We start from the raw sequence: 576,716 nt of genomic DNA, 5'->3' as shown, positions 1-576,716 counted from the left end.
ACCCAGGCCTCTGTGTGCGCATGCATACACTCACACAAAATCTTTCTCACACCCACTCCCAGATTCCTATGCAATCTCAGTTTCTCTCCCCCACTCCTGTGTTTCTCTCCCTGATTCCCAGACTGATTGCCCAGCCACATCCAATCTCTCCCTATCCCAACTCCAACTCCCAGTTTCCCTCTCCTCCCTCCCCCTTCTGTCCCTGTTTAGATACACACACGCTCCAAGGTGTGGCTCTTGTCTCCATTCAAATCAGGCAACTTCCTAGTTAAATTTTGGAAAAGTTATCTTGGGGGGTGTTGCAATTTGGTTGAACCCAGGGGGCCCAATTACAAGGAAAGTATTGGTATTAATTCCTAGGAAGTGAAACTCCTGAGTTTCTCCGATCTCTTCTAGTTGTCTTGCAAGTATTGGTGTTTGCTTTGTAAGTGTCTTGCTATTGCACATCCATTAATATGTGCATCAATTGTTAATTTCTATGGATCAGATTGTGGTTGGCTCCAGTGCAAGGTTCCACATGTGACAGCTGATACAAGGGCTTTTTTCTCCCTTTCCATCTCCCACAAAATAGCTGGTCACAAGTACAGTCTCTCTACTTTTGTGAATTCAGGGTTGTGTGGCTCTGGGCCCTAGAAACTCCAAAGGATGCAGAAAGAAAGTGAATCCATGGTTTTCACTCCTTCTACATGTCAGATAGGGGAGGGCACACTGCACTCATTGAAGGGGCATAGCAGTAGGCATGCTTTCTGCCAGGTTGCTTCAGGAGGTATTCTAACTTCCAGTAATTCCTTCCAGTTCTCAGGCCCACTGTAATTGAACAGTACAATTCCCAAGGCAGAACTTGGGTAATGATTAAAATACTATACTGGAATATGTCAGGTTCAATTTTTCAGTCTAATGATTATTCTAGTAATATATTTTAATAGCACCCAAAAGGCCCAATCAGGATTGAGGCCCCATTGTTCTGAGCTGGCACAAAGACCGAAAAGAGATGATATGATAAAATGCAGCCTTTTGGAACTCTGATGACCACAGCTCAGGTGTAATATAATGTATCAAAACCTTAAAGTAACAGCACTAAACACTTTTCCATCATCTGGGAACCTGTTCATTTGAAAAGCACCAAACTTTTTTGTGCGATTTTTTTTTTGATGATAAAAATTCAGTAATGTTGGGACCTCTTTGAACATAATTAGCACTGTACATTTAAAAAAAATAAGGGAAATTTCTTTAGTGTGTGGGATAGAAAGTGATGGGTACAAAACAGGGAAACCATGAACAAGTTTGCATTTTCACTCATATTATAATTAGACTTGGAAGGACTGGATTTTTATCTGTAAATGTCGGTGAATGTCAATTTCACCATACACACACAAACCAATGAAAATATATTTCTATAGATAATAATCAAAATAATCTAAATTTACAGCTAGAAAAAGTAACATAATGCTGCCTGAGAACTTATTAGAGTTTGATTTAAGGATAATTATGTTGTATTTTTTGACATGATGACAATTTGTGATTTAAGAATTATAAAGCTTTAACTTTTTGTATCGAAACATCTACTGTAGTGAAATAATCGTCTCCATAACTGTAAATCAATCATTGAAAAAAATATATCAATATTATCTATCAAAATTATGAAATAAAATAAAATAATATTCTGCCAAGCTTAATTATAATGCAAAGAAATGAAAGGACATAATCCAGGGGTATGCTAATAACCAGAATAGCGCTGTTATATGGGTCAACCATAATTTATATCACTGTACTTCACTTCATGAGAGATATATGGCCTCTCTTAGCCTTAAAAATGGCATACCGAGTTTGACATAAATACAATAGTCAATGTTTTCCCCTCTAGTCATTCAAAGACCCAATTCTGGATCCCTTACATGCACATTCACTCATATATATGCAAAAGGAACAGCACAGAGCCCACTATTTAAAAAAAAACACCTTAAAATATTTTAATATAAATAGGACTCTCTTTTTTCGTATTGTTAGTACCATCAACTCATTAAAGAAGGACAAAACCTACCCATTTTTCCAATGTTTAAAATACATAACACATCCAGGTATTTCTATATAACTATGTCAAATGTTTAAACTTTAATGGAACACACGTTAGCTAATACATATTTAAATTTCCTTTCTGTTTTTGTCTTGTTTAACTATGATCCCTCCCTCATTATCCTCTTTAAATTTCTACTTGTTTGGCCACTTTCCAGTTCTAGGTTTGCCCAAATCTATACAACCATCTGCCTGGTACCACCACCACCACCCTCCGCCCCGCCCCACCCCGCGCCACCCCACCCCACCCCATGCAATTCCCTATCCCACACTATCTCCTTATTGTTCTGTTTTTCTGTTGGGGCCTCACTGCTGCTGACCACATATGTAGCTCAAGTAGAGATAATATAATGCTGCAATCTCAAACTCATTGTTTTTGCTGATGCAGACTAACACGGCTACCACTCTGAAAACTCTCCTTTGACTTTCAACTCCTTTCCCTCCCCTTTCCACACAGCAGTTCCCAGCTTGATAAATGTTTGTGTCAACACACCTAAATTTCCTTACAGGAAAATTTCACAGCAGGCTGTCGTCAGAAACATATTTAAAAAAATAAAAATAATGAAAAGACAAAATCTGCTAGTTTCATTTTCTCTCTCTCTCTCTCTCTCTCTCAAATTCACCTGACAATTTTCTTTAATATCATCAATGTTTCAAATAGAATATTAAAAACTGGAGCACTGTAGTAAGCATATGAACTGTATGTGGAAAGCAAACCAAACAGAAGCTTCTATGCCTCTTGAATATTCCAGTGGGGATGCAAGACCTTGTCCTGCTTGGTGCTAGGTACCATCAATGTGCATTGAAATCATCACTTTGAATGGTAGGTGTAATCACGTTGTTGTTATACAATACAGTGCATGAGATGGCATAACAGTTTACAGCATCTGTCTACCTTATCAATATAAATTGAAAGCTGCCATGTAATTAAATGCTGCTAAGGTTTTCAAATTATAAGACAAGCTAATTTGATTTTAAGCAAAGAATTTTAACTTCAACTTTGGAGGTTTAAATGAAATCCCTAATGAAAATGTAATGTAGCTTTTTATGGTTAAAATTAATTTTAAAGGGAACACTTTCTTAAAGGAAAATGTACCTCTAATGTGCAATTAGAAAACCACAAATTATATATTTAGAATTTTCTTCAGCTATTATGATTATATTAGTATGTGGTTTTAAAATGCCTGATATTTATTTTATCCAAATATTGGCTTCACCTTTTAGAGACAGCCAGTCAATTCGGTGCCTGCTTACAGAAATGTTTGGGGACCTAGACTACTGGCCTGACTTTGATATACAACTTTTGATGAAGTGCACATACTTTATTTTGTCAGAATCACTGCCAGTAAAATAATCTGACATATTTAACTTCATAATCAGATCTCAAAACTGCTAGGAAAGACTGTTTCATAGAACATCAATGAGAAACAAGGGGAATAGGATTCAATGTGCAGATGCCCTGGTTTTAGGATCTTTTCCATGCATTTGACTGTTCTTTCTGTCTGTCATTCTAACTATGCTGATAATCTATTAGTTTACATTCTGATGATTATTCCTTTAGAATTGACACCCAAGCAACTGAACAAAGCTGCCTGCATGATCAAATCCCATCCCCTTTACCTAGCCTTTGTAGCTGTGTTTAGACAGGGGGGTGGCATGGGTGAAGGAATAGGAATCGTCTAAAACTGCAATAGCCACCGCTGCTTCTGCACCCTAGTTTGACAGGGGTTAGTGAATCTATAGAGTAGCCTCACTCACTTCCCACACTTGTGTGCCCCTGCCCTCCTCCTCCCCAGACCCTGCTGCACATCAACACACAGGGAACCCATGTGGAGTTGGGCTCTATAGCATACAGCTGGTGTAGATTCCTGAACAGACTCCCTAAATCCTATCTGTCTGTCCTTCCATCATCCTGCTGGATTTTGCGTAAGTAAAATATGAATTTAAGTCTTATAAGGTACTAATAGAAGAGACCGAATAGGTCATGTAGTCCATCCCACTGAACACTGTACTGTCCCCTGAAGTATATTTTTAGGGTTGTCCAGTCCATTAGTAATGGGCTGGTAATTCAGAAGCCCAGTTTAATTTCAGTGCTTACATTTACACATTAAACTACTGATCCTTGTAGAAGGATAATCTAGTTAATGATTTTAGACCAATGTGAATATATATGTCTGATTTATCCTGTAGTTCCCTACATTGCATAGAGAAAAGGCTAATGGTCAATTTGTCTAAAGTGGCCTCTAACTCCGACCACCTCAGAGATGCCTCACTTCCAGTTTGTTTCCCTCCTCAAATGTTTTCCCAAGATCACTTGCATACCGAGGATGACAATCTTCAAATTTTGCTACCAACACAAAGCGTTTTTAAGTGAACCTTAAATTGGGAAGGCAGTATGTGAATGAAAAGGCCTTGAAAAGCTGCACTGACATACTGGGTCTATGTCTACATTTAAAATGCTACAGCAGCACAGCTGTAATGTTGCAGCTGCACCGCTGTAGTGCTTCAGTGTAGCCACTCGCTACAATGACCAGAGGGGTTCTCCCATTGGCATAGGTAATAGGCTACTTGGTCCCAGAAACCAACCTACCTGCTCCTTCCCCCTGCCTGCTTCCCTTCTGCCACTTTCCTCTTTCATCCTCTCCATTGCAGACTTGAAAGTTACCTTAATCCATTCCTCACCACTGCCCAGCTCCCTTCTTGATGATAGTTATCAGTGTCCAAAATTCACATTGTGCAGATTCAAATGGCCAGTATCCATATACCCATCAATTCCCAAAAAGCTGAATTTGTCACATCCCTAGTTCACGCTGCTTTTGGATATTTTTATTCCATCCTTATTAATATACATGCCAGTTTTTCAATATCTGAAATTACTTTAAATCCTGGATGCTCAGGCACTAAAATACTAGTTACAACTCCCCTGACCCACTGTGATTTGACAACCCTCCAAGAAACTTCTCCGGACGGCAGTACTTCCAGCAGGGATATTAGAGCCTGCAAGAAATTCTCATTGTGCTGCAAATTACCCAGGTTACTTTCAAGTACTATACCTCACCAAATGTTCATTGTACAAAATTCATAAAAGTTAAAAGCCTGTCTGTGGAACAGTTTGCAATGCTTGCATCTGCGAAATGCCAATTTTAAATGTATATTTTATCACTATGTTCTTCACTAACATATAATGCACTCTGTATGACTACAAACTTGTTTATGCATATCTCACTTGTTTCTGTTCTATAAATTGCTCAGTAATTGTTTTATGTCTAATAATATTTTAACATTATTTCCACATCCTGCAAAAGGGAATTATTTTGATAACCCTGACTGTATATGGCAGCATTCTTAAAATAGATTTATTTAGGATGTAAATTTTCTCTACAATCCTGGGGTATTTCATCTTCCCCTAAATAATACTTACGTTGAAAACAATTTTTTTTTCCATATTGAGGCTCTCCTGTTTACAAAGTTTTGGCTTAACGGTGCCTCAGTTATACCCATTACCCACTGTTGAAGCCACTATTGGGGTTGTTCATGTATAATTAAGGGCAGAATTTGGCGATATGAATAAAACTGGTTTTTATTCAGTTCAATTTTAGTGCCCAGCCAGTAAACAATGAGATCGGGCTCATTTGTTTTATCTTTGAACATGCTTAAATTGGTATGTTGCTGCATGTACCCAAAGATGCTGTTGAACATGACTTATTCTCATAAAGTTTCCCAGGATCTCTCTAGCTTGTCTTTAGAATCTTTCATAATTTCATAGTAAAAGAGGGTTTTCTTAACAATACAAGGCACAGCTGTGACAAAATTTGAACTAGGTCTGCCTAAAATAAGCCCAGTGGATGTTAAATAGCAAAGCTCTTTATAGTGCACGTAGATTTCATAGCTTCACTGAATAGATTAAATGGTATAATTGTCCATCCTAAATTGCCTTGTCTCATAGCTTAGAAAACATTAAATAGAATGGAAGTACTCTCCAGTTCATTTTGGTCATTTTATAGAAAAAGCTTTCTGAATCTCTGGACCTTGATCACAACATATAAAGGAAAAATTGAAACCATGATGAATAGAAATCAAGGCAAACACCTAGCCAACTAACTGGACAGCATGTCATTCTATCTTTCAAACTATTAATGCCCTTTTTTCTATCTTAGGAAGAGTCCTATTTCTAACATATCTTAGACTGGACCAGAAAATAAATATTTATGAGAAGAAAAATACTTCATATGAGCCATGTGATGTAGATGAATTATTTTCCACTTAAATTAGTTTGCCGATAACCTAAATTACAGAACATCCAACAAGTGGACAAGCATCAAAAATAGGCTACATTAAACCATATTAAATGCCTGGGCAGGCTTCTTTTGTTCATATGGAAAGTCTCAAGCTTTATGTAGTCAAAGAACACAATGTTTTCCTCACTAAACACTTCATGGAATAAAATGATCTTTCCTAAAATGTGCTAGTGAGTAGATATAACCAGTTTAATTGTGTTTTCAGTACATCATGTGACCAAATGTTTTTGTATTTAGTAAGACAGATGTTAAAGTCTATTAGAGATAACTGTGTATTAACAGACAGATCCCTTATTAGGATATAATTTAATGAATGATACATTTTTGTTATACTCAACTGAGTTGCATGAACAAGTAAAAAATCCACAGCTGCTCCTTCATGTAAGATAATATGGTAGAGATGAATAGTGACAAATAGACAGTATGGTGATTGTGTGGGTAATTTGCCATCAATAGCAGCTTTTAAAAAGCAGTTGTTTATAGCCTTTTGCTCAGATTTTGAACATTTTTCATATGTGAATTGGAAAAGCAGATCTTTTTCACATGTGTTTTAGATGAGAATTCTGTTGATCTGCTTTAACAGAAAGCAATATATTTCTGAGGCTTGATGTATTTATGCATAACTTTCCATGAAAATGATTCCAGTTGTCCGATTTTTTGTTATGGGCCACTCCACTTTTGTTATCCTAGAATGGGACTGAGCTTGTGACTTGGGCAGAGGGTCAAGCCATGGAAGACCAGGCTAGAGGCAGACGGCCAGCAGGAGGTGCTAGAAATGGGGCCTTTTGCAGCTTCTCACCCTGACACAAAGAGGTGCTATGACTGGTGATTACACTACCTTACAGTTCCGTTTGCTTACAGGAGGGCATTAGCCTCAGTATCAACAGAACTTCATGGTTGTAACCAAGATCTCAAAACAGCAACAATATGGTTTTGAAAAGCTCCTGATAAAACAGCCACTCTGTCCATCCCTACCCAAATAGGATCTCCCTGTGCAAGGAAGATTACAGGACATGTATACCTGATGACCCTCTAATCAATGCAGGCAAATGAGTTCTCAGCCATAGTGAAGAATAAATGACACAACCCACACTGAATCTTACACATAAATATATATGATTAGGAAAGCAGACAATGCTATTATCTACTTGAAGATTTTAGGTATTAAATCATACTGTTAATACAGCTGTTTCAAGTTAGATAGCAGTCTTCACCACCAACATACTGACTAAGGATCCAACACTGCCTTCCCTACACACACACACACAACTCCCATTCATTTCAGATTTCAGTCCTAAATGCAATTTGAATGTATTAATGCATTAATTTCTTAGCCACAGTAATGTGGGTTAATTCCATATAATCTGGGCTTCCATATTACTACACCTCCATAATTGCCCTTTTAAAAATCCATTGACAGTTGACATTGCAATTGTAAATTATAAAAAATATCTGTCACAACAAATAGAGACTGTGTACAGGCATTGCTGAATAACACTCTAAGGGTATGTCTACAGCACAATTAGACACCCGTGGCTGGCCTGTGCCAGCTGGCTCAGGCTCAGGCTGAAGGGCTGTTTAATTGTAGCGTAGACTTTCAGGCTAGGGCTGGAGCCTGAGCTCTAGGAACCTGCGAGGTGGGAGGATCCCAGAGTTCAGGCTGCAGCCTGAGCCTGGAAGTCTACACAGCAATGAAACAGCCCCCAGGCCAAGCCCTGGGAGCGTGAGTCAGCTGGCACAGGCCAGCTGCAGGTTTTTAATTGCAGTGTACACATACCTGCAGATCCTTTCAAGGTAGGGTTGTCACTTTGCTTGTTTCACAGGGATTTAACATAAGCCACACCCATATGACTCAGCAAAACAACTTGTTAACAGTGGCTTTGGCATATCAACAAGACTGACCTTCCAAAGGGGGAATTTTCTCAGAGTTCCAGTTCAACACTTGAAGGGTTGCCCAAAATTTGTACATGTTTTGGCCCTGATTTAGCAAAGCACTTAAGCATGTGCTTAAATCAGTGGGACTTTTAGGGGTGCTTAATATTTGCTAAAGTGCTTGGCTGAATCAGAGCACCACAACATATGAAGGACAGAGATCTCTCTCTCTCTCTCTCTCTCTTTTTTTTTTTGTTTTTTACTCATGTAAAACTCCATCTGGACTAGCATTCAATAATATTGAATGACAGTGATAAAGGTGATATACACTGCGAACCCCCTGAATTTGTTCATGGAACTCTCCTAAGATTAGTATGAGCCCCTCACCAGAAACTGCAAAAACCATTTAACAGAGGCCTAAATGAGCACTTGTACATATTCATTAAACTATGGTCAGCTATTATTTTGTTCTAGGAAATTATGTGGCTCCAAAATATATACAGATGTTTCATCTGCTGTTCATAGCCTCACTTTGAGCTACTATAACACTTCTTAACACAGTATTATGGAATATGGCATGAAAATGAGCAGGAAATTAAATAGGTTATGAAAGAATATTATTAAATATGAATATAAAAGAGAAAACTTCTGTATATAAAACAAAAAAGGCTAGATTAAAATTTGAGTCATGCTTCAGTCCTTCTTTCAGCTCTCTGTCACATGGGAATGAAAAATTAGATAAAGCTCAGATATGCCAATATAAATTTAATGCAGAGTTAAAAAGGAAGTTCATCATTCATTGATTACAAATGAAACTGGACTAGATTGAGAAACGGTACCCCACATATTTTACAGCATTCTCTGAGTTCTCTGAAACAGTGGGAGAAACCTCATTTTTAATGTAATTCCCAGAAGTACAACCTCAATAAGTAGTACTCAGCATGGGGGAGGCATGGGCCAGTTAGCATCATCTGAGATTGTGAAATTATTCCTAGCACCACAGTATCCTTTCAGGGAAAGGACAACTTCCAGCAGCGATGACATCCAAAACTATAACAGCTTCAATTCTGAAATTATGCTGGTAAAGCAAAATATCCAACCGGCACATAAACATCTGAATGCTTCTGTGTTTTGACTTCCTATTGATGGCCACTAAGAAGTGCTTAACCTCACAAGAAGCAAGATTGGGTGGGAGCTGGTTCATTTCCTATTTAAATTCTACATTGGACATCACGGTAGGATAATAGATAGTTCCAGAGTAAAATCAATGCTGTAATTCACTTATGGAGATTTGCTGACATAATAGACTATGAGAGAGGGCAGGTTTGATGGATGGCATCAAAGCTCCAAGTGTGAAGTCAACCATGTATTATAAGAAAGAGTGAACTTATTAATATGAAATAAGAACAGGCCACAACCTTCCTGCTTCTCTGAAGAAATCTCAAACTGTTCTAAGAGTCATATTAGCTTATTAGGCACCACACATATCAAACATTCTACAATGCCCTTCAGTCCCCCTTCTGCTCCTCAAATCTGATATTCAATCCTTGTTCTTCCATGCCACTGCCATCTGATCCCCCAATCCTATATTACACAGAATGCCCTAATCCGTATCCAATCTTGACACCACCTCCACTCTCACTGCTATTTGCTTCAACCCTCTTCAGTTTTGTCTAAGTATGGAACACACCTGGTCTTATGGTTTTACTGTTGATACACAGAGGTGATACCTACTTCAAATTATCTAGTATTCAGGGGTAAGATCACAACTCTATAGGTTAACAAAATCAAAAATCAGAATAGTTCAACTGAAAACCAAAATAATTTGATTCAGAAATGTCTCTGTAGTGCCTCGTGTCCCAATTCTCCTCTATAGCTCAGGTTTCCTGGTCAAACTACATCTCCAAAGATGGATCATAATCTTCCCTCTAGCTGAGGGGAAGCAGTGCATCATGGAAGATGGAGTCATGCTGGAGAGCCAGGACCATACAGGACAAGGGTGACATGAGGTACCTGAACTACAACTACAATGCAACACCATATCTTATTTTAAAAAATTGCAGATTTTGGTCATAAATGTTTGTTTTCAGGCATTCCATTTTTCAATGAAAAAAATCAAATTTTTTCTACAACAAGGAGTGTAGCTACAACAAGGAGACACTGTTTGCAAAAAAAATTCATTTAGTGTAGCTAAAGCTGAAAAGGAGTTTTCTTCCAAAATAGAAGGAGTGGAGTATATCTTCAAAGCAGCATCAATTTTTTCAAAAATGGCTGCAGGAGATTCCATCTTCTGGACATGTGTTTGCAGATGTCCATCAGAAGAAATCAAACTACACTTTGATCTTAGCTCCAAGGAGCCGAGAAGTGATTTTTTCCGCAGGAGGTGCAGGCGAGGCTGTCGAGGACCAAAAACACCGCCCCTGGAAAAGATGGTATCCGTTACCCCCTGCTGAAGAAGCGAGACCCCGGCTGCTTGGTGCTCGCTGCCATCTTCAACAAATGCAAGCAGTTCCATCGCGTTCCCCACTCCTGGAAAAAGTCCATGACCATGCTCATCCACAAAAAAGGTGAACGAGACGGCCCCGGCAACTGGAGGCCCATCTCCCTCTGCTCCACCATCTACAAGCTGTATGCCAGCTGCCTCGCAGCAAGGATCACAGACTGGTCAGTGTGTGGGGGCGCCGTCAGCTCAGTGCAGAAGGGTTTCATGTCCTGCGAGGGATGTTACAAGCACAACTTCCTCCTTCAGACGGCCTTCCAGGAGGTCCAAGAGGCAGTGCGCAGTAGCATGGCTTGACCTGACCAACGCCTTTGGGTCCATACCCCACCATCACATCTTTGCAACCCTGGGAGAGTTTGGGATGCCAGAAACCTTCATCCAGATCCTCCGGGACCTCTACAAGGACTGCACCACCACCATCCGCGCCACGGACGGAGAGACGGACGCCATCCCTATCCGCCACGGTGTGAAACAAGGATGCCCCCTTAGCCCCATCATCTTCAACCTGGCCATGGAACCGCACATCTGAGCCATCTCCAGCGGCCCAACCGGCTTTGACTTGCTTGGCAAGAAACTCAGCATTCTGGCCTACACGGACGATCTGGTTCTGACCATGGATGACCCAGAGAGCCTCCAAGGTATGCTAGATGCCACCAGCCGAGCTACTGACTGGATGGGGCTCCGCTTCAATGTGAAGAAGTGCGCAACTCTGCACATTGACGGCAGCAAAAGGGACTTGGTGCAGACAACAGGGTTCCAGATCCAGGGTGAGCCCGTCATCCCCCTGGCAGAGGGGCAGGCATACCAGCATCTGGGCACGCCAGCAGGGTTCCATGTCCAGCAGACACCCGAGGACACCATCCAAGAGATCTTGCAGGACACCACCAAGATTGATGCTTCCCTGCTGGCACCGTGGCAGAAGATAAATGCCCTAACACCTTCTTGATCCCACGCATCTCGTTCACCCTAAGGGGATCCACCGTGGCGAAGGTTCCCCTCAACAAGGCAGAGAAGATCATCCAGAAGCCGGTGAAGAAGTGGCTGTTCCTTCCCCAGAGAGCCAGCAACGAGCTGGTCTACATCCACAGGCACGGCAGCACCAACATCCCCCACATGGGTGACCTGTGTGACGTCGCGGTGATCACTCGCGCCTTCCGCCTGCTGACATGTCCCGACGCCACGGTGAGGAACGTTGCGGCGAATGCCCTGCGTGATGCGACAGAGAAGCGGATCGGCAGACCCCCCTCGAACCAAGACATCGCCACCTTCCTGAGCGGCTCCCTGGATGGGGAATTCGGATGGGACAGGCGTGACATCGCTTCACTATGGTCCCGCACTCGCACTCGCGTCGCCTGGGGAAGAGCATCAGCTGCTGCTGGGAGTGGTGCGAGGAGTGCCAGGAGCTGGGAATCTGGGTGCCGCAGATCAGGTCTGACGACAACACCATCATTACCCCGACGGCCAGGGTAGGATGCTGGAGAGGACTCTGAAGGCCGCCATCCGCTCGCTGTCCATGGAAACCCTGAAGCGTAAACCGGACCAGGGTAAAACCTTTGAGTTGACCAGCAAGTGGGACACCAACAACCACTTCCTTGCTGGGGGTGGCTTCAACCGTTTCGCCGACTGGTGGTTCATCCACCGTGCCTGGCTCAACTGTGTCCCGCTCAAAGGAGCCGTCCGCCACGGGAACCGAGACAAGTGTTGCAGGAAGTGCGGCTACCCCAACAAGACCCTGCCCCACGTCCTGTGCAGCTGCAAACCCCACTCCAGAGCCTGGCAGCTGTGCCACAACACCATCCAGAACTGCCTGGTGAAAGTCATTGCGCCACGCCTGGGGGAGATCTCTGTGAACTGCACCATCGCTGGTACCGACAGCCAGCTACTACCTGACGTGGTCGTCACTGACGAGGCCCAGCAAAAGATCATCCTTGTCGATGTCATGGTCTCCTTTGAGAACAGGACTCCGGCATTTTGCGAAACCCGAGCTCGTAAGCTGGAAAAGCACACACCCCTGGCTGACACCCTGAGAGCGAAAGGCTATGAGGTGCAGATGGACGCCCTGATTGTCGGAGCCCTGGGCGCCTGGGACCCCTGCAACGAGCGTGTGCTGCGGACCTGAGGGATCAGTTGATGCTACGCACGTCTCATGCGGTGCCTCATGGTCTCAGACACCATCCAATGGTTCAGGGACATCTACGTCGAGCACATCACCGGCCACCGACAGCACCAGGAGGCGTGAGCCAGAGTGACATCGTTCTCCCACTACGAGAAAGGGACCAATTGACCTTCTCCGTTGGATCATATGAACTGGAACCATAAACTCCCTAAACATTAAATCTCACCAAATGAGGGTCAATCCATCCTCATCATCATATCCAGTCATTATAATTCACACCCAAACATAGCCACTTTATGAACTTCATACCCTCATATCTCAATGTCTGTACTTTAACCCATCAACCTTTTACTCCCAATTGGGGATATTGCAGATTATGTATTCCTCATGCCACTTTATCTTAAACCAAACTTTGCACCCACTATAATCTGTTTGTTATTCCCTGATAACCAGAAACTTCTATGCTCAAACTCTATTCACTATTTTTTTTTAACATCATCTTAATAAAATTTTTAAATATGTTCCTGTCATGGTTGCAGAGATAACTGCACTTCTTGTCCCCTTTCTGGTCCCTGAATCCATTCCATCCCCTCAAATATTAGGTGTTTTGCCCATACCTAATTTATATACCTTTACCTGTCTCGGTGGAAAATCTACATTTGTTCACACGTTGACCAGAATCTGGGCATGCTACCCCTATGTATGCCAACCACTCATTGCCATGCAGCCCCATCTCTGTGTGGGTATCTGTTCCATCCTCCTTTTGAGGCCCTGTGACCAGTGATATTGAGCAAGAGCCTAAAACAAAGTTTTTTTTATTTAGTAGTTGGAATTAAGCATTAAAACACACCACATTTTAAACCACTCTATATGCATATTTAGTCTCATCTAATCTTACACTTCACTACATAACACCTCTTAATTTACAGAAACAGAACTGAAACAATCACATTCTCTTAAAAAGCAAAGATCCTCATGTGACCCATCCTGGTCACAATGAATAGAACTGCTACTTGTCTAACCCCTGTTTTTTGTATCTGTGCAGGTACATCTATGCTGCAGCAGGAGGGATAGGTAGACATATGCACTAGCTTCAATTGAACTAGGGAGCTTAAAAATAACAGAGTAGCTGCAGCAGTGCAGGCAGCAGCATGGCTAGCGCCTAAATACAATTCCATCAAAGATCCTAGGGTAGGTACTCAGGTGGCTAACCTATGGTCTTTGACAGGAGTATACTCAGGCAGCTAGTCCAATCTGCCATCAGCACTTCTGCAGCTGCACTATTTTAGCTCCCAGGCTCTATCAAAGCTAGTGCATGCATGTCTACCTGAGCTGAAAACTACACCTAGAGGGGCACTGTAGACTTACAGAATACGTCTATCCTAAATAGAAGGGAGATCCTCACATTGCAGAAGGAATCCATTACTATAGTGCTCAATCATTTTGTTTGTTTCAGGGTCCAAGTGTGAAGTTTCCTGGTGCCCCACACTGGTTTCTCCTGGACCATTCAATGGTGTGTATCAAAGAGGATGCCCATTGTTTGGGTGGTTAGACCAATTTGGTCCTAATGGCTTGTAATCACTGACTTAATGGCTATGTCTCTCCTGTTGATGAGGGTGTTGAAACTATTTCCATGGAGGCAGTTCCTTCAACCCATTAGTTTAAACCACAATCTTTGAAATCAAGCCCATGAATCACAATTTGTATAAAGAGCAAAATATGCAATTAATATATATACTTATGAGGATATATTGTCACAGTCATATTGTCCTTTAACGATTTGTGATCAGAGTTTGTTATTGGTTGTAGAGCATTGGCCTCGTCTATGAATATTTATTAATTTACACTTCTTTCCCATTGTGGGCAATGATTATAGGGTTTTGGGTTATTTACTAATGTTTTTGAAGTACCCTAAGATTTTTGATATATTTGAACTCAAAGTACAATGTTCTATTTTCATTATTTCAAATTGTTTAAACTTTCTACTGTAAATTATTCACCTCAAATGAGGTGGAAAGCCATGTGCTAACAGGACCCTCTTGAGTGACTTGCAGTCACTTTCTTGGTCATGTGCTGCTGGATAATATAATGCTTTGGGGACTGAAATGGGGACGATACCTCCTCATCCCACTTTCCCTAATCAAGGGGAGTGACATTAACCTATCCTGATACAGGAGAGAAAATAATGTATGCATACCTTTCCTCAATAGCCGATTCCATTGTCTAGGTTGAAGACATTTTCTATGACTGAGATAAGTGGGATGGGAATATATTATGACTGAGTCCTCTTTAAGGTCCTGAATGGTCTGTACCATCCATCTGGCATAGTTATAGTTGCTTGTGGTTCTTCTTTCAATTGTCCTGTTTTCTCACACAAGAACATTCTTCAACGTCATGATAAAATTGTGCATAAACCTGTGTGATTCAAAACTAATTTTCTCTGCTTGTTTTAACCTTTGTTACGAGAGGGTGAAATTGCAATGTTTACTTTTAAGAGTGAACAATGACTGCATGCTCTGTTGGCTATAGTGAAATATTTCTATAAGAAGAACCTAAGAGAGCGCAACAGAGGGAGATAGCAGGTGAATGTGAAAAGGTATGTTTGGGCAGATAGGATGATTGCATATGAAATTTAAAACTAGCATGACAGTGAATTTCATTTTTTGAATGTTAATGTGTCAACGAGGAGGTTGATAAAGGCTGAGTTGTGTCTTTCTTTAAAATACAAATGCTATCAAAATACAAGCACTGTTATTAGATTGACAGAGCAATTCAATTATATCAATCTTATTTCTGAAAAGCTTTTTATGAAAACTTCCATAGGCATCTAGCAGAGTGCAATAAACATATATGAGGTCTTCTGTTAAAAGGATAGGAAGTCACCTGAATCTTTCACTTTACCTTTTTCTCTTCCCAAAAGTCCAGTTTGTCAACTCGAACGTGGGCTTACATTGCAGTGAAAGCATACCCTAAAAATCCATGAGAGGGCTTCACCTGGCTAACACGAATTTACTCTTTCTGTTCCTGGAACTGTTTTCCCCTTAAAGTATTTTATGAAGTATAAATCTTTAAAAATAAATAACAAAATCCCCAATTTATTTTTTCTATGGAATGTGACATAAAACAGATTTAAACATTAACTGTAAGTTTTCTCATACAGTTATAAATCTAAAATCTAACAGGAAGTTACAATAGTGAATTATACACAGTAACAAAACTTTTACTAAAGTGAACAGTTTACAGCATGTAACAAGTTTATTCTGTTACAACACTCAATGGGGCGACGAGAAGATTGAAAGCAAAAAGTGTCTGTTTTAAGAAATAGACTTGTGTTCATAATGCCCCATTTATTACAAACCAGTGATATACTTTTTCTAGAAAGGGCTAAAGGAACTAAGAGCTATATACAAAGGACAAATAAGAGGAGCCACATTATAAAATAAACCAAGTTCCTCATTGAATCCTTTAGTTAATTTTTCCATTTCAGCCACAAACCACACCTGTCAAAGCCAATCAGTGCAAACGCTGGCTGGCTGGCTGAAGCAATGCCAGTTCCTAACAATAACATATCAGCCAGCTAGAAGTAGATGGTCTATTAATTTTCTTGAATTGGTATCTTGTGACAGCAATTATTTGGGAAATTTATATGCTCCTATCAGGGTAAGTGGAAAGCCCATTCCATTTATTAAATAAATATGTTGATGTATTTCTTTTCAGTATGGCACAATCATTGCACAGGACCATAATAAATGTATAAGTCTCCCTTTCAAACCACAGCTCCTCTTGACTTATGTGATAGTCCATTCAGAGAGTTCCCCTTGTTATCAGGCATCCCACACAAGCTCAAGTGAAAAGTTATTGGAGTTACTTTAAGAAAACCAGTAAAGGCTCGTGACAAATTATGCCCCAGATGTGTAAAAATTTAAGTATGTGCATGACAGTCCTTATGAGAATAGTCTCATGGGCTTTAATGGGATATTCATGTGTGTAAGTTATATACATAAGAGTTTGCAGGTTCAGAGCCCCAGAGGATCTTTTATGCCTGCATTTTTTTGTTGCATATCTCTTTCCATTTTTTGTAACTGCAACTTAAGCACAATATTGAGAATTTATCACTGTATTCTTCATAGGACACACACTTTAAAAAAGAGTCCAGTAGAAATATTTTACTCACACTAAAAGTAAACAATCAGCAAGTTCTAATAAGGGCAGCTATCCCTCATTCTATTTATATGCCTCCTTTCTTTTGGTTCAGACATCACTAGTTTTGATAGGATAGGGTATCCAATACATTAATGCATTTAATTATCTGTTCTTTTCTTATGATTGAGGTGCAATGAATCAATTTTTTAAAATATGAGATATTGGTTATCGTGCATTCATTTATAGCTGAATATGAATTTAGGATATCAAAGGGCCGGAGAGAGAAGAGAGGCAGTAGGATGGAGCAAGTGAAGAATGTAGTCCTGAAATCAGAAGAGGAAGCAAATAGACCAATTCAGGGGATGGGTTGGTGGGAGGGAGCCATAAGGAGGTGAGGGAAGTCAGAAAATGGTTCTCTGGGCTCAGAGAGGAGGAAGATTGGTCTCCCCCCCCCAAATTATGCCCTCAGAGAAAATAGTGCTAAAATGGCACAAATGGGGAGTCTCTTGTAATAGAAAAGATGGGTAGGGTCTGGTGAGTAGGAGGGGAAAAAGCTAGGATCATGGAGTATGGCAGAAGGCTCACTTAATTTTCATGTTTAGTTATAACTGTTGTACACACAGAAGCTAGATGGACAAGTATGCAGACCTCTTTGTAAATGACTCTGGACTATTGATGTTTTGAAAATCAGGCCTTATAAGAGGGGGAGAAATGGGCTTGGTTATCTCCAGTACCTGAGCTCTACTCAGTGAAGGGAGGAAGTGGCAGAGACCTGGCCTTGACTATAGTTGCAGTTGCTTCCAATGCAGGGTCCAGTCAGTGTCGTATAGGTAGAGTGCCATCATGCCCACTTCCTTCTCCATCTCACCCCTTACAAATTCTCTACCGTGTGTGTGTGGGGTGGGGGGGGAGGAGAAGCTCAACAGGTGCAGGTCCTGGAGCTAGCACACTTTGTGCCAGAGTGTCCTTTTGAAAAAGGGAATTCTCTGCTGACCAGCTGCAGCAAGATTATGGGCCCTTTGCATCACTCCAGTGTTGCAAAAAGGCCAGTTCTGATTACAAAATGTGGCTGAATAAATCAAATATTCCTTGCATAAATCTGAAATTTCAAATTTGTTTTCAAGTACAGAATCATGTGCTCTTATAAAGTTAAATATTAGGCCTAGTCTATACTACACAGTTAGGCTGACATTAGGTTGACCTAATAACAAATGTGTCTACGCTACCAGGTCCCTTCCGCTGAGGTAACCTGCCTGCCTCCGCAAGAGGTGTAGCACTTAATTCATTGTTGTTAGGTTGATGTAGAGGCAGTGTAGACACTGTGTTGCTAACGTTGACATAACTGGCCTCCAGGAGGTGTCCCAAAATGCTCTGGTGTGACCACTCTGGTAAATATTTTCAACTCTGCTGCACAGCAGTCATGTACACGGGAAATATCCCCTCCCCTGTTAAAGGACCAGGAACTTTTGAATTTCTATGTCCTGTTTTTGGTGTGGGGAGCTCATCTGCACAGATGATCATGGTGGCTCCACACTCCAAATGTGCTCCAGACTGGAGTGCACAGGAGATGGTAGATCTTCTTGGTCTGTAGGGAGAAGAGGAACAGTTCCGATCCAGCCATAGAAATGTAGACATCTATGAGCAGATTGCATGGGACATGGGGGAGAAGGGTGGTGTTAGATGTCTGGCTGCATGTGTGTGTTTTCTTTGCATGCTGTACTGACTCTGGCCAGATAACCCATACAGCAGGGTCCTATCAAACTGCCCAATAACTACAGACTCAGTTCATAGCGAAGGAACTCAGTCGGGTTTATTGTCAACAAAGCACTGTCCTAATGTCCTGGCTCAATGGTTACAGGTACACTAACAAATGTATGCCCATTGAAATGGACCAGCTCAGTGAATGGCAGGATTTTCTGTTCCCCCCTAGGCCAGACAGAGGCACTCCCTTTGAGTTTGATTTTATACATCAGTACAAACAAGTTACATATTGCCCTTCTGATGTGGTTATTTACTGTCCCCTGACGTGGGTTGTTACCATCCCTTACCTTGTACATGTTGATTCAATCAAAACATCTCTATTCATCACATGGTCATTCTGACCTTATCTTTAGCATGGGTCAGCATGTTCCTGTTATCTTTAGGGATTGTGTTGGTATAGAGGTGTTCTGGTACCACACTTATGGAATGTGTTTAGATGAGTGCTCTGTGTCTAGCACCTCTTAGGAATGTGTGTTTTTTGCAATATCACTCCTTTTCTTGCCAGATTCTGTGAGCAGGGTCTGCCACAGCCTGATTTTGCTTTATATCAGCAAAACTTTGACCACTACTTTAGCCCAGGCCTCAGGCCTCATACCAGGCCTCTGATACAAGGGCTTATGTTTCAGGCCCTCTTCCTATTACATTGGGCTATACCAGGGACATATAGCAGTGCTGCGTGAAAATCAAGGAACTGTGGCAGACATGCCAGAAGGGAAGGGAGGCGAACAGTCACTCTGCTACAGCACCGCAGATACTTCTATAAGAGCTGCATGAAATAAGGGGAGCAATTTTTATGTAGCAACTCTGCACTAGACACTGGTTCTTTACTGACAATGGTTGCTTTGTGCTTTCCATGGCTTACAGCTGAAAGTGCGGCCTTCAGGTCTTCCTCCACACCAGCGGAAAGGCTCTCCCAGATAAGACAAAGATGAAAGAGAACGCATGATGACATGTTTAATGAGATTATGAATGCCTTTGGGACAGTGGATACTGAGCAGAGAGCCTGAAGGATTTCTCTCTCTGAAAAACTGAACATGGACATGAAGAGCAGGAGAGCAGCCCAGGAGAGTGAGCTTGGCACGCAGCAGGAGATCCTGGGGATTCTGGAGAAACAAACAGACATATTGATGCATCTGGTTGACCTTCAAGAGAAACACTTTGAGGCTAGACTCCCTCTGCAGACCCTGCAGAATGGCATTCAAACATCACCATAGTCCCCCTCTGCCACATGTTCCAGGAAGTAAGGGGGGAAACTGCACGATCCCTTCCACTCAAGGGTCCTAAGAATAAAAGTCTCACTATGATGATGTGTGACAGGCAAGGCTACTGTGCTTTTAAACACAAGATGAATGTGTTTTTCCCTACCAATTTTATTCCACAGTGTGTCCAAGGTTAAATTCTATTTGTGCTCTTTAAGTTTCAGTATGTTTGTCCAATAAATGTCCGTGTCTTGAGAATGAATTCATCTTCATTAATTTAAAATGGTAGGGGGGAGGAAGAGCAACAGAGAAACTGAAGCAACGGAGGGGATGTGCTAGAGACAAAAACCCAGCAGTCACATCAAGGTTCACGCTATGGGAAGGCAGAATACCAAGAAGTAGCACACATTACTTTGGGTCATTACTGAAACGGGTTTTCAAATCCTTTCTGAGATGCAGCGTTCCATGCTGAGCTCTTCTTATAGCCCTAGTGTCTGACTGCTCAAAATGAGCAGACAGCCTATCCACCTCCATGCTTTACCCCAGCGGTTCTCAAACTGTGGGTTGGGACCCCAAAGTGGGTCACAAACCCATTTTAATGGGGTCACCAGGGCTGGCTTAGACTTGCTGAAGCCCAAGCCCCACTGCCTGGGGCCAAAGATGAAGCTCAAGGGCTTCAGCCCTGGGTGGTAGGGCTCAGATTACAGGCCCCTTGCCTGGGCTTCAGCCTTGATCCTCGTGCCTGGAGCGGGGGGGCTCACGCTTTGGTCCCCGCACCCGGGGCAGTGGGGCTAGGGTGGGATCAGGCTTTGTTCCCCCCCGTCCTGGGGTAATGTAGTGATTTTTGTTGGGGTCGCGGTGCAATGAAGTTTGAGAACTCCACCAATACCCTTTGGAAACTTCTCTCCCTTTGTCTCATAGATATTATGAAGCACACAGCAGGCAGCTATAATCATGGGGATATTGCTTTCACTGAGGTCTAACCTAGTAAGCCAACTGTACCAGCACCCTTTAAATGGCCAAAGGTACATTCAACTACCATTCTGTATTTGCTGAGCCTATTGTTGAACCAATCCTTGCTACTGTCCAGTGTATGGCTTCATGAGCCATCGGAATAAAGGCTGGCTCTCCCAGGGTCACTTTTGGTATTTCAGTGTCACCAGTGGTTATTTTGAATTCTGGAAAGAAAGTATCTGTTTGCAGCTTTCTGAACAGTTCTGTGTTTTTAAAGATGCGCGTGTCATGCATCTTCCCTGACCATCCCATGTTGATGTTGGTAAAACGGCACTGGTGATCCACCAGCGCTTGCAATACCACTGAAAAGTATCCCTTCTGTTTACGTACTTTTTGGCAAGGTAGTCTGATAAGAATATGCGTGCCATCTATTGCTCTACCATAGTTAGGGAACCCCATTGTGGAAAAACTATTGTGTATCTCCTGCACATTACCCAGAGTCACTTTCCTTCTTAGCAAAAGGCGATTAATGGCCCTCCATAATTGGATCACAACAGCCTCTATGGTGGCTTTACCAACTCCAAATTGTTTCCCCTCGACCGGTAGCAGTCTGGCGTTGCAAGCTTCCACATGGCAATTGCCACTCGCTTCTCCACTCTCACAGCAGGTTTCAGCGCTGCAGGGCTGGGGAGAGCTCAGCACACAGTTCCTGGGAAGTGTCCTTGCACATATGAAAGTTCTGCAGACACTGATCATCATCCCATAACTACATAGTGATGCAATCCCACCAGTCAGTGCTTGTTTCTCGGGACCAGAAACGGCAGTCCAAATGTGTTCAGCTGCTGCGCAACTGCCAGCAGCAACCAGGAATTGTTTCATTCTATGGCTTCCAGCAGGGCTGCTTGAAGGACATTGCAATGTTCCACAAGGCAGCTATTCTCGCAGCTCTGGAAGTACTGCAGGATAAGGCGCTTGGTGTTTGTAATGCTCACAACAATAGCGCACAGCTGAGCGTGATCCAGGCATCTCAGAATATGGCGCACACACGACTATGCCAGCCTTTTGAAAAAAGGCACAAAATATTATAGGTTCCAGTTGAAATCAGGGATAGGAGGGACATTGAGGCCATGTTCCCAGGACTCCCTGCGAGAATGTTTTGATCCCATGAGGTATGCCAGCCCTTCCCAAAACCCCCTGTGGAGAGTTGTACTGTGGGATAGCTACTCACAGTGCACTGCTCTCTGCATTGATGCGTGTGCTACTAATGAGGACACGCTTCAATGACAGAAGGAGTGTGGTGTGGACACACACTACCAACTTAGTTACTGCAGCGTCTGGATGTCGACTTAACTGAAGTTGACTTAAATTTGTAGTGTAGACATGCCCTTAGAGAGGCACAGCAAAATGTAATAGTTACCTTAATGTATTTTACTGCATTACACATATCATATCAGCAAGTATGGTACAGTATCAGCATGAAATGTAGTTGACTGAATGCTGATTGTTCTTGATCTATTGTGTATAATTACTTTGGGCTTGACACAACTTAATCTGATTCATGTCCAGTTGTTGTGCAGTCATTTGATCATTGAAAAACACATGTAACTTGCTTGAACTGAAGAAATAGACATAATCCAGTTTTGGAGTTTGGGGATAGAAAGAGTCATAAAAGTTACAATATTCTCATATTACACAATCTTTTTTAGACATAGAAAAATAAAGTTGGTGGTTGCCGAGTGTCAGAAAAATCAACAATAAATTATTTCTGAGCTGTTAGCCCTTTAACAGTTGATTTTACTAATATAATGTGGACAACGGGTTGTCGTATGAATAATGCAATAGAAAAGAAAATAAGATTACTTCTAGAGTATTTTGTTCTCATTTACATCCTTACTCAACAAAATCAATCAGTTTGGAAAGGTAATTCCAGGTAAGATTATTATCTAAGTTCAGTTTTAACAAACAACCATTTGAAAGAAATGTGGCTATTTAAAGAGTAATGAACAGTGTTTTCTCATCTTGTGACACTCACACATGGTCCTAAAGCTTACTTTCTATATTAAGAAAACTTAACTTCTTTACAAGGTGATAATAAGGATGAAATACCTGCATATTCAATTATCTCAAAATTTGACCTACTTCTTAGAGAAGCATCAGCTGCTAATTAACTTTAGTAATATTCTGGGCCAATATTTTAATCAAATATGTTATTAATAAATTTGCAAGAAGAAACTATCAGCATTTGAAGTAATAATTGTTATGGCGGTACATTTATATAAATTTCAATATAGCACATTCGTTTACATTGCATCCTACATAATTTAGACCATGACATGCAAAAGCCTGATTTAGTTTACATTTAGTGGGCTGCCCCTTTTATTTCTGTAAACTCAGGAGTACATTTTAAAAGCAGTTCCTGGTGGTTTAGTCATGTAACCCTTACTAAATTCAATAGGCTGGATTCTTTTCTCAGAGTGTTGTAAATCCAGATAACTCCGTTAAAATCAATGGCGTTATACCAGTGTAAAATCAATGTCAGAGGAGAATCAGGTCCAGTTCTTGTTGAATAGCTAAATGTATGGGGTATTTTATTTTAAAAAATTCCCAACTTTGAGTCCACAGTGTTATGTTTTTCTCTCTATCAAAAGCAAATTTAAGAATATTGTACCTTCCCCCTGCATATGGACATGAAAGAGAAAGAAACAAACTAAGATACATGCAGGATAAGTTTAGGGAAATTATTCCTAACAAGGAAGCCCACCTGGAAAAAAACAGTTGAATCTGACAGACTCTTTAGTCTGCTCTGATGGGGAAGGAAAGCAAAACAAACAGCCCACTGAAAAGGCTGCACTGGGACTTGCAGAACTTTAATCAGTCAAAATATGAAATATTGAATAACTTCTGGTTGTGGGGATTATTTTTTAATAATTTCAATGCTCAGTCTATGCTCCTATCCTCTTTTCTCCTCCTATTTCAGTCTGACAGCTGTGTGAAGAGGAGGAAAAAGAATTGAATAGGGTTATTTTGGAGCTAGAAGAATATTCCCACTTTGTCTTTCTGACACCATCACTGTCAGACTTTCTGTCACACATACATGCATGCACACAGATCTGATCCAGAATGATAACGTGACTGTGATCTTGTTTTGAAAATTACCTTTAAGATTTTAGCAACCTATCTTGGCTTTCTTGCTGATTCAGGAGAATAACTTTGTTCATATTTATTTAGGTTTGCTCTCAGTGATGAGGGGTGAAAGAATTTGTTTGCTGAAAGTTTGAGAAGCCCAAAGAATTGTGTAGCTCTAATTACAGTGGGATGCCATCTGTTCAGCAGTGTTTTTGAACAATATCATTGGCTATTTCACTTACCTGTTTAACATATGGAAATCATCCTGAAAAAAAAAATCCTTCCCAATTACTCTTCCCATTGTATGCTTTGGTGCTGGAGGCATATTACATATAGAGTAAAATCCTTGCTCCGTTGAATTCAATAGCAAAACTCTCATTGACTGACTTCAATGGGGACAGGATTTCACTCAGGCTAGGTCTATACTACCCGCCTGAATCGGCGGGTAGAAATCGACCTCTTGGGGATCGATTTATCGCGTCCCATCGGGACGCGACAATCGATCCCCGAATCGGCGCTCTTACTCCACCAGCAGAGGTGGTAGTAAGCGCCGCCGACAGAAAGCCACAGAAGTCGATTTTGCCGCCGTCCTCACAACGGGGTAAGTCGGCTGCGATACGTCGAATTCAGCTACGCTATTCACGTAGCTGAATTTGCATATCTTAAATCGACTCCCCCCTGTAGTGTAGATGTACCCTCAGTGATTCTTAGCTGGGACATAATGTTTTACTTCTTCATTAGATAATGGACATGTAAGAGAAAGAAACAAACTAAGATACAAGCAGCATAAGTTTAGGGAAAGTATTCCTAACAAGGAAGCCCACCTGGGAAAAACAGTTATCATTAGATAAAGCCCACTTATCAAGTGATTCATATTAGGCCTCAATATGGAATTGATCCAACATGCAGGTTGCACCATTTGTAGACTAAGGACATTATTGCCTGTATTGAAGAGATTAGCAAAATTGTCAATGATCTCAGCAAGAAAAGACTTTGAGATGTTTTAAAATTATTATAGGGCTCAGTTCTCATCTGCTGTTCACCAATGAAAATCTGAATTAACTGCACTGAACTAAGTGAAGTCAAACCAGTATGTCAATGCCAGGTCATGGGCAGCCAGACCTAGTGGTCAGAGCCAGAGTTCACAGTCAGAAACCAAGACTCAGCTGGGACAGGCTACCAGGCGATCAGAACCACAAGTCTGTAACCAGAGTCAGGCTGCATCAGGATACCAGGGAGGCAGGAGACCAGAGATCAAAACCACATGTCAGAGATCAGGAGTCAAGCTAGGTGAAGACACCAGGAAGTCAATCCAGGGGAAGGGAAGTAGGTGTAGGAGGCTCAGAGTGCACAGGGTGGATCCCAGTTGTTTGGACAGCTTCTTGTTGCTGGCTTAAATAGGGCCCATCAGCTGCTCTGGAATTCTGCCATTGGGGCATCAGGGGTGAATCACAAGTTGGTAGCAGGCTGCCAAGTGGAGTGGTGAAGCATGGCTGCTCCTGTGGAAATTGGGTTCAAGGCCTATGGGTCATGATACTGTATAAGTAAGATCAGACCCATAGTCTTCCATCTGGAATTAAACCTAGCACATTATTTAAATGCAACATATTTATGGGGAATTTCTGTACTGCATAAGCTTTTAAATGTAGAGTACAGTTGAACTACTGTTGCTGTGCAATAATCATTTTATACTTTTGTGCATTTAGCAGTGTTGTGTGACAGTAATTTGTGGTATTGAATTTTCTTGGTTTTGTCATTTAAAAAAAAAAATCCTCTTCACCTACCTGACACCACGACTATGAGGCAGGGTCACACAACTGCCAAAATAGTTTTATTACAAATGAGAATAGAATCCCAGATCATGAGCTGCCTAGAGGGGAAAGAGAAGGAGATATCGTGATCTCCATAGGAGATCAGTAGCTGCTGTTGAGGGACCCCAGGAATGTAGGAATATCTCACCATTTCCTGTGGATGCAATGTGGTCACAGGTAGTAATTTATCTATATCTGGGACTTGGAGCTTTCAGGCAGTTTCCATGGTGCCAGCGAATATAAAGTTGCTATTCAGGTTAAAGTTTGAAGTCTTTCCTCTGTCACAACTGTCTTCTATCTTTACTCTTTCTATTATTGTGGTCATGGGGAGGTGCAGAATCCAGGAAATTAGTTCTAAATCACATTGGTAAAGCAGTTCTTAAGCTGCCAACAGCTAGGTGCTACATCACCTCCCAACACAACATATCAAATTTATTGTCTAGTTTCACTTTAATTTGATCGTACTTCAGGCAGACTTAAATTATGGCTTATCCAGTTGCTATGACAAGCTACTTTACACAGCAGTGACCTATTACTTTGAATGGACAGGATATTTTTACTTGAAAAATTATGTATAAAGACTTCCCCCCCCAATCAACAAAAGTAGCTTGCTCTAATCAGTGGAAGGGCTCAAAACCATTCAGAATATAAAGTCACTGCAAATGTATCAGGATTCTATTTTCATTTGAGGCTATTTAACTGTATTTCTTTTAGGAAGTTGTATATGTTTTTGTGATTGTCCCTGTTCTGTTTCCATTGGTTTCAATGGAATTGGGCCATGGATATCAATAGTCCGGTCCAATATGCATACTGTGATACTTGTTCCAGGGACCATCTTCATAGACCACCAATTAAAAGTGTAGCCAAGTTTTCCTGTATTATTTTGTTCTTTAATTAAAGAACATTTTGGATAAGTAAATATTTTTCTGGTCTGCTGGGTGATTGTCAGATTGCTGTATGGTGGGTGCTTCTGACAGGTCTCTTATTTCTTAACTGTTTGGTAAACTGTTAACTGTACTAGAAATATTCTCCATCATAAGCAGAAGAAAATACCTGCTGGTTATAACTAGTAGTTATATCTGACCCAGTGGTGAAAAGAAAATTTGAAAGTGTGCTCACTGTATAAAACCAAAGCACATTTTTAAAGTCTGATTTTTATTGATAGCTTTTTTCCTCAAATAAATATCATTTAAAAATAAACTTAAAATTCTAAAAGAAAAATAATCAAAATCCAAGATACTTTGATTTTGTTAAATGTTGTTAGATCCTGGACAATAATTACCAATGGGCTCTTTATTACGTATTTGGTCTGAGATTGTTTTCCTTGCAGTAACTGGGAGTCTAGGCATAAAAAAAAGTGCCTGATTCTTATTTTAAGATGGTTTATCTGAAACTATTAGCATTAGGAATGAGTGAACTGGTTCAGATAAAATAATTTCTGGACATCTCACATGCCTGGACAATCTCAACTGGTTTTAGAACTGTACAAAATGGAACCTTGTGCAGGTTGTCAAATATCTGGTTAAATGTGTAGAGAACTGGGAAACGCTGATACTACTTTTTTTTATTAAATATGGTGCATGCATCTGTATTTATGATGGCTTACTTGCTATGGCATTAGACCAAAAGGGATTGTAAGAGGGACCAAGCAAAGTAAAACAATGACACTGGTAAGAGTCCTGGAGGAAACAATGAGGAAACTGTTAAATGGTCAATGCCCCTTACTTGGCTGCATCCCGGTTAGAATGGCTTACTCTTCCCAAAGCTAAGCTGTCATAACTATAAAGGGAAGGGTAACAGCTGTCCTGTGTACAGTACTATAAAATCCCTCCTGGCCAGAGACTCCAAAATCCTTTTCCCTGTAAAGGGTTAAGAAGCTCAGGTAACCTGGCTGGCATCTGACCCAAAGGACCAATAAGGGGACAAGATACTTTCAAATCTTGGGGGGGGGGAAGGCTTTTGTTTATGCTCTTTGTTTGGGTTGTTCGTTCGCTCTTGGGACTGAGAGGGACTAGACATCAATCCAGGTTCTCCCCATCTTTCTAAACAAGTCTCTCCTATTTCAGACTTGTAAGTAAATAGCCAGGCAAGGCGTCTTAGTTTTACTTTGTTTTCTCAACTTGTAAATGTATCTTTTACTAGAGTGTTTCTCTTTGTTTGCTGTACTTTGAACCTAAGACTAGAGGGGAGTCTTCTGAGCTCTTTAAGTTTGATTACCCTCTAAAGATATTTTCCATACTGATTTTACAGAGATGATTTTTACCTTTTTCTTTAATTAAAAGCCTTCTTTTTAAGAACCTGATTGATTTTTTCCTTGTTTTTAGATCCAAGGGGGTTGTATCTGTATTCCCCAGGAGTTGGTGAAAGGAAGAATGGGGGATGGTTAATTTCTCCTTGTTTTAAGATCCCAGGGGGGTTGGATCTGTATGCACCAGGGAATTGGTGAAAGGTTTCTCAAGGCTTCCCAGGGAAGGGAATCCATTGGGATGGTGGCAGCGGACCAGAGCTAAGCTGGTAGTTAAGCTTAGAAGTCTTCATGCAGGCCCCCACATTGTACCCTAAAGTTCAAAGTGGGGATACAGCCTTGACATGGTGGCAGAGCGGTGGGATTCATTTTAAACCCAAAAGCCAGTAAGATTTTTTTTTTCCTTCTAGCTGCTTGGAAAGCAGAGCTGAAGGTAGATGCATATCTTATCTCTCCTTGCCTGAAGGCAGAGGTGTTAAGTTTTTTTAACAAGATCCGTTGTTAAGAGAAGTGTTCAATTAATGAAGAAACGACTGGTAAAAGGAATTTACAAGCTGAATTGTTTTTTTTTTTTCTTTTTACATCCTCGGGAGTAGCTAGTTAGAAAGTCTCTGTTAACTCAGCAGCAGCCAGAGCTGAGTACATCCCAGTTTCAGTCAACTGCAGAGGGGGTGACCCAGCACAAGAAAACAGGAAAATGACTACCAAAGAAGTAGCTAAAAAAATAGAACTGGCCAAACTAGAAGCAGAAGAAAATGAAAGAAAACATCAGAGACTGCTTCAATTAACAAAACTCGAGACAGAGCAGACAGAAAGAGAAGAGAAAGCCAGAGAGGAGGCCCACAAGAGAGAGATGGAGCTGAAAGAAAAAGAGATGGAGGAGAGAGAAAAAGAAAGGAAGCATGAACTGGAAGTAGCAAAGGCTAGGCCGGATACAATAGCCAATCCTAACAACCCCTCTCCAGGTACCACTTCCCATCCCAGAAAATTCCCCACCTACAAGGCAGGCGATGATACTGAGGCCTTCCTAGAAAATTTTGAAGGGGCCTGCCTTGGATACAGCATCACTCCAGACCAGTACATGGTAGAGCAGAGGCCGCAGTTCAGTGGACCCTTAGCAGAGGTGGCGGCTGAAATGCCTAAGGAACACATGAACAGTTATGAATTTTTTAAAAACAAGGCCAGACTCAGAATGGGGCTAACACCCGAGCATGCCCGTCGGCGGTTCAGAGCCCTAAGGTGGAAACCAGATGTGTCATTTACCTGGCATGCCTACCACATTGACAAAAATTGTGATGCCTGGGTATCAGGAGCAAATGTTAAATCTCTGGAAGATCTACTTTCCCTAGTAAAAATGGAGCAGTTTTTAGAGGGTGTTCCTGAGGAAATAGAAAGGTACATCCTAGATAGGAAGCCCAAAACTGTAACTGAGGCGGGGGAGATTAGAGCCAAATGGGTGGAGGTGGCAGAAAAGAAAAAAACTAGTAGCAGTTGGAGCGAATATCAGAAGGGGCATCCCGAAACCAAACCTTACCACTGGGGACAACCCAAGGCCCCACCCACATCCCAAGGGAAACCCCAGATGCCTTCTCACCCCACCACACCAGTCTCCACCAACCAACATCGCCCCGGTGATACCTTAGCAGGGCGATGTTTTAAATGTAATGAACTGGGACATATAAAGGCTCACGGCCCCAAGAACCCCAACCGATTACAGTTCATTACACCCCAATCACACCAAAGATCCCCAGACCCAGATGCCTCTCTCATACCCTCGGAGCGAAGGGAAACCTTGAGAGTGGGCGGAAAGAAGGTTATCGCTTGGAGGGACACTGGGGCACAAGTGTCAACTATCCACCAATCCCTAGTGGACCCCAAACTCATCAACCCGGAGGCTCCAGTGACAATTCAACCCTTCATGTCACAGTCTGTAACCTTGCCTACAGCCAAGTTGCATGTCCAGTACAAAGGCTGGTCAGGAATGTGGACTTTTGTAGTCTATGACAATTATCCCATTCCCATGCTGCTGGGGGAAGACTTGGCCAACCATGTGAAGCTAGCCAAGAGGGTGGGAATAGTCACCCGTAGCCAGGCTAAGCAAGCTTTCACCCCCATCCCTGTTCCTGAGCCGTCCACCAGGGCCCCGTCTGTGTTACCAGAGACCCAAACAAAGGTGGTGGAACCGGATCCCCTGCCAACAACTGCAACAGCCGTAGTGGATCCAATCCCAGAGACCCAGCCAAAGCCAGTCCCAGAACCGGAACTGGCAACGCAACCAGCACCAGAACCATTGCCAGCACTGAATCCAGCGCTTGCAAACCCGTCTACAGCTCCAACGCCAGAGGGCACCAGCAAGCCTGACCTGGCGGAAGCAGCAGATAACCCTACCCAAGAGGCTCAGCCAGAGCCTGAGATACCACATAGTGCACCAGAGGACAGCGGTTCACAGTCAATGGAAACAGCCCCAGCACCTGCATCGCTTCCAGAGGGACCAAGCCCCAGTCCACAGTCCAAGGAGGAACTGATGTCTCCAGCATCAAGGGAACAGTTCCAGGCCGAGCAGGAAGCAGATGACAGCCTTCAGAAAGTTTGGGCGGCGGCACGGAGCACCCCACCGCCTTTCAGCTCTTCTAACCGATCCCGGTTTATTGTAGAACAAGGACTTTTATACAAGGAGACTCTTTTGGGTGGACACCAGGAAGACTGGCATCCTCAAAGACAGTTGGTAGTTCCCACTAAGTATCGGGTAAAGCTCTTGAGCTTAGCCCATGATCATCCCAGTGGCCATTCTGGAGTGAACAGAACCAAAGACCGGTTGGGGAAGTCCTTCCACTGGGAGGGAATGGGCAAGGACGTTGCTAATTATGTCCGGTCTTGTGAGGTGTGCCAACGAGTGGGAAAGCCCCAAGACCAGGTTAAAGCTCCTCTCCAGCCACTACCTATAATTGAGGTCCCATTTCAGCAAGTAGCTGTCTTGCTGTCTTTCCCAAAGAAGACACCCAGAGGAAAGCCGTACGTACTGACTTTCATGGATTTTGCTACCCGATGGCCGGAAGCAGTACCCTTAAGCAACACCAGGGCTAAAAGTGCGTGCCAGGAATTAACAGACATTTTTGCCAGGGTAGTTTGGCCCTCCAACATCCTTACAGATTCGGGAACTAATTTCCTGGCAGGGACCATGGAAAACCTGTGGGAAGCTCATGGGGTGAATCACTTGGTTGCCACCCCTTACCACCATGAAACCAATGGCCTGGTGGAGAGGTTTAATGGAACTTTGGGGGCCATGATACGTAAATTCGTAAATGAACACTCCAATGATTGGGACCTAGTGTTGCAGCAGTTGCTTTTCGCCTACCGGGCTGTACCACATCCCAGTTTAGGGTTTTCACCATTTGAACTTGTGTATGGCTGTGAGGTTAAGGGGCCCTTACAGTTGGTGAAGCAGCAATGGGAGGGGTTTACGCCTTCTCCAGGAACTAACATTCTAGACTTTGTAAGCAACCTACAAATCACCCTCCGACACTCTTCAGCCCTTGCTAAAGAAAACCTAAAGAATGCTCAGGAAGAGCAAAAGGCCTGGTATGATAAACATTCCAGAGAACGGTCCTTCAAAGTAGGAGACCAAGTCATGGTCTTAAAGGCGCTCCAGGCCCATAAAATGGAAGCATCGTGGGAAGGACCATTCACGGTCCAGGAGCGCCTAGGAGCTGTTAACTATCTCATAGCCTCCCCCACCTCCAACATAAAGCCTAAGGTATACCATGTTAATTCTCTTAAGCCCTTTTATTCCAGAGAATTAAACGTTTGCCAGTTTACAGCCCAGGAAACAGATGACGCGGAGTGGCCTGAAGGTGTCTACCACGACCCTTGGACGTCTGCAGCGACAGCAGATCAAGGAGCTGTGCACAAGCTTTGCACCAATTTTCTCAGCCACTCCAGGATGGACCGAACAGGCATACCACTCCATTGACACAGGTAATGCTCACCCAATTAGAACCCCACCCTACTGGGAGTCACCTCATGCCAAAACTGCTATACAAAGGGAGATCCAGGACATGCTACAGATGGGTATAATCCACCCCTCTAATAATGCATGGGCATCTCCAGTGGTTCTAGTTCCCAAACCAGATGGGGAAATACGCTTTTGCGTGGACTACCATAAGCTAAATGCTGTAACTCATCCTGACAACTATCCAATGCCATGCACAGATGAGCTATTGGAGAAATTGGGACATGCCCAACTCATCTCTACTTTGGACTTAACCAAGGGGTACTGGCAAGTACCACTAGATGAACCCGCTAAGGAAAGGTCAGCCTTCGTCACCCAGGCAAGGGTGTATGAATTCAATGTACTCCCTTTCGGGTTGCAAAATGCACCCGCCACCTTCCAAAGACTTGTAGATGGTCTCCTAGTGGGATTGGGAGAATCTGCAGTTGCCTACCTCGATGATGTGGCCATTTTTTCTGATTCATGGACAGAACACCTGGAGCACCTGGAAACAGTCTTCGAGCGCATCCGGCAGGCAGGACTAACTGTTAAGGCTAAAAAGTGTCAAATAGGCCAAAACAGAGTGACTTACCTGGGGCACCAGGTGGGTCGAGGAACTATAAATCCCCTACAGGCCAAAGTGGATGCTATCCAAAAGTGGCCGGTTCTAAAGTCTAAGAAACAGGTCCAATCCTTCTTAGGCTTGGCTGGATATTATAGGCGATTTGTACCCCACTACAGCCAAATCGCCGCTCCGCTGACGACCTAACCAGAAAGAACCAGCCAAATGCAGTTCGGTGGACTGATGTGTGTCAAAAGGCCTTTAACCAGCTTAAGGCAACACTCATGTCTGACCCTGTGCTAAGGGCCCCAGACTTTGACAAACCGTTTCTAGTAACCACAGATGCGTCCGAGTGAGGCGTAGGAGCAGTTTTAATGCAGGAAGGACCAGATCAAGAATTCCATCCTGTCGTGTTTCTCAGCAAGAAACTGTCTGAGAGGGAAAGCCACTGGTCAATCAGCGAAAAGGAATGCTACGCCATTGTGTACGCGCTGGAAAAGCTACGCCCATACATTTGGGGACGGCGTTTCCAAATACAAACAGACCATGCTGCGCTACAGTGGCTTCATACCACCAAGGGAAATAACAAAAAACTTCTTCGGTGGAGTTTAGCTCTCCAAGATTTTGATTTTGAAATACAACACATTTCGGGAGCTTCTAAGAAAGTGGCTGATGCACTCTCCCAGGAAAGTTAACTGGTTAACAATTGTTCTTGGAATGAAACATATTGTTAGTTTTTATATAATCAGTACTATGTCTAAAGGTACATGTGTCTTATTAACTCTGTTTTCTCCTAGAACTCCAGGAAGAAATCACAGCCAGTGTGGAACCGAATGTCCAACACTATCTGTGATTTGGGGGGCGTGTCATAACTATAAAGGGAAGGATAACAGCTGTCCTGTGTACAGTACTATAAAATCCCTCCTGGCCAGAGTCTCCAAAATCCTTTTCCCTGTAAAGGGTTAAGAAGCTCAGGTAACCTGGCTGGCATCTGACCCAAAGGACCAATAAGGGGACAAGATACTTTCAAATCTTGGGGGGGGGGGGAAGGCTTTTGTTTGTGCTCTTTGTTTGGGTTGTTCGTTCGCTCTTGGGACTGAGAGGGACCAGACATCAATCCAGGTTCTCCCCATCTTTCTAAACAAGTCTCTCCTTTTTCAAACTTGTAAGTAAATAGCCAGGCAAGGCGTCTTAGTTTTACTTTGTTTTCTCAACTTGTAAGTGTACCTTTTACTAGAGTGTTCATCTTTGTTTGCTGTACTTTGAACCTAAGACTAGAGGGGAGTCCTCTGAGCTCTTTAAGTTTGATTACCCTGTAAAGTTATTTTCCATACTGATTTTACAGAGATGATTTTTACCTTTTTCTTTAATTAAAAGCCTTCTTTTTAAGAACCTGATTGATTTTTCCTTGTTTTTAGATCCAAGGGGGTTGGATCTGTATTCACCAGGAGTTGGTGGGAGGAAGGAGGGGAATGGTTAATTTCTCCTTGTTTTAAGATCCAAGGGGTTTGGATCTGTATTCACCAGGGAATTGGTGAAAGGTTTCTCAAGGCTTCCCAGGGAAGGGAATTAGCCTTGAGATGGTGGCAGCGGACCAGAGCTAAGCTGGTAGTTAAGCTTAGAAGTCTTCATGCAGGCCCCCAAATTTTGTATCCTAAAGTTAAAAGTTGGGATACAGCCTTGACATAAGCCTATGATCAAAACATGATATTAAGCTATTATAGGACCCCAGGCCTAGAAAAAAATGAGAGAGGCTGCTCATGGAGTGTCAGTGAGTGCTGACAGCAAAAGAGACAGTCAGGGTCTGCAGTAATCACGCTTGTTCCTCAAGAGAATGGGGGAGTGTGATGGGGCATCTGGCCATAAAGGGTTAATAGAACTCTAGGGAGGCTGCACAACAGGCAGCCAATTGGAGAAGACCCTAGGGAGGCTATGCAGGAGACAGCCAATTTGAGAGGGCTTCGAGGAGCAGCCAATCAGGGCCGGGCAGGCCCATATAAGAAGAGTTGCAGTGCAGAACAGGTCAGTCACCCCTGGATCTCAAGGAGGGAGGAGGACTGTCTGCCTTGCAGGCAGAGGGCAGCTAGCACCTTGGAAAGAGCAATCCTGGGCAGGATCAGGGGAGTAGGAGTGAGATCTCAGCTGACTGCTGGCATGCTGGGGCCCAGAGACAAGAGCAGAGAAGATGCTGGGGGCTGTGGGGAAGTGGCCCAGGGATGTTGACTGCGGGATTGGAAGGTATGCAGCACATGGCTGCCATCTACAGGATCCCTGGGCCGGGACCTGGAGTAGAGGGCCACTTGCCACTGTGGAAGTGGCTGGACAGTGGACGATGGTTCCCCTGAAAGGGGGGAGAACAGAGTGTGACACAGCTGGAGGTCTGTGTCCTGAAGAGGACACTGTGTTCATTGGGACAATTTGCTTCCTGGAGCAGAAGTGATGGCGGCGAGATGTCATTGGACGAGGGTGCATGGGCAAACTAAGCTAATTCCCAGGACAGCCAGCAGGATGTGCCACAGCGGTGAGTCAAACCGCATCACAGGGAGTCAAGGTTACCTAGTGGTCTGCAGGGGTATACTAAGTGTAAGTAAGACAGTAACTATATAGGTCTCTTGTTTTCTAAAATTAATTTCTTATAGTGCTTTGAACTGTTTGGCAAATAAATTATACTTTGTTTTGAAGACACTTCTTCTGTGTCACTGCATACTGTTACTCTCTATGGACTCACAAAAAGAAACTCTTGTAGGTACCAAGCCTATTGCTAGGTATCAAAATTGGTAACCAGGTACCAAGTCAGAAAGTGATTAGGTTGTGGGGTCCCATCTCAAAAAAGTGGAGGCATGGGCTGTCACTTGGAAGGGGTACACTTGGGAGGGGGACTGTAAAAGGGTTTTAGAATGGGCAGCCTATCTAGGGAGCATGACCAAAAGGATTTTACACTTTTGATTTCTAGCTAAGACTGGAGCTACAAACATCAAAATGCCTGAAAAAAACATGTTAACACAATATTACCTGCCAGGACCTTAACTCCTATAAAACCCACAGGAAAGCCCATTCTCAAGAGACTTCCACCCCATTTTTCTCCTTCCAGAGGTTTGCATAGTTTGGTTGAGGTATAGATGAGCAAACCAAAGTTTGTTACCTCAGTTAGTTATGGAAGTATGGCCAATTGCAGCAAAAGGGAAGCAGTTCAGTAAGGATTTTTCCAGACAATGTGGATTGCTCTAGAAAGAGGACAGTGTATTTATTCCTTGAAAGGACAAAATCCAATAATTAGTTAGTTAGTTTGTCTTGGCTGAAGTCAGACTTTATTAGCTATACAAAAGGGTTTGTTCTAGAACTGTGAGGGGATTAGAGTGCAGGGTTTTATTTATTCACCTTGTGAACTACAAGGGTATTGTATATTTTTGCATTGCTGTTATTTTAATTGGTGATATCTTTTGGCTGTTCTCTAAATGGGTATCCACTATTCAACTGAAAAAAACAAAACAAAAATAATTAAATACCTTTCCTATGGTTTGTTATTTAGTGTACAGCAATTCTGCCTTTGAATTGTAGTGCACTGTTTATTACTCAACACCAAACATTTAAGAAGTGGATTGCACTTGAAAAATATCTAATTATTTAAAGCTGTTGTGGATATGTCCAGGAAGAGCATGTAGAGATGAGTCTACCCATCATGTTTTGATTATACCTTCCCTAATTATTTGTCAGAAGAGCAAGGTGGGGGGCGGGGGAGGGAGAAAAGAACAAAGAGTATTTTTGTGACCTTTACAAAGCCTCTTAAATAATTCCAGTGTTGATAAATATATTTTCCTGTTTGGTGTATTTAGGCCAATGGCAGTGATAGCTGCAACAAGAATTTCCATGTTCAGAGGAACAGCACTACTCTAGTCAGGTACTTATTAGTCTATATAGTAGCTGGGCTAAGCCTGTCTGGATGTCAGACCTCCTACTGACTCACAGTGTGCTTCTCTTAATATGGTTATTTTCATCTGCATACTATGGATATATCAACATATATGGATATATCCACATTTCCCTCACATTCCTAATGATTTACCCATTACAGAAAGCATGAAGTTTTAGGCAACAATGGTGCAAAACACATCATAAAACAACTGGGACTAATTCCACAGTCATCTGAAGTATTTTTAAATCCATGTACTGTCTTTGTTTTACAATTAGTGGGCCAAATCTTGAGGTCCTTACTCAATATTTATTTAGCCTTTTACTCAGGCAAACATCCACTGATGCAAATGGCAGTCTTCCTGAGGGAAAAAAAGGACTGATTTAAAACTATGTAAGGACCTGAGGATTTGGCCCACAGTAATATTTGTCTTTTAATTTTTCAAATGCTTTTAATACTTAGGGTCAGATCCTCTGGTGGCACCAAGAGAATGGCTAAGGATTCTCTTTGCCTGCAGGAGTCCCTGGGTTTGCGGGAGCTGGCATCCTCTCCAGGCATAGGGGATGTAGTGAGGGTGTGGCCAGTGTAGTGCTGGGTTCTGGTGATCATTATTTCTCATATTTGCCCCTTAGGCTCAGCACCAGCCTTCATAGTTACAACAATCCTGAAGAAGCTCTCATAGAACTGGCACTGTACTCTGGTGACCCCAGGATATGTGCCCCCCCATCTCATGGCAGTGTACCTCTTGATGAATAGTCTGCATGCTATTCTCCTCATGCTCTTTCTTTGACTTTGGCTTGCTGAGTTGGTGAACGCTGCTTCTTTGTTCTTCCTTTCTGATCAGGAACTTGATCTTGGGTCTCCCACATCCTATATGAGTGCCCTGCCCCCAAGACTATAGAGTCAGTCTATCTTTCTATCCCTATAAATATTTAATACAAAATGGAGTGGTTCCAATAGGTAACCAAGGAGGAAAGAGGGAGAGTGACTCTACAGCAGGGGTGGGCAAACTTTTTGGCCTGAGGGCCACATCTGGGTATGGAAATTGTATGGTGGGCCATGAATGCTCACAAAATTGGGTGTTGGGGTGCGGGAGGTGGGGAGGGGTCTGGCTGAGGGTGTGGGCTCTGGGGTGGGGCCAGAAATGAGGAGTTCAGGGTGCGGGAGGGGGCTCCATGCTGGGGCAGGGGGTCAGAATGCGGAGTCTGAGAAGGGGTAGGGAAGGGGTTAGGGCTCTGGCTGGAGGTGGGCTCTGGGATGGGGTTTGGGATGAGGAGTCTGTGGTGCAGGAGAGTTCTCCGGGCTGGGACAGAGGGGTTCAGAAGGCGGAAGGGGATCAGGGCTGGGGCAGGGGGTTGGGGCGCAGGAGGAGGTCAGGGGTGCAGGCTCCAGCCGGCACTTACCTCAAGCAGTTCCCGGAAGCAGTGGCACATCCCCCCTCTGGCTCCTACGTGGAGGCGCGGCCAGGTGATTCTGCACGTCCGCAGGCGCCACCCCTGCAGCTCTCACTGGCCATGGTTCCCGGCCAATGGGAACTGCAGAGTCAGCACTTGGGGAAGGGGCAGTGTACAGAGCCCCTGTTTACAGCCTGGTGGTTAGGGCACTTGCCCAGGGTGTAGAAGACTTAGATTAAAGTCTCTGATCCACCTTATTCATTTGATGATTAGGCTGAAGCTCAGGAGAACTTCAATAGGGTTAGAGTTTGCGACTGTTCTGCACGAGCATCCAGACTTCGGCTTGTTCATCCAATCTTCTTTCAAACTAGGCAAACACTTTGAAGCTGCAAAACTGGGCTGAAAATCTCTTGAGAATGGTCTTGCTTGTGAGATTTCCAGGAGTTAAGGTCCTGGCAGGCCATAATGTGTTAATAGCTTTTCTATTATTTCAGTGCTTTTGGTTCCAGTCTGGCTTAAAATTAGAAGTGCAAAGTCACTTTACCAGACATTTCAAAGCATGAACAAGGTTCTATTTGTGTCTGAGTCTAAACTTAATGAAGAGTGCTCAGGGGGTGGGAGGTGTTATAATTTAATCTAGTGATTTATCAAAGAACACAGTCTAAAAAGATTATTCCAGGAGAAAGGAATAGGTATTCCACTGAGGACTTCATAAGCATCCAAGTCCAAACAGGTAGAGGAATAAGGGCTTTCCCTGGAGTGTCCCAAATCCCAAGTTTAAAAACAATTGCATTTTCTTGGCAAACAAAAACAAATTTCAAAAGTGGCTGTGAAATGCAATTGTCATCCTCTGCTCAGCTCTACATTGTATGTCTAAGTCCTTGGCTTTCTTTTCTTCTTTTTTTCACCTCTAGTTCAGCTCCCTTATGGGCAGCCTACTATGATCTTTGTTTTCATCCCCAAAAACCTGTGTCCTTCTCCTTTCCAGACATAGGCTGTGTCCTGTAAAATGAAGGCCTGCATTTTGCTTCTTCCCAATCAAAAGTGTGGGTGTATGGATCTAGTAGTTTTATAAACATCGGTCTTGCTTATATAAAACAATATCTCTCAAACTTATTCTAATTTAACGATGAGTGATTGTACATTCATTTTTGAAGATAGCTGAAGCTTCTGCAAAAGCAGAAAAATATTATCATTTAACATTAAAAGAAAATTGTCATGTCCAAACAGATTTTAGGACAGGATCAATGTTAATTGATAATATTCTTAAATAAGCTGCTAACCAGAATTGTCCTAGTGAAATTCTCATAGATGGGCATAGTGCATGGCGAGGAAGCTTCACAAAGCTCCCCCTGCAGAGCTTCATTTAAATCTATCTTTAAGGGCTAGGGATTAGTGGGCCTTGGAGGAGGAAAGAGATATTGTAGCCTCCCAACCCCTTGAATCTCTGCCATCGATGGGAAAGAGCTCTCTTGACAGCTACGCTGCAACAAAAGACCCATGGCAGAGCTGTGGCTGGCCTTGGTCAATTAACTTGGACTCAGGTTGCAGGGCTGAAAATTGTAGTGTAGCTGGTTGGGCTTGGGCTGGAACCTGGGCTCTGAGATCCTTGACTAGAAATCCTTGACTAGATAAAATGGTATCTAATAACCTCTTCTTTTTGTTTCTGAGTCTGTATTGTTCTTGCTCTGGGCCCAATTACTTCATTGTGCATCCTTGTGGGCATAAGCACCCTCTTGCACTATCCTGATTGCAGGATCATGGCCCATGTTTGTAAAATCAAAGTCTTGTGAGATATAGCAGGGATCAGTATGAGTCTCCTTGTAAACTCATTTCAGTGGAGAAATAATGTTATAAAGCATCAGTTTTAAAGGCATTTGGGCTCAACTGTGCAGGGCCGGCTCCAGGCACCAGCTTAACAAGCAGGTGCTTGGGGCGGCCAAGAGAGAGGGGCGGCACCTGCGGCAATTCGGGGGCAGCAGGTCCCTCACTCCCTCTAGGAGCGAAAGACCTGCCACTGAACTGCCGCCACCGATCGAGGCTTTTTTTTTTTGCTTGGGGCGGCAGAAATGCTGGAGCCAGCCCTGCAACTGTGTCTGGTAGAGCCCTGAATAAAGAACAGCCTAGAGCAGCACCCTCACAGGAGTAGTTTGGGGAACTTGTGTCTCAGGGAGGCACAATGCCCCCCAAAGCTCAGTGCTATGCAAAGGGAGAGCACCTGCTGCCACAGCCCTTGGAGTTGGTGCAGAATGTGTTCCCTGAATGCTCTGCCAGTGTTGCAAGCTAGGGTGAAGTGGGTCAGGCTATTGCTGCTGCTTCTTCTCACCCCTCACTCCATCAGTATTAGGGTGGTTAGTGCCCAATTGCCCTGGATAGGAGCAGTCGTTGATATTGGAAAAGCACAGACACCACAACAGTGCCCATCTGCTGTACAAAGAGCACAATGGAGGAGGCACCGGAGAGGAAGTGTTTCTACACACTCTCTCTGTGCGTGTGCAGTGGTGCTATGTTATTTAAAGAAATGAAAAAGGGGTAATACCTGACATGGTAATGAATAATAATTACACAAAGAGAGAAGAGAGCACACAGGGAGATCGTTCTCTTGCACTATTGCAAAGTATCTAACAGAAGACACAAAAAAGGTGGGTTATCTTTAAACTGATAGATTTTAATCTTTAGTATATCATATTCTTCAATTTTGGCATTAGAAACCATGTGCATTTTCCCCTCAAAGTTCTGGAGTGATGGCATGTTTTAATTTTTTGATGCTTCAGTTTTGGTTATTTTGTGTGCACCGAGACATCACAAAATTGAACATGACATGACTGTGTTGAAAGGCAAGCATTGTATTCTCACTTGTTCATGTTTTGTGCCTTTGAGAAGCTGCTGACAAATATTAGTAGCTGTTATGTGGTTTTACAATGTGCTTAAAGATCCTCAGAATAAAAAAGACCCCCAGCAAAAACTCTCCCCCACATTTACATCTCTACCTCGATATAACGCAGTCATCGGGAGCCAAAAAAATCTTACCACGTTATAGGTGAAACCGCGTTATATCAAACTTGCTTTCGTCCACCGGAGTGTGCAGCCCCGCCCCCACGGAACACTACTTTACCGCGTTATATCCGAATTTGTGTTATATCGGGTGGCGTTATATCAGGGTAGAGGTGTACTTCATTATAATGTTTGGTTATCTGAGGCTTCCTTCTTTACACAAGGTTTTATAAATCTTACACATAAGAAGTCTTTTGCAGTAGCTACAGGAGGATTGCAAAACTTTGGTCTCTTGTTTCAATGGCAGTGAAAATGTATCCTTTCTATCCTTGCTATCCCTTCAGCACGCACTTATGCGCGTGCGCACACACACGCACACAAAAGATATAGCAGAATGTTGTCATGAGTGTGTTACAAAGCATTACCAGATCAACACATACACTATAGAAAAGTAGTGATAACAGAGGGATTGACAGTCATGCCTGTGACAGAAAAATAGTCTGAAACAGAAGCGAAGAGGAAGAGACACCGATACTATGAGTAGCTCCCATCCCCTGGGGAGTGGAAGATGAAACAGTGCAAGTCTAATTTGGTCCCAAGAAACCTGGAACCACCATTTGACTGTCAATTGAAAGACAGCAATGCAAGAGCATTTTTATGTCCAAAGAAATAAAATTGTGTTAGCTTTGCATGAGATGTGTGAATGCAGAACATGATATCTGCTGAAAACTAGTACTAGTAAGTTGCACAGAGTAATGAGAAATGTGCCTTGCCTCTTTAGTATGCATGTTGTTTGGGGGTGGGGGGAGGAGCTGAAAAAGGAATATATAGCTGGCTTATCTCTAAGGCTTACAGCTTCAAAAATATTTAGGTGACTACCTGCCTCTGTAGGTGTCTAAGACCACTATGTAGGGTCCACTTTCAAAACCACTGCTCAGCTTGTGCCTAATCCTGGAGGATCCTTAGGCACCTAAGTTTCCACCAGTAGGCCTTCACAAAACCATCTAAACTTTAATGCCACTCCACACCTAACAATCAGTTCAGAGCCCTTGTTCAAGCCAAAGGCCCAGATACCACAAAGATGCCAACATCTCTCTCTCTGGCAGGGCCCAATCATGTAAGGATGCTCTGAGCAGCCGTAAGATCAGATACATGGCAGGAGGGCCAGAATGCTGATAGGTAGAAGGGCAGGACAGCACATGCACAAAACACATGTAGAAAGGGCAGCACAGCACCCACAAAAAAAGAAAGCCAGGGGCACAGGGAAATGTAGGGTGAGTATGGAAGACATATGAAGTGTGAGCAGGGAAAAGATGCTTAACTAGAGGGGAGGACTTGTAGCTGAGAATCCCATTCACAGGGAGTTGCTTATCTCTGGTTTTTCACCCAGGAACACCAGATTAGAAATTAGGTGCCTAAATCCTTCTCCTTTCCCTACCCCTCTCCTGGCATTTCACTCCTGGATAGCTTAGGTGGCTCCCCATTCAGCTTGCTGGCTTCTGAGAATCCCTTTCTTAAGTGCCTAATTCTGTTGTATACAGGGAGTGGTGGCCTACTTTGGGGCTGTGGGTTCCACTAGGCAGCAGGACACTAGGGGTTAGGCATTGCTTGATGTTTGGAGTTTTGAGTTAATCTGTTAATTCATGTTAATAAAGCAGACCCTGGAAAGGGAGTGTAATTCCAATGCACCAACTGCTGTGATTTATTTGATGGTGGAAAAGTTGGAAACTGAGGCAGGGTCTGATAGTAGGTTTGGGGACACTCTGCTACATGGGTTTTATGTACACTATACACACAGAGACGTTAGATAAAACCATAAATACTTTTACTGGAAGGTTGCAACATAAGTGTTTGCAGACTGCTAGACCCAGATAGTGCAGTTCCATGCACCTCCCTAGAGCCTCCTAGCCTTCAAGCAGGAGCAGGAAAAAACCCAGAAATGTAAAGCAACAGCCTACAATTTTAGCAATGTTTTTTAATACAACAATGGATACAAAATAGCATCCTGTTGTAAGTGTGACAGTTCCAAACATCCTGACTAAGCCCTGGTCTACACTACAAACTTACGTTGGTGTAACCACATTGCTCCGAGGTGTGGAAAATATACACCCCTGAGCAATGCAGTTATACCAACCTAAACCCAGGTGCTATGATGACAGAAGGGCTTCTCCTGTCAACATAGCTACCTCCTAGTGGGGAGGTGAAATACTTATGCTGACAGGAGAAGCTCTCCCATCAGCATAGATAGCGTCTTCACTAAGTCCTACAGTGGCATAGCTGCACTAGTGCAGCTTTGCCACTGCAGCACTGTAAGTGTAGACAAGACCTAAGTACAACCCTTTGTAGCATAGAAGATAATACTCACATGAGTTCAAACCGTTTTTTCCATATACATATGTTAACTGCATAGCAATTTGCATCTCCATTGGGGGTTTGGCCAGTAAGATAGACATAGTAATAACTCTACTGTCCCCACTCCAGCACCTCTACTGACCTGCTTCTACCCTACACCATCAAATGCTCTGAAACACAGGGACAGCCTGAAGGGCTGTGCTGTGAGAGGTGAAAGGAGTGCAGAGTGCCTGTATAAGCTACCTGAAGTCTGCTCCATGTGGAGTGGAATTGCACCTTTTCCACTGCATTCAGTGTGATCATCTGCAGATGGGCTGGAATAGGACTTGGCCCAAGAACTTTTTTTAATATCAAGTATTTTTGTGGCTCAAAAATGCTCCCTCTGTTTGTGTTGCAGCAACAATTAGAGCCTGATCCAAAGCATATTGGTGTCAATGGAAACACTTAAACAGATATCAATGGACTTTGGATCAGCCTCTTAACTAGCAAACTCTGTTTGCCAGAGATGTTGAGAGATATTTAGGTACAACAAGACATTACTTTCAGATGGTCTCATTAATTTCAGCTCCAGGAAATTCAAATGTTTGGTAAAATGAGATGAGAAAATCATGAAGGAAAAGGTGCTGTTTTCAAGCTTCTAAAAGGAGGCATAAAAATGCAGGTAATGGAGAGTAAGACAAATTAAATCCATTACACATCAGTGTTTGGTTAATTTTCTTTACAAGAAGTTTAAAAAAAAAACAACTTCTTCCAAAAAACCCTTTTAAAATAGTCAAAAATAAATGCACATTAATGTTACTGTTCACCACAAAAAAGAGGGAGAAATATCAAACTCCAAATGTTAAATCATGCTTTTAGACTGTTAGTTTAGTAAAGAGATAAAATGAATGTCTGGCACTTCACAGAGAATCACTCTAAAAAAATTGTCCAATAAAGCATCAAGACAAAAATGATACTTTTAGTTACATGATATCTGGCAGTTCTAAGTTGTCTGTCACTTAGAAAGATTCTCTTAAAGATAAAAAATGTTATGTAAAAAGAAGCTTCTTCAGCAATTAGCACTTCAGTTCAATTGACTGAACCATAAGAAAAATAAGATAGATCATATTAACAATGAATGCTTCTGCCTGCACTGATGCTGCTGTTCAAAGAAAGCCAAAACCTCATCATCTGAGGTTGTCTTTGCAACTCAAGAAGATAAATTCCTTTCCATTTTCAAGACTGAAATGCTGATGTGAAAGGTTATAAAGCATTAATGACTTTTAATGGTGACAGAGTACTCAAAGAGAAACTGTTAAAGGTAATGAAGAAAAACAAAACAAAAAACCAACTGAATTTTCATTGAGCCATTTGACTCTGAGACCTGCAAGTTCTCAACGTTTTGAAATTTAAATGGAACAAAGTCACATTTAAAAAAAAAATTCTGGCACTTTGCTGAAATTGGACAATCTACTGTGAACAAGGTGCAGTGGAGGGGAAGGGGAATGGCATGTTAAAGGGGTTTTCAGCTGTTGGACTTTTGCACTATAGGGGGTAAACTGAAGCAAAGGACTATTGCCCAAGATACTATGCGGTAGGTGTTTACTAATAGTTGGCATACTTTTGAATTGTTGTGGTCCCTCTCCCTTTTAATAAAACTTTTATTTTGTTATACACAGACTTAGTGCTTGTGAATGAGGAAGTATTGCCTCTAAGGAGGTGCCAAGGGGGGCTGTGCTTAGTTTTTTTCAAGATTTCTGTGAGGGGGCTCACGCAGCGTCTGTTTTGTTATGTTAGGAGGAACACCTAGGTGTTGAACCTGACCCTTGTTGCTGATGATACCACCTAGCTGAAGGTTTACATGCTGAACAATGTGTGTGCAGGAAATAAGATGGCAGAAGCCTCTAGAATGTCTACCTCCTTTGGGCACTGTGGAACTGTTCTTCAGGTTGGTTCCTTCCATTTCCACAGTGACATAGCAACAGTTGGGGACAAAGTGGGAAGGGGGAAGAGCAGGGATGTGCTCGTGGATCCATTCCAGTGCAGACCCATTGTCCATTCCTTGCCCTTTTACAGAGGAGGATCACATCAGTCTCTTTTTCTGCAATTTCCACTGCAGTTCAAATAATTGAAGGATAATTTAAATTTAATTTAATTTAAAGAAGGATAAATTTAAAGAGACCACATTAGCAATATATGTTTCTGCTTTCATTTCAGCTGCCCTTGCTGTTCAAAGTAAGTGTTTTAGGAGGAAATAAAATGGGTATAATTTGATGGAGAGAATCAAATAGAGCCTGATAAGCTACTGCATTACCCTGGTTTTACAGTGGTGCAATTCAGCTGATTTTAGTGGTGTTACTCTTATATAAAACTGGAAAGTTGCAATGGTGAATCAGGCAATAGATCTAAATATCTTTCTCTATGTACATATACTCAGGCCTTGTGCAATCAATTGAACCGATCCACAAATAAACAATTTCATGAAACAAAGTCCCTGATTGCTGTGTACCAGGAACACCCAAAAGTATCATACAGTGTTATGAACAGCATGTCCATCTTGTCATTTGTTCACTAATTTGTCATTTTATAGCTAACCTACATTGGTGCCCTCCACCCAGTGGTTTGTGTGCAAGTAGAACAACCCATATGTGACTTCAGATTTATTTCCCAAGGACTCATTACTATGGAAATAAATTGTAAAGCAAGTGTTGCTCAGCAAGAGCAATTTTTTAACATCTGAGAGGTAGATGCCAGCAGCCCTGATTATAGTTGAATAATATACTGGCAATACTTTCTGGAGGGTTTCAATTATAATGGAAGTGTTTTTTAAGTTGCTCTTTCTGGCATTGAAGACTAACGCTTCAGATAGATCTACTGATAAACTCATTTGGACCGTGAACCCATGAGTGACTTCCAAATGAGCTAATTGATTCGAACCTTGCAGGAGGGCCAGAGCACCTCCCATGACCAGATTCTTATTAAATATTTGTTTGCCATGTAGATACTAAATCATGTCCCTTAACCTTTTTGTTAAGCTAAATAGATTGAGCTCCTTGAGTCTATCATCATAAGGTATATTTTCTAAAACTTTCATTATTCTTATGTTTCTTCTCTAAACCCTTAAAATTTACTGGATACAATATTCCAGCAGTAGTCACACCTGTGCCAAGTACAGAGGTAAAATAATCTCTTATATATAAAAAATCTGTTTAACATTATAAAGGATCTACGTCTTTGTCAAAGTGAGAGCCCATTTTATAGAATGAGTGAAAAATGATGGATGTAGAAGACCTGATTCCTTTTGTCCTACACCTTGTGTAGTTACTTATATTAGTACAAAGATAGTATCAGATTTACCAGATAAGAATGATAGTATTTCACATCCACTTTATACTGACAAAAATGACTGCACGAAGTGCAGGGCCAGTGCAGAAAACTAGACCCAGAGAGCCCACATATTCACCTAATACATATCTCATGGCTTATATACCCTAAAGGTATAATGTGTTAGATTGTTCTTTTTATTAATATTTTTTTCAGTTATGGACTTAAAATCTGTTAAGCTTCAAGCCCTAATTATTATGTCTGGCAGCTTGTTACACATATTGATGACCCTTTAGCAAAAGCCTGTTCTTATATCCAGTATAAAATTTTTCCTTATTTTCAGTTCTTGATCTTGAATTACAAAATGACTATGTAGGATGAACATATCTTGCCCTACATCATTATCATGAGCCTGCTTTTTCCCCCTAGAATCTACGAGGAAATTTTTTTTAGGTCTCTCCTCATAATATTTGAATATATTTTCCTTAAAACTGGTGACTTCCAAATGCAACTTTGTGCATAAGAAAGCAGTGGTCTAAATGCCCTGATCACTCACCCTGCTTTAGAGATGTGTAAATATCTTAATACTAGTCATTCTCCTAACTATTTTCCTATTTTTTTTGTATTAATGGGAAAGAGGATGTTTCATTTTTCAATACTAGTTTTGCATGTATTTCAGAAGAATACTTGATATTTGACATAATTATATAATATGATCATGCTTTATTTATATTTAATAGTGCATATCCTGCCAAAATAACAATAACAATATTTACAAGAAATGGTATCAATAAAAAATAAACTAATACCATACCTGACATTGCCTTTACTGTTGTATCACCTATTACATTGTTTTTTTACATATGTTAAAAGAAAGTTATTTATACTGTAACATCAAGCACTGAACAATCAGGAAGAGCTGTGCACTGAATGAGGCAGAGGTCCTATAGAAAAAAATAGTATGTGATAATATATTTAAAGACTGTAGGTGGAATCCTGTCTCCACTGAAGTCCATGAGAGTTTTGCTATTGACTTCAGTGGGCGTAGGATTTTGCCATGTATCTAAATGCATATGCACAAAACAGCAGAGTTAAGGTTGCATAGGACATTTCCTAAGTTTCAAGTGTTTGACTTAAGTCAACACTTTAAAAATAATAATAATTTTGTGCACAAAAACTAATAAATGAAAAGTTAAGACCTCTGACAGTGTATACCCTCTACTATTCCACCCAGAGAGAGACAACTCCTCACTACAACAGCTACCATAAACCACAGACCTTAATGCTGCTCCAGCATCCCTTATCTAAACCCGAGCAAGTGACTTTTCCAGAACTGTGCAGAAAAAGATAGTTTTGGGAGGTGGGGTGTGAAACCTGGTCCATTTGTGGTGGTGAGTCAAGGGAAGGAGGTAGTGGATGTCTGTTATCCCTCCTGGGACAGTTATGGTTATGGAGCACTGTTTGTGATATATGATGGTGGCTTATCTGTAGGATGAATAAGAGTGATATGTACAATTAAATACCTTAACTTTTTTTCATTTCCTTGCTTTTTGTGTTATGTACATTCTAAGCTTCATGGTTAGACTGTGCTGTATTGCTGTGTATAAATAAACTATCAGAATTATATTAAATATATGTTGAAGATAATGAGGTTAAAGCTTGGTGTCTTTTTTCAAAATAGAAAATAACTTAATTCCAACAGTAGATTAGCACAGGCACTCACTAATCCTCTTGCAAATACAGTTCATGCAGATATTATTTACAAATAATTTTCTACTTGACTTAGCATTGCTGTGACTAATGTATGTGTTTTTTAGATTTGATTGATAAAATGTAATCCTGGCTTAGTTAAACCAACAGAGAATTTTGGAGAGTCCTTCAAGCTTCCAGAAAATGGAGACAGTCCTTTGGCGTCCTTCTAGCTAATGACCTACTGATATCAGATTCTAGGGAAGTGTAATGTTTTTGAAAATTACTGTGAAAAGCCATTACTGGCTTAGTGCCCCTACAAATAATGTAATGTTGATGATCACATTGGCTATCTAGATAGAAGGATGTTTCTTGATATAACTTTGAATAATTTATTTCCAGATCTTGCATTATTTTCACACTTTTGACGGGGGGAGAGGGAGAGGAAGGAGGAGGGGAGAAGATGGGGATGGGGGAAGAGATATTGAGTGTGTGTGTGTATGTAAAAATGAGACACAAACTTTTTGGTAGGCCTTCCTGAATTAACAATGACAATACTTCTCTGGAGATAAATAATCAGATGAAACACTTTTTTAAAAAATCACAAGCAACATGTAACAAGGCAAGTATATACTTACACATATAGAGTAAAGTGCTTTTAGTCATTATTGTGCTTAACTTAATTATGCTAAGCAGCCTAATAGGATCTGGCCAATCTGTGATTGGTTCAGGAGCTAAGGATGTGGACCAGATATAGCTTCCAGTTACCTTTCTACTGCCTCAATCCTAGGGTAGCAGGGCCCTGCTAATCTCCCAGCACAAATTAAGGCAATCTTGGAGTTACTCTAATTTGCAAAAACTAGTGAAGTCTCTCACCTGGTCATTGTCCTTAAGACAAAAATTCCTCTAGCTATTTCTGCACAGAATCATGAACTTTAAATGTTCCACTTTAACAAAGAATGATTTACACAATCATTTCCTTATATGTAGCAAGCATCCCATATGCTTTCAGAATTTCCCTTGTGTAAGCATGGGAATGGTACATGATGTAGAAGGATGGGGGGATACACATGCTATTGTTGCTTTTATAAAATGTCATCAATGTGCAAATTGTGTCCAACATAGATATGGCAAAAATTAAAAGCTTTAACTAAGCTTTATATTGTGCATTAAAAATGTTCTTGGTTTATAAAATATTGTACTAAAACTAATTAGGTATTGTAAAAATGCAAAAATAGATATTATAATACTATTACTAAAGTAGCAAATGCTTGCAGTCAGGCTTTACTGAATCATGCGCTCTGGGTATGAAATCTTTGGCTTTATGGGGAACATGTTTGTTTTTGATTTACAGTATTTACAATCTCCTTATGCATTCAGCCTCCTGCACTTGCCTCATATGATAAGAAATTGTTGCAGACAATAAGACAGCAGAAAAAAAGCCATTTAAGTGATGAATATGAATCAGTGGCTTTATTTCAGAATTAATTTGTAATAAATAGATTATATTTTAATTCATGAAGAGACTCCATTTAAAAACAAACAAACAAGCACACACACACACACACAATCCCACACAGATCCTTCTTTGAGTCTTTCTGTCATTCTTCTGTGACCCTTATGGAAAATTTGGGAAGGAATTTGGGAATGCAGGACTCAGTTCACCAAATACTTAAGCAGTTGCCTAACTTTAAGCAGGTGAGAAGCTCAAGGAAGTAAATGGGACACAAGTGTATAAAATTAGGCACATGCTTAAGTGCCTTGCTGAATCAGAAGATAACAAATGTGTTTAAATCTAAACCTTTAAAAAACTTTCTAAATGTATTAGTCTTAACCTCCAAACAGATCTGATGTTATATAAACCTTTCTGATAATTATCTTCCCTAACAATTCAGATTGATTTTGGAGGAGATGCAGAGAAATGTGATCATTGCTTCATATTATCTGGAGAGGTTCAATATGGCAACAATTCTTCAGGAAGGCATCTCATAATACAGGTCCTCAGATGCTTTTTTCTCCAACAATCTACATAATGATGGATGACTCCAACTTTGGAAGCACTACTCAGTATAACATTTGAGTTAATCTCTTTCTTTAGTCTAGCAATATTGCCATTGAAAATTGCAGGGACAAAGACCTGCCACCTGGGATTGAGTATATCCAACAGATTTCAATACTTGTGGAGTGATACAGACTCAATTACAAAGAAAATGAAGTACACAGCATTGTAGGATTTGTTCACATTGTACATTTGCCAGCATTCTAAAGATTAATGGTGCTGACCCTGATGTGCACTTTTAGTCAGGAGTTATTTGACTATTTCTTGGTGACTATTAAAAATAGGCATATATTTATGTATCATAAAATATGACAGTGCATACAGTTACTGCAATAGAGTTTGCAAATTCAGTAACTGCATATGCAAGTGAAGCATGCATGTTTTGTTTATCTACTTATCTGCTCTAATTTTCTCATTTTGCACAGACATCCTTAATTCTAGTCTTTCCTACTTTTTGAGTGAGTGACTTTGCAACATAAATAATGATCTCTTAATTGTGTGACAATAGTAGTATTATGGACATAAGTAGAAGCTCCAATCAGAATGTGCATGTGTGCGCGCGCGCACACACACACACACACACACACACACACACACTCCTGTCCCAAAGAGTTTACATTTTGAGGATCAGATTCTTAGCTGGTATAAATCAATGTGGTTCTATTGAAGTCAAAGGAGCTATGCTAACTTATGCCATTTGAGGATTTGGCCTTGAGTATTATGTTTACTGTAATTATTCGTTAAGGAAGAATAACTTGTAAAACACGAGTTTACAGTAAGTGTTGATGCACACCTTAGCAAACTTTTTATATAAAAGAACATTGGACATGTGAAAATCCTTGCCAGGATCAGTCACTATAAAAGGAACCAGCCCACAAGTCCTGCAAGGATTGGTTCTTGGCTCTGTTTTATTTAACATTTTTATTAATGATCTGGAAGAGAACATAAAATCACTACTGCTAAAAATTGCAGATGATACAAAATTGAGGGAGTGGTAAATAATGAAGAGAAGAGGTCACTGATTCAGAGTTATCTGGACTGCTTGGTAAACTTAGTTCAAGGAAACAATATCAGTACTAGCATGGCTAAATGTAAATTTATACATTTAGGAACAAAAATATAGTCCACACTTACAGGATGGGGGACTCTATCCTGGGAAGCAGCGATCCTGAAAAAGATTTGCATGTTGTGGTGAATAATCAGCTGAACATGAGCTTCTTATGTGATACTGTGGTGAAAAGGCTAATGTGACTGTTGGATGCATGAATCTCCAGGAGCAGAGAGTTTATTTTACTTCTGTATTGAGAACTGGTAGAACTACTACTGGAATACTGTGTCCACAATTCAAGAAGGATGTTCAGAAAAGAGCCACAAGAATGATTAAAGGATTAGAAAACATGCCTTATAGTGATAGACTCAAGGAGCTTAACAAACAGAAGTTTAATGGGTAATTTGATTGCAATCTATAAGTATTTACATGGGGAATAGTTAATAATGGGCTTTTCAATGTAACAGAGAAAGCTATAACATGATCCAATGGCTGGAAGTTGAAGATAGAGAAATTCAGACTGGAAATAAGATGAAAATTTTGAATGCTGAGAATAATTAACCATTGGAACAATTTACCAAGGGTCGTGGTGGATTCTCCATCACTGACAATTTTAAAATCAAGGTTGGATGTTTTTTTTTTTCTGAATTTTATACTTTAGGAATTATTTTGGGTAAGTTCTATGACTTGTGCTATACAGGAGATCACATTAAATGATCAGAATGGTCTCGTGTGATCTTGCAATCTATGGATATATACAGTTTTGCAGTATTTTATTCATAGATATGTACAAATAGTTGTTAAAGCACAACATTCCTCTATCAGAAATCCATCACTGCAGGTGCAAATAATAATATTTCCTCTATCAGGCTAATCCTTCAGAAAGGATCTGGTCCCACCTTCACTAGATAGCTAAGGGAACCTTATTTGGTGGAATAGTTAATATATGTATGTAAGATATCACACATATAGAGGTATAAATCTCTCCTCAGCAGCCAGGAGTCCAGATCCAAATTCACAGGAATTGTGTAAGTAAGGCCTTGTCTACACTATCAAGTTTTCTTGCCAAAACTGCAGTTTGTTGACTCAAACAGTGAGTGCATACACACTGCAAGGCGACTTTTGCTGGGGAGAATGTCCAATTTTGGCAACAAAATACATCCGCCCTCACGAGAAATTTTTGTCTTTTTCCTCTACGTTTTTGTCAATAAAGTGCAAGTGTAGACACCACACTTCATTTCATCACTTTAATTGGCCTGCAGGAGATGACCCCACAATGCCAGTCCTGACCGTTCTGGTCAGCAGTTTGAACTCCACTGCCCTGCAGCCAGGTAAACAACTATCTGCCCCTTCCCCTTAGAAACCCTGGGAATTTTTGAAATTCCATTTCCTGTTTGCTCGGAATGGAGAGATCTCCTCTCATCTTCCCAGATGACAATGGCAGGTTATCGCAGCAAACGCTCTTCGGCTTGGACCACTGCAGAGCTGTTGGATCTGATCAGTATATGGAGAGAGGAGGTTATGCAGTCCCAGCTGCACTTGAGCCGCAGTAATTGAGATACTTACGGGCAGATTTCTTGAGGCTTGTGCGAAAAGGACTATGATCGGGACACGCTGCAGTGCAGAGCGAAGATAAAGGAGCTGAAGCAGGCATATTATAATGTGAGGGAGGCAAACCGTTGCTCAGGTACTTCACCTAAGACCTGCCGGTCCTATAAGGAGCTGGATGCTATCTTTGGTGGCCTCCATTACCAAAAGCCCCGTGGATACTTTGGAGGGCCTGGAGGCGGTGGAAAGAGGACCTAACCCGGAGGATGAAGTTAGTGATGAAGAGGTGGAGTTAGATGAAGATGTGCAGCTCCTGGCGGTGTTGCCCGGTGGGGCAGGCAGCCAGGAACTGTTCTCCACTCCTGAGGTGTCTAGCCAGTCTCAGCAGTTGCTTTCTGGCGAGCAAGAAGCAGATGAGACTTCTGGTAAGTGGCTGTGGCTTGTATACTGTGGAGCTGGGTTCAGGGCATAGGAATGTGGGAGGCTGGCTGTGTTTCTGTGAGCTGAACATTTCCCTTTGTAGCTAATCAGTACAGTGGAACGGGGTGTTGATGCACACCGAGATCTCACAGGAATCCTCCAGAGAGATCTCCAGGAAAGTTTCCTGGAGGTGCTCGGAATCCTTTGCCAAAGGTTCCATGGCAGAGCAGCTTTGTTTCTTCCCCCATTGTAGGAAACTTTCCCGTACCATTCGACAATCACTTGGGCAGGTACCAAAGCGGTGCATAGGCGAGCAGCATAGGGAGCAGGGTGGAAGCCACAAACATGGAGTAGATAGTACCCTTGTTTCCCTGCTTATTCTTAGCAGTGAGATGTCTGCTAGAATTACCCCCAATGTGGAGAAGAGTGGGAGAATTTTACAATTTGTTCCCTAGAATGCTGCACCATGACCCTTGCAAAGATTGTGTGCTCTTTTACCCATGTGGAGCACTTCTTCCCTCCCCGCCCCCTGCTAACACTCACCATGCTTTGGGTGTTCGCAGAGATGTTTGCCTGGCTAGGGTCAGTGAGAAAGTGATGGCAATGTTGCAAAAGGTGTATTTAACGGGAATGTTTCCATCTGTGCGTGAATTTAACAATCCTGCTTCTGTGCATTGTCCCCTGTGCTTCGGCAGATGTGGCCTTCAGGAACATCCCACACATCCCGGCCAAGCGTCTCTGACAGATAAGAGAGTGTCCAAGATGCAGCAAAAGAGACATGCTCCAGAAGGTCCTGCCGTGCTCCAATGCAGAAAAAGGGAACGAAAGGAGTGTTGGGAAGCTGAATGCCAGAACAGAAAAGAAAATCACATGTTTGTTAAGGATGCTACTGAGCAGATGCTTAAAATTATGGAGGAGCAAACGCAGATGCTGAAGTCCTTAATAATGCTGCAAGCTGAGCAGATCAGTGCTCGACCTCCACTGCAGCAGATTCAGAACTCTTTTCCATGCCCTCCCCCCACCAAACTCCACCCACACAGTCCTTTCCACCTTCCAGGACTTCTCGGTTCCCCCTCCACTTTACCCCCTTGGACAACTTTCACAATGATAGCTGGACCTACACACAGCTGTGAAAGTCTACCCTTCCTTGGTTCCTTCTTTCCCGCCAAGCATCTGTGTGTTTGTGTGTGCTGTTTCTTGTGCAACAAAAGCAAACTTTTATAATGGTAAATCATCTTCACTGCCAATACATGCACAGACATTTTAATCACTTCATTACAGGAATATAAGGTGCCAAATGTCACCATTGCCCCCTAGGAAAATTACATGTCATGTAACATTGAAGCAACTCGGACAGATATATGTTACTGGTGATCATTGTCAAAGTGCTGCCTCAAAGGGTTCCTGATTCGAATAGCCCCACTCTGGGCTCCTTTCACAGCCCTGGTATCTGGCTGCTCAAAATCGGCAGCCAAGTGGTCTGCCTCAGCACTCCACCCCCGAGCAAACCTTTCACCCTTAGCTTCACAGAGATTATGCAATGCACAGCGCACAGCTATGAGCATAGAAATATTATCCTCAGTGAGGTACAACCTGCCATGAAGGCATTGCCAGTGCACCTTTAATCTGCCAAAGGCACATTCAACTGTCATCTGGCACCTACCGAGCCTGTGGTTGAACTGCTCCTTAATGCTGTCCAGGTATCCCATGTAAAGTTTCATGAGCCACGGTTGTAAGGGGTATGGATCACTATGGGCATTTCAACACACCCTCAGTGTAATCTTCCAGTTAGGAAAGAAAGGTCCCGCTTGCAGTACGGGCCAGTGTTCCTGAAGATACGTACGTCATGCACCTTCCCAGATCACCCCGCGTTGATGTCCATGAAACACCCATGGTGATCCACAGGCGCTTGCAACCCCCCTGGAGAAGTACCCCTTCCTATTGATGTAGTCTGTCGCAAGGTGATCTGGTGCCAAAATTGGAATATGTGTGCCATCTATTGCCCCTCCACAGTTAGGGAAACCCATTTCTGCAAAGCCATCCACTATTTCACACACATTTCCCAGAGTCATGGTCCTTCATAGCAGGATGCAATTTATTGCCCTGCACACTTGCATTAACGCAGCCCCAACAGTCAACTTACCCACTCCAAATTGATTCATGACCAACTGGTAGCAGTCTGGAGTTGCCAGCTTCTACAGAGCAATTGCTATACACTTCTCTACTGAGAGGGCAGTTCTCATTCTGGTGTCTTTGCACCACAGGTCTGGTGCGAGCTCCTCGCACAATTCTAGGAAGGTGGCTTCCCGCATCCAAAGGTTCTGTAGCCACTGCTCATCATCCCACACCTGCATGACAATATGATCCCACCATTCAGTGCTCGTTTCACAAGCCCCAAAGCGATTGTCTACCCTATGCACCTGCTCTGTGAATGCCAAAAGCAATCTAAAGTTGCTCCTATCCATATCACACAAAATGTCAGGTGCCTGCGAGTCTTCTTCAGTTAGGAACTTCACAATTAACTGCACTGCCATCTGCGATGTCTTCATGACAGTTAACAGAGCATAGGAGAGCAGTGCGGGATCCATCCCTTCTCACAAAGATGCCGGGTGCACAGCAAAGAAGGGCAGTAGAAAAAATGCCACAGAAGAAAGCCAGAAGCCCATGGAGTGCTGGGACAGAAAGCAATGCATCAAGGGACATTTAGCACTGTCCCAAGATGTGCTGCGATCTGCTCCCTTGTCCCACAACACCTCGTGACAGAAGGACTGTGGGATAGGTACCCACAATGCATTGCTCACACTGTCAATGATGGTGCCCCCACTCTGGGTGTGATCTGCCAACAAAGGAAGCAAGTGTGACCACAAAATTTGCGATTTTTATTATGTTGACTTTTGGGAGTTGACATCACTTTTGGCGACACAAATTGGTAGTGTAGCCATGGCTTTAGACTCCCTATACTAACTAGATTTGTACAAGGGTCATATGGATGTAATTTACATGAGATGCCAGGAGAAGTTGTAAGAAGGCATTGTACAGTTAGAATGAAGATGTTTAAACTTATACCTTCTTACTCTTTCCTCTTGCTGCATTTCCTTCTTTGAGTCCCGCAGCATGTGTCTTACTTCAACTCAGACTACCTTAGGCACCTTAGTGGGTTAAAAACTGGTGTCATTGAAATCAGTTGCAAAACTCCCATTAACTTCAATGGGGCCTAAATTTCACTCACTGGGTCAAATTCAGAGGTGATGTGAAAAGAGGGATTTGTAAGTTACACATTAAGTGGGTGTAGATGGGAGGGAATCTGAGTTGGTGTAACATATGCATGGAGAATGTGTAGGTTACACCTCTAAATTTAGTTACCTCTGAAAGTGGCCGTCAGGCCCAAAAGCCTTCTAGTTTTTCTGCAAGGGAGAAATAGCAGGTTACATCAAAGGAGAGCAGAGGGAGGAAACTGTTGGTTCTCTAAGAAGACAGGTAGAACAAGTGGGAAATTGGGGCAGGGAGAACAAGGAGAAGGAGAGAGAGAGAGACCAATAGGAATTTAGGCAGGGGTTGAAGAGTGGTGTATAGGGTTTAGGATAAATGTTTTGTGTTGGTGACAAGTAGATCAAGGTAAAGAGAACAACTTGTTGTGCATGTATGGGGGTCATTTAGATTATTGCCAAGGTGCATGTTTGAATACCTATGTGAAACACTTGGATGCTTCAAAAATCCTGGGACTTGGTATCAGTACAATAGCTACCAGATTAACCATTAATTGCTTTTCCATGAAAAGATTTAGTAGAAGTTTGTGTAGGTGATAATGATTACACTAATTTGTTATTAATAAAATCCTAAATTATAAACTGTATAAAGCTTCACAAGTTAAAAAACACAGTAGAAAATCTTACTTCACAGGAGTCTTTTTCGTGCTAACTTCAAATCTGAGTACTTTCTATATGTCTTGTATACAATGTAAAAACAGAATATATGGCACCCTAGTATGACCTTCCTTGAAATATTAGGCACATCAGTCACAAGTGGCAGAATGAAACCAAACCATGAGTGGATAAAGAAGACTGTTCCGAACAGCATAAATAAAGCCATGATTGTGAAGAAGGTCATGCCATATTTGATTTATACATTACCTTATGAGATAACATTGGATAAACAGGTGTGGCTGGAGGAGGTTGGGGGAGTGTGTCTTTTTGTTGTTGGCTCCTGTCTCTATTACCTTGTTATCTACTGAGTGCCACTGGTAGGTCTGTTCTCTTGTATCATATTGTTTAATAGGGAGCACTTTGGGGCAAGGACTATTTTTTGTGTTACTTGTTCTTACTGTGCCCAGTACAGTGGGTCCTAATTTCTACTTAGGGTCCTTTGACAATGAAAGGAATCATCAAATAAATAAGGACATTTCTTTAGCTGTCAAAATTGTTTAGTACTTTTTAATTTTAAAGGAGAAACTGTAGAACCACCAATAATCTGATTAGGGGATCCTTGGAAGCAGAATTTTAAAAAAAAATTGTTTTAGCTTGTTTGTAATAATATATAAATGTTCTACTTCTCTGTGTTTGAATGATTTGAGACAAGTGTCTCTGGTCTGGCTGAGCTGCACTCAGTATGGGACTGGGTCCAGAGATGGAGGGGAAGGAATGATAGGGGTAATGTAATCAACTCAAAGAAGTCATTTCCACATTCCCCATGTACTTTATATTTACTGTTTAAGACACACTCATTATAAAATGCTGGAGTTTTTAACTGTCTGCCATGGTATGATATCTAAGGCATCATTAGCTGACCCTTCTTCCCCTCTCTCCTGTATGCATTTGGTAAAAGGTGCTCACCTGACAGATTTGAAAACTGCAGCTCTCTTTTCCCATAAAGCAGGTACAGCACAGATGGAGGAAGTGCAAGTTTCCACAGTTCCCCCAATATGCCAAACTTGACTTGGAACATGCATCTCTAGAGCTGAGAAGGTATATTCAGTCCAAGGTCTCTGCTGAGATTACTAGTTAGAGGCAGGGTGGTTTTTGTATTGTGGATATTTCTACCCTGGGAAATGGATTGAGACCAAAAAACTCATTTTACATAGGCCAAAATATTGTCATCAGATAGTATGACAACAATTTCAGCCAGTACTGATCTATATTAGATTTGAACTGACAACCTGCAAAGGATAGATTTAATTTCATTTTACACTGTATCATACAACAGACCTAAACCTCCTAATGTTTTGAAGAATCATTTAACCTAAAAACCCCGAAAACTAAAACACATCATTCAATTAAAGTTCTATTTCTAAGGCATTTGTATTAAAGACCATCTCATTTCAATAAACCTAGTTATATCTTGTATATGTTGGTCTCATGCGTACAGTAAACTGAGTTCAGCTTTATACAATAGAAATTATTTTATCCATAGATGGAATAACTGACAGTCACAGATAGCTTTTCATCCTAACATGCTCCCAACCCCACTGCACTTGTCTTTTAGCAATATGTTTTACAGAACCTGGATTAATTTTCATATGTATCGAACAGCTCCTAGACGAGGCCAGCCCAGAGTTCAGAAGAGAACAGTTACAGTCAGCCTCATTAATACTTTAAGCAAGTATGAATAGAATGAACTTTTGATCCCATACTGTATCCTTAAAGAAAACCCTAACCCTAACCCAGACCAAGAAACTAGAAATTACATTGTCACACCTTGTTGATGTTTGATGCAACATGATCACACTGCTCCAGAACATTAACAAATTGCATTGAGATTTACCTAACCGCTAACGTAGTATGATAGTAAGGTAGCATGAGACTTTGTCCCAGCAAAAGGTGACTATAGCACCTAGTACAGAAGTTGTCCAAGATTGGGGAAGTAAGCCAGAGGCCAGAGAGTATAGAATACCTGTTCATGGCTGACTTGTCTATGTTCCATCCTCTACAATGTCTTCCTTTTTTTCTTGGTGGGTCTAATCTAAAGCTTGTTGTAATCAGTAGTAAGACTACTATTGACTTCAGTGGGCTTTGGATCAGGCCGTTTTTTTTTTTTTTTCTTTTTTGTGTGTGTTGGTCTAAAGAAGAAGAATAAAATCAAAATTTACTCAGCTCTCCTCCCTTTTCTCCCAAGAAAGGTATTTAGCTTTTCTGCTCTCTGTGAGCTGAGGGGTGAAAACATTATCTACTATCTGTTCTTATCAGTTTAATATCTGATATGTTCTTTATTAGAGAATTCTTAAATAATGCTTTTCCTCCAAAGGATTTCTGAATGTTAAAGAAAGAAAGGGGAATTTACATTTGAATTCTAAATATTTAAGTCTTCTTTATTTTGCTTCTTTCTTATGCATGTGTTTAGTAAATGTTTAAACAAATATCTATGGTGTGGTTGCTATGGTAAAAGCAGGCAAAAGTCCCTCTACACAAAACTCATAAACCCATAAATAACTGTTTGATGTTATAACAGTAACAAGAGGTTTCTAGTAACAACTTGAGCCAAGTAATATATCTGCACAACATCACTAAGTTTCATTTATAATCCAAGTCTGAATCTGAATTAATTTAGATCTCTCATTGTTTATCATCAATGATAGAATAAGATCCCAACCAAGATCAAATGCCAATTGTACTAACTTGGCAATGTGCATTCTTATAGTAAGATCCAATCACTGCACTGAAGTTTTTACAATCTACATAGACAAGATAGACAAAGGATAGAAGAATAGAAGTATTATTATTGCCATTTTACAGATGGGAAGTTGGGGCACACTAAAGGTGAAAGGTTAGTGCACAAATATATTATTTCAGCTAACTTCTATTATTGACACAATATGTCTCTGGGGGTATCTGAATGGTTGTAGGGAATTACTTCTGTCCCTTTTCATCAAAATTAGAGCTCCTTTACCTTTACATTTCTTATTTGGTATCTTTAGCTGATATCACATAATCTGACAGAAGCAAATGGAGTGCAATGCAAAGGACACTGCATACACACAGCTTCCTCAAAGGGCAAAAGCATGGTATTGATGGGTCAGCAGGTCCCCGTAATCCTTTCTACTGGAATGTTTTGTAAATAGTTTAGCCACAAATCTGGGGAATCTTGCAAAGTCTTTCAGAATGTTATTAATAGGAGGAGTATTTAATTTGAAGCTTGTAAGGATGGAACGTGAAATGAAATATCTCCAAAGACTGAAAACCTGAAAAGGCAATAAAGTGCCTGTCACTAGTCATACACTCCCTTTTGCAGACAGATTCATCTAGTTCTAAACTAATCTGCCTCAAAATATGTGTATCAGATTCTCAGACTGATTTCAAAGCATGGCTGGACTCTGTTTCACTGACCCTCGCATTGTAAAACAGTGAAAGTCAATATGATTCTTTCTAGACAAGCATGGTTCATTTTTTTAAGCTCCTCTACCATGCTCCCACCCCCCTTCAGGCTGGAAGGTTTCTTGTGGGAAGATGCATAGATGATTCTTAATCAGTTTCCTCCTCTAGCTGCCTGATTTCTCTGATGGGAATGGGGAATTTTCCCTCACCTCTTACAGAATTTATGTCTTAAGGGGTCTAACATTTTTTCCACAATGAAATTACAGATCATATACATGCATACATTTATGAAAGTATTATTGTATTTGTCATCAGTGACACAATTTTGTGACTCTTAATCATATTAAATAGTATCCTCATGGATTTCAACCAGAGTAAGGCCGCATCCAAATAAGCCTTTTTTGGTGAAATATCCCACTTTTTCACTACTGCTAGTGCAGCTCCAGAAGGGGTAGCAACAGTGAGAACATTAGCATAGACCATCCACTAGCATGTGTCATCTAAATTTGCTCAGAGCAAGTCTAGATGACACTGGTAATAATGCCAGGCAATGCCCATGCACTGTTTATACTAGTTCACCGTTGCTAGCACTAGTGGAACTGCAAGCAAAACAATTGGAGATTCTCCCACAAAGGCTATTGTAAATATAATCCATGTGTCCAAAGAAAGGAAGACCAGAAACTGAATAAAGGAAAGGATTTGTGGGATCAAGATGTTCATGGAGCAGAGTAGAGATTTCATCCACAAGTGTCCAAAGGAAAACCATATTCAAAAGCAGAGGATGGGGGGATGGTAATTACTGAGCATGCTTAATAGTTTATTGAAACCAGTGCAGAAGTTATCATTAAAAGCAGTTCAAAAGGTCAGTCCAGGATTTGATCCAATCAGAACCAAGGTGGGAGGGGGCAAAGGGTGAGATGTTATATATAGAGGACCTAATCAACATTCTGTTTGGAGTTGGCTGCATGAGGAACAATACAGGGCCTGGGAATGTGGTTCCTGCCAGAGCTGGAAGTTTCAAATGCTGCAAAATTGGGTTCCAGGTAAATGTTATCCCAGCCTTTCCCTATTAGAGAAGGTCTTAATAAAAATAATGTATGGCCTACCAGAGTATTTTATGGGACAAGGGACGTTGCTGGGAGGGGAACTTTTATTACTTCTAGAGAATAGGGACCCTACTGAAGTAACATTTAGCAACTTGTTAATCGCTTTTAATTGTTAATAAGGAAAAGAAGAAAGGCACAGCTCAGTGTATTGAGAGTCTGTAAACCCTATATGTGACTCAGCTGGATTTATAAGGGAAGGACAGTGCCCTATAGAGAGTGGCTCTTATGGAAATCTTGGTGGTAGATTATTTACTATACTGATGTCTTATAACCTGTAAGATTCTGACTGTAGGCAAGACTTCCTAACAGACCAGACAAATAGAAGTGAGTGAATCATCTTTTCTATACGGGGGGGAATCCCCAGCTGGTTGTTTGAGATAGAGTTCTGCCCCTTTGTGCTGCCAGAGTGGTAGCCAGGCTTGGGCACTAAGGTATTGGCTTTTAAAACTGTAGCTTTATTTTCTAACTACTGATATTTACAAGTTCATAAAGGCTGAGGAGGGCATAGTTTTATTCACATAAAACTTGCTTCAAAGTAATAGATTTAATCTAAATAAATTTTCCCATCTGTAGTTAAGCTTCACTTAATTATAAGGTTGGCAGTGCAAATATCTAGTAGTAGCTCCATAGTGATACCAGTTATTAACTATACAAACTGTCCTTCTCAGATTTGCAAATTTAAGGGTGTAATGCTTTTTTTCTAATTAGCAACTCTAAGGAGACCAGAGCCAGCAAAGGGGACATGTATGTTGAAGAGGAGAGTGTAATCAAATGTCTTGTACTGAAAAGATGGTTGTGTCTATATTTCCTGGGGAGAGGGAAGGAGGGAGGACTTCTGGAGGCTATAAACTTACTTGAAGGGGAAATGAAAACTGGTGTGGATAAGCTGTAGTATTGAATCTGAATTTTGCAAAGTGGAGGTGGGCTACTAAAACCTGGCACAGCTGATGGTGGTGTAGTGGAAAATGGGATTACTGCTTGTGGTGATTGAGTACATTGATGAGCCAGCAGAGACAGCTGAAACTGGTATTATTTCCTTGCCAGCTGTACTGACTGATGAGATCCAAAAGTAGGGAGTGACTTGCTCAGAGGAAGGAAAGGACTAAGATACCCTGGCCATTTCTGTGAGAGAATCGTATCTGGAAGACTAATTGTAGCTGCCTTTCCCATCCCAAGCCATGCCCCTCTCCATATTCAGCCATATGAAGGAGAGCTGAAGAACTTTGTACTCAGTTGCAGAGGAGTAGCAACATGTTAATTGAACAAGTGAGGTTCAATCTTCTCTCTGCAGGTTTTCCAGTGTTTGGCAACTTTCTGCACAGTGAAGTTTGCCAGAAACCTTTTACTCAAAATCCTAAAAGGCTTTGTTATATAATTGATCACAACTGCTTATTGCAAAGATTCTGTTTGCAAAATGAAATATATGGTGATCAATGTTTCATTTGATGTGACAAAATCTGTTGTGATATGAAAGGCTTGGGTTTAAGGGCAACTTCATAGGTCTTGCTCTCTAGGATAGTGGGTATCAAAAAGACCATGAATGTGATGTCTCAGAGCTCTTCATGTGAGATGAGGGGAAAGAGAGAACAGAAGAAGGGATAAGTTATTTGCAAATTCAGAACTTCCTGTCTGCACACTTTGTAGGGTTTTGGCATAAAGGAGGTCTTGCTTCTACCTTTCCATATGGAGAAAGATGTCTTAGGTTTTTCTGTAGTGTACCTATTCTCTAAAATTCTGTAGTCCTGTCTATCTCCTATTTTTTCCCAAAGGACTTCTACCTGAAAGAATCAAAACGTATGTGACTTATTCTGATGGTCATCCTCAAAAAAGTTAGCTATCCAATCATAGAACAGAAACAATATAATGTGATTAAGTGACCATACTGTTCAAATATGCAAAATTTCATATTAACCTTAATGAAGAATTTACAAATAATCCATAAAATGAGAATTTAATGCAAATCATTCAACAGATCCATGTGTATAATGAGCAATTAGTTGAAATTGTATAATTCACAGAAAAAAGATCTGAATTCAATCAATTCAGATTTGTCACTCTGTCTGTGAACATACCAGACTAGGTTCATCATGAATCACTGTGTGTTTATGGGGTAGGATGCTAGACTATCATTTCCCTCTGCAAGTAAAGGAAAATTGTTTCATCTTTGTTATTATGCCAGAATATGCACATTGTTGTTTTTCAGCTCTGACAGGATGCAAGCTTTTGAATAATAAAACGGAGGTGGCCTTTGTATCTAAACCTTACAAACAACAGACACTAGCTGTACAGCATAATCAGATAGGGCTTCAAATTACAATAATAGAAACCTTACACTAAAGCGTTCCCTGCTGAAAATATTGTGGTGGATTTACTCTATTGTTTTTTTTTCTGTCTCATGATGGCTTGAGTAATGAGAGTCAGATCCCAGGCAGGCCTTAGTTTTCCACAAATAAAATGCCATGCTTGTAAAGCAACTTAAAGACAGGAGTCTGATGAAAATTTAGGGGAGAAAGATAAATATCTCTGTAGACAAATGTGAAACAGGTAATCGCTAATTATATGACTATAATTGCGAACTTGGTTTAAATTAGATTTTCTGCACTTATTCAATCAGCACATGGTCCAGCGCCCCTGCAGTTTACACAGCCAGGCTCTATCTGCATTGCAGTTCTTTTTTAAAATTACACATTAGCTAAGATTTCATCTTTGTTAAACATATGCTTACTGAATAGATTGGCCCAAAATCTCCTTCCCCAGCATCAGTTGCTTTTGTCAGTTGGGAAAGCATGGTATATGCATCTTAAGACAGATAGATAGTTCAAGCACTGGATATTGTTTTTTATTCAGGGCAATGTAATGAACATGAATGTGTATGTATACAGGGTTTCAGCTATTCATTAAAATCTTTATAAGCTGTTTGGACAGGAGGAAAAAAGACACCTAACCGCCTATCAATGCAATAGTTACATGAGGTGGATTCCCTCCTGTATGTCATAGCAATCCTTCAGGCAAACAATGGCAAGTATGATATTGCAGTTAAGCAGGATGTGCTTTAGGGTAATGGCTTTACGAAAATTATAATTTCCCGCCTTTCCTCAGCGGAGTTTATGCTGTGTATAGTAATCGTTGTTTGATGACAATCAGAAGCTTATTTTTGCTGCAAAATCTCCCAGTAACTGTTTTGTTGGAGGTTCTGTTGCTTCATAGGAAAAGAAAGTAAGAATTGGGGCAATTTCTGCTATATTAAATGTAAAAACCAGTGAATGCAAATCTGAAAGATACACAGTAACACTGTACAGCTTTTAGACACAGAAGTTCTTGACTATATGCAACCAGGTGAGTGAACACTAAGAACTACTATACAAACATGGTCATATGGTATGAGCCCATATTAAGCTACCAAAGAAGTGTAGTTCTTTGAGGTAGTGGAGACTCTAAGACTAGGAAACCAGGGATTAGAAAACCTCACAGCCATTAGCTTTTTCTGTCTTCTTCTTTTGCTGCTCTGCATTTTTGAGGCCTCCAAAGCCCAGCCAGCTCCGCCTGTGTGTGATCTCTGTATATTGGCAATTAGGGTGATAAGCTGCCTTTTTGTTCAGGTTGGTCTATATGTACTATTGGATACATATTTATGTCCAAATATAAATTGTTCCAGAGACCTATTTTCTAGAACTTCAGGACATTTTCACCTGTGTATTCATGTTTGCATCCAAGCACGCAATGCAGCCCTGAAAGTTGTATGACTATGAATATTTGTAACTCTTCATCTTTAAAACAAAATAAATTCAACATATAGCTCACAATTCAAATCATATTAGGCATTGAATTGGATAGTGCAATATGTTCTGTATTCAAAAAAGATAGGGGCTAAGTATCAGGAAGAATTTAGAGGCCATGATTCTCGGCTGTGGTCAAGGAATGTATTGTTTAACTTTAAAAGTGTAGGTTGGGAAGTTGGCTTAAGCCACTTTTGCTGTTCCCAAACTTTTGGGTTAGCTGCGTATCCTGGAATATGTTACTGCAGCCTGAGTGCTGCACTAATTTACTCTGGCAATCAAATAGTTCCAATGAGCCATTATGACATCTGGGGATTGGCAAGATGTCCAGATTTCCCAGGTGTAGGCTCTGTGTAAATGGAGTTTTCTTCAATTTCCAGTGATAAATTCTGGAGGTGCTGTGAAATGTACAGGCTACCACCTGTGAATTAGAAGTTCTCTCTCTTGACTAGCAAAAAACAATGGAGAGGTTTGGGGACCATCATAGGAATTCATTGTCAGCCTCTTTTAAAGAGAGGGGAGAATGCCAGCTTCTCTTAAAGAACCTGTAATGTTAGGACGTTGCTCCAAAATTCATTGTCTCATATGAACGGTCTCTGTAATTTTTGTTCCTATTAAATCTCCCACTTTTGGAGAAGGTTACTGAAATGATTCTTGCAAAAAAAAACCTTCAGCCATATCTGGATTTTCCACATCTCTTTGACCTCCATCAATTTTGTATTGTGCCTGGATATAGTATAAAAAGTGCACTGAGAGTACAGGTGGCTAATCTTCTCCTGGTGAGGGATAAAATTCTAGAGCCTGTATTGATTCTTATAGATTAATCACTTGTCTGCCATACCATTGATCAAAAGGTAACATTGATGTTTCTATAGGGGTGAGAAGGGCCACTTTCAGTGGCTATGATCCTTTCATTCTGAGAGATCCCCCAGGATTGGGCAATTGCTCTCTCATGTGGGGTTGCCCAGATGTTCATCTTATCTCAAGTTTTGTTTGCTACATCTAGAATTGTGCAGGGCATTAGTGGAGAGGAAAGGTTGGCAGTGCCTTCAGCGTGTGAATGACATCCATATCTATCTTCTATATCTTCTGATCCTCAACATGGGATGAATTGAGGAAAGAAGGGAGGATCTATTGGATCACATGGGAATAGAAAATGGAAGCTTTTTTTTTTTTTTTGGTAAATGAATATAGTCCTCTGGCTGTTGTGCATTGCCATTTTATTAAACTATGTGTGTTTTATAGAAAAACTAAAATATACATTGAACCCAAGACAAGTAAATTAATAGTAACTGTTAATAAATTATAATATGACTTCCATATTCTTAAGTATAGAGATGGAAATACCTTAATGATTCCAGGCCATTGTTCTATATATGCAGGGTATTTTTTTCCCCAGTGAAGGACATAATAGATAAAATTGAAGCTCATTTTAGTTAAGACCCTCAAAATATGAGTAAGATCTATACAAAACAACTGAAAGAAAACCTTAAGACTATAAATAGCCATAGGAAATAAACTGCATTATACAAGGGAAAATCTTTTTATTTTACATTTCATTTTAGTGTGTTGGGTAAAACAACCCAACCACATATTGTAGTCCCTTTTGCGAATGAGTGCATTTTGCTTCATAGTAATATTAACATAACAAAATATATGTTGACTGTAGGTTTCTGTGATTTTTTTTTTCTAGGGAATTTAATTATAATCTGTTGCTGCAATTTGTCAAAGCTGCAATGGAAATATCATCTCAGGTGTTTGTTTTTAAACCATAAAGGAAATGGGGGCTTTAGTATGACTTCTTTCTTATTTTTCTCCTCCTTTTTGATCATTTTTTAAGACCAAGAACAATAAACAGTACTGTATGACAAAAGGAATAATGTGCCCTTTTAACTCTACTTCATAAATCTGTCAATCCATCCAAGTATTCTGTTCAGATTGAGCCATGAGAGTAAAACTTTAAAACAGAGTTTTATAGGCCTAATGCTCTTTTACAACATTAGGACCAAATCCTTCATCCTGTGATCATATGACTCTGAACAAGTTGACAACTCCGGCTAACTATATGGGCATGTAATGACATGCCTTATAGTTATGTTTTGACAAAATCAAAGGAAGACTAGATTTGCAAAATGCTGGAGGAGGAGGAGGAGGCAATCCTCTCATATAACCTTTACCAGTGGTTAGTATACTCTCCAAGCCCAATGGCTATGAATTGCCACTATAAATGATACTGAATAGTCACTGGGAAAGGGAAAGCAAGTGAGAGCATGACTTTATAGATTGGTGGCAAGGGCCCGCACTTGGGCTGTGGGAGACGCACATTCAGATCCCTACTCCAATGACTACTTAATTATTCTACAAACTGGAAAAGCTCAACAGGAGAGACTGAAAGATTCCCTTACTGGAATATCTTATAGCCCAATGACTAGGATTCTGTTCTGCAGGGTTAGAGATCCAAGTTCAAATCTCTTCTCCACGTTAGGCAGAGAGGTGACAAAATTGAACCTGGATGTGTCTCACCTCAGAGGAGTACCCTAACCACTGGACTAAAGATTATCAGGGAGGACCTCTTCCTCTCTCTCCCCACCCCTTTGGAGTCTTGTGAATCTAGACCTCCTTTGTTTCTGTCAAAATGGTTCAAACAAAAAATGTTGTTTCAGCACCTAGATTGTTCAGTTCAGTCAAAACTATTAGGCAAACTTGACATAAATTCGTGAACACATTTGAGTTGATCAACACTGCATTTGCTTAAAAAATTTCACCCAGTTCTACTCATGCTCAGAAACAGAAGATCTCTGCAGTGAGAGAGGGTAATCTATTCATAGTTTCTTGTGATGGATGAATCTTAAGATTCATATGCTAGTGAGTCATCAGAATTAACCCACCCGTTAAGTTGGTGTAAAACTAATGTAAATGAAAACAAGTCCTGTCCTTTGCTGCTTCATATTGAATGGTTTTAAGAACCGTATCCAAACTTATCAGACAGCTTAAGTCTGGCAGACCAGGTTGGAAATCTTAGAAGAACAGGCTCCAACAAAATTTTTTTGTACTTCCTCTTTTCAGTCAGATTGGAAATACCACAATTACAGTTTTACTCAGGGTGTTTTAAAGCTTCCTTTCTAGTTCTGGCCAGGACCAGAAAGTTCTAAGGCACACAATGATGAAAAGGTAATTAAAAACAAAAACAATACACGCACTTCAGAAAGTTTGAACAATTTCAAACTAAGGTTTGGGTTGATTCTAATGTTTTTTCCAGATCGGTCCTTCAATGCTGGTATAACTTATACTTAAGAGTTATTATATTGTTTTATTCTTTCAATTTAACATTTTTATTCTCTCTTGAGACAAGCATTATCTATGTGCTCTCTAATGGACATAAAGGATGTTTTGTTTTTCCTTAGAGGTTTTATAGAAAGTCCCACAGAACCATTTGCACTGCTTTAAAAGTTTAACTATCACTGTAAATGTCTATTTGAGAATGAACAACAACTCTTTTCCACTGAGAAAGTCAGGTATAGGAAAGTGCACTCCGTGAGCATGAGATTTATAAAAATCAAACCCAGCTGATTTTGTGGGGTTGTATAGCTCTTTCTTATTGCCTCTTCATTTACCAAAGAGGGAATCTGAACTGATTACAATGAGCATTAAAAAGGAAAAGGTCTTTTACAATTCTCCTAAGCAGGACTTTTGGTAGGACTCTTCTCTCCTCTTTCTAGATCTAAATTTCTCAAGTAAGTGGAAAGATGTCTTCTACAGAAATCACTCAGTACTGATGGAAGCCTAAATAATAAAGAGCAAATTATGATTGGAACTGTACGGGTGTGCCAGAATGGAAAGAGGATGCAAGAAGCGCTCCACCTTCCCCCCCTTGCAGCGTGCACCCAGGAGACAGCCATGGTTTGGTTGTTACCATTAGGAAATACAACTGGAGCCTCTAGGGCTGTCAGAAGTGCTAACTATCCAAGGGGGATAGGACTGGGTGTTACAGTAGAGGAGGATAGGGATATAGTTCAGAGCAGTGGCTCTCAACTTTTCCAGACTACTGTACTCCTTTCTGGGGTCTGATTTGTCTTGCATACATACAAGTATCACCTCACTTAAACTACTTGCTTACAAAATCAGACATAAAAATACAAGTGTCACAGCACACTATTACTGAAAAATTGCTTACTTTCTCATTTCTACCATATAATTATGAAATAAATCAATTGGAATATAAATATAATATTTACATTTCCGTGTATAGTATATAGAGCAGTATAAACAAGTCATTGTCTGTATGAAATTTTAGTTTGTACTGACTTCGCTAGAGCTTTTTATGTAGCCTGTTGTAAAACTAGGCAAATATCTCGATGAGTTCCCCCTGGAAGACCTCTGAGTACCCCCAGGGGTATGCGTACCACTGGTTCTGAGAACTGGCAAGCTGAAGATAAAGGAGGCTACACATCACTCTTCTTTTCCAATATTCATGAAGGAATACGACATTCAGTTGTGTCTCCCTCCACTCACACTGCGCTCTCTTCCCCAGAACTATACAGTGCTCAAAGCCACAATTTAGTCCAAAACCTGTAAAGAAAAGGAAATAGATAAATAAAATGGCCAGTCTGACAAATCAAAACTACAAGGGTAAAGTAATCAGAGTCCATCAAACTTTTAAAAGTTAGTAGGGTGTAGAATTTATATCTCCGCCTGGGTAGCATAAAGCAGCATATCATTTCTCTACAGTGTTAACTTATGTAGCACACTGTACCCCATGAAAGTTCATAGCCTGCCTAAATGCTTTGTCAAGCAGCAGTATTGAAAGAGCAATCTTCAGGGTGCAGTCCTGCTTATATGGAAGACTCTGAATTGAGTACTTGGGGTGCAAATCATACTACTCTTGGTGTGTTGAGTACTTTTACTCACATAACATGAGTAGCCCAGCTCAAAATATCCTTAGAGTTGGGAGGAAGGGATTGGTTGTAATAAATTGAAACAGAAACCCTCATTTATATTCTTAACAATGGCTTTGGATGCAGTCTTTGAACTTTTTAATAAAGTGTCTTTAGAAATATTCACTATATCTAAACCACTTGGCTTTCATTTGATCTGTACTTTTACAATGTATTAAGTTTATTCTTTCTCTGCCTCTGTTCTTTATACTTCAGTAATAAACTGGATTTTAAAGAAATAGAATAATGTCTTGAAAGAAAAGAGAATTTGTCCTTTTATGTTGTTTCCTTGTGATTTTAGATTGTTTAGATACCAGTATGCAAGGCAAAAATAAAGCCAGTATCATATGACCTATTTATTTATGTTAGGTTTGCTCGTACATACCTAGAAGCCTATTTCTATCCTGAGCATGGACAGAAGAGGCAACCAAACCCCCACTTATGAAGCACATCTCAGAGTGGGCATATAGTTTGGCTCCCCAGCTATTACTCATATGAGTGATGGGACCAGTACTATTCAGCATACTCGCATGACCTGGAAAAGGGGTAAATAGTGAGGTGGCAAAACGTGTAGATGATACAAAATTACCAGAAGATAATTACTCAAGATAGTTAAGTCCAAAGCAGACTGTGAAGAATTACAAAGGATCTCACAAAACTGGATGACTGGGCAACAAAGTGACAGACGAAATTCAATGTTGATAAATGCAAATAATATGCATTGGAAAACATCTCAACTATATATACAAAATGATAGTGTCTAAATTAGCAGTTACCTCTCAAGAAAGAGATCTTGGAGTTATTGGGGATAGTTCTTTAAAAACATCTGCTCAGTGTGCAGTGGCAGTCAAAAAAGCTAACAATGTTAAGAAATATTAGGAAAGGGATAGATAAGACATAAAATATCATTATGCCACTTTATAAATCCATGGTACACCCATAACTTGAATACTGTGTGAAGTTCTGGTCACTCCATTTCAAAAAAGATATATTAGAATTGGAAATGGTACAAAGAAGGGCAACAAAAATGATTAAGGGTCTGGAACAAGTTCTGTATGAGGAGATTAAAAACTCTGACTTTTCAGCTCTGAAAAAAAGACGACTAAGAGGGGATATGATAGAGATCTATAAAATGTGACTGGTTTATAGAAAATGAATAAGCACGTGTTATTTACTCCTTCACATAATACAAGGACCAGGGGTCACCAAATGAAATTAATAGGTAGCAGGTTGAAAACAAACAAAACAGGAAGCACTTTGTCACACAATGAACAGTCAACCAGTGGAACTCATTGCCAGAGGATGTTGTGAAGGTGAAAACTATAATTGGGATAAAAAAAGAACTAGATAAGTTCATGGAGGATAGGTCTATCAGTGACTATTAGCCAAGATGGACAAGGATGCAATCACATGCTCTGAGTGTCCCAAGCCTCTGATTGCCAAAGACTGGGAGTGGAGGACAGGGGATGGATTTCCTGATTCCTGTTCTATTGATTAGCTCTGAATCACCTGGTATTGGCCTCTGTCAGAAAACAGGATACTATATTTAAATAGACCATTTGTCTGACCCTGTATGGCTGTTCTTATGTTCTTACATATCAGATTTTCATTTTTGGAGGACTTGTTTACTTATCTGCATACTACATAGTATTTATATTGAAGATTATGGAGTTGTTTTCTTCTGTATGTATACATTTTTAGCAAACCTAGTATTGCTAATCTGCTTATCAGGGCAAGTCTCGTTATGTGACTTAGGATTCTTGGTGTTTGTTTTAGGGGGGAAATTGGCAATTAATATGTATAATATTCTCACACACACACATATATTCTTCATTTGAGGAATATGCAATTGTACTAGGAGGACCTGTAAAGATAATTAAAAAAAAATTGGTGAAATGTAACAGATTAGAATTTTATTATTGCTCAATTGACATGTAGGTCATGGCCTATGTGTGATTCTAGCTTATCCTTTCACGTGCATTTGTAATGCTGAAAATTATTATTCTAATCTTGAAATGTCACAAGCAAACACTTCTAGCAATAGTATTAGTTCCATGTATAGAATTGAAAAAGGAACTTCAGTTGTCACTGATGAGTAAATTGTCTATCCAAATAAACTCTGCATGTATTAAAATTAAAACAAAAGCACTATAAATTAATTTAGTATTATAGTGACTTATCTTTTGAAGGAAATGCTATCAAATGATCTCCTAAATTACTTCCGAAAATGCCAAAAATCCATTTAAAAAAAAAAAAAAAAAGCTATTACCTTAAATATAAATTCAAGTATACTTACCTTATTGATTACTCCTGTGTGAGAGATATTTAATCAAAGGAGCTGTATGCACCAATAAAGGAATTCTTTATTACATTTAGATTGCCAAGATTATTGTTTACAAGATGCTTTGTTTTGCTCTCAAGGTATACCGAATTGTTTTTTTGCAAGGCTGTTAACACATTAAGTTCCTATTTTTCCAGTCATTGGCACATTTTCCTAGGGGTGAAGTTCACCGAGGAACTATATGCAGTTATATAGGTATCAAGGCTTGGCTACTGGTCAACTGTATGTCACTCGTGGGCGAGATGGCAATGAACCATTGTCACTATAACACCTATTGTTCTCCACCAGTCTCTATACATATTAGTAGCTCATTTAACTTAAACTTAAATATCTAACAATAACTTTCCCTTTACATTCGATATTTGATGCCCTTTTACTAAATGAAATGCACAACTAAGACTATTCACATGGTTAAAGTTAAGCACATGCTTAAGTGATTTATGCTGTTTTTCTCTGCCTCAGTGCAGATTGATTCAAAAACCACAGCACCATTCATGCACACAAGGATTGCATTGCTACTGGAAATTATTAAAGCTAAGATAAGATTACAGCTAACAATAAAGTATAAGAAAAAGCAAGCACAGTCATGCCAAAATTTGCTACACCACAAGTTCTTGCCCTTGAACATGCATTACAAATACAAGCAAGAGAGTATAACTACTACAGTATGTCCTGGGTAGTTTAAAAAAACAACACTCTGTCACGAAGTTGAGGGCATCCACAAGCACGAGAAGAGTGGTATAGCAATGTACACTGAGTATTGATAGACTGTAGCAGCAAATGGCGAGCCTGGCAGTAGAGTCACTCTTACGTGACTCATAAGAAACAGAAGGGTCCATAGACATAAAGAGAGCTGCAGAACCAAGCTGAAAGTTAATTATAGAGGTTAGTGTGTAAGTGAGGTCTGTAATGGATAGAAATAGGCCTGAACCATAAGATGCCACATTTGTAGCCAAGTTTTCTTTAAATTTGGATTTATTCAGATTCAGGGTTTTGGTTGAGTTAGTTTTTATTAATAAGAAAAACAAACTGTATTATATAGATGATACTGTGTAGTGATGTATTGGGTTCTAGTGCAAATAGCCAAACACAGGCCACACAGAATAACAGCAGGTATAGTAAACATAGCCAGGCCATATTGCCATGACTGTAGGGTGAATCATGCATGGTGCTGCAAATATACAGCTACAACATATTGTCCAGAGGATTAGTAGGAAACCTAAGCCAATTATATTTTCATAATAGGTGGTTCAGTTGTGATCATCTATGATGACTGCATATTGTTTTCTACACTCTCCCTTATCCTCTACTCTCTCACTCCATAGACCTGAAGATCTGGCTGCCTGGATGGGAAAAGTAGTAAGCTGCATTCATAAATAGATATATAATAACTTGCAGAGATGTATTATTATTAATAATTTGTATTACCATGGTTCCAAAGGGCCCTAATCCTGGACCAGGGCCCCATTGTAATAGGTGCTATACAAAGCTGGTGTAGCCCAAGAGGCATAGATCCCTCTCTTGTCTATTTCTTTACCTATTCTTTTTTAACTTGCACAACACTTTCAAAAGTCAAGCTTGGGAGCTTAAATTCATAATTTTGCTAGATCAGGGATTGGCAACCTTTGGTATGCGGCTCACCAGGGTAAGCACCCTGGCGGGCCGGGCTGGTTTGTTTACCTGCTGCGTCCGCAGGTTCAGCCCATCGCGGCTCCCACTGGCCGTGGTTCACTGCTCCAGGCCAATGGGGATGGTAGGAAGTTGTGGCCAGGACGTCCCTTGGCCTGCGACGCTTCCCACTGGGGGCTTACCCTGGTGAGCCGCGTGCCAAAGGTTGCCGATCCCTGTGCTAGATACTAAAAATCATGGACTGAATAGAGACACTAGATTATTACAACAATCTGTAACTCACTAACAACATCCCCACCCCACCCTGGTTCCTTTTCTCCCTGTGACTGGAGGTGTGTTAACAGCCCACTTCACCTGAAATGGTCCCTTGTAATATGTGTTAACTACTTATGCTAAACAATCCGTTCCACCTTGCATTTAGCAGTGATACTCTGAGTTAGTTTCCCAGACTTGAAGAAGAACTCCATGTAAGCTCAAAAGCTTCTCTCTCATCAATAGCAGTTGGTCCAATAAAAGATATTACCTCACCCACCTTGTGTCTCTAATATCCTGGGACCAATGAGGCTACAACAATACTGCATATTCTTTGCATGTGAGCCTACACTCAGATCTGCCTTTTAAGGGGTCTATTAACTGCCCTTATATGTTTGTATCCCAGCCAGACAAGGTTAATAGCTTATATTTCAATTTCTTTCTTTGTCGCCACTATGATCCATCAAGGGCCATGTTTTTATGATATTTCTTGATGTTAAAGATATTTCTAACAACTCCATTTCTTTACTTGGTAATGCACTCCTTTAGTGGTGGTGTCTCTGCACCTGGCTGTTTCAATGAGGTTCAATGGCACAGTTAGTGTTAACTTCCCCACACCTCTGCCCACATCTCATCTCCCTGTACAGCTTTTTTAAAGCAATATGGGATGATCAAGCCCTTTGCCATTGATAGTAAGCAGAAATATTTTCTGGAGTGTTTCAACATCTGCCTCCCTCCCCACTTGACTTCACCTCCTAACCCACTCAAGCACTGTAACTGGTGATTCAGGATACTTAATATAGTAGCTTCCAATTTGTTTCTTTGCTGTTGGCAGTTGATCTATTCTGTCATAGAAAATATAAAAATAACAGCCATCTGGCATATTTGGATACAACAGTGCAGAAATGCTGGCTAATGCAGTGCCATGGCCCAGATTCTTTCCGCCCACCCTCTTTATTTAGCTGGGTATCCCTAAGAAGGGAACAGTCCCTGCATGCCCTGGAGTGTGTGATCCACAATTCAGTCCAGCCCTTACACAGGCTGCATAAGGGATGAAAATTTTTCCACTAGCACATCCTTGTAAACGGCAGACTGAATTTGACTCTGGGACTGCAGTACTGAAGTAAGTTGTGTTTCTGATATGTATACTCAGAAATGGACCAATGAGGGACCACTGAAAAGTAGGTTAATTTTCAGGTCCAGCTTTAATAATGCTTTTCCTTATAAATGTGTGCTTTTACAACTGAAACAACGCAAAGTATATTATTTAGTTCTATTACATGTCCTTTATTGATCCTTCTGACATGTATGTGCTACAACTATATTTAACAATCATACAACAATGGTAGCATTTGATCCAAAATTTGCCAAAGAAGTCAGTTCATGTATATTTAATTATTAGAAGAACCCTGTTCTGTTGGCTGAAATTCGATAACATTTCTCATCAAGGGTTTGAACAGGAGTTTACCGGGGACATAAACATTTTAATTAGAGCTGTTGAAGAGGCCCTCGTGAATTTTCAGCAATGACTGTGAAGATACCTGCTGACCACAGTATAATAGTAGCATAACAACACAGTAACTCTATTGGAAATAATTGTAATTACTTAGTAATACCTGTTAATGGCATTGTGTTATCTCCTGTTAACTGTGCAATGAACCAATGAATTCATGTCGTCCTCACTGTGGCATCTCACTTGAAAAAGCAGAGACTCTTTTCTTCCTCTTTTATCCTGGAGAGGTTTCCTAAGGCTCAGGCAGCGGGCAGTTTAAACATTTCAGTTAGATGATTCCTGCACTAGAAACCTCAACTCTAATCCTCAAGGTTTAACCACTGAAGGGCTCATTTTTGATTTGCTCTCGCATTAACATTCTTCAGGTGTAAGTGATTCTCTCATGATTCCTGAGACTGTTGTCTTTTATTGGATTGCATATTCCAACTTTTATCCTTTTATGTCTGTGTGAATGTGTTTATATTGTGTGCTACTACTGTAAAGTATCTAAACATTGAATAGAACAAAGAAGCCGCCTACTTAAACTAGTAACCAGAACTTTCATTAATTTCACATTTGTGCACAAACCCTTGTTTCTGCTACCTTGGAAAACTGCCAAACTGTTCTTAATTACATGTCCATTAGTAGCAACAGAGGGGACAGTGTTTATATAATATAGTCTTTTGGCACTTTAGACCTATTATGGCAAATTTTCAACAAATTTCAATACTAGCACTGCAGAGATCTTGGACATGATTCATCATTCCTTTACACTAGTTTTCTGATGAGGTCAGTGAAATGGTATACATTTGGTATAATAGAGTAGAAATTCTGACACCTTGGCTACTAGGGCCCTAATTCTGCTACATTTCAACACTATATAGTACCTTACTAAATAAATAATTTTTTCAATCTGTTTCAATGAAACTGCTTGCGGAGTAAGGCACTATTCAGTGTGCAAGACATGCACTCCTGTGCAGAGGGCTCATAAAGACCTGTACAGCACTTACATAATCAAAAATAGGGTTTATCTGGGACTTACACAGCATATAGACCTTGCACCTAGCCCTCTGCATGGAGATTAATTTCACCTTCTGTGAATAAGGATGATAAAATAGAATCTTCTGTGACCAAGTCCATGTTCCTAGGCTGTTTAGTTATTTGCAAACTAGAGTCTTGAAAGCTTATCACAATTCATCCTTGTATTTCTAGTTTTAAGCTGAGCAGAATTTTTCTTCAGTAAGGTAGCATTGGTTTTCTGGGAGAGGTAGACTTTGTACAAGGGCTGGATTTGCAGCAGTCACTTCCTTTCATTGAGTTTTGATTGACTCAAAGACCTTATGGCTTTCCTCCCTCAGGGTCAGATCATGAGGGACCCTGGATGAGCCACAGAGGTGCATGCAGGGAGCCTTTTCCTATTGTGTGGTAGCTCAGACCTCCAACAATAATAATCTCTGGGATCCAGGGTGCACAAACTGCTTCTTCCTGCTCCCCACTAGGAGTACAAAACAGACTTTGAGTTTACGTCTACACTGCAAATAAAGGGTGTGGTGTTACCCCAAGTTAACTAACCCACATTTGCTAACTTGGATAAAAATAGCAGTGAAGACACACAGCAGTTCTCCTTTTAACCTGGGGTGAGTTCAAGCCTATAGAGGAGCCTGAGGTTGAGTTTGAGCTGCTAATCCAGGTTAAAAGTGGAGTTGCTGTGTCTTCACTAATGACTTAACCTGTGTCAATATGCTTGACCCAAAGGTGTTTTACATGGATAGCTGCTCCGTAGTTAAGGCTGTAGCTGAGTTTTCTTTGTCTACTGGTCTCAAGAATGGTTAATTAAGTATGGGGACAAAATATAGTATTTTTGGAAATTTTGAAATCATTTGGAGAAGGGGTTCCTGATCTGGGACATCCTTATAAAAGACTGTGTTTATCAAGCAACCAAATTGTCCAAGTCTCTTCCCCCTATTCCTCATTTAGTGTGTTGGAGGGGGAAGAGGAGGGAAAAAATATATCTGTAGGTTCTCCTAGCTGAGATCTAGTGTGATGATACCAAAGTTAAGGCACATAACCCAAAATATGAGAAATTATTAGACATTGTTTAGATTTATAGTGTGGGAAGCTGGCATTTAGGGAATCAACCTTTGGATCACCAACAGCCATATAGGAAAGCAGACAGCATGCACTGATGGCAGAGAAACTGAAATGTCAACTGGGCTTCTGAGACGATTTCTGAATTATTCCCCCTTACCCACCCCCCATGCTTTCTCTTAGTTTTGGAGGGGGGAAATTGACTAGCTGAAGCTTTTCCAGGAGTATGGCTCACAACTAAGTTTACCCACCAGCTATACCAGACAGTGACTTTCCTATAATTCACTGGCTGAGACCCCTGGTTTGATGAAGCAGATCTGATTTGTTAGAGGAAGATGCAGCAGGCAATAACTCTTCTATTAACATTTTTATGGGTCCTGTGCTAAACTGGATCACAATCAGGCCTTGTTTGTTTCCACACAATAATGATGATGATGTGGAATTGCATTAACCAGTCACCACAACTGTTTTATAAAGAAATTTTGTTTTGTAAACAAAAGATTCACATTCAGAAATGATTTCCCACAAGCCTGAAAACATTGTATTCCAATGGGAAACTCTCTCTGGATTGAAACAAATTTTCCACTGCAGATCAAACCACTAAACTTGACGAAACAGCTAAACTGGAATGACTGATAAACCCTTTATTTTTACACTTTTTTTTACAGAGCTTTAAAACTGAAATTTCTGCACAATTATTTAATTTCAATAGAGTGCTTTACAATACTAGGTGACACTTTATATTTCTTAATCTAACTTCAACATTTATAGGAGGCCAATCTCCACTGTAGTTATGTAGCTTTAATACCTGAAATATCAAAGGCCAAAGGTTCAGTTATGGGCTGCACCAAATATACCAACATAATGCACTTGTACTCCTTGCGCTAGCAATAAATATGTTGTGCTCCTAAATCATATAATTGCATATACATATGGACAGCTATAGGGGTGTGAGTATTTGGTTCACCTTTTATGGGTAGAAGTGAATATTTGCAGGTGTATCTTTGGTACCTGCATTTTAAAATTGGCCCTTTATACTGAGTATTGGAGCTGTTCTGAATTTTGACTGTTTTAAATATATTTTTGACTGTAGAGCATTAACTGCTATGGAAAAGATGTCGTAAGCTCTGGAGAGCTGTGAAACCTATGTTAAAATGAATTCTGTTTAATTTGGTTTTATGTACTTGGTGTTTAAAGGCTGCAGCTGGACATGCTATGTAATTTACAATAACTTCCTACTTAACAGGCAATGTGATCTTTCATGAAAAGGGACCAGTCCATAATAATTCTACACTATAGCACAGTACCCTGGAATCTTACATGAAAGTCCATTATGGAAACATACCATTGAACATTATACTGTATATGTTCAGTTATCAAGATTGTTGCTTACTGTAGGCAGTTTGTGAGAGTGATACAACCCATGTAAACTTGAGAGTGCAGGCCATTCTAAGGCAGTAGAAAGCAAGGGTCTTAGGTAGAACAATATCCAAATACATTATAAATCATGTTTTAATTATTTTTCATCTTTTACTTCTATTAACAAATGTACCATACAGCAATTATGCGGAATTACAGGATATTCAGCCAAATCATTGACAGGCACATTACAGTACAGTATATAGAAAAGCAGATCCACCAGCACCAATTTCACTGCACAATTGTTTTAGTAAATCAGCTCTACTTATAGCACATTTTCTATTACTATTAAATAATTAAGAAAAGAAAACACATCAAAACCTACAAATTAGCAGATAGCATAATGTAGAGTATTATTAGACATAGCAAAATAAAGCATGTAACTGAGCAATTCAAAAGGCACAGTAGATATTGTGCTGTATGTTTAGGGGACTGAGCATGGAGCTAGCAGCCAGAACCGCTGAATGTTGATCGTTTGCTCTACCACTGCCTCAGTGTAGTTTTGGGCAAATTAATCTTTGCTGACCTATAAAATTGGAATACAACTTGACTACAACTGGAGAGGTGGTGTTTGGGACTGGGTTACCTAATGTTTGTTACGTTGATGGAATATATTGTGAAAGGGATAAGAAGTAGCAGTTGTCCTCCTAGCTGGATTGGTTAATCAACAATGTGCTGTTTCTCCTCAAGCATATATTCTTCTCTTCATAAACACACTTGGTTCTGGGAAGTCATGAAACAATGGAAGTTGTGAGTCCTTTGCAACTTTTGGAATCAAGCCCATAGACCTCTCATTGATACTAACCATAAATGCAAATTCATATAGCAGGGAAGAAATTACTCAAATTATTGGATATAGCTGGTATTTAATCACACTGAAGTCCTATTAAGGTGACCAAATAGCTACATAATCTTGATATCTGTCTTTTAAATGTTTGGCCAACTCTTCTATTGACAGGGCATACAAAGTGCATTGGGCCTATTCACTTAAGAGAGGAAAGGTTTAATATGCATCCATTTCTTTGTCTGCATTAGTAAATGTGAAAGTAAATCAAAGTGACTTAAATGGGGTATAATGTTTTGGGAGGGGAATTCACAGTTTCAAAATGTCAGTCTAAGCTTATTACTGCAAATTAATTTGAGACCCAGAAAGGCATGCACTTTTAAGATACAATCACCACAACCAAAAATATAAACACTCTGTCCACATCCCTTCCAGCATATAGAATTTTTGTTAGCACTCTAAAGTCTACTGGGGCTGACATATATCTGATTCTAATAGTTCAGTAGTACTTTTTTGTGTCTTTCATTGAACTGATCACTGCAGATTTAATTTTATAAAATAGTACAACTTTCATGGCACATTTTGCAAAATCATCTTCTGCTGTTCCCGTGCTGAGAGCAGCAGAATAAGGACAATGGACTTTAAGAAAGCAGAGATCTGGGAGGTAGGGTTCCATGGGAAGAAAAGCTAAGGGGAAAAGAGTTCAGGAGAGCTGGCAGCTTCTTAGAAACAATATTCTATTCAGTAAAGACAAGTGCAATGTACTGCATTTAGGAAGGAAAAAAATCAAATGCACAACTATGACACGGGGAGTCATTGTCTCACTCTACTTGGCACTCGTGAGGTGTTAGCCTGGAGTATTGTGTCCAGTTCCGGCATACTTTAAGAAAGATGTGGAAAAATTGGAGAGAGTCCGGAGGAATGCAACAAAATGGTAAAAGGTTTAAAAAACCTGACCTGTAAGGAAAGGTTTTTTAAAAAAAAAAAAAAATCCCTGGGCATGTTTAGTCTTGAAAAGAAGACTGAGAAGGGGACATAAGTTTTCAAATATGTTAATAGCTGCTATAAAGAGATAGATGGAAGTCCATTTTCCACAATGTTTTCAAGCAAACTGGAGAGCATAATTTGAAGTTCAGATTGCTAAGAAAGGTGTCATGTCTTTACTACAATAGAACAGTAATATACAGTCAAATGTTGTCACTCTGACATTGGATTTAAAATGTTAGTTTTGTCTTTTGAATTACGTATGTCTTCATGATTGTGTAGCTGTAGGGCTGGATTAGCAAATGGCTTGTGCCTTTTATATTTGAAAGAGTGATGACATCATTGATATCACATGCTGCCTAAGAGGGAGGAACAGGTTGTCTTGAATGAAGTAGTCAGTTGCGAATGAAGTACGGTAGTCAGTTGCACAGGAGGAGGAGGAGGGAAGAGCTTCAGTAACTGCTTCCTCACACAAAGTCACTGGGGAAGAAGTGGAAGTGGTGAAGTGAGATTGACCAGCCACACTACCTCCACTAGACTGAGTTTTCTCATCTCAACTGAGGTTGCATAGGTAAATGAGGAAGGCTGAGCCAGCCAAACCAAGTTACCAAGTATTCTCCCCCCCCACACCCCATAACAGAACCTTCTTTTCTAAAGCAGTCTGTCTGCTAGTTACGCTACTTTTCTGGTGGCTAATAAGGGGAGGTGAGTGACTCAGCTATTGTTGCCACTGCTGTTCTAGTGGCCAGGCCAGGAAGGAGGGGTCATGAATTCCATCTGTCTTCTGGGAGCACAGATAGGGACCTCAGCAGCCTCTCCAGTAGTCATCAGGGAGATGTGTTTTGGGGAGAAGCTCCGTTGTGGCCACAGGCCTTTTGGAAGCAGAGGACTGGATGCTTAGGCAATCGCTTCTGCTTTTAGTCCTGTAAAGACTAGGAAGAAGGAGGCCTTAATTATCAATGGCATTCTACATGCCTGGTAGGGAAGGGCCCCTAGTTATTTGTCAAGGGCTTCTGATGGCTAGAGATCAGTCAGAGCTTCTAGCCTTCTGGTGCCTAAACAGAAGTAAAGGGCCCCAACGACTTCCTTGTGGCTGGGGCCCTACATTCCAGTTATTCTGCTTCTCTGAGTGTCTACTGTAGAACTGGATGCCCTAAGATGCTACTGCCAGTCTTCCTCAGGTGACTGGGAGAGGAGAGGATCCCGCACTGTTGCTTTCCTTGAGCAACTGGAGTTGAGGGTCACTTAGAGTACTATAGCACAAGTGAATACCCTTCATCCTGCTGTCGTTTTATGGGACTAGTTAGATTCTGGTAAATTACATTTTTCTGCTTCTTTTATACTACTCAAAAAGGTTAAAAGTTTAACTTTAAACACTTTATGCTTTCTGAATTGCTATAGCAACTCGACAGCTGGGTTAAATTACAGTCACTAATTGATTTGTAATGATAGTGATAGAAAATAAACAATTAGTCTATTTAACTTCTGTTCTTTAGAGATTAAAGAGATAATCTGGTTTTATTCCTAATTTGGAAAGGACACTTTATTATCACTGGAAGGATACATAAGTAGTTTAGAGGAAAAGATAAAGATTTTTAGTATCATCAGTGAGAAATAAAAGCTTTGCTAGAAAACCTCCTGGACTGTAGCATTTCTTAGGTAATGAATAAAAATAAGTTAGGCTTAGTTTTTGTTTTGTTATTCCTCTTCATTGAAAAATGTTAGGTCTCACGTGAAACTGAAAAATAAATAATTCAATAAAAATGTTTGTTCGCAGTCAGTGAGAAATACAGCTGCAATACTTTGCAAATGTATCTCATCTTTGCCAATTGTACTTCAATTGGTGTGACAGAAATTTCTAAAGTTTTACATATGACTGAAATTGGCTTTAGAATGTTAATAAAAATCACATCTAAACTCAAGCAGGGAATATCTTCACATTCTGAAGAGTTTAATAGGATTTTCAGATGGATTTTATGTGAAATGTAGATTAGATATCTGCCTGCAAAAGACACAATGGTTTATTTTCCAAAAGGAATGGCTGAGTTCAGGATACTTATTTGAGATCTAGTCTTACTTAAACTTTTGAGTCAACAAAGCCACACTATTCCAGTTTTGACATCAAGCACCATCCCAATTTCCATTCATAGCCCGTAGCCCGTCTCTATCTTTAGCAATGAGCCATGGCAGAGAATGTATTTTGTTTCTCTCTCTCTACTCCTGGCTCAACTGCACATAAATGGCAGAATTGAATATTGTTATGAGCTATCAGAATTCTATGTTGGTCCAATAATGTTGGAATAGTTTCACAGATAACTTAGAAGCAGAGCTGTAAACTGTACATATTGACATTTACAGAAAATAAACAAAAAGGAATTATGAGCACAATGGAGTGAAGAGAAGGAGAGTTTATTTTTAAAAGTATCTTAATATATTAGAGAACTGGGTAAAAATAATATCATAATAATTAATTTGTATAAATAAAAGAAGGAAAAAATAATACTAAGCAACAGCACAAATAAAAGAATATTAGCTAAAAACCACCAGTGCTGAGAAGGATCTGAGGGAATGATGATGGTCACTAAGTTAGACATTGTGTGACACTGATGTAAAATTCCCCCCTTCCTGTGACCAGCATGCAGCCTGAATGCAGTTCTAGGATAGCAGTGTCCTGTGACAATAAAAAAGATATGATGTTGCTTTCATCTAACACTGAACAAGGAACTTCATTAGACTAAATCAAAAAGTAGTATCCCTAAATTACTATATTTTAAATTAAATAATTTGGTTTTTAAATGAAGTAATTTAATTACTGTTTGCTTCATTGTACTGTTCCCCAGTCCTCTCCCTACCATACCTCCTCCTACTCTTGTAGAGAAAAATACTTGTATCCTCACAGCAGGTGAAGCTTGAAAAATTTGGATGTTAGCTTTAAATAAGCTTATAAAAGTTCAGATGCTTACCAGAACCTCTTCACTCTAAAAATCAGATGATAAACCACAGACATAGATTCTTGTGGTATTTTGGCACTTTTAATTCTGCTCTGAGCCAAAACACAGTAATGAACAGGCATGTGAAAAGGAAACCAAAAGCAGGGTGGCTAATGAAACCCCTTAAGGGTTTTGGTTTGTTATCTGGGCAAAAGGCAGCTCTTCTCAGTGGATTGGTTTGCCCAACCCATTATGAAAAGGGATCTGACATGTAGTAATTAATGATGGGGAAATTTTAGTTTGGCTAAATGCGCACAAGTCCAGACATTTAGCCAAACTTCTTGATTCTGTACAATTTGGTTGGAAGTCTCATGAGAACAAGTTTCCTTAGGATTGGAACAAATATATGTGCACAACAGTGTTTCTGATAGTATTTTGACAGTTTTAGTTTTGGTCCCAGGCAAAACTCAGCAGTTCAGAGGCAAAAGGTAACTTACTATTTTGAAACCTCAAGATTTTGCTTGGGTTCATTTCCTGAAATGGCAAAAGATCTGACAGGCTTTTATTTTACCTAACCATTTCACACTTACCTAGGAGTACTTTTTCCCCTCCATGTAGGCTTTGGTAGGCCACAAACAGAGTACTGTGTACAGGTTGGGTTGTTGTTTTTTTTGGGGGTGGGGGGTGGGGGGGTGGGGGGTGGGGGGGTGGGGGGGGAGTGTCTTCATTATAAAAAACGCATTAATGAAATATCAAGAATCTCATACTTTCATCACTGTTATCCTTTAAAGTATGATTTATGAAGTGGAGAGTCAAGAAACTTAATAGTACAGAGAAAAGGTAAAAAAAAAGAGAATATAATAATTTATACATGCTTGAGGGGTAATAACCTTAAAGTAGGAGAAATTTTATAAAACGGTTGAGGGTGTATGTGTTGGATTGAGACATTAAACAAAGAGTAATATTTTTTGAAATGTAAACACTGGAAATCTAAGCAGATCCTAGGAAGACATTGCAGAATGCCACACACTCACCCTGAGACCTTCTTGTAGGTGGGCCTATCCCCTTTTAGAGGGAAGTGGTCCAGCCCACCTGCAACTAATTAACTACCATCCCATTAGGCCTGATGAGGGGGTAGCTGACACCTACACGGTCCAGCCAGGCAGCTCAGAGGAGAGGAAGTGAGTGAAAGCTGCTAGAGGCCAAAAAGGCTTTGGCTGTAGCCTAGGGTAGGTGGGAGAAAAGCAACTGCTTGGAGATTGAAGGCTCCTGCAAGGGTCCGCTATAAGAGGGGTGAGAGATTGACTGACTGAGAATCCTGGATAACTCTCTAGGAAGCCCAGGTGGGGTAGCAGTATAAAGTTGTATGAAGTCCAGGTGGGACAGAGAACATTCTGTATCTAATAACTCAGACCCAGATAATAAAAAGGCAGTATTGGGAAGAGAGGGGCCTAGTGAATTGTACTTTAGTTGGGAAGGACAGGTCAGCAGCCTGGAGGGAACACTTGGGAGAAAGTGATTGAGTGACAGACATGTCCCAATGGATGCACCCCTCTTGAGCAATTGGATTAAAAGCCTCTTGAAAGAACTTTATTCAGAACTAACTCTTGCAAAGAAAACTCTTATATTAGAATGCAACCAAGTCCCTTATGCTTAGTCAACAATCCAAGCTGATCCTGAATGCTTATTGATATATTTACAGTTGAGAAAATAAGGTGTGTTGTGAAATATTTTGGCTGAAAATTGAAATATTGTGATTCCAGCTGGCACTCTGGTGCCTCCTGAGACCTGTGGTTTGTGTCTTATATTTCTATTCTCTTCTATGGGCTGGATTTTCTGGATGGAGTACAGAGTGATAAACTGGGCCCATTCAATCACAACTCCACCAAATTTTGTCATCCACAAATTTTATGACTTGTGATTTTATATTTATTTTGTCAAACAGACATGTTTCATTTTGGGTCAGTTTTGCATCTGTCTGAACAGCTGTGGTGTCTCATGGGAGGGTGTAGTTTTTAATTTTTTCTGTGCACTGGCCTTACTGGCCAGACTGTCTCCCCCATGATGAACTCAGTCTGCCCTTTGACTGAGCTGCTGCTGTGCATGAGTCACAATGACCACAGTGTCTAATGAGAGATGTCTGGCCAGTAACCCAGCCCATAGGAAGAAGGGGTTACTGTAACAGCTGAGGCAGACACAGTTGAACCCACCCGAAATGAGATGTTTCACTCTGAGAATGTTGAAACGTTTTGATACTTTCAAACTGAATTTTTTAATTCTGGAAAAAGTATTAACACTTTGACTCTTAGTTTTTGTCCCAGATCAGGACAAAGGTTGAACTACTTGAATTTCCTGCAAGTAGAATATCTGATTTTTCGGTAAGTTGTAAAATTTGAGGGAAAAAAAAATCTGCTTGGACAAAATTCTGAAAGGATATAGCCAGTATTTCTGGCCAATATAATAGAAACCTGAAGTAAAGCTTCAGATCTAGATATGGTACAGATGACACTGGTTGCACTGTTGGAGAATCTGAGTCATGGATGGCTGCTTTAAGCATAGTAGAAATCAAGAGTTTGTTCATGGAATAATTATTTAATGGTTCCACTCATTCATCTCCAGAAGATCTCAGGATTGTCACAGGCAGCTGATCCACCTCACAAAGAGCCCTCCCCTGCTGAGTCCTACATGACTTCATTCTTATTTTCTCTCAAACCTCTGTGTAAAAGGAACATTGTGAGAAGCTACTGGCTAAAATGTCAAATGCGCTGATAATACATAGCGCTCGCTCTCTCTCTCTCTCATATATATATGTATCGTTTTCTGAGAGGAGACAGTTATCATTTGTCTTTCTCAACTTCTGGATGGATATGATTTGTTTAAACTCAACCCCCAAAAGATGAATTTAAGCAGTGGGTAGGAGGAAACATTTCAAATCTATAACTGTACCTTTAATTGAGGGAGCCAATCCCTCAAAATACTAGAAGTAGACTTGGAATTTGATTCAGCACTACTTTGGAATGCCCAGGTTTCATCAGCAGCCAGAAACATTTTTCACCTCCAACTGGCAGTGAAGAGCTGTCCACCAAGAACCATGCCGTTATTACCTCAATGTTTAAGTACTACAGGAGCGGTAGTGGAAGCAACACAAAAGCTGCAGCTTATCCTAAAGATACTTGCCCATCTTCTAAGTGGAAGAGGTAGAGAGAAATGTATTACACTAGCTCTCTGCATATTGCAGTGGCTCCTCAATGAATATTGGTTCCATTTCAAGGGTTTGTTACTTATATTCAAGTCCTCAAGAAACTAGTTCCAACCGTCTAAAGAATACTGTAAATAGGGATGATGCAGCTGGCTGCACCCAGGAAGAGGTTTGCTGGAGCAGGAGACAGATTTCTTGGGGAAGGGCACCCAGCTTTGGAACTGATTACCATAGGAAATTTATGATGACTCAAATTTACAAAGGATCTCAGATTTGCAAATCAAATTTTTGAAATATACTTACAAGGCTAGGCATATTTACATGCCTATAATTATGCATGTCATTTATCTCAGTCACCTTGTGTATGCAAACAGACACTTAGATATCTTAATATCTGTTTGCACATTCAGTTGTGATAAGTACACACACAAGATATACTAAAATTAGCATATTTTTGTTCACAGCTCTACCCACTGAATATTTATCCTGTAATGTCCAACCTAACTGATAAGACCCACTATTAGAAATATTTCTGGAAAGCCTGTTCTCAACCAAAGGAATTGAGAAACATATTTGAACTTTAGGCTACTCATCCAAGCTAAACCACTACACTTTAAAGTTTAATCTTTACAAATAAAAAACACATTATAACACCACCCTATTCTAAGAGCTTGTCTATACAGACCTGTTATTTCGCAGCAGCAGGGTCCATGTGTGGATAGTTAGTGTAGGGCACACTAGAGTGCTGTAGATTTACACCCCAGCTTGAAATGCACTAATTCTCCATATAGACATGATTTAAGAAATAAAAGGGACCTGCATGATTGTAAAGTATTCCTGAAAGCACCTGTTCTTGAGGGCAGTGCTACTGAATGTTACTTCACATTACATCATCAGCCTGGAGGCAATCAGTGAAGTTCAGCAATGTATCTTTGAAGCCATGCTTTCAGAGCCAATGCTTATGGAAATGCAGAAAAATAACAGTGAAGGACAAATTCTGAGAGGTTTTTGCCTAAAAATACAAATTTTACTCACTTATCTCTCAACATAACTAAATCTACTCCTCTCCAGTAACATCTAATTTTATAAAAATTACTGAGTAATCCAAAAGATTGATTAACCATAATGCTTTGTGCATCAGGAAGGATGTTTTTTTCTTTTTCATGTACTTATAAGATAAGGATGCATACTGTACAAAACCACCTACTGCTTTGAACTGTAAGTACTCATTTATAAAACTGAAATGTAGGTGCTGATTTCTGGTATTTGGATGGGATCTTACCATCTGTAATGATAGTAAGTAGCCGACATGATAAAACTTAGTTGGTATCTATATAATCTCCTTGTAAGAACTACCACCTGCTGAAGTGAAAAAACAGATTGACAGAGCCAGAAGAGTACCCAGAAGTCACCTCTTACAAGACAGGCCCAACAAAGAAAATAACAGAACACCACTAGCTGTCACCTTCAGCCCCCAACTAAAACCTCTCCAGTGCATCATCAGAGATCTACAACCTATCCTGAAAGATGATCCTTTACTCTCTCAGATCTTGGGAGACAGACCTGTCCTCGCTTACAGACAACCCCCCAACCTAAAGCAAATAGTCACCAGCAACCACACATCACTGAACAAAAACATTGACCCAGGAACCTATCCTTGTAACAAAGCCTGATGCCAACTCTGTCCACATATCTATTCAAGTGACATCATCATAGGACCTAATCACATCAGCCATACCATCAGGGGCTCGTTCACCTGCACATCTACCAATGTGATATATGCCATCATGTGCCAGCAATGCCCCTCTGCCATGTACATTGGCCAAACCGGACAGTCTCTACGCAAAAGAATTAATGGACACAAATCTGACATCAGGAATCATAATACTCAAAAACCAGTGGGAGAACACTTTAACCTATCTGGCCTTCAATGACAGACCTGCGGGTGGCTATCTTACAACAGAAAAACTTCAAAAACAGACTCCGAGAGACTGCTGAGCTGGAATTGATATGCAAACTAGATACAATCAACTCAGGATTGAATAAGGACTGGGAATGGCTGAGCCATTATAAACATTGAATCCATCTACCCTTGTAAGTACTCTCACACTTCTTATCACACTGTCTGTACTGGGCTAGCTTGATTATCACTTCAAAAAATTTTTTTTCTCTTACTTAATTGGCCTCTCAGAGTTGGTAAGACAACTCCCATCTGTTCATGCTCTCTGTATGTGTGCATATATATCTCCTCAATATATGTTCCACTCTATATGCATCCGAAGAAGTGGGCAGTAGCCCACGAAAGCTTATGCTCTAATAAATTTGTTAGTCTCTAAGGTGCCACAAGTACTCCTGTTCTTTTTGCAGATACAGACTAACACGGCTGCTACTCTGAAACTTGTAAGAAATGGAAACTGAAGTACATTTTCTAAGTCTAATTTATCAGAACTTTTATAAAATTGTCACATATATACATTACACGGAGTGAATTTTTGCCCTTAACCTTTTTTCTCTTTTCCCATTTCCTTACTCACTGAAGTAGATCTTCAAACTTTATTTTATTTTGCAATGTTTGTATTAAAAAGGAGGTAAATGACAAAGGTTGTGCTTTTAACGTAGAGCTAAATTTTCCTCTCTGTTCCAGATGGCTAAATGCATAAGATGTAGTTTTCCCAGAGCACTAAAAATAGCTAGCCATGCACAGAGTGTGGACAAACTCCATACAAGAGCATTACATTCTGGTGTAATCTATGCATGAGCTTTACAATCCTGCCAGAATTGCTATTTATTCTGCTCTTCCTTAATGTTCTCAATTGCCATTGGTGCCAACAGGGATTTCAGTGAGGGAACTACACTAGCCATGTAGACCTGTAACCTGTAGATCAGAGAATGGCTTAGGTCTGTCCCTTCAGCACCACTTCACTGGGCAGTTTAAAAAGAAATATATTTGATACTGAACAACCCTCTGTGACTGTTAAGGGCATGCTGACATCACCCAGGGCAGTTGTGTACATTGTGAATACAGTATAAATGGCAAATTAGACAACAGTATGCTAACAGATGAATAGATGCTCTAATAGTGGCAAGCTGACAAGAAGCAAGGTGACTACAACAGCTGACAGAGGAGCAAAAAAGTATGCTGGCCTAGTTCTAAATAAGATGTACTCTTTTTAAAAGAATCGCTGTTTTCTCATTTTTTGAGAAAGATTATGACCCTGCAGATCAAGGATATAGGTCGTTAAATGATGCAGAAATTATTGATGGTGTCCAAAGTAAGAGTTCTTCCCCTCTGAAGCACCTGGCATTGGCCACTGCCTGAAGACAGGATACTGGGCTAGATAGACTTTTGGTCTGACCCAGTAGGGCCATTCTTATGTTCTAAATGATGCCACCTCTGACGCGAGCAGAGAGTAGCAGGAAGAGATGGGTATCTGTCAAGTAGAATTTCCCCACAAAGAAACAATGCAATCCTTAACTGGCTAACTGAATATTTGCAGGAACTAGTTGTTGTCCTCTGTTGTCTATGCCTAAGGAGCCTTTCTGAGAGAGGTTCATCCTCCCTCAACTGCCCTCAGAAGACCTCCTTTTAGAATGATCTAACATGGTGTGTCATTATAACAACTCATATTTGAGTTTGTCTTATGGTGTTGCATCTGGTCCTTACAGATTATGCCAAGAAAAGCAGCTTTTCTGGAAATCCAAGGACTGAGACTGCAAACAATTGGGATTACAGCAAATAGTCTTTGATCATACATGAATGTCATATCTGTTATGTGACACTGCACAGAGGTCCTGTTTCAGCCTCTACTATGCACCATTATTCACTCATGGGGGTTGGAAGAAGTAAAAATTAGTACAGTAGTACTATCATTAAAATCAAACATCAGAAACAAGATAAAATGTTTAGTGTCATAATCTTCTAAGAAAATATGCCTGCATGCCTAGGAATACTAAAATGCCTGCTCTTCAGGTAGTACTTTCTGAACTCTTCATATACAGCAGAGGAAATACTAAAGAAACATTCAGAAAACTCTGAATCTCTTTCCACAACATGAGCGGCCCTAGAAAAGCCTTCCAAACGCACCATAAACTCTTTTTGCATATGCAAAGCACTCCTGTCAGCACAGTTTTTAAAAGGACAACACTGAAGACTTCAAATGTAGCAACACAGTAGAAAGATTGCAGTTACTGAACTGAGGTACTAATAGAGAAGTAGGCTCTTTCCCACTTTGGTTATTGAATTTGAAAATTTCAGAGCTTCTGGGTCAGAGAATCTATCAAACCTAGCTGTGGAGGCTATTATATGAACAAGAACCAAAATGAACATTGAAGGAGAGTAAATAAAGTGGAGATATTTTACTGTTTCTCACTTTTGTCTTCAGAGTCTTTACAGTCTTCAGAGGTGCCAGATGGCCATGGCAACCTCTTGAAGACATCATGTGGGACAAAGTGCAGCTGTTTCCCTTCATTCCTGTGCACTCAATTCTCAAAGCCACAAAAATCAGTTATATGCACAACTATGAAGTGGAGAACATGGCCTTCACTAATGTACAAACCCTGCTAGATAATAGGGATCTCTAGCAGTTGAACACCACCAACGATGACCTCTTAATCTGTTTTCTCAAATAATACTGTATACAATACAATAACACTAATAATGTTTATCTGAAATATTTCAGGGACTTCAAAACATTCAGACAAACAAGGATTTTGGTTATTCAGGGGTGATACTGCATCAGTTATTCATGCTAGGGGTCATAAGTTAGCTTCTGATGATGGAGAGAGTCAGATAAAGGGGATGAGAAAAAAGGGAGTTTTACTGTAGTTTAAACAGTTTGCCTTTTTCATTGACATCTGAGGCCTATAGCTCTCATGATTTAATAAGTAGGCTTCTATCATTCACTCTTATATTAAATGTTTGGTTCAGGATGACTCTACTTGTGTTTGATAGCTATGGAGAATCGTTGTCCTTGAAAACAATGTGTTCACTTGTAAGTCAGTCAATGATAGCTTGAAGTAAGAGGACATTGAAGGCCTTTGCGGGGGAATGTCATATTTAAGTTGAAAGAAAGATATAGTGGAACAAAAGAGTGAAAATTGGTTTATTTTCATTGATATTGAAGCTTGATGAGTAGTCCTGACTGTAAAAGATATCTGTGGAATTGAAATCTTGCAGGCTTAACATATGTACATAGAATATATTTGTAACAGTGTATATTTATGTAGATAAAAATCTATATTTGTCTATCCATATCTAGATATGAAGTTATAGATTTTTTTTCTACCATGATCTAAAAATCAATCACAATCGTAAATCTTCTGTAAGGTACCTATTCAGCTATATTACTCTCCATAGATTTGTTACCATGTATAGATGGATATAATAGTTATAAATAGGTTAAGATGAGGAAAAAAATCTTATTTGAAATGTTTAAACTAGTAAAACTCTGCTAGTTAGAACTTTTTTCCAGATCAATATTCTATGAGAGAAAAATATATATTTTTTTCCTCCTGGTGTTTAATTTTTTCAATAAACTGGGAGCTTCAAGGGTCTCATGTGATCTTGATCCTTTTAGTAGTGTATTGAAAACTACATGTTAAGCCAGCATTACTTTAACAAGGATTTCTTTTAAAGTGCTTTGAAAGAGAAAGGAAACCCTCATATACCAGGGCAAACTAACTATGTGGTTGTTGGGGGTTGAAGGTAGGAAAAACCCCTTTCCTTGTAGGGCAATTGTTCCATAAGTCACTATTGCGGAGTAGCTTGCACCATCTTCTAAAGGACCTGATGTTGTATGCTGTTGGAGACACAATTATGGACAAAATAGACCACTGGTCTCATTCAGTATGTCAATTACTACATTCTCCAGCATTCCCAGAGGAATAATTTAGTCCTTAAATTGCATTGTCTAGTACACTTACAAACTTTGCACATTTATTAAATAATTTGAGTTGACTTCAGCTTTCATCAGGGAAATACAATAAGGGAACTAAAGACTGAATGTGTCCTTATTCAAGATGAGTAATTAGTTTATTCTGCCCATGGTAGATCAAAGAAAAATTCATATTGAAACTGTGTTATGAGTAAAACATAGCAAGTGCCAGCTAAATTAATCTTGCAGCTGGGCTATCCATTAGTGTATTACATTACACTTGATTGTTGATGCTCATATCTATCAGAAGAGGTGTAGAGTAGGTTAACTAAAAATTGTTTGACACTCACCACCTCTGAGGTTAATATTCTGTGAGTAAAGCTGCAGTTAAAGACGATCACGGAACCAATTATCTAAGACTAAGCACAAGACACTAACAATAGTTGTATACAAACAATTGTAACACCAAGAATGGAAATGCAGCATGTCTTTCATGTCTCAAAACCACTTACACATATTGCTGAGTTTTGGAATTTTATATAATCTAGCAAGTAACTTTCCTTTTTTTACATTTCAATAAGAATATTTTGTAATTTGGCATAAGATTCTCATGGAGAGTCTCCTGAAAACATGATTTAGTCCAAATACTGATATTTCATGATGTTGGAAGTGAATCCACCTGTATAACCAAACTTTCTGTAATTTATAGCAGAATTTAGTTAGCTACAATGGCAATAAACAGGTAATGTAGTTATATATGTAAATTAGCTATGTGTTTGCATCTTTATTATGATTCAGTAGTTTAAAACTAGTACAATAAATGACACTTAATTAAAATTGGGACTAATTATTGTAATTGTTGCCCATCGTGTGCTGAAATGAGATATTGTTTTCTTGACTAAATCACTTTGCAGAAATATTATATTACATGAAAGTGCCAGAGCAGCTCCTTTCATAAAGCTGCGTTGAGATTTGTACTTATAGGGCTTTGTTCAGCTCTTATTGAAGTTGATGAGTCTTGACTTCAATGGGTGTTGGATTGGGCTCATAGTATGGATTAAAACTTCATTATGCATCGATGCATAAGGAAGAAGTGAGTTTTTACCCATGAAAGCTTATGCCCAAATAAATCTGTTAGTCTTTAAGGTGCCACCAGACTCCTTGTTGTTTTTGTAGATACAGACTAACATGGCTACCCCCTGATACTTAACTTCACTATGAATGATATAGTTTTATCCCCTTGTCACATGATGGTCTGCCTCTTTAGGAGAATCAGATTAGCCAAGCCCTATTTAAAACATGTGGGTAATCACCTGAGTCAAAGGAAGTAAGACAAGAACAGGGCCAGGCTAGCCAGGGCAGGAAAATGCTAGTTTAGAATTGGCTAATAAGCCTTGTATAATTTTGGGTTAAATCCCCTCTTTCTTGATGATAAACGTCGTATGTCTGGGTTCCTTTCCCTCATGGTGGGGAGGACTAAATATACTCCACACTCTCTTCATAAGCTGACTAATCATTTGGTCTCCAAGGGTATGTCTACACTGCAATTAAACACCCATGGCTGGCCTGTGTAGATTCAGGCGTATGCTAAATTATTTGTTCCACCTTGTATTTAGCTGTAACACTCTGAGAACATTTCCCAGACCTGCAGAAGAGCTCTGTGTAAGCTCAAAAGCTTCTCTCTCCAACAGAAGTTGGTCCAATAAAAGAAACTGCCTCACCCACCTTATCTCTCTCAACAATGTATTGGTTTATTAATTGCCTTAACTAGAGTGACAGCCTAAATACAATCTGCTTTAGAGATGCAGACTTACTTAATTCTATTCTACCGGCTATGAATGATGGACATAGTAAACACCAGCTGTCACACTCTTGTTTACTGTTTGCTTTACAAACAAAGGGGTAAATCTTGCCCAGCCTCTGTGACCACCAAAGTTCCATTAACAGTGAAATCAGTACTTTTCCACTGCCACAGGGGCAAGATACCAGGGCATCTGCACAGAAGGTGGAACCGAGACAGGGGTCAAGGGTTGGGGCCATAGGATCCTCTGCTTGCTTCCTCCTTCCTTTCCCATATGGTGGAGTGAGAAGTTGGTATGGAAGCTGCTACTGCCTTAACAGCTTCTGAAAATTTTGCCCACAGTGAATAATATTTGGGGGTCCAACCTAATGCCAAAATTGAGGTACCTAACATTAAAATGTATGCTTGAAATATTGTAAATAACTTTCTTGACTTTGGTTGAGTTATTCCTGGTTTAAACCAACATTAAGTGACATCAGAATCAAACTCAATGTCTTTCTTGGTAAGATACTTTCTTGAGCATAAGTTGTATAAAAAGTTGAATTTCAGAAAGTGAGAGCAAGTAGACTGGTGCTTTATTAAGCACTTGAATTTATTTCCATTTTAAATTAATTCTTGCAGACTAGGTAATGCAGTACTTCATAGACTGGGGCGTAACTGCTAGTTGTCCACCTTATAAAATTTCTGTGGCACTTTTGCCAGTGTTACCTTTGCTAAGGACCTGGATCTGTAATGCATACATAATATTTAAATCTGAAGAGAGAGTCTGAAGCTTTTCTGTGAGGAAACTCATGTAGAACAACATCTTATGTTTAGATGGGAGCTAGCTCTTTTCCAGTTGGGAAGTATTCTCTTTTTTTTCTTCTTTCTGTATGAGAATGGAACTAAAATTAAGGACTAAATAGTTTTGAGATGGATGCTTTTGTTTCATACCCAAAATATTCCTGTCTATATATGCACTTGTATTTGCATGCACTACCCATTTTCATGTGCAAGCAATTGCATGCTATTGTGTGTGTTTCCTTTAGACATTAGCCTCTACTTTAAAAACAAGTATGTATAGAATATATTTCACACCCCATGTTACCAATATGCAGCCTTGTGTATAAACATCACTGAGCCAGTAGAGAATGCAGAACATATTTTGGGGGAAAGTGTCATTTTAAAAAAAAGACTCCTAAAAATGAGTAGTGTTTTTATTTTTTAAAAAAGAAAAACTTGGCAACTGCCTTCATCAGATCATATAACTACTTCAGGATAGATAAAATATGGGGAGCTATAAAACTTGCATTGCCATCTTTATTTTATGTTTAGAAAGTTTTCTGTACAAGTCTACTAATATAAAAACAAAATGACTTTTGAAAGTTCAGTGGTAAGTGTGTGAGAGAGAGAGAGAGAGAGTGAGAGTGAGTTTTCAAAAAACTCCCCACCACTATCTGAAAAAAAGTAATAAATAAATAAATAAATGTATTGTGTCAAGTTTATTGCAGGAAACAGGATACTTTATCCACATTTTGTTCATTTGTTAAAATGTCAGAAAATAAATTATTTCAAATCAAATAGGTTATGGGAAATGACAACCTTAAAAAATGACAGCAAAAACCAAACTAATCTTGAGTATTTTTTTCCCCAAAAAATTAATGGTTCAATTTCAGGTTTCAAAGTTGCTGGGTAGACAATTTTGAAACCTCATCTCCTCCTCTCTCCTTCTTTAAGCTGATGCATATAGCTCAATGGATAGCAAGACTGCCTAGGGTGTCTCAATTGTGCAAAACCTTTTATTAATGACTCTCCTAAATATGAATATAATTCCAAAAGACCCCCAAACCCTTAGTGGGATTTCAGAACTGGGCAAGCTATTTGATTTTTACTTCAAGTTGTGCCTTAACAGTTTTCAGATATATATTTGTTACAAGATTCATTGCTAAGTAAGAGCCCAAGTCCTGCAATCCTTATTCCTGTCGATAACCATGACGTGAACAGTCCTATTGACTTGGGAGGAGGGGGGGATGAAGGTGTGTGTGTGTGTGTGTGTGTGTGTGTTTAATTATTGGGCCTACACATTCACCCTAATTGTGAGTCAACTGGGAGAAATAAGTGAAACTCCATAAAATGTCACAATCTATAACAACCAATGTCAATGGGGAAAAGCTGCAAAAGGGAGACAGATTGAACTAGTACAAACAAAAAGGCCTATTGACAAAGGGCTACATTAAATTCATAGCTGGTAAGGAAGAAAAGTGTGGGCTTAGAAATCAAACCAAACTTGGTGTGCTGGAATTTAAGTCTAATTGATTAATCAAGTGATGAGGGGATGGGATATTCCATCCATCACATCCTTTTGGTCATCCTCAAAAAGAGACTTACTGGGGGAGTGTTGTATCCACCAGGCAAAGTATTAACAACTTCAACAGAACTTTATTTACAGTTCAAGTCTCTTCTCCAAGCTGTAGCTGCACACTCTGTAACTCTCCCAGCCTCCTCAACTCCTCCCCCCTCCTTCCTGTTTCCTGTCCTTTCAGACTCCCAACAGCCAGTGCTCCCAGTTCTAATAATTACAAGCAGCATCTAAACACCACATTCCCTCCTCTCTTAAGAAACTTTCCAAATTAAAATAAACATTGTTGTTCTAACCCCAGGAACAAATATGAATCAAGACACTATACTGTTGGCAGGAATATTACACTGAAAACACTGTGGATACTACATAACATAGTCTTTAGTCCAGGCAGGTGGTCGTCTGAGTCTGACAGGCTGTTTCTCAAGCCCCGGTTCCAGTGCAATGTCTTGTTGTGTTGGTTCTACAGTGAAGTCATCCAATGCAGACTGGGTATTGGCATAATCTCCGCTTTGTGCATAGGCAGGTGCAAGATAAGAAGCATTCCATACCCGCCCATCAGAAAGTCGATAGGTGTAAGGTCCCTTCTTCTCTATGATTTTAAGAAGAGCTGTGAATTTATGGTCCCCTTTGTGTAAGATTCCAGGTTTTCGTATTCTAACAAAGGAACCACACTTAAACTTTGGTTCCTTAGCACCCCGCCGTTTGTCTGTGAAAACCTTAGACTTTGCTTGGTTCTGTTCAACTGTCTTTCTCTCAGCATTACTTAGTGTCCTTGAAGCAAATGCAACAGTCCTCTCAGTGTTGTCCTCATGAAGTTGTGTGAGGACAGCCCCAAGTCCATAATCAGAAGCATCAGTAGTTACAATTGTGGGCAATGTGGGACTGAATAATGCAAGTACTGGACTATGTACAATCAAGTCTTCCACCCTTTCAAAACTAACTTGTGCATCCATTGTCCACACTAAGGTTGAAATTCTCCATAGTAATTCTCGTAACGGTTCAATGACAGAAGCATCATTGAGAATGAATTTTGCATACCAGGAGGTAAGACCCAAGAAGGAATGTAAGGTTTGCAAATCTGTTGGAGGAGGAGCATTTGAAATTGCCAGGATATGATCTGGATCAGGTTTTAGTCCAGCCTGTGAAATTATATGCCCCAGAAAGGAGAGTTCAGTTTGTCTAAATTTGCATTTGGAGCTATTGAGCTTGAGGCCTACTTTGCTGATGCAGTTTAGTACAGACTGCAGGTTATTGTCATGCTCCTCAATAGTATTTCCAAACACAATAATATCATCCAAATAGCACTGAACTCCATGTTGATTCTTCAGAATCAATGACATCATTTTTTGAAAGGCACTTGGGGTTGATGCGAGACCGTATGGAACACGTTTAAAACGAAATAGTCCCTTATGTGTAATAAATGCTGTGAGGTCTCTGCTATCTTCATGCAACATAACCTGGTGGTATGCGCTCTGCAAATTAAGAGTAGAAAACATCTTTGCTCCACGGAGTTCTGCGAATACTTCCTCTATGTGAGGAAGAGGATGGCTGTCAATCACAATAGCTTTATTTGGCTCCCTTAAGTCCACACAAAGGCGAATGGCTCCACCCTTCTTCTGCATCACTACTATTGGTGAAACCCATTCTGAGGAGTTAATCTCTTCAATAATGTCCTTTTGAACAAGTTTTCTAAGATCCTCTGAAACAGCTTCCCTGACTGAAAATGGTAAGCGCCGTAATTTGTTGTACAGGCAACACATTATTCCGCATTTTAAATTTATGCAGAAACCCATAAGCACAGCCGAGTTTCTCCTCAACCTGTAGTTGGGTCCCAGCTGAAACTGGTGTGTGTACCGCAGGAGTGCTTTGCTGAGGAAGATCAATTCATCCATTAACTACCCTGAGATTTAAAGCAGCTAATAAATCTCTGCCAAGGATAGCAGTGCCTTTGTGGACAATGTAGAACTCCGTAGTTACACAGTGATCACCAAAAGTAACTATTGTTGGCAGGCAGCCATGTACTGGAATATGGTTTTTCAAATAGCATACCAAGTGAAGTTTGGGTTCAGTAAGAGGCACATCTTTAAAGTAATGCAAATAGATGGAATCAGGTAGTATAGATACTGCTGAGCCAGTGTCCAACATTAGCTGAATTGAGTATGATTTGCCTGAGGGTATTGCAGAAACATTTACAGTGCACTTTATCTGTTCTGGAATATTGGCAGTAGTGATTTTGTCTACACTCAGCACAGTAACATCTGGTATTGTAACTGCATGCACCTGTTGATTGAACTGGCTACTGCGACATACTTTAGCAAAATGCCCAATCTTTTTGCAATGATTGCACTGAGCTACTTTTGCTGGACATCCTGTGTAGCTTGCAAGATGTTGTGGGGATCCACAGCGAAAGCATGCTTTTACTGTATTTTGCATTTGCTGATTCAGAGGCTTTTCATTAGTTTTCCTTTTTGTAATTGTTTTTATGCAGTGATAGTGAACTTTTCTGAATAGGAGTCACAGCCTGGACTGGGCCTCTTGTACCCTGGCTCATTATTTTGGCTTCAGCTGTAGCTGACTCAATCTGAGTAGCAATGGTTATTGCTTTTTCTAGTGTAAGTTGTGGTTCTAGAATTAAGCGTTCTCGTACATGAAGCATTGTTGTTTTCTCAACGAGCTGGTCTCTAATCATCTCATCTGCCATATTCCCAAAGTCACAAGTTACAATCAGACTCCTCAGGGAAGCCATATACTGCATTATAGTCTCCCCTGATTTCTGCTCACACTGGCGAAATCTGTAGCGATTAGCTACTACATTCACTTTTGGCACAAAAAAGTTCTCTAATGCAGTGAGTGCAGTCTCATATTTATCATCTGCAAGGGGAAAAGTGTAAAATATACACTGCCCTTCTGCTCCAAGGCAGTGGATTAGCAGAGCACGCTTTCTTACTACAGAAATCTCTGTAGCACTGATTGCAAGCATATAAGTCTCAAACATACGGATCCAGGCAGTAAAAGCAATTGGAAGCTCACCTGGGCTTTGCAGAAAGGGTGCAGGAGGGTTCAGAGGCAGAAGATCCATCCTCGTCACCAAAATGTTGTAACCACCAGGAAAAGTATTAACAACTTCAACAGAACTTTATTTACAGTGCAAGTCTCTTCTCCAAGCTGTAGCTGCACACTCTGTAACTCTCCCAGCCTCCTCAACTCCTACCCCCCCTTCCTGTTTCCTGTCCTTTCAGACTCCCGACAGCCAGCGCTCCCAGTTCTAATAATTACAATCAGCATCTAAACACCACAGGGAGGGGGGGCAAATTAAGAAGAAATTAATAGAACAATTGCCCACTAAAAGACTGGGAAGGAGCAAGCTTCATCATCCTGGCTGCCACCTCCACTGCTTCTTCAGGCCCTGAGAACTACCATAACATAGCTGGGGTTTCATTGCCCTAATCCTAGGAGATGTCCTGAACTAGGGTTACCATATTTAGCAAATAAAAAAAGAGGACCCTCCACGGGCACTGGCCCCACCCATTTCCCCACCCCAGCCCCGCCCCAACACCGCCCCTTCCCCGCCCCAACCCTGCCCTAACTCCGCCTCCTCCTTCCTCCCACTCCCAGCCACGCGAAAAGGGCTGCCCGAGCGCTACCGGCTTCACGGTTTGCCGGGCAGCCCCCAGACCCTGCGCCCCCGGCCAGCACTTCCCCAGCGCAGCTGGAGCCTGGGAGGGGGAAGCGCCCAGCCGGGGGCACAGGGTCTGGAGGCTGCCCGACAAACCGTGAAGCCGGTAGCGCTTGGGCTTCGGGCAGCCCCTATGCCTCCGGACCCTGCGCCCCCAGCCGGGCACTTCCCCTCCCGGGCTCCGGCGGCGCAGGGTCCGGAGGCATGGAGGCTGCCCAAAGCCCGTAGCGCTCGGCTCTTAAACAGAGCCGAAGAGTCCGGGGAGGAACAGAGCCGCCGCGGGAGGGAAGTGCCCGGCCGGCATTTTCCCAGACATGTTCGGCTTTTTGGCAATTCCCCCCGGACGGGGGTTTGATTGCCGAAAAGCCGGACATGTCCGGGAAAAACCGGATGTATGGTAACCCTACCTGAACAGGCCAAAGAGATGGACCCCAAAGACATCACCGGCTCCAGCTGAATCCCAAACACCACTGGGAATATGAGACTTCGTTCTTCCTCTCCCCCGTGTCCTTTTTTTCTTCCCTACCTTATTTCTTTTTTTCCTACCTGCCTCCTTTTATTTTCTGCCTATAAGAGTCTGGCTTAACTGGCCAAGACTGCATAATTTGCAATACTGCTGTAAGCCGTGACCAGAAAGAAAAGTAAAATCAATGCTTTAAATAACCTCACACTGGTACAAGTTTACCAGGTCTTGGAGCTGCTAATAAAACCATGTCTGTGTTTCTCCAGCAGTTAGATCGCAAGTGAAAGTCAACACCTAAGATAGAAACTGTATTTTCTCTTTGCTGTTCCTTTCTTTCCCCTTCTGCGTGTCTTTCTTATTTTGTCTCCTAAGAAACAAGATCTGACTTTAATGACAACAGCAACAACAGCTTCTTCATCTTTTGCCCCAAAAGGACAGTTATAATTTTTAATACCGTTTCTAAGAGACTGTCAGTTTTTTCCTTCTAAAAACTCTCCGTAAATACTTTTTTGTTTCCAGTGTTTTAACCTTTTTTTTTCTCTTTTCTGCATCTTTAATAAAATATTTTTTTTAATGATCTGTTCACCAGGGTACCAAGCAGGCAGTTATACCAAATCTTGTTTAACGTTGTTTAATGTGGGACAGTGACAGGGACTATTAACACCTTTATCTTTTTTGGCCCATATATTCTATCTAAATTAATGTAACAGGAATGAACCCTTGGGTAGTTACAGAGTAACAGCCGTGTTAGTCTGTATCCGCAAAAAGAAGAACAGGAGTACTTGTGGCACCTTAGAGACTAACAAATTTATTAGAGCATAAGCTTTCGTGGACTACAGCCCACTTCTTCGGATGCATATAGAATGGAACATATAATGAGGAGATATAGATACACACATACAGAGAGCATAAACAGGTGGGAGTTGTCTTACCAACTCTGAGAGGCCAATTAATTAAGAGAAAAAAAACTTTTGAAGTGATAATCAAGCTAGCCGAGTACAGACAGTGTGATAAGAAGTGTGAGAGTACTTACAAGGGGAGATAGAGTCAACGTTTGTAATGGCTCAGCCATTCCCAGTCCTTATTCAAACCGGAGTTGATTGTGTCTAGTTTGCATATCAATTCTAGCTCTGCAGTCTCTCTTTGGAGTCTGTTTTTGAAGTTTTTCTGTTGTAATATAGCCACCCGCAGGTCTGTCACTGAATGACCAGACAGGTTAAAGTGTTCTCCCACTGGTTTTTGAGTATTTTGATTCCTGATGTCAGATTTGTGTCCATTAATTCTTTTGCGTAGAGACTGTCCGGTTTGGCCAATGTACATGGCAGAGGGGCATTGCTGGCACATGATGGCATATATCACATTGGTAGATGTGCAGGTGAACGAGCCCCTGATGGTATGGCTGATGTGATTAGGTCCTATGATGATGTCACTTGAATAGATATGTGGACAGAGTTGGCATCGGGGTTTGTTACAAGGATAGGTTCCTGGGTTAGTGGTTTTGTTCAGTGATGTGTGGTTGTTGGTGAGTATTTGCTTTAGGTTGGGGGGTTGTCTGTAAGCGAGGACAAGTCTGTCTCCCAAGATCTGTGAGAGTAAAGGATCATCTTTCAGGATAGGTTGTAGATCTCTGATGATGCACTGGAGAGGTTTTAGTTGGGGGCTGAAGGTGACAGCTAGTGGTGTTCTGTTATTTTCTTTGTTGGGCCTGTCTTGTAGGAGGTGACTTCTGGGTACTCGTCTGGCTCTGTCAATCTGTTTTTTCACTTCAGCAGGTGGGTATTGTAGTTTTAAGAATGCTTGATAGAGATCTTGTAGGTGCTTGTCTCTATCCGAGGGATTGGAGCAAATGCGGTTATATCTTAGAGCTTGGCTGTAGACAATGGATCGTGTGGTGTGTCCTGGATGGAAGCTGGAGGCATGTAGGTAAGTGTAGCGGTCAGTAGGTTTCCGGTATAGGGTGGTATTGATGTGACCATCGCTTATTAGCACAGTAGTGTCCAGGAAATGGACCGCTTGTGTGGATTGATCTAGGCTGAGGTTGATGGTGGGATGGAAATTATTGAAATCATGGTGAAATTCCTCAAGGGCTTCTTTTCCATGGGTCCAGATGATGAAGATGTCATCAATGTAGCGCAAGTAGAGTAGGGGAGTTAGGGGACGAGAGCTAAGGAAGCGTTGTTCTAAGTCAGCCATAAAAATGTTGGCATATTGTGGGGCCATGCGGGTACCCATAGCAGTGCCGCTGACTTGAAGGTATATATTGTCCCCAAATGTGAAATAGTTGTGGGTGAGGACAAAATCACGAAGTTCAGCTACCAGGTTAGCTGTGACATTATCAGGGATACTTTAACCTGTCTGGTCATTCAGTGACAGACCTGCGGGTGGCTATATTACAACAGAAAAACTTCAAAAACAGACTCCAAAGAGAGACTGCAGAGCTAGAATTGATATGCAAACTAGACACAATCAACTCCGGTTTGAATAAGTACTGGGAATGGCTGAGCCATTACAAACGTTGACTCTATCTCCCCTTGTAAGTACTCTCACACTTCTTATCACACTGTCTGTACTCTGCTAGCTTGATTATCACTTCAAAAGTTTTTTTTCTCTTAATTAATTGGCCTCTCAGAGTTGGTAAGACAACTCCCACCTGTTTATGCTCTCTGTATGTGTGTATCTATATCTCCTCATTATATGTTCCATTCTATATGCATCCGAAGAAGTGGGCTGTAGTCCACGAAAGCTTATGCTCTAATAAATTTGTTAGTCTCTAAGGTGCCACAAGTACTCCTGTTCTTCTTTTTTCTTGGGTAGTTAGGGGAAAAAAGGAAGACTCCATTTTTAAATCATAGTTGCTATTCAACAGATGACTTTGTCATCTTATGACTATGATGTTTAGTTGCAAAGCTGTTAGCATGTTGTAGTTTAAATTTTTGAAAGACTATTATTAATTTCTGTAGCACTCTAGGTGTGCATGACACATTACAAGAAATACAACACTACAAGCTCCCCACCCACCCAAAGAAATTACAATATAAAATAGATTGCCTGAAAATGTGCATGTGTAAGAGTAAACATTATAAAGCCACTTTAGTGTGTTGATGAACTCTTACAGTTCCAGGATTGTCTTTCTAGATAGCTATAAAATAATGGTTATATAATTATTTGTGCTATTTCAGGCATAGGGATCAACATAAAAAAGGCACAGAGGCATAAGCAGAAAGAGAATGAAAGTCTTAGTGAGACAGGCAAAGTGGGCTGTGAAAAGCATGAGCGATATAGAATAAGAAACTTGGGTAGCAGTGTTGGCGAGATGGGCACTTGAATTGTTTTGAAGTTAAAGATTTGAGATTTTGTGACTCAGAACGAAATTGGAAGCAAGTGGATGGATAACATCAGAATGGTGGGCAAGAATTCATGGGAACAATTCCTTCAGGTTTGAAGCATGAATTCAGATCTCCTGGATTTCACTTTTTAAGTTTCTGGCTTGAACAAAACCCAAAGCTCAGCTCAAACTGCCAAGTTTTGTGTTACTTCATCCTGAAACAGATCTCCAGGATCCTACCTAGAAGGCACTTGAACCTTTCTGTAGTTACTCGCTAGTTGAAGGTAAACAAGGGAGACTATAGAGAATCACTATTACAGCCTTTCACACTTTGCTGTCTTCCTGGGGAGGATCATCGGGTTAATAAAAGGTTGAAATAGGTCCTCATCCTCCTCTATATTATGACCCTCACTGACTGCCCCTTACCAAAATTGAATTCCTTGCTCTGCTCTTGCGTTTGTCATATTGTTCAGTTCAGCATAAGGTCAAAAGGCACTTTCAGCATATGTACTGCCGTCTGGGACACACAGACAACCATCTGCCGTATGGATCAAATCTGGAAAGAGGTCTGCATTTACCTGCCAAAACTGAATGATAACGTCTTTCTAATGTGGTCCATTAGAGCTGATTTCTCGAGTTAGCGCATATAAGATCAAAGTTGTTTTGGGATACTATCCTCCAAGTCTGATATGCTGCAACAGCTGTGATCCTCTCTTAGTAACAGTCTATTGCACCTTGGACAAATTAAAAAGAACTGTCAAATGATTGATTTAAAGCAAAACAAAAACACACAAAAAGCTGAACATATTGTTCTATGTAGCCACACAGCTTTTGGGCACAATCTGCTGTAATGCATCTGTGTGAGTTTGTGTGGTGTCACCGTTTAGTCACTACACCACGGAGCATGTAACAAACCTTTTACTATTGTAAAGAAGTAATTTTAGCTCACTTGGCAGAGGCTTATGTTATTGGAGTTGAATGATCATGGTTATAATTCCAGCTGTCTGATTTATGTAATAACTAGAGTTGATTTTTGAGAGAAGTTTTTGCTTGGGAAAGGGCCTTTTATCAAGAGAAATTTTGCACAAACCCCCCCCAATCAATAAAGGAAAAAGAATTTAAAAAAACTGTTGACAGTTGCTAATATTTTCTGACATTACTTTCTCTAGTGAAATTTTTTGTTAGTAAAAAAAAATGGTGCATGAAAAATTTCAAATGATACTTTAATACATAACCAGGAAAATTTTCACACAAAACTGAAAATAGGTAAATTTCAAATCCTGCAAAATGGAAACCAATTTGAAATTTTGTGTGAAATCAGTTTCTCATTATAGATTGAGGCCCTTCCTTTAGATATAAATTCCTGTTTTCTCTGAGATAGTTGGTATGTATTTGTGATTTTTATATAGTAAATCTGTTTGTAACCAATAGTCTTGCAATAGTAGGGTTTTTATAACTCCACTAGCGAAGTAGTAAAATCCAATATCTTATATAGTATCTGCCTCTGACTTCAATAGAGCGGGGGGTGGGGGGGGGAGGGGGAATTCTGTAACTTTATTTTTAAAAAGGGGGGAGGGAGTTTTCATCTAATTTGGAAATACTTTCATGGACTGGGTCTTGACCCTCAACATACTTTTTGTGCTTTGATGGTGCCAAAGTTATGGCAGGGTGCAAAAGATGTGTACAAATGCTTTTCCAATAGAAATTAAACATGCAAATATACTTTACACACGCTGCTTGGATCACCAATTACAATTAATGGCTATTAGTGCATGAGAAGAACTCAGTAATGGCAGATATGTTCTCAAATTGTTAATCTCTATACTAAAATCTTCAGATGCCTCTTCCTTTTGTTGAAGTTCTTCCCAGGCAATAGTGATCAATTCAACTCCTTTAGCAAGGTGCATTAGTTCCTTTTATTCACAGGATCAAAAACTTTCAATCATAACCTCAGCTAAGAACAAGAATGTGGATGATTCTGTAACTTCCAACAGCCCTTGATTAAATGGCTATGTCAATCTGTCCATCCACAAAGTTTGATAGACTACTCCATCTCTTCCAGATTATTGAGGATTATTTCCAAGGCAGTTGCATGACGTGTGTTTAGCCTAACCAAAGGAAGGCTGAGGGGAGATATGTTTGCTCTCTATAAATATATCAGGGGGATAAATACTAGGGAGCGAGAGGAATTATTTAAGCTCAGTACCAATGTGGACACAAGAACAAATGGATATAAACTGGCCATCAGGAAGTTTAGACTGGAAATTAGATGAAGGTTTCTAACCATCAGAGGAGTGAAGTTCTGGAACAGACTTCCAAGGGGAGTAGTGGCGGCAAAAGACATATCTGGCTTCAAGACTAAGCTTGATAAGTTTATGGAGGGGATAGTATGATGGGATCGCCTAATTTTGGCAATTGATCTTTGACTATTAACGGTAAATATGCCCAATGGCCTGTGATGGAATGTTAGATGGGGTGAGATCTGAGTTACTACAGAGAATTCTTTCCTGGATGTCTGACTGGTGAGTCTTGCCCACCTGCTCAGGTGGCCATATTTGGGGTCCATATTTGGGGTCAGGAAGGAATTTTGCTCCAGGGCAGATTGGCAGAGGCCCTGAGGGTTTTGCCTTCCTCTGCAGTGTGGGGCATGGGTCACTTGCTGGAGGATTCTGTGCACCTAGAAGTCTTTAAACCATGATTTTGGACTTCAATAGCTCAGACATAGGTTAGGTGTTTATTACAGGAGTGGGTGGGTGAGATTCTGTGCCCTACGTTGTGCAGGAGGTCAGACTAGACAATCATAATGGTCTCTTCTGACCTTAAAGTCTGAGTCTATGAAATCAGTGGTTTTCTGAGAAGCAGATTTTCTGAGAAGACTACATTATACAAAAGCAATCTATTCCACCAGCTCTCCAGACTTCCTGAGATTGAAATCACTGGGTGCTTTGATTGGCTTGTTTGGATTAGGTATTGAGAAGGTGAAAACTGAAATGGCTACATTTAAAGCCCTGAAGGAAATTGCAAAGAATTTGAAGAAGTTCTAGGTGCTGCCAAGAAAATAAAGGAGGCTTTCCCACGTATTTTTAAAATGGTCTTGTTTGGAGCATCAACTGCAGTTTGTGAGAATTTCTTTTCAAACATTAAAAGGATGTTATCACACCAAAGGATAAGTATGACCCATGAAAGTAAGAGAAACCTAATTCTCCTGTCATATGAAAGTGTTTTGACTTCAAAACTAAACCTGGATGTCTTTGTGAAGAACTCAGATGCTATCCAAGAAGACTTAAACTTTAGTTTCATGAACAGTTTTTACTTTATACAGCACTTTCATGTTAAGAACTGTACTTTTATATTTCTGAATCTTTGAACTTTTTGAATGCTTGAATATATTTTAAACTGAACTATCACATAAATATGTATCTTACTTTTCTTATTTCATAAAAATATTTTTTTTTAAAAAAAGGCTTCTGACTGAGACTGTTTTTCACTAAGTATTTGAGCTCCTGAAGGCAATCACATCTGCTCCTCTTGTCATGTAGTCTGCCCTTACTATGTGGGGCAGGTGGTGGTGGTGTAGTAACCACTATAAAGCAACAGATTGAACAGAAGAAACTTCTTAAACTATAAACTGCAATAAATTCACATATCTCACAAAATGAAGTGCTTCTTTGATAAAGGAGAGGTAGTTCTCTAAATGTTCTGCCTGGTAGGTGTGACACTGCACCCCATGTTCTTCATAGTGATGATGATATATGGTTATAGCAGAATTATGATGCATTTTATGCAAGATAAGTCATTTGAGGTGTTATTGGAAAAGTAATGATTTGCTGAACATGATGATCTTATTTATATGCATGTAGTATTTTTGTATCTGAAGTTATGAATATTGATTATGTATCTGTATTTCAAATGTAGTTACTCATGGGTAACACCCACTAAACAAGATGCTTTCAGTCTAGATAGTCAGTGGGAAAATACCTATTCAGGCCAATTAGGAAAAAAGAATAGGCATTAGGAGAAGCTTATCTCCCACCCGGGGAGCCTTCCAGAGAATGCTACAAGCAGCCTGTGAGTAATGGCTGCTATGGCTCTACAAAGACATGTTTATAAGACCAGACATCTCTAGATTCCATCTTGGGATGTCAGTATTTTTCCACAGACTGGTCTGGGAACCAAACTTTGGAACAAAGGGTTACTGCCATATGCAAAAGCTATATAAGGCCAAGGAGTGACATCATCTGGAGTTGTTTATACTCCAGATGGGGTGTGTGCCTGGGGAGTGGGAGTTGCCTTAGTTGTAGTTTTTCTATTGCAGGGGCTGGACAGAAAGTCTGCATGTAACTGCAGCTGAGAGTGTCCCTACCTGTATAAATGCTGGTGAAAGTGCAGGCTGGAGGGCTTTGCAGCTTGTCACAGGAGTACAGTGTGAGAGGGAGCCCAGGCTGGTGGTCAGGGTGTTCAGTGGTACCCCAGTTCCAGGTGGCACCCAGGGGGGGCGGGACCCGTCACAGTAGGAAATAGGAAACCAAGATGTCCACATTTTCATTATTGTTAAGGGAGATAATACTGAAAATTTACCTTGAACTTAAAAAAACTGCTTGTATTTGGCTTTCCTCACAGGAGTAACTGTCAATGCATTTTTCATTTCTCAGCATGATTAATTACAGTATCAAAGTTTTTCATCCAAATATTCCCCGACAAGTTTACCAGGTGTTCTGTGCAAACTATATGCATTCTGTTAAGCAGCATTTATTTCAGCTATATTTCTCTACAGTTGTTCATATGTGTGACACTCTCATAGATCTAAAGCAGGGGTCAGCAACGTTGGCACGCGGCTTGCCAGGGTAAGCACCCTGGTGGGTCAGGCCAGTTTTATTTACCTGCTGACGTGGCAGGTTGGGCCGATTGCAGCCCCCACTGGCCGTGGTTCGCTGTCTCGGGCCAATGGGGGCGGCGAGAAGCGGCACGGGCGAGCTATGTGCTGGCCGCGGCTTCTCACTGCCCCCATTGGCCCGGGACGGCGAACCGCAGCCAGTGGGGGCTGCAATCAGCCGAACCTGCCGCGTCAGCAAGTAAATAAAACTGGCCCGGCCTGCCAGAGTGCTTACCCTGGTGAGCCACGTGACAATGTTGCCGACCCCTCATCTAAAGCAAAAGCTGTCTGAAAAATATAAATTTTACACTTTTCATGGAGGGGAGTTAGTTGTTTGTTTGTTTGTTTTTGCAAATGGTCAGTTTTATGGTTTCTGTGAAATTTGTGAGGCACATGAAAATAAATCTTATGTTTACCAGCCCATAACATTAAAAAAAAAAAAAAAAAAAAAAAAGACACTACTAGGTCAGATTTGATTTTGATAAGGTCTTCTGTATCTTAGAAATCAGAAATATTCACACTATCCTCTCCATTAACAAAATATCATATCTGACTGCCACAAAATTGAATTTAAAATTACTTTATTGGATGACTTCAGTTTGCAGGGGTGGGAACTGGATCTCTGCAGTTCTCCTCTGTCATCTAGCCTCTGAGCCTCACAAAGCAAGATTCTCACTCCATCTGGGAGAAAAATGTTGGTCAAATATCAAGTAATATGATGCATCTGAAGAAGTGAGGTTTTTTACCCACAAAAGCTTATGCCCAAATAAATCTGTTAGTCTTTAAGGTGCCACCGGACTCCTTGTTGTTTTTGTTGGTCAAATAGTAACTCTCCGGAAAAAAATGCAACTGAAACTGTGTGCGAATTCAGGTAGAATTCTGTGAATAATTCTGGCTGAATAAAAATTGGGGGTGGAGGGGAGGGAAGATTTTCAAAAATGCCCAAATTATTTGTTTTGCTGTTTAGAAACATTTTTGTTTGGCATTAGAAAATTTTTTTTCCAAGAAAAACAAAGAAAAAGAACCAACAGAACTTTAAAAAAAAAAATGTTTTTGGCCACTGAACCAAAAAATCAATTATTCATTCAGCTCGAATACATTCCCTTTCCAGCATGGTGAAAAGAATGGAGCAGAGGTACAAGGAATAGTATTAATGCATATTTCAGTAGACATCCTGCTCACAGTAATGAAACATGTACATGGAGTGCACCTATTCTTACACCTCATAGGTTGTCTTAGACTTAATAGTTCTGTGTTCTTTGACTACTTTCCCCCCACACTTGTTGATTTATATTGCACTTTTTAATTCTCTGCTCAATTTTTTCTAAATGAAGCCAATATTTCCATGGCCTTATTTTGATTGCATTTATTTCCTTAACAGAAGAAAATTAGCCAGATGACCTGGCTACACTGAATAAAAAACAAAGACCAATTTCAGATTACAAAAAATTGAAAACTGACTTCTTCACTACTAGCCCCCATTTCATTACACCATCTTCATGTGCTGCTATTTTAAATTGATGTTCATGACATCAGTAGGAAAGAGGAGTAAATTAAAACAAGTCACAGTACTCTACATTCCTGGTACTCTTCCACATTAAAATCAAAGACCTTGTAGGAAGAAACTTTGTAATAACTGCTTCAGACTGCTGGTTTACTCCCCCATTAGGGAATAGGTGCTGGGTCCACCCAAATCCTGACAAAACCTGGAGATACCAAGGAGACTAGGGCCACATTTGTGTCAGGCTTGATTACCTTTTGCGTGGTAAGATCTGCAAGGCTGCAAACATACAATCTGTGTCTTGCTTAGGTCTGTCCCCAATCTACCAATCTCTAAACCTTCCACTGTCTGATTGCGTGGTCTGACCAGATCATTGCAATCTGTAGTATTTACGACTCTTACTGAAGAATGTGGTTATATATTTAAGAATCAGGAAGGCATACCGTAAATACAGAAAATAACAGTTATATAATAGTGACAAGCACTCCGAAACTGCGGTGCTGAGAGCTCTATAAGAACGTAAATAGAATCAAATTATTAGTGACATCATTTCATAATGAAGTACGTGGGAATTAAGGTGCTCACCATGTTTCAGGAGATGCTCTGCAACGTGCAATATGGCATCTCAGTAAAATTGGTTACCAAGTATAGATGAACCAGAACTTGGATCACTTTACGTTAAACTTTTAGATAGTCTCTCTTATGGATATCTTTAGGCCAATAATTGGATTCTACTTTGTAAGAACGGTGTCTGGAAATAAAGCAACCCAGTAAACACTGATGAAGACAAAGGTTGGTTCTAATCTATATGCATCTTAATTATTTTAAATGCTTAAATATTCATTCATGATTAATTATTTAAATACCATTTGCATTAATTTATGACTAATTAGAGGAAAATGAGATTAGTGAAATGTAGTAATAAAACAAACTCTCAGTGAAAATGACTATACAATTTATTTAATATTGTGACCATAACACTCCTGATAAACACTTGATTTTAAAATAAATTTTAGGAGAAACATTTTGGTGTTTTATAATGAGTACCATAACTAGTGGGACAACATGCCTTCCAGCTTTTTCCTAAAATAACTTACTAGAGTATAGAAAAATATGCAGTTTTGAGTTTTTTTTATTAGCGCTATTGGACAAGTTTCTGTCTGACTGTTCCACATGCTAGAAATAGGTTTACAAGGAGGCAAAGGGATTTTAAATCAAGTTTATAGCTCCTGAAGTAGCAACTCTGATATGAGCCTGCCCACCCTCCAACATATATTTAAGTGACCCCAGAGATGCTGTAATTTATTTGCTAACTGTAATGGCTTTCTTGGGCTGCCAGCCAGCCAGCCATTCAAGGCTTGTCTTCACTACCGGGGTAAGTCGACCTAAGTTACGCTATTCCACTTAAGTTAATAATGTAGCTGGAGTCGACGTAACTTAGGTCAACTTACCCTGATGTCTTCACTGCACTGCGTTTATGGGAGATGCTTTCTGGTTGATTTACCTTACTCTTCTTGGGGAGATGGAGTACGGGAGTCAACCGGAGAGTGCTCTGCCATCAATTTAGGGGGTCTTCACTAGACCTGCTAAATTGACATCTGCTGCATCGATTATACCAGTGTTGATCTCCCCAGTAGTGAAGACAAGCCCTCAGAGTACAATTATATTCCCTCCTGCCCACAGCACATTGCCTTTCGAGGGGCTGAGAGAAGGGTTGGTATAGGCCAATCTGGCACCTCTATTCCAGCTGTGAAACACCTGTATCCCAGAGGAATTCTACAATGGCCTGTTTACAGTTCCTTTATGCTACTAGAGCAGGGGATGGAGAGAACTGAGTCCAAGATATCTAGCTTTTATTCATTTTTTTCACTTAAGTTCCTCAAGACGAAGTGCACTATAATGTTGGATGGAACTCAACAAGATGGGTTTCCACAAATATTCATGTGCTTGGAAATTCATTTCCTAGTAACATTTATACCAGTGAAACTGGATCCCTTGAAAGTTGAGGAACACTGGACATAAAAGTGACCATGACTGAAGAACAATCATTGTAAATTGTTGATAAATGTTCATGGAAAATGTTTTACAGTTTTCACCTGTCTGGAATGTTAGCCCTGCTGAGAGAAGATGGTGCAGTCTTGGTTATCTATTTAATTGTTGAGAACAGGGTCATGTACCCCTCAAACCTATTTATATTATTTACAGTTACATAGATTGTTCAATTATTGATAACTCCTCCCACACATTTAATCTGGATAATTATGTACTGTACATAGTTTAAAGAGAAATAGCTACTTTACTTTATTATCTAATCAATTGCTAATTTAAGGCTTTTTGAAAAAATTATCCAGGCCAACTTGTTTAAAAATGGGTCTTTTTCTTAACTTCAGTTATGTAATAAATCAGAGTGAGCACTTTTATTTTTATTTCCCTCCTCTCAATGTTGACAGATAATAGTATATGTGATTGTGCAGCCTAGAAACCCATGAGTGGCTAATGATCTATATTCCTTTGTACTGTCTGTGCCGAAAACCCAGCTGTGAACTTTATTTCTGGAGTTTCAATCACAGATCTCGATGTGCCAAATGTGTCTGAATGCTTTGTTGATCTTTCATCTGGACCACTCATATGGAGAGCGGGGGGGGGTCAACATTTTGGTCTTGTCTACTCTTTAGAGTATTTTAAAATTCAGTGAAGGCATATTACATGCTCGAACAGGTTGTATTTTAATTGCAGCCACTAGTTCATTTATGACAATTCCATAATGCCTCCTCCCCCGCTTTTTTTTAACTAGGATTAGCAATAGGAAAGACTAGTGAAATGGAGAAAGAGATGAATCCAGTTGCTAATGGTTTTAACAGCCTCTTTTTGCAATTTATCCAATTCTAATTTAACTTAATTGCATTTACGTAAGATTGTCACATTTATCTTTTCTAATCTCACAACTTTGCTCGGCAGTCTTCTAAGTGCAAATGGTTATTCCCAAAATTGTGTGATCTAATTTCTCATGATATTCAGATTAGAAGATCATATTTCACACAAATAACTTATTTTGCAGATGCTAAAACACATTTGTGAAAGTTGTGGCTCACAGCTCTGAAAACACTTCACTTTCTTCATTTGGTAGTTCAAACAGGATTTTTCAATAAATATTTTCATGCAACAACACAAGGTGACTATTAAATTTGTCTCAGGGTAACATAGGACTAAATCCTTATTGACTTGTTTAGATGGTGTAAGTTCTTTGGCAGAATAGTATGGAAGCTCCAACAGAAATGTAAATTAGGTGATCAGTTCATTTAACAGATTTTAATATTTACTTGTATAATTCCATGAAAACATTTGCTATTATTGGCAATTTCATCTCTGATCTTTCTCCATTTTGCAAGGAGAGAAATCAACTTGTCCTTTACTATTCATTTTGAAGCTATTTTGCTTAAAAAACAAAAAAACCTTCTATCCTTGCCCTATTTTAGTATACTAGAATGATGGAATACCAATAGTAGACCACTTTCTTAATTATAAAATAAATGGAAGCAAAACTGAAACAGCAACATCGGTCCCAACTTTCTTGAAATAATTTGTCCCGCTGAGAAGCACAGGTGGACCATAAACAGACAAATATAGAATACATGGATCTATTGAGTCTGAAAGAATAAAGCCTGCTGAAATGAATGGGAGTCTTTCCATTCACTTTGAGTGCCTGATGAGGCCCTGAATGGAGAAGTTGGTGAAATTTGCTAATGTCACCAAACTATTATGTTTACTAAAAACAAGAAAGATTGTGAAAAATTCCTTGGTAGAAGTGAGGGAATATATTGGGGGACAGGCAAAATATTAACAGAAACATCATGAATCAGAGTATGATGATGCAAAAGCAAAAACAGTCTGAATGAGTTGTATGCTGATTGGCTTCGAATTTGCAAGATCTCTGAAATTTTGGAGTTGTTATAACTAGTTCATAGAAGATGTGTGCATAGTTTGCCGCAGAAATTAAAAATGTAAATAGCATACATGGATGTTTTTAAAACAGGATAGGATAAAATAAAGATACTATCAAATTGGTATTGTATAATGATATGCTTGCCTTTTTGAGTTGTGTCCTGTTTTAGTGGCCTTAGTTTAAATGAAGAGATGTTTAAATGAAGAGATATCCAGAGGGTCCAAAGAAAGGTAACAAAGTTGTTTTAGTAATATGTCAAGACTCTCATACAGTGAAAGATTTGTTTCGTTCATTCCCATAGGAAGACAGGATACTGGGCCAGTATGGCAATTCTTATGTTCTTACCTTATATTTTAGTCAAATAATGTAGCTGCACTTTTAAATGGGCTGTTATTAACTGTTTATTATTTATTTATGACTGTTAATAACTTTTGTAATTATACAAGCAAAGCTCACTGTAACCAAATCTCCTGTGCCAGCCATTATGAAAACACTACATCTTACAATAGAAATTGTGCAGTGTTTTAGATGTGTACTGCAGGTTTTCTTTTTTCTTTTTTTTTTTTTCTTCTCTTGAGTACAAGAATAAACTGGTCATCTTCAAGTATTTGAAAGGATTTCTTAAGAAGCTAGTGGGATTTCAGCTTCCTCTGAAGTATCTAATATTGGTGACCTCCAGAAACAGAAAGCCTGACTAGATAGATGACTTGTCTGATCCACTATGGAAATGTTATTTTCTGTGGCAACCACTGTAGTGGTAATGGAGAATCTCAATACATTTAACAGTAAAATTTTCAAAGTGTTTAAGTGACATTTTCAAAATTGACTTAGTTACTTAGGTATCTAAGTCTAATTGAAAGACATACGCTCCGAAGGTCAGATTTTCAAATGTATTTAGGAGCCTAAAAATGTCCACTGGGTTTTTCAGAATTCAGAAAGCACTTCAGTTAAATGGGAGTTAGGCAACTAACATACTTAGATTTTTACTGGGATTTTCAGAAGTGCCTATCTGCATTTTTGGGCACCAAAATGCCTTTGGGCCATTTTTTTCAGAGTACCCAGGTCACTTTTGAAAATGGAACTTGGGTCCCTAAGTCACATACCCACTTTTTGAAAATTTTACCTTCGGTCCTACCCAACGGCGGCTCCAGGCACCAGCGCTCCAAGCGTGTGTCTGGGGCGTCAAGCCCTGCGGGGTGCCCTGCTGGTCCCTGCGAGGACGGCAGTCAGGCAGCTTTCAGTGGCATGCCTGCAGGAGGTCCGCCGGTTCCACGGATTCGGTGGCAATTCAGCAGTGGGTACGCTGAATCCGCGGGACCAGGGACCTCCCACAGGCATGCCGCCGAATCCGTGGGACTGGGGACCTCCCGCAGGCAAGCCGCCGAAGGCGGCCTGCCTGCCGTGCTTGGGACGGCAAAAGAGCTAGAGCCGCCCCTGGTCCTACCTTAGATCTTTAACTGAACTTACTAAAAACGAATGATGGTGTCACTTCCTTCAACAATCCTTTCGTTGCCTGTGTGGAGGAAGCCACAGAAATAAAAAAATATATGCAAAAAAACCTGAGTAGAATCTTGTCCATACAATGACCAAGAACCATTATCAGTCTTCAAACTGTTGTCTGAGTTTTCCCACAATACACACGAGCTTCATGATCCTGGAAAATGTTCTTAATAGGAATATAGTAGATGTAGGTTTTAGAGTTTATACAAGTCTCATTGAAATGTCTTGTAGATAACTGGAAATAAATGTACTTGAAACATTCTATTTTTCTTTAGAAAACTGCTTTTGTTTTTGTTACAGAAATGTGTGGGTTTTTTTAAAAAAAGTGGAAAGATCATACAAGATACCTTAAAGCCCTTCAAAATATGCAGAGCTGAGCCTGTACTGTGCTGACTAATTTTAAAATCAAATTTAAAAAAACTTCATATATTTACACATTAGTCAGACACATGCTTTTTTCATGTCATCTTTGCTATAATTGTTTCTTCCTCTTCTGTACTTTGCAGTAACATCATCAATGCTATTACACTATTACAGTTTTTATTATCATTAATATTTTGACATCATTTCCCAGAACTCTGTATGGTATTTAGTTTTTTTCATATAACTAAAAAAAGCTTTTAAAAATCATATAAAGAACACATGCCTGAAATTTTGCATGAATTATCCTCTCTGGAATTTTATTTTCTCTTCTAAACAAGGCTATTATAGGTAATGAAATCACTTAACACTGCATTTTGCATGTTGATAGTAAAGGCTGGAGTTTTGTTTCAAGGATTCTGTAATCATTTCCCATATAATTAGGCACTTAAGCCAGATGTTTATCAACTGCATTTTTAGATCTGGGAGTTGTTGGCTTCAGTAGCATGTTGTGCTAGTGCTGATTTCTATATTTTGGGGAAATTCTACTATAGCAAAAATGAGTTTTTTGTTATCTGATGATTCCAGATCATAAAATAAAGTTTTCAATAAACAGTGAGTAATTATAAATCAGTCTCTGTGGGCATGTCTACATGGCACCATAGTGCAAAATAGAGGGGTGTAAATTGTAGAGTGCTGTAAATGGCCCCGCATAGACCCTGCTGACACAAACTAAAACATACCTAGTTCACATTAACCTACTCCTGTAACAGGACCTCTCTGTGGAGTGAGAACATAGTGGTAGCACTGTGAATCAAGCACCAATAGTAGTTCAATAGTGATTTGAAGATTTTTTTCAGAATTTCACTATCTGCTTAATCACATAAAATCATTTAATACATAAAATTAGATTTTAGCATGAACAATCAAGTTATGACTGCTGTGTTTTATATGAAACTGTGTTGTATGTTTTTAAAGATATAGTTGTCACAATTGTGTTTAATCTACTGATAGAGCAAACTTGGCTGCTTGATAAGCTGGGTGCAAGTGAACAATGTGTTTTAATGTAGCAAAATGTAAATTTATTAATCTAGGAACAAGCCATACTTATACGACGGAGGACTCTATCCTGGGAAGCAGTGATTCTGAAAAAGAGTTGGAAGGTCATGGTGGATAATTAGCTGAACATGAACAACATTGTGGCCGAAAGGGTTAATGCAGTTCTTGGATGCATACATAGAGGAATCTCAAGTAGGGACAGAGAATTGGCATGGTGGATATGTATTTGGCACTGGTGTTCACAATTGAAGAAAGATGTTGATAGGTTTAAGAGGGCTCAGAAAAGAGCCACAAAAATGGTTAAAGGATTAGAAAACATACTGATAGAGTAAAGGAGCCCCATTTATATAGCTTAACAAAGAGACGGTTAAGGAGTGACTTGATTAGTCTATAAGTACCTACACGGGGAACAAATATTTGATAATGGGAAAAGAAAGGTATAACACAATCCAATGGATGGAAGTTGAAGCTAGACAAATTCATATTGGAAATAAGGCATACATTTTCCACAGTGATGGTAATTAACCATTGGAACAACTTACCAAGGTTCATGATAGATTCTCTATCACTTACCTTTTTAAAATCAAGATTTCATCAGTGGAGCCACTAGACAATAGAGGTGCTAAAAGAGCCCTCAAGGAAGATAAGTCCTTGTGGAGAATTTAAATGAATTATTTGCATCAGTCTTAACTGCAGAGGATGTGATGGAGATTCCTCACTGGAGCCATTCTTTTCAGGTGACAAATCTGAGGAACTGTCCGAGACTGAGATGTCAGTAGAGGAGATTTTGGAACATATTGATAAACTAAACAATAATAAGTCACCAGGGCCAAATGGTACTCACTGAAGGGTTCTGAAGGAACTTAAATATGAACTTGGAGAACTATTAACTGTGGTATGTAACTATCATTTAAATCAGCATCTGTATCAGATGACTGGAGCATAGCTAATGTGGCATCATTTAAAAAAAAAAAAAAAAAAAAAAAAAAAAAGCACCAGTGTCAGTCCTGGCAATTACAGTCTGGTAAGCCTAACTACAATACCAGGCAAATTGGTTGCAACTATAAAAAAGAACAGAATTATCAGACACCTAGATAAACGCAATACGTTGGAAGAGTCAAGACGGCTTTTGTGAAGGGAAATCATGCCTCACCAATCTATTGGAATTCTTTGAGTGTGTCAAGCCTGGGGACAAGGTTGATATAGTGTACTTGGATTTACAGAAAGCTTTTGACAAGGTCCCACACCAAAGGCTCTTAAGCAAAGTAATCAGTCAAGGGATAAGATGGAAGGTTCTCTCGAGGATCAATAACTGGTTAAAAGCTAGGAAACAAAGGTTATGAACAAATGGTCCATTTTCATAATGGAAGGAGGTAAATATTGTGGTCCCTTGAGAATCTGTACTGGAACCTGTGTTGTTTAACATATTCATAAATCATCTGGAAAAGGGGAGGAACAGAGAGGTGGCAAAATTTGCAATGATATAAAATTACTTAAGATAGTTAAATCCTAAACTGAGTGATAAGAGTTGCAAAGCAATCTCACAAAACAGAGTGATTTGGCAATAATGGCAGATAAAACTCAATGTTGATAAAATATTCCACATTGGAAAACAGAATTCCAACAATACATACAAAATATGTGGTCTAAATTAGCTGTTAAAACTGAAAAGAGCTTTTTGAGTTGTCAAGGATCGTTCTCTAAAACATATGCTTAATGTGTGGTAGTGGCCAAAAAAGCTAACAATCTTAGGAACCATTGGGAAAGGGAAAGATAAGGTAGAAAATATCATAATGCAGTTATATAAATCCATGATACACCCACACCTTGAATGCTGCGTGCAGTGCTGGTTACCACATCTCAGAAAAGATGCATTAGAATTGGAAAAAGTACAGGGTTAGGCATCAAAATAATTAGAGGTATAGAACAACTTCCATACGAGGAGAGATTTAAAAGTCTGGAACTGTTCAGCTTAGAAAAAGAAACAACTGAGTGGGGAATATGATAGAGGTCTATAAAATCATGAACGGTGTGGAGACAGTGAATATGGAAATTGTTTACCCCTTCATATAACACAAAAAACAGGGGTCACCCAAAGACATTAATAGGCAGCAGGTTTAAAACAAACTTAATGAAGTAGTTCTTCACACAATGCACAGTCAGCTCGCTGGGGAACTTGTTGCCAGGGGATTTTGTGAAGGACAAAAGTATAACTGGGTTCTAAAAATAATTAGATCAGTTCTTGGAGGACAGGTCCATCAGTAGCTATTAGCCAAAATGGTAAGAGATGCAACCTCATGCTCCGGGTATTTCTAAATCACTGACTGCTAGGAGCTGGCAACGGCTGACAAGGGTTGGATCACTTGCTGATTGCCCTGTTCTGTTCATTCTCTCTTTCTGAATTAAGCATCTGTGGGAAGATAGGATGCTGGTCTGGATGGACCACTGGTCTGACCCAATATGGCCATTTTCATATTCTTATCCACATTTTCTAAAATTTGATTGGAAAAAATTCTGATGACTTCTACTGTCTTAGACTCTTTTTCCCTCTAATTTCTGCTAAGTAACATGTAACATGACTCTAACTATCTCTTTTTCTTTTACCATAGTATAGATTACCAATAAACTACATTTAATTATTTTTAGTCACCCTCACATTTCCTTCTCCACTTTATTGCTTGAAAAGAGTACATATAGTTAATCCCAAGACCCTCTATTATGAAGACTGAAAAGCAATCATTTACTCTTATTCTTCAGTGGAATTACTTGTTTGACCAACTGCTCACCAGTTCAAGTAAGGAGTTAACAGTGAGTCATATGGTAAGCACCTATTTCCTGTGTGCTAGATTGTGCTTTTAGGCCCACCACTCAGGAGTACAATGGTTCCTGAAGGTCCTATTGCACTAGAGTGGCAGGGGAGAAATTTGCAACACCCCTTTGTGGGATGCAGCATACTTTTCCGGTGCCTGTAGCCAGTTCTAATGGCCAGCACATTGTGAAACAGACCAATGGAGCCTTTCACTCACCACACAATCCATCGATTTGCAGCTAGAGGAGCATATGGTACATTGTATTGACACACTGCGTAGCTAAGATCCAAATAGCTCTAATGTGGCCATGCAAGGTGATAATTCTTACTCCTCTATCTTTGTGGTCATGTTAAGATTAAGCACATTCTAGCCTTCATCTAGGTCCATGCCAATAATCAACAGTTAAATGATGTTTCTGCAACTGCATTGTGAAGTGCTGTAAGCAACGTCCAAAGTGAAATTCAGTGACAAATTTGGCTTCCCAGATATTCAGTTGTTGATTTTGTTCTGACTTCAATTATTTCTAATATTACTGTTTTGTTTCATTTCTAATTAAAAATGTTTCTATTGTGGCATTTTTGTAGATCTTGCCAGATTGTTAATAGTAGTACCCAACGTGTTTCTTTATTCTGAGCTTTCAATACTTAGGTTAGGAGCCAAATAAAAATAGAGATGACTGAAAATTAGTTTCTCTGTGTGTGTTGAGCCTATAATAGCTACATATTTAGGAAGTCTATGAAGAATGAGTGGGAAAGTGGGACCCCTTCCTGCCTCTCCACAGGCCTGGAGACAGGCTTGATTAAATGGAGTTTATGGAAAGAGTCAGAACAACAACAAAACAGTTATTTTACCCCAATATCTATGGGCTAAAATACTATTAAATACTATTAAAATCTGCTTTTGTAGAACACTCTGCTAGTGTAAGGCTACTGCAACATAAATCTGAGTGGTGCTGGGGGATCAACATGAGCATGTTAACAGCCCAGCTGGGGAAGGAAGGTAGAGAAGGCAGATAGAATATAGGGAGAAAGAGGGAAAATCCTCTTCCCCATTGAAGTCAATGTAAAAACTTCCATCGACTTCAATGGGGAGAGGATTTCACCCAAGGTATTTTGCGAGAGTATCCAACCCAGAATCCAGCAACTCCACAAAGAATCCTATACCAAACAATTGCACAAAGCATCATGGGACAACTAGTATAAACTAGTGTGACTTCTTTGTCTGTAACATAACTACATTTATTACATTATCTGAGACTCTGTAGCCTAGTAACATGAGCCTCTTTGTTGTCCGAGACTGGGTAGAGTCCCTCTTTTTCGTTTGCACCATATTGACTGCTGTGTGTGATGTGTGTGGACCAGAAGTCCCACACCTAGAATCATTCAAATTAACAAATAAGAAACACTAGCTTTCTAAGTATGTCTTAGGGACATTAGCACTTACTAAGAGGAAGTACACAAAGAAAGAAGCAGAAGCTCATCATAAATAGCAGCTACAATAACCACCAGCAGTAGTTTGTCGGTATTGAAAGAAGCATATTGTAAAAAGCCGATCTGAACTCCAATAGCAGGAGCAGTGTCAGCATTACCATGGAATGAATATTTTTTTTTCTGGTGGCAGGCACATATTTTAGTGTCACCCAGTCCTGCTCCATTTGAAGTCAATGTAACTTTGGTTATTAACGTAAAAGGAATTAGCATCAGGCCTTTAACGGCATGTCTTGTGAGAAAAATGGGGGGGAAAGTAGGCAAATTATTTAGCTAGGAGAATGTCTTTCTCCCAGCTGCTAGTGATTTTTCAAAAAGTTACTGAGGCAGCAAATTCCATAGTTCATACTTTGTCATGATCCATGACTGACACAACTCACTGTGTACAATGGAGCCATTCAATAATGGCAGTATGTCCTACTGTTGCAGAATTAGAACAGTAGACAGCTGAGATGAATGATGGCATGTGGGATATAACTACTCTTGATCAGGCTGAAGTTTCTATTACCATGATGCACCTAATAAATATTATGACATATGCTCTTTGTTTAAAAACCCAGTGAATAAGAGAAGATAGTAAGAACATCTTGGTACTCCTTTAATCTATCATTTCATGGTGAATGCATGCCAGTGAAAGGGAGATGCCCTAGAACTCACTCCTTGCTAGAGCAAAGATCTGTCTCCCCCTCCAAGATTATGGAAAAATTAACTCTGAAGCAATTGTTGGCATAGGGAAGCATGACCCAAAGCATGTCATTTCTGTTCTAATAACTTTGGGCCTATCCTTTGTTTCCCCCCCCCTTAAACCTCTAGCTTCTGAACAGGGGAGAGGAGGAGCTACCACCAGAACTGATGTGATCTGGGTGCAGGGGGATTGTTAAAGTTCTTGCAGTCCTGAGTTCAGGGACTGAGTTCTTCTGGCACAGTAGGATACTTGTTATATTTATTCACAGACACTAAGACATATTGACTTCATATTGTACTTGGCTGCTGTCTGATGGAACCTGGCTGGAGACTTCAAATTCTTGTATAGTTCTAAACTTCTTTCGAACTGTGATTAAGTCCCACATTTGTACTTGCTCTTTTGAAGTTTGAAACACATCCACACTATTCAGTGTGCTGTTTAAAATTTATTTATTGAGATGGTGGTGATATTGCTCTTTGTTTCAGTGGGAGGCATGAGAGAAACAAACTGTTTATTTGAAACAATATCGTCCCTTTGAAAAACATGAATTGAATGGCTTCCCTCTGTGGGTTACTTTGTATGTTCTACCATGACTGTGAAAAGGATGTCCTATCTGAGCACAAGTGGCCTCTGTGTGCTTCCTGCAAATATCCTTTATTCACTCCCAATTCTTGTCCTTAATATGCTACAGAGTAGAGAAATGATAATACTTGGATTAATACACCTGAAGTCAAATTAACTCTTGTTTTGCCAGTTTGGCTCAGTTTGCAATTAGTTCACACAAATGATCCCACATCCTTTCCTGAATTGCACTACGTATGCTGTATCTTTAGAAGCACAGTGTCCATTCTCATCCTTGTCTGAGTAAGTTTGGGGTCTTTCACTGTACCCTTCCTCTGTGAATCTAAAACATAAACCAGGAGTGGGTTTAGGTTTGTGAAACTAACTTTTACCAAAAACAAAATAACCTCTTGCCTTGTCCCCTTTCTAATTTTTAACTGAATCATCACTGAAATCACTTGACTAAGCCAGATGCCTAGGTACACTTATTCTCCAAATGCTGGAAATTTGAATTGAATATTTCAACAGACCACTTAGCCCCAAGTCAGCCATTGGAACAATTTGTATAGTGGGGGTGCTGAAAGCCACTGAACTAAACTGTAAACCCTGTATGTGATGGAAACCACTTCAAGCCAAGGGGTGCTGCAGCACTCTTGCCCCAGGTTTTCACATTTTGTATGCAGGTATCCTAGGATTTGGGAAATCACAATTAACACCATATAGGTTTTAGGTTGCTTTCTAAACAGCTCTCTCTTTTTTGAGGCATCAATCACAAGTATAACCTTGTGAAAAATTTATCCCGTATAGCTCCTCATGAAGGGTTTTATTCAGCATAGAAACAAAGTAATAGAAGGCATATCAACAACTTTCCTAGTCCACCGCTTCTTCATAGCTTTCCATTGTTTAAATGTTGTGTATATAGATCTATATATAGAAAGTTGACATAATACTTCAGAGACCACCTGGTATTGCATGGAAAACTCAAATATTCTATTACGAACAATTCTAGCTGTGTTCCATAAGTTTTTTTTTGTTTGTTTGTTTCTCTCTCTTTCACTTTCACACCCTTCATCTCAGTTCTCATAAGTGGTCCTTAAGTATTTATTTGACAGCAGCCTTGGTAATGGCACAAATTATGGAAAAGGGCTCCTTAACTGGCACTCCAAGGATCTCAGGCAGGTTTTAATCTCCAGAAAGCCGCCTTCACTGACGCCTTCACTGATGCTTCCTCTTAGAGATTGGAGTTTTATTCATCTCTTCAGGACAGTTTTAGACATTTGAGGAATTTCACTCAGTCTTAGGCGATGTAATTAAAAGCAAAACTTGTTAAGAATGGAGAGAGAAGATTAGATTAAAACAAAAGAATCCTCATTCATAACGCTTCTAGTCTGACATTTGATAAAAGTTAAGCTAGGTTAGGTACCTTTCAGGTTTGTTACAGTTCATACAGAAACTGCATTCTATTTTCTCACAGAGCTTTCTTCTCTCCAACTTGATGCCTCTTTGTGCATCTCAAAGTCCTGTTCTGTAAGCTCTTTTGAATTTTGTCTCAAGTCCCTGCCTCATTTATTGGCTGTGATTCTTTTGAACTTAATGATATTACCCTGCTCATTGTAATATTTTGCATTTCTCTCAAAAGCATGTGAACTGGTGTCCTTGTTCACAATCATATCAACTCTCCCCGCAGCAACCTGGTGTCCTCTCAGATTAGTTCAGGACTGTGTTGAGTTCCTGTTTCTGCTCCACCTTTGCTTCCTAGTACCTGAAAGTATTCCTTTGAAGGTAAATCCTCACAGCTGGGGATTTCCTGCTTCCTTTTCTAAGTCATCTGCATTCCATGTCATTGCCAACCTTTTCCTGCTGGCCTTAACAGTGTATTGATATGTTAATTGACTTAACTAGAGTGACAGCCTAAAACAATCAGCTGCTTTAGAGATACAGGCTGACTTGATTCTATAATTCATACCTAATATTAATTCTGTTCTACCAACGATCACATAGCAAACATCAGCTAACACCCTCTTGTTTACTGTTTCATAAAAATAAGATGAGGTTTTGTGCTTTACAAACAAAGGGGCGAATCTTGCCCACCCTCTGTGACCCCCAAAATTCCATTAATTGTAGACTCTGTACCCTTCCACTGCCACATGGGGCAGGATACCAGGGCACCTGCACAGAAGGTGGAGCCAAGAGAGGGATCAAGGGTTGGGACCAAAGGATCCATTGCTATGCCAGATCCCCTGGTTGCTTCCTCCTTCCTCTCCCATGTGGTTGAGTGAGAACTGGGTATGGAAGCTATTGCTGCTGCTCTTTTGTTTAGGAGGGAGGATCCCATTCCAATGACACATCCTCTTCTCTCCTTTGCCTCCACCATGGAGCAGAGTAGTGCAAAGGCCAGATTTCTGATGGCATGCTCTTGCCAGGGATTTGGGTTTTATAAAATAGATTTCTGAAGAGGTCACCTGCACTTGTCAGCAACTTGCTGGCGATACTGCAGACATGGCATAGGAGGAGGATAGCCAACAGCAATTTGTAATGGATAAAACTGGGACACTGATGTTTTGCTGGACTAACTTCCTCTCCCTCTAACTACATGCACACACTCAGTTGGAGAAGTAGAATCCCCTTTTTTTTTCCTTATTGATCATCCCTGAAGATAGGACAGGGGACAAGTGTAAGAATTACTGGCAATGACTCAGATTGTACCTGGGAATAGCTAATGGAAATTGACATCTCCAAACTGAGCAGTGAACATTACCACTCTTTAATTACTATTAGCTTCCAGAAATTGGTATTGTCATACAGGCACTCCTTTGACAGCTGGCCCACAACTGTAGCTTCATCCACTCTGTATCATTTAGCAACTGATACAATGACTAATATTTCATTTGCATTTTTAGTATAACATCACAAACAACCAAGGGATGTCTTTAATACATCAGCAAATAAGCAATGTCTTTTTTTATTTTTTGAAGGTTGTAGCTATGTAATTTATACATGTCTTCATAACTCTTTACCACATGGCATTAGAGATACAGGTAAACAATATAACAGCACTTCACACACATTTCTACAGTCTACTCAGCAGATTTACATAACTGTATGTGATTTTACAGATAGGATGCATGTCCTTAAACTAGAATACTCAGACAAATATTTTGCTGTCTTACCTAAGGTTTTAAGAATGCTGTATAGCAGAGGATTCATAGGCTCTCTGGACAGAGGTTATGAAGCATATTTGTATTTTCCCAGTGCTGTGGATTTTCTGAAGTTTAATTGATAAATCAAATTTCATTCAGTACTAAATTGAATAAAAGTGATCATACAGCTAATTGACTGCCATTGCACAAGTGTTAATTGTGTGTGTAATAGCAGTAGAGGATTACATTAGAACTGGGTAAAATTTTTCAGCTGAAAAATGCAGATTTGATTTAACCAAAACAGTTTGTGAATTCAGGTAAAATTTGATAAAAATACTGAAAAATTGAAGTGTTACAATCAAAATACCCTCTTTTGTTTAGAATTTCACTGCAATTTTACTTTTAAAAAATGTTTTTAAAAGACACTTTTGTTTGGGCTGAATGAAATGTTTTAATTCAACCCAAAAAATTAGTTATTTGCTCTAGATTAGATTTAGAGCCACCTTGGAGGGAGGAGATGTGTACTCTTGGGTCCTGTCCTCCGCCCCTCCCCTTTTATCAATATAGTCTTCCATTTAATTAGTTCTCTCCTGAAGCTGATTTTCCTTGGTATCTGCACTCTGACACAGTAGGAGTTATTCCCTATGTCCTATAGCCATCTCCTCATATTGTCACCACATATACAGTCTGCATCTTTTCTCATTCTTTTACCTCTGTCCTGCTCAGTTCACCCTGCTTTGTCACCAGTCATTTTATTCCTTATATTTCCTGTTCCCACTCCTTTACACTCCACCTATTTTCTCAATATCTTGTTGTCATGCTTTCTCTTTATCCCTTATATTAACTAAACACACAACATCATCACTTACAAAGTTTGCAGATAACACACAGATTACGGCAGTGGTAAATAATGAAGAGGACAGGTCACTGATACAGAGCAATCTGGATCGTTCGGTAAATTGGAGGCAAGCAAACAATATGTATTGAAGTACAGCTAAATGTAAGGTTATACATCTAGGAACAATGAATGTAGGCTCTCCAGAGCAGCCCATAGCTTGGTTTTCTCAATGGATTAACCCTATACACAACATTCGCTCCCCATCTCCGGATTTCAGGAGCTTTCTGAGATGCCCAAGGCCCTCCACCTGTTAATCTCTTGGAATTTCTGAATGTCTCAGAAGATGATCTTTTCATAGTCAAACCTAATGAGAAAGAGGGAAACCAGAGGGAAGCAGTGACTCTACAGTCACTCTGACCGGGTGGTGGTGGTGGTGTCATAGTGGATAATCAGCTGAACATGAGCTCCCAGTGCAAGTCAGTGTCCAAAAGAAATAAGGTTGTTATTGGGTGTATAAATAGGCATAGGCCCTGGAGCTGGGGAAGTCACTTGGGCCATGGCCTGACCACTTTTTGGCCCTGCTCAGGGTAGGCGATCTGGCAGTGCCAGGACCAGAGTGGGGGTGGGAAATGGCATTGAGGAGAAAGGACCCTGCCTGCATGTTATGGTGAGAGCCAACCAGGCTGGAGTGGGGTGCTGGGCTGCCCCATGGAACTTGAACCTGTGTAGTGTAAGTGCAGGGTAGTCTTACTCTGCACCATCACTGGGGTTTACTCCCTGCCCCCCTCATCTTAAATGGCACTCCACAGTAGCAGTAAGGAGGTTGTTTCCTTTGTTTCGGCACTAGTGTGAATGGCTACTAGACAAGTGTATCCAGTTCTTTTATCCCCAATTCAAGAAGGTTGCTGACAAATTGGAGAAGGTTCAGAGAAGAGCCAGGAGAATGGTTAAAGGATTGGAAAACATTCCTTTTAGTGATAGACTCCCACCAGCAAAATTTATTTATCTTCTCAAAAAGAAGGTTAAGGGGTGATTTGATTGTATCCTATGGGTACCTACATAGGGAACAGAAATTTGGTAATAGAGGGCTATTTGGTTTTGCTGACAAAAATATAACACGATCCAGGGGGAAAGTTAAAGCTAGACAAATTCAGACTAGAAATAAAATGCACATTTTTACCAATCAGGATAATTAACCATTGGAACAGCTTATCAAGAGTAGAGGTAGATTTTTCCATCACTGGAAATTTTTAGATCAAGATTGGATGTTTTTTTTAGAAGATATGCTCCAGTTCAACCAGAGCTATTAGACTTGAAGCTGGAATTCAATTCAGGGAAGTCCTATGGGCTTGAGTTATGCAGGAGGTCAAAGTAGATTATCACAATAGTCCCTTCTGGATTTAAAATCTATTAACCTTATTCCACTCCCACGTTCTGCTCTCCCATGACACTCTCATGAATACTATTTTATGCCACTGGTTTAGGTATTTTCCAGCCTGCAAAATAAGTGAAGTTTTGTTAAGATTTTCTCATTTTCTGGCAACTTCACAACTGCAAAGAAAATTTCACAATCCGGGGAAGAAAACTTTTAAATAAAATTTCTTTCTAAATTTAAAGAAAGTCATTTAAAAAAACAACAACAACAAAAGTTCAATGTACTGTGACAATTTACACCAGCTGAGGATTTGTCCACTAGTTTTTAGGTTTTGCTTTGATTATGCTAGTAGCTGGTTAACTTACTACAGTCTATACAAAAACTAATGAGCAAACATATTTTAGTTTAACTGGTAAATGTATAATCTGTCTTTCACTTGTCTTGGAATTATATGAACAAACACTAATGTGAAGCATATGTTAGAAATCTCGGTGTGTGTGTGTGTGTGTGTGTGTGTGTGTGTGTGTGTGGTGGGGGTTTTTTCTTGATGTTTTGCAGGGGGATTTTTATGTGGACCACTAAAATCATTTGCATATTTAAAATTCAAGCAGGAAATCTTATGAGAATAAGTTGTCTTTTGAGTTTGTGATATTTTCTTTCTCTGTCAGGGCTACTCCAAACTATCACAGTACAGTACTGTACTGTGTACCAAACACTAATCATCCTGAGCACGAAGTTTAGCCATTATTTATTTTCATCGGAATCATGCCAAAATCAATCTGAGTTTACTTTCATTTCTGGGTACAATTGGGGTACAACCAGGGAACAATGAAAACTCAACTCAGCACTAGGAATGTAAACAGGCAAAGGTAGACTAAAAATAAATATGTAAGTGAATCTTGAGGACAGAAGACTGTTTCTCCCCTGCGGTTTGCCTTTCAATGGGTTTGCAATCAGCTCCTGAGGCATTTAGAAAATCATAAGAGAAATTCTGAGTGACTAACAGGTGAAGGGCCTTTAGATCTCTCAGAAAACTCTTGAAATACAGAAAAGGGGAGGGAATGTTGGGCACAGGTTTATCCTTTGACAAACCCAAATGGGCTATTCTGGAGGGCATAGTTGGTCAAAGTTTAGAATGTTACAGTAATCTTTCAGTGTTGGGAATGGAGAAGAGTTAAGGGTGAGGAGACAGCCAGAGGCTAAAAGAAAATGGAAATTGAGTAAGAAGTGGGCTGTTCCCAGAAGATCTCTGAGGAGCATCAAATAGACCAGATAAATTTAGATTTTCATCAGAAAACTATTCAAAGCTCTGACTCTTTTTTGAGTATTATCCATCATTTAGAGTTTCCTCAGGTGCTACACACCCAACCTGCATTTTTGAAGTATTCAATATGTCAGATGACTAGATTACCTGTCAGTATCTTGGTGGTTCTGATAATGCATGTGGACTAGGTTTTTCAGTAAGTGCCATGTGTTGCCTAGGAGAATGTTTGTTTGCTTAAGAAGTCATTATAATTTACCTTATAACCACGAGCCATTATTTCATATAGCATTGGTTTGTTACAGTTCAGGGGTGAGCTGCACTTGTGGTCCCTCTTTCAGTCTGTCTGTGGGTGCTTCTTTCAAATGTCAGGCCTACACCTGCACTTCTCTGAGTGGAACTCCATAGTTCACCCTACTTTAGACAGTATCACCAGGTTACTGCACCACGTTTACCCACTGTATTTACCTCCAGCAGGCCCACCTAGATTTGGAATCCTCTCTGGGACCTATGATCTTGTGCTGGTAAAAATAGTGACTGAAAACGCCTTTTTCAAAACAGAATATGATTTATTTATCCCAAGGAATATTGTAAGCAGAGAGAAGTGGGTTAAAAGTAACAAAAACCTAAATGTATATTACCATGGACCTACCTGGCCAACTCTAGGTAGACACCCTCTTATCTCTGTGGCCGGTGCATTTGGGCACCATGTTAGTCTATTTCTCTGCAGACCTTCTCTCTCCCATGTACTTATTCCAAGGCTCAGCTTTTTAACTGATTCCAAGCCCTTTGTCCAAAGGTCCCCACCTAAAAGCCTTTGAGGTTTCCAGCTCAAACCCTGGGAGTTTCCTCCTCTCCACTGTAAGATTAGCCAAATCCTTATTCCACATTCAGAAAGTAAATTTCAGAGGAATTATCACCTCCATTGTGTCTCTGAATATGGCTGTCTACACCTATTCAATTTTGGGTTCCTGCAGTCCAAAACTAGCACAAACTGATTTGACTCCTTAGTTATCCTTTAGCCAGTAACCACCAAGTTTCTCTAACATTCATGGAAATGAATATATATAGTTCCCAGGTTATTTCACACGTGAGAACACATGTTTCAATGGTGGTATACCACATAGGGTATTAGAAAAAAACTAGAAAGAGTTTATTATTAAAATCAGGTGTATTTCATTTTAAACCAACTATATATATGTGAATCGGTTCCGTCTAAAACAAGGTTCTTATAGGTGATCCAAACAATTTACTTTCCGTGACTACAATATATTCTGCCTTTTGTCATATTAAAATAGGTACCCTTTTTATATACTTTCAAAAATGGATTATATGATATTTACGTATGCAATGCAGCTGACAGAATGTTTGAAAATTATTTCTCCAAACAAAAGTCTGGTAGGTTGTATAAATGCAGGTCTTACAGTTCAACAGACATCATTAGGTTTGGAATGCAATCTCTGAATCTCTGTGCTCTGGAAGTGAAGGAGCCAGGGAAGCTTAAAAAAGAAGAGTAGGTGAGTTAGTAAATAATTGAAAATCATTCCTTTCAAACCATATCTTCGTACAGCTTGAAAGTCTGATTTTTAAATGCCAATATGGGAGAAAGCACAACTTTCTCTACATATCCCAATTATTATTTTTTTAAAATTTCTAAATAAATAAATAAAACCAACATCATTGGTTGTTTATTATTGGCAGCAATAAATAAAAATGAGTGATCCAAGAGTAAGATTGGTGATCTTCACTGCTGTGGAATTGATGAGAAATGAAAGGTATACTGTAATTCAAACAGGGTAAAATAAAAATAGGAATTGGTAATGATAAAACAGCTCTAGTAGTGGTTCTAGTGTCAACTGCAAGATAGCCAGGAAAAAAGTCAAGCAAACTCAAAAATGCCCACAGTAATCAAAACTAGAGGTGGGTGGGAAACAATCTTCCCATGCTGTGAAAAGTTTTGAGATCAAAACATGTTTATGTCCAAAATTGGGATGAAAAGTGGAAAACTTGAAAATGTTCACAAATCAAACATCCAAAAATTTAGTTTGAGTTAATCAAAATATTTCATTTTGACTTTGAGCATTTTTTATTGTGGCTTAAATTTCTAATTAAAAAGTCATTTCACAGAGGAAAATGAGAACATTTCCATTTCGAAAGTGTGCTCTTGTTTTGACAACTTTAAAACTTTGTTTTAAATTTTTTTTTTCAAATTGAAACAGGCCCTTTAACATGAAAAATATCAATTTCAACAAATTGGCATTTTCTGATGAAAAACCGGCTCTAATCACAACATACATATAAGAAAAGCCCTGCTGAGAGTCCACAAAGAATGAAAGGGGTGAGTAAGGATGAGGAAGTATTGAAATACTTGAGATTGGGGGGGAGGGTGTACAGGTTATCTCGGCATTTCCCCTCTACTAATGTTCCAAAATATGTATTGCTTGCTTGATCCAATTACTATACCTATCATCAAATTCAGGGTTGTTAGAAAAGAGTCACACTAGAGTATGAATTGGAGAAACGGTAAAGCACTGCAGTAAATACTTAGGGAAGGTGTCTTTGTATTCTTCTGGAATTCTTGCTTTAATTAGTTTTTGTTAATAACCAGTATGCAGTTCAAACTAAGATTCCAGGATTAACTAGAAAATAGTTGGCATAATTTTGAGTTCCTCTCTATCACTTACTCATTAGTGTCTTCTGTATTTTAACAATGAAGTTTCTGCATACTTTTGTAATTTTTTTAAATAAGTCATGCAAGAACTATTTCTAAATACTTTCTCAAGAATGAGAAAATCAACCTTACATTATTTCAATATTTTGTCAACTCGACACAATGCAGAAACACTCAAGATTTGATTAAAGCTTATGTGGCTGAAATGTTAGCTGATTCTCGGTGTGCTTTTTTTTTTTTTTATATGCATCTCTTAGGAGAATTCGTGGGCACTAATGCTTTATATATCCCGCTGCAAAGAATTTAAATCATTTTTTCTCTTTGCATGCATATTTCCCTATAATAATTTCACTTAACTATTCTGCATATTTTTCTCTTGACATTTATATGCAAATATACAATATGTAGATTAGGAGTAAGAAAACGTACAAACCACCTGCTTCCAAGAGTCAGTGTGCGTTACCCTGACCACCTCCCACTGAGTAGCACCTTACTCCCAAAGCAGTCCTTCAGGGGGAGTATCACAAGTGGACCCAAAGAATGTGCTATCTTTGATGTGCTGGTTATTAATTTCCCCATCAAATGTCTCATGCTTTCTTCCACACCACCCCTGGCTCATGGTTTAGATTTGCTGAATTGGTCTAAAATAGCACTATCTTTCCTCTTGAACACCCACATCTACTATGATACCTAGAAGCGGACTGATAAATTTATGCTAATAGGGATAGTGTAATCGGAGTCGGGTGTTCAAATAAGGTCTAATCATGAGAGATCTTGCAGATTATTAGAGGATGATGCTCTAATGTAAAAGGCACTGACTACTACCCCTACTGTGGTGTGATCAATTATATGTGCATCTTTTACATTTGATTGTTAATTATATGTGTAATAATCATCTCATTAGAACTTTTCATACTCTCATTCAGCCAAGTGGCAAAATGGAACATATGCATATGTGTAATGTATTTGATTTTGGACTGAATTTCAGGTTTGTGTTACAGCCTGCTGTACATTTGACTCCCTGTTACTGAAATATTTACTGCAATGTTTGTTTAAATTGATATTTGTGTGTGTGTGTGTGTGTGTGTGTATGCAGATGAAATAAAATTATGGTGAGAACTACAATATAAAGCAAAAAAATTCTTATAAAGCTAGTATAAAATACCACTAAATGACCAATTAAAAATGTTAGAGATAAAAGAAATTCATTTCACAATATGTAGCTTTTAAAATATACATATTAATTTGTATTATGGGCCAGTATTCCAGTAATGGCATCTACAGATGTGCACATAAAAAGTGCATACAATTATGTACCTACATTTGAATTCACACTTACTATGGTTGCATACACAAATCAGGCACTTTTCTGTGCAATTAGCTAGTTCTGGTTAAGGTGTGGACTATGATTTGGGAGATACTTAGCTGGTCTCTTTGGGTATCTCTACACTACATTGAAGACCTGGGCTCTAACTCAGGTTTGAGATCAAACTCCCCTATCATTCATACACAAATATGTCTGACTAGGGTCAGCAAGCACTTGAGATGTGAAATGTTGATAAATGCAAAGAAATGCACATTTGAAAGCATAATCCAGACTCCGTAGACTGTCGGTCCTTTATCAGTTGAAACTGAGCCGATCACAACACGTCTTCCAATCTTCTCTCGCTCTGGCCATCCTTCACCATGCTTGTCAATATTTCCTTGTTAGGAAATCATCCCACCTCTTTGGCGGCCGACCGCGCGGCCATTTCTGTTCTCACAGATATCACTCGGATATAGCTGTGGTCAATCTGTTGTCGCTGAGTTGGGCCACATGTCCCGCCCACCGCATTTTGCTGAGCCTGCTTTCAACAACAATGTCTCGCACTCCAGACTGTTGCATAATTATCTCGTTGGGGATGTGATCGCGGAGTGAAATGCCCCAAAATGTTAGTTCCCTTGTCTCTGCCAATATAGCTAGTTGTTCTCATGCATTTCGTTCTCCGATACTGTACCATCCTATGAACTTTTCACCATATTTCCTTCTTCCAACCTTGGCGTTAAAAACTCCCATCACAATCGTCCATAATCCCAACTATACATATAAAATGATGGGGTCTAAATTAGATGTTAACACTCAAGAAAGAGATCTTGGAGTCATTGTGGATAGTTCTCTGAAAACATCCACCCAATGTGCAGCGGCCGTCAAAAAAGCAAACCGAATGCTGGGAATAATTAAGAAGGGGATAGAAAATAGGACTGAAAATATCATACTGCTTCTAAATAAATCCATGGTATGCCCACATCTTGAATAATGTTTGCAGATGTGGTCGCCCCATCTTAAAAAAAGATATATTGGAATTGGTAAAGGTTCAGAAAAGGGCAACAAAAATTATTAGGGGTATGGAACGGTTTCTGTATGAGGAGAGATTAATAAGACTGGGACTTTTCAGCTTGGAAAAAAGACGGCTAAGGGGAGATATGATTGAAGTCTATAAAATCATGACTGGTGTAGAGAAAGTAGATAAGGAAGTGTTGTTTACTACTTCTCATAACACAAGAACTAGGGGTTACCAAATGAAATTAATAGGCAGCAGGGTTAAAACAAATAAAAAGGATATTTCTTCACACAACGCACAGTCGACTGGTGGAACTCCTTGCCAGAGGATGTTTTGAAGGCCAAGACCATAACTGGGTTCAAAAAAGAACTAGATAAATTCACGGAGGAGAGGTCCATTAATAGCTATTAGCCAGGATAAGCAGGAATGGTGTCCCTAGCCTCTGTTTGCCAGAATCTCAGAATGAGCAACAGGGGATGGATCACTTAATGGTTACCTGTTCTGTTCATTCCCTGTGAGGCACCCAGCACTGGCCACTGTTGGAAGACAGGATACGGGGCTAGATGGACCTTTGGTCTGACCCAGTGGGGCCATTCTTATGTACCTTTCTATAGGTTATTTTAAAACTAATTAGTTGAAAGAACCAACATTATTAATAAACTTGTATGTAGATCAACAAAATAAAGTAGCCAACCTATCTGTAAATAGAATTTATTAATTAGATTTGATTATTGATCGAATCAGTTACTGAACTGTTCCTGAAATTGGGATGGATTTGTATATTCCAAGAGGTCTTCTGGTAAAAAAATATTTATGATGTGGCCCAAGAATTTGGTTTTTTGTTGTTGTTGTTGTTTGTGTGTGTTTAATATATACCAAAAGACATTACATTAAAATATGTACCATTGATCTCTTAATATTTTAAAATAATGCAAACTATTTTTAGCCCTTTAAAATATTTAAACAAATTACAGAACAGATTATTCCATTGCCTGGATTCAATGGATATGGGAATGATTTGAAAATCAATACTAAAGAAGAAAGTTGACAGCCTGATAATAAAAAATAAATAAATAAAAGGAGACTTAGCAATCAGCTCAAAGGTCAGCATTTATACAGCTATAGAGGATGAGGTGGACATGTTATACATTCCTCCCAGGAAAAACAAATGTATTTCACTAGAATGGCTGAATATAGTAACAAAAAACCTTTTTCCTTTCATGAAAAGTCTTTATGGACAGCTATGAGAGAACCTGGAGAGTGAGCCAGCCCAACAGCTACAGAACTACAGGTCCATGACCAGCGGCACAACCAGAATTTTCCTAAGGAGGAGGCCAGAGCTCTCCCCATCCGACCTGCACCCAGCCCCAAGCTCCCTCCCGCATACCCAGCCCCACACACTCCACCCTGCACCAAGCCTCAAGTTCTCCCCCATAACCAGTCCTGAGTGCTCTCATGCTGTCTCTGCTCCCAGCCCTGTGCTCTCAACCCTGTACTCAGCTCCACACATGTTTTCCTCCTGCTGTCCCCCACCAATGGCCATGATCTTCCCCAAGTCAGATGCAAGCTTTTTTCCAGGGAGGTGGTAAGGCTGAAGAGCTTCAAACCCACAATAAATCTTCTTGCATTTCTGCTTCCCTAGGAAGCATCAACAGCCTGGATCCAATCCTCCCACCTTCATGGGAGTTGGAGGGTTCCCAGTACTCCTTGCTCTGCCTTTCTGCAGGGGCTAGAGGTGCCCATAAGCACCAGAAGAACTGTAAAGGTGGGGGAACCTAAGCAGGCACACAGGGTCTCAAACACTCAAATTTGGCCTGGTCACCCCCTGCCATGACAGATGGGTGACCAGGCCAAATATCCAGCTTTATTTGTGGCCTCAGTCCCCTCCCACTTGTCCCATGCTTGTGACAGAGCACTGCATGAAGAATTCAGAAAGAAGCAACAACATTATCTGTCTTGGGTGTGGATAAGGAAAATGCTGGAGACCTTGACTGAGCTGGCTATAGGCAAGGAGGGGTTTGTATAGAAAAAGACATTGATGCCTTTGTCAAAACGAAACAAATCCTGGGCAGAGATCAATTCATTAATGTCACTCTGAATAATGATTTATTATGGTGTCTGTAGCAGAAGTTCCCTTGGACACTGCAAGCTGTTGCCTTAGAAATTGAGCCTCCCTAATTAGCTAGCTGACATACAGGTGGATCATTCAAGATGGTGTACAAAACAAGCATCAACCATGATGAAACTGGCAAAAATAGATAAAAAAGAAACCCCCAAAGAACAACAGTGGAGACAGCTGGTGCAGTAGGTCAATGCAGAAAAGCTCTAGGAGATAAATTGGTGCTAGCTCACCCATTAAATACATATGGAATATGGTAACGAGTCGAGCATGCAGCAGAGATGAGTCCATATGTTTGTTTAAAAACTAAATACAGCACTGAATGAATATGTTGTGGAAGTGATATAATGGGGCACGGAAAGGGACAAAAAGGAGCAGCTTTCTAGGTATGTATGCAGTGTTGTTGTAGCCGTGTTGATCCCAGAATATTAGAGATACAAGGCTGGTGAGGCAATATCTTCTATTGGACCAACTTCTATTGGTAAGAGACACAAGTTTACACTGAGCTCTTTTTCAGGTCTGGTCTGTGTAATCTTGAAAGCTTGTGCATACTTAATTTTTAAAAAAACAGCATCACAGAATGAAGCAGAATTCAAATCTCACTGTTATCTGTTCTAAATTTAGACTCTGATGCTGCATGTGCTTAGACACAATTATCTTTATGCACGTGAATAGTCCCATTGAATTCAATGGGTAAAGTGTCTCATTTGCCTAGGTATTTGCACAACCCAGGCACTAGAGACAGCAGCTCTCAAGCAGGTTTTACCTTAATAAAATGATTTCTCCAATCTGAATTATAGCCTCTGTTGCCTAATTTGACCAAGAATGATATTTCAAAAGCGAGAGGTAGATGCTCTCTACCTGGCTGGATGCTGCTACTGTGGCCTAAACTCAATATAAAAAGGTCTGAGTATGTTACTTGTGTTGGAAAGTTGGCATTGTCTACCAAGTAGCATTTAAGGATAAAAAATGCAACCTGTCATGACCCTATAAATTTCAAGTCTAAGGGCTCTCTCTTCTGCTACAGAATTTGAGAATAAATAATAGTGTTGGGTGTTTGAATTAACAATGATTCAAGACTGTCAATAACAGGCTCAAACAGAATTATTCAATCAAAGATTATTAATCAGAGATTAGTACAGCACAATACCGAAAGAATAGAAACATTACCTCCCTTGGAGTAAGGTAAAGAGCTGGCCTCTGTGTCTCTCCCCTTTGTGTCTGGTGAGATGCTAACAACTTTGCATTCTTCAAGCTCGGTTTTAAGCCCTTATCTTTTATAGGGTGTGAGACGAAGAAAACCCAGTTGGTGGGTAGAATAAAAATTTTCCATGATCAATTTCACTGTAAATTTGACATGTTTGTTTACCTCATTACTTATTATTGGGAGAATAGTTGATATGTATATAAAATTAATATTCAAAAAGGGGACTAAAAGGATTAATATTTACTAATAGATACTAACTGGTGAACTGAATCATTAATTTGATAAACAGCATGAATGTTAAGTATCAGAGGGGTAGCCGTGTTAGTCTGGATCTGTAAAAAAGCAACAGAGTCCTGTGGCACCTTTAAGACTAACAGATGTATTGAAGCATAAGCTTTCGTGGGTGAATGCCCACTTCGTCGGATGCATCCGACGGAGTGGGCATTCACCCACGAAAGCTTATGCTCCAATACATCTGTTAGTTTTAAAGGTGCCGCAGGACTCTTAGCATGAATGTTGGTGCTATTCAGCCAGCTAAGTAATATTTGATACTCAAATTCATGTTTACGCATCTGAGCTGCTGCTATTTGAAGCAGGAATGGACTGCAGTTTTTTCAAACCTCTCTCCATTGCCAGAATAGTAGCTAACTGAGGAGAGATGCAGGTTTCCCAGGCACAAAGTAAAATTCCAAAACATATTGTATGGATAGTCACCTGTGTAGGGAGAGCTATATTTATCCCCATAGACACAGCTTTCTAAATAACTTTGGGATTTTACTGTGTAAAAGTTAGATATCAATATCTAGTTCAAAAATTTCACACAAGCTTTTTCTAAGTGCCTTGTTATTAAAATAAGAGTATTCGTCCTATGTATAAAGTAGTCAAAATTCTTCCCTGTTCATTTTACAACTGCTCAGAAAAATAAAATCATAAGTCTCCTAAATCTGCCAAATCTTGCTTTAAGCTAGAATTGAAAAAGGTGTCAGTCATTCGCTAAAGCTATGGCAGTGTCCTGCCTGAGAAGCATAATATAGTGCTCTCTTCCTCTCTTAACCTCCCTCTTCAAGAAATTCCTCCTCCCCTCATCTCATTAGTGATCTCCACCTCTCCCTCCTGCCCTGATGTTTTATCCTATGTTTTCTCTTGTGGTTGTTTCTCCTGTCTTATCTAGATTATGAACTCTTTAGGGCATGACAATATCTATAGCTATGGACCAGATCTTGGCCTTGCTGCAAAACTGAGGTGACCCAAATCAACCCTAAAGCTAGGGAATCAGGAAGAATGTGGCAGAACCATCCAGACTCCTGAATTCCAGTCTAGTGTCTTAAGCACAAAACAGTTCATTTTGCAGACCTGTCATATCCTACATTCTAAAAATTCTAAATAATTTCCATATATAAATATACACATACATACATACTGTTTTTCAGCATCTGTGATGTCTACAGTGATGTCTACAAACCTTTGGAAGTTTGGGTTGTTAACCAGCTTGTGCTCCCTTTACTGGATGACTGGAATCAGAGGGAAATACCTTTCCCCAGCAATTGCTAGGTATCTACTTTGGATTATCTGTTTCTGAAGCATCAAGTACAGGCCACTGCCAGATGCAGGGTACCAAACTATGTTGTTGTGTCATAAGTGTATCAATTTCTACATCCCTATAAAACAAAAATATTACAGAATAATCTATAAACAGTGGGTAGTGTATCCTTGTATTTATTTACAGTAAGAGAATGTTTTGTTTGTTTTTAAAATGTATATTTAGAAGCCAGAGAACTGTCTCCAACGAAATTACAGATCTTTCAGTGTAAATCAGATCTGTGATTTAATTTAGTTGATATTAGTCATGTTTTGTTTCTCTTCTGCTTTTCATTACATTTCTTCTTATTTTAGTGCTTTAACACAGGCCCTTAAGGGCTATTTCTTTCTACTGGCTTCCATGCTGGTCCTTTTTTCCCCTGTAAGGTTCTTTATTCAGTACCTTGTAGTTTTTTTTTTTTTTTTTTTTTTTTCTAAAACAGCATTTAAAGAATTATCCAACAAAATATTGTGACTCATATGTTGACTAACTGGTACATGATAGTTGCAATATTTGAAAAATATTTTGCCAATAAGTTATTCAACATATTTCAGTTTTTTCACTACTTTCCCAGATCTACAGGACAATTTTAGATCATTATTTGTCATGATGACATTTCCCCTATTTTATATACAACTGCAAATCATTAACTGTATTAATTCTTACCATTTTTTAATTTCAATTCAAATAATGTATTTTTGTTATGTCAGATAACAAGCAATGATATTTGGTAACATTGTGAAAGTTAAGAGTGTCTCAGTGAATATTCTAAGACTAGAAAGTCAATTGCAAAAGCAGCCACACAAAAGTCGATGGCCATTAAAATGACAATCTGTTCCCTGGCAATGAAGAGGTTAAGGAATGAAATAGATGAATAAATCTCATGACCTACTCTGACAAAGGGCATACAACACCTGCAATTATTTCTTCCTTAAAATGTTTAGTGTAGTCATTGTAGCATCCCCAGATAATTGTATGTTTTACTTTCAAAGTTTCATTTGTGAAATGCATAATACATTAGTATAAATAGATCTAAGGCTTTTAAAAGCTGTTTCACTGAAATGTAGGAGTTCTTAGATGCGTGGTTCTTTGATCTACTTAACACCTGAAACAATAAATGTTTACATGAAGGCAGTGTTCATAAATTGAAGTAACTGTAAAAACTAAATCCACCTCCTGACTGACTTCAGAAATAATAGAAGGTCTGAACAGGTCTACAAAAAATAATAGCACCTCCAAATATGGAGTAAACATCTCATTGAAAAGGTACAGAGATAAGGTATATTTTATATATCTCTATTCGTGGATTACCCCTAAAATACAGCCCTATATATAAAATACAGATCTATATTTTGAGATCTGTCCATGTCAAACAGGTATTGAGAATATGCAGAAGGAGCTATTGGTATGCTGAAAAGCTTCCTTGTGAAATGATTCCTAAAAGATTATCTATTATTATACTTCTGGACATGATGGTGTACTTCTCTGGCATTTCATGAGCCTTGAGCATATATAAGAAGTCATTTCACAATCTTGAGAGGCATCTTTTCAAGTTGGGGGGAAATTTCCTATTGCTGCTCAACTAAGATTTTTATGACCTTTATTTTGTGAGTGGCCACATTTTTTTCATGCCATCATAAGTATATATTCAACACACCAAATTATCCATTGCTATCTTCATGACTCTGCCTGTTCTTAGAGCATTTCCTTTGGCGGTAGCTCCTCTCCTTTCTCACTCTCCATGGGAATACCTGAGAACTCTATCCTTCACTTAATTCCTGGCTGACCACCTATGCTCATGACTCTTACTTTTACCTCCTCATTGGCCTTTCCTCTCTAGTTCCACACTTCAGACTGTCTGTCTGATGTATCCAGACTTTGACACCTATATTGCTTACCTCCAATCTGCCCAAAACATGTAGGGCTACTTTGGGCCATCTGAGTATTGCAAAGCAGCTTTAGCTGTGGCCAAGATCAATTATATTGACCAGACCATGCTGTTGCCTCTTTCTGAATTTTCTATTGAATTTCCTTTATCCACTACATCAACTTTAAATTTCTCTCTACCCTTAAGGCCCCACAGAACTCTGTTCCACCCTACATACTATATTTCACCACATCCCACTTTACTCTAATGGTAGTCTCAACACTCCATTAATTTCTTTTCCCAGCCTGGTCTCCATGTCTCCTTCCTTTCTGCCCCCTACTCATGGAGTGACTTCCAATTCTCATACCCCAAGTTTCTACTCACTTCTCTTTCAGATACCTCCTAACAAGTCACTTTTTCTACTGATTATGCAAACACTAACCCATCTTCAATACAATCTTTGTCCCAAAGTCATATTAGCAGTGAAGTGAGTTAAGTCAGAATAAACCCAAAATATACAATTCGGCAATATAAAATCTACTGAAAACTTCCTCCTCTGGGTTTCCCATACATTTTATTTTCTCCATAGCTTTCAGATGGTAAGCTCTTTGGGGTAGGGACTCTCTCTTTGTTTGTTTTTTTGTTCTGTGCACATAGTTGACTTTTGATTTCAGTGGATTATTATGATCATTAAGTTATATTTTTCTGGAAAAAAAATTATTTGCATGTATTGTATCTCTTATTTTTAGTTCAATATATTTCATTGTTTTTATTCATATCATGCTTATTATATTAGGAATTCTAGGTTACAGTTTCATTTTATACTTGCCCACACTACTGGGCCTTCAGCTATTCTGGTATGTCTATTCTGTATCTTCTGTTGAAACTGTTCCACGATGTGTAAATAATTGAATGTGCATTGGGCCAGAGAGAGAGAGAGAAAATGACTGACTATTCCAGTAGTTAGGGAGTCACCTTAGGGGTGGGAAACCCAAAATCCCTTTTCTACATGATGCAGAGGGTGGAATTGAACTCTGGAACTCTAATCACTGAGCTAAAAGTTATAGGATAAGCTGCCTGAAAGCTGCCACCTCCTCCCATATGTATATTTCAACAATGTCTCAGGTATGTATCTTCGGGAGTGAATTCACAGCTAAGAATGCCAAGCAGAGAAAGATACCTCCCTCTGGGACTTAGGCACCTAATGCTGTTTGAGGGGCAGGGATTAGGCCACATCTTTCACTTTGATATTTTGACATTTGGCTGCTTTTGTATATCCCCTTATTTAGGCACCTAACTCTCCACAGGCACTGTATAGGGAGCCTGAGCACCTGACTTGGAATTGTGGATTTCACTGGGAGGCAAGGTGCCTAGAAGTTAGGCTTTGCAATGCTCAGTGTCCTAGTGTCAAAGTATCTATGTGAATCTAGACCTAAGTGACTTCCCAAGGTCACACAGTAAATCTGTGGAAAAGCACAAAATTCAACCTATGTTAGCTGAATAGATAAATCTGAGGACTGAAGCAGAACAGGTTTAGCATGTTTTCTTTTTTCTATGCAAAGGAAAAGTACAGCATGGACCACAGTAGTACAGGCTTCCTTGCACTGCTCATGAAATGTGCTACAACCCTGTTCTGCAGGAATGAGTCTTAATACCCATTAGTTCTTCTACTGTTCTTCTGAAATTACCAATTAATGCAATTTGAGACGGTAATTCATGTAATATGCATGCATGTGTCCACTAGAACCTGGATTGTAATCACCAACTCATTTTGTAGTGAGGTTTGACCGATCTGCTTGTTTACATTTTCTTTAGTACATTTCTGTTTATTTCAGAATAAGTTTTGAAGTATAATAAGTCAGCTGTAAGGCACTCTGCCCTCCTGGCATTCAGCCAGTGGAGGAGACACTGGTGAAGTATCAGTGCATCACCAAATCTGAAAAGAAATCACATGACAGAATCAACCTTGTTTTTGTCTTATCATAGTTATAATAAAAATAGTGGGTAAGTTGACGGGGTACAACAGTACAGGTTTCAAATAACTTGCTCTGCTTGAAATTCAATGACCTGGCTTTGTTGATATAAATTAAAATCATTTCAGTTGGTTTAGTATATGAAGCAGCCATTAACCATAATCACAGATCATAAAATAAGCCTGGGTGTAGTTCTGCTACTGTATTGATGAAGTCAGAATAACTTCATACCATTCGCTCACTTTGTCTTTCTCTTTGAAAATTTGCAAATTCGTTCAGGTAGTCTAAGTTAGATGTGTATGGTTTGTAGAAAAAATAACCAAAGAAAGACAGTGCTAAATTTACTTTACATTCATACCCTTTTAAAAAATAGTATATTTATTACTGGAACAAGAGTAATATGGAAGTTTTCTGACAGAAAACTATTGGAAAAAATGTGTAGATGCACACAGAGAAGAGTAAGACAAAATAGTAGTTGCTAAGGTTGTTTGTACAGATTTCTAATGATTTTTTAAGAGTTTACTTTTTGATCATTACAAACAGGAAAGTTAGTCTCAAACTGAACATAAAAACTGACAAAGACTGCATGACTCAACATAAAGCTACAAACCTAAGAGAATCATAAAATGTGAGAGACCCTATATAAAAGGATAAACAAAATATTTGTATTCTCTGCCAACTCTGTGCATAAAGTTCTGGTCAGCAGAAAAACATATCTTGCAAGTAAGCCCTCAAAAAAAAAAAAGTTCAATGATAACTAAAGATGATATTCTATCAAAAGGTCATGTCATTTGTTGATAACTATATTTCAAATCCAATAAAAATAGTATAACTGAGATTCCCTTGGGCTTTATATTTTGATACAATGGGGTGTATTTGTGTAAGCAAGCATATATGCATTATACTGCTGTCAGCAACTAGAGAAGAAACGAGTATCGGTTGCTTCTTGTTGCAGGCAGTTTTGACAGCTATATGAAACAGGCAGAAACAAATGCCTTCTATGAATCTAAAAATAATTCCTCACTAAATTAGTGATGGCTTTATCTTGTAGTACACTGTTGTCATTATACTGAGTTTTATCAGTATTTCTAAGTTGATAATATTTGTAGTACCTTTTAAAAAAAAAGGCAATGTATTTCAAAAGTGAAGATAGTCAAGGCAGATTGGTTTCACAAACCCAAGTCCTGCTTGCATCTGCTCACATAAAATAAAAACAAACATTTATGCCATGGGAATAATGAAAAATTCCTCTGACATGCTCTATGCTGTTAGCACCAATATCAGCAATTCATTGTGTTCATGTCACAACCAAAGAAGAAAAGTAAACTGCTTCTGACAAAATAAAAACCTGCCTGAATGCCTCTCAGCCAAAACTCAACTTATCCAAACATATTTTGTTGTTTGAAAAAAGTTCCGTACATTTCTCTGCATCCCTGGATCTCACATTTTTGTCAGAAACAAATATTATATATAAAATATTAGACTATATTGGGCTAGTTCATGGCATGAGGGTGATGTGGAGTCACCAGATAGGCTGTAGCTGAGGCAAGTACAATGTCTTATGGGGCTTCTCCATGCACATGTGGTGATAGAATCATAGAATATCAGAGTTGGAAGGGACCTCAAGAGGTCATCTAGTCCAACCCCCTGCTCAAAGCAGGACCAATTCCCAGCTAAATCATCCCAGCCAGGGCTTTGTCAAGCCGGGCCTTAAAAACCTCCAAGGAAGGAGACTCCTTGGAGGGGGGCAGGGAAAAGTGCAGTCTGCTTCATCACCACAAGCGATGTTTTCTTGGTCAAGGCAGTATTAGTGCTCGTTAAGATTAAAAGTAATTAGAGATAAGGGATGAGGAAGAAGGTAAGTAGCAAAAAAGCATAAGATCAAGGACAACCCAGGGAGGAGATGTAGATAAATGGGGTCTTATCGTAGAAGAGACCCACCAGTTACGGAGTAGCTTGATAAGCAAGAAAGAGGAACAATGGAAAGAAAGAGACTAGATATCTGTAAAACTATGCAGGAGATCCAGAAGGTTGGAGTAACTCTGTGTCAAAGGCTGGACTGAGATTGAATAGAATGAGAAAGTAGGAGGCGCTGTCAACAGCAGAAAGGAAAACAATACAGAGTAGAATGTTTTCTGTACTCCATAGTCAGAGAGAAATCAGATAGAAATAGGTTCAGATATATGGTTGTATGAGAGAAGGCTATATCCTCAAGAACACCTGTATATGTACTCTAAAATAAGGATAAATTAATCCTTCTAACTACTTACTTCAGTCCTTTGCCATGTTTTGAAAACTAATTCAGCCACAGAAATAGAGTCATCAACCACTAACAACTCAATACCATTTTCAGGTAAAACTAACATTATTGTAGCATTCATATAAGACTTGTACTTAGAATGTTCTTGGAATGTGGAATACAGTGATAATTATTGAGCTCTTAGGCCCTAATACAACAAAGTACTTAAGCATGTGTTAACTTTAGGCTTCTGACTAGTCTCATTGATTTCAATGGAATGACTCACATACTTAATTAGGTTCATGCTTAAGTACCTTGCTAAATCCACAATCTTAATAACATCTGTATTCAAACCAAGTCCCCATAAAATGTCAGCTCCTATTTTGATATTTTTGAAACATTCTAGTTTAGCTCAGGCAGCAACACTAATTCTGTTCCTGACCAAAGATCAGGTGCTTGATGTGCAGCTGGCTTAAAGGAGGAGGCCAAGTGGAAACCCAATAACAGCCAGGTCATTTCAGTTCAACACTAGAATATCATAAAAGCCTGTACTACAAACAAAACACACATTAACTGGCCACATGGATACTATATTTACCTGCTTCTTGGCGTCTAGAGGTGAAGCATAAGTAAAATTGATGGTATCTGCCTTCCTTAGATCCATATGACCTTCCTTGCCATTTTATATTGAAATATTGGGAAAGTAAATTTGTAAAGTGAGTTATCTCACCCCAAGTGCAATAGTCACAGCACTCTTAATACAAAGAGGGGCAGGCTCCAGAGAACTGTAAACATGTTATAAAGCAATAGAGCACTCAATAATTCATGTTTAACCAGAAGAAGGTTTAATTTAGCATGGACAATAACAAAAAATAACATTGTGATGCCTCCCACCTGTGAGGGAATGAGTAGAACATTCTTAATCAGATACTTACAAAAGTGACTCATTAGAAATCTAGTTGATAACAGATTAGCTGGGCAATTTTGAGATCCCTGGTTAGTACAAACATCTGTAAATTTCATTAAAACATCCAACCATGATGATTCTGTTTTATTGGGGTTCTTGTATGTTGGTTTCACAGCTGAGAGACTTGGGATGAGCACTTGGGCTACTAGAATATGTGTTTCTGGCCTTTGTATTTACTCTCAAAGTACTGGGGACAGGAATAGAAGAATTATCTTGTCCTCTTAAACTTTATCTTCACTGCAACAATTAGCTTGAGTTAGTACACTTAAGTCTTACTCCACTGGAGCTAGCCTAGCTTAAAGGAGAGCAACCACACCATGAAACAACTCTCAAGTGAGATAAGAGTGACTAGATTAGCAGTTGAGGATGAGTTGTATGTCGAGCTGCTGTAGTCCCACTACATTACTAGCTCAAGCTTCAACACTCACTCCCCTGCCCACTCCCAGCTAGACATTTGTGTGTAGATGGGAGTCGGGTTAGGGGCAAAACTTGAATCATAGCTTGAATCATAGCTAACTGTAGTGAAGATAAGCCCTTAGAGTTCATGGATAAGCCCAATATTTACTGATAATTTAACAAAAAACATTATACTTAATCTCTACAATAATGTGTATATATAAAAACAAAAAAGAAAAAACAGGGGAGAAAGAAAAGTCATCACACACAAGGATAAAGCAATGTTCATGGAAAACTGCAAAATACATTAAATTTGTCTAGATATTCTTTGAAGACTCACAGGAATTTGAAAGTTTTAGTTAAAGACAGAAGTTATGATGCTGTGGGTCAGATTTTGGCACGCTTATTTACATTTAGTATCTTATGCTTCATCTACACTTAAATTTATACCGGCATAGCTATGTCAGTCAGTGATGTGGGAAAAAAATCACACTCCCTAGTGACATAAGGATGCTGACAAACCCCCCAGTATAAAGTCAGCTATGCTGACATAAGAAATGCTTCTGACAGCATAGCTAATGTCATTTGGGGAGGTGGGGCTGTGCATATACTCAAGGAAAAACGTTCTGTTGGCATACTCTGAGTCTGCACTAGGGGTCTGTGCTAGCATAGCTCTACTGACATAGATTTTATAGTTAGAGTCCTGCACGGTTACAAAATGTGTATCCGTATTTGATCTGCAAAAATGGTCCATGGATATCCGTGGATTTGCAGGGCTCTATTTGTAGTGTAGTTGTACTTATGCAAGGGATTTCTCCAGGCATTATGGAATGTCTCAAAAGGAAAGGGGTGGCAGAATCTGGCACCGTGATGGAACCCATAGACACTGCTTATTGTAAAACTACTCTATTGTTAACTTAACTCTACTCCTATGTTCTCTTCTTTGAATAAGCTAGTGTTTAGCTCTGCTGCAATATCTTTCTGCAACTGAATTTATCATTTGTCACTTCTAAAGATACCTACGGTACCTCCACTAGCCCAGAGAGCAGGAGATTTGGGGCTTTCATCACTTTCATTTCAGCAATACTTTCTGCTTTCTGTATGTCCAGGACAGCCAGCACAATCCCTAAGGGTTTGATGGGTGCAAGGGAAGGCCCTAAGAGAGGTGTTATATTTTTAAAAATCTGTAGTTTATAGACCTAAAAGAGGGAGCTGCTGGTGAAATATGTAGGAATAGTCTATGACTTCAGCTCACTTGGCAAGTTGATTCACTTTAAGAAGGGGAAAAGTAGCAGTACAAAATGGGATAAGGATATGTTGCTTTTTGTTCTTGTATCATTACTTAATGGAGCATCAAATAGCTTCATTTTTGGAATTAATTTCAAATTCAGATTTGGATACATTAAATGGACAAAAAAAAAAACCACTCAAGTTCTGTAACATTCATCCTGTCACAAAATGTGTTGATATGACATTTTTTTTCTTGTGATAATTTAGGATAGAAAAAATATTCTTGTGGCTATTTTTTTTAACTCTTGAAATTAAAAATACACACCCACACATCCAGTTTGCTGAAGTGATAGTACAGCAACGCCAGCTACAGTCTGCGTTATAGAAAGCTGGCATTGCTCTGTGTCATGATTCAATTTCTATTTTCTGACTGTTTGGTATATTATGGTACTCAACAAAAACACAGAGGGCGATTTACAGCAAAATACAAAGCATTCATAATACAAAATGTGATGCATGTCGCTTGTGGCATACCAACAGGAGGAAGTTGGTGTCAGTTCATTTTATTGGTATCTCTTATTCTTGTGACCAACATTCTGAGCTGAAACTGAATTAACATCGCCCCTGCATACTGAGAATAAAAGATTATTCTAAAAACAACTGTTTTGCTGCAAAATGAGAATACTTGTTAATGGCTTTTATTTCTGTTATAAATAGTCAACTGCCCCTTTTTGCCTTTTCTTGTATTTGCACAGCAGCAAAAATATTACTTATGGAAAGATGGTTATACTCATTAACGTAATCAAGAGATGTAATGCAATTTATAAAACATTCTATGAATGGATCACTGATCAAATAGTTAAAGCCCACATTTTAGGTTTATATATAAAAAAGAGAAAAGGTGTAAAATCTGTTATTGTATAAATATATTTGACTTTTATTTCCAAATCTCTATGTGATTCCACACCTACCCTCTGCCCCCTATTGACACTTATCCTGAAATTGTAGAAATCAAAGCAAAAAAAATTGTCCTAGTAGTGCATGAGAACTAGGCTGAGAAACAAACCACCCTTTTGGGACAGTAATGTAAGCAAAAAAGATGGTCAATATCTTGTCTCTGGGGAACTCAATAGGAGTTTTGCCTTTGACTTCGATGGTACCGGGATTTTACCTAATGTCTTTTCTTTTCTTTTGAACCGTCCTTCTGAAATTGATATAACATTATATTTCTTCTATAGGATTTCTGTTAAAACAAAACAAATTAAGAAACAAACCTATAGAAGAGATGTTACTGTCTATTAGACACTACATTTAATGTTATATCCAGACAGCAATCCAAACATTAATTGTGGTTAGAAAGAAAGGATTACCTCATCTTCATACAGCATAATTTTGTGCTCTGTTTGGCTCACCCCGATACTATGAATATGTTGATTTGCTCGGATGGTAATGGCTAAAGGTTCTAAAGGTAAATCAAACAGCAGCCCTGCCTCATAACTCTTTGTAATCCAAATGGGGCAGAAATAATACCATTGGTAACTACTTTGGAAGTTGGGTTAGAGTATAAAAGCTTAACCCAAGCAATACATTGGTTACAAAATCCACATTTTGCCAACACAGTCTATGCAGGCAAAGGCCTTTTTGGCATCTAAAGAAATGACAGCTAAGGGTTCTTTAGAATCTCTCAAAGCAGCAATAATATCAGTTAGTTGATGCAAATTATCTGAACCATGTCTATTATGAAGGAAACCTACTTGATTTATGTGGATAACATGAGAGAGCAATTGATTAAAGAAATTGCCCTGTAATTACTACATAGTCCAAGTTCTTTCCCGGGTTTAGGAATAACTGAAAGTACAGCTTCTCATAGTGTAGGCAGGATAATTTGTTCATTTTTGGCCTCATTGAACCAATATTCAATAACGTAGGTGTTAAAATTTCAGAGAACTTTTTGTAAAATTAAATTGGGAACCCTTCTGCACCAGGAGTCTTTCCAACCTTCATTTCTTTTATAGCTTGAGTCAGTTCCACAATTTCTACAGGGGCATCTAAAAGATCCTTTTGAGAGTCAGAGATCTGTGGCAGAGACAATCTACTAATAAGTGTTATAGGGCAGCTTTACTGATTCTTTCTTCAGCTAAATATAGTTTTGAATAAAACTGTTAATTGTTTATTAATGTGTGGTATATCATTTATTGTTACTATTGCAAATACTGTTTCAGCAATCTTATTTCTGTTAGCCTTTTGCTTACGTCTATAGGCCAACAGTTGCTAGCTCTCTCACCAAACTGCCAGTAGTTTTGCTTCAAAGAGAATAAAGCAAACTCAGTTTTTTGGGACAGAAATTTGTTGATTTCATATCTTAGAGTGATGAGGATTCTGAGTTTCGCAGAGGAGAGGGCAGAAATGTAGTCTACATACAAGGCCTTAATTTCCTATGCAAAGGTATCAATTCTATGTTTTCTCCATTTCTTATTAAAGGTGGCATAAGAGATGATATGTGTTAGAATATAGATATTCAGGCCTGGCTGTAAAGGTCTTTGCTTTAAGAACTTCTGTGTATTTTTATCACTTAGCTAGTTACAGGGGTATAAAAAAACAGACTCAAAATCACAGTCCTCCTGTGTATGGGCCTTCTCTCACTAGGACAGTCTGAGGTCTTGTTCTTAGCAAAGGCCTTTGGCTAAGCAGCAGAGGCAGCCATAAGCTGGGAAGTGTATGGTCACATCCTCATATTCCAAACCAGTCACATTGAAATAAGGTGGAATTGGGCTGTTAGGAAGACGATCCTGTCGTCATAATGTCCATCACCACCACATAAAGAAACAGATCTTAAGTGATATCATCATGTCTGGCAAGAAATCACTCATCAGTGGTTGTGAAACCCTCATTTCTGTATTGTTTTATTTTTATGGTTCCCACCTTTCTATTGTTAATCTGGTTGTCTAATTGTTTCTGTCTGCTGTATAATTAATTTTGCTAGGTGTAAGTTAATTAGGGTAGTGGGATATAACTGGTTAGAGAATTATGTTACAATATGTTAGGATTGGTTAGTTAAATTTCAGTGAAATAATTGGTTAAGGTATAGCTGAGAATATTGCTATATAAACTGGGGTCAAACAGGAAGTGGGGGGAAGGGAAATTGGAATAATGCTTGCTAAGGGGAGGGGGGTGGGAATAGGGAACGGGGAACAGGGACACAGGCAAAGCTCTGCGGCATCAGAGCTGGGAAGGGGGACATGGGGCAAATGCTCTGCGTTGTCAGAGCTGAGTACGGAACACTGGGAACAGACTGTATTGGTGTATAGGCCTGAATAGTGTGAAGGGTTCAGAATATGCTTGCTTGGAAACTAACCCCAATAAACATTGCATTGTCTGTGCTTCGGACTTCTGGTCTTTTGCTGCTTACTGTCTGCGTGACAAGAATCAGGGAAGTGGGAGGGTGGAGGGAAAGTCCTCTAACAATATGGCCTCTTATGATGATTTAAAAGGCTTTCTGAACTAGGGTGACCAGATCACCAAAGACAAATATCGGGACGCGGGGGGGGGGGGGGGGGGTGATGTGGCGGGGGGCGGGGCCAAAAAAAAAAAAAAAAAACCCTTCCTCCGCAAGCGCTGGAGGGAGGCCCGGGAGACGCAGGGGGAGCGCGGGGCCGGGGTGAGTAACAGTCCGGCCTGGTCCCTTGCAAGCAGGACTCAGTCGGGTGGTTGGGAGAGGAGGGGGGCGGCCCGCGGTGCCAGGCGGCGGCGGCTGTTGTCCCCCCGGGCAGCGGGACTCGGGAGCAGCTGCTGCTGCAGCTCCCACTGCCGCGGGGCAGGAAGCGGCCATGGCGCTCCGCGGCTGCGGCGCCTCCGAACCCCCCGAGCCGGGGCCTGCTGCGGGGACCCAGCAGCGCGCACGCTGGGCCCAGCCCCTGGCCAGTCGCGTCTGGGCTGCTGCCCAGCTGGTGCAATCCCGCGGCGGCCCCGGAGTGGGGGCAGCAGGCCCCAGCCCCCCCGTCCCACAGGGGAACGAACGGGGCTGGGCTGCCGATGCCTCCGCCCCGGGGCCGCCGCGCGATAGCACCAGCTGGGCAGCAGCCCAGACGCGACTGGCCAGGGGCTGGGCCCAGCGTGCGCGCTGCTGGGTCCCCGCAGCAGGCCCCGGCTCGGGGGGTTCGGAGGCGCCGCAGCCGCGGAGCGCCATGGCCGCTTCCTGCCCCGCGGCAGTGGGAGCTGCAGCAGCAGCTGCTCCCGAGTCCCGCTGCCCGGGGGGACAACAGCCGCCGCCGCCTGGCACCGCGGGCCGCCCCCCTCCTCTCCCAACCACCCGACTGAGTCCTGCCTGCTGGGGACCAGGCCGGACTGTTACTCACCCCGGCCCCGCGCTCCCCCTGCGTCTCCCGGGCCTCCCTCCAGCGCTTGTGGAGGGGGGAGGAATGGTGAGCCCGGGGAAGAGGCGGGGATTCGGGGAGGGAGCCAATCGGGGGAGGAGGGGGCGGAGTCGGGGCGGGGAGGGTGCGAGTACTTCCGGGCTCTAGGCTCCGGGGCATTTCTTTGTTTGTCCAGTGTCCCGACCGCATGTCGGTTGGGACGCGGGACAAACAAGGAAATATCGGGACGGTCCCGATAAAATCGGGTCGTCTGGTCACCCTATTCTGAACTATTGTGTAATGAAGTGGTGAGGACTTTAAAAAAAAAAAAAAAGTTCTAACTCCTGCTGGATAGTGATAGCAAATGAGGTATGAAACAGCACAAAGGTATTTAGTCTCCACATTTTAGTTGGGGGTGCATACCCTGGGCCTAAAAGACCTATGTATGGGAGCATGGTCAGATATAATGATAGTTCCAATGCCACAATCAGTGACAGAAATGATCAAGTCTTGTGATTTTAAGATACAGTCCAATGTTGAATGAGCTGCAGGGAAAAAGAAATGTTGTCTTTGGCCACAGGATTACCCAATCTCCATACATCTTGTAAACCTCAATCAGCCATCAATGTATGAAGTACCTGACTAATATTAGCATTTTTATATAGAGATGGAGAAGATTTATCAAGGACTGGATCTAGCGTTTCATAAAAGTCTCCAGCTATAATAAAAGTATGATGGCCCAGGTCACTTATACTTATGAAAAAAATGGGGTAACCATAGTTTGGCCCATAGCAATTGGCAAAGATGATAATAGAATTGCCGATTCCAGCCTTGAGGATACTAAATCTTCCCCCACTGTGAGACCTTGTGCTCAGAATACTAACAGTCAACTTTTTATGTATCAGTATAGCAATACCACTGGCTTTAAAATTAAAGCAGCTAGAAATTGAGAGGCCAACCCAATCTCTATTCAGTTTAAAAGCCTCAAGTTCAGTCAGATGTGTCTCCTGGAGCATGGCAATATCAACATTCTCTTTTTTTGAGCACTGAGTATTTATTTTTTCTCTCAATAGGGTTATTAAAACCCTTTATATTCTAGGACCCAATTTCATTATCAGAGCCATCGTTGTTAAGATATTCACAAAGACACTTTATATTTTATCCAGTATAAATGAGAAATTGCCAATTTTCCTAAACAGCATACAGTTCTTGCATATCTAAGCAGCAAAAGTTACATAATCTGGGGGTAGGGTGTTGCCAAAGAAGCAGGAAGGAAATGCCCTGTGACTTTGCACTCCATATGCTTTATAAAAATATGTTTATAAGTGTGAATATGATGTAACTGGAATATGCTTTATGCAAAAAGTCTCTTCTAAGGTGGTATTACAAAGTTTATGATCAACTGAGTGTGTTCATCCTATTTGTTTGCATGTATTATTTCTATGTCTGAAGTTAGGAGAATAAGCTATAAACTTATATCACTGATGTAATCATGTTAAGTGGAAGCCATTAAGGGTGCTTTAGAATCAATGAACTGTGAATGGGTTTGTTTACCTGCAAGCCTTCCTATGTACCTGTTTTCCACCTACTAGGTAATGAAGAAGGAGGTCTTACAGTGACATGTGATCATGTTCCCTGAACTGGAATCCATCTTAAACCTGGTACTTTTCCATTTAGAAGGAGGGGTGGGGATCCAGAGAGACAAAAGATTCCCACCTTGTGCCAAAGCTATAAAACAGCCATGGAACAGTACAAAGGGGGATGCCAGTCATGAGAAATCCCCTAGTTACTGCCTGATCTGGAACTAACAAGGACTGTACCAGGGGATAGGAAGGAGTCTAGTCTGTGAAAGAAGCTTATTGGAACATCTCTGAAGATGTGATTTACCTGTATTCAGTTTCTTAATGTATTAGGCTTAGACTTGCATGTTTTGTTTTATTTTGCTTGGTAACTTACTTTGTTCTGTCTGTTATTACTTGAATCCACTTAAATCCTACTTTTTATACTTAATAAAATAACTTTTGTTTATTAATTAACCCAGAGTAAGTGATTAATACCTGGGGGAGTAAACAGCTGTGCATATCTCTCTACTGGTGTTATAGAGGGCAGACAATTTATGAGTTTACCCTGTATAAGCTTTATACAGAGTAAAATGGATTTATTTGGGGTTTGGATCCCTTTGGGAACTGGGTTTCTGGGTGCTGAGGATAGGAGTACTTGCTGAGCTGTTGTCAGTTAAGTCTGCAGCTTTGGGGGCGTGGTTCAGACCCTGGGTCTGTGTTGCAGCAGGCTAATGTCTGGCTCAACAAGACAAGGTTATGGAGTCCCAAACTGGCAAAGAAAACGGGCTCAGAGGTAGTTTCGGCACATCAGGTGACACTCCCAATGGCGTCTCTGTCACCAAACCCGTCACATGCTCAGCATGGGAGGGTAACAGGAGGTGGACAGAAAGAGGAATTAAATAGGTGAAAGAGCAAAACAGGAAAGAGTGGAGAGAGAAATACACACTTAGTACCATTCAATCAAAAAGAAGAATCTATTTTAAAAAGTCCAAAAATACACACTTGACACCCAGAGTGGGCAGCCTGATCAGGTAAAATTTGGAGATCCTTACTTCCCCTGGAGCCCCACAAACATTACAAATACAGTAATCACCTATTAGCATTAGAACCTTGATACATTAGTCCATAAGAAAGCACCATCTAATAAAGCAATGATAACATAGATATAGATGTAATTAATAATGGAATGATAGATTTTTACATTGATGATTTTTTCCTGTGAGATAAGGCAAAAGGAGTTAAATGATCATAACCCTTTAATCCCAATGACAAAGAGAAAAAAGGAAAAGAAAGTAACATATCAATATCCACTAGCGCCCATCAACTTTAGAGCAATCATATCAGAAAGCATAAATTCCACATGATCAGATAATTTCATACACGTCTTGTGAGGGTGGAGTTTGCAGATTTTTGAGGTATTTTTTTTGCCTCCTGAGGAGAATTGAATGATAGTGTCTTCTCACCATTCTTAATATGGAGCATTGCTGGGTATTTAATAAAATTCTTCAAGTCCATCTTCCTGGCCAATTGTTTTGCTTGGTTAAAAGCAGCGCTATTGCAACCACATCGTGAGTATAACCTTGAAAGAGCAGTATTTTAATTGTTGGTTTTCACCATAAATAGCACCTGCCCCCTCTCTTCCTCCCGCCCCTCCCCCCCCCCCCCCCCGGGGTATGGATTTCTTCAATATAAGCTCTTAGTAGTAAAGTTCAGTAACTTCACAATCAATACTCTAGGCTGACCTCCTGGAGTTGTCTTGGGGACAAGGCCTCAGTGTGCCTGTTCTATACCAAACAAAAATCTATTGGCAGATCCAACTACTTAGTTGGCAGTTTAGGGACAAATTCAGAGGGTTTACTTTTATCTATTCCTTCAGGGACACCCACAATCCTGATGTTATATCATCTTGAGTGGCTTTTTAGATCAAATAGCTTGGTTTTAATAGTCTTGATATCATTACATTTCTTCAAAACCTGTAATTTGTTCTCTTTGAAATTATCTTCCACTTTAGAAATTCTGTGGTCTGCTTCACCCATCTTTCTGGATAGAGCTTGTAGGGCACTCTGAATATCAGTCATGGTAGTCTGTAGGGTGAAAAAGGTAGATATATTTTCAACAGTATCTGCAGCAACCTGTTGTTGTACAACCATCAGCTGTGTTCCACCAGGCTCAGGCACCGTTTTGTTCATAGAAGGCAGATCTTCTCTTGTTTTTGTGCTTTCAGTTTTGGAGAGGATGCTGCAGAGCAAAAGGTTATCTTGGGGGTTTCAGTAGTTTGGTGCAACATTTCTTGAGGTTGGATGCTGGATTTTCAGAGATGATGTTTGGGGATTCCCTGTGGGCCTCTTCAGAGCTCAAGCAACCTGCATCCACCTCAGTCACAGCAACTTCTGGTGTCTCCTTTAATTATCTTCAGTGAAAAAGCAGCTGGGATACTGCATTTAGGAGTGAATTTAGAGAAGTGCACTAAAAGTTAAGGATCTGAAAGGAATGACTTTATTAGAATCTGTTAGATTGATTAGTGATTTAGTATACTCTATGTCTCCCAAGGACAGTTACTGAAGCTCTATTGCATAGGACAAATAAAATTAAACTGAACAAAATACTAGAAAATGTACTATAGAGAACAATTGTGCATTGCTAAGTGGAGGGATGAGATGATGATATACATTTCACTTAGGAGTCCATGAACACACCAGCCATACTCATTTTGGTTCTTAGCGTGTTTTGAGGTTGGGACGTAAAAGATAAAATCAGGTGATCAGAAAATATTCTTGTCCATTTTATAATCCAATCAAAAAACTCCCTCCTAGTCTCTAAATTTTTTTGGTAGACTCCCTCCTCTCTGTCTGTTCTATTTAAATATCCTTTTAAACTTTTGTCATCTGAAATAACCCCCATGACATGGTTATTTATTACCAACAGGTATATAGAGTACCTACTAATGTGGCAAGCTGGGTATTTTTATTTATTTTTACAAAGTACTAAAACAATATATTACAAAAACCCACCTTCAAGTTGTAGCATTAAATAATCACTTTTATTCAGGAAATAATCACAGTCAATCAGATAAAAGCTTAACTAGGGTATCATAACTATTTCAAACTCCTTTCCTGAAACTTAATGGGGAACCACTCAAGGAAGAAGGAGACAGGAGAAACCAAGTGCACAGTGCCCAGATCAAAGCTAGAGACTCCCTCTTTCTCCTCCTCACTAAATTATAGAAATAAAAACATGCTCACTCACCTATTTTAGGGTGTCCTGAATTCACAGGAGGACCAAAAGAAGGAAGCAGTGCTTGCTCATTGTTTGAGGGTGCCACCTTAGAATCATGGGACTAGACTTTAAGATGCTACGGACTTGTGCTGCACTATGTGGACAGAAATAGTGTTGCATTTCCCCACTAAGATAAAAGGGATACTGAAAATGTTAGTTTAGATTTGTTTTATTCCTTATATTACATTTCTTGACTTGGCTTAGATGCTGTTATTTCCCTATTTCCTTCTGACCAGAAGACTATTTTAATATGTATAACACACATACCCATGCCCATCAGTTATTATCAGTGTAACTATATGGAGTCACTATCAGCACCATAGACTTGAGGTACCAAAGAAGTCTGTGGAATATAAGGGCATGTCCACAAGGAAACTTAGTGCTTGGCAAGACAGGGTGTGAATCTAAGGCACACTAGCTTGCTGCAGGCTAACTGGCCATGTGGTCCCTACCACCATGCACTAGAAGTTCTGTAGTGTGCTTTGATGTACTGTAAAATGTGGAGATCCATACCAGGATGATGATTAACAAAGTTGTTAATGTCCAAAGATGATTTCCAAAGCAAGGCCTAATCACCAATTGTTCAATTGTGGTTGGCAGCTTGTCTTTTGAAAAGCAACTAGCAATTCTCTTTGTCAATAACAGACTCAGTCATTCTCTACAAGTTGTAATCAGCCACAATGGACATGGATATGTCTCACAAGTCAATGCCTAAACGACTCCTCTTTCCAGATCCCATCTCAAAATCCATATCAATTCTTCTTGACCTGAGACTCAAAACTAAATCTTCCTGTCTCACAAACAATTAAATCCTACTCTCTGAACCTTCCATTTTCCCCATGGTGACTCCTCATCTCTGAAATTTGATTACTGTGTTCCCCTTTTGTAGTGCTCTTGTAGGGTATAGCAAAGATAGGACTTTGTGCCCAGCTGCCTTTACTTACCCCCATGTTTGTACCGTACCACAAAGACATAGACGTTTTCCCTAGCACTGTAACTCAGGTTGTCTAATGTGGCTCATAATGAATAGGATTACTCACCACTCAGAATCATCCATGGTTCTGATGTGAACTAAGCAGTTGTAATTATTGAGTTTGCTCAGTGCTGGAGTATCTGAAATTCTAAGGTACTATTAGCAAGCCAAATATAGTGTGACTTGGAGGCAAGAATTGTAGGTGCTTTAGCAGCTAGGCTTTGCAGGCAGTAGCCCCGCTGGTATCAATAACGACAAAGTGGAAAGTGTATTTTACTATGGCAGGCAGGAAAGGGATAGGTTTCAAACAATCCATGCACAAAAGCATAAATTGTTACAGTTCAAACAGCAGTTCTTCTTTGGGCCCCAGAGGCAATCCAACTGAGAGTCCGTGCTCTTCAGGCCTAGTGCCTCGGATGCCCTCTCCAATCCATTCTCTATTCAAGCAAATAGAAGCTTGCAGGTTTCCGTTCTAGGTTTATTAATGGCATGTCTTTCATTGGAGTTCTTTTGCATGGGCTCCCTGCACACTGCTGCTGCTCCCCCATATGTACCACACAGACCTGCACCTTCCTGTATTGTTTGGCAGTCATCACCTGTTCCACATATTGCTCTATGTGGGTGGTTCCTCTCTGCATCAAGCTTTCCTGCAGCTCCTGGCTTGCTATGTGGCTGCTCCTTCCCAACAGAGATCAACAACTTCCTGATTCAGGACCCATCCCCTTACCTGGCCAGGGGAAAGGGAAGTGTAGTAGAGAGGGAGCTGATGGGAATTGTAGTCCCATGCTTAGCCGATCCATCATGCAGTCATGGAGTGGATTGCTCTCCACACAGCATGCACTGGAGCTGGTTTAACACTTCTAGAAATGCTACATCTGTTTGTTATATCAAGATAAACAGGGTCTAGAAAGCCAGGGATTCCTAAACTCTAATCCCGTATCTCTCACTAATTCCTGTAGTTATAGGCAAGTCACTTAACTATCTCTCAATTCCCCTTTTGTAACATGGGATAATGCTTACCTACCTGACAGAGATGTTGTCAGGATTGATTTGTTAACATTTGTAAAGTGCTGTATGAGTGCTAAATATAATTACTGTTTACCTGTATTTAAATAGTTGTGTGTGTTGACTGCAGTCAATTTTTAAATGTCTTTTGCCTTTGTATGAACAATGCAAGACCTCAGCAAATTGTATTGTACTAATACAACACCTTTCCTTTGACAGCCATGCCCTATCTCTTCCTTTGGTAAACGAGCATGGTATAATACAAATGGCATGATATCTCTCTTTGAGAAGATGGCATAACAATCTCTGCACCTTATGCTAGAATCACCTAATAGAAAAAGAGATGGAGGAGCATTATTACTTCAAAGTAATTACTTTCAGTATCACCTAATTTTGGAAATTTCAGTCTTATTGGGATCACCTGCTCCAGCTGATTTTTTTTTTTTTTTTTTTTTTAAATTTCTCCTTGGCTCATTCTCTGACAGTAAATAATGGGTTAGATAGTCACTTGCAATTTGGTAGAAGTAGAATAGTATATAGTCTAAGGGTAGTACTTTGTTAGACTATCTGAAAAAAATAAAAATGAAGTCGACAGATTAACCCATATGGAATTTGTGGAAATAAGAGCTGAGTAAAACTTGATCTCCAGTTCATGGGAAATTTTGATATTTCAAAATTTGGTTTCATTCAGATCTGGCACAAATTCATTTTTTAAAAATTTCCTATAAACCAGAAATTCTGAAAAGTTTTCCTTTTGTAAACATTGACATGCAGTGTTTCTTCAAGAAAATATGAACAGCAGTGGCCAAACTGAAAAGAATCAGATCAATTTCATCCCAGAGCTGAGAGGGTTCTCTGGTTCGGTGGCTCTGGGGCCACCCCACCATTCATACTGGCCTGGGACTAGGGACCAAGCCTTCCAATCTCTGAGGGTCAGCTGGTTTCCAGGGCTGCCCAACCAGCTCTAGTAGTAATAGAGACATGAGAACAATCTTTAAAAAAGTGACATTTCCGCAACCTCTTTAATTTGTCTTTTTGGCCAAAGTGCATAAATAACTAAACATATTGTAGGATAACTTCTGAACTTCCTCCTTTGTGTGGGGTCAGAGCTATATGATGCAAAAGAAATATCAAGGTTATTGTAGAAGAGTTTATCTGAATATCCATTAAATCCTTCCACCTTCTATAATAGTGTCTCTTCTAACTTTAACCAATCTCCCAGTCCATGTGTAGAATATATTTATCATGAGGGTAGATTCTGATATTTTTACTCATTCTGAACAATACTTGTCTCTCAAGTAGTCCCAGTGAAGTCAATGAGGCTAGAGACATAGTATGTTGTTACCCTTACTCATGTTGAGCATCAGATTTTGTTCTTCAGTATGTACCAATTTTATTCACTGTGACCCTTTTGCCCTTGTTTTGACATCTTGCCAGGACTCAAATTGAGTGGAAACCAGAAGAAACACTAATCTTGTAAAATAAACCATACAACAAGGAATGAATTTAATCCAGTCACACAGACAAGAAAAATTAAACATAAAGTCCTCATAAATGAAATGGAAAACCTGAGGGATGAGAGAAAGCATGGGGCAGTTTTGCAGGAGGAGAAACCTCTTGTCACTTTTTTTATACACAATTATCCTACCTGTCCGTGGGTGCATATGGTTAGTTAGCCATCTAAAGGGCCATACACTCACATAAATGCTTGTTAGGCACATAGTTATGGAATGAATATGTAAAAGTGCAACTACAATTTCTGAACATACACATCAGGCTAATCTTTCTGAATATTTGGCCTATGCATCCATCTTTGGGGGGGAGGGGAATGGACTTCAGTGGGTCACTAAATCACTCAGTATTGGTAATGATATACAGAACCTTTCACCTTTAACATCTGGGTTCTAATCCAGCCCAGGTAAGAGGTGGATGAGAACTGTGACCATCAGTTATTGGTGTTCTATGAGATATTAATTTAGTGGTCTCAGTGTAGTTCCATTTCAAAAATGCCCCTCTCTTCTCCCATTTGACACCCCTATTGACAGTCCCAGAAGAAGGGACAGGATTGAATGAGCAGGGAGACTAAGCTTCTCTTTCCTTCCGGGTCAGGTTAATGGCACACTAGCAATGGAGGGTGGAATGTCCCCTAAAGAATCACTACTACTGCTTCTAGCAGAACTTAAGCATTCCTTCATGGTTTTCCATAGTACTGACTGTATTTAATCTTGTTTAGCTTTGGGATCTGAGTTTACAACATGGGACGTTAGCTGCAGGATTCTAAGGAGCTGCTCTAGGAGTGATAATTTAAATACTCTGTAATGTCTTTGGAGGAAAAAATGGAAATGGTTGCAACTAAGTAGTTGCATCAGCAAGTCACAGGTATGTTAAGATACATAATTTGTAATTATTAGATTTTGAGACTCCAGATAGCTTAGCTCAATCAATTAGGCTTTATAATGTCAGCACAAGCAGGAAGGCATGACTTTGTCGTGTGGAGAATAGCTCCGCTGCAGTTACATCACCTGTTTTGGTCTCACTTTACTCTCTGTATTCCTCTTTTTGTGGTTTTGGTTACAATTTTGTAAGTTGTTACTCAAGTAACTGAACCAATTACATTTTGCCTAATAACTATATTTCTTCTTTGCCCTATCTGGCATCATGCTTGCTAGCATGTGCATCCCACTGATAATTTTTCATGCTTACCATTCTGCAAAGTTTCATGGGACTTGCATTCAGCACCAAACCTGAGACAAGTCCCTCCAATTATATTACAATATTTGATTATGCAATTAAACTGTCCTATATGGCTGCAAGAATAGGTCATGAAAATGGGTCCTTGATACATTTCCATTTCTTTTTAAGGGCATGTTTTACATAAGTTCAATATGCTCAAGGTCATGTGTATATCTCAGTTCCCCTTGATCTAACCATAAGGGATGCTGGCAGCTCCAGGATATATGTAATGAAAAACAATGACCCACCATGGGGAGGGACAAAGAAATAAAAGTAAATCCCTATCACCTTCCCAATTATCAGTGTAAAACATACACAGAATATGAAAAATAACCAAACATTGAACATTAGAAAAATAAAATTGTACGGAATTGGGATGTCCATGTTTTGACAAAGGGAGCTTAAATCAGTTTCTGTGCAGCAATAGGAAACTGAAATCTCCATTGTCATGCATTGACTGCTGTTTGCGCTGAAGCAGGGTCAACTCATTTAAACAGCATTAATAGTACATGGAGTACTATCTGGAAAAGAAACTTCTGATCCAATTAAAGCTGCTGAAAACTTTGTGATCTTGCTGGAATAAAATGTAAAGGACCATCACATTTAAGGGTGGAAGTAGGAAAACACGGAGCAGAGATGCCCTAATAGTAAGGCTGTCAGGCAGTGAATGTCTCCTGAGTAAAGCAATATCCAAGCAAGATTTAATTCTATTCATCCCAGACCATGAGATGGAAATTTACAGATATTTTTAAAATTACAGCATTTTCTCTTTTTCTATGCTTGATCTTTATGCTTCCTCTTTCTAATGCATCTCAGTTATCTCTACTGTAGAATCCCAAACTAAGAACACAGAGTAATATGGTATGAGGATGCCAAGAAAATGGTTTCCGTCAAAAAAAAAAATAGCAATGTGGAAAATGTCTTAATTGTGATTCAGGTTAAGCGAACACATTCACATTCTGAGCTTAACTGAGCAGATATATCTCGAACACAGAACTTTCAATGGAGCTTCAGAACCTGGAACACAAAAGCGAAGTTTCACAACTGTTGGCATAGTTACTTTCAAAAGTCTGACACATCACTGCATAGTAACATCTGCTAGACCATGTATTAACTAACGTATTTTCCAAAACATTTGAATTTCAAATAATAAATATATCTTGACTATGAAGAGCTTCCACATTGCTTCTGTTGCTAAGGGAACCAGTTTCCAGTTATCCACATGTTCATGTATATCCACACTTTTTATGGCTTTGAGGGAGAAGAGGAAAACTCAAAAGAGAAAGAAAAGGCATAATATGGCAATAAAAGGAAAAATAGCTGTTTTATACTTCACCTTTAAAAAAAAAAACATCTATACACTCATGCCTCTGTGTCTGAGGGTGGAGGTTTGGGGAGGTGAAGGCAGAGAAATTTGGCTTCCTCAGATATCAAGGTGTGCAATCTCTTCTGATCTCCATTTTGCATGCCTAGCTTTGTGTGCACCATGGGCCAAATCTAAAGCCCACTAAAGTCAATGAGAAGCTTTCCAATGATTGCAGTGGGCTATGCATGCACTGTTTTTGTCCACTCTCATTTGCACACCCAAATACTAAAACTGAAGACCTGCAAACTCCCTTTGCACTTGATTTGTTTAAAATGAGTTTTGCCCCTGTACCTCCTAATGCCTTTTCCCCCCTCAAATATAAATGGGTAAGTAGGGGTTTGAGTGTGGGGAGGGGGATTGTTGTGGATATTCTGGCAAGTCCTGATGTGCTATTTTATAAGATTTATTTATTGGATAGGTGTCAATATAATTATTTTTTATAAATTTGAAGAAATACATATAATTTTGTATTACAGTAGAATCTAGAGTCCCCTTTGAAACCAGGGTTCCATTGTGCTAGGCACTGTACATATACATATATTAAAAGACAAGCCACTTATTATTATTTTTTATTATTTGCATTGCAGTATCACCTAGGAGTCCCAGTCATGGACCAAGACTAGATCTGGTCAACATTTTTCCATCAAACCTATTTTTTGGTGGAAAAGTTGTTTTTTATTACACTTTTCACAAAAGAAGTGTGATCTGCTTTCTGTGGGTAAAAAGTGTTTCTTACCTAATATTTTGGACAAAAATCAAAAGTTTTCAGCAGAACACCAAAAGATTTTGGCTGAAAATGGGCGGTGTCATGCTCAGGGAAGTTGTCATTTGCTCCTCATGTCCTTATTGTTCTCTATGAGCGAGCATCCCTAGTTAAATTATATCCCCGATAAAACACCTTTGCAAAATTATCTTTCTGGATACAGTTTTTTGGACAAAATTCTAAAGTACTGTTGTCCGTTGTAAGGTGGGAAATTGAAGCACAAATCTCTCCCCCCTTTAACGCTTAATCGATTTTTTGCCTATATAAACTTTCAGATGAGAAATAAGAAGACAGAACAAGTAGAGGCACACATTTCTGAGTACTTTGGTTCCAGGCATGATGTTCTCGCTCAGCATTCTCCACCTGGGCCCTTGGTCACTTGATTTTTTTATACGTTATTTTGTTCTACATCATCTATTGTGCCACATACCCAATTACGTATTTATGCAAACTTTCATAATTTGTTTATCATTCCCATAAATCATGAACATTACATCAAAACAATTGTTATCTTTTTACCATTCAGCGTACGTTGTCAAAAACCTAACAAAATTTAAACTAACAAAATTTATCCTTCATTTTTACCATTCAGCAATCTCCTATCCTCTGGTACTATAGTACATTGTATGCATATCATCCTAAATTACGCATTATCATAACCTTTATTTTCTTATTTAACTAGGAACGTTATGGGGAATACCATGCCCTTCTAGTATATATATTCTTGTCTTTTCCAAAGATGGATGTTTGCTTGAAGTTTAGCAATAATGGTAATAATTCTTCATTTACCTCAAGAAGCCTTATCAGGAAGTTCATCTGTACTTAGTCGGTTAAGGCCTATGGGTTTTGCTGTTTCCCTATACTGTTAAAGATGAAAAGTAATGAAGTTTCACAGGAAAGGCCACTGACTTTCTTCTAACAATAACAGCATTCTGTGTTGCCCTTTTATATTGTAACATCCTAAACACATTTGAGTGGTTTATCTGAGGATGGATATTTCATAGATAAAGATCAAGGATCCACATTAATTGTTCTGGAAGTGTAGGTTGTCTTGAATAGCACTGTGTCAAGTATCAGAGGGATAGCTGTGTTAGTCTGGATCTGTAAAAAGCAACAGAGAGTTCTGGGCACCTTCAAGACTAACAGATGTATTGGAGCATAAGCTTTCGTGGGTGAATACCCACTTCGTGGGTGAATACCCAGACGCATCTAGTGGAAATTTCCAGAGGCAGGTATAAATATGCAGGCAAGAATCAGTCTGGAGATAAGGAGGTTAGTTCAATCAGGGAGGGTGAGGTCCTCTGCTAGCAGTTGAGGTGTGAACACCAAGGGAGGAGAAACTGCTTTTGTAGTTGGCTAGCCATTCACAGTCTTTGTTTAATCCTGATCTGATGGTGTCAAATTTCCAAATGAACTGAAGGTCAGCAGTTTCTCCTTGGAGTCTGGTCCTGAAGTTATTTTGCTGTAAGATGGCTACCTTTACATCTCTTTTCAGATGCTGAGCTTCAGTTCATTTGCATCTGCTATAGATGCAGACTGTGAAGAGAAACTGCTGAGCTTCAGTTCATTTTCAAATTTGACACCATCAGATCATTAACATAGATGTATGAACTGTAGTGCCTTTAGTGTGTGTGTGTGTGTGAGAGAGAGAGAGATGAAGCTGTATTCTCTGTTTAATATGATCTGATTTGTGAATTTGCGTGACTTACTTATATGTGAGTATGTATTATTTTGATGGTGTGATTTACATTTTGAGTTGGAGTTGGCTTTTTGGGTATCATGTTGTTTGGGAGAACTTTTGTCACAACTTTTAGTTAGTTAAATATTGGTGGAACCACCTAGAATTTGAGTAAGGTCAAGGCCCTCTTTAAAGAAATGTGAAGAAATGAATACACTTGGGGAAACACATTTTTCTACACTGCTGGTTGATGCTAGCAACTCTTGATAATATCAAAACAAAATATATAAGGAATATTTCAATTCAAAATGGTTTCTCTCTTTATGCCAAATGTAATGAATTCTAGCTGCCTGGTCATGTCTGTCTGATGCAAATATAAGAACATAATGAAAATGTAGAAATATAAGGTTTGCTTGAATTGCTTCTTGCAATGAGATTGATTAATAGAATATATAAATATAGCATGGAAACTTACCACAGTATAATGTACAATACGTTTTTGACATGCCAGATAATATGGCAAGTGCATTAGAAATGCATTATTACTGTAAATTGTGGAACATATAAAAGAAAGCTTGGATGATACCAGATGTTTTTTTTTCTTACACAAATGCTAAAGGAACTCTCTGCCTGACTAATAACTGTACTTTTTTACTCTGTTATTAACAAGAAATTGTATTATTGTCAGCACAAATGACAGATAGATTAGTATGTGTGTTTGGTGCATATAAAATAAACACTTCAGCTTCTAGATAATGGAATTGTCTAATGTCTCAGGGAATAGTAGCATAGTCTACAATTTTAATCATGTTCAACTTGTTTTGTTAACATGGAGACCAAAGTACTTGCTTAAAAAAAAAAAAAGTTTATTTCTTCCTAGGACTACCCAATATCTTTCACTGCTGGCAACTGGTAAGTTAATTGATTATCTTTTTGAAAATCAGTCAGTCCTAATATACACCCAGCAAAGATTTGACTGTTTTGGTCTAATATACATCAAAGAGAAATATCCTCTCACTTTAGTTCAAAAGATTCCACAGAATGTGACATGGAAACTGAAAAAGTTCTAAAAGTGAGCCACCATTACACCCTTGACAATGTATAATATGAAGAACAATGACAATAAGATTAAAAAAATTACCCTATAGAAATGGAAAATATCTAGACTGTCACGTTGGAATCAGTCATGGAAGCTATTAGGTTTGTTCAGTTGTGAGATCAGCTCTTTTCTAGTTCACGAAAGCCTAAAACAGGGGCTAGACTTCTAAGGCAAAATGGATTGCAATTTTTGAAGTATTACAGTAATAGCCTGTTAAAATGCAAAACAAGAATCAAATCCAATCTGTGATCATTTTTAGAGCAAATATAGTAAACATTTGGAAAATCAAAGATATTTTCTGCCACTGACTTTTTTCCTGACAGAACTTTTTGCTAATATGTAGCTATGACCAAAACATTCACTTCCTATCCAAACCATGAGTCCCAACATTTGTTTATATTCACTTAAAGCACAATTTTTTAAAATTGGGGAAGGATTTATAGTTTTTAGTACTATGAGGCATTAAAACATCATGTGCAAACTCTGCTTCTCAATTTACATAAAACATAATGAAATAGACACATCATATCTCTCAAAGTGTTGTAAATTACTCCATTTCTTTTCTAAGTTTACTTGCAGATAAAAAGTTTTGGCTGTTGGAAAGTTTAAAAAAATTGTTAAATTATGCAGCAGACATAAAAAAATAAATACTCTTAATGGAGGCTGCGGGAATAGTTTATTCAAGAAATAGTAATTTGATTCAAATGTATCTATTGGCTTTCTGTTGCTTTGAATATGTTTCACTGGCCTTTTCCTTCTTAAAAATTAACAATATTCCATTTTTATAATTCTGACTGGTAACCTTGTAGTTGCACTTACACTGTGTCTTGCTTTATAGTATCCTTTGAATAGCAGTGCTCTGAAAAGTAACAGGAGGCAAAGAAAGAACATTACCTAATGCCTTCGTGGGGGTGAAGTTCTGTAAATAACATTTCAGTGACTGTGAATCAGCATTTTTCTGGCACTGAAATACCATTTCTGAAACTACCACATATGTACAGGATACCTCAAACAGTGGGGATTCATCACAGTGAAACATAGGATGCTGTTCCTGTGGGCTTTTGAAGTCACTACCTTAGCACTAGAATGCTATACAAAATATGAAATTATTATAAAAATGCAAATAATGTCTTTGAGTGGTCACAAAAAAGTAGAAAATTTTAGAACAAATTCTGATTTCAGATATGTGCTCCAGTGGACTTGTTAGGATGTGTGTACATGAGGGCAAAATATGGCTCTTCTTGTCTTTGTCTCTGTAGACGAGGGGTAGATACTAGGACACTGTATAGGGTACAGGGCTTCTTACTTAAGGCACCTAGCTATGATGTTTTAAAAGCATGTTTAACAGTGTAGCATAATTTCTACTAAATCATAACAACAGGTGGATTCAAGTTGCTTCAACCAAGATATGCCCAGTTTTTGTAGCGTCTATCAGTGGCAGAGTGAACTAGGATCTGGGACTGGGGGCTTGAAGGGAATAGTCAAACTTGGGTTTCAGATGAAGTTTAATTGCTTTATTATGCTATGGCAAAACCAAAAGTGGAATAAGCTTGGACTTATGTATAACTTTGCTTAGAGCAAGGTGGGAACCCTTTCTTTCTTAAAAGGCAGGAAAAACATCATCAAAGATCTTTTTTTGGGTGGGGAGAGAGGGGAAGATTGATTGAAGGTATAATATTTAAGTTGGCACATATCAGAGATGGGCAAATAATGCAATAAGCAATCTGCAAATATGCCTTTCCATCAGCCCTCTCCTATTCATACCAGGAGGAAGCTGTCTGCTCACGTGCTCCTGCTTATCACATCTGCCATCACACTAGGAGAGAGGCAGTATCTCAGTTGGACAGGTCCCAAACCATGAAAGACCTTGCAGGCAAAAAAATAAATTACAGCAATGCTCTGATGAGCTGCATTGTTTATGTGCTGCAGGTGAAGAAATCTCATGCAATAATTGAGCCACTACATTCTGCACAGCAGTCCTCTCTTCATGGGCTGGGCAGCATGTCATTCACTTTGTTTATATTGACTATAATTTTGGGGGGGGAAATTTCTCTTCATGAAAGATTTACTGTGGCTGCCTTATGAGAAGGGAAAGAACAAGTGGCAGTGGGGTGTCATAGAAGAGAGACCATCGGGTGGTGGCAAAAACTACTTGTGTTGATTAGTAGTTGCTGCTGCTAGTGCTAGATGATATAAAGAACTGCAACTCATCACTTGGATTTATACTGAAGGTGCTGGATGATGAACTTCTTCCAAAGGCACATAAACAAAAAAAGTCTAAATATCTTCTCAATGATTTTCCTGCAAAAAGTGGTGCTTTCTTGTAGAAATGACAAAATTATTGTCTGGATCAGATTGACTCAGAACAATGAGTTTTCACATTAAAATCTCATGTAATCTCTGGAGTATGTCAGTAATGTCTCTAGCTATACTATTTTGCAATGTTTAAGTGAATGGTATCAATATAACACTCTCCTTTAAAAGCTGTGCTACGTAAAATAGTTTCTCAGTAATTTGCCTGGAAACTCTATTCTGTAGCATTCCTTAGGCCAAATACTGCTTCCTCCTCTGCGGCCATAGAGGGCTCCAGGCACAGTTGAAACACTGCAGTTCTGCTTTGCAGGTATGAGGCACATAATCTGAGGCTTGCAGCTTCTGTACCCTATAGAACCCAGCTCCATACGAGCTCTTCTTGTGCTCCTGTGCTGCAGTAAGAGGAGCACAATAAATAAATAAATAAAAAGCTACAATGGGAAAACAGCAGAGTAAAAGGCAGTTAGAGGCAAAAAAATATCCTTTAAAAATTAGAAGTCAAATCCTACTGATCAAAATAGTACGGAGTAATAAACTCTGGTAAATCAAGTGTAAAAGCATAGTACGGCAAAGAGTCTTATGCAAAGTAAGGAGTCATGGGATAAGAGGGAAGGTGCTCTTGTGGATCAGTAACAGTTTAAAAACTAGGAAACAAAGGCTAGGAATAAACGGTCAGTTTTCACAATGGAAGGTGATAAATTGCAGGGTCCACCAACGATCTGTACTGGGACCTCCTGTGGTGTTGAACATATTTATAAATTACAGTATCTGGAAAATGGGCTAAACAGTGAGGTGGTAAAGTTTGCAGATGATACAAAATTACTCAAGATCATTAAGTCCAAAGCTGATTGGGAAGAGTTAAAAGGAATCTCACAAAACTCAATGGGCAGTTTCAGTAAAAAAAGCTAAGGTGTTAGGAACCATTAGGAAAGGGATGCATAATAAGACACAAAATATCATGTCACTATATGAATCCATGGTATGCCCACACTTTGAATACTGCAGTCCTGGTCACCCCATTTCAGAAAAGATATATTAGAATTAGAAAAGGTGCAGAGAAGGGCAACAAAAATGTTTAGGAGTATGGAACAGCTTCCATATGAGGAGAGATTTAAAAGACTGGGACTGTTCAGTTTAGAAAAGAGATGACTAAGGAAGAATTTGACAGAGGTCTACAAAATCATGAAAGATGTGGAGAAAGTGAATAAGGAAATGTTATGTATCCCTTTAAATGGGATAAATCTTTAATATCCCTTTAAACACACGAAACAAGGGTCACCCAATGAAATCAGTAGGCAGCAGATTTCAAACAAACATATGGAAGTACTTCTTCACACAACGCACATTCAACCTGTGGAACATGTTGTTGTGAGATGTTGTGAAGGCCAAAAATATAACTGGCTTAAAAAAATTAGACCTATCCTCCAGGAACTTATCTATCAATGGCTATTAGCCAAGGTGGTCAGGGACTCAACCCCATTCTCTGCTTGTCCCTAAACCTCTGACTGCCAGAAGCTGGAACTGGACAACAGGATGGATCATTTGATAATTGCCCTGTTCGGTTTATGCCCTCTGAAACATCTGGCACTGTCCACTGTCAGAAGATATGATACTGGAGAAGATGGGCCATTGGTCTGACCCAGTCTGTCCATTCTTATGTCTTTGCTACCACAAGGATGATCTGTTTGTTGCCTGTTGAATCATGGGAAAGTAGTGACAGCTGGGGCCCGCATGTTCTTAGGGCTGCACAGAGGGATTTCACTGAACTCACAGGCTTGGAAGAATGATTATGAAAAATACAGCCTGGCTTGTTTTGTGTGTAGGTGTGGGAAATCTGGGCCTTTGTATATGACGAATTCAACAACTACATCCTCTAAACCCCTTGAAATGTGCATGGTACCTACACTTTAAAGAACCACTATTATTTCCTGTTAGTAATGTACTCCACGTGTCCCTAAGTTTGAGTCTAACATATTGTAAATATGTGTTGATTTCACTGCAGGTATACTGCCAATAGAAGGTCTCAGAAATACTTTGTAGGTCACAGGATATGCCCCTTCATTTAAATACCTCAGAGTTTATTTCACCTGATGGCTCTTTAAGGCTGGAAGGTATGCAATATTCACTGCTTGCTTTATTCAGTTTGATGCAAGTGTGAGAAATCTCACTCATCCAACTGTAATGATAAGTATTTTTCTAGTTTGACTGTTTTATGCAATTTATTGATTTTCTTCTTAAACATATTGACTCAGTTCTACAATCTTTGATTACTCTCAATTATTTGTCCAAAATTAAAACCAATGTCACAATGACTGTCCTTGCTGGTATAGTCTTTATGTTGTAAAGCCTAAATAAATTGTCAGTTTGGGAGAAAGTAAGTTCTACTGTACATGAAACATGCTCTTTCTTCTTTATAAGATAAACAGCACACTTGCTAATGAATAGCAAATGTAATGCACTGAAATTAAATCTCTGCAATAGATTACATTTTAAACCATTCATGTGTTCACCCATTGTAAATAAAAATGTATAATATCTAGTTGGCAGCATTACTGACAGCCTTACTGATGTGGTTTATTACTAATTACTATCATAACATAGTGTTCACACCACTGTAGGTATGATGTCAGTATTTCCAATACAAATTCATCTTAATGGAACTAGCTGAGGAGAGCTCAACAATGTGCTGCTTCAGACCTCTGTGATAGCTCTTGAGTCTGTAGCAGACCAAGGCTTTAAGCAGTGGTGCAGCCAGGGTGCGGGTAGTTACCACCTTCCACTATACCTATTGGCTTGAAAAGGTGCCACACATACATCAAAAGGCATCCAGCGGCGCGGTTTTCCCCTGCCCTTTTATTGGCTCCACCACTGTGTGTGAGAGAGAATCAGAGTGCAGTGGAGGTAAGGTAAGGATGGGAGGTAATATATATTCTGCCTCCATTAGCCCATGATGTGCCAGCATATGTGTGCCATCAGGACAACACAGATATATCAAGTGACCCAAATGATAACTGTGGAAAAGTCTAGTTATTCAGGATTCTGAATCCTATCCAATAACCCACCCACTCAAAAAGACACTACAAGATTAAATCTTTGCCCTTTGATCACTGCAGGCTGAATTTTCTGGCCCCTATAAGAACCTTGGAAGACACTGAGCACTCTGACCCAGCATTTTAATTAACACCTGTATGAAATTAGATGAATTTATGAAAAAAAGAATCCTGTGTATGTGTGAGTGAGAAAGAGAGAGAGAGAGTTTAAACAGTATAAATAAATAATTAATATTGTGTCTGCTGATCTCCTGGCTAATTTTAACAGTGTTCATAATTTCTGGTTGTTTTAAACAGGTATTTTTCTACACAGAATGTTTGTCTTTAAAAAGTGTGAACCTCCCCTGTCATAATTGAAATATTGTTGCTGCTATTGTGCATATTGAAATGAATGCAGTGAACATGGGTAATCATGGGGATGAGCATCTCAACCCTATTCCAAAACCAAAACTTATGTAAATCTTTTTTTAAGTTTTGAGTTAATCTTAAAGAAGCACCTTCTCAATGCCCAGTCCTCCAGTCAATGACCTCCAGACTCCCACTAAAGCATCTGTGACCATTGCTTGGTATGCTCTTAACCCCTTTGACTCCCAATATGACCACCTCTGTGATCCCTGCCTCCTCCCATACTTTTGAATATGAGTTCAAGGAATCAGTTGACACTGTTCTAGGTCCTGGAACCTTCATTTTTAACTCTAATGTGGTCCAAATGCAGATGGACATACCAAGTTACTTGTTTTTGAGTTTTTGGGGAAAAAAATAAGGTAAAATGGCAAAATTACAGGACAGGAGTAGTAGCCAGAATGGATTTCTATAAACTGCAAGGTATCACTGGAAGGCTGTCTATTAAGTATTTAAGAATGGTGATAGGAATGATCAGGCAGACATGAATATGAAAGAATAGGGGCTGCACTGAGCAAGGTCATAGATAGGACCTCTATTTTGGATGTTGTCCATTATATAGTCCCACTCATTGCTACTTTTCAAGAGCTGGAGCTGTATTTGCCAATACAGAAAATCAGAAATTATTACTTGAGTTCATTAATTTTAAAAAAGTACATAAATAATTAAAAGTATGGCCATTTGTTCAACATCTATAAAACAAAAAAAGTGTTTGCTTGTTATCCTCATGGAGTCAGCTTAATAATATAATGTTTCATGTCTTTATCAGACTGAAAGTTCAAATCCAGCTTCTATTAATGTAGAATAAGCTATATGCCAATATCTGTCTATGATAAATGAATGAGAGAAATCAAACTGTAAACATAAAATGTCATATCTATACTGACATCAAGCAAGTATGACTTTAACAGAATATCAATGCCAGCAATCATTTCTATAGTAAAAGTCTGGAAACTGTGAATTATTTGATTCTCCTCAAGCCCACAGGCAATTTAAAAAAGTCATTTTTAAGGTCTGGTTTAGATCCTGTTATAAATGCCAGTCCTTTTGAACACTAATCGAACAGTCTACTTTCCCCAAAGTTAAAAAGACTGAACAAGAAAGTTTAGAGGTCCTTCAGGATGGTAGGATCCCTTGGGAAATAAAAGCTCGCTTTTCACCTGTATGTCTATCTTTCACTTTGTGACACAAATCCAAATAGGCTGGCACTGGCACAAACACTTTTACAGCAAACAAGACTATTTTGATTGGAAGAACGTTATACACATAACTCCTCTTATTAATGGCATTCACATGCTTGTTTCCACCAGGTCAATGATTTACCCTTTCAGTTCAAAATGGTCTCACATTCCATGAGAGACCAGTGAAAGCTTTGTGTGGTGGGATTTTTCCCCTCCAGAAGCTTTAACATATCCATATAGACATATTCAAATACAATGGCAGAGTAATGGGATTAACACCACCACAGTATGGAATGTTCATGAATACTCCTATGCATTCTAAGACAAATGCTTCCCTAACACTCCCCATCTCATGCCAAAAAAAAAAAAAAAAAAAAAAGCATCAGAAGCCCAATCTACCTGCAGTCAATTTGAAAGACCAAATGTCTTCATTCCTAAATCCTGTGCCTCTGTCAATTAATGTCAGTTTTTCCATGAGGGTGATGTTGGTTAGCTCAGTTAGCCAATCAAAAAAATGTGAGGGGAATAGCACATTTCCATTTTTGTAAAAAGGCTCTTCTGGGAGTTACTCAATAATTCTGGAAGGATAAAGCTATTTTTTGCATACCAATTTTCTCCTCTTTCTCCCTTCCCCTCACCCCACTCACTTTGTGATAGCAGATTGTATTGTAAGATTCAATGAGTGGAAATCTTCAACAAAAAAGTGAATGTACAGGGGCCTGTAACTGATCCTCTTGAAGAAGTGGAAATATCTTTACTTTTCAGTTTGCTGAATGCCTAAGACTGAAACAGGTTGGAAGAACAAAGGCAGGCATTTGTTGCTGGTGTAGGGCCCACTGTTATCCACAATTATGTGCAAAAAATGTGGTCATCATTTATCATTTTTTTTCCCACTACAAAGATCTTCTTGCTGTGTCTTGTATGTGTTCTAAAATAACTATATATTTGACTGTCATCCAAGCTCTGATAAATTTGGGATTACACCACAGACCTGAATCCTGCCAATTAGAATACTGTAGTTAAAGAAGGGAGGCAGAAATAAACAGTATATATCTGTCAAGTTTCTTCAAAAGGATCAATGCCAATATTTTGACATTCAAATTGAAAAGGCAGTCTGTGCAAGTTTCTTTGCTTCCTATCTTTAAGGATATATGACATCACTACTCTGCTACAGCTGTGGGATAATTTTAAAGATGCAAAAGCAGCTTCTGTGGGAATCTTTTTGGCGCTACTGGACTACAACGTGTATTTTGTGGAAAGGAGAAGGTCTTATAAAGATGACTGTTCCATGAGCCATGCTCTGTTGGAGAAATCTGCAAACTACAGCAGCAGGTGGGGGGGCTGGATGAAAGCTTTTAATCATCTATCTGAATTTCTTGCTATTATGGCTAGGATTACATGGCAGATCAGCATGCTTCCAGTATTCACGGATATCTATGCTATGCAACACTGTATATATGAATTATAGTAAATGGACCCCATAAGCATTGAAAATGGGTTAATTTAATATTGAAAGTGGATTATCATCTCACCACGTCCCAGTTTCATTTTAATTTTTATTACATAACTTGATTAATTTCTCCTCTTTTCTTCTCCTGATTTAATTGTCAAGAAAATGAATTATCTCAGAATACCAATAATTGCGGGATGTGGTTTGTGAATTATGGCTGTAGATCTTTGATCTATTCAATATTCTATATTCTGGTTGGCTGTTTCACTATGAGATATATTACTGACTACCAACTGTGTTCCATAACACACAGTGAAGAATGTCCATTACGAGCATGTTTTTCTATCGTTTATCCTTAAGAATGCCTTAAAAATGAGCAGAGTAGAAACAGTAATAGCAGAAACAGGTGACAGATTGACTAAAATGTATTTAGTTTCTTGTGACCCAATGGTGTCTGTTAGGCCCACACTATTGAAAGGGATGGTGTAGAGCTCCACAAGGAACATCAGGAGGCCTTCAGCTTCGACAAGCACAGTACCTTCTGGATTTCCATAGGTAAGTATGGGGACAGTGATTTTCTATAGCATACTTGCTGGCACCTAGGGGGATGAAGCCACGCTTCTGCATACTGACCACTTCTCTCACACCCAGCTTCATTTGTCGGGAATGACAGCTTCTGTACAACATTGAGTACTGTGGCTCTGCTTTTGTGTGTCCTTACATGCATCACCCAGCATGAATATGGGGGAGAAAAAGTTGTTGTTACTCCCTTCCCCCATATCTGCACCTGCATGTGGGCCAGCCACAAGAGATAGCACTTTTGACCAGGAAATATATGGTGAAATTACTGTAAGTCTTCTGCCAGGTGGAGCCAGCAGCAACCAGGGCTGGGTTCAATATCTAGGGGTTCCTTTCCATTGATACAACACAGAACTGGCTCAATAACCTGGGAAAATTACACATCACCCATTGGTGCCTCTGAGAGGCAATACTTCCCCACTCACAAGCACAGAGTCTGAGTGTAGAAGCAGGAGTACTTGTGGCACCTTAGAGACTAACAAATTTATTTGAGCATAAGATTTCATGGGCTACAGCCCACTTCTTTGGGTGCATAGAATGGAACATATATTGGTTAGTCTCTAATGTGCCACAAGTACTCCTGTTCTTTTTGCGGATACAGACTAACACGGCTGTTACTCTGAAAACTGAGTGTAGAAGAGAAACTTTTACTAAAAGGAGGGAAATACTTTGGTGTTAATTTGGGAAAACACCACAAACAGGGTTCATAAATATAAACCATGAGTAAAAGACCCACCCCCAAGTGAGTTGGGCAATGTCCTTTTTCCCCTCAGGTTCTTAAGTCCAGCAACTCAAAAGTCTCTTTCATGTGCCCGACCCTTCTCTGCAACCCACTCACAGTTGCTGTCCTTGGTCAGTGCAGACCCAGAGTTCAGAGGTGCATCTGCAGAGTACACTTCCACCCCTGGATGGGGTAAAGAGGTACTTACTTGCCAGCCACCCTGCTGGCTACTCATTGCATCTCTCCGCCGCACTAGCCACTCGTTCACCAGCTGACTGTCAGTCGCCTTCTGCTATCACCTGCCTCTCTGCTGTGACCATTTCACATGAGTCTTAGTATTTTTTGGCTCTTTGCTGCCTGGGCAAAGTGATTTCAGCTCTCAATGATTTTTAGCTCTTGGCAGGCAGGGCAGAAACGCAGGCCTCCAACAACTGATTTCAGATCTGATTGGACATTTAACAAGCAAGAGGATCCCAATGAAAACTATTTAGCTCTATTATTTGAACAGTAGGGAGGAACAGGTTAAACCACACTAGGGTGAGGATGTGCCGCCTCCAAGGTGGGGATACCTGTTCTCCCCCCCACCCTTACTTTCACAGGGCGCTCACGTTTGAGCCCATGGCTTAACGAGTTTCTTTCAGCTGAGGGTGAGCCCCTCATTTGGGACAGGTTAAGCACAGTCCTGCTTTCCTGTATTCCTACAATAACTACAACATTGGTAAAAATAGTTCACTACCCCAGCATTCTGTACTAAGGTAATTTGTACCCAACACCAGCCAATATTGATCACTTTGACACCGCTGTAGTTGCTGAATATGTAAGCAGAGCAGGAGCAAACTGTATTTACATAAACACATCTAAGTAATGCCCCATCCCAGCTAGCTGTCAGGGAAGCATTCATTCAGACCCTCCTTACACTACAATATAGCCAGGAATAGAATTTGCATTGTGGAAGAAAGACAGTGTGTGGTATCAGGGGCCACACATGAAACACAAAGTTAGTTCTTTTCTCTAATCTGTCTTTGCTTTACCACTGCCTTGTATCTATTAACCCTCCCAATTGCAGGGCTGCCATTTTAGGGAATTTTTTACCAGCATGCCTTTCTGGGACCTACCTTTTAAATTTGTCAGAGGCAAGCAGCTGCAGCCCTAATGCAGCCACTTGTTTCCTTTATTTCTCTCTCTTCCAGGTGGTCAGTATTCTTAAATTCTTGTTATGGTTTCCCCTAGTTTTCCCTTTCTTAGTACTGTGGAGAAGCATGTCCTCGATCAAGAGAAACTATTTGCTTAAATTGTAATTAAATATATTTTCATAAGCAAAATATTTATGGGTCCAAACTATTTAATATACCTGCATTAAATCATACCTGTCTGTAGCATAATTAGGTATTCCCGGTGAATAACCTTCTTATATGATCTGTTGTACTGGCTCTCCTTACAGCTGAAGCCCATTTAGTTTGTTTCGTTAACAATAAGTATTGCAGCAGGCAGACAGAATTGTAAAGAAAGATCTTTACTGTTGTATTGCTAGCAGCGAGCATTCAAAAATCACAAGTCAAACCCACAAAATCATAGGATTTGCTTTAAAAAAGATTTTTACAAAATGACATTCTTATTTGCCTTCCGTTGTTGGAATATTTAGGGTTCATACTTTCAAGCTTTTCTCTGTACCAATGATGGCTAGAAAATTACTTTTTCTTTTTACCATGAAAGCTGAAATTCTCAGGTAATGACCTGATTCCCACAGCTGGAGCTCTAACAATAAAACACTAGCTATCGCAAGACTCACTATAGAAATGGGAAAGTTGGCAATGCTGTTCATGACCATTTGGAGAGGTCAGTTATACGCACCAAGGCCTGTGTTTGCCCAGTAGTACCTAAGCCACCAGTTTACGCTCCTGAGTGCTAGGTGTCACGCCAAATTAGATCACTCCTGAAACCTGATTCCTGGAGAAAATCTTTCTCCAGTCCCATTCCTCATACCACAATGATGGAGAGAGGGGTATATGTAGAGATGGTCTGTGCCAGTGACAGTCCTGGGGGTATTTATTAGCATAGAGGGTACAGCTACATGGCAAGCAGCAGTCCACAGCAGCCAGTGTCAGAGCCTGGGTCTACAGACTCAGGCTTGCAGGACTCATGCCACAATGTTAAAAATAGCTGTGTATGTGTTCAGGCTCAGGCAAGGGCTCACTTAGGCTTCAGAGCCCGAGCTCCAGCCTGAGCCCAAACATCTCAACAGCTATTTTTAGCACTGTAGTCCACGCCTGAATCTGTAGACATGGGCTCCGAGACTCTCTGCTATTAGCTGTGGCTTGCTGCGTAGATCTAACCACAGAAGGTGTCCTGCTGACTTAAGCAGAAGGGAGATGGGCCCCCTCCTGTCTGTCTTCCTATTGAATGTTTGGCACAGGGCACTTCTGGTCTTTCATGCTGGTTCCCCATTACATAAGATGAACTGGCACCTGCACAGAATTAGTCACTCTTGAGCCTTATATTGTAACAAATTTAATATAGAATAAAAGTATAAGAAAATATTTATTGAAAATAGAAATATAGCTATTGTATTAACTCAGTGCAAATATATTGCTGTCTCACAACTGTTTGCAGCGTCAACATGATTTGTATTTTCACTAATCCATTGGAGAAGGATGGAACAGAGACAATCAATTATAAACCATACCAAAAAAATAGAATAAAGATGTGGAACAGTAAAGCCTCATAATTCTATCATTGCCATTATCTTCAGAATTAAAGATCATTTTTCTGTTCATGTGTAGCATAAACGTTCCTGTACCTAATTCTTCCGATAAAATCACAAATGTGCCTATCATTAATTTATTCACACTACAACCTTTGTGCTATAATCTCATGATCCTCTCTGGGTACTAGCTGTACCAATGCTGTTTTCTGTCATTGCTTCATGTGGCGAATCTATTAACTTGTGAGATAACAAGTTCATCTGCTAGGTTTATTTCCCATATGCTCTACTTCATTTAAGTGTTTGCCCTGATTACTAAGATAAAAAACAAAAAAACAAAATCTTTCATTTTTGGCATAACATTACAAATACTGTCATGGCTTTAGATTAATATAGTTTGTATCCATTTCTTAAAATTGCTATCCTTCATGTCCTAAGTATCTGATTGAAACCTTTACATGGGTAAAAAGAAATACGTGTATAATGAGTTGCTTAGAGATACAGAAAACATTTAACTTTCTGGATGCAATAGGCAATGCATTGAACCCCGAAATGCCCTTGTGTTGCCTAGAATTGCAATGCCTCTGCCTGTATTTAGGAACGACTTCCTCCTTTCTTCCCCAAGGCCATATGTTGACTTAGAATGAGGAGTCTAGCCCATGACCTCCTATCCACTTAACTATAACACTACATGCGAGTAGGAGCAGGAATTCTCTCCCTTTACACCACGGAGTTCAGAATGTCTCCTGTATTTCCCCTGGGACAGTATGGATATGCACCTCCCCCTATTCTGGACTATGGCTAAAATGTATGGTTTAGCCAAATGTTTCTCAATCTTTTGAGGTTAATTATCTCTTACTCAAACTCATAAATGTTTGCAACCCCCTTACATTTACTATAAAATATTTTTTTTAAAAAGCATCAACAATAAGCCTATGCAATGTATTTGTGTGTTTCACGAGGCTGGCAGAGTACTTGACCCTGAAGGGTAAGGATATGTGGGAAGTGGGGGAGTGTGATTTTCTTTGCTTTAGATTGAAAATGTTATTACCATGCTTCATGCCCCCCGATTGCCTTTTTGTGATTTTTCGCCCCCTGCGGTCTCAACCTACCAGTTAAGAAGCACTGATATTGCACTATTGTCTTTCAGGGATTGATTTTGCTCAGTGGACTTTATTTTCTTTTCCTTTATACCTTTTGTTAACACGAATAAGAGTTATGCACTTCTGACAAAGGGCTGAATAGATTTGCAATAGTAATGAGTGAGTTTACATTTTTGTCACAGCTTTCACAGAAGTCATGGATTTGGGGGGAGGGGGAAATCCTCAGCTTTTGATAGTTGGAGTTTTTGTTTTTTTCATGTGGTTAGCTACCATAGATGAGATAGTGAACAGCTGAACCAGTTTCAGTGGGAACTTTGAGCTGCCAGCTTAAAATCTGGGCTTCCTAGGAGGCTGAGAGAGAACAGGAATATCATAATTGGACCTGGTTGTTTGGCACAGGGTAGCAGGGATGTGAGATTCAGCAGGGAAAAAAGACACAAAGCTTATACAGCTAGTTTGATACATCTGTCCAGAGCTGCTGCTACTGCTGCCTTTGCAGAGGATGAAGCAGGAAAGCACTGCAGAAAAACAGACAGCAGTGTTTCTCTGCCTCCCCATTTCTTGCACCACTGGAGCTGTGGGACTGATCTTGAAGGCTGTGCACTATCAGATTCAAAGCAGCATGGTCTTGTAGATAGGTCACTGAACTGGGAGTTGAGAGGCCTTGGATGAGAGCCTCATCCCTGCACCAGCTGGTTTGTGCCAGGTTAAAGGTCTGTAGTGGAAAATGGAACCCTTTAAGTCCCAGTTGTGACTGGTGGGAGGATTACCCCGACACAGGTGCTGTAGAACACAGCCATAAGGTGGCCCCTCAAGGTCCTTCAGCCCTACCCCACTATACCAGGGTCTGTATGAAGTGGGAGGGGCATCTCCCGTAAGTTTCAGCATGCAGCACTGTGCAGATTCTAGGCATTGCTGTGGCTCATAGGGTAGTTAAGGTAGGTTGCCACAACTTAGACAAGTCCCCAGGGTTGTCCACGTTACCAAGGTCTTCTCAGTCCCTATAGTGGCCAAAGATCACTATAAGAGGGTATAAAGGTGGCTTAAAGCTTGCCTTAGCCTGCTTGGTCTGTGAATTCTGTGCTGTGCTGTTTAATTATGCTTATCCAGCTTTTTGAGGTATGTGGACAAAATGTGCTATAGAAGTGCTATGGTTTCCTTGCAAAACAAAGTATATTTTGATTAGAACACCACACAGTATAAGAGGGTGTAAGACAAAATTCTTCTGCTGGGGTTCTACTTTATTAAATACAAATAAACGTTAAATAAAATCTCTCCTCTTGGACTCAGGGGTGGCACAGCCCTCATCCTTGGGGCCTGTGTCTCTTTGAGAGCTTCCCACCCTTAAGGGAGCTTCTATCGGTGTGAGCACCTCCCTGTAACTGAGCCCTGATGGCCTTTTTATCAAGCCCAGGAGTTCATTATATCATCATTCAATAACTGCCTAGATTGGCTTGTTCCTCTTAAAACTAGTTTGTCATGGATAAAATCATAGAACTGGAAGGGACCTCGAGAGGTCATCTAGTCCAGTCCCCTGCACTGAAGGCAGGACTAAGTATTATCTAGACCATCCATTACCCTCCTTTTTATGAAGCCATTGAATTTCAGAAATTATGTAACACCAAATTAAAGAAATGTTGACAACTGATGCAAGCAAATAATTCTCTTCTTCGGGACCAAATCCTTTGGCCCAAGTAAAGACCATGGAAGGCCCTGAACACAACAAAACTGTGTCTTTGTACTGAATGCAGAGAGACTATACAGGAGTCTGTGTCCCTATATGCTACAGAACTGAGCTACATGGGTCATTACTCCCATGCACCTCAGTAAGGGCTGGTGAAGTTCTGACATTGTGGATTTGCCTGCCGAATCCCACAACCCCATCAGAACCTACTATAGTCTTGAAGCTGCAGAAATGAGCAGTGTGGCCTAAGAGGGAGGATTCGGCACCTCTGCCCACCTCAAGTGAATTTCCGTGTGACAGTTTATAATAATGTAGGCTGTGTCCCTTAACTAACATCACTGTTATTTTGATATTTGTGATCTAGTAAAGTAAACCTCTTCCTCTCTGAAAGGAGTGATATCTTTGCCCAATGTACAACAAAGCAGTGCACTGTAACAGTAAAGGGCTTCCTCTTTTGTTAACAATAGACATAAGTGACCTGGAAACAAAAGTACCCTGTAGGCAAGAAAGCGTGTACCTCAATTTTCAGAGAAATGGAGTCAAATTTCCATCTGGTAGTTTGGCACTTCTCTAGATTAGAACAGCATTGTTCTTATTTAATTAAATACTACTTATTCCAGCAGCCTATGAACAGAATCTAAATTAACCAAGAGCCTTGTAATTAAATTAAATCTGCTTATTAAACAATTGTCAAATGTTTAATTATTTCAAAAGAATACTTATTCATTCCAATACAGGATCCCTAAGAAATTGATAAATTTTCAATTTTTGAAAATACTTTATTTTCAGTAAAATAGAGGGTTTGTTTGAATTAATTATTATTTGAAACATTTCTTGTTTACAAAAAACAAAAACAAAAAACTCCACCTCCTTATATCTAAAGAAGTGTATGCTGCCTAATGGATTGTGACAATTCTGATATCTTCCTGGCTGATTATCTGCAAGAGAACTCAAAATACTTCTATTTCATTTTGTGCAATCAAGCAAACCCAACATTTCCTTATTCTTGGAGATTTGCACATTTCAAAGCTGCAAAAGAAGGGTATTTTAGATTGGGAATACAATAAGATACAGTAAGAGGGGCCTTATTTTCTCCTCAATATATATATAATGTGTCTTTGTTCCATTGATGCTAGTGGAAGTTATATGTGGAGATGGAGCAGAGACACAAATCCCCAAATTAACTGCACTCCCAAGACTGAAAGCTTTGGAGAAAAAAAGATGCAATGAATGAATGAGGGTTTTTTGCTTGAACAAATGCTTAACTAGTGAACACAAAAAAAGTAACATGATGACAATGGGCCAGATTTGTTAACGGGATAACAACTAGATTGGTCTTAATCTATCAATTCTGAATAATACATTAATACATATTTTAATTAACATTAACTAATGGCCAAATTCTGTTCCCTGCATATGGACTACTCTGATCCCTAAATATGTGGCGTGCAAAGGAGCTCTGTGCAATTTGCAGGGCAGCAACCAAATACTGCCTCTGATGACACTTTGAAATCATTTTTAAAGTCTCAAGGCTGTATTAGCCTCTGAAAGGCATGGGAATTGGCAGATTAATCTGTATTTTCAGACTCACCATCCCCGCCCTTGACCCTCTACTGGTTTCTGGGTTGAGTTTAAAGAATAGTTTTTAACGTACAAAGCCTTTGTGGCTTGGAACCTGGTTACCCGAGAAACCTTACAGCCTAGCAGCAACACACATTAAAATTCAACATAAAAGAAGTGCTTGCAGGGTGCTATCTGTGCAGATCCTTTAATTCTGGAATGCACTACCCACTCTAACTTACTGTATGCACAGCAAACACATCTGCTTTCCAGAGTGTTGGAGGGAGGGAAGAAGAGGATTTTTGCTCTTGAGTCTGACTTGCTAACTGTCAGATACTGTCATCTCTCTGATATCTGGGCAGTCTATTTTATTGTATAGTATTTTGATGCATGCATTTGATATACCGTGAACATCTGATGGATGAGTGCTTTGTTTTTATAAAGTGAAATAAATACCCTCTGAGTTAACAAATAATTATAGTGATAACTGAAATATCATATGAAATAAAATATTTACTAAGACAATAACAAATTGTCTTATCTCCCTTTATAAAAACACAAACTTTAGTATCATTAGATTCATTTTTTTATAATTCTTAAGTAGATGAATAATGGTTAGTCTGGATAGCTCAGGAGGCATGAACCTTTCAGCTCTAGGTCACTGATTGAAATGTTATTGATAGTGAATGGAAATCATTGCCATTTGATGATTAGTCAGTGACCTATGTGAAATGAAATGTTGGTTTCAGCCCAGTTTGGATTGGAGAGGAGTTCTAAACGCACGTACCTCCTCCACAAAAAAACTCCACTACTCCTATTCCTAGCAAAGAGATCAGCATTGACTGACTGTAGAAACTGAACTGCCTTCTCAAAGCTGGGATGTGACACATTGGTCAGATAGTTTGGGGAAGCTTACACTACTGCTGTATCTTTCACCTGCTGTTTTGATAGTATGATATTCCACAAAACTATTAACATGAGCTTAGAATGTCTGGAATACTCAATACATAGATGTCATAGTAAAAAAAAATAAATTAGAAGTCATGGTACCTTAAGGAAATTTGTTTTCATTTTGGAAAGTATTAAATAGTGTGTTACATGTAATTAATAATTGTAAAACATGTAAAGATATACCAGAAAAGACCAGAAAAAGTGCCAATGTGTAAAAATCCATGGAAGACTCTTGCTTGTTAATGAGAATGATAGGGTGACAAAGACCCAGACTTTATGAAAACCCGCTACAAATCACAGTATCTGCTATGGAAGTCATGGCCATGTTAAAGATAGAGTCTCTTTTGTGAATGGTGAAGTATGACTTATCAGTGAATTTTTTTTCAGGTCATGAATGTTGGTAAGACAAAAGCATGTGTTCTCTACATGCCACATATTTTTGCCAAAAATCTGTTTTAGAAATATCTAAATACTTTGCATGGTTTTATTGTTAAATGTTATTTGTACTATGATTAGAGAGGTTGGAAAAAAGTCACACAAGATATTTTGTTATCAGACTTTGTGGGTTCATTGAAATTGAAATGTTTTGTGAAGATAGATTTAGACAAAATTCCTCCAAAAAGATTTCAAAATTTGGCTGTTTGCCCATCTGGCTCCTCAGCTGCCTACCGGGAAGGCTTCTGAAGAGCCTGGGCTTCCAGGGTCCGTGGCTCTGGAACAGCCCAGCAGGCAGACTGCCCTGGAGCTGGAGCTCCATTCCTATTCACCAAGAATGTTGAAATTTTTGGTTTTCAGTCCAAACTGGAACAAAACCAAAGTCTGAAATATCAAAATCCTTCACAAAATGGAATATCATTCTCCACCCAACTCTAATTATTGTTGTATTTCTCCACCTGTAAATCCAGATTACTTCACTATTGTGAACCCAGCTGTTCTGTCTTCAGTGCGAGAGTGAAAATAGGAATAAATACACTTTAGAACCATTAAAACTCACCTAAAAGAGCTTTACTATGGATGATGATGTAGCAAATTTAAAGTCTGATATTTTACTAACTGCCAAGACTAGGGGAGGGGGAGAAGAAACCCTGGCTATCAAATGGTGATCCATAATATGGCATCTCCTTGCTTTTTAGCATGTTTGTTTAGGGAATGCATGCTTGATCAGCCTTGATCCTTCTAAAACAAAAGATGTTGTTTATTAAATATATATGAATATATCAAAATATGGAAAACTTGAGATAATATGTCATAAAGGTTGTATAGGCATGAGTTTTGGATGACCATATCACTTGACTGGGAAAACTAAGAGTGACTTGGTCATCCTAAATGAGTGCCAATAAGACTTTCATACCTTTGCACAGCATACTCTCATGTATTCTGTATATGCCACATATTTTAGAAATTGATTTAAAATGTTTATTTCTACTTTATTCATATATCTCCCCCTATACAGCCAGGCTTCCTTTGATGAGTCCAACTGTTTAGGACTGAGATGAAGAAAATAAATCTAAGGAAGTTTTAGAAACCTTTAAAGATGACTTGAATAGCTTTTCTAGTCAGCATAATGTCACAATTTTAGGCCAATATCTTAGGACCTTCAGAAGTAAGAGAGCCAGTATTGAGTGTCCCATTTGAAACCTGAGAATTTCTGCATTCCAGTGATGTGATGATAGTGCTTCTAGTTCTGCCACTGGGTGAAATGGATGTTATTCAGTTATACAGACTTATACCAGGTCTGGATTTGGCTGAAAGGAGTTGTGCATAAGGATTTTAATACATACCAGCACTTTGCATAGTTTTCTGTCTTGTTGCATTGATTGGATATTCTAGCAATGTATTTTTGTTGCATTTAGTACACAGTGGTAAAATCTGGGTACTTTGAGAATGTTTTCAATATATCAAGATATTTAAAACCGTTGTCAGCTAAATTCAGACCTGGTGTAAATGGAATTACTTGTACCAAGTCTTCATAGTTCTGTGGAATGACCCTTAACAATATGCTCTTTTTCAACCTAGAATTAGATGGCTGTATTAAAGTTGTATTTTAAATGATAGCTGCGTTTCTGTATGTATGTTTGTATTTTACAAAAAGTCTTGTTTACCCTACAATCGGTAATATTTCCCATTGATTCTGGGTGACTAAAAAATGGCAGGGTATGACCCATAGGCACATCTTTTGATGAAGCTCTGCACATGTAACAGAAATGGTATGGTTTGGCTGAATTTGGGGGAGCAGGATCTGTGAAGCCAGTACAGAGGTGATACATAGATTACAGTTCCATGAAGCTCCCTGAACTGTACTGTGCACTGTGATTAGGATGGAAGGCAGGGATAACCCAAGGTGGTGGGCTTGATGGACTAGCTGTCACATAGGTTCCACAGTGTTCAAACACGTGGAAAAGGGTCTTGGAAAATATGGCCGTTACTGCAGGTTTATGGAACAACTCTGCTGTTCTGAGTCCTCACTACACAGGTAAGCCATTTGGGCTGCATGCTGGGCTTCAGGATATGGGTTATAATTTATAAACTTTTAAAGCACTTCTTTATCTTTCAGGATGAAAAATGCTAAATAAATATGATATTTTTTATTAATTATCACTTACATTTTAACCATTTGTGATCTCAAACTGTAAATCAGGAGTATAAATACCTGCATCATACTATTTCAGACATAAGGCACCTATTTCAGATACCCTTACTTGGGAGTTTCCCAGCTGCAAGCAAAAGGCAGAGATCAGAGATAAGCATGAAAATGATAGAGGACACACATTTTCTATTTTGCAAAGGAAGTTACATTCACAAATCATGGTAATGAAAATATGAGCTGTGTGCAAAACTCTGTGCGCAGCTGTGACAATTTACCTTGTTCTGATCTTGAATGTACAAATTTAACTCACTCAACAATAACTGTTGTTCAAAATTCTTAGCCTTCCATCCTAATGCATCTTTAAATAGAATTACCAGTGGATAGCTTGGCACATCTGTAGTTTAAAGCACCATTTGTCTAATTGTTCCCATTTAATTGAACACTACTTATTCCAACAGACTGTGAATTGATTTTAAATTAAAGTATGGTCTGGTAAAGCAAGGATTAACTTGTTTCCTATTTTTTTTATAGCATCCAATATTATCTCCCTTGAGCAAGTTAAGCAAATTATTTGTGTTGCTCCAGGTGATCAGGGGAATTAAACTTTTCATCTTGAATCTAGAGCCTTGTTTCTTCTTGACATACCCCTTTAACAGTTATTGTTAATGGGGGTGACGGGCATTCATTCAGGAAGAGATACTCATCAACCATCTTCATCTTGACAAGGAGCCAGGATGGCAATCACTCACCCTGAATTTTTTGCATGACAATGCCTTCTCCCTTTGATACTCTCTGGGTCACAGTGGTAGTGTTCAAATATTGGAGGGAAGTGGCTGTGTTTCCAGATGCCTATGCTTGAGATCCTGAATGCAAGTCATAACTATTTTCAATAATTCTGTGCAGCATTCTGCCTCAACTTTTATCATATGAACCTTTTGGTACATGCAAGCCAGGATTTAACACTATGTGTGCCAAGTTAATTTCCAAAAACATGTTTTTTAAAGGGCAAGATCCTGAACTGTATCTTAGGCTATATCTACACTACGGGGGGGGGGGGGGTCGATTTAAGATACGCAAATTCAGCTACGTGAATAGCGTAGCTGAATTCGACGTATCGCAGCCGACTTACCCCGCTGTAGGGAGGGCGGCAAAATCGACCTCTGCGGCTTCCCGTCGACGGCGCTTACTCCCACCTCCGCTGGTGGAGTAAGAGCGTCAATTCGGGGATCGATTGTTGCGTCCCGACAGGACGCGATAAATCGATCCCCGAGAGGTCGATTTCTACCCGCCGATTCAGTTCTATTTTCCTGATCTGTGGATAGTTTGGCCCCAACTACGTGAAAACTAACTTTTTGTTCAGTTTTTGCTAAATTTCTAATAGTGGATGTTTTAAAAAAATGTTCTGTTTTGTCAAACATCTAGACTTATTTGCTCAAAATCAGATAGTCAGAATAGGAAAAATACCAAAAAGCCATTTATATCTGAGAATTATAACAATTCATCTTTGTTTAAAGAACGGATCACTAAATTATAGGGGAAACTTTTTACTTTGTTGGGATTATTTTGGTTTCTTTATAGGCAATTTTAATTATATATATATATATATATATATATATATATATATATATATATATATATATATATATATATATATAAGCAAAATAAGGAAATGCTATCATCTGCCTCATGCAAAGCTATAACTTTGAATCTATATGTATCAGCTGTTTCTTCATTCTTGCTCATGCACAGCTATCCCTAGCAGGAGTCATTTTTGTGCTTGTAATTTATTATATTTTCAGATCTATATCAAATATCGATTTGCGTGTATATAGTATTTTTGAATGTGCATAGTTTTAAAATAAATACAGTAGTTGGCATTTGGAGGATATTTTGCACTGCACTTCTGGGATGTAGCTGGAGTTCAAAACTTGTTGGGCCAAATCCTCAGCTGTAGTAGATGAGAGGGGAATGTAAAGGCATCTTTATGCTTCTCTGATTGTGAATAACCAGAGGGTTGCTCTAATGTTGATAGCCTATGCCCTATGGAGCAATTAGAGCAGCCAAGAATTTTTGGGTCTAGGGACACTCCAGTCATTCTCCCTGAACTGGCTATTGTGAGGATCCTCACACTAGCTTTACCTTTCTAGTGATGAAGAGGCTTAAAGCTACCCTTATCCACCAGGACATCTGACTCAACTTTGCATGTATGGTGTACAAGACATTGCTAAGGAACAAAATCCTTAATTTGGATTTTCAAAATCTTTAGACCTACATTTGCATGCGCCAAATGCCTTGACTAACTTCAAGAGCATGTACAAACCAGCTAAGCATATGCATATGCATACACACACATTGTTGCTTAAATATCCAATTGCTCATTTCCAAACCTAAAAATCAGGCCCTTTCTGGTCTAGTTGACATTTTGGACTGTGCAGCTAGATATTTATTTTATTCCATGAGATGCATGGTAGAAATTCATGTTTTGCAAACTGGTAGTATGAGTTTTAAAACCACTTCTGCTTATAAAATGGGTGTAATTTACTTTCATTCTTACATTAAACAGTAAGGTGAAGTCATTATTCCACAAGGCTTATATTATTATTTACTTTAAAGCATTAAGAGTAGTATAATGAAGAACATTAGAGCAATATAATGAGGAACATTAAGGCAATATAATGAGGAAGTGCTGCTTAGTTACAAACTACACACTCTGTTTTTTTGTAAGAGGCAACCATTTAAATTAGCAATTTTCTAGCCATTATAGTCACCCAAGACATGCTAAGAACATTCACTACTTTGTTAAAAAGACAGAAAATAATTTCTCATATGTGGGTATTTTTTTTTACTTAAAAAACTGTTTATATGATCATAATGCTTTTTTCCCTAAATATCAATAAATAGTGCAGAGCCAATCAGCAAAAATCTAATTATTATTGATTTCAAGACCACAGCTCTTAATAAAGTATCTGCTTAGACCACAAATATGAACAAATAGAGCACCGGTAAGCCAGTAACAGGGACCGTATTTAACTGTCTGGAGACATCTGTTCACTTCTGGCAGGAGTGATTCTACCATTCTTTTGACTGGACATTTTTGGCTCCATCTGTGAAGTTAAAAATGATTTGCATTATAACACAACAGCTTCTGTATTTTCTGTTTGCTGAAAAGAAATAGTAAATGTCATAAATGGTCAAATCTACCTAAGAGATTACAGAAGTTCACACCTTTACCATATAAACTTCATTTTGGTTCCTTTTATTTTTAAGGTAGTTTTGGGGCAGATCCTTTTATTTTTAAGGTAGTTTTGGGGCAGACCCTGTACAGGTAAGCAGGTGATAAGGGACACAGTAAGCCACCTCATTTTTGCAGAGGGAAACCATTATTATGGTGTTTGTACTTCCTGAGAACAAGGACAGGGAAAATCCTAACTCTGCCACCACCTCTAGACACCTGAAAGGGACTCTGTGGACAGGGGCTGACATGGTTCCCCCTCCATTGCCCCACTTGCTCAATGGACCCCTTGATCTATACATAATCTTGATGATGTGCTTTTCTTGCTGGAGCTTGTAGATTCATCAGGCACCTCACAAAAATGCCATAGTGCTACCTGTCTTGTCAGACCTCTCAGAATTCCTGTACTTTGCAAGGAACCTCATTTTTTGGTAACTTTTTCCAGCCATGTCCCATTGTCTTGCCACGCTGTTACAAAACCGCTTGAGTGATAGTGTGCACAATACTACGTTGGAGGAGAGCATCTCATGCTGACACGACTACTGCCCGCTTGTTGGAGGTGGTTTAATTTTGTTGACTAGAACTCTCTCTCCCATTGACATAGAGCGGCTACATGAGAGATCTTACAGTGGTGCAGCTGTAGACATAGCCTTACAAACTACCGAGGAATGCCTTATGTTGAAATTTCCAAAACTTTCTCTTCTTCTGTGTTCTCTATCTCTGCAGACCCTTGTCTCTCAAATCCATGACCACAGGTTAATAGCTTTTAAGGGTAAACCTACAAAGCCCTGGCAGTGAGCCTCCGAGCCTGGATCAACAGACTTGGACTTGTGCTACAGTGCTAAAAATAACTGTGTAGATGTTGTGGCTTGGACTGGATCTGGGGCTCTTTGAAGCCCATCCATCTCTTTAGACCAGTGGCTCTCAACCTTTCCAGATGATTGTACCCCTTTCAGGAATCTGATTTGTCTTGCATGCCCCACATTTCTCCTCACTTAAACTACTTGCCTACAAAATCAGACAAAAGTGTCACAGCACACTATTTCTGAAAAATTGCTTACTTTCTCGTTTTTACCATATAATTATAAAATAAATTAATTGGAATATACATATTGCATTTACATTTCAGTGTATAACCTATAGAGCTGTATAAACAAGTCATAGTCTGTATGAAATTTTAGTTTGTGCTGACTTCGCTAGTGCTTTTTATGCAGCCTGTTGTACAACTAGGCAAATACCTAGATGAGTTGATGGAAGACCTCTGCATACCCCCAGGGGTACATGTACCCTTGGTTTAGAACCACTGTTCTAGGCTTCAGAGCCCAAGATCCAGCCCAACCTCAACTTTTAAATGGTCTACACAGCTATTTTTAGTGCTGTAGTGTAAGCATGAGTCTGTGGACCTGGGCTTAGGCTTGCTGCTGCTGGCTGTGTAGACATACCCTAACAGCCCGGGGAAAAATAAGAAAAGAAAACTGAAGAGCCACTCCTATGGTTCTGGCTCCTGCAGGTTTTGATGGCTTCTGGAACATCAATCAAAAAGTCTAGTTAATGTGGCTGGTACTCCCTCCTCTTCTGCTGCTCCTCTGCTGACTGTCACTAAAGAGCAGTTTCTCAAAAGAAGCAAAATGTCAGTATTGAATGCTAACTCGAGAAAACTGAGACTATTACTGTAGGCTGCAGCACTGTCCCTTCCTTCACTTGTAAAAGAATTATTTTAGGCAATATGTGTTAGATATGGAATCCTGTGAGAATTACGATATTACACAAGACTGTGTATCTTCCCAAAAGAATCTCCCGTTCAGTGGAATAGCTTATAGTGACACATAGTTGGATAGGGAATGAGGGCAGTGGCTGAGGTTGTAAATTAGATGTTTGTAAAGTGCTTTGGAAATTTAAGAAAACACAATCAATATATATTGTGATGGTACCTCCCATAAGGCTTTATGGAAATATGCTTATGAATGTGTGTGTGTGTATATATATATATATATATATATATATATAAAACTAGAATGTGTTTTATGCTACATATGCCATGTAACATATCTCTGGAAAGGTTATGATCTACTGAATGTATTAATCCTATTTGTATGAATGTATCATTTTTGTATTCGAAGATATGAATATTGGCTGTGTACTGGCTTGATTTCTAAATAACCTTAGTAGATCATTTGGTCAGTTCCTGGAGAAAGGAATGTTGAAATTAAGTACTTAATCAAGAAACACTTAAAGGACAATGAATCTTGGAATGCTCCAATCCACACAAGACGTCTACTTGAGGATGTTCAAGGTAGCATGTGACCCATGGCTGCTACCTGGTAAGAAACTGAGCCATGCCTGGACATGTGACTTGCCCAGGTGACTCCAGAACTCCATCTTGGAGCTGGACTTTGCATAAGAGAGAGGAGGGGTCTCCACCCCACAAGAGAGAGTCTATTTAAGCACGTGGGAGACCCCTCCATAGGGTCTTCAGGTGGCTAAAGAGAGAACCTCTCCACCCCCCAGGATACCTGAAAGAAACTGGAACAAAGGACAGTGACTGCAAGGGGTGCGAGTGATTGCTGGACCCAGGCTAAAAGGAGATTAGTCTGTAAAAGGGAGCATTCTGGAACTGGTGAGGATCTTATCTGTATTCAGTTTGATTAGACAGATTTGCGTGTTTTACTTTATTTTGCTTGGTGACTTACTTTGTTCTATCTGTTACTACTTGGAACCACTTAAATCCTACTTTCTGTATTTAATAAAATCACTTTTTACTTATTAATTAACTCAGAGTATGTGTTAATACCTGGGTGGGCAAACAGTGTGCATATCTCTCTAACAGTATTATAGAGGGTGAACAATGTATGAGTTTACCCTGTATAAGCTTTATACAGGATAAAACAGATTTATTTGGGTTTAGACACCATTGGGAGTTGGACATCTGAGTGTTAAAGACAAGAACACTTCTGTTAGCTGTTTTCAGGTAAGCCTACAGCTGTTAGGGGATGTGATTCAGACCTGGGTCTGGGTTTGCAGCAGGCTAGCGAGTCTGGCTCAAACCAAGCAGGGCACTGAAGTCCTAAGCTGACAGGGCAGGAAAGCAGAGGCAGAAGTAGTCTTGGCACATCGGGTGGCAGCTCCCAGGGGGTTTCTGTAATCGAACCCGTCACATGTGTGGTATGTATTATTATAGTGGAGAGTCGTATTTCTGGTTATTTGATTATTTTGGATCAACTCCTTCCTTCCTCTGTTTAAAAAAAAAGCTGGCTGCTGCAGGGTTCAATCTTTAGGTCTGTGCACCATATGGCTGCACTCTCTGGTGCCCCTGTTACTGGTGCATGTTTGCAGTTATAAAGAATTTTTTTTAAAGGCAGCTTTTAAGGCTTCTGTTGTTTTTATGGTGAATACTGTGGTAGTTCAGCCTTTTGAACAATTTTTTACTACAGTGAGTTCTGATCAGACATCTCTACCATCTAAAATTGATATGAAAAGCTGGACTTTTCTCATTTCTAATTTCTGCTGCACTGCATGATGTCACTTACATCATGATTTAATTTACTAACACCAACTGTAACATCGTGGGTACATGAAGTACCGAAAACACTGAAATTCAATTTAGACAACATTTTTCTCAGCCCATACACACAAACATTGGGATGACAAGTATGATATAGAAACTTAACTCTGCTCCCATTGAAGTCAGTGGTAAAGTCAATGCTGAATGTGTTTAGAGCCTAATTTTGTAAACGTTTAGACTAAGCTTAGGTCCTAAAAAGGGTTAAGTTTCTTGAATAAATTATTGGCTGGGAATAGTTTAAGCTCTGTAAGCACAGCACATGAATGCACTTATACAGAGTACTGTGCACATTTGAATTAGGAATAGGAAGACAGTTCAGAAAACATAAGAACCCATGCAAACATTTGCTCATTTCTGGAACAACAATTGTATGAAAATTCTGAAATGCTTGGTTACTTTTTTATTCGTTGTTTTCATCTTCCCTGAACCTCTGCTTTACTCAGCCAGAAATGAAACACGGTGGGGAAAGCTGTGCATTCTTGCCCAACTCACAGCAAGAAATAATGTATATCTCACAAAGGAAGCACATTTGTATGGGAATTGAAGCCAATTTTTTTCAGAATAAAAGAAAAGTGAACAGATGACCTCAGTAGGGTTGTTTGTATGTATCGGAGAGCAGCATTTGCCCAGTAAATTAGAAGCTTATGTAGTTCGGGTCAACTGAAACTATTCATGAATTTGGGTCAAATGCAGTGAACGGTTTCAGTGAAAAAACAAAATGAAAAAAAATCAAAAAGATTGAAATATGGTGTTTTTGAAATTTTTGAAATAAAACACTTTGACCACCTTCCCCAGGTATAATATTCTTTTTTTAAAAAATCATGGTAGTTCCAAAAGGCCAGACTTTATTCTCTTGCACATAAATTTGCTGCATTTCTTTTAATTTTTCAACCTGTACACACTTCACAGGGATAAATAATACCAAGTTTTTTATGCTGCATACCAAAGACATTTGTAAAAAATCTCCTACCCCTATATATGGGAGAAAATAAATCTCCTGTGCTAGAAACACTGGCTTTCAAATCATGGCCAAACTCAATTATTTTAAGAATATGCTATTCACTATCATTGGACTATATAAATATGTCAGACACCCATACTTTGCAACAACAAAATAAGCTGCAATTGCCCACCTGCCCAATATGCAAGGCCTAATCTGCATAGAAAATGAAAAATATATATCAGAAATAAATGCACCCATCCATATTATTTGCTTGTACTTTTCCTTTCCTAGACTGATTAATAGTGACTTGCTTGTTGTTTCAGTTCACCATTAATAAAACCTTCAGGTCATCGGCTTTATCCTCCTTACCCTAGTTTCAGAAGGAATGCATTTTGGGGGGTTAGGGCATCTTTCTGCATATGTCTATCTATCTCGATCTGAAATTCACATCTTCAAGAACAGATTATTGAGAATGCTGGTGACACATTGAGTTCAATGGCCCCTGACTTCATCAAGAATCCTAGATCCTTTCCATTCAGGCTTGAGCCCTCAATACAGCAGATTGATGGCACTAATGGACAATCTGCTCCTAGCTATGAATAGAGGCCAAACGTCCATCTAAATATTGCTGGTGTCCTTCAGAGCAATGGATATAGAGGTTCAGTGCAAGTTACCTCAGAGACTACCCCGCTATCCATTCGCCAGAGCAGCAGCTGAGATAAACAGGGAAACTTTAACTGACGTAAGATAGCACTCAGCACATTGGGGTTGGGGATAAAGAATTGGAGGACCCAAGGCTCTGGATCTTGTTTCCACTAGAGATGAAACTGAAACACAGTCTTCTCCCATTTAAAGCACTGTAGAAAACTCACCTCTACATTTTCTCACAAGTTAAGTGTGTTGTTACCACTTGGAGTCTGTTGCCACTTGTTACCACTTTGAGTCTGACCCTTAAATTAAAAGATTCTTATGGGCAGAGAAGAGAAAGGGCACTATACTCTTTTCCTGGGTTTCCTGCTACATAAAAATGTATGAAAAAGATTGCCCTGATATTATGGTGATGAATGCTTTAGAAAAACATGCAGTATTAATAATATGGCCATGGAGCTGCACAGTCAGTCCCAGTATGGTTTATAGTCCACCCCTGAAATTTTATTCTCATTTCTTTTCTTTCCCTCCTTTAATTTGTACCCCATGCAGTACTTGCTTACATGTTTTATTTCAAACTAATAAATCATAATTTGTGTGATTTTTAAATATAGATAAAGTAACCTAGAAGAAATGCCAATAAAAACAAGTTGCATAAAAGCCTTAAATAGAAAAAAGTTGTTCTTCAAATCAGGCTAATCCTACCTCTCAATAGGCTCTCAATAATATTACAACCAGATAACTGCAGAACCTCACTCATTCATGAGCCTTTCTTTCTCCCTTGAAGCCTGTACCTCTCTGTTTCTACAATAGAATATAAATGTAATTTTAAAAAGACATGTTTAATCTCTGCTGTCATCCACTCTGTATTTTAAAAATGGCATCTTTTTACTCGTAGCTAGAACCACTGAAAGTTTATCTCTTCAAGGAAAGTTCAAAGTGATAGTTTAAACACTATCTCTAAATTAAGCTGAATAGGATTTAATCACTAGAGAAGAGTTTGGCAAGTAATTCAGACTGATTCATTTTACTTATTTTATTGTTCCCAAATTGTTTTTGAACAAATTTAATTTTTTTCTCAAACTTATTTGTGTAAAATAATTAATAATTTATAGGCTTAATTTTTGGACTGTAGATTGAACAAATTTGGACCGTGTTGGTCAGTTTTGATCAGACATATATGGTAAACTTCTGCCTTGGGGGCCTAATCCAAAACTCACTGAAGCCAGTTGGCTTTGGATCATGCTCTTGGTACATACAGCTCTTAAAATAGGTTGCTAAGGTGAATATTTCCACTTGTGGGGGGGAAAATACTGTCCAGTTTGTTATTTTAAATTGTGGTTCCATGACCACTGCAGCCCATAAGCCAGTTAGCAAGAGTATTAGAGGATTACAAACATAAACAGCGCACTAGCATACAGTGAATTTGGTTTTTAAAAAGTTACATATATAATGTGTATGTGCATATATGTTAACTATATAATGGAACACTTTTTGCAGTATTTTTCTCAACTCTAATTAAGAGCTCACTGCACAATACAGTATTTTTTTCTTATTACTCTACTTATCTTTCTCTGATATTTATAATGTGTGTTTCACCATGTCATGTCATGTGCTTAAGTTTCTTGTTTGTCGTCCTGTGGCAATGGTGGTGAATGTTGATGAGATGGTAACGATATAATTACAAAACTGTTTATTTTAATGTAGTTTCCTTCATCTGAAGTATTGCAAAACTATTGTCAGAGAGAAGTAGAGAGAGGCTGCTATACAGAGTTGGGTTCAGTGAATCTCATACAGTTGGGGGGGAAAAAGGCAAAAGGCTAGTTAATGCTGGAATAGAGAAACAAAAAGATGAAATTTAAATGTGACAAAGAATAGATAGAAATATCCATTCCTACTAGTTACAATGACAAAATAATACAAAGATGTGGTAAATGAGAAAAGGGAACTGTGAATAGGGTTTAATATCAATCATAGACAACAGCAAAGGGCTTTTTAAAGTGCAAGATTTCGAAGGTCAGAAGGAGAGAGAATTACATTAAATGAAGGCTGGCCCATAACTATGGAGACAATTCTTGATTCAATTCCTGTATTTTTCTGCATAGCTAATACTATTAATATCTGATCTGAATATTTGTAGATAGTCTGTGAAATAGGTAAGTCCTCAGAACCGGATACCTTTTATCACAAAGGTGCAGCAAGTACTTTGACTCAATAATAGCATCAGTGTATGTATCTTAGTCAAGTATGGCTCCCATTACCCTAGTATCTTAGCACCTTACAATCCTCGTAACAGTCCCAAGACATACGGAAGTACTGTTACCCCCATTTTAAAGATGGGGAAATGAGGCCCAGACAAACTAAATGAATTGTCAGGATTACACTGGAAGTCTGTAGCAGAGCAGGGAATTAAACTTGAGTATGTTTACACTTAAAATAAAAGTCACCCGCAGCAGTGATCTCAGAGCCCAGGTCAAGTGACTTGGGCTCATGGGGCTAAAAATTGGTTTAGACACCTGCTCAGGCTGGAGCCCCAGGCTCTAACACTTGGTGATGGCCTCAGAACCTAGGCTCCAGCCCAAGCAGGAATATCTACACTGCAACTTTAAGCCTCAAGCACAAGCCAGAATCAATTAACCCAGAGACTTGCTGCCGCATTTTTGCTTTTTGGCCGTGTAGACATATATTAAGTCTACTGAGAGCAGGCTAATGCCCTAACCGCTGGAGTGTGCTGCCTCTCCTTCCAGTAAAGCTGACTAAAGGCTTATGTTTCCCTAGTGTTTGGAGAAACAGAATTTTAGGGCCAAAATTAAACCAAAGTTCCTAAGATTAGGTGTCTAAACCAATAGTTAAGCATTTAAATAAGTGACCTGATGTTGAAAAAGTGCTGAGCATTCAACTATTCCCGCTGAAGTCCACCTAAGTGCCTGCATATGGATATAGAACCTCATTTTAGGCACCCATTTGGGGAAAATTTGTACTAGATTTTAACAAAGTATGTCTTGTACACTCTATCTTTGGACATGAAGGACCCAGTTTGCTTCTACAGTGTAATTCTCATCAGCTTCAGTATAATGAAGTATAGAATCTGTCTCTTTGAATCTGATTTTCATCATGAACTTAACTGTACCTTCCTTTTTTGTGGCCAAATAGTGTGGGCATTAAAAAGGAGGCCAGCTTGGGAAATTCTAGCAATTAAGTTATGAGAGATGAAATCAGTATTCAATTGATTTTTTTCTTGTGCATTCCCTAAAAGCAAATAGTTTGTTATTCAGTGTGTTCATTACTGTATCTTAATATGAAGCCCCATCTTTTTATTATCCCTATCACCCATGTAGATTAAATAAGAAATAAAAAACCTAGTATAATGGTGCATTCAGATAGTGCATGATGAAGTTGGATTTGAAAATAAAAAAGCTAGCTGAATGCCTAATTTGATCCTTCCATAATATTAAAGAAAGAGAAAACAAAATAAATAAGGATGTAAAATATTATGCAGAAATATTGAGATTGGCACATACACAGATCAGATAAGTTTTTAAATCATATCCTGAATAATGTATTGATAAATTAATCAAACCAAAGTGATCAACCATGTTATTTAAAGAAACGTCTATCAACTTTTATATCTCTTAAAAATATATTATGGATTTTATATATTTGAAAAATCCCATGTTTCTCTTTACAAGTTTTACCATTCTCCATTTATCAGACTTTGGGGAAAATATTACCCCCCCTGCTCAGGCTTCTCTATGCCACTCTGGTCACATTTAGGGTAGGTCTACACTTAAAAAGCTGCAGCAGCGCCACTGTAGCTCTTTGGTGATGACACTACTATGCTGATGGGAGAGTTTCTGCCATCCGTGTAGTTAATCCACCTCCCCGAGAGGCAATAGCTATGTCGATGGGAAAAGCCCTACCATTGACATAGCATAGTCTGCACTGGAGGTTAGGTCAATACAACTGTGTCTCTAAGGGTTGTGGATTTTTCACACCCGAGCAATGTAGTTATACCGATGTAAGTTTATAGTGTACACCTGGCTGTAGGGTCTGTAAAGGAAATTGCAAGGAATGGGGAGAATTCCCCAGGTGCAGGAGCAGTATAGGTCCTGTTCTTGGAGGTGAGGCTGGGGGTAGAGGCAGGGGTGCTGGAACAATTTTTGTAGTGGGGGTGCTGAGAGCCATTGAACCAAACTGTAAACCATGTATATGATAGAAACCGCTTCAAGTCAGGGGGTGCTGCAGCACCCCCTGCATTCCTAGTTCCAGCACCTATGCTAACTGAGGGAGTATGTCTATTGAGTTCAATACTATGGAGAATACTAATGTGCACCCCATAGGCAGCTGCAGGGAAGATGGGTTCCACAAAGCAATACTGCATTAACTTGCACTGGGGGACATTTCAGTGCCCCAAATCTGGACATCTTTGCTTTTCTCTACCTGTGCTCTGCGTCTCAAAAAGTTCAGCACAGAATCTACCCGATTGTGTTTTGCTGTGTTTCTAAAAAATCAGTGAATGTTTGTCTGCCATTTACTTATGTCTTTCTTCTCCAAAGAATCTGAAAACATCCCTTACTTATTTGCTTTTCTAGGCACCAGTTTTACTGCTGAAATCAGGAGGCACGTGCACTGCTCTTTCAAGGTTAGAGTATGTGCCAAATCATCATCATCTACAGAACTGTGGAACTGGAAAAGAAAAATACAAAAATTCAACCTGTGGAAAACCCAGTGTATTAACTATTCTTAGGGGACCGATGAGTGACAGTGTGGAAGGGGGGGCGGAGTAAAGAATGTGGTCCTCCTTTTAATTCTGTTGAATGTTTGGATCTGAAGTGAATCCTGGTTCCAAGTCCGAGAATATGAATTTCTTGCCTCCACTGTGCTCCTGGGAGACATCCCTCACCTTAACAGCATGGTAAGCTTAGTGGACATGCTGATCTTGTCTCTTCAGTTACACTTCACCTCCCGCTCCTAGGAGTGTAGAATTTTTTAATCAGAAGTTAATGCTGCTTTATGCAAATCACAAAGGGCCCATAACAGGAGATATTTGTATGCAGGGGCTGCCACCTACTTAGGGATTCGGATGAGAAAGCTGAGTAGCCTCTTCTTACCTTCTTCCCTGTCCTATTTGGGGTATACTTAAACAACTTTATTCTGCTTTGCCCCATTCAATAGCTGGAATATTGAGTTCTGAGATGGCTGCTACAGGACAGATGGAAAAGATCACATCTGGGCTCATGCATGAAACATAAAGGACAGTGATCTAAAAATACCAAAACATCTTTCAACAACAGTGGTGGCGGGAGAAGAGAATAGTAGCTGGAGAAACCTGCTAAGTACCCCTAGTTCACTAATATCTTGTTCACCTGCTATTCTCTGAGGCACGTGGATGCTGCGTCTCATGAGGGAGATCAAATTCCTATGAATCTTCTATGCTGAAAAGAGAGAGAGAATGGGTGCATTATAGACTATTGTACATAAAGGGCAGCCTAAATAAGTGTGTCTGAAAACGGTTTGGCCAATTACATCCAGAATAATGCAGCAACCAACAAGGATTCCTCCTTTTGTTTTTCATGAAAAAGAATTGTACGAGGGTTATCAACTGGTCATTTTACGTTCAGAACGAGACGGCCTCCACAAAAATCTGTTTGTTTCATGGTATTGACTGGGAGAAATGCCTCAGCTCAGTCTGCTCATGTGGTTCTTAATCATGCTGCCATTGCCAATATTCCAAATTTGTCTTCTCCATGTAGTGCTGCTGGGCAATGGAGAAAAGGGGAGACCCCCTCACAGACTTATGTGAAAAACTTCTACTGCATTCCTTCAAGGGATCATTATAACATGCAACCACTAGTTCTGGTCTATGGCTTTGAGATATTATAGGGCTTTCTATTTTTGGTTTTAACTGATGAACACCAAAAAACCCACCCTTGATATAATAAAAAGAAGAAAAGAAATCAGTATTTATCCAATAAATTCCAGAAATCCTTACTTACATCTAATGGTTTGTCTACACAGACATGCGGTTTTTTTGTCTACACAGAGCAGTAGGATGTGGTTTCTAAACTACATGAATATGTTGCACATTAATTGGTCCAGGTAGAACCTGCTGGTGTGCACTAAAGATTCCTTAGGGTGCTTTAATGTAGTGCTGTTTGAAACAGTACTGTGTTAAAATGCACTAGGGAACATTACAAAGAGATTACTCATTATAGTAAGTATATAGAGTAAGCATATACCATAATGCATAATATACATTAGTCGGTAAGGAACAAACAAAGGGAAATCCTTGGAAAGAGGGGAAAAAAACATTTTTGGACACCTACATAAAATAATAAACTTGCTTATTCCCCCAAAATGAAATTAATACCCCCCCCCAAAAAAAAAAACAGAACCTGTAGGTATTAAGAGTTACTTTGTCAAATGTGACATATAGACTGTGTATGTCTGCTTCTTTTTAATTTGAGCTAGCCACCATATTAGTGTGTGCTCTCTGGCAATGCATCAGAAGAATGAGGGAATTATAAACAAAAAAAAGTAATAGGATTTTCCTTATATTATCCCCCCAAAGAAAAGTTGCTCAAGAAAAAGAGATGGAACAAAAATCCGTGCCTTTAGGGAAATAAGTTTGTGCCTAACACATTGAAGGAGATCTTCAACAAGAGTTAACCTACAATAAGTAAAGATTGACCTTGCTTTGTAAAAAGCTGTCTGGATGAATGAAAAGTGGGCTATTTGCTGTATAAACTCAGTACTGACAGGGCATACATAGTTGAATTTTTGAAAGAGCTGAGTCTTATATTTGTGACTGCACAACTTGCACAAATTGGTTTGTTGTCTTCTTCATTCTCTCTCTCTCTCTCTCTCTCTCTCTCTCGCACATGCTTCGAAAACACACCAGATTTGTATCCCAAGTCAAAAATTCTGCTGGCAAAAGAACAATTTCAGTCAAATTAAAGATAGGGAAGCCATATTGCCTAGCTTTTCCACCTTAACACTGTGGAAATCAAGCTTATATAAGATATACTGACTGTCTCGTAACAACTAGGGTGACCAGACAGCAAGTGTGAAAAATCGGGACGGGGTGAGGGGTAATAGGAGCCTATATAAGAAAAAGACCCAAAAATCAGGACTGTCCCTATAAAATCAGGACATCTGGACACCCTATGTAACAACAGAGCACTTGTCTGTTTTCCACTAAAGTGTCAGACCTTGAACATGAAACAATTGCATAGAATTAAACTATTGTGGTCTTGCAAATCCTTTCAAATGGTCTAACCAAAATCCTATGTGGGCAATCCATTCATAATTACTTTGCTAACATCTCCTAAAAGGGAGGGCTCTTTGCCTTCCATGTAAAGAAATAAAACCAGATTTCATACTTGCACTATAGTTTCCTGACTATAGATGACAGTGATAGAGTATTAGCAAGAATTTTTGGATCTGCTCACTAGGTGATTGAATCTAGTTTTTATTCATATCAATTTCCATGATGCATTGCAAAATCACTTCTCTATAGTGGGGATTAAGAGTGGCTAAAAGAGGATGAGCATCTTGAAAGAAGATAAAATGGCAGGCTTGGAATGTACAGATGACCCTGTAAATTCAAAGTTTTGAGGTGGCTGCTGGATATGATTGTTCTTGGATGTAGTCAAGCCAAAAGAGTTTTTTTCAATTACACTTTTAGTATCTGGAGAAACTGAAGCTCTCATTCAAGAATATCTGCACCTCAGAAACGTAGAAAAATCCATATTTTCCTTACTCAGATGCTTCTTTCAAAAGATCATGATTTTCAAATAAGTGATTTCCCCTTCTTTAGGCTTGAAACCCTCCCCTCCCCTCTCAACCTGAGCTATAGTTTTTATGTAAGGCAGTAGTTCAGACTCCCCTTACACTGGAGGATCAGTGCATGGTTTAGTAAGCATTTAGGAGTCAGATTTTCAGCTGAAAATAGTACATTTTTTATAAACTGAATGAGTGCTGCTTGGCTCAATCTGAGTCTGCTCAGGCTTCTGTTGCTATGTTGTTCACCCTGGATGTGCTCGGAGTCTTTGATTAGAACACACAAGTGAATGATGACAGACGTGGGATGGGTTTAAATGGCAGCCCACAACTTTATTAATTTAACACTGAGGAAGGGGGCTATATGCCCTCCTCTGCTCTCCTATAACAGGAATTTAATCAGGTCTAGTGCAGCGAAAATCTCAAGGTAGATCCTCTTGCCCTACCTCTAGGACTCAGCTCACTTCTGAATCCTCTTCTCCTCCTTTCAGGTTGGGGGGTTGAGGGTGCTAAGGCAGGACCTCAGTCCATGAAGACTTTAGGGACGGAAGACCTCCAGACTCATGGTCTTGAGGATTCTGTGCCTTCTCTTATGGACACAAGGTTTACCAGTGAAATCCTAGGTCAGGGTCTCATTTACCTCATTTAGCCTTTTTACCCTTTATTCTCACCAGACACTGGCTGAAAGTTGTGACGAGCTAAACAGTTTTACTTTTCCAAATATTAAACTTTAAAGTCCTATTCCATTCAACCCAACTCTGCCTTCATGATGCTGTGAGAAAGGTGAAAAACCTACCAAACCTCGTCCAGTTTGGCTCAATGGGAAAAACTGCCTTCCTGATCCTGAAATAAGTGATCAGCCAGACTGATAGCATCCTGAAAAACTTAGCTCCTGTACTACAACTAAGGAGAGAGGCTGAATTTAAATAGAAGGGGGAGGACCCCAGGGAGAGGGGTCTGCTCTTACTTTGCCAAGCATGTGCTCTTCCCTTCTCCCCATCCCTTCTGGGCACTGTACAACATCATCATCCCTGCTGGGCTAATCAAAAATCCTTCCTGTTGTTTCGGGGGAAACCATAACACCAGAATTAGTACACGTACCACTATGTTGATGGTACAAATAAATTACAGTTCATTTCTGTTCTCTATGTACCTCAGCAATTTTCTGAGGATGCAACCCACTGACAAGGATGTGTCTTTACTTAAATGCTACTTGCAGTTGTCAAACTTGGCGATGCTGGTGAATACTGATTCTGCATTTGGTGACTTTTGACAATGCTGACAGTGAAGGAATTTCTCTCTCTCTCTCTCTCACGCATACAGCTTGTTCCTTGATGAACTGATTTAGAGTAGGTCGTCCTCTGACATAGCTTCAAAATATTATTGGTCTGTATTGATTAGAGTTGCATAGATATTTGTACTAAATAGTAAATAATTGAATAATGAACAAATTGTAACTGGTCAGTACCCATGCTCAGTTAGGCATCATGGTCCAGCAGATAGGGCACTGGGTTAGAACTCAGATGTGTTCTGTTCCTGATTTTGTCACTGATATGATGGGTGTCCTTGCAAAATAACTACACCTTTGTACCTCAGTTTCCCTATCTCTAAAATGAGGATAATACTTGCTCTTATTTCTAAAATGCTTTGAGAGTTTGGATGAAAAGCCTTCTGTAAGAGCTAAATAATATTAGGTTTATATCCAAAGTCCTTTCTTGTATATTGATAGAAAATTACTTACGTGCCACCCCTCTTCTGCTCCATCCTCCCCCCCCAAAAAAGCATGTAATAAGCCTCTTAAAATAGAGATGAGAGGTAACAAAGTGATCTCAAGAACTGAATTTACACAGACAGGATGTGGCAGGTGGGCTGAAGAAGAATGGTCCGTGCTAGGAGCTCGACCTCAATCTTAAATGGTAAACAATGAACGAACTCAAGAATTGGCTGTGTGCATCTTTAAATTATTAACCAAACACAAAGGATGACCTCTTGGTTGCAGCACTTTAAGCTGAGGACATGACCTGGAGTTTTGCATTAGCACTCATGAGCTCCCAGACTTACTCAGCATTGCCCTTTAGAGGAAGTAAACCAGCCTTCTTAACTGGCCTGCTGGCTCTCTATTGGTAAGTATCTCCTCCTGGCTCTTCTAGGCTTCTGGAAGACTAAGTCTCATTAGTAGCCCAGCCTGAGTGGGTTTTCTTTAAGCAGGGGGGCATCAGTGTGCCACTACCTGCATGACAACCAAAAAGAATGGAATATTTGCCCATCAATATATAGTTACTTTTATAACTACTGACTCATTGCTGGGGACTATCCCTCTACTCTGGAGAGATGGGATAATGTTAACCAGTTCAATATTCAGATAGTCAAGGGCTCCATAACCTTGTACATGAAAAAGGAAATAGGATCCTAAGATCAAAAGAGGCTAAGCTCAGAAGAGGGCCAGCTGCTGTCTGGAAGTAGGAAGAGGCAGGCTGGAAGCAGCAGGCCAGGGACTGGCTGTGGAGGGAAGAGCAGACAGTGAGAAGATTCACACTCTACTGCTGGTACCAGCACTAACTGCTGCAGGAGCATGTCAGGAAGTGACCTGCAGGCAGGAGGATAGTGCAGAGGGCTTAAAATGAGACTGTTACCTCTACATTCCTGTATAGGACTGCCCCCGGGTTAGAGAGTGTTTGTATAGGTTAAAATAATTGTACTTGGGTATTTGTATCTTTTAGTTCAGGCAGCCCTAGTAAAATAATCCTCTGTTACTCAAAATACATTTATGGGAGCCCACTGAGGGCTAGAGAATTGAGTGTCAACTGTGCTTATCTCTGGCTGTGTGCTACATCCAGAATGCAATTAGACATAAGAGGGGGCTGGGGTACCACAGCACTTACAGTGACTCCCTTCAGTAAAGATGGTGAGTTACTGTATTAGTAAGGGCCCAAACTCTCTTTTCCTCTTTGCAATGCATACCTTAAGTGACTGGACTATGCACGTAAGGAGATCCACGACAGCTGAAAAGAATAAGACCTTTCAACACCTCAAGTCTAAGGGCTGGTCTACACTTGGGGGGGCAATGTAAGATATGCAACTTCAGCTATGGGAATAGCATAGCTGAAGTCGACGTATCTTATTTCGACTTACCTCGGGTCCTCACGGCGCGGGATCGATGTCCGCGGCTCCCCCGTCAACTCCGCTACCGCCGCTCGCCCTGGTGGAGTTCCGGAGTCAACGGGAGACGCAATATATCGATCCCCGATAGATCGATTACTACCCGCCAATTCGGCAGGTAGTCTGGACATACCCTAAGAAATGGCAGAAAAGCTGCCCGCAATTACCCCTGTGGTGGTTTAAACACCTCCTGAAGGGAAGGAATGCCCAACGATTCAAGAGCAGCTGTAGATCCTCTGGCGGTGCCATTACATTAACACGCCTGGTCCTGGCCATTAAACTTGCTGCCCTGCTGGTCAACAGCTAGTCCACACATAGTGGTGCTCTGTGCTGTGCAGCGGACTCTGATGCAGGCTTGCTGCAGTTTTTATCCTGCTGCAGGCAACCTGAACTGGTTCTGCTGCACTTGGGGCTAGGGTGACCAGATGTCCCGATTTTATAGGGACAGTCCTGATTTTTGGGTCATTTTCTTATATAGGCTCCTATTACCCTCCACCTCCTGTCCTGATTTTTCACATTGGCTGTCTCATCACCCTACTTGGGGCTTTTATTTCATCTGAGAAAGGTTTAGAGTTTTATCCTTTAATGAAATAATTTTTCATGAAAATAACAGCAAAGCTTGCTATTCATAGACAGAACATTTCCTTTCTTCTTCTTCAACTGATACACCATGAAGAGAAACTTGCAGCCTGTTATTTTACAATCAACAGACAAAGTGAACAACTCTGCCCCTGCTGGGCAAATTAATGGTAAGACTGTTCATTTTTGACAAGTACTTTTTATTGTATACTATATTTATTACAAACTTTTACAGTTACATCAATATATTCAATTGCTTTATGTGAGGACGGGTTTTATTTTAGTTTGTGAAGTGCCAAAGTATTCTACATGTTGGGATTGTTTTCTTGCATGCTCCTATATGTATTCTGACAAGGTTTAAGGTAGGGGTTTGCATGATTTCTAGCAGTGTTGAGAGGGAGATTATGCTCTTGTGACAGCTCTGTTTGCAATAAACAGTTAAGGTTTGCTCTACATGCATCATCTTACAGTATACTAGTGTCAAGAGGAATCTATAATACCACAACTGTAGCAGGTGGCCGTAGATAGATGTTTACACCCAGGGTCACAACACAAGGAATAGGGTCCATTTTTCTTTGACTAAATGAGAACTGAAGCATTTAAACAGGTTTCTTTTTACTCTCTTGTAGTTTAGTAAAGCATAATTGAACCTTAATATTGTATCTGGGTACAGGAAATGTTGGTTTGTTGGAGATAGAATAATCATGCATTTGTGTTGGATTAGTTAAAAGCAAGAAGCATAAGACACCGAGGCATAGCTGGCCAATTCTCACAGCATGTCCTGTGGTTTCAGGGAGCTACAAGAGGAATTCTCCTGGGAGCTAGGAAAGTTAATATAGAGGATTAAAGTACTACTTCGTAGTGCATCGGCATGGAATACGGAATACTTTTCTTGTTTGTAATTCTCATTCTCCAGGCGATAAATGCTGTAAATATTAAGTTGTAATATTTGTTTTAATAAAATAATGTGTAGTGAATGCCTGTGGTATGGTGGAAATTAAAAGTAATTTGAAATCTCTTATGTAAAGTTTGTTTTCTGACTGAAGAGATCTGGAAGGAAGAAGCAGCTAAGCCTATGCGTTACTGTGTCTTTCCTTCTGTTTCTTACAGTTATATCATTAACTGAGCTTTGCCATCTTTCTGACACCTCTAATACTACTATGCATGTCTGAGCATTGCCAGGAGTAGGATTTGCATGATTTAAAATTTTATTCTTCTCATAGCCAAAGAACCAGGGCAAGAATTATTTTACAGGGGAATAATATTTTCATTTCAATTTGAGTCTGTCAAAAGAGAGCAGGGGACACTTGGAAAGTGGAGGATGGTGGTAACAAAAGTGTGTAACCCTTCTGCCCATCTAAGTTGGCAGCAACAAGAGCCGGGTTCTGTATCTAGGGGTTCCGTTTCAATAACGCAATGCAAAACCGGCTCGAGCCCCCACCCAGTGACCTGGGACAATTACATACCACCCCCTGGGTGCCTCAAAGAGGCAATACTTCCCCTCTCACAAGCACGGAATCTGAGTGTATCAGAAAATGTTTAATAACATGAGGTAAACGACATCAGCATTAAATTGGAAAAACACCACAAACAGGATTCATAACACAAACTATGAGCAAAAGACCCACCCCAGCAAATTGTGCTGTGTCCTTTCCCTTTGGTTCTTGAATACAGCAACCCAAAAATCACCCAAAGTCCCAAAAGTCCAACAACCCCCAAAGTCTGTGTCTCTGGTCAGTGCAGCCCCAGAGTAAAAGGGGGGCACGCAGGGTGTTAAAGGGTACCTTACGTGATCCGAGGCTGGCCGGCCGTCTCTCCATGGGGTTCCACCGCAGCCTTCACCACGAGCCAGTCCACTTCCTGCCGTCCCACGAACTGCTCTGCTCTACGAGCCGCTCCAGCCATCTCCGCAAATGGCTCCACTCACCGACCTGTGAGCCACTCCAGCCGTCCCCGCAAACGGCTCCCTCGCCGTTCCTTGGGCCACTCCAACCGTCCCTGCAAGGCTCCGCGCCGCTCGCTGCTCCTCCAGCTGTCCCCGCAAGCTGCTCCACCGGCTGCTTAGCAATATAGCTTCAGTCTCCCCCACTATTTAACACAGCACTCAGTGATCTCAGCTCTTAATAACTTTAGCTCTTTTGTGATTTCAGCTCTTAGTGATTTCAGCTCATAGTAGGGGAGCCCCAGTGCTGGTGCACCATTGGCCCAAAGTGAATTCAGCTCAGCAGCCTGTAACTAGACTCCTAATGGAATCAAAGTTAGCTCTGACATTCAACAGTGGAGAGAGAAGGTGGGGCAATTGGTGTTTTGAGCCCTCAAAGGGGGCCCATACTATCAGGTATAAATACCTGTCCCCATCCTCTTTCAATTCACTGACTTGTGGAACCCATGCCCCTTGTCTAGCGAGTGCTACTTAGGTGATGGTGAGATGCTCTGTCATAAAACAGTTTCATTGTCCTTGATTCACATAATAAGGGTAACAACACTTTATTCCTCCTGCCCCAATAACAGAGAAACTGGGGATCCCACCCCATCCAAAGTAACCACTATCAGTTGCTGTTGTCTCATGCCAGGCGGGTGGGTGTGCCTATGCAAACAAGATCAGCCCCTGGAGGTTTTTTTCCCACACTCGCCATAATTCACCACCAGATGTCAGGGTAGAGCTCATCCTGACTCTGCTTACAAGTGGATGACTAAAGTTTTGATAAAATCAAGCCATCCCAAACCCTCTGTAGTCCATACTATGCTGTTGATGATTCACTGTAATCTTAACACTGTACAAAAATAAAAGAAGACATTGTCCTTGTCCCAAAGAACTTATAGTTGCTCTAAATCATATATATCTGTGTGTATAATATAAAAAATACACAATTTACACATATATAATGCCTTGGGGAAAATCAATGTTGTATTACAGAAGTATGTTTGGAGGAGGAATTTGAATGAAGAGAAGGTTGTTTGACATACAAGAGGGAACTGGAATTTGAAGAATAAGGAATAGCGTGGAAAAGGCCAGGATGATGGGAGTGAGAGGACTACAAATGAGCAGAAAGGCTTGTGAAGAGCTTAAGCAGCTGGATGGGAGTGGGAGACAGATTAACTGAAGCAAAGTGGGTGCAGGGCCCTCAAGGTACAGCTGAGAACTTAATGAGAAGCATGAATTTTATGTTGGGGAGAAAAGTGAGCCACTGCTGGGGATTCAAATACAGGAGTGATACAGTCAGAGCAACAGAAGAAGATTGTTTGAGCAGCAGCATTTTAAATAGGTTGGAGAGTGTGGGGGTGCAATGAGGGGAAGGCAGAGAGAAAGGTTGCAGTATTCAAGGTGAGACACATTTTATTATTTTGTGTGGTTTTTAGCTGCCAACCTCATCACAATGAATCATACAGTATCTGAGGGAAGATCATGATGGTTAACCTGAAATGCCAGATATGTCCTTTACACACACATCTCTGAATCACTGTATAAAATATACCTCTGGATGATGTTCTGTTGCTAAAAACAAAAAAAGGCATTTCCGCAGTTATAAGAAAGGGGTGGATCAGATTAATCCTCACTGCCTTGTAGTTCAGACACAGATGAAATCTCTGACCCCTTTTTGACCACTATAGGTATTTTACAAAACAAGTATTTATCACAAATGTTATAGACCATATTACTACTTTATCAGAATTATTATTCTTTCTATGCTGAAACCCCAAGGTCCGTAGAGCTAATTCTAAAGAACTTTACTCCACAGGGAGTCCTTGCCAAGATTTTATATGTTGTTTGCCCTATTTTCTAAATATGAAATTTCTTCTAACTATAGAGTTCAAGACTCTCTCATGAGATACTGATCTTTAGAAGTAGCTGCTGGGATGCAGTTGAAAGAAAATTTCAGTCTGTCAGAAGGTCAATATTATTTTGAGGAATTAAATGACAAAAGTTCAGCTTAGCGGCCAGGTTAAAACAATGCATTTGCAAACATAACTAGGTAAATAGATATAAGGGAAGAAGTATAGGTAAATTAGGGGGGCAAATTCTGATCTCTGTGTCTTTAGTGGAGTTACTCCAGCTTTACACCATATTAATAAAAGCAGAATTTGATCTGGACAGGGCCCAAATCAGATTATCTGAACTTCCTTTGTGCCCTCCATCTGAACTTTAGTGGTTTGGATAAAAGAGGTTCCTAATCTGAATGACCCTGGTTCACCATTATAGATGGAATGAAAACAAATCTTTATCCAAATATCTCTTAATATGTTGTTTGGCTAAATTAATGCCCTGATCTGAGCCACCCCTGGTCTTGTTTTGCAAAACCAAAACTTAAGTGGCGCGGGCTGTGTAAAAGCAAAACAGCCTCTTTTCCCCATCTCTAGTTAAATCAGTGAATGCCCAAGATGTTTGGAAGCTTGGTTTAGATAAGCAACCAAAAGTTAAAATTATATGAACATTATCCAAACTTCCTCCCCGCTGTCTGCTCCCATCACCAAACACCTCTGTATGGTGACCGGTTCTATGGGGTAGTGGTTTGAAGCATGCAAGGGTTCACATGACTGGGAGCACTGTCATGGATAGGTATAAACTGTTCAGGAAGGACAGGTGGGGGAGAAAAGGTGGAGGAATTGCACTGTATGTAAGAGAGAAGTATGATTGCTCAGTGCTCCAGTATGAAACTGGAGAAAAGCCCGTGAAGAGTCTTTGGGTTAAGTTTAGAGGTGAGAGCAACAAGGGTGGTCTTGTGGTGGGCATCTGCTATGGACCACCAGACCAGGAGGATGAGGTAGACGAGGTTTTCTTCGGACAACTAACAGAAGTTTCCAGTTCACAGGCCCTGGTTCTCATGGGGGACTTCAATCACCCTGACATCTGCTGGGAGAGCAACACAACAGTGCACAGACAATCCAGGAAGTTTTTGGAGAGTGTTGAGGACAACTTCCAGGTGCAAGTGCTGGAGGAATCAACTAGGGGCTGTGCTCCTCTTGACCTGCTGCTCACAAACAGGGAAGAATTGGTAGGGGAAGTAGAAGTGGGTGGCAACCTGGGCACAAGTGACCAGGGCTGCTGACAGAAATTCCAGGCGCCAGGGACAGGGCCATCCCTTGGGGGGCGGGGCCCGGGGTGGAAGTGATGAACCAGTAACTTCGGGGACCACCTGTGTGCGCTGGCCAATCACACCGGCCTGCACGGCTCAGAGCAGTCTCATGGGTCTAGGACCCCTGCGGCCTGCCAGGGAATTTAAAAGGGTCCAGGGCTCCCAGCCACCGCTACTGCTGCCACAGTAGCAGCGTCCGGGAGCCCCCGGGCTCTTTTAAATCGACCAGGCCCCTGGGCAATTTCCCCCTTTGCATTTCCTCTTCCCCCTCCCCCCGCATCGGAAGGCCTGGTAGGGATCATGAGATGGTCAAGTTCAGGATCCGGACAAAAGGAAGAAAGAAGAATAGCAGAATACGGACCCTGGATTTCAGAAAAGCAGACTTTGACTTCCTCAGGGAACTCAAAGGCAGGATCCCCTCGGAGGCTAATATGAGGGGGAAAGGAGTCCAGGACAGCTGTCGGTATTTTATAGAAGCCTATTGAGGTCACAGGAACAAACCATCCCGATGGGCAGAAAGAATGGCAAATATGGCAGGAAACCACCTTGGCTTAACAGAGAAATCTTTGGTGAGCTTAAACACAAAAAGGAAGCTTTACAAGAAGTGGAAATTTGGACAGATGACTAGAGCGGATATACTAGAGTATAAAGATATTGCTCAACCATGCAGGGGTGTAATCAGGAAGGCCAAAGCACAATTAGAGTTGCAGCTAGCAAGGGATGTGAAGGGTAACAAGAAGGGTTTCTCAGGTCTGTTAACAAAAGGAAGGTGGTCAGAGAAAGTGTGGGACCTTTACTGAGTGGGGGAGGCAAACTAGTGACAGGTGATGTGGAAAAAGCTGAAGTACTCAATGCCTTTTTTGTCTTGGTCTTCACAGACAAGGTCATCTCCCAGACTGCTGCACTGGGCAGCACAATATGGGGAGGCGGTGAGCAGCCCTCAGTGGTAAAAGAACAGGTTAAGGACTATTTAGAAAAGCTAGACATGCACAAGTCCATGGGGCTGGATCTAATGCATCCAACGGTGCTGAGGGAATTGGCTGATGTGATTGCAGAGCCATTGGCCATTATCTTTGAAAATTCATGGCAATCGGGGGAGGTCCTGGACAATTGGAAAAAGGCAAATATAGTGCCCATCTTTAAAAAAGGGAAGAAGGAGAATCCCGGGGACTCCAGACTAGTCAGCCTCACCTCAAACTCTGGAAAAATCTTGGAGTAGGTCCTCTAGGAATCCATTTTGAAGCACTTGAAGGAGAGGAAGATGATCAGAAACAGTCAACATGGATTCACCAAGGTCATGCCTGACCAACCTGATTGCCTTCTATGATAAGATAACTGGATTTTCGGATATAGGGAAAGTGATTGATGTGATATATCTTGACTTTTGCAAAGCTTTTGATATGGTCTCCCACAGTATTCTTGCCAGCAAGTTTAAAAAAAAGTATGGATTGGATGAATGGACCATAAGCTGGATAGAAAGCTGGCTAGCTCTTTGGGCCCAACGCTTAATGATCAACAACTTGATGTCTAGTTGGCAGCCAGTATCAAGCAGAGTGCCCCAGGGGTTTGTCCTGGGGCCGGTTTTGTTCAACATCTTCATTAATGATCTGGATGATGTGATGGATTGTATCCTCAGCAAGTTCGTGGATGACACTAAACTGTGGGGCGAGGTAGATATTCTAGACAGTAGGGATAGGGTCCAAAGTGACCTCGACAAATTGGAGGATTGAGCCAAAAGAAATCTGATGAGGTTCAACAAGGACAAGTGCAGAGTCCTGCACTTAGGACGGAAGAATCCCATGCACTGCTACAGGCTGGGGACCAACTGGCTATGCGACAGTTCTGCAGGAAAGGATCTGGGGATTACAGTGGGCAAGAAGCTGGATATGAGTCAACAGTGTGCCCTTGTTGCCATGAAGGCTAATGGCATATTGGGATGTATTAGTAAGAGCATTGCCAGCAGATCGAGGGAAATGATTATTCCCCTTTATTTGGCACTGGTGAGGCCACATCTGGAGTATTGTGTCCATTTTTGGGGCCCCCAGGACAGAAAGGATGTGGACAAATTGGAGTCCAGCAGAGGGCAACAAAAATGATTAGGGGGGTGGGACATATGACTTAAGAGGAGAGGCTGAGGGAATTGGCTTATTTAGTCTGCAGAAGAAAAGAGTGAGGGGGGATTTGATAGCAACCTTCAACTACGTGAAAGGGAGTTCCAAAGAGGATGGAGCTAGGCTGTTCTCAGTGGTGGCAGATGACAGAACAAGGAGCAATGGTCTCAAGTTGCAGTGGGGGAGATCTAGGTTGGATATTAAGAAGCACTGGAATGGGTTCTCTAGGGAGGTGGTGGAATCTCCATCCTTAGAGATTGTTACGGCCTGGCTTGACAAAGTCCTAGCTGGGATGATTTAAATTGGGTTTGGCCCTGCTTTGAGCAGGGGGTTGGACTAGATGACCTCCTGAGGTATCTTCCAACCCTAATCATCTATGATTCTATAAGGGTTTTTTCACCTCCACACTCTGGCCCACTCATACAGGAGAGCCTCCTTGGCCCTGCTGCATTTTGAAGCTGAGTGCTTGCAATAGAGAGGGCAGGATTTGGGCTAAATAGGCTGAACTCACCAATAGTTGAGGCTGGTTTATCCTACCATAAACTTTTGCACGAAGACCCCCATAGGGAAAAAAAACCATCAGGGAGAAGATGTGATCACACAAGATGGTCATAACCACCTTCCCACCAGATTGGGGGAGTCATATTGGGAGACCCCCCCAAAAGAAGATGGTACTTGGTGGAATAGGGGCATGCTTTAGAGAAGCTGGGAACATGGTGACTCTACACATCATTTTAGTAGCCTCTGGTGCAGTCTACAGTGTAAATCTAGTCTCTGACACGGGAACCCTGACGAAATGGTAGTGATAGACGCTCTACCTGCCCTTCTTTGAGGTGACTGATCACTGTAGCACAAAATGCCTCACTGATGCAAGGATGGCCCTAATAAACTGATACCATTTCTCATGGATGCAGGCTTGTATCTATTACTCTGTTTACCATTCACAGCCACTCTAGCCTGTTTTGCAAATATATTTTGGGGATATATGTTAAAATGTACAGATCAAAATCCTTTTGAAAATTTGATCTAAAATAAAGATTTTATACTCCTATAACAAACCTTTGGACAGTTTAAAGAACACTGCAATCCCAAGTTATTATCTTGTGTGCTAAATATCCACCCGAAGTATTTATTTTAACCTTCAAAATAAGCTATAGCGTGCAGGAAAGGCTAACACAATCTTAATCAAGTGACATACATCTTATTGAAGCTCCTTCATTTATGGGTTATTACTTAATGTCAAAGTAGTATTCATAATGCAATTTTCGAGGCATTATTTTCTGATGGAGACTAGGTTATTAGTTCCTACATTTACTTTACAAGCGAAAGTGAAATGCACTTTTGCCTCTACTCTTAGAGTTCCTACCACAAATGCTTGAGAATTATAATATATTCTCTCCAAAATGCAGTACTTCTAAATGCTTTAGCAACTGAAAGTTCTTTTTAGATACTGTGTATGAAGGAAGAGGAAAAGCAGGATGTACAACAAATATATACTCTCCACATACTTAAAAATCACTATAAAGAATGGGGCACAGTGAAAACCCAGCAAAGACTCTGTCCCCGTGCACATGTGCAATATATTCTATCATATTGTCTGGCTTTCATCAGAGACTCACATTTCCTACGTATCACCACAAGGGGTGTCCAGGACACATGTGAATGTGTAGCTTCTGTAAGCAAGCTGTACAGGGTAGTCTTGCAGTTTAGCCCTGAGTGATTCTGTGAAATTGGAGGAGAGATTTTTGCTGCTGCTCTTAAGGGATTGCTGTTGTTAGGGGAGAAAAAAAGCAGATTTGGAGGTGTGTATGCATGTGTGAGCAGTTGCAGAGTGCATTTCACTGAGGAGTCTGACTACTGAGAAGCACTGAAAGAAGAAAGACACAGAGAGAGAGAGAGAGAGAGAGAGAAGAGGAAGCAAGAATAGGACTGAAGTGCAGAGCAGCTGTTTCCCAATACTCTAGTTCTTTTGGGTGCCTCAATAAATGTGAGCATGGATTCTGTCACTGAAATCTTCCTCAAGCTGCTGTTTCTGTTACCTGTTCATAACTGGAACACAATAGTGGCAGGAAATAAATGTAAGTATTGCAAATGATTTAAAACTCAGACCAGACTGTTTTGAAAACTTCTGGGCTATTTTATTTGTCTTTGGAATAAATCTTGTTCTTGAAATAAATGCTTAATGCTTCTGCAAACATGACAGCAAATAGCTTGGCTAAAAATGTTTCCTTGGCTGAGAAATGTGATTTTTTTAAGTTTTAAAATACGTCCTATACATTTCTATACAAATCTATATACAGAATTCTATTGAGAAGTTCAAGTTCCAGTGTAATCTGAAATTAACATTTTACCAGGGAATTGCATGTTCCATCCCCATTTTAATATTTGTTTCCTGTTGAGAAGTGCTGCATTTTACAAGGCATTGTGTCTTACATTGAAATTACTGGAAGACTTCTACTGTATGCTGCATCAGCTTGGCTTTTAGCAATTTATAATTTGGAAGGCTGATATCTGCAGCTCCTGAACAAGCTGGCACTCAAATAAATCTGATGCACAGTAGTGTACAGTTCATAAGCAAAGCAAATGTAACAAAGAAAAAATCTTGAGGACAAGATGTGTGATGATTGCTTAGAGAATAGTGTTCATGTATGACTAAGGAAGAGGGCACCGTCAGTAGCAGCAGAAAGTTTTTTTTTCGTTTTTTTTTTTTTTAAATGAGTAAGCCTTAGTTAGCCAATAGGGTGGTATTGCAAAATAGAGACCGCGATCACAATGTGTAAGAGAACCTGTCCTCTAGAAGGCAGATCTGATGTATATTTGACTTAGCACTGGGATCTTTGGTTTCAATGTTGAATCAAGTCTGACCATTTTCACCCTAAACAAATGTATCAGACACTAACTTCTAAGCATTTTACCTGTTCAGTAATTGTTTGGTGTTCCTTTGGTTGTACTTTGGCCTCAGTGGACCATAATGATTTTTATTTTTGATACATCTGATTGCCAGAAGCTGGGAATGAGCGACAGGGGATGGATCACTTGATGATTACCTGTTCTATTCATTCTCTCTAGGGCACCTGGCACTGGCCACTGTCGGAAGACAGGATACTGGGCTAGATGGACCTTTGGTCTGACCCAATATGGCCATTCTTATATTCTTATCTACCAGAATAGTTGCCTAAATGTCAGATGCTTAAAATGAGCAACCTGTTTTGTTTTGATTTTTAATCCAGTTAAGGGGCTGGCTGTACAGCATGTGAATGGGGTAGGCTGAAATAGTGACTGTATTTTAAAAATGTGAATGTTAGTGCTACTGGGAATGTTCAGGAATAACTTTACAGCACTGTAGCAGGGAACAGCTCCGTGCAAACATCTAAGTCATGACAAAGAAGTTAGAAGTGCTGTGTGGTATGCGTATTGAAGAGTTTTCCTGTGGACAGCTTGTAAACTAAACATGCTCCCATGAGCCTGATGATCACACTGCAGCACCAAAATGATCTTGTGCTGTCATTCAGTAATATCTCATTTGATACTCAAGTGCATAGAGTAGCCCTAAACGTGAATAATAAACTCCTTTGGTAAAACACACTGCTGCAATCCAGCCTCAGATTTAATTCTCTTCATCATTCTGAATTGTATAGTTTATGAATACATCCATTTTCATAAGACCATGATAATTGAATCACACATTAATATCATTTGGCAGTATGCACAAGACTAGATCAGATCAGAAAGGCATATTAAAACTATTGCAAAATAGTACTTCCAGAATACAAGAAAACAGTAAAGCACTAGAGGTCACTCTTACAATTTAAGAAACAAGGCTTGTGGGGAAAAATCAAGTTTTTCCCAGTATAGAATTATGAAGGGTAAAATAAATCAGGTGTGAACCACATTTATTGCCTTTTCTCTAATACTTCTCAGAGAGAAGTCAAGCTAAGTTTATGTTGGTAAATGAATGGCTATGTTAATGCACTTTTATTTTTTCCTATTGAAAGCAATTTGCCTATAGGTTAGTAGTCAAAACACCCCTTTGAAATAAAGAAATAAGTTTACTCCCCATTTTACAAATGGAGAAACTGATGTTTGGAGAAGATAAATAACTAGCTTAAATCCATAGAGAAAACCAGTGTCAAGGCCAGGAATAAAATTTGAGAGATTTTTGTCTCCACTAGGTTGTACCTCTCCCTCATTTCACACAAGAACACAAAACATAATCCTGAAAAGTCATTTATTTCACATGGATAATCATTTTTAAAAGGGTAGTTTACATCTGAGGTGGCAGACTATATATTTAACAAAAAATGTATCCCATAAAAGTGCAAGTTGTTTGTTTTTCAAATGTCCCAGGAGTGTTGTGTCCCGTCCCCCAATTACTGCAAAGCTATGCAGCAGTAATTCTACTCTCCCTTTAATATACCAGTACTTCACTTACTGAAATCCCTTTCAGAACATGACTCTCCTATCTGAATTAATGAAAACAGCTATCACAAAATCAGATTCTTAGTTTAAATTTTAAATTAAATAAATTAAATTTAAAATTTAGCCAATAGGGTGGTATTGCATATTGTTTTTATATGATAAACAGTTATTCCTAGAGAAAATGGGATGACATTTTCATTCTTCTACTAAATCTACTGTTTTTTTTTTTTTTCTGGTGTTACTTTAATGCCATATACTGAAGATCATACTTCAGTTTTTACCTTGTCCTTACTCAAACTTCCATTGAAATAAATAGAAAAACACCTGAGTAAGGAGATCTGGAGTTCACCACAAAGTGTACATTCACAAATCTGAATTGCTTGTTCTATTAGCAACTTTTTCTGAGTTTGATTATGGTCTAGATTGTGAATTCCACTTTTTTGACACAAACTGAATTGTTCTGAAGTTTTTCTTCTATCCATATTGTTCTGAGATATTCCTCCACTGAGTAAGGACGTTTTAAAGTACACCGTATTTGAAACTGAAAAAACATATCATTTTGAAATTGAAACATGACATTTATATGTCCTTTTCTGAAGGATGACACACTGAACAGTTTAGCACAGTAAGATAATGGTTGTCATTGGGAATTCATACACTTAAAGTTCTGTACCAATGTTGCTTCAGTTAAAGGTTTAGAAAGTAGTTAGCTTTTCCCAAAGAATTAAAACTCCAAAAGTGTTTGAAAAGGAATTGACCTATACAGCCATAAATCAGAAACCATGAAAAGTCATAGAAGAGTTTCAAAGTAAGGAGCAAGGCAAATACTCCTGTAAAGTTTTGTTCGGGGGCCAGCAAACATTTTTATTTTATTTGAAGCTGGCTCCACAGTCGTAAATTAGTCAGTTGGTAAATTAGCTCCTGGATGCTTGCCTGAAACTTGGTCATGAAACTCTGATAGGTACAGTACTTCCATTGAAACTCTCTGAAAATGAAGTGTTGCATGAAACATAATTAAATCTCACACACATTTCAGCTCAACTGTGACCAAAACTATTAAGGATGATTTGGAGAATGAATGGAAATACTGCCAACAAATTAAAGAAATCTCACATAAAATCTCTTCTCTGTATATAGGTGAAGACAGAAAGCATGTACTTCTGCTTCTAAAGTCTTCCATTTTTACGAAAGTTTTTATTTTCTGTCTAGGAATACCCCTGAACTCAACATTCATTGTTATATGATAATGACCATACTCTATGTAAGTTAGTCAACTAGTCTTCATTTTGGAACTTCTTGTTACCGTTGCAGTACAGAATCTTTCTTTTGCTATTAGAGTGTAGTACCTTAATGATATTGAGTCTTTCATAGTTGAATATTCAGTGGATTCGAAAAGAAAAAGGGGAAAAAAATCTAAAAATAAAATAAAAATGAAATTAACTAAGTAAAATACAGTAGATTACATGTAACGTATACTATCAATTGATGTCACACATTAGGGACTATTGTATATGTTCCTTTTAAACTTGCTTTTCTCTTTGCCTGTCAGGAGTACTGAGTTCACCGCTAGCTTGTGCAAATATTAATGATACCACAGCTTCCAAACTCTCAAGTATTATACTTTTTCTCTTTCAGTTTATGGATGAATATCCATTTATGAATTTTTCTTTCCCATCCAGATGGGTGGATGGGGAGAGAAAGATTCATAAATTAGCTGCATATCTTAAAGTAATCATAACTATGGATCCAGTAAGAGCGCCTCCGTAAGGCATGTATATACCTGTTTATGTGTAGCATAATGCTAGAATGTAAGGAGTGGTGATATGCATCTGATAAATTTTACTTATGTATCTTTTGACAAGCTCACCTGTAGTCTGCCTAATAATCATCAACAGTAGGACAATTTCTAATATTCAAAACCGAAGAGCAACTTCTAATAGCACCAATGGGGAAAAAAGGAAAAACAAAACAAAAAATCTCACCACCACATTGCTGAAGAAATGTTTCCTTCTTTCAAAAGTAAATTTTCCCATAAAACAGACCACTGGTATTCTATCAGTAGTATGTTAAAGGTGCTGCATCTCACAGAAATGATAGCTTTGTTCTATGTGAAAGTTAGGAATTCTCTCTTTCCCTAGATCCCCAATCACCACCCTTTTCTATTAGTATTAATCTTTAGTTGTGCTTTTTTATGGTAGCACCCATTATTATGTGCTAGGTACTTTCCAAACACTCTAAAAGGACAATTCCTGGTTCAAAAAGATGATTATCTAAATATATCTTCTTAATCTTTCCAACTTTAATTCATATATCAGATGTTATAATCAAACAACTTTTTCTGTTTCAAACAGCTATTTTAGGCTATTTTTGAGGTTTCTGAGGTTTATAAATTATAATTTTTCTCTCCTTGAGACAAGCTTTCACTTTTAATTCATGTTATTAAGGAATCCTGATTTTACAGGTGGAAGTATACAAAAAATAGTACCAATAACATTGTTTAAAGCTCTAAGACACATGTAAAATATTTTTTTCTGTAAAACATGCCTTATGCTATGTGCTTGTGATGGTGTGATGTGGTATAAAACATGTATTTGCACTTCTTTGACATGGTGTGCATAAGTCATTTGTGGTTTTGGCACTAGTGAGTAATGCATCAATCCCAAACTGGTGGTGATGATCCCTTCATACCTCCATGCCATCATGCATTGTCACTATTTACTTGGACACAGCTCAAAACCATTTTCCCCCCTGAATGGAATAAATGTGAGACACAGTATTAACAGGGAGAGTTTTTATGTAAATAGTGCACTGGGGGCATAACCTAAATAAGCTAACTGTAAACTTTGGACAGGAAGGATTTATGGTATGGGGGGGTGCGCGCGCACATATGAACACGCACACAAATAGAACTCTCAAGGTCTAATATTTTGTATGCAGTGTAATTGTAGCTGTGTCGGTCCCAGGATATTAGAGAGACAAGGTGGATAAGGTAATATCTTTTACTTCTGTTTGGTGAGAGAGACAAGCTTTTGAGTCACATAGAGTTCTTCTGTGTAGCTTGAAAGCTTGTCTCTCTCATCAACAGAAGTTGCCTCAATAAAAGATATTACCTTATCCACATTCTCTCTATAATATCTTTTAGAAAGACACACAGTGGCCTTATCCTGATCATATTTAAACCATACATTTATGGCAATAAGAGCAGGTTTGGGCTCCAAACCCTGTTTGTTTTTCAGAGTGAATTCTCTTCATGGTTCATTAGAAACTACTACTCTGCTTACAATGAGCAGAGAGTAGTATGAACTGGCAGATAAAAAATGATACCATTTATGTTCCAGTTAATGAGTATTTTCAATGCAATAATTTGAAAAGTGATTGAAGCCTGGAAACTTTTGACATTTTAAATAGTTTTAAATTAGTAACTACAAAATTATTATTTAAACACCGTATCTATTTAATAGACAAGTGCTGAAAACTACCTCTAAGGTTTTAAATCACAAAGGAAAGAAAAACAATATAGTAGGAAGTCTATCCAGCTGGGTAGTGGGTCTAATTACTTTTTTATTAAGTATATCTTATTACTTGATAGTGTTCAAGAATAAGATATTGCTTGTTCCTAACTGCTAAAGTGCCTTTTTGTTTCTATAAGAGTGTTTGTGCAATTAGTATATTTACATGTGTGATCTTGAGGGAAAATTAGATTAGAAACAGCATGTTGGAATATTTGAATTTATTCCCATTACTAAATACCATTGTCTATGCAGCTAACCAGTAAATTATATCTTGCACTTTTAGATGTTTGAATTAGTCCACAATTAAATACCAATGAGAAAAGATTTAAAGGGATAACATTTTTAAAGTATAATTTTATAGGGGAAAACTACACCTCTGTCCCGATATAACGCTGTCCTTGGGAGCCAAAAAATCTTACCGCGTTATAGGTGAAACCGCATTATATCAAACTTGCTTTGATCCGCTGGAGCGCGCAGCCCTGCTCCCCTGGAGCACTGCTTTACTGCGTTATATCCGAATTCGTGTTATATCAGGTCGCGTTATATCGGGATAGAGGTGTATTTCAGCACGAGTCCTTTATTCAATAATGTTAAAAAAAATCACCTGTTGTATGAAACTGTTGAAATGTACTCAACTTTGCTCCATTGGCTGTGGCTGAATTTACTGGTTTACCTGTTCAAAGTTATTGCAAAAATACAGTTTTTAGGAGAAATCTGTGAAATCTCACAACACACTCCGAGTTATGCAATATGAGGTACATGGTGTTACTCAGATGCTGAGTAACTGAACAAAACACCAAACTAGCAGATTACATGGAACCTTTTAATATGTGAACAAGGCTGTAGGACAACGCTTTGGGCAACAAGAAGACATCAAGATGATATTTCACATTGATAAACATGATGATGTAGATAGATTGTATTCCATGTTGAGAGCCTAACACATCTGAGTTAACTCACCTGCAATATAATTTGTATGTGTCAGTCTCCTGTGGTTTGATTAAATGTTATCAGTATCTGTTACCTGTAATTACTGTAGGAGACAAAAAACTCAACTACACATGTTCTTTTCACAGTAGCATATATTGAAGTAAAACTAATGATATTTATGATAAGGTAATATTAATATAAAAAGACTTTTGTTACACTGCCAGAAATTTTCCTTTAGAACTAATTAAATAGAAGTGTTAAAAGCGTAGGTTGTAATCTTTCCAGTTTCTCACTGTGCATCACTAATTATCTAGTATGCCTTATTTTTAAGGTATGTGGTGGCCTCTATTGATTTCTGTGTAGACACAAAGTATCACAATAGAAAGGCCAGTTATTGAAGCCATGTCATATTGATCAGCTTGTAATCAAGTGTGGGTGCATAGGAGCTGAAGGACACCAAAAATAGTCTTCTATCCTACTTGTTCCCCTGTGCTGTGTTTGGACACAGATGCACACCTTGACCTCTTCTGAGTGCAAGGACTACTCAGGCTACTGCAGATGCTGGCCCTAGACACCCCAGAGGGAACAAAGCAGGGAGTGGGTAATGGCATAGTTGTGAGAGCCACTGAGTGGGAACAGTGGAACACTGGGTGAAATCCTGGCTCCACTGAAATCAATGAGAAACTCATTGATTTCAGTGGGACCACAATTTCTGATGCACAGTTCTTTCTGGAACTCATACTAAGGTGCTGCCTTTCTGCCCACTCCCTATTATAGGCTGTGATTTAAAGGCACGATTTAACCCAAAGCCTGCTAGAATTTAATGTTGTCTTTGTGGTGATGGTTTTCTTTATAGCAGAAAGCAAGTTGTGTAAAAAGAGGTGTGAATGGTCAGTAATATACTACAGCCTCCACATTCCCTTCTATGTCACAGTGATAAAGCAGAAAAGCTTCTCAGTGCCATTATGGATCTTTATACAGTCTGGAAAGACCTGACATTCTGTAAGCCAGTAAACCGTATGTCTCACTATAACTCCTTTCACTGATCAATGGAGGGATTCCTAGCTACTGTACAGAGGAAATCAAAATGTCCAGTTGGCAAGCATTTTGTAATCATGCCAAGCGGTACGGATTATTTTCTTTAAAGAAACATTCACACATTTCAGTAACTAAGAAATGTTGTTAAAAAGTGAAAAGCTGTGCACCAGATCCTGAAGTCCTTACTTGGGCACAACTCTCATGGAGATCAACAGGATTTTTGCCTAAGTAAAAATTGAATAAGAGCCTTCAAACATACTAGCAAGCAGTGATATGCGAGACCCTTTGGATGTAAGTTATTCATCACCTGTCTATATGAAAGTGTGATGGGTAAATGCCTTTTCATCCTGCCTTGTTCAGAGGCTTCAGATACAGAGCTAGATCGCTGATATGAATTACCCACTTATCCAAATTGGCTAAAGAGAAAGGGGGAGGGGAGGAGACTGTTGGAATAATTTTAGGTTGTTCCCTTGCTTATGAAATCACTCTCTTGAGATGTGTGGAACCAAAAAAGCTGCCAGTGGCTCTGTGATGATGGGTAGAATTTTTAAAAGCCCCTAAGTGGTGCTGAGCCCAAGACTCAGACTCAGAACCCATTTTCAAAAGTGACGTAGATAGTAAGGAGCCAAGTCCCACTGACTTTTAATGAGACTCGGGGGCCAGCCCAAGACTGTGGAATGACCTCTCACAGGATCTAAGGACCATCACAACCTCACCATTTTGCACTCCAAGTGCAAAGAGCATTTCTTTGATCTTGCCTTCTCTAATATAAACACATAGCTGTGTGTGTGTGTGTGTGTGTGTGTGTGTGTGTGTCTTTTTTATTTATTCCTTAAGGTTTTTCACTCTATCATACATGGGATTTCAAACTCAGATCTTGTACAGTGATGTTCACTAAAGAGAACAAAAGGAACTTGAAAGTGAAGTCATATATGTTTGAAGGACAGGAATCTACATGGAATAGGCACAGTGGGCTGAGCTAAAGACAACTCAATTACATTAAAAAATGCTTTATTGGAGTGAAAAGATGAACATGTGCAAATGAATCAGACACCTTATGTATCTGTTCAAACTAGCTACAGTCTGCCCAGAAGAGGGCTTCATGCCATAGGTTTTTGTTCCATATGCCCATTTGTGAGTGCTGTTCATTCTTGATCTGGTGACAAGCTGCTATGTAGAGTGATGCCATCTCTGCTGTCCCTCTCCTTTCTCCCAGAGTTAGGTACTGCTCATCTTTTAGGTAAAGTCTTATATTGTATCTAATAACTGGAGAAAATATTTCTTGCACTCTTTCACCCTTTAGAAATTGTAGTAGAAAGTGTGTCTGTTTTAGTCTCCTCTGTATTACTCTCTGCAGAGTCACTACTGTCTGGGATTGAACTGTGCTTTTTCTCTCCCAGTTTCCAATTCTACTTTATGTTACAGATTCTGTTTGAGAGTCTGATTTAGGTTATTTTTTACATTTCTTGGAAGTGAGGTATTCTATCACTGTGATAATACTCTGCAGGGGTCTACAATAGTATAGCTAAACGCAGGTTGGAAAACCTTCATTTAGAATTTCCTGATTTAATATTCACCTATAGTGGAATGTATATGTTTGTGTGTAATATAGTTGGTGAGAGAATGAAATTATTTCAGTGGATGCATTTCTAAGATATTCCCCCAGGGGCTGAAAATGTATGTTGAGTTGCATCTACTATACTAAGCTTCAATGTTCATCAATGCCTCCTTTGAGCATTATGGATAGAAAAGTATGATTAAAAGATCTATCAGTGATCTATTAGGAGTATATTGTTAGAATGGCAGATCATAATGACTCAATATATTTAGGGAATGCTGAATATCTGTGTTATTTATATGAAAGACTGGAATGATTCCTTTAGGGCTATTCATATCCATGGTGTCACAAATATTCCAGGAAACAGTTAACCAGTAGATTTTTTTTTTTGTAAATGAGAGATTTATGACTTTTTCACACCTGTGCTCTTATGTGTCCTTAACAGACATGTTATGGTCTCTTATGTCTGCGTTTAGAGAACTATAATATATTGTTTATCAGCATGATAGAAATAAATGTTGAGATCCCAAATCTGAGGTTGGGTAAAGATGCTTTGCTCCAGGTCCCTGGCACAAATCAAACTTGATAGCTAGCAGATCTGGCCCCTAGAGGATTCATAGTGGCTCCTACATCACTGCCCCTTCCAGCTGCTAGCATCAGGGAGTGGGTATCCCTTTGCCTTGGTGATCCCAGCTGCTAGAACAATACTTGAGGCCATGAGCAGGCCTGAACAGAAATGGGGGGAAGACAAAGGCAAGCCTACAGATCCATTCACCCTCTTCCACAGCCAGCAGATCAGATCCTGTGTAAAGGGAAGCATGTGTTGCACCTTTTCAAAGCATAGTCCTATAAGATGGTGAACACTTCTTGTATTGAGACTCTTCAGCAAACACGGGGGATGGTTAAAGGTTCTCAAGCTCTTAGAGCAGGTGCTCAGCCTGTTTCCCAACTTCAGTCTAAAAAAGAATGGTTTATACTCTTAAGCAAGCTGCTAGTGAAAGTACATGGAAACCAGTATCTGAATCTCCATCCTGAAATTTGTATTCCTTCCAGACTGATAATTTGTGAGTTTCTCCTGATTTTGGTTCAAATAAAAAATCAAATCAGACTCCACTGCATATACTGGAGAAGGAGAACATAGGTAAGGAGGTGGAAATGTGCTTTTTCTTAAGATCTGAACAAAACTCAATTTCCAAAAACTTAACCTTAGACTCAAAAGAAAATCAGTCAAGAAATCAAAATGCCCTTTAAAACAATGGGCCTGATTCATCTCTCTGTGTCACCAGTTTTACTGTGTAATCTTATTGATGTCATTTGGGATACTCCTGATTTATATCCGTATGAGAGAAGAATCTCCAGCAAATTGATATTGATATGGGTAGTGTTGATCATGGTGATATCAGTTATGAAAGAGGACCTGTGGGATATGAGGAACATAATGCAAGTCCTAGTGTTTTGAATGCTGGGGGGGTGGGGGATGAAGAAGATGATAAAATAGTGTTTTACTATGTCCATTTTCTATGATTCAAAGATGATGGTGGGATACACCAAAAAAGCTGTTCTTCCTGATTCTACTTCCCCAGAATATTCTTCATCACCAGAATAAACACTATTTCACTCCTCAGTGTTTAACACAAATATTTGTTACTGTTCTGAACTGAATTAACTGCTGAGCTGCACACTGTACAGTTTTTGCACAGTTCCTAGATTATGCACTGTTATATTGCAAAATATTTGTGGTATCTTCTTATATTCAGGTTTCTTCTCATCTGTCTTTGACCATTATACTAGGAAGCATCTGTCACAGATCTGATTGAGCTCCTCCAGGTCAGACACCTGTCAGACTGCTGTGGGGATCTAACTGCTGCATTCAGTGCTTAATTTGTAATGAAATAGGTGCCGGGGCTCATCCAATTTTTTTTACTTTCATAACTGATGTGGCAAGCCAAGAGGTACCGGGGCTATGAACTGCCAAAGCTAGAGGATTCAGGGCTCAGCCCTGGCAAGTCCTGGTACAAATTAAGCACTGGCTGAATCCCACATGTCCTTAGCTTGTTGGGGCTTCGCAGAGTTTAGGCATTGTCCCTGGCTTTTTGGGCAGGTAGGTATGCATTATGGATGTACACCTTGTGTCTGACATCCCTCTTGGCAGTGGGGACCCTCCAATCAATTTCCTAGGCCCTGGAACTACTGCCAACTCTGTCAAGACTCCCCAACAGCTCTTGCATGTTTACCACAATCCCACAAAGATGTTAACCTTCTGTTTTACAGTTTATCTCACCACATGGCATCATCGTTCATCAGTTGTCAACCACTAAGGTGAAAACCCTCTGTAAGAAGTGCCCTTCTCATCACTGAGTACCATATATTCTTCACTGTTATGTGATGCATCTTAAAAAGAGAGGGCTACATACAAAAGTTACGGTTTTGAAGCCTCCTTTAAGGACAGACACCCACCGACTGAAATGCTGATATGCGTAAGGAGGCCTTTGTGAATCCACTTCAATCACTTTAAGAAAGTTCCTGAGAGTTTTGCTTTCCTTTCTGTAACTCATTCAGAAGGAATTTCATGTCCTACGTGATTGAGCATATAATTAATCAGAAAGTAGCAGTCACTGAATGTGTCATGTAAGAGATGGTTACCATGTGGTCTTTTTCTGCCCAATTGACCATGCAGGAATGCTTCTTGCAGATCTTGGAAGAGTTCATTATAGCCCTCAATAGCTCAATATTGAAAATATAGCATTAAGTAAAGTGTTCTCACTTATTCAAATATTCGGGGGGGGAAATCTAAATGAGGGGAAACCCAGACATTAGTCAGGCCTCCCTTATGGACGGTAATTTCAGTTCTAATTTCCCCTCCCCTACACAAGGTTGGTGATTTCTTAATGTTAATATATTAACTTATAAGAATATTTTAGCTCTTAATATCAAATGTTCTCCTCAGAGCTTTGGATGCAAATATGAAATGTGCGTAGCAGCATTAGGCTTGATCAAACTTAGATCAATGTGTTTGCTTAGAAATAACATTTAAATATACAGATAATTCATTTCAAATAATGTATTAACATTTTTGTCTCCGTAGAGTGTTTTTGGTATTGGTTTTGCTGCTTAGAAATGTGTGGGGTTTGGGGTTTTTTTTTAATCAGGTGCAGAATGTCTTCTGAGGCTAAGGAAAAAAATGTACATGATTAATCAAAAGTAAGTTTTGAAGAACTATTGCTCTGAGTTACTTATGCAATATATTTTATAACCCTTCCCCCTACTCCTCCGATATAAATCACAAGCCCAAATGCCAGACTGTGTAATTTTCCTGTAGCAGCAATGTTTTCCTGGCATGTTCTCCAATGGTTGGAATTGTCTGTGGCTCTGACATATGGTTTGGATGCTGATGAACTGCCTTGGCTATTGTGCTCTGTGTGGTGGTTTTGATCCTAAGAAATCTGGAGTTTTCCACCCATTGTACTGAATACTTGTAGAAAGAGCCTTCCATAGTAGTTAGTCACTTGGGATATCTGTGATTATTTGAATGTATTAAAGTATGAGTGCTGACAAATTTTAAGAAGTGACCAATGGTTAACTTAAAATATATTAAGAGCCAATATTTAGAAGTGACTTCAACCTGATGGCCTATTTTGCAGGCACCGTCTTTTATACAGGTAAATAGACTAAAATGCAAAGGGTGTTTGTGCATGTAAATGTCATTTGCAGCTGCAGTGTTGCCAAATCTAATGATTTTATCATGAGTCTTATGATAATTTGGAGTTTTCCTTAAAGCCCTGGTTTTCAAACAATTGCTTGAGAATCTCAGCTTTCATTTTACAAAAGTAAGATTCTAGCCCATATGGTTGTGGAGGAAAGCAAGAAAACATGAAATCAATACACCCTAAAGGCTCAGGAACAAGGGGGCAAATAAAAGGAACTAAATTCATTGGATTAAAAAAAATCTGATTTTAAAACTGGCCTCATAATGTTTCGGAGTCTGACCCATAAGTTTTGAACACCTGGGGGTTGGCAGGACTGCACATGCAAACTATAGTGAACCACAGATGGTTTTGCATGCTAAGTTAGAAGCCAGAATTTGAAAAATTGGTCTGAAGTATGTTTCTGAGTAATCAGTATGTAGCCTTGTTTAAAAAAAAAAAAACTCCTAGATTTTCCATGGTTTTAGTACTATATTCATCTTCTCAGCTCCATACTGCAGTTCCGCAATCTATAATGCAGATTTCTATTCCATGCTCAGTATGTACGTGGAACTTCCATCGAGGTCAATGAATAGTTGTGCACAGTGATTGAGTGCAAGATATATAACAGAGCTGCAGTGAGTAGGGTTATCATATGTCTGTTTTTTCCCAGACATGTCCGGCTTTTTGGTAATCAAACCCCCGTCTGGGGGGAATTTCCAAAAAGCCGAACATGTCTGCGAAAAATACTCCCAGCTTCCGGCATCCCTGGCTTACCTTAGAGCGGGCTCCGGCGGCTGCTGTGCTCCCTGACTCCTCAGCTCTGTAAGAGCCGAGCTGCCCGAGCACTACCAGCTTCGGGCAGCCCCCATGCCTCTGGACCCTGCGCCGCTGGAGCCTGGGAGGGGAAGTGCCCAGCTGGGGGTGCAGGGTCCGGAGGTCTGGGGGCTGACCGAAGCTGGTAGCGCTCGGGCAGCTGTTTCATGGCTGGGAAGGAGGAGGGGGAATGTGGGCGCTCAGGGGAGGGGATGGAGTTAGGGAGGGGAAGGGGCGGAGTTGGGGCGGGGTCGGTAGGGGAAGAGGCGGAGTTGGGGTGGGAGCAGGGCCAGGGCCCCCTGTAGTGTCCTCTTTTTTTAATTTTTAAATATGGTAACCCTAGCAGTGAGGATAAGAGATCTCTAGTGTGGATCACACAATGTAAGTTTCCTCCATTTTGACTGTGCCTAAGTTGATAAGATACATTGCTGCCTTGTTTTTTAGTAAGCTGTTTAGAGATGAGCAAAGAAAAAGTCTACAAATACAGTAAGCTTTGCTTGACAGTTCCCCAAGTTCTACTTCTACACTGGCAAACAACATAATTAGATACAATTTTTATTAGCTTTTAAAAAATGCTTACTTCTCATCTTAATGGCAGATCTGCTCACTCCTTGCTACCCTAATGTGGTACTATTGAACACAGCTATTCCTCTTTCTAATTCAGGAGTTTCAGCTTCTGAAAATGTTAATTCATTTCAGCAGAGTATGTGCAGGCATGACAAACAGTTTAGGAAGGAGTCTGTTATTTTTAACAGTTCTAGTGGGGACTAGCATGCCTTTTAAATTGATTGGCTAATTTCATTTACACTGTCCAGCAGGTGCCCACATGGAGAAGCTTCCTGATCACTCTGCAGGGTTTTGTGAAAGAAGCATGTTATAAAGCACACTGTGACTGCTAGATTTGTGTTTAGAAACTGTTGCTTACAGGTGTTGCATGCACCTGCAAAACTGGAAAGAACTACAATTGAACAAGGCTGGCATTATGATTCATGGGATCATAAGTTACTGAGCAACTGAGAAGCAAGCACCTGGTTTTCCAGTACTGCCTTTTTGCTTCTAGTATTGTGTACCACCAGATATGTTGGTTTATATTCCTGCTGTTTTTTATTAGTAATGACTAGGGCCCTACCAAATTCACGGCCATGAAAAACACGTTACAGATTGCAAAATCTTGTCTCCCTCCCGCACCTCCCTGTGAAATCTGGTCTTGTGTGCTTTTAACCTATACTATACAGATTTCATGGGGAGACCAGCATTTCTCATATTGGGGATCCTGACTCAAAAGAGAGTTGCAGGGGGGTTGCAAGGTTATTTTCGGGGGTTGTGGTATTGCCATCCTTACTTCTATGCTGCTTTCAGAGCTTGGTGGCTGGAGAGCGGTGGCTTCTGGGCAGGTGCCCAGCTCTGAAGGTGGTGCCCAAGCAGCAGCACAGAAGTAAGGGTGGCAATACCATACCATGCCATCCTTTGTTCTGCGCTGCTGGTGGTGGTGGTTCTTCCTTCAGAGCTGGGCTCCCAGCCAGCAGCTGCCACTCTCCAGCTGCACAACTCTGAAGGCAGTGCCACCGCCAGCAGCAGCACAGAAGTAAGGGTAGCAGTACGGCATTTCCCACCATCACCACCACCACCGATATCCTTGCAACCTCCCCACAACTCCTTTTTTGGTCAGGACCCCTACAATAACAACACCGTGAAATTTCAGGTTTAAATAGCTGAAATCATTACATTTATGATTTTTAAAATCCTAGGACTGTGAAATTGACCAAAATGGACCATAGGTAGGGCTCTAGTAATGATCATATTCTACCTGTTCCTCACTGGTTATACCATATACTTACCAAAAACATTGCAGAAACTGATACGGCAGTGATGAGGGCTATGGGCTATATTCTGCCCTGTGCCAGAGCTCTGTTTTGTGCAGGAGTCAGTGAGAGGCATCAAAAGGCACATTCTAGCTCCTTTATTCTCTGGCCTGGCCTGGCACATACAATTTGGAGCAACTTCTGGGCTGCTCCGAGTTGTGCCAGTAGGGTAGGTTCCATATCCCTTCCCTCCACCAAGACAGCCCCCTACTCTGAAGCACACTTGAGCAAACAGAGGAATTCTTTGCTGGGCATTTGCAGCCAGATTATAGCCCTATTGTATGTACCGCATAAAAGATTACTCCTTGGAACCATTGATTCTGGTGACATGTTGCTATTTAAATTGTACATTTGTTTCTTTTGACACTCCTGTATCTGACAGTATCCCGTGCAACAAATCACTAAAACAAATTGTTGATTCCCTGCAATGGTCCTGAAGGAGTTGAAAAATGAGGTTGCTGACCTGATAGCAAAAATATGTGATCTCTTATTGAATTTCACTTTGACAGGTGGGTAACCAATATAGTATGTCTTCAGAAAAGGCAAAAGTACTGATCCCAGGAATTAAAGACTATTGAGCCTTACTTTAACACTGGATAATTTGTTGAAACAAAAATGAAATATAGTTTTGTATAAATACTTAAGCTGATTTGTCCCTATCATATCATATGTTCTGTAATGGAAAGCTGTGCTTCTCTTGTCTACTAGAATTCTTTTTGAGTGAGTTAACAACATAGTATAAAGTAGAATCAATAGCAGAAAGCAAAATTGGTGTTGTTTCAAATTGAGTATGTGCGTGTAGGGAGATCTAATGCATGGTGAGTTTTTGGGTGTGGGACTGAGGAAGACTGGGGCATGCTCAATGAATGAATATTACATTAGCCAAAGTCACAGAGGAAGGGGACACAACAGTCATGAAAGGTAATACAATCCTGAGTAGTATCCTGAGGAATAAGATTGTCATCCCCATCCTTAACTAATCACTCCTGCTCACAGCCTGCATATACGAAGCAGTGAAAAGTCATACAGATTTTTCCACTCTAGTTTTATTATTTTATTGGCATATTGATAAGAGAGATGATAATTTGGCTAAGGATGTTAGAGCTGAGTGGGTTTGGCTGCATAATTACACAGGCAAATTTCTCCCACTGTCCAATCCTTCTTATGGAAATACAGTTATAACACTGCAGGGTTACTTTTGCTGTGCAAGTAAATTGCAAAATAAATTGTCTCAAAGGCACAATTAATTTTCTAAAACTGTTTAGTGATGTGATGCATGATGCTGATTCGTGTTGGGCTGCATGGCTAGGTAGCATTATAACTGACAATATGTAAGTAATATAGCAAAATCTTTTAAGTGTCTTTCCTATTTTTTCTGTGTAGCTTTTGATACATCATACCTGATGCAATGTTGTACATGGATACCAAAACAGACAGTTATATTTGTTGTTTATAAGCAAACTTACTTCCATGCATATTGTTCTTTTCTACCTGTAAAGGTACAGAGGAGAATCTGGTCCATATAAGCACAGTGTACTTGAATTATGTCTATCCCCTTTAAGACAAATGCCACATGTTGATTTTATAGGTGTTATAATATGCCTTTAAAATAAGATTTATCAATGCGTGGTTTATTTCAACTTTGCAGATCCTGTGAAATGTCAAGATCATACAGGTTTTATTAAAACCATATTTTGAGACAGAGTATAAAACATACTCTTTACAGTTTAAGGCTAAAATTATATATGAGAGAAAGCAAAGAAAATCCATATTTAATAAACTTTTTTTACTTTAAAGAGAAATGGGGTTGCTGTTACAATAAGTGAAATATCTTATCAATAAACATAACCACAATGTTCATGTTAAAAATAACTGGTCAGTGAATAGTGGGTTTTTATAAAATCAATATGTGCTCAGAGTTCTTTTTAAAATTACCTCATGAAATAAGTGATGAGGTTTTATAAATGTTTAATGTTTGCTTTTGAAATGTACCAATTGTTTCTGGAAATTACTTTGACATATAATGAATTGCATGCTTTTTATTGTATTATGGAAGAATAATCCTATTTCATATTGTGGTCTCTCTTGATTCACTTTGATTTTTATATAAATTTCTTTATCTAGATTTCACAAAGATGGATAAGTAACATAATAGTACTGCTGTGAATCAATAGGTGCTTTGAATTTAGTAAAACTAGTACATCAAAACTAGGACACTTATCCCACAAAACCAAATTATAGCCCTGCAGTGTTCGAGGCTCCCCTTGTCACTGAGTCCCAGAGTAGAGTTTGACTGAAACATGATTGCTTTTTTATGTCCTGTACTGTGTAAAGTGTTCACTTAAGCTAATTCAGCTCTGAACTGTTACAGGTAATTTTCCATATGAAATCTTATCAGTTTTCAAACGCTGAAAGCCAAAACTTTTATATGTAAAAAAGTAACAAGCTGTAGTTAGGTTTTTTTATTTATTGGGAATCCTGGGGAAACACTGCTTTAGGTTGAAGCAATCTAATTTTGCATTTTTCCCCAATATAAATTTTTAAAAAGATTAAATTTTCCATCATTGTATCAGTAATGGCCTATAATTTTGAATACACATGAGTTAAATGGAATGATTGTTTTTTGAGAATTACTTTGGCTCAAGCCCAATTTTTAGGGTACTGTTATGTAACATTTAGCTAACAATTACATTAAACAAGAATATGAATTCTGTCATTTAATAGTGCTGGGATGAAATTTAATAGTGGAAAGTGCAAAGTCATGTATTTAGGGAATAGCAAGATTTTTTTTTCTATAAGCTGGGGATATATCAGTTGGAAGTGACAGAGAAGGAGAAAGAGCTGGGTGTATTGGTTGATCATAGGATGACTATGAGCTGCCAATGTGATGCAGCTGTGGAAAAGGCTAATGAAGTCCTAGCATGCATCAGGCAAGGTATTTTCAGTAGAGACAGGGAAGTGTGGTTGTTACCATTATACAAGGCACTGATGAGACCTCATCTGGAATACTGTGTGCAATTTTGGTCTCCCATGTTTAAGAAAGACAAATTCAAACTGGAACAGGTGCATAGAAGGGCTACTAGGATGATCTGAGGAATGGAAAACTACTTTATGAGAGGAGACTCAAACAACTTGGCTTGTTTAGTCTTACCATAAGCAGGCTGAGGGGAGATATGATTGCTCTTTTTAAATACATCAGAGGGATAAACACCAGGGAGGGGAAGGAGTTATTGAAGTTAAATGCCAATGTTGATATAAGAACAAATGGATATAAACTGGTCATCAACAAGTTTAGGATTCAAAGTAGACAAAGATTTCTAACCGTCAGAGGGGTGAAGTTCTGGAACTACCTTACAAGGGGAGTAGTTGGGACAAAGAATCCTAACTGGCTTCAAGACTGAGCTTGATAAGTTTATGGAGGGGATGGTATGATGAGACTGCCTACAATGGCATGTAGTTGATCTGTGACTGCTAGCAGCAGACGTCTCCAGTGAAGAGTGATAGGACACTAGATGGGAAAGGCTCTGAGTTACTACAGAGTATTCTCTCCCAGGTGTCTGCCTGGGGGAGGATCTTGTCCACACACTCAGGGTGTAACTGATTATCATAATTGGGGTCTGGAAGGAATTTTCCCCTGGGTCAGATTGGTAGAGGCCTTGGGTTTTTTTTGTCTCCCTCTGCAGCATTGGGCACCAGTGGGTCTTGCAGGTTTAAGCTAGTGTAAATGGTGGAGTTTCTGTAACTTGAAGTCTTTAAACCGCGATTTGAGGACTTCAGTAACTCAGCCAGAGGTTGGGGTCTATCATAGTGGGTGGGTGAGATTCTGTGGCCTGCAATTTGCAGGAGGTTAGACTAGATGATCCCTTCTGACATTAAAGTCTCTGAGTCTATAGTACCTAACTGAATGAAACTAGAAAAAAATTACCAGTGAATAAAATTAAAACATGAGAAATATTTAACATTAAGTTCCAGAAGGTACACCTATCCTGACATATTTTCCCCTATCATTGGTTTTATAATGTGGTACTGAAGATAAGTAGGCCTGTTTCTTAAGTTAAAATAAAAGTTGTAAAGTTTAAAAAAAAATGAAAGTGAAGAAAACCTAAAAGTTAAAAAAAATTGCTTTAAAAAAATTTACACCATTTGAATTGAATTTGACTAGACTCCCTGCTATCAGTTTTTAGAATTTTTGGTTGTTGAAAACACATTTTCTAATGTTTTTATTTATTATTTGAAAAATGCATAAACTCTGAAGAATAAATTTGTATAGATACGCATTTAGTGCGGCGCAAAGGAAACTAAGCACATGACTGCCATAAGCACTACTGGGAGATGAAGAGTTACCATATCACGGGAGCCAACTTTTCATTTATTTATTTTTTCCTGGGAGGTGCTCCGCGAATCCTTTCTCCAAAAGCTAGGGATCTTAGGACCCTGCAAAATGAAGAATATAAAACTTATTTACAGGCAGCCAAAATTACAGCATTTTGTGCAAGATCTCAGTCCTGAAATAGCCCTTCTCCATGCATGGATTTTTGCACTAATATTTATGGCACCATTAGCACATTCAATCAGCCACCTCTCTCTCTAGCTAATAGATCATACCATATACCATTCTTTAATACTTACCTTCTTGAGTCTCTCCATTATTATAGTACGTTATTTTTATTGCTGTATCTCTTACAATAACAAACATCCCTCATGGTAAGACTATAAATAACCATAGAAGCACACAGGTTCTGATACTGAGACTTGTTTTCTATCCAGTCAAATGAGATAAGACTCTCTTTCCAAAGGGTGAAATTCTCCCTCACAAAAGGCCATGTAAACTATTTAAACCCCCCGCCCCTTGAAAAGGGAGGAGACAGAACATAAATGAATGGGTGTCCCATGGGGAGGAGGAGTGGTGGCTTGCTGCTGGGTCTAACAGTTGATGTGAATGGGACCAGTGACAGGGATCTGGAACGGGAACTACTGGATCTGTGCTTATGTCGATCAACGATCCCAAACACAGGGTGTGGAACAACCACTCACTATTGCCTCTGAAATTTGCAATATAAAACCAATTATTCAGGCTTTGTTTTTAATGCCTAGGAAATAAAAAGTTGTGTTACTGAGGGACAAATTCTGCCCTCATTTACATCTCTGAATATCTTAGGGGTGTATAGTTCAGTTTTTGGTACATGACATAGTCACATATTATTTCTGTGTTGTCAGACACCTTTTTCTACAATTGTACTGTAGATACCACTTGTGTAGCATTGGTTAGTGTTCTGTACTGCTCCATGCCAGAGTCTACTGAAGATAACTGCCTAAATATTGCTCTCAATTATACTGGATAAGCTATCATTGCCGTATTGAGATTAATGGGGCTGTGTCCATGTAACTGAGAGAAGAATTTGGCCTCATAGAGCTGTTGTGCTGTAAATTGGCATGTGGACTGTAGGAGCTCATGGGCTGATATTGAAAAACAGCCATTCCAGCTCAGCTGACAGGTATAGCTGAAATTTACAAGTGTTCTAACAGCTCAGATGAAGGCTGCCAGATGCTGTTTCCATTCAACTTCCCATTCAAACTGACATTGGACCTGCAAAAAATAAATATTTTAAAATAATCACCTGAAATGAATGAATAAATGATGGATGAAGACAGTCTGGGCTATAATGGAGTTCGGGTAGTTGTCTTGAATTCATTCATAAATTAAATACTTTTAGTATTGAGCAGATCAGTCATCTACTCTGTGATCAGCTTTTTACTATTTTTTTTCATTTATTTTTTCAATATTGTTAAAATCTGTAACCTTTTACGGCCAAATTCCACTTGCCTCACACATAAGTAATCCCAGTGAAGTCACTGGGCTACCTTTTACTATTGTTTTTTACATAGATCATCTCTAGAGCTGGCTGGGTAATTTTTGATTTTGCCAAAACAAATTGTTTTTCATCAAAAAAAATAGCAAAAAGAAATAATTTTGGTTCAGTTTGACCTGAATCTAAATTTCAGTTTGTTCAAATGAACCAAAACATTTCATTTGGGGTCAGTTCTCCTTCAAACTGTATAATTCTAAAGTGCCACCGTGCCCTGAGAGCTGTAGTTTGGGTGCATCATGCCTCTGTTCTCTTCTATGTGCTGGGTTCTTTGACTGGAGTACATATATGATGCACTGCCATTTCTCCCCTGACTGAGTTGCATGGTGCATCATGAGAAACACATGACAGTGTTGCATCATGGGAGGGGTAGTCCAATCAGGGAGTCTGGCCCCCTGGGAAGAATGAGTGCATGAGGCACCTCTGCACTATAAGTAGATGCAGCTTAACATCAGACTGACTAGAAGTGAAATGTTTCTACAACTCCACATTTAATTTTTTTTGAACGTTTTGTTCCATAAAAACTTTCACTATTTCAACTTTTCTTCTGAATTTGGGACAAAACAAATATCAAAATATCCAAAGGGATGGAAATTCCCATTTGCACCCAACTTTAATAATCCCATTAGTATCTGTGAGTAGTCCGTCTTAAAAATATACGAAATGATATAGCTCTGTGAAACTACTTAAGTTTGTAAATTCAACAGGATTTGGACTGATATATGATAAAGATAATCAAATATTGCAAGAGTAATGTTTGAGAAGTTCTTTAATATAATATATTTTACTTATTAAATGTCATTCTGTTTATTAATGATATTGACCAGAAAGATCTTCCTCTTATTTATTTTATGTTAATAGTAAAAATATTTATTTCTACGAAGAGTAATTACATCATCGAACAATATGATCATTCAAAATTTCCCTGAACCACTCTCATGACATTTTTTGGCTTGTTATATAATACTAGATATGCATATTCAGGACCCTTTTGACCTCCCAATTTTGTTGCCATTTAATGGAGATTATTCTAGTCCACTAGATTTTTAGTAATGCGTGCTGGATTATGTGGACCCATTAGACAGATAGGGAGATGAGCATAGGAGGCAGGAAGATTATTTATCTAAGCTCTGAATTCCCATTGAACAGTTTTTCAGTTTCATATTAGATAACCAGTTAACCAATTTTTGCATTTTGTCCTTGCTGAGCCAGTGCATCTAATCAATCAGGACTCAGATGCACAAAAAGGCTACATATTTTTTTAGCCCTCATAGGAGTGTAATTACTTAATTAAGAGGGATTTAGTTATAAAAATATGCCTCTGGTAAAATGTCAGTTGAGTTATTAAATATTTATGCATTGATTTGTTAATTTTATAAAGTGTATTCTCCCTAGGTACATGAACTGCTTAAAAATCCAATTAATGAAAACCAAAATTGACACAATATCAAACAGAGCTTCTAGCTCTGATGATGATGAAGATGAAATTCCAATATGAAGGGGGTATAAACAGATAAGTCTGCCTGAGTCTGTAGATATCCTGAAATAATGTCTTTAGAGTTGAAATCTCCCCCTCCCCCATTCATCTCCTGAGGTGGGGGGGATGTTAATTTTATAATCTAGTGACGCAACTTCAAAAGTCTATGTTAACTATTTCATTGCTGGTCATTTTATCTCAGTACAAACCTCCCATTGATATCGAGAGGGGATCTGTTCTGGAGTCAGGGTAATACATAAGCCTAAGAATGGAATTAGTCACACACTCTATAAAATGAGTTTGACAATTTTGGTGTATACAGTCATAACAATTAGAGGTGGAAATTGCCAAAATGTTATACAGTCTTTCTGCCAGTGCATGATTTTTGTCTTTCTGTATTGTACACAATTTGTACTAAAGACTTTTGGTTTTGACACTAAGAACCAGATAATCCTCTCTACTCCTCCCCCACTACTGAAAAAGTTTTGTAAGAGAAAAGAGCTGAGCATCTTAGAGATCTCTCTTCCTGCTACTTGGTAGTAATCCCTCTATGCAACTTCTGTATGTTTGGGCCTCTTTGGAGTGTCTGAGTTGTGGGGATGGAGTCTAGGTAAGTGCCCTCACCCTCCAATCATTCATCACACCTTCAAGGATTACCATACATAAATTAATACTGATCCTCTCAGCATTATCTTATGCAGTCTCCCTCTTTGCACATGTGTGTTGTCGGCCTCGTGGGAAGAGGAATGTGGAGACTGATCACACGATGTCCCACTTTTCCATACAAGTTCCAGGAGCTGAAGGATTTCTCATGGGTCTCTTGGGACATCTGGAGGGTTGTAAGGCCACTCCCTCTCTCCAGTTCACAAACGGGACAAACCATACCTCCGAAGCAATGATTCAGGAGAGAGTCTGATCAATCTTTACCTTCACCTAGGCACCTCAAAATATGGAGTTGAGAGGGGTGAGCAGGGATTAGCTAGAAAGGAAATTAGGGACACCTGGTCTTCTCAACCTGACTGCACTATATTCTGAGCCAGTATCTTGGCTCTGGTTCATCTCAATTCGAAAAGAGGGCTTGATTTTCAGGTATATTAAGCCATAGATAATTTCAGTAGAGGTCAATAGGAGCTGTGGGTAAGCTCTGAAGTACATTGATGTTTGTTGAAAAGTATTGACCCACAGGTTGACTGTATTAATAGAAATCATGTACCTGGAAAACATGTTAAAGTGGAAGTGGCAGCAATTATACTAATTATGAAGGATTAAAACAAACCCTGTCCCTTTGTAGACACACATTGCTCCAGCTGTGTGTGCCAAATTAGACTGTGTATGTAAAACAATTTTAAAGTGACATATCTTAACTCACACATTAGTGCAGAACACGAACTGTATGAATACATGTGGAGTGGGAGGATCACTGGATGAAAGCATGAAATGAAAGGAAGATGACCCACTGAACAGATTTTTCAGCATCAATTAACTACATTCTTTGTGTTTCCTTCACGTCGTTCTCAGTGAAGCAAATGTGTGACAGATCATTAGAAACACTATTTTATTTGACAAGCACTTATTCCACCAAGGTTTCTCCACCACCTCTTGGATTTTATTATTTGGAACATATTCGATGACTGGAGCTTTATCTCCGAATTTCACCCATATTCAGCATGAAAAGGATTTGAAACAAAGGTTTGTCCACATATTATGTGAACAGAATTTTTTGTCGTTGTTAATAATGCAATTACCTCCATTGTAGAGTATATTGCTGGGGATTAAATTAATTGATAAATAAAGTAATTATTTTCAATTTATTTCAGACGTAAGCTTGATAGCAGGTTACATTAATTTTCCTCTTCCCATTGCCATTCTTAGGCCAAATGAAAATGTTTTTTCTCGGTCTCAATATATTATTTGATTTTAATCGGATAGCATAATTATTTCCACTTTGGGTGGTTTCATAGGGAGGAACAAAGCATGAAACCCTCTTTATTCAAATAAATGTGATGTTTAGGAGCTAGATTCTGCCTAATCTTACATCCTGTATAAGCTCATTGAAGTCACTAAGACCTGATTCTCATTTACAGTGGAGGCCCTTTTACACTGCTCTGGCACCATAAAGGGGCCTTGAAGTGGGAGTAAATTACATTTGCACCCCCATAAAGAATCTTTTTTACAGAGTGGTGTAAAGGGGCCCTTGTGTAAATGAGAATAGGGCTCACAAGATATAAATCAGTGGAAAATGTGATCCTAAAAATGTAAAATACATAAAAAACGAAGCAGGATTTTTTTTTTTTCCTTTAGGAAGCCAGAAGAGAGATCTGTTCTAGATCAGCCTTTATAGTTCAGTCTTTATGGTTAGGGAGAATATTTAATGTTTAGATCCGGGTACTGAGGAACAGGACTTCCTGGGTTCTATTACTGACTCTGCCATGGATTTTTTTGGTGTGAATTTGGACAAATCACATCTTTCTATGCCTCAAGTTTCTCAGCTGTAAAATATATACAATAATATATACTGAACCTAAAAAGAGCAGCAAAGCTTAAATAAGATTTGTAAATTGCATGGAAATCTTTAGATAAGGGTGCTAAACAGTTGCAAATTATATTATGATTAACAAAACTTCTCTCTTGATAAGGGAAATAATGGGGACTTGGTAGAAATTGTCATGGAAATTAAATGGAGAATTTCATGGAGTAACTTCCTCCTAATCTACCACCTGAAAGCAAAAAGAGAGACACTATGTGTCATTGGCTATTCGACCCAACAGAACTAAATATTTGGGACTTTTGGCTTTACCACTTGAGTTATGCATCCATCCCAAACCTTTTTATAGGGATGGGAGAGATATGTGTGTGTAGAAAAAAGAATGACTTGTTCTTTTCTCATTTCCTTTTTATTTCTTTCTCTTGTGTTTCCTCCAGCATCATGCATTGATTAGATTATTTTATTGGGAGGGGAAAAAAGGATAGTTTTTGTCCTTCATCCTAAAGAAGAGAGCTTCCCAATACTAAATCAGTAGTTCTGAGAGTAACATCCGAACTCCTAGTCAAACAACATCTACTCACAAGATCCCCATTTTTAGAATTTCCCCCACTTAGTAGTACTTGTTCCAAACACACATAAGTGAGTCTTTAGTGGACCTCTGTACTCCCTGTTGTCATCTTGGTTTCCGTGAGGAATTCAGACTGGACCAAGTGGTTAGGAGTAAATAATGGATATTGTAAGTATATCTATTATTGCTTGGTTGTCTACTAAGTATTTTATAATAATTACTTTGTAGATTTATTGTACAATGTTTTACAGCAACTTACCTCATGGTAAATTGCATCATGCATAAATCATAAGCAATTGCTGTATGTCCAATATAGATTTAAACATATTATGATGCACCAAGCTTTTCTTTCAGATCTAAACAACTCTAATTATTTAGAGAAATGATGTTTCCACCCTGAAGAGGATTTTTTTAATAGCCATAATGTTGGGAAATCTAAATAAAAGTGCTCATAAATATTGGTGGTACAGTATTGGATCATATGATGTTTTGATTGTAGCCAATCAAATCAAGTCTCCAACACCTTTTGAAACTCAGTCCTGCTTAGATGATATAAGTTTTATTTGACTAGATGCTTTTTCTAATGAGAAGGAAACATTTTGATGGCGCAGTTCTTTAGTCAATCTTGTATGTTATAATTATCCATGACTAATCCTTATTATCATGAAACATTTCAAACTTTAATCTTAATTTCCCCTAACGTTTTTTAAAAAGTGAGGAAACTGAAAGCTGCTTCATACAGTGCTTTGTTTCATTTATGACAATTGAGCTGTAGATTATGGTTTAGTGGAATTACTGGAGCATATTCAGAACAGAATATGAACCTTCAGTATATTGGCTGTAACCTTACTGCCCTTAAGTAAAATTACTTTAGATATGAAACTGTTGATTGAAACACTGTTTAGAAATGTAACTACAGGAGAGTAAAATACCCTTTAATGTGGAAACTAAAAACATGATTCTTCTCACAATGGTTTCAGCCAGTGTAACTCCATTTATTTAGCTGAAGTTTCTCCTCTCAGATTAAAAACAGACCCTAAACATCTGTATGTGTACTTTTACAATAGTATGGGCCAGACACTGGTGATAAAGTAGCCATGAAGCCAATGGATCTGGCCTCCTGAGGATTCTTCTCCCCTATGGAATTTTTATTGCCGTTGAGCAGCCATAGTTGGTCCTACATCTCATCTGTTCTCAGTCCTCAGCAGATAGGCCATGTTTGGAGGATATGAGGTGAGGCCAGGGCATCATTGCATCCTGGTAATCTTCAATTGCCATCAGAATTGCTATCACTAAATTTTATAAAAAGTGAATTTCAAAGTAAGTCACATGAATATTGATACCAAAAGTTCTTCACTCAAAGAACTCATCCATTCAATGAATGGAAACAATGCCAGGTGACGACTTCTTCTCAAATTTACCAACACAGTTCTAATACCAAAACTCAAATACATATAGATAATTATTTCTGATCAGTTCATAGATCTAATTTTTTTAATTGCCAAATACCTCATAAAAATACTTCCTCATAAATTTCAATCTGCCAGTATTACACTGTGAGCAGGAAAAGCCTGAATTCCATGGACAAATTAGCTGACTTGTTGCTGAAATGTAGGCTGCCAGATTAATAGGGTGAGATTGCAATCTAATTTACAGAGTTGTAGATCCACATGAATTTAGTTGGTTTCAGTGAAGTGGCTTTGGATTTACAGTATTGTGAGATCAGAATTTGAACCATAGATCTTCAGTATAGTTAGAATCCTATATTCACCTCTTCTTGATGTATACCACTTTACATACCTAGGATGCCTTATCTTTACATTACCACAATAAGGCAACCATATAGAGGCATGAATATATTGTTTTAAAAACAAAATCCTGAAATTGTATTCCATTCACCATGACACATCCCTTCTGTCTGTACATTGTATTGCTTCACAGTGTACGTGAAAGGGGAAAAAATGATTTGCTTTGCAGATTACAAAATTGTCCTTTCAAAGAAAACCTTCTATCAGGTAAAACGATTTTACCTACTTTAACATAGCATGTTGGAAATAAGCTTTTAAAAAGGCTTGGTCTGTGATTCAGTATACAAAAATATCTTTTTCCTTAAAGTCTGTTCTTTACTCGGTACAAGTACATTAGAGAAATGCAGGAACAGCTGTATAATGATACTTTTTTTTCTTATTTCTAACTCAGGGCCAGATTTGGAAACATTTTGGAATATGTAGTTATCGCAATAAAGATAATTCCTTCTCAGCACAGGCAATATTTGTAGAAAAATGTGCTGAGCTGACTCATTATAGAACCTGTTTGCACTGTTGTTAGAAATAATGAGCTATATACTTCACTGCAGCCAAATTTCACTTGGTGTAAGGGAGTGCTTGTCAAAGATTTGGTTACAGCTCCCTGATTCTGCTGTGCCTGGCCCCTGTGCCTGTGAGAGCAGCCTAAGTGCTGCTTTAACTAATGCCCTTGGTTTAAGGTCCTTGAGGGTCTATACTGCAGTAGAGGATTGGTGTGGTATAGCTTAGCTCCACCATGCCTCTTAGGCTATGTCTACCCTGCAATAAAACAGACTTGGGCTTTAGGTAGTGGGGCATTGTAGATGTTAGGCCTCAGACAGGAGTCCAGGCTCCAGGACACTCCATCCCGAGCATCTACACTGCAATTGTATAGCCCCAGAGCCCAAGCCTTGCAAGCCAGAGTCTGCTGATACGAGCCAGCTATGGGTATTTTATTGCAATGTAGACTTAAGCTTACACTGGGGTTTGGGCGGGGTGCCTGGTGCAAGAGCTGCATCATCTCAGTTTATGCCAGCGGAGAGGGTCCTCACTGCAAGGGAAATTTTCAGCTAGCTGTTAACACACTGAATCACTGTTTAGGTGATGCAAAGGAGACACGGCACAAATCAGATTCCAATATTTTTCTTGTCGTTTATTAGCACAGTTTCCTGTGTTGCACTATATTTTGCTTTGTGCCCGATATCGAAATAAACTACCTACTAGGATAACATAAGAGATTTTGGAGCTATGATAATTATGAAAGGACTTCTATAAAGGCCTAATCAGTCATTTCTTTTCCATATTAGCATGCTTTCTTCTTCTTTTTTTTTTCTTTTGTGGATATTAAAGTAGAACCATGCCAAACTTCTGTTTGATACAGGAAAAACCCTGCATTGAAAATAGGGTTTCAGTTACTGAAGAACAGGGTAATGTGATTCTGTGATTGTTTGAAGCAGGGTCAGTATGAGTGATGCTATGCTCCATGTGGGTCAAGTAAAAGCAACATGCTTTCTTTTGGCCTCTTTCCTGGGATTCAGGAATCCCTGAAAAAGGGGTAGGGACTTGGCAGGTGGTAATCCTCCTCTCCCATTGTACTTACTACATCCATAGAATGTATCAAGGCAGATCGTGCCTACCATCAATTATTGATTTGTTTTGTCCTAGAATGAAAATCATTGTATAATGTTTTTGTGTGTAAGATGTATTTGTATTTTAACAAGTGCTTTCTCTCACACGGGGAAATTCACTGTGTGCAGAGAGCCATAATGAGGCCTACACAACACTTAAACCCTCACAATAAGACTTAAGTGGTACATGAGTAAGCCTTGTACTGCTGCTTTGCGCAGGAGTAAAATTCACCCTCACAGCTTTTCCTCCCGTGCAGCACTGCATTGCAAAGTTTTTCTCAAAATCACTTCAATGGAATCAAATGGTGACGCCATAAACACAAGATAATGAGCCAAATTATCTGCTGGTGTAAATGGTCAAAACTTCATTGGGATCTATGAAGCTCCATATATTTAAAGCTGCAGAGAATTTGACCCTATGACTGATGGTGAAAGAGAAGTTCTTATTGTTAAAATGGGTGTTTTATAATTGGCCATTATTTATATATTTTGACTTATTTTTCCTGTTGTGTGTGTCTGGAGCTCATTATAGCACAAATAATGCCAGGAGATATTGGCAAATATTGTCTTTGTTTTTAAGTTTAAATAGTGTCTTTGTTTTTAAGAAAAAGGGGAGGGATAGCTTAGTGGTTTGAGCATTGGCCTGCTAAACCCAGGGTTGAGAGTTCAATCCTTGAGGGGGCCATTTAGGGATCGGGGGCAAAATCAGTACTTGGTCCTGCTAGTGAAGGCAGGGGACTGGACTCAATGACCTTTCAAGATCCCTTCCAGTTCTATGAGGTAGGTATATCTCCATATATTAAGTCTTCCATACTGTGAACACTTCTCTTTCAGAACTCAGCAAGCCCACACCAACATCCTCCTGCAGTATGAAAAAGTTTGCATTTCTAAAAATGCCAGTCTCTCCTACTTGGTCCTATCAAATATTGTGTGTGGGTTTTTACTGCAACTCCTGAGTGAAGTCTGATTTTTACCAGTCATGCTAGAAGATGAATCTAAAGATTATCAGGCTTTCATAGTACCAGAAGGAAAAGATCTACTGATCATTGTTTTTTGTTTGTTTTTTTTTCTTTGTGGCCAAGTCCCTAATGCTTGACAAAGTGGACATGTGCTTTTCTCTATGTACATAAATGGAAGTACTCACATGTATAAAGTTAAGCACATGCATAACTCTTTGCTGGATCATGGCCTAAGTTGTTATATAGCTTTATCTCTAAAGACATACCTAAAAAGAGGATATTTAAGAAATGTAGTAAAAATATCACATTTCTAGCTATATGCAGTGATGACTGACCTTCCATTCTGTAAGGATACAAGGTTCCTTATCAAAAATATGAATCTGCTATATTTATAGATTTTTGCTATACAACTGATGACTAGGGATTAAAAAGAGAGAGAGAGAAAATTAAAACACCTCTCCATGTCCCTTTTTATTTTCTCCAGTGTCCTTTTATTGCAGGTAATTTAGTTTTAGTTCTCTCAGCTCCTTACAGCTTCACATCAATCTACACCTTTTCCAGTATTTCTCAGGGCATCTACTGGGTCCTGTAGGTTTAGGAGAAACCTCTTAGTTTATTGTTTATAATTTTTTTAACACAATACATATTTGATAAAGAACTGCATATGCGGTTCTTATCTAATTTACAGTGGTATGAGACTGGACTCTGCGTATGGATCAGCAATTGAGATTTTTTTTAAAGTGAAGCATGTGCCCCACACACAATCTTCAGTCCACAAGCTAAGGCAGTTTTTTTTCTTTATTTGCACTCTCACATTACAAATTGATGTATTAGAGTATGACTGGAACACTGGAGTATTTGGATTGTAGTAAGGTATTTGATGGTGTTTCTGGCAAAAATATACCTTCAAAAATTAATTGAAATGGTTTTGATTAGGATATGGAATGGAAAAGGTGGAATAATAATAAATGGTGATATGTCATGTTTTAGGGATGAGTCTAGTATGGAACCTTATGGATGGGTAATAGTTCTGGTCATCTTTAAAATCTTCATTAATAATTCTGAAGGAGTAAAGAACATATTAATTAAATTGGTAAATAATATAAAACTGGGAAGATTTTAAAATACTAACAAATGCAGTAAGATATCTCACATCCAGGGCATTCTCACCTCCTAGCCTCCTTTTTCATCTAGAGCAGTGGTCTCCAAACTCTTTTAATCGTGCACCCCTATCAGTAAAAATTTTTTGAGCACGTACTCCCTGCTGCACCAAAGCGCAAAAAAAAAAAAAAAAAAAAAAAAAAAAGTACTGCTCGGACTCCCATCCAAATTGCCAAAGCAAAGAGAGAGAGAGGAAAAAAGCCGCTCAGACTCCTGCCGCGCACCCCCAAGGATCCTCTTGCGCACCCCACTTTGGAGACCACTGATCTAGAGGTTACTTTTTTGTCGTTTAACAGTACTTCATGCTTTCAGCCTGCACAAGCCATGTGTGAAATTCATTTTAGTGGTTTGGAGGTTTTCAGAATAAAGCAAATTAGGCTTCGTATGGATTGTATTTAAATATAGACCTCACACACAAGTGGTAACCAGGAGCTGCTACATGTAAATCAATGGAGTTAAAACATGAGAGAACTGGAATATGTGAAAGGGGAATAAAGGTCATTCTCCTTTTGGTTTGACTGAAGTATGATAACTAGGGCCAAAATCCTGCAAGGGATTCATCATTATGGAAACTTGAATTGTCGTGGAATCCCACTGATTTCAGAGGAACGCCCAATGTTTGTAAGGATTTGTGCTGGTAGATTTCATTACTCGATCAGAGGCTAGCTGAGGTGATTAACTTTCACAGAAAATATGGTTGCTTTATTACTAGATTCCAAGATGTGTTGCACGTGTATAATTCCTACTGAATTCAATGAGTGTTAGTGACTGCACTTTAAAAGTTTTTTGTTTGGTTTGAAATATTCTATTGGTTTGAGAGTTATTCCATATGTTTAAAATAGGGAATATAGCTGGAACATGTAATCTCTCCCAAAATGCACGACACTCTTTAAATATGATCACTGTAAGTATGTTGAGTGCATCTTAGGATCAGGTCCTAAATTTTCATATGCAAATATAGGTCAAATTCTGATTACACTGATGTAAATCTGGTTTCAATCAATTGGCTTCAGTATGGTCACTCTAGGTTTACCTTATTTAAATGAGCAGAATTAGGCCAATTCTTCCCATTTAGGCTTCTATCCTGCAGTTAATAACACATGGGCTGACTGATGGAGTTCTGAACAGATGCAGCAGTTCACCAACTGTCTCAATAATCAGAGTCCTAGATTGTAAATTTTTGAGGCAGGAAACTTTAATTCTTGTCTGTAAAACACCTCAGAAAAGTGATGATGTTTTTGGATAATTTTCCACACAAACTGACAGATTTGCTTTCCCAGTCAAATATCCCAATGAAAAAGTTCAATTTAATAAGGGCAAAAAAAAATAAAGTACTTTGAATAGACTCTGTTAAAAAACTTCTATCATTATCTAGAAGCTCTTGTGGGAGAGAGAGAAAGGACATCTACAACATCATTGATTATGCATTACAAAATAATTTGAATTTTTACAGAGATATACTTATATTAATCCTAACAAAATTTGCACCAACATCCCTGTTTATATTTCGGCTGAAAAAGAAATGAAAAACATAATGAAAATATACTGAATTTCAAAACATAATGGGATCGTATAAGAAGAGTGACAATTTAATAATCCAATGAGAAGTTATAAGGCAGTCTTATTTAATAGGAAATGACATTCCAAGCAGTTACAAAATTAGTCTACCTACATGATGGAGGGAAACTTTTAATATTGACTTAAAATATATCTCTTCAATATCAGGGAATTAAAATATCATTTTACTTTTAAATCACATTCATTTTTAGTCCAGTTCATACGTTCATAAACTTACTGTGCTCTCTTTCAAGGTCTTGTCGTTTTACTAGCCTACCGCTCATTACCATTTTTTAATGCTTCCAGTCTGCATTACAGGAATTTATATATTGCATTAACCTTTCATGCTTCCGCACAAAATGAACACAGTATACATTTGTCTTTAAATGCTGGTGACATTTTTCATACCAATAAACTCATTCTTCATAACAGTGTAACTGTACTCTGATAAATAGCTAAGATAAATAATGTTATCCCCTATTCATATTAAGTGTCACCAATCAGCATATTAACTTACAGAAAATACATTTAAAAAAAGGTGTGTAAACTAAGTACATTAAAGCAAACTCAGCAGGTACTACTGAACAACAAGATCCACAGATTTTAGATTCTATTGATACTTTATTATTCATTCTACATGTTCCTGCTAGGTATGATTTGGATTTGATATAGACTAGTGGTTGCCTTTTAAGTTTTCCCAAAGACAAACAGATAACTTTATCTCATACCTACAGTATGCCCTTCTACTTTCCTATATTTACCATAAAAAATACCTTGAATACTTCAGATACAGAGGTTATCTGTGTGCAAAATACTTGTTTATCTAAGATAGTCAGCAAGTTTAAGAGCTACCACTGTGCACCTTTAAAGTGAATAACTAGTATTTGATTGGAAATGTGTGCATTTTCCCATCAAATTACAATCATATTCTGTCCTATTGGTGATTGATTGATATTCCATCTTTCACCACTGAGATCAGACACCAAGCAACCTACTGTAAGGTCACAATTTGAAAACTACAAAAATATGGGCTTGACCCAACAACCATTGAACTCAATGGAAGGACTCTTATTGCTTTCAAAGGGCATTGATCTGTTCCTATTTCAGTTAAAAATGTAGGAGTCAGATTCAGTACTAGGCCTCCTCTCTCACTGTACTGTGGCCCTCAGGCAGGCAGGCAACATAACCCAAAAGTGGATGGCACTAGCTGAAAAGGAGGCATCGACAGGAAGCAGGGAAAGGACTGATTCAGATGGTCTCCTATGGAAGCAACAAAGGAACTCGGTTTTGGCCCTTGGTCCCTCCGCTCACCCCCACACCAATTCCAAAGACCAGGCAGTTCCTTCATTTCACTGCATTACAGGCTAATAAAACAACTGGTGGTTGTTTTTGACACATTTTCCTACACCTGTCAGCATGGTTCAAAATTAAGTTGGCCACCTAGTAAAGCGAAGGAAAAAAATATTAAAAATGGAAAATACTTTTTTAAGTATACCTCACAATGTTACTAACAATACAAAATAATGCATTTATATTGTAATGTGTGATCATTTGCATGATTATTTTTGCAAAGATGAATTTATATCTTATTGAATGTTTCATCGTAATACTTTACTGCATAAGAGTTGCAGGGCAACAGATACCAAATGAGGTATGTCCCTTAAACTACAGAATGTGTGGCCATGGTAAATTAAACTCAGTCTCTCAATCTCAGACATAATGAAAGTGGGGAAAGAGAGAGGAAGAGAGAAATAATGGGCCAGATTCTGAGCCCTTTCCACATATTCCACCTACTTATGATTTAGATTGATATTGATGGTGGCCTTTAAATTTTCCTAAAAACAGATAACTTTTTCTCCTAACTATAATATGCCTTTCCCCCCCTATATTTAACTATAGGAAACAGTTTCAGATACCCTTTTGGCCCCTTTGTCTGTATGCATTATGATAGTCTTTAGTTACATGATTACCTGTCTTTTATCATAGTTTTTTGTGTATAATTTCAGAGGGTTTTAATAAAGTAAACTGAAAAACCAGAAATTCCACCATGCAGCTTTGTATCAACATCCACATTGGTTATCAGCAGGGTGGGAACCTTTAGATCCACTATACAGACCTCTGCCGCTTGAGCAAATGGAGTCACAGACAGCAGTAATATGTTCTCATCATCCTGCATGTGGACAAGCACTAGAGAGGGATGGGATATGCACTTGGCCAGTGGGTGTCCTAGATATTTGCTGACAGCAGATGAATTGTGATGCTCAGAAATCTTGGTTTCCATTCTAGGCTCTGGGAGGGAGTGTACTCTAGTGGACACAGCCCTTTCTGCCCCGTCTAAGTCCTGCCTCTTCCTCACTTCTGGCTCCTTATCCCAGTTCCATTCTCCTTGCCAACTTTGTCCCAACCCCCTCTCTTCCGTTTTCTCATCCCAGTCCCAGTCTCCTTTCCCAGCTAGTTCCAGTCCTACGTCCACCACCTCATCCAATCTCACTCTCTCTCTCTCTCACGTCCTCGCCTCAGCCCCTCCAATCCCTGGCTCCTAGGCCTAGTCTCTTTACCCAGCCAATCCTAGTTCCCCTCCACTCCTCCACACACCTTCCTGTCAGATCTGTCTCCCCTCCTTGTCCCTCCATTCTCCCCAACAATGGTTCTTAGTCCCAGTCTCCTTTTCCAGCCAGTTCCAGTCTCCCCCAGCTTCTCATCATACCTGTATTCCTCTGCAGCCAACTTGCTTTCAGTCCCACCCCTGTGTCTGATATTGGATCTTTAGTCTCCTTTCCCAGTGTCTCCTTGCCCAGCCAGTCCCAGTTTCTATCCCTACTCCAGTCCCAGTCTCACCAGATTCCTTGTCCAATCTACTCCTTTCTCTTTCCCTTGTCTGGCTTTTGTGCCCTCTGCATTTGAATTAAGCAGCTTCCTCTTCCATGCTGCCTGGGTGCCAGCATGGTTATCATTAAGAGCAGAGGAGACAGAGAGGCTCTTTACTCTCAGTTCCAGTATCTGGCGCAGAACAGGGGGAACAGCCATTATAGGAAAAGACCCTGTAGCCCTGGGCTGTGAGGGGATGGAACATGCTCAACCATTCTGTGGGCATGGCACAGGTACAGTCTGCTCCCAAGTAGGAGCTGAGATGCTGGAGCATGCCCAGCACAGAGAGACTATTTAGGGAATTTAGCTGCTACAATAGAATAAGCCCCTATTCAGCAAATTTCAAAAGCTTTTAATTTGGCCAAATGATTGGTAGATTTCCTCAGAGTTGGCAAAAGGCATATCCCTGACAAAAAAGCTATCTCCTGCCAAATGTTAAGTCTAGGGGCACTAGAGCAGTTCAAAGAAAAGTCACTAGAATTTTTTAACATTGGCCAAAAAATGTATTTTCCCTGGTTCTTGGAAATGGCTGTACCGTTTTGGCTAAAATTAAAAAGAAAAGAAAAAAAAGAAATCAGCCTCAGGCAGATATCTGCATGGAAACATTCAGCCTGAATGGTTAACATTTGAAAAGTTATAAGCAACTAAAACAAGGTTTTATAATGAGAAGTATCTGGCACCCTGAATACCTAATCATGATCCAGAATGTTTGTTTTACAAAGCAGTTTTAAGTAGTATTATCCCCATTTTCCAGCCCTGCCTATGATACTTCCCAGCAAAAGAGTACAGGGGGGTGGTGGTGAAGCAGACAGGTTGCTGTGAATTAATGTGCAGGTCTCATGATGCCCATTCATTTCAGAGCACCTTTCAAATGTCATTTGAAGGCAGCATATGGACCTAAGATAGAATGACCACCATTAAAATATGTATGAGTTTTACTAAGTGCAATGGTGCTTATGTTTAATTCCAGGGAGGCCTAGGTATCACTGGGATGTAGAAAATGGCAGAGACTCCAAAAGTTAATGAAGCTTAAGAGTAATAGGGTGATGAATGATTTAAAAGCCACATGGCTCAATAATGGTTTAAATCCACAGCCCACGGTGGAGGGGAAGTGTAAACAGGAGTACAGCTATTCTGCTAGGGTACCGCTGGACTGCTCCTCTGTACAGCATCTGCTACTCAGCCCTTTATGAATGGAAAATGGATCAGTGACCTTAACGTCACCCTTCCTGCCTCTTCTCCTCTACTTTGGGAGGGCTCATTACAGCATCAGAACTATCCTGTGGACTTCACACAAACTTCCGCACACATGCACAAGAGCAGAGGCTTTTTGTGCCATCAAACATTTTGCATATGCAATTGTGATAATTAGGTGCCAAACTCCAGCATGTGTGCTCTCAAAATAAATGCATGTCTAAATAGGTGCCCATGCAAAATCTGTGAACCCAATATTGAGGGCTGGGTTGAGGATGGCTGAAAACTTTGACCTGAGGTTTTTACAGTGGCACACAAGATTCTAGTTGATGATTCCCACTGAAATCAGGGAGATTAATGCCCCATACATATTCTTGATGATACAAGGAAAAGAAGGTATTAAGGAAAGAGCTCAATATAAATGAAATTGTTTTTTATTGCATAGAAGTTGAAACGGGCACTAACAATATCCTGAAGCGGGCTGTCACAGTTTTTAACTTGTTTTTGTTTGAGTGCTGTCTCCTTCAAGCACCCCTTAGCCAGCATTTGGGGTCAAAGATGCGATCCAAATACATAAAACATAATGTTATAAACAAGGCTACAATAGTTGCTTTACAATGTGACATGCTAGTCATGTTTAACCGATCCATGTAAAGCATGATAAACTTCCTAACTGTAAGAACAGTAGGACAACAGAATAAACTGCCTAGGGAGGTTGTGGAAGCTCCTTCACTGGAGGTTTTCAAAAGGAGGCTGGATGATAGCCATCTGTCTTGGATGGTTTAGACACAACAAATCCTGCATCTTGGAAGGAGGCTAGACTAGATGACCTTGTGGTCCCTTCTAACCCGGTGGTTCTATGATTCTATGACATGGCATTATAAATGCTATCTGTGAATTGATATTAGTTTACTTGGAAGGTGCATGTTGAAATTCTCAAAGGTAGCATACTGTCAGTATTTAAAGTTCAGGGGGGAATAAACCAAACAATTTTGCATATACAGCACTCAGCTGTGCTTCTATAAGAAGCTCTGCTGCTTACTCGGTTGTACTAAATCTGCACTGACATTATGGTATACTGAAGGACAAGGCTTTAGATAACTGGAATGAACTGTGCAATGTGACTGACAGAGCAAATATCATTTTTCTGCACTCTCCTCTGTTTATGTCTTGTAGCTTCAGGGTTTTATTTTTAATTGTATTTCAACTTTCCCCCACAACATGCACTGTTCTCTCCTGTCTCTCTTTGATCTTCTCATTTTCAGACATCTGGTTTTTAAATAGCTGCTATTATGACTAAAGTCAGCATATTGCTCCATCAGCCCCTGGCAGTACTGGTACCACAACCAACTGCATATCTTCTCCTACTACCTCTCTGGAGACTGATTGTGCTAGGTCTGCAACCTGTTCATACTGTAGGCCTGAGATTTGAAAGTCTGTGTGTGTCTCCAAACCAAGGTTCAAACATTAACATCACAATATGCTAGTGTGTCATCAAACGCACATTCTTTCTTCATGTAGGCTTTATTCAATGCCAGATGTGTGTGAATAATACAGAAACCGTGGGTATGTAGTTATGCATCATGTATCGTTGAATATAGTTTAACAAATTAGACCATCTATCTCAAGAATTTAACAGTATTGCAAAGATGATTTATATTATTAAATATGGTTCATTTTTCCTCTTATTTTTAACTGGTGTAAAGAGAGGCCTCTTGAAGATATACATATATACATATTCAGTCTAGAGTATGTGAATGAAACTCCCATAGAAAGTTCTAGGCCAAATTCAATGGTAATATATATTCTATTATAATTTATAGATCAGGGAAAAGTTGGTCATAAAACAGCTGTCCATGGTGATATCATGAGTGATAATAGTGTAGCTTTCACTTACTTGGCTTTCAGATGTTGTACAAACTGTGTGTAACTCCAATGCCAGTTAGATTGTGAACTCTCCTGGGCATGGACTGGCTGTTCATCTGTTTGAACAAACCCAACACATGGGGCCCACTCTGATCCTAACTCGGAGATTCTGAATGCTACTGTAATATAAATGAATAGTGATAGGCATACTAAACAAGTCCCACTGTGCCCCCATTAACTTATGAATCACCATCTCCAACACTCCCAGGGCCAAGTGAGTTTAAGCAAAGTGGTCATAGCTCCTGTTGTGTCAGATTCCTATCTCACATTACTGTGAATCAAGAGTAATGTTATTGAAGTCAATAGAGTTATACTAATGTGACAGCAATGTGAGGTCAGAATTAGGCCAAATGGGAGGAGTTATGCCCATTTATATCAGAGGCAGAATTCGGTCCCCACTGAATACAAAATTGGTGTAATTTATCCTTGTTTTGGACATGTAATGAATATCATATAATGAAATTTACACTATTTTGCCACTTAAAGTAATTTATTCATCATCTAATTATCTTAAGTCAGAATTAATTGTGGCTGCAGATGATTACATTGTAGGTGAAAATTGGGGGCAGGTTTGAGGACTGTCTGAAAATTTGTGACTTGATTTTTTCAGTGTGTGCACCTACTACTCTAGTTAAGTCAATGATAGCTGCATATGCTTAGCACCTATGATAATCAGTCAGTTGGGGCCTTGAACTTTGTTGATGACTGCTCTGACTCTTTTGGTTCTTCTCTGACTTTCTTGTTCACCTTAATTGCCCTGCATTAACACTCCCGTTCACTACAATTGTAATTCCCTAAACCTTGTTTTTACCAACAAGATGTATTCATAGATTAAAGTAGTCCCAGAATTTTACTTGACTCTTTATTCTCTTTCCCCTTATATCTGTCTTCTTGCAAGGTCTAAACTTAGGGTTTACCTCACCTCTCATTTAGACTCCTGTAAATCAAGAGTAGTGCCAGTAAAGTAAAGTAATATGGTTATAAAACTGATCAGTTTACAGCCAAGCTGAAAATATATTCCCTAGGTACATCATTCTTTATTAGTATCAATCTGGAAGTGGCTGGCAGGAAGGCCTAATCTTACATAGACTTTTGTTTCACCACTGAAGTAAGGGGAAAAAAGAGTCTGGAGCACTAGGCAATAGTCAATATGGAGGAATATTCTTGTAAGACATTACAAAGTAGCTTTTCCACCAGACCCTACAGAAGTGATGAATAGTAGCCATGGAACCTACATTGAAACTAAACAATTTTTTCATGCATGGAATATATATTTCAGTTCTAAAACTAGCAAATGAAAATGATCTGTATGCAATATCTCTTATTAAATGCAATAAACAAGTCAATTCAGACCATCTGACCATTATCAACACTTGCAAGCTGTGTTTTGGATTTAGTTCAGGAGTTCTTACTAAATTTTGGGTTAAAATGAATAGCAACCCCGGATCCTCAATATTTGCTAGGTTTGATAAGCTATAGAGAACAAGGCAGTGTCAGGTTTCTTTCCTAGAAAAATTCCCCACAGCTGCTGTACAATAAATATATGACTATCCATAGATGTAGTTACAGTAATTGGCTCATTTCTCTTCAGTCAATACATTGTACGAGACAAACCATTTTTGTCTTACAATATTGTATTTTTGAATAATAGCTTATGTATATTCAGCTATCTCTGTGTGTGTCTAATATATATAGAGACAGACAGGATATAAATATAATACAATGCACAATATATAGGTGTATATACTTAATGAGCATGGTTGGGAATGTCACATATAGAGCATTGTGCATGTAGCGCATCATGCAGCTATCAAAGTAAAGCTCTTATTAGATCTTCTAAATAGAATAAAATAGCATTGCTGAATATTTCTACAGAGGAAGGGTACCTAATGGATAATGTAATCAGCAGACACTGACATTTAAAAGGCAGCTGACTCACCTGTCCGAAGCCAATGTGATTTTTCTTCCGCTAAAGCAGTGGTCCCCAAACAGTGGAATGCACCCCTTAGGAGGGTGCGGAGGAACATCTAGTGGTGCAGAGAGGCCCGGGTTCCACTCCTGGCTGGGGGCAGGGTGCAAACACATTCCATTACAGGTAAGGGGGGAGTGAGAGGAAATGTTTGGGCACCACTGCACTAAAGGGATATGGTTTCTACAGAGCTGAGGACCATCTTTCTGAGCCAGATGGGGCTGAGTTTTCTGTAGAAGTAACATGCTGTGAGGAATCAGAGCCTGCATCAGAGCAAGTCTCCAGGTAACCTAACTAGTGCAGCTGACTTTGTAGTAGTCTGCCTGACTGGCTACACTACCTGGCTGGTTTGAAGAGCCAGCAGACATGCTCTTAAGCCCAGCAGCAGCAGTAGTTCAATGGCTGCTCAAATGTTTGCCCACACTGCAATAGCTCCTGTCCCTACTTGTTCTCCGCTTACTTCTTCCTTGTTCCAACCTTGGATCCAGCCCTACTCTTGCCTTGGGCCCAGCCCTGCTTGTGTCTTTCCTCACTCCAGGTAACCCAGTTCTGACCCTTGGCTCCAATTCCTGACTTTGGCTCTGCCTGTTGGCTCTGGCATTTGGCTTCTGACTCTAGTTATGACCCTGGGCTCTGATTCCAGGTTATGGACTCCTGCTCCAACCACTAGGCACCACTGCCTATGTCCCCATCACATAACAGTTTAAGCATTCCCAACAAAAAGCTGATATGGCAGTTACGGATCCTACAAAGGCCAATATCGCTGATGAAGATAGTGGGAGTCCTACAGACCTTGCAGGCCCAAGTTGGTACCCTGCAGGCACAGAATGTGGTTCTGAAAGCTCAAGGCATGCCACCTTCAACTCCAAACACTGCTCCCTATGAACCCAAGCGCCCATTAACTGACAAGTTAAATGGTGATTGTGACAAATTTTGTGGATTCCTATCAGTGTCAGTTCCTATTTCTGCCATGCACATGGTCGTATCCCACTGACCAAGCCAGGGTGGGATTGATTATTATCCTGCTTATTGGGGAGGCTCTGGCTTGGGAGTCTCCACTCCAGGAGAAATCCAGTCCACTTCTGAGACAATTTGAGGACCTTGTTAGACTATGGCTTTAATGATCCACTTCGGGTGTTGTGGCAGAGAAACTGGCCAGTTGCTAAATATGCAGTGGAGTTCTGACACTTGGTAATAGACACTGAGTGGAACAAAGCCACCCAGCATTATCATTTCTGACTCAGCCTAAATGACAATAACTAGAATGGGTGGAATGCCCGTTCAGCTTTATGTATTAAAGCTGGATGCTTTAATTGACCTATGTATCAAGATTGACAACCACCAGACCAAAATGGTTCTCCGAGCTTCTGCCAGCTCTAGTCTTCACATTACACTACTCTACAGCCAAAATGCTTCTGAAATAAATGTAGTCAAACTTTACTAATTCTGGGTCACTGAGAACGAAAATGATGCTTAAAATTGTTGATTGGCTCTAGTTTCCAAGATATGCTATTGGGTCAGTATATACGACCCTTGACTTGGGAATGGTGGAGGATAAGTGAGTTATAAAGGGAAGGGATCTCAATTTAAACCAGAAATTACTAAAATACATCTTTGACTGGATCTATGAATAACTCTATGACTGGGTTTGGACAGTACTTGCTTTTTAGGCAAAACAATGAATGATGCAATCTGAAGCTGGTATTGCATCATACATTATATGAATTGCATCATGTTATTCCTAGAAGTCATGGATGATGCAATCATAACGAAACTTACATCACTCTGCTGAACAAATTGCCCTATATCAGCTCTAGAAATCATACAGTGTCATGCTCTCTTATTTGTCAGTGCTTGATTTTGCAAAGGGACACATTTCTGTTTAGCCAAAGTGAGCAGAGATGCCTCGTACTTGTGTGAACAGTGCAGATAACTTCTGCTATGTTTGTGGTGAAGTGACTTTTGCATCACAAAAGCGCAGTATAACCACTATGGTTAAGAAAGCCTATCACCTTTATTTTGGCTGCAAAATTGGAGATCAGGACAAGAGGTGGGCCCCACACATCTGCTGCAACACTTGTGCAACAAATCTTCGCCAGTGGTTGAACAGGAAAAGGAAATCTATGCCTTTTGCAGTGCCAATCATTTGGAGAGAGCCAACAGATCATACCAGCAATTGTTACTTCTGCATGGTGCCTCCAGTTGGGAAAGGTGTGTCAAAGAAGAAAAAGTGGACTGTGAATTGTCCAAACATTCCACCAGCTATACGCCCAGTACCCCACGGAGAAGGACTGCCGGTTCCCGATGCACCAGAATCATTCTCACTTGAGTCAGACGAGGAAGAGGATGAAACTTCTGGTCCTGAACCATCAATGTCACAGGACCCACATTTTCTCCCATCCTCCTCCTCTGAACCACACCTCCTAACACAAGGTGAACTGAATGACCTTGTCAGGGATTTGGAACTACCCAAGAGTAAGGCAGAGCTTTTGGGCTCCAGACTACAGCAGTGGAATCTCCTGGCAGGTGATGTTAGGGTTTCCATGTTCCGTGACCGTCAAAAGGATCTTGTCCCATTCTTCTTCATGGAAGGTGATTTTGTAGCCTGCAACAACATCAATGGTGTGATAGCAGCCCTCAACAGCGTTCACGATCCAGATGAGTGGAGACTGTTCATTGATTCATCGAAGACGAGTCTTAAAGCTGTTTTACTGCATCATGGCAATGTTTTGCCATCAATTCCAGTTGGTCATGCAGTCCATATGAAGGAAACCTATGACAACATGAAATAACTTTTGAGGTGCATAAACTATGACCAACATCAGTGGCAGCTTTGTGGTGATTTGAAGGTTGTTGCTCTCTTGCTTGGTCTGCAGACTGGATACACAAAGTACTGCTGTTTTCTCTGCGAATGGGATAGTCATGCAAGAGATTCCCACTACATCAAGAAAGATTGTCCACTCCGACAGTCATTGGAGCCTGGGAGGAAAAGTGTTCAGCATACACCACTTGTTGAATCAAGAATGATTTTGTTACCACCCTTACACATCAAGCTGGGTCTGATGAAGAACTTTGTCAAGGCCATTGACAAAACACAAGCAGATTTCAAGTACCTCCATGGAAAGTTTCCAAGGTTAAGTGAAGCTAAGATAAAGGAAGGTGTCTATGTTGGTCCTCAGATTTGTGAACTTCTTCAAGATCATGCATTTGATCATGCACTGCGTGGCAAGGAAAAGACGGCATGGAAAGCCTTCCAGTTATTGGCAATAAATTTTCTCGGAAACAACAAGGTCGTTGGTGGAAAACCTCCTCAAGGCATACAAAAGCCTTGGTTGCAACATGTCACTAAAGATACATTTTTTGCACTCTCCTCTAGATTTTTTTCCACCGAACTGCGGAGCAGTGAGTGACGAGCACGGTGAGTGATTTCACCAGGACATTGCAACAATGGAGAAATGCTATCAGGGCAAATGGAGCCCATCAATGCTTGCAGACTATTGCTGGACAGTGACAAGAGATGCTCCATTTAATGAATACAAGAGACAAGCCAAGAAGCTCCAAGTAGACACTGAATAGGACTAAACTATGTACATAATAGTTTTTTGCCTTTTGTTTCATAATAAATTTTATTTATATTACCCTTTTGCTGATTTTTAAAGTGTTACATAAACAGGACAGGTGAAATATTATCATGTAAAGCAACCATAAACACATGAAAAGACCTATGTTTACAATTTATGATTAAAACTCTACTATCTACATAATATACATAGACATAAAATGTAAAAAGTTAAATATTTTAGAAACAGTAGCCAATCAGTTGTTTTAATTATCATATTTGAATTCAGCACATCAAAATACATAATAAATAGCACATTTTATCTCTGAAGCAGACGACTTCTCAAAAAATGTAGACCAGTGTTACCAGTCCCTTCCTCATTGCTTGAATCCATGCAAGCTGACCAGGTTTGTCCCTTCTTCTCCAATATGAAGAAGAATCAATACAGGGCATCTTGCTGATGCCAATACTGCTGGGAACCAGGACACTTTGGCAGGCCATTTTGATGCAAAATCCAAGCTGCAACTGGGTCAGGAAACACCAATTCCCAGTCCTGATATTAGGCTGAGTTGGCACATTTCCCCCTCCCCTCAGTCCACTCAAACACCTATCTACTAATATCTAGGTAATGGCGGATCAGCATCCAACACATCTCCAACTGCCTCTCTAGCTCTGGCATTCTGTGATGCCCGACAAGAGTTTAGAGGTGCTAGTGGACTTGAGTGCCTAAGGCAATTTCATGCATCTGGAGTTCATCTGAGCACACAAGATGCCCACCCAGCACAAGGACACACTTGAGTTAGTGAAGTCCATAGATGGGTCATTCAGGACTAGTCACCCATCAGACAGCTCCCCTAAGAGGTAACAACCCTTCCAGGCCAGCAAGAAGTCCTCCAGCTTGTGCTAATTCATACACTGTATTCACAAGTTGTCCTTGGCATCCCTTGGCTCATGCATCTGCTGGTAGTCAGGCACAGTATGCTTTGACTACTCATCTTGCTGACAATCCTGTTTCTGGAGAGCTGACCCTGGAACCCACAATCCTTTGCAGTTTACTTGGTCCTCCAACGAATTCAGAGACGTGAAGAGAGGATACAAAGGCAATGTGGCAACCCTCCTGTCCTCCTCAATGGCTCCAGGAATTTCTGTTTAGATATCAACACTATGCTGATGTGTTTGCCAAAAAGCCAATACTCTATCACCTCATCACAGCTATAACTGCCTCATTCACCTTCAGCAGGGAGCAGAGGTTCCCTTCATGAACATTTTCTCCCTCTCCAAAACCCAAACAACAGGCACACTGGAGCTACCTTGCATGCACATGCTATAATTTTTTTTTAGAGGGAAAAAATATCTTATTTTTTGTTCAGCAAAAACTATTTGCTGAATTCGACCTGAACTGCAGTGTTGGTGAATTAACTATTTGATTAAAAATTTTGCCCAACAAATGTACATGACAGCGAAAACAAGTTTTTAGCCCTCATACATGGACGTGTGTATGTGTGTGTATGTATGTGCATATATCTATCTATATCTATATATAAAAAAAGGCTGTTGATTAATCACAGTTAACTCACATGATTACTCAAAAAAAGTAATCACAATAAAAAAATAATCGTGATTAATTGCACTGTTACACAAAAGAATATTAATTGAAATTTATTAAATATTTTGGATGCTTTTCTACATTTTCAAATGTATTGATTTCTATTACAACACAGAATACAAAATGTACAGTGCTCACTTTATATTATTTTTATTAGAAATATTTTCACTGTAAAAAAGATCAACAAAAGAAATCGTATTTTTCAATTCACCTCATACAAGTACTGTAGTGCAATCTCTTTATCGTGAAAGTGTAACTTACAAATGTAGATTTTTTTTTGTTACATAACTGCACTCAGAAACAAAACAATGTAAACTTTAGAGCTTACAAGTCCACTCGGTCCTACTACTTGTTCAGCCAATCGCTCAGACAAACAAGTTTGTTTACGGGAGATACTGCTGACTGGTTCTTATTTACATCACCAGAAAGTGAGAACAGGTGTTCACATGGCACTTTTGTAGCTGGTGTTGCAAGATATTTATATGTCAGATATGCTAAACATTTGTGTGCCCTTTCATGCTTTGACCACCATTCCAGAGAACATGCTTCCATGCTGATGATGCTCATTAAAAAAATAATGTGTGGATTAAATTTGTGACTGAACTCCTTAGGGCAGAATTGTACGTCCCATGTTCTGTTTTATCCACATTCTGCCATATATTTCATTTTATAGCAGTCTCGGATGATGACCCAGCACTTGTTCATTTTAAGAACACTTTCACAGCAGATTCGACAAAACACAAAGTGGGTACCAATGGGAGATTTCTAAAAATAGCTACAGCACTCAATCCAAGGTTTAAGAATCTGAAGTGCCGTCCCAAATCTGAGAGGATCAAGGCATGGAGCATGTTTTCAGAAGTCTTAAAAGAGCAACACTCTGATGCTTAAACTACAGAACCCAAGCCACCAAAATAGAAAATCAACCTTCTGCTGGTGGCATCTGACTCAGATGATGAAAATGAACATGCGTCAGTCCACTCTGCTTTGGATCGTTATTGAGGATAACTCATCATCAGCATGGACGCATGTCTTCTGGAATGATGGTTGTCCCTTCATGCTTCATATGAATCTTTAGCACATCTGGCAATATCTTGCAACACCAGCTACAAAAGTGCCATGTGAACACCTGTTCTTGCTTTCAGGTACCATTGTAAACAAGAAGTGGGCAGCATTATCTCCTGCAAATGTAAACAAACTTGTTTGTCTGAGCGATTGGCTGAAGTAGGACTGAGTGGACTTGTAGGCTCTAAAGTTTTCCATTGTTTTATTTCTGAATGCAGTTATTTTTTGTACATAATTCTACATTTGTAAATTCAACTTTCATGATAGAGATTGCATTACAGTACTTGTAGTAGGTGAATTGAAAAATACTGTTTTTGTTTTTTATAATGCAAATACTTATAATCAAAAATAAATATAAAGTGAGCACTGTACACTCTGTATTCTGTGTTGTAATTGAAATCAATATATTTGAAAATGTAGAAAACATCCAAAATATTTAAATAAATGGTATTCTATTATTGTTTAACAGTGCAATTTTTTTAATTGCTTGAGAGCCCCAGTATATATAGTTGTATCATTTTGCATGTCATATTACTGTGGGTGTCTATCCCACACAGAAAAACAATACAAATAAATGACTACGTCCAATCCTGCTTTTAAAATTCTCATTGAATTCAATGAAAGCTTGACACAAGTAAGGACTTCAGTATCAAGCAGGCTGTAGCCCCATGTTTGCTGTAACTAGATGTTTCTATGTGGCACATTGCATTTTCTCAGTATTTACTTGTAGTGTTACTCATTTTGGCTGTACATCTTCACTACCCGCCAGATTGGTGGGTAGGAATCGATCCCCAAACATGCTCCCTGTCGACTCTGGAACTCCACCAGAGCGAGATGCGGAAGCGGAGTCGACGGGGGAGCCACAGCCGTCGATCCCGCACTGTGAAGACGCGAGATAAATCGATCTAAGATACATCAACTTCAGCTACGCTATTCTCATAGCTGAAGTTGCGTATCTTAGATCGATTCTCACCCCCCCCCCCCCCCATGTAGACCAGTGTCTAGTGAAGATTGTGAGTTGAGTGAATTCATCTCCTGGCAGATATGGTCAGCACCTCTTAGGAGAATGTCTTAAAAATTACTCTTTGTTTAAATTTAGAAGATAATGAAAAAACAAACTCAAGACTAGACAAAAGAACTACTACTAATTGACAATGCAAACAATTATTCCTTATGACAGGTTTCAGAGTAGCAGCCGTGTTAGTCTGTATCCGCAAAAAGAACAGGAGTACTTGTGGCACCTTAGAGACTAACAAATTTATTAGAGCATAAGCTTTCGTGGACTACAACCCACTTCTTTAGATATAGATAATTATTTCTTTAGTCCTTCATACATAGTATTAGTATTTTTTTAAGTGAGAGAGCTGTCTTAGACTCATCTGTCTTCCTCTAGTTTTAATGCCAGTTGGATGAACACATCTCTTGATAGGAGTGGGAATTATTAGTGATCCTCCTTTTCTTGTTTGCATCTAGAAGATGCTCATGATCCCAGTAAGGGTTTCAGATATCCAGGCCATGTCTCAAAGAGTGATAGTTTACATAATTTCTCCTCTTTTTTCTAAGCAACAAATACCAGCAAAGCATAGTCAGGAAAAGACTTGCTTGAACTTTTTGTGTGTGTTTTAAGTCAGTGCTTCTTCAGCTAAGACTAGAACAGGTATTGATTCTCAATTTATATTTTGCAATATAAATGGAGAATGAACACATGTCCTGTATAGTAATTGAGCTGGAGAGGGATTTAACATCCAAAATATTGATTAGAATCTGCTTACTTATGCACCATTGATTGTGAATTGCAGTTAATCCTCTTATCTGAAACACTGTGGTTTCTTTCTGTATGAAGTTGAGACTCGCATTCTAATAATTGTCTAACAGTGATTTCATGTTGCTTCTACATCAAACACACACACAATTTACAAACTCCAGGTACCATCCTTTCTGGCCTCCATCTTAACATAACACTTTTTTTTTTGACATAGTAATTGGATGTAATGTGATTTTATTCAACACCTAGAGAAATATAAAGCAGGTTCTCAGGTCAAAGCTTCATGCTGCTCAAGCTAAAGCAGGACTGGCAGGTGTCAGTACCTATCCCTGTAAATAGTAGCTAGTGAGCTGTGAGCCATTTATCAAGTCTGTCTTCGAAGTTAGGTTAGAACTTGAGGAATATAAGGAGTCAGAGAATATAGGAAATTACACCATGGCAATCTGATGAAATATTAGTGAGATAAAAAGTGCCAGCTCAGTACTAATCTGGTACATATAATAGACCCTGAGACAAACATTCTGGAACATGCTTCCTCAAACAAAAAGCCAATTTAGATATTTTTTCCAGTGTTGGTTCCTGGTTATAATTTTCAGTAAGCGGTGTTCAGTGCATTAACCTGAACATGCTGTTTTCCCCTGACAGATAATTGTGATGATCAGCTGGTGTCCGCCTTGCCTCAGTCTTCATTCAGCAGTTCATCAGAGCTGTCTAGCAGTCATAGTCCTGGCTTTGCAAGGCTTAATCGAAGAGATGGTGAGTCTATTTTCTATTGATTTCTGCTTAATTTCCTCATTTTTTCCAAAACATTTTATTACATAGAAAAAAGTAAATGAGGGTCAGTGAGTATTTTCACCTTTTCTTGCATAGAATGTTGAAATGATAAAGAGTGAGCATATTTTTTTTAAAAAATGTGTTTAAGGTTTTAGAAAACATAGGATTTTTATCACTGGGAGTTAGACCATTGTGTCATATACAAGTATCGAGGAGAGCTGTGGACATAACTGCATACATACTACTGGAGGAGTTTCGGTAATTTCATTTAATACTAATAGTAGATGAAGCTGAATTGATTCAGAAAATCTATTTGGATAAGCATCCAAATGTTTGGATACTCGAATTCATGAAATTGGACTGGAAATCTATCAAGAAAAGGCTTTTTCATTCGTTTTCTAGTATCTCTGTTTCTATCATTAACATCAATGGTGCCAGGATTACACTCCATAAGAACATTTCCAACACATCTGTTTTCATTCCTGGCAGATATAAGGAAGTGCAAAGGTATATATACCAATATGGGGGCAAGTGGATATCCACTGGTAATATATGTTACCTGGTTGGGAATATGGGTAATTGCTAGAGGTCATTGAAAAAACGATAATATTGTCATGAAAAGATTTATGAAAATTTGTTTTGCTTTGTGGAAATTCAAAATGTTGATGAAAATTCAAATTTTTAATTTATTTGACCATTTAATAATGGCACCATATGCATTCACCTAACTTACACTAGAAGCTAATGACAAAAACTGCAACTACTGCTTTTTTGGGCCTTTTTTTTTTTTTTTTTTAGTGAAGGACAGCAGACGGTTGCTCGTTAGGTGAGCATGCAATTGTGCATCTACATTTGCATGCAAAATACTAGGAATTATACAAGCAAACGTAGGTGTGCAAATATGTACTGAACTCTGGTCTCTTGTAATGACAGCATGTCCTTTATATCTACCCAATTTCCATACTGTATTCTTATATATGGTTTCCATATCAGATAGGTTAATTTCTGGAATTAATGTATACAAATGGACTTTATGATACATCTTATTGTTTAATTAAAATGCAGTTAAAATTAGAATTTTTTTTAGAAAAACTTTGAATTATTGCTGGAAGATTTATTTAATTTAGATTGTAACAGAGGACTCAGCAAATATTTTCTTTAACTGCTATGTAAGTAACTACAGTATAATGTTAAATGATCTATTGTGTCAAGAAAAGGGAATTGTCTGAGAGAAGAGAAATTTTTGTAATTACCATAAACATATTTTCTGTTGTTAACGACAAAAATCTATTAAAATACTTTGTGTGAAGGACAACTATTCTGAAGCTTTCTGACAGTATCTGTGACATGATCTGAATTCTTTGTCTAGAAAGAAAAATGAGTTAGACATTCATTCAAGGACATATCACTGTTGACATTGTGTACTAGTTGCATATTAGTAATGACTAATTACACTCAAAATCCAAATTAAAAAATAAACATAAGTATTTAGGGCATTGAAGAGAGGAAAAAGTTTGAAATACCAAGAAATTGCAATAATCAGCCTCATTAGACATGTATCCAGGAACTTAGTCATTCTTGTCAATAATGCACTCAAGGCAATTTTTCTTTTTTTCCTGTGTGCCAAGGTGGTTCTTGATCTTACCATCAAAGTGCTACTGATGAGGGAGAACAAAAGCCTTCAGAAAAGATTTTAGGCAGCAATAAAGTGGAATAATGCAAAGTGGAGTTATTGGTAAACCAAAGCCCATTGGCAGAAGTAGCTAAAATATTTCCTTTTATAATTACTTTGTGGGGCCCAAACTCTTAGTTAAGCTACAAATATAGGAAGACATCAGAATTTTTTTATGGTTTCTAAACAAGATTGCCTCAAGCTTAGGACTAGACTGCGACTTGGACTACACTCATGTGCAAGTCTAAGGATGAAGTAAGAGCCCACGTTACACCCTTCTGTGATCTACCTGAACCTTGGGATCAGGTGCATAAGAGTAAGCAAGGCTACTCACCTGCTTACTCTCTTTCTGGAGCAGATGGGCAAGCAATGGGCAGTGAAGCTGAGCCAGTTTGGGGCAGAAGGTAGGAATTTTCTGCTGGTCTGTGCCTGTAGTAAATTACTACCCCTGGCAGCAAACAATAAGCAGGGAAGAAACTGTGGCCCAGCTGTGTGCCTGAGTCTTCCAGGGCTACACCTGGGCAGTACCTTCTAGCCATTAGTAATGCAGCATTATTTCAGACACTGAAAAAAACTCTGGTTATTAAGAGGTACTCAAATGCATTCAACTCACCCTATCTATTTAATAAGAATTTGCATATATTGATAAGTATGTAAGATAAGCAGTAATAATACTGGATACTTCCAGAGAGCTTTCTATCCTTGGATCTCCCTGGTACATTGGAACTCCTGTTGCACTCTGAAACTATTTATAGTGAAGTGGAATGAAAGTCCCAAATTGCTTCATTACAACAATGTGTAAATTGTAAATTTGATTAGTGTGAACCTCCGCTTAGAATAAAGTTGTTAAAATAAAATGACTTCATTATAAGAGGGATTGACTGTATTCTGAAGTGTTCTTAAGGATGCTTACCTAGGACCTTCTTTGCATTTCTTCGTGAGAAGATGCAGGATTGTCTCAGTAAGGTGCACTCCCAAAAATGTTAATTCATTTAGCTATATCTCTTAAACTATGAAATCTATCAGCATCATAGATTCATAGATTCATAGATTCTAGGACTGGAAGGGACCTCGAGAGGTCATCGAGTCCAGTCCCCTGCCCGCATGGCAGGACCAAATACTGCCTAGACCATCCCTAGTAGACATTTATCTAACCTACCCTTAAATATCTCCAGAGACGGAGATTCCACAACCTCCCTAGGCAATTTGTTCCAGTGTTTAACCACCCTGACAGTTAGGAACTTTTTCCTAATGTCCAATCTAGACCTCCCTTGCTGCAGTTTAAACCCATTGTTTCTGGTTCTATCCTTAGAGGCTAAGGTGAACAAGTTCTCTCCCTCCTCCTTATGACACCCTTTTATATACCTGAAAACTGCTATCATGTCCCCTCTCAGTCTTCTCTTTTCCAAACTAAACAAACCCAATTCTTTCAGCCTTCCTTCATAGGTCATGTTCTCAAGACCTTTAATCATTCTTGTTGCTCTTCTTTGGACCCTTTCCAGTTTCTCCACATCTTTTTTAAAATGCGGCGCCCAGAACTGGACACAATACTCCAGCTGAGGCCTAACCAGAGCAGAGTAGAGCGGAAGAATGACTTCTCGTGTCTTGCTCACAACACACCTGTTAATGCATCCCAGAATCATGTTTGCTTTGTTTGCAACAGCATCACACTGTTGACTCATATTTAGCTTGTGGTCCACTATAACCCCTAGATCCCTTTCTGCCGTACTCCTTCCTAGACAGTCTTTTCCCATTCTGTATGTGTGAAATTGATTTTTCCTTCCTAAGTGGAGCACTTTGCATTTGTCTTTGTTAAACTTCATCCTGTTTAACTCAGACCATTTCTCCAATTTGTCCAGATCATTTTGAATTATGACCCTGTCCTCCAAAGTAGTTGCAATCCCTCCCAGTTTGGTATCATCCGCAAACTTAATAAGCGTACTTTCTATGCCAATATCTAAGTCGTTGATGAAGATATTGAACAGAGCCGGTCCCAAAACAGACCCCTGCGGTACCCCACTCGTTACGCCTTTCCAGCAGGATTGGGAACCATTAATAACAACTCTCTGAGTACGATTATCCAGCCAGTTATGCACCCACCTTATAGTAGCCCCATCTAATTTGTATTTGCCTAGTTTATCGATAAGAATATCATGCGAGACCGTATCAAATGCCTTACTAAAGTCTAGGTATACCACATCCACCGCTTCACCCTTATCCACAAGGCTCGTTATCCTATCAAAGAAAGCTATCAGATTGGTTTGACATGATTTGTTCTTCACAAATCCATGCTGGCTATTCCCTATCACCTTACCACCTTCCAAGTGTTGGCAGATGATTTCCTTAATTACTTGCTCCATTATCTTCCCTGGCACAGAAGTTAAACTAACTGGTCTGTAGTTACCTGGGTTGTTTTTAGTTCCCTTTTTATAGATGGGCACTATATTTGCCTTTTTCCAGTCTTCTGGAATCTCTCCCGTCTCCCATGACTTTCCAAAGATAATAGCTAGAGGCTCAGATACCTCCTCTATTAGCTCCTTGAGTATTCTAGGATGCATTTCATCAGGCCCGGGTGACTTGCAGGCATCTAACTTTTCTAAGTGATTTTTAACTTGTTCTTTTTTTATTTTATCCGCTAAACCTACCCCCTTCCCATTAGCATTCACTATGTTAGGCATTCCTTCAGACTTCTCGGTGAAGACCGAAACAAAGAAGTCATTAAGCATCTCTGCCATTTCCAAGTTTCCTGTTACTGTTTCTCCCTCTTCACTAAGCAGTGGGCCTACCCTGTCTTTGGTCTTCCTCTTGCTTCTAATGTATTGATAAAAAGTCTTCTTGTTTCCTTTTATTCCCGTAGCTAGTTTGAGCTCATTTTGTGCCTTTGCCTTTCTAATCTTGCCCCTGCATTCCTGTGTTGTTTGCCTATATTCATCCTTTGTAATCTGTCCTAGTTTCCATTTTTTATATGACTCCTTTTTATTTTTTAGATCGTGCAAGATCTCGTGGTTAAGCCAAGGTGGTCTTTTGCCACATTTTCTATCTTTCCTAACCAGCGGAATAGCTTGCTTTTGGGCCCTTAATAGTGTCCCTTTGAAAAACTGCCAACTCTCCTCAGTTGTTTTTCCCCTCAGTCTTGATTCCCATGGGACCTTACCTATCAGCTCTCTGAGCTTCCCAAAATCTGCCTTCCTGAAATCCATTGTCTCTATTTTGCTGTTCTCCCTTCTACCCTTCCTTAGAATTGCAAAGTCTATGATTTCATGATCACTTTCACCCAGGCTGCCTTCTACTTTCACATTCTCAACGAGTTCCTCCCTATTTGTTAAAATCAAGTCTAGAACATAGTAGAATGCATTATTACTTTTTAAATTGCCTTTGCCTTCCTACTCCCTAATGTGCTCAGGCATTAGTAATGATCATAGCTTTACCTCTGGCATCTTTCTATTACACATATATCCAAAGCAGTGGGTTGTCTAATTAGAAGATTGCTAGCTCTCTGCCTACTCGTTCTTTACCTCTGAGGGTCACAGTACCCAGCAGGATACAGATCTGAATGTCTTATTCATCCATCATGCTCAGATATTTTGTTTATGTAGTAGTTCATGACCAGACAACTTGGTTACCCACCTTTACATGGCATGGTCCAACTCTCCCTGGAGATGGAGGGGAAAAAAATCTGAAAATGCCCTCTCTAGCCTTCTATAAATTAGCTTTAATTTATGTTTCCTTTTTGAGTGCTGTAGGGATTCAGTATCAAGGCCTGGGCCACTAGTGAATATTTTTTCCCACTAACAGGTTCACAATTTCTAGATCAGGATTTGACTTTTTTTTTTTTTAACTTCTGTGTGTACTTTTCAATGAACATTTCTATAACAATATTGTGTAGGTGACCATATGAGGAAGATAATTTAATCAGGAAATATAAGTATATATTCATGAATGTGTGTGTTTGCAGACAAGTTAGTATATTCACACAGGAAATGTTTGCCAAGCCAACTGGTATAGACTGGCCTTTTGGAGTTAGGAGTAAGGGGGCTGGGAGTCAGAGAGACTAGGAGAATGAGAAAGCCATTGATTTTTAAAAGGCAGCACCTCTGAATGGATAACATTCAGGGGAGATTAGATGGGATAGAAGAGTGGAAGCTGAAGCATCTGAAAAGTCTCTTTAATCAGGGACATTTTGTACATGTTCCAGCCTGAGAACATGCAGGAAGTGTTTGCAGTTTGGCTAAGTATTGAGACAGGGATCAATGCTTGGGGACAATCATCTGTGATACAGCAGGGCCAGGGAGCAGTGAGAGAGTGGTCATATGGAATGCCGGGAAGTGGGCTCAAACAGAGGTTCTGGAGGAGCTGGAAGAGGGGCTGCAATCTGGCACACTGCAGATAGACATGCGCCAGGGTATCCTTCACACCACAAAAAGGGCAGACAGTGGGAAGAGGGGTGAACCATGCCAGGTACACGCCCGTGCTTACTGCTCCATGAAGGAGCCGCCAGCTAATGTCCCTGGTGGGTCATAGAACCAAGATGGAATACAAACTGGCCCACCGGGGTCCCTCGCCCTCTGTAGCTGGTTGAAGGTCCCACCACTTGGTATCAGGGTGGGACATGAGGGTGGGGAAATGAAGAATGTGGAGCACGAGCGTGTAAAGATTGTCCCGTGGCACGGTTTGGAAGTGAACTGGCTGCAAAGCATGTAGCTGGCTTGGGGTACAAAGGGGTGGGGGCTGAGAGGGCTCATGGGGCAGGGACCTGACAACAAGATCTGGAAGGCCTGGGGTGAGGGGCAGGCGGGGGATACTCTTTCGCAGGACCCACTTGAGGAAAGACCGAGAAGTGGGCAATAAGGCTGCCTCCACCTCCCGAAGTACGCGCCGGGGGTGCCAAGGGCAGAGAGCACCATGCACCAGTCAAGTGCATAGGGATCCACCCAGTCCCCCCGGTCATAGTCCAGGAGGTCTCCGATCCTGAAAGTGGGAGAGTAGTAGAGGGGAGATATATAAGCCCTAGGCTAATTAAGGCGTGGTTCCCTGTAGACTAGGGAAGGTTCTACAGATTAATTGGAGTACCTGTAGTCAATTAAGGCTCTGTCAGGAACCTAATAAAAAAAAACGTGCTTCAGGCAGACAGTTTGTGCGAAGAAGGAGAGAGGACTGGAGTTTGGAGGTGTGTTGCTGAGAATTGAAAGACCAGAGGAAAGGAGACCCTGCCCCAGCAGGGAAGGGAGACTCCCTCCCTCAGCGTCAAGGACCGAGGGTAACCCTACCCAAGGAGGAAGAGGGTAAGAAACCCGCAGGGCTTAAGAGGGGCTGGGGCTCAGAGTGTGGAGCAAACCCAGACCTCTTCCCCGCTTCCCTTCTCTACCACTTTCTCGGGCCACTAGCTGGATCCTAGGTGCCCCAAGGGCAAGAGGTGGCGTCTTGGCTCCATCCTCCCACCAAGAAAAGAGCGGGATTCGCCATACCAACATCGGCCATTTTGCCACATATCGTATGGAATCGTCTCTACACAGCACAGGAGCAGATATTCACAGGGATGCTGTTGCTAAGTGGGTGCCGGCCGATGTGAACTAAACAAGGCTGCTGACTGGGAGTAGGGCCATCACCCCCCTTGCTACCATCAGGAAGAACTGTGGGGCCAGCAAGCAGTAGCACAAGAAAGGGTCCACAGTAATGTCTACAGCAGCAGCTGCAAGGTGGTGGTGGTGGAGGGGTTTATCTATGTAGCTGCTTCTCTTGTCACTGGAGTATCTGAATATCTATTTGAGGTCCTTGTTTCGGCAATATGTATTCAGCAGGTGCAATAAGCCAAAGGTGTGGATCTCTGCTGGGCACACATTGCATAAGGGAGAGAAGGCGCTTATAGAGCATGAACAGCTCCTATAAGGGGAGAAAAGATGCTGCAGCAGCAGCAGCAAATCAAGAGGAACTACAAGAGACTTAGCCGTGTTAGTCTGGATCTGTAAAAAGCAACAGAGAGTCCTGTGGCACCTTTAAGACTAACAGATGTATTGGAGCATAAGCATGCGTCTGACGAAGTGGGCATTCACCCACGAAAGCTTATGCTCCAACACATCTGTTAGTCTTAAAGGTGTCACAGGACTCTCTGTTGCTTTTTACAAGAGACTAATGCCAAACTCTAGGCAGCTAGAGGAAAATTGGTAGCAACTGACCGAGAAGCAAAAGAGCCCAACTGCAACCAGAAGGCTTGGTATCAAACTCATATCAACACCTATTTGACTAATGCCATGGAGAATGGGGCTGCACTCCATGATGCTCTTCTTGTTTTGTATATGCTACAGTCTACATGCTGCTTTTGATAAGCAGGTTACCTTGATGATGGTTGGGCCAAAGAGGCAGATACTGCTATTTCCCTTGTTTCTCCTTGGATTCTCCTTCTGGTCATGGGCTATTGAAGTGGGTATTACCTTTCCTGATGGAAGTAGACACCTACTGGAATGAGGCCACCCAGCATTATAATTTGTGGCTCAACCTAAAGAACAATACTAGAGATGAACTAGCATGGGTGTAATGCCTGCCAGCATGGGTGCCTTAGTCAACCTATGCATCAAGATGGATGATCACCTGACAGAACACTGCCAAGAAAAAAGGTGTTTCTCCTGGTTCCGCCAGCCCTGCCAACTCTAGACTGTGGCATCAAATTACACAGATTGCACAGTGATGTTTGAATATCAAAACTCGCAATGAAAAGTTTACGAACAACTCATAGGCCAAAATATATTAGTAAAGCCCATTCGCCAAACAATTAAAAAGAGCAAACAAAAATGTAAAAACAAATGTGATCAATTTTCAGACAATAAGCAGTTAGAAGAAAGGTCCAAATCCAGCAAATTGTTTGCAATAAATAGTAACAAAAGAAAAGACAAAGGACAAATAAATACACTGGTTTTATAAACAAAGAGGTTGACAGTCCTCAGAATACAATTAAAATGGGCTTACTTTTTCAATTTTATTAGCATACAAATAAAATTCATTAAGACTGATATCTCACATTGATACAAGCTGTAAGAAAATGAAGGTAGAATGAAAATGATGCAATCTGATGGAAATCTTGGTGCTTTTATGAATTAACAGCAAATCTAAGTTGATCCAGCTAACAGCAAAACTTGTATCTCTGTGACTTCCCTGACTTGAATAGGTGAAATAAAAACAAAGAGATAATATAATTCTTTAATGTTTGAATTGGGTTGAATAAATGAATGCTACAATAACTAATACATAATAGAGGCACAGGATGCTGCATATTAATGCACTGAGAGTGAAACATTCCTGTCCCCCTACCTTCACCCCCCTCCCCAATTACTGGACTGACTAGTTCTTCAAAATAGAATAATCATCAATGATTTTTCAAAAAACTAACCTCAAACAGGCTTTAGTTTCATAATATAGCTTCAGCATCTATATGCCAAATATTTTAAATATTCGCACATGACATGAAAGCAAGTACTAGAGGCCTGATATGTAATCTTGACTCTGTTGAAGTCAATGGGAGTTTTGCAAATATGTAAATAATGGAAAAAATCATTGACAAATGTGAACTAAAACTTAATTTCAGGTCCTCTTATTTGGACCCTTTTTATATGCTTTTCATAATCATTTCTGGAAAAAAAGTTTTGTTCCTACAACTATTCCTGAAACATAATTTTCAACTCCACAGCCAAAATCCATTGAGTAACTTAAAATGTGTTTCAGCTAGAACTGATTAGTTTAGAATTTTATTTGTGAGGTTAGTAAAGGAGGATAAATGACAGTGCAGAGAAGAAGAGGAGAATCAGGGCTATACAGAGGGTTAGTTTATTACCTGCTTGTGCCAATTTCATAGCAGTTGTAAATGGCAAGACTCTTACTGAATTTTCAGGTTGGAAAAGGCAGATGATGAGTTTAAGGTGGGCACTTCCGTCACTGTAGGAATGGAGTGGAGGAGATTCCTTATGAACAGGGACCAGGGAGTTTGCTTCAAAGGTAGCAGCATCTGCCTGTACAGCAGCTGGTAGGACTCCATTCATCCACAATTCTACATCTTTCAAGTGGGGCTTGTTACCTTGGAAATCCTTTGGGGTTGTTTCTCTACCTACAGCTTGACTTCACAGAATGAGAAGAGGAGAGCTGGGAGCAGGGCACGTGGGGTCTGTAGGAGGGTTTCTGTCAGTAAAGATAGATTACTCAAATGTCCATAAAAATGAACACGAAAGGACCATGAATAAGATCAAATCAAAATAAAATTTTCAAATATGAATGAAAGTTGTTTATGCTATTGCTTGAGCTGTACTCTAACGTAGTACCAAACCTCTTAAAGTACACCATTTTAACACAAATTCTACAATTAAACCCCAAACCAAAACAGTAAAATCTTGAACCCTGTAACTGACAGCCTGGAAACAAACAGTTACGGGATTTTAACAGAGCATTGAAATCAATGGGAATTAAGCATTATGCAGTTTCGAAAATCTCACTGAAGGGTATGTCTGTAAGAACAGCACTGCAGCTGTATTGGTACAGCTGCACCACTGCAGCTCATCTGTTGGAATAAAAAACCCACCTCCATGTGTGGCATAAGTTTTATGTCAGCAGGAGAAGCTCCTCTGCCAACATAGCACTGTGCATGCAAACACTTATGTCGGTGTAACTTATGTAATTCAGGGCAGTGGTATATTCACATCCCTGAGCAACATAATTTTGCCGACATAGGCTGTAGTGTTGACACAGCCTTAATGACTATCTGCATCTTTAGGCACCTAAATATCTTTGTAAATCTGGCCCTAAATCACTTCTCAAAAATAGGATTTTAGAGATTAAGTAATTTAGGCATTTTTGAACATTTTACCCTCCATAAAAGTAGTAGTCTCGCTGCGTCCCAGTCAACTACCATTTGATATGCAACTAAATGTAAATTAAATGTTTACATCCTCTTGAAATGGACTCTGTCCTTCCTGGTGCTATATGACAGATTAGAAATAAAACACTCTACAATTCCCTTGTGTACCAGTCACAGTTACTAATTTATATAGTGTACATATAATTACACAGAATTAAATTTTATAAATTGCTGCATATACATCACACTTCATTAGATTTCTTAAATTACTTTCCAAGGGAAAAACTCCTAGTTGTAACCTAGTTCAGGTCGAACGATAATGAGTTGAGGGGTTTTGAAGTGAGACTTCCAGCTAGTGAAAACCACATCACTCAGCAGTTTGGGACACATTTAATTGGTCTCTAGACAACATAAAGAACAAAAGTCTCTGTCCACCACTCAAAAGTCATTTTTGAGAGAGAGAGAGAGAGAGGACCTGAAATAATTAATTTATGTTTAGGACAAACAGTTCTCATTTAAGAATCCAGTTTCAGGTTTAGACTCTTTGCAAGGTGTTATGGATGGGGTAAGGGAGGAAGAGAACAATTAGTATTAGATTATGAAGAATATGGAAGAAGGAAACAGAAAAGTGGAGCAAAATAAGATGAAAGGGATAGAAAAGGAAGCATAAGCGGATGTAGTATGATTTTTAAAAATATTTTATACAAAGTATTTATTGTAACATATAACTGTATTATAGAATTTATAATTGCATGCTGTGACACTTTAAGATAGAAACCCCCAGGCCCATTTCCCTTCAGAACTTCCGTGAGCAATGGGATTTGCAGTAAAGCCATACTTGTTTCTTTAGGAACACTAGTACTTCAAAGTTGGCTGAGAAGGTTGTTTAATTGACAACCAGACAGATTGTAGTGAATGCAGTGAGTGGAAAGTGTAGGGTAGAGAAAGTAGTGGATAATTGGTGGCGTTATACAGAGCAACAGAAGGAAGTGCACTTAAGGCCTTATATACATCAGTGGTTCTCAACCAGGGGTATGCACACCCTTGGGGTTACGCAGAGGTCTTCCAGTGGGTACATCAACTCATCTAGACATTTGCCTAGTTTTACAACAGGCCTACATAAAAAACACTAGCGAAGTGAGTACAAACTAAAATTTCATACATACAATGACTTGATTATACTGCTATCTATACTATACACTGAAATGTAAGTACAATATTTATATTCCAATTGATTTATTTCATAATTATATGGTAAAATGATAAAGCAAGCAATTTTTCAGTAATAGTGCGCTGTGACACTTTATTTTTATGTCTGATATGGTAAGCAAGTTGATTTTAAGTGAGGTGAAACTTGTGGGTACGCAAGACAAATCAGAAAGAGGTACAGTAGTCTGGAAAGGTTGAGAGCCACTGATATACATTGTAGATTAGCCCCATTTACAGCTATTGGTGACTAGCCACTGGTGCAGCTGCAGTAGTATAAACTTCTAGTGTAGAAAACAAAGCCGCGGTTTGTGTGAATTAGAGCTCACTTTTGATTGGAACTAGGTTAAACTGCCCCAATGTGAATTGCAGTTTATAGTGGTTTACCTTGTCTACAACAGAGGCTGGCACTGGTGTAGCTACTCTCGTGGCTGGTCTTGATGGCTGAAATTAAGGCAAATCTTCAGTGTAGACAAGGTCTAAGTAGAACTAGTACACCTCTACCCCGATATAATGCAACCCGATACAACATGGGTTCGCACACGACGCGGTAAAGCTCTGACACGCTGGTCTGAGCAGCTTGTTAAGGGTGCCATGCCAGGCCGGGACTGAAGGGTTGGATAAGAGTCAGAGGGTCTCGGGGGCGGTCAGGGGCTTTCCCCTCCCCCCCAGGGTCTTGGAGGCAGGAGCTGTGGGGGCAATTTTGGGGGCCCCGCAGTCCCAGAGTGGCCCAGGGGATTAGCGGGGGCTGGGAGCAGCCTGCTCTGCTTCCCTCACCTCGGCCCCAGCCATGTCGCTCAGGGGAGGGGGACTTGGGGGAAGGGATCCCCCCTGCACTCACCGGCAGTGGCAGAAGTGGAGCAGCCCGGCCCCAGCACACTCTACTCCGCCAGTTCCCAGCTGCGGTGCTCCGCTTCCCGCTGCAGATGAGTACGGGGGGGCATCCTTTCCCCAACCTCCCCGCCCTCACCGGCGGCGGAAAGCGGAGCACCACGGCTGGGAGGTGGCAGAGTGGAGCAGGCTGGGGCCATGTTGCTCTGCTTCCCACCGCTGCTGGTGAGTGCCTGTCAGGGGGCGGGGTGTATGGATAGGGGTCAGAGCAGGGGGGTTGGGTAGGGGGTGGGGTCCTGGGGGTGATTAGGGGCAGGGGTCTCTGGACGGGACAGTCAGGGAACAAGGAACAGGGGGGGCCAAAGCAAGTTCGATATAATGCGGTCTCACCTATAACGCGGTGAGATTTTTTTTGTCTCCCGAGGACCGCGTTATCGGGGTAGAGGTGTAATATCAAAAGTATTGGGAGGTTCAAAGGCTGAACAAGTGAAATGTCAGTTAAGATTTTTCATAGACCAATAGTCAGATTGACATATTGGTGCATGGTGAGGTCTTGAAGAGAAGCAGAACTAATCTGAGTGGCATCAGTAGCATTTTTCAGCAAAACACTTAAACACTTGCATAACTTTAAGCATACCGTAGTCCCATTGACTAGATTGGGATCTATATCAGGTGTTCAAGTGTATGTGCGTGCATAGACACAACTGGAGTCCCAAGTGTTGCCTATTGCAAGAACAGAAAGTGACAAAATTGGAATTAGTGGCTAGGGTACAATCCAGAGCCTGTTGAAGTCAATGAAAGGATTCTCATTTACTTCAATTGGCTTTGGTTTGGAGCCTTAAAAAACAACTCTCTTGTGATAGTTGATTTTTAAGGGCTACACATGATATTGAAAACTGAAAAAAAGATATAGTGAAATAAGACTGTTGAAACTTTGTTATTAGAACAGAATCTGATTAATTTCAGTAATGGTAGGGAGACCCATTGCAAATGTCTAAATTTTGCAAATGAACACTTATGTGAATCAATACAATAATACAGGAAAAGTACATTACCAAATATACAAAAAGGTATGTTCAATTATTTTCACAGTTATAGTTCAGTTTTAATTATTTATTTAATTATTTTTGTTTAAACATTCTCTGGTATATTTTGTATAACTAAGGAAGATCATCGAGGGCAGATTAGCAGATCTCTATTGATAATTCAGTTTTGTGATAATTGTCATTTCAAAAAGTAATGCATTCTGGGCTCAATTCACCATGGGGATTATGCTATGTCCTGCTGATGTAAAACTGGTCTCCTAATAGAGGAGACTGTGGTGGCATACAGTGCTTGCAGACTCTTGCTGTGGTGAGGGTCGTTGCAGCTGGCCAGCACAATCTCAAAAGTGAGCAGTGCTGGATGGAGAAGGGAAATACTAAATTGGCATTTTGCTGTACATCTTTGTGCAGCCTCTCTCTTGTAGAGCTCTGATAGTGCACTCACAACAATGTAATGTGTCACTCTTCTGCTGGATACTCAAGGGACAGTGGCAGAACAAGCACCATGCATCTTTCTCTGGGGTGACTTGTTTTGGGCACAGCTGGCATGTCCCCTTTGTGTTACTGTCTCTAAAACTATGCTGAGGCAGGTTTACTATTACTATTTAAATATTTATGTATTTGTGGTTTTAAGATTACTGGTGTTAGGCTGGTGAATACTCTGCTGCAACAGAATAACTAGAGGCTAAGGGAGATTGTAAAGACATGGAGAGGGCCTTAGTTTCAATATAAATTTCCTTAAAAAGGCCAGAAAAAGAATTCGATACTCCTTAGTGACAGGAACAGCTTCAGTGGAGAGGTGTTTTTGAATAAAACAAACCCAAAAACCACGGCTGGAAATCAGAAGGCTGAGAGTGAAGAAAATATTGGAGAAATTTATCACTTACCAGTAGGAAATGGTTATTTGTTTTACTACAAACTATTTTTCATAGGATATTCAGTGGAGCACTCACATACCTTCTTGAAATGTCAGTACAATATTTTACATTCAAAAGCAATATGATAGCTCTAAGGTGTGCATTGGTTAATGAGCCATTAAGAGTTCAAATACATATTTTGGCTTCATTACTCGTTATGCTCTGGGACAATATATGTCCTGTTGTTTTTGTTAAAATATTGTCTTAAGGCCTTTGCATCAGTGTCGTCTCACAAATAATCATCTTTTCTTCTTAGTTGCAGAATAGTTCTTTGGGTTTGGCTGATAAATATAGGAAACTCATCTTTGATCTTTGTTTGATATTTAATTAACTCTCCAGAGTCCTACTAAGAAAGTTTAACAAACAGGAGATTTGGTCTCTATACAATAATAAAAAACAAAAAAAAGGTAAGACTTTGTTCTGTAACCATATGGTGAAAATTCCTTGAAATTCCATCAAAAATTTCATAAAGCGATATAGCTTAAAACACATTAAATCTAAAAGTAGTACTGCTCTCTTGTTTTAAAGTGGCCACTGGTTGGCAGAAGAGTCCAGTCTTCCTGTTGGTTTAGAAAAGTAATTGTTGTTGAAGGAAATAATGATACAGGAATAAATCTTCCATCTCATTAAACCTTGATGGCTATTGAACAAGGCTTCACTTCTTCAAATTGCAACTATTATAGGATAACTACATTGAATTACTAAAATCTAAGTATTCTGGCTGCCTCTTCATCTTATGCTTACAAAGTGTAACAAATCCATGGCCATGTACATATAAGATACAAGTTTGGTAAATTGCACACATTTAGTAAAGAGATCAGAATGAAGAACTTTCAGCTCCAAATAAATATGCCTCTCCCATGTGAGCTAAAACATATGGGGGCCAGATTCATGCCATTGGTTTCTCTGGAGTTATACCAAGAATGAATTGACCCAGTTGTATTTTAAATGGGGGAAGTTCAAGGTCTTTGTTTTTTATAAGATAGTGGTGTGTAAACTTGCCCTCCAGAATTCTAACATTATTCTTTTTGAAATCCTCTTTCAAAATGACAATCTCCATATATAAACAGAAAGATCAGCCTGGGCTATTCATATATTCTGTCTTGTTTCTTAAAAAACATCAATAATTATATTTTAAAAATCCATTGTGAGGAAGCAATTTCACCAGCTCTGAGAAGCATTTTCTACTTATGCTCATATAACTCGTTTCTATGTCATTTCACATGGCCAGCTGCTTGATATAAACCTGATTTTGAAATTGGTAGGCTTAAAAGAATAGTCATGTAACAACAACTCAGGAAGAATCAAGGAATGAAATGACCCATTAAAGCTATATATTTCACAGCTCAATGCACTATTTACTGTGCTTCCTAAAATGATTGTTTCAACCACTGGGGAACTAGAGATGGCTTTGACTCTCTTTATATTTAAAAAAAAAAAAACTGGAAAAGGTTTTCGCGAAGATATTGAGACATTTTCACCATTTAAACTCTCCCAAGATGGAGTGACTAGTAATACATAAACATTTTTAATTTAAGTCATCACTTGTGGTATTTGGAAATATATGAAAAGGAATCTTGGTATTTCAGTTTCTTAAAGAGGGATCTCTGTCCTCCGCCTTACATTACCTGTGCAATTTAATTACCCCCCGCACACACACACATACATTCACCCAAGCACTACCACCAGTACATGTGCATTATGATAAGTCTTAAATTACATGATCATATACTAGTCTTTCCGTAGGACCTCTGCCTCATTCAGTGCACAGGATGGACCTATCTGGGGATGAACTGGGATTGAGGGCTGAAGGAAAGAGGAATGCCATCATGTGGCATCATATCAACACCCACATGGGGCATAAACATAGTAGGGTTGGAACCTTTAGTTCTTTGAGTAAATGTCAGTGTGGATCCCACTATAAGTGTGGATGTGCCTCATGCACATGAGATTTTTTTTTTTTTTTAATAGCCACGTACCTCAGGGTCACGCATGTTCCCTGTGTCTCCTTATGCTCCTGTAAATGGCAGGAGAACCACAGACATCCCTCTATTCCCTCTTGCCACCCATGGTAGAAAAATGGAACCCAGTCAGTGTCTGACCTGCTGTTGTCTTCAGAGACCCTAAACCAATTCTTAATCTGTTTGGCGAAGAAACCTTATCTTCACACTTTCACCTAAAGAATGCTTATTATTTAAAAGAAAAAAATGATGATCCATGATAGGGCAGTGGAAAGAAAGCAAAGAAAATGCTGGCAGAATCAGCACTGACAACACTGATGCTGACCATTTCAACATCGTGAATGCCCCAGCACTGATGACTACAGCTCCTGTAGTGCTGCATCCACACCAATGACCAGGCAGGAAATCACGATATAGGCTTGCTCATAAATGGGATGCCAGCTGAGTCAGACTGAGCTTATACATAGTTCCAAGAGTGAAAGGGGATCTGAGAGAGAGGACACAAGACATCAGTCCTCCAAGGGCAAAGCCCCTAAGCAATCAGGCAGAACAAGAGATCCAGCACTGATCCTGGTACTGAAGCCCATAGTGAAGCTGACCAAGGACCTGAAATATGCAGTAAAGGCATCCATATCTCCTCTGAAGACATTCCTAGTACCATAGAGGCAACAGGCGCTGGACCCAGTACTGGCTCCATGCCACTCTATGGTACTGCTTTTTGAATAGACGATACACTCCTGCTCACCATTGCCAACATATTCCTTCCTGTAGCTATTGAGCAGCGATGCCTTTCCCCTGCCATCAGAGAGCAACTTAAAGGAAGGTATTGGGGAGCCTCTTTTTCAGAGGGCCACTCCAAATGGCACAGACTGGACTGGTCTAGCAATTTCAACCAGGATACATATGGCATGTCACTGTGGCCACATTGTCCATCCACATGTTAATAAGCAAGTCACCTTCCTGAATTTCTAGGAAAAGGAGGAGTTTGTGCTCCTCAATGGATTGTCAGACTAGGCAAACCACATGAGAACCAGGTGTGGGCCTACAGCAACAGGAGACAATAGAGAGACAGTGACTCCCATCTCCACACAAGGAATCCTCCTCATGGCCAGATCAGGCAGTAATACCAGTGCTTGCCCCAAACACAGATGATCTTAAGGTCTTCCAGGACCTCCTGTCCCAAATTGTGAAAACCCTGGATGCTGAGACTGTGTTCCTACAAGAAAAGCCTCATAAGCTTTATAACATTCTGAGCATAACATTCTCAGTCAGAATCATTCTCATTAATGAAGGGATCCTGGAAACATCCAAATGGCTATGGCAGATCCCAGCCACTCTTCTTCCAAGTGTTTGAGAAAAAGTATCAGGTGTCCCCAAAAGTTTTAAGCACTTTTATTCCCATTCAAATCTAGGATCTTGGTCATCTCTGCAGTGCAAGAAAAATTGAAGTCCACTAGGTGAACTCCTAAGGACAAGGGCCTACATTTTTAAAGATATTTAGGTGTTCTTCTTCGAGTGCTTGCTCATATCCATTCCATTAGGTGTGTGCGCGCCGCGTGCACGATCGTCGGAAGATTTTCTACCCTAGCAACACCGGCGGGTCGGCTGTGGAGCCCCCTAGAGTGGCGCCTTCATGGCGCTGAATATATACCCCAGCCGACCCGGCGCCCCCTCAGTTCCTTCTTACCGCCCCTGACGGTCGTTGGAACTGTGGAGCGCTGCTTAGCTGTTCTCCACTCTCCCTAGCTTTGTTGGTTATTAGCAGTTATAGTGTTTATAGTTAAATAGTTAAATAGTTTTAAAAAAGTTGTTATAGTTGTTCTAAGTAGCTCAGGGGATTAAGGGGGTCGTCTCCCCCTTTCTTCCCCGGCCGCGGGGCCGGGCTCATGCCCAACGCTCCCGGCTTCAAGCAGTGCGCCTCCTGCGCGAAGCCTATGCCCACGAGCGACCCGCACGACTCCTGTCTGAAGTGCCTGGGAGAGTCCCACCAAACAGATAAGTGCAAGATCTGTAAGGCCTTCAGACCAAGGACCAAGAAGGAGCGGGACTTTCGGCTCAGGCAACTCCTGATGGAGGCGGCACTTAGCCCGGACACTCCCTCTACGGGCCAGACCCCGGCGCCTAGCACCTCGGTGCGCAGTGCACCGGCAGCACCGGCTTTGACGACCACGCGAGTGGCGTCAGACAAGCCTCCCCGGCACCGGACCTCGTCGGCACCGCAAGCAGTGCCTCGGCGCCGATCATTATCCCCGGGGCATAAAAAAGCCCATAAAACGGGGACGTCCGTGCCGAAGATGCCAGCTCCCCCAGTGCCGGGGGTAGAGCCGCGTCCGCCGGTGGAGCAAAGGAAACAGGTGCCTCCAGCACCGTCGACTCCGGCACCGAAGCCGTTGAGTCCGGTGCAGATAGCGTCTCCACCGAGGCCGGCGGTGATACAGTGCCTACCGTCGACTCCAGAGACCTTCGCGGCGGCGAGAGACTTAATAGCTCTCACGGAGCCGGCACCGCCTCAACCACCGGCACCGACTGCACCGCTGACTCGCCCGGTCCAGTCGAGGGGGAAACCGGCCTTGATGCGCCCTCCACAAGGACTGGAACCTCGGCACCGCTCCAGGTCCCGAAGCAGGTCCCCACGCCGCTCGCAGTCCCGGCACCGAATATCATCTCGGCACCGGTCGTACTCGCGGCCAAGATCTTCTTCGCGGCACCGCTCTACGTCTCGGCACCGATATGATCGTCGGCACCGATCAACGTCGAGACGTAGCTCTCGGCACCGCTACGGTCGACGCTCGACGTCGAGAGGCCGCTCCCGGCACCGGGCATACTCCAGGTCCTCGTCGAGGTCCAGATCCGACTCCCGGCACCGACGAGGTCATCGGCACCGGTCGCGGTCCCGGCACCGATCGCCGGCACCGCGTGGAGATAGAACATCCCCGGACCGGCACCGTGCGGCACCGCATCCCACGGGATTCGTCTCGACGCACTCGGCACCGCCATGGCCATCGAGATCGGTGTCCCGCTCCTCTGAGGAAGTATCGAGATCGGCATACCCCCCTCAGGGTCAAGCCGAGGAGCAGGACATAGGCCATTGGCAGGAGGTAGCAGAGGACCCTGCTCATGGCCCATCTCACTGGTCGTTCTGGACCCCGTGGGCGTACCATCAGGCGCAAGGGGCTCCAATTGCGTCGACCTCTCGCTCCGGTCACTCCGTCAGAGGGGCCCCGGAGTCCACCATCTCTCGGCCTCCGCCAGGGGGCATGGAGGCCTCTGGGTCCGCACCACCTGACACCCTGGACCCAGGCACAGGTGATGCTCCAGCCCAGGAACAGGGAGACCAGGACCAGCCCTTGGATCCTGTTCCACCGCAGGCATCTTCCTCTTCTTCTCCCGATGAGGCAGTGGCGGGCACATCGTGCACAGGCCCGCCTCCAATAGATCTTCGGGCTCACCAGGATCTTCTGCGCAGGATGGCCCGTAATATGGACCTGCAGGCGGAGGAGATAGTGGAGGTTCACGACCCGATCGTGAATATCCTTGGAGCGGATGCCCCATCGAGGGTAGCGTTACCCCTGATCCGCACGATTCAAATGAATGCGGATACGATATGGCAGACTCCTGCCTCTATCCCACCCACAGCGAGAGGGGTGGAAAGGAAATACTTTGTCCCGTCTAAGGACTATGGGTACTTGTATACCCACCCCCAACCGTGTTCACTGGTGGTGGAATCAGTGAACGCACGAGAGCGCCACGGCCAGCAGGCTGCAGCGCCTAAATCAAAAGAGGCTAAGCGGCTCGATTTGTTTGGCCGTAAGGTTTACTCAGCCGGAGGGCTACAACTTAGAGCAGCGAACCAGCAGGCGCTGCTGAGCCGCTACAGTTTCAACTCCTGGAACTCTATGGGTAAGTTTAAGGAGCTGATTCCCCAAGAGTCCAGGGAAGAGTTTGGAGCCATGGTAGAGGAGGGCAAGAAGGTGGCTCGGACCTCCTTGCAGGCCTCCTTGGACATAGCAGACTCAGCTGCGAGGACCCTGGCTTCGGGTATCGCTATGCGTAGGATCTCCTGGCTTCAGGTCTCGGGTTTGCCTCCGGAGCTGCAGCAAACCCTACAGGATCTCCCCTTTGAGGGACACGGATTGTTCTCAGACAAAACGGACTCTCGCCTGCAGAGCCTAAAGGACTCGAGAACAATCATGCGCTCCCTGGGGATGCATGTTGTGGGCCCTCAGCGCAGGCCATTTAGGCCGCAGCCTCAGCGCTTCTACCCCCCCCCACCTCGTCAGAGACAGGACTCGGCCAGGAGGCGAGGGCGAGGTGGTAGAAGAAGGTGGACCGGCCCTCAACCCGGCCAAAACCAGGGGCCACCTAGACCACCTTCAGGCCCCAGGCAGAACTTTTGAAGGTGCGGTCGAGGACGGCGCCCCAGTCATCCCCCAGGATCCAACCCCCTCCTTTCGGGATCGCCTCTCCCACTTCCACCGTGCTTGGTCCCTTATAACTTCGGACCGTTGGGTCCTCCGCACGGTGGAGAGGGGATACGCTATCCAATTTTCTTCTATCCCCCCCTCCCACCCCCCTTCCCCGTCCCTCTTCAGGGACCCTTCTCACGAGCAACTTCTTATTCAGGAGGTTTCTACGCTCCTGGCCATGGGGGCCATAGAGGAGGTTCCAGTAGAGTTAAGGGGCAGGGGATTTTATTCCCGTTACTTCCTGATCCCCAAGTCCAAAGGAGGTCTGCGGCCCATCTTGGACTTGCGCGGACTCAACAAATTCGTAGTAAAGTTGAAGTTCCGCATGGTCTCTTTGGGGGCCATTATCCCTTCCCTCGATCCTGGAGACTGGTTCGCCGCCCTCGACATGAAAGACGCATACTTTCACATCTCAATTTACCCACCTCACAGACGCTTCCTGCGATTCGTGGTAAACATGGTGCACTACCAATTTGCAGTCCTTCCCTTCGGCCTATCCTCGGCCCCAAGAGTGTTCACGAAATGTATGGCTGTCGTGGCAGCGTACCTTCGTCGGCAAGGGATACAGGTGTTCCCGTACCTAGACGACTGGCTGGTACGCGGTCGCACCAAGGAGCAAGTTCAAGCTCACGTCCACATAATAGTGCACACATTCAACGAGTTGGGCATCCTACTCAACAAGGACAAATCCACTCTAGAACCTACCCAGAGAATAGAATTCATAGGCGCAGTTCTAGACTCCAGACGTGCACAAGCCATCCTGCCAGACAACCGATTTGGCACCATCATGAGCCTCATTCAAGGGCTCCAGGCGTTCCCAACTACCACGGTGAGGTCGTGCCTTACCCTGCTGGGCCACATGGCTTCCTGCACGTACGTAACCAGGTATGCCAGACTTCGGCTTCGCCCACTTCAAACCTGGGTGTCTTCAATATACCGTCCACATCGGGACAGCCTGAACATGGTGGTCACGGTCCCGATCTCGGTCCTGACCTCCCTCACCTGGTGGCTAGATCACAATGTGGTCTGCGAGGGGATGCCATTTCACGCCCCACAACCCTCTCTGCACCTGGTCACAGACGCTTCATCTCTGGGTTGGGGCGCCCATCTCAACGAACACCATACCCAGGGCCTGTGGACTGCATCCCAGCTAGCCCTGCACATCAATGTTCGGGAACTGATGGCGGTGCGCCTGGCGTGCCAGGCATTTCTCAACCTCCTACGTGGCCGATGTGTGTTAGTTCTCATCGACAACACCACGGCCATGTTTTACATCAACAAGCAAGGAGGAGCACGTTCGTCAATCCTATGCCAAGAGGCCATTCGCCTGTGGGACTTCTGCATCGCCCACTCAATCCACCTCACGGCATCGTTCCTCCCTGGAGTCCAGAACACTCTAGCGGACCGACTCAGCAGGTCCTTCCAGACGCACGAGTGGTCTATCCGTCCGGACATCATACATTCCATCTTCCAGAGGTGGGGGTTTCCCCAGGTAGACCTGTTTGCATCCCGAGACAACAGGAAGTGCCACGTGTTCTGCTCCCTACAAGGTCGAGCTCCGGGCTCCCTCTCGGATGCGTTTCTCCTTCCCTGGAAAGACCACCTGTTTTACGCCTTCCCTCCGTTTCCTCTGGTCCACAAGGTACTGCTCAAATTGCGCAGAGACCAGGCACAGGTAATTCTGGTCGCTCCAGCGTGGCCGAGACAACATTGGTACACCACACTGTTGGAACTCTCGGTTCAGACACCGATCCCGCTTCCGTTGTATCCGGATCTCATCACGCAGGACCACGGCCGGCTGCGTCACCCCGACCTGCAATCACTCCACCTCACGGCGTGGCTGCTCCATGGTTCACCCAGGCAGAGCAGCAATGCTCGCACTCTGTCCAACAGATTCTGCTGAGCAGTAGGAAGCCCTCAACACGCACCACGTACCTGGCCAAGTGGAAGCGGTTCTCCTGTTGGTGCGAACAACGAGCCACGTCCCCGTTGCAGGCACCCATTCCTCTCATTTTGGAGTATCTCCTCTCCCTAAAACATCAGGGGTTGGCGATATCTTCAATTAGGGTTCACCTGGCCGCTATATCGGCCTTTCACCCAGGGGAACTCGCGTCCTCGGTATTCTCTAACCCGATGGTCGTTAGATTCCTCAAGGGCTTAGACCGGATGTACCCACAACAACGTCAGCCCGTCCCGACGTGGGACCTCAACCTGGTTCTCTCCAAGCTCACAGGTCCTCCATTTGAGCCACTGGCCACCTGTTCACTTCTGTACCTATCCTGGAAGACAGCCTTCCTCGTAGCCATCACCTCAGCAAGGCGCGTTTCTGAACTCAGGGCGCTGACATCCGAGCCCCCTTATACAGTTTTCCATAAGGATAAAGTGCAGCTTCGTCCACATCCTGCCTTTCTCCCTAAGGTGGTTTCTCCTTTTCACATCAACCAGGACATCTTTCTCCCGGTCTTTCATCCCAAACCACATGCCACTCGCCAGGATCAACGCTTGCATTCCCTGGACGTACGAAGGGCCCTGGCCTTCTATATTGACCGCACAAAGCACTTTAGAAAGACGACGCAGCTCTTCGTTGCAGTGGCCGACCGAATGAAAGGCTCACCGGTCTCCTCACAGCGCCTATCCTCCTGGATTACGTCTTGCATCCGGACTTGCTATGACCTGGCAGGTGTCTCAGCACCGCACCTCACCGCTCACTCCACGAGGGCCCAAGCCTCCTCGACTGCTTTCCTGGCACATGTTCCGATACAGGACATTTGTAGAGCGGCGGTTTGGTCATCAGTCCACACGTTTACAGCTCACTATGCACTAGTGCAGCAGTCCAGGGACGATGCTGCCTTCGGATCAGCGGTTTTGCACACGGCAATGTCTCACTCCGACCCCACCACCTAAGTTGGGCTTGGGAGTCACCTAATGGAATGGATATGAGCAAGCACTCGAAGAAGAAAAGACGGTTACTCACCGTTGTAACTGTTGTTCTTCGAGATGTGTTGCTCATATCCATTCCAAACCCGCCCCCCGTCCCCACTGTCGGAGTAGCCGGCAAGAAGGAACTGAGGGGGCGCCGGGTCGGCTGGGGTATATATTCAGCGCCATGAAGGCGCCACTCTAGGGGGCTCCACAGCCGACCCGCCGGTGTTGCTAGGGTAGAAAATCTTCCGACGATCGTGCACGCGGCGCGCACACACCTAATGGAATGGATATGAGCAACACATCTCGAAGAACAACAGTTACAACGGTGAGTAACCGTCTTTTATTGTGCTCAGAGTTGCAAAGCCTAACTGATTTAGGAGCCTAAATCTCATTTTCAGAAGGTTTAGGTTCTTAGGAGCATAAATCCCATGATGGGATTGGCAATGGTGGTAAGGCTAAAATATGCCCTCTCCCGTGTTTTCTCAGCTAAGCCTCCTCTCATCTCTTATCCCATGACAGATGATAGAGTTCATAAGAGCTCTAGTCAGAAAGAGTGCCTCAAAACAGATAGGTTTCTTCTGTGCAATTGCTAGTGTGCTGGAGAGAATCAGGCCCGACTGATGGTATGGCTGTGTCTGGGGATGGTTGGCCAGATGCCAGTGACTTGCCAGACTTGTCCTGTGATTGCTACAACTCTGGCTCAGGTTGGTGTATTCCCCAGCAAAAGACCAGACAGCCCCACCTCACATTGTCAAAGAACTGAGCTGATGGAAGGCACCCAGAAATGTTCATTGAGGGGTACCATTCTCTGTCCCCTCCCTGACAATGACTTTAATCATAGATGCAGCAGGTACAGATTGGGGAAGCCACCTAGAGCATTTACAAATGCAAAGCACTTGGTCTGCAGAAGACATGGGGCATCACATCCATGTCCTGGAGCTCACAACCATCAGACATTGTCTTCATACCTGCTCTTCAAAACTCCACAGTGCAGATATTGATGGGCAGTATCTCCATGATACTCTACATAAACAATCCAGATGGTACAAGCTCATCTCTCTTCATGGAAGCTGCCAAGCTCTGGACACTATGCTAGCAATATGGGATAACACTGATAGCTGTTCACCTTCCGAATGTCAACAACCTGGAAGACTTTCTGAGCAGATAATCTGTCACCACTCATGAGTTGTCATTGTGGAGATCCATCACAGGGTCTATATTCCAGTGATGGGGACTGCAGTGATAGGTATGTTTGTTTGCCACTGATGGCAACACCAAATGCCAGAACTTTTGTTCCAGAGAGGATGAGAGTCTGGGATCATTACCAGACACCTACCTTGCATAGTAGTCTCAAGGCCCCCTTTGTATGCTTTGTTACTGATTCCCTTGAACTCCAGGATGACTTCCAAAATCAAGAGAGACAAAACAATGATCATTCCAGTGGCTCTGTACTGGCCAAGGTAGTTCTGGCTAACAGACAGTAGACAGATGTCCATCCAGCCTCTGATCCAGCTCCAAGGCTGCTTGGACCTGATCTCGCAACAACATGGCCAGATATTCTATTCAGACCCAAAATCTTTGCACATGATGGTGGGCTTCAAGTTGGGTAGGGACTAGGGCATGGGTGGTTATGCCTAATGCCAGGAGTCAGAAGCCTGGAACCAGAGCCACAGTCAGAATCACGGTGACACCAAAGTCAGAGCTGGAGACAGTGTTAGGTGCGGAACCAGGGGTTGAAGCCAGAGTCATCTGTGTAGGGCATAGGAGCAAGGATCTCGAGTGAAGCAGGAAAGCAGAAAGAAAGACTAGATGGTCATCTGGGATAAGGAAGGCAGGGATCAGGAACAGGCAGGAAGGCAGGGTTCAGAAGCCAGGCAAGTAGGTGGGGTCAGTAGTTCTAGCTAGCCAGCGATTCACCTAGTTTCTTAGACAACTTCCTGTGCCTCTTTCTGGTTTAAGTAGTATGTCCCAGCCAATTAGTGGGGCTGGATGTCTCTCCTAATCAGGAGTTTCGTGAGTGGGGCCTTTTGTGATCTAGAGCTTGGGTAGCCCTCTTCTCCACTGGCTCAGGTGAGCTGCATGGTCTGAGTATGGCCTGGAAACATGTTGGCCCGGGTTTGAGATCTGCAAGCCCTTATAGCTAATTCTGTACTATGGACAGAGAACTGTTCTTACAGAACATTCTAATACAGAACAGGAAAACATCCACCAGAAAAACATATTCATCCAAATGTAAGAGGTTCTTGATATGGGCAGACCAATATAATCTAGACCTGGTCCAGGCCCCATTACCGAATGTCCTTGACTACATATTGTACTGAAATCAGGCATCTTTTCACTCAGCTCCATTAAGGTCCTCCTCACAACATTCTTCAGCTTTATCTTTTTAAACCCAATGGTACCAAAATTTCTCAAAAAGTCATTGGACACTGGTTACAGAATCTGCTTCTGCCTGGGACCTCAGTTTAGTCCTTCTGAGGCTCTTCTTGAGCTTCTCTCAGAATTTTCCTTACAAGCCTCAGTCTGAAGTTAGTCTTTCTAGTAGCTATCATTTTGCCAGGGGAGTGAATGAGCTTCATGTACTTATGACTGAATGTCCTATAAGATATTCCCTAAGGGAAAGGGAGAAGACCCTTTTGTTTGTGTGGATGTTTGTTATCCTGAAAGGGGTTGAGTTTTGGTTAGTATCTTGGTGGAAGGGTTAAGTCACGTCACCCACTCCAACTTATGTGCAGAAGGCTGAAGGGGCCCACTTTGGAGGAGAAAATTAAGGCAGAGAGAGCCTGCAGTGCCATATTTGCAAGCAGGGGGTGCTATGGGGCAGCCATGCCTGTACCAGTGGTCTAACTGCTATAGGATGAGAGAGAGCCACAATGTATTAACATGGGTTACAGAATCACACACTTTAGCTTGTTCCTTCTGAAAGCCTGGGAAAGCGGTGAGACTTGACTCAATTAGAGACCTGAGTACTATTCCCAACTCTGTCTCAATGCAAGCTCTCATATATCTTTTCTGTGAAATGGGTAAATTATAATTGCCCTCTGCAAGGCAGCAGCATGATTTGATTTACAATGAGGATTGTGAAGAGCACAAAAACATTAACTACAGGAAGTGCTGGGACCAAAACTTATAATCTGTGGATTTGCAGTTTGTCTCCTAGACCAAAGATTATTGGGGAGGATAGAGGCAGATGAAGTCACTTTTACAGATTTGCTTTCTCAAAATTTGTGAATGCTACAAGTTTTTGCATCATCTCAAGACTGCCTGCAGTGAGACCATAAGTACATTAGTCATGATAAAATTGTGAGGCCTACCAACACTACTGTCTACCACAAAGGAGGCAACCTAGGATTTGCCTACACTTACTAGAATATCGACGCGTGGCGATCGATACATCAGCGGTTGATTTAGTGAGTCTAGTGAAGACCTGCTAAATCGACCACAGTTCGCTCTCCTGTCGACTGCTGTACTCCACTGTTGACATAGCGTAGTGTGGACCCCGGGGTAAGTAGATCCACGTACGTCAAATTCTTAGATTGATCTCACCCAGTAGTTTAGACAAGGCCCTACTTTTTTACCTCCTTCCTTCCTTTCAGTCAGACTCCATCTGCTTTTAGCGTCACACTGATGCAGTCTGACAGAGCAGCTTTAGGTTCACTGCATCTGTACAACAGAGAGCTTTAAGAGTGTGAAAATTTCCTCTCTCAGTCTGCAGGGAACTTTAGCTACATTTAATTATGAGTAAATTGGAACCTGTTGATCTTCCTTTTGGGATTTTGTGTGCTGCATCTTCATTCCTTTTGACTTGTGGGTCTCATTGTTAATACCATCATCACTTTTGGGATGCATCCAAAGACATATGGTTTGGGCCAAGTTTCAAACTAAGTTTTTGAATTCTTATGAATGTTAAGCTGTGCATTTAAGGTGGTGATTGGGACATACTTTTTTTTAAATTGACTCCACTAGAACATTATGCCAAAATTATTGAAAATTGAAACTGACTGGCTTTGCACAGCTGTAACAGTAATATGCTGGCAAGAGTTTAAAATCACACCAGTTAGAAAACACCTGCCTACTGTCACTCACTATGACATCCAGTCATTATATAATGGAAGAAAAGAATGCTGTCACATAACATAGTGTTGGAAAGACTTTCTGTCCCAACTCCTAACTGCAGCACACACTCCTAATTTGCCAGATCAACACAGATCTCCCCTCCCCCAAGTCCCCAGACACAAATCAACACAACCAGTAGACACAACAGAAGTTTAAGATTCTTTCATGAATATTTTTAGTAAAAGTCAGGGACAGGTATCGGGCAATAAACAAACATTTAATGGACGCTCACGACTTGTCCATTACTTTTACTAAAAATATGGGTGAGGGGACAAACAAAGCACGGCCAGAGCTTGCAGATGCGCCAGTCCTGCCGCTGCTCCTGTGGCAGGGACTGACCACTGCTGCTCTAGCCCCAGGGTGGCTGACCCAACCCCAGCCGCTGCTCTAGCAGCCCCGGGACTGGCCACTGGCTAGCTTTTCCCAGGACTGCTGCCCAGGGCTGGCTGCTGCTCCTGTGTTCCTGCGGCTTGCCATTGGCCAGGTGTTGTCAGGACCTGTGCTCTGGACTGGCAGATGTTCTGGCAGCCCCCGGGCTGACTACTACCCAGCTGTTCTGGCAGCTGCTTCTCCGCAGCCTTGGGGCTGGCTGCTAGTCAGCTGTTTTGCAGCCCAAGCTGGCTGCTGATCAGCTGTTTCAGCAGCCGCTGCTCTGGCAGCCCCAGAGCTGACAACTGCTCCAACCTGCCCCAGAAGACATTCCGGAGCTCCTGGAAAGTCATGGATTCTTTGACCGAATCCTGTCCTTAACAATAACCACCTGAGTATCATTGCATCAGCAAGAATGACCATGCTCGATCAAGTTTGCATCATGTAGTGAAGTTCTCAGATCTGACTCAATCCTGCAAATCCACAAATTTCTGGGGCGGCTCTGTGGGCAACATCCAGAAAGGTTCAGGGCATGCTTCCCTTTGCACGTTGATGGAAAGTTTGAGAGCCTGGTGTGCTAGGGTGTTTTTGTCCATCCTGGCAACATGACCGAAGAGCACACAATGCCACTTTTGGATGTAACGCGGAATTGAAGGAGGGTCAGATCTCTGCTAGATTGACATTTCCCATAAAGTCAAAGCACTTTATGCTCAGGACTTGGCACTCACAGTGCATATGGAAGGCCTCTGGCTGCTCCAAGTTTGCCTGTAAGAGGGTCCAGGTTTCTTACCCGTATAGCAATACTGGTAATGCAAAAGTTTGATAGATCCTGAACTTTGTCTCAGCTTAACTATGTTTTGAAGACATGGACTTTGTGCATGGGACAGCGAGACCTATTAATTGAAGAACATCTGGTTTGCTTCCACTGTTTGAACTCTGCTTACAGCTTAGGTAGGTGAACTCATCAACACTCTCCAGGGTACTTGATAGCCCCGATCCCCGCACCAGGGTTCTGGTGACCCAGTTCTGGATCTTGATCTTCCACGATTAAACCATTTAACCTCATTATGTAGGCTACATTCTGAAGGACTGGGCTGAAATTCTTTGACCTCTCCACAAGCAAGGTAGTGTTGCTGGCATAGTCTTGTCAGTGAACACTTCTTGGCCAGCCTTGATTCTGATGTGTGGAGTGGCAAGTCCAAATATCGAGCCAGTAGCTTGACGGAATAGTGCCAGGGAAAGAATAAATCACTGCCACACACCTGTGGTTGTGTAGAAATGAAGTAAACGCAGTGAACCAATACACACTCTTGCACCAGTACACCCTTCATTCGCCACCCCCACAAATTAACACAAAATGCCAAAGCACAATACACACTCATACTTACTATAAGACCATAAACTTCAGTGGCAAAGCCTAACACTAGTAAGCTCATAAGAACTTAATGCAGCAAAATATATAACAATCTCAAACAGGTAGATTATACTACAGATGTGAGTTTAAGGGCTTAAATATACACCAGCTCTTCTGGGCAGGGACCAAGTGGTGACACATGAGCAGGCATGTGGGGTCAAGTGCCTTTCCCCCACCTCTCCATCTCCCGAGACTTGCTGCTTAGCTTGTACTGAGCATGATCAGTAACACTGCTGAAGCCGGCTTCCCTCACTCTACCCCCGCACTATCAGCAGGCACGGGTCATCTTTGTAATTGGTTCTGGGTTCGTACAGTGCCTTGTACAAAAGGGCACTATCACAATACAAATAATAAATACAGTTTTGGTCTCATAAATGTTTCCAAAAGGTATTTAGCTATACCTCGTCTAGAAAACTAAACTAAACACTTTACATGTCTAAATCAAAGTGATAATACAAACAATGTTAAAACTATGCAGAATTCATACCAAGTTACACAGGTAGCCCTGAGGGGCAGACAGAAACACAAATGTTTCAAATGAAAACATTCCTCCCAAATCTTCAAAAGGCACAGGGCCAGGGTTTCAAATAAAAGCAGCTGATCTGCTGCTGAATCCACTGAGGAATGCCGCTTCTTATAAATTGCCACAGCATATCATCTGATGTAGCAGGATAACTATGGACGCTGTGACTTTTTGGCAATATGCATGGATGGATGAAACCTATTTGTTGCTTAATCCTGTAAAACTGCTCAACTACTGTTAGGATCTATGCCGTTCCTGCCTATAATGAAGGGCAATGGTTCTGGCCATATAATCAATACTTCAATAAAGTTGTAAGTATCATATGTTTGTGCGTGGACACACATTTCACTAAGGTCCTTTAAAACCAACCAACCAGAAAACACTATACATCCAAAGCATTAGTCCTGATGTGCCTTATCAGTAATTACATACAAAGAAAGATGTAAACGAAGCACAAATATAATCTGATCACATTCTAAGTATTTACTCTTATGTTTATTGCTTGCCTTTCATTTTGTCCAAGAGTTTGTGTTTTGGTTATTTATAGGATTACCAGATAGGAACTATGAAAAAACGGGACGGGGGTGGGGAATAATAGGCACCTATATAAGAAAAAGTCCCCAAAAATGGGACTGTCCCTTTAAAAACGGGACATCTGGTCACCCTAGTTATTTATTACCATTTTAGTTACCCATGCATTACCAGAGGTTGAGAATAATCTGCAATTTAGATGGGTTTATTCCAAGTCATAATTTTTTTTAAACAGACAATTGCCAATCTGCTTGTCATCTTGGTCTCAGGTTAATTTCTAAATTGCCAAACTGATGCCAAACAAATGTCATATTGTTGCAAGATACCTCAGTTAGTTTATAATAATCAGAAGGGATTCTACGATTATTATTAGGTTATACATAGATTGGTGAAATGTTAGCCATTTGTGTCTTTTTTAAGTCTCACAGTGATTTTAAATAATGTGACAAATACAAATTTTAGGCTGGAGCGTCCCAAGGTTCTACAGTGTCCAAGTGCACTGTCTTTCTGGCAGTAAGTATAATGAGGAATATTATTTTCTGACAGCTGCAAAAAACTTTCATATGCTGTAACTATTAAAGGTTTTTCTCTGTGCTGTTTTTTATTAAAACTACACAATTTCAGTAGGGGTGCATTCTGTTCATAGTGATTTGTCTTTCAATATAAGAGGCTATAATGTTCTGAAAAGATAGGATCCAAATATGCATAAATACTCAATTTTCAAATGTGAAAGATTTTTTTATAAGTTAAACATAGCTTTATAAATAATATAGCCTAGTTGGGCATTAGTTATACTCCACATGATGTTAAATTGCTGCTACTTAATGCTAATATAAAGCCAGAAGAAATTCTCATTTGGCTGTTGAAGTTGGCTGGTTTAGTTTCACAAACATTATAATGATATTTGCTAAAATCATAAATTATAATAGTCTTTGAAAAATCCAGATTCCTGAACAATGAAGTTGTGTTCCAAAGAAGAAAATGCTAACTGAATTGAACTTCTGTTTTCCTTCACTTGTAGCTAGGTGATTAATTTTTTTTCCTTCAAAGTCACATGAAATGATAATAAAAAGTTTAACTTGGTAATCTACATGTAATAAGTTTTACATACCCTAAAAAACTAACCAAAGACAAAGCCTTATAGGTTATGGCAATCAATTGGTTATGACAACCAGATGTGGTTATATTTGCTAAGAGTGAACTTCCCTTAGTCTAGCTCAATTGTATTTTCTATAATGCTGTTTTCCAACCCTACACAGTTATACCCCCCTCCTCTTTTAGCATGATATAACAATAGAGTACTGTTGATGAGATTCATATTGCTGGCAGCAATCTAAAATTGGCTAATCAGAAGTACATACTTTTTGTCCTCTTTCTCAGTTCTAGAGTGCTTACTATACTGCTTATTCTCAACAAGAAGGGTTTCTTTATTAATTCCACAGTAGTGTAATATAAATCAGAATGCATGAACTCTGATACATGAAGTATCTAGTGAGGCAGAAATTCCCATGGGTTAGAGGAGAAACGAGATAGCTTGCATTAGACTCTAACTCTATACAAATGTGAATTATAAAACATTATATTACTCATTGCAAAATCATAGAATGTAAGTAAACTCATGAATTGGTTTAACTGTAATTTCTTGCATGCCTTTTCTGGCTTAAATGCTGGCCCATTTGATCTTAATCTAATGAAGATGATTAGCAGGGAAACTAAATACAATGACTTCAATAAAGCTATGCCGATGTACAACAGCAGATGATCTGCACAGTATGTCTATAGAGCCTCATAAACAAACCTCTATATCCTGGGATATTACCGGATACTAATAGACTGACATATAATTTTTTTAAAGGAGCCACTGATTATTAATGCAAGCATCTTTGAACGTAACTACTCTAGGGGATGCAATTAGATAAGTACACAGAGTGCAAAGAACCATAGGTATAACTCTGGAATACTGTACTACAGAAATAATGTTTGAACAAATAAAATCATACCTACATGGTTTGGTTCTACAGTGTGTTTGGAATACAGAATTACACACACACACACACACAAATACCATAGTACTTCAAAGGAGAGACAATCACTGCTATAGAGTAAGAACTGAGAACAAATGAAATATTCATAGAGTTGATACCTAGAGATGTTAGCTTGCAGTGGAATGTTAAAAATATGCACACAAAAATTAGGATTTAAACACCATAAAGGTGACATTTGACTTGTTTTCTTTCTTACAAAATCATGATCCCTTTGTGTATGTCAGAGATGTGTGCAGGCCAGTAACCAGATGGAGTTGGCCAATATTCCCAGCTGCTAGTTGTAGCAATTTACATCTATAATAATGGAAACAAAATTGAGCATTTTAGTTTTAAATATAAGAAGGAATATTTTTGCCTGGAAACTGCAGGTGCCAACATTTTGTTTGCCTACCGTACTGACTGAACCATACTATCTGTGCTATGAAAGATGCCAAAATTAGTGAATCAGCTTTTCCAGCATTGAAACGCCTTTTACTGGAGTGCCATCATAAGAAAGTGATTCATCTTGGACTTATGATACAATATTGTGATGGAAGTGTCAGAAATACACACTTACTCTATGCCTAGAGATATCAGCAACAGACCCAGTAAGTAATAGAGTACTGTAGTATACACATTACTCCTTTTTAAAGACAAATATACAATTTGCAGGCATTCTTTGTAGCTTCATAGCAAAACTGATGCAATATAAAAATCTTTTTAGAGATTTAATTTGATATAATTCTTTCAGCTATCATAATTGTTTTATTTTTAAATTCCCAGAGTGATTCCACATGGAGAAAACTGATAAGGGCTTTTACAGCAAAACATAAGAGCAAAAATCTCCTTTCAGGTCTTCCTGGAAGACTGTGACAATCTGCTCTTCCTAAGTGCATAGATTTCCCTTTGACTATGCTGTAGAATGCAAGTCATAATAGAAGGCATGCATCATAAAAGTGAATTTTGATCTATATACTAAACCCTCTAGGTTATCAATGCAATCCACCTCACTAGTCACAAGAAGTGGCTTACATCATGAGCTAAGAAGCTTGAATTAATTTCCAAGACAGCTCCCCAGCTGGAAAATGTCAAAGTAGCATGTTGTGAATATTTATGGTCTACAAGCTTCTTCCTTCTCTGTATAATATGCACTGAAGCCAAATGACTTTTTTTGTACTATTCACGTATACTCTGAGAAATAACGTGTCAGTCCCCTGCCTTGAGGCCAACGCTAGGCTGGAAAAAAGGACAAAGTTTAAATTGGACAATAGTTTGTTTTGTGAGGATGTTCATGTCCTCAGGGATTAGGGAATAAGAAGCTAAAGAAAGCATAAAAGGAACTGAATTCTTACATGCTGGTGGGAAGTAGCTGAAATCTATAGCAGTCACAGGTAAAAAAATCACTTTGAGTTGTGGCAGTTTTCTTGCCTAAACTTCAAGGGCCAGCAACAAGTAAGGCATGTTGGTAAGACTCCTATAGAAGGATAAACCAACATTCAGAATTAATTGGTAACTAAGCAGAGAGAAAACAGTTCCTATGAAAAGGGGCTAAATATCTGTCTTTGTGAGGGCCAGTGCTTTGCGTAAAAGACAGTTGTTTACCAATACTAGAGCCTAGTGCATCATGTATTTGAGTTAATTCTGTCTTTCTTCTGTTTTGTTATAATATATATTGATATTTTTAATATGGAGATCCATTTTGAATGTTGGTTGCTTCCTTTGTTTGTTTACCACCACTTCAATACAAATGGAACCAGAGATGGGATACTATACATAGCAACCAGCTCAGAAGTCTGAGTGTGGTAGACTTTAGCCAGCAATTCAATGAGAGATGATGGCAATAAAGAAGAGAAGCATATTTTTTTCTGGGTTTTTTCTTGTTACCATCTGTGGAGAACTGAGAAACTTCTGATTTATTTTTATGAAAGAATTTTTATAGATTCATAAATTGCAGGGCCAGAAGGGACCATTGTGATCATCTAGTAGATACCTAGTTATACCTCCTGTATAACATAGGCCATAGAATTTCCCCAAAATAATTCCTAGAGCAGATCTTTTATGAACAAAAAAAAGTCCAATCTTGATATAAAAATAATCAGTGATGGAAAATCCACCATGACCCCAGGTAAATTGTTCTAATGGTTTTTACTCTCACCGTTAAAAAGTTTATGCCTTATTTCCCGTCTGAATTTTTTTAGCTTCAATTTTCAGTCACTGGATAGTGTTATACATTTCTGTCCTAGATTGAAGAGCCCATTATTAAATACTTGATCCCCATGTATGTACTTACAGACTGTAATTAAGTCACCTCTTAACCTTCTCTTTGTTAAGATAAATAAATTGAGCTCCTTGAGTCTATCACTAAAAACATGTTTTCCAGTCCTTTAATCATTCTCACGGGTCTTCTCTGAACCCTTTCCAATTTTTCAACATCCTTCTTCAATTGTGGACAACAGAACTGTACTCAGTATCCCAGCGGTTGTCATACCAGTGCCAAATAGGTAAAATAACCTCTCTAATCCTACTCGAGATTCCCCTGTTTCTGCGTCCAAGGGTCACATTAGCCCTTTTGGCCTCAGTTTCACACTAGGGGCTCATTCAGATGATTATCCTCCATAATCCCCAAATCTTTTTCAGAGTCACTGCTTCCCAGGGTAGATTCCCCCATCCTGTAAGTATGACTATGTTCTTTGTTCCCTAGATGTATATATTTACATTTAGTTATATTAAAACACATTGTTTGCTTGCGCTCAAAGTGAACTTTGTGTATTAGTGGCTTGTCCTTTTCATTATTTACAGCTCCCCAATATGTGACTCAGTTTCTCCCTCCCTTGATTTTGCTACCCACTGGGTGTGAAGATGTTAAGTTTTCTTGAAACAAGACAAGCGGCACAGTGATTGAAGGAATGCCACTAGGCAAGAATGAGCTATCAGAATCTAATATCATGGGGGTAATTATTGCAAATTTCTAGACAGGTAAACAAGTTGGCAGAAGTACTACCAATTGGGAGGAAATGCATTGACTGGTTTTGACAGGGTTCAAGAGATCCAAAAAACTTAGAATAGTTTAAAGTGGGAAGCCGTTTATAGGTGAAAGTTCCCTCTCACTTTATCAGGCACTGAGATGAGACTTTACCCAGTAAGGGAAAACCCTACTAGACAGGTTTAAAGGACTTGGAAACCTACCAGGGTTTCCATGTGAAAGATGGGTGCCACCTGGTAAGACAGTGTGCAGATAAGCTGTTTCTTGCTTTCAAGATATATTTTCTCTGTAATTATTTTGTTCTAAATACATACTATGCTTTGTGAAGGCTGTCTGGTCACTGGTAAACCCTGTCATTATCCCTGGGAAATAACAGGACAGCCAGTGACTAAACTCAGACTTGCTAAGGTGATCACAGTGAGGGAATGATTGCAGGAGGAAATTTCAGCCTAAATCCCCAGTCTGGAGGGAGGGAGGGAGAGGAATGCAAGTTGCCACTCCAAGATAGGTTACAGCAGAAGCCTGAAATCTGAGTGAGGGTGCTCTCGAGGAGGCTACAATGGGATCAAAAGCACAGTTACCCTCATGGTTTGACACCGGTTATACAATTTACTTCAGTGGTGGGCAACCTGCGGCCCATCTGGGTAATCCACTGGCAGGCCGCGAGACAGTTTGTTTACATTGATTGTCTGCAGGCACGGCCGCCTGCAGCTCCCAGTGGCCATGGTTCGCTGTTCCTGGCCAATAGGAGCTGCGGGAAATGGCGCGGGCTGCAGGGAGGTGCTCGGCACCGCTTCCCACAGCTCTGATTGGCCAGAAATTGTGAACCACGGCCACTGGGAGCAGCGGGCGTCCGTACCTGTGGATGGTCAATGTAAACAACCTGTCTCACAGCACACCAGCGGATTACCCTGACGGGCCGCAGGTTGCCCACCACTGATTTATTATGAATGAGGCAACCTCCCAAAATTTAATCTGTTCTACATCAGCCCTGGGAAGAAGTCAGAATATGTGCTCAAAAGAAGTTTATCTGCAGCTGATCAGCACAGGAGCAAAAACATGCGGTGCTGGCTGGGCATTAGGTACAGCTAAAGGGAGCACTGAATTGGCATATTACCGAGTAGTGTGCACCAGTGGGCCCCCAGGGAGAAATTGATGAGGTTTAAAAGTGCCCTGCTCTGACAGAATCCCTGTAGGAGGCTGTTGGTGCAAACCCTTGCCCTCCCTGGGGATAAGACTTAGCAGGTTAGTAGAGGTGAATCAATTTCATAATATTATCTTCACAAACTGTTATGAAATGTCTTAAAACTGTGAGGTATTTGTTTGGCATATCTTACTTTTTTTTGTAATCTACTTGTAAAGGGCAGAGTATACTATTAATTGTATCAAACTGTATAACTATGGTATAGTATATTCCCGTATAATGCAAAAGAAGCCATCTAGCGTAGGCAGTCAGTCCATATTGTTTTACAGTGTTATGCTGATAGAAAAGCTGAGAAAAGAATAGTGGCTTCGATAACTCTTTGAATTGTTGCCAAATACCTGTCCTTTTGATGCATCATGTCAGCCACTGCATTATGAAATAGCCCACTGGAATATATTTAAATAATGATTGATTGAGAAAAAATGTCTTCAAAGGCTTTAGAAGATGCAAAGCAAAATGGGACACATCTGAATAACTGTCAACACAGAAGATTGGGACCAAAATAAGGTTGGCTACATTTATGCAATAGACTTCAAGGGCTAGGTGAATGCTGAATTGGCCCTGTGATTACAAGTATCATTTCCCAGTGCCATGCTATCATCTTGAATTAGATTGAAAATGGCTCTGAAACATCTTAGCTGAGATTTGGCATACAAGTACATGATACTTGTTGTACATGTTTATTAGTAACTTTAACTTTTCTTTTAGTAAGACTAATGTTGCCACTTTTTAGAAATTTAAATTCTTGACATGCTGAGCATGAGTCTGACAACCCAAAATGGAAAGTGAAATAAAAATATTTGTTTCTTTTTTCTACTCAGACTAAAATCATTGGCTTGACTCTTACTCATGCTGCATTTGTTTTGCACTGGTTCACAAGTACACAGTGATCTGAATTATGGTTGGTCCCACTTGTGCAGTGCAGGAATCCTCTGGTGATATTGGGCTACTGAACTGGTGTCTTTGCCCAGCTCCCTTACTGACCCTGGGGTAGAGGGTGTATCTGGAGGAAAAGTGCATGGTTAGAGCATCTCTATGTTCTGCATTGTTCAAATGTCCTTTGAACTCTTCAGTTATTGTGAGTACCTGTGAGGAATCCCTATACGCTACAGTGCTTTGGAGGCTTCTGGCTTTTTCCTCAGTCACACTGTCTTTGAGTGTTGCCAACTATAAAGCAGAGCTGGCAAAATATGACTCCTTCAGGAGCTGTCCTGAAAAAACAAAAGAGAATGCCCACTCCCTTCAGTTGCCAGATGTAGAGCTTTTCTCAACATCTAGGAAGCCAGGATTCTTCTCAGAAATACTTTTCTTCTACCAGTGGGAGCAGCTTGTCAGTTGCTTTCAGCTCCAAGAAGCAAGTCTCAATTTGTACATCTCCCAACGATATACCTCTAGTCTTGTCTATGAAAAGATCTCAGCTGGTGTTGTGTTCTATCCTATAGTCTTTCTGTGGCAATGAGGATTTTCACCAAATGCCTGGCTTTTTTTTTCTTTGTTGTCAAGGCATCTTCCTGTATCTAGATGATTGGTCAAACAGAGCACATATAGCATGATTCAACTGTCATGTCAAGTCCATGTGGCTTCACATAGACAAATTAAAATCAATTTTCAACAGAGCACAAATGATATTTCTTAGAGCCTGATGAACTCCACAGCTGTAAATCTTTCTTGTCATAGGAGAAGTTCCATGTTGGTTCCTTGTTCACATTGAGGGAGGTTTGGCTCCATACTTTTCATGTCCAGGAATCCCCTTAAGGACCAAACTTATCTGCAATTTCCCCAGACTTTTTGTAGAATATAAGGATAAAATCAGGGTCATTCCATCTCTGCTAAAAGGCTCTCCAAATGGAGTATGTAAATGTAACTGTTATAACTGGGGTTCAGACACTTGGAGATATCTGTTCACATTCATATAGGTTAAAAGGTATGCCTTCTGTGATGTTACACTCTATATGCTTTATGAATGTGAATATGATATAACTGGAATATGCTTCAAGCAAAAGGTCTCTTGTAGGTATCATTACAAAGGTTATAACCTACTGAATATATTCATCCTATTTGTATGAATGTATCATTCGTGTAACTGAAACTAGAAATATGAAGTCTTACTCTGAGGTCCTGTTGTAATTATGCAAAGTGTGGTCTATTAATGGTGGCTTGGAATCTTGATGGCTCCCATTAACTAGGACAATTGGTTGTAAATGGCTCTATTTACTTCTAAGCCTTCCTGTATACGTGTCTCCTAGCTACTAGGTAATGAAGAAGGAGGTCTTACAGTGACATGTGATCATGTCACCTGAACTGGAATCCATCTTAAACCTTTTCCATTTAGAAGGAAGGGTGGGGACCCAGAGAGACACAAGATTCCCGCCTTGTCCCAAAGCTATAAAAGGGGGTGGAACAGAGCAAAGGGGGTTGCAGTCATGAGAAAACCCTTAGTTACCACTGAACTGAAACTAACAAGGACTGTACCAGGGAAAGGATTGGGCCCAGACTAGGAAGGAGTCTAGTCTGTGAAAGAAGCTTATTGGAACATCTCTGAGGGTGAGATTTGCCTCTATTCCGTTTCTTAATGTATTAGGCTTAGACTTGCATGTTTTGTTTTATTTTGCTTGGTAACTTACTTTGTTCTGTCTGTTATTACTTGAAACCACTTAAATCCTACTTTTTATACTTAATAAAATCACTTTTGTTTATTAATTAACCCAGAGTAAGTGATTAATACCCGGGGGAGCAAACAGCTCTGCATATCTCTCTATCCCTGTTATAGAGGGTAGACAATTTATGAGTTTACCCTGTATAATCTTTATATTGCGTAAAATGGATTTATTTGGGATTTGGATCCCATTGGGAGATGGGCGTCTGGGTGCTGAAGACAAGAGTACTTGCTGAGTTAAGTCTGCAGCTTTGGGGGCATGGATCAGACCCTGGGTCTGTGTTGCAGAGGCTAGCGTGTCTGGCTCAACAAGACAGGATTCTGGAGTCCCAAGCCATCAGAGAAAACGGGCTCAGTGGTAGTTTCAGCACATCAGGTGACAATCCCAAGAAGGTCTCTGTGACTGAACCTGTCACACCTTCACACTAATTCCATCACTGAAGTATGCTAAGCAGCTACTTGGTGAATCATATGCTCTCGTGCCTTCCTTCAAGTTGGCCTCTAGATATGGGTTAAAACCTTGTGCCTGTTGAAGTCAATGGAAGTTTTGCCATTGACTTCCATGGGACCAGGATTTCACCTATGATTCACAATTCAGGAGGGCAATCTTGCAGTCCTTTTTAACTAATATCCTCATACACCCTTCACAGTGGGCCTTTAATTGTTAACTTCTTGATAGTGGGGATCCATATTCTGAAAGGAGAAATGCTGGGGTAAATGGTTCTCCATGATGATTTGTCCATATAGCCACCTTCCACACTACTTCAGTCTCCTGTAAAGGGATTCATAAACTAGTGGAAAGATTTGAAAGGTGTTAGTGGAAATTCAATGTTATATATCCTTGGAATTTTCATGAGGAAAGAGGCGGTGGGAAATAAGGGGCCTCAATGGACACTCTTTGTAGAAGATTCTGGACTATTATCCAGGCATACTTATCTGAGAATGGGGACTCACATTGACAATTGTCCTAGAAAACTACACAGTAAATAAATGTTATTTCAATGTAAGTGATGGGATCAGGAATATAAGTAGGGTGTAAATTAATGTGCAGTGCAAGAAGGAAATATTTTCTTTCCTTCCTATTCACAAAATACACATCTTCATCAGAGGAATACAGTGTAACCTCTTTGGACCTAAGCTGATAGCCAAAGTTAGGTGTCAGACATGGAGAGATTTGTTTGATGCAAGTCTGTTTAATTACAGAAAGTTCACATATGGTTCTATTTCCCTGAACATGGTAGAAATAAAACAATAGGATATAGTTTCTTTGTTCACAGCTCCAAACCTCTTTCAGCCAGCATTCGGTCCAAAAGCACAGCACTCTCTCTAGGCTTGTTTCTCATGGCCACATTATGAGTGCTTCTCTGGGTGCATTTGGAGCGTCTTTGCTCCTTCTCTGTCTGGTTCTATGGTGTTTATATCCCTTCTCCCACACACACATACTGATGCACAGCTACAACCAAAATCAATCTCCCATCCCTATGTTACATTCAGCCCACAGTGAAGCCCCTCTACCTACATAATTCAGAATCTTGAACTAATCAAAGGTGTATTCAATAGTGCATTCATTTAGCCTGAATGGAAGGCAGCTGTTAAGCCCACCAACTCCAATGAGTTTTCTCCCAACCCCCAACATAACTATAGGATAAGACTGCATAGGCAAAAACATTAAGGTCATTCAAGTGACAATTAAATATAGATCTTAGATACAGTTTTTAAAAAACTCGGTATCACTGTTCAGTATCTGTTTGCTGTTTTTGGAATTGCTGCAGTTTCCTGTTGATCTTATTATGTCTCATATCTTTAAACAGAGTTAATATCTGGTCAATAAAATATTTTTGAGTCCTAAAAGTGATTTACTATCTTAGTGCAAGCATACAGGCTCCTGCTGTTCAGTAGACAACTCTATAAAAACCTTGCATAGTTAGTTTGCTTACAAGTATGGTTGCAGTTGTATGAACATTTAATTTATTTAAAGTATGATTCTGTTATTTAGCTTGAAGAAAAGCAAAACAAGGTATTTACTTCTCCATGTGTTTTGTCATTGTTTTATCTCCACTGACATTGCAAGCTACTTAATTTCATTTAACTCATGAAATTAACTTTTCTAAGCACGTTAAATCACAATCACCACTAGGTTTTGTCAAGAAAATTTGTTGTAGTATTTGGATCCAAATTCATCCCCGGTTTAACCATTGAATTCAGTGTAAAATCAGCTTCCATGGATTTCTCTATATGGGAAATATGCTGCTTTGTTAACCAGAGAAAAGACACATATACTATATGTGTTTGTTAAAAGTTTGACTCATCATAATATGACCACATTAAGCAGTGACATAAAAGATGATGTAAATTATGCACTGATAAACTGGTGTGAGTGAGGATACATTGCTGTCAGCTGCTGTAAATTGGTTTAATTTACACACCAAGGCAGCAAAAGGAAGTAGTGTAGCAGTATAAAAAATAATGGGGCAGCACACCTGAGATAAACTTTAATCGGTGCTCCAGTTTCTGTTCTAGACTTCTAAAAGCGTTTCACACAAAGTAGCAGGAGCCTGGCAGCCTGACAAGCTGTGAGGTCAGGTGAAAAAGCTCAATCATCATTTCATACTTTCTCTGCTGGGAATGTAAAGTTTTAAACACAGTGCATATGATTATTTCACTAATTCCCTGGGCAGCTCCACTCTCAAGACCTTCAGCAATTGTCATCTGCTCTAAATCCTAAACAGGCACCTTCTGCCTCCCACTGCCTGGCTCCTCTTCTCAGCCCACTCCAGGTTTCTTCTGTTCACTTAAGTTGTGCATACTTACGTTGTTCTATTTATAATGTTTTAAACATATAATTTTTATACTTGCTGAATTTATACATTAAAAAAATGTGTCTAAAATGTATGTGTTCAGAAGTCAAAACCTGCATAGGGTAGTGGAGAGGGGGGCGCAGTGAACTAGAAGATGGGAAGGCAGAGGCTAAGGAGGCTGCAGGCAGGATAGTTGAGCAGCTTATATTTTTCATGTTGTAGGAGATGCACAGGAGGGGAGCTCTTCTCCTTCATGCTTTAAAAAAAGCAACTCCCTTCCTGTGAACTTACCCAAGGTCTAGAGACAAGCTGCAGGCATGGCCCTTGCTTATGGCTCAGTGACTGAAATTCTTGCTCAGATAATTGATTGAGCTATAAGTTGTTTTTTTTTTATGAAGAAGACTTTCTGTCCAATCCCTTAAGGTGGCTTATCTTGCAAAAATACATTGCACAATGCATTATCTGTTTAAAAAATAATGCAAAATGTATTTGTCAAGGCTGTATCTGAACTTTAGGGTACAAATGTAGGGGCCTGCATGAAAACTTCTAAGCTTAACTACCAGCTTAGATCTGGTCCGCTGCCCCCATTTCCCAATGGATTCCCTCCCTGGGAAGCCTTGAGAAACCTTTCACCAATTCCCTGGTGAATACAGATCCAAACCCCTTGGATCTTAAAACAAGGAGAAATTAACCATTCCCCTCCTTCCTTCCACCAACTCCTGGTGAATACAGTTCCAACCCCCCTGGGATCTAAAACAAGGAGAAATTAACCATTTCCCTCCTTCCTCCCACCAACTCCTGGTGAATACAGTTCCAACCCCACTGGGATCTAAAACAAGGAGAAATTAACCATTCCCCCTCCTTCCTCCCACCAACTCCTGGTGAATACAGTTCCAACCCCACTGGGATCTAAAACAAGGAGAAATTAACCATTCCCCCTCCTTCCTCCCACCAACTCCTGGTGAATCAAGATCCAAACCCCTTGGATCTTAAAACAAGGAAAAATCAATCAGGTTCTTAAAAAGAAGGCTTTTAATTAAAGAAAAGGGTAAAAATCAAATCAGTATGGAAATTAATCTTACAGGGTAATCAAACTTAAAGAGCTCAGAGGACTCCCCTCTAGTCTTAGGTTCAAAGTACAGCAAACAAAGATAAACACTCTAGTAAAAGGTACATTTACAAGTTGAGAAAACAAATGAAAACTAACACGCCTTGCCTGGCTATTTACTTACAAGTTTGAAATAGGAGAGACTCGTTTAGAAAGATGTGGAGAACCTGGATTGATGTCTGGTCCCTCTCAGTCCCGAGAGCGAACGCAAAACCCAAAACAAAGAGCACAAACAAAAGCCTCCTCCCCCCCAAGATTTGAAAGTATCTTTTCCCCTTATTGGTCCTTTAGGTCAGATGCCAGCCAGGTTACCTGAGCTTCTTAACCCTTTACAGGGAAAAGGATTTTGGAGTCTCTGGCCAGGAGGGATTTTATAGTACTGTACACAGGACAGCTGTTACCCTTCCCTTCATAGTTATGGCAGTATTGCATTCCATGAAGTTCAACGTAAAACACATTTGACATCAAATTAACTTTACAAATAATATTAGATGACAAACATTGCAGAAATTGACAGAAATGGTAATGAATGAGAGTTCATAAGTCAAATGTCTGCATATTAACAACTGTTGAAAATGGTCAGTTTCTTAGGTTTTATCATCATGTGCAAATGAGTCTCAATATTTAACTATCACATTTAAGAAATTTATTTGCCAGGGGTATTCTAAAAAGAATTAGGCTTATCTAAAAATTTTCAAAAATAAGTCATTTTAAAATGTTTATATCCTATACCTGAATTAGCAGGTTTAGATGTAAGTGTTGCATAGGGTTACCATATTTTGAGTGTCCAAAAAGAGGACACTCCACGGGGCCCCGCCCCCGCCCCAACTCCACCCCTTCCCCAAAGTCCCCGCCCCAACTCCGCCCCCTCCCCTGCTTCCCGTGAACATTTGATTCGCGGGAAGCCTGAAGCAGGTGGGGGGGGGGGAGGAGGCGTGGCCCAGTCTGGCCCCCCCGGCGTCTCCAGCCTGGGTTGGCTCGGGCCCTGGGCTGCTGGCCCCAGGCCAGCCCCCGGCCAAGCACCCGCGGCCGAGCACCGCCGGTCGCCGGCTCAGCACCCCCGGCCCCTGGCTCAGCACCGTGGGCCCGGCCCCGGCCCAGCACCGCCGGCCCCGCATGTCCCGATTTTCCCGGACATGTCCGGCTTTTGGGGATTTTCCCCCGGATAGGGATTTGAAGCCGAAAAAGCAGGACATGTCTGGGAAAATCCGGACGTATGGTAACCCTAGTGTTGCATGGGTGTTTGGAACTCAATAAGTACCAACAGCTGGCTGATAGGAACTGTGTGGTGTTTGCCCACATTGTGGTCCCTGGCAGACTGATGTGCAGAAGAGTACAAAGCAAGGGACACTCCATTAGCCTGTCAAGTGGCTCCAAAAGACACAGTGCTGCTAGAGCAAAATGGGAAAATACAGATTCATAAAGGAAAGGGTTTGGGGCTGAAGAGGTGGAAGGAATGGTAGCTTTTCACATTGGGCTAAAATTGCAAAGCTTAATGAGAATCCCAGCTTTCAGCACACAATAAATATTTAAGGGATTTTTCATAGTTGTAATTAATACTACAAGGAGTAGTATTCAGGATTATCCAGTCAGGTTTATTTTTATTAGTTATTTGCACCACTTATGTCAGCCATGTTACCCATAAAGAGTACTTGTGTTATGTTTGTTTTTGAAACCTCACTGTAGATCCCTCAGGCACACTCTGTGCAAATAATCCCAACGGAGACTATTGCAGCAAGGGACAATGGGCAATAAAGAAGATTGTATTAGAAATCTTTTCTGACAAAGTGTCCAGGAGGTGATTGGAGACAACAGGAACCTGCCTAGGGCTCCTAATTCAGAACAACACATACCAGGTCTCTATATTGTCCACGGGAGTTTGTCCATGAAGGGGGAAAAATGCCTCCCCCTCCCCCCACTGAAAAGAAGGGCTGTGGGAAATTAAAAGATAAATGATTGAAACAAAATATATGTCTTAATATAAATACGCAAAACAAAAAAAGTTGGAAGTGAAGAAGAAAAAAACGTGCAAAACGCTTGGAGACGAAAATGGAAGTGAAACGCTTGGATATAGCATTAAAGCTGAAGCGCTTAGATCTGGAAAGGGCTAAGCTGGGTCTACCAGATAACCCTAACAATCCTTCTCCAGGTACTGCTCCCCATTCCAAAAAAATTCCCAACCTACAAGGTAGGCAATAATACAACGGCCTTAGAAAATTTCAAAAGGGCCTGCCTTGGGTACAGCATCTCTACAAACCAGTATATGGTGAAGCTGAGGCCGCAGCTCAGTGAACCCTTAGCAGAGGTGGCAGCTGAAATGCCTAAGGAACACACAAACCGCTACAAACTTTTTTTAAAAAAAGGCCAGAATTAGAATGGCTAACACCCAAGCATGCCCATCAGTGGTTCAAAACCCTAAGGTGGAAACCAGACATGGCATTTTCCCAACACACCTACCACATTGTAAAAAATTGGGATGCCTGAATATCAGTAGCAAGCGTTAAATCTCTGGAAAATCTGTCTTTCCTAATGCAAATAAAGCAGTTCTTAGAGGGTGTTCCTGAGAAAATAAAAAGGTACATCCTAGATAGGAATCCCAAAACTGTAATCGAGGTGGGGGAAATCGGAACCAAATGGGTGGAGGTGGCGGGGGGGGAAAAAAAGTTAGTAGCAGTTGAAGCGAATATCAGAAGGGACAACCTGAAACAATACCCTACCACCGGGGGCAGCCTAAGGCCCCACCTACATCTCAACCCCCCCCCCCTTCCCCCAAACACCTTATCGTCCCACCACACCAGTCTCCAGCAGCCCACCTCGCCCCAGGGACCAGTCAGTTGGGCGATGTTTTAAATGTAATGAGCTGGGGCATGTGAAGGCCAACTGCCCCAAGAACCCAAACAAATTGTGGTTCATTACACCAAAATCACACCAAAGGTCCCCAGGCCCAGATGCCTCCCAAATACCCTCAGAGCAAAGAAAAACTGTGAGTGTGGGCGGGAAAAAGGTTACTGCATGGAGGGACACTGAAGGACATGTGTCAGCTATCCACCAATCCTTAGTGAACCCCAAATTCGTTAACCCAAAGGCCCAAGTGACAATTCAACCCTTCATGTCAAACTCTTTAAACTTGCCTATAGCCAAGTTGCCTGTCCAGTACAAGGGCTGGTCAGGAAGTGGACTTTTGCAGTCTATGATAATTATTCCATTCCCATGCTGCTCCGGAAAGACTTGGCCAACCATGTGAAGCTAGCCAAAAGGGTGGAAATGGTCACCCGCAGCCAGGCTAAGCAAGCCTTCACACCTATCCCTGTTCCTGAGCCTTCTACCAGGGCCCCGTCTGTGTTACCAGAGCCCCAGACTGAGGTGGTAGAACTGAATATCCTGCCAATGACTGCAATAGCTGTAGTGGATCCAGTCCCAGAGACCCAACCAGAACCAGCACCAGCACTGAATCCAGCACTTGCAAACCCATCTACAACTCCAATGCCAGAGGGCACCACCGAGCCTGCACTGGCAGCAGCAGATAAACCTATGCAAAAGGCTCATCTGGAACCTAAAATACAACATAGTGCACCAGCGGAGAGCGGTTCACAATCAACAAAAACAGCCCCATCACCTACATCACTTCCAGAGGGACCAACCCCAAGTCCACAATCCAGTGAGACACTGATGTCTCCAGCATCAAGGAAACAGTTCCAGGCTAAGCAGGAAGCAGATGAAAGCCTTCAGGGAGCTTGGACAGCAGCACGGAACAACCCACCGCCTCTCAGCATTTCTACTCAATCACGGTTTATTGTAGAAAGAGGACTTTTATACAAGGAAACTCTTTCTGGTGGGCACCAGGAAAATTGCCATCCTCAAAGACAGTTGGTAGTTCCAACTAAGTACCGGGTAAAGCTCTTAAGGTTAGCCCACAATAATCCTAGTGACCATGCTGGGGTAAACAGGACTAAAAACCCTTTGGAAAAATCCTTCCACTGGGAGGGAATGGGCAAGAACATTTCTACTTATGTCCGGTCTTGTAAAGTGTGTTAAAGTGTGAAAAAAACACCAAGACCAGGTCAAAGCCCCTCTTCAGTCACTCTCCATAATTAAGGTTCCATTTCAGCAAGTAGCTGTAAATATTCTGAGTCCTTTTCCAAAAAAGACACCCAAAGGAAAGCAGTACATACTGACTTTCATAAATTTTGCCACCTGATAGCCAAAAGCAGTATCTCTAAGCAACACCAGGGCTAAAAGTGTGTGCCAGGCATTAACAAATATTTTTCCAGGGTAGGTTAACCCTCTGACATTGTTACGGATTTGGGAACTAATTTCCTGGCAGGGACCATAAAAGGCCTTTGGGAAGCTCATGGGGTAAACCACTTGGTTGCCACCCCTTAGCACTATCAAACAAATGGCCTGGTAAAAAAAGTTGAATGAAACTTTGGGGGCCATGATATATAAATTCGTAAATAAGCACTCCAATAATTGGGACCTTACGTTGCAGCAGTTGCTCTTTGCCTACAGGGCTGTACCACATCCCAGTTTAGGGTTTTCACCATTTAAACTTATGTATGGCCGTGAGGCTAAGGGGACATTACTGTTGGTGAAGCAGCAATGGGAGGGGTTTATGCCTTCTCCAGGAACTAACATTCTAAACTTTGTAAACATCCTGCAAAACACCCTCCAAAACTCTTTAGCCCTAGCTAAAGAAAACCCACAAGATGCTAAAAAAGAGTAAAAGGCCTGGTATAATAAATATGCCAAAAAGCGTTCCTTCAAAGTAGGGAAACAGGTCATGGTCTTGAAGGTGCTCCAGGCCCATAAAATAAAAGTGTCATAAAACAGGCCATTTACAGTCCAAGAGCGCCTGGGAGCTGTTAACTATCTCATAGCATCCCCCACCTCAAACCTAAAGCCTAAAGTGTACCATGTTAATTCTCTAAAGCCCTTTTATTCCAAAAAATTAAAAGTTTGTCAGTTTACAGCCCAGGGAGAAAATAACACTAAGTGGCCTTAAGGTGTCTACTACCAAAAAAAAAAAAAAGTAACAGTGGTGTGAAAAAGGTAAACCTCTCAATAACCCTCAAACATATGCAGCAACAACAGATCAGGAAGCTGTGCACTAGCTTCACGCCAATGTTCTCAGCCACCCCAGAATGAACCAAATGGGCATACCACTCCATTAACACAGGTAATGCTCGTCCAATTAAAGCCCAACCTTACTGGGTGGCTCCTCAAGCCAAAACTGCTATAAAACGGGAGATCCAGGACATGCTACAAATGGGGGTAATCTGCCCCTCTAAAAGTGCATGGGCATCTCCAGTGGTTCTAGTTCCCAAACCGGATGGGAAATACGCTTTTGCATGAACTACCGTAAGCTAAATGCTGTAACTCGCCCAGACAACTATCCAATGCAACTATCCAATGCCAGGCACAAATAAGCTATTAAAAAAACTGGAACGTGCCCAGTTCATCTCTACCTTAAACTTAACCAAGGGGTATGGGCAAGTACCACTAAATAAATCTGCCAAAAAAGGGTCAGCCTTCATCACCCATGTAGGGCTGTATAAATTTAATGTGCTCCCTTTCGGCCTGCAAAATGCACCCGCCACCTTCCAAAACCTTGTAAATAGTCTCCTAGTGAAATTTTAAAAATCTGCAGTTGTTTACCTTAATAATGTGGCCATCCTTTCTAATTGATGGGCAAAACACCTAAAGCATCTACAAAAAGTCTTTGAGCACATAAGAAAGGCAAAACTAACTGTTAAGGCTAAAAAGTGTTAAATAGGCCTAAACAAAGTAACTTACCTTAAACATCAGGTTGGTCAAAAAAATATCAACTTCCTACAGGCCAAAGTAAATGTTATCCAAAAGTGGCCTGTCCCAAAGTCAAAAAAACAGGTCCAATCCTTCTTAGGCTTGGCCAAATATTACAGGCAATTTGTATTGCACTACAGCCAAATCGCCACCCCACTAACAAACCTAACAAAAAAAACTAGCCAAATGCAACTCAGTAAACTAAAAAGTGTCAAAAGGCCTTTAACCAGCTTAAAGCAACACTCGTGTCTAACCCTGTGCTAAGGGCCCCAAACTTTAACAAACCTTTTCTAGTAGCCACAAATGCATCCAAGCGTGGTGTGGAAGCAGTTTTAATGCAAAATAAAATAAAATAAAATAAATGGGATCAAAAATTCCACCCTGTCGTGTTTCTCAGCAAAAATATATATTTTTAAAAAGTCATGGGTCAATCACAAAAAAAAAAAAAAAGTTACACAATTGTGTACTCTCTAAAGAAGCTACGCCCATATATTTAAAAACAGAATTTTCACCTGCAAATCAACCATGCTGCGCTATAGTAGCTTCATACCATCAAAACAAAATAACAAAAAACTTCTTCGGTAAAGTTTAGTTGTTCAGAATTTTAATGTTAAAATACAACACATTTCAAAAGCTTCTAACAAAGTGGCTAATGCATTCTCCCATAAGTTTCCCAAAATCAACTGGTTAAAATCATCCTTAAAATGTAAAAAATATTGGTAATTTTTATATAATCAGTAGAATATCTAAAGGTGCATGTGTCTTATCAATTCTGTTTTCTCCTAAAACTCAAAAAAAAAAAAAAAAATCACAGCCAGTGTAAAGTAGATTTTCCAGCAATTTGGGTGACTGTCATAAACATAGAGCTAAGGGTAGCATAAAATCCCTTCTTTACCTGTAAGGGGTTAAAAAGCTCAAATAACCTGGTTGGCACCTAACCAAAAAAAACCCCAATAAAACAAAAAACCCTTTCAAATCTGTGAGGGAAGGTTTTTGTGTGGTCTCTCTTTGTTGTTCTCTCTCAAACAAAGAGGGACCAGGGCAGGAAAAAAAAACTTTCCTAAAACCCTACCTAAAATATAAGCATCTAAAATTACAAAAATTGTAAGTAATAGCAAAAAAGAGAAGTGTTAAATTATCTTTTGTTTTAGCTTGCAGATTTTCCCTGTGCTAAAAGGTAATTTTATTCCTGTTTTGTAACTAAAAAGCAAAATAAAAAAAATCCTCTGGGTTTTAAATCTTTTTATTTACCCTGTAAAGTTATCTTCCATCCCAATTTTGCAGGTGTAATTCTTTTACTTTTTTTAAATACAATTATTCTTTTAAAAACCTAATTAATTTTCAGTGTCCTAAAAACCAAAAATTTGGTCTGTGCTCACTTTGCTAACCTAAATATTTACTTCATGGGAACATTATTATGGTTTGTATTTATGGTTTGTAAATTATGGTTTGTAAAAAATTTTTGAGACCTTGGCATGAAGACATTGTCTAAGTGAAGAGCCTTATTATAATTAACAAACATATACTGTACACTGAAAAGTCCATTGCAAAAGAGGGATATAGGATGACAATGGGAAAAAAGGCAGTAAAGCAAAATCACAATATATCTTAGTATTTTTTGCTCAGATTCCTCCATTCAAACTGTTTCAGGCAATTTTTTTTAATGGCACTCACAAGTAATAGTGAATATATCATTTCTAGCTCATCTTTAGTGTGAATTTAATTAGTCTTTTTATACACTGGTTTGATATTTACTCCTATTATGAATTAATAATTTGTATCTTTCTACAACTTTTATTCTATTCTTTTTTTTTCTTTTGTTTCTCCCTTTACTCTCAAAGGAGCTGGTGGTTGGTCTCCTCTTGTGTCCAACAAATATCAGTGGCTCCAGATTGATCTTGGTGAGAGAACTGAGATCACTGCGGTTGCTACCCAAGGTGGATATGGGAGTTCGGACTGGGTAACAAGCTACCTCCTGATGTTCAGTGACAGTGGAAGGAACTGGAAACAATATCATCAAGAAGAAATCATCTGGGTATGTTTCTTTAATGATAGGTACTGAGTTTCAGTGGATAAGTTGGAGCATGTGCAATAGATATAGAGCAATGGAATTTAAAGAATTACTTTGAAAGGGCTATCCAAATAAATACACCTCTATCTCGATATAACGCTGACCTCGGGAGCCAAAAAATCTTACCGCGTTATAGGTGAAACCGCATTATTGCTTTGCTCTGCCGGAGTGCGCAGCCTCACCCCCCCGGAGCACTGCTTTACCGCGTTATATCAGAATTCGTGTTATTTCGGGTCACGTTATATCGGGGTAGAGGTGTAGCTAAAGATAACTCTTAATTTTACTTTCTACAAGATAATTTTTGTTTAAATTCACATTATTCCATTAAAAAGTCTAGAGGATGTGAGGAATAAAAAGGTGATGCACAATCCTTTTTGTGTTGCTATGTACAGTGGAGTGGTGGTTTTTCTTCACTGTCACTTTTATTGTATTAAAGTAGTTAAATTTCTTATTTCATATGGTCTAAGATTTAAAAAAAACAAACAAAAAAAGGAAACCATGGCTTTCTAAAAAAAAGTGCAAGCACAAGAACTTTTGTGGTAATATCTATTAAATCCTGTTTCTGATATTTTGAGCCCTAACCCCCTAGAAAACCATCCTAAAAGGGGCTCAGCCCCTCCACTCCCACCAACTTCAATGATAGCGGAGGATGCTCAGCACCTGAGAGGTAATTCTAGAGTCGATGTTACACATGCATTTTTGTAATATTTGACAAAGGGGGGAACTTTTCTTGATCCTCAGTGGCTATCAATTTGTGCAATGAAGCAAGAATATTGATACTCCTTGTACTGAAATTGGATCCTGCCTAGTGTAACGCCTATCCTCTTCTTATACATGTACATGTTTGATTCATTTTTCAATTTCCTAAACTTTTCATTTCAATAATTTCTTACTGCAGGGAGTGTCAAAGGTTAATTAAACGTGTTAAAATGTGTTTCATTTTATACATTTTAATTTTTGTTGACTTTTGAGTTTAAGTGCTCTTTTCATTGTATTATTGCCAAGGCCTTGTGTATGGTATAATGTGATTATGCAGTGGCATAAGTTGCTGCATAATTATCTTTTTTGAATTTGCTACATACTTGGGCCCCAGCATGTGTTTTCATAAAAAGAAAACAAATATATATTCTAGTCTTTATGTTCACAAGTGGGGGAATTTAATGGTAAATGAGCACAAAGTGCTACAGTATTGTCTTCTGGAGTCTGTGGACAGACTGAAACAATAAATCTGAGAGGTGTAAACTGCCTGGACACTACAATGAGGTGTTGATTCTGAAACCTGACAGGGCTACTTTAAATGTCAGTGATGGTAACTATTTTACTGGTGATCATTATAATTGAAACATCAAACTCTTGTCCCTGGTTGTTAAGTGCAGTTGCAGATATTGGAACTGGGGCACCATGAAGGAAGCTAATTGTTAATTGTTGCTGTGGTGGAGAAGGAAGACATCAATTCCCATTCCTCAAACTTAGTCAGAAGGGACACTCTACTGATTGTAATGTGCTGGTTGGAGGCAGGGTTTGAGGGAGTAGTGATTCAGAACTCAGGAACACTTTTTTTTTTTCCAATACCCTTCTTTCTTTATATGCTTTATTTCTAGACAAACTTTTACTTTTCTCTTCTCCAAACTAAGTAACATAATTTTGGTCTTTATATGGAAGCTCTTATGCCTCGAATTATTGTGTAGTCCTCTTGACCTTTTAGAGTTCTATTATGACTTTTCTCAGATGAAGGGACCAACTTTAAATGCAGGATTCAAGTTAAGCTCATCACATCAATTTATAATTTCATTATATTTTCTGTATTATTTTCTGTCCTCTGAAAACAATTGATCCCCTTCTAAAATCATTGGAACTTCTCATCTGAGAAAGGAGAACAGGTTGTGTGATTCCTTATTTCATTTTGGACTACCACCGTGCATTGGGCAAACAGCTTCATTGGGATTTTTATGGTGATTCCTAGAGTTTTTGCTTTGTTTCCCACACACCCTTCCCCTGAGAGTTTATAAGTAAATCAGAACTCATCAGTGTGTGCAAAGAGTTTGCAGTACATTGTCCCTTTTAATATGTATTACCCTGCATGGTATTTCATTACAGCTCCCATCAAGTTGCCCAATTGTTCTATGTTTGTTGAGTCTTTCTGGGATTTGTGAAAATTCTTTCTAATCTTGAATAACAAATATGTTTATTCCTTCAGTAGAATTTAATGTCTCACTATTTGGTTCCTTTTAAGTGTTATTTATTAATATTGAATAGCTACTATTGAGTCTAAATTGAACTGTAAAGCAACTGATATTGGGGCTGGGATGGAGGCTCCGCATCCTGGTGACAAGTCCCAGAGATGTTGTGCCTTAGACATGCACAATACTTGCAGGGGAGAGCAAAGGGCATATGGCCTCGGGAACAGCCTTAGAAAGGGTGCAGCATTGTCTTCTCCAGCGAAGGACCTCATCTGCCAAGGGACTCCTCCCCCCATCTCCATCCATTTTTAGCAGACTATCACCGCTGACAAGCTAAGCATCTGGAGTTGTGGTTGTTGAGCTAGGATTGTGCTCTCAGCGCTACTGCTGAGTTGCTTGTGGGTCTGTGTCCCCTTTGTCCACCCATACAGGGCTGGGGACAGTCTGGCCCTTGATCTCTTCCTACTCTGTCAGCTGACTACTTAAACATATTCCCTACTTGCTGTCTCTTGGTCCATGAAAAGACTTTACCTGTCATTTTTGCATTCTGTTTACTCTTAAAGATTCTGTAATAAAAGCTTTGTGGAAAGACTAGAGAGTATACCTAACAGTTCTGTTCTCTTATGTTTTATTAACTCTTTCAAGGCATTCTGATATGTCAGTCACAATTTCCCTTTGCACAACCTGGGCAGATTTTCTCTGTTGTACTTTATTTTCTCAACTGTTTTTCTTGGTACCGAAATAAGACTTGCCTATCTCTGTAGTGCCTAGGATCAATCTTAACATCTTTTTTTGAAACTTGGTATAATTCTAACCAGCCTGCAATTCTCTAATGAAGTAGCTCTTATTAATAATAAAATACATATTTTGATAAGACTTTGACTTTTTATAAAGAGTTCATTTAATCTTTGGAAGAGATTAATTCTGTTCAAATTAATTTTAGATGTTCCTTTATCTTACTTTACACAGTTAATGCATTTGAACAGTGGAAACTATATGTCTTTCAAAACACTCTTCAACCTGCTTGCATTTTTCTATTTTTTAGAATATAATTACAGACACAATGGGGCCCATTTTCTCTGTATAGTGATCTGTATTGCAAATCTGAGTACATGCATATTTAAGTTCTAGCTTTGTGCCCTAGAAAGATAAACATTTTTTCTATCTTATTTTTCAAACAACTGCAACAGATGAGGGGGAGAAAGGCATAGTACACAAGTGACATGGCCCACTGAAGGATGCATCACTATGCCATGCAGTCGATTTGGAGGGGGAAAAAATTGCAATTATTTTCCAATTACAGCTAGCCTGTTTCCTTTTCTGATATACGATGTGAGAAATGTCCACAATTCCAAAATTCATTGTTTTTCAAGGACATGACACTTTATCCATTACAAAGCTTTGATCTAGGTGCCATTAATATTTATTAAACTATCTTCTCAAATATAAGCCTAAAGCAGAGAAGTGACATCAGAAATTACCAGGGTTCAGCATTCAGATTGTTACACATAGTGAAATCACAAGTAGCAAGCTCTGTCTTGAAAATGCAGTGGAAGACACAGTTTGAAAATGCCTCTTAAAACAATGTAAAAATATTTTTTCTGATAAATTCGGGGGCCTGTTTTCCTTTATTCTTTTTCCTGGCTCATGTTATAACTGGAAGTATCACTGCCCTGACTTCTGATCCTCACTCCAGCTTCCTTGAAGTCTAATTCCAGGGACCTCTACAAGGTGAGGGGAGGGGAGTTCTATGGCCTCCACTGCCAGCCTCCAGTTGGAATAACTTTTCAATAGATTTCCTGTCAGTCTGGTGGTGGGGACTATGTATATGGCATAGATATTTCTCCAGCCCCAGCCACCCTTGGGTCACCTTATGCACAGATTTCCAGCCTTCGTGGGTCCAGTACACAGAGTGGAGAGTCTTCAGAAATGGCAACTTCCCCATTCCTACCTTTTGCAAAGGGGGAGTTCCCCTTCATGTGACTCAGCAGGACAGCCTGCCATTGTGAATTTTTAATAGATCTCTTTTTTGAAGTATCTACATTTGCAATGGCTTGCACATCAGGTGTTTGGATGATATTTTGACTTGTTTTTCAAGACACCAGAAACAGTCTGATTCAAATTAACTTTGCATAATTCATTTATGCATAATAACTAAACTGCAACCAACCTCCGTGTCTCCATAGCATTCTCAAAAAGAAAACGTATTCAGGCTCTATCAGTTTGTATGTCTCTTGCATAACATATAAAATGTACCTGTCTTAGCAGTAATCTTTGTAATTTATCTTTCAGTAAGTTTAGAGAGTATGTTTAAAATGCTACAGAATGAACCCTTGTGGTTTAAAACATCTGCATTTTTTATGTTTAAAAAAACCCAGCATGAAAGGCAAGAAAATGTACTTAATATGTTTTAATTTAGCATATAAATTGCTAAGCTCAATATAGCCTGAACTAGTGTTTATCATAGCGAGGACATTGCTATCTTAAATAAAAACAAAACAAAAATCCCTATAATCTTTTGCACAGAATATGTGTTTTTAACAAATAACTACAACAAAAAATCCTAAATAGATGCCCTTTGTCACAGAGCTACTATGTGTTGACAATTGATTGTTTTGCTTTTAATGAGCTCATGTTTTTAGCTTTTCTTTGACTATGCCTGTCTTCCATAGCAAGAACAGCAGTCGCAACACTGACACCATCATCTATTCAACACTACTCTCCCCCCATGCACAAAACAAACACCCTGTAGCAAAGAGACAATTCAACCAACCAACAAAAGAAAAAGAACAAACTAAGTAGTTTGTAGTTGAAAAAGTAGATCCAGAGACTCCATTAAGTCCACTAAAGACTTTGTTACTGATACTGATATTATGTGGAAAGGGGTCAGATACTGTGGTGCTGAGTGGCAGTGTAAAGCCTAAAGCTACATAAATAGATTAGAAATGCTCCCTTTCCTGCTTCAGTCAGTGGGACTTTTAAAACTGAATTAAGCGACAGCAGGATCAGGCCCTAGATGCTTTAATGTAACCTGAAACATGTATTATGTGGCCACACAGGAGATTGAAAAAAGTGGTCTCTTAAAGGAAGTGGATGGCTGATGGAAACTGAAAGAAAACCTGAAGATTAATAAAGGTTTGTATTTAAAGGCTTTTGCCTTCAAAAAAGTCTCCACTGTAATTTATTATTGAGCTGAATTTAGAAATAAAATTTTTTAAAGTAAAAATAATAATACTAGATGGAGGTTTTGTAAGCTTATTACATTTCCCTTTTATTTTTACTTAGCAGTTTATTAATAATATTGCAGAAGATGGCTTCTTTATTTAGTCATTGTCACAAATTACATAAAAGCAGAAACAAATAAATGATCACAACATTTTATATACAATAAAAATATAGGCTCTTTTCCTGCCCTTAATATAGCATATGTTCATTCCTTTGCTGATTCAGAGGTGAAGCGGGTATCATCATCTGTTTAAAACTCTCCAAGTTGGGACCAAGCTAGAATATAAAATCCCATCTGAGATACAAATGACCAACACCTGCCAGTGGAGAAGTGTTGGCTAATGAAGTTTGTGCTGTACTCAGATAGCTGTAACATATGCTTAGTCTGTTTTTTCACTTGGAATGACGAGGAGAGCAGAGCCAGGTGAATAATTCATTACAAATAATTTATTCAATGAATTTTTGCATCTTTTTCTATTTGTGAATTGTCCGTGAGCAGACTGTGATTTATGCAAGTGAATCCATCATTTTAAAAGTATTTGCAGGATAATACTTTTTGCAAATACTTCTAGCTCTCCATTCATAAACAGTTTGTTGCAGGCATTCAGTATCTGAGTTGTTTTGATTGGCTGTACAGATCACAATGGTATATTTCTGTTCCCTGATTAGATTAGTTAATGCTCGCAATAGCAAGTTTGAAATTCACTATACACAAATGTTCTGCAATAATGTCTTTGTGATAGGGTGTTCTCCCCACACCAGCCTGGAAGGGGTTAATGATGCTGTGAAGGGTCCAATTACCCAGTAGGCCTTATTCTGAGGGGAATAAGATGGTCTAAGTAATCCCCTGAATGATGTCAGGACCAAGCTGAGAAGGAACAGGCAGGACTGGGATAAAACCAGGAAGCTAGCAACAGAAAGGGGCTGCAGGAAAGTAGTCTATAGTCACTCCCTCGGAGGAGGGAGTTTCACACCCAGAGAGGCAGGGGAAGCAAGAAGCTGGAGGAAGGAGTCCAGGGAAAGAGCAACAAGGTGTGAGGGAAAACAGACCACAATTGCCTAGTGTCGCAGGGTGGCTACACGCTCCAGCCCTGACAGGGTTAAAACCAGCGCTGGGAGAACAGCCCAGGCTGTGTAGGAAGTAGGCTCAGCTGGGGTCACGCCTCAATCAGGGACCAGTTGGCCCTATAAAGGCTTGAGCAAGGAGCTCAAGCAGATAGTCTCTCTCTGCATTCAGAGAGAGAAGGGCCTGGCTGCAGGGAGCTTAACCAAGTGCCTAGAATGGAGCAGGGCTGGGGAAGGGCCAAGGGAGCTGGGGAGCTCTGGCCTAGGAAAGCCCCAGGCTGCAGGCCTAGGGCAAGGCCAATGAGGCACTTGGGTTGCAGGAGGAAACCTACGGGTAGGCAAGGTAGAGGCAGCAGGTCCAAACCCCCCTTCCCTGTGATGAGTGGCTGATACACTGTAGTCTGCCCCAGTGAGCGGGGGCTAATTGGTGACTGGCAGTAGCCAAGACTGAGGCGAGGTGGGGATAGGGGCTGGGGGTTCCCATGGGAGGGGAGACCCTGAGATTGGGGGTTACTGCCAGAGGGGCAGCACCCAGAGAAATGGGCACCGGGGTCCTGGGAGGGACACGGTGCCAGCGGTAAGGTGGATCACCGGCCTGCAGAGGGCGCTCTGATGGCTGGAGAGCTAATTCTCAACAGAGACCAGCAGGAGATGCCACAGGGGTGAGTCCTGCACGCTTACACACAGCTATAGGGTCCCTGGACTGGAATCCAGAATAGTGGGCAGGCCTGGGTTCCCCTACTAGACACTGGGAAAGTGGTACAATTAGGGCAGTGCATGAGATGGCTGCCTGAGACTGTTAGTAGAGAAAGACTTTGATACTCTGGAAGGGGAAGACTAAAATGACCTGGCCGGAAGGCCAAGACATGAAGAAAGAGTACCCTGAGTTGCAGGGAGCAAAAGAGAGAGGGCAGGGCATGCAGTGAGCAGCAGAAGGGGGTGTCAGAACTGACCGGACATGGCAAAAAGGCGGTGCCCCTAGAGGTGAGTAGAACACCCTGTGACAATCTTGAATACTTGGCTGAATATTTCAGTCAGTAACCTTGTTTGTAAAAATGTTCATGGAAAGGAAACAAAAAAAGTAGACATGACAAAACTCAAATTGTTTTTAAAACCTGGACAAATATAAGCTTCTTTTGTAGCATTCACTTTATTCTAGAGGAAAATAACTTGATGCATATTTATACCTGTTAAATCTCCTTGGTTGACCAAGAAACTCCAGATTTCAGGTGTCTACTCTTTAGCTCCTTGAGCAGCTGATTAATTTCCCCAATTGGGAGAGAAACAATGCTGGGTGGTAGGGGGAGGTAAGGTGATATAGGCCACATCTCTTTGGTTATGGGGTAAAATTTACTAAGGTACCTAAGAGATTTAGGCATGCAAGCCCCATTGACTTTAATGTGTCTTAAATAACTTGAGCACTCTTGACAATTTTATGCACAGTCCACTCCAGGGACCTCACTGTAGCAGGACTCTAACCTTATAGATATTGCCTAGAGCATAGCCCCATCCTGCCCATGACCAGAAGGAAATGGTTAAAGTGATGTAGACAGTGTGGTATAGGGTATTGTCTTGTCCATATCTCAGTGGCTGTAGGCAGTTTGGGGGGAGATAGTGGGCTATGGAGAATACTAAATGTAGGATAACCTAAGAAGGGGAGAGGGCTTGAAGGGGAGGTGATGGGAAATTCAAGTCTGGGAAGCCAGAGATGAGATGCAGGATGGAGGGGAAACTCCAGTCAGCAATATGGAAGTGAAGGATTTGTTGGTGGGGAAACTTGTGTAAAAGATGTAATGTACATTTGTCAATATGCAAATTGAGGTATTATAATATTTATCTAAAATGTCTGATTTTTTATAGCCAGGTTTATGGCTCCACTGCCAATTGAAATGAACTCGATATCCATTGGTATTTTTATACAACATTTAACAGACATCTAATAAGTCTGATTTATCAGTCACAATGATTGATAGTTTGTATAAAATAGCAGAGGTGAAAAGATGAATGCATACATCAAATTTAACCTACCCCAGCTGTAATATGGTTTGTAATATTTTTTTTTTAAATTAACTCAAATGAGAACTTGTATGTTTCAGACAACTAAGGAAGCCAGATTCAAATAACAAAGAAAATATAGTGTATGTTCAGAATACACTTTGTGCCACAATTTATAGAAGTGAATGCTTTACTGGAATTAGAAGTTCATAGGTCCATCTTAGTCAATGTATACTTCCTTGTCACAGTTACTCTAAGTGATCAGAAGCACTGGGGTTCAAATCTCAATCTCTTATAAGTTATGTCAATGTTTTTAATTGAGTATGTTGGCTGTGTTCCAGACAGGTTTAGAGGCTGCAGACTGAGAGGTATATTCACTTAAAGTAAAAAAAAAAAAAAAAGTCTCTGAGGATCAGTATTACTGCTGATCTGAATTATTTTTCTGCCAAGAATCCAAAACATTCATGATCAACCTACCTTCTTTTTGTCTTAATTTTAATTTATTTATAGAGCGATGCCAATTGAGTTTGTATTTGTGTCATGTGATAGTGACAACAATTGGCAGGTCTGTTTTCTTTTCTTATATTCAATCAATAACTCTGTTGTCTGTTTCAAAGAATACAGTATTAATATGGACTAACAGCTATTAAAAGCAGATCTTGAATAAGAGCAGAAATTTTCTAACACACAACAACATTATAGAAACTGTTTTTGAGTTTGACTCAAACATCTCAATTATCCTTTATGATTAATGTTCCTCATTTTAGATCTTATTTTTGCCTTTGCCCTAGGGAGACTTTTTTGCTGTAAATAATTTACAGTAGTATTGAATCTGGACATTTTTTTTGTTTATTTTATTTGTTGGATGGTTTTGACTAGAAAATAGTCACTTTTCTGAAAGTTATTTATTGTTAGAAGAAAAAGCTTCATGTCACTTGACTCTCCTGGAGTAGTAGTATGCTATGTTATTCATTTTTAGATCACTGTTCCACACTTCCCAGTAGATCTTATCAGCTGTAGTAGTATGGGACTGTTGATTCTTTTTGACTCAAGCACCTAGTCAAAGTTTGGGGTTCTGGAGATGTTCTAGTTGGAAGCAGAAATTGATGGAGTCAGGTATTTTCTTTGATGCAATCTTGTTTATTAGCAAAGAATGAACAAAGTCCGGAGTGGAAGGGCATTTTTATCTAGTGAAAAAAGCATGACACTAGCAGAGAGGAGATGGATTCTAAAAATGGTTTGTATAATGACCATCTAACTTTGAACAAGTCAGTTATCCCCTATGTACCTTGCTTTTTCCAACCTTTAACATGGAAACAATATTACAGTTACTGCTCACTGTGCTCTGAGAATTAAAGAAGCAGTGTTTGAAAATATAAAGTGCTATTTAATAATAATAATTAATTTATTAGCCTCTTGCTTCTTGGAGGAAGAGAGAACAGCACAGCACAGAGAAGAATCCTGCTGCATACAGGCTTCATTGACTGTCACAAAGCCTGGATAGTTGAGATGATATTCTTATATGCGTATAGAGTGGGAAAGCTTAGGTGAAGTTGGTGGCGTGGAGGTATGTTTGGTAGAAGCATATTTTTCTGCAAGTGATTCAAATACAAAAATAAAAAGTAAAGAAGAAGAAAGGATACACAGACTGTGATGGGGTGTCCACCACATACATGGCAGAGCAAGTTAAATGAGGTTAATTAACCTGATAGTCTGTACTTGGGGGAGAGCCAGGTATTGAAAGGCTGATTGATGCAGCCCAGCTGAGAAGGAACAGATGGGGCTGGTAGAAAGCAGAAAGGTGCTGCTGGATAAGTACTCGGCAATCACTACTTGGGAGAAGGGAGGTGTATTTGGGGCTATGAAGTTAAGTAGTCTTCAGTTACTCTCTGGGAGGAGGAAGTTTGGGCTGGTAAACCCAGAGATGGGGAGCCAGAAGTTTGAGCCAAGAAGTAGGAAGAAGTCCAGGGAACTAGCAACAGGGTCTGTGAGTAAGCAGACCATAGTTGTTGGACATATAATTCCTGGACTAGAACCCAGAGTAAAGGGCAGGACCAGGTTCCCCAATGGCTGCTAGGGGAAGTGGTACAATCTAGGCAGTGAAGAGAAGACTGCCATTTTGGGTGGAGAGACGTTGATTCCCTGGAAGGAGAGGGCTATGGCAACCCAGCTGAAGGGCCAAGCCCCGAAGACAGAGCACCCTGAATCACAGAGAAAGAGGCAGCAGGGCATGTAAATGAGCGACAGAAAGGGGCACTGCATGTAGAAGGAGCTAATCTCCCAAGCAGCCAGGAGAAGGCACCCTAGCGGTGAGTGTAACCAGTGATGCAGACTAGTACTGGTGATGTTAGGCTCCACTGGTGAAGACTAAACAGAAGGATTGGAATATATTCCCAGAGTTTCAAATCTATACAAAGCTGGCTCAATTCTTTATCGCCCAGGTAGATGTATTATGTGTCATGCAATTTACTGTGTGGATTTTTCAGACAAGATCTTAAAAACTAATGTCTTGGAAGCTCTCTGTTAAGATATATTTTTTAAAGAGATGGTTTGGAAGACAGGTTTGTCCCACTGGCTATGTACTCCTCACTTCATTGTAGTACAGCCTATTGTACATTGGTTGGCTGCTGATACTCTACCCCAGAGCCCACTTTACTTCAGCGATGCTGTTTGTATATGATATTCAGGATGAAAGGTGCTATTTAAATGTAAAATATTACAATGCACTTAATTGTGACAAGCTGAATTAGGATGACTGTTCTTTTGGAACTTCTCCCAGGAAATTGATATTACCTAATAATACTAAATGGCAATTACTGCTGCTTAATCAGCACATTATTACTATAGAATAAATGTATTACTTCATAAAAATTGAATCAGAATCTCTGGCTTGTTTTGTAGATCTTGAGAAACAAGCCAAATGTCAGTATGACATGTACCTTTCTAAGTGTAAAATTCTATCAAAAGTTCCCATTTGTATCATACATTGTATTATTTGACAAAGACATTGTAATGATATAAAGAGTATATTTTAGGCAAAAGCATAAGTGGGCAGAGTTAAGACTGAAACTTCAGTCTTAGCTGCATTTAAAAAAAACAACTTTTGTGTGTTTGGCTCTTATACTTAGCATTGTATTAACATTTGTTTCTTTGAGGTGGTCTCTGCTTAATTTCACTTGTTTTTATGTGGTTATTTTATATCTCAAATAATTCTGACTCTAATCAGTCCATCTGTTAATATTTACATTAGCTTTATATATAACTTCATATATGTTTATATTCACATGACCGCTTTATTTTGCAAGTCTGTAACATTAATAATCAAGTCTCATATGACAGTTTCTTATAAAGAAAATGTGCCTCTTCCAAGTGATTATTCTTGAAATTTCTGAATGACTTTGTCTAGCAGTTTGCAGTCCCCTTCGTACTGTCACTAGATCATATTACAACTCCCCATTGCCAGAGGTGCCAGAACAATTTGTATAGTGGGGGTGCTGAGAGCCATTGAAACAAACTGTAAACCCCATATATGTTGGAAACCACGTCAAGCCAGGGGGTGCGGGAGCACCCCTAGTTCCAGCACATATGCCTAGTGCCTCTGGTAGTGCCACATGTAGCAATATTAAGGATTTCACACTTCCTGGTCTCTTTGCAATGCAGCTTGCTTTCAGGAACATTTCTGCAACCACTTCCTCTGGTTCTCTATCAGGTTCCTTCCAAGGTGGAGGGACTCAGGTGTCTTCATTTGACTATTTTTCTCAAATAGATTAAATTTTCCTTTGACTCCACAAAGGTGTGGTATACAGGAGTTCTGGGAAAAGACCAATCTGTACTTCCTACTTCTAGAAATTTAGGTCAGGGCTAAAGGAATATGTATAATGTGTATAGGAATCCCACAGTTTGGGAGAAATAAGGAAACATTTCTTTAGCAGGCTGATGGTTTTTAAAAAATACAGTTGCTTTAGGCTTCACAGACATTAGGAATGTTAGAAACAGCTTAGTGGAAAAAGTGCAGCAGAAACTGTCCGAGACATGTAAATGTCATTCATCACATGACTATTACTATATACCTATTTAGTATTTTATATAATGTAACAGTCTGAATTATTTACTGAATGCAATCAATTAACTCGGTCAAGAATGACATACATGGTAGTTTAAAAACCAGAGGAAACTGAGAATACGTGTCAACAGATGAAAACGGTTACTGATTTAAAACAAAAAAGAATGTAAACATTGAGTCTAGTTTCAGAGTGGTAGCCGTGATTGTTTTTGCTGATACAGACTATGAGGAGTCCTTGTGGCACCTTAGAGACTAACACATTTATTTGGGCATAAGCTTTTGTGGGCTAGAACCCACTTCATCAGATTCATGGAGTGGAAAATACAGTAGCAAGTATAAATACATAGCACATGAAAAGATGGGAGTTGCCTTACCAAGTGGGAGGTCAGTCTAACAAGACAATTCAATTAATAGTAGGATACTAAGGGAGGAAAAATCATGTTTGTAGTGGTAATGAGTGGCCCATTTCAAACAGTTGACAAGAAGGTGTGAGTAACAGTGGGGGAAAATGAGTATGGGGGAAATTAGGCTTTGTAATGACCCATCACTCTCTTCAAAAACACTTGACTCAATAAAAACAACATGCATCCACTCCCAGTCTGTATTTGATGTCCAGTTTGCAAATTAATTCCAGTTCTGCACGTTGGAGTCTGTTTTTGAAGTTTTTGTTGTTGAAGAATTGCCACTTTTAGGTCTGAGTGACCAGGGAGATTAACGTGTTCTCCTACTGGTTTTTGAATGTTATAATTCCTGATGTCAGATTTGTGTCCATTTATTTTTTTTACTGTTACTCACACCTTCTTATCAACTGTTTGAAATGGGCCACTCTCATTACCACTACAAAAGTGATTTTTCCTCCCTTGGTATTCTACTGTTAATTGATTGTCTTGTTAGACTGACCTCCCACGTGGTAAGGCAACTCTCATCTTTTCATGTGCTGTGTATTTATACCTGCTACTGTATTTTCCACTCCATGCATCTGATGAGGTGGGTTCTAGCCCAAGAAAGCTTATGCCCAAATAAATGTGTTAGTCTCTAAGGTGCCACAAGGACTCCTCGTTGTTTTTATTGAGTCAAGTGTTTTTGAAGTGAGTGATGCATACAAACTGCCGAGAGGCAGCTGACAGTGTTAACACACTGTTGTCAAAGTTATGAATTCAGGAATGAAATATTGACAATTTGACAACCTTGCTGACCTTTTAAGAAAACCAAATTGTTTTATCCATTGTTTTACCTGAGGGGACACACTCTGGCTGTATTGTGAACAAGCTCACATTTCAGTGAATAGTCTATGTTCTTTATGTTAGCAGATCAACATTTTTATCCCCCTTTACCTTTCAAATTGGTTATGTAAGCTCAGAGGCATCAACAGTTATGTATTATGAATTCATGTGGCCCATATCTTCACATCTGATGATACACCATGCCTTGGTGAATTACATTATTCCGAAAAAGTATAGATTTCTGGGATTGTTATTTCCCAGAGAGACAGTACAGCATTGGTCAGTCCTGATTAGCTGCTGATTGTCACTTTCTGAAGTATATACCCTTTTTTCAAGGCCAATTAGCCTAGCAGCTTCCTAGAGTTCAGCGTACCCTCAGGTAAGGCAGATATAATGGGGTGCATCTGGGGAGCACATAAAGCATGATTATTATAGTATTTGTCAATCTTTAGTTTCCAATTCCAATACTTGATGTACTAGAGCATGGAATCAAGAAATGGGAAAAGTAGAAAACTAACAGTAACAAACTGCACTTATCAAATGAGGTAATTTATTCTTGAAATGAAAATGTTGCATCAACCATGATTGATCCAGAAGACTAAGAAATAATAGCCTTTGAAACAATGGCTACTGAATATTAGACACATATTTACATATACTGTTGCACACATTATTACAACTCTTGTTAACAAAACATTCTTCAGAATGCATATAAAGCCCATCAAGTCAATGACGTGCATTATTGCTAAAAGTTAACTCCTATTCACATTGCAGTTGATGACTCATTTAGAACATTTGCCTATCACTCAGTATAATAGCACCCTGTATTGTTTGTTAGATAGGATCAACTCTGTTAAAATAATATCAACGTTCTGGTAAATTGAAGAATAGGGAAATGAAGGTGCTTGCTTGGTTGATAGCCTTTCTTCATTCTCCCTTCACCCTCCCCCTAACTTAAGTATTTCAATGACAATTTGAAGGTGCTTTCTATTAGCTCAGTAATAACTGTATCCTGGACCACCTCAGTGCTTCTTAGCCCAGGATATTGATATTAACGAGTTAACCAGAAGCACTCTCCACTTAAATTTTTCATAATGAAACAAAATGTACTCTCCATCCTCTCACCTGTACACTCTGTGAACTAGAAAATCCATCTAGTCTGATTGGTTACTTACCTCAGTAGTCCACCTCCATATGCTCACAACAAACATGATGGCCTGAGCTTCCAACTCTGTCATATTTACTAACTCTGGTAGTTCAGCTGGTCAAACAATGACATTTTTCACTGAAGTTTCTTTGTCTCTTATAAAAAAAAAATAATTTTTCAAATTTGAAATTTTCTTTTTGGCAAAATTTTTATCACCTCTATGTAATTTATCCTTCCCACTCCTTCATTCATGGATAGTAATCCTTTTAAATTAAATGCTATTTAAGATCTGGGGAGACAGGTAGGCTGACAAGGTGGTAAATGGTCAAAAGCTGAGATGGCCGTGTTTCTTGGTGGACATATGTTTCTTGTCTAGACTGGGAAAATGGGTCGAATTTTAAAGCTGATCACTGTCAACCCTGGAGGGAATCTACCATTGTAAGTTGGCAATATATTTTTTTCTTAAATATCTACACTACCTAAATGCAACTATTTGTGCTATAATGAATTGATTAGAGCATTGATTTCTTCTCAAAAACACTTATAAGGGTATACTTAATATTTTGGGTCAAATGTTGTCCTCTGATACAGGCACAGAATAGCCCTTTAGAATACAGAAGTTATGTGCATGTTTCTGAGAGAAGATACATGATAGAAATCTTTGTAATGTATCATGACAAATACCTATGTGTCAACAGTTGAATACTGGGAATTGACGGGAGATGCATCTTTAATATATTAATGTTAATCAGTAAAATAAAATTATTAGTAAGTGAATCACTAAAAAGGAGAGATAATATATCTTTATCAAATGTTTATATAAAAATAATCCTGAGTTATCATTTAAGCACACAGAGAGTAGAAAATTATTCAGTGTGTGAGGTAGCTAATTTTAAAAATTAATAATTCAGCCATTAAAATTAGATAAATACATGAAAGCACCATTTCAAAAAGAGATTTCCAGTACCTTGAGTATTTAAGTAATGAACTGTTTTCCCCTTAACAATGTAAATGGATTGTTCTAAATCATAAACAGGTCTAGGGACTTAAACCTCTGCTGCAGCTGTGCAGAGCACAGAGCAATTCAGGTGGGAGGAAAGAATGTAGAAGTACTGTAGAATTACTGTATGCAAGGCTCATCTTTAGATCAGCTTCAGCATCCCTTTAGTGGCTTTTGTTCCCTTTCTGCATCAAATTCAATTGTCTCACCATCATCTTTAAGGCATATATGAAACTTTCTCCCCCACCTTCAATTTCATCCTGGTTTCCTCCAACTCTCATGTTAGGATTCAGTGCTTGCCTGTTTCTTTTCACACTGTCAGTTGTCTTTTTTTCATGCTGCCCTCCATGCATAGAGAAGCCTCCCTTTACCTGTGTACTAAGCATTTTCTCTCCCTGAAATTTCGCTCTGAAACCCTTTTTCATTCCAACACAAATAATGATGTTGGTAATGGTAGTAGTAATAAAATGTAAATAAAATACACAACTCAAAGTTAACTCAAAATTAATATACTGAAATGTCAAGGAATCTAAAACGTGAGATTTCAAAGGCAAATTTAGCTAAATCACATTACATCAAAATATACAAGACAGGCAAACATGTATGCCATAATAACTGTAATGTAATATGGCTACTCATTTAAGCAAAAGAAAATAAAAAGTTAAATGTTAGGAAGCAAGATGCTGTGGATAAATGAGCATAGAACTAGAATCCGGAAGATTTGAATTTCAATCCTTTCTTTTTTTCCACAGACTCACTGTTGAGCCTTGGATAAGTCACTTCCCCTCACTACTTCATAGGTGAATAGTAGTAATAGATGCTAGAGGTAATACTTCCCTGCCTCAGAAGATTGTTAAGATTAATGAAAGTTAATAAATTCAGTACTTTAAAAATAATGGAGTGGGGACTGGAAGATCAGGGCAGTGGCAGGTTCCCTCAGTCTGTTTCTTTCTTAGCCCGCCCATACCGTGGACCTGGTACAAGCCCCACCTTCCTCCTTTTCCTGCCTCAAGGCATTTGGCTCCAGAGAGACACCCTTCATAACTATAGAGCAAGAGCTGCGATCAGCCCCTTAGCTCTCCTGGGTTTAATTAAATGAAGTGGGGGGCGGCGGAGAAATAGCTAATCGTAGCTTCCTTGTTTGCTGGATGAACGCTGTGTGTAAACAGCATAAGGCATTCAGGCACCTTGAGAATAAAGGCTTGTTTTAAGAATAAAGCAAACTATTTTGCCAGATAATACTTTATCAATATAAAATGAGTATGAGTAGGCTATCAGCAGTCAACACTGGAATACATAATATGTATATCTAGGACTTCAGATTGCTTAAAATAATAATCTCAATTTATGAAATGCAGCACATAAATAAAAATCCTACTGAGAGTCAACTAAATGGCAAAGCAATTGATCCTCAAAGATGGGAATAATTAAGGGAGTTAGTATTCTGCAGTGAAATGTTGGGTGAATAACCAAGGGGGGGAAAAAACCCTGCTAACCAAGGAAAGAAACCACTTAGTCAATGAGAAGATAGAATAGCTTAATAACAGATGTTCTGACTTCCTGGAGTTATGATTAATTGTCATAAGCTCCCTTTTACTGAATAGATTGTGGAAGACATCATGTAATATCTCCACACTGACAACAGACAAGTTTTGGGTCTGATTTTCAGAAGTGCCAGATACCCGGTACTCTGCCCTGAAGTCAGCGAAAGCACTGGGTGCTCAGCCTTTCTGAAACTCAGGCCCAGGTTTTACATGTACTACTACTGCTGCGTGATATTGTGTCACCTCGTCTCCTCTTGGAACATAGTGGAAGAAGGCTGGAAAAGATAAGATATAGGAATGATGAGACAGAGTATCTGGGTGTGAGACAGGGTTATATTTCATAACAAATGAAGCTATGTTAGAGAAATGTGTAGACAGGAAAATCCAATATGCACGATTAGGAGGCCTGAATAATTATCTGTGAAATGCTGTACTGGACTCATGTAGAAGTATTTGAAAGTCAACAATTTAACATGACTAAAAACTCCTTCCTGGCACTAGACCATGTTCAGGAGGATGTAGAATGCAGATGCTTAACCATCTGGGATGATGAACTCTTTCACCCAGGGCTGTACTAGGTTCCAGAAGGACAAGGGGCGATCTCTGCACAAAGCAGAGGGAGACTGTCAGTCTGAGCAAGGAAAGCTCAGAAAAGGGACTTACTTTCTAGAGCTGCAATGCTCTCCTCTCTCCTGCCTCTCTGAGGGACTAAGCTAAGGGGAACCTATTTCACTGGCCTTTGCAAAGCAATCAGATGAGGTATATTGTGGAAAACCTTTTCTTTTGTTTTACTACCATTTTCTGTATTGAAATAAATCTTCTAAAGAATGCTACAGTTGCATTGGATAATTTCCTGCAGGCAACCCTGAAAGGGAGTAAAGTTCTTCAACTTCCAAGGATTGGTACTGAAAGTTCTGGCACCTAATCCCCCATATGAGGTTTTAGTCAAAAGAGCATAAATAGACGTGTCCTCTCCAATCAAGGTGTAACAACAAGGCTTGTGCTGGGCAAACAGGGGAGAAGTAAAAAGACCACAGAAGAGATGTGAGTTGGTGGCCGTGCAGGCGAAAAATGGGATACAAACTGTGGCCCAAATCTTTTCAGATCCTCCCTCTGATGGTGTTGCCACATACTGACCAAGAGACAGCAGAACTGCTGAGGTCTGTTAGGCCGGTTGAGAAAGGGATATCAGTGGGCAGCTCTGCAGAGAACTCAAACATTATCCGTGCACTGTGGAACTGTGCTCCTTGGAGGTACTATATGCTTGAGTATGGAGCGAAGTTGCAAGTGTAAGAGGAAAGCTCGAAGCGGCGCAGGGGTGAAGGTCAATCAGCCAGCCTCATCCACTGCCGCCATGTAGTGTATGTACAGATCCTCCAGCAGCCTATCCTTACCGATCCCTGGCCTACCTCCCTGGCAGATAAGGTGTGCCAAGGCCCCTTTGCATCTCCACAGCACCAAGTCCCGCACAGAAGCGTGACTCATTAAAGTGTGAATTTCACCAAATGTGTCAGAAGAAGCTAAAATTAAAGCATCAACAGTAATTTTAACTCCTCCGTTTTGCACATAATAATGCTTTGCTCTTCTTAAGTCAGTGGAGCTAAACTAATTTGCACAAGCTGAAAACCTGTCCCTCTGGGATATTAAGTTTGCAAAGCTAAAATGACACAGTCAAGACTGCAAAAGTTAAAATTTCTAGTGTGCACTGCAGGTATATAGCATCATTATAGTATTTTCTGTATTTTGGTTTCTGTCTGAAAATGGTTACCATAAAATATACAGAATGTGCAACATAGCTGATTTTATACTGCTGTAGGAAGGGACCTTAGCAATTGCATTTCCTGAACATTTGACTGCAGCTGTTCTACCTTAACATTGCATTAGCATAGATTTTTTCATTTGCTATCATATTAACAATATAGGCTATTTATCTAACATTGGTTTGAAATGCATTGCTTTCAAACAAATTGTGATTCGGGGGTGGGGGGGCGACTCTGATGCTAAAGGGCATTACTGACACTATTCCAATGGTAACCACACTAGGCTCTTTCAGCTTATTGCCTTATCTGTGAGCAGCTTGAAAATAAACTTTTGGTTTGAGTGCATGGAGAGTGCACTGCAGTCTGCATAATTTATAATAGACTCAGTTGACTTGAGCTAAAGAGATTGCTCCTTTAGCATGATTGCTTTCTTGGGAAGATGCAGATCTGGGTTCCTGGTATTGCACAGGACATGTTACTTTTTCTGTCTGGGTCCTTTCTTCAAACACATGGCCAGCTCTTTTTTTCTATAACTTACAAGAAATTAGACTCCACATGTTAAGTCCAAATCCTTTGCATCTCAAAGAAAAATAATAGCCTGCTCTAGGTTACACAGAGCAGAAAGAACCAACCCAACTAGGACAAAACCACTGAGAATATCCTATACTCTCTCTGTACTATGCCTTCCTGTCGTCAAAGGAAATGCATCCAAATTCTTGAGAGTCTGATGTCTCAGTATTGTATAAAAGAAACATTCAACATAAAAGGTCATCAAAGGTTGTCAGACCCAGAGAATATTTTGTTGATAGAAAAATCCTTTTCTTCTTAGGAGATGTTCAAGGCTGTCACTTGGTCATCCTTCTATACATTTTCAAAGTATTACAAGCTGATTGTCTAAGCGTTGGCAAATGCCAACTGGGGAGAAGGGAAATTATGAAGATAACGCCATATTCAAAGGCATTTGCTGATGTTAACACAAATCTTAAGAGTGCAGAGGGGATAGGGCGGCCAATTTTCTAATGTCTGAAAACCAAGACCCCCTGCTCTGCCTCTTCCCTTGAAGCCCTGTCCCTGCTTTCTCCTCGTCCCCCCCTCCTCCCATCACTTGTTGATCTCCCACCTCAATGCCAGGGTGAGCAGCCCCAAGGGACTTGCAAACCCCAGCTCCAGCAGGCTAGGGTTACCATACGTCTGTTTTTTCCCGGACATGTCCGGCTTTTCAGCAATCAAACCCCCGTCCGGGGGGAATTGCCAAAAAGCCAAACATGTCCGGGAAAAATACCAGCCGGGCACTTCCTCTCCCGCGGCTGCTCTGCTCCTCCCCGGACTCAGACTTTGGCTCTTAAACAGAGCCAAGCTGCCCGAGCCAGCGCTATTGGCTTCGGGCAGCCCCTGTGCCTCGGGACCCTGCGCCGCCGGACCAGAGCAGCTGGAGCCGGGGAGGAGAAGTGCCCAGCCGGCGGCTCGGGGTCCGGAGGCAAGGGGGGCTGCCCAAAGCTGGTAGCGCTGGCTCGGGCAGCTTGGCTCTTAAACAGAGCCGAAGTCTGAGTCTGAGGAGGAGCAGAGCAGCTGGAGCCGGGGAGGAGAAGTGTCCGGCCAGGGGCGCAGGGTCCAGAAGCATAGGGGCTGCCCAAAGCCCGAGTGCTACCGGCTTCATGGTTTGCCGGGCAGCCTCCAGACCCTGCGCCCCCAGCTGGGTGCTTCCCCTCCCGGGCTCCAGCTGCGCTGGGGAAGCGCCGGCCGGGGGCGCAGGGTCTGGAGGCTGCCCGGCAAACCGTAAAGCCGGTAGCGCTCTGGCAGCCCTTTTCGCGTGGCTGGGAGGGAGGAGGGGGAGTTAGGGCGGGGACTTTGGGGAAAGGGGTGGGAAAGGGGTGGGAAAGGGGCGGGGCTAGGGCCTGTGGAATGTCCTCTTTTTTTTATTTTTTAAATATGGTAACCCTACAGCAGGCCGCTTGGGAGTGCAGGTCAGAAGAGCACTGTGGCCGCATGGGAGCAGCCAGGCAGACCCGCTTGCAGCCCTCCTGCATGGCACCCCCCCACCACCACCACCTCCCTCTGCACTTCCTGCATAGCAGCCCCCTTACCCACCTGTTTGAAGTGGGTTTTAGCTCACAAAAGCTTATGCCCAAATACATTTGTTAGTCTCTAAGGTGCCACAAGGACTCCTCATTGTTTTTAATATAGATTCAGTGTATTGAACCAGGGAGCATAGGCAATAGGGAGAGAGAAAGAGACCTGCAGTGTAGAATAGAGAGGAGAAATTTGTCCTAAGATAGGAAGGCACCAGTGGTGGTGAGGGGTAAAGTCCCTTTAAAAGATTAAGAAACCTGTTGTGTGCACAAGTACAGTATTTATAACAAATGCTGTTTGCTACAATATGTTTGTGAAATAACTACAGCTAAGAACTCAGATACTAAGCTGTTACAAAGTTGTCAGTTAAGTTATGTTAATTTATGCCAGCTGAGGCTCTACCCAAGGCATTGTAAGTACACAGTAATAGTAGTTCTGAACTTAGCTTTGTGGGTTTAATTCACTTATAGATTCTAGGACTGGAAGGGACCTCGAGAGGTCATCGAGTCCAGTCCCCTGCCCACATGGCAGGACCAAATACTGTCTAGACCATCCCTGATAGACATTTATCTAACCTACTCTTAAATATCTCCAGAGATGGAGATTCCACAACCTCCCTAGGCAATTTATTCCAGTGTTTAACCACCCTGACAGTTAGGAACTTTTTCCTAATGTCCAACCTAGACCTCCCTTGCTGCAGTTTAAACCCATTGCTTCTTGTTCTATCCTTATAGGCTAAGGTGAACAAGTTTTCTCCCTCCTCCTTATGACACCCTTTTAAATAACTGAAAACTGCTATCATGTCCCCTCTTAGTCTTCTCTTTTCCAAACTAAACAAACCCAATTCTTTCAGCCTTCCTTCATAGGTCATGTTCTCAAGACCTTTAATCATTCTTGTTGCTCTTCTCTGGACCCTTTCCAATTTCTCCATATCTTTTTTTTAAAATGTGGTGCCCAGAACTGGACACAATACTCCAACTGAGGCCTAACCAGAGCAGAGTAGAGCGGAAGAATGACTTCTCGTGTCTTGCTCACAACACACCTGTTAATACATCCCAGAATCATGTTTGCTTTTTTTGCAACAGCATCACACTGTTGACTCATATTTAGCTTGTGGTCCACTATAACCCCTAGATCTTTCTGCCGTACTCCTTCCTAGACAGTCTCTCCCATTCTGTATGTGTGAAACTGACTTATTTATCATCAGATTAATATAGTTATTTGACAGTTTATTATGTCAAAAGACATGCTTGTGAATGCGACTGAAACTACAAGCTATAACAGCTCTGTGAGACAATTTATTGGATCAATGGAATACATTGGTTTCAAATGTACAATGGTATAATAAACAGCCATTTACTTTTCAAATCTCTTCATTTTCCAGGCACATGAACCTGGGTGTAGCACCCCTGCTTCACTTCAGAACCTCTTCCAGAATTGAAACCCCTCAAGTTTTCAATTTGAACATGAACATTTCAACACAATTCTATTTTTGCAAAAAATGTTTGAAAAGTTTCTGGTTTTATTCCAATTGGAATGAAAACAAACCTCAAAACAGACTTATTCTCCAGTCAGCTCTAATTAAAACACAAATGCCAGGGTGTTCTCAGATGACAATATTGCATATTAATACTGATCAGTGCTTTAAAAGTGGCTCCTTGAATCAGTAGATGGACATTTGGTCAGACTGGTAGGGCATAGAGAGCCTCTGTGGCCCTCATTGATAAGGAGCAGACTGCTCTGGAGCCTTTCTTCCTCCTCCTTAAGCAGAAATGTATATTGAGATCATGCCTGGAGGGATGAGCAGGGAGGAGAAAAGAGGATAGTTTTTTCTGGCTTCTCCTTACCACCATGGGTTAGGCTGTGAGGAAGGGACAGTGCTGGACTCTCTATCATGCTCCCCTTCCTATAAGCAAAACAGTCAGGGCATGCAGAAGCCATCCTGCTGCAGTTACTGTCCTGCTCTTCTTGCCCTATTGGAACTGTAGTTTGATCTGTGTTTCCAACATACTGGAGATCTGACTGACAGTTTTCTGAAACCAGGAAGGAATTCTTGACAAGGTGTCCAGTGGGTTTTTTCCCTTTCCTTGCAACATCCTGGAGTCCTGGTGCTGGTTAAATCTAAGGAAAGGATTTAAAAGTTGTAGTTTATAAGCAAGTTTATAGTTTTGTTGCAAATGATAGCCATTGTCCAGTGTAGATGAGAGGCTCAATGGCGCTAGTTTCCAGAGTAAACATGATGGAGAGACCCAGGAGATGAACTCTATTAGCCCTGAGGAAGAGGGAGAGAGACTGTTAAGTTTTCCAGGACTGAGGAATGCTGTGTGTATCCTCAATCCACCTTGGACAGGAAGGGCAAGAAGAGTCACAGGCAGGCTGAGGTTATGTTGCAGAGCGCAAACTCTGGATATAGTCTGTTTGCATGATGCCACTTAGAACTGCACTGGATCAAAATAGATAGCTCTTTGTGGTGGAGTTTTTTGAGGAGTAGCCCCTTCCACTACAGTGGTGTTCCATTTTAAAATCCATTCCTTTGTTTTATTTCCTCCATTTCCATAAAAGACAACTCATAACCTTATCATGATATGAAGGAGAAAAACAGACAGAGTATCAAATGTTAAATCTTTATTAATATAGTTAAAATTTTTGAGCCAAGTTTTCCAGAATGAAAGCCTGGATCTATGTGAAAATATGCACCTTACATTTACACATGAAGTCACAAAAGTCTAGCTCGCTACTCACACAATTATACCTGCTTTCTGCATGCAATCATGATGGTTGTTTGGTTTTTGCTACAACAGTCAGGCCTCTGTTTTGAAAATCTGGCTCTTGACATTTAGAAATTGGAAGGAGCTGGTACTCTTCCATATGGGTACTTATCTGCAGAATTTCTGTTTTCATTTCTAGCTCATGAGGTTGCACAGATGACCTTCTGACTCTGAAAGGATGTAGTGCTGTATTTGGGTAGACAGAAATAATAGTGGTAAGAAAGGTTAGTTATTATGGGATAACTAGGCAGAAGAAGTGAGTTTTCCATTTTGTCCTGAAGATGCTCAGATTTGTGAGTATTCTGTCTTTCAGTTTGTGTTCTCCTGCAAGCCCCTATCCTGTTCCAGGCCATAGAGGATGTGTCAGGAGCTGAAAGGAGGCATGTCAGGCCACAGAGCAATATTTTTTTTTCCTCTGCACTCAACAGGCTCAAATACCTGTGCACCATCCCCAAATCTCCCAACATCTTACTGCAGCTGAGAGGGGGAATGGTAGGTATCTGCTATGCCCAAAAAGTCCCTGCAGAAAACGAGGAGGCCAACAGGCAAGTAACATGTGCTAGCCAGTAAGAACCCTCTTTACCTGCCTGTACATATCGTAAGACTTAAGTAAAATAACAATGCTTTCCACTGTTAACAGCAATGGAAATGACAGCAGAGGATGTTCAGTTTGTTGGAAGCTGCTTCTGTATCAGTAGTTCTCAATGTATTTAGCATTGTGGGCCACACGTATGCAGCTCTCTGTGTGTTATGTGGGCCATATCCACACAATATATATACTACCTACATGGCCCTGAGGATGTCACATGGGCCGCAGCTGTGTGCTGATTGGACTGTGGGTTGAGAACCACTGTTCTATGTACAGTTATGTACGTGTGTGTGTTATGTGCCACTTATCTGTAGTTTTGCTGTGGCACATATCAAGATATAATGAAGGTTTGATATCTACAATGCATTTATTATTTATTTGTATTACCATTATGCTAGGCACTGTGCAAACAGCAGCAAAAATGTAGTCCCTGCCCCAGGAGGCTTACAGTCTAAAGTATGAGACAAGAGACAACAGATAGAGGAGTACAAGTAAACAATGAGACAATATTAATCAATATGATAGGCAGTGATCTCAACACCAGCAGTGTAACTGTTGTCAAGTTTTTTGAAGGCATCCTGGCTAAGGAAAGATTTTAGGAGGATTTGAAGGCTGTATCTCTTCAGCAGGGCCAGCTCCAGCTTTTTTGCTGCCCCAAGTGGCGAATTGGAAGAAAAAAAAATTAAGCCGATCGGCGGCAGCTCAAAGAGGAAGAGAGGGCATGAGGGACCTGCTGCCAAAGACCCGGATGTACCGCCCCTTTCCATTGGCCGTCCCAAGCACCTGCTTCCTTTGCTGGTGCCTGGAGCCGGCCCTGCCCTTCAGATAACTTGCATATGCTCTTCATCTAGGCAGATGTAGGGAAATGCTGGAGGTTCGTTCATGTAGGCATGGGGGTCAACTATCCGCCAATGCTTCCACAAGAACTGATAACTGGTTCAGAGACTATGATGTGCCGCAGGAGTAAACACCTCCCAGTCACAACCATCCCCTCCCTCTGTCTGGTATGCAGCTGATTACCAGCCCATACAGATTTAGAGAATATTGGATCTGACTTGCTGCTGTGCTCTAGAGACAGATCCTTGTCCCAATCACATATCTGGGGTTGGCCCTTCTGCATATTAAGCTTTTTGCTTTTTTCATTAGATGATTTTGGATGATCTTCCAAATGTGGTTTTTATTCTAGAACAGCAAAAATATTTTTGCAACCATGATAAAAAAATTGTTTTCCTGTGTTCATTCTTTGAGTACCCTGACTTGCCGTTCTGAGGTTTCTTACTTCTTGGCTGCATGAAGACCATCTCATAACTTGCAAACCCCCCTCCTTCCAAAGCTGAAAAATGAACAAAAACTGAGGTGTTAGCTAATAATGAGACAGGATTAATTATTTAAATTCTAACAGTGTGATTCTCCAGAGTCCAAAATGCCTACCAAAACATAACATTGTTTTGACAAGTGTGACAGAAAAGCCTTTGGGTCCCCTGCTCCTTGTAAACAACTCTCGCTTCAGACCTGACAAATTCACTACACCAAACAAATGTCTTACGGTACATATAATACATAAAGAGTATCTACAGAAAGGTCATAACATATCAAAACTCATAATCATTGTCAGATGAATGCACAGATAATATTTAAGCAATAATGTAACTATATTGAAAGTATGCTTTGTGGACTTGGAATAGAAATTAGTCATCCGGCGTTAATATGTCGCGATGACACATTCAAGTAGTAGGTACTTGTTACCCATCCCTAGTCAGCCTTCTGGGTAATGTAAGGTTCCATTGTCTACCCTTGCAAATCCCAGAAGAGTCAATGGAAAACCATTGGAGACAAAGACAAATAATCAAAACCACTTCAAAGGTAGAAAAGAAACTCTACAACAAGGCAGGGGACTGCCTGTGAATCGAAACAAAATCCTGTTTTCAGTATAACAGACTATAGGGAAAGGCACTCTGGATTCATTCACTCAGGAAAACACCCGGCAGAGGGGGGTGCTTTGATGAACCTTTAGATCTTGTTTTTTGAGAAACCAGATAAGTGGGCAATAGTCTGAACTATGGGGGGAAATCTGCTTTATTAGGGCTAGTCTACACTGGCAATGGTAAAGCGTTGCCACGGCAATGCTTTAATGTGCCTTGTGTGGTCGCGGTGCAGCACTGGGAGAGCGCACTCTACAGATAACACCTCCACGAGGGGCGTAACTATCAGCACTGGGAGCATGGCTCCCAGCGCTGGGGCACTGTCTACACTGTCGCTTTATAGCGCTGAAACTTGCTGCGCTCAGGGGTGTGTTTTTTTCATACCCCTGAGTGAGAAAGTTGCAGTGCTATAAATTGCCAGTGTAGACAAGCCCTTAGATAAGAAAGATAACTATTGATAAGATAGACCCAGGTTTGCATTTTATGATTTTATTTTGTATTGTAACAACTTGTTTCCTCCACTCTCTCTTGATTCCAGTTAAATTTTAATTCTTTCTTAAATAAACCTTCTTCTTTCTTTTTTTTAATATGCGCTCACACGTGCGGTGTGTTTTACTGAAGTGATGGTTTAAGATAAAGCTGGGTCACACTGCATCTTTGGGTGCAGAGGATGTGGAAATTCTGTGAATAGCTAGTAACCGGATATCACAGGGGAACAATTAAAAGGGTTTGGGGATTGACGTGCACCTATTAAGCTGCAAGGAGGAGGAGGGCTGGCATAAACCAAGAGGAGAGTGGTTGAGTGGCTGAAGGGACACCCGGCTATCACAAGAAAGACTCTCTCTCACTGGAGGCAGGAAACAAGATGACTCTCAGTCCTGGATGCCCTGAGAACCGTCACAAGTTATTAAGGTAAAATATCAACAAGGGGAGTAAGAAGCATTCATTGGGCTTTATAATTTTGAATTGAGAAGAAATCAGAAATTATATGGGGCAGGGGAATAGGACAATTGACTCCTCCTTCTCTTTTTCAATTTTTGGATCATCTCTATTAATAAGTAATGGTGAGTTTTGATGTTCAAAGAAAGGAAGTTTTCTGCTACTCAATTTTCTTTCTGTTTCACATATAGTCTGTCCATATCGACTATGGAATGTAAGCAGCATTGCAAAAAGGCCAGTAGGGAGGGATCTTAACTCAGATGTCAGTGTTCTGTATAACTGTGTACACAAATATGTCCTGTATTGGGACCGATTTAGTCAGACACCCCAACACAACCATAATTCTGTAGGGTACTATGTGAGAATCTCCCTTGTATAGAGGAATTCTCAGGTGATGTAGAGCCATAGTAGTGGCTTCTAGACCATCCTCAGGAACTCTGTCACAGGGAGAATAGTTGGGACACATCTGAACTGCAGTGCTCCCCAGTTGCATAAAACAGCCCCTCCAGGGCTGTTGGCAGGTGGCATAAAGTAAAGCAGTTGTTTAGTAATACAGTGCATATTTTCTTTTGCATTAGAATTTGATATTATGGTTAAGTTACTGAATGGATCCTTTTGGCTTCTCAGGTTAGCAACCTTAGGTTGGCAGGATAGCTGCTGTGGGAGAAATTTGCAAGGTATTTGGCATTTAAATTTTAGTGGGAGGTGATATCTCCCAATTTGACAACTGGAATTGCAGTGCTCCAGGACAGTAAAATTATGGGCAGAGAGTACCAAGGGGTTGGCTTGGGACAGTCTAGCTCTCATTATGAAGAGAATTGGCTGGCTTATGTACTATACCTTGTCAGTTTGTGTGGAACACCGTTTGGAAGCAGACCTTCAAGGATTTTCGGGTCTCTGGACTGTCAGGCAGAACAAGGGGCCATCTATAATCTGAAGATTAGCTAAGGATACCCCTGGCAGCAAGAACTACTCCTTTATCCTCACTAGTAATTAATTTGTATGTGTAAATAAAACGTGGCCTATGTGCCATCCAGTTCCGTTAGTGTGCAAATATCCTCGAGCAGTCAGTGTTTGTGAGGGCCTTCACATTGGGATGAAATTTTCACCGACAAGAAGGGAATAACAAAATAGATCCCTGTGATGACTAGGAGTCTTCAAAATGCTGAGCCACATGAAAATGCCTGTATTGAGCTCTGATGATCAGAAGGTTTTGTCTCCTGCAGAAATCCACGTAGCTTTACTCTTTCCCTTGTGCTAGTGTGTGGGTCAAGTCATGTTTTGTTTGTGTATGCTGATTAAAATGTTCAAAACCTCAAAATTTAGGGAAGGAAAAAAGGCATGAGCTTGTTCACATGGGCAACTTTTTTTTAAAAAAAGCTGGTGATTGGGCCATGAAACTGATTGCGTGTAACTAGGAGATAAGCGTATTAACAGAAAAAACAGATGTGTGAGGCATTCTTTAAGTAGCTAGAAGAGCTGTCATTGCTTAAGACATGTTCAGCAGTTTGCTTTGGGATTCACCCATGGTAAAAGAAACTTCCATATCTTTAATATTAGGAACATTGCTTCAATATTTAAAAATATGCTGAAATTGAAAGATTATTCAAAAGTGCCTGAGAACAAAAACAAATTTGCTTATCAGCTTCTATGCAGAAGCAAGATTAAAATTCCATGAAATAAATGTATATTTAAAAAGGTTTACGTTTTGCTTTTCATTTTTATGCAAAATGTCAAACTTAAAGAATTTGGACAGCAATATACAATCCTGAAATAAAAACAAGAAAAGAGGACAATTAAGGCTTTTGAATGTTTTGACGTTTGTCCTTGAAGCCTCAGTTTTATTACTACTAGTACTTGATAAAAGGCACAATAAGGATATCCGTAAACTCTTGTGAGTAACAGGAGATAGAAAAGACCTGACCTTATACCAGCATTGTTAGAATGTATCTTTGTTGTAGATGTAGCATAGTCAGTATTGTCTTATTTCTCCAGGTATAAAACTTGTGCCCGTTACATTATGCATTCAAGGCCAGATTCTGCAGTCCTTACTAAGGCAAAACTCCTATCCAATGTAATGGTAGATTCTGAGGGCTGCAAGATTTAGCCTTAAAGTATTAGTATTGACCGGAAAAAAAAAAAATTGTTAGCTGACCCAAGTATAATATAATATTGAACAAGGTAGCACTTTGCACAAATAGTACTGAATGGAGAGAAAATGCTGTCTAGGTCATCCAGGCTGCCCCCTGCATTGTGGTATTTATTGTATCATGCTCACTAAAGTTATGTTTAGCTAGCTCTAAATAATAACACTTAGAATTTGTACAGTGCTTTTCATATTTCAAGTGTTTTCCAAAAATTGCTTAAGTAACTTCCAAAACAGCAGCCCTCTACGGTAGGGATTGTTAAACCTGTTAGCAGCAGTACTGCTGTTTTAAAGATGGGGATACTGGGAAACAGTATGGGATTTTCAAAACTAATATCTACCCAGAAAAGGTATAAGCTAATGTATAAATGTAAATGATATTGTTATACTGGTATAACCCCATGTGCATACTCTTTTATTCAGGACAAATGTCCTTTTTGGTTTAGCTTTTGTTGTATGGCAATAGGTTTAAACTACTCCTTACCCCCCTCCTCAAGCCACTATTATACTGGAATAAGAGTATCCACACAGAGTAATGTGGGTAGGTATAAGTGGTAAAACTTTCCAGCACAAGTCCCACTGACTTTTTTTTTAATGGGACTTGTGCTCTTCAATCAATTAGGTGCTTTTGAAAATCCCACCCATAGGAAATAGGCCACTTGCCCCAGGTTACAAAGGGAGTGAGTTTTACTCATAATTAGTACTCAGAAATTCGTAATTTCTACCTGTGGGTTTAAACCACTAGTCTATACATCCTTTTTGTATCTTTCTCAGAGATACTTAATCACTTATATTGGCTTCTCTTTCAGTTGCCTGATTGTTCTTTCTTTCAAGAACTTTTTCCAGAGATGTAGTCTAAATTTTCCTCCCTTAACCTCAGACCATTTTCTGACTATCTTCTGAGACCATGAATAATTCCTTTTTCATTTATGCGGTTTCATTGAAAGTATTTATAGCCCTGGTGTGGCCAAACCGTGGCTCATGAGCCACATGCAGCTCTTTTACAGTTGAAGTGCGGCTCATGGAGCCGTCCACCACCACTCACTGGGGACGGGGTGTGGCTTCAGCCCCATGCCCTAGCAAGTGTGGTGACGACGCAGGAAAGGAAACAGAACGCCAGGTCTGTGGTAGCTAGAGAGCTTTACAAGCCTCTTGCAAAAAGCCTCCCAGGAAAACTTTTCCTGGGGTTTTTATTTCTCTCCTTACTTTGTTTACAACTTTTCTTAGTGGTTACATTCTTGCGCATAGAAGAGCTAGGCAGTATACATGCACATAAGATAACGAACCCATCTCTTGAGCGCGTGAACACCAGCTGCGAGGGTACAATCAAATCAGCCAAATAAGTTTCCCAAACACAAACGCTGGATTGAAGGTCACTCCTGCCTCGTAGCCATGGGAGCAGTTTGCCGCGCCTGTGGACTGGCGATTCGGGAGCTATGCATCTCTACATCTCCCCCTGTTTTATTTTATAAATGCGGTGTTTAAACAAAACACTCTCGCAGGGTAGCATACACAATGCCACTAGATTGGGTATACATTAAACAAAGCAGCAAAGTAAAACGTCAAACATCAAAACTAGGACCCCATACTATAAAAGGGTCTTCATCTACTTTAAGGGTGGCTATAACTAAATATAATCCTACTAAGGAAGAAAAACGTCTTGGCGGATGACTTAAGCATAGCATTTCAGCATATCAATTTGCTATTGCATACAAAACTATTATCAGCAAGCTTAAAACAGCACATTTCTTTCACTGTCTCACACTTCAGATGTTGCTGGGTGGTTTACAGACAGGAACAAGGCAGGTACTTAACAGACCTTGCATTTCCGGGGCAACGGCCAGGCAGAAATCAGATTGATTTAATACTTCTGCCAGGTGGACCCAGGTGTTAAACTGCAGCCGCTGCTCCATCTGGGGTTCGCCTTGGCAGCTAGGGGCCAACAGGAAACTCCCCAATACACACAAAATAAGGAGTGAATTAGCATTAAGGCAAGCTAACAATGTCACAAGGTAATTTTCTGCGGTAGGTTCTAGCTGCTGCTGCACTCGCAGCTGCTCGGCCTGCAATGAAAGGGCTTTAACTTGTCCCCAGGTTATGCGCTGCGGGGGCCCCCGCGGGGGGCGCTGGCGAGGACGCTCGGGATCCTGCAGATGTAGGTTGAACTGTGGAATGGGGTTCGATAGTCCCTGGTGCCAGGCCATCGCCGTGCCACGGGCGGACGTTACGCGCCGGGACCCACAACGGACTTGTAGGAAGAGAAACGGCAGCATGCCCTCGTCCCCACGTTATAAGGGGCACTGGGCCATGCCACTGAGGGTCTGGGGCCTTGCGATATTTAACAAAGGGGCGGGGCAAGGCCTGGTAGCTGCGAAAATGACATTCTGCTGCAGAGTAGTTGTCAGTCAAATTCAAATGATTCAGGGTAAAAAGCACTGCAGCCAGCCATTCCTGGCGGGGAGGAAGGCCTACGGGAATCCCCCCTTTCTGTTTTTGGCGGACCAGGGCTTGTTTGAGCGCACGATTGGCTCGTTCCACAATGGCCTGGCCTGTGGGGTTATACGGGATACCAAACGTGTGGACAATGTCCCACGTGGTACAGAAGGAGGCAAAGGCCGAGCTACAGTAGGCGGGGCCGTTGTCGGTCTTAAGATGGGATGGGTGACCCATGATTGCCATAGCGCGAATCATGTGATTAATAACATGACGAGAGGCCTCACCCTTCTGGGGGGTGACCCACACATAATGGGAAAAGGTATCTACACACACGTGAAGATACTGCCAGGGGGCAAAGGGAGGGAAATGTGTAACATCCATTTGCCAGAGCTGGTTGGCCGAGGTTCCACGAGGGTTAACCCCTACCTCCGGGCTATTGGAGAGAGAAGCGCAAAGGTCACACTGGCGAACAATGGCCTGCGCCTGATACAATGGGAGAGTGAACTGCTTGGCAAGGGCCTTGGCGGATTGATGAAAAAAGGCGTGGCTTTCGATTGGGGAGGAAAAAATTGAGGCCACCGATTTGACCGCCTGGTCGGCCACCGTGTTGCCTTCTGTTAATAGGCCCGGTAGTGTGGTGTGACTGCGAATGTGTGCCACAAACAGTGGGCTAGAGCGGGAGGAAAGGAGCTGTTGCAGGGTAAGAAAAAGGGCCAACAAATTGTCATCACAGGAGGGCGACACATAGGAACCTGGAAGAGACTTAAGAACATTAGTAACATAAAGACTGTCAGTAATCAAATTAAAAGGGTCATCCTGGAAGCATCGGCAGGCCAGGATGACAGCAGCCAACTCTGCGCGCTGTGGGGAGCGCTGAGGCAGGGTAAAGCGGACTTGCCAAGTGCCTTGCACCTGCCAGCTGACCGCACCTCGTGTTGGGCCGCCGTCCGTAAAAAGGGTAAGTGCATCCTTAATGGGGACGGTTGACAAGGACGGCCGGAGGTGAAGGCAACGTTGTTGTAGGAATGAAAGACGGGGGTCAGGGGGAATGTGATATTTAACTTCCCCAACATAGTCAGCAAGAGACAATTGGAGGGTGGCACTGCAAGAGACAGTGCGTTCCCAGTCTTTAGCCGGGATGGGGACAATAATGGCAACGGGGTCCCAACCCAAGAGGGTACGGGACCGTTCTCGCACTTTAAAAATCAGCTCTGCGGCCTGTTGAGGGAGTGTCTGAATAGTATGCGGAGGGGAGTGGGTCAAATAAATCCATTCAATTAAACGAAGACGCGCTGCCGCCCCCTCCTGGGCGAGGACAGCTGTCGGTTGTGAGAGTGTGGGAAGCAAAATGGCAAAAAGGGGCTGTTCCCTTTCTCGGCGGTCGACCCACACCTGGGCCAGGGTCTGGTTAATGAGGGTGACCGCTTGGCGCTGTTCCTGGGAAACGGGAATGATATCTCCGGGGAGACGGCCCTGCCGAAGGCCAGAAAAAAGAGGGGACAGCATGGAGGTAGTCAGAGGGCAAAAAGGACGAATCCAATTAAGGGACCCCAATAACTGTTGAAGCTGTACAAACGTAAGAGGGTTGGGCAATACCAACTCGGGACAAACTGGACGGGCATATGACTGGAGCATGCGGTGACCAAGATACAAAAAGGGTGGCTGACGCTGGATCTTGTCCGGTGCCACAACCAGGCCACACGCCGCAAGCTGGTGGCGCAGTTCGTCCAGCCAGTCATCAGGGAGGACGGGGTGAGCCACCAGGATGTCATCCGTGTAGTGGTAAATTAAGGCATCTGGGTGTGCTGCGCGGAAGGGCCGTAGGGCCTGCGCAACAAAATGCTGACACAAGGTGGGGCTATTCAACATGCCTTGAGGGAGCACATTCCACTGATAGCGTGGAGTGGGCTGGGAGTGATTCAAAACTGGAACAGTGAAGGCAAAGTGCACCCGGTCCTCAGGGTGCAAGGGGATGGTAAAAAAACAATCCTTTAAATCTATTACAAATAACCGGTAATCACAGGGAATAAGGTTGGGATTAGGGGTACCACACTGCAGGGGACCCATAGGCTGTATAATTTTGTTAATGGCGCGAAGGTCCTGCAGGAGGCGCCACTTGCCAGATTTCTTTTTAATCACAAACACGGGGGTATTAAAGGGGCTAGTGGACTCCTCCGAACGTCCTGCCTTCAGCTGGTCATTAACCAAGTGCTGGAGGGCCTCCAGCTTTTCTAAAGGAAGCGGCCACTGCGCAACCCATACGGGTTCGTCAGTGAGCCAACGGAGGGGGAGGGCCGTATGCCTAATCATTGATATGGATGGTGGCAGTGAACTGTGTCAATAAATCACGGCCCCACAGGTTGAGGTGGACGGGGAGAATGATAGGCCGGATACGGGCGCGGCGGATGCCTTGGGGCGCCCTAACCTCCAACCATCGGGCACTTCGTTGTGAGTCCTGTGCCCCGCCCACACCCCAAACTGCCGGAGCCTGCTCTGTGGGCCAATGGGCGGGCCACTGCGCAGCGGCAATGACGGTAATGTCTGCCCCAGAGTCGATAACACCCTCGAACGGCTGATCGTTGAGGCAGTAAATGCGTTTGGGTTGGGGTGCTCCAATGTCTTTAACAACTGCTGCCACTTGTGGGTGAATAGTGCGCTGGTCAGTGGACCCGAAGCCTCCGGTTCGGGGAACGTTTCTTCCCCCTGCCGGAAGGGAGTAGGGCACAAGTATGAGTTGCGCCCAGGCATCTCCCTGAAACAGCCGTTTCGGGAGATGACTCCACAGTTGAACATGGATAATTCCACCATAGTCCGAATCCACCACCCCAGGCACCACAAACAGGCCCTGCTTGCTGGCGGACGAGCGGGGTAGGACAAGGCCCACCATGCCCTCCGGCAGCGGGCCCTGAATCTGGGACGGCATGAGGAGGACCTCCCCGGGGAGAGTGATATCCATATTTTCCTGATTAACAAGGTCAATCCCCGCACTGCCCCTTGTGGCGGCGGGGGCGTCGTGCACGGAGAGGGGCGCGGCCTTGGGTCTCGGGCTGGTCGCAGGCCCGCCTACTAGTTTCCCGGGGGGTTGTCTCGGTTAGCAGCCAAGACCCGGCTGTCACCCCCGGCCAAGCGACACTGCGCAGCCCAATGGTAGCCCTTTTTGCATTTCGGACACAGCGTGCGGGGCCTCTGGTCTGTCCGGGGCTTGGGTTTGTTTTTACACATGCCCCCCGCAGGGGCCCGACACTCCCGCCAAAAATGTCCGGGCTTCTGGCAGTTAAAGCAGTTCCCCTGAGGCTTCTGCCCCTTGTGCAGGGCAGCTGCCAGCAGGGCCATCTGATGGGTCTGAGTGCCTACGTCAGCACACGCCTGCAGCAATTCTGCCAGGGTATACCCGGGGCGCCCGACCACTGCCTGCATGGCACGGCGGCAGTCTGCATTGGCATTTTCGTAAGCCAATTTTATCATTAGTTCAGTCTGGGCTTGCGGGTTATCAATCTGCCTCTGGACTGCCTCTTGGAGGCGGTCAATAAACTGGTGGAATGGTTCGGTGGCACCCTGCCGAGTAACCGCAAAGGACTTAGAGGACTCGCCTGCAGCGGGGACCCTGCGGAACGCGCGACGGACACACTGGCCAATGATGGGAAAAGCTACCCGGGGCGTGCCCGCCGCCTGCTCGGGGATGCTCGAAAACTGCCCTGTGCCATATAACTGCTCAGCAAGATAAGCCCCCCCACCTTGCGCTGCTGCTGCAAGCGCCTCTCGCTGGTACTCGCTATCCCACACAACGTATTGCGCGGGAGACAGCACCATGCGACACATGTCTTTCCAATCTTGGGGGAGCAAGAAGTAACCGTTTGACACACCTTCCAAGATCCCCAGGGTGAAAGTGGACCGCACCCCGGTCTCACGAACTGCCTTGCGGAGCTCGCGCAGAACTGAGTAGGGGAGAGCCTCCCAGTCCACTATCTGCCCCCCATTTCCATTATCCCGCCAAGAGACGGGAAACGCCTCGAACCCACACTTGGATTCCTCATCGGTCAAGAGACCGGCCTCACGCGCTTGCCGCACCGCCGCGGCGACAGCGCCCCCCCGCCCGACCGGTAGGCAGGGGGGCGCCGCCACGGGCGGCGGCGCAGGGAGGGTCAGCTGTGGGCAGGAGGGGGGTGGCCCATCACCTGGTGGCAAAAGGGGGACCGGCTTGGGGCTGTTGGGGCCGATCCCCTCCAGTGCCTCCTTACAACGCTGCCAGAGCAGCAGGCACTGAACTGGGGCACGGGGTTTACTATACAAGGTGATCCCAATCTGTATCCAATCAAAAAGCTGCAATGACCCGCAGTCTGGATACCAGGGGCACTGGCGATCTATTTCCCTTAGGAGGTCCTCAATATGAGCGACCGGGACAGCGACACATGATCGCTGTCGTATAATCTCTTGTAACTCTCTTGCGTGCTCCTTCTGGGCACTGGAAAGTTTCCCCCCCATACTCACGAATAAGGGGCGGCAAACAGCCGCGGGCGCGCTCGGCGTATCCAGCCGGTGAGTAGAGGGGTATCACGTCGGGGTCACCAGCTGTGGTGACGACGCAGGAAAGGAAACAGAACGCCAGGTCTGTGGTAGCTAGAGAGCTTTACAAGCCTCTTGCAAAAAGCCTCCCAGGAAAACTTTTCCTGGGGTTTTTATTTCTCTCCTTACTTTGTTTACAACTTTTCTTAGTGGTTACATTCTTGCGCATAGAAGAGCTAGGCAGTATACATGCACATAAGATAACGAACCCATCTCTTGAGCGCGTGAACACCAGCTGCGAGGGTACAATCAAATCAGCCAAATAAGTTTCCCAAACACAAACGCTGGATTGAAGGTCACTCCTGCCTCGTAGCCATGGGAGCAGTTTGCCGCGCCTGTGGACTGGCGATTCGGGAGCTATGCATCTCTACAAGCAAGCACCAGCCCGCAGGCCAGGTTGTGCATATTTTGCGGCTCTCGAACTTCTGAAGATTATCATATGTGGCTCAAAGGGTCAGTAAGTTTGGCCACCCCTGTTATAGACTACAGTAACATCCCTTGGAGTCTGGCCTTTTCTCAACTATACAACAGTTTGCCTGTCTTTCCTCGTGTCTTGTCTTCAAGTCCTCGGATCTTTTTGGAATGAGGATCATGCATACTGTAGGGTTTGTTTTTTTGTTGTTGTTTTTTTAATTCTTGGATGACACATACTAAATATTCTCTGGTTTGGCTAATCTGCACTAGTAGTTAATTTTTTGTCATCCACACATGTCCTCTTCAGGAGTAAATTTAATAATTAGCATGATTTAGACTAATTAAAATAGAGTTGTGCAATTCTAGATAGCAAGCTGGATCTGGCATCTGTGGTGACTACTCTGCTCCAGTCCAGTGGAGCAATGAAGCTATACAATTGGCAGATCTAGCTTCCTGAGGATTCCCTGGGTGGCGTAGGACTAACATAGCAACATCTTCAGTAACCTCCTTCCTGTCATAACATTATGGTTGGGGAAAAAGGAGCATGGCTACACTTCTTTGAGTGCAAGCTTTCCAAAGCTGACAGTGTCCCCTTGGGACTTGCGAGAATCTGGCATGATTTAGAGCAGCTGTGAAGGTCACTGTAAGATAGCATAGTGAACTAGATAGATCACTGGTCTGATTTGCTGCAACAATTCCTATTTTTGTTTGAGTCACCTGAAAAATGTTTTTGGGAGTTGCTTATGTTTTCTTGATTTCAACAAAAATACGTTTCATCAAGACTCGGTAATACATAATCTATATATTGCTGGCCACTCCAGCACACCAAAAATAATGTTGGATTAACCACTGCCAGTTAAAAGAACTCTTTGCCGTAGAAGACAATCTGGTCCTGTTTCTGCATTCCAATAACTTCAGTAGAGTGTCACTGGTGGAAAACTGGAGTTAAGGAATGGGAGCATCAGACCCATCTCTCAGATTTTTGGGAGGGGAAGGAGGGTAATACAGCTGTTACAATCAAATTAGATTTCTTGTGTGAAGTTTCTCACAAGTAACTAAAATGATGTATGGTTCAATGCCATATTGCCAATTCATCCTCAGGGATCTCTGAGCTGCTTGAAGATGGGAACTAAGGCTTTAAAATCCCAGTATTTCTGTGTTCTGTCACTTTTGCTGGGGGCTCATTGGTAGGGGCGGGATATTAAGGAAACTATGGGCCCGATTTTAATCTTTTCTTTTAATGTAGTTCCACAACTTAATTATGTTCAGAATGGTTACTTATGATTTACATCAGGGTAAGATCAGATCCGGCCCTTCTGTTCCCCAAGCCTTTAACATTGATATACTGAATCTACTTGTCCTCTTTATGTTGTTGTACTTTACAGCCACCATGGCATCAAGGCTTTTCATATCATTCTTAAAGCAGATAATCCATAGTTCAACTGTCTTGTTCTAGAAGTCTTCCATCTTGTTGTCAAGAGAAGGTACTTAATCCTTGTACATGGCCTTTCAGAGACTGCCATCATCTCCAAAGCACTATACTCTTCCAAAGGGTGAGAGATTATTCAATTGCTGTATAAACCCAGTCCCTGTGCATTATGACAGTCTGTACCACAGAAAGCAAACTCAGGGTTTCATGTGGCATTTACTGGATCCTAATTTTCTTTTTATCAGCACAGGAACTGTATTTCACCCAAATCATCAGAAACTAATGGATCACTGTAAAAACAAACAGGGGTGATTATAACTTTATGTCCTCACCTTGAAATTCTGAGTTGTGTATTTTAACATAATCAAATAGTTACATTATTTTAATGTAAACATACTAAGTTGATTTATCACATTATCAGTGTGATATTTCTGATTTTTACTTTCCATAACATTGGCTCTATGTATCATAAAGACATGGGAACAAAACTTTTTTCTTTGTATCTATTTGTTTGTACTTCTGCAACAACCAAATTTCTTGTACATTGCTATATTTTGAAAAGTCAGTGATAGAAAACAAGAGTTTATTTTGGAATATGTAGGACCTGATCTCCATTGACATGCTCCTTTTGTATTCATATACATCAGTGCAAAGAACAAAATTATCATGTTTTGCCTCTACTTTATATGCATTTAAAAGACAACACAAGGTTGAAAGGCCATGGAAAATTAAACCTATAAGCTGCATGTTCTCACTAGTATAAGAACCATTCTCTGTAGTAATCATTAGGGACCTGATCCAAAGCCCATTTGAAGCTCATTTAATTTCAATGGACTTTGAATCAGGTGTACTGTAAAGCTTTATGGGCTGATATGGAACATGTCACAGAGCTGTATATATTATTTAGGAACACTAGCACATAATGCTTTTAAGAAATTGTCTTTATTCTAAGAAATATGGTTAGGTGACTGTACAATTTTGTCTCAAAATCTAGACTGAAGTGGACAGTGCCAATCCATTATAACCGATTTTATACCACTTTGCATGCCTACACAGTAACTTCAGTGCAATTGCATTTCTAAAGAACTGACGTTGTATATGAGTTAAGTATTATTACATGTTTGTAATGTTCTTGTAGTTGTTTTGGTCCCTGGATATTAGTGATGCATCCACCTTGTGTCTCAGGTACCATCATACATAGTCCTCAAGTCCTATGGTCTAATGGGTAATTACAGTCAAACATTACATTAAAAACAACCTAGAAGTTTCAAATTCTCATGAGCTATGTGAGAACATTAAGATTGCTATTTATAGACACATATAGTAAAATAAGTAACCAAATCATTTTTTTCATAAAACTATTAAACTTCAGATTAGCTTATTTTAAAATAACATTCTTATAAATGCATATATTTATGCATTTATAAATAAAATATGAAATTAAGACATTTCAGACAGCAAACGGATAGTTTACAAAACTTAAATTAATTAATTTAACATAGAATGACAGGTTTTATCAACAAATAATTAATGCAACCACAATAAACCAGAAGCCTACCACACATAATGGTCATGCTTACTATGATAATTGAGTTTGGGAGACTTTACAGATCAGAAACAGCCAGTACACACCCATAACCCATATTGTCACATCTCTGAAACAACATTCTTGTTCTCCAGAATCTCAGCTTTGTTTTTTTAAATGAAAAGTAAGACACTAGCTGTTATGGTTGTGAAAAAAAATCTAAAAAATGTGAAGCAGGTGTAAACAATGCAGAGATCCCTTTGAGTCTTCAGAGAGCCTAGAGCAATAACTTGGAGAGGAATAACTGCCTCATTCATCTCTGAGATGCTAGTTCAAGTGCCCAGTGATGATAATTTGTGTTAACTATTTCATTCCTCATGTAAGAGAGGAGAGGGAGTGTCACAGATCTGTACAGTTTATTGTGAGGGATGGCTCATCCACATGCCACAAGTGGTAGCATGTGAGAGACCTCACTAGAGCTGGATGAATAACTGATTTTTTTTCAGTTTCATCAGCAAATGAAAAAATCAGAAAAAAATATTTAGTTTGGTTCCAAAAATGTTTGGAATTTGTCACCAAAATACATCTGCCTTTAAGACCTTTACCCCACTAGTTAGGGAACTTTCCTGGAATGTGGCAGACCTGGGTTTGAATCCCTGCTCTGGAGCAGGGACTTGAAACTCAGATCTCCTTCCTTACAGGTGAGCATCCTAAACACCAGGTTATAGGCTATACTGGAGTGGGGGTGCTTCCCATCTTTCCTGTAAAAGTTTTTCCACTTTGTAGAAGTACTTAAGTATTCATTGGGTCAGAAAGAGAGAGAGAGAGAACACCTCTGTATCCTGGTGAATAAGGCAGGAGATGTGGAATCAGCTGTTCTCTTTGCCTGAATCAGCTTGTGTTTTTCTTCCGCACAGGGGTGAATTTCTCCATCGAAGATTCAAAGCTAGTTCTGATTTCTCTTCATTAGTTGTAATCACAGGTAATCTATAAAATGAATCTTTACTCTAAGATCTTAAGTTACTCAAAGCAAATGTTGAAACTGGTAAACTCATTAGTTAATGCAACTCATTTAAGTCAAACGTCTGTCTCATGTCTAAGAAGCTGTCATTTCCTTTTGACATTATGAATACTTTAACTGAAAATTCACTGGACTGTAATTTCCATGCTTTCTTTTAGGTTGTTTTTTTTAACTGAATGTAAATTCTTTCCTGTAGAATTAGTGCTATTCTGAATTAATGTAACAATTTTCCAGTATCAACAGGCTTAATCAGCTATTGACTTAAAATTATTTCTGAACAGTTCATCTGAAACTTGTGAAACAAAAACACAAAATACATATTTAAGTCATTTACAGGCTTTTTAAAATAATTTGGGTATTATGTGAAAAGCATTTAATTTAGAATAACCCCTTTGTCACTAGGTAGAATGCAACCCCCATAACCTCAAAGGTGGTATGGGGTCTTTGGTCTGGATTTAGGGGCAGGTATTCCCTGAAGAAGCTGAGGAACAGGATTGGGGTTCCCTGTGATTAGTACAGTGAGGAAACAGCCTCCTTCAGTCGTTTAATGCTCATATGAGGGGAGGGCAGTGAGGTCCAGGCAACTTCCAGATGGAAATAATTGAGGAAGGAATCAAGATCTGCACTGTAGAAGTTATTTCCAGACAGTTCTCCGATAAGTTAATATATTTGCATTCTAATTAAACTGCATCTCTTGCAGCTTATTTTTCTTCCTGCCTGTCTGAGACAAGGAAATAATACGTGTATATAAATTCTTGTTACTTATTCTGGAATAAGGTAGGGTGTGAATTTAAAGTATTATAGCTATTTTGGATAACTCCCCTTGTAGACACACTTATTGGGTAATAGAGACTGTCTACATGGGGAGCTCTTGCAGAATAGTTTATTCAGCAATAGAAATTCTGGTCAATTCCTTTGTGTAGACAGGCTCCTATTTCAAGCTATGTTCTTCTTTTGGTTTCACAGTTTGTCTTTCTTATGGACTTAAAATAGCATTAACAAGGTACTTCTTTGCTTATAAGCATTTCTTATGAGTAAGTGGAGGCCTCACTGGCCAGTCAGTAAGGCTAAAACAATTGGATAGGATGAGAGTTTGAGAGCAAGTGAGAAGTGATATAAAAATAGGAGGCTTCTTTTATTCCCTTTTGATTGCCCATTGACTGGTTCTCATTTTGAAGAGCAGATGTGGATCATCTACTATACTTCATGTTAAGAGTTAAAATGGATCAACTGGAATATGAGTTGTATATAAATGCTGCCTTCTCATTAACCCGTCAAGAAACTCAGTATCTCTCCTGTGACTTGGTATCTATGGACTTGCTTACACTAACTCCTGTGTGTATTCCCCAAACCTAACGTCAATAAATCTTCACAAGCCCACATGCTGGGGCCATCTCAGTTCTTCATTTGGAATTAGTGTTTTAAGGAACTGATGAACACTTACTCTGATCTTTCTACTGATATCTCTTGTTTTGTCTGCACTTGTAATCTTTGCAAAGCTTCCACGGGGCTCCTCTGATCAATGTGGTATCATTTATTTGTCTAAGTGCATGTCTGTGTCATTGCATGTGTTTCTTCTGATATTGCAGTGTCTTCTCAAGGTTCATTGTATAACAATATAGATACTGAGTCATCTGTTCTCCAACAGACTAATGCCATGATCTTGCAAAGACCTAAGCATGTGCATAACTTTATTCACATGACTAATCCTATTGATATCAATAGGACTGGTCACATGAGCAAAGTTATGCACTGTCTAGGATTATGTGTTTGTATGACTGGGTCCTAAAGATGGTGCAGCAGCAGCAGATGAAACACTGCCGTAAATCTTCAACATCAGTTATAAGTATCTGTTCATTATATCCCTTTTATTGAATCTGTTTGCTAGAATCACTTCATCTATGTATTTCATATCTGTCTGGCCTCTGTGGCAAATGAGTTTGCTTGTCTTAAGAAATAAATAAAGATTGTCAATACAAAGAAAACTTTATGCAACATAAATAACTCTAGTGTATAGAATAGCATATCCTGGCAAATCTAATTATTCATAATTACCCTTCATCCTGCTCAAGTTTTGGGGGAAGGCCATTGGCTGTGTTGACATTACCCCACTTCTCTTCAACATCCAGAATAGGTGTCAGATTCACTCAGGCCACATATTTTAAGAGAATTCATCTTGAAGAGGGTGTCCAGTATATTTTGCTCTTATAAAGTATATACCTTTAAATGTATATATTGTACAAAGCTGAAACAAATTATTGTGCCTTTAATGCCTCAATACAAGTATATATTGAAAATCTCATGAATATAATGTGGCAGCCAATAAAAGCTAAAGATAACAAGCTTGGAACTCTTTATTCCAGTTTTCACAAGCTGTTACATTTTTATTGTTTGCAAAGGTGGTGAAATATAATGACTTTGCTTAGTTCCGAAATTTAATGGCTTTCAGAAATAGTTTATAATCAGGAAAATAAAGTTCCTGAAATACCTCATAGGTCACTAGTTCAGTTGTAGTCTTGCTGAATTTTTCTGCATGGGGAATGTATTTACCTGTGAATAAATAGATGTTTTACATATTTTGAAAAGACTAAATTGTTTTTAATCTATATGTAAATGCAACTTAAATTTATTTGGATGTTGGTTCTTTCATTATTTTACTGATGCTGCAGATAACATACTGAATGCTATGGTAACTAAAAGGTAAAAGTTATTACTTGATAAAATGGGAGTTTATTACATTTAAAATATTACATGGAATAGAAAATCATGCTAGCTAGAGTTATGACAAAAAAATCTGTTTGACAGCTAACATGATGAATACCTTGATCAGTAGATGCCATTGTATAATAAATGACTTATGCTATATGAAAGAAAATGGTCCTAAAATATTACGTGAATGCCTAAGCCAATGTTGGAAAAAGCACAGTCTGGAACTCTTTGCCAAAGGATGTTGTGAAGGCCAAAACTATAACAGGGTTAAAAAAAAGAACTAGATAAATTCATGAAGGATAGATCCATCAATGGCTACTAGCCAGGATGGGCAGGGATGGTGTCCCTAGCCTCTGTTTGCCAGAGGCTGGGAATGGGTGTTAGGGGATGGATCACTTGATGATTACCTGTTCTGTTCATTCCCTCTGGGACACCTGGCATTGGCCACTGTCGGAAGACAGGATACTGGGCTAGATGGACCTTTGGTCTGACCCAGTATAGCCATTCTTATGTTCTTTTGCTCTTGTACTAGTAAATTGTGCCATGGTAGAATTTACAGTTAAACTAGTGACCTTGTTATCTTGTTGCGTATGTAAAGCCAAAGTTTAGTTAGGGAAAAATACAAACAAAATAGCAAGGGAAACACACAACATCTTTCTTGTCTATACTTTTCTGTACTAGGACATATGACTAATTTCCCCTTTTTTTCTTACAGCCATTTGCAGTTTTGTTTGCTAACAATGACATTTGAGATTCTATTAGCACTACAATCACACTGCTATTTAAATTCCCACGTGTCTCTTCAATGTTCCTGCAGCACAGAGAAAGTATCTAATATAATGTATTTTCACATCTGACCATAATATCCATTGGCCTAATTCATGGTTGTGCTATGGCCAATTTGTACCACATAGGAGGGCACAAAGGTACTGTAGAGCAGGCCTAAGCGCCCCCCCGCCGAAATATCCCTGGCACAGAGAACCTCCACAGATGATTCAGAGCCAGCTCTTCTAAGGCTGTGGTGCCAGTGTAGTAGTCAGGGGTGCAGGAGGCATTTTGCAGTGGAACAGGAATAGGCAGGAAGAGGCATGGCTAGGGAAGTTGGGGCTGTTGATTCAGAAACACAACTTAAGGCAACCCTCAGGGGCCCCTGCAGCCCCTGAATAGAGCAGGTACAATATACCCTTCCTTCTGTCCCAGTGGCATGCTTGCACACCCTCCTCCCGCCCAGCAATGAATCTGCCTCCATGAGAGAAGGCAAAAGTTAGATTCTGTTTATGGTTCTTTATCTTAACATTCATCCAAAGGTGCAGTTGTTCATCTGCCACACATTTAGGTGACTTATAACTGCTAGCTTTAGAAATTCTTAACCAGGTGATCTGGCTGGGTTTTGATGCAAACAGTATCACTCTGCATGACAGAGGCCCTGGCCCAGCAAAACACATAAGCATGTGCTCAGTTTTAATCATATGACTATTAACTTTGGCCTCAATGGGACTACCTACCTATTTAAAGCATATGCTTTTGAAATTCATTGCTGGATCTGGGCCAGAGGGTCACACTGCCATCATTCAAACTTTAGTTGAAAGTCAAGAGAAGTGCAGAATAAAATGTGTAGCTAATTAGAATTAGAGAAAGTTGTAGGCTCTTGGTGCTCAGCAGATGTGTGTGGGTGAGGACATGAAACAATCTATGGTAGGCATGATGGATGATAGGAGAGCAGTCCATGTTGAGTACGAATGCTCTGCATGTCATGAGACCTCTATAGATACAGAAGTTCAGTGAGACTGTGCATAAGTATCTGAAGTTTTGGATGCTTATCGAAACTTCATGGTAAGGTCTATAATAATAGATTAGTAGATTCTAAGGCCAGAAGTGATCATCTAGTCTGACCTTCTGTATAACACAGGGTATAAATAGAGTGGGTTGAAGATTTTGTCAAACAATACTATTTTTCTTTCATTCCAAGCACCGTTCTTTCCCACCATGCTGTACACACAGCAAATTAGTAGATGGCAACTGGTAGGCAAATCATGCTGGCTTGGGGCATTTGTTATGTTTATATTTTTGAATTCTGTCCTGCTGTTGACTTGCATGTAATTGAAGCTAGTACGGTATGCTCCAGTGGCATAGTAGTTGACACAGTGTAATCAATTAGGTGGAAATACTACATGCCACTAAGGATTTCTGCTATCATTTTATTGATTGATTAGGAAGCTGCTTCTGTCAGCAGCATGTGGGGGAGAAAAAACATTACCTGTAGAGACAACAGTAAAGATTTTAGCATGCATTTGTGTCACTTTAAGTAAATAATTTGCTGAGGAATTTAATAGCAAACTATTGTGAATGGAAAAAATTGTAAATGTGTCTTCAACTGTCAGCAAGCAAGGAGGATTATATACTATGCAGAAAGGCAAGATAGAATTGAAAATGTATAAATATCATCCTGAAATGGAATTTGTTTCTTTACCAAGCTTTGTTCTTAAACTGGTTGCAGGTTATGAAGTGAATTATATCCTTAGGGACAGACCATGCTCTTTTTAGGTCATCTTTGTGATCCTGCCTGAAAACTGGATCTTGCCATTTTAGGATTCTGTTTGCTCTGAGATGCACTGGGTGTACAAGGCATAGAACCCATGGTCTGCTCCATGTATGTTATTGAATGTACTGTAGTAACATTCACATATAAGTAATAATGGGAAGTTGACAAAATACACTACAAGTACTGATTCATATTGGCAGTACAGTAGTTTTGTCACAAATTATTGGGACTTCTTTAAATCAAGCTACTGAGACTCAACGTTGAGGTTCATAAAAATGATATATTTTTTGCGTACACTTAATGATTATCCACACAGTGCTACTGATGATTATCATCATTTGTATTACAGTAAGACCTAAAGAGTCCAACAAAGATCAAAGCCCCATTATGTTAGGTACTGTACATATACATACTAACCGACAGACCTTGTCCCAAGTTGACTACAGTCTCCCAAGTCTTGTCTTAGCATACAGTGCACTCAGTGTAGGACCTGTGATGTATTATTTGAGGACAGTCACTGTTTTTCTTTTTTTAATTGTTCCAGTATGAGGAGGCTGGAGGGGATATCTCCAGAAAATGGCTTCTTGCTTTGGGATCAATTTCATAACAGGACAGGATCCTTCTCTCTCTCATTTCTGCAAGCATGGCTTTTTTGGAAAGTTTTACTGATTGTAAACTAATTGTTTGGGAGTGTTCATTTAATTGTCATCTGTAGACATGTTTGATGGAAACCACTTCCTATTTCTTTATGGAACTCTTCTTCCCTACCGGTTGGTTGTGAGTTTCCTGAAATTTTCGAACATGGACCCTACACATTCATGATGTTGGTGAGACAGAATTTTAAATATGTTTCCCATTTCAGAAACTGTGGTGGAAATCCAGCTCTCGTTCTAGCAGTCAAACATTTTTGCAAAAACACATTTATAATACATAAATGTTTGAACCTTGCCCTTCAGTTTGAACCTTTGTCCCACGGTTTACTGCATTTCCTTAACCATTAAATTATTCTTCAAAAAAAACAAATTGTTTAGCACAATTGAAAATGGAACAAAGTATGTTGTCTATCACTTTTTTTGCCTCTAGTTGCTTACCTATCAATTGCTTCACACTTGGATAGTTTATGAATATTTAACAATACAATCAAAACACTTGAGACATAGATATGATATTCCCCTCTGGTGTTATCTGGACCGGTGATCTGCTAGGTCAGTCCAATCCTTGACTCTGGGAGCCAGCCTTACCGTGGTCTGCTGTGAGATCTCCCACTCCTGGGCTGTTCACGCACAGCTTCTGGCATGTAAGCCACTCCTTGGATTGTGCAATTGAATGACACTAGCCAATATCTCCAGTCCCAGATACAACCCTAGGAACCTCCATCTTGCAGGTGTCCAGTTATATCCGCTGGATGCTGCAAGCTTATATGAGTTCGTCAATTTAACAAAGAAATTGATATGTACCAGGCTTGTTATCCCAAGGGGAGCCTCTGATGCACTTCAAACCAAACACACTGCTTCAGGTAGAATAAACAGGCAGATTTATTAACTACAAAGATAAATTTTAAGTGATTATAAGTCGAAGCATAACAAGTCAGATTTGGTCAAATGGAATAAAAGTAAATTGCATTCTAAGCTGCTCTTAACACTTTCAGTGCCCTTACAAACTTAGATGCTTCTCACCACAGGCGGGTTGGTTGCTCTTCAGCCAGGCTCTCCCCTTTGATCAGCATTTCAGTCACTTGGTGGTGGTGGTGTCTGTAGATGTAGGTAGAAGAAAGGAAGAACATGACAAAGTCTCTCCCTTTTATCATATTCTTTCTTCTCTCTTGGCTTTGTCCCCTCCGCCCCCCGCCCAGAGTCAGGTGAGCATTACCTCATTGCAGTCCCAAACTGGCCAAAGGAAAGGGGGTGACTCACTCGAGAGTCCAACAGATCCTTTTGTTGCTGCCTAGGCCAGTGTCTCTTGTTCCTGTGAGGCTGGGCTGGGTTTGTCCCAGACCTGCCCTGATGAGGTGTGAACTGCCTCTCTGCTCTTGAAGAGTTTTTGCCTGGGCTTATTTTAAGCCATGAGGATAGCCTCATAACTACATATATGAAATTATAACCTATAACATTACTGTAACAACAATGCTCAGAGCACCATGAGCCTTCCGAAGACACCCAACATGACAAACTTTGCATTGGATACCACACAATCATTTTACAAGGATGAATGTGGGGGTGCTGGGTGTTCCCCCGAAGTACAGAGCATCACAATAGGTATGATACAGTAAAACTCATTTCTCTTAAACATAACCACCTCTATTCCATTAAAGTCAATGGGAGTCAGATTTTGGTCAGGAGTAGTTTAAAGACTGATCCTGCTCATCTGGAAAAATGACAAAACTCTCACCAGCTATAATATAATGGGAGTGGAATCAGGTCCTCAGAGCATTAGTATAGGAATCTTTTGGAGGATCGTTGAGCAAGTGAACTATTTTGCTCATACAGCAGTATTTGCAATACAGATAGACAACTCAAAAGAATTTAATTTATTCTCTGCAAATAGAATTTGTTTTGAATTTACTCTGGCCTCTCTTTCTTTTTCTATTTTAGTTAATGTATCTATTAATGAGTTGAACAGAATGTTTCTTTGTTTTTCTGTTGTAGCCATAACTATTTTTTGTATTTAATACATTTATTTTATAAAAATATAAATACAAATCAGAACATTGCTGAAGCAATGGAACGGGATCTCTAGGGTACTACTGTGTTACACTTCTGCAATAGCTTTATCTGCTTAAGTTCCCACAGAGACAAAAATCAGATGCAGAAAAAACCCATATTTATTTTAAGGAAATGGATTAGAGTCACAGATGAAGGTCCCAAAGGTACTATATTGAGTTACTCAGCAATAGCTGTTCTTCACTTGGACCAAACAGATAGCAAGCAAACAAACAAAAAAGCCAATGATAAAAAAGCTCATTGGGGTATCAGCACTGACTTTTTACGAATCTATCTGGCATAGATACTCAACTAGATACTACTGAAACTTCTCAATAGTGAAGTCAAGCTGAGGCAATCAAGTGTCACTTTTTGTTGTAGATCCTCATTTGACCCTTTTCCTATTAGTTTTTTGCCTTCAAGTTACTCCTATCTCAATCTGTCTTATGCTTCAATATTCATTGTGCACAATTACTTTAGCTTTGCAGACTGCTGTCAGAACTTTTTTGCTATATTTAAATTCAGAATTACTACCAAGATAAGAATAAAAGAGAATACTGTGAAATTCACTGTTGTGGCATTATTAAAGAAAATATTACCAGATGTAATGTACTTTTCCCCCCTCACAGAAAACAGAGAATGGTGTCAATCATTTAAAAAAAAAAAAAAAGTAAAATGAGCGCTCTATAAAAAGGTAGATTGAAAATGACTGCAGATAACCGCACAAATGGGTGTAAAGATAAAATTATTTTAAAATTTATACTGACTAATATGCATTTCATTTTGTATTTATGAAATATTTTGTGCATTATATTTTCTGTACTCCGCAAACCTACTCCATATTAAGAGAACTGCAGCTGTCAGTCAGTCATGGCATTTACAGAAAGAAGATATTAACATCATCTAGGGTCTGATCCTGCTCCCACTGAAGTAAACGGCATAACTCCTGCCGTGAGAGCAGGATCTTGCTCTGTTTCTATATCAGTTGAGGATTAGTCTCCAATTTGTTTTCCTCTAGTATTTTTCACCTTCAATTTTAAAGCTGCTACACTTCACAGTTGCCAATTTTCATGAGGTAAATAAGCACTCAGACTTTCACAATAAGCCAAAAATCAAACTAATCCTATTTCAAAACAAGGCAATCCCTAAGAACCCCAACACTCTGTGACTAGATTCCCCTGGTGTGCAGTCTGGGACTGTGATGAGCCTGCTGTGCACCACTGACTCCCTCCCCCCATTGCCCCTGCTTGCCGGGAGCCAATCAAAAAAAAGCCAAAAACTAGCCAACAAGTAACTCACAAGCCAATTAAGCCCCAAACAAGCCAAATTTCTGCGTTCCCCCCCCCGGGGTTGGCATGTCTGCTACACTTGATACAAGTTACAGTGGTGTTAAGTAAACCAGTGCTCTCTCTTCTTATGTTAGTTCTGAATTATAAGCATCTGTCAACATTTTTTTGTGCTTGTTGTTGGCCAGAGTAGCCAGTCAACCCCAGTTAATCTTTTGCTGACACAAGCCAAATGCTACTTTTTCTTGAGTCATTTAAACAACTTTTTTTTTTTACAAGTGCCCCAATTGTCATTTTTGCTTTCATATCTGGGGACTAATTGATTAGAGATTTGAGCATAATTCATTACTCAGGACGTTGAGAGCAATCACCTTAATGACTAACATTTGCATTAGGGTCACCCTCATTTGCTTTTCTTCTGCATCCTCACCATCATAGCCACATTTACATGTCCAGGATGTCTTTTTGTTTTTGTTTGTTTGGTACATGCATATACAGATCCTAGCATTATGGAGCCCTAATCATTGACTGGAGTTCATAGGTGCTGCTCCTGTTATTACAAATAAGAAATAATAGATTCATGTACCGCAAAAAGGACAGTCAAAAAGACTGATTGCTACTTCCTTCTATATAGCACTGTATTGTAACCTCTCTCTACTCTCAGATCCCTCCATCCTTTAATTTCTGTAATCTGGTAACATCCATTTGATTCCTGTGATTGATAGAATTTAAGACAAACTCACTTTGGATCCACTTCTTTCATGCAATACACATCTGAATAATTGAATTTGATTAAAACAAGCATTTTTCTTTTTTTTGTTCCTTCAGTATGAACCCTTTTGTTGAAAACAATTCTACAACATTTGCACCAGGAAAGATTAAAAATACAGTTTGCTGAAGGTGTATAAACCCCAAAAGAGATTTTATATGAAACCTAGATACTATTACTTCTATTTCTATGTTCAGGCTTAAAACAGATGATTCATATGGATTCTTTTTTTTTTTTTTTTACTAGAGGTTTCCACAGCCCTGGAAATCTTCCTCTCTCTCTTTTTTTAGTTTTCCAGTTTGAGGTCATTTTCACAAAATTTGGGCTGGGACTCACAACTCTTAGTAAGTATGGGGTATGTATTAGTAGAGGTATGGAATGGCTTCCGTATGAGGAGAAATAAGACTGGGACTTTTCAGCTTGGAAAAGAGACGACTGAGGGGGGATATGATTGAAGTCTATAAAATCATGACTGGTGTGGAGAAAGTAAATAAGGAAGTGTTATTTACACCTTCTCATAATACAAGAACTAGGGGTCACCAAATAAAATTCATAGGCAGCAGGTTTAAAACAAACAAAAGGAAGTATTTCTTTATACAACGAACAGTCAACCTGTAGAACTCTTTGCCAGAGGATGTTGTGAAGGCTAAGACCATAACAGGGTTCAAAAAAGAACTAGATAAGTTCATGGAGTACAAGTCCATCGATGGCTATTAGCCAGGATGGGCAGAAATGGTGTCCCTAGCCTCTGTTTCCCAGAAGCTGGGAATGGGCGACAGGGAATGGATCACTTAATGATTACCTCTGGGGCACCAGGCATTGGCCACTGTCGGAAGACAGGATACTCGGCTAGATGAACCTTTGGTCTGACCCAGTCTGACTTATGTTCTTATGTTATGCAGGAAAGCACAAGTTTGTGAGAGTCATGTATTATAAAGATAACTTGAGAGTGCTTCCTGTTTACAATGTAATAAATGTATCCTAGGTTGAGTACATTCCAAGACAGTTGGAGCAAGATCAAGCCTTAAAAGAGAAATAAGCCAAATAGATCAGTGGTGGGAAACCAGCGGGCCATGTGCGGCCCATCAGGGTAATCTGATTGCGGGCTGTGAGACATTTTGCTGATGTTGACTGTCCGCAGGCATGACCCCCTGCAGCTCCCACTGGCCGCAGTTCGCTGTCCCTGGCCAATGGGAGCTGCGGTAAGCGGTGGGCCGCAGGTATGCTGGCTGCTGCTTCCCGCAGCTCCCATTGGCTGGAAAGAACGAACCGCAGCCAGTGGGAGCTGCAGGGGGCTGTGCCTGCAGATGGTCAATGTCAGCAAAATGTCTCCCGGCCCGCAAGCAGACTACCCTGATGGGCCACATGCAGCCCACGGGCTGCAGGTTGCCCACCATTGAAATAGATATTTTAACTTTTTTTAAAACAATGTAGTGCACATAACACACAAATTATGAATGAATTGGTAATATACAGGATCAGAGTCTGTAGAATATCTATGTATTTTGATATATATATATAGCTAGAGTAAAATTAGGAGGGCTGTATAAATCCTCACACTTCAGGGTAGAATTGATCACAAGTTGGCATCAGGAAGAAATTTTTCTCCATGGTATAATATTCCACAGTTAGGTACATGAGAGGGTTTTAAGCCTTCTCTGAGGCATGTATTTGTCACTTAAAAAAAAAAAAAAAAAAAAAAAAAACAGGATACCAGACTTAGATGGGCCATTGTTTTGTTCTGAGACAACAATGCTTTACATTCCTGGGAACCTGGTATGACAGTAATATTGACAACATGAAATAGGTCACTTGCTAAATAAAGCTTATCGTTTATGGAACTACAGTACTGGCAGTACTACTACCTTCTGGCTAGAGGACTTTATCAGTGCTGTGAGGGACAGAGTCTCTGGAGACATCCAATTTCTTCCCTGAGGTAGCTTGAATAGAAGGCAACAAACTAGATCCAATAATTTAGTTTTAAGTCCTTTAACCTAGGATGGACTTATTTATAGAGACTGTTCTAACAGAGTTAAGGGTTTGTCATTGTTTCCAGAAATCTTTGAGCACTGTACAATTTATAATTTGGCTATAAAAGTTTAATTTAATCTGGGATTTCACATGCAATATCTCTGTTCTGATGTGATTTAATTTTTAAAAAACAATATCACATTTGTAGTGGTTTGGCTATTTTTGTTAGTATTGTGGTTATGTATTGATTCATGTAGCACTTTTGGTAGGTGTCAAAGCACTTTACAGAATTATAAATTGTCCACATGGATGCAGTTGCAGAATGTGGGCACGTGAATAGTGCATTATTTCACTACCACTAAACTACAGTTAGAATCATAGAATTGTAGGACCGGGAAGGGACTTCGACAGGTCATCTAGTCCAGTCCCCTGCACTCACAGCAGGACTAAGTATTATCTAGACCATCCCTGACAGGTTGCAAAGCAGTTGCAAACCCTCTCAACTTGGTATTGTCCACAAATGTAATAAATGTTCTCTCTATGCCATTATTTAAATAATTGATTAAGATAGTGAACAGAACTGGACCGGTTTTCCCTGCTACCATTCATTAGAATCATAACTCTACCATTTCATGATCACTTTCACCTGAGCTGCCTTCCACTTTCTAATTCTCAGCCAGTTCCCTCCTATTTCTCAACATCAAATCTAGAGCAGCCTTTCCCCTGCCACAGCCTTCTCCCAGGGCTGTTTTAAGCCCTTCAGGACAGGAGTGGGGTAACCACCCCGCTACACAGCCCAAGATATAAGAGGAGTTGGAGCATCTTTCTCAGCAAAATAAATTAGGAATGGGGTTGGTGTGGGTGTGAAGGCAAATCCTAGGAAATAAATTAGTTTGCACCACAGAAAATGTGTGTATATTCTGTTTGAAGTATTGTGGGAAATCTCATTTTGCTTACAGACTATTATTTTAGTTCTCATAGCTGTCCATGAGGAACACCAAGAAATGTGTTTGAGGAGCTATAAACTTCTTCCATACAAAATAATTGCTCCACAGGAATAATGCTGATACTTATATATCCTAAAACATATTTAAGTATGCTTAATGCATTCTGGTCAAACACAGAAAAAGTTGTCTGTCTTGGTCAAAAGGCTTTTAGATTTAGTCCCGTGCACTATTTGAAAACTTCTGTTTGACTCTGATGTAACAGGATTATATTTAATGAACATACTCTATTTTCTATGTATGGGATTTATGAGAATAAAAAAAGCACAAATCTCCTCAGATCCTGAGGGATATCATTTCCTATGTCTGTCAGCTGAATGAGAGGTTCAAATGAAAAATATAGGACTCAGGGATGTCAGGTAGTTATCTGATTATTTTGGAGGGAACATTAAACCAATATGGCTGAGGGATTACTCAGCCATAAATAGTTATGTTTGTCTTTAATAAATTTAATATGAATAATCTTATATTAAGTAGTCCAGGTAGAATTCAGTACTGGTTGCAAATGCCTTATGTTTGACCTCTTTCCTCTTAGATCTTCCATTTTAGTGATACTCCACTAGGGTTGTCTAAACAGAGCATTTTGGTGCTCCCATCATGAAGCAACTCAGTCACACAAAATGCTGTGATTCTGTAGCTTCTCTCTCTCTGGTGGCTTCTGCTTGTCTCTCCTGCCAGCCAGGCAAGCCAGCTACAACATTCAGCTCCAGCTCTTCTTCACTGGCAGGCCCAACTCTCCAGCTGGCATTTCATCCTGCCACAAACCCGTCCATCTGTTTCCCTGTCCACTGTGGCATTTTCTGCTCACCAGCCTGCCTGTTTCCAGCCACCATTCCCATCTCCTTCTCCCCGATTCTTCTGTTCTCCCCCTTCCAAAATGTTCAGTGTAAGGCGTGCAGCCTTTATAGGATGCAGGAATAGTAGTGCTTTTTCAACTGAGTTTTTGACTGTGGAGACAGCTCCTCACAGATTATAAATATTTTAGGGTAGGGCAAACATGTTCGGCTTAAATTACTTGGCTTTGCATTAAAACAGCATCAATAAATAACACAGAAGTCTGGCTTACTACTTGGTTTTATATGTATTAATAAGAGGGTTATCTAGGGTGCGAGGTAAATCTTAGTTCTTGTAAAAAACTTCTGTTTATTACCATGGGGAAATGGTTGTATTTTATAATTTATTTGCTCTGTTCCTGTGATAATGCAGAGGACTGGTTGGTTGGTTGGTTGTTTTTTGTTTGTTTTTGTTTTTTGGAGTAACACCAAGCCAGGAGATGACAAAATCTGACTTTTGCTGCTACCCAAAGGAGGTTACAGGACTTTCTCTGTCCACATGTTTCTTCAGCAAACAACTTACCTTTTTCCAAACTCATCTCATTTAGGCTTGATTGGGGTGGGATGCTGTTTGTGGTGTGTTTGGAGGAGCTCTTTCCCCCTTTCTAGAATGACAAGGTGGGTGAGATAACATCTTTCATTGCACTCACGTCTGCTGAGAGAGACAAGCTTTCGAGCTACATGGAGCTCTTCTTCAGGTCTGGAAAAGGTACTCTGTGTCACAGCTAAATACAAGGTGGATTAGATTATTTAGCATAAGTAGTTAACACACATTATAAGGGACAGTTGGGAAGACTGGACGATACTGAAATTCAAGCATCACCCAGTGCTATACTTTAAAGAGAGGCTTCAGCTCCCTGATGATCAATTCAGAGCTTGACTTATGGATCCAGTAGCTAAATGGATCCTTTCACCTCCCCATGGATGGATACTGTGATGAGAGTTGGAATCCCTGAAGGACAGCTTGATAACAACAATAAGGGTGTAATATTTTTACACCTCTGCTGTCTTATAAAGCAAGACCGATTTTTATCAAACCCTGAAACTCACTAAGGGAAACAAATCTGAGAAACAGAATGAAAAAAATGCAATAGTAATAGAATGGTGAAGATGCTTAGTTAAAGCTCTTATACCAATAGCAAGTCAAAATTAAACTCCAGTTGACCCTCATGGTCAAAAGCCATCACCCCACACCCACCATCTCATTATTCTTCAGGGATATCATTTATGTTTAACTAGAACTAATTTTCTTTTGAACGGAGATTCAGCCTTAAAATAGTGATGGAAGAGACAGTTAGCAAATTACAAGGTAGGATAATTTACGCTAAGGAAACAAAAAAAGGAAATAATCCTAAAAGAGACCAGGACCAAACTGTGGTTCCCTTGAAATCAGTGCAAGGTTGCCATTAACTGCAACAGAACCAAGATAGGTTGTGTACCCCATCATATCTTCCGCTAGTAATTCTTTAGGCTACAGCTATCCTTTAAAATAAAATTTAAAAAAAACCAGAAAAAATAGTTAAATACAGATTATTTAAATCTGAAACTCTCACACCCTAGAACAAAAGAACAAATATATTACTAATTTTAAAGACTCCCTCACTTTCTGTGTCACGGCTATGGTTCAGATCAGTGGAAGCACCTGAGCTGGAGCTCACTCATGTAGGGACAAAAAAAGAGTGTGCAGCTGGTAATAGGTCAAAGCCATCATAAAAGTTGGATGCAGCATTCACATTCTTCCTCCAGACCAAGGCAAAGCACAATACCACCCTGATTTCCCAATGGGGAGGTGTAGCATCATGCTTACTTAAGGAGGTGTTAAATGTCATGCTCTAGACCTTTATAGTTAGTGCACATTTCAAACTGTTAAACTGCCTCGAGAAAACCAAACAGGTACCATGGCTAGAAATGTGTTCAGCATCAGAATTCAAATGTTTGGAATTCTATGCTTTTAATAACTTCATCTCCTTTTAACATTCTTTTTAGAGGGGATTTTATAGCACCAGAAATGGCATTATCTGTATTATGCATAAAATACTGTCAAAAATGTTCATCTAATCTTCATTATTTTCAAATCACTAAGAATAATTGTCATATTTTGTTGTGTAAAAAAGGGAAAATGGGCAAATTCATCCCTGATATAACTAACTTCAGTGGCGTTATGTCAGGAATAAATTTGTTGCAGGGGTTGTTTTAGCATTTATTCTTTAAAAGAAGAGGTGTGCCTGATTTTTTTAAAAATTCTATTAATTTCAGCAGAGAGAGTTTTAAAATTTAAAATGTAAAGACAGTCCTACAATTTGACAATTTAATTCACCTTTGCATTTCACTTCTCACCTATATTTATTCTTTCTTGCTTGCTTAAAATGTACTAATAGAGAAGTTTTCCCCTTCTCTGAAGCCTGTTTTCCTTTAGTTTAGGGGGTAAACAGCAGTTTAGAGGCAGATATTGTAATGTGACTACAATATATCATTTAAAGTTAGTGCTATTTAGAAATACCACATGTCTAAAAACTATTAATTGTTCTATGGAAACAGAGAAATTTCTCTCCTAAAACTGATTTGCCTCTTATCAATATACTGTAAATATTAAAATGTATGATATAGAAAATGTGTACTGAGGAAATAAACAGAAAATATTACCAAAGGATGAGAATATAGGATCCAATCAAAAGTCTCTTGTATTTGAATTGAGAAATTCACATAGTTCTGTATTATGTGTGGGATTAGTTAAGGAAAGTTGATATAAATTAAGGAGAGAGCCTAATATAAATTTTCAGAGTTGCAAAAGACAAACCTAATTAACATGCCACAGATTATCTGCCCTGGGAGCTAATCCCACAGATGAATGTCAGGACTATGGCTAACTTCAACTGATAATTTTATTACAGGGAGGAAAAATAGAACTAGGGTATGACATAAGATCACAGAACTCTGTGACCATTTCCTTTTCTGGGATCACAAATAGTCTACACATCAGAGGTTGTAATTGTTATCTTTTATTATATCTTCTTGACCTTGGCTATTAAAAACAATTCCACAGAAAAGCCTAGTATTTCTTTTAATTGTCCTATTTTCTCAGTAAAAATGTCTAACAGCTCTGATGGATTACAGAGTTATTTTAGTTAGCAAAATACTACACCTCTACCTCGAGATAATGCTGTCCTCGGGAGCCAAAAAATCTTACCGCGTTATAGGTGAAACCGCATTATATTGAACTTGCTTTGATCCCCCGGAGCACTGCTTTACCACGTTATATCCGAATTCGTGTAATATCGGGTCGCGTTATATCGGGGTAGAGGTGTACTTTGTTTAAAAAAAAAAAAAACATGACTGCCAATGGTTAATAGACTCTGTGGGCCAAATTCTCTTTAGCCACACTGATAGACTCTGTGGGCCAAATTCTCTTTAGCCACACTGATAGAAAACCAGAGTACAGTTAGCGTCTTTGCAGTAAAATCACATATTTTTGGAAGTGAAAACAGAAACCTTTGAGAAGTGAGAGACTGAATTAGCAGTATAACTAGATCTAACTCTTACTCCACATTTAGAAAATTAAGTCAAGATATGCTGTGTGGCTTGATTCTATGCTGCCATGCACCTTATGTAGTCATTCACACTTATGCAAGTTAGTGCAGAATGGGAGTGAACTGCTAGCATTCAGTTAATTGCAGTTGTACACAGTTTGGACTTGTATAAATGACTATACAAGGTGAAAATCAGTGGAGAACCAGTCCCATTGTTTCTTTAAGAGCCAGCCTTCATTGACTATGTAAATTTTAATTATGTTGTAGTACTGTAGATATTTGTTATAGCTATTCTTAATCATTGTCAAAGCCATAGTCAACCATGATCAGTCATCTCGAATAGCAGTGTGATTTTTTTGAGATTCTCTTTTCCTGTAAACAAACTACATACACAAGTGTTTCAATAAATTCCACATGTAGTAGACTGTAATTTCATCAAGGGAAGGACACTTCTTCCATTTTATTTTATACAGAGATATTTTACTTTGTCCTTGATTTCAAAAGGCTTATTGTTTTGATTGAAATATGTCCCATTAGAAAACAGATGTCTTCTCTTCCATTTGATTCCCACTCCCCACTTGCACTCATATACCCATATAAACACTGTACTGCCTCTACTGCACAGTTTCTGAACATCATTTTACTGTCTCTTTAGGAGATTTAAAGCCTCATAATACAGTGTGGAAGGAAAATTACCATTATATTAGAGTTATGTACTTGGAAGGTGATGTAAATTATTTGACTTAATTTCTTATAATAAATTATCAAGAGTACCGAATTACTGCATAAATACACTACCCTACAGAGTGCTATTTAAAAAAGAACTGCAGTAAAACTTTTCTAGTGAAACCTTTCTAATTCTCAGAAGACATTCATTGTAAGAGGAGGGCATTATATATGAGGAGGACATATGGAACATTTTGCCATAAGCAACATTTCACTTTTCAAAAGCTTTATGAACCATTTCAGTTTCCTTTGATCAGGATAGCATTTAAGCTCTATGTATTACTTTTTGTCACAGTACTGAATAACTGATACCATAGGGTGTCATATTTTTACACCTCTGCTGTCTTATAAAGCAAGATCGATTTTATCAAACCCTGAAACTCACGAAGGGAAACAAATCTGAGAAACAGAATGGGAAAAAAAGGAATAGAGTGGTGAAGATGCTTAGTTAAAGCCCTTATACCAATAGCAAGTAAAAATTAAACTCCAGTTGACCCTCATGGTAAAAAGCCATCATCCCACACCCCGAGGGATGTCATTTATGTTTAACTAGAGCTAATTTTCTCTTGATCGTGTGTGTGTCAGGCATGTGACATGGAAGTAATGGAATATAGAAAAAGTACTGTAAGACACAGTGATGTGCCAAAGACTAAGGATACTTTATTCCAGTATTTCAAATGCAAAAGAGAAATATTAGTGATAAGAGCTTGCAAAAGAGATGGTGATTTTTAAGTTCAAACCTCTCTGAACACAGAAGATGATGGACATTGTAGATATTGTACAGGTATCTAAGTAGATGTAGCTAAAAAGACACATTCAGTTGCTAACGTATTCTTCAGTATGGGGAACCTTATTATTGCCTGCTTTTTTGGGGATGCCAACTCATTACCCTCCAAGGACTTGGCTGATTGAAGGGGTTACCACTAGTAATGAACACTCCTTTAAAGTTTTTTCAGGTTTGGTTCGGACAAAACCTCCCAAAGTCCAGGCTTATCCAAATTTATCAGAAGTCTCTTCCAAAATTGGAGTGGATCTCATGAGAATCAGACTTTTTCCATAATGGGTCTAATCCCGCTCCCATTGAAATCAATAGAAAACCCCCCAATGGCTTCATGGGAGTTATTAGGCCCTGTATTTCTAGAGTGTTATTGTTTCATCCAGACTAAAAATATCACAAAAAGGTATGTCTACACTGCAGCTGGGGTGTGTGATCTCAGTATGCGTAGACATACATAAGCTGGTACCAAGAGTAGGGAAGCTGCAACAGCACAGGCTTTAGTGCAGGCTGTAGCAGCCCACCCAGGACCCTGGATGATTGCATGGGCGGCTAGCCTGTGCTGAAGTCCATGCTGTTGTGCCTTCAGGGATACCAGTACCCAAGCTAGCTAGATTAAAGCTAGCTTGGGTATGTGCTGCAGTGTAGACCTAACCAAAGATAATCTGCTTTTATAGTATATTATTACAGTACTAATGTTTCCAGCCTTGATATAAACTAGTAAGTGCAGAGGAGTGGAAAAATTCAAATAAAGCCAGAAACGAACAAACAAAAATGTTCCAGACATCACAAAAATTGTGATTGATTGTTTGATTTTTGAGGCAAAATGTTCCTGTTTCATCCTTAATGTGCCACATTCACTGATGTTGGGGTAAGGAGGTGAAATTTATTCCTCGCTGTTTTGGCTTATATCCCTGTGCTGCTCAGCCTAATGGAGAGTGAAACTGCTTGCCATCTCTTGGGGTTTCATCTTCAGTTAATGGGCAGGTCTGTATAGGAGACCCTACTTGTGGAGGCTGCTTGGATCTAAATAATTGCATCTGTCAATTACCCTTATCTTCCAGTACCTCTCTGGATAGACCAAAGGTTGTAGCTAATTTCTGAGGTTACAGTGTACCCCCTCTGTGGACTTTTTGCCAGCAGGATGTTTGCCATCAAAAGTTGGTGTACATCCTCAGTTGAATCTCACCCAGTATGTTCAAACTGGTGTATACGTTAATTTTTAAGCTTATCCAAGCCATTAACAAATCTAGCGGAAACAGGGGCCCACAGGAACATCATCCTTTTCACATAGTTATCTGTAATTTACTGCAGTCTCCCCCATGTTTACCCAACACAGTGGCAGCCAAATCTGTGACTGAGAGGTGCTACTGCTTTTGAGGATGCAGATGCAATTGGAAAAGGGAAAGGTGGCAGAGAGGATGCTATACCAGTCTTCTCAGGATAGACAGTGTTGCAAAACAGTTACGTGAACATTTATCAATTGAAGTTTCTCAATCTGACTGTTTATTTAATAATTTTTACCAGTAAGCACAGGCTAACAACTCTGTCCCATAAAAAGCAAAATATGTTACGGAAACAGTGATGGAGAAATCTACCATTACTGTGTGTGATGGCCTTCAGGAGTCAATGACCCGTATGACTGCCAGTGGTGAAAGCAAGCACACTGGCATGAAGACTGAAGTGCTTAACAGCAACATAAAAACCAAACTTGTTTTTTGGAACGTAGGGACAATGTATGAAGCAGGGAAGCTAGCTCAGGTCACAGCAGAGATGAGATGCTACAGTTTACACATCCTGGGTGTCAGCGAGAGCAGATGGATGGGATCAGGAAGATTAACAACAGCCTCGGGAGAAACTTTGCTCTATTCTGGATGGGATGATGGACAACACCATGAGGGTGTTGCCATCCTTTTGAAGAAGGGAGTGGAGCATTCCCTGCTTAAATGGAAATCCATCAGCAGCAGACTTATGAGAGCCAGACTGAAAGGGAAACATAATAATATCACCCTGATTCAATGTTATGCTTCAACAAATGACAGTGGACAAATTCTACCCTACACTACATGCAGAGTTAGAGAGAGAACCATGCCATGACCTATCGTCATGGGAAACCTGAATGCCAAGGTCAGTAAGGACAACACAAACAACGACAGAGTAATGGAAAGACATGCATGTGGAACTATGAATGAAAATGGAGAAAGGCTTGTTGATTTCTGTAATATGAATGACCTAGTCATTGGCGGAAACCCTACTTGAACATCATGAAATTCACAAGCTGACATGGTGTTCACCAAATTGAAGAACCGATTGACCAGTCGTGATCATGATCAATGGCAAATGGCAATGCTTGCTGACAGATGTGAAAGTGAGAAGGGGTGCAGATGTTGGCAGAGACCACCACCTTGTGACAGCCTCCATCAAGCTAAAACTGAGAAGTGTGTGTCCACCAAACAAGGGACATAGATGTTATGACATTGACAAGCTAAAGTCCCTTGAAATACAGAAAGCCTTCGTTCTGCAGTTAAAGAACAGGTTTCAAGCACTTGCAGACCTTGATGAAGAGAAGGGGAATGCAGATGAAGAGATCAACAAGAAGTGGGACAAAGCAACAGCAATTTATAAACAGAGCAGTGAAACCTGTCTAGGCTACAGGCAGAAGAGAAGTAGTGGATTACACCCAGCACATGGAAAGCCGTAGAAACCAGACAAGCCTTGAAGAAAAAAGTTTTAGACACAAAATCCCAGAAGATCTTTATATCAACACAGACACCCCAAGTAAGGAAGAGATCATCCAAGCCATTAAATCCTTAAAAAATGGGAAAGCTCCTGGCAAGGATAACCTGAATGCAGAATTGTTCAAGGTAACTCCTAAATTAGCAGCATCTATCCTGGCCCCTCAATTTACATCAGTCTGGGAAAGGGAAAAAGTGCCAGATGAGTGGACCAATGGGATTATAGTGAAGGTACCAAAGAAAGGAACTGACATCACCAGAGTAGCAATAAGATGGACACCTGAAGGCAAACGAAAACGAGGCTTCCTGAAAACAACATGGCGAAGAGCTGTGGAAGCCAACCTGAAAAACCTGGGGCACAGTTACCATAAACGCAAAAGGCGTAATAGGAACATGATGATGATTAGCAGTAAACGGTGGTCACTTTTGCTATTTCCTGGAGGCAGCTGATACCAGTGCTAGTCACACACCAGTTTTTCTTATTTTGCTACTCAACACGCTACCTGGAATTTCATTGCCTTTTCAGAAGTAAGATGATTGAGTTGCATCCAAATTACATTCCCCAGTCATTTTTAACCACACGTGACCTTCCAAGTGCAAAAAAGTAAAATAAAATAAATAAAAATCCCAAATTGCATTTTTGGGTGCCAGAAGCCCCAACACCACAACAGTTGAAATCTCCATCTATCTACTAATGATATGGAGTTATGTTTTCAATACATACATCTGCAGAATATTGAAAATGTTGGGACAGTATGAACAATAGACGTTAGCATCAAAATAAATAATAAGGGATACTGGATGCATTGGACTGGTGTGGGGAGTAGGTGAAAGGGAGAGAGACTGTGGACACTGTGCCATGTAATTCTGGTGTTCCTGCTGCATAATTGAGATTTAATATGCCCGTAGGAGAAGGGTCTTGCTGATGATTAGTGTTCACATAATGCTTTTTATATGTCAAAGTACAGACAAAATTAACTAATTACTCTTCTCCCGCTCCTCTCTGGTATGTACTAATGACAGCTAGGGAGAATCTCTTTTGACTTAATTGATAAATTTTCTGGGTTTGGATCCAAGAGTTCTTGTTTTGTGTTCCAGTGGTAATAGTTTCTCGTTTTACATTTGTTATTTATATATATTACAATAGTGCCTAGGGATCCCATTGTATATGCTGTAAAAACACATTGAAGAAAGAGCCCTGGCTCCAAAGAACCAGTCTTAATAAACGAGATAAATAGAGTGTGGAGAAGAAAGTATTATTTCATCCCCATTTTACAGTTGCAGAACTGAGGCACAGAGAGCAAGTGACCTGCCCACAGTCACACAAGTGGCATTGAACATGTAACCTAGGTCCCAGTCCAATGCCTTAACCACAAGATCAGCCTTCTTCTTTAGAAGATTGATTTCTTAATGTTGTTGTACAGATTTTTTTTAATTAAAATAGAATTTTATTTTAAAGTATATTTCTCTGCTCCTGAAAGGTGCCAATGGAAGGTGTGATTGTTGGTCACTAAAGTTCTGTGTTGCCATAGAATACACACTAACTAGGAAGAGGAGATGCTAGTTTTTACATCCCACCTTGTCCCAGTCTACATCACCTCTGTGGAGGACGCTATAGTTCAGTCTCTAAGACCAGATATGTCTGACACTGAAAAGAGTGAGATCAACAATGGATTCCACATAGGTCATAAAGCAGCCTTCAGTTAATGATTTTCAGGCACTACTTTGCTTGGGCTGCATTCAAACTGGTGACCTAGATGTGAAAAGCTCCATTACCATTCTCCTAAGTGTCTCAAGTCATCTTTTAACATCTCAGTCCAGGGTCAGGTGTGCTGAAGAGTGATGCTTTCAATACATGGATTAATTGGACTTCTGACAGACACAACTTGCACTGAGAGGAATGACTTAAATGTTATGAAAATAATTGTAAAGCTGTAAAAGGCACTTTTATCAAGTTATAGTTCATTTTTGTTGATTTACTTGAGTACTTGCTCAAGATTTTTCTGAGAGATGTGCTGGAAGCTGAGAGAGTTCTACGATAAAAATGATATATTGTGAAACAAAAGCTATTCTTCAGCTTTGGTCAAGATGGAAACCATTCTGCACTGTATTTTATGTTCCACTTTCTATCTACAGTCTGCTTTTTATTTTGCTTCCACCTATATCATGGGTTCAATTTGTCATTGGAATTCTACTGGGAGACCTATCGTAGTTCTTGTTTTCTCAGATCACATACTGTAGTTAGTGGGTACAGATTTTAAATATCTGATGCTTTTATCTCTTCCCTGTGTGAGAGGTATAGCTGGTATTGCCCCCTATAATGAAGGTTGCCTTGACACTTCCCAGTAGAAGACCCTGTATTCTATTGCTGATAACTTTTTGCCAAACTTTAACTGTTTGGCCTGACATTTTTCTATGCCCGATTTCTGCCTCGGGCAGAAATTTTGAGGAAAGTTTCACCTAAGGGAACAATATGTTGTTTTGCTCATGTTAATATTTTTTATAATCATTTTGTCGAGAAGCTTTAGGCTCTCCATGCTTTGGAGAAAGGGCTGGCAATTTTAGCAGGGGTAGGGGAGGGAGGTCACGCTAATGTCATGGATGTGACTTTTGATTCCCATGAGAAACATCACTCAAATTTGGCGAAGTTATAAGCCTATGAAAAATCTCAATTTGCATATGCTCAGAGACTTGTTAGAGTTTGGCATGAAATTCTTTGAAAATCCCATCTGCGTGGAGTATGTTTGAACCCAGGGACTCAGAGACTGAGCAGGACTTACCCTGGAATTGCTTCTCCACACTACCAGAGGACATTGTGGGATTCCAAATGGGAGCCTCTCTCCTGTGCTGCAAGACTCCTCCCCTTGCAACTAAAATTGCATCCATACAGTATTTAGTAGGAATATATTCTTCTTTGGTGCTCTACTTCTATAATTTGTGATAACCAAAGTTTGTGATTTAAGATCCAAATTACCAGTTCCTTTCTTTCCTTTACCTTTTTAAATCAAGAAGAACATGATTCTTGTGAAGAGCCAAACTGAAAGTGCTTGAAACCAAATTTCCTCCATTTATTTACAGAAAAGGTAGAGCAAAGGCAACATCAATGTAAATTGCTCCAAAAGGAATCTTCACTGTCCCTCAACTCTGACTTGCCAGGAAGAATGGTAACCTCTAGGGATGAAATTCAGTCTGCATGACTATCAATTCCTGTTCTGCTCTTTGCTGAAACAGCCTACGAGGTTGCTAACTACACTGGATTTTTGTTTGGAATGGGACAAGTCACATCTATCAGAGCTATTCTTTCAGGCTTTCTGCAGTCTCAGGCAGGTCACTGCATGAGTTACACATGGGTGATATTTTCAAGCTTTTCTTTCCAATCATGTGGGTTAGATGATTGTGATGTAATCACCTGACTCCAGGGGTTGAGGTCTTAGGAACAGGCCTATAATATCTCAATCCAGCTCTGTCTCTAGTAACTAAAATGAGATTAATGAGTTAATTCACTTAGGCCCTTGCACATTCATCAGAAGGTGACTGTCTATCACTACTGTGGGAAACTGTACCTTTAGGAGCTCATGTTATCTAATTTAGAAGCTCATTGGAAGCTGGGCAAGGAAGTAGACCTGAAGAAGAGCTGTGTAGCTTGAAATCATGTACCTTCTACTACCAGAAGTTGATCCAATAAAAAGATATTACCTCACCTACCTTTTGTGTCTCATATTCTGGGACCAACATGGATGTAACAACACTGCAAATAAGCTTGTGTTATGGGGGGGAGGGATAGCTCAGTGGTTTGAGCTTTGGCCTGCTAAACCCAGGGTTGTGAGTTCAATCCTTGAGGGGGCCACTTGGGAATCTGGGGCAAAATCAGTACTTGGTCCTGCTAGTGAAGGCAGGGGGCTGGACTTGATGACCTTTCAAGGTCCCTTCCAGTTCTAGGAGATGGGATATCTCCATTATTATTATTATTATTATTATTATTAACTAAGAGGCAGTTGGAACTCAGAGACTAAATGAAGTATATTTGCCAAGCATCTTGTTTCTGATTATTATCCTGCACTCATTGAAGTCGGGAATTTTGTCATTGAGAGTTGAAGCAGGAGCAAGATCCTGGTACACATTAGAAGGGGTGACCTTAAGATACAATGTTGCACATCTTATTATCAGTACCCTGAGCCATCGAGGTTTTTGTAGCGGGAAATTTCTATGAGATGAATAAAGCGTTATCCATGGAGTGGTAATTAAATTCAAGGGGTTCCCCCATGTGAGTCTGGTTATACCTTAATACAGTAGACTCATTCTTACTACTGAGAAATTTACACAAGAGTTAATGAGATTAAGCTGTAGCGACTGTCATGCTCCATAATCAGTCTCTGCTGTGGAACAGCCACTCTGAAATACAGCAAATGTATCTTGGAGGGAAAATACATTTTTAAATGTATTCTACTTCATTAACACAAAAGCAAACAATTATTTCCTTCATAAAAGTTATAGGATAATGCTGAGTAGCTTGCAGTGCTTTACCTTAGTCTGTCTGTTTTTTTTAAACCAATGTCTGAGATCAATTAGACTTACTATGTCTGAGCTTTCCTGGAAGGTTCAGGCCTCAAAAGTTCTCAGGATGTCCATCTACTGTAAAAACATTCATTGTTTGCAGTACTGTGACTTTTCTCATATCTATATTGTGGGCTGTTTGGCCTCTAACTTTCTAAATAAACACATATCAATGCATTTCTGTCTCTTCAAAAGAAAGATATTTTGTAAAGAAAAAAAGGCTGTCTATCTAAAATTTTCCAAATCATGAGTAGTAGTGTTTGTTTTGTTTTTTGTTTTTGCCATGTCTCTGAAATGCCCTTCTTCAAAACAAATTATGGTGTTGCCTGAACTCATATATGTTCTTCACTTTAATTATTTTTCCTGATAATTTATTCTGTATGTCTATTCCCAATTTAGTATTAGTTTACCTCACATTTAGATTGTCTCCTATTTTCAGCATAATATTTTGTATGCATCCCAATCCTGGAAATTGCCTCCTTCAAAAGGATTGGTCACTTTTCATCTTACACTTATCGTACCAGTTCAGTTGTGGCCTAGATTGGTAGGTACCATTTGGTTGGTAGTCTAATGGCCTATATGTAGTGGGTGGTTAATCTCAGTCTTATTCCCAGCACATAGGTGTCTACATCAAACTTGGCAGTCTAGCTGGAGAGGTCAAAGATTCAATAAGTATGAATGCTGAAATAACCTCTCAAGCTGGGGTGTTAACCTTGTGCTTTTGGACTGGTTTGAGACATATTAGTGGGATAGTGTACTATGTTGTAACTGTTCTTTGAATAGAAGATTCAAATCTTGAGGACAAACATTGCATTTGAAAAGCAATATGGTAACACTTAAAACCGTGGGGAACTAGAATAATGTTGGCAGATGTGATCTCCTTTTTTTAATAATAAATTCTAGGCTGTCTGTGTTTTTCACAAATGCAGTTGTGTCTGCTTATAACTCTCACAGGTTATTTAAACAGAGGAAATGAGAGTTTATGGATTTCCAGTTAAATGTTTTATTTACAAAATGAAAGCTTGGAAGTGACTGTTTTAAAATATTTAAAAGAATACTCTTGGATTTTCCCGTTTGTTTCCCATTGCTGTAGCATCACCTCTCCTATAATTTAAATGTCTTTTGCTTCCTCTTGTTTTCTGCTTCTTTTCCCCCTTAATTGCTCTCTTCCGCTACTCCCCCCTCCCTCCAACACACACACACACCCCCCTACCTCTTCACTTTACTAGGCATGAAACCCTGATACAGCTTTGCTCTACTAATTTCCACAGAAACCCAACAGACTCCTCATTTTGTGTTATCTGGAGTACTGTATCTGTCTTCAAATCTTCATCTTATCAGCAGAATTCCGAAAGGATTGCATTAACATCTGGTGAAGGTCTCAGTCCATATATTTATTCCTCTCACTCTCTGTTGATGGATTTATCTCTCAGCTAGAGCCATACAAACCTTTTGAAACAAAATCTAAAACCGCAAATCATGCTTTGTCATGAAGGTGAAAGTCCTAGAGGTTCGCTAACTTCCAAAATTCCTTTTGATGAGAAGGAAATTTGGGGATTAAGCCTGAATTTTTTTCATATTTGGCCTAATTTTTGGTTTTATTTGCGTCTGGTCAGTTCAGGATCCCTTTTCCCACCAAAAGATCCTGAACTTTTCCCTTTCCTATTTTATCGTGGGAGATCTGGTGCCCTTCCAGTCTCCCTTTTTTTGCCTCTAATTCTTGACGGGGTCATCTTCCATTCTCCTTCCCCTATGCAGAGCTTGGGGCTGATGGGCTTGCTTGCTCCTTAAATATCCATGGAATAGCTTAGAGAAGCAGCACCATGGAAGGAAATGATTCAAAGACAGAGGTGTGGTTTTTTTTTTTGTTTTTTTTTTTAATGTGAAAACCATAGATAAAGCAATTGGGGCCCAATATCAATGTGTTTATAAGGACTCTGAAGACATAAATAAATGTTGTTGAAGCATTTGTTTTGAAGGAAAAAATACATATAGAATTACATGGAGTTTGTAAGCATATTTTAAAAAGAAAAACTAGCTCATCATCCAACCTTGTCAGTATTTCTTTTAGTTATACAATTAAATGGATCAAAGACCAGTCTAAATAGCATGAATGGAAGGAAAAAACTGAGCCATTACCATGGGATTTTTTTAATAGCGTGTGAAAGCCCACCAAAAGCCTCAAGGCTAGAAAAGATGCCCTTGAGTACTGTAAGAGAAAGGGTTATAAACAAAATCACAGAGAGAAAAGTTCCTGGATGAGATGGTGATGCTTGCTGAATAAACTCATTTAACATGCTGTAGAAGAGCCTATAGAGAATTTCTATTCCACCTACTACACAAATTAGACCTAGCAAAGGATGTAAAGTGAGGGGTTTTTTAAATGCCCCAAAAGGAATTAGGTGCCCAATACCCATTGTTTTTTTTTCAAAGAGGCTTGGATGCCTAACTCATTCACACACACCTGAAATCCCATAGCCCCTGTGATTTCAGTCAGTCCACGGGAAAGCTCTTATCCCCCATGGCTTTGCTTCTGATTGTCCTCGCCAGGCAGCCTATTGCCTTGGGTGGTGGTTTCCTGTTTCCAAAATTTAATTGCTCCTTTTATTTACCCTGAAAGAAAGGTTCTTAACTTTAACAAGGTCAGTGATTGTCTTTAGATTAAATATCCTCAATTAACACCTTCTATCATAACAATAAGCTGCCTTGTCCAGTGAAGGACAGTTGAGATCTGCATGTCAAATTAATGCACTATACATAGCTTGTGTGCGGTGATTGCTGCCTATTATGCTAATCAAAATTATCTCACTGTTACTTTGTCCTCCCCCATTTTTTGTATGCTCACATTGTCATTCCGTATATTCATTAGGTCTTAAGTTCTTGGGACAGGATCCATCTTTTTTATTATGTGTGTGTTCAATACATAGTACAGTGGTGCCCAGATCCCTGAACTGGGCCTGTCAAGGCTGGATCCCCACTTTGAACTTTAGGGTACAAATGTAGGGGCCTGCATGAAAACTTCTAAGCTTAACTACCAGCTTAGCTCTGGTTCCGCTGCCACCATTTCAAGGCTAATTAGATTCCCTTCCTGGGAAGCCCTGAGAAACCTTTCACCAATTCCCTGGTGAATACAGATCCAAACCCCTTGGATCTTAAAACAAGGAGAAATTAATCATCCCCCCTCCTTCCTCCCACCAACTCCTGGTGAACACAGATCCAATCCCCTTGGATCTAAAACAAGGAGAAATTAACCATTCCCCTCCTTCCTCCCACCAACTCCTGGTGAATCAAGATCCAAAGAAAAATTGTTTTAAGATCCAAGGAAAAATCAATCAGGTTCTTAAAAAGAAGGTTTTTAATTAAAGAAAAAGGTAAAAATCATCTCTGTAAAATCAGTATGGAAATTAACCTTACAGGGTAATCAAACTTAAAGAGCTTAGAGGACTCCCCTCTAGTCTCAGGTTCAAAGTACAGCAAACAAAGATAAACACTCTAGTAAAAGGTACATTTACAAGTTGAGAAAACAAAGGAAAACTAACACGCCTTGCCTGGCTATTTACTTACAAGTTTGAAATAGGAGAGACTTGTTTAGAAAGATGTGGAGAACCTGGATTGATGTCTGGTCCCTCTCAGTCCCGAGAACGAACACACTCCCAAACTAAGAACACAAACAATAACCTTCCCCCCCCAAGATTTGAAAGTATCTTGTCCCCTTATTGGTCCTTTAGGTCAGATGCCAGCCAGGTTACCTGAGCTTCTTAACCCTTTACAGGGAAAAGGATTTTGGAGTCTCTGGCCAGGAGGGATTTTATAGTACTGTACACAGGACAGCTGTTACCCTTCCCTTTATAGTTATGACAGGGCCTCTACGCATTACTTCGACACAAATATTTAATAATAATAAAAGTGCTTTGCTAGATCAGGGCCTAAGTGGTGGAGGTAAAATCTGCTTCACAGTCTGCCAATAGAACAGGGCTATTAATTGGGATATTTGATAACACACTGTTGCTGCATGTGACCATATGAAAATCAGGAATAACAGGCTCCTTTCTCAGTGTGTCCTCCTCTGCCATTTACATCCAACTAGGGTTACCATACATCCGGATTTCCCCGGACATGTCTGGCTTTTTGGTGCTCAAATCCCCGTCCAGGGGGGAATTTCCAAAAAGCCGGACATGTCCGGGGAAATAGGGAGGCATAAGCCAGGGTCCACCCAGCCCCAACACGATCCGCCGGGTCCACAGCGCAGCCCAGCGGCCCCGGCTACATTGTGCAAGCTCGGGCGGGGGGGCTCGGGCTTCCCTCGCGGGTGGGGAGCCCCCGGCGACTGGGGGATCTGTCCTGTAGCCCCGTTGCCCCGCACGGCTCGAAACCCGGCACTGTGGGAGCTGTTTCCGGTGAGGACAACAGGCCGGGTAACGTGCTCGGCCGCGGCAGGAAGGAGGCTGTGGCCAGGGCTGCAGGGACCCGCGCTGCCCTGGTTGCCGCTGAGCGTCTGAAGCCCCTGTCAGGCAGAGGCTGCTGGGGAGCAGGGTAGGCGGGGGGCGCAGAGGCTGCAGGGGCAGGGGGAGGCAGGGGCAGGGCAGGCAGGGGTGCAGAGGCTGCAGGGTGAGTGGGGAGCAGGGGTCACAGAGGCTGCAGAGGCGGAGGGTGCAGGGGGGCGCGGGGCAGGGCAGGTGGGGGCACAGAGGCGGGGGGGGTGCAGGGGCGAGCAGGGAGCAGGGGTCTCAGAGGCTGCAGGGGTGGGGGGTACAGGGGCTGCAGGCGAGGAGGAGCAGGGCAGGCAGGGGCATAGAGGCTGCAGGGCAAGTGGGGAGCAGGGGTGACAGAGGCTGCAGGGGCGGAGGGTGCATGGGGGCGCGGGGCAGAGGGTGCAGGGGGGCGCGGGGCAGGGCAGGTGGGGGCACAGAGGCGGGGGGGTGCAGGGGCTGCAGGGCGAGCAGGGAACAGGGGTCTCAGAGGCTGCAGGGAATGGGGGGTGCAGAGGCTGCAGGGCGTGTGGGGAGCAGGTAAGCACTTAGCAACCACCAACCAAGATCAGAGCGGGAGGGAGGAGGGGGAATGCAGGGTGCTCAGAGGAGGGGGCAGAGTTGGGGCAGGGACTTTGGGGAAGGGGCGGGTCTGGGGCGGGTCCGGGGTGGGGAAGGGGCGGAGTTGGGGCAGGGCCAGGGGGCCCATGGAGTGTCCTCTTTTTTCAGTCTTGAAATATAGCAACCCTACATCGAACTAAAAATGTAGAATAAAAACAGAATGAGAACCATGTGCTAGTTCATATCATATGAGCCTTATAGAAAAAGACAATATTTCTAAAGAAATGTTGGAGTCAGCAACAGTCAAGTATAGTTGACTGAGACATCAAATTAACTTCCATGAACATTTTCAAGGTTTTTGGGGGGCAAAATCCAAAATTCTGACAAAAAAAGCAAAAACCTGGATGCTTTTCATGGAAGCGAAATTCTGCAATATTTAGTTTGAGAAATACCAAAATGTTCCCAGAGCAGGGAGGTTTAGGTATTTCCAAAAAAAAAAAAAAATGCTTTTCAGGCTTCCAGGTTCCCTTGTAGCCCCTAATCTGTTTCGCAATCCTCCTGGAAGTCCAGACTTCCTTACAGCCTACCATGTGGATTGCAGAGGAGCTGGGAGCCTGGAAGCTCGGTGAGGTCCTGGTTTCACGGCAGCCCACCCCCTAGTGTCAGAAGTTTGGGTGAAATAGGTTGTAAAGCTTCTAACCTTGATACTGTCCCTGTAAAATAAAACAGATGGCAACATGTAACTTATCTGCCAGTCTTAAGACTAGTCCAGCCTTTTTACTTGATCAAATGATACTTTTTAAAATCCTGGCTAAGGTCATTCAGTATAAGTGATCCATTGTATCATCCATCTTCAAATGCAATGCAATTGCTGTAGTGAGTAGAAGCAAAATTATAGTATTTGTGTCTCATTTGGTCCATGCACCAAACTGAGCACATTCTTCCGAAGTGCTGAGGGCCTCCTGCAAAAGACTTCAGTGGGAGATGAGGGTGCTCAGTAAAGCCCTTAATAAGCAGACATAACCTGAAAAAATGGTCTCTAATTAGCCTCTGCTTTTCTCATATGAAATGAAATTGAAATTAATGGAGATATACCATCTCCTAGAACTGGAAGTGACCTTGAAAGGTCATTGACTCCAGCCCCCTGCCTTCACTAGCAGGACCAAGTACTGATTTTGCCCTAGATCCCCAAGTGGCCCCCTCAAGGATTGAACTCACAACCCTGGGTTTAAGCAGGCCAATGCTCAAACCACTGAGCTATCCCTCCTCCCATATCATAACTAATTTTCTCTAGATGTGTTTACACAGGCACCCCTACCTTTATCTTTCCTGGAATTGTATGACAGTTAGCATGACAATATTAAGTATACACAGTGAAATCCTTATGAAATTACTCTGAAAGTGCATCCTACATCTCTGCAGTAGTTACTTACAATAACAAAAAATTAAATATTTCAGCTGTTAAATTTTTCTTTTTCCACCATCTCCTTCAAAATACTAACAATTAGATAGGGATGTCTGAACTAGTTATTATATTTAAAATATACCCAGACATCTAATTAAAATTCAAACCAAATTTGGATCTGAAATTTTTTTGTGGTTCTGAAAATTCTAGTTTACCCGTTATTTTTTGTTTTCACATACCTTGACATTTCCAGGTTCTGGCCAGGACTGAAAGGAGAACTACTGAAATAATGTGAAAAAGCCTGAATTTGGTCTGGCCTCAGCTGAAGCAGAACATATTCATTTGAAAGCCTGTTCAACCCAACTCAGTAATACGAAAGGTGGACTTTTTTTCCAAAATCCAGTTAAGTCAATTGAAAGCTTCCAATAGGCTGTAGATTAGGCCCATATTTTAAAAAGATACAATTTGGAGGCCAAATTCATAAAAGTAAGCTTACACTTTTTGTGCGTAGACAGCCTACACTTGAGCAAACTCAGATAAGGCACTGGCTTTCAGCTTTATATAAATATGTAGGTCAGAGCTTTTATGTCTGATTCTAAAACATGTGAGATTTGCCCATCACTGAATTGGATAAAACTATGGACTAACTGTTTGGCCAATAGAAGCCAATTTTGATTCATCCAGACTCAAAAAGAAGCTTCTCAAAGTTTTTTTAAAATGCACTTTGAAGGTTAAAATAATTCCTAACTTGAAATATCACATGCCAAATTTTAGTTCAGAACAAATTTTGCAGCTAATTTATATAGATTTAGAATGGAAAGAAAGATAGAACCTTAATTTTGTTATTACCATACCAGTGTTCTGCATTTAAGGTCCTGGTTCTCATCTACAGAGCATAAAATACACTGTAAAGATTTAAGCACCCCCTTAACTTTAAATCTGTGAATAGTCCTATGCTTAAAATTAAGCTCATGTGTAAGGCTTCTCAAGCTTGTGGCCTTAAGATCCACATCTCCCTCTAGGACAGCAATCAGCAGGGATTCTGAAGTTGGCAAATTTCATGGGATACTTGGTAGGAATTGTCTCAGTAAAGGGTTTGCAGCTTTGGAACCAACTTTCTCTCCAGAAATCAGATGGGACCAGAGTATTGTGATCTTCACAAGATTGTGCAAGAATCTTTCCTTTGAGCAGGTATTTTCATAACATTTTGATGGGACCACCTGGCTATTCTAGAGTAGAATCCTGTGTTTTGAAGGTTGACGGAAAAAAGTTGAGAGCCATTCACATAGCAAAGAGTTCTACATATAGTCATGACACTATAGAAATATGTTTATAATAATAATGAATTAGTAACCATTATTGTCAAAGGAAAATAGACATGTAGACTCCGTCTGTAAACATGGCATGGAATTGGATTAGATCTTGCAAAATATGGGCATTACAATTTTTGAAATAGCAATGTTGGGTGGAGTTAGAACTGGAATTAAACATAAACTAGAAAGTGTGGATTAAGATTTGAATTTTTCAAAAAATTGAGGATATTTAGAACTCAGGATTTGATTTAGACCCATCTCTGGTTAGAACATACAGTTTTATCTAACAGAGCTAATAGTGTAATACCTTACTACACACTGAAATATTCTATCTGAGACTATTTTTATGCCACTACTATTTCTAACCAAATTAAACAATAGAAATGTGTGACATTTTATTCTCAAGTTTTAATTCATGTCCCATTTTAAAGCAAACTTGAAAACTTTCTTTTTGAAATTTCCAGTGTAGAGTTATGTTTTCTCTTGTCATATTAGAAATACATTTCCCCCATGGATGTTTGCTGTCATATTACAGTGCAAATACCTGGTGAGATTTTTGCAGTCAATTTGGAGTAAAAACAAAAATGAAATGGATGTGTTCATAGACCAAAAAATTATTTGAAACAGAAGGGAAGTGGCAGCAACACAGATCTAGCAAGACTTGCAAACAGTGAACTTTATAAAGTGGAGATGCACTTCAGTTAGACAGTAAACCCGCACAGTTATTGCCTTCCTTATCTCAAGAAAACGTATGGGGTTGTCTATTGGAGAGGTTTAGTCTGCACAAACTTGTTTTAGTCTGGTATGAAAATGTCTGAGTATGCATGATACATTCCTCTGAGCCACTAACTCCTCATTTATTGCAAACTCTAGAGCAGGGGTAGGCAACCTATGGCACGCGGGCCGAAGGCGGCACGCAAGCTGATTTTCAGTAGCACTCACACTGCCCAGGTCCTGGCCACCGGTCCGGGGGGCTCTGCATTTTAATTTAATTTTAAATGAAGCTTCTTAAACATTTTAAAAACCTTATTTACTTTACACACAACAATGGTTTAGTTATATATTATAGACTTATAGAAAGAGACCTTCTAAAAACATTAAAATGTATTACTGGCACGCGAAACCTTAAATTAGAGTGAATAAATGAACACTTGGCACACCACTTCTGAAAGGTTGCCGACCCCTGCTCTAGAGTCCTCTTCAAAGTGTTCTAAAATTTGATGTGAACCGAGTTTGTGCAGTCTGTGGTTCATGTGCATGGAATGCTTCTGTGCATTACTTTGGTAGTCCTCCACGTTGCTATTCCACATTGTCTTTCGGGGGTCCATTACTGACCTCTCTGTTTATCTGTGTACCCTTGATTGTTTTTGGGATCAAGTAGACTGGATGTCCCCTTTCCATGTTTAAAAGTTAGTATGTTTCCAGGATCAGCCCATTTGCTTGTGGATGCCAGTATATTATGCCAGCAGCCTTTAAAATGTGCCTCAAACAGTCACTTGGAGCACGCTGAGACCCCAGATCTAATTGCCAGCTGGAGAGAAGCATTGGTGCAGCAAGCTTTTGGGGCCAACCACAGGAATAAAGATGTGTTTGTGGACATTGCTAATCAGGTGTCCGAAGGTGTCACAACAGTGCCAAGTAGAGTGAGAGTGTCTTACATAGGGCACTCCTGTTAATATACCCCAGAATATTACCCTTCTTTGCAACTGTATCATTAACACATATTCAATTTGTGATCCACTATAATCCCCAGATCCTTCAACTGCTGCTTAGCCAGTTATGCCCCATTTTGTAGTTTGTGCATTTGACTTTTCATCCTTATGTATAGTACTTTGCACTTGTCTTTATTGAATTTTATCTGGTTGATTTCAGAGCAATTCTCGATTTTGTCAAGGTTGTTTGGAATTCTCATCCTGTCCTACAAAATGCTTGAAACTCATCACCACTGGTGTCATGGGCAAATTTTATAAGCCACTACATTATTCAAGTCATTAATGAAAATATTGATTAGTACCAGACCCAGGACAGACCCTGAGGGACCTCACTGATATGTCCCCTTAGTTTGACAGCAAATATTGATAGCTGTTCTTTGAGTACCCTTTTTCAACAAGTTATGCAGCATCTTATATTAATTTCATCTAGACCACATTTCCCTAGTTTGATTATGAGATTGTGATGTCTCACGAGGCATTCATACAGGAAAAGAAGTTTACCTTAGGGATGGCATAGCTTTATAGCTCTGAATGGCTTTTCACAGGTTTCCATAGAAAAAGACTGGAAGCAGTTAAGTCTTCAAACAATCAGTGCAGAACTCAATCTGTTTTTCTCTGCACTTTCAGCATATCTGCAGGGGAGATAAAGCAGAATATAAGACTGAAAAATTGCTTGATTTTGGTCTGGACATTCAGCAGGCTAGGTTTACAGTCATTGCCCCTAGCAGAGCTCACAATTCCTTTCCACTCCTGCAACACTTCTACAGGGACCATCTTGGTGAATAACTTCACAGCACATCTTGCTGGTGACTGACCTTTGCCTTTTTGAATAAGGCCATTCTCTGCCTCCTAGCTACACCCCTTCAGAGTCCAGGCAGCCTAAAGAGGATGCCGAGGGGATTACTGTCCAGCTCGCCCTCAGATGCCCCCTGCTAATTCTTCCGACACCGTATAAGCATCTTCAAGGCAGAGCAAAACTGCAGTCAGACCAGGAAGACAAATCCCAGCCCCCAACAGCCTCCATGGCACAACTGCAAACACAAACAGCATATACTGAATACCCAAAATCCCAGTTTAGGCCTGATATATACACCATTTGCCATCTCTGAGGTCCCTCCAAGACTGGGAATAATCTCAAGGAGGGTTTAAAAAATGGTATCATAGCCTCTCTGGAATACAAGAAGAGGCAATATGGAAGCAGAATGCTCTGATGTAGCACATGCTGCTAGTGGGCCTCCTGACAATTCGGTATTTCCATCCAGGACCCAGCCATGTTCTACAGCCCCTGGACAATACAGGGTAGTGGGAACACAGGATGTTCCATGCTGTACCCTACAGCCATACTCCCGGATGCCATTCCCTCCCTGACCAAAGTTCAGTGCAGTGAGAACAGTTGCAACTTGGAACCCAGCTTTGATAACTTTGAGCCCCAATGCTTAGCACGGGAAGGCAAAACAACAAGAAGAAGCAGAGGCAAGGTGTGTAATCACCAGTGAATTGGAGCCTCTACATTGTTGTGTGCTGCCCTCCAGTGCACTGTCTCACTTAGAGCTTTGTTTGTGGCTGTTTTAATTAAAGGTTTATTTCTGGTGGTTATATAACAAATATGTTGTTTAAAAATAAAAACCATTACAAATTCATTCATAAAGACTCTTCGTGCATGGTAGACAGACCCCCCCCCCATACATTTTGCATAAGCATTAGGTTATTACGAAAGTATAAAGGCACAGACACAAGATAAAATAGGGATGGGCATAATGTGCCACTTGTACCATCCATAAATGACATTCCAATGCTCACAGTCCCCACCCCCACCCTGGGATAACAGCTGGATGTACAGCTGCACATTTTCATGCTTGAGACTCAAATTAAGAGCATAGGCATTCCTGGCTGTTTTCATTTTCTAGAGGATGCCTTGCTCACTGCTTAGCCTCCTAAGCAAGTCTCTCCAGCTCAACTGCCTATATATCATGAAGGCTTTCTTCCTTAGTCTCAGAAATATTGTGCAAAATACAACTTGCAGCTTGTAATTTTAGGCAAGTTTTTTTCCCCTGCAGCTTCCAACTTAGCCCATAGAGTGCCCACCTTCCTTTCTGCTGGCCAAATGCACACCCCACTGTCATTCTGCAACTGCTGAGGCCATAGTTAAACAATACCTTCCATCACTCCAAGTGGCCTCGTCCTTAGCCAGGGAAACAGAGGACAATCCAGATCTCCCAGAATAACCAGAGCAATCTCCAAAACATTGTCTGGAGTGATCCTCTGGGCAAACACTCCTTTCTCCATTAAGATAAATAGACCTGAGTTACCCCTTACTGCCACCCACCCCAAAAAACTCCTAGCATCATAGACCTTTTCAGACAATCTTGCATTTATGTTTGTGAATCTCCACAGTGGTTAACCACCCTTGGAGCACAATGGAAAAAATAACTTTCAGATTTTAAACTGTAAGCCCAGATATGCACCTAGGGGTGGGGCAAATGATAGGCATATGGAGGCCAATCAATTGCCCTAATTTAGTTTAGGAACCCCATGTATGCAAAGCTATCAATTATGTCCTGAACATTTCCAAGTTTTATAATCATGTGCAACAGTACCTTATGCATAGCATCACACACCTACATGACAATGGCCCAACTGGCAATCTCTCTATGCCTGATTGTTTAGCTGACTACAGACTAGTAATGTTCAGGGGTGGCTAGCTTCCAGATGGCCATGGCAACCAGCTTGTCCACGGGTATGGGACACTGCATGTTGTTAAGCTGCCACTCCAGAACTAGTTCAGCACATCTCTCAAAAACGGTTTCCTCTGACATCCTGAAATTCTCTCACCGCTGCTGGTTATTCCAGGTCTGCAGAATGATCCTTTCTCACCAATCAATGCTGGTTTCCCAAGCCCAGAAATGGTGGTGCTGTGTGTAAAACTGCTCCAGAAACAGCTCCTGTATTAGCAGTTGCTCGGTCTTGTCCTTGTACTTCTGCTGCTGCTGCTGGAGGAGGAAGATGTTGCTGCAATCACATTTGCTAAGTGGTACAATGGGCAAAGTCCAAGAATTCAAATTAAACCCAAACAGTCGCTGCTCATTTGCAGTTGCCTGCAAAGCACAGAGCATTGTTGAGTGTTTGCTGACCAACAGCAATTTGAAATTTGTGTTAGCCAATTCAGAAACAGGAGAAACATGGGGCCAAGAGAGCAGAATAATGAGATTTTTTTAATTTGTCTGAAATCCTAGAATTCCACTGGCTTCTGTTGTATATTCCACAATGCACAGTGAGGAAAATCCCAGAGTGAACACTGATTAGCAGTGAAGCAAAGGACCCTGGGATACCCTCCAGAATGCCACGTGCTTAGTGTGTAACAAGCCCGCACCATATCTACCATGAACTGAAAGTGGGCAGAGCTGTGATGTGTGTACACTATTTGTATGGCTTGCGTATTGCACTCCAACTAATGTGTGTCAAGTCAGTGCTAACTAACCCCCCTCTATACATGTAGATAAGGGCTAAGATAAAAAGAATCATCTCCTGGAATGCTACTAGCCCAGTGTCAGCATCCAGTCTTGTGAGGTGTTGTGAGCCCCTCAGTTCCCATTTATGACAATGTCTTTAATATGTTTTAAATCATGTTCAGGCAGTTGACTTCTGGATGCCATCTTGGTACAAACTGAGAGCTTTCACACAATTATAAATTAAAAAATATTTATTTGCTTACTGAAAAACTAAACTCCATATACAACATAACTGTACTTTGAAGTGGAAATTAGAATTTAAATTTTATGCAGGGAAAGTCCAGTAGTGTTACAGAAACTTGTTCATACAATGCTCACTGGAGTAGTTTGAATAACATGAATAGTCCTATTGTCAGTTGTGACTTGAGCTATGTGAGAAAAAAGGATAATCATTAGCTTTCTGACTGAAGATTAAGCCAGCACAGAGATTTAGCTATCCAAAATCAGCAGAAGCTGATATAAAGCATACACTTTATTTGGGATTTTTCTTTAGCTTCAGTTCTTCCAGGTTCATGGCTTCAATGATAAGTATACTTATTTACATCATAAGTAGCCTATTCAAAAGCCTATTTTTTTTAAAGAGTCAAGTTAATATTTGTTCTACAATGCTTACATGGCAAATGAAAACTCGACTATTTAAAAAATGTTTTCTATCCTTTTTTTTTTTCTGTTCATGGCAAAATGTGCAGACCAGAGACAGATATTTAAAAAATAAATAAATAAAGAGATCAAGTTGTTAGAAGAGAAACCAAAATACTGAAAATTATCTGGAAAAAGTAAAGATACAAAGAAACAGCTACAAGAAAGACGAGACTTGAGTTTGCTAGACTGAAACATTGATTTTTGTCAGTAAGAAATAATTGCTATTGTGACTTGATTAAGTAAGCAAACATAATTTCCTTAAAATCACACATATATAGATTTAGAGGACTCGGGTAGTATTTACATTTCTTACATATCTGTCCTCAATTTGGAAAAGCATATTGGGGCATGCGTGTGATATGTTATTATTTTGTCTTGGTAACTTCCATTTGTTTTGTTTTCCCCCGCCCTTCCCATATGTTTTACATAGTATTACTGTATATTGCTTTTATGTGGCAAAAGTTAATATCCCTTAGACTGTTCTACTCAGAAAAGTGACCATGTAAAAATGGGGTCTTCCTTCTCCATCACTTTGCAGGGTGATACGGGGTCAAATATTCAATTTGTTTGAATAATTGTAGCTCAACTGGTGTTAGTTGAACCATGACAACTTACACCAGGTAAGCATCTGATTAATGCTATATGTATTCCATGTCACAGCTGCTGAGTTTAATGAGTAAGGTTTTTGTTTTTGTTTTTTGGGCTACTGTTTATTCCTGTTGGCATTGCAAAGTAAATATGGCTTTCAGAGTTGGCCTGGTCGGTTCTGGCTTGTACATAATCAACAGAATTGCTATCAAAGTTCCATTGCAGACTCTCTTTTTGATTTTTAATTTAATTTAAAACTTAATATTTCTGCCAAGAAGATCTATGTGATGTTAGTCATGTTGCTACTGCAATGATGCATGGCAGATTAAATCTCAGTATTTAGTTAGCTTTATACAAACTCTAAAAAAGCCTATATATGCTTGCTTTAAATGCCCTAATAATAATAATAATAAACAAATATCCCTGCAGAAAACAGAGTTTTAAAAAGCCATAATTATATATGGCCGGACTTTCTAACCTGATTTCTCAGTTACTGTAATATTTCAGTAGAAATGTATAAACATGCTAGTTATTTTCTTCATAAAATATTTCTACAGAGACATACTTTCCATTATACAATATGTAGAGATTTTAACTTAAAATAACACCCTAATTACAATAAAAATGAGTGGTTAATTTTACAAATCACATGAAGTAGACAAGAATCTCCAGAAAGATTAAAACCATTCTTACAACTAATTCAGACCCATTCCGTATTTTCCAAAAATCCTTAATAGTCTTACTATTTCTTCTCATGTAGTTATTCCAAATTGACATGGCAATAATTGCATATTTCTTTAAAAAAAAAAAAAGAAAAAAAATCCAAACTATGTGCTATTGTTTAGAGTTAACTTGTCATTGGTTTCTTAACTGCTGGCATGAGGTAAACGAATTTACAAAATGTGACATTTATGAATATTTTAAACGCAACAACATGAATGACATTTCGGTTAACAAAGTAACTGAAGTCTCTTAGTCATTCTATATAATCTTGGGGGAAAGTACAATAAAGATAATCTGAAGTACTGTTTGATAGTCAAAGAGTGATTTCATAATTTGGCAGACCTAAAATATATTTAATTGACACCTTATTAAGTCATCATGATACTGTTTCTGTATTTATTGTGACGTTATTGCTCATTGCCAAGATGCCTATTTAGAGGCACAAGCTTTCTTCCTTTATAATCAGCTTTGTCCTCTTTTATGAGTCATGCAGTGATGGCAATGCTGTTTGGGTCCAAACAATTCAATATTTCAATGGCAACTCTCCTATCACAGAAACCAGACTCTGGTATTACTGAATGAATTAAATAACACCTCTTGGTTTAATCAAATGCTGAATGGTCATTGGTAATGAGAAGAACGTAAAATTTTTTTCAAGGAACCAGGAGTAGTGAAAGAATAATATGGCTGGTTTGAAAAGGATGAAGTGACAAAGTTTTAATTGTATTAGATGTCAAGTGTGTGGGACGCAGGCCTTGATAATGATTAAATTGACTTCTGTGGATTATTTTGAGTGGTTTGAAGTTGAAGGGATCTCTCTCATTAACTGTGAGACGGACTGCTTGAATGTAATGGTTTGTGGTAAAACTGAGTTATACCGGTATTTCCTTTGCTAGTTTTGTTCTATATAGAATATCTATAACTTATGCTGATGAGTCAGTTCTATTTTGGAGACACTTGGAGAAATAGTCTTCTTATTGTGTGTACTAGGCTGTTGTTGCAGCTTTCCTTTATTTCTCCATTTAAATATGTTTCATTTCTATTAAAGAAGTTGTATTTGACCTGAACATTTTTTTTTGGTACTCAAATGCTGTATTTCATACTTACATTGCTGTGATATGGACAACAACCTTCTTGCCTGAGCTTCTACACAATTTATCTGTTACTATGCTTGGATGTTCTTGGGAAATGGAGCAGAGTTTATACTGTAGCATATATATATATAGATAGAAGATAGATAGATCCAGGGCCGGTGCAACCATTTAGGCAAACTAGGCAGCCACCTAGGGCGCCTAGTGGTTGGGGGCGCCTAAAAGCCTGCTCAGGTGAGGAGGTGGAGTGGAGGTGAGCTGGGGCAGGGGGGGCACAGGGAGGGTCACCCGCAGTAACAGAGGGTGCGCACAGGGGAACCGCTCCCCGCCCCAGATCACCTCCACTCTGCCTCCTCCTCTGAGCACACAGCCCCTGCTCTAAGTCTCCTCCAATCGGCGCCACAAGCCTGTGAGGGGTGGAGAATTAGAGTGATGCCGGAGTGCTCAGCAGAGGAAACGGAGCCGAGGTGAGCTGGGGCGAGATCCCCAGGCAGGGTTAGCTGCCATGGGGAGGGAGTCTCCCCAGGTGGGGTTAGCTGCCGAGGCGGGGGTCGCCCCAGGCGGGGTTAGCTGCCATGGAGGCGGGCTCCCCGGGCGGGGTTAGCTGCTGCAGAGGTGGGGTAGCTGCTGTGGGGGGCTGGGTTAGCTGCCGCGGGGGGGGGCGGACAAGCTGGGGGGGTGCAAGGTGAAAGTTTCGCCTAGGGCGAAACTTCCTTGCACCGGCCCTGGATAGATCCATTGATCAAATACAAAGAGTTGCTAACAGGAGTTAAATATGAGAGGGCAAACTGTTTACCTGTGGATGTACCAGTAAGTTTTCAAGAGTGTTCCATGGGCCACTGATTGGTGAACCATGAACAATTAGATGAGTACATGGTGCTAAACTCTCCTCCTTATTTTCTACTTGCTAAATTGTGTTAAATAAACCTAAAAACACATTTAATATCTATTATTAAAATTATAATTTCCCACTTAGACCAGTTTAATTTACACCCTCTCTATGGTGCCATTACACTGCCGGAGCAGTGTAAAATGGTATTAGTGTGAATGAGTATCTGGCATATTAGGTGTAAATAACTGCATCAGATGTAAGGCAGTAGAGGATCAGACCTAATGCGATGAGTTTGCTCAGTGCAACCATCTTTTGAGCTTGAATAAGAAATTCTGTAGGGTTGCGTGTATCTAAATACCTCCCAGCATTACAATTACAAATTGGTTTGAATTTGAATTCACTGTGCCATATCCTGTCTTTACTCTGGTAAAACTCCCATAGGGTAAAGGACAAACTGATTTACATAACCCTAAGCACTGTGGGAATAGTTGCATTGGGGTGGGGGTGGGGAATAGCATGTTGCAAATTTTTCTCAGTATTGGTGTGCAACACCATCACATGCCATTCTACACACTTGCCTTCAACTACTGACTTTGTTTAGGAATCGGTTTACAAATGCATTCTAGAAAGATGCTAATCCTTCTAGACTTTTGATAGTACATCTGCTCTGGTGTATTGTAGATTAGTGTCATAACCAGTATTGTCCTCTTAATGATTCTTGAGGACATATGAATTTAACTGGTGAGATCTGGACACCCATCTATGTCCAGCCATACAACCACAATTTCCAGTTTTGTAACACACTACTTAAGTGTCTCTGACTGCATCTCATCCTTCAAACTGATAATTGTTAGACATAAAGGATATTAAGTATGCTGAACATTATGATAATAGAAGTTGGCAACACTTGTACTGCAGCGGGGCTGCAGGGCTTTGATTTTGTCTCATAAACATGATGCTGGTTTGAAAGCATCCCTCCAGGGGCACCGTGCTGAGTAAGTGAAAAAATAAGTTGCCAAATCTTTCATTGAAGGAAGATCATTTTTAATATAAAGAACTGTGCTTCATACTGATCAACTCCCTTTAATGATATTTTATCCAGTAGGTAGTTCATTATTGAAGGGAAATGTTTGAACGTCTAGATGAGTAAAGCTTTTGCTAGCATGGACATCTGCAACCTAGAAGCACGCCCAGCCATTCAGGACTGTTTTTAATTGGCTTGTGTTTTAGCTTTTATCCTCACAGACTGCGGTGCACACAGAGATGCAAGTTAATGCCTGGTGTGACTACATAACCAAAGAGATCAGAATTACAAGCTGCCACTACAATTCCCAAACCTTAATCACATGGGGACAGATCCTCAACTATTGTTAAATCAGTGCATCTCCATTTAAGTCAATGGCATTATTCCAGTTTATACCAAGAGAATCTGGTTCCTGGTCTCAAGACTGTAAGCCACAGAGACTAGATGTCTTGGGGTATGTCTACACTACGAGAGTATTTTGATTGTACTTAAATCGAATATGTGGAATCGATATTACAAAGTCGAACGTGTGTATCCACACTAAGGACAGTAATTCGACTTTGTGAGTCCACACTAACGGGGCAAGCGTCGACATTGGAAGCGGTGCACTGTGGGCAGCTATCCCACATTTCCCGCAGTCCCCGCTGCCCATTGGAATTCTGGGTCGAGCGCCCAGTGCCTGCTGGGGAAAAAAATGTGTCGAGGGTGGTTTTGGGTAACTGTCGTCATCCAACCGTCACTCCCGCCCTCCCTCCCTGAAAGCGCCAGTGGGCAATCAGTTCGTGCACTTTTCTGGTGAGTGACAGCGCGGACGCCACAGCACTGCGAGCATGGATCCCACTGCGACTATCGCTGCAGTTATGGCCGTTGTCAACACCTCGCAGCTTATCATCCACCTTTTCCAGAGGCAGATGCTGAGAAATCGGGAGAGGAGGCTACGGCAGCGTGCTGAGGACATGAAGTCTGAGAGTGGCACAGACCTCTCGCAAAGCACAGGACCCTGCACAGTGAACATCATGGTCAGAATGGGTCATGTTGATGCTGTGGAATGGCGATTCTGGGCCCGGGAAACAAGCACGGACTGGTGGGACTGCATACTGCTGCAGGTCTGGGATGAATCACAGTGGCTGCGAAACTTTCGTATGCGGAAGGGAACTTTCCTGGAACTTTGTGAGTTGCTGTCCCCTGCCCTGAAGCGCAAGGACACACGGATGCAAGCAGCCCTGCCTGTCCAGAAGCGAGTGGCCATAGCCCTCTGGAAGCTTGCAACGCCAGACAGCTACCGGTCAGTCGCGAATCACTTTGGCATCGGGAAATCTACCGTGGGGGTTGCTGTGATGCAAGTAGCCAACGCAATCGTTGAGCTACTGCTGTCAAAGGTAGTGACCCTTGGAAGCGTCCAGGTCATCATAGATGGCTTCGCCGCGATGGGATTCCCAAACTGTGGTGGGTCTATAGATGGAACTCACATCCCTATCCTGGGACCGGACCACCAGGCCAGCCAGTACATTAACCGAAAGGGCTACTTTTCAATGGTGCTGCAAGCACTGGTGGACCATAGGGGACATTTTACCAACATCAACGTAGGATGGTCGGGCAAGATTCATGACGCTCGTGTTTTCAGGAACTCTGGTCTGTTTAGATGGCTGCAGGAAGGTATTTACTTCCCGGACCAGAAAATAACTGTTGGGGATGTGGAGATGCCTATAGTCATCCTCAGGGACCCAGCCTACCCACTAATGCCCTGGCTCATGAAGCCCTATACAGGCGCCCTGGACAGTGAAAAAGAACTCTTCAACTACCGGCTGAGCAAGTGCAGAATGGTAGTGGAGTGTGCTTTTGGACGTCTCAAGGGGAGATGGAGAAGCTTACTGACTCGCTCTGATCTCAGCGAAACCAATATCCCCATTGTTATTGCAGCTTGCTGTGTGCTCCACAATCTGTGTGAGAGCAAGGGGGAGACCTTTATGGCGGCGTGGGAGGTTGAGGTGAATAGCCTGGCCACTGATTACGCCCAGCCAGACAGCCGTGCGATTAGAAGAGTCCAGCGGGATGCGCTGTGCATCCGGGAGGCTTTGAAAGCTAGGTTCCTCAGTGAGCAGGGTAACCTGTGACTATTAAGTTTGTTTAAAGAGAAGCTGAACCTGCCCCCGTTTCTTTACCCACTTACTGTTGACTATCCTCTCCAGCTACATACCCCATTCACCCCGTCCCCCCCCTTCCAACACACTTTTAAAAATAAAAGACACGGAACTTTGTTAATGGACACCATTTTCTTTATTACGCATTTCACGGTAAAGTGTTGAAAGTGGGACACAGACTATGGTGGGTAGCGGGCGTACTGATAGAAAAAACGCTTCTAAACTCAAGGAATGACAGGCTCCTGTTCCTAGAGAGGTCCGCGGTGGTGGGCTGGTTGTTTCAACGGAGCCTGCCACCCCTCCTTTTCGGGACTCTGTGTGTGGGGGCTGTGTGACTTTGTGGTGGGGGAGGACGGTTACAGATCCCCTGCTGCGTGGCTCTGTGATCCAGGATAAGGACTGCTGCATAAGATCTCTATCCGCCCTCCCCCGCCACAAAGTCACATGCCCTTCCTCCCCCCCCCCCCGAACATGAAAACCACCTCCCAGACTGACCAGGGTGCCTAGTGACTGCAATGTGTGTGTGAACTTCTGCTGCACCTGCCCCCGTGTCTGTACCCTGGCAAAGGTGACTATCCTCTCCAATTACCAACCCCCTTCCCCACTTAAAACACAGTCTCCCCTAAAAGAAGATGATGGAGACAGTAATTAACAGAAACGTATCATTTATTAACAACTACACACTTAGGGGACGAAACTGGGACGGGGGCTTGGGTGAAGCGGGAAGGAAAGGACTTACCAAATTTTTGGGAATGAGAGCCTTCTGGTACTTGAGAAGTCTGCAGGGGTGGAGTGACAGTTTTCACGGCACCTGCCGCCCCTCCTTCTTGGAACTTTGTGTGAGGGGCGTATGGGACTTTGTGGCGGCGGATGGCGGTTAGAGATAGACTGCAGCGGGGCTCTGTCCTCCTGCCTCCAGTCCTGCAGAACATTCACAAGGCACCGGAGCATGTCCATTTGCTCCCTCATTAGTCCAACCAGCGTTTGAGTTGCCTGCTGGTCTTCCTGCCGCCACCTCTCCTCCCGTTCGCTGTGTGCTCGCTGGTATTGCGACATGTTCTCCCTCCATTGGGTCTGCTGTGCCGACTCGGCTCGGGAGCAGCCCATAAGTTCTGAGAACATGTCGTCCCATGTCCATTTCTTTCTACGCCTAATCTGTGCCAGCCTCTGCAAGGGGGATGGCAGGGTAGGTCGGGAGACATTCGCAGCTGTGGGATGGGAAAAAGGGAGTGAATTCCTCACAAAGATAATTTTTGGTGAACAATGAACATAGTCTTTCTCTGTGAACAAGACCATGCACAGCACCTATCACATGCGCACTCAGGACAAGGTCGAATTTTCGGCCTTCGCATTCAGTTCCTGGGGTCTTGCAGTGGAGATCAGACAACCGGGGCAGGACAGCGGAATTTGGGTAGCAGGCTGACATGGTAAGCCGTAGACTTTTGACTGCTTAAAACTTAAATTATAGCTGTGCCCTCCTTTCAAGTTAAAAGCAATGCTCCTATCGTTGGCCAGTTCCTGCTGCCGGCAATCCGGCAAGCATGAACTCTGCCCCTTTCCCACCCGCTCGCAGCTGTCCCCGGGAAAGATCCCTGTATGCTGCCCTCTCTTGCCTCCACCATGTGGCTGTAAACCGCCGGTGAGAGTTCTGTAAAGGAACAGGCAAGCAGTCCCAATAGTAACATTCCCCTAATTCTAAGCAGGTCACCATGAGCGACATCACTATGCTGAGAATTTCGGAGACCGACAAAGAACGCATGCTGCGTGAAAGCCAGCAAAAACCAGGGCCGTATGCCGCCATGCTTTGCAAGGCAATGATCCCAGAGTACTTGATGATAGCCTGGCGAGGAAAAGTTTCCTACTATGGAGGACACAATAAGGCCGCTCTCCCCAGGAACCTCATGCTGCAAAGGCTTTCCAATTACCTCCAGGAGAGCTTCGTGGAGATGTCCCATGAGGATTTCAGCTCTATCCCCGTACATATAGACCTTCTATTCCAGTAGCTGCTCTGGCAAGGACTAAAAAGCTGAGCGCCTAGGAAAAACTAATCATGATAAACTGGACATTGTTAGATTCTTTTGCAGTAGTTGCACTGCCAAGGACTAAAACGATAAGCGCCTAGGGCAAACAAATCATGAAAAACCCATTGATAATATTCCTGTTCTGTTCAAAATAAATGTTTACTTGTTTAAAACACTTACCGACTGATCCTTCCCCTGATTCAAGGTCCAGGTTAACGCCTGGGGACAGTTGGTAGGGGATCTCTGTGAGGGTGATGAAGAGATCCTGGCTGTCTGGGAAATCAGAGTTGTAAGCGCTGTTGACTGCCTCATCCTCCTCCTCACCTTCCTCATCTTCCCCATCTGCTAACATCTCCGAGGAAGCGGCCGTCGACAATATCCCATCCTCAGAGTCCACGGTCAGGTAGTGGGGTAGTGGTGGCAGCCGCACCTAGAATGGAATGCAGTGCCTCGTAGAAACGGCATGTCTGGGGCTGGGATCCGGAGCGTCTGTTTGACTCTTTGGTCTTCTGGTACGCTTGTCTCAGCTCCTTGATTTTCACACGGCACTGCGTTGCATCCCGGCTGTATCCTCTCTCTGTCATGGCTTTTGAGATCTTCTCGTAGATTTCTGCATTCCGTCTTTTCGATCGCAGCTCCGAAAGCACGGACTCATCGCCCCACAGAGCGATCAGATCCAAGACTTCCCGATCGGTCCATGCTGGGGCCCTCTTTCTATTCTGAGATTGCATGGTCACCTCTGCTGGAGAACTCTGCATCGTTGCCAGTGCTACTGAGCTCACCATGATGTCCAAACAGGAAATGAGATTCAAACTGCCCAGACAGGAAAAGGAATTCAAATTTTCCCGGGGCTTTTCCTGTGTGGCTGGTCAGAGCCTCAGAGCTCGGACTGCTGTCCAGAGCGTCAACAGAGTGGTGCACTGTGGGATAGCTCCCGGAGCTATTAGCGTCGATTTCCATCCACACCTACCCTAATTCAACATGGCCATGTCGAATTTAGCGCTACTCCTCTCGTTGGGGAGGAGTGCAGAAATCGAATTTAAGAGACCTCTATGTCGAACTAAATAGCTTCGTTGTGTGGACGGGTGCAGGGTTAATTTGATTTAACGCTGCTAAATTCGACATAACCTCCTAGTGTAGACCAGGCCTTGAAAACACAGTCATTTTATTATCTCCAGTTTACAGTAGGATTTATCTTTGTAATCGCTGTTCTTGACTAGCTGCAAACATTAATGAGGCAATGTGATTTTTGAGTCAAATTTGCAGCAACACTAAAGAAGGTGAGTTGGATTAGAATAAATTATTTTTTCAAACTATTTTGACTAAGTATATGTCTTGAGACAAATCAGACTTAGTGTGATCTGCACTCATAAGCATCATCTGATTATCTAACATTTTAAAATATATAATTAAAATTCATGCTAATAAAAATATTGCTAGTTTGTGCTATTTAAACATCCATTGTTTTTTATAAGCAATCTGAGAGCAGCTGGGCAATATGTTTTGTAAACTGGATGTGATTAATCTCCACACAACAAGGAAAATTTGTCCTGTCCATTTTATAGAAAGGAGAATACCGAGACAATCATTAATAATACCCACCCTCTAGGTCCAGACCAGAGGGAATGAGTCATATTCTCCTTTCCTCACCACTCTCTTCTTGGGCATGGTCCCTGTGCCTATTGTGTGTAAGCAGGATTGCTTCCCCACTTTGACTTCCTTGTGGTGTTGAAGTACACATTTGAGGCCTCTCGTGACCTTTGATCAGCTGATTGGTTCTGTTCTCTCCTCCCCTTCTCCTGAGGTGGGTTCTTGGAGATTCTCCTAGGCTAGCAGATACGATGAGTTCACTGCTGCCAACCAGATCGGTCTGTGGCTTGCTTTCAACTGCTTTAGTTTGGTGCTTGAGTTATCAGGCATGTTGATGTCTTTTGCCTATTACCCACAATTGTTGTGTGGTCTAGTATTGGAACCCATACTGGACAAGTGGTTGCTGGCTTTGAAACCCATTCTGTAACATGTAGGAATTGGTTAGCATCTCTTTGAATAGTTTATGAGCCACAAATTGCCCTGTGTCTTATTCCAAGTGTGTCACAGTCAGTGTCTCACAGGTATTAGAATGAGTTGTTAAAACTAGGAAGAAACAGTAGCCAAATCCCACAGGATACTAGGCTAAATGAAAATTTTCACCCCATTAAGGCCTGTTTTACAGGTATCAGGGCCCTTATTCCAGTGGCTGGCATGTAGAAATAATAGAAATAATAGAATAATAGAAAACTAAAAAGGAGAAAAATAAATCCCTGCTCCTTTGTGCTTATTGACTCTAAACTGAAGATTCTACATCTCTTCCGCTTTTTAAATATAGAATAAAGGAGTTTAGATACACAGCATGCAGCACTGGACAAGATTAAGCCTGCGTTCCATTGTTCTGAATATGAAGTATGAGTACACAGTGCATATATTACATCTTATCAAAAGACTCTTAATCTGTCTTTCTAAATGATGTAAAATGTCATCCTTTAATAAGTGACTTTTTTCCCTAAAAGACTTAAGTAAAATGCTTTGGATCTTTTCTGGTCACTTAACAGCATCATAGGCTGATGTGGAGTTGTTCCTGGGAGGCCAAGTGACCTTTTGCTGCGGTTTTAAACCACTTTGTTCCATAGGTGTATGCTGCTTTCTTTCAAATACCCTTTTCTTGCTTTGTATAATTCAAATTCCTACCTCTTTCTTCAGCACTTCTGCATTTTCATCTAGATTCCAAACTGAAACCCGACAAAAAACGTCAGGATGTTATCACTGTCAGCACTCATAGAGGATTTCTTATGTAGTAGTGACAGCTCAGTGGGTCACTTAGGCTGCCTGTCTTTGATTCTGGAAACCAAACCACACTCTATTTTTATTTTACAACATGAGGATACTAATCCATCCAGTGACCTTCATTCATAAGTGGAACATTATTTGCTTCGTGGTTACTCTATCTTTGATTCTTCCTTGGTTGTGCTTGCTTTGCAGATATTTTTAAACATAGCATTAATTAAACTGTTGTCTTGTGCTAAATGTTGCCTGACCCCAAGACAATGTTTCTAGGTTATGTTCAGGGTCTTGTATGCCCTGTGATACATGGGATCAAAATTCTCAGTCAAAGCCTCCTGAATTTTGTGGCATAGAAGTGCTGAAATCTGAAATGTTGAAATGTATGCAGCTGCTTCTAGTGAATGTAGTAATAAAAGGGTTTATTCAATTAAATATAAAGGCAAATGATACAGAGAGTAAACTATCCCTTTGAGGTAATATTGTGACTTTGCCCATGGCCAGAAATAAGTGGTTCCATTAGGTGAGCCAGCTCATGGCAGACAAGGGAAGAAAAGGTGATTCAGAGTCACATTTCTTTCCCTAGTTCCACCTTGCTCCCTGCGGGAAGTAATTTGCTACTGGTCAGTAGCATATAGTACTGCCAACCCCAAGCACTGAAAAATCCTGACTCAGACTCCCCACAATCAAGCTTAAAATTCATTAGACTTCAAATAAATAAATGAATGCAGGTTCTTTTTGTTTGCCCTCTGTTTTTTGAGTATTTATGGTACACACTGTTCATCTTTTCAAGCTTTTCTCTGAAATCATGAAAGCAAGAAACTTATTTAAGAAGCAAACGAACAAATACCAAGACATCCTCTGCTGCCTTTAGCCAGTGAGACTCTCACATAATCACCTGGATCAGGAGCTGGAGTTTAAGAAAACATCCACTATTATGAGACTCATGATAAATTCTCAAGAGTTGCCAATACTATTTACTTTTCAGTCCTAATTGGTTCAGAAATGCTGGGTAGAACATGGGGATGAAAGGGAGCAGCCCATTCCCCATATACATACCTGGGGGTTGGAAGCCATTTCCCTGTGGAGCCTACTTCATCCCCTGCTCTGATTGGTGATGTACAGAGACCCCAATGAGGGATTATGGATTTCTTTTATCCACTTGCTCCTTTGTGTGTGGCGATTGTAGGTAAGTCACAATTTTCTCTGGTTATTGATCTGAATGTTCATTTCAATACAAAACATAGGTCTGAATAGTTTCAATTTCATCCTGCCTTCAGGGATGTAGTGGTGTGAAGAATGTTGTAGTAGAAAAGCATAATTTCAGTGTAGAAGTGATCATCTAGAGGTTTGGGGAGCTAGGTAAGGGACATTTGGTGTTTTATGCATCTCAGGCCTCTTGAGGATTTTGGCAGGAGAAAGGAGATATCCTCCTTCCCTCTATTTTGAGAGCAGTTACAGATGTGACTTGACACTTCTGGGGGTTTAAATCTCTGCTTCGCCACCTCAGGTATCCTTTGTGAATTAGTAGCCCCATTGTCCTCTCTTTCCCTTGTCTGCCCATATCTGCCACTGAATGCAGTAAACACATATTTGCTAGATATTTTTGCTAAAATGATCAGTGGTGAATTGCTGAGCAGTGTCCACAATTAAACTGCCATCACTGGGCTTCACTGTTAACACCCCATTGAGATGGATGGGAGCAGTTCAGACGTCTCTTAGGGCTATCACTTCAACATATTTTTTCAGCAGGATCAAAAGAACAACATGGAAACCTTTTACTTTTGAAAGGATTGCATTTTAGCAAGGAGGACTAGAAATGTTGTAAATGAAAGGTTACATTTTGTAACCAAGTTCTTCCCTGGAAAGAGGGTGCATTCTTTTTGCCAATTCTGAAGCTGTGGAAACATAAGGATCTGACCATAATTACTATTAACATGCTGTGTAGTATAGCACTGTAAGTTCAACATGGAGGATTACGCCAAGTATACGCTCTGGGGACTATACCAGCATAGCTACATCACCTCAGCTATGCCAGCAAAGCCCCATAGTGTAGACACAGCTTACACTGACTGAAGAAATGTTTCTGTTGGTGTAGGAACACCACCTCCCCATCTAATAGTAGGGGAGGCCTTCTATCAACTTAATTGTGCATATGCTGGGGTTTAGGTTAGCATAGCTACATCACTCGGGTGTAGCTTTGTCACACCCCAGCAACATAATTATGTCAACCTAAATTTTAAGTGTAGACCAAGCTTAAGATCTACAGAACGATTTGTACACTGGCATTTCTTTTGAAAGCTAATAACTACAAGACTTGATCTAGGAAAATGATAGGCCACAGAAAAAAATTGAATAGGAAACCTTTGTATTGCACTATTATATTAGTTATGATCCTCTGGACCTAAGAGCTACAAAGCATTTCTTCCACAATTTCTATATTGCATAGGCAATAAGGTTCTCTCTGGTCCTTTAATTTCATTTTCAGAGCAAAGTGTGATATTGTATGCCAGGTGAATGAAGTACTGTAATTTACAGACTTTTTTTATATTCCTATCCACAAATTGGTATCTCTTGGTGTTGACAGGCATAGTGCTATGTTGTGTCACAAATATTTTAATACCTTATTATCTTCATTGAAATATATTCCTATTTATTATATCTCTCTGGTGAGGCACTGTAAAGTAATAAAAATCAGTCCCCGCCCTAAAGACCTCACAATCTGGAGGGCAAAAAGAGAAAACAAACATAGATGAAGAGCATTGGAGATTGGTACAGTAAATAAGTAGGGCGACTGGCCACTCTTAGGCCTGGTCTACACTATGGGGGTAAGTTATCCTAAGTTACGCAACTCCAGCTATGTGAGTTATTCACGGAGCTGGAGTTGACATAGATTAGGTCGACTTACTGCGGTGTCTACACCACACTGGGTCGATGAAAGAAAAACTCCCATCAACTTACCTTATGCTTCTCAGTCCGGTGGAGTACTGGAGTCGACGGGAGAGCAATCTGCAGTCAATTTAGTGGGGTCGTCACTAGACCCACTAAATCGACCGCTGGTGCATTGATCACTGCAGCATCAATCCCCGGTAAGTGTAGACATACCCTCAGATAAAACGTTTGATAACACCTTGGGGGTTTATTAGTTCATATATTATGAAACATCTCAATTTACCCTCAACCCCTGCTGCCACTAATGAATCTGCTTCTTTTACAAAGGACTGTGGAAGAAGTTGGACCTCATGAGGGATTTGAAAATAGAAAAGGGTAGAGGCCTTGCAGTCAAGATCTAGAAGGTGCTCTCTACATAGAGGATAGGTTGGTCACAAATTCTATATTTTGATTGGCCTAATTCAAATAAATAATCATTACATTTGTATAAAAAATATTTTGGTTGGTATGCTCAAAGATCATCATAGTTGTCTTTGAGAACATCAAAAGTTAAATTATTGTGGTTCTCAGTTGATCCTATATTTTAAAATATAGATAGATCAGTTAGAGTTAGCTAATCCTTGAAGATCTTGTTCAAAAGCAAAGATAATTAAAGATTCTTATATTGTGAGTGTTAGTACAAAATTTCAGTTCACCTTTTGATCTTTATAGGCTCTCTGAGTGTGCATATATTCATAGAGAGAAATACATATGTTTTTTATTTAAAGTGAACAAACAAATAAAACATGATATTTTCATAGTTACATGGTCACGTCACTCTAGAAATTAATGAAGTTTGGTTAGAATTATTGTGTTGATTTTTAAGAGCGGATGTAACATGTAGTATAAAGTTATGTTTGTATTGCTACTAATGGTGGCAAATTATTTTACTTATTTTGTAACTTATTGCTGCATTAGAATAAATGAGGTAGGACACAAGGTGACTGCCGCATGAATACAACAACAGAGAGTTGTCACTGGATGTCTGCAGTAGATATATTGTATGTAAGCAGCAAGAGTGAGTGCTGAATGCTACCCTCAGGTTGGAAAGGTCTTGAAGAAGCTTAAATAACCTCCATTATGAATAGAGTATTTCCCATATAGAAGCCTTGCCATGTCAATAGTTCCTCTTCATACATTCAGATCTATTGAGCATGCTCTTGAGCCAGTCAGAAGCATTCTCTATACGACACTGGCCTTACCAGATCAAATTCCTTGTTAAACAGATTTCCTAAGGATAGAACCTAACAAGAGCTCGCTACAGGATAAACATGATAATTAAAGAGTGAAATGCACTAACTATAAATGCCAGCAATTGTAAGCCTATTAAGATACATAGTTTAAAACTCCAAACTTTAATCCATTAATTTTAGATCAACTCCATCGAGGTCCCTATTGAGCTGAAAAGGAGCTTTGGTAGTTGCTGGCCAATGGAAGTTATACAGGCCTCCTAGGTTATGCGGTCAGTGAGACAGCATCTCATTCCAAGGTTCAATTCCCTCTAGGTTAACAGCAATGTCTTAGGCCTGGTCTACACTAACCCCCCAATTCGAACTAAGGTACGCAACTTCAGCTACGTTAATAACGTAGCTGAAGTCGACGTACCTTAGTTCGAACTTACCGTGGTCCAGACGCGGCAGGCAGGCTCCCCCGTCGACTCCGCGTACTCCTCGCGCCGAGCAGGATTACCGGAGTCGATGGGGAACACTTCTGGGTTCGATTTATCGCGTCCAGACAAGACGCGATAAATCGAACCCAGAAGTTCGATTGCCTACCGCCGAACCAGCGCATAAGTATAGACAAGCCCTCAATATATTGAGAGAGACTCCTCTTGTTGGGGCTCACTGAGCATATCCTATGAGTTGCTCAGTGTCCAAATGTGTTGCTGGGTTCTTCCCCAAATAACTAAGCATCCAGGGATGAATTTTAAAGGGACTCCAGCCTGAATGTATCTGGTTCCCACTGCCTGATAGCACCAATGTAAAACTCAACTAAGGAGACTGAGAAGGGTTGTGCAGCCCAAAGATAAATATACACCTTCTAAAAGAGTTCAGGGGGGACCTTTCCAACAGGTTTCCAACTATGTGGGATTGTCTTCACTGTAATGGAAACAAAAGGTCCTTCCTCCCAGTGAATTGTTTTACCCAGATCAGGTGTGGGCTCTGATTTACTAGCTCCCCATTGGGGATCATACCACAAAAGATATTCTTGCCTAGCAGTTCTCAAACTGTGGGTCAGGACCCCGAAGGGAGTTGCAACCACGTTTTAATGGCATTGCAAGGGATGGTGTTAGACTTGCTAGGATCCGGGGCCAAAGTCAAAGCCTGAGCCCCACTGCCCGGGGTCAAAGCCTGAGGGCTTCAGCCCTGGGTGGCAGGCCTCAGGCTTTGGCCCCCCGACCGGGTTGGTGAGGCTCAGGCAGGCTCAGGCTTCGGTTCCCCCTCCTGGCATTATGTAGAAATTTTTCTTGTCAGAAATGTTTGTTGTCGCGGTTCACTAAGTTTGAGAACCCCTGTGCCCAAGGATTATAAGGTCAACTGGATCATGAGATGGACTGCTCCAAGAATCAAGAATTGTTGTTTCCAGGAAGTTGGGATGATTTTGACGTGAACTCTGCAACTGCAAAGCAGCAATATAATGCCTCACTATGGAGCTGAAGGTTTTAATTGCTTTCTGCAGTGAACCAAGCTTTTGCTGACCCATTATGGAATAAGTAGCTGTTGTTACTTTCCAATGCTTGTGTGTTCCAAAAGGCTTTAGATACTGTTGCTGAATCAGACACTTAGGAAGTTTCAGTTTAATAAAATGAGGATTATTGTCTGCAGCAAATGGTTGAAGTGATTCATTTTCTCGCTTTTTAAAAATTGTAAACTCAAGGAAATTTTAGTTTAATTATTTTTTCCATCACTTTTTTTAACTCTTCTACAACACCTGCACAGTGCTTTATTTTTGTAGGTTTTCTCAATTAAGCATGTATTTTTATAATATATACATGAAAGAATTGCATGCAAATATATTTGGACTATTAAACTTGGTAGTGGCTCTTCAACAGAGTATATTTTAAAGAATTTTTTAAAGGCACTTTGGTCTGTATTGGATTTTTCATAAGGAAAATAAATTACATATATTGATAGCACCATTTATCATTAAGGTTGCCCGGTACTTTCCATGATAACAATCTGTTTTCAGGTATTTATAATTTTGCCAAACTTTAACTATTTGGGTTTAAATTTTGGTTTGGGCTGATTTTATTTATTTAACGTTTCAGCCAAAAATGTTCAGTTATTTCTGAGAGAAGCTAGGAAAAAATGTTGTTTTTCCCATGTTCTAGCAACCTTTTATTTGAAAAGTTCTAGTGACCACATGTTTTGGAACATTGTCCTGAAATTTGGCAGAGGTGTTATGACTTTTGCTGTTCATATGAAATTTCACCCTAATTTGGCTCTGGGCTGCTGTGGGATTCAGGCCCTTGAACTGACATCAGGGAGCACCTCAATATAATTGTGGCACTTAGATATCTTTATCTAAATCTAATAAAAATAAAATAAAAAACCTTCCATCCACATAGTCCTTTTTAGTAAGGTCTGTTTAAGCATTTGATACTATTTTGAGGTTTTGATGCATCATTGTCAAGAAAAGTGGAGTGAAGAGAGGCTGTCAAAGAGTGACAGGTGAGAGACTTGATCTAGGAAAGATGGCACTAATAGTAGTGTGTAGGCTGTCCATCTAAATCCTTGGTAATTGTGCTGTGGTGAAATTACATGCCCAAACTGACTGAAAATAATACATTAGTATTAATATGATCCTAAACATGAACATGACTAAATTTAGGTTTCAAACCACATATAAATAATGCAATGAAATGGCTAACAATACGAGACTCAGGTGGGAGAGTCTAAATAGATTTCAGTCCTTCAGGTCACCCTTAAAATCTTTTACATTTTATTTTTTGCCTAAGTACAGGGAACATCTGGTTTATTCTTTAATACAAGTTTAGGGAGCAACATAAAAATCATGGTTACATAAATACTTGCAAAGGGGTATTGCAAATATTTTAACCCTGAGAGTCAGGGGATATAGGTTTCATTCCTAGCTTTCTCCCTGACCTACTGTGTTACCTTTGGCAACTCATTTAACCAGTTGTGTCTCAGTTTCACCATCTGGGTACCTGCATGACCCCACAGTATGCCAACAGTTTTATGGCTGACTTAGAACAATGTTTTCTCAGCTCTCGTCCCCGAACGCCCCTACTCTACTTGCGCTACATTGATGACATCTTCATCATCTGGATCCATGGAAAAGAAGCCCTTGAGGAATTCCACCAGGATTTCAACAATTTCCATCCCACCGTCAACCTCAGCCTGGACCAATCCACACAAGAGATCCCCTTCCTGGACACTACAGTGCTAATAAGCAATGGTCACATAAACACCACCCTATATAGGAAACCTACTGACCACTCTACTTACCTACATGCCTCCAGCTTTCATCCAGACCACATCTCACTATCCATTGTCCACAGCCAAGCTTTAAGATACAACCGCATTTGCTCCAATCCCTCAGACACAGACAAAAACCTACAAGATCTATCAAGCATTCTTAAAACTACAATACCCACCTGCTGAAGTGAAGAAACAGATTAAAAGAGCCAGAAGAATACCCAGAAGTCACCTACTCCAAGATAGGCCCAACAAAGAAAGTAACAGAACGCCACTAGCCGTCACCTTCAGCCCCCAACTAAAACCTCTCCAGCACATCATCAAGGTTCTACAACCTATCCTGAAGGATGATCCCTCACTCTCACAGACCTTGGGAGACAGGCCAGTCCTCGCTTACAGACAGCCCCCTCCCCCCCCCCCAACCTGAAGCAAATACTCACCAGCAACCACACACCACACAACAAAAACAGTAACCCAGGAACCTATCCTTTCAACAAAGCCCATTGCCAACTCTGTCCACTTACCTATTCAAGGGACACCACCATAGAACCTAATCACATCAGCTACACCATCAGAGGCTTGTTCACCTGCACATCTACCAATGTGATATATGCCATCCTGTGCCGGCAATGCCCCTCTGCCATGTACATTGGCCAAACCAGACAGTTTGTACTCAAAAGAATAAATGGACACAAATTATACGTCAAGAATTATAATATTCAAAAACCAGTCGGAGAATACTTCAACCTCCCTGGACAGTCAATCACAGACCTAAAAGTCGCAATTCTTCAACAAAATACTTCAAAAATAGACTCCAACGAGAAACTGCAGAACTGGAATTAATTTGCAAACTAGACACCATTAAAAGCAGTGTAATTGAGCAGTGAGGCTTTTGGCATGTCTTGTTAACTGTTGTTTTTGTTTCAATTTTAAATATTTTGATGTGGTTTTTTGGCTCTGATTTTTACCTGACTCATGCGCTAACACTTCTCAGGGGAGGAAAGGGGCTAGTGTTTTTAGGACTTTGGGAAGAAGGGCATTTTAATTGGAGTCACTGTGTTTTGAGTCCTCTTTGCAAATTTGTTCTCGTCTAAGGAATGGTCTGGCCTTATATTGGGACCTTAATGCAATATTTGTCCATTTGAAAATCAACTTAGAATTTGTATTTAAATAATGCTAATAAATCTTGCATTTATGGAGCAGTATCTTTTGACCAACATGGTCCTGAAGAACAGATCAATCAGTGCTTCAATACACCAATATCTTACCCACAACGTTGCACACTGGAACCTACTTTACTGGAAAAAGGAATTTTGAGTATGACCTTTTCTTTTTTCTAGAAAATAATTTTTAACTTCCATCTGGGCAGACAACAGAGATGGGCAGAAGGAACATCCGTGTTAACACTTCGCCGTAATCTTGCAGTGACTCTGTTTCTACACTTATGCCATATTTTTCAAAGATGCATATTTTGACTTATAATATAGCACAACCTTTTATTGAGGTTGCTCACAATTTTTCAGGCCAGGAATTTGCCTCAGGAGGAAAATTGAGGGTAAGGAAGGATTTTTCAGCCAAAACAGTTCAGTAACTAGGCAAGGGTAAAATGTGTTATTTTGTCCACTTAAAAAAATTTTGGTGACCTTTATTTGAAAAGCTCTCACATCCCATGCTTTAGAACGTGGACTTAAAATTTGACAGGGGGATTGGCCATTGTGTGAAGGGTGTGCTTTTAGCTGGCCCTATGAAAATCCACCAGAATTTGGCCAAGTTTATAAGACTTTGAAAAATTTCAGTTCACACATGTTCAGTAGATACTTCAGTTTTAGAAGATTCTGTCCATGCTGGGCATGCTCCATCCTAGGGCTGAGTACAGCTTTGCCTGCAGTTTTAGCTCTGGGCTGCAACAGACCATTCTCGGTCTGGCTCCAGACAACTGAATTGAGATCAGGGAGTCAATCTTTCCTGTACTTCAGTAACACACATCCCCTCCAGGCCCAGGCAGTGTGGAGGTGACTTGGAGGCTAGGAGAGGGGAGTAGATTGGGTCAAGGAGCCTGAGGTGTTGGACTGGGACTGCCCGGTAAAGACTGCCTGAGGCAAGGAGATTGGTGGTTGGGAGACACTGAACTAGTATGAGCAGCCCAGGAAGGGAGGTCAGAACTGGGAGCCAATGGAGAGGGGGGAATGTGAGCCAGGGTCACTGGCGTAAAGAAACATGGAATGAGAAACCAGGAGTGGAGGAACCGAGATTAGCTGTACAAGGAGACTGGGAACAATAGATTGGGGGTAAATTGATAATGGTTCATAAGTTAGTAAATAACAGAATTAAGGTTGTCTTGTGCCATAGGAAAGTCCATGAGGAAAATAATAATTCTGCCTTCAGGAAAGCATTTGATTAGTGTGCAATAAATAAGGCATAGGGCTGCACACTGAACAACAATGAAAAAACAAGATATGGAATAGCTGCTCATTCAGTGAGAACTGTCCATTCTGTGTACTGAATGATATAAGGGTCCTGTGGGGGTGGAGGGAATAGCATGTGATCATGTATTTAGAGGTGGTCATAATCCGTATGGAGAAGTGGGCAGAATTAAGGCTGTATAGGAAACGTTAATTGTTGGATTTCCTAACTTTTGAGTGTTTGATTTTACAGGTTTAATTAAGCTCTTTTAAACTAGTTTTTATTATACATAGTATGTATGTTCATGGGATGCAAGCGTACTTGTAGTCAAAGCCAAACATTGCAGGTTGTGAGGACTCTTCTGTCTGCTGATAAGCCCTAAACTAGACACATGTAACAGTAAAATCCCACAATTAAACTAAGGACTGCAGGAAAGCCCACAGGTGAGGAGGAGAACACAGTTTGGGTGGAGACATCCATTAGGGATAAATTTAACAACTGTGGAACTCGATAACCTAGTAAAGAGGGTCGGAAAGAAGCTGGTAAATTACAGTTAAGAGCTAGTCAGGAACAGTCAAACAAAGTCCCATTTTAATAAAACACATTAAGGCATGCAATTGAATGTTGACAAAATGTACAAGTGCTTATATCCAAATGCTAGAAGTCTAAATACTAAGATAGGTGAACTAGAGTGCCTAGCATTAAATGAGGATATTGATACAGTAGACATTACGGAAACATAGTGGAATGAGGATAATCAATGGGACATGGTAATACCAGAGTAGGTTGTGCTGGTGGGGGAGTGGCACTATATATGAAAGAAAGCATAGAGTCAAATAAAGTAAAAAACTTAAATAAATCAAATTGTACCATAGAATCTTTATGGATAGAAACTGCATGCTTGAACAATAAGAGTATAGCAGTAGGTATATACTACCGACTACATGACCAGGACACCAATGGTGATAGTGAAATGTAGAAGGATGTAGAGAGAAAATGTCTAGACACCATAAATGGCTGCTTCTTTGAGCAGCTTGTCCTGGAACAAGGGGAGAGGCAATTCTTGATTTAGTCTAGTCCTAAGTGGAGCACAGGATCCAGTCCAAGAGGTGTATATAGCTGAATCACTTGGTAATAGCAACCAGAATGTAATTAAATGTAACATCCTTGTAAAGGGAAAAAAGCCAATCCAAAGACTATCCAAAAATGAGCAAGCTAGTTAAATGGAAATTAAAAGGAACAATCACAAGGGTGAAATGCCTTCAAACTTCCTAGAGGCTATTTTAAAACACCATGATAGAGGGTTAAAGTTAAATGTATACTCCAAATGCCACCATGGCTAAACAGCAGAGTAAAAGATGATTAGAGGCAAAAAGGCATACTTTAAAAATTGAAAGTCAAATCCTAGGTAGGAAAATAGAAAGGAGCATAAACTCTGGCAAGTCAAGAGTAAAAGTAAAATAAGTAAGGGTAAGGAAGAATTTGAAAAGCAACTAACTAAGGATTTTTTTAAGTAGCAGGCTTCCTGCTTCTGATGCAAACAGTCAGTGGGGCCACTGGCTGATCAAGGCGCTGACAGAGCACTCAAGGAAGACGAGGAAAAGAAGCTAAATGAATTCTTTGCAACCATCTTCACTGCAGAGGATATAGGGGGAGCTCCCCACACCTGAGCCATTCCTTCTAGGTGACAAATCTGAGGAATTGTCCCAGATTGAGGTGTCAATAGAGGACATTTTGGATCAAATTGATAAATTAAACAATAAATCATCCGGACCAGATTGTATTCACTCAAGAGTTCTCAAGGAACTCACATATGAAATTGCAGAATTCCTAATTGTGTGTGTAACCTGTCACTTAATTCAGCTCCTGTATCAGATGGAGGGTAGCAAATATAGAATTGATTTTTTTTAAAAGCTCCATAAGCTATCCTTGCAATTACAGACCAGTAAGCCTACTTTCAGTACCATGCTAATTGGTTGAAACTGTGGTAAAGAACAGAATTATCAGACACACAGATGAACACAATTTGTTGGGGAAAGTCAACATGGCTTTTGTAAAGGGAAATTATGACTTACCAATATATCAGAATTATTTCAGGGTATCAAGAATGTAGACCAGGATGTTCCAGTGGATATAGTGTACTTGGACTATAGCCATCACCAAAGTCTCTTAAGCAAACTAAGCAGTCATAGGATAAGAGGGAAGATTCTCTCATGAATCAGTAATTGGTTAAAATATAGGAAACAAAGGGTAGCAATAAATGCTCAGTTTTCAGAATGGAGAGAGGGAAATAGTGGGGTCTCCCAAGGATCTGTACTGGGACTTGTGCTGTTCAACGTATTCATTAATGATCTGGAAAAGGGGAAGAGCAGTGAAGTGGCTAAATTTGGAGATGATACAAAATGACTCTATATAGTTAAATCCAAAGCGGACTGTGGAGATTTACAATGGAATCTCACTAAAGTGGGTGACTGGGCAACAAAATGGCAAAAGAAATTCAATGTAGATAAGTGCAAAGTAATGCACATTGGAAGAAAATAATCCCAGTTATACATACAAAATGATGGGGTCTAAATTCGCTGTTATCATTCAGAGCTTGGAGTCATTGTGGATAGTTTTCTGAAACAGCCTCTCAATGTACAGCAGCAGTCAAAAGAACTAACAATGTTAGGAGCCATTCAGGAAGTGATAGATAAGAAGATAGAAAATATTATAATGCTACTATATAAATCCCATGGTATTCCCACATCTTGAATAGTGCAATGGATTGCCCCATTTCTAAAAAGATGTATTAGAATTGGAAAAGATGCAGAAAAGGGCAACAAAATGATTAGGGGTATGTAACAGCTTCCATATGAGAAGTGATTAAAAAGCCTGGGACTTTTCAGCTTAGAGGAGAAATGACAAAGGGGGGAATCTATAAAATCATGAATGGTATGGAGACAGTGAATAAGGAAGTGTTATTTACCCCTTTACATAACACAAGAATCAAAATTCCCCCAATTAAATTAATAGGCAGTAGATTTAAAAGAAACACAAGGAAGTACTTTTTCACACAATGCAGTCATTCATAGATTCATAGATTCTAGGACTGGAAGGGACCTCGAGAGGTCATCGAGTCCAGTCCCCTGCCCGCATGGCAGGACCAAATACTGCCTAGACCATCCCTAGTAGACATTTATCTAACCTACCCTTAAATATCTCCAGAGACGGAGATTCCACAACCTCCCTAGGCAATTTGTTCCAGTGTTTAACCACCCTGACAGTTAGGAACTTTTTCCTAATGTCCAATCTAGACCTCCCTTGCTGCAGTTTAAACCCATTGTTTCTGGTTCTATCCTTAGAGGCTAAGGTGAACAAGTTCTCTCCCTCCTCCTTATGACACCCTTTTATATACCTGAAAACTGCTATCATGTCCCCTCTCAGTCTTCTCTTTTCCAAACTAAACAAACCCAATTCTTTCAGCCTTCCTTCATAGGTCATGTTCTCAAGACCTTTAATCATTCTTGTTGCTCTTCTTTGGACCCTTTCCAGTTTCTCCACATCTTTTTTAAAATGCGGCGCCCAGAACTGGACACAATACTCCAGCTGAGGCCTAACCAGAGCAGAGTAGAGCGGAAGAATGACTTCTCGTGTCTTGCTCACAACACACCTGTTAATGCATCCCAGAATCATGTTTGCTTTGTTTGCAACAGCATCACACTGTTGACTCATATTTAGCTTGTGGTCCACTATAACCCCTAGATCCCTTTCTGCCGTACTCCTTCCTAGACAGTCTTTTCCCATTCTGTATGTGTGAAATTGATTTTTCCTTCCTAAGTGGAGCACTTTGCATTTGTCTTTGTTAAACTTCATCCTGTTTAACTCAGACCATTTCTCCAATTTGTCCAGATCATTTTGAATTATGACCCTGTCCTCCAAAGTAGTTGCAATCCCTCCCAGTTTGGTATCATCCGCAAACTTAATAAGCGTACTTTCTATGCCAATATCTAAGTCGTTGATGAAGATATTGAACAGAGCCGGTCCCAAAACAGACCCCTGCGGTACCCCACTCGTTACGCCTTTCCAGCAGGATTGGGAACCATTAATAACAACTCTCTGAGTACGATTATCCAGCCAGTTATGCACCCACCTTATAGTAGCCCCATCTAATTTGTATTTGCCTAGTTTATCGATAAGAATATCATGCGAGACCGTATCAAATGCCTTACTAAAGTCTAGGTATACCACATCCACCGCTTCACCCTTATCCACAAGGCTCGTTATCCTATCAAAGAAAGCTATCAGATTGGTTTGACATGATTTGTTCTTCACAAATCCATGCTGGCTATTCCCTATCACCTTACCACCTTCCAAGTGTTGGCAGACGATTTCCTTAATTACTTGCTCCATTATCTTCCCTGGCACAGAAGTTAAACTAACTGGTCTGTAGTTACCTGGGTTGTTTTTAGTTCCCTTTTTATAGATGGGCACTATATTTGCCCTTTTCCAGTCTTCTGGAATCTCTCCCGTCTCCCATGACTTTCCAAAGATAATAGCTAGAGGCTCAGATACCTCCTCTATTAGCTCCTTGAGTATTCTAGGATGCATTTCATCAGGCCCGGGTGACTTGCAGGCATCTAACTTTTCTAAGTGATTTTTAACTTGTTCTTTTTTTATTTTATCCGCTAAACCTACCCCCTTCCCATTAGCATTCACTATGTTAGGCATTCCTTCAGACTTCTCGGTGAAGACCGAAACAAAGAAGTCATTAAGCATCTCTGCCATTTCCAAGTTTCCTGTTACTGTTTCTCCCTCTTCACTAAGCAGTGGGCCTACCCTGTCTTTGGTCTTCCTCTTGCTTCTAATGTATTGATAAAAAGTCTTCTTGTTTCCTTTTATTCCCGTAGCTAGTTTGAGCTCATTTTGTGCCTTTGCCTTTCTAATCTTGCCCCTGCATTCCTGTGTTGTTTGCCTATATTCATCCTTTGTAATCTGTCCTAGTTTCCATTTTTTATATGACTCCTTTTTATTTTTTAGATCGTGCAAGATCTCGTGGTTAAGCCAAGGTGGTCTTTTGCCACATTTTCTATCTTTCCTAACCAGCGGAATAGCTTGCTTTTGGGCCCTTAATAGTGTCCCTTTGAAAAACTGCCAACTCTCCTCAGTTGTTTTTCCCCTCAGTCTTGATTCCCATGGGACCTTACCTATCAGCTCTCTGAGCTTCCCAAAATCTGCCTTCCTGAAATCCATTGTCTCTATTTTGCTGTTCTCCCTTCTACCCTTCCTTAGGATTGCAAAGTCTATGATTTCATGATCACTTTCACCCAGGCTGCCTTCTACTTTCACATTCTCAACGAGTTCCTCCCTATTTGTTAAAATCAAGTCTAGAACAGCTTCCCCCCTAGTAGCTTTTTCAACCTTCTGAAATAAAAAGTTGTCTCCAATGCAGTCCAAGAATTTGTTGGATAGTCTGTTCCCCGCTGTGTTATTTTCCCAACATATATCCGGATAGTTGAAGTCCCCCATCACCACCAAGTCTTGGGCTTTGGATGATTTTGTTAGTTGCTTGAAAAAAGCCTCATCCACCTCTTCCACCTGGTTAGGTGGCCTGTAGTAGACGCCTAGCATGACATCTCCCTTGTTTTTTGCCCCTTTAAGCCTAACCCAGAGACTCTCAACACTTCCGTCTCCTATGTCCATCTCTACCTCTGTCCAAGTGTGTACATTTTTAATATATAAGGCAACACCTCCTCCCTTTTTCCCCTGTCTATCCTTCCTGAGCAAGCTGTACCCATCCACACCAACATTCCAATCATGTGTATTATCCCACCAAGTTTCAGTGATGCCAACAATGTCATAGTTGTATTTATTTATTAGCACTTCCAGTTCTTCCTGCTTATTCCCCATACTTCTCGCATTTGTATATAGGCATCTAAAATACTGGTTTGATCTTTCCTCCCAGTTTTTTCCTGACTCTCCTTTCTCTCTGCCAATATAGCCCACACTCCCTCTTGTTTCCGACTCATTTCCCCGGTCTCCATGTTCCCCACTTACCTGTGGGCTTTGCTCACCTGTCCCCGTCGAACCTAGTTTAAAGCCCTCCTCACTAGGTTAGCCAGTCTGTGTCCGAATAGGGTCTTCCCTCTCCTCGAAAGGTGAACGCCATCTCTGCCTAGCAGTCCTTCCTCGAATAGCATCCCGTGGTCTAGGAAGCCAAAGCCCTCCTGGCGACACCATCTTCGCAGCCAGGCATTCACCTCCATGATGCATCTGTCTCTGCCCGGGCCCCTACCTTTAACAGGAAGAATTGAAGAGAATACCACCTGTGCTCCAAACTCCTTCACCCGTGCTCCCAGAGCCCTGTAGTCACTCTTGATCCGCTCAGTGTCACACCGCGCAGTATCATTTGTGCCCACATGGATGAGTAGCATGGGGTAGTAGTCAGAGGGCCGGATAATCCTCGACAATGCCTCCGTAACGTCTCGGATACGGGCCCCCGGCAGGCAGCATACCTCTCGAGATGAAATGTCAGGGCGACAGATGGGCGCCTCCGTCCCCCTCAGCAGAGAGTCTCCGACCACCACTACCCTACGTTTCCTATTCGCAGTGGTGGCAGCAGACTCTCCAGCCTTAGGGGTACGAGGCTTCTCCTCCTTTACTGTAGGGAGTGATTCCTTCTTTCCTGTATCAAGAAGAGCATAACGGTTACCTATAACCACGGCAGGAGGGTTCGGAGCAAGGGTGGAGCACTGCCTGCTGCCAGAAGTAACCAGCTGCCAGCGTCCACCCTGAGCCATCTCCTCCTCCACCAGTGGTGTATCAGCAGTCCTGTGTACTGGGACAGCTACCTCAGCTGTCTCCACATGGACACTGTCGAGGAATTGCTCGTGGATACGGATGCTCCTCAACCTAGCCACCTCCTCCTGTAGCTCTCTCACCTGCTGCCTGAGAGATTCCACCAGCAGGCACCTTTCACATTGGATGGTCCCCCCAGCCTGGATATCCGTAAGTGGAAATTGCAAGTTACAGTCTTTGCAAAACCACACCAGGATCTGGGTAGAGGCATCCATGCTTAGGCACTCTGTCTGGCTACAGGCACAGGTGGAGGAGACAGTAGCAGTGCTGGCACAGGTGTTGCGGGTCTTCCTAACCATCGTAAGCCTCCCTCTGTCAAACTCCCGTCTGCAGCCCCCTGTCAGCTGAAAGGGTTGTTTAAGCAAACAGTTAGAATGTAGTTGCTTTATAGGTATTAAGGGGAATCAAGAGAAAACAGATGGAACCGGCAAGGGACCCTCGCCCCCTTCCTGCTCCCCTTCCAAACTCCCTTGCGAAACTCCCTGTTAGCAGCCCCTGGTCGCAAAGCTCCCTGGTCGCTTGTGCGCTGCTTTATAAAGCCCTGGCCTGTATGAATGCCCCGCCCACTGATTAAGGCTCAGCCACTTACCAGAGGCTTCTAGCTTTCAAACCTTCCTTTGAAGCTCACAGCTTCCAACTGCCAGCCACAGCACACGGTCCTTCAAACAACCAAAACAAACAAACAGACTGACAAACACAAGCTCAGCACACAGCAAGTAACCCTCAAACACAAACAAACACACACTACAGACAGTCACTTACCCCAAAAGGTTGCTGTATTGCTCCTCCTTCACCTGGAGAACTCCCTTGCGAAACTCCCTGTTAGCAGCCCCTGGTCGCAAAGCTCCCTGGTCGCTTGTGCGCTGCTTTATAAAGCCCTGGCCTGTATGAATGCCCCGCCCACTGATTAAGGCTCAGCCACTTACCAGAGGCTTCTAGCTTTCAAACCTTCCTTTGAAGCTCACAGCTTCCAACTGCCAGCCACAGCACACGGTCCTTCAAACAACCAAAACAAACAGACTGACAAACACAAGCTCAGCACACAGCAAGTAACCCTCAAACACAAACAAACACACACTACAGACAGTCACTTACCCCAAAAGGTTGCTGTATTGCTCCTCCTTCACCTGGAGAACTCCCTTGCGAAACTCCCTGTTAGCAGCCCCTGTTCGCAAAGCTCCCTGGTCGCTTGTGCGCTGCTTTATAAAGCCCTGGCCTGTATGAATGCCCCGCCCACTGATTAAGGCTCAGCCACTTACCAGAGGCTTCTAGCTTTCAAACCTTCCTTTGAAGCTCACAGCTTCCAACTGCCAGCCACAGCACACGGTCCTTCAAACAACCAAAACAAACAAACAGACTGACAAACACAAGCTCAGCACACAGCAAGTAACCCTCAAACACAAACAAACACACACTACAGACAGTCACTTACCCCAAAAGGTTGCTGTATTGCTCCTCCTTCACCTGGAGAACTCCCTTGCGAAACTCCCTGTTAGCAGCCCCTGGTCGCTTGTGCGCTGCTTTATAAAGCCCTGGCCTGTATGAATGCCCCGCCCACTGATTAAGGCTCAGCCACTTACCAGAGGCTTCTAGCTTTCAAACCTTCCTTTGAAGCTCACAGCTTCCAACTGCCAGCCACAGCACACGGTCCTTCAAACAACCAAAACAAACAAACAGACTGACAAACACAAGCTCAGCACACAGCAAGTAACCCTCAAACACAAACAAACACACACTACAGACAGTCACTTACCCCAAAAGGTTGCTGTATTGCTCCTCCTTCACCTGGAGAACTCCCTTGCGAAACTCCCTGTTAGCAGCCCCTGGTCGCTTGTGCGCTGCTTTATAAAGCCCTGGCCTGTATGAATGCCCCGCCCACTGATTAAGGCTCAGCCACTTACCAGAGGCTTCTAGCTTTCAAACCTTCCTTTGAAGCTCACAGCTTCCAACTGCCAGCCACAGCACACGGTCCTTCAAACAACCAAAACAAACAAACAGACTGACAAACACAAGAACAGTCAACCTGTGGAATGTTGTTAAGGCCAAAAGTATGAATGAGTTGGAAAAAAAAAATCAGGTAAGTTTCTGGAGCATAGTTACATCAATATTGATGTAAAAAGTTGGTCGGGGGACACAGCCCCATGCCAGGTGTCCCTAACTCTCCAACTGTCAGAAGCTGGAACTGGACAACAGAAGATGAATCATGCAAAATTGCCCTGTTCTGTTCATTCCCTGTGAAGCATCTAGCACTGGCTACTGTCAGGGACAGGATATGGGGCTAGAAGGACCATTGGTCTGATCCAGTATGGCCATTCTTATGTTCTTATATAATCGGTTAAACACATGAGTAAAGTTACTCACTTGCTTAAATATTTGGAAGACTGGATTGTAAAACAGAAATTGTATCCCATTACTGAATCAAGAATGTTGTCATCATGTTGAGCATGACAACTTCCTTAAAAAGACTTCCATAAGCTTCAGATCAGTCATGTAGCACTTATAGACCAATAAAGAGAAACAGGCCGAGTGCAGAAGTTAATTTCTGTTCTCTCTTTTCAAACTGAAAAGTGCTCACAACAGGCACGGATAGTATTTTTAATCTTTTAAATGTTTAACATCAAGCAGTTGAGGTACAGGCAATACTAGACTCAACTGATATACTTTAGAATTTGTTCTTTCCAGATAAAAGTGTTGTAAAACAGCTGGAAAATCTTATTTTCAAATCTGACCATTTGGAGTGGTGTAAAGGAGAATATGTTTCACTTTTAGATTATTTTTATCAGAAAGCTAATTTTAAATGAAGAGCACATGGCTCAAGTATCCCCTGAAGTAACAAATCAGGCATTTACATACTTTATCCAAAACTTAAGAACTCATTTTTGCTACAGGCATGCCTTCCAGAAACAATCTTAGAAAAAATTGAAATTTTAATGGAACACTTAATTTGCGCATAGCACTTAAACTTCTGGGGATTGGGTTCTGGTTCAGTCAACAAACTAATTGGCACATTCAATAGCAGTTACATCTGTTAGTGACTACAAATACGATTCGAAGGGACAAGAATTTAGGAAGGGTCTCATACTGAAAATAGTGGCAATTCTCCTGTGTTTGTTGTAGAATGTTTCTGCCTTCTACTATGAAAGTGAGATTATAAAGCATGAAGGTGCAAATGGTTTAGATATTTAAAGTTGCTGACTCTCATTACTTATTACCGACTTAATAGGTTAGCTCTAATGAGCCTGTTCACTAGCTGTTTCTTCATACTCAATGTTCTGAGCTAACAATTAATTTGAAATTCCACTAGGATGAGGGAGGAAAAGCGGGAAGCTTTATCTTTATGTAGGGAGACTCATGATGAATTGCCTCCACTTCAAAATAAAAAGGGGGTGAGAAGTATAAACCAGAATGTTCCTTTTTAAAAATCTCATTCTACGGTCAAAACAAATCCATGGCATACAGTGATAGTAAATGTCTCCTAGGCAATCAAAACATAATGGAAATGGAGATGTACTGATCATTCAAATTTAAGATGTTCCTGTGGTCCTCATATGGAAATGTATCCTATTTGCTATGCTTCACTTAACCAACATATTTCAGGGATAGCAATCTCTGTCTAAATTGTCAAACATAGAAACCCAAAATGTATCTGTTTTGAATATTTCGTTGCATGTTTTCTCCCTTTACCTATAAAATAAAGTACAAGTGCAGATTTTGTGTTTCTTTTTCCAAAATTGCTGTATTTAAATTCTTTTTGTAAAAAGTCGTCTCCAGTAGCTGGCAACCTAGAGTCCTATTTGCAAGATGAGCTCTCTCTTTCTAGAAACAGTAATTCTTGGGTTTTACTATAGTTTACAGCTAAAGTACAACAAGGTATTGGATTTTAAACTCCCTTTGAGGTAGAGAAGAGTATAATAATAACCTATACATGATATATACAGGGAATTTTAGATGGCATAATAACCTGACGCATAAGGATATCACAACATAGAGTTCTTAGGGGATTTAAAAAAAACAAAACAAAAAAAAAAACCAGTTTCACTTAAACTGTAAAAGATTGAAGGCACTCAAATGAGCATGATATAAATAGTTGGATGGATAGATACATTACTAAGTTTTTGATCCTGAAAACACTCTGAGTGAGTTTGCTCATGTGAGTATTTCCATGGAATTCAATGGGGCTACCCACATAATAAATTTACTCACATCCATAAGTGTTTGTAGGGTAAGGCCCTAAAATGAAAAGTAGGTCAATAATGTTTCTGTTTACTTCTATATGCAGTATGGATATTGATATCCTTTTTTGTTTTTTTCTAGGCTTTTTCAGGAAACACAAATGCAGACAGTGTTGTGCACAATAAACTTCAACATTCCATCAAAGCAAGATTTCTCCGTTTTGTCCCCTTGGACTGGAATCCCAATGGTAGAATTGGAATGCGTATTGAGGTATACGGCTGCACATATAGTAAGTATTTGCTGAATCATCTGAATGAAATTACTATCAATCATTGCCTTTTTTTACCTAAATGGCAAATGGAAGTAGATTTGTCAGCTTAATTATCTGAATGTTATTGATTTTAATATTTGTATGCATAGATGTTATCTATTGCTGCATCATCTAGCAATGTTTTCCTGACTATCCAGCTCTTTACATCCTAAGCTCAATAGTATCAAGTAGATGGATGTAATTCAATAATGCTAGTTCACCCCAAACTCCTATTTGCTATTGTTACATACTTCCCTTATAAATGTAGCTCTCTCTTCAGAAGGAAAAATATTCACTAATTTGGACTCATCAGGCCCTAGAAGATTATTGATCTTGGCTGCACAGAAAGCATTTTCTCTGCAGAAATTTTGGACTCCCCCATAAATCAATAATACTTCAAGGTCATTGATTATATTAAGGGTACATTTATAAATAGTTTATGCAGCATTATTATGTGATTAATAGAAGTTACAAGCATGTCGCAGATATCAGTAGTATGTGTTATAGTTGGTTATAAGCCACCTGTTGGACACTGTAACTTTTCCTTGATTTTGTCTTCCCTTAGTTTTTTGTGTTACTTTTCTCTACTGGTTCTCCTTCTTTGTCTCTGGCCTTTTCTTCAATGGGTCTTGTGATAGGTTGTCCTTTTTACAGTTGGTGTAAGCGTAACACATTACAACAGCTGTATCCTAGCCTGCATGCCATGGTGGGGGAGACACTATGATGACAACCACAGGTGGTGCTGATGATGGTGCGGATGATGACAAACACTTCAGGTTTTTCTGCAAGGCATGCTGTAAATAATGCAAATACTATGTGTACTGTATTGCTCTCACTGTCTCTCCTTTAACAGATTGCAGTGTGTGTATTGTTGTTTGGTTGGCTAATAAAAGTAAATATTGTAGAAAGATCATTATAGTCTGTTGTGCACCATGGGTAGGGATAAGATTATGTCATGGAGGTCACAGAAGTCATAGATTCCATGATTTTCAGAGACCTGTGTGACATTTTCTGCTTAAGCCCCAAGGTGGTGGGGCCAGAGCTGTCAGCTGGTGGGGGTCCTGAAGCTTGGAGCCACCATAAGCAGCAAGGGAACCGGGAGCTCTCAGCCAACATAGGCATAGGGTTGACAGGTATCCAATTTTTGACCAGAACGCCTGGTTGAAAAGGGACCCTGGCGGCTCCGGTCAGCGCTGCTGACCGGGCCATTAAAAGTCAGATCGGCGGCGCAGCGGGACTCAGGCAGACTCCCTGCCATGGCTCTGCGTGGCTCCCGGAAGCAGAGGCATGTCCCCCCTGCAGTCCTACACATAGGGGCAGCCAGAGGGCTCTGCACGCTGCTCCCAACTCAAGCGCAGGTTGCACAGCTCCCATTAGCTGGGAACCGTGGACAATGGGAGCTGTGGGGGTGGCACCTGCAGACGGGGCAGCCTGCAGAGGATTTGGGAGTGGGGGAAATGTCGCTGCTTCTGGGATCTGCTTGAGGTAAGCACTGCTTGGAGCCTGTACCCCTGACCGCCTCCCGTGCCCCAATCCCCTTCCCCAGCCCTGATCCCCCACTTCTGCCTTCTGAACCCCTCGGTCCCAGCCCAGAGCTCCCTCCTGCACCCCAAACCCTCATCCCTAGTCCCACCCCAGAGCCTGCACCCCCAGACAGAGCTCTCACCCCCGCACCCCAACCTCCTGCCCCAGCCAAAAGCCCCCTCCCGCACTCTGAACCTGCCCCAGCCTGGAGCCCCCTCCCTCACCCCAAATCCCTCAACCCTGGCCCCAGCCCAGAGCCCGTACCCCCTCGCACACCTCAACCCCCTGCCTCAGCCCAGAGCCCCCCGCCCCATACTCTGAATCCCTCACCCCCCCAGCCCAAAGCCTGCTCTCTTACCCTGGATTTTCAGAACCCCCAACAAGGGCAACTTAACTATTTTACTTCAGGCAGCGTAAGGAATAAATTAACAGGAACTACAGCACTTCCATCTGATAAGAGTTATGCAAGGAAGTGTGCTTTATTTAAAACTTCAGTTTATTAGATTTAAGCATCCACAAACATAGGCAATAGATTTAGAACATGCCAGATATTTACCTAATATCTGGAAAGATATTGAGTAATTAACAGCTGGTTTGCAGGGGGAGAAAGGGTATTGGGAATTTTTTTTATTTATTTATTTTATTTTTTGGCTTCAGAGGACTGCTTTAGCTATTTTTTATAATTATTTTTTATAAAATACTTAGGTTATAATAACCCCTACTGTATTATTATTATTTTAAAGTTCTAATAATTTTTTAATATTAGAGGTGTTTAGATTTAAGGTTTTTTAACCATTAAAGTTTTTAGTTTTAATTGTTTACTTGTTTGTCCCATCCTCCCATTCCGATTAGCAGAAACTGCTAGCTAGACCTAACCTGGCTTCTGAAAGCCTGTCTCCAAATTAACCCTTAACAATGTGGTGTTTTATTTTATTAATTTAGGGTAGCTGAATGCACATAATATGGCTGCAATTAGCTTGATCACATTCTGGAGTATAAATAGCCCTCAAATCCAGGGCAATGCCTCCTGCACCCCAAGCCCCTCATCCCTGGCCCCACCTCAGAACCCACACCCCCAGCCAGACCCCTCACTCCCTCCCACACCCCAACCCCCTGAGTCAGCCCAGTGAAAATGAGCGAGTGAGTGAGGGTGAGGAGAGCGAGTGACAGGGAGAGGTGCGATGGAGTGGGGCATGGGCAGGGCCTTGGAGGAGGGGTGGGACAGGGGGCAGTTTTGTGTGAGTAGAAAGTTGGCAACACTAGGCGGGGAGCAGATAGGGAACCCAGAGCTCCCAGCCATCAGCCCTGGAGCTCCAAGGTACTGTGGGCGGTGTGGGACTCTGGCGTTCCCAGCTGCTACAGGCACCTGAAGCTTCCAGCCCCTGGACGTTGGGGACCCAGAGCCATCAGCCCCCGCAGGGGGCAGAGACTCCAGAGTTCTGAGCCACTGGGGCTGCAGCAGGGGCCACAGAGTTATCAGCCATGATAGTTCTGGGCCCTCCGCCACCATCAGCCACTGTAAATTTTTGTTTATTGCCAATGACCTGTCCCTGACTTTTACTAAAGATAACTGTAACAAAATCTTAACTTTAACTATAGGGTTCCCACTTCTATTGATAACCTCGCTACTGTAGTTAATCTTGGGGCTGAACTCTCACAGATGAAAGTAGGTGAGAACACTCACCTTGGGGTGCATAATTAGTTAAAGTAACCCATAACTATAGATAAGGCTACAGTGTCTTGTGTAAAATGAGATAGCAGCTCCAAGCTGGGAGTTGCGACAATTAGATTCTATTTTTGGCTCTGCCAGTGACTCACTTTGTTACCTTGGACACATCTATTGGCTTCTCTGTGCCTCAATTTACATGTCCATAAGTCTGTTTTAATACTGCTACCCTGCTTAACAGGGATATTATTAGGCTTAAATGATTGGTCATCCCACAGAACTGCAAAGCATTATTATGTATCATTTGATATTTTGTTGATTTGAATGTCTAGTTTAGAATTATTGCTCTCAGTTTCTTAAACTTAAATTTATTTTAAGTGAATTTACCTTTTTTATATGATGTGTGTGGGTGTGTGTATTGAAATTAACTTTCAGCCTTATGGGCAAGCAGTTATTGGAACATAAGAGTCTCATGCACAATATGTTTGGTATTGAAACTTCACTTTATAAATATAAAGAAATATAATACATTTAAAATGTTATTAATATAAATAAGTTCTAATCAAGTATTAACACATCCTCTCCCAACTCAAGAAAAACAGGAGCAATGGGTAAATTACAAGGAACCAGGCAGCATTTGTGCTCCTATACTCTCAAAAATGGGAGAATACGTTAAAAAGAAAAACAACTGGCAGGATTTTTTTTAATCAGAGACACAGTTAGCTTAAAGAAAAAGAAAAGCTCAGTGTACACACACAAAACAAGATTTATCCGGTGTGGTTGGGATTTTCCACTTGTTCTGTCATTTTAACACTGCTGTACAAACCTTGCTTTTCACATATGAATGCAATACCATTTTAAAAATGGCAATCTAAAGCGTTTTAAAAATAGTTTATAAGTAACATATTTACACAATATATGATTATATGATGTGGGGTAAGAGTTTTACTAGTGCTCATTTGGGATCAATTGTACCCACCTGACTATTGCAATGGCATCATTAATCATAATTAATGCAACTGTTTCAAACTCATGACAATAAATCTTTTACATCAAACCTTCTAAAAAGGGTGAAATCTATCCCTGCTGGGAGAGCCAATATAGGGTCTATACACCACTTAAGTCTCACCTTTAGCTTTATAAGTGCAATATAGGTGCGGCATAAGCCTTGTGCCGGCCCTCTGCAGATGAGCAAATGTCACCTATGATGCCCAATATAATTGTTCTTCATCTCCTCTTTTCCGAGGTACTCCAAAACCTGAGAGCACATGCAGCTCACAACATGAAACCATAGAATATTTAGTTGTTGAATTCTGTAGCATGGACACTTACGCTTCTATGCAAAAAAAAAAAAAAAAATCACTTTCACTTATTTAAAGAGAATATTCCAAAGGCCCCCAGATTATGTTAGTAAGAAAAGTCTACTGATTATTCATGTTTCTACGTCTGTGGGTATATGTCTGGAAGTGAGAGTAGTCATTTCTTTTGTAAGGCCTCACATCTTTCTCTTCATGCAGTATAATGCTGTTCCAGGTACAATCAAAAGCCACATGTTGCATGCATTTTTGCACAGCAATAGGTTTATTTTTGCTCGAAAATCTTGCTGTAGCCTAACTCATCCCCCTCTGTACAATTTTCTACACTGGATTTCAGAGAAGGCCAGACACCCCTAAGTACATCTTCCATGTAATCATATGCAATAGCAATGATATTTTTGGGGAAACATATACATATCATATCACATATCATAGCTAGCACTAATTCTAAATTGTCTGGTGTATTATCTGTCATCCAAGTGACAGCTCCCAAGTACTGATAGCTAGTATCCTCAATCTCTCTCATGCTGTGGTGGCTTCAGTTTATAAACTAACTGAAGTAAATGATCTCCAGAAAAGATATCCATATAAGTAAGGCAGTTGTTGTAAATTTTCCACACAGCATGTTTTAAAGTATAAGTTTTTTTGGACAGGGACTGTCATTTTCTCTACAGTGACTAGTACAAAGCGGCCCTGACCTGCTTGGCCTCTAACGGACTGCTGCAAAACAAATAGCAATAATAAGTTATGAAATTATAGATTATTAATTTTAATATTTTAATATGTATTATATGAATAAAAGAGTCCCTCCATAGTATTGTTCTCCATGTTCTGTTTTTTTTTCCTGCTGTCTCTGCCAAGTTCCTCCGTTTCATTCTTCTTAAGTGTAACTGGCATTATTTTTTTCTTTCTCAGAAGAAGAAAAAACGTATTTGCCAGCTGCAGATGAATACTCTTCCCCAGATATATTGACCTCATCTGCATCATGCTGTGATTGGGCAACATATCCTCTGTATTTACAAAAAAAAAAATGCCTCTCAGCTCCTGGCTGCTTGTTCTTCCTATTCAAAGTGTGCAAATTAGACAGATACATCTCTGTAGCAGTTTCCTGTGTTTTGTCACTAGCTGAAATGTCAGATTGTGAGGATGAAGCTATGCTTCCAGTGTCAATGTTAGAATTGACCCCTGGCAGCTGCATGAAGCCTAAATGTGTCTCTTTGGCAGACTCCTTTTTTCCCTCAACTACTACCTCTCTTGCTCAGTCCATCTGAGGATGACCAGTAATTGCAGCTACAAACAATTCATATTTCACACAACAGAAGGACAGATGTGTTGAAATGTTTCCCTGACTTGGAGGACATTATAAGATCCAACCATCCCCTTCCTAAATGGGACCAGACACATACATTTTTGTTACAATTTCTAAAGGGTTTGTGACAATGGCTGTGCTCTATGAAGACAGAATTTTAAAAATGGACACTAGAAATGTTCCTGGTAGACACATTAATTAAGATGGGAGACAATACTTAGCAGCAACATAACATGATGGGGACTGTGATCCCAAAACCTCCAGGCCAGAGCCCTGGCACTACTACTGTTAAGTGATTGCAGCAAAGGGTTTGTGATGACCCCCTTTATATTAGGGCTACCCAAAATCCTTGGAACAATTAAGTAAGCTAGACAAAGGTCTGTCCACAATCTGTATAGCTAGGATAATATATATATACTTGCAAGAACTCTGTGCAAATGTGATGACAAGACTATATTTTTAAATGTGGCCCATTATCTATGATATTACAGTAACCTAATTTCTCCAGCTGTTTTGTTTCATGCAAGGCCTGATTCAAGTGGCAAACCTAGCTCCTCCTAACTCCATAAACTGTTCCCATCCTCTCTCCTTAAAAGAAACAGAGGCCTAGTGACTTGATCTTCATTTCCTTCTCTTTCACAATGACAATTATCCAACCAAGAACAATACATGTAAATAAAGTGATAACGATTAAGGAATACATGCGGTGAATAGAGTTTTAAATTTGTTTCTATGGAGTGTTCATTGGACAACTTCAAACAATGAACAAATTTGCAAAACTAAAACCTGTTGTTTGCAACTAATACTTTGACTAGCTTTATCAAAAACTTCTCAACTTTCTGGTTGAGAACCATTGAAAAATTTGATTCTGTGGTATGCAGGGAGCTACAGCATTCTGTGATTTATGACAGCTCTGCTGTATTTTGGGACTTATGTATCTTCGGGGGTATAGCTAAGTTTTGGACTAAATAATTCTGAAAACATGCCTGTGTTTTGACTTTGTGAAAAATGATAATTAAAAGATTTGCGGTCACAAAGTGAATCAGCCTTTTCATTTACCTTTCTTATAATATTTTTACTTGAAGGGCAGAAGAAGAAACCTACTGAGACTGATGTTCAGGTAACAAATTCACCAAAATATGAGTTAATGACTATAGTAAAGGGGAAAAAAGTAGTAACACTCTTTGTTAATTAGAATAATAAACTTCTACCCTGATGACCAGTATGCATTTTGTCCTCTCTTCCTCTTCCTCCCCCTGTTCCTCACACTTTGGTGGGAATGCATTGATGGTAAAAATGGCAGATGCACAAGAATGTTAATAATGTCTATGATCAATAGTTAAATTCTTTTCACAGTATCAGAGGGGTAGCCGTGTTAGTCTGGATCTGTAAAAAGCGACAAAGAGTCCTGTGGCACCTTATAGACTAACAGAAGTATTGGAGCATAAGCTTTCCTGGGTGAATACCCACTTCGTCAGACGCATTTTTTTCAGTCTTCACTCATTCATATTAAAGTTTTTTTTTTTCCCAACTAAGGACTGAGGAAGCACTACAGCGGGGTTCTCAAACTGGGGATCGGGACCCCTCAGGGGGTTGCGAGGTTATTACATGGGGAGTCGCGTGCTGTCAACCTCCACCCCAAGCCCCGCTTTGCCTCCAGCATTTATAATGGCGTTAAATATATTAAAAAGTGTTTTTAATTCATAAGGGGGGGGGGGTCGCACTCAGAGTCTTGCTATGTGAAAGTGTTCACCAGTAAAAAAGTTTGAGATCCACTGCACTACAGTGTTAAGCTCATTGTGAATAGTGAAGTGTTTTTGGAGAGCAGGAATATACATTATTCTTCCTCTGTTGCTCAACTTGGTCAACAGCTAATGAGTGTTCTAACTGCATTGTTACATTTGTGAAAGCTTAAAAAAAAGCCCTGTTTTATTGACACTCCTACTTTTTTATTGCAATCTAATAAACATAAAAGCACATCATTTGTATTTGCCATGGATTTATGTTTTTACTTTCAACATTTATTCAGTGGAATAACAAAGGACAATAGTCAAATGAAGATGCTTTTTAGGCAGAATGTAATGCATATTCATTGTGCACTTGGTAAATGAATTCTTCATAAGAACAAAGTATATTAACAAGATGTGGAGAAAATCAACAGACTACATTCTCAAAACATAGCTGCATTAAATTGACAAGGATTTTTGAGTGGTGAAAATAAATGGCTAACTTTAAATACTATAGATAATTTAAATTGACTTCATTTTTATGCCACAATGTGGAGCAATTTTTTGGGTCAAATTAAATAAAGTTAGTAAATAGATAATGTTTCCAGTGACTTGGAAGAAGTCAGTCAGTCAGTTGAAAAGTAACTTAATATTTTATTGGGTGCCCTTTACATCTTAATTTATTTCACAAATGTATCTTTCAAGGACAATTACCTTTTTCTTCTTTACTTATGAGGTGTGAATATTCTAAGAGCTTTTCTTGGTGATATCAGTTCCTTCATGTCTTTCTTGTTCAATATACAACTGATTTTGACAGATATTCTTTTATATATTATTGGTCTAAAATCACTTTTTTTCAGGTGAAGTGAATGTATGTGACCTTGAAAGAGACTAGATAAAACATTTTCACAAAACAGAAAGTAGACTTCATTGGGGCAGCTGTCACACAGCTGCAATAATGCGCCTGTTATAATAAGTCACTGAGACTATAAATGTAAAACAAAATAACTGAAAAAACATAAAAACATGCATCTCCCTACTGTCACTGTGTTCTTTATCTGTTAAATTTAGAGAGCATTTGCTTTCTTTTGTGTATTATAGTATGAATTTCTAATGACCTCTTATGTATCCAGGATGTTTCCATTTCTAGCAAAATATTTCTCATATTGAGAAACAGATGTCCAATGGGATATAGCAAAGCTCCTTTTTCTAGTTCTAAATCTAAATGGCCTGATACTCATCTCACTGGTGTAGAAAAAGAGTATTTCTTTTGATGTCAGTGGAGTTACACTAGGTGAGAAGAGAACCAGGGCTGACTAACTGCATCATAATTAATGGGTTTTCTTTCCTAATATCAACTTCATTCATTTTCCAGAATAAAATGAACTAATATTAATTTAAATTATTATAAAACCACACAGATTGCCCTTAATAGTGGCTTAAAGTTATAGTCCACGTCGGGATAGCTTGAAAGTCCTGTCCCTCACTCAGTAGGACATAATGGGCTTAATGCTCCTCTCACCTGGTATAAAGCAGGAGCAATTGCATTGAACTTAATAGAATTGCACTGGTGTCAGAATACTATGAGATCAGAATTAGGCCCCAAACTTCCAGGTCACAAGGCTGCAGTGCTACCATTTTGCAAGCTTCAGAGTGTACTTTAAGTAACGGAAGTGTTTAGAGGCTATGCCCCCTTGGAGCCACTCACTCTGGGGAGTCTAGCACCAGCAATGGTGCAAGTCTGGAGAAGTCCTGGCACTCGGGAGAACAAGGAGTGCCATTTTAATGGGGTCCTGAATTGGTGTGTAGTGGAGTGGGGAGGGGAAGGCTTCCTTCACACTTCATCCATGCACTACACTATGAAGCAAAATAAACCCCTTGTTGTCTAAACATACGATTACAAGTTATCTTTAATTCCTTTATTGCTAGGGTCTGAGGTGGCTGATTTTGATGGGAAAAGTTGCCTGCTCTACAGATTCAATCAAAAATCCATGTCTGCCCTGAAAGATGTGATTTCTCTGAAGTTTAAAACAATTCAAAGCGATGGGATTCTACTGCACAGAGGAGGACAGAATGGAGATCACATTACATTGGAATTAGTAAAAGGAAAACTTTCTTTATTCATTAAGTTAGGTAATAGCTATGGGGTGTACAATCTTGCTGCACCCATTAGATTTTGTGTCAAAAATCCCTGTATATTAAGCTTATTTTAACCTATTGTATGCCATAAGCTAGGAGCCTGTTTAAATATCCATATTCTTTTATAAAATGAATCTCACAGTTTGTTCTTTCTCTCATCTCAAGGTGATGCTAAAATTCATTCTGCTAATATTACCCTGGGCAGCCTTTTGGATGATCAGCACTGGCATTCAGTCCTCATTGAACACTTTAACAATCAAGTAAACTTTACAGTGGATAAACATAGTCATCATTTTCATGCAAAGGGGGAACTCAATTATTTGGACCTTGATTATGAGGTGTGAAAATTACCTTTCATTTATTACATTTATTACCTTTGTTATGTAAGTGCAGGGAACAGAACTGTTTAGGGAATTTTGTAGTAATTCAAATTTTGGTGAAGTTTATATTTAGAAGGAATGGATCAGAGAAATGTTTTCTTACCATACTTCTGCAAAACCTTACAGGACACTGCAGTGACAGGTTGGGTCATAGAGATCCTGTTGGGACTGCCACCTGATGTGCTGAGATTACCTCTGTGCCCATTTTCCTTGGCAGCTTGGGACTTCAGTACCCTGTCTTGTTGAGCCAGAAACACTAGCCTGCTGCAAACACAGACTCAGGTCTGAACCATGTCCCCCAAAAGCTGCAGATTTAACTGAAAACGGCTTAGAAAGTGCTCCTGTCTCTAGCACCCAGACACCCAGTTCCCAATGGGATCCAAAACCTAAATACATCCATTTTACTCTGTGTAAAGCTTATACAGGGTAAACTCTTAAATTGTTTGCCCGATATAACACTGATAGAGAGATATGCACAGCTGTTTGCTCCCCCAGGAATTAATTACTTGCTCTGGGTTAATTAATATGCAAAAAGTGATTTTCTTAAATGTAAAAAGTAGAATTTAAGTGGTTCCAAGTAATAACAGACAGAACAAAGTAAATTACCAAGCAAAATTAAACAAAAACACTCAAGTCTAACTCTAATATAATAAAAAGAACAGGAGTACTTGTGACACCTTAGAGACTAACAAATTTATTAGAGCATAAGCTTTCGTGGACTACAGCCCACTTCTTCGGATGCATACAGTATGCATGTATGAAGTCCACGAAAGCTTATGCTCTAATAAATTTGTTAGTCTCTGAGGTGCCACAAGTACTCCTGTTCTTTTTGCGGATACAGACTAACACGGCTGCTACTCTGAAATCTAATACAATAGGAAACTAAATGCGGGTAAATTTCACCCTCAGAGATGCTCCAATGAGCTTCTTTCACAGACTACACTCCTTCCTAGTCTAGGTCCAGCAATCACTCACACCCCTGGAGTTACTCTCCTTTGTTCCAGTTTCTTTCAGGCATCTCTTTGGGGTGGAGAGTCTATCTTTTGAGCCAGCTTAAGACAAAATGGAGGGATTTCCAGGGCCTTTTATACTCTCTCACATGTGGGCGGAAACCCCTTTGTTCTTCTGTGCTAAATCACAGCAACAAGATGGAGTCTGTAGCCACCTGGGCAAGTCATACATCTATGGATGATTCAGCTTTTTGCAGGCCGACACCATTGCTTACATGTTAATTTGAACGGTCCCAGGAAAGCTCAGATGTGGATTGGTGTCTTCCAAAGTCCATTGTCAGTTAAGTGTTTCTTGATAGGACACTTACTGAGAATAGTCCTTTCTCAAGAAGCTGACCAAATGCTTCACTGAGGCTACTTAGAATCAAACAAATACATAGCCAATATTCATAACTTCAGATGCAAAAATGATACACACATTCAGACAGCATAATCATAACCAGCAAACTACAACCTTCCCATAGACACCCCACTGGGCTTCCTCTGTACAAGAATTGGTGTAACCATAGGACCCTGGTTGCAGCAATGATCTATATGGTCACAGTTTATGTCAATAACATCAAAACTGTGTCCACAGATCATCTTTTTGATTCTATATTCATTATTATTTTCATGGTCGTCTCTAGTAACATCCAAAATCCTGTACAGACATATCTCAAAAATCACACCACAAGGTGTGGTCAAAGAAAATCCACTTGACAAGGTCCGTCTCTGAAATGTTTAGTTTTAAAGTTCCATTTACCACAAATCTAGAAATTGCACAAGGAACAAGCATCTGAGCCTTACATCTTCCACACATCTCTCTCATTTCTGCAAAGTACAGGTTTTTCTAAAGGAGGGTGTATAATGTACTGCAGAGATTTTCAAACACTGGTCCCTGGAGCAGTTCTGTGGAGTGCTGGCTGATCACATAGTGCTGGCTCCCCTCCTATTTTCAGTTGAGAGAAGCAAAACAGATGAATGGGGGAGATAAAGGGCTTTGATCCTGTTAAGTGCTGAACACTCTGGCCTGAATCCAGCAAGGTGCTTAAGCACATAATTAAATTTAAGCACTGAATATCCTATTCCTTCAACTGGACCTTCAGATGCTTAAAGTTAAGCCTATGCATGCTTAAATTTGTTGGATCAAAGCCAGAGTGCTCAGCACTAGTAGGATCTATCCCAAAATGAAGAGTTTTAGCAGACAGTGTGATAAAATACTTTTTTTCATTAAGTTGGCTAAAAATGCATAAACATGTTTCTAATGTTACTTTTCAATGTAAATGATTGCTGTAGTTGTTACAAGATCAAAAATGGAAGGATAAACTGGCCAAGAAATAATCTCTATATTAAAATATAATTCACGCTATGAAAAAGTTTGAGAACTCCTGCTGTTTGCTATATGTCCCATTTACTTCCAAATGTAAATTCTGAGTTATGAAAGTAATATACTTTTTCTTGGCTTTTTTTTTTTTTTACCTAAAACTCCTGAAGAGCCTCTTCAGGAAAATAAAGGTTCTAAGGTTAAATTATTTTTTAATGCATACATATTTGTATATGGTCTACATTTTGTTAACCTATAACTTAAGCTAATAGATTTGATGACAGCAAAGAGCTAAAAAAATAGATTGATTCACAATTGGCCAGTTTCTGTCTGCTGCTGCTATACTGTTGTTAAAATTTATCATCAGCTTTGCAAGCAGATTTTCAGAAAATTACTTAATAGTATTATTGATTTCTCTTCTCTTTCTAAGCTCAGCTTTGGAGGGATCCCAGTGCCTGGAAAATCAGGGACATTATCACGCAAGAATTTTCATGGGTGTTTTGAAAACCTTTATTACAATGGAGTAAACATTATTGATTTGGCAAAGAGACGTAAACCTCAGATCTACATTATGGTAAGAGATTCCTACTGGAAGAACAAGTCAATCTCAAGTGTCCTATAATAATAACCCAAAGCTTCTCAACCTTTGATACATAGAAAATCAAATCACAGTCTAAATCAAGAAATGTGGGCTAGAAGATGGCTGCTTCCATGTGAATTTCAGCAGGTTGAGGATTCCCACCCTCAGTTATTTTCTCCTAGGGGCAAACAGAGTTTGGGTATTTGTGCTCTGGGAATGCTGAGGCCAGACAGCCTCAGAATTGTAGAGAGGTCAGAGTACAGCTGTGGTTGTGGCCATGTCCTCACCACCTGTGCCTACTAGCAAATGCCAGAAGGGTTTGTTTTGTTTTTTAAAGCAAATAGCAAATGCACTGTTCCTCACCCGCACTCAGGAGCATTTTGTCTTACAGAGGCTACTTCTGCAGCACTTAGGCATTCACATGCTTTTCCCCATTTTAGACTGCCTTGTGTCTGAAGAGATATAATTTAGCCTGGTATGTTTTAATCCATTTGCCACAGTACAACCAAGAGCTGTGACTGGACAAACCCCAACCAGTTAGAGGTTTGGTTTCAATAACTTACCTGACCTATCCAAGCCTCTAGCATCCAGAAATTTGGACTGCAAAACTCACTACTGCACACTTTCTTGCAAGGTTTGCTATAATTACTGCTATTTCTCAGGGCAATAATATCACATGAACAGTTTTTTTGAGGTTTTTGGAATTTCCACTTCCAATGTTAGCCAGAAGCAAAGAATTGAAAAAGAAAATAGCTATAAATAAATAAAAGACTTTTCCAACCTCAAAATGTTTTTCTTTGAGTTGGGGCCAAGATATAGCTAAACAATCAGGCCAGTTCATCTCTCTCTCCCATAAATCGGAATATTTGAGCCCTTCCCTACTTTAATTTGTTTTACTTGTTGCATGAACCTGTTCTGAAAACATTCCAGAAGTTCAATAAAAAAATGATAGAAAACAAATAAGTAGGTAGTATCCTTTCTGATTGTCTCTTCATGGGAACTTGTTTAGTAAGATGTAGTTACAGAATAATTGATCAAGAGATGAGAAATTACATCAGCTTCATCTCAAATAATATAAACTGCTGTATTACTTTGGTTGAAAAATATTTAGGAAGTGTCTTAGGCTTGTAAAAGTGCCAGAAAGTACGGGCTACCACAGAATGCCTGTTAAATAGGCAGTGTGCTAGTTTGATATGGAATCAGGCAGCTGTCCAAATTATATGAAGGGAGACTCTGCAGATGGTAAAGCTTTTAGCTTTTAACAAGTTTTATTAGTTTGATGATTGCCTTTTCACTGTGGGTCCACTCAGTCTACTATTCACCTTTCTGTGGTTGCGTTCATAAACAGAGAGCTTCCTCCCCCAACCCCACGGACAGTAAAAAACAGAATAGAGAAACTTATGGTATGTCTACACAGCAAAGACACATGCCAGCTGACTTGGGCTATGGCTGCACGGCTGTTTCATTACTGTGTAGACTTCTAGCTCAGGCTGGAGCCTGCGCTCTGGGACCCTCTCGCCCTGCAGGTACAGATATCTACACAGCAATGAAACATGCTGTGGCCCAAGCATGGGTGTCTAGTTGCTGTCTAGACATCATGTTGCCAAGGTCAGAAGCAAGTGCGTGTTCCAGTTTCTCTCTGGATTCTTCATAAGAAAACATATTTTACTGATTTGGGGATGTATATTTTCTTAAAGAGATGTTACAGCCCTGCACTGGTAGGGCATAGTTCTGTGTACTTTAGAAAATGTAAAGGTTTTTGTCTCAACCAGCAAAAAAATGTTGTTTAATTGCTTGGAAAAAAAAATTGGTTAGCCATTATAGATATAGTGCAGTGATTCTCAAACTTTTGTATTGGTGACCCCTTTCACATAGCAAGCCACTGAGTGTGACCCCTCCTCCCTTATAAATTAAAAACACGTTTTTATATATTTAACACCATTATAAATGATGGAGGCAAAGCAGGGTTTGGGGTGGAGGCTGACAGGTCGCAACCTCCCCACCCCATGTAATAACCTCCCGACCCCCTGCGGGGTCCCGACCTCCAATTGGAGAACCCCTGATAGAGTGTGATTTTTATTTACAGTTTGAAAGATGCCAACAAGTGTTTAGATCATATAGTTCGTATTGTATGAGTACGAAGAGTCATAAAATGTTCACTAACTAGCTCTGTCACTAATCTGTGGAAATCTGCTGTTGCTATTCTGATCCACATATCTTGTAGCACTAGTTATAACTGTATGTGTACTATAAGATCCCTGTTTGCCAACTGGGCACATTGCTTTTGAATTACTAAATTCATGCTTCTTATTTGGGTGCTGCTCAGCCGGGTGCAGCTGAAGAGAGAGCTTCTACTGCACAGATGTGGGCATAAATAGTCCCCTTCTCTTCTGGTCACCTGCGGTGGGGGGATGGGTCAGTGTGGGGATGCTGATATGGAGCTGCCTCCATTAGCAGGTAACTCTCTGACTCTCTAGTGACCTTCTCCAACAAGCCAGCCAAAGAGCCCCACTGCTTAATGTGCAGTGAGGTCATCTGCTTTACTAAAATTGTGCTTCTTATTTGGGTGAATTACAATTATATCTGCATTTCCCCACCCACCAGAGTGAGTTTGTACAGAATCCAAATTACATTAAATTGGAACGATTGTTTTTCAGTCCAATAATCTGACTTTCCCAAGAACCAAATATGGAACACCATATAGCACTTACCAGCTCCTCTGCAACACCTCTTCCTCCCTGTAAGCATTTAATCTCCTTGAAACCTCATAGCAGGCTCTTGCTACCACTGGAATTTTATCTGGCATCTGGAAGTCTACTAAGCTCTTGAAGCTCCCAGAGGCTGAGTCCAAAATAAAACAGAAACAGAATACTTCTGTGTACTCCCTGGGATGTCATTCTGTCATGTGTGTAACCCAGGATCTTACCTTAGTTGGTACAGGTCTCTATCTACTCTGTGATTACCTAGGAGGGAATTGGCTTCTATGATCTGATGAACAATTTAGTGAATGTTTCTTTTGATGTCTGATGTTGCTATTTATTCATAGTCCTACCTGAATTTTGGACTAAAACATCCAAAATGAATATGAACATTAGCCTTTGTTCATTGTCATGATGAACCATAGGCGGTATGGTATCCACACATAACTTCATGCAACTGGAATGAACTGTGTTTCTCAGAACATTCCTTAATGTTGCATTTATTTTATTTATTTTCAGGGCAACATGTCCTTCTCTTGTTCAGAAGCACAGATGGTTCCTGTCACTTTTCTGAGCTCCAGTAGCTACCTAGCATTGCCTGGCACATCAGGACAAGATGAAGTGTCCATCAGTTTTCAATTTCGCACCTGGAACAAGGAGGGACTTTTGTTGTCCACTAAACTACACCAGACTGCAGGTGGTCTCCTCCTTTATCTGAGTGATGGGAAAGTTAAAATGAGCACCTATAAACCAGGAAAAGCACAAAGTGACATCACTGCAGGTAACAGAAAATTAATTTCTATGCATAAATGTGTCACGTTAGCTATTATATTTGGATCAACGATCCATTCCAAGGGGCCGGTCCTGGAACTCTTGTTCATGTGTGTAATCCTTGCTCATGTGAGTATTACATCTGAAGATTTCCAAAGCAGTGTTTTTTCCCTTTTCTGACATACATTCATATGTGCACATTTCAGACTACTGACAAATTTCTCAGGAAATAAATTACTTGCATGACTGTGCATTGGAGAATCAGGCACTTATATGAATCCCTTAGATTGTAGAATTTGAGCATCTTATCTTATTTTCCATCTGGGAAAGGGAAATCAGTTACTGTCCTATTAGACTATTAAGAAGCTAATATTTGGCAATGTTCTCACTAGAGATTATATGATTCCTTTTTATACAAAAATATTTGTATTACAGTAATGCATAGAGGCCCCACTTAAAGTTGTTAGGTACTGGGTGGACACGTAGTAGGAGTCAGTCCCTGCCCAGAGGAGCTTACAGTTCAAATAGATAAGACAGACAAAGAAGAGCATAATCAGTGAAACAGAGATTTTCCCAAAGACCCCCACTGGGTCAGCAACAGAGTTGAGCATGGAACTGAGGTCTTCTGAATTTTAGCTCTGTGCCCTGTCCACTAGAATATACCATTTCTCTCTGTCTGTGATGTGATCCCTCTTCTCCATTATCTATGCCAGCTGATACAGAATGCTCATTCGTGGGGGTGAGGAAATATTAAATATAACTCTACAGCTCATTATCTTTCCACATGTCTATAATAATGAAAATAGGAATTTTTAAACAATTGATTATTTTAATTCAGGAAAAGATTGCATGCCAGTAATGGTAATAAGCAATGTTGGAATTTGCATAAAGATGACAATCCTGCTCTTATTGAAAATAAATGAGGGTTTAGCTATTTATTTCAGCAGGAGCAGGATCAGTCCGGTGTGTGTTTTAAACTAAAATAAATGATGTACAGAGAGCATCATTTTAATTACTAACATGCTTCCTCACGCTCACCATCAGAAAATGTAAATTCCACAGTAAGAGTGGCAATGATGTGTAGTTTACTGTGATATATTAGACTTCTTCAGAAGCTGTTTCAATCACAGCTCAATTATATGATATATGTTAATGAAATGGCTTCAATGCAATGTCACTTTAACAGGCCTGCTAAAGGTAGTATGACTTCTAAGTAGACTACTGACATGTATGTATGACAAATTAGTAAATTATAAAGTGGCAATAAAAATACATAACATATTCCCAATTGATTGAAAATCCTCACAATAAATCTTGAAATGCTATATTAAAATGTGATTTATCTTTATTATGTGATGAATACAACAAGCCCTCCATATGGTCTGAGATATGGAATAACATTTGTCTATGCAAATGCAGAACACTAATGCATTTCTTAAACAAACAAACAAATAAACAAACCCACAACTCCTATTCTCTCCTAAAGCAGGAAGTTATCTAACAAAACATACAGTGAACTTCTTTTTGAGCTTTTGAAGTGTTTGTTGTTGCTACATTCACTGAAGCAAATCAAGTCTGCATTTGGAGATTGAGTAATTAAATTATGGATGGTTAGACAGGTTTGTTCCCCTATAGGCAAAGACTTATGACCTGGCTTTCACACATACAAAATTTGATAATTAAATCAGAGCATATTAGTTTGAGCACAGTTCTCAGAATTCATTACCATGAGTTTTTTAAAGATTTCTTGAGCCATATAAAAAGGAGAATGGCGTATTAAATTCATGAGTGATTAAGTTATAATAAGCAAAATCCTTCTGTTACAGATGGGTTGTTTAATATCTTTTTTTCCTTTGTAGCCCCTTTTGCAAGTTGGTCATCAAATGTTCAGAAAGCAATAGAACACAGTTTAAAGAAAAAAGGAAGAAATGAAACAAAGTTAATTTGTGTTCAATGATGAGTCCAAATTGAGTTACAATATGGATGAATGTTTGAAATATTACTACCCAGCTTATTAATGTTAACTGCCTTTTTAAAAATGTAATTTTTAATTAAATGATATTTAAAACCATTACATTCAGATGCTGTACTTCAGGTTAATCTACATATTATTATCTTCTAGACCTGCTCAAAGTCTTTCATTACTTACTGAAAGCCATGCACACTGCCGTGTGTGTGTGTGTGTGTTTGTGTGTCTGTGTTTGTGAAGAGTGTTATCTTCCTTCTGTCATGGGTGACCTCACACAGAATTCTGGGTGATATTTTGTAGAAAGTGTAATTGTAGATACTCAGATACTACCATGTTGGTGGCCTACCTAACTACCTACATGGCTATGTGGATAATTTTTAAAGGTCATTGCCCTATACTGGTGTGATAAATAGTGTGATTAAAATCACCATTTTCCTCCTCATTTTTGTGTGTTGGGGGGGAGGGGTTCTTGTTGTTTTGTTTGTTTGTTTGTTTTTTGTGAAATGTTTCTTGTCAAAATTCCACAGATATATTTCAGAAAAAAAATCATACAATTTCCATCAGCAAAATCTACACTGGTGACCCCTTGACCTCTGCTGCAGACATTCAGCACTACACTACCCCTCCTACACAAATAAATATATTCAGTTCATTAATCTAGTTAGGTCCATATCTGCAGTGGAGGACTTTCTCTGAACTGTTTCATTCTACCTCTCCCACTGGCATTCTATAGCATCCAGGTCTAACCAAGGGACTTTATGGAGGTCCTTACTCCAGGGTGGGCCAAATGGGTGTCCAACTCTAATAGCATCCTTCTGGATGGTATTCTGTCCAAAGTGGAGATGAGCTATATCTCCAAACAACTTTGTGTATTTCTATGCATATCTAATAAATTACTATAAACAAGCCAAAGATGAGTAGATGGTGTTGTGAACGTTCTATTACCCATTTCCCATTAACCGAATTAGTTCCTCTACTTTAGTCACTCATGCAGGCTGCCTCTTCGTAACAGAACATTCTGTAATCTGCACATTGTTCAAATACTTGTGATTTTCATTTATAATATTTTGAAAATGGAATCCTGTTAGAGCAGAAAGTTTATTGAGGTTGCATGCCATACCAAGGATTAGAGGCTGATAGAGTTTGTTAGACTGTAAATCTGTTTCAGTAAGAATGAAGACATGGAACACAAAACCAGCCCAGCATGGCAAAACGAAGTGCCAAAAGGAAAACTCCATGCTGTTGGGGTATATGACATGTTGAGGGACATGAGCTACCTCAAAGGATTGTGTCTGTTATGTTTTCTTCATTTGTGTTATCTTAGGCCTACAAGGCCTTATGCAGTTCTTTGATGAATGGGAAAATGGCTTATATAGAAACATTACTTTGTTTTCAAAATTTGTGTTTGGCCATTACAAAAACGTGGTCTGATGAACACAAGTTTTGTAGAATATGTGCTGTTTATGTTCTGTTCTGTCATTTGAAGGGCAGCCCTACAATGGTTAATGTAAGGGAACTAATTAAATTCCTGGGAAATAGGAAACATTCTTACTTAGATTTAACTTTATGTCCTTTGATGTCTTCATTTGAATGATCCAAATCCTATGTTTTGGCATACTTAGCTCTTCTTTGATAGAAACACTCTGCATTATTTGTTCAGTTGTTTGCAAGAGCAGATTAAAAAACTTACATTAGAACTGTTTTATCTGGTTGTGGTTTTTTGGTGTTTTTTATTTGAAGTTTATAAAACACTTTGATACATGTGATTAGTTCCATCTGTGAAATAGTACTAAGAATATCATGGAAGATATGGAAAATAACACCTGATAGGCCACAGTTTGCCCACCACTGATTTAAACCTATCAGGGTAAGCTGATTGCAGGCCGCAAGACATTTTGTCAATGTTGACCGTCCGCAGGCTCGGCCCCCCGCAGCTCCTGGTGGTGGCAATTTGCCATTCCCACCCAATGGGAGCTGCAGCAAGCGGTGGCCAGCATTGTGGCCCGCCGCTTCCCACAGCTCCCATTGGCCGGGAACGGTGAACCCCGGCCACTGGGAGCTGCGGGGGGGCCGTGCCTGTAGATGGTCAACATCCGCAAAATGTCTCACGGCCCGCAATCAGGTTGCCCATCACTGGTCTAAATACTTCAATATAAATCCAACCCCTTGATGCTGCATAACAACTGTCTACATAAGAGTAATATTTTTCTAGTGCCTTGTCCAGTCCAGTTTCAAATATAAAAGTTGCCAGTAGCGAAGGCATTCTTGCACTCCCTTTATTCTGAAACAACCCTATACTAAGCCAACCCCCTGAAGGCTGCTGTCAATTACACTGTCTACCAATGGCCCCAAGGGTTGTTTTTTTGTTTTTTGTTTGTTTGTTTGTTTGTTTTTTGTCAGCTGGAGATCATTAGAGTGCAGGGAAGCTCTACGCTGGCAAGAGAAGAACAGTGGTTGCTATGACAGTTCTGTATTACCAAAGGATCCCACTATAGTGGGATGATCTTTCTATGGTCAGGTACAATTATTTTAGTGCTGCTTTGTGTCTACCATGGTGGCAGCACAAGGGAGAATCTGGGCTAAGGCTTCTAATATTTCCCTTTGGAAAAATAGCACATTCTGTAAATATCATTAGTAGGAAGTTTTCCTGAAGAAGATGATTCACAAATCAGTTTATCCTGCAAGATAATGTTATTTATGCTTGTGACCAGGCACTGAGGCCCACTGCTGGAGTCTTGTGATTCCTACCACACCCTGTCCCAGAAAGGAGCTGTGGAGGTGAGTCCTCCAAGCGGCCTAGAGAGCAGGGCCGGTTCTGGCTTTTTTGCCACCCCAAGGGGAAAAAAAAAATCAGGGCGGTCAGAAAGGCAAAGCAGGGGGAAAAAAAAAAAACCTGCAGGGCGCCCGGAGCCAGGGTGCAGGGGGACTCCCTGTGCTGCAGACATGCCCCGGCTAGTGGGGGGGAGGGGAAGGGAGGGAGAGAGAGAAGGGGGCAGCCAGGGCTTCAGCAGGGCGCTTGCCACGTGGCCCCGACCGCCACGCTGCCTGCCGGGTGGGCTCCGTACCACTCCGGTCGGCGGGGAGGGAAGGATGCAGGCTGCCCTGCCCGGCTTGCTACAGACCTGGCACTGGCTGGGGCAGACGGAGTGCGCAGCCCACTCCCAGAAGGGCGCTCCCCTCCTCCGCGCCGCTGCCTCCTACAGGGCGGCCGGATCAGCAAACAAAACAAAACAAAACAAAAAAGCAGCCGGGCTGCCACGTGGCCCCGACTGCCACGCCGCCTGCCGGGTGGGCTCCGCGCCACTCTGGTCGGCGGGGAGGGAAGGATGCGGGCTGCCCTGCCCGGCTTGCTACAGACCTGGCACTGGCTGGGGCAGACGGAGTGCGCAGCCTGCTCCCAGAAGGGCGCTCCCCTCCTCCGCGCCGCCGCCCCCTACAGGGCGGCCAGATCGGCAAACAAAACAAAACAAAAAAGCAGCCGGGCTGCCCTAGGATTGGGCAGAATGCGGCCCCATATAATCTGCCGTCCCAAGCACGAGCTTGCTCGGCTGGTGCCTGGAGCCGGCCCTGCTAGAGAGGCTGCATTGGAAACAGCCAATTAAAGGGAAGCTGAAAGGGGCAGCCAGTCAGGGCCCAGCAGGTTCACATGAAAAGAGCTGCAGGGCTAGAGTCAGTCAGTTGCTGTTGGGAGCTTAAGGACTGAGGCTGGTGTTCCCAGCTAGCTGAGGACCACAGGCAGAGCAGTTGCTGAAAGGGACTGGGGAAGCAAGAAGGAGTTCTTGGTTCGCTGCTGGAACTGGGCACAAGGTGTCAGCCCTATGGTAAGGGTGAAGCAATTGTGAAGGTGCTGGGGCCACAGGGAAGTGGTCCAGGGAATGGTAGCAGCATAGGAAGAGTTAAAGGGGACACAGCAGCACATGGCTGCTATTCATAGGGTCCATGGGCTGGGACCTGGAGTAGTAGGTGGGCCTGGATCCCACCCACCAGCTACAGATGGAATGACCTTAATCCCAGAGAGGGGAGTTGAACTAACCTCAGAAAGGAGATTGAAGACCCCAAAGAGGGCCAGGGATTAGACTATATTGGACTTTGATACACCTCCTAGAAGGGAACTGAACTGTATAGTGGTCCAGCTGGAGAGCTGGAACTAGAAGGGCCTAGAGAGGGCAAAACCATTGCCTCCAGGGACGAAGCCCTGTGGTACAGCTTGATACCAGGGCCAAGACTGTGTAAAGACAGCATTGAGGACACCAGAAGGGCCCTCTGGGACTCATACACTGGAAGGGTATGTTTGTTTATGTCTCACATGGCCTGAGTCACCAAAACCCTTGAGAAATCTCTGACGAGTCACCACAGACTAAGAGAGGTGTAGAAGCACACCTGGTCACAGGGTGCTCGTGAAACGTGGATGCTACCATGTTATAGTGCTTCTGACTACTGCTAGAGCCACCAAATCTGCCACTTACATATTTTGTTACCCTTTTCTTGGGAAGTAAGAAGGAGCACACTTTAGATCTTCAGATACCCCCTTTCCATTGAACATCACTGCTCCAAAGAATCACTGTCAGCATTTTGGCAGAATGGCAGTAAACAACCCCTCTTGCTCTCTGGCACTGAGTTTTGGAAAGGATTCCTCTTCAAGAAGGCATTAGGGCAGGACAAGACAATCTATAGGCCCCAGGTTTCCTGAGATTCCGCCTAAGGAGGGGGTATAGCAGAATTCTAATTTGAATAGAGAATAAATTTCTCCTTTTAGAGTCCACAACAAATGTGCTTGTTGAAGTGGAAAAACAAATAGGGAAAGACAAAAGATACATAAGTCTAATGTAGAGAAACAGCATGTTAGTGTCCAGTATATTAGAGAACTTCTTCACAGATAGTTTATCCATGTGGATATACACCCCTTGTCTTTCTGCTGAGGTCTATGAGACTAAGATTTATATGCTCAGTGTGTGCTGCTGTGCAAGTTAAAACGCTCTTATGTGCTTGATTTATAATACTTTACATAATCCTGGCTTATGAGTAACTTGGCCATCTGAACCTTTTCTTCCTTTTTGTTATGTTTTCCTTTCTCTGTTTTTAGCATAAATGCATGGTTCAAATTGCTTACATTTTTTCCCAGAATACACACCAAATTCTACATTGTGTAGAAATAAATGACATTTCAATAGAGAAAACCAGTTACTCAAATAACACACAAATCTAATCTCTGCAGAGTATACAAGTGAAGAAAAGAGCCCTAAGTATTTCAAGAGCTACATCATTTGGTCCTGATTCAAAAGAGGATTCTTATTCAAAACTGCACTTAAGCATGTGCTTAAAGTTAATATGCTTGAGCTTTCCTGGATGGGGGCTTTAGTTTGTTACCTGATATATTCACCTATACAACTCTAGTTAATATCAGCTGGTATTATATGCCTAAACTCCTGGTAAACAACCTCAAGACGTCATCCCCAAAGTCCCTATAAAACGGACAACCAAACAAAAATAAATACTGTAACATTGACATGACAGTTGCATTAGTAATCCCAGCATTTACAACATTTTGATACTGTTGCGTGTTTCCAGGTGATGGCTACATTTGATTTTCAAAGATTAAATAAAGTCTTGGTAATAGCACACAACATTACAGCCCCTATCTGTAGAGTACTGTATCAGACACCATGATTATGTCTTAACTGTAACCTGCTTAGACTCAGAGGGGGCATTTTCTATTGGTGTAGTGTTTATGGAGAATTCATTCCATTGTGCATGCCAGGTTTTTCTGTTAGAGTATTAAGTATAGCAGCTGGGTCATGGGAGTTCATTCCAGGTTTGGGAGTTTTACTAAAGAGTTCATTTAGTCATGGGTAGAGAAGCTGCTCACGGTGTTCTGTGAGCTGCAGGGTCTGTGGAATCCTAATTTGAAATTATATAAAGCATCTGTGTGCTTCTTTCCAGAAGACCCTACTCAGTTAGGACACAAAAATAGGCACTAACTTTAAAGAGATGTATTACTGATCATTAGGAACATCACTTGCCATCCACTGAAGGTATTTTAACTATCAAAAGTAAGGAAAAGGAATGGAAGAAGGTTCTATGTTTTCACATGATATACTGATAACCCCTCTTTCTTTTTTCTTTCTTTGTATATCTGAGTAACTGTAGTTTATTAAATGCTTATCATATGCTTTCCATTTAAAACCTATGAAGATCAACTATTTTAACAAATAGTATTTGTAGATGTTTCAGCTTACTCTTGTTTTTCCTCCTAGGTGTTGGATTAAATAATGGCCAGTGGCATTCAGTTTCCTTGTCTGCCAAACGAAGTCGTATGAGCCTAATGGTGGACAATGATGTAACCTCATCTGCTCATGCTGCTGTACCTACACATATTTATTCAGGAGACACCTACTACTTTGGAGGTGAAAGATGCTTTTTCTGTTTATATTGATAACAGCCTATAAATAAACAATGCTTGTTGTTCATGGCCTGTATTTTCAAATGTGCCTAATGATTTGGCTTGCCTCAAGTTTTATGTTCTCAACTTGAATCTCCTTAAAGAGGCCTGACTTTCAAGTGTGGGTGCTCAGCACTCTCTAAAACTCAGTCTGGGAACCCAAACTTATTAGGCACTTTTAAAAATATAGTCCCCTATATTGCACTGTTATAACAATTAGGGCTGTGGTTGGCCCTAAGAATCAGGAACTTTTATCCCCTCCCACCTAAATGTGCTAAGAGGAGCTCTGTCATGGGAAAGAATCAAGACTGGGTTTACTACAGATTCTTTTCTGCTCCTAATTATTATGATGATGTGATATAGTAATGGCTATTAGCTACAAGGGTTAATTTTCATTGCTGCACTCTCACTTAGGTGGTAAGTAATGTGTATGGCTGTACTGAAGTTTGTGGTGTCTTGAAGTTTTGAGAGCATCTGAAAAATAATTAATTATTTGCAGTTCTGTTTGCTTCAGCAGTAAGTTGTCCTTTAATTTCTTAGTTAAAATGCACACTTACTAATGGAACTATCCTCTGGAAGATTATGTATATTCATTGTATAATTGGCACCTTTAAAAACTTGTCTTTTACCATTTATATAGTATAGTATTTGTGGTATTTGCAATATTCTCTGTACTTAGTATGATGAATTCTCTTGTGGATTCTTCATCCTGGAAGTTTTTAAATCATTATATAGGATGTGTTTTTGTTTTTTTCCTAAAAGGTACTCTAGTTCAAATGATAATTAATTCAGGGGAGACCTGTAGCCTGTGTTGTACAAGATGTCAGACTAGATGATCACAATGATCTCTTTGGCTTTATAATCTATGAATCTAGGAATTGCAAAACTCACTGTAACTATTTAAATGGTTAATTGCTGTAAATACAAGTTTCATAGATTCTAAGGCCGGAAGGGACCATTATGATCATCATGGGCAACATTTTTAGAAGCAACTACTTCCCATTTTCAAAAGTGACTTAGATTAATATGAAGGCTTCCTCGGATACCAAGGTGTGAGGTCCACCATATAAAAAACTAAATAAATAGACAGAGATTGATAATATCTGTTATATTTTTGTTTAAACAAGGGGAAAATGTTGTTTCATATTTGTATTTTCTGAACAGCTCTTGGCTCCCACATCTCTGATTATGTGCTTTGCACCAGTGAACACTGCAGATCTGATAGCACAGGTGTACACGTCAGAAGGGACATGGACAGTTGTAAAAAATGACATAACCAATTAAGCTGTACAACAGAACACTTCTATACATCTTTTGGGGGTAAAATTAATGCCAAAACCACTGAAATCTCTAATGGACTATCCACCCCTCAGCTTCTCTGAGTACAGCTTTATGATCAAGTCAGCAGCCTGTACAATGTCATCCAAACTTGGGAAATGGCTGATGAAAAGCAACGGAGTTTGGAACACCCTTTCTTTTTGTCATGTCATGTTGGAATTTGCTGAAATATGTAGTGTGTCTCTGTACACAGGTATAAATATGAAGAGAAGCATTCCAGTAGAAGAGATGTATTTTCATTGGGAATACAAAATATTAGAGAGAGATTTAGTCTTTGCTAAGAATCTGTTTAATTAGTTTGGAAATTCTTTAGCTTTGTGGGCAAACACTAGCACAGATCACACAGGAGTCAAGAAAATGCTGAATATTCCAGTTTTTTTACTTGGAAATGGTAATAGTGATTGGCAACTGTAAGGACAAGGAGAAATTAATGAAAAATACATATTCACATAGGGTGAATTGCAGGGTTTATGGAATTATTGCTTTCACTTTGATATATAACTTAGAATGCTGACCACAAGCCTGAAGACCACTTTCATTAATATTCATGTTAAAGATTTATTCTTTACTAATAGAATGATGAGAAGACAAAATATTTCAAAAGACAAAAGGTTATGAAAGAATATGAGACTGGATTAAATTTATTGTGGAGAAAATAGTAGAACTTCAGAATGTTATGAGGAAAAAAAGTAATTGCAAAAATAACTAAACTTTACTAATTATCTATGAGCTAGTTATTTTTAAAATGCACAATTAATTGTAAATATTCAATTAGTGATTGTCTTGCCACAAGTTACAAAAAAACTATTTGATAAAGTAGATCATTAAGGTTCTTGTGGGTTAATTTTGCCCTCCCTTGGACTCTTGCAAATCCATTGACTTGCAAGGGTGTGAATTAGGACAGAATTGGTTATTATTTCCATGTAAAAAAATCTTTAGTCCCGTTGAGTAGTATATGATTTAAATGTTGTAATTCTTAGGTTCCAATACTGATGAGGTCCTAAGCACTTTCAACTCCTGTTACAAAGCAATAAGAGTTAAGGGAGTCCAATGCCTTGCCAGAGGAGGAGCCCTTGTTTTCCTTCATGTTCTGTAGTATACTTTTTGAAAATCTCTCCAAGCGTTCAGTGCTGTTTTTCCACTCACTACAATGTATTCCTTAGTTTTCATTTTCCCATAGAATAAATGCCGTCATCCTTTTGCAGGATTTAGAAAATACCTGTTAGCTCAATGGAATGTGGAAGTGTCTTTAAGTCATGCATGCAAACATTAGGAGACAAGAAGCTCTTTGACTGATCTCACCCAGGAGGTTATATTGTTTGATTAAGAGCAAAGTAGCGTTCCCTGTACTTTGTTCCTGTTGTAACGTTGACCTCTGGAAGAAAGCCAGCAAACAAAGAAATTGGAGGCATATTTTGTCATGTAGCTGCTCAGTAACCTATTACTGTTTTGTATATCAAAGTGAATGAGTCCTAAATGGAATTCCCCTTCTCCCGAAAACAACCTGAATACTACAGTAGATAACTGATTTACATATAGTATTCATTTACTATGATCTATTCATTATATACTTTTCTTCCCCTGCAGCAACATTTTCACAATATGCCTGCTGATCTGGTTTCTTTCAGTGGACTTCATTTATATATTTTACTGGCACTATATTTGTGTGTTCAAAGTTTATATATGTGTATACCTTTTAAAAATTACCGAAACAAAAAGTACAATAATAAATAAGCATCAATATATTCAGTAGCTCCTTTTATTTTTATTTTAACTTGGAATGTGTAAGAGTTATAAAATTTATTTTTCCAAGTCTCTCACTCTGAATATTTTGACTGATAACACCAGTGTGTTTGTGAACAGCTTATTTCCATAAAGATAAACCTCATTTGAATTTGGGATTTGATGTTTAGGTTATTTTTTACCCCATTTCTTTGATGTAATTCCTTATAAAAATCACATCAGTACACAGGAACAAAAAGAGAATTATAGTGTTACACTACAAGGCCAAGAGGTTCAAAGTCGTCATTCAAAGGAGCTCATGGCTAAACTCTCCCCACAAAGCCCCCAGAGACAGGAAATCAGCAGCTTTCAATCTGCTTTTAGAGTATGGATTGAAATATACAAATTGATTTTGTAAGATGAATCTTTTCCAAAATCAGTTATTTTTGCTTGTTTGTTTCAGGTTGTCCTAACAATGGCAACAGCTCTGAATGTAAAAGTCCATTTGCTGGTTTTCAAGGATGTATGAGACTTATTACCATTGGTAGCAAAGCAGTGGATCTAATTTCAGTACAGAAAAATTCCCTTGGTAACTTCAGTAACCTTCAGATAGACTTGTGTGGTATTATAGACAGGTAAGGAAAGTCTATTTATTTTTACTTATTTATGAATGAGTTGTTTTCACACTTACCTGGAGTTCAAAAATAGAGCTTTCAGAAAATAGAACATTTTGACTCTTCCACATATGCCCTAAAGTCTAGAACAATTATGATGTACTCATTACAATGAAGAGAAGATATTTTCAGTTGTATTAAGTCAGTACTTACAAATAAAATTACAGTAAATATGGTTAGAACCATTTGTTGTGGTTTTGACTTATTGTACAAGCTTATAAATTTATGGAATAAACAACTTCCTTCCTGTAACTGAAACTCCTAGTGCTGTCCTCATTGAGAATTGCAGTGGAGTGCTCTTTTAAAAGTAATGTGTAGCCTATTATATTTGTTCCTTGCAAGGAATTGTGAAAATGGGAAAGGCCATTTTTAGAGGCTGAGGGAATTCACCATAATTGTGCAAATTTGGAGTGTAATAAAGCTGATGGTGATTGATGTTTTCAATTTGCATAATAAAGAAAAATAACAAAAAATGTTTCCCCCTTCTAATTTTAAGTAAACAGATACTTATATGCAGGTCATATAAAACTATTGTTTTTTTCCCCTCAGAACATTAATACCCAAGATTAGTAGTGTAAGCCACTGCACTAGGGAGTAAACTCTCAACATTTCCAAACTACTGTACCCCTTTCTAGAGTCTGATTTGTCTTGTGTACCCCCAAGTTCCATCTCACCTAAACACACACAAAACTACTGTACCCCTTTCAAGAGTCTGATTTGTCTTGTGTACCCCCAAGTTCCATCTCACCTAAACACACACAAAATCAGATATGAAAATACAAAAGCATCACAGCACATTATTACTGAAAAATTGCCTACTTCCTCATTTTTACCATATAATTATAAAATAAATCAACTGGAATATAAATATTGTACTTACATTTCGGTGTATAGTATACAGAGCAGTATAAACAAATCATTGTCCATGAAATTTGACTTTGTATTGACTTTGCTAGTGCTTTTTATATAGCCTGTTGTAAAACTAGGCAAATATCTAGATGAGTTGATGTACCACCTGGAAGACCTCTGAGTACCCCCATGGGTTACACGTATCCCTGATTGAGAACCACTGCCCTAGAGTACTGTAGTTTGTCATAAACCTACATTGGCTTTGATTCATCATAGCTGACAATCTGCTCAGGGTAGGTTCAGAACTGAGCAAGTGTATACATTTCTACAAATTGCTTCCAATCTTTTTAAGAGGGTTCCATTTTAATCCATTCTGATGTCACTACTAGTGTCATTTCTATCTTTTGATATTAAGAAGGGAGTTTGCTGTTTTGTTCTTGTAGTCATTTCCCTAATTTTACAAATAAACTTACAGAGAGGAAACCTTCAAAGATGGAAGAATGCAAGACAGTCTGTTTAAAACTCTATCACTTCAATTAAGTTAGAATTGGTAAACACACAAATACTGGTCTCAGTATATAACAATGTATAGTTATAACTAGGGCTCTGTTTGTGTCACGGAGGTCACCGATTCTGTGACTTTCCTCAATGTCTGTGACTTCTGCAGTGGCCAGTCTGGCTGACCCCAGGGAACAGCCACATGGCCACTGCTGGCATGGCTCTGCAGCCCTGTGACCTCTCCATGACTTTTACTAAAAATACCCATGACTAAATCATAGCCTTAGTTATAACTTCTATTTCTGCCCTTAGTAGTTTATTACATATAGAACATTAATCCTACCTCTCAAATTTCCAGAGCTAGAGTGAGGGACAGAGACACTCAGGATACATCTACAGTGCAATAAAAACACCTGTGGCACTGAATCTGAGCCCAGGTCAGCTGACTTGGGCTCAGAGGTCTTGGGCTGCAAACAAAAAATAGCAGTGTAGACATTCAGGCTTGGGCTGGAGCCTGGGCTCTGAGACCAACTCTCCTTCTGGGTCTCAGAGCCCAGGTTCCAGCCCAAGTGTCTAGACTGGTCTGTCTCTTTCACTGCGTGTGAATGTACACTTATGGCTCCACTGAAGTCAAGGGCAAAACTCACCTTGACTTCAGTGGGGTCAGGATTCGCCCTCTGAATTGTTGGACCCTGATGGCTATGGAATACAAGGGAGGGTATAATTTCCACCCAAATTGTTTTTCTTTTTACTTGCTATCTCCTTTCTTTTTTCACTCTCCACTTTTTCTCTTCATTTTGTCCCTTTCCTCACTCTCTCTATCCAATGTTACTTCATCCATTACCTCTCCTCTTCCATTCTTTCTGTTCTGCATCTTCTCCCTCTTTCTCATTCCTTCCTATGTCTATCTCCACTGCCCCTTAATTGCCAAAGCATAGGAGTGCTACTCTTATTGTTATAGTAACAGGTCCACACACTCCAAATCTGACAAGCCATTTGCTCTTTTCCTGCAACACATGGATAGAGTCGGGGAAAGAGTAGATTAGACATCTCCATGCCTTGTGACACAGGAGGCAAACCAGAGTCCACTTCTGTCTCTCTAGTGCTGTTTCGTGCTCCATCATAATCTGTTTCAATGACAGCAGCATGTCATGTCATCCACTGTCGTCTTTTCCACATTTCACCAGGTGATATCCAGTCAAGGGCTTGTTTAGGAATATTTTTTGACATCTGTATGACATATCCAAACCACTTCAGCCTTCTTTCTTGAATCAGTGTCTCTACAGTCTACTGACTAGTCCTCAGTAACACATCAGTACTGATTACTTTAGCCCACCAGCGGACACCAACTATTCTTCACCAACATTCCTGATAGAATGTATTGTTTTCTGTTGTGAGCTTCTAGCACTAGGCAAGTTTCAGAAGTCCATAACACTATGAGTGTCACAATGACATTGTATAACTTTATGTTGGTTCTTGTGGGGATCTACTTATTTTTGCAGATGTTCACCTGTCTCATAAAAAGTCCAATGCCTTCCCAATTCTTGCTTCTGCCTCCTTATAGAATTAACCATCAGCTCTGATTGTGTTTCCAAGATATACAGTCTTGTTAACCATGCCAACTTCCTCGTTATCAATCACTTATGCACCATCATTGCTGACTCCTCTTTCAATGATCATGACATTTTTTTGTTTTGTTTTGGCTGATTCTTAATCTAACTTTGGCAGCCTCACATTGGCGCTGGTAGCAGTCTTTTTCATGGCATTGTCTTCTTTGTCTAACCGAACCATGTCATTTGCAAAATCAAGATCTTGAAGTTTTCCTCCACTCCACATAACTCCTGTATTTTCCTTTGATGTTGCAGAAAAGAAGGGGTGATAAAATGCATTCCTGCTGCACTTGAGTGACAATATCAAACCAAGTGGTCTCTCTACTTTCTGTCCTTACACAGCATTTTGAAATGTCATATGGTATCTTGATCAGTGATACTATCTTTCTAGGAAGCTGTTATTGTTGCGAAATCTTTCATAGTGACTCTATAAATGCAGTGTGGGAACTATATTGTGTATCTCAAAGCCAAAAAAGGTGTGATAAAAACAGGTCACCATCAGGATGGAAAATAGCCAATAACTGGGATGTCCAGCCAAATTTGTTATAGTTGATATTAATTACTCTCTCTTTTAAAAGGGAGACTGAACTTTATTTGATGATCTGGCACTACTCAAACAACTGTTCCCTCTAGCAAGTCACAACATCCAAATAAACCCCTTCTAGGATAATAATCAATTTATTTCCCCTCACTAGGGTCTTCGGCCCCTAGTCTGGTCACTTTAAATTCAGCCTTTTGTCCCAAACAAGCACCATGCCCTTCTTTGGGGTGACCATATTTCCCAAAGGGAAAATGGGACACTACATGGGGCTTGCCCGAATCCGCCTCCCCCAGCAAGGCTGGCATTGCTGCTCGCCCAAGCCCTGCCTCTCCGCCCACACGACGCTGGAGCTGGCGTCGCTGCTCGCCTAAGCCCTTCTTTTCAGCTCACTGCTTTTTGGGGCAGGGTCTAGTAGGACCATGGATCCCCCAGTAATGAGCCATAAATGCATTCCATCACGGTCAATAACATATCAATTAGAGAAAGAAATTGGTGCACATCTCAGTCATTATTTTACTTTTCTCCATCTGCTGAAATGTTCTTCATTCTAATTTTGATCACCTCTTTCATTCATTATTGCAATTCCTTTCTACACAGCCTTGTAAATATCAGCTTTCAGGTCTCCAGCATGTTCAGCATATTGCTACCCACCCTATCCATTCTCATACCAGGTTCATTTCAGCATCCACTTCAGCATCCTTCATTTCATGTTAGCATCCTTTCTTTTGTTTTTAAACATGGACTTAGTCTAGACATTATTTCTTTTGACCTCCTTCACATAATCCCATCACCTTTGCTTTATGTAGTTTATCAGTCTTCCAGTTTCTTTCTCTCATTAACTCTGTCTCATTTCAAATCCCCACTGAATATATGCATTCTTCTTTGCCTCTCTATATTGTTTTGTTTATATCTATTAAAGCAACTTGTATTATACAATCTGTATTGTATTGCATGTTCAATGCATCTATTTTCAAGTATTCTCATGTAAGAATGTTTTTTACATGGCTGGGATGGAAAGGGAGTATGTTAGCTTCAATTTAACAATATCAGGGTGTTTCTGTTCCCAGTGAAGGATGCTTCCCCACAGTTGAAGTCAAGCAAAACATCTTTAACTTTTTGGATCTCCTCATATCCTTACTTAACTGCACACATATGCTAGTCTCTCCCCTTTACTAATTTAACTGTTCCCAGACTGTTTTTTTTTTTTTTTTTTTTTGGTCTGGGGAGATCTCAATATATTTGTCAGATTTTAACAATAGATCCAGTCTGTTCTTGAAGTTTTTTCTCCCCATCATTAAATGTTCTGGTAATGTAGCATCTGTCCCCACATTCCCCATAGTTGATACAATTGACAATATTCTGGAGTTACTGAGGATTTAAATCTGTGTAATGAACAGCAATAATTGGACTGGTGAATCTAGTGGTCTTTTCTGAGGAACGATAGGTTCACTGAACTTCTACTAACATAAACACAAGTTACTCTTTGTGTATTGATTCTCCATGTATTTGGAGGAGAATAGACCCCAAACAATTCATCATACTCATTTCTTGGGTTGCCTATTGGTCATTTCCTTGTCCTTAGGCACTTGGCCATGTTTTCTCAGTCTCTGTTTTTTGTTCAATTTTCATTTAACTTTCTATGATTATTCATTTTTAATATTTTATTAATACCTTGCAATAATCTTTCCAATCCCTCATTTTGTGCTTACCTTGTTATGCCTCTTTCCTACTCATCGCTCTTGGCTTGCTCCTTCACTTTGCCCTTTTAATGGTATTACAGGTGTCTGTGTAGCTATATGGCTCATAAACCCTCCTGGGTATACAAATATATCTCTTCAACTATTACTCCTTAGTGTTCTTTCTCTCTATTTTTCTATCCATTTACTATCCTATTTATTAAATGCTAATTACACACAAACCATCCCAAAAATAGCTTTAAAGGACAATATGTCAGTTTAAATGCCTTACGAAGTTATTGCATTCAGTATCTGAGGAGAGAATGTCAGATGCATCTGACATAATTACATCCTCCCCTACACAGAGATGTAAGATGGCTCACAGAGAATTATTGCTGTTGGTGTTTTGCCCGCAGAAAATGGAATCAAAGGGTTCAAGTGGAGATGTAAGTTCTGGAGCACTAGGAAAGCCGATGAATGTACTTTAATCACAGATGAAGGAAATAAAAATAACACAGGTTTCCATACATGTTCTTTACACCTTTGTATCTTTACACATAATTTGCAAACCTAATAAGTAGAGTGTTCAGGAAGGATGTCTTTAATACATTACTGATGTGTAAATTTCTACATTCTTTCTTTGAAAAAGATGTATTTGTGTTCTGGTTCAATGTGTTGTTTTGAAGATTAGCTTTTGATTATCTTCGGTCTAGTGCTTTAGTTTTCAAGTTACACATCATCTGTAGATGCCATGCACCTAAAAAGTATGCTGCCAAGTACCACATGGCAAATGCCAGATCCACTCTCTTTCTGGTGTTTTTGGAATAAATGGAGCATTGTAATTTAGTGAGAAATGAGCTATGTTTTGGAGCAGCATCAATAAAAAAGGTTTACTAAGAGATGTGTTTCTTCATAGAGAGGACTATTGTAAATCTAAGTTCAGTCAGGGTTGCAATGAATTAGATTATTTGTATGGCATTCTTTTGATTTATCTAGTGACTATTTTGTGTTATGAAACCTATAATGGAAAATTCAATGTTAAAAAGTCTTAATTATAACTTAAATTGTTTCTAGTTATACTAAACCTGGTTTAAGCATCTTCAATAGCACCTAAGTTTTTGGTCTTGTGAAGACTGTTAAAAAGATAAATTGAAATGGAAGGGGAGTCAATATAAATGGCAATCATGTAAATCCCTTAAGATTTGCAGATACTGATATATTTCAGTAAAGGTGGACGCTAAATATTTACTAGGAGAAACAACTGCAGCAGGATGGGGAAAAAAAGTGCTGAATGACAATTATAGAAATGGCTTATGAGTTTGATTGTTAGCATATGTGTGAATGTTAAAGCTGATGACTGGTCACATCTATACAGCATTAAAAATAAATCATTAGGGTAGCTCTAAATACCTTTACTATCCACATTTGTTCTGCAAGAACAATTCCTTCCAACGACATCTATTTAGTATAACAATAGTTCAGTCTCAAGTATACCAAGATTATTTTTATATCCCAAGTCAGAATTACTCAGAAATTATATTGCAGCTAATACTGAACTTATCATGCAGAGCTGAGATGCAGAAACCTATTGTGCAAATGAGGTAGGAGCTAAAGGTCAGCTCCTTAGATTGTATTCATAGGTATAACTATGCTGAAATCAATGGAATTAGATTTATTTACATGAATCAATTTTTCTCCTTTGGAAAACTCTCCTATCATTTTGTTTCTAGATATGTAGGAAAGATTGGGTTCATAAAGAATTAACAGTAGTGGAAGTAGGAATCTGAATATTCACAGACAGATGAGTACACTGAGGCATTTCTCACACCCCTAAACTAATACTTCTCTATGTTTATTAAATGTACTGAAAAATAGCATTCAGATAGTGTGAAAGAAATTGTTAAGCTGTCTTTTTTGTTAAAATTATTATTAGTGATTACCCTTAGCAGTAAAATCTCCCTATACATTCTGAATAACAATTAAGTAAAACATGAAGTCTCCAACTCAGTATCTTTTTAATTAAGATTGTGGAAAAATATTTTTTTATTCTTTTATCCTCTTGCCCCCAAATCATGTAGTAGTTTGTACCTTATACTGAGGGACAGTCATGCAGTTTTCACCATTGAATAGTTATGACTAAATTTTCTTCTTAGTTACACCATTTAAATCAAAATTAATTCACTGAAATAATGGAGTTTTTCCATGCAACTGAAAACAGAATTAGCAGTCTGGACTCATCCATAGTACCTCACTGTAGGATCTGAGATACTTAAGTGTTTGCCTGTACTTAGATTAGGAAATAACTAAAGTATCTCAGATACTATTGTATGATAACAGTCAGTAAATATTTATTTTCTGATGATGACAACTGCCTATTCTTATAGTTTCCTGAAAAGAAGTATTTTATACTTCTCATGGTCATATAATAGGGACAATGATCCACAGAATTACTGTATTGTGATGAAAGATCTTATGGAAGAAAATGCAGCTGTTACAAAATTTGCCAGTGAATTATCAATGTTAATGTATCATTGGTGTATCAATTGGTACCATACTTTCATTGGAGAGCCTTGCTGGTAGCCACTATGAAAATTATATATGTTTCATGTTCTTATTCCATCATTAGCATCCTTAGGAGCAGTGACTAGAGTCTAGTGGGGGAAGATAAAGGGGACATTCCTTTTCCCCAACTTTCTTTCAGTCCTGTTGATATCTTCCTGCAATATGGCTACAAGATTTATGTATTTTCACTGCAGGTCTCTCACCCATACATACAACATCCACCTTTGCACCTCGGTTATCATCTTTGTCATAAAGACCACCTTCATGCTGTGGTAACTATGGTTACTGTAAATGTCATGTAGTTGTACTAAGGTGACACCTTAAAGACTAACAGATTTATTTGGGCATAAGCTTTCGTGAGTAAAAACCTCACTTCTTCGGATGCATCCGAAGAAGTGAGGTTTTTACTCACGAAAGCTTATGCCCAAATAAATCTGTTAGTCTTTAAGGTGCCACCAGACTCCTTGTTGTTTTTGTAGATACAGACTAACATGGCTACCCCCTGATACTTGTACTAAGGTGAATATGTTTCTTTTTGCCCTTTTAGATGTTTGCCTAATTATTGTGAACATGGTGGTGAATGCACACAGGCCTGGAACAGCTTCTACTGCAACTGTACAAATACAGGTTACATGGGGGCTACTTGCCATTACTGTAAGCCTAAGACACTTTCTTATACTGTTTTAGTTATGAGTTATTTTACTGCTACAAGAAACATTTTTTTTTATTAAAAGGCACGTCAGTTTTGTTAATATTCACAAAGAGTTGATGCAAGGAAAGAGTCTCAAAATTGTCTAAAGGATTAAGGAGCACAAGTCCTATTTCAAGTCAGTGGGATGTGTGGTCCTAAATCCCTTATGTGTCTTTGAATATTTCTCCTTTAGTTCTTAGATTTCATGATTTACTTACTGAGGACCTGATTCTCCTCTCACAGTGGTATAAGGCCCTGATTGTACTTAACTTCACTGCTTTTCAGAAAAGGACTAAGCACATGCTTAACTTTGAAGTCAGTGGGGTTTAGCATATACTTAAACTTTAGCACATGCGTAAGTAATTTTCAAGGAGTAACTTCAAGGGAGTGACAGTGTGGTAAGACTGGTGTATATGAGAAGATAATAAGGCCCTGTAAACCCAATCTAGCAAGCACATCACTGACCTTTCACTCATCTGTAGGAGTTTTGTACATGGAGTCCTTTCAGGATCAGCCTATATAAGAGAGAACTTCAGAAAATATCAGTGTAACGATAAATGGAACTGAATGAGTTTCACACCCGTGGTCTGATTCTTGTCTTACTTTCACTAGTTTAATATGACTCCAGTGATTTCCCAGAAGGTGATTTAGATTTCTACTGGGATATGTGAGATGAGCATGAAGCCCATTAGTTTTTTCCTGTTTACTGGGACAGTTTATTAAGAAAAGTCATTAGTCTCAAGTTCTCAGCATGCATACTTGAAAACAATCTGCCTAAAGCACTATAAAAGGAATTTTGAAAATGCCAAAAAGACTATACATTATTATAGCCAAAAGAAAAAATTGTGTGGTTAAAACAAACCCATCTTCACACAATTTATACAATCCCTGTAGCACAATAGTCATGACTTTCATAGAGCTTAAGGCCAGAAGGGATCACTAGGTCATCTAGTTTGATCTCCTGTAACAGCACAGGCTACCAACACCACCCAGCATCCACACACTAAACCCAGCAACCAAAATTAGATCAAAGTATTATAGCTCATAGGAGACCTAGACTATTATGTGCCACTGGCACAGAATAGGAGGGACCAAGGAGCACCAGTGCTCGATGTTTCTGCAATGGCAGGGAAATGATTAAGTGAGATATACCCAGATAATGCTGACAAGTGAGCCACACTCATAGGCTGGAAGGCAAAACCTTGCGAAAGTCACTGCCAATCTGACCTGGGGAAAAATTCCTCCCTGGCCCCACATATTACAATCAGTTACACCCTGAGCATGTGAGCAAAACTCAGCCAGCCAAGCCAAGTGCTACCTCAAAGCCCTGACCCACACTCCCAGTGTCCCATCTCCAGGCATGGCCATCCAAAAAGCCTGCCAGAATTCACTCTGTTGGGGAGAAATCTCTTCCTGACCTATGCCAGGGGCCAGTTGAAACCCTGAAGCATGAGCTTTAGGAACATAAGACATAAACCGTAAGTGCTGTTGAGCCAAGCCCGCTACTGCCACCAGGGCCGGCTCCAGGCACCAGCGCAGCAAGCAGGTGCCTGAGGCGGCCAATGGAGAGGGGCGGCATGTCCAGCTCTTCGGCGGCAATTCAGTGCCGGGTCTCTCAGTCCCTCTCGGAGGGAAGGATCTGCCACCAAATTGCCACCGAACAATGAAGCAGCGGCGGCAGAGGTGCTGATCGTGGCTTTTTTTTTTTTTTTTTTTGCCGCTTGGGGTGGCAAAAATGCTGGAGTCGGCCCTGACTGCCACAAACAACCTGGTCATACAGTTGTACTCATAAATTTGTCCATTGCGCTCTCTCTGAAAACAAGTTAAGTTGTTTGCCCTCAAAACTCCTATTGGGGATCATGTGGAGGGTAGGCTCCTGGTCTGTTCTGAAAAATTTCAGAATTTGGAAAAACTGCTTGTTTCCATTGAATGCAAAACCTTATAAAGATCACCTACAATTATTACTCTTTCTGTGCCATCTGAACTCTAAATGAATTGCTAGCTAGCCTTTCAAGATTTATGGATAAGGTAAAATTTTTATAGCAAGGGAAGATCATTGATGGTACAGACTTTTCAAAGATCACTGTGAGCTGTTCCTGTTGTATTCTATTAGAGGATGACAAGATTAAGCATCATAATTTTTAATAAATTATCTACTTAATCAATTGATGACTGGTGTAAAAAAAATGGATGGACTCCATCATTTTCTAACTTTTCATCAAGAGCCCAATGGTGTGTGTATAAGGTATATGAAAGTCGTCCTGCTCAATTTTTTAATGTTGAAAAATAGGTATAATACATTTTATTAATAATAAGAAAGCACTGTGAAGTATACAGTAGATATGATATAGTAGTTGCAGCAGTATAACATTCTGTCCCTTTAAATTTGTTTACAGTAGTTTAGTAATGGTTCCAACTGTACAGTCTTATGGTGCTGTTCTGTCAATAGTCTCAAAGTTAAGGGCCGTATCCTTCCCTTATTCTATGAACTACACTCTCATTGACTTCAATGGGAGTTCTGTGCAATTACAGAAAAAGAGAATATGGCTGTTTAGTTATTGAATAAACATTGAGACTCTTGATGTAATAGGCCTAGCAATGAGTTCTTGATCAGTGGCAACACTGTGAAGCATGAGACCATACTCCCAAAATCTGCTTTAGAGGAATTATAATTTTCCATGCTGTCACTACTAGTATAAAATTCAAAATGGATATGCTGATATGCTATTGCATACTGCCTCTATAGTACTTTTATCCTTTTATTTTATACTGAGAATTGATTTAAGGCTCTTTACCCTAAGGAGCTATAATTTGAAACTTGTGAGTGACCTTGACTGTGCCTACTGGATATTTCAGCAGTGGCAAAAATGGTCCATTTAGTAATCTTTAGCTAATGAGGATGTTTATTTTCCTTACTTTATAATTCAGTATTATGGACCCAATCCAATATGGCTGATCATATTGTAATGCATCAGCAAAAGAACTGGGAAAAAATGGCACTCGCCTAACCCCAGGTTATATCATAGAACTACCATCACAATTTATATTGTGGAACCCTACTTGATAGAGGTGCAAAAGACCAAATAGACAAGTAGATTGGCCTAGCAGCTTTCTACACCATTTCAGGGATCAGACATCAGGGAAGCTTACGTTGTTTCTGCCTCTGCTGAACCTGCTCTGTGGATTAACATTAGATTTTAGCTACAGTGCTGTCAATCCTAGCACTTTTCAATAATGTTACCTTATTTTGTGTAATAATATACCCAGTTGTAAATCTGAATAAATTGAGCTTAAGTAGACAAATGTTTTGGATAAAAGCCTCCTTCAGTGTTCATAATTCATACTGTGTTGTGTTCTCATTTATACAGGAAATTGAAAAGTGTGTGTTCTATGTTTTATTTTGTGTATTCTTTTTAGAAATGTCTTTTTTTTAAGTATGCATGATAAAAGATATCACCTCATCCGCCTTTTCTCTTTGTTTGTTAAGGAAAGTTTATTTCTGACAAAGTACGTTCAAGTTCAAAAACAAACAGTTAATTGGAGAACTGTACTAGGTAGCAATGGATAATTTAAGAAGGTTTAACTGATGCACTTCAGATGTGCAATTATTACCCAGAAATATTATTTTACTTAGTAGGGTGTTGCCATTTAATTATACAGCTGGATTCATTAGTCCAGTTTCCAAAGGTTTGGTCATATAAAGCCTTCTCAGATCACTACCTCTTGAGTGGTGTAGAATCAATATTATGTGGGATTGAAGAGCCAAAATTTTCTCTGTGCTGCTTATTTACTCTTGGACTGCAGACTTTGACAACAAGCTTACCCTGATACTGAAAAAAACAGAGGAAGAAACAAGGTCTTCCCAGCAGCCAAAAGCATGAGTAAAAAATTTCACGAAATAAATACGTCAGTTAGAATTGCTGGAAATACTTTACCACTGCCAAATTGTATGGAGATCTGATAAAATTGAAAAGGTTAATGTTCAGTTTCCAAGTTCCTCATAATCTATCCAGTTGCTAAATATTACTCATTTTGACCTTAAATGATTGGTTTTCATAGCCATTTGTTCCTCCCTAAGACCCCTAATTTAGGAGCCAAAAAGCAAATCCATAAAAACACCCATTCAGATTTTTTCCCCAGTGAAATGAAATTCTATTAACTGATGCAAATAATAGTACAGTTTTTTATTGTGTGACTTCCCCTGTTTTCCTCACCTTTGAATGCATTTCATATTGTTCAACTTCCCACATTTTTTCCTTGCCCTAAATAAAAGGTAAAATAATGCCATTACGTTTGTGATGGAAGATGTTCTTTTACAGCCATCTATGAGCAATCATGTGAAGCCTATAAGCACACAGGGAACACTTCCGGCTTTTACTATATCGATTCAGATGGAAGTGGCCCCTTGGGACCGTTTCTTGTATACTGCAATATGACAGGTGAGATGATAAACTTCCTTAACTCACAGCTGGGATTGTATGCATGCTTATTATATCGAAGCAAAGTAGGAAGTTTTGTATCTCAAGAGTTTAATGTATATGTATACAGCAAAGTGAAGGTGACTCCTCTACTCAGAATATTTGACAAAGAATTAAGCAGAGAAATTAGAATAATAAGACTCAGACTGTGTAGCTAACACTGGGTTCCTGTTGTGCTCTGCGTAAATGGGACATATGCCCTATTTGTGGAGGATTTCAGACTAGTTCATTTTCTGCACAGTTTTGATTTCATGAAGCTAGATCTTACTTCTCTGCAGGCGTAGAAGAAACTGAGATATAAGTGAATTTTCGGAGGAAAATTATTGATTTTTTTCCCCCTACCCTTATGAAAGATTGTAATTCAGAGTTGACCTTCAATTGGTGGGACAAATACTGATATTAAACGTTCTCTTTTGAATTGTGTATTACTTGTAATTGGTTTGGGTAGATTTGGTTTAACTAATTGGACTCATAAAGTCTCATTTTCAAAATATGGCCTTATTTTTTGCACCCTGTTATTTGCCTCCCCCCCCCCCAATGAGTGGATCAGTAAGGTATTTAGACATCCAATTGATCTTAACTGTGCCTACTGCTATGTGTGCCTGCAATTAACCATAGATTGTAGATGCTGAATTAGTTCAAAATCTAATATGCTTTTCATTTTTATGCTGTGTTCTTTTAGTTTTAATTAGTTTTACTTTTGTTTGTGGTCATTTTCTAGCAATTTTCACTTTAAAGTTTTTCCAGCACTATCCCAGTGTTGCAGTGTTAAGGTTATAAGCATTTCAAGGTAACTTTTAATTAAAAAATTAACTGTTTATTTTGGAAACAATAGGAAAAATTAATAGAAACATTTTTTTGGTCTCATGTTTTATAACAATATATTTTTACAAAACCTAAATTTTAAGGCAGTTTACATGGGCAACTTTATTTCTGGTACTTTTGAAACTTTGAGTGCTTGATTTTTCAACCATATTGATATTCTTTGAACATGTGTTTATTTATTGAAGGATTGATAGAAGTTTACCTCTAAGCAAAGCCACTCGCTGAGGTTTTCAAAACAGTGTAGGGGGCTTTACACATATCTTCCATCAAAATAATGGAAGGTGAATGTGAAACTTCCTTTGATCTCAGTGCGGCCGGGATTTAGATAACACTGGAAATCTCAGCCGCTAACTCTGCCTGAAAAAACAAAGACTGTGCTTTGACTTTTTAAGAACATGGTCTGCCTGATATTGGTAACATACTTTGGATTAACAATTAGTGAGATCACCAATATAAGTATCTGGCCCCTAAAAAGAGAAATCAGAGAGTGCTAGCTACATTGTTAATTAATATGAGGTTGAACCAAAGAACAAGCTCATGGAAGAAAGACTCCAGTGTCCTTAAACAGTATCAGGAGGAAACCAGCTCTCCAAAGTACAGCTTAGTGTCTGATTTATCCTTCCTTGTGTATCCATGAACAGCTGCTAGTGCTTCTATCAGTCACTCTTTATTCAACACATTAAGCAAATCTCATTGATCAGTTCCTCATCTAGAGATGCAGCCTGACAGGATGAATCTACTATATTTGTCTTCTTCCCAGTTTCCTCATGACTTTTCCCAGCAGAGGCCATGAAGGCAGATGCCCACATTTCTTGCAATGCTGTCTTGCTATTGGCATTCATGTGGCTTTATTTTTTGGCAGCTGGGAGGAAGGTTCCTTTACCCTCTCTCGTTCTTAGAGGTCAATTTCAAAATCATAAGCCTTGGGTCCAAAGAGCCAGTCAAGATGACAAAACTTTTTTCAGAAATATTGTTCTTTTAGTTTCGCCCCTTCTGGGGGTGTAGAAGTAGATGTAACAGCTGCCTTGTTTCTCTCTTATTCTTTCCAGTTGCTATGAGCTGTGTAGAAAAAAATAGCTCTGAACTTGCTCTCACTTTTAGCTCCCTGTTTCCCAACAGCTCCCTGTTTCCCAACAGCACTAGCGTGAATCCTTTCTTCTAGCAAAACATTTACAAGTATTGGTAATAAATCTGCATATATAGATTAATTTAAGTTCCTTATTTGATTAATAGGCATCTGGATGCTTCCCATAGGCTTTTTGCTACATGCTTATCCTCTAGGTGATTACTAGTTCTTTTCTTATTCTAAATTTTCCTTTAGTGTCAGTCATACCCAGTTTGCAAGAAATATAGGAAATAAAGTACAGGGGGCACAGGTCTGCAGAACTGTTAGAGTTAGAAGGAAAATATTGATTAAAGCCCAAGGAGAATTGAATCCTACAAATATGTTCAGTGTGAACAAAATGGTTAAGACTACAGCAGTGAGCTCTTACAGAAGGTGCAAAGCCAGCAAGGACAGAGGGCGATTAACATTTCCAATGTCTACTAGAATTAAGTTGGGTATAAAGTCCCAACAGTTTGCTGAACTGCTGATTCTGAATTTGACTCAACTGACACAAATCAGATTTAAGAAGCAACCAGTTCACTCATCTTTAGTCTCAAAAAATAGTTTTAGATATTTGGGTTAGATTGTACAGACCTTAATAGGGCCAGCTGAGGGCACAATCCCAGTCCGCCTCTCCCCAGTGTACAGAAGGGAATGTGCAAGCTGCATCATTCTATAGACAGAACAGTGTGCCGCATTACCTCCAGCCCCTATTTAAAGCAATTTACCATCCCTAGGGGAACATGAAGGAGGGAGTCTGCACTCCCTAAGCACAGTGATTGCTATTGTCTTTAACATTTTGTGGTGTGTATTAAAGCTTTCTCTCCTGGTCACCTGTGCTATAGTCATGGCCAGTCGGACTCTTTGTGTTCCTTGTGTTTTGTTAGTGTGGCTGAAAACTGTCTTTTATAACTTCACAAAGCACAAGCAAACCAGAGCATTACCCTGTTGCCACAGGTAGATTATAAAATATATGATTTTATTATATCTATTTTGTAACATTAAGGTTATTTAATTTATTTGCTGCAACTTTTACCATGTCTTTTACAATTTCTAAGTAGAACTGCTTTCCTGCCACAACTATTGTGAAACTAGAGATCAGTCTTACAATGATTAATGTAAGAATATTTATCAAATTTATCAAATGTTCTTGATGTTCCCGATTTGTCACCTTTGTACAATAGAGGGGGTCAAGTTGGAAAGAGTCCATATTACAGGAAGAAGTTGCATATCTTACATTTACAGGAACATACATGTGTCACTCTGTGGACATGCAGTACATCATGCACCAATAGATGGCTTGAAATCAATATAGATAGTAATATAATATCCTTACTACCATTTTTTTTCCAGTAAGATGACATTGAAAGGCATTTTTCACTATTCAAAAAGATCATTTGGAGTTTTTTTGCTCGTAGATAATACAAGAATATATCAACTGACATAGTAACACATAAGATGCAAACAATTTTGGCAATATTTTTGGAAATAATATTTTGATAATCTTTGCTTTCCTCTTGTCTCAATTAATCGTAGTCCCCTTCTTAAATACCTTGTGATCTGGGATCATTACAGAAAGTATGACCTCAGATCAATCCAGGTGATATAAGATTACTTATGGCTTTTATAGTGTATTGTTATTGTTGTTCTTTTTATTGAGGTAGTGTCCAAAGTTTCCAGTTAGAATTGAGGGCCCCCTGTTATACCAGGCACTATCTAAACACACAGGAAGGCAAAATCTCTGTCTTGAAAGTCTTACAATCAAATTTACAAACCAAATCAGTTAAATGGGCTAGATCATTCCATTTAACTGCAGTCTATATTAAGGTGCTGTTGTGATCAACATTCCCCTATGGGGATTTCCCGGCGTCATTCTCTCTGGGAAGCATTTGAACTAAAGATGGGCCTCTTCTTGAAAACTGGATAAAAACTTCCTTCAATTTAGGGGCTGTTCAGATTGGATCCATGTCTAAACTCCCCTGCTCACATCCAAAGATAGCTATAAAAAATTACTTTCAAGGCCAAGAGGTCACTAGTATATACTCAGTCAGCACCTGATTACTTTATATCTAATACATTTGAATGAAGACTACTTTTCATTAATAAAATAATAGATGTGCATCCTTTAAGCATTTATAGAAAGTGCAACAATATAAGACAAGGGAAGATATTGTTAGAGTAGTACCAGGCCTATCTGAAGATAACATAAGATTATTTTCCTCTTATCTTTAAAAAAAATTCTTGTAGTTTCCACATCCACTTGGTTTAACTATCCCTCTTCTTGAGAAAGTTTTGAGTTATTAGAATGTAATGTACATGCATCTAAATACCTCATAGTGAAAGTGGCTAGCTAATATGAACCGTACTGGCATGTCACTTTTCTTTCATTGGAAGCGTAGAACTAGATGACAAAAATGGCGTAACTGATCAGCTCAGGCCCTTCTCAGTACTCTGCAAGGCGTTTCCATTACTAAATTAAGAGAATTCATATCAGAGGAGGGTGCAGAGGATGGATGAATGTATAGAAACAACAATACGCATAAATTCCAATTAAATTTAAAAACAAGCAAGAGGCGCAAGGAGCTGAGAGTGAGACGGTGTGCTGCTGGAGGACTGAGGAGCACAAGCGTTATCAGACACCAGGAGGAAGGTCCTGTGGTGAGAATAAGGAAGGTGTTTGGAGGAGGCCACGGGGAAGTAGCCCAGGGAGTTGTAGCTGTCATGCAGCTGTTACAGGAGGCACTATAGACAGCTGCAGTCCACAGGGCCATGGGCTGGAACCCAGAGTAGAGGGCGGGCCCGGGTTCCCCCCCAAACCTCCCAATTGACCTGGACTGTGGGGTCTCCCAGAGGGGAAGGTCTCTGGGCTGTTCCCCAACCCACATGGTGAATCTCTGAAGCAAGAAAATCCACCAATAAGCGCAGGACCCACCAAGATAGAGGAGGAACTTTGTCACAATACATATTTTATTTTATTTTACTTAAGGTTTTACGCTTATTCTCCCAATAAATGTCAGGAAAGAAAGACATTTTGTGTTTTAAAAACAGCCCCAGTACACATCATACATTTGTGTAGATAATACAGATGATATTTTAATTGCAGTCACACATGTCAGAAATTATAGTTATCATTTGATTTTGGGGTGGCTGGAAGCACCTGTCTTCCTCTCTGCTTCACAATAAATATAACACCTGGATTTATTCAGTTTGTCCATTGTTGTTTCTGGTATTGTTTTTTTTTTTTTTTTTTTTTTTTTTTTTTTATAGGGCAGTGCAAAAGTGAGTTTTGGCCATTGCTATAAATTCTCTAAGACAAATAAATTATTCAAAAAAATAGTGTGAAATGTTGTGCAGATAATGAAAGCCTGGATATAACTTGGTCTCCATTTATATACAAGGTATACCTTGGAGAAATAACCATAGGAAAAGTTTATTACATTTTAGCTTAGGGTCTGTAATTTTTACTCCATTACACTTCAGCTTAGGGTCTGTGTATTGTTTGGAAAATAGATATTTGGTTCTCTTAATCTCTTTGACTGGTAATTGTGCAGGACAGAATGCACAGTACAGAAGTTTCAAAAAGGGGAACATTGATATCCTATCAAGAGTATTTAATTGCAGGACGTTTTACCCAGACATGTTGTGTTCCTTTTCACATCCCCAAAAGGACAGGAAAACTCACATTAATCCCAGGTGTACCTCACTACACATTTTATTTCCACTGCTAACTTTTGCAGCTATTTTACATTCTGCATTACTTTTTCCCTCCTTGTTTTGTAAGATACGACTTGGACAGTTATACAGCACAACAATACGGACTTAACCAGAGTCAAAAATGCTAATCGAGAGAACCCACATACTGTGTTCTTCAAATATACTGCCACCCTAGAACAGCTTCAGGCTACAATTAACTATGCAGAACACTGTGAACAGGAGCTTGCTTACCACTGCAAAAAGTCAAGGCTTTTAAATAAGCGAGGTAAGTAAAGCAGACAAATCTTATTATGTTTCATGATACTATAGATATTTAATTTAGCCAAGGTTATGGCATTTTGCCACTATAGTTTGTAAAATCCTTAAATATCAAGCAAACAAGTCCCAAATCTATAAATTGTTGAGTGGGATTTGAACCAGAAAAAAACTAAGGTAAGTTCATAATGAGCTTCATTCAAAGCATTAACTTCTTTCAAAACCAACTCCTACTTTCCATATCAGTATATAATGCCTGCATCTGTAACTTTCACTCTATGCATCGAAGCAGTGAGGTTTTTACCCACAAAAGCTTATGCCCAAATAAATCTGTTAGTCTTTAAGGTGCCAACAGACTCCTTGTTGTTTCAAAACCAATGTCTTCCTTAAACCTACAATTTAATAGAAATTATAACAAAGCCTTTCCTGACTTGCCTCTAGGGGATTTTTAAATTTTAGTCAAAAAATGGTTAACTATTGAGCAAACATTTGGTAAAAGGAACACAATACACTGCATAAATATCAGCTGAAGTCTTTCAGATACTGTGCATCGTATAGTGGTTGAATTTGCAAATGGCATGAGGTAAAGTATCGCAGACATTAATATGCCAGTGTCCAAAATACACAAGCACAGAGGTAAAGTAAAATGCTAAAAAGATAGGAAAAAAAGTTATTTTATGAAGGAAATTACAGGCCCTTCTGATGTAGTCAAAGAAATGTTAACAAAATATCATAACTAGATTGTTGTGTTCAAGTCTTATTTTAATTCTCACCAGGTAGAGTGCAATCTATTTAGTTTATTTTAATTTTGAAAATGTATTCTAAATTTTAAAAATATAACTTGAAAAGAAAGATTATATTCCTTGTTCCTTTGTTGATATGTAGATGTTGCAAATCAAGCCTCAATTGTCTCCTCTGTCACAAAAAATCTGTGAGAGGCAAATAGTCCACTAGAAATTCTAAGACTCATGTCACACACCATACTTGCCATTCTCCTATCAAGGGATTTTGTGGTACTACAGCAGAAAACTGGTCATTCCTCCATGCTCTGTGAGCTCTACTTCTCTTAGCAGAATGGCTGTCAAGAGCTAAGCAGACTTTAGCTCTCCTCTCTGTATCCTACCCTCCCTTCAAAGAGGTTATGGAATGCAATGAATTTCCGCAGAGAGTAGCATTAACTCTCATGAGAATTGCTGCTCAGAAATCTACCAGGCTTACAGGTGAGCCTACTGCATAAAGCGTTGCTTCCCTGACACTACCTCTCCCTCCCTCCCTCGTTCCTTCCCAAACTCCTTTCTGACATACAGAGCCCCAACTCCATGGTATACAGGCATCTGACTCACGATATGTTTTATATGAATACTACTACAGTGATCACCAGGGATTATAGTACAAAGAAGTTACATATCTTAACTCAGAATCTCTTCCTGACCAAATGGCCAAACATTTCTAATCTGATATCAAAGTACCCAAAAGGTGCCCCTCTCTTCACACATAGGCATAATTCCCACTGACTTCAGGGGGAATAAATCATATTGAAGGATTGAATGCAGGATCATGCCCAATTTCAGTTAGGATTGCTAGGATTAATACAGTCATTTCAGAACTGATAATTTTAAGGCGAATGTGAGAGATGAAAGTGTTTGCTGAGCAAAAATGCAAGACTGTAAGACAGGTACAGAAAGGAAAAAGAACAGTCCCACTGAGACTCTAGGATTCTATACATTTGTATTCAGGGTTGGTGAGGGTTACATATATATGTTTTATCAGCAAGTTAATGCAGTGAAAACATTTGGTCATATTAGACCCTGTCTCATTTTAAATCTTTTCATGCTAGAAGTAGTAAAACTCAGCGAGAAAGTATTTTGCGGAATTTGTAGGACTTTTTAAAATCAGTTGTAACAGTGATAACAAGAGCAATATCAGATAACGTTTCCCATGTTTCTACACAGTGCACTTTCACTCTGTTCTGGAAAGGACATTTCTACAGGTGAGAAGGTAGATCAGCCTCCAAGCCCATTCAGTCTTTGATTTCTGTGCTGAGACTACTAATAAAAGTACCAGTTGTCATAGTTGTTTTTTGTGATGTAGACACTAGGGATGAACTAACAGCTTCCATAAAAAGGAGCATCAATCTGTACTTCATCCTTCCTTGAAACCAACCCAAACCCAACTTTTTATTATTTTTTTAAGGGTTATGTTAACTTTTCCTCCCCCCAGACTGTTTTTATTTCTGATCTCCTGGGAAACAGAAAGTAACAGAAATATAGTGAGGAGGCCTGTTATCTTGGGCCCAGATCTTCATATCTGCCTGAGCTGAACTCAGAGAAGCATGGGGAAGGTGAATCTAACTCACAAGCCCCCTGTGTAACTCAGGGATTGTCAGCATATAAATCGCTCCAACTATATACTCTCTAGCAGAAGGCAAACAGATAATGGGCTGAGGACTTATCTCTAGACCTATACAGTCTAGTTTTGTAGACACACAAGATTTGGATAGATCAAATAAGCATACAAACTTTGACATGCTTATCTTAAATAAACTCTGCATCTTTTGAGTTGTGCACATTACTAGTGATAAATAATTAGAATTAGTGACCATAAAGAATTAGAAATGAGACCATGACCAGGACGGTGCCAGCCTCTTTCCGGCAGGGAGAGGGCTGAGGTGGGCCTCAGCTCCTGCCCCCAACGGTCCCGCACCCTGGCGAGGTCAGAGTCTGGAAGTCAGAGCTGGGCAATGCATGGTGCCAGCTGCTTGCAGGCAGTAAAAGCCACCAAGATTGGGGGGACTGGTTCTGGGGCCGGCAGAGCCCTTGGGGAGCAACGACTGTGGGGGACAGGACCCAAGAGCCCAGGTTGCAATGGGTCAGTCAGGCCATTGTGGGAAGCCCTAAATCCTCCGCCTGACCTGGGCAGCGCACCGCGGTGGGCGGGGACACAGATCAGAAGCTGTTCTCCGACACCTCTGTCCCCTGCCCAGGCTTAATCCTGTGCTGCTACTGGAACTGGGTGCCTGGCCAACAGCCGCTGCTCTCTCCCCGCTGCCTTCAGAGCTGGACATACAGAGAGTGGCAGCTGCTACCAGAGGGTTATGCGAGGGTGGGGGGGAAGGGGTGAAAGCAAACCAGCACTGCCCCTGATGCTGACTTTAGAACTCAAACAAAGTTCAGGCATGTTCACAGTTTTGTGCAGACTATTACAAATATAGAGGAGAGCGACAAAATTTACATTTAGTTCCAGGATCAGATTTCAAAACCTACAAGTTCAGAGGACTTTGGATTCTATGGTTTTGTTTAGATACTAAATGGAGACTGTCTGCTAATTTCATATGTCACCAACCTGCTGCCAAGTGTTGGCATGTCTCTAAAGATATCATCAGCCAGGATTTCCACTCCTGAATGTCAGCTCGCTAGTGCAAGACAGGCAGAACTCCCCAAATTCTTGAAGAGTATGGTCCCTAAGGACTGTGGTAGCAGAATGGAGCACAAGTCAGCCACCACATTGGTATGTGATCATCCTCTGACTAACCACTGCCTTTTGAAACTTCCAATGAGTTTCTTGTTGGCTACAGTCACCTTGTAGGAGCTGCATTTGCTTCAGTTGCCATTTGGCTTTTTATTCCCAGGATTCTTATCCACAGAGGACTCCTCTGTTGTCACGTATATTTCCAGTGCATAACAGCACAAGGATAATGACTCTTGTGGGAGAGTCATACATTCCCCAAGTGTTTAGAATATATGTTGAGAAGCGAAGAAGAATACTGTAGCAAACTGAAAATACAGTGTGAGTTTTAGGGAGGCAAAATTAATCAACCTGATTGCAATTTTAGCATGTATCTTCTTAAATTAGCTATTTTTATTGCACTCTGAATATGATTTTGCAAGATCTTCTTTATCAAACATTGTCCTATTTAAGATCGCAACTGTTCATTCCCTGATTGAATGCATTTTGTGTGTGCATTTCCTTGGATCATTAGAATTACCAAATAAAGGAATCCAGTCACATATAGCTAACTACTATACCATTCTTGATATTTAAACAAAATCCAAATAACATCTTGCAGAAATATATAGCAAGTTCTCTTTCATTGAACAATATGAACACAATACAATATAAGACTTTGAAATTCAAATAAGTACATTATCAAATTGTCCACATAATTTTATCCCTCTCACTACTGTGATCCGTAATCTCCACTGGGCATGTCTAACAAGTGCAGCATTTGATGATAGTTATGTGAAATAATTTTGGGACATGTAGTATAAAAAGTAATTTTTATTGGAACAATTCTTAAGACTGTATTGCACTCAGTCTTCGCTATGTAGAGCATATAAATGATTCTAATGAAGAATTGCTATGCTAATAATTTTGAGTGTTCATTTTGAAGAAGCTGCATCAAATCCTTCTTTCCCCCATTTTGATTAGTAATATTCACTGCCAGAGCAGAGCTAGCTAATCATTATGATCCTTTAGTAGCTATACTGCTCTCACGCTAATATGCAAACAAATGTTTTCAGGATTGCTTTTAAAGATAGTCCAGTGTCCCCAGTTAAAGAGCAGGAATATTCACTCAGAACTACAGGACCAGAGTTTCTGAGCTGTTGAAACAGGAGAAATATCCTGGTTTTATATATGTATGTTTTGTTTTGTTTATTTTTTAAAGTGCTGTCTCATGAATAATTTATAAACCTTCTCTAGCTTTTCTTCCCTGTGTGATGGGCTGCCAACACAAATACCGATGCTAGACATTGATGCCACTGAGCATGTCTGACTTTTCTAGGAACTGTTCTCACTGTTTTTTAGGCCTGCTGAGCTGGCAGTTGTGTGGTAATGAATTCAGTCAATATGTTTACGAGCTGAGAGATTGTAAGCATAACAGAGGTCTTACCTAACAGTGAGTTATAATAAGCCATGGCAGTTGCAAGTAAGGTTGAAGCTGGGTTAAGTGCAAGCCTCTTGGTGTGGGCCCACTGCTGAAAACTTGAGAGCTTCAACAACACACAAACCAAGTGCCTCTATGAGGTACCATTCCATTTGACAGCACTTGTTTCCTCTCATGCCCTGACTTTGTATTCATTTAATCTTTCACCTTTCTTCACTCTCATTTAAGATGGATTACCATCATGCTTCATATGCGTTAGCAATTATCTTTTTCTGTATATTTTGTGCTTTTACTGCTCTGGTTACTTGGCATCATCTTTAAACTTAATGTGCAGTACTGCAGAATTAAGAAGACATCCAGCTCTATCATTTTACTATAATCAATGCTGAATGGATGCATTGCACAGAGATATAGTAGGCTCTGAGAAACTTTGCTGTTAGTCACTGGATACATCAACTGGGTTATGTAGCACAACCATTAACATGATTTCTACAGTCTCAGACTACATAAATTCTGCAGCTGTTGTGCGTGATCTAACTCATGACTACTGACATTTCTGATTCTCACCACACAGTAGTACTAAGCCAGATGCTTAATATGCAGCAAAGGTGTGTTTAGTATTCTCAATAATGAAATGAATCCATTTATAATGCGTTTTACTCTTCTCATTTCCTCACTGGTATTTCCATGATCTCAAATTGATCTTTGCCTCAGAGTATAAATTAATTTGATTTTTAGGGTGATGGCATCTCTTTTTTCATGTGCTATTTTAAAAGAAAGTACATAAATGGACTGCTTAAGATAAATGATTCTAATATCATGCCTGACTGAGCAAGGACTACCAGATCTCTTTTCCACTAATATAAGCAAAAAGCTGTGACTATCATTTAATCCCTGATAATAAAATATTAAAATGAATAATTGGTTAGCATTTTTAAAGTAATGTGGTAATTTTTTTAAATTGTTTTTTTTTTCTTTGTAATGCTTGGAAATTTGTTTGGGTGAGGGAAATTGGGAGGAGCAGGAACTGGGATCAGATATTAATTATCCTCTAACCTGTCTTTTAGATGGGATTCCATTGAGCTGGTGGGTTGGAAGAACCAATGAAACACAAACTTACTGGGGAGGATCCTTGCCTGATGTTCAGAAATGTGCTTGTGGATTAGAGGGGAGCTGCATTGATTCCCAGCATTACTGCAACTGCGATGCTGACAGAAATGAATGGTGATTTTTGTATTGTTTGCTTGTGCTCAATTCTTTGCTGTTGAAAAACAAACTCAACAATTATATAGGATTTAGCAGCTATGGACAAGCAGTGTTATTAGGAACAAAAACACACAAACCTGTAAGAATGCTGCTACCCCCAGTTCAAAATATGATTTCTCACCATCATTAGCTAAATTAAGGGGTTAATATATAATATTTTGCTGTGATTTCTTGTATTTAGTTGCTATTTGAGGATGATATATTTTTATATTTAGACTGTCCAATTTTCAGTAAATTGCTTGTTTTGCCAGTGGTTAAAGGCTTACATTTGGTATGTATTTCAGTTATTAAAATATTGAAGCTAATTGGATTTAAACTATGTATTAGTTGAGCAAAGCATTCATTTCTCATATTTAAGATTTTTTATTATCCTTTTTTCTATGCCTTTGAGTTTAGCAGTGTTCTTTAATAGACTCCACTAGATTCTTTATCTAAGAATTTAGAGGGTAAAATCCTTGCCTCATTGCAGTCAATAGGAATTTTGCAATTGACTTCTGCAGAGCAGAGATTTCACATAGTTCTGGTAGCTCGGCAGGCTACAGCTGAACTCTACTGGTATTTCAGTTTGCAAAACTCAGCTCCTCATCTAAACTCTGTATTCACCTTGCATCATTTATCACCAGTTCAAATACTGTACAAAGTAGATATGAGCTGAAGCCATGAAGCGAGATCTGAACCAGAGTTAAGACTTCTCCAAAGTTTGTGGTCGGGGGTTGGATTCAATGTTCTGTTTCAGTAACAGCTCTAGTCCATTTTAGTTAGTTATTTACAGAAGTTAGGCAATTTAAATGAAAAAAAAATCTATTAATGGAACTTCTTAAGTATGTTTAATCTATACAAAACCCATGTACCTAGCACGCAATGCATTGACACAGATTTGTGTTATAGTTGTGCTTGTGTCAGTAGTGTATGAATATTTACATTTTTGCTGAAGTCTTCATACTTTTCACACGTTTGGGAGTCTATAGTGGACCATGATGTTTCATTCTTACACAGTATGGCCAAGCAACCAGTGGGTCCTACTCAATTCAGTGTCAGCTGCTTGTTGCCCAGCATATTTTAAAATGAAGCCACTTATTTAGATATCTAAATTTGGATTTAGGAGCTTAACTTTAGGCACTCAGTTTTGAACATATTAACATATTATTGCTAAGGCCTTTTGTTTTACAGCATTTTTAAAGTTAGACAGAAAAAGATTTTCAAAAATTACTAGTGAATTTGAGGTCTTCAATTTTTTGGTTCCCAGACTGAGACATCTTAAAGAGGCCTGATTTTCAGAAGTGCCACACTCTGAGATTCCGGCCTGTTGATGGTGTCTGAAGTCAAGCAGCTAAAATCTGAGGCATCCAAAATCACTAGTTGCTTCTGAATATCTTGGCCAAAATGTTCATGTTAGGAAGGGAAATATACTAAAGAAAATTTCAAAAGACATCAATTTTGTGGAGTACTATGAATGACGTATGGTAAATGTTCTGAACTTAGAAGTCCTATCTTGCTCTAAAACAGTGGGAAGTTCCCCCCGGGTGCCACCTGGAACTGGGGTACCACTGAGCCCTCTGACCCTCCAGCCTGGTCTCCCTTTCACACTGTACTGCTGTGACAAGCTGCAAAGCCCTCCAGCCTGCACTTTCACCAGCATTCACCCAGGCAGCGACCTAAGTTACATGTAAACTGCGCCGCCATGCAGCAGCCTATTTAGCACCGCGCAGGTGCTTAGGGAATCCGCCCGGGGACCTGCCACAGCAGGGGGAGGGGTGCCCCTCCCCAAGCCCCCACCTAGACTGGCCCCCAACCTGCCACGGGAGGAGCGCCCGTCCCTCAGCCCCAACTCACCCTGCGGCCTGGACCTGCCGCAGCCGGAGTGGCCTGGACCCAGCTGTGGCTGGATCGGGCCCAGGCACGGCCAGAGTGGCATGGCCCAGGTGGCCCTCCCCCGTCCCGGGCTTTGCACACCGGTCAAAGCTCACTGGTTTAGATTAAAACAAAAACAAGTTTATTAACTACAAAAGATAGATTTTAAGTGATCATAAGTGAGCAAACAGATCAAATCAGATTACCTAGCAGGCAGACTTGTAGATTCATAAGGCACAAGCTACAATTGCTTTGCATCTTGGAATCCCCAGGAGTTTCATACACAGGCTAGAAATCCCTTTAGCCTGGGTCCAGCACTTCTGCCAGTTCAGTCTTTGTTCCTTAGGTTCCAGGAATCCTCTTGTGTGGGGAGTGAAAAACCACACATGATGTCACTCCCTGCCTTATATAGCTTTAGCACATGGCAGGAACACTATGTTTCAAAACTCAGTTCCCAGACCGGTTTGTGGAAAAATACTGACATCCCAAGATGGAGTCCAGCATCATGTGGCCTGGTTACATGTCCTTGTAGAGTCATAGTAACCATTACTTACAGCCTATCTGTAGCGTTCTCAGGAAGGCTTACCATGTGGGGGATAAGCTTCTCCTAAGGCCTATTGTTTTTTCTATTGGCCCATTGCCTGAATATTCCCCACCCACTATCTAGACTGAAAGCATCTTGTCTAGTGGGCGTTACCCAGGTTTAACTATATTTGAAGTACAGATACATAGTCAATATGCTTAACTTCAGATACAAAAAGGACACATGCATACAAATAGGATAATCATAACTTTTCCAATGACACCTCACATGACTTATCTTGCATAAAATACATCATAAGTATGCTATAATCATATCATAATATCACTTTGAAGAATATGGGGTGCAGTGTCTCAGAGAATACCATGAAAATGAGGAGCATGGGTGTGGTTCCTCCTGGCACTGGGATAGAGAATGTGAGGCAGAGACAAGGTGGCTATCCTTGCTGTATAAAATAGGAATCCATGGATCCCATTGTCCTCAAAATAGGCACTCAGCCCTCCTTCAAATGAACAGCTAGTGGGCTTGGGTTGGGAATTTTGATACTCCAAAGAGGGGGAGCTGGTTAGGAAAGCTGGCAGATGCAGAAATGAAAACACAGCAAAGGGTTAGTCACAACCCGGTACAGTTTCCATAGATTTACAAATGTATTTAGAAACACAAAGGATGTGCATCTTCAGTACATTCTTCACTTGGTAATATCTGCCTATTTTCTTTCTATTACAGAACTTAAACAAATGCGCAGAATTTCCCTATTACTGTACCATAAAAAAATATAGAGAGCTTATGTTTGCCAGCTGTCAAATAAACGTAAATAAGTAAACACATTTTGAGACAGGATATGGAATAGTTTCTAATATGTGCAATATATTCTTGCTCGCTTTGGGCACACACCATTTAATCCTTGCTCACATTCATATGTCCCTTTCATATGTGCTTTATACAACTGTATAAAAGAGACAAGACAAAATAGATGCAGACTGGGAACGTGTGTGCGTCCATTTTAACTGCTGAGTGTAATTTGCATAAGTATATTAAAATAGTTTATTGACAATTTATCAAAATGTGCATTATGTCTCTGCATCTTTTTCTTACAATGCAATGTTTGCATTTTCACTTGTTCTGGAACGATTCATTATAAAAAATGGAATTTACCTCAATGCCTCTTTGGGCACAGAGAGAGACATAGGTTTTTCAGAAATAGTTCAGTTCTGGTCTATTACAAAGGCAGGATCTAGGGAACTATCAAGAACCCAAAATTAAATCACCCCAAGTTACTGTATGTGTCTGAAAATCTCAACTTTAGGGGGGAACACTGTGTCATTGTAGATTAGACATGACCACACCTGGCTTCCAATCTTGGTTCTTTTTGTGTGTCATTGGGCAAGTCAAAACCCCTGAATCTGTTTACACATCCATAGCATAGAGAGAACTGTATTTATTTATCCCACAGGTAAATAGTGTTTTAAAGTTCTATGTAAGTATCAAGTGTTATGACGTTCACTCACTGGGATGGATAGATTGAGGACTCAAGACCACTTTATTCCCAGCCTTGGGTTTAGTCCACTGTGGCACATGGCTTGAGGGGAAACAACAACTTTTCCTGAGTGAATTTTTGCAGTCCTACTCAAAAATTGAACTACTCCTGGCCAAAAAAGCATACAAAAGATGCTTTTGTAGTTTTCATGCTTCACAGCAAAAAAGGTTTAGTCTGCTGATATTTCTTGAATGATTGCACTTTTAAAGTGCAAAATAATGCCAAGAATTTGTATGATTTTTTTGGGGTGGGGTGGGAGTGGGGATGGGGGCGGGGAGTGGTGGAAAAATTCGTCAGTTTCACTAAGTTCTACAAGCAAACCCTTTTCCACTCCCCTCCAGTGCAAGTCCATAAACTCTAGGAGAGATGGGTAGCTAAAAGCTTATCACATCCACAGAGCGATATGGTCTGCATGTTGGGAAGTGTATCTAGCACTTTCACACAGCTCAGGATAATAGCAAAGAGTGTTTCACAAGGCATTCCCTTGCTCTTACCTGTGGATGCTGTGGTTGTTTCTGATTCCCGTCTCTGTGTCAGTTAAAGTAGGATGTAGTCCTAAACTATTTATCAGAATAAATATGTTATCAGTGAATTAGAAATGGATCAAAGGGTTGAATTTTCCAAAGAGGTCATTGATGATCTAATTGCTCCCATCGACTTCAATGGGAACAAAGTTAGGCCAGTACTGAATACTTATGAAACCCAAAGGTCCAGTCCTGCTCCTATCTAAATTAGTTGATTAATAGCTTAGGTTTCTTGTTAATAGCCTACCTGAGGTTAAAAGATCTTCTGATTATCAGTCCTGTGCTCAAACTAGTAGACCACCCTGTCTCCCTCTCTGAATAATTTAAGCAATATATGTTGGTCATTTCTGTACTCTACATGTTTAGTTCAGTTTTGATTTTTGTGTCCTTTTGTGGTTTGTTGTCTTTTCAGTGTGCCTTTTTAACTTTATAATATTAAATAGAAGAGAATGTCAAAATGATTAAAATTACACTCTCAAAGTATCTTAATTTTTCACAATTAGAGAACAAGCCATCTTAGATGCACTGCTTTCTTTACAAGACAAAATTACTTGACACATGAAAATGCACACTAAGTTTAGCAAGGAAGCTAAGTACCTAATTATGTTGAAAATAAAATGTCATGCTTATGAAGATGATGACAACCCTAAGCCTACATACTTGATTCTGTGATCTCACTTAGGCCTGCAACAGATTTAAATACTCTTACTGACCATGAGGTCAATATGGAAGTATTTGTAAGTATGCTCCCATTTATTCACACAATCACCCCTCTTACCTGAACAGTACAGCTATAACTTTTGAAAATTTAGTCCTAAATATATTTCTTTTTTTAGTTCAATGAGTCCATTCAAAGGACAATATAATTCTTTTATGTGACTGTTAATCAGAAATATTTAGGAGATGTTTGTTTTCTATTTTAATTTTTCAGGGCTAATGATACTGGATTCCTCTCTTATAAAGAGCATCTACCAGTAACTGAAATTGTTGTCACGGATACAGACCGACCAAATTCTGAAGCAGCTTACAAGCTTGGGCCTTTGCTTTGTCGGGGTGATAGTAAGTAACAACAACAGAAACTTTCAAGCTACAAATAATTCACTAGTTTTACACACTTAGTGTTCAACGGTCTACAATGTATTTTAAGATCAACCAACTGTTAATGGCTAATTCAATAGGAAACAAGGGAGAGAGTGACAGGATCTTCAAGCAGAAGTGTGCAAATAACAGATTTTTCAGTTTGCTGGCAGTTCTGAAAAATGTAAATAAAAATAATTTTACATCTACACGCAAATGACATTATTTCAGATCTTTGGAGAATCAAAAAGTAAAAATAACCCAAAAACATTTCAGGTCCAGTGAAATGTTTGATTTTGACTTTGAACGTCTTTTTCATGTTTTTGCAATTTTTTGAAAATAAAAATGAAGGAATTTTGAAATGAAAAATAATTTCAACCTGAAAAATTGAATTTTTTCATGTACTATGTGTCAAAACTAAATGTTTCACATTTTTTTTAAAATGTTTCTTTTTCAAATGAACAAGTTGGTGAAATACACATGATCTTACAAAATGTTTTCGTGTTGCCAAATCTGCATTTTTTCACTTCAAAAATATTTCAGCTGAAAAATTTCACCTGGTTCTATCTTCAAGGAAGCAGAATTTACAATTAGGTATTATATGTATGAGGAGGTAGACCAGAGATAATGATGGATCTAGTTTGAATAGTTAGCATGGAGACATTGTGACTCATGGTTTTTGTGTTATGTTGTTCCATTTTTGGTTAAAGCATGACTGTGCCAAGATGATTAAGATGTACTGCAGTGTGTTGGGAGAAATATACCCCTTACTGGACATGCAGTCCACTAATTTACACCACTCCTTTTATCTGGTGTCTTCATATCATGTTTTATAAGACCTGAGATACTATGAGTACTTAGCTAAAATGGGTACTGGTGTGGCTGAGAAAATTGTGCTAAGGGATATTATGTTCCAAACTAGTACTACCAGGTCCTACATCAGGTTAGGATCACTAGTCAGTGAAATCATTCTGCCTGGATAATATTAAAGAGAATGAATCAAAGATTACTCTTTAACAATTGATTTCCTGGAAAAAAATGAACAGCGGTGTCCTATAAGAATATTATTTCCACTGACCATGCTATGACTAGGACATAGTTTCACCTTATACTTGAACACAATTTTCCATATATTATAGTGTGTTAAATTTGAAATCAGATAACACTGACAAAATAAGGCCAAAGGGAACACAGATTAATGAAAACTCTTTTGTAAAACACAAACAGCACATCTTTTAGATTATTGGAAAAATATTAGAACTATTTTTTAATTTTTTTAAAAGAATAATGCCGAGTACCAGTAAGATATTTGGTACTATGCAATGGCAAACATCCATGGCATTCTAATTGTAAGCATGATAGTAACATTTATTTTGTTCTGCGCCTCTGGGCAGGAGAACACCACAAATAAGATCTCATACCAAATACCCATTTCTCAGAAGTGCTGTTGAACAAGGAAAAATAGATATTCTTGGACCCACATTCATGGTTTGAGTGCTCACCAGAGATTATTGTTTCTTTCTGTTTCTGCCACTGTCAAACACTAAATTATATGATTCCACTTCAAGGTGGATAGCCTCTTATTTACCTATATCCTTTATTCTTTTTTAACAGACAGAAATTTGTAGCATCGTAATTGCTCACTGGCATACTCTTCAGAAGGTGCTGAGGGAGGATGTTTACTTCCTTTTCTGACATACATCCACTATGCTCCATTCAAAGGCCGGAAGTTTGTGAAATCTCATGGTCCAATAATCACCTATACATATATGAAAAATAATTGTTTATGGCAAACATCGAAATAAAGTAGATCTGCAGATAGTGCACTGAATTGGCTTAAACAGTGTGTTCAGTATGACAGTGAATAAAATAGGGTTTTTTTAAGGTGTTTGTTTATCCTCATTGGCTGTCATTTACACAAATATACTCCATAGCTTCTAAACACTAATGCGGACCAGAAGTCAAGCTGTGATATGACAGGAATATGTCAAGGCAATACAGTATTTGAGATAAATATAATTCTTACCACATCTATATCTATAGATCATAATCTATCTATACAAATATTAATTAATTCTCTCAGAACACCTGATAAAGGTATATATATTATCTCCATTTCACAGATGCAGAAATTGACCCACAGAGGTTGTGGGATTCTCAAGTACCTATGGTCAGACCATGGGACCTCATAGCTCTCAGTCCTCTGCTCATAACACTAAGCCACACCTTTCTCTCTTGACAATATATTCTTGGACTATCTGCTGTTGGCTTTCTCCATTTTCCTCCATAAATTTCTATTTGCACATTATAGTGTACCTAATAAATTGTAATAATAAATAAACCCACAGATTTTGGTTTCAGATTTGACATAGTAGCTGGGCTTAGTGCAAATAAAGAGACTAAATGAATCTCTGATCAGCAGAGTTAAGGACAATAAGGAGAGGTGGTTTTTTTTGTTTTTTGTTAAGTTATTGAGTGCAAAAGGAATCCTAACAATGATATCGGCCCATTACTGGATGGAAATGTTAGAATTGTCGGTAATAATGCAAGCAGGGCAGAAGTGTCAATAAATATTTCTGTTTTGTTTTTGGGAAAAAGCCAAGTGATGCATTAATATCATATGATGATGGTGCAATACTTTTAACATCCTCCTTAGTTACAATTGGAATGGAAACAGCAGCTATTAAAGCTAGACATTTATAAATCAGCAGGTCCAGATAACTTGTATGCTAGGGTTTCTGAAAAGCTGGCCAAGGAGCTCTCTGGACCATTAATACATCTTGGAACACTGGGGAAGTTCCAGAGAACTGGGAGAAAGCTAGTACTGTGCATAGATCCTGGGCAAAATACCGGAACAGCTTATATGGGGCTCTGTTAATACAGAATTAAAGGAAGATAAGATAATGAATGCCATTTGTCACAGTCCTGGTCAAGCTCCCTCTGCAGGATACTCACCAGGTTCCTGTGTTTGAATCCTAGTGCTTGGACCTGTGTGCTTTTAGCTTGCTGAATCTGAGCAGAGTCCAGGCACTCTCTCTGCCTTTGTGTCTCCAGACACATTCTTGGGGTAGAGATCCTGTGTCTAACATCCCCTTCTGAGAGTTGGGGTACCACAGCCCAACTGCATATGTCCTGAGATTAGTGCCAGCTCCCCAGACTCCCCAGTAGCTTAAATACACTCTTCCCAGAGTTCCAACTTTGTGGGCACTCTGATTTATGCTTTATCCCTTCAGGGACATGTGATAATGGAAGCAAAGACAGAATTTTCACAGGGTTTCTTACACAATCACTTTTTACTTTAGACAGCAAAAGAGATGTACATATCTAGGCAAACCAAGAAACACTTACAAACAAATCCCTGCCTCAGTTTCCTCACTGCTCTTGAGCTTTCTTTGGGATTTGAGTGAGTGAGGATCCAGGACCCTCTGTGTGATTCCACTCCTCCTGGTTCCTGTAGGCATCAGCCATCCCATTATCCTGATGTGCTTCCATTCGAATGGGAGCTATTAATGTTAATGGGTCTCCATTGTCTCTGTTCTGGGAGAGATGGGACACCAGCTCTGATAACAAAAGGCTGACACCACATCCACTGAAGCATTCAGTGATACAGCAACTTCATAAAATCAACCAAAATTCATAAATTATACAAAGACAGATCTCTCAAGTATAGATTAGGATGAACCAAAATATGTCATACATTTATGTCAACTTTATCAAATTGTTTCAGTTTAAAAAAATAAGTGAAAACATTTTGTTTTGACATTTTTGAAAGAAAGTATTTTTTCAATTCAAAATTACTTTTAATTTTCAACATTTATTTTAATTTTATATTTTAAATATTTTTTAAAAGCTCAAAAATTAAACAAATTTCTGGTTGAATGAAACATTTCATGTGACCCAGAAAGAATTTATTTTTCAACTTTTTGTTTCATTGATTTTTATTTGTTTGCTTGGTATGGCCATGAACCAAAAAATCAGATATTTGCACAGCTTTATTGATTCCACACAACAATTTGATCAAGAAACTAGAATGATACAAAATCAACAATGCACACATTAAAAATGAATTACATACTAACTAACTCATAACACTCAAAATATAATTATAAATGAGGAATAATCATCAAACAGGTGTATTTCTAGTGGTGTCCCACAGGGATTGGTCTTCACCCAACTCCATTTAACATTTTTAATCAATGACCTGGAAGAAAAGAGAAAAACATCACTGATAAAGAGTGGAAGAGTAGTAAATAATGAGGAGAGGTCACATCTTAGTGTCTGCACAATGCACCTCAGGTGGCATGTGACCAGGATTCATCATCAAATTTGGTCTGCTGGTCGGATCACTGTCTTCCCCGGCTTAGGCCGGGTACTGATGTGGAGTGTGATGTGAGCGCTGATCCATGCTCCTTAGGAGAGGTCACTGATACAAAACAATCTGAATCTTTTGGTAAGCTGGGCACTGTCAAACAATACGTGTTTTAATATGGCCAAAGTTATTTATTGCCTGTGACCTGTCTGTGACTTTTACTAAAAATATGCATGTACACCCTAGAAAAAAATAATGTGGGCTATACTTACAGGATGTGGGACTCTATCCTGCAAACCAGGGACTGAAAAGGACTTGGGGATCATGGCTGATAATCAGCTGAACAGGAGTTCACTGTGCGATGCTGTGGTCAAAAGGGCTAATGCAATCTTTGATTGCATAAACAGGGGAATCTCGAGTAGGAGTAGAGAGGTTATTTTACTTCTGTGTTTGGTACTGGTGCAACTCCTACTAGAATACCGTGTCTAGTTCTGGTGTCCACATCTCAGGAAGGAGATTGCTAAATTAGACAGGGTTCAGAGAAGAACCACAAGAATGATTACATGATTGAAAAACATGCTTTATAGTGAAAGACTCAAGGAACTTGATCAGTTTAGATTAAAAAAAAATAAAAGGTGAAGGGGTGATTTTATCATAGTCTATAATTACCTTCATGCAGAATAGAAATATGATAACATAGGGCTCACTAATCTAGCAGAGAAATATATAGTGAGATCCAGTGACTGGAAGTTGAAGCTAGACAAATACAGACTAGAAATAAGGTGTACATTTTTAACAGCAAGTGTAATTAATTATTGGAGCAATTTAACAAAGGTAGTGATGGATTCTCCATTGTTGAAAAATTTTAAATCAATATTGGATATTTTGCTTAAAGAAGTGCTCTAGTTCAAACAATAATTAATTCAGGAAAATCTTATAGCCTGTGTTATACAGTATGTCAGACTAGATTATAACAATGGTCCTTTATCGCTTTATAATCTATGAATTTTATAATAAGGTGCAGTACAGGGGAGCTAGAAGTAGTGATACAGATGGGGCAGCTGTACTCACATATTATCAAAGGCAAACAGTTGCCAGATTTTGGAATGTTAGGAGGATCCGTTTAGAAGAAGTAATTTGCAGATTTTCAGTAATTGTGCCTTTGCACACTGCTGTGCTGAGCAAATGGGAATTTTTCCATGTTGCATCATCAAAAGAAATGCTGGGTTAATGTGAAAAGAAACATGTGAATAAGTCATGTAACTAGCAGAGTATGATTATTACCAGCACCACCCCGATCCCCATCCCCACCTCTGATATTCCACAACGGGGAAAAATCATTTTTCTAATGTACTTTTATATAGAAGGCCACTTTAAGAGGAGATGGACCTCAGCTCCATACGTGACAAGATCAACTTATGTCCCCAGGTGGAGAAAATAGTGAAGGGCATGTGACTGATCAGGCCCAGGATATATAAAACAGAGGCCTGTGGAAAAGGCTAAGAATGCCAAACTCCAAGCAAGAAGGCCTGGGAGTTACTGCTGAGAGAGCAGGAAAATGGGAGGCGCTGTGCTCAGTTTAGCCCTGGGACAGAAGTGTCTGTGAACTGTGAAGGGAAGACAGATCCATGGGGACAAGGGGCTGGGCTGAGCCTTAGACTGGGATGAAGACTTTTTTGTTGTGAGTTCTGGTTGGTTTATGCCACCTTGTTGGCATGATTTAATAAATTGAATCCTAGATTGAGAACCTTGTTTTGATACCATTGGATCGGGGGCTGCCGAGGTTAAGATGCCCCATGGAAAGAGAAACTGACACAATGTACCACAAAGCCACCCCAGGCCATGAGGGGGCACTTGGGAAGCAGCAACCACATCCACATAGAAACAAAACCAGACTATCAGGATAGAAGGCAAAATGGAGTAAACTAGACCAAAGAGCCTCTACATCTATAGGCTAAATACTGCACACCCTACTCATGCTGATAGTTTTATGGAAGTCAGTTGGACTAGTTCTGTAAGGCTTGGCAGGATATTCAATTTTCAATAAAAGTACAGCTTTATAAAGTAATAGTAATAATGTGCACTTAAACATGGTAAGGATCTGACTTTAGATGAAACACAAAGCTTCTGACTTCAGTGGGACCAGCATGTGGTTCTTATATACAGTAGTAGCATTGGGGGACCTCTGGGTATGTTAGAAATGTTAATATATTAAGCTTCACTACACCCCTCTGAGATAGGACAGTATTATCTCCATTTTATACCTGGGGAAACTGGGATGAGATTAAATATCTGGCTCATCATCACACAGGAAATCTGAGGCATCTTAGAGAACAGAATCTAGATCTCCTGATTACCAGTTCTGTGCTTTAGCTAAACTCATCTGTAAGAGATGGGTAAATTTTGTGCCATGCCAGGCAAAGTTTTGTCTTGCCACCCCCAGCCCCAACACACACCCGCAGGAGACATCTACAGAAACCTATATTCTTTTTGCCAATTGATCTGCACTAAAAACTGTAAATTGTTTCGCACTTGAAGCTATTTGGTTTTGTTTACTTTTTTCCCTTCACTTTGATCCCTGCTGGAGTTTCACACATAGAGTATGTGATACAGCACTTAAAAGTATCAACAGAGGAGCTGTTACAAATAAAAAAAGAATGATGTTCTGACACAAATATTAGACAGCTCCAATGACTTTTTACAACTAAGAAGTTGTTGTGAAGGAGTCCTTTTTTATTAGCTTTGTAGCGTTCAAAACTACTAACTTGACTGTCATGTTTTTATTTTTCTTCCTGTCTTTTTATATTTTATTTTAAAATTGGTAAGATAAAAGATGATTTGTTAATGAATGTTCTCTTTAATGAATCTCTGAAATCTTGAAAACAAAGTATTATTTGCAGTATGGATATGGGTGTTGTTTTATTTATAGCAAACAGGGCTGCCTTTCTTCTGCTTTTTCTTTAGTCCTTGTGGAGGTTCAAGTCTTACCAACTCAAATAAAATGCTAAATATAGTCGATTTCCTTATTCCATGATGTTAGTTTCAGCTTACTAAACAGAGACTGTGGGCCAGATCCTCAGATATTGTACACTGAAGTATCTCTTTTGCCACACCAATTTGCCGCAGCAGAGGATCTGGCACTATATATTTACTAATGGGGGTCTTTTTGTGGCTGTCCCTTTAATATCTTAATATTCATAAATACTTTATGTATCTGTTTCAGGGTTGGGATAATGCAGTAAAAAAGAAAAGAAAGATGGAGTAAGGGAGGAATAGGAAGAATTATACTTTCAACTTTGGACTTCAGTGGCACTTTCCATATGAGGGTCTCAAAAAGAGATCAGAGCTATCATAATCAAAGGAGAAGGGGAGTTTTCTACCTTTTACCTTAAAATGTTCTAGGTCACTTGCCAAATGATGAACGAGTGGCAATTATCGAATCTGTCCCCCATGCTAAAGGCCCCATTGCCATTCAGATGCATATTCAAATGGTTCATTGGAGCTAATCACATAATTTCTATGCTGGACAATTGTCTTTTTTTTCCCTTCTAATTGCCAGCAATGTTTAACCCATTTTGTATAAATTGCTAGTATTAAATTTCCAACTGTGTTGAATTACTGGCAACAACTAGTCCATTATTTACTAAATAGCTAGTATATGCACTAACCATACTTACAGTGAAGTTCAATATGGTCTGAGACAGTGAAAAAACAAAAGGGGCTAAAAGAAATGACTCCAGAATGTTAGGTCTTTTCTTCAGGTTTTTTTCCCCGCCATGGGATTATGCAGGTTCTTGACTGCAGCTCAGGAGCCCACAACACAACTCAAGAGAGTCAGGTGAAAAGCCACTCTTTTACTCCCCCAGTCCTGGGCCATCTTTTAACTGCTCCAGTCCTCTGGTGTAAATAACATTGGCCTGATTATTGCTCTAACTTATACTGTCAGGCAACAGCCCCAAGCATTTACTATGCCAGCTGGGGTGTGCCACATTGCAGGGATGATCCTTTGCCCCGGCTGTGGCATCTATACCAATCACAGGGAGTGGCTGGCACAATGCCACAATGTCAGCGCTGTGCTACTGAAAGATTCTCCTACACTGTTGTATCCTGATGTCATTGTGGAAATAATGCTTCTACAGATACTTCCACATTCTAAATAGGAACTGTGCAGGAAGAATACCTGGTATGCACATAGGTGTAGGTAGTAATTAAAGAATCTTGTAAGTAGAGATGTTGGGATTTTTTTCATTTCAATTATTTTCCATCAAAAAGGCCCTTTTTGCAAAACCAAAATTTTCCACAAGAAAACTTGAATTTTATCAAAAAATTCCACTTTTCCATTGGGATAACGAAGGACCATTCGGAAGGCCCTTGTCAATTTCACTTTCCGCCAACAGTCAGAAAGTGAAATTGGCAAAAGCTTTTCAGGAGGGCTGCCAAAGCTGAGCACTCTCACTCTGTACCTCCCCAGCTTTCAGACTCCTCCTTCATCTCTCAGGCCAGAGAGGTTGGGCACCTGGGCTCTCTGCCTCTCCAGTTCCCAGAGACAGGGAGGCTGGACACCTGGGCTATCTGGGTGAAAGGCTGAGTTCTAGTTGTCAGGGTTAGCTGGAGTAGGCGACCTTCAACCAAAAAGACACCCAGTTGTATCCCAGATATGGGGTTAGCTCTTGATTGAATGTTGACTGTGTACTGGGGAAGTGTCACTCTCCAAAGCCCTCAAATGGCCAGATCTGCAGTACCCACATTTGAGGGAGAGAAAGCAAAATATGAGATGAGATGTAGTCACTCCACTACTTCACAAAGGAGGCAATGGGTATAGCAGACAATAAGATTAACATGTAGAATTTCTCTTTAAGAGCAAAATGATTCCCTTCAAACCCAAATGCAGAGTTCTTATTCACAATGCGGTACGGATTGCTTCCCCACACACACCAACCCCCCCAACAAATACCCCCCCAAAAAACCCACAAAATTTTGAAATCAGTGAGAGCTTTATGTGAGGATTGGAACCCTGATTCAAATCCCACTGAAGTCAAAGGGAGTATTTCCATTAACTTCAATGGGTTTGAATGAGGCCCCAAAGGACACAATGTGTTCTAGAGATCTATATTGCAGGTAAGAAAAAAGTTTAGAAAATCAGGATTTTTTTCAAAAATGCAGAGTGCTTGGAGCTAAAGTCATATTTTTGCATCTATTTCATACTAAATCACAGCATTAGCAGTAAAATATGCACTGCCCTTGTTCAATTACATAAGAAGATATTGGATGCCTCATTTGATTTAGAAAGCAATATAGCTTATTAAAAAGATAGATATACATATAAGAAGTCAGTAATAAGAACAAGGTGTTTCTAATTGGGCCTCATGAATGTAGAGCACATCCCCATTAGATTTAGTTCTATTAGGGATTTTAGATAAGCTTTTGAATAGTTGAGAGCAAAATTCAACAAATTATAATGAAATATCAGCTGATGGAAAAATAAGACCATTGGAATCTATGGATCTGACCTTATAACCATTACTCAAGTAGTCATGTTGACTTCAGTCTCACTACTCATGAGAGTAAAAAAGCAGTATGAGTCCCTAATTTTTTAATCAATTAAAGGGCAAAACATTGTGGACACTAGTTAACTACGGTACTTCCATAGAAGTGAAGAGACTTATCCTACTGCCTTGCAGTTAGTAGAAGAACTCCCATTGCCTTCAACAACTGCAGGGTCTGGCTCTATGTGTATAAATAAGCTTTTCTTCTTTATTATAAGTGACAATTCCACCCACGATCACACATGTAACATATTATAGCAGGGCTATGATCACAATTCACATAAAATCAGTGTTTACATGCTCTTCTAAGAGTAGAGATGCATAATGACATACATTACAAACTGTGTCTTGCATTGGATTCTTTGCTTCATTAGTTGTAAAGCTTAAAAACATATAAAAACAATATTAGACATTGCTGTTTCATTTAATGTTTTGTTTTGCTGTAACCAGGGACGTTTTGGAATTCAGCCTCCTTCAATACTGAGGCCTCATATCTTCATTTCCCTACTTTCCATGGAGAACTCAGTGCAGATGTGTCATTTTTCTTTAAGACTACAGCTTCCTCTGGCATGTTTTTAGAGAACCTGGGGATTAAAGACTTCATAAGGATAGAGCTGCATTGTAAGTCATATTTAATAAACGATTTTTGGTTTTTGCTTTCATTTAGATTGTAAAAAATTAGCACTTTGTAATGCTGAATTCAAATGAGAGAGAACCTATTTTCCCCTAATATTTTTCCATATTAGGCAACAGTATCATTGAATTGTATTCGGTTAGAACTAGGGTGACCAGATGTCCCGATTTTATCGGGACTGTCCCGATATTTCCTTGTCCCGCGTCCTGACTGATGTGCGTTCGGGACACTGGACAAACAAGGAAATGCTCTGGAGCCCAGAAGTGCTCGCGCCCACCCCCCCCTGCCCTGACTTCACCCCCCCTCCATCCATTGGCTCCCTCCCCAAATCCCCGCCTCTTCCTCAGGCTCACTATTCCTCCTCCCTCCACAAGCGCTGGAGAGAGGCCCTGGAGATGCAGGGAAAGCACGGGGCCGGGGTGAGTGAGAGTCCGGCCTGGCCCCAGTGCAGGCAGGACTCAGTCGGGTGGTAGGGAGAGTAGGGGGGCAGCCCGCGGGGCCAGGCGGCGGCCGTTCTCCCCCCCGGGCAGCAGGACTCGGGAGCAGCCGCTGCTGCAGATCCCACTGCTGCGGGGAGAGGAAGCAGCCGATGGCCAAGCTCTGCAGCTGTGGCTCTGGCACCCAAGCCCAGGCCTGCTGCGTGGACCCAGCAGCGTGGACGCTGCGCCCAGCCCCTGGCCAGTCGCATCTGGGCAGCTGCCCAGCTGGTGCAATCCCGCGGCGGCCCCGGGGCAGAGGCATCGGCAGCCCAGGCCCGTTCGTTCCCCTGTGGGACCCGAGCGGGATGAGGGGGCTGGGGCCTGCTGCCCCCACTCCAGGGCCACCGCGGGATAGCACCAGCTGGGCAGCAGCCAAGACGCGACTGGCCAGGGGCTGGGCGCAGCATGCGCTGCTAGGTACCCGCAGCAGGCCCGGGCTCGGGGGGTTTGGGCCCGGGCATCAGAGCCGCAGCCGCCGAGCTTGGCCATTGGCCGTTTCCTTCCCCCATGGCAGTGGGAGCTGCAGCAGCGGCTGTTCCCGATATTTGACTTGGGTGATCTGGTCACCCTAGTTAGAACGGTGTGATTTGGTATAAAGTACAATGATGTAATAGCCTAGAAAGCCATGAAATACAGAAAACTTCAATAAAATGCTCTTCTTAAGCATTTCAGAGCAGAACCTCAGAAGCAATAATGACATTCTTGTGGTATGTTGATGTTCCAAGCTCAAGATGCTGATACTTCAGAACAAATGGTATAATGAGGTAGAAGTTACACATCTATATAGGAAAGCATTTGGATGAATACTAAGGCTATGTCTACACTACACAGCTTTTAGCGACACAGCTGTGCCACTACAGACGTGCCGCTAAAAGGCGCGCAGAGTAGCCGCTGTTTGTCGGCAGGAGAGAGCTGTCCTGCTGACAAAAAACTTCCACCCCCAAGGAGTGGTGTTAGCATTACCTCTCCTGCCAACAAAGCACTGTTCACACCAGCCCTTGTCATCAACAAAACTTTTGTCTTTTGGGGCGTGTGCTTTTTTAACAGCTCTGAATGACAAAAGTTCTGTCTTTCACTTGCCAGTGTAGACACAGCCTAAATAGGAGAAATTCAGCCACCCCTTCGCACACAGAATCTATACAATTCAGCTGGAGATCATAAGACTCTTTATCTCTTGTTATAAATACTTATATTCATACACACCTATTTCATGCCTACCCCCACCCATCACAATCTTCATAACTCTCCCTCACACATACTGAGTTTGGTATACGTCCATATTATTCATATAATGACTTGTGACTAGTGAAGCCAGAGGGAAGAATGTTAGTAGTGGAAGATCAATGCTGAACTGGACCAGTTTTGACACAGAGTGGCTTTTTATTTAAAATAATAACAACAATAATAATGCCACTATTTTGCAGGATTAAAAAAAACAATATTTCTTCAATTCTGCCACAATCATCACATACACCCAGTAAGCAGTGGCTGATTAGCCATTGGCCCAATGAGGCCTGTGCCCAGGGGCCCTGGCCAATTGGGGCCTGTGCCCCCAACCTGCTCTGCCCTCCCAGTGCTCCTACTGAGGTGTGGGGTCAGAGTGCAGGGGCTTGCGTCGCTCCCCCTGTCTGTCCGGTGCTCCAGCCAGGGAGAGGGTCAGCGCATGGGGGCTTGCCCCACTCTGCCTGCCTGGTGCTCCAGCCACACCCCGTGCCACGACTCCGCTCACCGGCTGGAGCGCCAGGCAGGTAGAGCGAGGCAAGCCCCCATGCCATGACCTTGCTCCTTGGCTGAAGCATGGGGTGGACAGAGCAGGGCAAGCCCCTGTGCCCTGACCCCATTTCCCCATCAGGAGCTCTGGGGGATGGGGCAGAGTGGACTGCAGGCAGAACGGGTGGGGAGGGACCCCCACTTGCTCTGCCCCAGGAGCCCCACAAAACCCTAATCAGCCCCTGCCAGTAAGCAGACCAGTTCCATGTTGTAAAAAACCTAGTTAATCAGGGTTGCTTGTACATCTGACAGAGTTCTGTGTTTGCATTGAGGACAAGATTGCTCGATCTTATTGCTCCTTTGGTCACAGAATTGGTTCTTGGAGGAAAAATAAGGGAGTCTCTTTCTTTGAGTTTTGGTCTATACTATTCTGACAGGGTCGTGTTTGTTAACAGCAGAGATTGATTAACTGTGACTGTTGAGTGTCTGCATTCCTTTCATTCTGAGAGGTCTGATAAGATAGTCGCTGTGGAAGGGATTTACCTTCACAATCATTTTAATATGAAACAGTCTTGAAACACCTGTCTTCTTGTGCCATATACCATTTTTAAGCAGAACTTGCCATTAACTTCAAAGTGGAGTTCTGCTTAGACATTGATTTCAGGATTTGGCTCCTTTTAAGTACAAGGCAGACACTATGGTAGCTCTTTTTTTTTTTAACTCCGCTGTTTGTTTTGCTCCATGCAAGGTACTCAACAGAAGCCAAATTTTGTGCCGATTAACATTATATGCAACCCCAGAGATTTCAATGGGATTCCATGTATGAGGTGTAAGTCCATGCAAAGTTGGTCAAAGTGGATCTAAAGGTATTTTAAAAAGTGAAAAATTCTGATACCTTGATCCCATCTACATCCTAAAGAGTTTAAAAACCTCTAGTGTTTTGTTTTAAATAGTGTTTGAAGTTTCTCAGTTTCCCTTTGCCCAGCTCTAAAGGCTTTTCTACACTGGCAATTTACAGCGCTGCAACTTTCTGTCTCGGGGTGTGAAAAACATCCCTCTGAGTGCAGCAAGTTTCAGTTCTGTATAGCGCTACTGTAGACAGTGCACCAGCGCTAGTAGCTATGCCCCTCATTTAGGTGGGGGTTTTAAGGCGCTGTGAGAGCTGTGCCATGACCACACAAGGCCCGTTAAAGCACTACTGTGGCATCCTTTAGCATTGCCAGTGTAGACTAGCCCTTAATATCATTGCTTTCCCCCTAGAACCCAAATCAGACCCCATGGATGTCAGTAGGAACCTTTTCATTGTCTTAGATTCTGGTCTAGGTCTTTAGTCCTTTAATCAAATCCCCAGTAATATAAATGGTTGGCAATTGTTTGATTAGGGATTACTAGTTTTAATTTGATTTTATTACTATAAATTCTGTGTGTGTCTGTGGAGATCTATCTATCTATCTATCTCCACACACACACACATTTGTGGGCTTTGAGAAAAGCTTAAAAGAAAACAAATCTTTTCACAGAAAATCTTAAAATTTTCTTACCAGTTCTAATGTTAATTTATATTCTATTTCTGATCTTAGTCATGCTAAAAGTAACCTTTTTTGACATACCAAAGTGTTGGCTTGAACAAAATTAGTAGTTTCTCTTAAAGCAGCATATTAAAAGAACCACTATATATATCTCTAGCTGTCAAAATAACTGTAATTGTTTATGGAACCATAACCTTCTAGGGGCTGTCCCAAATTCACATAATAGTCCAGATAGGCAGAGAATATAAATTGGTGTAGCTCATGTACTTCAGTGGAATTACATTGATTTATGTAAGCAGAAACTCTAGCTTACTATCATTCATTGGTGCCTAGGTTTGCAGTGGAAGCTTACGTGAGTAGATACATGTGGCCATCCAGTTTCTATTGACTATGCATCTCATGGGACTGCAGAGGGAGTTACCCTACCAAAGGTCGATATTAACATAAGTTATGCTCATGAAAGGTGTCCGGTAATGGTGTTTACAGAGAGCAGTATACTAGGAATTTACACTTTGGTATATCAGGAACTGACATAGCTATTTTTTTGGCATAAAATTATCCCCTTAGTCCAAACTACGCCCCTTTTTGTAGTTCCAATGTCTGTAAAAAGGAAGTCATAAGGAGTTAAGTACTCCTGGGAACAAAGTCAGAATCTTGCTGTGTTTAACTCAAGCATTTCAGTTCAAGACAAGAATCATGGGAGTTACTTTTTGGAATTAAGACTGTGCAGAAAAGTATGTTATAGCCCAAAGATAAGAAGTAAACTTTGGACACTTTACCAGCTGTTAGTTAGAATAGACTAGTACTTTCCATTACTAGTACTTTTCTGTGCTCTGTGAGCCAAAAATCTGTCTTTTAATGCCAGTGGGAGTTTCATCAGCTTATCAGAAAATAGATTTTAGCCTACTGAGGGTGTAACTTGTTTTTTGGGGAAAAAAATCAATGGTACTGGCAGGGCTGGCTCCAGGCACCAGCTTACCAAGCAGGTGCTTAGGGCGGCCACTTTGGAGAGGTGTGGCACGTCCAGCTGTTTGGCGGCAATTCAGCGGATGGTTCCTCACTCCTGCTCGGAGTAAAGGACCTCCTGCCGAATTGCCGCCGCAGATCACGATCGCAATCATGGCTTTTTTTTTGTTTGTTTGTTTGTTTGGCTGCTTGGGGTGGCCAAAACTCTAGAGCTGGCTCTGGGTATTGGTAACTAAAATGTAAAGGTATCAATGACAGCCAATTAGCATGTTGGCAGGAAATGATTTTTATTCACATTAAAACTAAAGAAACTAGCACAGTCACTGTTTCCCAACTAGTATACTTGCTTTGAGGACATAACTTCAGTATTCATGCTTTAAACAAACTATTGCTCTCAATAGCTAATGGTCTGAAGAGTGGACTTTTTTGAGGCCAGAATAGCTCCCTATTGCTGTGGAAGTCATTTGTCCATGAGACAAATAATTTTACCATCCCATCATAACTAGAAGAAGAGAATAATAGGACAAGTCTTTTGAGGAAATAACCCTTTCTAACATTTAATGAATTTCTTTTTATGACCAAGATTCTAAACTTGCTTATGTGTGAGAGCTAACTTATGTGTTTCTTATGTATTGCTTCTAGCTCCATCTGAAGTGACATTTTCATTTGATGTGGGAAATGGACCTTTTGAAGTAACAATGCAATCACCCACTCCCTTAAATGACAACCAGTGGCACTATGTGAAGGCTGAAAGAAACATCAAAGAAGCATTGCTACAAGTGGATCAGCTTCCCCAAAGGACTCTCACTGCACCGTCTGATGGACATATCCGTTTGCAGCTCAACAGTCAGCTATTTGTAGGTGGGTGACTCTTTCTTTCCTTATTGTCTGCATGTGAGGGTAGAAGAATGGTAGGAACCAGTGGCTTTTAAATATGATTAATATGGTGTGATGAAGACCTTAATACAAAAGTGGGAGAAATACAATATTTTCAAAGTCCACTTACAAATTCAAGGCTTGAGCCTGTAGTTCTTCCTCAGGCAAAATTCACATTGAATCTAATTGAACTCTTGCCTGAGTAACAACTGCAGGATGTGGTCACCTGCCTTTTAACTAGCACTTTTAATAAATTACTTATGCTGAGGTTAATTAATTTGCAAATCAGCTGGGGATGTTGTGATTTGGTCTTGCAAAACCAGTAGCAGTTCAGATCTTTATTTAAATGACCATACTTTGGGGAAGGGATTTTGACTGAAAGATCCTAGTATTGGCCATCTTCTACTTAATATATGGAAGAATTGCTGCTAACAAATTTAAATTTATGTTTATGAGTCTCTTTGAACGTAGAAATACTATATAAGTGAAATTAAGTGATATAAGTGATACATGTTCAATAAATATTAGTAACATCCACACAAAAATACACAGTATTATTTATATGTTGATTGTTGATAATGTAAGACTCATATAATGCCTTGAAAAATGTAGTTCTGAAGACAGACACATGTAAGTCAAGAGGCATTGCGAGGTTCACATTAGAATGTTAACTTGTTCATTTGTTTGTTTATTACATACTGGGGAGGAGTTGACAATTAAACCACAGGGGATCAGGGTTGTGAGCCAGGTGAAAGATATTAAAGGAGTGGTTTTATTAAGGAGAAACTGGGGTTTAGTACACACGGATTGTGTGGATGGCAGGGGAGTCTGATGAGAACTTGATTCCTTGTGGCACTGGCTCAGGAACTGTGTGGGTAAGAGATAGGGAAGACTCCCAAAGGTACCTGTTGTGGGGGTGGGGTGAGTGCCCTCTATAATGTGACAGCACTAGATCTGGACTGTGGCAGGAGTGTGCTAAGCTAGGTTGAGAGCTTACTAACGAGGCTCTATCCTGCTATCCTTTGATCCCTTGTCCCTTGACAAAAGTTTGGGGCTAACTCAGGGAGAACGGGGATTTAAAAAGCCAGATCCTAAGCAACCAGAGGAGCTAGTAAAAAGGAGCATCAAATAGGGAGTTTTTGAGGGAGTCGAGAGAGGGTGTATGAGAGGCAGATACACCTAAAAACATACTCTAAGTAACAAGATACTACCTCACCCACGTTCTCTCTAGGTGACAAAATGGCAGATGAAATTCAATGTTAATAGGTGCAAAGTACTACATATTGGAAAAAAAAATAATCCCAAATATGCATACAAAATGATGGTGTCTAAATTCGCTGTTACCACTCAAAAAAAGGAGATCTTGGAGTTATTGTGAATAGTTCTCTGAAAACATCCACTCAATGCAGAGCAGCAGTCAAAAAGGTAACGGAATGTTAAGAACCATTTGGAAAGGGATAGATAATAAAATAGAAAATATCATAATGACACTATATGAATCCTTTGTATTCTCACACCTTGAGTACTGCTTGCCGTTCTGGTCACCGAGTCTCAAAAAAGGTATATTGGAATTGGAAAAGATGCAGACTAGGGCAACAAAAATGGTTAGGAGAATGGAACAGCTTCCATACGAGGAGAGATTAAAGACTGTTCATTTTAGAAAAGAGATGACTATGCGAGAATATGATAGAGGTCTATAAAATCATGAATAGGGTGGAGAAAATGAATAGCAAAGTGTTATTTATCCCTTTACATAACACAAGAACTAGAGGTCACCCAATGAAATCAATAGGCAGCTGGGTTAAAACAAACATGTTCTTCACACAACACAGAGTCAACCTGTGGAACGCATTGCCAGGGGTTGTTGTGAAGAGCAAAAAATATAACTGGATTCATAAAAGAATGAGAAAAGTTCATGGAGGAACTTAAGAAGTGCAACTTCTTTTCTGAATTGTTTGTTACTTGATACAAATGAAACTCTTCCTTGTAAGGCATTAATTTTGTCCTCCAGAAGAGGCACATACTGATAATGCATCCCTGATAACTCATGCCACTGTAAAATTGGTAGATTGGTGACCAGTATTTTTCACTGTTTCAATACCTGTTTATGCCTTTATTCCCAATGCCAGTCAATGTCACTGTTCAGCAATTCACTTATGGGCTTTGAGTGAGAGATTTGTAATTCATTTAGCCAAATAGTTTCTCACCTGCATAAATGTCTTTAGACCCATCTCATATTGTGAGGTAAGCAGGTCAAAAATGGTTTTATTTTTATCTGAATAAGCAGCCTGGATTGCTTTCTTCAAATTAGGTCTAACATATGGATAACTTCTGTTATAACAGCATTTACATTTTTTTTTTAGTTACAGGGTAAGATGTCTTAATTATTATTATATGAAAAATTTGCTAGTTCCTTTCATTTTAGATCCTTGGGTCAAATGGAAACATATCTCATAGAACTGGAAGGGACCTTGAAAGGTCATTGAGTCCAGCCCCCTGCCTTCACTAGCAGGACCAAGTACTGATTTTGCCCCAGCTCCCTAGGTGGCCCCCTCAAGGTTTGAACTCACAATCCTGGATTTAGCAGGCCAGTGCTCAAACCACTGAGCTATCCCTCCCTGCCTTCCTCCCAAGACAGGAAACTGCAGTACCTTGCAATCCCTAAAAGATTTTTGCAATTACTCTTCAGAGCAGAAGTCGTACAAAGTGGCATTTGCTTAAATTTATAATATCCAAACGGTATAGTAAAAGTTTGATGCAATACAAATGGTTTATTAGAGCTTGACGAAACTAACTTTACTTGCCCAAATGTTTTCCCCACATCTGATACAGTGAATGTTTGTGCTTCAGAAAATTTTGTTGACACTCGTTAATTGCCTTTAGCTAATGTCTATGTTTTGTGGCTTTAATTAAATCATATGTATCAATGTGAATCTGTAATTTATTTTGTTTTACAGTTAATTCAGTCTGTAGGATACTGTATCTTTTCAACAACTCCCAGCTTATTCATATGATCAGGTTGATTTTTTTATTATTATTTTCTGTTAAGTCAAATGACATTTTTCTTTGGGGAGGGATAACCAGACTTTTTATTTGTCTATTTTTATTATCTGTACAATCTGTCATTACTTTTTGAGCCTGTATAGGCTAGTGAAAACATCTAGTTAACAGTGGACATCAGTGGTTTAAGAATGGCATTAGCGGAGTCAATCCTTATTAATGTATCAACTTATTTGCATAATAACTGCCATAATTAACTATGAGTCATCTTCTTGTGTATTAAAATTGTAATCTCAGAGTAGAAACATTATCCTTTATTTGTTTGTAAAGTACATACACTTTGGATGGTATATAAATAACAAGCATTCAAATTAATGTTTCACAAAAATATTTGATACATTATTATAGTATATAACATTAGAAAGTCATAAAACCAGTGTATAGGTAACAGATATCTTTCAGGATACTATAAAGTTTAATTCATACTTAAGGCCTTTGTTTGTATTTGTTTCTCATATGTATTGATTAGGGTTGCTGACGAAATTTCAACTAAAGTTTTCCTCCAAATTTCTAAAAAACCCTAATAACTTTGTAAAAATAATTAATAATAATTAACACCAGCTCTTGTTATAAGTAATTCATTAGCTAAAACCCACATCTCTCCCATTCTGCTTTATGAACACTTAAAATCAACCTTTTCCACTAAAGCTCCAAAATTCTTCAAAGGAGGAAGTAAATATGTTCTTAGAATCATAAAAAAAAGAAGAAAAAAAAGACTTTTGAGAAAAATTGGATATAGGATTTTAACTAAAAATAAATTTGGAAATACATAAGAATTGCAGACAATATTGGACTTGTATGGTACTTGCTGTCTTTGCTTTTTAAAGGAAGCTAATTCTAGATGCATGTAAGACCAGCAATTATTAACAATGGGCAAGTATTGTTCTCACGGGGATTGTAGATTGCCTCATCTCTCTGAATACCATAGTGAATAAGATTTTAGCTGTCAGGAGACATACCATACAGAAACAATGGAAATCAAATATGAGACCACAAAGAAAGATTTGTAAGTAAGATCAAAGGACTAAAACCACAGTAGTCAGGTTTCTCTTAGGGTTTTCTTTTTCATCTCTCTCTCTTTTTTCAGCTCTAGCTGAGAATGTTAAAGACTGTATGTATCTGTTAAAATCCTGGCAGCAGTGACAACTGAATATTTATGTTGATATAAAAGACTGCTGAGTGAAGGCTTGCAGTAACTAAATATTTAGATAGATCCACTGACAGAAACAAAGGGCTGAGTTCTAATAGTGCTCCTTGCTTGATAAGCCCACTAAAGTCAATGGTATTTACATATATGGAAAAAAATACAGTATTGGGCATTAAAATAGTGGTTATATTCCACTTAAAAAGCTTATTAGCAAGAAAGTAAGACTGTCATGATAATGGAAAATAAACTGAAAGCCCAAGTCATGGATGTAACCTAGCTCCTCTCACTGTACTATCTGGGCTGTAGAGGGAGAAGCTGTTTTAGGCACTTTTGTACCTTTCCTATTCTGGGGCTGGTTGGGAACCACTTCAGCTCCTAGCACAAGTTAGAGCAGCCTCAGAACTACCCTTACTTTGACCTGGATGTCTGTAGCCCCAAAGAGCTCATTCTGTCAGCCAGGAATAGCCAGAGGCACTCTAGCCTCCTTTTGCCAGGGAAAGCACCTTAGCATGCCCTTTATACTAGAGGAAATCCTCAGGGGCCAGATTCTCTGCCTTTATGGCTCTTTGCACCATATAATCTGTTCAGTGCTCCACATAAAGATCACCTCTGCTCCAAAGAGTTTACAGTCTTAAAGACAAACAGAAAAGTCAGAACACAGAGAAATCTAAAGAAGAGAAGAGTAAATTATCTATCTATAGTGTGTATATGACCCCCACACCTGAGGACCTCACCGTCTTTTATGTATTCATACCCACAACACCTTTGCAAGGTAAGGCAGTACTCCCCCTATTTTATAGTTGGGGAACCGAGGCACTGAGAAGCTAAGTGACTTGTTCAAAATCACACAGGAAGTCTGCAACAGAGCAGAGAATCCAATTTGGATCTGCCAGCTCCCCAGCTGGGGCCCTAACCAGTGGACTCTCTGTCCTCACATAGAGGTGTTGTAGATTGTTGTTATTGTTGTTGTTTTTTTTAAATCTAATGCCCATATATTCCTCTTCTGTGAATTAATACAACGTACCTTTGCTTGGTATCTTTTGTTCTGTGAAATCTTTTCCTTTGATAAAAAGCTTCAAGAATTTGTTGTAATTACTTGACAAAAACAAAAACCAAGATATACATTCAGAGTTACTTATAAATATTTGCACATGAATAGACCATAATGGAATGTTTGGGCTGTAAAACAGAGGCTCTTACACATCCATTCTTTTTAATTTTAAAAGCTCATATGGATTTATTTCAGGTGGAACAGCATCCAGGCAGAAAGGATTTCTGGGATGTATTCGTTCTTTGCAGTTAAATGGAATAGCCCTGGACCTGGAAGAGAGAGCAAAAATAACTCCAGGAGTTGAACCAGGTTGTCCTGGACATTGTAGCAGCTACGGTAACCTGTGTCACAATGGAGGAAAATGTAGAGAGAAATACAATGGATTCTCTTGTGACTGCGCGTTCTCTGCTTACACCGGGCCATTCTGTAAGAAAGGCAAGCATAAATAGCAAATCTGTCACATGTGGAAGCATGTAACTACTGAGAATTGATTATAAAATGATCTCTTCTGTCATTATGAATAATTCAAAATGATAATCCTTGCAAACTATTCCAACTCATACAATCTGGAGCAAGCTCTACGCCACTATCTGAAGAGATGTGTCTATACACTTCAAACTTCTATTTGCAAAAATGTCTTTTTACTTCACCTTTATTTAATGTAGAAAAATATGCTTTCAGCTATATTTCTGCAGAGCCAGTGAATAGTTCACTTAAATCCTGTTATGGGTCTCCAAAGATTATATTCAGTATGTACTTTTTAAAGCTGATACTCACATTACTTAAGAGCATCAGTAACCTTCCCTGCTTGATGCATCTCTGCTATTTGAATCAAAAATTACAACTGCTAGCTGTGGTAATGCCTTTTGCTAATGTGAAGAGGACTTAGAAAACTGTTTGTCTGCACCTTCCAGATAATGAACCAGAGAACTTCAAAAGGAAGTCTAAATAGTTTAGCCAGTTAATCTTGGTAAATGACGAAACTAGGGCATGTGGGCATTTTATTCTAGGTGGGCGGGGGAAGTTGTATGTTAAAAGATGCCGTCACATTTTTCAGTGTTTCTGGTTTCCTTTTATAAGATTGTTGTTAAGGAATGTATTTTGTATTGTTAAGGTCAGTCAACAAACTACTTAATTTCTGTCTTCCAAATCCAAATTTCAGAAGAGGAGTTAATTATGGGTGGGGAGAAGGGGAAGATCTAATTATGTTATTTTCCTGAAGGAGAGAGCTAAATGGTTCCCACTGCATGTAGATCCAGGGAATATGAATGGGCCCACAATTGTTAACATTTTCCATTCATTGTGTGCACTGATGGTCAATTAGAAGGCCACAGATTTGAGTTTTCAGTAATAAAATAATCCAAATAATACTTCTGTTATTTTTTAATAAACCTGTTAGGCAGCTAAAAATGAAGGGCCTGTTCCCACAAGGTGTTGAGTGTCTCCTGCAAAGTGCTGAGTGACCTCAACTCCCATCATTATCAGTGATCACACTCATGGTCAGGCCAAAGAAGCAGAAATGGAGCTCCTTGTGTTCCTGCCACTTCTGTTATTTGGGAGCCAATACATCCTCACAAACACACCTTGCAGTAAGGGAGTTGTATATACTGCAAAGGGAGTGGATAAAACCCCTTTTTGAGAAATTATCTGCTTTTACATAAAACCTTTAATACATGGTAAATTTATTTCTTAATAGTAAGATTTGTAAACCTGAAATTCCTATTGCATTATTTCACCTGATGTTTCATTTATTTTTATTTTTTAAATAACTTCCCAAAATATGGCACCAAACTATTATTAGGTTCTTAGACCGGAGAAATAATAAACTGTAGAAGGAAATATGAACTTTTAAATATTTATGACAAAGAAAGACATCTGAGATCCAGTCCCACAAAGTCCCTGGAAATACACAGCAGTAGTTAGGTTCGCAAGATAAGGCTCTTTATCCTGTTTAGGATTTGAAACCTCACTGATCGAGAAGTTTTAAACTAGACAAGGTAACATTAGCCTATATACCGTAGGGACTAATTCTGTGCTGCAGCTGGAAGCCCTGGATAACCTACATTAATAGGCTTTCTTCATCTCCAGACTATATCAAAAGTACCATGGACCAGGTCACTTTGCTCCTATGCGTCATGGTACTTTCCAAAATGTCTCCAAGGTCTGAGGGCTATGTGGAAAAGAGAAGATAGCTCTAATCTGTGTTATCTGTACCAGATAATTTCTACAGAGATTGAAGGGGGACATTCTGTGCCCCATCCTATCCACTCTGCCCCCTCCTGCAACATAAAATCCTAAATCAGAGAGCACCCTACACAGGGTCTGAAGGAGGGCAGGATAGTACAGCAGAAGTGGTTGAACACACACACTTTCACAAGGAAGGGGAAATGTGTGTGTAGAGGGTCCCCTCCGTGTGTGGATTGGTTGCAGAGAGGGCAATGATGGCCCATATTCTTATCTACCATGCTGATCAACAGTGTTACTGATATTTCTTTTCCAGTTTAATCATAGTAGCTATGAATATTTTAAAAATCCTTTCTGTAAAAAAAGAAAAACCTTAATATTTGGTTGCAGGATGTTAACAAAACTAAATTACATGTCGTTTCAGAGATTTCTGCCTATTTTGGAGCTGGCACCTCAGTGGTGTACAATTTTCAAGAATATTACACCTTAGCTAAAAATTCCAGTTCTCATGCTTCTTCTTTCTACGCTGACATGACTCTGATCAGGGAGGTAATCTCATTTACCTTTCGGACAACACGGACTCCAAGCTTACTGTTTTATGTGAGCTCCTTCTACCAGGAGTATCTCTCAGTTATTCTTGCCAAAAATGGTGAGTGTTCAACAACAACAACAAAACCGAATGAACAAAATTATGATTGAATTTCAGAGCTATCGTAACAACTCTGAATTTCTTCTGACCCAAATCCCAACCAAAGCATGTTTGTTCCATTGTCACTTTCTTTAGGTGCAAGATTTATTTTTCAGCAAGGCCAAAAAATAAATGCTTTCCACACGAAAAATTATTGCAGCAATACCTGATTAAAATGATTTCTTCCTACAATATTTGTTTAATCCATGTAGGAAATAAGTATTTGTTTGATTAATGCCTTTGGTAATATATAAAAATATCCTAAATTAAATTCTTTGCTTATTTTGAAATAAACTATCTGGTTAGGCTTGATAGATGTTTACTAGAACATTCTTCCAAAGCCCAGAAATGACAAACATGTAGTTTTATGATAAACAATATTACAGTTTATTTATCTTAATTTCATATTATATCATGCTAGACCCAAAGCATTTTTGCAAGCTAATACAGTTGGCCAAATACACTTTTAGCCAAAATGGACACAAGTTAGTTGAAATCAATGGATCTGTGCCCATTTAGGCCAGCAGTTAATTTTGTCCAGTATCCTTGTTTTTAAATCTTTGCTCTAGTTTTCCTGATTCTAAGTGTTTTGTCTGCCTTACACAATACATTGGCTAATGTTATACCACTGCCCTTCAGTGAACAGATAAATTAGGCCTGCTCAGGTGCTTGGGACTTGTATTGCTTTCTGTTGGATAAAAAGCCCTATGTCTACAGCTAATAGAGGTTCTCCAGCTCAAATGATGTGTAGGTCTGTGTTCTGAAGCATAAGATCCTAAGTTCTGTCACTTCTTAAAACCATGAACTGGTGTGGCCACTGTGCTCAGAACATTTAATAAACAGGAACAGAGCTATTACACTTATCACAGTGTAGGAGAATATCATGATTTTATTCCCAGTCCTACCAAATGATCAATCACTATGAGTTTTAGAGGTTGTAAAACAGTTATTAGTTCAGAAACAGTGCTAGATATTATGGCAGGGGTGGGCAAGCATTTTGGCCTGACAGCCACATCTGGGTGGGGAAATTGTATGGATCCCTCTGCTCCCCCCCCATCCACTACCCCAGGGGCTGCAGGAACGTGGTGCCGGCCACTTCCAGGAGTGGTGCAGGGCCAGGACAGGCAGGGAGACTGCCTTAGCCCCGCTGTGCCACGGGGCTGGCAATCCCATGTGCCTGATTGAAAGCCCTGATGGGCCGGATCCATCCCGCAGGCTGTAGTTTGCCCTCCGCTGTATTGTGGCTTATATTTGGGGCACCACTGTTACTATGAACTGCAACATTAACTCTTCTATCAGGCTACATAGTGGAAATTTGCTGTACACTGGCATATCTTAATTTTGTAATCCAGACCAACCATGGTTTCCAGTCATTGTTTCTATTTCTTTCATTCATTTGTTTCATGTTTCCATTTGTGTCTGTTATTTAAGCTGTTCCTTTAAGTTAATCGGACATTTGTACAACTTTTCATATTATGTATGTCTCAAAAGAGGAAGTATTGTATATATGATCTACGCTAGCTATTTTGTACATACTTTAATTCTGAAACTAAAATATCTTACTCCATCCCTTCAGGAAGTTTACAGATCAGGTACAAGCTAGATAGCCATCAAGATCCGGATGTCTTTAGCATCAATTTCAAAAGCATGGCTGACGGGCTGCTTCATCATGTCAAGATTAACAGGGAGGAGGAAATGCTCTATGTAGAGGTAATGCAGTTAAGCGAAAAAGTGGGTTGTCATCAAATGGAACAAGACCCAAAGCAAAATGAAATAAATAAATTAAATAAAAGGAGTACCCCCAACATAAATTGTATTTTAATACCTCAAGGAAATAAAGCAAAACACAGCAGATTCTTGCTTTAAAAGTGAGAGTCTAGGCTAAAAGATCCCTTTGACATTCACCTTGTCTGTTTTAAAAGGTCACATCCACCTTCTCATTTCATTTCAGTAGGCAATGAAATATTTTCTAGTTCAACCTAGATTGTGTGAATGTGTAACACTCTACTAATTACCCCAACAGATAAAAGTTGTCAATGGTTTTGTTTATTTTAATGAGGGTACAAGAGAGCAGTACTAGTGCACTATAGCAATTTAACAATAATTTAAAACAAAGTATTTGGTCTGGTTTTCAAAGATGAGTACCCAAAGCCCTTATTTTCTTCAACAGCTATTGTTCAGCACTTGCTTTAGGACTAGGGGAAAACTTGCTAGGAAAATGTGTTTGTATCTATTTTGATTCATGATTTCTAGGAAAATTGGAAGATTAGCTAACACAATTCATATTTGTAGAAACTGGCATTGGAAAAAGGGCCTATTGTAAAATAAATATTGATGATTCTGAACGATACAAATCAAATAATATATTTGGATAAGAACTGGATGATGCAGTTATGCACTCTCACCAGCATTTCAAGGCAAGCAATTTCTGTAGTAGCTCTGGGAGCACAGCATTCACTGCATAAGATTTAATTGTTTCATGTTTAAAGTTTCATTTTGAGATAAGTGAGAGCTTTTATTTTATTTTTTAAAAGCCTTTTGCATCTCTTCACTGGGCTTACCAATTATATTCTGCCTATAGATGAATACAAAGGCTTTATCTAAATGGTTTAGATAAAGGAGAATTGTATACTAGGATGGGGATGCTTAAATGTATCTCAGCCACAATCATAGGGTTCTGAAGAAGTTATACCTTGTTGTTTATAAAATTATCTGCCTTTTAATGGTTGATTCATTTTTTAGTATTGCTATCCTAACCTTTATAGTACGAATGACAAGTTGTTATTTTCTCCTCTTTCTCTTTCACTTTCTCTCATCCTCTCCCCTACCTACACATCCCAACTGAATTCTCTTCCATTATGTTACTTCTGTTTCTCACTGAACAATTTTGCAGATTAACCAGAATGAAAGGATGCAATTCGTTCTGTCTTCAGGTACAGAATTCAATGCAATCAAATCCCTTGTACTTGGCAAGATTTTAGGTAAGTAGAACACCACACATTTTTTTCTGAAACACGGATCAAAATGTCATCATGCCACATAAAAAATAATAACCCTAATCTTATTGAGAGACATTCATTGTCTTAGAATTAATTAGGCAGTGAGTGACAATCAAGGTAGAAACTTCAGTCTTGTCAAAGTGCACATATAATCATGGGTAAGTGCTTCCTGCAAGATGAGCAAGTGGATTCCATTAAAAATAATTTCACACTTATCTCTCCCATTTTGCAATCAAGCATAATGAAACATGGCATTTTTCTTACACTCTTGGAAAACGAAATCATGATCAAATCATATGTATAAACCCAGGATTAATCAGTAATTAGTTGATGTGTCAGAGACTCTTCCTTCAATTTGATTTTGAACAATGCAGCTAGGGTTAAGATGTTGTAAGCTAAAATGTCCAGTTTTTTTTTTTTTAATTGATTAAGTTATGGAGAGTGACCAAGTCATTCATCCAGTAGTGACTTGTCAATAGCTGCCTGTTATTTTTCTCTGTAATAATGTTCTACATGGAATTTATCTAACCCCAGTTGCCATTCTTATTATCCCTGTCAGTTTAATTAAAGAAGCTAGGAAGGATCATAACCATTCTCAAAGACAGTCTTTTTATAATAATATTTGTTATGAAACCAGATTGACAGAGCAAGGGGTGGGAGTGGGAAGAATTTGAAGGGAATGCTATTTCCTTTGTTAGTAAAGCAGTTAGAATACTGAATGTTTTTATATCTCATGATCATGAGATGTTTAGTTTTGTATATGTCTTGCTCTTCCAGCAATTTTTGACACAAGAATGTGGAAATAGAACTGTTTAGCAAATATCACCACTTTGACCTTTTTCATTGTTTTGTGATTAACTCAAAATATCCATTCTCCAATATTTACAAGCTCATTTTTTTAGAAATTAATGTTGAAATGTATCTATTTGCTTAAAATAGCATTGTGTGGGATGCAAGTATGGCTGATCCTAAATCTAGAAACTTGTGACTTTTAACAGATAAGGAATTGAGTTTTCACCTCAGATTGCTATATTACTCCTGAGGGAATTCTGCACCAAAAAAAAATAAAAATAAAAATAAAAATTAAATTTCTGCGAACAATATTTTAAAATTCTGCCAATTTCATTTGTCAAAAAATCAATGTGGAGGCTCCAGCATGGCAGTGGGGAGCACAGGCTACTGGCTGCACGGAGGTGGAAGATCACCCTTTAGATCTCCCCTGGAACAGGGACTCAGCAGTAAGGCTGCACACGACTCTGACACAGCACAAGGGCTGGGCCTGACCCAGAAACACCCTGGGTCCGGTCCTAAGTTCCAGGTACAGCAGGGATAGGTAGGTAGGTAACCCAGGAGGAGCTTAGTGTGGGTGGCGGGGGATCCAGGTGTGGGGTGAGAGGGTTCTCTTAAGGTTGCCAACTTTGGTTGGACAAATTCTTGGAGATTTCATCACATGACATAATCTATGATTAAAGATCAGTCTTTAATTCCTGGAGACTCCAGGACAATCTTGGAGAGTTGGCAACCTGAGGTTCTGTGTGGGGCAGTCTGTGTGCAGGCAGCTCATTGGGGATCTGGATGCACAGGGGCTCATTTGTGGGTTCTGGGTGCAGGGGTAATGGGACTCTGCATTTGTTATCAAAGGCAATGGTTTCCCTCATTCCTCCCATTAAGCCCCATAAATAAAACACATATATATTATATAAATATTTACTCTGGCATTCTGTTGCCCCACACATCCCTTAAAAGGATATCTGAATGCCCGGAGTCCATGGGATCACTTGCAAGTTTTACAGCTAACATATTTGGGGTTACGTATTGTAGGGCCATTTTAAACAATACCCATGCCCTAAAAAACTTAAATGTTTCCCATTAAAAGTGCCAAAACCGTCTAGTAAATAACTCTGGGCACTAAAATAAATGGGTAACCTAGTGCCATCAAATTGCGGGTAATACCCTTACCCTCTATTTAAAGACCCCTGGCTTGTATTTTATTTGTGGCCACAATGTCTACAAAGCTCTCCCTTCAGGTTGGCAAGGTCGGTGTGGTGTGGCCCGGGTGTTACCAAATGTCCAAATAAACAACACATTGGATTCCAGCCAAATCCTAAGCAGCTATGCCCATAAGTTTTTCATGTCCCCCCCACCCCCCGCCTTTATAAGGACTCAAGCAAAACGCGCCAACAATCCCCTAGTAGTCAGGCAAACGGGGTTTTACTCCTTTGTTCTTGTGCTCATTCCTGGGTTAGGGGTAGCCAAGCTAAAAAAAGCAGGAGTAAATATTTCTGCAAAACTAAAAAAAATAGCCAATGCCTCAATAAACGCTTTCCAAAAATTAAAACAAAAAATTAATAAAATAGCAAAAATAGCTTTGCAAAATAAATGTGTATTAAATGCTATAAATGCTAAATTAAAAAAAGCTTATGCTCGCATCAAAAAACAATATTGTTTCTATATTAATTATTTTAGCTTAATTAAGCAAAATTTACAAGCCATTAAAAATGCTGCTACTGTTTTCCATGCTGTATCTCTTAATCACATCTTTAGTTTTAAAAACCTCCTTTCAGACCTTGGAAATTCTTTTCTTTCTTTTTTTTCTATGTATTATTTAAACAATAATACAATGTGCCAAATGCCTATGTAATGCTGTAATCAATAATTCTGCTGTCCATAAAAAAACCCAGTATCTGTCCCTCCAGCTTAATCGCAAATTGCATAACAGGCCTGACAATTTTTAAATTTGTCAGGCCCCCCAAAAAAACTGTAAAAGTTACTAATAACCCCCCTTAATAAAGCAGTCGTTATGTCAGCCAGCGGCCATTAAAAAAAAGCAAACTCCTTAAAAACACAGTAGCCTGAATGTTTCAACTGTTTTCCTTTCAAGGCCTTAAGGTAGTTAAAGCTGGTCCCAAATCGGTTTTCACTAACCAAATAGCAAAAGCACGGGTCTAACAACCACCAATCAAGTGTTAACACTGCAAAAACCTTAATCTAAATATATATAAAAAAATCTATAAAATATATATAAAACAAAGTCTTTGTACCAAAATGCAAGGCTCTCCTTTCTTCTGCAAAATAAAGCAACTCTTCCTTATCCCTGTCTGGCTGTTATTAGCTCTCAGCTAAATAAACCCAATATTTCGGTAACATTAGTACAAGACTGAAGTCTTCATGGACCAGTACCTGGAATGTTAGTATCCAAAACTAAGTTAGGGAAGGAACAGCACAAGTTCCGGGAACTGGGACAATTGATGGGTTTGATTTTAGAGACATGTAAAGAGACGTGTAACTTGTAAAATCATCATATAAACAGAACCAGATGAAATGTGTAATTTTGGGAGCACTCTTTCTGTGTAAGGTGAATGTAACATCGCTGCACAGGACACCTCCCTGGGGACACACCGAATCTTTTTCCTGTACTGCATTATTATTAGCTTAGAGCAGTAAAACTCAAAATGCATGAATGGTTTTGGGCAACAAGCACAAAAGAGGCATGAGCACTATGTAGAAGACAGCATTAGCAGAAATATACAGTAGGAGATAAAAATGCAGGAAATAGATTCCACTTTAAAAACAGCTACAGGACGAATAATCATCACATCTGAATCATTACCTAAGTTTTTGAAAAGTAGTAATTTCCCAGTGCCAAACATACACTTCAGTTGCAAAGTAATGATAGTATCATAGTGCCACCATTCAGGTACAGGAATTAAGGATTTGACAGCTTTTCCATTATAAAACCTCATATTCAGGAGTTGATCATTTATTTGCAAAAATCAGTTTGATGTTAAAGCATGGGACATAAATTCTAGCAGAAGTAACAATCTATTTTGATCAAATTTTGAAATTAAGGGACAGATTCTGTCGTTCAGCCAACCTGCATTTGGCGCAGGACCAAAGATGGGGAATTCCTCAGTTTTCTAGCGGCTTTGAATCATCAGAGCAGCACAAGGAAGTTGGCTCATAGGGTACTTTAAGGACATACAAGCAGGGCCAGCTCCAGGCTCCAGCTTGCCAAGCAGGTGCTTGGGGCAGTCACTCCGGAGAGGGGCGGCACGTCCAGCTATTCAGCGGCAATTTGGCGGACGGTCCCTCACTCCCTCTCGGAGCGAAGGACCTCCCGCCGAATTGCTGCCGCAGATCGCATCGCGGCTGCTTTTTTTTTTTTTTTTTTTTGCGCCACTTGGGGCGGCAAAAACCCTGGAGGCGGCCCTGCTTACAAGTCCATTTAGCTAAGGCTTTTTTCTAATCAAATGGGTTTGATTCTAATCAAACGTTCATTGGCTTTAAATTGGTTTAATTGAGAGTGTAGAAGCAGGCAATGGCTGATTGTCATGGAAAGAGGTGGGAGTCAACCATCTCTGCAGCACTCCTCCCAGCTGCTGTTCCTACACTCTGCAGATAGCTTTCAATGGAGTGAGGAGACCTCCTTGGGGAAAGGAAGAGTGTACTATGTATTTCATACCCCATCACCCCCGGCAATTAAAATGGAATCTGGTGGAAAATAACAAAGCCTGAGAATGTGTTAACATAAAAGCAGAATCCATCTGTACTGTGGCACCCCTTTCTTAGGGAGCAAGCTCCAGGGGTAGTGTCACTGTGATCCTTGGAGCTTATCCACTGCAGCTAATGAAGCCAGAGAATTTCATAGAATTTAAGGCTACAATCATCATTATAGTCTGATTCCCTGGATAACATAAACTATAGAGCTCGACCCATAATTCCTGCAGTGGAAGGGATTTATTCTCTCTTCCCCCCCCCCCCCCGCCATGTAAGTAAACACTTTTGAGGCCAAATACTTCTGATTAACTAGAACATATTTTTTAGAAAGCCATCCAATTTCTATGTAAAGTCTCCAAGTAATGATCATTCAGCTTATTACCTCAGTAAACTATGCCAATTGTTGACTATCCCCACTGTTAGTTGCTTCCTGTTTCTAATCAGAATGTTGATAGTGTCAGTGTCTAGCCACTGAAAGACTCCCATTCTCTTCAGTGGAACAGGCCCTAAAAAAACTACCTAAAATCAAATGTGTTCTCCCAGAGTAGGTACTTATAGCCCATGTGATCAAGTGTCCTCTAAACCTGCTAGAGAGAGGTTGCTCCTGGTGCCCGTAGAACCAGCGTGTATGGTGTTGCCTTCTAGAAGATCATACTTTCCATCATCTTGTCCTCTTGCACCATAACCCCCACATCAACATTCCCCCTGGCTTTAAAAAAAAAATAGAATTGAAGAAAATCACTGGATAGCTCATTCTTATCCCCAAGCTCAAAGATAACTGGATCTCTTGAAAAGTTTCAAATCCTTGTAAATTCCACAACTTTTAAAAATTTCGGATACACTTTGATTTTAGTGGATACAGAAAATGATGAAATATGGGTTGGGCAAAATAGGCTTTCATGAGAGATGGCAGAAATTTTGTTTTCTGAAAGGAAAATCTTAGACTTAAATATCAGTAAAGATTTTGGAAGATTGAACTTGAGTAGAAACTTGATTATTTTTAAAATTACATACTGTAATGTAGTTAAAGAAAAATCCCAAAGTGTTCCAGTTTGTTTTATTTTCATATGCCCAAACAGTGCCTCCCCCACATGTAGCCTTTCTTTTTTTAAAGCAGAGTACGTATCCTGCTGCCTCTGAACTGCTACAGTCTTTCCCTGCCACAGGGAAAGGTTCCAGCAGTGGAGAAAGGCTCTGGTTGGGGGAGGCAGCCTTTTCCCACAGACAGAGCCTTTCACTGCCACGTATAGCTACACAATGCCGTGTGGACACTACTTACTTTTAACTGCAGCGTGTATGTACTGCCACACTGCCGCCAGTGATGTGTAGTGTAGACATACCCTAACTTATCACTAACTGAAAAATAGATAGGGAAAGCAAACTCCGTAAAGCTGTTAGTTAATTGGGCTTTAGGCTTATAGAATGAATGTATATGGCATGTTTGATTATGACCTAGATTTCCGCATACCAGCTGTGGCCTGAACAGCTCACATTTATTTTTCTTCTTAAATATAGTGTCCAAACTAAGTTTAGAATATGAGCTGATGCTCCATCTGTAACATGGTAGAGCATGACCTAACAAAGAATATGCAAGGGCAAGGCTACCAAAATATTGAATCAGAATGTTCTTAGTTTTGCTTTGGGATGTTGATCAGAAAATATTTTATTATTGATCAGAAAACACAAGGCTTTGTTGAAAATAATCTTCAGGGTGTTGAGGCACTTGTCTGAACTATCCCACTGTTACATATAGCCTAGGGTTTTCATGAAAAGCAAATCTGAGGGCCACTACCTGCACATTTAAAATAATCTTAGGTTCCTGGAGAAACTGAAAAATGCCAGGTCTCTCTCCTTTCACTAAACCTAAGTCTTGTAATTTAAGGTATTTTCAATTTCATCTGTAATATTGTGACAAAACAGGCAAACTGAGGGCTAGAGGATACCGGGATTTAGCTAAATGTAGGCAAAAGACTGATTGCATCCAGAGTTCAGAAGGTAAAATGCAAAAGGCTTCTTTCAATGAGCCTTATCCCCTTATTCCAGGCTGATGCTGGTTCTCAAGGCATCCCACAGTTCAGAAAAACTATTAAACTCTCACTGCTTATAGCTCTTTCCTGACAAAGTAGCTTCAGCTCAGCCAAGCCATACTGACGTAGACATGGCAACAAATGAGGACAAATACAGGGCAAGCTGCACTTTTATTAAACTTCTTTATGCAGGGGAAGGCACCACCTGCTCTGTCATCCATACAATCATCTGTCAGGCATTTTAAATGGTTCACTGAGGGGCTTCTACCATACACCCATAACTTGGGGTAGACTTTCTTCAGCCTACCCCTAGGACTTGGCTCACTCTTTTGTATCCTAATATCACTCCCTTCCCCTCCCCCAGTGAGGGGGAGAAGGTACTAAAGATGGTCCATGAAGGCCACATTGTCTTCCCCTATTCCATGGGCACAAGGGCCATCAGCAAAATCCCAGGTCTTTTATTTCTATGAACTGTTCTTTAATCCTTTTGACCACACTAGAAAACCTGCCATTGGTTGGTACCAGCAACTTGCTTGGTCGTGCCCCTGTCTATCCATAATGCCTGGTATCAGAACTCCTGCCCATTTCATTCTCTCATATTCCTAAGTTAAATGTCAGCCCCTGCATCTGACAAATGTACTCCACTATCCCTGAAAAACGTAGGCCAATTATAACAAGTGACCCTGTGCTGGACCACAGAACCACCAGTCTCCAAGAGTATCATAGTAACCTCAAGGTTCACTTTCTTTCACGGTTTTCCTTATCCACCTGCTGACCTGGTCACCGTCTTGTGAGCCCCATGTTCTAGAGAGTGCCCACAGTCCAAACATTGGCTATGCTTTGGATAGCCCTTGGAATCAGAAACCGACAGGTTTAGTTTTGCTTATTGCCATTTCCAGTAACCTTTCTCCTGGGGTGGACATAAGTCCTGTAGCAATTAGATTTCTAGTACCCTGTAGTGTTGCTGCCCCAATCGTGAAAGAATGTGAGAGGAGTACGCGGCATCGACGGGGGAGCCTGCCTGCCGCGTCTGGACCCGCGGTAAGTTCGGACTAAGGTACTTCGAATTCAGCTACATTATTAACGTAGCTGAATTTGCGTACCTTAGTCCGAAGTGGGGGGTTAGTGTGGACCAGGCCTAAAGGTGAGATTTTTAAGTCAGTTCAGTTAAACCAGTGCTAGTCTGAGTGTGAACACACTGAAATTGATTGTAACCCTTTCTTGGACCTGTAAATCTACAGGCACTAGCTAAACCCATATAATGAGTTTTAAACTGCTATAACTGTCCACACAGAAGTTTGCACCATTTAACTAAATCAGGTTTTAAAATAATTTAACTTAAACCAGCACAATTTCTGTGTGTAGATAAGCTTTTGGTAGCTGTTCACAATCAATCAGATGAATTTGACATTTTTAATCTGTTTCTTCATATCTAAAAAGGGAATAATATTTGTCTGGCATAATTAATATTTGTACAGAACTTTGACCAGTGATAGTTGGTTATTAATTATTGTTAATTTTTATTAATAAAGGAGTGATGCAGTTTCAAGACCATTGGTCTGCTTCATTGAGAAGTAAAATATAGTGACTTTATTTATACTACTGTAGCATTAGGAGTTCTAGTCATGTACCAGGACCCCATTGTGCTAAGCACTCTACAAATATAGAACAAAAAACACAGTCCCTGCCCCAAAGAGTTTATAGTCTAAGTACAAGACAAGATACAACAGATGGATACAGACAGACTGATGGGGAAGTACAAGTTAACAATGAGACAATATTCATTAGCATGATGGGCTGTGGGCTCAGCACACCAGCACCCTAACTGTTGTCGGGTTTTTTTTAGGCATCAGAGCAAAGGAGACTTTAAAGAAGGGTTTGTTGGTGGATAATGAGTTAGTTTTGTGAACATTTATGGGGAGATCCTCCCAAATATAAGGGACAGCATGGGAAAAAGCACGACAGTGCTTGTTAGAAAATTTAACAAGTGGACAATGATGGCTGGCATCATGGACCAATCATAGGTTGGAGCTGATCTTTCAGTTCTGAATGAGAGATGAGAGATAGAATGGGGCTAGACTGTGATGGTCCTTGAAAATGAAGACAAATAACTTCCAGAGAAGAGGAGCCAATGGAGGGATGCAAACAGAGGGGTGACATTGTCCAAGGGACAGGCTAGGAAAATGATCTTTGCAGCAGTATTCTGAATGGATCTGAGCAAGGCAAGATTGCATATATTAAGGCCAGAGAGAAGGATATTGCAGTAATCGAGACGTGAGATTGAGAGATTAAAGGATACATGTGAATGCATATGAAAGGCTGTATCTTAGAGAGGTACTCAGAAAGAAGCAACAAGATTTAAATATAGCCTGGATGTGAGGAAATAGTGGCAGGTGCAAGATGAAGAGGACATCCAGGTTAATGGCCTTGGAGACAGGCAGGATGGTGGTGTTGTCCACTGTGATTAAGGAGGTAGCAGGGAGGACTGTGGGTGGGCGAGGAGTAGAACTATTAGGAGCACTATTTTAGGCATGTTGAGCTTGAGCTGACAGTTGATATACACAAGGAGATATTCGGCAGGCCAACATTTTGGTTTGGACAGGAGACAGATCTGGAGCAGAGAGGTAGATCTGTGAGTCGTCAGCATAGAGATGGTAGTTGAATTGTGTTTGCAGATGAGATTACCCAAAGAAAAGGCATAGGGAGAACAGAAGGGGACCAAAGAAATCCCTGCAGAAAGCTGGTGGGTGCCTGAGAAGGATTCTCCATGGGACACACAAAAGGAGTGATTACAGAGGGAGCAGGAGAACCAGGAAAGGACAGTCATGGAAGCCAAGGGATGATGTGATTTCACAAAGATCATTTACAGTGGTGTCAAAGGCAGGTCAAGAAGGATGAGGCTGAAGTACTGGTTCTGAACATTAACTAGGACGAGGTCATTAGAGACTTTGGTGAGAGTAGTTTCAATAACAGATAAGGGTCAAATTTGGAATGTGAGGGTCTCGGAATGAACTGCAGGACAGGAACTCCACATAGAACTTGTAGACAGTGCATTCAATAATCTTAGAGATGAAAGGGAGAAGAGAGTTGGGGTGGTAGTTGCAGAGACAAGTGGAGTCAAGGGTGTGTTTTTATTTTGTTTGTTATGAGAGAGCCTAGTGCATGCTTGTATTGCAAGGGGAAACAGCCAGAGGAGAGTGAGAGGTTAAAGAGAAGAGTAAGGGAAGAATTCAAGCTCTTAATAAAATCAGCCTATTAAAACCATGGTGTTTGTATTCACCTGTACAAGTGCTGCAGTGAAACAGCTGCTAATCAATAGTTGCTTAAAAAATCCTATTTCTGTCCACCAGCCCTGCATTACTGTTTAAAACCACAGTAGAATGGCATTTAAAGGCTGGTTTTAAAAAAATACTGTTATGGCAAAAATTTGCAATTTTCACATAATTGGAATTCAATGAGTCTCTGCAGTAAATATGTAATATCCAATTTTACTATGCATCTCTGAGTCACTGGTAAAATATGTTCTGAGTCTCCTATATAGCTGTCTTCGTTTACTGTACATGTAGGTGTCGTCCAGAGAGTTCACATGGGACATATTTTAAACTCTTATTATTTCACCAGATTTTTTATTTATTTTAGTCAGCAAAGCTAGTCTAGGCACACATGCAACAAATGAACAATACAGGATACTCATCTGGGGAAAAAGTTTCTACAAACTTGTAGTACCGGATGTAAACCTAACTATTCAGGAATTTAGCCAAGCTATATCAGTTTAAGGGAAATTCTATTGGCAAAATATTTGTTTGCTATGTTTAATCTTATTATTTCTAGTACTTGCATGAGTATGGGAAGTGACAACTTTTGAAATAAAGCCATGTAACCATTTGTTACGCTCTTCGCTTTGGCATTTAGATTGTTAATGAAGGCAGCAAGAAATTTCATGAAATATCGTATTGTTTCCTGTTTTCCCTACTGATAATTTTTGTCAGAAGTAAACATGTTTTACTCTTGTAACTAGATAAGAAAGAGGGCTCTGAAATTGTCGTAGTATTCCTAGAACTATATTGAAGAAATCCCAGGCACAGAAAAGTGATTATGCAATGAAAGAATATTAAATTAAGCATCCTCGCAGCAACTACTTATCAGTAATAAATAATACAAATATTTTTAACTTTCTAATACTTCTGTTCCAGCAGAATAGTTGGCCAGTATACTCCACCCACTTTGCAATATTTAGTAGCACTACAATCTTGTATTTAAATGATTTCACCAGAACGTTATGTTAGTTATTCTATATATTCTGTTTTTTTCATGTTTTGAAAATTTCACAGTGTAAATGAAAATATCTATGTTACAGACATGCAGCCAGATGTACCCCCTGCAGACACAGAAATATATCCACTCATGCTAGTGGATCAATGCTGACTGTTCAGACCACAGTTTCATATGAGGATATAATAGTTGTGTCAGCAAAAATGTGCATGTAGCCATTGTGCCCACAAAACTATGTACAAATGCTGAATTTTGTACAAGTGTGTTTTTAATGCACCATTTAAATTTAGCTCTGAATGTCAAAAATGAATAGTGTTTCTGTTTTGCTAAGTGACAGTCATGAAAGTCTAAACAGACTGTAAAAAGTCAAGCAAATAGAATAATTCAACATAAAATTACACTTGACAGGAATTTGAAACCCGTGAAACCTTCATTATCATCATCATTGTTGGAAATTGTCCAGGAGAGAGGTCAAACAGAAGTCTCTTGATTGCACTAGTTCCTTTTTTTAAATTGTTCTCTTAAGATTTGTGTGTCTGCTAACCTTCTGCACTCCATTGAGGACAGATAGATGAGGCAGAATTCAAAACAAGCTCTTTGTAGAAGGAGGTAGTGTAGGTGGGAGAACTTTATCTTTATTTTATGAATCATCTCAAAATACACTTAGCAAATGAGCTGAAATGCTGGTATAAAATATCTATGTGAAAAGTGCAGAGCTACGGTGCACCACAAAACTAATTCCCCCTCCCCTCCGCCCCAAGCACATTATTTTCAAAAACATGCCATTACTACAAATGGTCAGGAAAGTCTAGACTTCAGATACGTTATTTTGTTTAGGAGAGTAAAGAGTGAAATTCACACACAAGGATTATTAAATATCCAAATCTGTTTTTATTGGCAAAGGATGCCAGATTTTCTATCCTACTCAGTTTTTCCATCGTACTCACAGTTAGCCAAAGGGTTTTTCCTTCAAACGCATCTTGGGACAATCTTTGTCCCCTCTCCAGCTTAAAGGGCTTCTCTGTATGATTCTTCTCTCGAGCTGCTCAACTTCATTGGTAAGGGTATATTTCCACAGTTCCTGATGGTGCTGTGCTGACACCGTCCCAAACCTATTAAAGAACACATAACAGTGAGGCAAATTCACCCATTTTAGGAGCTCTAGCCATGACTTTTGGCTGTTTCCCATCATTTGCCGTACCAGCAGTGCAGCTCCAATGTTAGTATGGTGGGAACACTAGTATAGACCAGCTACTGGGCATTTAACCACCATGTTCTTTAGATGAGTCTCCATACTAGAGGTGGTTAATTTTATCACACTTTTATAGAATCTGTCATTTGAAATGAGCAAGCAGTGTCCTGCTGAGGTCCCAGTAATGTTTATTTAAAACTTGTTTTGAATTAAGCAGAAAGTGTCTGATGAAGGTGTTAAGTTTTATATTTTGCCACATCCTATCCAGGTTTTCATTTCACTTGGTAAGACTGAGTTGTTCATCCCATTCATCACATAGCAACAAACTAATGTACGGGTATTTACTGATATAATGGTAACAACTTCCAGCACTGTAAAGGTTATGAGCTAATTTCTGTGCTTAGACTGAGCATACATTCTATCAACTTTGTAATATTTGGTAATGTAGAGGCTGTGACTGCATGATTTAACTTGGACAGCGCTCAGAAACTTATTTTCTGTAAGCATATCTTTGGGGCAATTAATATTATGTGTTACCCAGAATTTGTTTTTTAAATTAAATTTGCCAGCACAGGTGAGTTCTATCCACACTCCAGAGTGGAATGCTGGGTGGTAAGTAGACAAAGGGCTTTGAAAGGGCAATACTTTTTATGAAGGTAACCCAAGAGACAGTTAGTAGGGTTTTTTTTCCCTTTAGTGAAGCAGGAAAGGTATCATGTTTAACAGGTACACTAGATTAGACCAATATTCATTTTTAACATTTCACAAGCAAGGCATCTGTATGAGTTCCCAGTATCTGAGGTCTGCAGATGTTTTTTGTTTGACAGATATGCTGATGATGGAAAGGAGTAGTGAATCTGTAAAAATAATATGATTCCATAATGTACATATTTATGAGCAAGAGCATAGTATAATATGTATTTTTCATGAATGTACTTTATTTCTTTGCCGAATGAAAGAGGGATACATTTTAATTTAAATATTTTAGTTGCATTTGAATCTTTTTGCTTTGCAACTTACTATAATGAGTTAACTGCATGTCCCTCAGCAGACTAGCAACTGTCATCCATTTAAAAAAAAAAAGTTGAATATATCTCGCTGTCTTTTCATTAAAGACGGACAAGAAAGGAATTCAGCAAATCTACATCTGTTGCTGTAGCATAAATATAGTCAGAGGAATTCAGGTTCATTATTTAATTATTCTTCTTTCACTTTGTTTTGTACATTTGTACTATGATTGTGTTCTTTTTCTTTTGATTGACAGAAAGTAATGATATAGATCAGGACACAATGAAGGCAAACGCTCTGGGGTTTATTGGATGTCTCTCTTCAGTGCAGTTCAACCACTTTGCTCCTTTGAAGGCTGCATTGCATCATACCAGCTCAGCACCAGTCACTGTAAAGGGACGCTTCACTGAATCTAACTGCGGTACATCAACTGGAGCTGACTCAACATCAAGTGAAACAACCCATTCATTTGCAGGTAGCATATGGCTATAACTTGTTTTACCCTCTAAAACACAAGAAGAGTTCTCAGAACTTCATTCGTTACCATCTTTTAATGTGGGTATACATGACAGGGGTAGATTGAAAATGTGCTCTATTCTGTTTGTTCTTCTCTTCCATTTTTCTAGCCTCTGTCATTTCCTCTTAATGTTTTCACTTTCCTGTTCACCTCCACATAGTGTGATTTACAATATTGATCTTTAGAACCATGTAGACCCACACTAACTTCACAGTTCCATACTGTGTGTGAACCATAACCATATATAAGTATCTTGAGAATCCTCCTTTCTACTTGTCTGTCATTTTCCTTTTTTTTTCTGTTGCAGATCATTCTGGACCAATAGATGAGGGAGAGCCCTTAGCTAATGCAATCCGAAGTGACTCTGCAATTATTGGAGGTAATAGGGACTATAAAAGCTTCACTGGAACCATTTTTTAAATTAACTTTGAATCTTTGAATGCTAAAGTGAAGTCAGTGGAACGTTTGGGTGCACAAGGAAAACAGTGTCAAATTAAAAGAAGCTCCATTTTATTACAAAGTGTTAGGAGCTGAGTGAAAAAGTCAAAGTGATATTTTAAAATATCATTAACTCTTGTCTACTTATTATATTAGCTTATATAGTGACAGTTTATATAAATATTTGAATACTCTATTGATGCACAGCATTTTAAGAACAGTTTACTAAGCTGCTTAATGCAAGTGTCTATGATATGGATACCTACTTGGATACCTTAGGGCATACAGCATATTTTCAAGGAAAGAGCATTTTTATGGCTTTTTGGCTTTTACAATAATTCACTTTTGCCAATGGAGCATGTTCAAAGTGAGGAAGCCCTTTGTTAAATAGATCTCAGCAGCACAGCTTTTGCCTTGCCTTTATGCTTGAGAAAATGGAGAATTTGCATGGCTTGAATGCCTGTTGTACCCCAAGGCAGGTTTCATTTTGGTTTGCCATTCAGTGCAATATACTCATGGATTGAGCTCCATTTGCACTGATTTTCAGTGTTTCAAAAAAGTTGGAAAATAAAATCCACATTAAGATGTTAAAAATATAGTTAATGTTGATCAGAGAATTGTTTTTCTTGATTCTCTTTCCAATTTCTGCTGATCTACCTAACTGCTTTTTCAGGAAAATCACATTTAGTTCTTGTTTAAGCACTTTTTAAGAAAATCTGTTTTTATTAAAGGTTCTGCAGTGGGAGAATCATACACAATTTAATCACTCAAAATGAAATAAAATTGCACTTATCTTGTGTAAGTCTCATTTTATTTTGTTCAAGGTGTACATTATATTGTCAATAGAAAACCTTGAAATTGAGTACTATGGATTTGGAGTCAGCAAATCCAGGTTTTGATCATGGCTCTTGCAGACTTCTCAGAACTTTTGAACTGAGCTGCTAGAAAGCCTAACAATTTTCTCTCTTCAGAAGGATAAACTTCAGAGAAGTCAAGCAAGTCTGATAATGTGAGTCTGGGGACAAAAAACTCTCAGTAGAATTTCAGTTTCCACAAATGGTGCTGGAACAAATATATGACAGTGACATTTCTTTAAATAGTTACCCTGTGAGAGTTTTCTGATGGTATTTTTTTTTCTTTGGAAGAGGAGAGATGAAGGAACTTCTCTTTGGTCCTGAAAATGGTTTTTCTGCTGTATCATTCAGTGATTCAATTTCAATTAGTGACTTGTACTGAAAAAAGAGAGTCCATCATTTGTCTTCTCTGGTTAAATTCTGAATATGTTTCCTTTGCAAGGGCCTTAAGAGCCTGAACATACAAAGTACAAAATTTAGTGGAATAAAAGTACCAAATCTTCCCACCAAGTATAAGGGATTTATAACTACAGAATATGCAGTCACATATAGAACAACTGAAATGATGGCATCCTCTACCCAATATGGCAGATGATTAATGACGTATTGTCGATACAAGTGTCTTTCTTAAAACAACAGTTGATCAAAGGTTGCCTGCTTAAATGTTAGTGCTAAAGTCTGCAGTTTTAGGGCAAATTCTGGAATATTTTCGGTTAACAATGTTGAATACAGAAGGTTGACAGTGCTTTTACTTTTGTTACTAATGTTTGGGAGAGCCAAGAAATGTCTTGAAATGACATTAGAATTGTATTAGAAATGTCCTGAAATTATATGTAGTGTCCTGAAATGAGTGGATAATTTTATATATGGTAAAAGTATGAAAAGAAAAGTATGAGGTTAGTATTATTGGTACCAGGTTCAATGAATAGTAATCAGATCAGAGGACTTCTCAACCAAAAATTATAGAAAATATAATAGATACTTCTGCTTATGGCTTTAGGACTGGATCCAACTACTTTTAAGATTAATAGAAAGACTCATTGATTTGACTGGGGTTTGGACCAGGCCTCAGCTAGCCAAAAAAAATATTTCTTTCTTTTACAGTTTGTTTTCCATATTTTAGCACACACTTTGTATAGCATGGACATGCACAGATCAGTCACTTCATCAACCTTGACTCTCCCTGGTAATAATGACATGCAGTAACCAAAGGATTATGGTTAAGGTCTCATAGTGTTTGCAGTCCCAGATTAAATCAAATCGATGTTTATAGATAACATCTTTTTTCCCCACATTTTATCTCACAGTGTCACTACTGAGCAGAGTTAAGGGTTTCTTAATTGTGTTGGGTTTCTTAATTGTGCATTTCCATGTCTTAACATTTTTGAATTTCTTTTAAATTAATCCTTAACTTTGAATTTCCTAGCTTTATAATGCCTGTTTGGGGAATAACTGCAACATCCCTGTAATGTTTTTCACCCTTAACTTAAATTGGTACTGTCAATCTTAATTAGATTTATATTGTACATAGCATGTTATATGTATATTTGTCACAAACTTGGGAGGGTCTTAGAACTATCCTCTATTCTGGTATTTAGTCTTTCATTTGTCAAAATTTCCTTGTAAATCAGGAAGACTATTCAGTACCAAACTATTATGTCTTCTCATAGGAGAAAATTAGCTTCACTCCCACAAAGTTTGAAAAATAATGGCCTATGGGTGTGAAGATGAGTGGGCTGAGGGGGTGAAATCCAACATTTAACCCAGGGCTGGAATGTGAGATTGCAGCACAGACCCTCTATGACTGCTATTCAAGGCTATAGGGCCACCACTTTAGGCAGAGGGGCCACTAGGTTAATGTAAAAGTGAATTCCATAACCCCCTCACCTGGGTCGTCTGTGGCCCACTCCATCACCAACCTTCATTCCCCTTTTTTGTGGGAAGTGAGAAGTATGCAGATATATTTGTACAGCCTCATGCAGGACCCTATGGTACGATAAAGTCATGATTAAAAAACTGGTGTTGTTCCTTTGTACCATGGATGAATTCCACCCACAGACCATTTCTGTCAATGGGGATTTCAGTTATTTTAGTGTCACTGAGTAACATTGATTTGAGAAAAAAATGCTACTTATGGGCTCAGCCTTGCAAGGAAAGGTTAATTCAGACAAAAAGGGACTGAGAACCCTCCCTACCAAAGGGCCCCTCCAGCAAACCAAAGTGTCACCCCAAACAAAAGTGTTTCTGAATCAAGCACCTTTCCTAGGCTAATTTGTAGACAAGCTAATGGGGGTGGGAGCAATTATAAGGTGCCAATCACCATGGTATCGAGGCATTTGAGGAGTCTTATGCACACAGTTTAATTTTTCATTCTAGTGAATACAAAGTTGTGATTATTATTATACTGAAATGGAATTGTCCCAGCCAATCAGATTTTTCAAGTTATGCCATTCCTTCAGTTCTGTTTGGTTCTGGGTGTCTGTTTTATCTAGTGTTTGTAATTTTCTCAGTAATAAGCAACAGAGAGTCCCGTGGCACCTTCAAGACTAACAGATGTATTGGAGCATAAGCTTTCGTGGGTGAATGCCCACTTTGTCGGATGCATGTCAGTAATAATATGCTATTCTAATATTCTGCCAATCAGAGTGAAGATATTTAGATAATCATAGTGTAGTTCTTCACAGCACAATAACTGGATTGTGAATATGTAAGTCTATCTAGTCTGCACTCTATAATCCATCCACTCTGATTGGGCCCTATACTCAGAATCTCCAAACCATTTGCTCAAAGGCATTCTGTTGACTTAAAGTGACTTTGCATCAGGACATGCTCCTTCTATTCTTTCTACAGTTTGTCTGATCCTGATACCACTTTTCTCTAGAAGACTGGTACTGCAGATTGCAAGGAGTTTGGCCTAAGCAGAAATAGGATACCTGCTGTGAAAGATCTGTAATTGTTAACTCACCTAAAACTTAAACACAAACAAACATCCATTTGATTTTTAAAATCAGTTACTTAGCTCTCCACAGAAACCCTTTGCTGCACACACTAAAGGTGTTAGGGTGGGGGAAAAAATACCATAGTCTGAAATCTCAAGCTTAAAGTTGTAGCAAGGGAAGAAAGGAAGATGTTATTGAACCTAAAAACACTGCAATTTTAACACAGTTTAAGGTGTTCTACTCTGATCAGTAACATTAAACATGCGATTTTAAGGTTTTGTGTTTGTCTGTCACTCAATGATTTCCAAATCAAATGTTCTCAGTTTACAAATAAAATGATTTTTTTTCTTACTGTCAGCACTGCAAACTCATTTCGGCTTCTGAAAAATCAAATTGGGTTCTTCTCATCTGACACATCATCTCCAGTAATATCAGTTATACAGCCTAGTGACTGCTGTACAACTCACTGGATGTTGATGTTTCCTAGTCTTGGACCTAATTCTCCACTACCTTACATCTTGTTTAGTCATTTATATTTGTACAACGTGAATGTTAATTGCTACCAAATCAGAATGGTAACACACCCACTTTGTACTCACTGTGTATCAATGTAAATGACAACTCGAGGTGCAAGGTAATGGAAATTCAGTCCCATGGAGTGCAAGCATCAACAGCATCCCACAGATACAAAGCAAGTGTGAGTAGCCTGTCTGGGATAGTCAAATGCAAGCTGGCTGGTGCTTGATTTGCACCCACTTCCCTAAGTATAGGATCTCTAAGGGTGCCCTGGAAAGGACCAGGACGTGGGTCATTCTCTTTCTAAACATGATTGGTCAGTAGAAGAGAGTTGGGATCTGTACTGGGTTAGGCAGATAAAGGAAGGGGAAACATAGTACTCTTGCACACACAATTATTTCTTCCACAGTTTACGTCACTCAAAGGTCAAAGACCCTGATTGTTTGTGCCACCGTATATGTTGGACCTTTAATGTTTAACTTTCTAATTTTAGGTTGCAACTTTGATACAATTTTGCCTCCTATTTCTTGTTTTCATTTTCATAAATAGAAAACAACTGTAGAGTAAGCACCTCAACTCAGACTATTAACTGAGCAATGGCTGAGAACACCAGCAAGCTTTAGGCACCTGCAAGTCTTAAATGCCCATTGTACATTTATTGTATATTCAGCCATAATGAAAAACAAATATACAAACAAAAAATTAGTACCTAAAAACATCCTAACTTCTGGGGGGGGAGATTCTGTCCTATTGAAGTCCTCTTTGGGAATTTGTCATGGACTTATATGTGGTCAAGATTTTACACTTGGTTCCTGATACTGGGTTTTCACATGTGTCTAAATCTGTCATAATTACTTATTATGTAGGAAAGATGCTTAATTTATGTGCTAGATACATTTTAGAGGGTTATGTTTTTAATTGCATTAAAACCATAATTGTTTTTGAACTGCAAGAGACCCTGAGGTTCCCACTATTTTTAATGTAAACCTCTCTGGTTATTGCTATTGAACACATTAAGAGTGGCGTACACTACACGTGTGTGACATTTTTCAACCAAAACTCTTCCTTGGTGAAAAATACAGATTTGGGGTTGACTCACAAATTTGTGTCGATTTTGGCAAATTATTTTGGTTTAAAAAAACTACTACAACAATTCAAAAAAAGGTTGAAATGTTTCATTTAAACATTTTCAAAACAAAATATTGTGATTTTTCAATCAAAATGACTTTTTGTTTTGAAATTACCTTTGATTTATTTTAATTTAAGAAGAAAAGTACACTCAAAAATCAAAATGAAACATTTGGTTTCAAATCAAAATGTTTAATTTGACACAAATTATTTTTTTCAATGTTTCAATTTGCTGACATTTAAATAAATTAGTTCTTGGGCTGACTTGAAACTGTTTTATTGTAAGTGCCATAAAACCAAAAAATCAATAATTCACACAGCTCTAGAGTACACGCAGTTTTATGCTGCTTTAGTTATATCAGTTAAACCCCTAATACTAATATAAGCACCTTTCTACAGGTATAATTGTATTAACACATAAGGGATTGTACCACCTTAACTCTATTGCTTTAGAAAATTGTGCATAGATAAGCCCTCAGAGTATGTATGTGCTGTTACAGTAAAACAAAACAGTGTACATCCTGGTGTATCTTAATAGAGGCCAGATCATGCAGTCAGTCTGCACTCAAAACATCAGTGAGATTTCTATATAGAGAGAAAAAATTCACAATAAGGTCCTTGTAACTTAATATAAAATGAAGCATTTTGAAGATGGTAGATTTTTATGAGATGATGACAAATGGCCAAATCATTGCTTTTATTTTAGAACGGATGCATTGTTTTCATTTATGCTACGTGGTTGATATGGAACTGTAAGCATTTCTCTCTTTCTTGCCCTACCCTGTTACAGGAACTGTACTATAAATCTTCAGTACTGGCAGCTTTAATCCTATCTGCCCAATCTATTTAGTCTCCTATATGGTGACCATCACCATGGTATCTGAGTGCTTCCCCAAATTATAAGTGTTCGAAGATATTTCTCTCACCCTTTATTTTTCCTCCATTCATCAGGCTCTGGACTATTGTGTTATTGTTGTGATGATTGGTGTGGTGCTGGTATTGTATGGCAAGACTAAATCAAAAACATCTGAAGAAGTAGCAAAGCCAATGCTATCCATGGAGCCACAAATGTTCCTGTTCATTCAGGGACCAGGCATGCGCACACCTCACCCATCACACACAATGACACAATCCTGATTATAGGAAGGAAAATAACCCCACATTTTTTTCACTTAGGGGCCCAAAGAACATGTGGTCTTTTTCAATCAAGCATGTCTTGATTATTATGACAAACATCTAATAGTAGACTGTAATGATACAGTATAGATGTAGGGCTTGGTACAGAGTAGGGGGCATAAGTTAGGGCTGTGAACACCTGCCCACCCCAACTTGTGCTTCCAAAGGAAACTGCATATGAATGGGGATTTTCTTCTAAGAGGGAGGGCAGGTATTGGTACTGGCACCATCATATCTGGGGATGGGAAGTGTTAAATTCTGGCTAGACTCCATAAAAGGATGTCCAGGGTAGGTATTGAATTAGCACTTCTTCTGAATGCTCCTCACTCCTTGCATTTTCTGGCCAGGCCTGTTCATTTGTGGGCTGCACCAGTTTGCCCTGAAGTTCTAGTTTCATTGGGAGTTTCAGGGGGATTGTTGTCATACTTCCATTTCCCCTCTTGGGGGTCCCACCACATTGGTTCTACAGCACACACTGGTTGAACCTGGGCTATGAACCTCACTTATTATTTGTCTAGTATATCTGATCAATTTTCTCTCCTCCTCTCTCCTCCCTAGGTGTGATAGGAGTTGTGATATTCATCCTGCTTTGCATCTCTGCCATAGCTGTACGCATTTATAAAAAAAAAAGCGTATATAAAAAAAATGAGGCAAAAGGATCAGAAAATGAGGACAGTGCCGAGACTGCCCTGAAATGTGAGCTCAGCATGCAAAATACAGTCAACGAAAATCAAAAGGAATACTTCTTCTGATTGGCATTTATGATTTAATTTAATATAATAATGACAGTCTGACTTTCTTGCTAAGCCAGGGGCTCTCAATGGACAAAAAAGCTCTTGCACTCAAAGTAAATGCAATGGATTTGAGACCTATTATACTGCATATGTTCAGTCTCAGTGATTGCTATAGGAGGCCTCTTTAAATTACATGAATTCTTTAGCTATTATACCGTAAATGCATTTTATGTAACAGTGAAATAGATATTGTAACCAATTTCATTGTTGGTAGTTTCCGACTGTTCTGATGTGACCTTCTACAACTGAATTTTAACGTGAATGCTGAATATGGTTTTTAAGTGGGAGAATTGTTAAGCTATTGCCCCCATCCATCTCTTTAAAATCTGTGATTCAGGCATTTTGTTCAAGGTCAAAGTTGAACTGTAACGTTTACTTGAGAAACTCTGCTATGTTGCTTTATAGTGATCCCCAGTGGCTTCCTGATATTGAATCCCTTTTCCACCACTGTTGGCCAGTGTCAACTTCTACTCGTGAGCCATCAACCCAGATACCCAAAACTAAACAAAACCCTTACTTATTTTTCCATGTGAAATGACCAATTATGACATTAACAGATCAGTTTCTAACCTGGCTATGGAGAATGGGGTAATTGGATCCATTTGGCCCTTTTTATTCAATTGGACACACTGATAATCTTTAGCTACTGAATTTAATTTTGAAGTTTGCAGTTCTATCAGGGTGCAGGCTGAAGTGTGCACAAAGTGTGCCACTAAATTATACAAGCTCTTTCATGACGTGTTTGGCAGTGGATTGCAGCAAGTTACCACATTATTTGTATAATCCAGCACCCTCTGAGTGCTCCTTATTTGTAAAGATGAGTAAAATATCATTCACTTACTGATTATCATTAATAATAACAGCAGAAGGTGGACAAATATAGTACCAGGGCTGGTAAATTTTGGAAATTTATCAATGCAGCCTAAATGTAATTGTCTCCCTTCACTACAAAAGGTGTGCTCTCTGAAAGCAGCAGATATATGATCTTCCAAGTCCCGAGGTTAATTTGTATAAAATAAAGGAAATCAGTTTCTCTTTTTGATCCTGGTAAGATAAGACATTTTAAAAATAGCACACTTCCTGATGCTCTAATTCTCTTGCACTGCACTCCATAATAATACCTAATAATACCTCAGTGAGATATTACAGTAAATTATAATAACTTCCCTTCAAAGCCAAACATATAGAATAATTAGGAGAAATTTTCAAAAGTCTGGCCTCTAAGCCTGAGCCATTCTGGGACATAAGCTTTTCTGGAGTTACTAAGGGTTGTGTGTCTAAAACCTGGATTTAAGAATGCAAATATAATTTCTGTCTGAAAAGATAGGGTTGGGATTTTAGAAATTACTGAGTGCTGACCTAACTCTGCTTTCATTGAAACCAATGGTAGCACCCACTGAGTCAATGGGACTCTAGGGTTAGCTCAACTCTGAACACTTTTGAAAATCCCACCCTAGATGTCCAAATACATTATCTGAGCCCAAAAGTTTGAGGCAGTTGGCCAAAAATGTGCATGTGTAAAATTGCTTTACAGAAATTATGGGTGTAAATTTAGAGGTGAGTTGAGGTCTCTTTGAAAATATATTCCTTTAGGTTTGTTTTCCTTCCTCACTTTTATTAACTCCTCACTGGAGTCTCACAATCCCTTTTCTACTGTCTTCTTTACAGCTCCGCTTCATGTCTAGGAGTACATTTCTCCCCTTTTTGTTGACACTGGAAGCCTTTTCAAACACACATCCTTTAGCCACACAGTCTCCTTCTGTCCCTCTTCTTTATTCAGTGCTGAGTTTTTCCTACATTTCCTGGGTCATAACCATTAAACATTGTTTTATTGCAATTGCATCTAGTCTGGTTTAAACTCTCCCTCTTCTCCCCCTGCCCCAAACCTGTTCTTTAAAGAGGGAAGCACCTTGTCCCTCTTTAAAGCCCTGAGCCAAAGTGTATTGAATTCAATGGGCATCTTTCCATTGCCTTCACTGGGCTTTGGATCAAATCCCTCTATCACTAATGACTCTGCCAATATTTTCCCTCCTCCATAGCGCTGGTATGAATGTCCCACTCTCCTCTATTCATTATGTGCAACTGCTATTCCAAATAAACACTTGATGTAAGAACCCCATTTAAGCTACCTATACCTTTACCAGTCAAGGGTGCAGCAGTGACCATATGGGACAGGACTAAATTCTTTATGATATTGGGGATCTCAATGTGTTGGATGCTGCCACCACAAAGAAATATTTGATTGAATTATAAGAGACACTATACTTTGTGGGCACTTCCCATATACTTTTCAGATTGTAATAGGAACCCAAAGTGTATCCACACCAGGACAAGTTGGAAATATACAAATTTAACATTCCAGTTGCCTGTTGTTTCTTCCTCCATTTGTTTGTTTTAACTTTGTTTTTAAGTGTCAAAATGGAAAGAAAAGCTGCTTCTTTCACTTTGTCAGGAGAATGATTGTAGTCTTTCATTATTCATTGATGGGTGTTTAAAAAAAAAAGGCAACAGGAAGGCCATAGTTCAGTAAAGACCCATTTTGCAAAATAATTAAATATGAAAAAAAAATCCCTGTGTGAATGACACACTATGTTTAAGAACTTTTATGGCATTTTACTGTGTGAAGAAAAGAAAAAAAAACAGGTGGGGGTTGTTGAATGCACATCTACACATTTGTAGCATACAGTAATTGCATCTCTCAGAAGGAATAAATTTCCATTTTCTGCCATAGAAAGACTGATCATATATTCATAGATGGAGTCCGTCCGGTATATACAAGTTCAGAGTCAATGAAACAACATTATCCACTATTTGCTGCCTTTTTATGGGTACAACAAAATGGTGGCACCAAAGTGCACTGATACATTGTACACCATTGTGCTGTCCCTTCCTTGACCCTCTTATCCCAATGTGTAATCTTTTGCCTCGTTCTGTTAATAAAACAATTTTTAAAAGAAAGTGAGGAAAATATTTTTAAAAATTTGTATAAAAAAGTTTAAAGTTAGGACAATATACTGATTCTCTCTTTTTTTTTTTTCTTAAAGCAGTAAAAAAAGTAGAAGTGCATATAACATACTGGTGTGTGTGGTTATTTATAAAACTGCTGTGCATCCTAGACCTAGTATAGCATGTCTACTATGCACTGACCCATTTCCATGGCAAATACACTCCTCTTTAAGTTGTATAGACAGTAAACAGTGGCATGAAACCTGAGGAAATTTGTAATGCTTTGTGTGGGCTAAGGCTGCATAAGGGCTGCAATCATTTATACATCCTATATTTAGTCAATCATTGTAAAATAATAATTGTTTTTCATTCATCTTCAAACAAACACTTCTGTTAGTGCATTGCCCAAGCCTGTGTAACATACTAAATGCAGTGAAAGCATGCTACAAACATTTAATGAGAAACATGTCATACAGCCCCAAAATTAACACTGATGCTAATATTTACTTATGGAATGTGGCACAGGATGAACAAAATAATTATTACAGCTCAACAAGTGACTTTGGAAATAAAATGCATTAACTTGAGAAAACTCGGGAAGGTCACACATTCATATTGAAGCTGTAACCGTACAGAGCTACGCAGTGCCACATTGTATTATCAGGAAAATGTGTCCTCTTGTTTGCAACAGAAAAATAATTTAATTCACAAAACTTCATGTTGCGAAAACATGACTCTCTGGGGTGTGGTTGCAGAGCATTCAAAAATGCCACATAATTGAAGTGATCAGAAGTTTATTAATCAGGCCCTAATTCTGCAGCACAAAACATGAATCCCTGGCGCTTCTGATCATTTAATGAGATTGAGCACTATTAGTTAGAAAAAGTGCAGAAATCAGTATTAAATAAGAGGATAAAATTGTATAAAGACAAACTGACAGCACAAGAAACCAACATCAGAATATGACAGGGGTATTTATGGTGCAAGATCTGCTAATTAACCCTGCTTGTTTGCCTCAGTTCTGTTCTGGAGGGACTATGGCTCAGAGCCTCAAAGGTATTTAGACACTAAAGGAGAGAGAGTTAGGTGCCCGAGTACCTTTCAGGATCTGGGCTTGTGTGACTTCTCAGCCCTTTTAGTGTTTTTTATCTCACTGCTTCAATTGCCAAAGAAAGGAACCAACTGGTGCTAGTTGTGGTGATAGTTTGGGGGAACTGAAATGAACCCTTGACCTCATTTCATATAAGTTGCTAGGTCCATTCTCTTGGACCTGTGATTAAATTCTGCCTTCAGCTATTCTTGTGCAAATACATTGCTTTAAATAAGATTGAATTGGGGCTAACCAAGGATAGAGGTCTGGCCCACAGTCTCTACTGATCTAGGCAGTATATGAACCCATGGCTTAAAGGTGAAAAAGCTCCATTTCTATATGTGAGTCTCCTGTACCATCTAGTCAGATACAAGGCCAAGGGTCTACACCAGCCCTAATACTTTACACAATGATTGGAAAGAGTGAAATGATGGACAGTCCAGTGTGTAATGTAGTGGGAAATAATCCACATTCTTGCAATATTTTGGACAAACAAGCAATTAGAAACGCAATGGATTGTGTATATGTATCTACTTCAAGCACAGCTCTATTAAACAATCAACCATGTATTTTGGGGAGGATTGGGGGAGGGGGCTGCATCTCCAGCCTTCCCTTCAGAAGATTGTTTTGCAGATTAAGTGAGGCAGTGGGCTTTACCGAAAGCCCCTAAAATCCTACATGAGGGAAAAGAAGCAGCCACTTAAATTCCAGGGGGAATATGGAGGAATCAATGGCTGTTGTGTTAGACACCAAGCACCCAGCAGCACCCATGTGAGACTGCAAACAGTTGATGTGGCCAGCATTAACTAGAAAGTATCCAGCATAAAGGACACTTGGCCAAGAAAAAAGGGTACTGAACATGACCCTCTGCTACAATATCAGTGAACTGATAAGTGCCTGTTTAAAAGTGACATAAGTAATTGTCAGACATTCATCATATTTCTGTGAATAAAGAAATGTGTGATTTGAACCTTAGACAAGGAACCAGGTACTTCAAATTTTACCCCTCACACTCCTCTCTGGCCTTGTAGAAACCATTAACCTTTCTGCTCGATATGTATAATAGGGAGAAAAATAGTTGGGTTGTGTGTAGGTAGAATTATTAATGTTGTAAAGCACTTTGAAGCTGAAAAATCACTATATAAATTATTAATATTATTATAATGGAACACAGCATCAATCTTTTAAACAATATGTTAATTACCTATATTTTTTTAGCCAATTTGTTTCAGGAGTTTATTCCTTGTCTTTACATTGATTTTCCTCTCCTATTCTGTGTTTAAGGACAAATTCACACCTGAAAAATTGTTCTTGGACCATTGCATAAGGAGCAAATATACTCACATGCCATGTGTTAGCAGCAATCGGTGCCCAGCAGATTCATATAAGTGGGCAATAGTTGAAGCAAACAGGATGGATTTAAAATGGATAAGCACAAAACAGAGCACAAATTCCATTACAACAAAGTAGCTGCTAGCAGTGAAGCTGTAAGATTTCAGAATTAGCCAGGAGTGAATGTATAAAATGAGTAAATTACTCCTTCACTAAGCCATGTGTACTCTACCCTAGGGAATTTGTCCAGTTTAAGGTACCTGGGCAGCTTCTCGTATGTTCTTAGGCTCCTTGGGATATTGAGCTCTCCCAGATGATATCCCTCCTTCCCCTAGTCCTCTTGTCTGCTTCATTAGCCCTTTCTAGTACTCTTCTAGTCACCCTGGCTGCTCTCTACTATCTCTACCACATTTACTGTTGCACATTTAAAAAAAAAAAAAAAAGCTTTACTGTAAACTAATAGCTGTAAATCCATTCTACATATATAAATTATAGATCCTGCATATCGCCTCACATATCTCTTGCACTAAGTGGCATCAACAACACTTCATTAAATAACTAAACATAAGCACATTCTGATATCTTTGCAGCAAAAATAAGCATTTCTTGTTACCTTTAACACAGCTACATAGTGTCAGCAAGCTAATGTTTTCTATATTTTGTGCTCTAAAATGTTGATCATAATAACAAATGGGCACTTAGTGAGGTCACCAATAAAAAGAATCCATATTTGTCAGAAGTTATCACACAGAGGTGTATGTGATATCTTACTCCTTTCTAATTGTTAATGTCAGCCAGTATAAATCTCCCTTCACTGACGTCAATGGAGCCACGCTGATTTATACCCGCTGAGGATATGGTGATGCTGTAGTTGGGGGAAGAACTTAAATAATTTGTGTTTTTACAGCCTTTCATGTCTATTATAATCTTGCATTGCTTGAACAGCCGTATCTCCCACTGAAGTCAATGTGAGCTTTGGAAGAAAGAGGAATGAAGGCCCATTATGTGTGATCTGTGTATCAGCAACAGACACAAATTATAGCTATACAGTGATTGTATGTGGGCAAGACAAACAAGGCTAGGCTAGGGGGGACAGGGAGGAACCACAATAGCTAAATGGCCTTCCTCCAGTCAGAGTCAGCGGTGTTCAGCTTGAGAAGACCTCCAAGGAACCCAACAGCAGTGGGCTGTCCTGGATACCCTCGGCATGGCTGGTCTTGGCCCAGTGAACCACACTACACTTGAACCCGTTAGGCTGGCTCTAGAGCCGGCATGGAAGCCCAAAGCCAAATAGCTGTTCATCCTGCCCAGTGATGATGTGAAAGTTCCTGGTAGTGGCAGCATCTCTCTCCTGTTTGGTCCACCACCATGAGCTCAAGATGATAGCAGCTGAATGAAAAGTGTGCAGCACTCTCCAGGTAGGATTGCTACTACAGAGTCAGTGACAGGGTACTTCCTGTCTATCCCTGGACATTGGGAAGTGACATTTGCTGTGCCTTGGTGACCAGTTTATTGGCAGCATTCAGATGCTGATTGTTAGATGAAGCAATATTGGCTAGGACTGGTAACCATATAAGTTTTGATGGCTTCAGTGTGCCTGGGATAATTTTCATGGTATAGTTAAACTAGTATGTTCACTAGTCTGGAGATGTTTGGTGGTGAGTGCATTTTTTCTTCAGCAAATAAGTAAATAGTATATGCCCACCTGAATAACACTGAAAGTACTTTTTAGAATGAAAATGCATTTTTTTTAAATGTATGCCTGTGCAAGTTAAAAAAAGTAGTTCTATAGTGTAAGTTTTCTTCAGTGAATCCTGCTGGATAGTAACTGATTCATGTATGATTCAGTTTAAAATATGATATCAAACCTCTGAAAAATGCACCAAGTCCAGATTTGCATTGAAGTACAGTATAGCTTTATATTTTTATAGAAGATGTTTTGTACATTGCTGTATTTGTGTTGTGGGTGCTGGGCTCCCAGCGCACAGAATACGTAAGGGGAATGAGAGTGCAAAATGATACATTTTCTATTATGATCATTGTTTTATAAATAGCTCTGGAAATGTTTTCTTTTATAAAGCTCTGTATATATATATTTTCATTTTGTATAACAATGTTTATTTGGATTGTGTTGTCACGGACATCTGTCAATTACTTTTTGTACAGCATGCTTAGAGGTGCTTTTTTATTTTATTTTTTACTTTCAGATTGACACTCAGCTATTTATTTGGCACAATAAAGTATTTCCAGGTGTAAATTAAGCACAGCAGTATATATTTTCCTCTATAGAAAGTAACAATAGTGGGCAACAGTACCCCATTACACTGTGAATTTTAAATGTTTATAAGTTGCTTTGACAGTCTTATTTTATGATTACAAATAAACCTATTTAGTTAGAATCCAATTAAGAAAGTGTTAGTGAATGCCTGTTATTCTGTACCCCATGATAGCTAAATGTTACATTTTTAGAAATGAAATGTTTTAAATGAGACACATAATATATAGAGTGATAGAAATTTTGCCCTTGTGTAGTACCTGTTTACCCAGTATGGCACTTCCTAGGGATTAACAGTCCTTTCTCCATTGCTGTAGTCATCTTTAATTTCCTTTAATACATGGTAATATTCTTAAACTAACTACATTTACAATAAAACATGCGTTATTGGCAATAGCTCAAACTGGCCTTTCTGCATATGCTCACCACGAGGCCTCGTTGCCTTTCATACTGGTGTAGGTGCTAGTTTGCATGCTTATAGCAAATTCCTTTCTATAACATGCAAGGTACAGAGCATGCCAGAACAATGCCAGGTTTAATTACATGTAGGATTTTTTTAAAGCAATTATTGAGTTGGTTATTTAGAGATAGATTGTGCCTATGTGATATAGCCCTGCAGTGGGACAGTGTGAAAGCACATTACCTAAGGAGGAGTATGTGGAGTCATCCAGCACACTTGCTTCTGTACTACTCTGAGGAATGCATTTTACTTCCCTTGAGTAACTGGGCAGTTCTGCAGGCTGGTGTATTGGGAAAGTAGAGCCATGGCACAGAATCCTCCCAATCAGTCCCTATCCCTTTTGGTGCACTGTGTGCCCCAGAGTGTTAGGGATGGAGTAGTTCCTTAAGCCATCCTAGGACTAGAAACATCTGGCTCTTAGTAATATAGGGCTTAGTCTGACTGAGGGCATTACCTTAATGGGACTTGCATAGGTCCATCGTGCAACAATGTTTAGGCACTCTACATCTATGTTAAATAATATGCATTGGTCCAAAGCTAAAATTATGTATAAATTATGTATAAATGTCCAAAAAAAAAAAAAAGCTGCTGAGCCATTTCTGGTCTCTGCTATATAAGATTTATGATAGATATTTCAGAGGCATCCCAGAGGTGGCACTGTCTAGAGGGACTGACACATGGCTAGGAGTCAAGAAGCCTTACATTCTCTTTCCACTTTGGCCGCTCACTTGCTGTGTGGCCTTGGACAATTCACTTCTCTGTTTCAGTTTCCCACTCAGCGAAAATGAAGATTATAATATTTATCTTCGCAGCAGGGGGGTGTTGTGAGGATGAATTAGATAATGTGCAGTTTATTTTCCATTAAGTCATTTCAGAGTTAATTTAGACACTTTTTAATTAAGAAGAAATAGAGTCCACTGGTTATTGTTGCAGCAAAGTGGCAGAAGATGAAGATAACCTATTCTATTTCCCACCAGGATCCATTACTGAATTGTATGGACTTGTGACTATGAGAAATATACATTTTAAAATATGCAAACACCAGAATAAGTTTAGCCAGACTACATGTATGACTAAGGCCTGGTCTACACTAACCCCCCAATTCGAACTAAGGTACGCAACTTCAGCTACGTAAATAACGTAGCTGAAGTCGACGTACCTTAGTTCGAACTTACCGCAGTCCAGACGTGGCAGGCAGGCTCCACCGTCGACTCCGCGTACTCCTCGCGCCGAGCAGGATTACTGGAGTCGACGGGGAGCACTTCTGGGTTCAATTTATCGCATCCAGACAAGACGCAATAAATCGAACCCAGAAGTTCGATTGCCTGCCGCCGAACCAGCACGTAAGTATAGACAAGCCCTAAGTGAATTGCAGTATACCTAAACTACAGATAAAAGCATTCTGCACAACATTTTCATCAGGAAAAGAAAAAAAAAAAAAAAATTATACAGCTAGTGATGGGGAGCTTTAATTAGTTTCACAGTTTGGATGCTTATCTGAAATATCAGAACCATGTTATGAAGGACCCTATTGGAACATATCACCCTCTGTCGCCATATAATTCATTTGTCTATGAGAAATCTGTGCCTGATGATCCCTAGCACTCTGACATAATTAATGGAGTTTTATTGGAGCAAGGACTAGCGGACTGCTACTTTCTGGGATCTTTAGTAAATGGAGTTCTCATTTCTGCAATATCTTTTGGGGGCTGTGGTGCTAGGTAACTATACTGCCACTCACAGATTCCTGCTGATGCTGACACTTTTACTGTTCTCTAATTTAATGCAGCCAGGCCCTCTTAAAAAGTGAGAAAATACCTTTCTACTAGTCCTCTTGACCACATATGGTAGGCTCAGCCAATCAGGACACCAGAATCAGAACTACCAGGCTGATGTGACCTACCACAATGAACTAAACCAGAATACAGAAACGCAATGTAAAAATTGTCAAAATCACTCCAATTTCATAAAGCCAAAACCAAGAAAACTTTGATTGCAAATATTTTATCCCTCTCTATTGAAAACTTAATCAATCTCCAAGTTTTCTCTCCCTATGCTGATTCAGTGATGCACTTATGTACATATTAGCATCGGTGGACTGGCACCTCAATCCCCATTTGTTGTAAAGTGGATTATCTGTAACACATCTCATAAGTCACCAAATAAGAATATCTGTAAACTAAGTAGTTTAAACTTTGGATTAAACAAGTGGGCAATGGGATTCATGCATTAGATAAATAAGTAATACCCATTTTACAGAGGGAAAAACTAAGAGTCAGTGCAAAAGCTATCTCCATTGATAATTTTGGTCTAACCAATTAGACATGGGAATAGAAGTCTGAAGCTCTATGTTTTAAAGAAACGTCTTTCAGTGTACCTTGGGCAAATTAACCCCTCTGAGCAGTATATGTGTAAAGTACTATCAAGCTCATCAGTGGCTGTAATAGAAAGGGAAACTCAACTAGCTTCCTTTCCTATGCTCATTCCTCTAAATCACAGGATCACAAAGGACATAACTTCTTCCAGCATTTCAATATGTCTTGCTTTTATACATCATTTCAGTTGAGTGTCCGTTTTGGTACATAGTTAAATGGCTGCTGCATGTTTAAGTTATCCCCGTAAAAGTTATATATGTGTTTTACTGTGCATGCACTGCACTGAATTTTCAAATACTCATAATTTTAAATCCTTTTTTTTTTCAAATTGCCCAAAGCAACTTGTTCTCATTATGGATTACTGGAGGAATATATAATTTTTTAAATTAAAATGAACAGACATTTTTTAGTTGCATCCCTTATTGAAATCAATGAACTCTTTGCCAGAGTAGAAACACAGACCAGTCCCTTGGTCTGTAGAGCGGTGGAGTAAAATGCATCCAGTTAGTGACTGCTCCTATGCATCTGGTTATTATGGTCTTCCCCTCGTATTGCCCACTTTGAGAATAGAAGCACATCTATTTTTTTAATCTGACGGGTATGTTTTCACTACCCGCTGGATTGGCAGGCAGTGATCGATCCAGCAGGGATCAATTTATCGTGTCTAGTCTAGATGCAATAAATCAACCCCCGAGCGCTCTCCCATCGACTCCTGTACTCCAGTGCCACGAGAGGCACAAGCAGAGTCGACAGGGGAGCAGCAGCAGACTCACTGCGGTGAAGACACCACGGTAAGTCACTCGAAGTACGTCAACTTCAGCTACATTATTCACGTAGCTGAAGTTGCATAACTTAGATCAATCCCTCCTCCTCCTCCCCCCCCCAGTATAGACCAGGACTGAGTAATCATTGTTGAGTGTCAATCATCTACAGTATGCTCATGTTCAGCCACACAGGTGAATTCAGACTTTATGTTGGTACCTTTTCTTAGAAATGTAACTACTTCAGTGTGACATAATGAAAACAACCATTTTTTGCAGTAATTAAAAGATAAAGTGTCTGAAAGGAAGGATAAATTGGGATATTAGTTATAGAAATTATAAGGATGAAGAATCAGGCTCTATTATCTTCCTTGGATTTGGATTTACTCCCTACTCCCCTCCTGTGGCAAGGCATCTCCTTCTCCTCAGCAGGCTCAGCATTTCCTCCCTCTAGCTATGGAGGGACCTGGAGTAAATCAGTCCCACTGTGGACAGTTTTATTCCTCACTTGGGTTTATTTTCCGATATTTACATCGTTGGCCTCCATGTAGGCCCAAAAAATACTCTTCAATCAAACAAGAGAGACTCACAACATGAAAAGGGAATAGCTTTCCCTGGCCCCTCTCTCGGGTGTTGCCTTACTATGCTGGCTTCTGGGCATCAGTCCTTCCCCCACCACATCTGTTAGCTCAGTTGCTTCCTCTATAGGGAGGAAATCAGCCTTCCACTCAGGAGAAGCCTTCTCTCCCTGCTGCCACTACCCTTGCTCCAGCTTGTGTCTCATCTCTCTTCCCTCTCTCACCAGAAGATGGGTTTTTAAAGGTCACAGGCAGACCTTAATTCGGCCTGGTCTACACTAGAAGGTGGGGGGGATTGATCTAAGTTACACAACTTCAGCTACGTGAATAACATAGCTGAAGTCGATATACTTAGATCTACTTACTGCGGTGTCTTCATTACGGTGAGTCGACTGCTGACACTCCCCCATTGACTCTGCCTGTGCCTCTCGCCGAGCTGGAGTACAGGAGTCAATGGGAGAGTGCTCAGGGATCGATTTATTGCGTCTACACTAGATGCGATAAATCGATCCCTGTTGGATCGATCACTGCCTGCCGATCCGGCCGGTAGTGAAGACACCGCAGTAAGTAGATCTAAGTACGTCAACTTCAACTACGTTATTCACGTACCTAAAGTTGCGTAACTTAGATTGATCCCCCCCACAGTGTAGACCAGGCCTTAGACTCAGGTCTCTCTTTTCAGCTCATAGGGAAAAAGGGCCTTTATGGTTTTACAGCAGGCATACCTGCCTTCCTCCATTCTCTGATAGGTGTCTGGCCTGACTTTGTCACACTCCCTACTACCAGGGTATTTTAATGCAGCCAGGAAAAGGTGTCCTATGAATTTGCCTACCACTTCCAAATAATACAAGAGCCTTGTGGTTGCAATGAGCAAACATCAGAAATATTTTAAAACAAGAGGGTAGATGTTATGCTGTGTTGGTGCAGTCTGTTTTTCCATGTAAAGGCTTCCCAGGTCTTAGTTTAACTAATAGGTAAATTAACTATATACATTTTCAGATTTTTTTAAAAGGTTCATGATGAAAATGCCCAACTTGTCTAACAAGTACTTTGAATCCTAGGGGGAGAGGATGATCTTTTTTTTTACTCTATTGCTCCTAGAAGGAACACATAGCATCTACAAGTTTACCTTCTCACTGAAGCAGCGTTAGCCAATATTGTGTTGTCACATTTTTTGGCCATTGTAAAGTAATACATTGGAAACAAAAACAGCAGAAATCTGTTTCAAAAGCAGATTGGGTGAGTTGAGCACCCAACTGACCTAAAGCTTTGGATCCTAGTAAAAGATTTTGGATCCAATCCCTGTTCTTTTTCAGCAGTTCCCGAAAGGAAATGCTGGAGCCTGAGAAGGAGAAGCCGTTGAAATCAAGCCTTTGATACATACATCTGGAAAATTCAGTGAACACTAGAATACAGATTAATCACATACAGATTGGATGGTATCCTATTTGATACCAAAACTCCTATTAACATCAGTGGGGCCAAGATTTCACTGCAGAAGCTTACTACCTTGATTTATGCAAGCTTTAATTAAGAAATAATCAAGAACAATATCCCAGGCATGCAAAAGGAACTGAGGGTTTGTCTATACAGTAGCTAGCAGCCCAGGTCCAGAAGTCGACATAGCCATGAAACAGCCCTGGAGCCTGAGTCAGCTGGCATGGGTCAGCCACAGATTTTTCTTTGCTGTGTAGACATACCCTAATAGCCAAGTGAAAATGGATCTGAGTGGCAGGGAAGGTTAGTATCAGCATCCAAGCAAAGATGGGTGTGCAGGGCTGGAGAGTGGGGAATGGAGGTGGCATACAACAAAAGCCTGGTGGAATTTCTGGTAGTTCTTTGTTTTAGCTTTATGAAACATTCATACCCAATGTGATTAAAGTGAATAACTATTGGGGACTTGGAGAGGTAAATGTCAGTTATCTCAAACACTACATGCACACTAAATGTGTACCTTTGGATACAAGTTCATGACATTTCACAAAAACAATATTAAAAGAATTTAATCAGTTTTAAGGCCCGAAGGGACCATTTGATCAGGCAGCATGACTTAGTGTATAACACAGACCATATAATCTCTACAAGTTACCCTTGTACTGAGCCCCATAGCCTATTATCACAAGAGAGTTGACAAAGACAAAGCCTTTCAGTTTTACCTCACAGGTGCATGGACTTGCTCAGCTCCCTCACACTTAGTGTTGTTGGCTTCTTGTGAGTCTACCATGAGTCTCGTGATATTGGGTGTTTTTCTTAAAGGCCCCATTCCTGCAGTCAGGTGATTACTCAAGATTCTCAGCTTTCACTTTTGTGTTTTTAAAAAGGAAGCTTCCAGCCCTCATGGCTGTGGAGAAAAGCTTAAAAAGGTGACCCTGACCCTGAGAGACTAAAAAAATCAGAAGGCAAATAACCCTCCTCCCCGCCTCCCCAAATCTCATGATTTTTAAGCCACCCTCATGATTTTGGGGCACCTCACTTAAAATTTTTGAATGCTTGGGATTTGCAATGCTATACACTCAGCACTCTCATTTTTCTTCTCTCAGCACCAGAGTCTACCAACTTTATTCAGATATGGTCAGATTGTGACTACCCCTTCCACAGATGCATGGGGAAAGGGAGGGGAAAAGCTTTCTTCATCCCTCCCTTATCCCGCCCACATAATGTCCAGCCAGATTTGCAAGTTCCCCACAGAAATGTTACTTCTCTTACTCTGGGGACAAATGGTGCTCAAAGTGAGGCATGCAGTAGAACGAGCCATAGCCAGCTATGCAGGGTGTGTTGCACCCTGTGCAGGGGTGTAGCCATTTGTACACTCCCCATATGACAGGGACTTTTCAGGAGGCATTCTTCCTCTCTGAGTCAGAATGGGCCTGTTTTTCAAAGGTCTATGGCAGAAGTCCCAAACTATGGAGCACAGCCCTTGTAGGGGGATACAGAGGAATGTTCAGGAGGGCTGTGGTAGGGCCCAGGCCAGCCCCCATGGGAGACAGGGAGGGAGCACCATCCAGCCCCACTCTGCTCTGGCCCCACCCCCAGCTGCGGACCTCTGTTCGTGCCCTCCCGCCTCCCAACTTCAGCCCCAGCCTTGGTCCTCTTACCACTGTCTGCTTCACCCTCCCCAGGAGCCATGGTCCCCGCTGCCAGCCACAGCCCAAGGAGTGGGAACAGACAGGGGTAAGGGAGACATGATGCTAAAAAGCTTGGGGACCACTGGTATACTGTATAGGTGCCTAGTAGGGTTTTCAAAAGCTCCTAAGCAGGTGAGGCACCTACCTTCCATTGAAATCAGTGGGCATTAATATAGGTGCCTAAAAGGCTTGGGCATTTAAGAAAATGCCATAAGGCATCCGTCTGCATCTTTTGGCACCTAAACACCTTTCTAAACCTATTCTAATGTCTCTAGTACTCCCTCTGGGATAGTATAGCTCTACACTGCCTCCAGCACAGATCTGTTGCTCTAAATGGCACACTCTAGGCCACAGAGTAGCACCTTAATCAGAGCCACTGATTTCAACAGACTATGTGTAGAGTAAGGTATTGCCCAATGTGAATAAGGATAGTAGAATCAGGCCCACTAAGCAGTGTAATGTAATGCAATTACTTGCTATTGTTTTTTTCTAAACTTGACATACATCTATGCAAGACTGTAAATATTGCCTGGAGTCGTGTCCTGCTCATCATTCTGACAATGAAGTTTTTAGCTACAGGTTCTGTTCATTTCAAGGAGCTGCAGGCAATGAGAGCAACACAAGTCAAACATCAGCTGGATTTTGCTGTACACAGTTTCTAGATGTCACACTCCCTCACACTATTAGCTATTAAAGATGAAGTGTGGTAATCAATGAATGAAAGCATATACCCAGTCTTGCATTTCACTTTTCACTTTAGCCTTGCAAATGGCACATACGTCCCTACATTTCTGATTTGATACAGTGTGTTAATAAGTGACATGCATCAAGTTTTATGACATTAGTTCAAACAGTGTAAAATTATGTGCAACACAATAAAAGCAAAAGTAACTTCAAGGTAGGGCACCAATATAAATTCCCTGTTGAAAATGCTCAGGTCAATATTTGATACTGTAAACTTTCCGCAAAGCTCCAGTCTATGCGCTGTATCATGACCTTCTCATGAAGGCAAACAAACAACAACAAACACTGGAATAGGAATTCATTAGTCCTAGTTCCAAGATTGAACTTTATTTTTTTAATATTTATGACTACAACAAGTAGAATCAGTTCCATAAAGCATTTCCACAGCACAAGCGGCACACAATGCAAATAGCTTGCTGTATAGTCAACATATGTATAGATCTAGTGATATTTGTATATCTGATGGTTAAACTGCCCGATTACATTTTTTCCCAAGAGTATTTATACCTTACTTTTTCCATCATTCTTTCTTTCTATTGCAAAGTTGTTTTGTTACCCATGGTTACATATGCAACGTATGTTGTCTACATTATTATTTATATTATAGTAGTGCCTAGAGGCTCCAGCTGAGATCAGGACTCCATTGTGCTGGCTGCTACAATACACATAATAAGAGACAGTGTGTGCTTAGAAGAGGTTATACAATAAACAGAGAGCACAAGCAAAAATAAATTATTACTCTCGGAATTTTATAGATGGGGAACGGAGTCACAGAGGGATTAAATGACTTGTCCAGGGTCTCAAAGAGTAGGTGACACAGCTGGGCGTTGAGCCCATGTGTTCTGAGATCCAGGCCTTTGCCTTAACTACCAGATCTATCTTCCTCTCAAAGCAGTATACCTTTTGCTTTGTGACCATCTTACACTTGAATCCTTTGCTTTTTATTGTGAGGCCTTTCCAAATAAAACTGAAAGTGGCAAATAATTTGTGTTGCATCTTTCTATAACTCAGCTAGTGCTGTTGGAAATATGGTAGAAGACCTTTGAGTGACAGTCTTCAGGAAATGTCCAGAGCAGGGACATTTTAAACAGGGATGCCATAAAGAACACAAAAATGTAAGTTAAGAGAGAGCGAGCTTGATGGTCTTAAAGGGACAGCTTTTCAGAGAACTGAATTTTCTGGCTGATGAATGGATCTTAATTTTGGTTTTGGTTTTAAATAATAAGAATTGAGTGTGATTTTCAAAGGCAGAAATGGCAACCAGGCATCTAACTCCCACTGACTTTCATTGACTGTAACTTTAAATGGTTATTGGGTGCCGAAGATCCATTTGTGTCTTTGAAAACCTACCACAATGTTTCTATTTCCTGTGAATGTGCTAGAGTGACAGCATTGGAAAATAAACCCAATGACCCTTACTCCTGACTTGCAGGGATCACATCTAGATATAAGGGTTATTAAACCCCTTACTGAGGAGGCTTCAAGGAAATAGTAGTTACTGCAAGGGTAATAAAGGAACTGAAGCAAAAGTTTTCTAATCTGCATATGCAAACCATTGAAATGGCTGCTGTTTATTAAGAGGCCGGATTGACATTTCTAAATTTGCAAACATGACTTTTGGTCAGTGCCATAACAAGGGCAAGGCAAGTGAGGCACTTGCCTGAGGCGCACAAAGCCGAGGGGACGCAAAAAAGTGGTGGGGAAAAAAAAAGCCGCTGGCACAGAGATATTTATAACTGGGGTGATCTCCCCCCCGGCCCCACCTGCCGTCCCGCCGCACCTCCCCCAAGTGTCCCCTGGCCCTGACTTGCTTTCCCCCCCGTTCCTGGACCCGAAGCAGAGCAGTGCCATACTGCCTCCCTGCAGCAACTGCTGCCGCAGGGTACTAGTGCTCCTCAGCTCACTGCCAGGGCAGACTGACTCTGAGCCTGCCCTTCCCCCTCAGACCCTTTCAGTTTTCAATGGGATCCTCCAGCAGCACAGGGCCCCCACCCCGCCTGCAGTCACCGCTCCTGCCCCATGCCGGGTAAGGAGGCAGCCCCATCCTTCACCCTTCAGTGAGGCTACAGTCAGGGGCAACAGCGGGGGAGGAGGTGCACGCAGCGCCCCCCCAGCACCCAGCACGGGGGAGGCGAGGGAGATTCCTGGACCTGAGAGGGGCCCTAGGAGCACATGCAGTGACAGTGGTGGGGATGAGTGTGCTGCTGGGGGGGCAGGAAACTGGGGTTCCTCCCCCAGAGCTTGCTGCTGCCAGCAGGGAAAGGGCTGGGGGGAGTCGTCCTCTCTGGCCCCTGTCCCAGAGCAGCCTGCCTGCACCCCAAACTCATCCCCAGCCCTGCCCCACTCCAGAGCTCACACCCCCAGTCAGAGCTTTCACCCCCCCCACTGCACCCTCTGCCCGAGCCCTGAGCCCCTCCAGCACCCCAAACCTCCCATTCCCAGCCCCAGACAGAGCCCTGACCACGACTCTTGCCCTGAGCCCCCCCCACACTCCAAACCCCTCATCTGCAGCCACAACCCACAGCCCTCACCCCTGCACCCCATCCCCAAACTCCCTCCCAGAACCTGCACCCCAATCCCCTGCCCCAGCCTAGCGCCTGCACCCCAGACCTCCTCCCTCACCCAAACTCCCTCCCAGAGCCTACACCCCAATCCCCTGCCCCAGCCTAGCGCCTGCACCCCAGACCTCCTCCCTCACCCAAACTCCCTCCCAGAGCCTTGGGCGGGTAGGGGAGGCAGAGTTTGGGTGCGGGCGGGTTCTGGGCACCACCAAAATTTCTACAAACCTGCCACCCCTGATCCTGCCCTGTCCTGAACTCCCAGCATTCTCAGGACACATGCTGATCCCTAGTGGCCACTGCTGATATCCAGCACCTCCCTCCTCTCTTAACCTCTGAGTCCTTCTCTGGACTGGAACCAAAGACCATCTTGGAAGCAACGTTACCAGCCCAAGCAGTCAAAAAGTCATGCCTTGACCCCCCAAAAGCAAAGGCTGTATCGCCGCCACTTCATTCATTCTTCGGCGGCAATTCAGCGCCTTGCTCCAAGAGGAACTGAGGGACCCGCTGCTGAATTGCTGCCAAAGAGCCAGTCTTGGGGGAGGGTACAATTTTATATTCTTGCCTCGGGCGCAAAAATACCTAGTAACAGCTCTGGTTTTGGTTAAAGTGTGTGTGTGTGTGAGAGAGAGAGCGCGAATGGGAGTGGGAGTGGGAGGAAGGGGAAGGATTTGTTTTTTTAACCAAGTAGTCATCATAACTTGTAAAGGATGCAAGACGATGAAGCCTTCAAATGGAACGCTACCAGGAGAGGCTCTATTATATGTTGATCTGATGCTGGCTTCCTTTGCCTAATGTGGTATGGGGGTAGTTGCAACAGTAGAGTCAATATAGAAACTGGAACAGTTCTGTGGAACGATAGATCACCCAGGAAGAAGTCCTGAGAGAAGCAGCACCTGTACAAGGTTAGTGAGAGAAATAAGGAAGCCCTGTACCATCCTGTGAAAATCAAGACTGCACCAGGATTACCCAAGGAAGGCAAAGCTGAATGATAACGCTGCCATCCTTAGAAGAGTTATGTGAGGCATGGATGTTTGTGCATCTGTAGGGGAAACAGAATGGCCCAGCCCCAGAGAAATTTGGCTGGACAGCTTCGAGGTGATGAATGTGTCAGCAGGAACCCTATATTTGAAAAAGTTTCTGGGGATCTTATATTGACTGAAGTAACAGTTCTAGGAAGTAGTAAATTGGGAAACAGTTATGTTTAAAGTCTAATATACTTGCATTGTTTCTTTAAGGATATCTATAGATGTAATTGATTTGATTTATTACTAACCCTGCAGAATGGATGCCCAGTAATACACTTAGAATGGTTTCAACGTATCTTGCTCTGTGAAATGGCAGGTAGGCCACTGGTATAAAACTATTCCTTACATAGGTGAAAAAATGTCTCCAAGTGCATTCAGTACTAGACCTTACTCAAAAGATTGCCAGTTATTATGGTTTTGTAATATGTCCATCTATCTATTAGGAACTGGAATGAGCCCACAAATACATTGCAAAAGGCTTCCAAACAAGCATCAAATTCTACCAACCAAGCCAAAATAACACTAATAACCTGGAAAGGAATCCAATCAACCAGTTTCCAGTCCCATGTCCCTGAAGATCAAAAGTATTTATCCAGGTTCTGTTCTATTAAATCTGGATTCAGCTTAATGAATCTCACTGAACAATTTTATTACAGTGAAGTAAGGTTCCCTATAGACGTAAAATGACAAGGTCACAACTTGTAATATGGAATGTGCCTGGAAGGACTGAGATAATTTGACAACAGTTTGTAATGTTGTCAGATGCCCTGCTATTTCCCCCTTCCATTCCTAATCTGGCTATATATTATGCTTCAGAACGTCCACTTATGTCTGTTTTTCACAAGCCAAGGCATCTTTAAAGGGACAACATCAACTTAAAATCTAGTCAATTGAAAAAGAGTTAATAGTTTAAGATACTTGCCCTTGATTCCCTGTGCCAACACTTATGATTTTTACATTCACATTTACCTATTTCTTTAACAAAAATTCTCTACCATCTTGCTATATGAACAATTCACACAGACAGAAAAGGAAACTAAAATGGGGAAAAGTTAAACTGACTATATGTGAAAAGCTGTCACATGCACAAAGGAAGCAAACAAACAAAAGAGAGAACCTCCATTTTTCTCTAATCTTTTTCCGTTGTTGTAATATTAGGTGAAATCTGTAAAAATATGCAGACATGATTCATTTAACATTGTCCCTTTGATTTCAAAAGACAACAAGGTTCATTTTCTTGGTCTTAAACTTCCTTTAGATTCTCCAGAGTGCTCTCTGAGTTTATCTTAAGGAACAGCTGGTCCAATTACCTTAAAAAGACATCAACAATTTAAACAGCCAATGCCACTGATATATAAAGAACACTGGTCTACAATTTTTGAGAAGTCGTCTGCTTCAGAGATAAACTGTGCTATTTATTATGTATTTTGATGTGTTGAATTCAAATATGACAATTAAAACAACTGATTGGCTACTGTTTCTAAGATATTTAAGTTTTTACATTTTATGTCTATGTATATTGTGTAGATAGTAGAGTTTTAATCATAAATTGTAAACCTAGGTCTTTTCATGTGTTTATGGTTGCTTTACATGATAATATTTCACCTGTCCTGTTTATGTAACACTTTAAAAATCAGCAAAAGGGTTATATAAATAAAATGTATTATGAAACAAAAGGCAAAAAAATATTATGTACATAGTTTAGTCCTATTCGGTGTCTACTCGGCGCTTCTTGGCTTGTCTCTTGTATTCATTAAATGGAGCATCTCTTGTCACTGTCCAGCAATAGTCTGCAAGCACTGATGGGCTCCATTTGCCCGGATAGTGTTTCTCCATTGTTGCAATGTCCTGGGGAAATCGCTCGCCGTGCTCATCGCTCACTGCTCCGCAGTTCAGTGGGAAAAAATCTAGATGAGAGTGCAAAAAAAATGTATCTTTAGTGACATGTTGCAACCAAGGCTTTTGTATGCCTTGAGGAGGTTTTCCACCAACAACCTGTAGTTGTCTGCCTTGTTGTTTCTGAGAAAATTTATTGCCACTAACTGGAAGGCTTTCCATGCCGTCTTTTCCTTGCCACTCAGTGCATGGTCAAATGCATCATCTCGAAGAAGTTCACGAATCTGAGGACCAACAAAGACACCTTCCTTTATCTTAGCTTCACTTAACCTTGGAAATTTTCCAAAGCTACTTGTGTTTTGTCAATGGCCTTAACAAAGTTCTTCATCAGACCCAGCTTGATGTGTAAGGGTGGTAACAAAATCTTCCTTGATTCAACAAGTGGTGGATGCTGAACACTTTTCCTCCCAGGCTCCAATGACTGTTGAGTGGCCAATCTTTCTTGATGTAGTGGGAATCTCTTGCATGACTATCCCATTTGCAGAGAAAACAGCAGTACTTTGTGTATCCAGTTTGCAGACCAAGCAAGAGAGCAACAACCTTCAAATCGCCACAAAGCTGCCACTGATGTTGGTCATAGTTTATGCACCTCAAAAGTTGTTTCATGTTGTCATAGGTTTCCTTCATATGGACTGCATGACCAACTGGAATTGATGGCAAAACATTGCCATTATGCAGTAAAACAGCTTTAAGACTCGTCTTCGATGAATCAATGAACAGTCTCCACTCATCTGGATCATGAACGATGTTGAGGGCTGCCATCACACCATCGATGTTGTTGCAGGCTACAAGATCACCTTCCATGAAGAAGAATGGGACAAGATTCTTTTGACAGTCACGGAACATGGAAACCCTAACATCACCTGCCAGGAGATTCCACTGCTGTAGTCTGGACCCAACAGCTCTGCCTTACTCTTGGGTAGTTTCAAATCCCTGACAAGGCCATTCAGTTCACCTTGTGTTATGAGGTGTGGTGTTCAGAGGAGAAGGATGGAAGAAAATGTGGTTCCTGTGACATTGATGTTTCAGGACCAGAAGTTTCATCCTCTTCCTCTTCCTCATCTGACTCAAGTGAGAATGATTCTGGTGCATCAGGAACCGGCAGTCCTTCTCCGTGGGGTACTGGGCGTATAGCTGATGGAATATTTGGATAATGCACAGTCCACTTTTTCTTCTTTGACACACCTTTCCCAACTGGAGGCACCATGCAGAAGTAACAATTGCTGGTATGATCTGTTGGCTCTCTCCAAATCATTGGCACTGCAAAAGGCATAGATTTCCTTTTCCTGTTCAACCACTGGCGAAGATTTGTTACACAAGTGTTGCAGCATATGTGTGGGGCCCACTTCTTGTCCTGATCTCCAATTTTGCAGCCAAAATAAAGGTGATAGGCTTTCTTAACCATAATGGTTATACTGCGCTTTTGTGATGCAAAAGTTACTTCACCACAAACATAGCAGAAGTTATCTGCACTGTTCACACAAGTACGAGGCATCTCTGCTCACTTTGGCTAAACAGAAATGTGTCCCTTTGCAAAATCAAACACTGACAGATAAGAGAGCACGACACTGTATGATTTCTAGAGCTGATATAGGGCAATTTGTTCAGCAGAGTGATGTAAGCTTCATTATGATTGCATCATCCATGATTTCTAGGAATAACATGATGAAATTCATATCATGGATGATGCAATACCAGTTTCAGATTGCATCATTCATTGTTTTGCCTAAAAAGCAAGTACTGTCCAAACCCAGTCATAAATTTATTCATAGATCCAGGCAAAGATGTATTTTAGTCATTTCTGGTTTAAATTGAGATCCCTTCCCTTTATAACTCACTTATCCTCTGCCATTCCCAAGTCAAGGGTCGTATATACTGACCCAATAGCATATCCTGAAAACCAGAGCCAATCAACAATTTTAAGCATCATTTTTGTTCTTAGTGACCTAGAATTAGTAAAGTTTGACTACATTTATTTCAGAAGCATTTTGGCTGTAGAGCAGTGTAATTATTGTAAAAAGATTCATAGATTCTAGGACTGGAAGGGACCTCGAGAGGTCATCGAGTCCAGTCCCCTGCCCGCATGGCAGGACCAAATACTGCCTAGACCATCCCTAGTAGACATTTATCTAACCTACCCTTAAATATCTCCAGAGACGGAGATTCCACAACCTCCCTAGGCAATTTGTTCCAGTGTTTAACCACCCTGACAGTTAGGAACTTTTTCCTAATGTCCAATCTAGACCTCCCTTGCTGCAGTTTAAACCCATTGTTTCTGGTTCTATCCTTAGAGGCTAAGGTGAACAAGTTCTCTCCCTCCTCCTTATGACACCCTTTTATATACCTGAAAACTGCTATCATGTCCCCTCTCAGTCTTCTCTTTTCCAAACTAAACAAACCCAATTCTTTCAGCCTTCCTTCATAGGTCATGTTCTCAAGACCTTTAATCATTCTTGTTGCTCTTCTTTGGACCCTTTCCAGTTTCTCCACATCTTTTTTAAAATGCGGCGCCCAGAACTGGACACAATACTCCAGCTGAGGCCTAACCAGAGCAGAGTAGAGCGGAAGAATGACTTCTCGTGTCTTGCTCACAACACACCTGTTAATGCATCCCAGAATCATGTTTGCTTTGTTTGCAACAGCATCACACTGTTGACTCATATTTAGCTTGTGGTCCACTATAACCCCTAGATCCCTTTCTGCCGTACTCCTTCCTAGACAGTCTTTTCCCATTCTGTATGTGTGAAATTGATTTTTCCTTCCTAAGTGGAGCACTTTGCATTTGTCTTTGTTAAACTTCATCCTGTTTAACTCAGACCATTTCTCCAATTTGTCCAGATCATTTTGAATTATGACCCTGTCCTCCAAAGTAGTTGCAATCCCTCCCAGTTTGGTATCATCCGCAAACTTAATAAGCGTACTTTCTATGCCAATATCTAAGTCGTTGATGAAGATATTGAACAGAGCCGGTCCCAAAACAGACCCCTGCGGTACCCCACTCGTTACGCCTTTCCAGCAGGATTGGGAACCATTAATAACAACTCTCTGAGTACGATTATCCAGCCAGTTATGCACCCACCTTATAGTAGCCCCATCTAATTTGTATTTGCCTAGTTTATCGATAAGAATATCATGCGAGACCGTATCAAATGCCTTACTAAAGTCTAGGTATACCACATCCACCGCTTCACCCTTATCCACAAGGCTCGTTATCCTATCAAAGAAAGCTATCAGATTGGTTTGACATGATTTGTTCTTCACAAATCCATGCTGGCTATTCCCTATCACCTTACCACCTTCCAAGTGTTGGCAGATGATTTCCTTAATTACTTGCTCCATTATCTTCCCTGGCACAGAAGTTAAACTAACTGGTCTGTAGTTACCTGGGTTGTTTTTAGTTCCCTTTTTATAGATGGGCACTATATTTGCCCTTTTCCAGTCTTCTGGAATCTCTCCCGTCTCCCATGACTTTCCAAAGATAATAGCTAGAGGCTCAGATACCTCCTCTATTAGCTCCTTGAGTATTCTAGGATGCATTTCATCAGGCCCGGGTGACTTGCAGGCATCTAACTTTTCTAAGTGATTTTTAACTTGTTCTTTTTTTATTTTATCCGCTAAACCTACCCCCTTCCCATTAGCATTCACTATGTTAGGCATTCCTTCAGACTTCTCGGTGAAGACCGAAACAAAGAAGTCATTAAGCATCTCTGCCATTTCCAAGTTTCCTGTTACTGTTTCTCCCTCTTCACTAAGCAGTGGGCCTACCCTGTCTTTGGTCTTCCTCTTGCTTCTAATGTATTGATAAAAAGTCTTCTTGTTTCCTTTTATTCCCGTAGCTAGTTTGAGCTCATTTTGTGCCTTTGCCTTTCTAATCTTGCCCCTGCATTCCTGTGTTGTTTGCCTATATTCATCCTTTGTAATCTGTCCTAGTTTCCATTTTTTATATGACTCCTTTTTATTTTTTAGATCGTGCAAGATCTCGTGGTTAAGCCAAGGTGGTCTTTTGCCACATTTTCTATCTTTCCTAACCAGCGGAATAGCTTGCTTTTGGGCCCTTAATAGTGTCCCTTTGAAAAACTGCCAACTCTCCTCAGTTGTTTTTCCCCTCAGTCTTGATTCCCATGGGACCTTACCTATCAGCTCTCTGAGCTTCCCAAAATCTGCCTTCCTGAAATCCATTGTCTCTATTTTGCTGTTCTCCCTTCTACCCTTCCTTAGGATTGCAAAGTCTATGATTTCATGATCACTTTCACCCAGGCTGCCTTCTACTTTCACATTCTCAACGAGTTCCTCCCTATTTGTTAAAATCAAGTCTAGAACAGCTTCCCCCCTAGTAGCTTTTTCAACCTTCTGAAATAAAAAGTTGTCTCCAATGCAGTCCAAGAATTTGTTGGATAGTCTGTTCCCCGCTGTGTTATTTTCCCAACATATATCCGGATAGTTGAAGTCCCCCATCACCACCAAGTCTTGGGCTTTGGATGATTTTGTTAGTTGCTTGAAAAAAGCCTCATCCACCTCTTCCACCTGGTTAGGTGGCCTGTAGTAGACGCCTAGCATGACATCTCCCTTGTTTTTTGCCCCTTTAAGCCTAACCCAGAGACTCTCAACACTTCCGTCTCCTATGTCCATCTCTACCTCTGTCCAAGTGTGTACATTTTTAATATATAAGGCAACACCTCCTCCCTTTTTCCCCTGTCTATCCTTCCTGAGCAAGCTGTACCCATCCACACCAACATTCCAATCATGTGTATTATCCCACCAAGTTTCAGTGATGCCAACAATGTCATAGTTGTATTTATTTATTAGCACTTCCAGTTCTTCCTGCTTATTCCCCATACTTCTCGCATTTGTATATAGGCATCTAAAATACTGGTTTGATCTTTCCTCCCAGTTTTTTCCTGACTCTCCTTTCTCTCTGCCAATATAGCCCACACTCCCTCTTGTTTCCGACTCATTTCCCCGGTCTCCATGTTCCCCACTTACCTGTGGGCTTTGCTCACCTGTCCCCGTCGAACCTAGTTTAAAGCCCTCCTCACTAGGTTAGCCAGTCTGTGTCCGAATAGGGTCTTCCCTCTCCTCGAAAGGTGAACGCCATCTCTGCCTAGCAGTCCTTCCTCGAATAGCATCCCGTGGTCTAGGAAGCCAAAGCCCTCCTGGCGACACCATCTTCGCAGCCAGGCATTCACCTCCATGATGCATCTGTCTCTGCCCGGGCCCCTACCTTTAACAGGAAGAATTGAAGAGAATACCACCTGTGCTCCAAACTCCTTCACCCGTGCTCCCAGAGCCCTGTAGTCACTCTTGATCCGCTCAGTGTCACACCGCGCAGTATCATTTGTGCCCACATGGATGAGTAGCATGGGGTAGTAGTCAGAGGGCCGGATAATCCTCGACAATGCCTCCGTAACGTCTCGGATACGGGCCCCCGGCAGGCAGCATACCTCTCGAGATGAAATGTCAGGGCGACAGATGGGCGCCTCCGTCCCCCTCAGCAGAGAGTCTCCGACCACCACTACCCTACGTTTCCTATTCGCAGTGGTGGCAGCAGACTCTCCAGCCTTAGGGGTACAAGGCTTCTCCTCCTTTACTGTAGGGAGTGATTCCTTCTTTCCTGTATCAAGAAGAGCATAACGGTTACCTATAACCACGGCAGGAGGGTTCGGAGCAAGGGTGGAGCACTGCCTGCTGCCAGAAGTAACCAGCTGCCAGCGTCCACCCTGAGCCATCTCCTCCTCCACCAGTGGTGTATCAGCAGTCCTGTGTACTGGGACAGCTACCTCAGCTGTCTCCACATGGACACTGTCGAGGAATTGCTCGTGGATACGGATGCTCCTCAACCTAGCCACCTCCTCCTGTAGCTCTCTCACCTGCTGCCTGAGAGATTCCACCAGCAGGCACCTTTCACATTGGATGGTCCCCCCAGCCTGGATATCCGTAAGTGGAAATTGCAAGTTACAGTCTTTGCAAAACCACACCAGGATCTGGGTAGAGGCATCCATGCTTAGGCACTCTGTCTGGCTACAGGCACAGGTGGAGGAGACAGCAGCAGTGCTGGCACAGGTGTTGCGGGTCTTCCTAACCATCGTAAGCCTCCCTCTGTCAAACTCCCGTCTGCAGCCCCGTCAGCTGAAAGGGTTGTTTAAGCAAACAGTTAGAATGTAGTTGCTTTATAGGTATTAAGGGGAATCAAGAGAAAACAGATGGAACCGGCAAGGGACCCTCGCCCCCTTCCTGCTCCCCTTCCAAACTCTCTTGCGAAACTCCCTGTTAGCAGCCCCTGTTCGCAAAGCTCCCTGGTCGCTTGTGCGCTGCTTTATAAAGCCCTGGCCTGTATGAATGCCCCGCCCACTGATTAAGGCTCAGCCACTTACCAGAGGCTTCTAGCTTTCAAACCTTCCTTTGAAGCTCACAGCTTCCAACTGCCAGCCACAGCACACGGTCCTTCAAACAACCAAAACAAACAAACAGACTGACAAACACAAGCTCAGCACACAGCAAGTAACCCTCAAACACAAACAAACACACACTACAGACAGTCACTTACCCCAAAAGGTTGCTGTATTGCTCCTCCTTCACCTGGAGAACTCCCTTGCGAAACTCCCTGTTAGCAGCCCCTGTTCGCAAAGCTCCCTGGTCGCTTGTGCGCTGCTTTATAAAGCCCTGGCCTGTATGAATGCCCCGCCCACTGATTAAGGCTCAGCCACTTACCAGAGGCTTCTAGCTTTCAAACCTTCCTTTGAAGCTCACAGCTTCCAACTGCCAGCCACAGCACACGGTCCTTCAAACAACCAAAACAAACAAACAGACTGACAAACACAAGCTCAGCACACAGCAAGTAACCCTCAAACACAAACAAACACACACTACAGACAGTCACTTACCCCAAAAGGTTGCTGTATTGCTCCTCCTTCACCTGGAGAACTCCCTTGCGAAACTCCCTGTTAGCAGCCCCTGTTCGCAAAGCTCCCTGGTCGCTTGTGCGCTGCTTTATAAAGCCCTGGCCTGTATGAATGCCCCGCCCACTGATTAAGGCTCAGCCACTTACCAGAGGCTTCTAGCTTTCAAACCTTCCTTTGAAGCTCACAGCTTCCAACTGCCAGCCACAGCACACGGTCCTTCAAACAACCAAAACAAACAAACAGACTGACAAACACAAGCTCAGCACACAGCAAGTAACCCTCAAACACAAACAAACACACACTACAGACAGTCACTTACCCCAAAAGGTTGCTGTATTGCTCCTCCTTCACCTGGAGAACTCCCTTGCGAAACTCCCTGTTAGCAGCCCCTGTTCGCCTGGCAGTGACACAGCAAAAGAAATGCACAGGAAGAAATGTACAGTCTAATGCCTAGACTGGATCCAATGTACATTAATGGCTTTGCTGTTTTGCTCAGATAATTGAGGATACATTGTATTATAGAACTCTCCCTTCAAAAGTACAATCATGTTACCTGCTTTTGTCATTTCCTTAAATGAATTCATTTTTGGGCTTCTGAATGTAAAACTTAATGCATGCATGTAAATGAAAATGTATACACAGACACACAAAATGTATTAGTTCTTCAGAAGACAGACAGAAAACCACATTATATTTTTTTCAAAACCAGGTAGTTTCACTTCCGCTGCAATTACAAATTTTTTATCACCTACCAAGAAAAATAAGTATAAAAGGTCTTTTAGGTTCAGATTTTCAAATGTCAGAATGCACTTTTTGATGTGGATGTGCTCTACGGTGATGGGATTCCTGGGGTACAACCTGGAACGGGGGTAGTTCTGTGCCCCCTTAACTCTCCAGTCTGGGCTGTCTCTCACAAGGCTTTGCTAGTGACAAGCAGCAAACCCGCCAAGTGCTATCACTCAGTACAACAGCATATAGAGCCCCACACCCAGGTAAATGGCATGAATGCTCCCAAGTCGCTCACAAATCACACAGAGAAAGGCTCCAGCACGTCTTCCTAACCACCAGCCTTGCACCCCAGAACTGTGCTGTTTTGCCCTGATCAGAAGCCTGACCAGTGTAAGTTCATTACCCAGTCCGTCCCCTCCCTTGATGTGGAGAGGACACACACTAACCTTTGTAAACTGTGCTGCGCTTTCCCAAGCACTTCGGCCAAAACTCAGTGTTTTAGGCATAATATAATCATCTAAAATCTATCTTTCTGTAGTTAATAAATCTGTTTTATAAGTGGTAGGCATAAGAAGTCAGAGATAGATACCAACCCCACTCCCCCAAGAATAAAAGGTAAGCTTGCAGTCTAAATCTTAAAACTTATTAGACTAAGCAGTATTTAGATCAAACAGTTTTTCTCACCCCACTGGATGTTGCAGGTAGGATACAGTCTTTAATACACAGGCTTTCCCTTTAAGCCTGGGACCAGTCTCCTCAGCTCCAGTCTGTGTCTTCCCAACATTCTTGTTGCCTTCAACGTAGGTGGTGGAGGAGGAAGGTGGCCTTATGATGCCGCTGTCCCTTATCTTATACTCTTAGACTATGTCTACACTGCACTTTTGTTGGTAAAACATTTATCGGCCAGGGGTGTGAAAAACCTGGTGTGGACAGTGCTTTGTCGGTGGGAGACACTCTCCCGTCGATAAAGTTACTGCCCCTCATTTGGGGTTGGTTTTATTTTGTCGGCAGGACAACTTTCTCTTGCCAACAAAGAGTGGCTACATTGTGTACCTTACAGCAGCACTGCTGTGACATTGTAAGGTGCACAGAGCACATAGCCTTAGGCCCTGTCTACACTGGCAAGTTTCTGCGCAGTAAAGCAGCTTTCTGGGTTGTAACTCCGAAGGTGTACACACTGCCAAGCCATTTAGTGCACTGGTACTTAGCCCCTGGTAAGTGGACTTGATTTTGGGACTCGCTGAAGCGAGTTGTTGGGGACAGGAGGGTTGCAGAAAGCAGGCTTGTCTCCCACCACATGCCTAGTCTGAGCAGTGGAACAGGTTATTGATTGACTCCCTCTCTTCATGGGAATCTCCCTCAGAGATCTCCAGGAAACTCTTGTAGAGATACTGGGCAATCCGCTGCTGCAGGTTCTTCGGCAGAGCTGCTTTATTTCTTGCCCCATTAATGGTAATTCACCCACACCGCTGTGCCATCATGGTGGGGGGGAACCATTGCTGCACACAGGCATATACGGGCCACGGTGGAAGCCAAAGTCTTGGAGAAGACCCTCCCTTGATTCCCTGCTCACCCTCAGCAGCGAGATAGCTTCCGTAATGATCACATCCTGTGGAAAGTATGGGGAATGATTATTGGGCCTCCCCCTACAGTACTGGAGCTCCCCAAGAGCCACATGTCAAATGTACAGCAGGATCCGGGAAGAGCGATTTAGCCTGCCCCTGTGGGTACTCACCATTTTGTGGGTCTTGTGACTCATGTGTGCTTGCCTGCGGTTAGCCAGTCAGTGACAGGTGTGTGAGTACTGGTTGTGTTTTAAATCACTGAATCAGTGTTCTCTGTGTTGCAAACAATACTGCTTCTGTAAAATGTTGCATTTAAACTTCACAGATATGACCTTGGGAGCCCAGCCTCCCTCTTTGCTATTGGCAGCTGAACGGCTGTGCAGAATTAGAAAGTGGACAAGAAGAACTAAGGAGGACTTTCTGCATGATGTTATGATGCACTCTGCCGCTGAGAAACAAGAATTGAAAGAGTGGTGAGACAGCGAGAAAAGGTACTGAAAGGAGAATACAGTGCGCCAGAATGAGGCCACGGAGTGGCTCTTAAACATTATGGAGTGCCAAGCAGACACGCTTCAGGTGATACTAGCACTGCAAACCGAGCAGCTCCCCGCTCGCCTTCCCCTGCAGCCGCTGTCACAAAACTCTTTCCCATGGACTTCCCCCCCCCCCCCGAGACAACGCCAGCACACTCTTATCAACTTCCTGGCTCCAGTCTGTACCACAGCATTCCACTCCTCCCGTGTCACAGTCCAGCCCTGCGGACTCCCAGTACCCACTGCACTCAACACCCGTCCCTCTGCAGTTTGGCCCTGCTGAAGTACAGTACCCACTGCACTGTACTCCAAAGGAGAAGGTTGGATATGATCCCTGGACACACAGAAATCTTTAGAGGTCCCAGGACCCCTCATCCTGCTGGGACTTTGCCTTCCCTCATCCCCCTCACTGCTGATAGGTTTTTTTTTTTTGCTTGTTTGTTTGACTCTCTCCTCAGGTTGTTGTCTTTTAATAAAAGAATTGTATTGGTTTGAAAGCAATCTTTATTCCATTAATTGAAAGCAACATACAATTATGTTAAACCCTCATATTGCATCATCTGCACCAATCATCACCTAGCACTACAAGCACTGCAATCCTGAGCATAGCAACAAATATTAGTGGCTTTCAGCTTCAAATTGCTGTCTCAAGACATCCCTGATCCTTATGGCCCCATGCTGTGTCCCTCTAATAGCCCTGGTCTCTGGCTGTTCAAACTCAGCCTCCAGGCACTGAGCCTCTGTGGTCCAGCCCTGAGTGAGGCTTTCACCCTTCCCTTCATAAATATTATGGAGCGTACAGCACATGGCTATAAGCATAAGAATATTGTCATTGGCCAGGTCCAGCTTCCCATAGAGGTAGTGCCAGCAGGCTTTTAAATGGCCAAAAGCACACTCAACACTCATTCTGCACTTGCTCAGCCTGTCGTTGAACTGCTCCTTGCTGCTGTCAAGTTGCCTCATGTTTGGCTTCATAAGTCACGGTATTAAGGGGTAGGCGGGGTCTCCCAGGGTCACAATGTGCATTTTGACTTCCCCTATGGTGATCTTCTGGTCCAGGAAGTCCCTGCTTGCAGCTTCCTGAACAGGCCAAAAGATGCGTGCGGCATGCACCTTTCCAGACCAACCTGCATTAACATCTGTGAAACGCTCATGGTGATCCACAAGCGCCTGGCGAACCATTGAGAAATAACCCTTGCCATTAATGTACTCAGTGGGTAGGTGGTCTGGTGCCAGAATTTAAATATGTGTGCCATCTATCGCCCCTCCACAGTTAGGGAAGCTCATTTCTTCAAAGCCATCTACAATGTTACATACATTGCCCAGAGTCTTTCAGAGCAGGATGTGATCAATGTCCCTGCAGACTTCTATCAACAGGAGTCCAACAGTCGACTTTCCCACTCTGAACTGATTAGCATCTGATCAGTAGCAGTCTGGAATAGCCAGCTTCCACAGTGCAATTGTATTCTCCAACAGCAGGGCAGCTCTCATTCTCGTCTCCTTGCACCGCAGGGCTGGGGTGAGCTCATCACACAGTCCCATGAATGTGGCTTTCCTCATCCGAAAGTTCTGCAGCCACTGCTAGTCCCAGACGTGCATCACAATGTGATCCCACCACTCAGTGCTTGTTTCCTGAGCCCAAAAACTGCATTCACTATGGTCAGCACCTCCATGAACGCCACAAGCAATCTTAGAGACTAACAAATTCTCTAAGTCTCTAAGTCTCTAAGGTGCCACAAGTACTCCTGTTCTTTAAGGGATACAGACTAACACGGCTGCTACTCTGAAACAAGCAATCTTGTATCATAGTTACTACGTGTGACGAGATCAATGTTTCACGCCTCTTGACTTTATAGTTTAAGGAATAACTCCACTGCCACTCATGATGTGTTGGTCAGAGTGAACAGCATTCTGGTCAACAGGTCGGGATTCATTCCTATAGCCCGAAGAGGCAGGGCGCGCAGTACACAAACCGTTGAAAGATGGCACCAAATGTGGATGGAAGCACAGTGATTGCTGGGATGCAAAGCAATGCATCATGGGGCTTTGGGCTAGGACCCTGTTTGCCCTGCGACCTCCTCCGCCTTCCCACAAGTCTTAGCGGTGGGAGAGAAAGAGATGCTCTATGGGATAGCTGTGCAGAGTGCACCACTCCGAATACCATCGCAAGTGTGAACACGCTATTGTGCAGACAGCTGACAGTGTGAACACACAACGGGGATTTCCCTTCAGTTCTCTCTGAGCGGTGCTGTAATTGCTGGCGCTGTAACTCTGCCAGTGTAGACATGACCGGAGTTCATGTCCCTGGTATACCTTGCTGAGTCACAGAGTTGCGCAACCTCCGTTGTGTGGTGCTTCTCTTACAGAATTGTAAATCACTTGTTTACAATGCCCCCTGCTGATTAATGGTCGTCTAACACCCACCTGGGTGTGGATCACTTCCTTTGTTGTCATTGGAGAATTAGCAGCTGAGGACTCCCAAACTTACAACATATGTCAATAACAACCATACAGCAAAATCTCATAATTTCATATATACTAATGATATACGTATTTTGACAGAACAATGGGGTTCAGCAGATCATGACCTGTCATATGATATCTTACATGTCATGCTTTGTATGAAATAGCAGAACCATATATGAATGGTCACCCCTACATAAGTGTGAATCAAGCATTGTAGACGAACAATTTAATTAGCCCTTTTAGTAGCCTATGTATAAAAGCTCTATGTCCTGAGCTTATAGTGAACAATAACATCGCTCTGTTTCAGTTTTGAAAGTGACCTAAGAAAACATTGTCTTAAAGAGCCAACTAGTTTTTGACTCTCACCTGGGAGGTTTAAAACCAATAAGCTTCAGGAGCAAATGCAGCTGTATTCATTAGAGTTAAATCCCCAGAGGAGTCACAGCATTGCAATTAGGGGTTATGGACCAGATGGTGCCAGCTGTTCCAGGATTTGATAGGAAGGTGTAGGGCACGAGAAACAGAATCTTCTTTCCCTGCACAGCAGCTGGACATGTCAGTCCCTTCACTCACTCAGATGCAGACTGCTCTCTCTTACCATCAGAAATACCAACAGGGGCCAGGGAGAATGAGGAGATAGTGTTCTGCACCCCCTGCATACCTGGAGCTTGGAGGCAGGAGCTCTCTCAGATCTGTGGCTCCTTTGCCTTTAAGGAATGATTGAGCTCCATGCTAGTATTAGCATCCTGTGTATGGGATAAGCCATATCTTTCTAAATAAACAACAAATGTAATGGGGGTAAGGATAGCTCAGTGGTTTGAGCATTGGCCTGTTACACCCATAGGTGTGAGTTCAATCCTTAAGAGGGCCATTTAGGGATCAGGGGCAAAAATCTGTTTGGGGCTTGGTCCTGCTTTGAGCAGGGTGTTGGACTAGATGACTTTCTGAGGTCTCTTCCAACCTTGATATTCTATAAAACTTTCCCCCCTTATATTTTGGAGCCATTACAGCATAGCATGGTGTAGAGCAGAGAGAGACAGACAAAGAACTGATTTTGAGAGTGGAAGGATTTTGAGGTTAGAATAGGATATTGTAAGAACTCAGAAATACCTACAACAGAGCCAGACAAAATTAATAAAAAAAACCCCAAATAAATAGAGATATCCTACCTCCTAGAACTGGAAGGGACCTTAAAAGGTCAGGGTTCAGCTGATTGCCATATTTGGGGTCAGGAAGGAATTTTCCTCCAGGGTAGCTTGGCAGAGGCCCTGGTGGTTTTTTGCCTTCCTCTGCAGCATGGGGCAGGGTTTGCTTGCTGGAGGATTCTCTGCAAGTTGAAGCCTTTAAATCATGATTTGGGGACATCAACAGCTGAGTCAAGGGAGAAAATTATTCCAGGAGTGGGTGGGTCAGCTTTTGTGGCCTGCATCATGCAGGAGGTCAGACTAGATGATCATAATGGTCCCTTCTGACCTTAAAGTCCATGAGGTCATCAAGTCCACCCCCCCCCTGCCTTCACTAGCAGGACCAAGTATTGATTTTGGCCCAGATCCCTAAGTGACCCCCTCAAAGATTGAACTTACAACCCTGAGTTTAGCAGAGCAATACTCAAACCACTGAGCTATCCCTCTCCCCCCCCAAACACTCTCTTACATTTCCACACCCCAAAGTAAAAGGATTTAAAGCCCATTTAACTTGAATAATAATTGACAAATGACAAATGACACCAAAACCATGTATGTAGGGTCATCTGCTGTTGGGGCTTAATTGACAACATTCCTCTGAAACCCCAGCAATGTAACAATATATTTTCCAAGTAACATGGTGGCTTGCTTTCTTGCTCCTACTGTGACTGTGCTCTTGCCTCACCACCAGTAAATCAAAGGCAAAAATCATCTCTAGTTCCTCACGTTCAACACTTCATTGTTTGGGTGATTTTGCATGATTGTAATCGGTGTCATTATTATTAATTACGGTAATATTTGTATTGCAGTAGTTCTGGTCAGGACTGTATTATGCTACAAGCTGCTCAAACACATAGCAAGGTAGGAAGACAGTTTCTTTTGCAAAGGGCATATAGTCTAATTTGCAGATTGTTAGGTTTGTACCACCAGTGTAGTCTATTTTTAATGTGTGTGTGTGCGCGTTTGCCTATGTGTATTATATATACACACACACAAGGTTTGAGAGGGAAAAAGTGCTTTTCTCAGTGCCATTTCCCAGTTTTCCAATATATAGACACAAAAGCCAAAGCAGCATGTCACAGTACAAGGCAAGAGGGAAATAATCAAGGTAACAGTTCAGCTCCCAGCTTTGCTCACTTGCAATCTAAGTCTCTTCCTTGTTATCAGAAATGTTGCTCATTGCCCCAAAGGGGAGACCTTGGAAGCAGGAAAAGCGGTCATCCAGTTGCCCATGGGTAGGTAAATACAGGCTAAAAATAAAACTAGCTAAAAAAAAAAATCTCTTTAATGGAGGGGTTGATCTCTTATCTTTCATCTTGTATGCATTTCTGTGCAAATAATTGGCTTTTAAAAGGTACTGTTTTATTTTGTTCTTGTTTTGTTTGTAAGGAAATTGAAGGACATTGTAAGAAATAAGTTTTCAGAATCCTAAAAGAAAAAAGGAGAAGGCAATTAAATGACAGAAAACTTATCAAAATAGCCTCAAAGAAGTAGGCCCAAGCAGTACCTGGCTCCACTAAACCAGTAATAGTGGCAGGTGTATCTGATGTTGAAAAGTTAGTAGTATTTTATTACACTATAATCCTGAATCTCCTCTCTCTTGTACTGGCATGCCAATCAGGACTAACTCTTGTAACATTTGTGGAGCTACACTAATATAAAACCAGAGTGAGTGAGTGAGAAGATTCAGAGTAACAGCCGTGTTAGTCTGTATCCGCAAAAAGAAGAACAGGAGTACTTGTGGCACCTTAGAGACTAACAAATTTATTAGAGCATAAGCTTTCGTGGACTACAGCCCACTTCTATGCATCCGAAGAAGTGGGCTGTAGTCCACGAAAGCTTATGCTCTAATAAATTTGTTAGTCTCTAAGGTGCCACAAGTACTCCTGTTCTTCTTTTTGAGTGAGAAGAGAATCAGACCTTCTGAATCAAAGTGGACATTGCTGTTGGGTTTTCATAGCATCTCTTATGTTCCATTAAGTGAGTTCATGTAATAAATAATAGTTATGATGTTCCTTATTTAGGGCTCTGCTTCATAAATACATCTCTGCATAGGCAATAATATGGAGCCACCGTAGGAGCTCTGGGGATACCATGCCTTCTGGAGTGCTACTTTCCTTAAAGGGCTACATCATGTACTACCCATCAACCACTCATGGCCATCAAGGACTCTAATTGTGGTTGTGCTCTTGAGGATGGTTTTGCATGCTTTCCCAATTCCCTTCTTTCCCCACCTGTGCCTGGACCAGGTATAGTCTGGTTCTAATTTATTTAGAATTTGTCCTGATTGTCTTCAGCACATAAATGGTGGTGCCAGATACTCAGAAACTTTGAGTATCTAGCCTTAACTTTTGGTCATATTGGTTAAAAACTATCCTGGTTTAGAGTGGAGGGTGAAAGAAGCTACATATAAACAAATGAAAGAAAGGGTGAATTGATAGTAATGAAAATAAATCAGAAACTAGTAATTGTAGAAAATTGATAAGGGAAGCAAAGGGGCACAAGGAGAACTCTTTGGCCAGCAGACTTAAAGAAAATAAGAAGGAGTTGTTCAAAGTATATTAGGAACAAATGAAATTCTAACAATGATATTGTTCCAGTAGTAGATGGAAATGGTAGAATTATTAATAATAATGCAGAAAAGGCAGAAATGTACAATAAATATTTCTGTTTCTATTGGGGAAAAAGAGATGATGTAGTCATATCATATTATAAAAGTCTTTCCATTCCACTAATATCTCTGGCGGATGCTAATGAGCAGCTATTAAAGTTAGGTGCTTTTAAAT

General features: G+C 40.3%; 1 protein-coding gene and 1 pseudogene across 2 annotated transcripts; both read left to right on the top strand.

The window, feature by feature from the left end:
• Positions 1 to 59,481: 59,481 nt before the first annotated feature.
• On the top strand, positions 59,482 to 59,610 carry LOC128839888 (U2 spliceosomal RNA; annotated as a pseudogene).
• A 157,336-nt stretch (positions 59,611 to 216,946) lies between these two features.
• CNTNAP4 (contactin associated protein family member 4) lies at positions 216,947 to 542,457 on the top strand. 2 transcript variants are annotated; one of them, XM_054032728.1, is made up of 24 exons: positions 216,947 to 217,302; positions 267,123 to 267,233; positions 318,478 to 318,671; positions 431,631 to 431,778; positions 441,271 to 441,474; positions 441,646 to 441,818; positions 444,604 to 444,747; positions 447,972 to 448,233; positions 456,447 to 456,596; positions 460,155 to 460,326; positions 468,649 to 468,755; positions 473,112 to 473,231; positions 478,982 to 479,179; positions 485,122 to 485,278; positions 490,705 to 490,832; positions 501,156 to 501,326; positions 506,666 to 506,884; positions 512,353 to 512,592; positions 514,766 to 514,990; positions 516,606 to 516,739; positions 517,923 to 518,010; positions 531,281 to 531,499; positions 531,849 to 531,920; positions 539,151 to 542,457. In XM_054032728.1, the coding sequence occupies exons 1-24, from the start codon at positions 217,218 to 217,220 to the stop codon at positions 539,342 to 539,344; spliced, it is 3,915 nt and encodes a 1,304-aa protein (XP_053888703.1). In that variant the 5' UTR covers positions 216,947 to 217,217; the 3' UTR covers positions 539,345 to 542,457. The 2 variants fall into 2 exon arrangements, with proteins under 2 accessions (XP_053888703.1, XP_053888704.1); XM_054032729.1 differs by lacking the exon at positions 501,156 to 501,326.
• Positions 542,458 to 576,716: the final 34,259 nt, after the last annotated feature.

The sequence above is a fragment of the Malaclemys terrapin genome, chromosome 6 (assembly GCF_027887155.1).
Source record: "Malaclemys terrapin pileata isolate rMalTer1 chromosome 6, rMalTer1.hap1, whole genome shotgun sequence".
NCBI lineage: Eukaryota > Metazoa > Chordata > Testudines > Emydidae > Malaclemys > Malaclemys terrapin.
The sequence above is the reverse complement of the archived record's forward strand: the minus strand, read 5'-3'. Positions and strand labels throughout refer to the sequence as shown.

Excerpts from the sequence above, each read along its gene's own strand:
- CNTNAP4 (XM_054032728.1), top strand. The coding sequence starts at position 217,218 with ATGGATTCTGTCACTGAAATCTTCCTCAAGCTGCTGTTTCTGTTACCT. Across the intron at positions 456,597-460,154 it reads AGACACCTACTACTTTGGAG|GTTGTCCTAACAATGGCAAC; the intron begins GTGAAAGATGCT and ends TGTTTGTTTCAG. Across the intron at positions 516,740-517,922 it reads AGGAAATGCTCTATGTAGAG|ATTAACCAGAATGAAAGGAT; the intron begins GTAATGCAGTTA and ends ACAATTTTGCAG.